General features: G+C 44.4%; 14 protein-coding genes across 24 annotated transcripts; 7 read left to right on the forward strand and 7 right to left on the reverse strand.

The window, feature by feature from the left end:
- Positions 1–2,947: 2,947 nt before the first annotated feature.
- PPP2R3A (protein phosphatase 2 regulatory subunit B''alpha) lies at positions 2,948–43,531 on the reverse strand. Its single transcript, XM_086467742.1, has 13 exons — positions 41,558–43,531; positions 27,877–28,137; positions 25,480–25,583; positions 22,763–22,865; positions 20,860–20,934; positions 15,504–15,590; positions 13,070–13,226; positions 10,924–10,972; positions 10,256–10,345; positions 9,089–9,264; positions 8,433–8,551; positions 7,267–7,373; positions 2,948–3,077 (listed from the first exon to the last, which is right to left on the reverse strand). The coding sequence occupies exons 1-13, from the start codon at positions 43,529–43,531 to the stop codon at positions 2,981–2,983; spliced, it is 3,399 nt and encodes a 1,132-aa protein (XP_086323868.1). The 3' UTR covers positions 2,948–2,980.
- A 15,830-nt stretch (positions 43,532–59,361) lies between these two features.
- Positions 59,362–69,790, forward strand: DBR1 (debranching RNA lariats 1). The gene is made up of 8 exons (XM_086467859.1): positions 59,362–59,558; positions 59,657–59,781; positions 59,868–59,948; positions 61,891–61,976; positions 63,216–63,440; positions 63,909–63,989; positions 65,594–65,739; positions 66,278–69,790. The coding sequence occupies exons 1-8, from the start codon at positions 59,362–59,364 to the stop codon at positions 66,954–66,956; spliced, it is 1,620 nt and encodes a 539-aa protein (XP_086323985.1). The 3' UTR covers positions 66,957–69,790.
- A 1,298-nt stretch (positions 69,791–71,088) lies between these two features.
- Positions 71,089–150,643, forward strand: ARMC8 (armadillo repeat containing 8). Of its 7 annotated transcripts, XM_086467583.1 has the most exons (23): positions 71,089–71,138; positions 73,393–73,469; positions 87,312–87,383; positions 104,445–104,587; positions 104,688–104,785; positions 113,660–113,752; positions 117,454–117,513; positions 118,719–118,799; positions 122,434–122,509; positions 122,600–122,690; positions 126,328–126,388; positions 130,888–131,088; positions 133,624–133,719; positions 135,195–135,277; positions 135,578–135,659; positions 138,115–138,201; positions 140,364–140,456; positions 140,933–141,082; positions 142,860–142,955; positions 145,176–145,271; positions 145,761–145,833; positions 147,086–147,179; positions 148,089–150,643. In XM_086467583.1, the coding sequence occupies exons 1-23, from the start codon at positions 71,094–71,096 to the stop codon at positions 148,120–148,122; spliced, it is 2,082 nt and encodes a 693-aa protein (XP_086323709.1). In that variant the 5' UTR covers positions 71,089–71,093; the 3' UTR covers positions 148,123–150,643. The 7 variants fall into 7 exon arrangements, with proteins under 7 accessions (XP_086323709.1, XP_086323710.1, XP_086323712.1 ...); XM_086467584.1 differs by lacking the exon at positions 117,454–117,513; XM_086467586.1 differs by lacking the exons at positions 117,454–117,513; positions 140,364–140,456.
- Positions 150,644–152,520: 1,877 nt separating this feature from the next.
- Positions 152,521–161,434, forward strand: NME9 (NME/NM23 family member 9). Its single transcript, XM_086468547.1, has 6 exons — positions 152,521–152,603; positions 155,608–155,665; positions 156,521–156,621; positions 157,791–157,862; positions 158,697–158,813; positions 161,372–161,434. Exons 1-6 carry the CDS (start codon positions 152,571–152,573, stop codon positions 161,432–161,434), a joined length of 444 nt encoding a protein of 147 aa, XP_086324673.1. The 5' UTR covers positions 152,521–152,570.
- Positions 161,435–162,434: 1,000 nt separating this feature from the next.
- VPS8 (VPS8 subunit of CORVET complex) lies at positions 162,435–246,500 on the forward strand. The gene is made up of 45 exons (XM_086468502.1): positions 162,435–162,560; positions 163,558–163,626; positions 165,403–165,533; positions 167,226–167,319; positions 168,290–168,322; positions 169,724–169,778; positions 178,698–178,822; positions 180,330–180,416; positions 181,839–181,906; positions 182,532–182,685; positions 182,781–182,840; positions 183,696–183,803; positions 185,246–185,326; positions 186,316–186,486; positions 189,098–189,172; positions 189,888–189,923; positions 193,841–193,931; positions 195,042–195,088; positions 195,958–196,047; positions 196,446–196,492; positions 197,009–197,231; positions 198,215–198,304; positions 199,731–199,782; positions 200,084–200,126; positions 200,915–200,987; positions 204,585–204,704; positions 205,285–205,356; positions 207,951–208,070; positions 209,254–209,310; positions 209,715–209,797; positions 211,147–211,231; positions 212,251–212,349; positions 215,330–215,419; positions 215,876–215,922; positions 220,086–220,227; positions 220,901–220,990; positions 221,419–221,461; positions 222,218–222,321; positions 223,736–223,814; positions 225,083–225,165; positions 231,063–231,143; positions 232,565–232,734; positions 233,389–233,557; positions 244,958–245,038; positions 245,768–246,500. The coding sequence occupies exons 1-45, from the start codon at positions 162,435–162,437 to the stop codon at positions 245,915–245,917; spliced, it is 4,194 nt and encodes a 1,397-aa protein (XP_086324628.1). The 3' UTR covers positions 245,918–246,500.
- Positions 246,501–250,244: 3,744 nt separating this feature from the next.
- On the reverse strand, positions 250,245–269,060 carry C7H3orf70 (chromosome 7 C3orf70 homolog). The gene is made up of 2 exons (XM_086468318.1): positions 268,889–269,060; positions 250,245–250,804 (listed from the first exon to the last, which is right to left on the reverse strand). The coding sequence occupies exons 1-2, from the start codon at positions 269,058–269,060 to the stop codon at positions 250,248–250,250; spliced, it is 729 nt and encodes a 242-aa protein (XP_086324444.1). The 3' UTR covers positions 250,245–250,247.
- A 6,150-nt stretch (positions 269,061–275,210) lies between these two features.
- EHHADH (enoyl-CoA hydratase and 3-hydroxyacyl CoA dehydrogenase) lies at positions 275,211–299,993 on the reverse strand. Its single transcript, XM_086468240.1, has 7 exons — positions 299,920–299,993; positions 292,678–292,781; positions 291,808–291,980; positions 291,074–291,185; positions 290,651–290,755; positions 284,210–284,551; positions 275,211–276,481 (listed from the first exon to the last, which is right to left on the reverse strand). Exons 1-7 carry the CDS (start codon positions 299,991–299,993, stop codon positions 275,211–275,213), a joined length of 2,181 nt encoding a protein of 726 aa, XP_086324366.1.
- Positions 299,994–357,647: 57,654 nt separating this feature from the next.
- On the forward strand, positions 357,648–382,255 carry MAP3K13 (mitogen-activated protein kinase kinase kinase 13). Of its 2 annotated transcripts, none has more exons than XM_086467993.1 (14): positions 357,648–358,160; positions 364,950–365,133; positions 365,598–365,789; positions 366,605–366,763; positions 369,739–369,897; positions 371,566–371,674; positions 372,625–372,734; positions 373,949–374,065; positions 374,577–374,714; positions 375,714–376,452; positions 377,879–377,949; positions 380,936–381,233; positions 381,907–382,005; positions 382,080–382,255. In XM_086467993.1, exons 1-14 carry the CDS (start codon positions 357,659–357,661, stop codon positions 382,137–382,139), a joined length of 2,937 nt encoding a protein of 978 aa, XP_086324119.1. In that variant the 5' UTR covers positions 357,648–357,658; the 3' UTR covers positions 382,140–382,255. The 2 variants fall into 2 exon arrangements, with proteins under 2 accessions (XP_086324119.1, XP_086324120.1); XM_086467994.1 differs by having other exon boundaries at positions 381,907–382,004; positions 382,093–382,133.
- A 5,157-nt stretch (positions 382,256–387,412) lies between these two features.
- TMEM41A (transmembrane protein 41A) lies at positions 387,413–389,598 on the reverse strand. The gene is made up of 5 exons (XM_086468264.1): positions 389,501–389,598; positions 389,258–389,411; positions 388,833–388,994; positions 388,158–388,296; positions 387,413–387,839 (listed from the first exon to the last, which is right to left on the reverse strand). The coding sequence occupies exons 1-5, from the start codon at positions 389,596–389,598 to the stop codon at positions 387,619–387,621; spliced, it is 774 nt and encodes a 257-aa protein (XP_086324390.1). The 3' UTR covers positions 387,413–387,618.
- Positions 389,599–389,930: 332 nt separating this feature from the next.
- LIPH (lipase H) lies at positions 389,931–403,143 on the reverse strand. Its single transcript, XM_009947120.1, has 10 exons — positions 403,092–403,143; positions 398,672–399,039; positions 397,841–397,949; positions 397,627–397,728; positions 396,511–396,600; positions 395,369–395,536; positions 394,345–394,440; positions 393,300–393,411; positions 391,585–391,758; positions 389,931–390,015 (listed from the first exon to the last, which is right to left on the reverse strand). The coding sequence occupies exons 1-10, from the start codon at positions 403,141–403,143 to the stop codon at positions 389,931–389,933; spliced, it is 1,356 nt and encodes a 451-aa protein (XP_009945422.1).
- Positions 403,144–405,294: 2,151 nt separating this feature from the next.
- Positions 405,295–409,092, reverse strand: ANAPC13 (anaphase promoting complex subunit 13). Of its 2 annotated transcripts, none has more exons than XM_086468124.1 (3): positions 409,055–409,092; positions 407,924–408,049; positions 405,295–405,733 (listed from the first exon to the last, which is right to left on the reverse strand). In XM_086468124.1, the coding sequence occupies exons 2-3, from the start codon at positions 408,020–408,022 to the stop codon at positions 405,608–405,610; spliced, it is 225 nt and encodes a 74-aa protein (XP_086324250.1). In that variant the 5' UTR covers positions 408,023–408,049; positions 409,055–409,092; the 3' UTR covers positions 405,295–405,607. The 2 variants fall into 2 exon arrangements, with proteins under 2 accessions (XP_086324250.1, XP_086324251.1); XM_086468125.1 differs by lacking the exon at positions 409,055–409,092 and adding an exon at positions 408,430–408,564.
- A 2,926-nt stretch (positions 409,093–412,018) lies between these two features.
- Positions 412,019–432,980, forward strand: CEP63 (centrosomal protein 63). 3 transcript variants are annotated; one of them, XM_009951252.2, is made up of 14 exons: positions 412,019–412,065; positions 413,789–413,969; positions 415,916–416,011; positions 418,242–418,367; positions 419,230–419,343; positions 421,801–422,034; positions 422,294–422,439; positions 423,262–423,396; positions 423,989–424,103; positions 425,965–426,162; positions 426,610–426,696; positions 428,674–428,879; positions 429,414–429,720; positions 432,448–432,980. In XM_009951252.2, the coding sequence occupies exons 1-14, from the start codon at positions 412,022–412,024 to the stop codon at positions 432,604–432,606; spliced, it is 2,148 nt and encodes a 715-aa protein (XP_009949554.2). In that variant the 5' UTR covers positions 412,019–412,021; the 3' UTR covers positions 432,607–432,980. The 3 variants fall into 3 exon arrangements, with proteins under 3 accessions (XP_009949554.2, XP_086323919.1, XP_086323921.1); XM_086467793.1 differs by lacking the exons at positions 428,674–428,879; positions 429,414–429,720; XM_086467795.1 differs by lacking the exons at positions 423,262–423,396; positions 428,674–428,879; positions 429,414–429,720.
- Positions 432,981–438,010: 5,030 nt separating this feature from the next.
- KY (kyphoscoliosis peptidase) lies at positions 438,011–457,952 on the reverse strand. The gene is made up of 11 exons (XM_086468548.1): positions 457,829–457,952; positions 454,400–454,462; positions 452,246–452,320; positions 452,024–452,065; positions 451,260–451,310; positions 449,230–449,312; positions 448,742–448,850; positions 445,783–445,900; positions 440,755–440,943; positions 439,975–440,165; positions 438,011–438,912 (listed from the first exon to the last, which is right to left on the reverse strand). The coding sequence occupies exons 1-11, from the start codon at positions 457,950–457,952 to the stop codon at positions 438,011–438,013; spliced, it is 1,947 nt and encodes a 648-aa protein (XP_086324674.1).
- Positions 457,953–492,502: 34,550 nt separating this feature from the next.
- On the forward strand, positions 492,503–565,417 carry EPHB1 (EPH receptor B1). Its single transcript, XM_086468550.1, has 16 exons — positions 492,503–492,560; positions 518,658–518,722; positions 523,058–523,739; positions 544,041–544,196; positions 547,265–547,600; positions 550,618–550,799; positions 552,030–552,192; positions 554,330–554,438; positions 554,656–554,720; positions 558,467–558,589; positions 559,652–559,899; positions 560,194–560,409; positions 563,304–563,453; positions 564,067–564,260; positions 564,761–564,916; positions 565,309–565,417. The coding sequence occupies exons 1-16, from the start codon at positions 492,503–492,505 to the stop codon at positions 565,415–565,417; spliced, it is 3,012 nt and encodes a 1,003-aa protein (XP_086324676.1).
- The last annotated feature ends 4,656 nt before the right edge of the window (positions 565,418–570,073 follow it).

The raw sequence follows: 570,073 nt of genomic DNA on the forward strand, positions 1-570,073 counted from the left end.
GTCCATCAGGAGCTGCCTCTGTACCCCAACACACATCTGGTGCTTGAGAACAGGATGTCACTTGCTCAACTGGCAAGTCCTCGAGTCCTTCATCTAACTCCCTCCTTGAGTGAAAAAGAAGTGGTGCATTCCTGGGAATATACATCCTTGCTGGAAAAAGATGTTGCTCTGAACTCCCATAGGGAGGAGGAGGAGGTGGAAATGTAACACATAGAGAGGCTGTCACCACCTATGGAGATTTTTCAAAACTCAGCTGGATGAGGTCCTGAGAAACTTGTTCTAACTTTGAAGCTGGCCTGTCTTTGAGGAAGGAGGTGGGCTAGAGACCTATAGAGGTCCCTTCCACCGTGCATTATTCTATTATTCTCTATAGCACTAGGAGAGCTGCTTTTCTCTGAGGTACAAGGACTATGCCAGGTTAAAACCTTAAAGAGACAATCACTAATTTATTCTGGAATGAGGCTTTACGTAACTGGCAAACTGGATATTCCAGTACTGCTGCTCACAGAGTTAAAATCAGAGAATGGTTTGGGTTGGAAGGGACCTTAAAGACGATCTAGTTCCAACACCTTGCCCTGGGCAGGGACACCCTCCACTAGACCAGGGTGCTCAAAGCCCCACCTAAAGTCCCCTTCAAAGCTAGCAATGCTGAAGTAATATGAAAGTTCTATTTCAGCCTAGAATGTGGTCAGGTGGTTCTTGTTCCTTTGAGGAATCTTTGTCTTTAGAGAGATGTCAAATTTTATCAAACTAGGAGCAAGAGGCCACTCTGGACCTAGACAGTGAAGAAAAGCGGTGAACTGCTTTGCCTAGGTTCTTTCTGGAAAAAAAGCGGATGGAGCTGGTTACAATTAGCAGTTGTGCAACTTCCATTCTAAGTTGTTTTCTGCAGTCATTTCCTAGTTTCTTCTGCATTTGGGCCTTTGTGGAATAATCCCCAGTACAGCTCTTCCCCTCAAGGTTATAGTGACAATGGAGATGCGATTCAAACACGCTGGTGTTGAACAAAGCCACTCCTGTGTGCTGCTTGCGGTCAAAGAGGCTTATCCTGGCTTGGTTAGAGTGCTCCCTGCTTCCATCTTTTATTATGGAGTGGAAGTTACCTTGCAGTACCTTTGCTGATGACCTGGGCATCCAGAAGTTTTCCAAATATCCAATCCAGGATCCCAGGGTGTGTATATGCATCTGGATAAAATAGCAGCTTTGTTCAAGAAGAAAATTGATCTACAAACTCGGTACAACTGAAAGCTTCCTCTCTTTCAGATTTTGATCCTGAGGAGAGTTACTGACCTCAACAAGGCAGCAGTAGATCCCCGATCCAGTAGATCAGGAGGTGGGCATTGTGCTTCAAAGCTCCTGGAAAAGTTGGAGCTGCATTGGAGTGATCAGCAAATTACTTACTCAGCTATTAACACTTAGAGGTATCTTCTAGGGATTAACGTTCCATCGTGCCGGTCTCTGCAGGTACGAAATGCACCAGGCTCACGGTGCGCGTGTGTGTACACAAGTTATGGATTAACTGATGGGTTCTGCCTTCAGTGCAGGCAAGGAGGTGCCTGCTTGAAGGTCCAATCCCAGCACTGGCAGTTGTCTCTCGGGTACACTGGCAGGGAATCACGCAGGGATGTCCTGAGGAAGCATGGTTTGATGTTCTTACCATGAGGTAAAAGGAAATACAGTGTACACGTACCAACCAAGCATTACGTATTTGGGCACAATTATGAGAGTTGAAGTGAAGCTGAAACCTGTCCCAAGCTGGAGAAGGTAAGTACCAGATCTATTTGTGTATCTACGATGGCTGAAATCAAGGACTGGTAAGAATAGGTTATAATTGCCTCTGTGCTGAATCATGGGTAGCTACTAGTTGGCAAGGAGGAACAGCTCCAGCAGCAGAGCATGTGCTATTACTAGAGACACGAGTTGTGATTCTATGTGAAAAGTTGGTTTGATTTTGCACTTAAAGCAGGCATTCATTATTTACAGTGTTTCCTCTCTGAGACCGTGGCCTACTTCATGGTGGAAAATAAATTTTTGGCAATATTACAGACCCATTCCTTCACCAGTTAAAGGATCCCTCTGGTAACAGAAATTTTGCACACTAGGTTAGGGTTTTTCTTCATTATCTCAGCTTAGTCTCTTGGAGAAGGCTACAGGTTAGCAATACAAGAGAGGAGAGAAACACAGGGAAATGGACGGAAGTGGTGCACACGAGACACAGCAGTTTCAACACAGCAGCTGAACAGCGTATGTCTCTCTTTGTAAACATGCTAGAAAATACAAAACACTAGCCTGAGGAAGATCCTCTTATGCAAAGGAAAATATGTAGAAGTGTTAACTATATCTCAAATTCTTAGAGAAACATTACATCATGTAGTGCTTTAACTGTCCACAGATTCATACAAGTAAAATATGTCCAGTAATCAACTGTGAGAGCTTGCGGTTTAAAGCGCAAAAGGGGACTTCACTCTCCCCACGTGCAGGCATATTGCCTTGGTTTCCAGGACACTAAGGGGAAAAAACAAAAACAAAAACTTCATTGTGACTTGTGTTTTAAAAGATTTCTAGACATACCTTTAAATTAATTTGGCAGCTCTTTTGTCACTCCTGGTATAAAGTTAAGGGGACAGAATGGCACAGGACTGAACGGACGGAGAAACAACCACTGCAGATGTTGCATGCAGTTGTTACAGTGAATTGTTAGATGCTGGCATTTATTGCACATCTGGGGACATAACAGAATTTATATATAAATGAAACAAGGTGCAATCACCATTTTTAATGAGTGTGCACAATAACACGTGGTAAAAAGCCTTTTTATAGAAATTACCTTATTGCAATTACACAGGAAGAGTAAAAGGGTTCTCAAGTTACAGTGTACAAATTACATTGCTCCAATGACGGATTTAAGAACAATCCCTAAGTGTCTTGGGACTGAATGGTATCCAGTTTGAAAGATCCTGATGAAACGTCTACCATTTCTCTATGCTGAGAGATCCGAGATAACTAGTTTGTCTGACTTGTCTCCAGTTTCAGGGGGAGATAAGACTTCATCTGTGTCATAGTCTTCTTCAAATGATCTGCAAAGATAAAAGGTATGTCTTTAAAAGCCATATTTTCGTGAAAGTGTTTTCAGGTAAGTTATTTCAGTGGCCACTAAAACAGCTGGCTAAAAAAGCATGCAAGATGTTAACCCTGAGTAGGATATTTATAAGGTATTGAAAACAGTGCAGTGGCAATCAATATTCTGACAGCTGTAAGTTCCGGAATAACTCTTGACTGGCGTTCAGCATTAGAAAATTTGAATCCAGTTTCAGTAACAATTGTCAGTAGCCACAACAACCTTAATAGTTCAGTGTAGTAATAAAGTCATCCAGCCACACATCCAGGCCCTAGAGGAAATTTGGCTTGCTCAGAAACACCTGGTTTCCAAAGCATCTTCTGGTTTAGGATATGTTTTGACATCCACAGAAAACAACTGTGGCCATGCTGTCATGTTCCTCTCTCACGTGAAGTTTAATATCCAGGTCTTCACATTGATGGCCTGAGGAGGTTTGGCTGTGAATTCTCAGCTCCAGCCAGTTGCACTGTTTGGGCTGGTTGGGTTCTGTGCTCTGCAGCAGCGGAGACTGCTTTGGGGCTCTCATCCCATTCCTATTCCTGAGAAATTATGTTTTTAAGGTGTTTTCCCTCCAGTCTCAGCACACTACAGGTTAGTTTCTCAGAGCTCCCAAGAAATTAAAATTCTTCCTTTCATTCTGAAAGCAATGCTGCTTATGAAGGAAATGCTGCAGCAGGCGTTCCAATGGCAAGCACAGGAATAGCTCTAGTGTGTTCGGCGGTAAGCCATGCTGCAAAGAGGATAACTCCTTGGACACCCCAGCACGGATGATGCCAAGAAAGAATTGTCTACTGCTGCTTGTGCTGTTTTTCGCTTCGCTAACCCATATGCAGGCACAGCAAATCCTTGGGAGCCTGCCAGTGTATATGTCCTGCTGTGGGGAGGATTCTATGCTATAGTCCAGTGATCCCTATGTGAAGAAGAAAAACACAGCACAGAGATCTTCCTGGACAACATTTTCATCTTCTCTTCCATAAAGCACCTGCTTAGTAATTCTGCCACCTTCTGGATCCTTGAGTAAGTGGGAGAAGAAACAATGGTCTGGATCCTACACCAATAATTGTTCCGATCATGCATGCAAGGATAGCAAAATGTAGCAATATGCACACTTTTGGCTTAAGTGGTACCTGTCAGGAGTCTGCATGGCCCTGCCTCCCCTGCATTCCCCACTGGGGAATGGACTGTGCATGTTTGTACGTGCCTCAGTTCCTCTAATGTCATTTAAGATGATGCAGCTGAGGAAAACTTTTTATTTCCATTTGACTTCTGTTCTTAGGAATGTTCCTTCTGTATCCCCTTTTCCTGCAATTTTAACAACTTCTGTTAGCTTTTTTCCTTTTTTCCCTACATGGGGAATGTGATTTCTTTCCTGTATTGTTTATCTTGCACATTCACCAGCACTTGGAGCTCCATTATAATCTTTTTTCTGGTGCCTTTTGCTTCTGGACTAAACATTCTTGTATCTGCTTCCAAAGGGGTTTCCCATTGTCCTTTCCCATGGGAGCTTCTTTTCCACTTCACTCTTTTGTTCCTTAAGACTCAACAGTGCCTGTCTTTCCCATTTTGGAAAAAATGCGTTCCACCTTTATGGTTAAGAAGCATGCAAGGGACAGCTTTTTCATGAGATTAGCACCAAAGATTATCACCTTCTCTCCTTCCGGGCCAGTTTCAAAACTTCACAGTCCCACAAATACACATATGGGCTTTCCCTTCCTTATACTGCTGGGATCATGAAAGTGAGCAACTGAGCCATCACCCAGCTTGAGGGAGACAAGAAAAATGGTCTAAGCTGCCTAAACCAACATCATCTGATCCTGTGTCTTGTCCCACCAATCCACCACTGAGCAGGATTGCTCTGCATTGTGCCCTCGCTCCTTGTTACTCAGGTGAAGGGGATTCTTTCCTATCAGCAGCTGATAAAAGTGGCCTTTTCCTCCTTATTTTTCTTCCTATACAGGGAGATCTCTTTCCGTGAAGGCCACTGTGGCTTCCATGTATATCAGCTGGCTGAAACTGGTTTCTGGAACAGTGAACAAAGTGGTGCCTGGGCAGGCCATAGCCTGGACTGCAAGAAAGGATTTTGGCAAAACCAGTGCTTATACCTGCATTAAGAAATCGTGTTGGTCAGATTCAGCTATTGGTTCTGCCTTCACACAACGTGTGCATATGTTCACCAGGGAACAGACTCTCCTCATCGAATCTCACACACAGATGAATAAAGCAGATCATGGCTGAAAAGTGTTCAGATCAGCTTAAGCATCCAGTGAAACACAATCTTCATTGTTGTCTTGAGCAAGATGACACCTTTCTCGTATCCTATTTTTGGTGACTGTAGCTCTCAATAGAGTCACAGTAACCTTGAAGTCACTCTGAGTATCCACTATGTCTTGATTAGATTCCTCCTCCAGGAGCACTGCTCTCTCATGGGCAAGCCTGCAGACAGCCAGCCAGACACTGACTGGTTTTAGAAACCTTCCATCTGGAACAGCTATGGACAGGGCTAAGTCACAGATGTGGTACACACTTACTAATTCATCTGCAATTGCTGAATGATGGTTATTTTCAAATGTATTCACAAAATACCAGATTTCAGATTCTGGCAGCTAACTTAGCCAAAAATCTTCCGGTCTCTCATAGAGCTCATAAAATGTCTTCGTTTTGTCCTTGCTCCCCGTTTCTGTCATTCTCAAAGGACAGCAGAAACAATGTATATGCAAAACTCAATGCCTGTTTCTGGCAAATTTGTATGGGCATCCAGCTCTTGTTTTTTTTTTTCTCCCCTTCCTTTTTTCCTGCATGGTCTGTTGCTATGCTCCACAAATAAGACCTAATCCTGCTGCCATGACTACAGAGCTTTTCAGGGGCTCTTAAAAGCAAGCAGGAAGGTTGCTGACATGCTCTTTACAGGAAGACACAGAGCTGTTTCAGACAGACATCAAAAATCTGGCATCACCTGCCACTCTTCCTCTGTTTGTGGTGAGTTTGGGGATTCAGGGTCCTGCTTTATGGCAGACTCCTATTTCTTTTCTGTGCCGAGGACACAGGTGTTGCAAAGCAGCTGCAGAGAAAGAGCAATTTTATCTTCCATCCTGTGTTACTTCATCTTCCATTGTGAAGGCCACAAAAAGGCAAGGCAGCTCAAAGGAGATGAGGGAACAGCCCATAGCTGTTTGGATGCACATCACAGGGAGAGAGGGAAACATAGCTCTCAATGGCTTTGCAAATCTCTGTGGCTAATTAGTAGCTGCTACTGTTATCCCAAGCAATTTCCAGTGTGGGAAGTTTTGAAAATTATGCAATCTTCTCAGTACTCTCACTTTAATGGCTCTACAAATACTGTTCAAATCCTGAATCACGCAAGATTAACATGGGGTAAGCATTCTTTCGATATTTGTTATATAACCCTGGAGACTTCCAGAGAAATATTCTCAAGAAGATACTAACACAAACACAAATCTAAAAGGTAATTATACTAAGTATCCATTAGGAGCCTCTGCAGGAAGCCCTTGTACACAGAGAGGTTCTGGAGCAACTGCTCTGCCTAAATTCACTGACTCTAAGGATAGCTGGAGTGTCTGCCCATAGTTTTACAGAAGGCTGCAAAAATGAGTGTAGGTATTGCAGAAACCAGCAGTGTTTTAAAGAAAAAGTCTCAACAAACTTAGTAAATGAATGAAAACGTTGAAACACAGCTTATGAACAGCACAAACTAATAGGGTTGGCAGAAAGTAAAATGATTTGACTACAGAAAGTCTCCGCTAGGTATAATAAATGTAACAGAGCTACAGCTTCTACTCCATGACAGTGTGACACGGTCAATACATGGCCAAGACTAGCAAAAGTCATTTGATCTCTTTTTTTGTATGGTTGCCAAAAGAAAAAGGCTTTGTCCTTTTTCCCAGCTATCTTCATTACTGCAGTGTGCGTAGCTGATTCCAATGGCTGCCCGCAAAGAAGCCCATTGTGGCAAATACAACAACACTGCCTTTTGGAGCAACTGCTTCAGGCTTCACGTGCTCCAGGGCTGAGTCCAAATGATAAGTCCACTAATCCACGACCTCTGTTAAAAGTGGCATCCACGTGCTCCTACTAAACCTCAGCTGGAGCCAAACAGTGTGTCCCCAGGGCAGTGCACTGCCTATGCTTACCCCTCTTGTAACGCTTCGTTCCCGGACTCCTCAGCCACAAGAATCTCGTACTCTTCAGCAGCATATCTGTCCCAGTCAGAGGGTTCAGGGCCATCATTTTCAATGTCCTAAAGAGATCAGACAGTTAAGCAGACTATGTCCATACCTCTCTACAGCTGTTTACAATAGGTCTAAACACATGAAACAGCAATTCTAGGACTAGTGAGCAACTGTATAGAAACAGCTAGTGAAAAATTGCCTTAACTGAAAGATTCACAACTATCTTAAACTATTTTAACATCTGCACATAAATGACTAGGAAAAAATACATCCCTATAAAGCTCACTGTGTGACCTAAGCTGCCAACAAACTGAGCCTGCTTCATTTCAGAAATGCTGAGCATTAATAACCACGCATTTTCTTTGCTCTAGCTCAGGGAGGCCTGCATCTGTGCACTTTGTAATTGGTTAAAGAACTTAGTGATTTAAAATCTTCAATTAAATGTTAAGTGTAACTGATCTTGAGGAACTCTTCACAGTTTGCTAAGTTTGGGCAAGTCAGAGGTTACAGAATAATATCCTTATAGACGTTTGGCCCTCTGCCATTTACTATAAGAAGGGGAAATTAAGTTATCCCTCCTGTCCCACTTGACTGCTCTTACAATGATCCAGTACAAACAAACAAACAAAAAAATAGGGTGGTTCTGGCTTGGGGTATATTCAAGCCTTGAATCATGGAACCACAAAGTTTCTCTTGCAGGTTATGTGGGAACAGCTGGGAGGGAACCATAGTTGGTTTTGGCATCCTCTCCACTTTGCTGTACTTTGACCAGGTAAGAGGCTTCTGGGAGACAGTCTTTAAGCTGTCATCACATCAAGTTTCACTAGATATGCAAGGGGAGCCAGAAGTGAGGGACTTTACACCAACAGCTGACAAAACCCAAGTCTCTGAACATCCCACAGTTAGCAGTGAGCAACAACTGCAAAATCCAAATGCCACGATCTCCTCCTGTATTTTCTCTGCTTGGGAAGAGAGGATGATGAATGACAGTGCTGCCAGGCTGATAACCAGGCACAATCTGCCTGAATATAAGTTTTCTTATATTCAGTTGGATTTTCCCTATATCCAGTAGCGTTCCAAAGAAGGGTTTGAGAAGGCCTGTATTTAGAAATAAAGGTAATTTATACCTTTTGCACTGCAAAGGGATCCCTCTGTTCATTGTCGAGATACTTCTCTAAGTTGAAGAAGGTGTTGAAGAATACATGAGCCATTCGGCACCTCTTCAGGTCTCGCAGGGTTACTCTTCCTACAGAAAAACCCCCACATTATTGTGCTACTGAGTTCTTACTGAGAGACTGGACCTGTTCCTTGTCAGTCTTATCAAAGTTTTAATTACAACACCAGTAGGCTACAATATTACAAAATTTCTTCCCAAGTCAGTCAAGGATTTAACATTATTCAATAAATGGGTACATTTATTAGGCTGAAATCTCACATATATATAAAGGTCTTTCACATTCATGTGAAATACGAGAGAATGTGAATGGGGATGGTCCAGTTTCATAATCTAGACTGTCAGCACATCCCATAGCTGGAATATGCAAGACTTGTTGCTCCAGTTACAGCAAGTTAAATCACAAGGTCTCTTGTTTTAGTATTTCAAACCTCCTGATGTATGACATTATGGCACAATAGCCACTGTTCAGGCTCTGACCTTGTACAGCAATATCATCCCTATAATTCTAACACAAGGCTCTAGCTATAGATGGGTTTCACGGTGACATTACTTTCTCAGTTCACCATAGATCAAAGGGGATAGAAACTCCCGTTAAACAGGACTTACCTTCCCTCTCAGGCTTAACGAGATCAAGCATCTGACACAGCAAATCATGAAACGGCAGTGGCTCTATGCCCATCACTTCCATCCGCTCACACTGCTCCTCATAAAAGTACTCCAGTTCATACATGGAGAGCACTCCATCCCCATCCAGGTCCATGCACCGAAACCAGTACTCAATGCTAGCAAAAAGAGACAGGACTAGTAAAAGCACAGCACTGCAGTAGGAAATATACACAGCAGAGACTGCAGCAATGCATGTTCCCCTTCCCCCATCCTCTAATGCTCTTTTGCCCAAAGGCTGGCATAAAACCAGGGATGAAAATACCCTTTGAGCAGGACCAGGATAAAGGCCAACACTCAGGAGCATCTCCTGTTAGTCTCCTAGGTGGCCTGTGAGCATAGTCATGCTCATGACCTGTTTCACCCGACAGCTGTGGCAAGTGTCCACTGTGCTGCAGCTCAACTGGCTCACATAGGTTAGGCTGTCCCTGTCTGATCCAGCAGCAAAAGTTGGCCAAATACAATCAGGTCTGAACCCCCTGTCCCTGAGTGACTCTGGTGAATGATGAGGCAGGCATGGTATGCACTTATTTCCTCTACTCCTTTACACAGAAGGCAGTCCCTTCAGGCGGTTGCACTCTACATCCTCCCTTCACCTCTGGATAGTCCAACCCTGCATTTATGAATTCTTTTCATATTTACTCATAAGATTCTTTGTCCCCATAGTCGCATGCAGATCTAGTTCAGCGCTGCACAACAGTCTCCCACTGGCTGCACAAACTGGGCACAAGGGCAAGCTATACAAAGTGACACAGTGAAGTTTCCCTATGAAATTTTCTTATGCACTCACTATGTGCATGAAGGGAACATGCCTCTCTGCTGCAAACATCTCATGGGTTTATCCCCAGAGCCAGTGCTTCACAGCACGGGGTAACCAAAGACACTGATGACTACCAGGACGTTTAATATTACAAGAAAACTCTGCTTCTACACAATTTCTTCTCAAGAAAGGCAAATGATTTGACCAAACATTGACAGTAAGTTGCTTTCTTCCTAATAATCACTGAACCCAAGCTGCCATCTCTTGTGGAAAGTGCTAAGTCACAGAAGTTTCTATAAATTTATCTGCTCATCTCAATACTTTTACTAAGACACAGAAATCCATCACACCTTGTAGCACTCCTTTTGTCTTCCTCCGAAATCAGGAGCCACACAAAATCAGCATAACTCATACGGCCTTCCTTTTGAACTTCATTGCCTCTGGAAGACACATGAGGGAAAAAAAAAAACCAAACCCAAAAACCCCAAACAAATCACCAGGCTACTTAATACTCAGAATGTTATCAAACATTTTCAAAAGCCCCTGGTGAGAGAAAACGGGGCACCGTCACCCATTTAGCCTGTATCCTCTGCACTCTACAGCACCAGACCTTGTGTGCTTCCCCACAGGCAGTGTTTGCTGCCTTGCTGGCACTGCAGAGCTGAGGCTCATCTACCACATCCCCTCCCACCACAAGTGCTTTTCGGAGACTTTAAAGCAGTGCTCTCCAGCCATCCCTATGCCACTGTGGGGCAGAAACACATAATGCTTGCATGTTCCCTCCAGCTATACACAGCTTGTTCCAGAATGAGGTCTACAGGTGCTCATCCTATGGGATTTTTCAATCTGTTTTCTCAAGATACTTAGAAGTCTCAGTCCATTTTCAGGCAGCTCCAACTGAAGCACCATGTTGGAAACCAGTCTGATCAGTAGGGATTTTTGAGAGTGTCTTGCATTTCTAATCAGCCTGATAGAAGTTCCCTCCACTTCTACCCCCAACCACTGCGCTATTCCTCACCTCACCACAGCGCCGCTGAATATTCGCTCAATAATCCTCTTTGATAAAGCTGGAAACAAAGAAAATACAGAGAAAATGAAGCTACAGGTCGCAGGAATAATTACAATCAGTTGCTTATGCTGAATCCACACAAAGCAGTTTCCCATTGCTAGAAGAATGCTCTATCTACATTACCTGTGTAACCACTTTACTGGTGTCTGTTTAGCAGCGTTTTGTAAAAACCAAAGATGATTCTCCCAGTGTATCTGCCTTTGTATCCTCCCAAACACCATTATTTCCCCACAAATATGGCAACTGTGTGTTATCTGGGTTCTTGGACATGGGCAGTGTTACTCCTACTTCACTGCAGTAGAATTTGTCACATAAGCAAATCCTGCTGATAGGAGACTCTTTCAGCGCATACTGCAAAAGTCCAGTTATCAAGCAAAAATCACACATCAAATCCCTACAAAACACTTCTCAGTACAGCACAAGCTATGGCAATCCTGCTGCAGGGAAGGACAAAGAAAAAGAAGCATCGTTTTAAGTGAGTGGGAGTGCTTTGCCAGCCAGGAAATATGTGGGATGGCTTGTTATGACAGACACACACCAGCCAAGCAGCAAGTACCAGTCTTGAGCAGGATTTGCACACTGACCTCACCCTCCCACATTGCTGACACACTTCCCTTAGACCCCCATCTTAGCTCCTTCTACATGTTCTCCATCACTTCTGCAGTCCTGGCACACTTCCGACACACCAGCTAGGCAGACCCAACCTGCACCACCCCTCGAATCCCCCTGGCATAGTGCTCACAGGCTGCTGTACCACTGCACCAACTGCTTCTCCCCTTCACCCTGCCCACAGCAACCCCTCTATCTTTAGCTCCCCAGCACCCAGTGCTTTCAAGCCTCCTGCACAATAAATACTCCATCCCCACACTCCACCTCCCAGCAGGGGCCAAGTCTCCCATATCACCTATCTCAAGTCAGGCACTCCTCCATCTTCACCCCATCCAGCCCTATTATCAATGCTCCTGACCCCTGTGATTGCCACACTCACTCAGAACCCTCATGGCCTTCCTGTAAATGCCTGCACTCAGAACATGTGGGTTACCACACCACTCTGACACAGCACACACCCACCCACCCCCCATCATTGTCATTCTCACACCCCTTTCCTTCTTTCTTACTTCAGCCCACTAGGATCTTGGCTCCTACAAAATGTCCCCATCCCCAGAGCTCCAGCAACGCCTGACAACTTGTCACACCTCCAGATCCCTGTAGCCCTACACACTACAACACCGTACTACACGCTTCACCTTTCCTGCCACCTCCAGTCACATGTTGTGTCCAAATCTGATCCTCTGTCCCAGACCTACTTTCCCAAAAAGCGTGGCAACCACACGGAAGAATCCAAGAAGGTTTTCAGGATTGAACATGCTGGTCAATAGCTCAAGCTCTTGTCCAAGACATTACATCATGAGTCCTAACAGATAAACACACAGGCATATCATGCTCTCAGAACATGGATAATCCTAAAAAAACCCAATCTGAGTGCCTCTGTCTACCATAACACATACAGAACAAGTGCCTTTGGATTTTTTAGCTGTTTGTGGATTTGTATTCCATGAACTTATCCATGGCCCTTGAACCTTTGAAAACTCATAGAATCTGCTCAACTTGTGGAAAGGAGTTCCACAATGAACACAAGAGAGATTCTGCACAGTGCATCTGCAAGCTGAAATTCACCAAGCTTCACTGGACTCTCGAATTTCTCTCACACGTACCAAGATTGCACTTCAGCAATCTCTGAAGTTCACGTGGGCTTGTCCTTCTTGTCCCTACTTCCAAGGTCCTCCAAAACCCTTAGTAAATAATAAGCAAGTTTCAAGACATTATTTCAGCTTGCCCTTCCGGCAGCGACCCACACGTGAACAGAAGCTCTCTCTCTAGATACTCACACAGAAATTAGTGAGTACTGCATTTCTCTGTGTTTAAGCCCCTACAACTGGCTCTATAAATCAGCATTTATGTAAGAAATGGATGGCTCCTTTTAAATTTTTTGAGGCATCAAATTAACCAAATTAAAGCTAGGCTTTACTCTTTAGTGGGAACATTCTATTTTCAGCAATCCTCTTCATCCCACCACAGCCTGCAGGCAGCATACCTTGATCACTGTACCTAGCCAGATCCTTCTGGCTGATGTAAAGATCATGGTCAGTATCCAGCTCCCAGAATTTACAGTATATAACATAGAAGTGCTCATAGGAGAAATAATCCGTGATCTGATTTATGTCATCCTCTTCTTCCAAGAGAGCAAGGGTCTGAAAGAGTATAAACAAAGTGGGAAGTTAAACCTAGACAAAGAGACAGTTCAGCAGCTGAAGTCCTCCAACCTCTGGGGAAGCTGGGTGAACACAGCTCTGAGAGCTAATCCAAAACACAGCCTTTCTCCCCATAGGAGATTTTGTTTTCCTGCATTCCTTAGTGGGCACTTACAGAGCATCTAGCTTGGCTATCCTGGTTAGCATATGTAGGTACAATATTTCTGCCACTCTTGTGAACAATTTCTGCTAATTCTGAGCTATAGTGAAGAGTGAGGCAGAAAAACAAGAACACAACTGCTGTCTCAGCGGGACTCCATTATCTGAAACATGTCTGACCTGCATCATAGACTCTTAGAGCCATTCACAACAGCAAGTCCACAGTTCTCCACGGGAACTGAGATATATCTTCACACATCACACATCCTTGCCTGGCTCCTGAAGGGCAAAATGAAGTCTTCCTCCAGACATCCCTGGATTGGGGAAGGCGGGATGGATCCCAAGCAGATCAAGCCAATCACACTGATTTTCCTAGGCTGTCACTGACAGGAATTAGTCTGGTTTAACTAGGAGGCTTAGACAGATTTCCAACCACAACATCTGTTAACGTGTCTTGTCAGAAAACATGTAGCAACAATGTCCTTGTTTCATTCCCACCTCACACCTACCTCTGTCCTTCCCTCCCCTTCACCTTCCCACCAACAGAAGGGTATTGCATGTTTACCAGTGCCACCTCCCTGCTTGCCTTTCTCCCAGTGCTGAAGCCATGGGACACGAAGCAGCCTTTTCAGTTTAATAAATTATGGTTGCAGGAATGCAAAAAAGCTAAACAGACTCAAGGAAGCTGTCCTCCCCTGCCCTCACACCCTCTTAGAAGGGAGGAGATGAAACAGCCTAAAAGCTATCCTGGGAAGTTATGTCTCTAAGCAGGCAGGATTAGCGTCCCTTCTATCCATAACCATAAAACCAGATCCTGTGCTGTACATAGGCACTGATAGTTCAACATCAACCTTCAGTCATCACATCCAAGGAACCCAGCAAGGAGTCTCAACAAAACACTCACATCCTGCTGTCCACCGGGTTCGGTATCAGTCACTCACTAGCCTCTTCATGTGTCTCTCCCTTTCTTTGCAGATGACAATCATTTGGGGAGGTTTTTCAATAACTAGTGTTTTTCTTTCATAGCTCATGCCAAAATATGCCATTTACACATGCAGCAAAGAGCTGCCTAAGCAAAATTATGGTCCCAGAGCTGAACTTCCCTGCTGCAGGAGATGAAAGGCAGAATAGACTTGCAAGGAGAAAAAGGGGAAGAGTGTATAAAGGGAGAAAATTAGTGAATAAAGATGCAGGATATGTTGGGAGTATTTGTTTATAACAGAGGTTAGGGAGGAATTAGGATCAGAGGGCTTAGACTGGCACAAGATCATCCAAGGGTGCATTGATTTTTTGCATTAGCTGATGTTATCAGTGGGGTAAATGTCTGAAAAGAGAAGAAACGTGAATTTATGCTTACGGTTTTTGAAGAAGACAGCACACTACATCTGGAAGGGAGAACAGGATGCAGTAGGGAAGTCTCACTGCTTTAGCTAAGTCCTTAACCTTTCAGTCAAAGATTTTCTGGCTTTTTAGATTGGGATGGAGCTGAGCAGCCTTAGACAGTTTTAACTTGGTGCTCCTTTGGGCAAAATATACAGAGATCCGAATCCTGAAACCTCTGCCCAACACGAGAATACACTGCTGGGATTGTTACAAGAACTAAGCTTCATTCATTAACCTTTCTGAACTCTACTGCAGATGTAGATATCAGCTCCTGAGAGGCACAGTTGTGCAATTACACAGCACAACAGGCCTATCAGTGGGCTGACCGACAGTTGGGAGCCAGGAAACTGGCTGTCCTCCCCACCACGTATCATAGGCAATCCAGCTTATTCTTGGCTTCTCGGTGAGCCACTTAACATAGGTGCACTAACATGTCTTGCTTCCCTTCCTCTTTGGCTAGATCAGAAGCCAAGAGCCAATCTGCTTGATATAGCTTCAGAGCGGGTGCGCAGTCAGCCCTTGACCTTTTATCAATGCACTCTTGGCTACTCCAGGCCCTAGTCTTGTCTCATCTTAACACAGACAACTCCTCCACTAGCTCCAGCACACTCCTGGCACTGCATAGTTGGCCTGCCTCACTACAACCCAGGCACAGCTCCCTCACAACATAGTATACAGCTATAGGAACCAAGGTATGATGCCTTCTGTATCTTGTTCAGGCAGGAACTAACATACTTGCAAGAAGTTACTTTTCCTCAGCTCTGTTAGAGTGATCTTCCCAGACCAGGATCGATTGACTGTGTAGAATATTCTCTGTATAACCTGCAACACATGAACAGTGCTCTTGAAATCAACTCCTGAAAGATATCAGTTTGGGAATTCAAACACAGTAACTTTATTTTATTTATTCACTCATCCTAAGGGGACTTCTTTTCGAAAATTGTTTTGTGATTTTTTTGTAGCTACTACTACCCTTAATTCACTACGCAGACTAAAAGTGACATTTGTTTCTGAAACAGTATTATCCATTTCCACTCTGCAAATATTTTCACTGCTTTTAATTCACATCTCTGAGCATGGAGATGCATTACTTGTATCAGGGAATATGTTCAAAGTGCTGATGAATCACTTGGAAACTGATTTTTTTTAGGCACTGAAATAGCGTTCTGCACCAGAAAAAAAAAAATAGAAGTCAGGACTTTTGAAGAGGAAACAGGACATGTAAATGAAAGCCACAACTGATGTCTGATCTATTGTGTTTGTAACAATGCCTCATCCTCTGAAAGTAAGCAATAGAGATTAGCTGTCTGCATTTATCTTAGGCAGGTGTTAACCTCATTTTTACTGATCTGCCTCTGGTGAAAGTCAGTAAAAAGCATAGCCAGGAATGCACAGAGTTCTGAGAACCCACAGTGTGAGACTGAGCACCCTCCCAAGTACCTGAAAAAGCAAGCTGAACCTTCCTAGTCTGCTCCTCATTAGCCTGTCAAATATGATCACAAAGTGGGGAAAATGCAATTGTGTGATTAAGCATATGCAAGAATAAGCTTCACAGGGGAAACAGCAACAGATAAACATCTTCAACAAAAGAAGTTAGAAATATAATTAATTTTACTGTCAGCACTGAACTATCAAATATAACTCTTGTTACATATAACCCAACAGAAACAACCCTTTGATGTGTCTGACATCACATTGACATATTATGGTAAACCTCAATAGCACACGCTATTTCAACATGAAAATTAACTTCAAACAATATGGACATTATAGGGATTAACCTGGTCAACAAATTAAATGGGATGGGTTTGTTCCTCAGCTAGAAGTAGCTTCGAGTGGGCAATCACCATCTAAGGGCCATGCTTTGACTCAGTCATACAAGTGCTGGTTCTTAGTCCAGAACAGATCTGGAATCAAGTATGAGATTGCTGATAACAGTCTGCTTTGGGATACACAGATTAGTGAGACAGTACATGCTGATGAGCACAAATAATCCTGAGCAATAAGAATGATCTGAAGACTCAAAATGTATCCTGGAGAGAACAAATATACTCAACTTAACTGAACATGACACCTACTGGTAGCTGTCCTGGTCCTGAAAAGCCTATGTGGGGAGATGTGGGACAGCAGGAGGACTTTTTGTCTCTCATGAAATACATATCTAGAAGCTGAAATCAGCCTAAATGAGACAGATAAGAATGCACTTTTACAGTGCCATTGATTAACCACTGGGACAACTCTCAAAGAAACACCACAGGGTCTTTATCAGTCCAGATTTCAATGACGGATGTTCTAAAGTTGGGTGTCAATTCAACTAAAAACAAACAAAAAAATCTATCCTAACTACAGCAATCACTGAGCTATGTTCTACGGCCTGTGTAATGCAAGAGGTCAGACTAGGTAATCACAATGATCTCTTCTGGTCTTAAGCCCAATGAAGAAGCTGTACATTTGTTTCTTCTTTAATGCCTCTGGCAGCTGCTGCCATTCTAGACTATTTTTGGACTTTGTTTGGCCTTTGCTTCCAGATGGCACAACAGCTCCAAGACTGAAGTGGGTCTCACCTCATACATAAGCCAATATCACACCTGACAACTTTGTAGCAATTCTTAAGATAAAGGGTTTTCTCACCATTCCTGGGACTCAAAAACAACAATCACAATAATAATCAGAAAAAGGACCCCTAACCAGCAATTTTTCTTTTCCTCTGCCTGCAGGGTAATAAAAGACAACAAAATATCCCCCTGTTCGTGACATGTAACAAACTGTTCCTCTATCAGACCATACTGATAAAGATTTCCCATCTGCTCCCTCCTCACCTAGCTGTAAAAATAAGGCATTCAAAAGGTAAAACGGGATCTCTTTACATCACTTTTACCAAGTCCAGTCACTCAATGCAGGCTTTATTATTCAAATAACAGTCCAGTTCCAATGGATAGTACATAGAGTGCATATCAGTATAAAATGTCAATGCTTCACTTTTCCAGGTTCTGCAAACCAAGCTGTCAAAAAAAGCATTTGAGAAACATCCTACAACATAATTACACAGCCTGAGATGATTCATAGCATTCAAGCCACACTTGTCAGTTATGCCTTACTGAAAGCCGTAACTGGCTTCTTTTTCACCAGCATGGAAGATTGATTATTCTGAATTCAGCACATAAGCCCTTGAAAGGGGGAGCCCCTTCCTATTTGCCCATTATCCTCATGTAACCTCCAGGACCCAAACAATTGATAGGTCATTTCTAGACCTTTCCCAAATCTTCCGATAGAACAAAAGCAATACCATTTCTAGAAAGTCCCACAAATCTTTATTAAACCCTGTAGGCCATCCTCCCCTTACACATTCACAATACTGCATAAGCTGAAGCATTTTTCAACAAGCGATATGCTTTGCCAAGTCGTTTTTAGCTGACTCAGCTTTTCAACAACAGCATGCAGTGCTAACTCTGAGCCTTGTTTGAACATTCTGGGAGAGGTCACATTTTAAAGCTTTTGCAATAAATGCCATGTGATATTCTGCACCATCTTCATCAGCTTCAGGAGTCAGCTTCTGTTGAAAGAAACACATAGTTTAATATACTGGCAATACAACAACTGACAGACATCGATACAGATTAAATTACAGCCTATTGTATGCAAGAGGCATCTCCAAAACGTGCAGAGGTAGGCAGAAACTTGAAACATGCATACACATCTTACCCATGCTAAGCTGTTAGCTTACTCTCCAGGTGATTTCAACCAAGTGACACTGTATCCAGCAATGAACACAAAAGCCTCTGTATGGCTCCTCATGGTTGTTATCTGCAACACAAAAATAAAATGTAATTCTTGCACTGACAGCAAATACAGTACTCTCTCACTGTAAGCAGGTATAAGGCACTCTACCTTGAAGGGGTCAAAAGCATCCAAGTAGTCTCAAAATCCAAGGATAAAGCTGTTTTCCTTCATTGTCTCTGGTGGAAATACTGAATTTTGTAACATTAAAGAAAGAAAAGTACCAAACTGTCTGAAAGGAGATGAGAGAAATAGGAACTCCTGATATCAGAGAGGAGAGCCACTGCTGCAGTGGGCCAAGCACGGCCACTCCAGATGGGAACAACCTGACCCAACAGACTGTCTCCCAAGGTCTTGACACTGCTCCAACTCAGTGATCTGGCCAATGCCAAATATGCAGAGCTCAGAAGTAATCTGTCTGTCGGCAGACACCCAGAACAGCATTGTCCTGCCAGCGTGAGGAGTCTGTGCAGGACATCACAGCTTTGTAAGATTCACTGCTACACACCATCCACCTCCACCACAAGCACCACTGCTTCCTGGCTCCCTGGGAGCTAGCCTAGGAAGCTACCTCTGTCAGAGTATTGCAAGTAAGGCTGCCTAAAGGCTCAAACTGAAGTAGGAAAGCACAGTGGAGACAAGCAGGATCAAGAAGTATTGAGGAGCTTCATGTACTCATGAAGGGTCCAGTTCTGTGACTACTTTATGGTGGTCACACAGGACCTCGCCCAGGCACATGGGAAGCTGTGGAAGAGAAGAGCGGAAGGAAAGTGTTGCTCTTTTTAGCAGCAGCCTGCACTTCAGTTATCTTGAAGTGGAATCTCAGCTTCACACAGCTGGTGTCTCAGACCAGAACATGCACTGCACCCTGATGAAGTGCAGAAAGTGCAGCTATGGCTGCTTCAGGTCACCAAGGGTGATCATTTGGGGAATTACTCTCCAAAGACATTTGTTTCTTGCCTTTATTCCCCCCTTAAGTCATATGCTGTTCCTGTGTTTTTCAGGGTCTAAAGAGGAACCTGGAAAGGCAGATGCACAGAACTGCCTTTGTAACCACCCAACAGCCAGCATCAGGACAACCGCGCATTGTATCTTGACCCACTCACCAGTGAGGAACAACTGGTTGATACTGCAGTCAAAAACTGATGCTAGCGTGACCCTAAATCTTTCAGCTCTCATCCCTCCATGTACTTTAAACAGCAGATACCAGGGCACATGTGCCACAGGCACCTTCCACACTCACCCATTCATTGCCTCCATAATTCACTGGCCATTGTTATACCTATTCTGGCCAGTTACTATGTTTAATGTATCTGTCTTGCTCCATGGGGACTAAATATGTTGATAATACACGGATGTTCACTGTCATGTTCAAGTGCATCCAAGACATTTAAAACTGATTCTTCTTATACATTTTCATAAAACATTAGTGTGACAGTTCAGGGTTTGCCCAGAGCAACAGTGTCTTTCTGCCATCTGCTCCTTACAGGAAAGGAACTGTGTCTGCCAGTAATCTCCCAGCTGCCAGTATGTGGTACAGCTGGCCCCCATGCAGACCCTGGCAAGCAAACAGGAGAAACTTTAAGCCCTCGAGCCCTGTTGGGATACAGCTCCCATCAGGTCTGTCGTTATTTGAATTTGTTACTGCTGCAAAGATAAAACATCCTAACATTTATACCTTCTATCCAGATTCATACCTAACATGAGACAAGCTAAAGGCTTAAAAAAAAAAGTACAAACTTATTCAGCACCAGCTAACTGCTGACTGCAAAGTTGGAACAAAGCTACAGAAAAAAACCCAACAGTAGTCACACAAGCTCAGGGACTCAGAAAGACTAGACAGGCTTTCTGGCAAGAGAGGCAGAAGAGTTGGACAGTAGAGCCCCGTGTGCAATGTATCCTTTGTACCATGGAACAATCACAGATTCTCCATGCTTAAGTGACAGAAATCTTCAAACATACAGCCTTCCACGTCTCAGCAGCCCAGTAGAATTAGGAGTAACTTAGCAGCTCTCAAAGACCAAAGAAGGACCTCCCATTTTCCTTCATCAGGATTAAAGGCCAAAAAAAATATTGGTTTTATAGATTTGCTTAAGACCAGAAAGAATCATTATCAACATTCTGAATAACCTCTTGTACACACAGGCAGATTAATTTTTCCTTTGGAAGTAGTTCTTAAAATAATTCATTGCCAGTAATATTAAAAACATCTGTTTTTTGAAATAACTGAGGGATTCGCTGATGAGAACACTGACAAGTCACACAGTGAGGGCTGGTACAGCAGTATCACAGGAGGTCAAAGGAGCCAGCCTACCGTTGTAATATACCGGGAATGGAACTCTGGAGCATCCTTCAGGAAGATCAGGCCAGGATGCGTTTCCACCACGTCCTGCAAGACAAGACCAAATAAAATGAAATAGATTTTCTTCTCCTTTTAATGTTTAGAAGTTACTAGGTTTACAAACCAATACTTCTGAAACTGCATTTGCAGCATTAACAATGAAATACAAATGACATCTTCAAGCTATAAAGTGAGGCTTCTAGAATTATAAGTAGAATACATGTTCTGGGCAATACGCACCTGTTGGGCCATTTTGATTTACTTAAGGACAGAAAAACAAAGGAAGAGAGTTAGTGAGTAGATGAAAACTCATTTTCATTGAATGAGACAAAAAATTAGTGAGTTGACCATGCAACTATCTCCTCTCCAAGATATCTTTGTTCCTCCATACATTGAAGGTATTAACATTTATTAGAGCTAGGTGTCAGAAATAAAACATTCCTTGAAAGGTTGAGAAGGTTACTTTTTATGTCCTCCACAACAACAGAAGCTCTTGCGAGCCTCAGAATGCATACAGATATGACCAGTGCTTTTCCAAAATTTACTTGAACTACCTGTGGAGATGCCTCTTTCTCAAGATCAGCTTTTTGTAAGCCAAGCACCATCTCATGATGCCAAATCTGCCAAGAAATGCATGACCAAAACCATGGAGAAACAGTTCAGATCCTGAACGGATCCGTTCAGATCCTGAATGAATCCGTGTCTGTGTAATTTCTACATGTCTGACTCCTCTAACCTTTAAAAAAAGCATTCAAAGTTTTACTTTGTCTATACCATGATATGACAAAGGGAGAGAGCAGACATGGTGCCCTTAGGGGTGTCACATGACCAAATTTTGGCCAGTCTAACTTGATGTCTAATATGATGGTGTAATATTCCTAGTCTCTGGTTGACTGACAGACAAGATCGTACATGCCCTTCATTGCACTGGTAGCTAAAATGCAGAGCTGCAATCAATCAGGAAGGGCAGCATGCCCAGTGGAGAAATGACAAAAAGTAAGATGAGAAAATTTACCCACAGTCCCAGTTTTAACTGGGACACAAACATCCAGTGCAGACACAATCTTTCCCCAAAGCAGCATCTCTACAGAGGTTTTGCACAGAGAGCACCACAGTGTGAAAAATCTAGGGATATGTGGAAAAGCTCAGAAAGATCAGAGAAGCAGATGGAACCGATCTACAGACAAAACTACAAAGAAATCCTAAACCTATCCAGAATCTGCCTAAATGGCCACAAATAATTAAAGAATGATGATTTGCTTTGTTAAAAGTATCACATGAATAAAAGGAAAAGAAAGAAATGAAATCAGGATGCACATATTTAGCCTGAATATTAGGAAAAAAATAAGTCAGCAGTGAGACTTGTGCACTAACAGGTTTAGAGCCATATACAGAACAAGTGGAACTGCAAAATCTATTGCAAAGATTTTCATGTGATATTGTATTGGTAGTCTTGCTAGACAAATTCAATTATAATTGTCTTGTCAAGCAACTTTTACAACTTTTCTAACAAGCTTTTCTGTTGTGCTTCAGTATCAACAGCGCCATGCATTTTTCCCAATAACCACCTAGAGAAACAGGGCAAATTTCAGCCTGCTTACCAGGCACTAATAAACATGAATCCTAACAAGAGACTGAGTAAAGCCTTGACAATCCTCAACGACTTCAGCAACATATGTAGCTGGTTGGCACTTATGCAAAATAGTCCACTTAAAATACTTATTTATTTCACTCAAAAATACCACCCGCCCCAGGTGCTGTTCAAATCAAAGGTCTGCATGGACTCGGTAAACATTTAAAGTCATGAAAATAAAGAAGTTACAAAATAAACACAGCTTGCTCTTCTCATCCATTCACTGCTGAGCTGTGCAGGTACCTGAAGCAGCGGGATGAAGTCCTCCTGTTCTAGGTAGTCACAGTTAGGCTTCGCTAAAAGGTACGTAAATCTGGATGCATCATCATGGCAGTTACATAGGATTCTAGGAGAGAGATGAAGAGTTACTCCAACCACTTTGTACCTCACAGGACAATCACAAACTACAGATGGATTATGAAGTGCCTTGTCACATGCTATACAATACAACTACACTGAATTACGCGAAGTTGACTTCAGACTACCAGCACCCATTTTCTTCAAGCAGCACCAGGGTACTTCCACCCAGTGGAGCTTTTTTTCCATGTTAACATTGCTGTGGTAAACAACGTTTCAATGAAGACTGTTCTTACTTTGACTCTGCAGCATCTTAGCAAGTAACCTGATTTTTCAAAATGCTGCATGCTCACTGATCTCATTTGAAACTGATAAGATCAAACGGAATGCCATAACAGACATGGTCTCCAATGTAATCCTTTACCATATTTCAATATTTGAGAATATAACCAAACTACAGTGACCAGATTTTCACCCAGAGGAGGGGGAAAAAAAATAATCACCACTCTCCAGAATGGAAAGAAAGAGCATCCTTCATTAATTATGGCACAGCTGGCTGCTGTGTACTGAAGTCATACAGAACAGCCTAATGAAAGAATTAGTAAGACTATTTAGAGAAGCATGTAAACTCATTCCCTAGGTTGACAGTTTGCATCTATGACACCAATTCTTGTCTCTGCTTTCTTCTAATACAAAATACTACACAATTACTTAATTCACTCAACAGAAATACTAATGCAAACAGAAGCTCCATGACATTTACCAAATCACTACCAAATATGTGAAGAAGAGAACACTCAGACACATCAAACAGTAAGATGTACATATAGTATAAGGGAAACAAATTACTCAGAAAAATTACCCTGTATTCTTTAATAACTGTGAAACTACAAACGCATTGTTAATTATTTACTATGAGTGATTAATCACTCCCCTCCTCTCCTGAAAGTGTATGAACTTATATTGAAACACAGTACTGAAATGCTTGTAGTTTTCCTGCAGAGATCACACTGGAACTGGCTTGCCACTAATTCTGGCCTCACCACTCTTTACCAAAAGCAGACTTTACAAAAAAAGTTGTGGGTTTTTTTTTTTCTTTAAAAAGTCTTCCAGAAAAAAAAAAAGAAACAGGAATTTAGTGGCTGACAAGCAATCCTGTTAGCTGCATATTCATACCATGCTGTTAATTAACAGATACACTTTAAATCAGCAGCAGAAAGAGATGCTAATGTTTTAGCTTTTAAAAAAGTAATCAGGCACATGAAGATGAATCCTAAACCCACGTTTTAGTAACAAACTAAAAGATCTGAATTTCAGAAGTACTCTATACCCAGCAATTCCTATTGACTTCAAATAAGATCAGTGAGCATGTAGCACTTAGAAAGGTCAGGTCACCTACTAAGATGCTGAAAATAAGCTTCAGCAATTAAAGACACCTGCTTTAAAGTTACAGCTGTGTTCAGATAGCTGTAGTCTAACCTTACCAGGAACACTACATTTATTTCTGTCTATCATGCTTCCAGAAAAAATGTTCTAAGTGTCAGAGGGGAAGAGGAAGGGAAAAAAAGTCTTTCTAAAAGAACAATTAAAGCAAGAAAAGCATACAAAACTTGGCTTGGAAATGGTGCAGTTAAAAGAATACAGAAGAGGAGCATAACCACAGTCTGCAAATATCTGAAGGATGTGAAAGTCAGAGGAGTGAAGATATGTGGTATCATACATGAGGGATTAATTAGGAGTAACTGGAGGAACCTAAGGAAGGAAAAAAAAAATGTTGTCTGTGTCAAGAAAAACTTACTGATCACAGTCACCCCTAATGTTTTTGCAATTTTGCCAGAGTAATTAGAAGCTGTTTTGACAATATTATCACAGGAAACACTCAGGGTTAAAGCTACTCCGAGAATTTGAAGGGCAACCATGAAGTCAAAAATTAGAACTCTTCCTGGATACGAAATGGAGACATTGTTCAGGTGTTTGACAAAGTAGGCTAAAGCCTGAGGTCACCCGGGGGGGGGGGGGGGGCGGAGATTAGGCAAGAGAACAAGTCTGTTCCATCTCACACCTCTGATTCCAAATGCAACATATCCAGAGTTCTCAATTTCAAAAAAGCTTGACAACGGTACGTGGAAGCAACTGACAAACTCCACAGATTTACTACACAGCATGCTTAAGGAAGGTAATAACTATTAAAGCTTCCAGAGTATCCACTTGTATGATGCTTCTTTATTTTACATTCCTTCTTCCTGTCCTATATTATCATCACACACCTCCTCTCCCCATTCCCAAACAGCACTTGCTTTAGTGCACTGGTATAATGACAATGAGGCCCCAGACAAATATAGCCAAAATTCACTGACATCTATCAGCTATCTCAAAACAGCCAAGAAATTTCTAGGAAGTGTGTTAATATATTTCATATGCCAACCAGACCAAAATGTCTCATCATCTATAGAATTGCTTCAAAGTTTGTCAATGCAGCATGGAAACAATCATTCAGGGAGTTTTGGGGAAGAAGAAAAGCTGATGGAGATTAAGCCATTTATTTTCTTCTAAAGAAGAGACAATGACTTGAAGAGTCTGGTGGAAGAAAAAAAGAAAAATAGAAGAGATTATGGCAGGCTGTTCTCTTTCCAGAAAGAGAATTTTGCACTTGCTATACTCACTTTCTCCACATCGATACAAATGAATGAACAGATACACATCCTGTCTTTTCTCCTCCTGATGCATTGAACATCAGTGCTTTCCAGTAGAGTGGGCAGCCACATATCTGTAATGAAACACCAGAACAAAGAGGAATACAAAAGCAGTCACAAGAAGGGCCTGCTTGTTTACACACAGAATTCACCATTGACACTTTTACATAAGGGAAATAAAGCAGTAATAGCACACAAGTTAGTCAAAAAGCTATTTACTGTATGCCAAGGTTCAGAATCCACCAATAACTTTCTACTTTGTCATATGCCTTTTTAAGTAGCTGAGAAATACATCCTGTCAGGCTAGGAAAAGGATCAGAGACTATCAAGCTCTTAAGCTGTCTTTGAGCTGTTTAGCAAGATTCCCTTCAAAGTGAAGCAAAGAGACAGACACCTTCTTCCAGAAGGGGACTCACACCAGCTACCTCACTGACCTTAGAAAAGCATGACCCATTCTCTGTATGGGCTGATGATGTCTCGTTGACAGTGAGCGAACTTCAGTTCTAATCACAGACAATTAACGATTAAATGCCTGAAGGTGAAATAATTGCCATCCCACAGTTTTCAGTGCAGTGCCTTCCACCTAGAACAGCCCATTTTCCCAACACTGCTAGATCTCAGCAGGATAACAAAAAAATGAGAGTACGAACAGAAAGAGGCTGATCCCAGCAAAAGGACTCCCTGAACACAACTTGTTACCTAGCCTCTGCAGAGACTGCTAGCTTTCAGAAATCGATGAAAGCTCAAGCATTTTGTCCTCTCTAATGCCTCAGAAAAGCTGGCTTGAAAATGGCTCCAAACACATGGCTTTGAAGTAGGCTTCAAAATGGCTGCTGACACCAAGAAACATCCTCTTTACCACAAAGATCTTTCCAGCCACCTTCATGACTCCAGACAAGGTATCAGAACATCTGCAAAACACAGGCCTTAGAGGGAATGCCGCTGATGCAGGCCAGGCACAGGTAAGGAGGACATCACACCAAATGGAAGGAGGAATATGTTGAAATAGGCGAAGCATCATTTCTGCTGTCCCCACAAAGCCTCTTTTACCTCTTCTATTAAACAAGACTCTCCTGCAAATCCATTCTCAACCTTTTGTCTGGGCCTGCATGTTTCTTTGGGAACCCCAATCAGCGTAAGAACTGCTTGTGCATTTAGCCATCCCTGTATTGGGTGACTCTACTTCTACAGGCATGTAGCTACTTCAAGGAAAGAAGGACATTTACTTTCTGCTGTTTTCTTCGTGTAGCTGGTTCTCCTGCATTTATTTCAGAGCCCCTGCACTGGTACCATCATCAATAATCCCATGGAACAGAAGCAAGCCTTACAAGTTAAATGGCATGGAGCACATGCATGTAGGGACAGATGCAGAGACCAAACAGAAAGACAGGTCTCTTCTACACCACCCTCCTGCTTTTCCTGGTTTGAACATAACACACAGCTGCCTGTCTTATCATAAAATCAGTTTCAAACCTTTATTTAGTCAAGCAAATGAGTTCTTCTGTTTATGTTTTCAGAGATGGTTTACAAGTAATGCCACTTGATTCCCCTAAAAGCAAACAAACAAAACACCAACCTAGTCTCTCCTTTCAGAAAAGTCCTCTTTCTTGGAAAGCAAGTGCTCCTCTTGGACAGAATATCATTGCTCAATCTACAGTGCCAAAGATGCATTCAGGGCAAACTGAACATACAAGACATCTGACAACCGCTAGTTTTAGATCAGCATTACTGAAAACCATGGTTGAACAAGAGGAAAACAGAACCACCCATCTGTATCATGCTCCCATACAAATGCTGCATTTTGTTCCCTGAAGCCAGGAACTCCCTAGCAGACTGTAACAACTCCAAGCCTGCTGACACCTGCATTATGGATATTGAACATACATCTCTCCGAGGCTGAGGGCTGACTAAGCATTTCTCTCTCCTATGTCCAAGGAGGCAGAGGTTGGAAACTGCTTTCTCAAGCAACACTGCAACAGTATACACAGATCATGTCCAGATTAGTGGGACAGCTAACCACAAAGAAGGTAGCTGACACTACCTGAAGCCACAGAGGCAGCCTAAGTTTCCGCTGTCTTCTGAGCATAACAATGGAAGAACAGAAAGCCAAAACCACAATTTCCATTTAGTAAGAAATCTGAACGAACTATTTTGCAAATCAAAGCAAGAAAGAGCATACAAATCAGACATGACAATCAGCAAACTAAGCTCATTTTTGTTTACTATTTTCTTAATCTAACAAAAAACATTCAGAGCAAAAGGATATTGGTTATTTTTTCACTGGAAATGAGGACAGCTGTGAGATACCTTTTAGTTTTAGTTTCAGTCTTTCTCTCAAAAAAAATGAAAAACCTAGAGAATAAGTACCTTAGCAATTTTCCCCATTTCACAGATGTTTGCCTTCTCATCTTCAAACTCTGTAAAGGCTTCTTCAATCCTGGCAATGATTTCTTCACGATTAGTGCAGACATTCGGAAGTCCTTTAGGGAAGTAGAAACGTGGAATGTTTATTGACAAAGGGGTACTGCTGGTGGCTTTATTCACAGGCAGAAGAGTGCAAGGGCTAACCACAGAGTTCAAAGGGACAGGGGATGAAGTTCCAGGTTTCTTCTCTTGTTTACTCTGAACCTGAAAGTACAATGAAGAACAAAAATTTGTTAACAACATGGCATACCAGGCAGGAGAAAACAGTTTATGCTCCCAGTGATTAGGAAAAAATTAAAAGCCACCACCAAATAAATTATAGCATAGGGATAACAATGCATGTCTTCAGTAGCCAATCAAAACATTTCAGCAATATCAAACATTGCAAATGTAGGATAAGTCACATCTGCTTTTATGTAGTTTCTGTCCATTTTATGTAGCTGTGGATTGTGATAGACTGTTGAACCACAAGAGAACACACTCTGCAATTCAGTAATACCATAGAACAAAGACAGTACTATTTCTTCTCATGATGGTCACTGTTTTGTCATTCTGCCCCATAAGCAGCAAAGCATCAAAATCTGCTCTTTAGTATTTCCCCTTGAACTAGAACACCCACCTACACAAACGTCTTGCCTCATGTATGAGCAAACGTACATTCATAACATCAACATTTTCCATCCCTTGGGAACATAATTAGTTTTGCCAAAGTATCCCTTCACAGATAAATTAAGAAGAAATCTGCAAGACTCATCTAAATTTCAGGAAGCCTTTTATTCTATGCCCAACTCAAACAGTCCAAGACCTGATTTTGTTTGGGATACTAAGCACTGGCAACTCAATTTTTACATTAGGAATTACGAGCAGCCAGCACAGTTTGTCATTAGGCACACCCACATAATACAGCACAAAGAGTTAGTGCAAAATGCAAAACGTCTGTTTACAACTCCAGCTGAAAGAGTCCTTTTGCAGGCAAAGCACCCAAAGGTTTCACAATATCAGCACCTACATAGTTTCCTGAAAAACAAGGAGAAAGCTGGGAACTGACACTAGGCCTTTAACCTAGTTTGGAGGTGGTCTCTTCTCCCACCTCTTTTTTCATTAGCTCTACCATCCTATCACTCCTCTCCTGCCTGTAATAAATATATGGCTGATAAGGTGATCCCCACTAGATCACCTTTCTAAGGGATCTCTGCAATCTTCTAACTCTAACTATACATCAATACTTTTCATAAAAGGCAGCATTTGTATTTAAGTACATAATGAGATCCTAAGATAGGTAATTTTTCATACAGGGGAGGGAATATTTTTTCTAACTTTGAAAACTAGTTACAGTATAAACTGTAGAATTCAGATGCTGGAATGCTGAGGGATGACGAATTCCCTACTCCCCCATGAACACACACTGTCTTGGGAAAAGGCGATAGGTTTGCCTATTGCACAACTGTTCCACACAAGAGTTGTTATTAATATAACAACATACATGATAAGAGGCTAATAAGGCAATAGTCAAGCAAACACAGCTGCAACTTTCAGTTTGTTTATTCTAACTGTTTCAAAACAAGATGATTCTAGGATAAAGTAGCCAAGCCTGAGTTGACTAAATACAGAAAAATGTATATGATGAACTGACTAAACTCTTTGTCTTATTTTCTAGAAACTTGGAGCTTTTTTCTTAACACATACTGAATATCCCACTTACCATGGGTTTGCTTTCAGGAAGGGGTAGAAGTGAGAATTGTAAAAGCTTCCTCAAGACCTGTTTTTACCTGCAGTTTATAACCTATTCTTCAGAGACCTGTGAAACAAGAGATAGAAGGATTTTCCTCCTCTTCTCTACTTCACTGCTCTTTCTTTAAATGGGGAGGACCTCTTCCTTCTCCCAAATGCTGTCCCATTTCAGGAGCAGGAACACTTGCACACACATGCCAGCCAAACCATATTTTTGTACTGTAACTGCTCTCCACAGAACACATTAACCTGGAGCTTGGGTTTCTTTAAGTTCTCCTCTCCCGTGTCTTGCAACACAGGAAAAGCTGAAGATCCCTTTCAGCCTTCAGGATTTCAATACCTGTATGCAGAGTCTGTATGGTCCTCAGTGTAGCTCTCAACCTTTGGAGAACAAGCCTGATAGCCACCATCTGTCCTTCCGCCCACCTTCCTTGACCTTTCCTACTCTCTCACATACTGCACTGTCTGGGGAGGGAGCACATAGCCCCAGGGCAGCCACTGCTGCATGTTAGAGGTAGATGAAGATCCACTCCCCTCCCACAGCTGTCTGCTTCAGTAAGTGAGCCTAAGCAAGAGAGAGGGGTGAATAGAGCTCCCTGAGACAGGCCTTCTCAAGCAGCCTCCACCTGATTGGGAAGTAGGGGGTTAATGGATCAGATCTTGGTGTGTAAGTCAAGCTAGTGATTTGACTTGGAGGGGAACTTAGACACACCACCACTTCTGCTTTTACAATCTGCATCCCGCCCTGTCTGCTCTGCCTAGCTAGTGGCTTTTCCAGCCAGGACCCAGCTCTGCTCAGTAGTTTTCATTTTCTGGATTGCAGAAGAGGGGAAATCCCTGCTGGTCTCTCACAGCACCATATTCATACAAACAATGCAAAGCTGGAACAGACAATGAGGTGACAACTGCAGCTACTTGACTTCTATAACAGGACAACATCAGTTTGTCTTGAAGACCCATTTTTCAGAAACAGGTTTATTGCTCATTAATCTCTTCAATGCACTCATGCACTCCTAGCTATCAGGACTGCAAGGAACTAGAAGAAATTACTCAAATTTAACAAAAAGGTCCACAAACTAAAAGGAAGAAAACCAACATATAGCTCCCTCAAAGGACGCTGACTCTTCACTTTGACAATATATTCCCTTCCCTTACAGTAAGAGAATGATAAAACTGCATTTTATTTTTTCTTGGAAGGCAGAGAGGCAGCCCCAAAGTATACCACTACAACAACACTTAGCCATTTTCCTCCTCTTCTGCATATCACATACATCCCAATCTCCAATAGGATCCTAGATAATACATTTACCAGGTTTTTCTCTTATTGTTGGGTTTTTGTTGGTTTTTTTTGGTTTGGTTTGTTTTTTTTTTTTTACTCCAAATGAGATTCTGTAATCCTTTTTTCTAGGGTACAGTGACTCAGCCTGGTTTCTCACAGTCCACAGTGCTGACTTAATGTCTCCTTCCATTTTTTACAGTTCCTGTCTTACTGAAGCCTGATGGTAACTGGACACAGGCCATTCTGAAAGATCATCAGCTGTCCAAAGCTGATTTGTATCCGTCGCTGGAGACTGTCTCTTCCTTTCCTTCCCTGAAGCCCTTTCCCATCATTGTATCTTTCTGCTGCCTCTTTCTTACCCATCGCTAAGGGCAGCAAGAATAGCAAAGGCTCACCTGCACATGGCTCCCAACAGTGCAAAGAGGAGAGGCTATGAGAAAATGCATTTCTGGGGAGAATCTTTTTTACTATAAAACATAAACTCACCAGTAGAAACAACTCCAATCACACCAAAACAAAAGGGAAAACAAATTCGACCCAAGCAACACAAAACCACAAAAGGATTTCAGTGGGAAAGGACACAAGGCTAACTCTAAGGCTAGATCAAGTTCCTCATGGCCTTACCCAGTTTAGTTTTGAAAACACAGACCTCTCATGCCTCCACTGACAAACGCGCCTATAGATCTTACCTATGCCCTTCCTGCAACCGATATACTTCAGCCCACATTCCACATGCTTCCCTGAAAACTCTGTGGATGCACACAACCAGCGTGCATCCAAATTCATTCAGACAGAAGGACAACAGCGGGTGTAAGTCCCCACTGCTCACGGAAGCCCCACTGCAATTCTCATCTGTCCTGATTTGCAGATGACACGTACCCAGGGGGAAGGCCGGCATGATGAAAGGCAGAACCTCAAGTGGAGAGGCCTTGACAAACTGTTCAACTGCTTCCATGAGAAAAAGGTGCCAAGTTGTCCACCTCTGTATAGCAATCCCAAGCATCAGTTCAGGCTGGGAACACACTGGCTGAGCAACAGCCTTGCTGAAAAGGATTCAAGGGAGATTGTGTGTGCTAGGCTGAACGCGAGCCTGCAGCATTGCCCAATTACAAATAAGGCAAACTATGTACTAAGCTGCATTAGGAGTCGGGCCAGGAGAAGACAGGAAGTTATTATCTCCTCTAACACTAGTGAGGCTGCATCTGGATTACTGTGACCAGTTTTGGCCTTTGCTTCAAAAAGGATGGGGAGAGACCAGGCAGAGATCTACAGAAGGCAAATCAAGATAACGAGGGTTAGAGGATCACATGGCAGGAGAGACTGAGGGGCAGATCTGTTTAGCCAGACGAAGAGGAAGCTAAGGGATGGGCTACTCAAGCTTACAGCTATTTGAAGTGATGATGGAGCCAAACTCAGTAGCAGTACATGGTATAAAATGTGCAACATCCATGAACTGGAGGCTTGAGAGGGTTAGGCTGGAGAATGAATTTAACTGAGGGTAGTACAGCCTGCAAGAGATCACCAGAAGGAGGTGGGGGGAATCCGATCCTTGAGGAGTTTTCAAGACTTGGAAAAAGCCAGTGCTGATGTGACCGAGTGCTAGGAATAGTCTTCCCACAAGTGAGATGTTGGATTACAGACCTCCCTACCTCCCTTCCTACCAGCACTGCTATGGGACACACTGATCCTCCCATAGAGTGTCCTGCAAAAAGAAGAGCATGAGAACTGAAATCTACAGCTCTTGAGAGATACGGGTTTTACAAAAAACTTCTCCCTTGCCTGCCTGGCCAACATCCACATATACCACAAACTACCCGTCACTCATCTCTCTGCTCCCTATCACTGCCTTATTACCTTTCCTCCTGCTAGCACTTTTTCTGTACTAGTGAGCCAAATCACCTCTACTTTCAGGTCAACTCACACTAACACACCCAAGCCACAAGGTACAGCTCCACAAGGCACAAAAATTAACATCTCTGCTGCCAGGTGGGAGAACTCACTTCTCTGTCCTCCACCCTCAAGGCACAATGTCAATGTGTAATAAGTGCCAGTTCCAGAGCTTGCCAGACCCCAGTGAGCCGATTTAACTCACTTAGAAAGGCAGAAAACTGACTTAGCTTTGTTGCTGGATGATATTCTATGGCATTATGAGTTAAGCCAGCTCACAGAAAGGCCCACGAGGCCCAGCGCAAGACAGGGGTGAATCATGGTGAGAAGGTAGCAAGAGGGAACAAGTACTGGAAGAAAGACCACCTTTTTTGAGCAGCAATTGTCCACTGCATTAGTTCACTTGCCTTGGATCTGCAGCCCCAGAGCAGTTATTCTTGATGCACTGAGCAGTGAAGGTCGCTGCTCCTACTTCAGAGCAGATGGAGTGCTCACGTGCCAAAGGCTTGTCAATCTTTCCAGTTGGTCTACTAGGAGATCTTATCTCTCCCTGCAAACCATACCCCGATTATGTTCTTAGGTGATCGGACTAACTCCAGAGTGAACTTAACTGCGCTGCATGGTTCTTGTTAGTCTCTTCTAAATTGCTCATGGTCCCTTCCCAAGCTATTACTACACATTATTATTTCATGGAATTCTCCTCTAGGGAGTGAAAAAAACATGTTCCAGAGATTAACCTCATACACGTACTTTAACCTGTCACCAGAAATCATGAAAACAAAATGCACTACAATATACTCTGGAGCAATTTGAATAGCTGTCTCCTAGAAACAGCTGCACTGCTCATAATTTCAACTTCTTAACTTCCTCACTGGGTCACCAATTATTTAAATACAGATGAAGCTCAAGATGGGCTGATTTCAGCATATTGTGACCCCCTGTAAATCTGGAGTAGCATCAAAGCATGCCCATTTGGTGTCTAGCATAAATTACTCCAATCTTTTACAAATTGTCCCAGGAAGCGAGTACAGCAGCTGGGATTTACCAAGAAATATAGCTGTGGTACAGTTTCCATTTCTTTGGCTACATCTCTGTGATCTTAAGGGGGTTTTTCAACCTAAACGATTCTATGATCTCCTTCAGCCACAGTCCAGAGATAGTAGGAAACAGCACAAAGAAGCACCTTGATCACAAATGCCAAAGCCAGGTAGGCTGGTCTGTACACAAATTTGTACAGTAGAGAGCACAACTCACTTAAATACAGCAGAAAATTATGGTTGTTTCACATGCAACAAGAGATATTCAGAGCAAATCACATATATAAATAGTGTTTTTCTTAAAGAAAAACTACACTACCTCTCCCTATTATTAAATCACTGCCCTTGCCATTCATTTTTTTCGCTTGTTTACAGAGACACTTCACTCTGCAATCTAAGCCTGGAAGGTTTATTTTTAAACCTGCTGGTATCTAGCAGCAAATAACTGTCTGCAAATAGACACGCCTAGAGGGGACACAGTTCAATTCTCTGATCCAATAAAAAACACAAAGCAACAGAAAAAGAAAAAGAAGTGACACGCGTTCAAACCTGGGCCTGCTGGAATGACTTCAGCCTCCTCTTGAATCGAGATGGAAGAACAAAGTCACAGCCCTTCGCAAGGAAAGCTAGCTCCCCTCCTAAGTCTGGGTCCCTCCGCAGAGAACTCTCCTTGATCATCATCCTGATCAGCTCCTAAGCAGATGTTGCCCTTTCCAGAAGGGGAACAGGGACTCTGAAGGAGACCACGTCAAGACCAGCACGTTGCTTTTCTGGTTTTGATTTTTACAGGCAAAAGATTGCAAATGGCTTCAACATACCGTCTTCTCTCTCTTCACAAGGACATCTAGAGATTTTATCTCACTCCTGAAGCCAAACCTCCCTTTTTTAACTGATATTCAAAGTATCTTTCAGTACCACCAGGATCTTCTGCCTTCTTGTAATACTTCAATTGAGAAACATGATCTACAACAGAATCTATTTCCCTGCTGGCTATATGACAGACAATCTGTCCTTGGCTTGTAATAGGCCAGGGGTAGTACAGGAAAGGAAGCACCCACCACCACTACCAAGAGTGCTAAAATTAGATGCACTGCAGAAGTGGCTAAATATACCATCTTCCCCAATAGTTCTTACTTTATGTGCTCCAGTGCTGAAACCTGAGGTGCCAACTTGCATCAGACTCAGCTAGAGTTAAACCACATGCTCTCGGCCAAGGCCCATGTGCACATGATGCTAGTGGTTTGAGGTCCCTGCTTCTGAGGTGGTGAAGCAGAAGATCACCATTAGTTCCCACTCTAGACCAAAGGCTGTAATTTTCCAAACACATCAATTTTTCCTTCTTGCTTGGAAAAAGCAAATAATCTAGTTTCTTTAATGCCAAGCAAGTACATAACTGTGATCTTGGATAATAAGCTCAGGCATTCTACAGCAGTTCTTAAGAAAACAGTTTCATAAAGACACCAAAACATATAATTCTTTATTCACTTTTCCCATAACTCTCAAAGGCAAAGCAATTCTCAATGGACAGCCTACTCTTTCGCTATGTGACCTTGAGCAAGTAGGCTTCAAACTCTTGCTCAGACTTTGTTTAGCCTTGTTAAAATTGTGTTCTCCCTCTCCTATCATGACAATGGTGCTGAACGAAGGCTTAAATCCAGTTCTTACTCTACAAAGTGAACAAAGACCTAGTCCCATGGCCTGATTTCCCTACTTGACTTTAAAGTCCTAGCTACTTTGCCAGTTTACTTTCTAAGCTTAGTAACACAGAACAACATCCTATTTCTAGCTAGTAGGGCTTGCTTTTAACAAGATACTGCATTTGAAACTGTCTCACTGAGCCTCATGAGCAGAAAGCTCTTATTAGACATGTGCTTCTGACATCCTTTTCCTGGTATCCTATTGAACACCCAAAGTTAATTCAAATACAGCATTAATATGACTGGACTACAGATAGACACAGAAACAGCCTATCCAAAAGCATGCTCTTAGCATCATAGATTTGCAGTTAAATAGGCTATTTACTCAAGGAGAGAGACCCCAGCTGACAGTCATGAAAGGATTTTTTTTTAATGTCTTCATAAATCTGTATCTAAACGCTCGTTTATTTTCTCTCTTGTTGCTTCTCAATCATCAGGCCATGGTCCCACAACCTGGGCTGTGGAATCCAGCTCTTTATGAAAGAAGACTTGAACAAGAATGTAGCATGGTTTGAGTCCCTTTAGGTCACTGTAGCTATGTCTGAACTGTGCAACCTGGGAACTAAAAAAGTTCTGAAGTCCAGACACACATTCACGGCTACAAGTCCGAAGAACCACAAGGTTCTTACAATGTCATCAGCCCACTTTGCCACGTGCCCTGTAAATAAATATGAAGCCTAACAGAGTGCTAAGATAAGGATGGGAATGAGAAAAGGAGTCCCAATAAAGAAAAAGGCAGGCAGGAATGCTTTAACTGGAATTGCCACTAAATGAAGGATACACAGATCCATCTGCAACAGTTTTGGAATAAATTTTGGTTTTCTTACTCTGACCATTTTTTCTAAACATTAAGGCAATGCCTAAAGAGCTCACAAGTCTTCCGCACATCCCATATAACAGCACATCAGAAGGTGATTTATTTTAAATCATCTGTGGCAAGTATACTTATTTCATCTTCAGTTGAACCCTACCCCTGCTTACAGACTGCCACTCCTCTTACAGACTACGCAGGAAATGTAGTCCCAAAAACGTCTCGCATCTAAAGCTGCATCCAGATCAGCTACAGTGGGCTTTAAAAAGACGTACGCATGAAAGAGACATACTGACCTAGCAGACACTAGCTGCTACTTAAAAAAAACCCAAAAACAATGAAACAGCCACATACTTTTCATTCACAAATTAACTAGTCACAAAAGATCCCAGAAGACTGGGGTTTTTTTACACTGATAACCTGGAAAAATACAAGTAATCTGGAGGCAAGCCTTGCTGTGTCCAAATGCCAATTTTTTGCACTTTAGCAGGTTCCTAGCATAGTACTTCCTACTCTCAAAACACACAAAGTGGGTAAAAACATAAATACACAGAACTATGAGAAATTGACAGTAAGATAATCTTGTATCAAGAGTTTCAAAGTCAACTAGACAAAATCCACAGCAGACAAACCTGGTATCCATAGCCCACAGATCAACTAATCAAACTGCAGTCAAGTTTAGAAATTCCTCTTTGCTATAAGTGGCCCAGTTTAAAGCATGAAGGTGAGATCTGTCAAATCTAAAAAGGTTTCAGTTTGCCTTTGTTAGCCATCAGAACACAGAAAGACTCCCACCTATGCCTAAAGCTGGAGGCTTAGTCCTAAAAGATCTGGATGATTTAACCATCACAGGACTTAGCTGAACCCCAAAACCTGTCTGCAACAATTCAATGCACTCTGCATAGCTGAGAAGGGCACCAGCTTCAACTGTTTTCAAAACAGATTAAACTTCTCCAGCAACAGCATGACTTTTTCTTGGGTTTAGAGTCAATGATGCTGGAAAAATTCAGTGTGTGTCACCAGGCTTTGTTGCACCTACCTTTAGATGTCTGCTTCAAGATAAATCAACTTCACACAAGCAGGGATTGTATCTGCCCTGAATACAAAAGGTGCCTGCATGCCATGACACATCCCTAAGTGTTTGGTATTATTTCTTACAATTCTTTAATTTAATCTGATTTAATTTCTTTTTCTCTCTCATCTTTGATTGAGATAAGTTAAAATAGTGAAGCTTAAAGTATTTCGAGAACCATTACCAAATAGAAAAAAATGCCCTTTTTTATTACTTGGGTTTAGAAGTAACAAATAATTGATGTTTGAAAGAGTGCAGGTTGTGTATATAGCTTAGTTGACAGATATTGTCAATACCCGATTAAAACAATTTGCAATATATGTAAAATGAAAGCTGATTGTCCAGAAAAAGCTTTACATTACATTTTAGATGCGTTTTGAGAAAATGGGATTATTTCATGACAAAGTTAAAGTCACCATGATGTTATAGAAGCCACTGTTCACAGTTAATCACCCACACAAGACCCTTCAGAAGCATATCTGGAAATGCACAACATGAAGTACAGACTTCTGAAGCAACACTTTGAAGGGGCAGAATTAGCAAGTTGCCAGGTCAACCTTCACTTTGTGATTTAAGTCTTAATTCCACTCAAAGCCATCTTCAGGCCACCTGTTTAAGCATGCAACATCAACATTTTGATACAAAAAAAGCAAGGTGTGCCACCTCAGGACAATGTTTTAGAGTACAGTGAGTTAGGAACACTTGTGAGAGTCCTGGCAATACCCACCCCATCAGTTATTCAGGGGAGGCAGGATTAGATAGATGCTACCTAGCATCAGCCCAGAGGAAACAGCAGGGAACAGTCTCTGGATACTTGACTCCGGGCTCTACCATTCAAGACAATGTGGTTAGACAAGGTGGTCTGAAACCATTCATCAACCCTGCAAACTGTAAACCCTCTGCTCCCAGATCCATAGTCCCTGGCCAGAAACAGTCATATCACCCATTTGACCTCAGTGTGAGCAATTCCACTTACTAATCTGGCAGAAAACAAACCTAAGAAGCACCACAGTCAGTATAAAGAAAGATTCAGAACCATGCAATAGGAAGCAGAGCCGTGGGGGAGAGAGAAATGGGAAGCAGAACTGTTCTTTCTGGCTTGCTACACCATGAGTAATCCTTTTGATATGAGATACCCAGAGGAAGGACAAAAAAAAAAAAAAAAAAAAGGCCTTTTTTTGTATCAAACCCTGATCCTGTCTCTGCTCCCAAAGTTATTCACAAACTTTATCCAACAGCTTTTAAAATAAAATATATGAGCAGGACTTGGAGCAGAGCCCTGCACTACTCAAACTTGATTCTGAAAACAGGAATAAAGTTTCTTACAGACTTTTCTAGGGTACTTTAGCTAGAGGATCAAGTATTCTGCAAGCATTAATTTAAATACTTTGTCAAATTAGCCATCCTGTACAGGTGGTAAGACCAAGGGCACAGAGAGATTAAGGTCAAAAACATCCACCACTGACTTTTCCAAGAACTTTGCATAAGATGATATTTCACTCAAATGTAGCTTTACCTTCCAAAAAAAAAAAAAACAACAACCCCTGACACAGAGCACTTTTGCAGATCAGGTCAGACACTCCCAACAGCCTCATCTCTACCTTCTTCACTATGCACAGTTCTAGTTTCCCTCGTTCCCCTCACACCTGCCAGTCCACCCAGGACTTCTTATTGCCCTACCTAGAGACAAAAACACAGATAAATATTTGTGGGTTTGTTTTTTTTTTTTAACTAGCCTCTAACAGACAACTGAACTGTTTTCACTGAGCTATTTCAAAAACAACATACTAAAAACTCAGCTTAAGACAGGCACACAGAACAGGAAATTTTAAAACAAATAGCTGGAGGTTTAGAGATAAGCAATGGAAAACTGGATCTCAGAATGGGAAATGCTGGACAGTCTAAAAGTATGCAATGCTTCCTGGCCTGCCTGAAAGAAGCCTGATGTACTCATTATGTGCTCTGTAAAAAAAAAAAAAAAAAAAAAAAAAAAAAAAAAAAAAAAATCGATGGACTTCTTGAATATTCATTTCCTAGTTTCTAAATATTTTGGTTTTAAAATGAAGAGGCAAGTAATTCTATTGTTCTCTATGGAGAATCATAATTGGTTTTAGGATAATGGGAAAGTCTGTTGCCGATATAAGTTAGCACAGATTTCAACACAGATAGGCCAAGCGAGCCAGCAAACAGTCCAGTCTGAAGCGACCCCCCCTTTCCTTTTCATTGCTTAGGATTTCAGCGCTATTAAAACTGCCACAACCTTCATAAACAAAAGCTGAACTGTGGTTTCATCGTATGAGATCTCTGGGGTTTTTGTGTGCGCGCGCAACTACTTGATAACAGTTTTATGAGCCCTAAGAAAATATAACAAATACTTTACATGTTATTCATTCAGGCACATGTGCAATACTGAATGAGAATCCACACAGAGCTCCAGTTGGATCCAGAGTTATCCAGGAACATGGATGTATTCCCTTAGATGCTATACCTAGAGAAGGCCTTGTGTCCACAGACAAGCGTGTGGCCACATCTACGCTATAAATGACAGCAAACCTCAGAGTAAGAGCAGAGACAGCAGTTCAGATTACTTTTGCCCGTTCTGCTAAGGGCTAACTCCCTCTGAAGGGTATCAGCTGCATCCACGCTGCGCAGTGCTCAGCCCAGGCCCCCTCCAGCTCCTCTGGGTCCTCAAGAAAGTTATTCTCTCCTGCGATCTTTGGCTCTAGGCACACACACAAAGCAAGGGATGTGCTGCTGCAAGGAAAAGAGCAGCTCTTGTAGTATTGGTGCATGTCATATGTCCATGGAAGGCAGGCTGGGAACAAACTAACACGCAAGCTAGGTGGGTGATTAAGGGAAACAAAAGGTGGTAAGGGACCAGACTGGTAAGCTATTTGACAGCGTAAATGCATCAAGTTTTCAAGTACTATAGAAAAACTGCCACAAAGTCAGTGTCACACTTTATCAAACACATTTTTGTTTGAAGTTCACAAGTTAAAAAATTTTCTAACTTAATATACAAGGCAAGAATAGGTATTATAAGAGATCACTTTAGAGCTGCTTAATTCTACACTCTTCGAGGAAAAAGACTCCCTTACTGGAAATATCAGACAAGGTTATGCTCACTGTTTCCTGTAAGCAAAAGATGCCCAGAAAAACAACAGAAACACCTGGAGAGCCTAGTCTAAACGAGATCTCAGCACTGTCATTTAGGGTCGGGCACACTCCACCCAACTTCTTTCAGAATCGCGCCAAATACCTCTATTTTCAGGACAGCTGACAGTTTTGAAGATGTGCATATCATACTCCAGCTGGAAGAAGCTGACAAAATTTGCACTTTTTCATGGCCTATATGGAAGGCAGATTTTGGAAACTGAATCCCTCTCTATATTTTCTGTGCACTTGGAAGTTTGGCACCAAGTTGCCTTGAAAATTCGGCACTTGTTATCAAATGAAAATCACTGAGGGCTGGACAGACAGCCTTGGCAACCCTCTAAAGCAAGCCCCATCAAGGCCCTTTTTCCTGGGAAAATCTACTCCTCATTTGAGAGATACAAGCAATGCAGACTCCACAATGACTCCACGCACCGGGGACAGGGAAAAGAAAATTAAATCTTCGTAGATTCTGACCTTTGTGCCATGGAAGACCTCTCTCTTTAGGAACTAGCAATAAGGTGGACAACAAAAGCTGCTGGAGTCTGCTTGGAGATGAGAAAGGGGGAGAACTGGAACATTCAGTTTTCGTTTAACTGGTGAGAGGCAGTCCAATACCTGCTTCCCAAGAGTAGTTAACTGAAAAATTGTTTCTACGCTCTGTTATATAGGACCCATTTAAACCTCAAGCAAATGTCCTACAGGAGCACCAGCAGGCAAGGAACAAGCTCAAAGACGAAGCTGCACATCAGGGCATATTTTGTTTGCTTAGGGGTTTTAGTTTCCTTTTTTTGTTTCTATTTAAATAAATGCTGCATCTCTGCCAGGTTGAGTATGTTATTCCACACTGCGGCATCCAAAGCACAATGAATCACTTAGCAGATGCCATTTATTTTTCATCCACATTTTCTCATGTTTGTTCTACTCATTAACCCATCAAAGGTTTGGTTCTCTTACCTTAATCACCTCTGGGGCCTGCTGAATTGAAGCTGGAACAGAGTCTCTGGAGGCAGCCCCAGCACAGCTTTTTTGCCCTGCAAGGAGGGACTGTGAAGGTGTTGTTAAAGTTTCCTGAAGAATCTGCATCACTTCCCTCTCCTTGGACAAGCTTCCCTTGCCTGTCTGGAATTCCACCAGTTCCTGGGCAAAGTCCTCAATGCTTCCCAGGATACGCAATAAGAGGGCTTTGTCATCCTCTTCCATTTTATGACCATTGGTTTCCATGATTTTTGACAAAGGGGAAGTGGGGTCAACAGGTTTACTTTTGGGTTCAAGAGTCAGAGGTAGTACCTGCCTACCCTGCCAGCCAAAAACCTGCAAACATGCAGGTTCACTCTCCTTTAGAGAGGGTTCCCTCAAAGTACTCTCCATTTTCTGTGAGAAGCACTCCAAGTCCAGTAGCATATCGTCTATCTCATCCTTGTCTATCTTACTGGATATCTGTTCTCCTTTGGAGACATCAGCCTGGGAACCACACAATACAGAATCTGAAAGCGGTTTTAAAGGAGTAATTTTCTTAGATGCATGGGAGAGATCAACATCTCCCACTCTGGCATGTTCTGCTTTAGCATCAGCAGCTAGATCTGAACAACCAGCTAGCTGGTAGCTGCGCTCTACACTCTCCCAGCCCCATTTCTGCTCTGCCTTCTTTATTTTCCCTAACGTTCTTTCCCCATCAGACTCCTCCTCAATATATAGAGCCTCAGTGGAAGACATGCAGTCAGAAGTATCTTTCACAGCTCTGACACTGTTCTCCTGCGGGACACTGTGGAGGGAGTCTGAGGTAAAGCTCATAGTACTTGTTGGGATGGACTTAGAGGTGCTTGTCACCTCACATGGATCACGTGGTAGTCCAAGAGGAACTGCACTTGAGGATGGCAGCTGAATAATATCTTCATATCTAGGTGGCTTCTCATCTCCAAATACCAGGGGAAAGGGAGTTTGCTGCAAGCCATGAAAACAGTTAACCAGTTCTGCCAAGTCACTGGCTTCCTTGTGTCCTGGTGGCTTGAGCTCAAAGGGAAGCTTTTTCAGATACAAAGAAAATCTCGTCATCAGATTCATATATATCATTTCTGAATTGGCCAGGGAATCGCTGCTGTTCCCTCCACTAACACTGTCTGCAGACTTCTTTTTGATGCAATGCTTTATTATGTCTGTGCACTTTTTCAGATCCTCTGAGCACTTGAGCAAGATATCTAGGCACACTTTAATATCTCCACCAGAAGAACCATCTAACTTGTGTTTTTCCAAAATCTGGGTAATGAAGTTTTCTTCAGAGAAGGAATGGGGGGAGAAGGGAACCGCAGGATTCATGGTAACTTCTGGTGCATCATTGCTCTCCTGCCATTTCTCCACAGGTGAGGGACTCTGCAAAAAGCCATATGGAGGGCAGTTCTCATCATTGTTGAAGTGCCCATAAATCAAGTCAAAATCAAATGATCGTCTGCTGAACGATTCTGAACGAACTTTCCGTCCCTTTCTGTAGGCCACATGATTGGAAGAGTTTTTGAGCTTTTCAAAGGAGAATTCTTTTATTTTACCACTGGCAAGGTTTATCGCCTCACCAGTAATGTCTTTTAAACTGCTGAAAGCTTGCACTGAAGAGCCCTTTTTGATTCTTGGATTATTTGGGAGGATTTGCTGATAGTCCTCATTTCCAGGCATGGTAAGTCCATTTTCAGGAACAGGAATTTTATGGTCTAGGTCGGCATCTTGAATATCAAGCTCTGCACAGACACTGTGGTGGGCAACTATGCATGTAACTCCTTGCTTAAACACTTGGCAAGTCCCTGTGCAGTAATGCACGGTATGCTGAAAGTGCTGGTCTATCACCACACTGCTGTAGCAGTTCACAGAAGTGACCATAAGCCTGTAGGTTGCTGCCATAGCACAGATCACACTTGGAAGTGAGGCTTCAAAACTCACCATGAACTTAACAGGAAAAAGTTCACACCACCAATTTTCACAGCCACACCAGATTATTTAAAAAACATGCAAATATAGTTGAAAACATTCAAACCACATGAGAAACCATTGCCTTGGAAAGCCCTAGTGAAGTCTGGAGTGACATCAGCAGCATAGTTACAACCATTAGTGCAACTTGTGTATGGTTTGACTTAAGGCAACTTGATTCTTGTACTCCAGGCAAAAAGCTTTGCTGGTCACAGATGCAGAACGAGCTGCTCGATTTTTAATGGTCCAAGTAGGTTCTCCAGCAGGTATCATAAAATTCAGCCAGCTCTCAGGCAGAAGTGGTAAGACAATGATTTCTGTTCAATCCTCCTTCTCTCTTTTTGGGTGGGTCAATCCAAGACAAATAATCAGGTAGCACGTACAGACAAAAAAAAAACACAGTATGCTTGTGCAGTTCCCCTCTCACACTGGTAAGGTAGGTCCCTGCAACAAGAAAAAAAGGTGAGAGTCAGTATAATTTCCACATAATATGCAGCCTTGTCTATTACCAAACATATGGCACCAGACTGTAACAACCAACACTCACACTTGTACAGAGTATGAGTAGGCTGATATTTTTCCTTCACTCAGATCTACCATATAAGACACTGCTGAGGAGCTCACCTATATTTATACAGAGGCTGTCTGTGTTGCCATTTTAACAGCTCTATTTTAACCACTCATCAACTTTTTTTAGACTTGCTTTTTTTCCTCCCCAGACTGAGCAAAACATTACCTTCAATTCTAATGGAGCAAAACATTTTGATTGTGTTGTGAATTTCTGACTTTCCTTTTCCAAGACTCTAAAGATAAGTCAAAGAGCAGTATGGAAAAGCACTTTCAGGATTTCCAAGCTCTCTGGATTATAAAAAGCTGCAAACAGCCTGGAGCAAAGTAGATGAACGCTTCTAAGAATGCATGGCCTTTAGTAAAGGCCACACTGGCTTCTGTTAGCCTTTCACCAAGGTCTCTGGGACCATGGCAAAATATTTTAAGGAGGAATAACTGGGTTTATTTCTCTTACAATCCATAAATAGCAGCATATTTTATTAAGTAAGTCCACTGGTGTAGACATGAAAACTAGGAACTGAGTGTTTTACGCTCAGCATAGCCATTTCCAGCTGAATTTCCTATCATCATTGGAATTGCACCAGAAAAACAAAACAAAACAAAAAACCTCAAAAAACAAAAAAGCTGTTTAACTTTGTTATAAAAAGGTAGGAAATCCCAGATGTGTCTTCAATTTTAGACACAGCTTCATCTTTAATACTTCAATAATCAAATTAAAACACCCCAATGAAATTTTGAGCACCCTCTATTCCTGTACAAACAGAAATCCATTTCACAAAACATGATTATATCACAGCTAAGTCACACTACAGCATAGGTTTATCTTGTTTTCAAAGGTAAACACCTAGCACTATGTGAAGGGTCAGACCCACATCCAACGAAAGGACTACTCTCCATGCAGGTTACATCCCACCTGTCTTCGCTCATAAGCCTGTACAAGCGTATCACACAAAAGGGAAGTACCTTAGAGTTTGGTGCTGTTGTAATTAAGGACTGGGGATAGCACAAGACTGATGAACATTCACATTTTACATGTTTTAAAGACTTAATTTGAAATTGAGAAGACTTAAATTGAAATTGATTCTAAGAGTATTCGATGGAATTTGTAATGCACCATGTCTGCTTTTATTGCAATTAGGTAGAATTGCACTCTGTAAAGACACCTTCTCGATTTGTTCTTCAGATCGTATAAAGCATTGAAATGACTGCATTCAAGATGAAGAATTAACTGCTCCAGCTACCATGCTGGTATCTGTAACAGGCTGCGACCTGCCTAACAAACACTGCAGGCTAGTGGCATGTTGTACCAGGGCCAGCTCCTCAGTACACCTCTGTGCCTGCCCCAAACTGCTCCCCTCTACACCCACTGGCACTGCCCCAAAGCCCATAGGCACGGGAGGGCCTTCCAGAGGGATGATCAGAGGTATGAGGTGTGCCCCAGCCACAGCAGTGAGTCAGGGTGCCAGGGGATAAAGGGCGTAAACAGAACTAGGGGCATACACAGAATCATTTTTAAACCCTGGGGTGCTTATTCAACCATCAGGCATAAGCCCAGGTAACAAGACTCCACACCCTCCAGTCACTGACTCTCAAGCTTCACTATCAGGTGTGCTGAATGCTCTCCTGAATCAGAGCCACAGTCAAAAAAAAAAATACTATTGGCTCCCCAATGTCTTCATATTGTAGGAATGGGCTTTGCTGAGACAGGAAACCCTGTGTTTCTATGCCTCCAAAAAGTCTTAACGATCCACAGACTCCCTGAGAGTGCCTTCTAACACTTCCAGGGTAAAAGGTCTGCTGTGTTTCTTTTTGTGAACCTCCATCAACTCCAAACAAGCTTTCCAGCATTTCCTGAAATAAAAAAAGTCATATAATATTTATAATATTTAGGGAAAGTAGAGGTCTTCAGAACAGCAGATTGGATAAAGCATTAATATTGCTTCTGAAAAGGCATGGGACTTCCTCCCTCTGTGTCACACACAGCAAGTAGAGACTGGTCTTTTTACCAGCAAATAGTCTGGGCTTATACCTAATCTGGGAAATAATTACATCTTGATTAAGTAATTTCTTAATTAGAGAAATAATGTATTAGACTGTCTCCTTCTCCTACACCACTCTGGGGATAATTTCCTCCCTACATAGGTATCCCTTCCTCTGGGCCTAAGGCAGTTTCTCCAATCCTTTAAGCCATCTTCAAACAATTAAGCTTTTTAATTAAGAATCATTAAGATGATTCCACAAGAAATTCTTCGATGAAAAAGTCTCCTAGATTCCCAAGCCAAACTGACTTTTTTAGTTCAACTTTGCATTTTCAACTATATCCAATAACAATGCTCTTCCCACTGTCTCCACTTCGTACTTCCCAAATAATTTTAGGAGCTTATGCCCTAAACTATTGCTCAGCCATGTTACAAATAGCCAGCCCTTTCTGCTTTAGGGTAAGGCAGGCCCTCTAGCCATGTTTGTTGCATTCTCTAATCTCTTTCCAATTCGTCTGTATTTCACTGGTACTATCTCATATTGACATAACCCAGACACAAACTTGCCAGGGCTAACAGGATTGCTATCTCCTGCCTCTGTTGTCAGCACCTTTTACTGCTGTGTTAGGGAAGGAAGTAATTAAAGAATCAATACCAAAAACCTGATATCCTCTTTTCAACCAGATTAACATCTTCTCAGTGATTATTTACTATTTACTTTATTATCACTGTCTGCAAAAACATGCTAAGGTTATTCAAGGTGCTGGAGTACCTGACTCCAGTTATGTAAGACAAAAAAAACCCAACAAACTGTAGAGGCAGCACAAACTCGTATAGATGCAGAGTAGAAACTTATTTTTCTCATTTCTTCACTGGTTTGACCAAGGCAGCACATTCTCAGCTTTATTTTACAGTGATCCATCAAACGTGATCTGGCATGCAAACCTAGTCAAGAGAAAACCTAGAAGAGTATTCCTGTTATCAGATCTGGGAACCTGGTCTCAAACTTAGCTTGAATTGGCTTTTGTTGTGACTTTCGGTTGGTGACTGAAACCTACTATTTTTGAATAGCAACAATAGAAAGACTGAATGCGTTAAGAAACATTCATACTTCCTTCTTTTCAGCCTGCCATTTCATTCCAGTTGCAACTCCAGAACAGCCCCAGTTCAGATATACTGTAGAAAAATTCTGTATTTAGCCCTGCTGCTACGAAACCAACTCCAAGCCTGAGGATACAAGATTGGCTTCACAATATAAACTCTGAATGAATAGGGCTTCTTGTGCGATTGCAGAATAATGCTGTATGTCTTCCCTATCTGCAACACGACATGAATCACTTTCCAAGGGAAAAAATTTTTGCAGATACTAATGATGTAAAAGGTTATTCTATAAGACAAACAAGAAATTCTATTCATGCAAAGATTATGCCGGAGTTAAATAACTAACAATGACAATCTGTTAGGATGGGGAATGTCAGCCAGTGCTTGACTTACTTGCAAACTGAAGTCTAGAAAGCTACAGGAAAGGCCTCTACAAGTCTCAAATTCAGCAAAAATCTTCTTGAACTCATCTCCAGCACAAGCAACAACATTGTTAGTGATCACAAGCTAGAAACCAGTACGCAGTATGGAATAAACCAGCCCTTTCTGCACCAGCACACAGTATGGGTGTCACTACACAACTGCGCTCATTTCTAGTGGAAGAGATGGTAGGATAAGCTCTCCAGTTAGGTATTCTTGCAAAAGACAGACAGTCAGAACAATAGTTCTGCCATCTGGACAGTCATCAATACAGTTTCAGAAGCATCATCCTAGCTATGTAATCAGGTGTCAGGTCTTATCCTCTTAGAAGAGCTTGTGGCACCAAAAAGCAGCATTTAACTGCATCCTCTTATTTAGAAAAGCTTGATTTTTGTTTACAGTTTACTGAACAAAGCAGATTTGGGAGCAAACTATTGAGCACAGAAGACAAAAAAGGGCAAATAACAAAGCAGCATTTTCTCACAAAGCACAACATTTAGCCAATCTTTGGTACTTTGTCAAATAGGAAAAACCCCCACAGTATACATCATCTTTAATTTTAAACCCACTACAGAATGGTACTGGACCCTGAGATGTAGCATTACTTTTCTTACTGCCTGGATCAAGTCAGAACACGGTAAACTAAGAGCCAAAAGCACACTACAAACGCACACTCTGAGGGTGGAGATGGGAACAGAGGAGGTGACTCAGTTAAGAGAGCTGTTCTGCAGCTCGTAAAGGAGCTGACAGGGAGCCACACTCCACAAAATCCAAATGGTCTCTGATCACACAGCTAAGTGGTCGCTGCTCCAACAGCCCAGTCAACCACCGCAAGAATTGACAGGGTTCCCATGACCACTAGTAACATCATACAGTGTTCTATATAGTCACTGAAAAATCTTTGAAAATTTAGTATTAAAAACATCACCAGATGCTCTATCTACAACAGAATCACATCAGCAGCAACTGTATGTGGTAAGAAATGTTTGTAACCAATCTACTGCTGAATTCAGCAGAAATGCTACAAAGAGCTATTTACATAAATTATTTTGAATCCCATCACAAAGGAACTGATTTACAATTTGCTATCACTTGCACAATTTACCTTCCAAAATAGTCTTCCTTCTATACCAAACTTAAGAAAAAAAACCTGACCTGCTCCTTTGTCCTGTATTCCTTATATACTTACAGCTTACAACATTTTTATGTCCTTAATGGCAGCATATGTAGTTAATCCAAAGGGACTTTTTTTATACATAGCACTTAGATGGGAACTACAGCTGCAACAACTTTTCAGTCCTCATGACCAGTGAGGATTTGACACACAAACACACACACTCATTTCAGCTACAGTAAAAGAAACCATTTACAATTGCACCAGTAAAGTTTTAGAACCAGAGGTGCTTGTACCACTTATACTGGCAAGGCATCCTGAGTTTAGTTTTAAGAGGTTTTAGCACCAAGCTATTTCATGCTTTAGAGACTGCAATAGACCACGATGGCTACAAATCCTGACTTGCCTTATAATCCAGGTCAAAGAATCTGACCTAGTCAAACCAAGAACTTCTGTTTGAACCAGAGTACATTTCTTTGGCTGCTCAAGTGCTTCAATATGTAATTACATGCACTATAGAAAAGGGGCCACTACTTACAATTTGAGTATGTTCAACATCAAGTTCCAGCAAACAGGTATCAGGCTTTCTTAAGCTAATTTAAAGCTTTCAGGAAGATATATTTCCTCACCTGCAAGTACTGAGACACTATAATCAAATCACCTCTTAGCCTTTTCCAGGATTGCCAGAGAGTCTGGAAGAGAGATGTCTTCAAAGTCATTGCTATAGTCCTTTTCTGAATTCTGTCTGTAATTTATTGTTGTTCTTTTAAAAACATGACAGGTGGGACTCATCTAATTTAAGCTAGCTACCCAGAAATACAGTGTTAGGTACTCTCTGTAGGCAGTTCAGAGAGGCAGGCACCTCAAAAAGAAAAATCACTCCACTAAGCTTAAAAAACAATCTACTTTTGAGATCACAAGTCACATTAGATGAATCCCATCCTTCAGTATTAAACAAGAACACAAGAACAACTTTATCTGCCTCCAACAGCAGCTATATGCCAGTGCTCAAGGAACAGTATTAGAAAAAGATAAATGGTGTTTCCTAGGGGAACTCCCCTGGCCTCCAAGGGGAAACTACTGTCGTTTGTAAAATGTGCAAGGACCTACAAATAGAACACTCCATGCAAGAGGAAGGTATTCACTCTTAGAGACCAAAATTTTCATACAGTCTCAGAAGAAAGGTTAGGAGATGGGCAACAAGAATGACCAAAAGATCTTGAACAGCTTGTCTGTAAGCAATGACTGAGCAGGACCCAGCATTTCAGACTGGAAGCAAGATTACTTTGGAAGAATACAACAGTCTTCTACAAAATCATGAACGGCATGGGAAGGGTAGGTAGTGTCTGACTGCTCATCTTCTCCAACACAAGAACTAGATGCGAGCACGCAATACTACAGGAAGCAGGTTAAAACAAGCACACATGCAGCAAACCTGTGAAAGCTCTCATCAAAGGATGCCATGGAGCCAGAAGGGTTCTGGGGAATCAAGGGGTCATGTTTTAATACTTCCTCTGTCAAAAGTTACCACCTTTTGCTTGGGCACCACTTGCCGCCCTTCAATTCTTGCTGTGTTCAGGTGACAAAATAAACAGGGAACAATTGCTTCATATTCCACAGTTGCAGATTGCTGTCATAATCCTGCCTCTTATCTGTCCTACTTCCAATCATGTGTTTTCCAGGCTAAGCTCCAGTTTATTTGCTTACTCTTTTTACAAAAGCTGCTTCCGTGATTTTCCCTAATCTTACAACCCTTTGAAGAAGGGAGAATGTCTGCCCCTAACTTTGAGGGGGTATGTTATTCATTACAGAAACACACCATGGATTTATACCACAGCATTCTCTTTTGCTCCCTCTCCTTCTCCTAGAGATCTCTGAAATTCCTATTTGCCTTTTTTTTTTGACTGCTGCTGAGAGAATGTCACAGAGCTTTATCTGCATTACTTAAAAGATCTTTCCTGAATGGCACAGATTCTTAAGAGCTCATCACCGCACAGAGAGTTAGTTGTTCCTCCCTGTACACGCTATTTTATACCTACTAGTATCAAGTACTACTTGTCTACCACCAAGTACTGTGAGAACCTTCTGCAACTCCAGCCACCTTTTGTTTCTGCTTCCCTAATTTTGTGATTTTCAGCATACACTGTCACTTCATTACTCAGCCTCTCTCCCAGATCATTTGTAACTATGTCAAGCAACACAAGCCTGAACACAGGTCCCCCGGGATTCCACTAACAACTACTCTTCACTAGAAAAGCTGACAGTTCTTTCAACACTTTAACCAGGTATCAATCACTGAAAAAAACTACACTGCTACTCCGTGGCAGTTAATTTCCTTTGAGAAGCATTAAGAAAGAACTTTGTAAAACTCCCTCTGAAAATCCAGAAACAGCAGAGTACTCGCTTGTCTCTTGCACCTTCTTGTTGAATAGCTTCAGACTGTCTAACTTTACTAGCTGAAGCTGGTCTTCAGCATTCTTGCAATGAACCATGAAGGTCACTGCAATGGGAGCACTGACCAAGGCAGGGTTCCAAGTAGACATGACCTTGAGAATCACTGTCACAACAGGGTGATAAATGTTGCTTTGCAGTCAGTATGGATTTGGAGAAGGCAATTTTTACATTAGGAAATCTGTTTCAGTACACTGACCCTAGAAAAAAAAAATCCCCCAACACCAACTTAAATACAACTTTGCCACATTTACAGCAGCTACGTAAAGCAAGCCCAACATTCAAAAATATTTGGGCTAGTATCAATGACAATAGTCCACACTTTTAAAAAAATAAACCTGGCACTAAACCCTAATGTATCGTTCTCAAATAGTGACTTGCAGCTAGCAAATGCAGCGCCATTCACTGCAGTTCCTTCAGGTGAAGTCACAGGGTTATCTAATATTCCAGAACTGCCATTGCCTTCACAAACTTCAGCACGCAGGGTCCTCGAACACGAGTATACTGGAAACTGTTGTGTAGAACCAGTGTACTGGCCTTGCAAGCCTTGTCATTATAGGTATCAGCTGGGGAGGAGGATAGCTAGTACCAAGAAAAATTTCACTCTTTTCAGCTTTTCTGAAATACCTTTCCTCAACTTTCCCTTTGCACAGAGACTTGGAACTAAAACTGACCAGACAGGAATTAGAGTCCTATGAGACTGGTTTTCAGTTGTACAGATGAGGCAGCAAGAGAGTAAAAGCTCACACAATTTTTCCACATAACACCAATCTGTTAAGTACAAATAATTTGCCAACTGTTGTTCCAGAACCACATCTGTATAGAAGTATCATTTAATCTTAGCTCATTTAGCAGGCCCCCCCATGCATTAACATACAAGTTGAAGCTTAGCAAGGCATGAGTAAATAAAATTTTTAAAAAAATTTTAGGAAGCATAAGCTTAACTGAGCTTTCTCATGCTGATGGAAAATAAGGTGACCAACCAGAAAACATGGGAGGTGAACAAAATTCAAAAATTAGCAAGGCTCAGAAAGCCAGCTTAAGTAACATGTCTCTTGGCTGTTATAACCTTAATGTGAAATTACCTCTTTCCATATAACAAGATACATTTATTTTCCCTGGAATCAGTTAATTTAGTATTACCAGTATCCAATTACTTTACACAGTAAAGTCATTTTAAAGTGTTAAGATAACAAAGGAAGAGTTGTGCCCAAGACCGCATCCCCTCAGACATTATCCTTTGTTGATATTGAGGTTACAGTCTACAGATTCCCCAAAACCATCTTGGAAACTTACATGTAATTTAGGTAAAATTTCTCCTGTAGCAGACTAGCCAACTAACAACTAAAACCAAGATTTCCTTTCATTCATTGCCCTTCTATTCAGAGCTCATACATTTGTCTTAGCCTACATCTGCACCACCTGACTTTGTCTTATCTGTACCACACTGCTCTTTATTCTCTTATGTCCTCATGCATTCAAGATTTTTGGTAAAGTTCTCTTTGTCTAAGGTGACAGCCGATTTCTCCAAGGTAGTCTCAGTTCCCAGCCCATACCTGGTCCCAGCTGCAGTATTACAGCTCATCCATAGGTCAGCAATGACAACAGTGAAATGCCAAGCTGGGGCTGGGGAGAAATGCTCCCATTCTGTGCTGCATGCCGACCCTCCCCTCTGGGGCATAATCACAGAAGTAAAAAGCAAGTGGTCATTTCCACCAGTCATACCTTCCACAAGCCCATTCCTGCCAGCCTCCATCTCACACTCCAAAGAGCAGCAGCTGGGCAAATGTAACCAGTTACGCCAAAAGGTGCAGCACGTCCTAGCATTCAGAAGTTTGGCACCGCTACAGATTTTACTGCTTACAACTTTGATAAGCCACACCAGAGGCACAAATCAGTGTGATCAAAGCAACTCATAATTTAAGGGAGCATAACTTTTCTACCTCCTTCCCTCTACCAAGGAAAATTCAGGGTGTTTTAGCCTGACATCTCAGTAAGACAGAGGGAGTAGTTTCCCCTGTACCTTTTAATAACCCAGGCAGCTTTATAAAACAAAAAACCCCCCTTCCATTAAATACACAGGGAAAGGGGCAGAAATCAAACAGAAGCAGATTAAAAAGACAAGTGAAATGCACAAGAAACAGAAAACCAGGTAAATGTAAAGGTTCCCTCCTTCTAATTTGAGTGAACAGCACTGTTCACATTCATGAGTCTGAATATTCATTAAAATGGATAGTCATTTTTAAAAAGTTTGCTTGGTACATGTGTGACCTCAGGTATTGCTTTCTGCATCATGTTCATACACTATTCTGCAACTCGAATTATTATTTTCTCCATGAGCATAGTATTTACATGCTACTTCAACATTAACTAGCTTTCCAACATTATCCTCATTTTACCCTGCAAGAATTGTGGCAAAGAGTACATCGGGGTTTGGTGCTCAAGGCCTAATTTTCCAAAGTACGTGACATTACAGAGTGTTTTACATGGTCAAAGCACAGCATCTGCTCAGTTGCAACTGCCCTTACAGTTGTACATCAGAAATTCCACAAATCAGATCCAGGGACATAAGCAGTAGAGGAAACACAACAGTGAAGTCTAGTGGATGAAGCTTGTCCCATAACACACATGAAACCAGTTCTTTAAGACAGCACTTAACTACCTTAATTATCAATGAGAAAAATCCCTTCCTCCCACAGTTCTACTTTGCTGTCCAGTTTCTGCCAGAATTGAAGCACAGGATCTAAGCCCTAATTTAGTCAGCCAAAAAGTTCAGTTGTGTGTAACAGGAGAAAACCTAGTCTTATGGAGAAGAACAGCACACAATCGTTTCAGTAAAAACAGTACTGGAAAACATTTATACAAAGGAAGTGAAGCAAGACTGCACAGCAACCTCTGGCTCTGTTCAGAGTTACTGTTTAAAGTCAGGTTTTCTGTGTAATTCAAGGGGAGAGAAGTGCCTACCACAGAAAGGCCCTTACCAGGAGAAAAAAACCCAAAGAAATTCCACTGTGCAGCATCATATTTACCCCTCCAGGGCTACCAGCAACGAGTGTTAGACCACAGGGCTCCACTACAGAGATTTCTGAACTGCCTGAGCCACAATATTCATCACCTGCTCCACAGGCTATATCTGAAGGAAATTAATAGATGCTTTACCAGTGAGTCTCTGCAGTATTCAGCAGTCACACATCAGTCAACTTTAACTTGAAGCACTTTGCCCACGCCTCCCTTTAATGCTGCACCTCAGTGCAAATTAAGACTACAAAATACTATGGTATATAACAGTGGTTGCAAGGGTCTAGGTAGTGGAAACTGGCTATGTGTCATCAGGGAACTTCAAATTTTCTCTTATTTTATATGAGGTCAAACATAAATCAGTCTCAACTGATACACCATGTTAATGTTTCCAGATATACAAATACTGAAAAAACAAAGCCAAAAACCAGCCACCATTGTCCCTTGCTTCAACTTCTCAGAATCCAGCAGACACTAAATACATAATTTTACAAAACAGAGAAGTCTAATAGTACTAACAATCTCCTCACAGTTCTCACAAAAACAACTTCCCCATACACAACTTCTGAGGGCAGACTTACCAAGCCTGAGAGATTCACAAGAAACATTCAAGAGAGGAGGTACCTATTTTAAGTAACTGTTTGGAAAATTTATTTCCTGAAGCAGGCATCAGATCACGTGAGGTAAAGCCATGAGACCACCACCAAGAAAACTGTACCCAGGCTTTCAGGCAGCACTTCAATAGCAAACAGCTTGGGGACTACCTGCCTCTTCTCTTGAATTCTTCCCTTCCCACTGTGAGCCTGCCTTTACAGGAAAGATAGGGGCACAGAACAGCACATCTTCCAGGGCTTCCTTCTTTAGTGTGAAGAACAGAGGTAATAAAATTAGTCCCAGGCTTAAGAATATTTACATTACTTGAGACCAGTGCAGACTGATGACCTTCAGAAAGAATGACTCCAGAAGGAATACGTCCTTCAGCAAATCATTCTATTAGTTATTCAATCCCAGTTTCAGAAGTTTATGCCCAACAATCTTGGATTTGTCTGCCCATGAACCTAGGAGTCTTGTAGCTGAAGCTGTTGCCTTTCTTGCTCATGAAGAAATACTTCGGGGGCTAAAAAAAAAATAAATCCTACATTCATGACCACATATTAACGGTCAAGAAGAAGAAAATCAAAGGTCTAGCTCCCAGGGTCCCAGGGCAAATGGCAAGCATTCACAAGAACAGCCTAAATAGAGGTGACCCTTCACCGGTGTTAGCCTCCTGCTTTACAGCAACTAATAGCTGCGGGCCATCCTGAGCTGGAATCTACACCCAGATCACTGCGCTTAAAAGCCGTTAAGCCTCTCAGCACTTTATCAAAACTCTTTTGAGACAATTTATAGCGTCGGCCTCCACCACACCACGTAGTAGCACTGCTTTTCACAACTTCAACGCGTGCAACGCGAGAAGTATTCCCTCTCTCCCCGCCCTGTGAGTTACCCAGTATCTCCATTCAATCCCTGCTTCCCACAACCGCGGCTCAGCCCGTCTGGCCCCGCCACCCTGCCCGAAACACGCCACCATCGCTCCCCGCCAGACCCCACTGCGGGGCGGCGGCCCCCGCCCGCGCACACCCCCCCTCCGCCCTGGACCGGGCCGAGCCGCTCGGCCCACATCTCCCTCCCGGACCCTGTCAGCGCCGGCACCGCCACCCCGGAGACACACTGCGCAGGCGGCCAGCCGGCCCACCACCGCTAGACAACGCACCGCCCCCTCCCCCCCCCCCTCCCCGAACCCGCTCGGCACCTGCCCCCGCCGCCGGGCCCTGCGCGGAGCAACCGCTGTCCTCAGCCGGGAAGAGCCGGCGGCCGCTCGGCACCGACCCCACCACCCCTCAGCCCGCGGCCCCAGGCCCCGCGGCCGCAGCGCTCCCCGGCTCGCTACACCCCACCGCGCCACACCTACCCGCCAGAGCAGCGCCCCGTCCCATGACGGCGTCGCCGCTCCCGCCACCGGGTGCGCTCTACCGCCCGCCCGGGCCGGCCCCTTCTGTTCGGCGGCGGCGGGCCGGGCTGGGCCCCGCCCCGGAGGCGCGGCGCTGCGGCCCCGGGCGCGCAGGTCGAGGACGGGCTGTGAGGGGGCGGTGGCGGAATGGCGTTGCCTGCGCTGAGGGGGGAGGGGGAGGAGGAGGAGGAGGACGCCCCCCCGCGCGCGTGCACGCGCGGCGCCCCTCCCTCTCCTCAGCGCCGCCGGGCCCCATGCCTCAGCGCCAGCCGGGCCGGCCCCGGCCTGCCGTTCCCCAGGACCCAGCGTCCCGGGCAGTGGTTTTTGTTTTTCCTCAGCCACTGGAGAAATCCAGCACCGCAGTTGCTTCATCTCTTGGCTTCAGCGGTTTTTCAGCTGTCTCTGGCTGGAGGCCATTAGTAGTGCCCTCCAGCAAAACAGCGTGATGGGCGCCTCCTAGAAAAGGTAAAAATTAATAGGGAAAAGAGCCAAAGTGCAACTGGAAGGGGAAGACAACCGCCGCGCCTCAGTAGCTTGGCCCCGGGCGGGCCTTTTGTTTGCAGGGTGTTTCGCTGCACGGCAGGTCGGGTTTTCACGATGCAGTTAGCCACAGCCCTGGGGGAGGAGGTGCCCAGAGACACCGAAACATTGCTGCAGGGAAGTCTTGGGATACTTAGGCCGACCTCATGGGGCCTTTTTCCAAGGGCCCTTTGGGTGCAGCAGCCTCTTCCTTCAGTCACACACATGCACACAAACCTGCTACCCCTTGCTCCCCCACGGCTTACAAGGACATCTCAAAATCTCAGCTGGGACGCATTAGATTTGTTTCTCCCACCTCCAGTTTATCTCCCTCTCCTTCATGAACACATACGCTGTCTCCCACCACTTTCCCCTTGTACCTCCCTTCGCAGCCATGCTATCCTGCCCCACAAGTCAGCTACAGATACCTCCCTTTTGCCGTTTCTCTTCATTTTAGTATCTTCAAAATGCATTAGAAATCTTTTAGTATCTTCTAGAAGTGCTAGAAAGCACTTGACAGGAAAGTCTCTCTCATTGCACTCTCAGAGATGAGGGAAGCAACCCTGTCATCCACAGCCCCTTAGGACGCCTTTCATTCTTACTCGTTTTTCTGGAGAGGAAAACTGAACTACTTCCCTGGCACCAAATTACCATAGTTAGCTCAGGAAAAAAAAAAAAAACATGTTACTGGTCAGTGCAGGTGGGCAACAGCCAAAGGGGCAAATACCTCCCACCCAAATAACCTGAGCCTGTTTCTTGGGACTCTTCCCTTCCTGGCCTCTCAGCTCCTTTGCCCGCTGGGCAGGACAGGATGTGCACTTGGTCACTTCAGAGGAGTGCAGGTCCTCTCTTGTAGGACTGGACGTCCAGACACAGAGAAACGTATAAGCACAGCAGGGCAAGGGGCTGTGACTGCAAAGCCCAATCCACAGCCAAACCTGCGTTAGTTGTGGTGGGAGAGAGCTGCGCCTCCGCCACACACTTTTTAAAACTGTCTTGAAGGCTTGAACAAAACTACAATAACAAAGTCACCCAGGAATCACATGTATCAGCTTAACTTCACGGACTGGGGGTGAATTTGAGTGGGCAGGAGAAAGCACCTCCTGGCAGTCCCAGGAAGCCCCCCAAGACACTGTATCTTGGGTAAGGTGGTATCTTCCAGAGAGTCATGGACATTTTCTGTCTTTCACCTGCCTGCTTTTGGGAAGTCTGAAACGTGGCACGGGCGAGGGACTGCCATTCTTCCCCAGAGAAGCTCAAAAGCCTTCGCAGGAGGTGCGTTGGACTGATCAAGTTCTCACACTACTGCCCAGTGAGTCTCAGCAGAGTTAGTGAAAGGACACGTAGGAACATTCTGCGTGTGCTTTGACTTTGAGGACTTGTGGGGTTTAAAACCCAGAAGAACTTTTCCCTTCGCTTCAGCGGGCCTTGGACCAGAGCCCCAAAGAACACACAGTAACCCAGCATTGTGAAATTATGAAATGTATTCGAGATCACTCATATTTTTGGTATCAAAAGGGAAGCCATTATGTAATACTTGCTGCTGTAGGGGGACAGGAATGTCTACTTGGTTCCCTGATTGCAGGGTAAGGAGTGGCAAGTTAATGCTTAACTGTGTTCTTGTAATTTTGTTCAATCCCTCAAGACTGTTAAAAAAAAAAAACCAAACAAACAGTGGAAAAAGTCTGGAGCGGTTTTACTACGTGATACACAAAAACCACCCGATCACCCAATTCACTGCCCTTCGAACCCAGGAGATGGCAGCTCTCCAAACGAGGGAGCCTGGCAGCCTGTAAGCAGAAGGAGAGATGCCCAGTTTCTCACCCTGCCTCGTACGCCATCGCCCTGGTGAAAGCACTGACTATTCCTGTCCCTCATGTCAGGAAGTTACAAGAAGCCAGTGCTTGACTATGCTAGAATTACACTTGCCTGATGCTGGACTGGCAGGCCAAGAGCACTGCGGGGATGGTACGTCCTTTGCAAACCCAAAGCTGGCACGAACGTCAGGCAAAAGCACGCACAGCCACGGCTCCGCCACCACTGGGCTTGTGGTCTTTGTGCCACGCAACGAGGAACAAGCGGAGCTTTTGGTCTATCCTTGCCAGGCCGGCAGAGCAGGCGCGGGCTGTCCTCCAGCGGCGCTGGCGGAGTGCGCCGTGGCTGTGCGGCGCGGCGGGAGCCGAGCAGCGTCCACACCCTCCGCAGGGACTCATCCCCACGGCAAAAGGCATCACGACTCCGCAGGACTCCGCTCTGTGTGTCAGACAGGCCCTTCTGATTCATTACGCACCGCTATGCTCTCCGCCGTGCCCGGTTTTCCTCCCCAGAGCGGAGCGGAGCCGAGCCGTTCCGCGGCTCCCAGCGGCGTGACTCAGCCCCACGGCTGCCGGGGGGAGAGATAGGGAGCACAGCGGCACAGCCTGGGCCAGTCTGGCAGCAGGTGATCTTGGCGCGGCCTCAGCTGGCCCAGGCACCCGTGGCTGTGGCCGCAGCCCTGGACGCGCCGCTGCGCTCGCCCCGAGGCTGCAGACGGCGTCCCTGCCCGTCCGCCAGGCCTCCCCCCGCGCGCAGGCGCTGTGGGGGAGAGGGTGGTGACGCGTAAGGCGCGCGCGCGCGGCGCCTGCGCGGTGGAGGAGCGGCGGCGATGAAGGTGGCGGTGGTGGGGTGCTGCCATGGTGCCCTGGACAAGATGTACGAGACGCTGGAGCTGCTGCAGCGCCGGCACAATGTGCGGCCTGACCTGCTGCTCTGCTGCGGCGATTTCCAGGCCGTGCGCAACGAGGCGGACTTGCGCTGCATGGCCGTGCCCGCCAAGTACCGCCACATGCAGACCTTCTACCGGTGAGCGCCGCCCGGCCCGGCCCGGCCCCGGCCTTCTCCCTCTGGGGCCCGGTCCCAGCCTGGGCCGGCCAGCTGCAGCAGCTGCCGTGTCTCCGCAGGTACTACTCCGGCGAGAAGAAGGCCCCGGTCCTCACGGTGTTCATCGGCGGGAACCATGAGGCATCCAACCACCTGCAGGAGCTGCCCTACGGCGGGTGGGTGGCGCCCAACATCTACTACCTCGGTAGGGTCCCCCGGCGGCGTCCTCCCCTCCAGCCCCTTGGCCTGCTTCGGCCCCGCCGTGACGAGCCGCCCTCCCGTCTCCCCTAGGTTACGCGGGCGTGGTGCGGTTCCGCGGCGTGAGGATCGGCGGCATCTCGGGCATCTTCAAGTCTCACGACTACCGGAAAGGTACGGTAGGACAGAGAAGGCCCGGCTCGGTGGGCAGCGGGGCGGGGAGCACTGGGCCCGAGCCGCCGCGGGAGGATCTGGCTGTTTCTCCTCTGAATCGACTCTTATGCTGGAACTTATCTTGGCTCAACACGCGGATTTTTCTGGAGGTGGTAGATGAGTCAGTAGCTGCCTGGTGACCACAGTAGGAAGCAATGCACCTCTTGAATGTTGTTGTTGGAACAGCCTTGATTTTTCCATGGCAGTGTCCTTTTAGTGTGCAATACAAGACCGTTTAGTTTTCCTTGTGTGAAAAACAGTGAGTTTATAAGTATGCTGTTGTACAAATGTACTGTCCTGAGCTGAGGCTTGGTGTCAGTACATCTTGGAGTTTGGTTCCTCCCGTTTATATATACGGATTCTATCAGGGAGTGTAGCGATAGGATGCGGGGTAACGGTTTCAAACTGAAAGGGGAGATTTAGATTAGATATTAGGAAGAAGCTCTTCACTGTGAGGGTGGTGAGGCACTAGAACAGGTTGCCCAGAGAAGCTGTGGCTGCCCCCTCCCTGGCAGTGTTCAAGGCCAGGCTGGATGGGGCTTTGGTCTAGCGGAAGGTGTCCCTGCCCATGGCAGGGCAGTTGGAACGAGATGATTTTTAAGGCCCTTTCCAACCCAAACGGTTCCATGATTCTGTATGCATGTGTGTTCAATAGGCCTTCCTTGGAAGGGTCTCCATCAGCAGACAGAAATCTTGTCATAGATGATACCTGGTGTCAGCAGAAGATAGTTTAGTTTTTCTGATCTCCACAACAAATTAAATAGCGGTGTCTTACTTGTAGTTATTGTACAGTAATATTATCTTTGGTAACATACTGCTTCAGAGAAGCTTTGCAGATAGCTTTCAAGCTGCAAAAGACTGAACTAGTTTCCTAGAACACCTGATTCTGTCTAATACCTGTCAATGCTAATTAAATTTGTTGTTGTCGAGCATACGTTTGTATGCCTAAATATCGCATTTGGGAAATGAGACTTCTTTGACAATAATTGACAGTAATGCTAACTGCTAAAAAAGTAATTTTTCTGTTCATTCTTAAGAGTATGTGGGAGCTCTGCTAGGCATTCAGGTTTCTTGTCCCAAGGCGAAGTTGGAGACTACATCCCTTTTGACAGAGTACGTGTTTGTGCGTCCAGAGTCTGTGGGCAGTTACAGGCATGTTTAAGCTGCTGCTGAATCTGTTAAGATGTAGTTTCATGGTTGGTGGCAGCACTCTTGAAGAAGCACAGAAAATCACAGACTGGTTGGCCCGTCAGGAGTTGGATCTCATGCAGTGCTTTGTGATCTTTTACTTTATACCTCTTTCTGAGTTCTTATGTCCTAATTTATGTTCTGATCACTGACCGCTCACAGAGGCTTGCTCTGTGTTCTTACTGTGTCAATGCCCAATTTTTGCCTGATCCCATGTACCTTACGTTCTTTGCCTGTGCCAGCATGTTTGCGTGGGTAGCCGTGACATTAGTATACGCATATATACAATGTTCGTGGCTGTGTAGCAAACAGCTCTCTATGTATGTGATTGCATGTGGAGGTGAAGGGTGTGGGGGAAGTAGGGGGGGTGTTATCTCACCAGAGAGGTGCAAAGCCTCATTCAGGAATTAAGCTTGTAAATCTTCCTGCCAAAAGTTACTTATTTCAGACAGGTCCTGGGTTTTAAGTGCTGGAGTGCTCATTGTTGTAAACGCATTTTTACAAAGTATTTGCCCTGCACGTAAAAAGTTGGTGACCTGTTGGTGTAAGCCCCGTGTAAAGGAAATATAGTATCTCCTTTGATTATTGGCAGCCTTGTATTTGGGGTTGCTCTCTGTTTCTCTGTGACCCCAGGAAGCTAGCTTGCCAACAGTGTTAGGAGGGAACTATTCAGGCAAGTACTTTTTTTTTTTTTTTTTTTTTTTTAATGTTTCAGGCCACTTTGAGTGTCCACCATACAACCAGCAAACAATTAGAAGTGCTTACCATGTAAGGAATATCGAAGTCTTCAAACTCAAGCAGGTTAGTGAAAATTTTTTTTTTTTTTTTCCAAGTCGTAAATAGTTTTCATTAATTTAGAAGTAAGATGCTAAAGCTACCCTGAACAAGTACTCTGTTGGATAGCAGGTTTTAGCAACAACTCCCGGCTGATCTGAACAGGCTGTTTTGTGCCAGGTGTTATTCCACTGTTCCTGCTGAAAATCTCCAGTGCTTTATGTAGCAGTGCAGATTTGATCTGCAAGAGGCACAGGCAGGAGTGGTTTTTTGGTGTGGTTTTTTTTTTTTAATTGGGTAAAATTCACAGAATGGAAGGTACTCTAGTTATACACCTCCATTCCAGCTTCATGTTATCTTTAGGAAAATGGATGCTACCTTGTTCAACATGCGAGCTGGTTGGCACATAGTTAACTAGTCAAAATTGAACCAGGTGAATAAGCTGATCACAAATTCCTGTGGCTGAAGTATTTTTGACTCCAGGGTGAGAAATTCAAAGGACAGATTAGATTTATTTGTAGCTATTGCCTACTCACTGCTTTGTCACAAGGGCTACTCTGTCTGGCTGAGGTTGTGTTTTTATATGTATTTATATGCATCTTGTGAATGATTATTCAGGTTGCAGTTGCACTCTTTAAGTGTTCAGTAGATATAGGGATGCTGGATGTACGACAGAGGTTTGCTGTCATTATAAAAAGTTTGATGTGTTTCACTGTAAGTTTCTTATTAGTTGGACTTGGGCTTCATCTGGAAGTGTGTGCTGATGCAGCTGATGGAAATATGTTGGATATTGAACGAAGACATGCTTAAGGCGTTGAGTAGACATCTGAGGGGTGCATCCTTTGAGGAGGAATATTGTGTTTAGCCATTATCACTTAAACAATGCTTTTAAAAAAAATAATGAGGAAGAAGATGCCTTTGGTTGTGGGTAGAGAACTTACTCTATAACTGTAATTTTCAAGAGTCTTCTGGGTGCCTGACACTGGTGATACAATCTCTTTTATGAGGTAGTATATATAAAACACAGCTGTCTGTCCCAAGAAAGTGTAGTACAAACTATGGAGACTAGAGTCCCTTGATAACTTCAAAGGCTACCTGAAAGATGGGCCTCGGTGGTATACTTCCTTGCTTCGAAAGTGAGGTCGCAGCTGATGCTGTATTGATCCAGGGTAAACATGTTACGCATATTCCATCTTGTGCTGAGTAATTTTGAAACTTCTTTATCACGTGTGTTTGATTTATACTGTCTGCATTTTGGCTTGACAGTTAAAACGTCCAATTGATATATTTATGTCACATGACTGGCCAAGGAGCATATATCACTACGGAAACAAGAAACAGCTCCTTAAAATGAAATCCTTCTTCCGTCAAGAAGTAGAGAGCAACACATTGGGAAGCCCTGCTGCTTCAGAGCTTCTACAGCATCTGAAACCCACCTACTGGTTCTCAGCACATCTTCATGTTAAATTTGCAGCTTTCATGCAACACCAGGTAAAGGGGGGGGGGGGGAAGAAAATGAAGAATGTATGTGTCCCAAGCACACTGTAGAATTCCAATGGAGGTAATCATGTCCGGAAAAGCCACTTCATAATGGTTTTGCTCAGTTATTAAAAGTCGGCTTAAGCTGCAAAACATTAAGTGATGTTAAGACTACTAGCTTACGTCAGTTAAAGAGATGTTAAAGTTTCTGGTTTTGCTTTAAGGCCAGGTGTGCTCAGCTGTCTTGGTTAAGGATGAAGTGTGGCACTTGCTGCATCCAGCTTCCTGTTAGACTTCCAATGAAGTCTATTTTTCTCTTTGTCCCTACATCCCTTTCTTACAATCCCATGCTGATTTTTTTGATTTCATAAAGTCTTTTTCTATATAAATTATGCCTTTAAATCTCTCTATACAATTTGTTTAGAATGGTCAAATTTCATAGAAATGCTAATGACTGTGTTAACACCGTTTGTTTCCTAGACAAACTCCAAAGAAGAGCTACCAAAAGCAACAAAGTTTTTGGCTCTGGATAAATGTCTGCCACACAGAGACTTTCTGCAGGTGATGACCATGTGCAGTGGGTTTTCACTATTTAACTACTTGCCTTGCCTGCACTGCTAAGTGCTGTGCTTAGATATAAACTGAAGAATAGCTCTCATAAATGGAGGATTGGAAAGAAACTAGGGACGGTGCATGTGTGGAATGGTTTTCGTGTAATGTTGTCTTGAAGTAAGCAGACCGTGCGTCCTGTCATGCAGGCATGGTGTTTGCTTATTCCTGCCATTTCCTTCCACCTTAGAACAAGTACGTGACTTAATTGGCAGAGTAGCTCTACTTTAACCTGAATTGAATCTCCTCTTGTGTTTTTTTGTTAAATGTCAAACCTAAGAAAGCCCATCTTGCAGCTCTTCTCCTTTCATAGTTTAGTTTGGGTCAGCTAGTGCCTTTTCCCTCAGATCTGAATTCATGAATTCAGACAGGATTGAGTCCTGAGTTGAGTACTGTAATTTCCTTTTAGGATTGTGAATTCTGGCAGGAATTGGTGCAACTTCCTAGGAGAATGCCTCTGCTTCTTTTTGGTGCATATCTTGGCTAGGAAGGGCAGTGGACAAGTAGGAGGTTTAGGCTGTGGGAATTTTCAATATGAGTGCCAAACTTGTTTGCCAAGAGGAAAACAGTGCTCGTGCTGTGGTCTGTGTGTGCTGCCCGGCGTGCCATCTGTGAAATCTCAACTGGATGAATCTCAAATCCTTTGCTATGAGAGGGAGCTGCTGACAGTATGTTCTTCAAATGCAGTCACATGTTACAGTAGTCTTACTTTAAAGTGGTTTTTATTTGTTAGCTCAAAGAGAAGATGGTTCCTCATCTGTCCTTTGGATGTGTGGTGGGATCCATTTGCCCTAGTAGCTACCTTTGAGAGTGGGAGGGTACAAGGATGGGCTTTTGCTAGGCAAAGGTACACTGCGGTGCTAGTGTGGACTTAAAATCCTGTGGCAAAACCGATCTGGAGTGGTGCTACCTCCAGCAGCATGGTGATCCACCTGTGTGTAGCTCTGGTTTAAAGTGTATCTATTTATTTTTTTTTTCCTTAAAACTACCTTAAAAGGTTGAATTACTTTATGGATTATTTAAAAGAGAGACTGACTAATGCAGTTTGGCTAAACCAAATGGATTGATTTTTGGGTTAATGTCACTGAAGACAAAGTGATTTGGATTTCAACTTGTCAGCTGTTGAAAGAGTTTAAAAACATTTCATGTTGTTCTCATTGTTGTGCTAAGAGTGCGTTTTGTACAGCAGAATAACTTGTTATCAACTCCTGATGTATTTCTGCTTAGAAGGTGGCATGAGAGTAGGCAAATCCTAGTTTCTAAGTTGCATAACTGTCCAGTAGCTGGCAGTAGGAAGGAGGGTGTTTGGCTTTATAATTGCTGCAAGTTAAAATACAGAAGTGCTTTTTTTACCTCTGCTGATTGTCCTTTCTTACTCCCTTATTGCTATAAACCTTTATGTAGGACTATTGAGAGGACTTATTTGAGACTACTAGCTCAGTGTGCTTGAAACTTAATTAAAACTCTGTACCATGCAAGTAACACTTCAATCTTTTAATGAGTTACTGGTGTCAAGAGAAATAACTCACCTCATCTGTTTGCTGTTTTTTAAACAGATAATAGACATTGAGCATGATCCTAGTGCAGGTGACTCACTGGAGTACGATGCTGAGTGGATTGCAGTCCTCAAGGCCACCAACAGTCTTGTCAATGTGACTCAGAGCTCATGGAATATGCCTGAAAAGAATGGCCTCCATGCAAAGTAGGTTGCCCACAAAGCAGAGAGGAAAGTGTGAACTCGCTGGACTAGAAATAAACTTACCTTAGAGTTGTGTTACTCTGTTCTGCAGCCTGTAATGCCTGTAGGACTTGCTGAATGCCTGGAGGAACAAAGGGGATGGTGACAAGAGCTGTACTCTAGAGCACACAACTTCTTTACTGCTCTACACGGGCAGTTAGTTTGGTTTTGCATACTTAAATACCACCATTTGAGGAACGAAAAAATACATAGTGGCTGATCATCTTGCCAGTTACGCTGCGAGACTGAAAATCAGGCTGGATTGTGGGGGTGGGCAGGTGAATGCTTATTGGTTGGGTTGACATAATGCACAAATCTTTAGGGGGGAGAGGGAAATCTCGGCATTGACCAAAGGCAATATACTTTCCTGAAAAATCATTTGAGAAATTAGGTGTCTGTGTAAGATAAATTTATTATCCATCTTTAAAAGTTTCTCTGTGCAGTGGGAACAGGATCTATCTTCTGACTAGCTGCACTGTTTTAACTCTAAACACTTATTTAGGTGGGATTACAGTGCGACAGAGGAAGCCATCAAGGAGGTGTTAGAAGAGCTGAATCATAACCTCAAAATTCCTTGTAACTTCACATTGACAGCTGCTTGTTATGATCCCAGCAAGCCCCCAAAACACATGGAACCAGTTCATACCATCAATCCACAGACCACTGAGTTTTGTGCCCAGTTTGGCCTCACTGACATCAACAACAGGATCCAGCGAGCTAAAGAGGAGGGCTCAGTACAAGGCGAATACGAAGAGGAGGAGGAGGAAGAGGAGATGGACAGTACTGGGTCCGCAGAGGAACCCAGTGAATATAATACAGATAATTCTGCGCTTTCATCCATTAATCCAGATGAAATAATGCTGGATGAAGAAGGTGGTGATGAAGATTTGAGCACATGTTCTGTAGATCCTTCCCCTGATCATCCTCCTGACTTTTCTGCAAGTTTTTCTGACATCCGGATCATGCCAGATTCCATGGCGGTATCATCCGATGATGCTATGGATTCTACTAATGAGGAACTGGAGAAGTCTGGGGTGAGTAAGCAGGTGGAAGAGAAGAGCTTAAATGAGAGACCATTAAAGCGTATTGGTGGTAATGAAAATGGAAACAGTGGCATTAAAAAAATTAAGAGAAGGAATCAAGCTATCTATGCTGCAGAGGATGAAGATAAAACAGAATAATACTTCATATGATGTATAAATAAGTCCTCTCTGTACCTTTTTATGGGAAGGTGGTGAGAACTGTGGTGGACTCATGCTTTTAATGTTACTTGATCTTATTCATATTACTTTCTTAAGATGAAGAGGCTGTATGTATCTCTCGCAGGGAAGATGACTTATCTGGATTAGTCATCTAAGTCAGAGGCAGACTTTTGCATCAAAGTACTTTGCAAAGGATTTGAAGCTCATGTATAATCAGTTGATTTTGCTTCAGTTCTTGGTTATTAGTGTACACTATGTATCTTCAGCTGTACTGCTATGCAGGATTCGCGATGCTTGTTTAACAAAAAAAGAACTTTAACTCGAGTCAAAGTGAGAGGATGTCTGACATGGGACTGAATGATTTGATTTTATTGCTTTCGCCTTGTTTTATACTGAACTTTTAATACGAAGTAGCATATGCAATAACTGTAAACTGAATTTGAAAACAGAATTCCCACGATAACAAAACAGCAATAGAAGAGTGAAGATTTTTGTTTGTTTGTTCCTGGTGGTATTCATGCCATAGGAAAACATCATGATCATGAACAAAACAATGTATGTTGTCCAGTATTGGCTTTTAATTACAGTTTTGGTAGGGAATCAAGTCTCTTAGTTTGAAGCATGACAGTTTTATGGGGACCATGGAAGAGTGCATCTCTGTTCTTCAGAAGTCGCTTCTGTGCTGTTTCTTAAAACTTGAGAACCGTGTCTTAAAATTAAAAGGCAAGTAGCTAGGATGAACAGCTTCCTAAATGTGGACATCATCACTGTCTCAATTCTTACTAATTGAGGCTGTGTTGTATTTCCATATAAAGTGGTTGATGTTTATAAGTTGCTCGAGACCATAATGCCTACCATGATCATTAGCCAAAGTTTTCACCTGTCACTTCTCTTCTGTAGCGTGTAACTTGCTGAGTTCCTACAACTGTATTTGGAATCTTCCAAGGTACCTTTGTAAACTTCAGCTGAGGAGAACAGGAGTTGCCAGAATATAGATCCTCTTGGAAGTTGGAAGTTTTCTTTTTACTGTCCTAGTTTGCACTGAATTACTGGCAAACAAATTACAGTCCTTTGGCCTAAAAGTCATGAAGTCATGAAAGTGATGGTGTTTTCAAGAGCTATAGCATATGTCATTGGACTCATTAGTCTTAGTGTCAAGTTCTGCTGGTGTTCTGTGCTGATCTTTTGGAGTCCAGACAGAGTGGGAATTCCTCATGACTGTGCTGCCCTTGAGAGCAGGGGTAGCTCCTCTCTGCTGTTACTCCTGTGAGGCACAGGCACTGTGGGGAAGAAAGCACCCTGACAGGAAGAGGGAACAGGACAGGGAGCTGTGAGTGAAATGGATTGGTGAGCGTGTTATGGAGCAGAGAAACATTTTTAAGGTCAAGACTTGTGTCTTTAAAGTCGCTTCCATGTTCTGGGATTCATCTTGGTTCCTCTCCTGTCAGCAGTTCACCATGAAAACTAAATGCATATAGTTATTCAGGGGCTAGAAAATGGTAAAATTAATACACTCCACAGCAATTAACAGCTTTGTACCAGTGGGTTGATGCCATTAACATCCTGGTTTTTGTTCCCAGAGGACACTGTCTTGTTTACTAAATGATTAGTTGGGCCCTCTTAATACTGCTCTTATGTCTCTGTGCCCGTTCATCTGCCAGAACATCCACCAAAGACAACTGTAGTACCATATGATGAAAAACGGGAAGTGTTTGGCATAACCCTCCGTTTTTATCTAAAGTAGCTGTGAGCTATCAGCTGGATCTCTGAAGATAGCTGAGTATATGTAAGGGCCCTGGGTCTGCCGTGCTACAATCTTAAGCATACCTTGTGGTCTGAAGACTATAATGGAAATAAAGTATTTTAAGTATAAATTGTGTTACAAACTTGAAAAGCCTCCCAAGAAATCTGAGCATGGTGTTCAGCTGCCAGATTCTTTGCAAACTGGAAGATGTATGTTTTTAGTCTGAGTTTTAAAGGAAACTGTTCTGTTTTGTGTTGTCCCATGTCTGTCTGGTGACCCCTCTCCCTTTCTGATGTGTTGTGGCTTTCTAGAAAGCAGGAGACTTTGATAAGATAAAATACTGATTTTTGAATCTTTAAAGATTTTTTTTTTTTAATAAAGTATTTTGGCGTCCATTGAGCAGAGTGCAGCTGGTAAATATAGTTAACAATTTTTTTGAGTATGAATTATGTCTGATTTATATAGAGTTACTGTGCCCTTTCTTGCAGTTGTTCACAGCCTCTTTGCAGTTTGCAGTGGTCAGCTCTACTGTGCTCTCGTCCATTATGGATTTTCTGTCAGTGAGATCCCTTGCTGCATGCAGAATTCAATTGAAGCTCTGAACTTGAAGCTTCCCCACTAAAGAAGACCAAATAGTCCAAAAAGTATGTAAAACACTAGGGAAGGCTGACAAAGCTTAATCAGTTCTTAAGACACAGTCTTCAGTCTTCTTCAAAAAGGAAACTTTAAAGTCTTTCTGAAAACCTGACTTTTAAAATTTTGGAGAGAAACACCTGGAAAATGTTTTTCTCAGACCCTTGTGCAAGTTATAATCACAGATTTTTCAATATATGAGTCTAAAAATGTTTTTTGCTGTTACCTATAAAGTGATTGAGAAAAGTGTTGGCCAGTTTCATTCCAGGCCAGCACACAGGTATTTATTCAAAGCATGTTATTAATCTACTCAGAGAATAACAAAGAAAATTTATTCAAAGCATGTTATTAATCTACTCAGAGAATAACAAAGAAAAGGGGTGTAGCTTTTTTTTTTCTTGGAGTATTTTTTTTTAAATTAGAGCTATTAAAGTCAACTTGTGGCAGCATCCCAAAGTATGTTTATTGTGCTCTTCTTACCCTCTGCAATCTCTAGCAGCATTTACCTTACAGTAGCAGAAGTTGACAGTGTGAACCCTGACATGTGATAGCTTTATTATTTTCTGCCTCTGCCTATTTAATTCTGTCTTTGGGAGCAATGAGTTCATAGCATTAGTACCCCCATGCCTGGGGGGCTCGTACCAAAATATCAGATCTTATAGAAGTCGAAAGCAAAACTGAGTGAAGTCCTGTTCTTTTGAGGGCGTCTTTTCTGCAAAAACCCAACCCAAACAAATTCATGAAAGCAAAAAAACTGTGGCAAAAAAAGGAACCTGAACTATTTTATGTGCAGCAAGGCAGAGGCTGGGAAGGGGCAGGCCGTGTCTGTGTCCCAGATGAAGATTGTGCCCCAGTAGCTGGTTCTCAAGAACTCTAGCTCTCTGTATACGTGGTGTGAATGAACCCATGCCCCACTCACACAGTTTTTGTTATGTTCCAGGAACTCCACGCAGACCCAGCGTGAGGGTGTGTCAGAAGGACTCACAAAATCCGTGAGTTCCACTAGTGCATTCAGAATACAAGGCAGCGGAAGCTAAACCTGGTTGCTTGTAATAAGAAAAAAGGTCAGGCTGTTGTTGGACAGCCGAGGGGCTGTGCTGGCAGCCGCGCTAGTTTCCCTGTCCCACTGGGTCTGCATCAGGGATCAGGAGAACAGCAGTACGGGTGCTTTGCGGTGAGGTCAGCCTCGGGGCTTCAGTCGGATGCGGTCGGTCACCGGAAGGGAGGGTGGGGTAGGCTCTACCGCGGGGCCGAGAGGAGAGCGGAGGGCAACAACGACAAGGGCTGAGCCGGTCCCCCTGCGCCGGCGGCTCCACCTGCCCCGGCTTCCCGCGCAAAGCGGAGCGCTCGGGACACTGGCACACCCGCCCTGGCCACCGGCAGCCGCCTGCCGGAGGCCGCGCCCTGCCCCGCGCATGCGCACAGAGCCCGCCTGCCGGGATGGACCGTGGCGACAAGGCGCATGCGCACGAGAGGCGAGGTGGCCCCCGCGGGTGGCTGTAGCGGGAGGAGCGCATGCGTTCTGGCGGCAGGCTGGCGGAAGGTAGCGAGGTGTCGGCGTCGGCCGATTCGCTGAACGAGAGGCCGCGGCGCCCCGCCTCCCCCCCCCCCGCCGCCCCCGCCCGGCGGCGCTGCACTGCGCTCCGCCATGAGGCCGTGCCCGCCGGCGGCGGCAGCAGCAGCGGCGCGCGCGCGAGCGTGAGGGCGCCGCCGCCGCCGCCGCTGCTGCGTCTGTCAAGATGGCGTGCGTGCTGGAGGCACCGCTCCGCATGAGCGTCCTCTCGGTGAGTGCCGCGGCCCCCGCGCCGCCGCCGCCGCCCGTTAGCGCGGACGCCGGCGGGAGCGCCCGCCTGCCGCTGGGCTCGGCCTGACCTTGGCCTTCGCGGGGGCCGGGCCAGTGGGCTGTGCGGGCGGCCCCGGCACCTGCCGGACCCCTTTGTGTGGGGGTGGGGGGCCCGGCGGGCCGGCCCCGGGGCCGGGAATGGGCCTGGCGAGCTGCGGTGGGCCGCAGGGGTGACATGGGCGGCTGTAGGGCGCTCCTTCGCTCGTGTCCTCCCTCCACTCCCTCGCACCAACTTTTTCCTGGAGGGGGTTTTCTCTTCCATTCCTCCCTTTTCTGAGGGTTCTGTTCCTATTTTTGTTAGAGGTATGGGCTGTTCTGAACGTATGTTTACCTCATGGCGCGACTCGCAGTCTTCAGCTGCCCTCCTGTGAATGTTACTGGTCCCTCAAAACTCCTCTTCAGCAAAAAGAGGGTTCGCTGACATTATTTGGAGCAGTGATAACCAGGCTGCTGAAAAGAGTAGGGTCTCTCTCAGAAGTGTGGCGGCCAGCGAAGCGTGTTCTCCCGGCCTTTGCTAGCAAGTGGGTGTTTTGGTGGTGAAACGCTGATGTTCTTGTAATAGTTCTTCGGGATCTCACCACGCGGCCTTGTTGGCTTTTGCTGCAGGGAGGAGGCTCATGTGTGGCATCTGTGGGCAGGGCGCTGGTGTTGCGGAAGGGGGGTCTGACAACTACCACTAGTTTCCTTTCCTTGGGGAAAGCTGAGTAAGTAGAACAGCCGGTGCTGGTTGACCAGTGCTGCTGCTCATCAGAGTCGTGTGCTGGCAGTAACAATGCGCAAGGTATAGCATGGGTACTGCTTAAAAGACATGAGATTTGGGGGATTTTCTTTTTTTTTTTTTTTCCTTAGAATTTCGTCCTGGGTAAGAGAACCATGAAACTGATGATGTTGATAAATTCTTTATTTTTGGGGACTACTTGAAAAACTTGTTTGCCTGGATATGAACGCCCTTGTTCTACATGTTGCAAACCTAGTAGTTGATAGGGTGGAAGGCAGGATATTTTAGAAACAGAAAGCAGTGGGATGTCTCAAGTCCAGAAGACTTTTGTGTGTAAATACATAGATCAAATCAGACTTTTGCTGTTCTCAAAAGTATTGTCTTTCATTGCATGGTGGAAGATATATCTGTAGAATTTATTTGGCATAATTTAATAGTATTCCTGAAGACGAAGGAGTCTTGCTGCATCTGGATGATTCTTCTCTCAGAGTTAGTGAGACTACAGGCAAGAAGCTGCTGGTGCTTCTGACATCTGGGTGAGAAAGCAGGAGCAGATTCAGCCAAAGAGTAGATGCTTGCAAAAGTAAGAGTTTTCAGTTCACTTACAACTTCTATCAAGGAAAATTCATAAGGAAAAAATGGGAAAAGCCTAATAAAAAGTTGAGCTGGCAAAAAGGAAAAAAAAAGTGAGATAATGGAAACACACCCTGGCACATGTTCCTGAGAACCTGGAGGGAAAATTCCCTTCTTGTTTCCCACCCTTGTTTTTTGGAACACTTGCTATCTCTAGCTTTGGATCATCTCAAAGGGAATAACAAATTATTGGTGCATAAATGTTTAGCTTACAAGCACAATCCTGTTGCTGAGAAGAGAGTTCACTTTGTCTTAGAAAGTAGCTATGCGGGTATTGTGGAGAATATTGTGCTGCTGTCCCTTTTAAAGTTGTGTGGGACAGTTTATAGAAGGACAATCTCTGAAATGTGTAGATATGTTGCAATAAAGTAAGTTAAAGAAAAATTTCTTGATATGAGGTTCCTTATTTTTGAGAGTTTGTGGGTTTGCTTCTTGAGCAACACTAACTGCTCTTATAAACTTTTTGTTTCAGGAATTCATGTTTTTTATGTAGAGTAATTAAACATAACAAAATTGGAATTTAAGGCAGTGCTGATAATGGAAGTAGACCCCTTTTATGTGCCCTGTTCATAAATAGCTCTCTGTTAACTTGCTTTGACTCGTAACACATTGTTAGCTACATTAAGTACATCAGCTTCTCTAAATCACACTTGAACACAGGATTAATTCTTTGTGTGGATGTTGCCCAGCAGTAACAAACTGCACATTTAAATATGGTTCTGTGGGTTTGCTGCTTTCTTGCCTGATAGGTTTTGTAGACTTGCTGCTGCGTTAGCCAGTCCTGTTTGTCTGCCATTACATGAATTGATATAAACTATTACAATTTTTTTTTTCTTCTCCGCAGGAGGTAACGGCTAGTAGCCGCCACTATGTTGATAGATTATTTGACCTCGATCCACAGAAAGTTCTTCAAGGTGTCATGTAAGTCATCTGAAACACACTTGGGCTGTTGGTTGTGCATAGGCTAGGTTTCCTGGAATCCCACTAGAGTTGTATGTCGAGGGCAAGAGGCTTTTCCTATCCTTTTTTGAGAAATTTTGTTGGAAAATTTTAATGCAACCATGATAGTATTGTTTTAGCAGACTGTCACTCTGTAGTGCATGTGGTTCATAACGCAGCCTCCCAGTTGCCAGAAATGTGGGTTAAACATTCTGTGAGCATTGAAATTTTTTTTTCCTTTTGGCCATCTTTTGCTCCTTTTCCAGGTCTGTTGAGACTCTTCTCTTATTCCACTGCCAAGTCAGTGTACCTACCTCTTTTTCCCTGCTGCTGTGGTTGAGCATTGGCTTTTTTTTATGCATGGCTTCTATCTCACCAGTGGGAACTGTGAGTTGAAGGAAAATGCTTTCATAGAAATTAATTTGGATGCAAATTATATTTCAGTACTTCTCTTGCATGCCAGTGACTGAAAAAGTGAGTAGAAGGCTTGTCCTGCTGAATAGGTAGTAGAAATGGTGCAGCGATCTCAGTTTCTTGCTGTCCTTGGGCTATAAGCTTTCTGGTATAACCACACAGCAACATGGCAAACAAGGCCTTGCCCAGGATTGGCTTTTGGTGGTGAAACCAGACCTTTTCAGGCTTGCCAGTAACTTGCTGGCTGTGGCTATCTAGAAACACCAGAAGACATCAAAAGACCAAGTGGATCAAAACGCCAAGAATGTTGGTTGTTTTGCTTGGGACAGTCTGAGGTGTTTTCCAATAGCAGATGAAAAAAATTATTCCAGAAGGTGTCTCGGGGACAGCGTATCAGAATTGGTGCCCCTTTGAAACACATTAAAAACAGTATATAAAACTGTGCTGGAAACTTTATCTGTTGAAATGCCCCCTTACCTGTATAAAAAGTCCTGGCACACCCCATAACTATGTGCAGGTGCTTAACTCTTCCTGGTAGGGGACTCTGATTTTGCTTCCACCGCTTGGCCTTCTTAGTCCGCTACTCGTAAGGGCTGGTGTGGTGGTCATGGGGGCTGATGTGTCTTGTCCTATGTCTGCGTGGGTTGACTGAGCCTCGGGTGGTGCTCCCTCCTTGCTCTCCTTTCTTTTCAAAGGGCTGGAACCCACAACCCTTGGTAATCTCTTCCCTGTCTTTTGAGGTGTTACTCCTATCTTTTGAAGTATAACTGATTTCCCAGAAACAAAAGTTCTAGGCAGTATCTTTGTCTCAGCTAACATCTGAAATTCTTCATCTTGTCCATGGATGTCAGTGGATTCTATGCTGAGATGCTTTTCTTGCATTTAAAGACAAGAAGATACTGATTTATTTCACAATAGCTTTCAAAGGGTAGATTTTGATGGTAAACGATGTTAGTGATGCTCTGGTAAAAATCCTGATTCTGAGAGTATATTTTTCCTGACGTTAAGTAAATCCTATGTGGTAATTTGTTATTTTCTGAATATTGGTGGATGTGAATTAGAAAAGAGCATGTATAAAAACAGAATTTACAGTAGTGTATATATGAAAAACTTCTGTCAGTCCAAGATTCTTTTTGGGCAGAACCTTCTTCCTTCGACTTCAGGGTATCTGAAGAGGCAGGGTATCTGAAGAGGTACTGAAGGTGGAACAAACTGGTATTTGGGGTGGAGTAGAAAAAGATCAAAGTTCTGCCAGAAGTGTATCTCAGAAGGTTTGCAGATTTTCTGCACACTTTGCTGAAAATCTTTGGTTCCTAAGATGTGCTGGTTTTTTTTCGGCATCTTGGCTGAAAATACTGATGACCTAGATTTTTATTTTGATTGATGGAACTGTACGAATATCAAGCATTAGAAAATAGGCTGTCTTAAGAGGCTTTGTTTGTGCAGATTGTCTTCAGTTACAACAGTCCTGTTCTTCATATGCAATTAAAGATGCTTGAATGAATAACTTGGGTTTGGGGCTTTTTTTAATTGCATCCTTGTATTTTTAATGAAAACCAACTTCTAAATGAGGTTTGATAAAGGTAAAATATAGCTAAATGCTACTTGAACTTCAAAGTCATGCCAATCCAGTTATAATCTTGTAATCTTGAGAAAGCTTTTAATTACATATTCTGAAAGTATTTAAATTATCAAATCTTTTCCTTTCTTTCCCATGAACTTTTTACCTGGCTAGGAGCTTTTTCCTTTTCCTCCTCATGGGGAAAATTGAGAAATCATTTCCCTTTTGTCTGGTGACGCTGTATGTGGTTCTATTGATCTTTTTTTGAAACGTTGAGTTCCCCACAGAACTTTTGTTCGCATCCCTTCTGTCATGTTCATCTGAGTATTGATAGTAGATAGGAATGAGAGAATTGTGTGTACCTGCCAGTAAATCATGAATTTCAGTTCAGGATTTGAAATTGTGAGATTCTTACAAGGATGATTACTGCTTTTTACTGTACCTGATAGCAAACTATTTAAAGTGTGTAAGGCCCACATCTGTATGGCAGTGTATGTATTTACCTTTCTATTTACTGTCTTTATAAATGAGCAAGCTTAATATAGTAATTTCCTCTTGTAAACATAAACTCTACGTTGTGGCCATGCTTAGGCTTGAGAGGTCTTACAGGTTTGTTTTGTGTCTACTTAGGTGGTCTTCTAAACCTTTCATCTTCTACATGCTGTTCTGCAGTTCAGATTTTCTCAAATGCGCTTTGAGTGCACTCTGCAAGGTCAGTGTTAATGTCAGGTATGCAGCTGTCAAATATGTTTAGTGTTGACAGTGTGTCGACTACCTCAAACAGATATTGTAGGGGATCAAATACTGTGTTCTCTCAGTTGTTCTCTTAAATGTTTTGCTGTTATTGGCAGAGGAACAGAACATAGATAGCTCTGTAAATGTCTGCATTGTTATAGAACTTCATTTGTCCCAAGATGGTTGCTGCAGCATCGTCCTGTGCTTTGGAGTGTGGCAGTATTTTTTTTTTTTTTAAACAATTCTCGGTGATGATCCTTAGACTATCATTTGCTTCTCATCCGCTCTTAAACTCAGGACCACATTGTTCAAATGCAAGACTGATATCTGGTTTTGTCCTCTAATTCATTTGCTGGTCAGGGGCTTCTTTGAGAGACATTTTGTCATGCTTAAATTTAGCCTGATCTCTTCAAGGAGGCAATCATTTTACGGGGAGCTATGTGCTTCCATGTCAAGGGTGGGTTTTGAAAGGAGCATTCTTTCTGACAAATCTGGCTTATTCAAGTCCCAACTGTTTCTCATCAGGCTGTTCCTCAGCAGTCAGGATGTCATCTTTTAAGGCTTGTAAATAATCATCTTTGTGGTGCACTGAGAATTCCTATGCTACTGGTGTTGCTGTCCTTTATGGATGTGCTTATCCAGCCAGCTGGAGTTGCTGGACAAGCATTTTCCAAACTTGTGTGAGCATTTTATTTCTCAGGGAAGTAAAAGAAACATCCTTTAGAAATGGCACTTGGTACTAAAGAACCACTTTCAAAGTTTATGTCTACAATATCCTCTTTTACAGTATCTTCTTTTTTTTCCCAGGGAGCATGTCTAGTGCTGTGGTGGGACTACTGGTACAGATCTATGCAGTGTATTTAATTGGAGTTACATATGCTTTCTACACAGTATGATTTTGAGTGTTTGGGGATTGATGTTGTTGATAAGGAAAGTATTATAGTTGGCATATGGATAAGAACTTGTGGACCACTTTGAATCTGACTGATGTCTTTAGGGTCCCTGCAGGCGTAGACTGACAGTGCTGCAGTGGCTAGTGGTTATGCCCAATGTTTTGAAGACTGAAACTGCAGTTTTAGTACAACCAAGATGTAATTTGGCTTACCTTTGTGGTAGGTCCTTGGATGCAAAGTTAGGTATGTGTTAAAAGCTCCTCTAAGGGACAATGGACTTAAACTTGGATTTGAGTGAAGATGTGTACTGCTTGCTGGTTTCTGCCTTCTTCAAACAGAAGATACCAGAAGGTAGTCACAAACCAGAAAAAAACCCAACCCTGATATTTTAAGTAGTAACACTGCTTTTGTGGAACCCGTTTTGTATCTCTTTTGTGTTTGGTTGCTTTGAAATTAGTTGGGAACACCTCAAGCAGTTTGTGCGTTTTACATCCAGCTTTTTCATTTGTGTATTCTTGGATTTGAAAAAATGTTCAGGTACGTGTTTAGATGAGTGTATAATAGTGTCTTATATTTCTCAGCTATGGCAGTTGAAATGGGAGCATCAGTGCAGTGTTCCTCACATGCCTGCAGGGAGAGATGTGTGAAATGTAAGAGGCAGTTTCATGGGAAGAGAAGAAATTCCCATCTCAGTTCTAATGGAGCAACAGGTACCCCCTTCAGACAGTTACGAAGAGACTCCTTCTGCCTCTTGTTTTTCATGTCCTGTTAAACAAACCTTCTGTAAGACTGAATAATGAATAGCACTCGTTTCCACATAGTGCATCCTGAGCATGTGCAGTCACATTTCCAGTCTCTCAGTGGGCACTTCTGAACCTAAATTTGCTGATGGAGCCATGTGTTGTTCTTTGCAAATTCCCTTGCTTCAATTTGCACCAGAATGGCCCTGTGGAAACAAAGCAGTTCTTAGAGGATTGTTCCTGTTATACTTTGCCTCTGTACCTTTTTCATCGATTCTGTTATCTCCTAGATAGTATTCTGGTATAAAGGTGTATTCTTTCAGAGGCAATAGGGAACTTTGAGGTCTAATTGGCTAAGAACAAGTGATGTAATTTTTTAAAGCATTGTTTTTGTGCAGTGTCATTCATGTGTTGAGGCTTCTGAGTCTCTTCTGTTGATACTTTATGAACTGCAGGATAAGCTCTTTGTGGCTTGGAGATTGAAAGCTTGTTCTTTAGGCTGCAGAATCTGATGGAAATTTGAGCAGGTTTAGATGATGCTGAGAGGCTGCTGGGAGCACTGCTTCATTTGTTGATTTCTCCCTTTCAAGAGGTAAGCTGAGGAATCTAACAGCTAGACAAGCTTTTTAGAGGGATAGAAGATGAAATTGAAAGGCCTCAAATGTCATTTGAGAATTAAGTAGTGCTCTGTGATGAGTTGTTTTCAATATAATAGGTCAGATGGATGAATAGTGTATGTAGAAGGAAGAGAGGAAGATGCAATAGGAAGAAAATGTGTGCCTGTCAGAATAAGATACTCTCACTTTTGTGCTTTTTTATAATGCAGCAAAAGGTACAAATGAATAATACTATCTTTTGCAAGTAAGTTGCTATGTATTATAACTCCTGGTCTAATATTTAGAGGTGAGCTAACCTTTAGGAAATTAGGTATATCTATTACATTTGGCTAGCAGTCTTCAGCCTAAGAGGGTTTATTATTTCAAGCCTTGCAGTTGCCACTTGGAGCCTGTGAAAGAGGGTTGATGATTAATGAATCTGTTCTAGTGCTGCCTTTCAGAAGGGCATGAAGCCACATTTCTCCAAAATCGCTCTCTCGATGCCAGCCTCAGAGTAGCGATACTGTTGCTGTGATGATTTCAGGCTGTAAGTAGGATGAGGGAGGAGAAAACTTACACCAGACTAGCTGATGTAGCTGGAGAAAATCAAGTGAGTATTGGTCATGAAAGCTTGAGGTCTGAGTTACAAGTCGCAAACTTCAAGCTGAGCACAGTGGAATACTCTGAGGTCATTCAGAGTTTAACTTAGCTTTATTAATCTGTTAGACAAATGCCGAGTGGTTGCCTATAAGGGAGGGCAAAATGTAGCAGGCAGCTGAGGGGAGAAATAGTAGTTATGCTCTTTGGGGGGGGTGTGTGGTGTTATTAAGACTGAACTACAGGCTGGGCCTGAGGGATGTGTGCCACAAAATCAGCAGTGCTACCAAGTTTGTGATTCTTTATATTTGGAGTTTGATTTTTTTTTTGTTCTAAGCTGCCAGTTCAAATTGATCGGGATCAGCATTAACAAAATTTACTTACATTCCAAAACAAGCTCATTTCCAGTTTGCAATATGGAACTGTGTTCTTCTGGGCTAGCTCCCTGTGAAGGGTTGACGTTTCTAGTAACATTCAAAGGACAGAATTCTGTTTACCAATTAATTTGTCTACCAGATTAATAAAATGATTTCGGTATGTATGCTGTATTGCGCTTGCTGAACTGATAATTTAAATGTGTTGAGATTTTTGTTAAGTTTTTCTTTGGAAATTGTAAAGTAGCAGGAAGGCTAGCTGGTAAAATTACTTGCTAAAACGTACTTCAAACACGCGTTTTCTGAAATGTCCAGTAACTCTCCCATATGTAGAATGAGAGAGTTTATTTGGATATAGATTATGAAGTTTCTGTCCTAGTGAGCACCTACTAACAGCCCTTTGAAAAAGGAAAGTTAGGCTTGACTAAAGCATATGGAGGCCAGTACGTTATCTTAGCTGGTAGCTATTTGGAGCTAAAAATTGGAGGCTATGCTTTTATGTCAGAAAAACTTTAGATTATTATAATCTAATGGGTAGTAGCTATGTCAACAGGTTTTGGTGATCCTTCAGTGATTGCTGGTCTAAGTGGTGGTGTCATGCAATTTTACAAGCTCACATCTGAGAACAGCTAAGCAGGTGCTGGAAGACCATTTTAAGGTATTTTCCTGTACTGAATGAAACTTAAGAGTTCTCTGTGTGAATAACTCATGGTGGACAACATTCTTTTGATAATGAGTGGTGGACTTAGAATGGGAGAATGGAGAAAAATAACTTTTAAGTCAAGTGACAGTGAATGGAAAGCAGTGCTAGAAAAATGCCGTGTTACAGGATGTCTTTGCTTAATCAAATTTTATTTATTTTTTTGCCTCCACTCTGGGATATACTGCTAAATGCTGAAGGCACTGCTTCATCCTAGGAGGGGAAATATCCTTGGGGGGAGATAGAGACATTAAAAGAAAGGTCATACAGTTACTTATACTTGATGGTTTGGGTCATTCACCTGAAGCAGTGGTGGTGAAGGCCATTCTTTTCATGTGGTGAAGGCTGTTTCGGGATAGCTGTGAAAAAAGTAATTTGCTGATCTGGTGTCACAGAGCAGGACATTTCTTTGGTTTCTGAGAGTTCTGCTGAATTGCAGCTGTTTTCCCTGCACCTCTCTCTGGCTAATTTTTTGCTGTTTATTTAAATAGCAGAGACTGATGCTGAAATTGAAATGCTGATAATACAGAGCTCTAGCTATGGTTTGTGTTGGTTTGGGTTTTTTAGTTTAAAAAGTTTACATAACAAAAGCTAGCTAAACTCCCATCTTCCACTGATTTTAAGCACTTTAAATTTGAGCTACATCATTCTTAACGTTGAATAAGCAATTTTTCTATTGATTAGTGGTCTCATGCAGCTCATAGCACCATTTCCAAACTCAGTGCATAGAATGAGGCAATAAAACATGCTTGAGAGAGAGGTGGGAAAACCAGCATCTCCTGTTTTGTCAGTCAACCTAGAGATTGAAAGGAACTTGAGTTAAAACTGCAGGCAAAGACATGGAGAGCTTAAGTTAAGCGTGATATAAAAGGCTAGCACGTGAATTGAGTGACATAAGCTCTTATATGGAAGTAAAGATTTGATATGAGAGGCTTCTCCAGTCTCACACATGCACACACATAGCAAGAGAAGTACTGGAAACTGGGATAGATTCAGGGTAGGAATAAGGTCTAAATATTTCTAACTACAGATATGGATCATTGAAAGAGCTTACCTTTCTATTTGGTAGACTTCCCTTGACAAGGAAAGTTATGACAAGGTAAGTAGCCTCTCCAAAGAAGATACTTCAGATAGGAGTTGAAGGGATTTCTGTGACATTGTGGTTTGGAGAAGTTGGATTAAATGATTGCTTTTATCATTATGTATGTTAAATTCTGCTGTTCTGCATTGCTGTAATTATAGCCATATGCTACAACACTTTGATTTTATGCAGTGTCTCAGAGTACAGAATTAAGATTGGGAACAACCATGGGTTTAGGATTTCCTTGTTTAAATGCTGAGTTTGTTTAGTTCGAACTGGATGTTAATGGTGTAACAGTTTCTAAGTGTTAAAGTTGAGTAACAGTATCTGTATGTGCTATTTCGTTCTCCCCTGTAAAATAATTTTTTCTTTGCATCGACTGATGTTTTCTGACTGGGTTTAGAAATCTTGAATCCTTTCTTCCCAACCTGATGATGAATGTTAAAAATAAGCTGATTTATGATTTCTGTGGTTTGCTTAAGTTGGCAGGAGTTTTTAACATTTTATTCACTTGGTTGGCCTAGTAATCATGTTAGTACAAACATGCTCCCTGCTAAAGGGGTAGAAGACAACTCACTTGTTGGGTAATTAACGGATAGTCAACCCGTAGTAGTGTCCATCTTGGAAATTAATTCTGTCAGAATAACGATGGACATATTTTAACATGCAAGATTTAATTCGTGTTGATTGTTTTGCATCTGTCTGTAAAAACAGGGGAGTGGGAGGAAGGGAGAAGGAAGAGGAGGCAAAAGCTATAGAAAGCATAATTGTCAAAACTTGAGCTCCGCAGTTAGCTTCTGACTCGAGTCCAGCCAGTCCAGGTACCGTTTGCTTATATGATACTGGAACTTAAAAATTGTCTTCACCAACTTCAGGAGAGTTTCTCTTTGAGCTATGTCCTTGTATCAGCTATCACTACCTCAGCTTTTAATATACTTGTGTTTTGAGTTTTTGAAAACCTTTTCAGAATGATGCTTTGCGTCATTCTATTGTTCGTAGTTTTGATCGGCCTCTGGTAGATAAATCTTCTGGTCTGACAGTGCATTGTTTTGATGCTTCCTCTGTGTGCGTAATTGTCTCGGAATCTCTTGTAACTATTTCATACTAAAAGTGAAAGCATTGGCTTGAAGTATCTAGGACTACTTTTCCTTCTGTGATTGTTCATCTCATATTTGATATCCTTCTCAGTCTAGGAACATCTTAAATGTGGCTACCTACTCTATTTTCAAAAGGCATGAGAAAATACCATGCAGGCTGTTTATTTCCTCCTCTTCTGTGTAGTTCCTATTGTTGCTTCCTCATCAAGTCATGCCAGCTTGTTTAAAGATCTTTTGTGTTGCTTTGCTAGAAGGTGACACAGGAAAGCTCCAGGGCTTCCCATCAGAATTTTAAAATTTCTTATGTTTGTGCTTGATTTACTGTATTTAAAAATGTAGGTAAAACCAAATTCTTACTGAGGAGTCTGTGTGTCCATGTTGCTTTTTTATGATCCTGTTTGCAGAAGAGGTGCAGGTATCAGGGCTTGTGAGGAATGCTTTAGAGGCCTGTTCTTTCTCAGCTGGAAGGTAAGCTCACCAGTTCAGAGAACAGCAGGCACACTAGCTACTGGACACGTTGGGTGTTTTTGTGGGAGGAGTCCCAAACTTGGAATCAGCTTCATGAAGATGTTGAACTTCCCTAATTTCTGCTTGCAACACAGTGCAGCACCTTAAGTTGCTTCTACAATAGTAATTTACATTGACAGACTAGAATGCTAATTTTCCCAGGCCTTAAATATTTCATAATATTAATTTTTATTGGCTAAGAATCTTTAAAACTTAAATGCCGTGTTTTACTTGTAAATTGTTATATTTAATATTGCTTCTTGCTTATCTGAAGTGGGCTATATCTGGTGCCTTTAAACAATTACACAGTAAGCATCAGAATAAAAACATACTAACCATACAAAATAGGCAGATTAGTTCCTCTTGTAACTTGTCGAGCTGGATTTGGATGGAAATGGGATTCTTTTTTTTGTGAGCTTAATGTACTCCCAATATATTTTATTTTAAACACTTGAACTGTGCTAATAAACTTATGAAACAAGCATGCTTTGCATTGTATTTATAGCTATTTAATTGAACTGAGTGCTTCTCGGTTGCTTTGCTTCAAAAGATTGTTAGAGCTGATAAACATCACCTGGTAATTTTTTCCCCTTTACTAGAGTTTTTAGGAAGAAAATAAGTCTTACTATCTTTGCAATTTCTAGTTAATTTCATCAATTAAAACTGAGGGGGTCACAGAATTGAACTGATGAAACTATATTCTTATTTCTTTAAGAAGCAATAAGAAGTGGAAAAAACTGGTTTAGCACTTCAGGAAGCAGTATTTCCAAGTGCTTAGCTGGATCTCTTTGCTCTATTTCATTGTTGCCTGCCTGCATTACCCTGCTTGAAAGTTTTTTCACGTAAATTACTTTGTGTTATAGTAAAGGTAGGCATAAATATCAGTGATCAGATTTTAAATCTATGCATTAAAATTATTGTAATTCCGGTTATTTCATTAAATTACTTTAGTTTGAACCTAAACTATAAGATTTAATACACAGGATATTAAAAAAAAAAACCCAACCCAAAACCCAAGCAATCTCAAACGTGTCTTAAGACTCTGTTACATGAAAGCTTCATGGTTTGTCTTTTGGCTCTGTAGAAGTTAGCTTTATGAGGCTGAGAAACTGCTGGAATGTACTAGGTACACGTGCAAGATCTGCTTTTTTTCTTCTGAAGCTGCTCATGCTGTCCTGCTGCCCAGCAGTAGAGTTGATAATCTACCTGAGAGCTTGGAGTTGCTTATTGGAAGGCCTGTTTATCTCCCTCTTCTGGATCAAGGTCTTCTCACAGTTTAGACCTAGAATCACCATAGGCTACTTGTTCTTTTGAAGTTCTTACCTCTTTGTAATTGTGGTTTTGGTGCTGTTTCCTTCTTCCTCCTTTCAAGGACCCCTTTTCACAGTAGGAAATGGGAGCAGCATGCGTGACACTTGGAAATAAAGTGGGTATCTGGTTTTGGACTACAAATTTCTGAGGTTTCTTTGTTACCTCTTGTAAAAGATAGTGAACTTTACTGCTTTTTCTCCTTGGATGATTCTCATGTTGTCTTGGATCTGAAATAAGTCAAGCTCAAACTTGTTGGAGGTGATGATGTCAAATAAGGGAGTTGCCCTCAGTTTTTCTAAGGTTCATGATTCACCAAGGATTTGGTAGACTAGGACAGCACTTGGTGGTACTTTACTTTTTAAGGAGATTAGGTTCCTGATCAGGAAAATCTCCATAAAATGTAATATGGAATCACAGAATTAGTTTTCATAGTAAACGGAAAAAAAAAGTCTACTATTGTTCAACATTGGATTTTGGCATTTTAAGCATATTTTTGGTTTCCCTATACACCTGCTTCCTGTGCATTGAATAGGTTAATTTCTGTAAGTGGCAAATTTGAAGAGATAAGCATGGCATGGAACTTGGGAGTGCCAAGGCATAATGCACACAAACCTTTGCTGAGTCCTATCTCTGGCAGTTTTTGGTCATCTTAATTTGAAGTTATTTTACTTGCTTGCAGCTTGAAGTAGTTGAACATACGTGTGTTGGATTTGTCAGAAATCTCAAGCTTGTGATATTTCTTGTCTATCTGCCATGACCTTTCTGAGGAACTTTATGAACTAGGATGGAGAAATTAATCTCAATCATTTACAGACCAGGGCTGTGACCTCACCAGACCTTTCAGTTTAAGTGTTATGGAACTTGGCCGTGTTCCTGCCACTTCTGAAAGAGTCTCCAAATCAAATTCTGATAGGCGGCACTTATTACATATTAAATGGTTATAAGGTTAGCAATCCATTCTATTGTGGAGTTGGTGCCGGTGTCGCAAAAGTTTTATTGTAGGTGCTTTTTGTTTTGTTTTGTTTTTTGTGTGTGGTTTTTTTAACACAAAATAGTTGTGCAAAATCACCTGAGCAGAGGATTAAAATGTCACCAAATCTGTTTTTCAGTTCTTCAGAGTGCTTGGCAAGTGCCTTCTCTTTAGCTTCTTAAGATGCCTTTGCAGATACATGATACAATAGAGCCTTTCTGATGACTTGGAGAACTGTTGCCTAAGGATAACAAGGAGCCGTAGCCTTTTCAGAAGTCCTAGAGTGGCCTGAGCTGTTTAATACCTGAACCTAGCGCATCTGTTGGTACAGTTTCCATTGCTTTGAGACATCTGATCATTGCTTCTGCCACTGTTTTGGACTGACTCTTCTATTTTAAAAACCTTTAAAAATAACTGGGATATTTTTATACCAAGCATTCAGCATAGAAATCACTGAATTACTGTTTCCAAATTTAGTGAAATCTTCAAGTCTGTTCCTTAAATTTTCTTGGCCTTCCAGCTTGGCCTGTCTTCTGATCTTGCTCCTTCTCTGCCTTCTGTCTTGTGCTGTAATGTTACCAAACTTAAGGGAGATAGAACAGAAAGGTCCAACACTTTCTGCTGGTAGTCAGCTGTGTAAAACTGTGTGCTGGGTAGGCAGATTCCTGTTAAGTAGTGGCTCACTTGACAGGACAAGTAGTTTCCTGACTCTGCCTGTGTTAGGAGATACACAGAACTGCAGTTCAGTGTTCAGCTGCTTTTAGTGCTGCTCCCTTGTTGGAGCTCCAAGATCACTACTCAAACGTGAGAAATTAGTCTCCGTTTGCTTAAAATTCCTAGAGCACTCTTCTGTGGCCGGGTAACTGTATGCAACGGGAGAGTGAGTCACATGGAGAAATACTTCAGGAAGAATGGGCAATTACCTCTTAATAATTGAGGTTTGTAAAGGTTCTGTTTATGCCAGTCCAGACATTGCCTACCTTAGCTAAGAAATTTTTTATAACTCTGATGAAGTGAGTTTAACACTTGTGACAACTGCTACTTGCAGTGGAATTTGCACGTTCAGTGGGTATGTAAGGACTTGTGTAGTGTTCATGTAGGCCAGGGTGGATCTTAAAGAACTGGGCTACCCTAAATCTCTTAAAATTTGCAGTTAACAGGTGAGAGTGATACAGTGGCAAGAAAATATGCTAACTTAAAGCAACCACTAAAGCTCCCAAATTTTGAGTTAATTATGGGCATAGTTAGCCAGTGATTAATTTATCAGTTTTGCAACTATTAACACTATAATCAATCTAGTTTTGTTTTTTGTTGATAAAGAATTATTTGAATTTGGACTGCTTTTATAAAGGTCCCTGCAACTAGAGATTTTCCTAGAAATGAGTCATTGTGGTTTTCTAAAACTGGTCATGAGTTGCTAGCTTTCCTTCAGATTCTCTGGATGTTCATATATGTTCACATGAAGAAAAAAAAAGTCTTTACAAGGTGGTGGTGTTTTTTAGGATACATTAGCAATTTTTGGAACAAGAAGGTTGCAAACCACATATTTTCATAGGACTTCTTGGCGCGTGCAACCAGTGCTGCCCTCCTGAAATGCTCCCCTTCTTCCTCTAGTGTAGTATGAATGCCTTTAATGTATTTAACCTTGCAGTAACTTTCAGACAGGAAAAGGCTTTTGTTTCCACTTTGTTCCTGGGATTTTGACATACAGATGTTTAGGTGCTCTGCGGAAGTTCACAAAAGGAAGCCTGTGGTCAAGAGGAGAGTGAAAGCCTGGTCTGTGGAGACTGGTGATAGTTTGTTGTTCCTTTGTTTTTTTTTTTTTCCCCCCGAGCTTGTCTTTTCCTGCACCCAGTAGAATATTGAGTTAATACTTTACCTACATGTGATTTCCCAACCAATAGTGATTTTTATCTTTTAGAAGTCTAGTGAATATATGGACACAAGGAACCAGTATATCTATTTTTTCCTCAATAATAAGACTTCTTTGTGTCTGGTGTGCATGTGAGAGAGTTTGGGTTTTTGCTTACTTGTGTAAGCTGGGATGTAATGGAATCCCAGAGCTCTGGGGTATTTATCTGTGGGCTGTGGAAATGGTGCCCTGAAGCACTACTCAGTCCTGTAGGTACAGCATGGACATGTGGAAGACTACTTGTTAAGCCTTCATGGAAATAGTAAATTCTATAGATGAAGCCCTCAGTACCTCAGCATAATTTACCAGGGTTTGTTTTTCTTTCTGGATTTACAGAGATATGAAAAATGCTGTAATTGGAAACAACAAACAAAAAGCCAACTTGATTGTTTTGGGAGCAGTTCCAAGGTATGTCCTTTGCTACTCTCCTTTTCACTGATTCACAACAGGTCTGGAATAATGTTCCTTAGATCACAGGCACTTTTTTGTTTTAACTTTGATTGTAGCTGACTGCATACTTTCTTTAATGTAACAGAGAGACTTGGAATACTGTTAAACTTGTGTATTACAGAACAGGCTGTTGAGTAATGCTTTTAATTTAGAATTTCATAGAATTCTCTAAAGTAGTCTTGGTGATTTTTATTAAGCTTTATCAGCTCAGGAATCAAATCTAATTTCTGACATTGATGATATTGATGATGAATGAAAGTGGTTGTATCTTAATCCTGTTCTTCAGCCAATTGCCTGGTGAGTTTACAAGTGAAAATGTGTAAGGTTATGTTAAAAATATAATTTAAAAATATTAGAAAACATCTGAAATAATTTGCTTGTCTTCTCCACCTGCTTCAGAGGATTAAAACCCCTTGATCATGCTTTACTGCTGAATTACTGCTTCAGCTGATACTAACATTTTCTGGATCCTGATTCCACTAGTAAAAATTTAACAGGTAACTTTAGCTGCTGGATTGCTCACTACAGCTTTCATTTCACCCCTCTCCTCCAGCTTGCTTTCAGCCACTGTTTGCAGCAATGGAGAAGAAAAACCTTGAGCACTGCATTACTTGTGCTAGCAGTGTGAGATCCATGTATGACCCTTTTGCTTAAATGTCAACTACGTCCCAAACCATCCTGCTTGAGAAAGCTGCTTCTGGCTTGTCAAAAAATGTGTTTTATTTGCAGGGATTATCTTTTCATTTACAGATTGAGTTTGTGTCAAGACTAGCCCTTTAAATTCTCTAGGGATTAGCTGTGGGGAAACCCCCTCTTCAAAACCTGCTGAATTATCTTCCATTTTGACCAAATATAAACAGGTGAAGAGAAGACTTCACATGAGATGAAAAGATCGAAGTGGACATTTGTTGAAGATTATGCAAAGTTTAAGGAATTTTTTTCAGCAACAGGCCCTAAGGGATTCTTGCGACTACTGTTGATTCTTGTGGTTCTCATTTTAAAACCAACAGAAGATCTTCAACTTCCAAATCTAGAATCTGCCTGTTCTTAATTTTTGTAGGACTTCATGTTCCTTTGGTTATCCTGCTTTGTTCTGTTACTTGTTTTGTGCCTAGTAATAAAAATCCAAAGGTTGTTTTTTTTCTTGTTGTTAATGCCTTCTGGCTGTCCAAGTAAATTATATGATTAATCTGTAACTGCAAATAAATGTCTGGGTTTGGAAAATCTTAAGAGGTAAACTATCATGCTTGTCCTCACTTCAGTATGAGTTATCCTCAAATGGTCCTCACTTCAGTACAAGTTATCCTCAAATGACAGGGCATCTAATGTCGAGGCTTTTCAGACTAGAGGTGTAGATGAAGGTAAATTACCTGGATTATTGTGAGAGAAGATGATTCTTACTGGCTAAAACTTAAGTGGCATTATCTACCCCCAAGTGCCTTTCCGAAGGCTTTAGAATTTCCTCAGGGTGCTGTAGATACTGAAATAGATTATAGATCTTTTGGATTAGAGAACTCCTGTTGTTCTCTCTAACAAGGTGGTGGAAATCCACTGGCTTTTTTGACATGCCTTCTAATTTGTGAAATGGCCACTGAAGCCATTAAGAGTACGGGAACCTTTTTAATTCCAGTCTGCAAAGTCAGACCTTTCCCTCAATGAGAACAGGAGTAAGCAAGCTAGCATTCTTTGTGTTAGATCTCCTCTGCAAAACTAATGAGAACAGTTTTGTTTTCACAGAGTTAGATTGCAGTCTCCCAAGGGACGTTGATTCTTTTTTGTAACGACATGGGGATTGTTAGAATTCTGCTGCTGCTGCTTTGTCTTGTGGTTCAACTTCTTATTTACTCATTTCTTGCTTCTGTCTTCTTCCCCAAGTATTCCTCCAGCATGCTTTCAGAAGAGACCCTTTAGACTCAAAGAACCCCCTCAGATTTCTGTCACATAGTGAAAAAGAAAACAGTATGTTCAGATATTAGAACAGACTCATATGAGGTTTGGAAACAAGTCTAGCAAGTATCTTTTGTTTGAAATTGGGTCAAATAATACTGGTAGGTATGAACTATTGCTATTGTTTTAAAATATTAGACTGTTGCTTGGTTGGAAAGAAATGCAAAGTCCTTTGAAGATCTCCATACAGGAAGAAAATGCTGAGGAAGAATGGCTGATCACTGTCATTTCTAGGTCAGTGGCCTCCTGAGTCCACGAGCTGACTGCTCAGTGGTGTCTCCTTTAGAAGGGGAGATATATCTATACTTTAAATGACATTTTCTTGTCCCTTTGAAGTTGTCTGACCTATGGTCCATTTCCCACTTCTTCTGAAGAAGGTGCTGAGAAAAACAAAGTTGATTGATTGAAGAAAGCTTGCAGAATTGCCGTGTCTGGACTTAAAAACTGTTAAGAACTGTACAAATGTGTGCACAAACATGGTCTTCGATGTTAAGAATATAAATGTAGTCAGCCTGTATGTGGATTTTGTTTCTTAAGAAATGATTTTCTGTATCTCTTCCTCTCTACAGAATGAGAGTTATTCCTTTACATTCTCATGAAATGCTAGCCTTGGGCACCTCTGTCAAGACTGCAGAAATTTTACTTTTTGAAACTCTTACCTTTTAGTAGCAATCCCAGAAAATAAAATTTCTCAAGTTTGGAGGAAAAAAAGATATTTTAATGCCATACTATCAAGTTCTTTCAGTGGCAGGCCAACTTAGAACACAAAGTCAGCCTTGCCTGAAAATGGTTTACTACTTGGTGCTGTCCTTCAACTTTCTAGGCTTTTTTTGCTTCTACCCCACATTAGTGTTAGGAGAGAATGGGGAAGTCCATACTAATTATTGGTGTGCTCCTTCACTTGAAAGTTTTACAAGAACAAATACCACAACTCTTGTGCCTGTCCACATGTCAGACACCTTCAGAGTTCAAGTTCAGTATTTAAAGCTTTTATCAGTTCTTACCTCCTAAATCTCAGGAAAATGATTGAGTCCTCAGTTCAAACATAAATTGTTCTTTTCTAAGTCATCTTGATAGGACTTCTGACTTAACAAAACAATGATCATTTAGTAGCAGTTAGTCTGTAGTGCTGCTGGCTCCCAGTCCTCCAAGTTGTAATCAAAGCCTCTTTCTGGTGGAGTTTATAATAGAGGCAAACCCACCACTTGTTTACTGTGGAGTCCAGACTGACACTCGTATTGTCATTATATTCATTGCCATTAATAACACCTAAGGCGTAGGGAAACTAAAGACTCTCACCTAACTGCTTACCAGGACCACCCAGATATCTTGTGACATTCTGTCAAAGAATGACAAGCTGAGTAGTCTTTCCTTCCCTGCTCTGTGGTGCCTTGAGGCCTCCTTTATACACTTTCCCACAAACTGCACATCGGCTACATTTTAAGGCCACTGAATTAGTGAGTAGGTTAGGTTCTGTTGTAGGCAAAAGTTATAGCTCTTAAACTCTTTTTGAGTTCTGCAGTAAAGTGTACAGCCTCCATCTTACAGAGATGGAATTTGAAAAGAAAAACATTAAATGAAATGAACATGTGAGTAAGTTCTTGATAACTCTGTTTTGGAAGTTTCTGGACCACTTTCTGGTACCCTGAAAGATTTGGCACTCAGTGGTTTGTAATCTAGTCAACAGCTGGGCCTTTTAAGCCTGTGACATATTTGTTCTCTTCCTCTTGCTTCATCTGGTGGATGGCAGAGGGTAGAGAAAGCAGTGTTAAGTTCCAGTCATCAGAGCGGAGCTTTGTCTTCCTGTACCTTGTGGGTACCTGTTAAAGCTCTGACCCGTGCTATTTTCTTAAAAATGTTATCTGAATCAAGTTATTGCTTATCTAATCATAACTGAGAGTTTAATATTTAAAGTCTAATCCACTGAAGAGCTAGTTTCTCATTAAGGGCTTCAGTTATTGCTTTGCTCCAAAATGAATACTGAGTTTTTTAAATCAAATTTTAAACCAAACCATCCAAGACCTTTAACAAAAGCACTAAATCATTCTTGTCACTTACCAAAAATGATTTTCTAACTTCCAGCTGGTTGTTCTCCGAAGTCTTAAGGCATAAAGTCAGTTGTTTGGAGCTGTCATGTGGTAGTGTACTTCTTCCCAAAGCTAAAGGCCTATCTCTAGGTAGGTGCACCTCAAAGAACTTTATATAGTTAATTTTCACCCTCTGCTAAGTCATGTATTAGGGATTCTGTTTAACTGTTGGGTTTTTTTGGTTTTTTAATTTCTTTGGAGCACATTTTAAATGACGTGTAGAACAGCTGATGACTCCGTTCTATCATTTATTCTGTAAAGCACAGTTAAGTTGTTTGTTGAAGTGAAAACTAGTAAGAATTTGTTGGGGTTTTAACTTGTTTCTGGGGCTGTGAGCACAGCAACATGAACACGCATGAAATTTTGTTTCAATTTATTGTTCAGCATAATCAAATTCCTTCGGGCAGTGTTTTTTCTAGAGTTTGCCAAAAATAGGACTGCTGCTTTGATAACTGTAACCTACTAATAAGATATATCTTTATTAACTGGAAGATTCTATTACATCCATAAGTCTGTCAGCTAAGGAAAAGCATTTTATATAGGCTAGTGTCTGCATTAAACACAAGAAGAGTATCTGTAAAAAAGACTTTGCTTGCAGTATTGGCTGGCAAATACTGGAAAATTAAAACTGATATACTGATAAGTAAGTAGAGGAATTTGCATATTTGTGATAGTGTTTGAAACATTTGAATGCGTGTTCCTTTTGTTTTGAAATTTAAGAAGAAAACTTAGGCAGCATGGTTTTGCCTAGCTCAGGCAGCATGGTTTCGCCTAGCTCACAAGTATCCTGATCAATTCTTTGTTTAAATGCGTGGTATTGTAAATTCATAGATGACCTGTGATGTTGATACTTGATCCTGCATGGAGCTTAGCAGAAGAGCACCCTTACATATTAAGTACTTTCATGCTGGGATGCTGACTGTTGTGAGAGCAGTTGCAGGACTGCAGGGTGAAAGCAGCTGCCCTGCTGCTTTCAGCTTTTCTTGGAATTAACTCTCATAATGTCAGATAATGTTCTTAGTTAAACAATTTATTTACTGTTTAAGTAGAAGATAAGCAGCAGGCTTCCTATGTTTGAGTATTTAAGGAATAAGGAGGCTTGTGCACTAAGGAAGTATGTCTGATAGTTTATGTCCTGGAAGGCTTGGCCTCATGGCTGGAATACTGAGCAACCTGCTCTAGCTGATCCTGCTTGGAGCAGTGGGTTGGACTAGATGACCTCCAGAGGTCTCTTCCAACATCATCTATTCTGTGATTCTGTAATCTGATTTACTGAAGAACTGCCTTTCTATATCTAGTTTTTCCTTGATGTTATCCTTGAATTCGGGCACTCACTCTAGAAATTCATTTAATTAGTGTCTTTTATAATGCTACTGCTAGAGGACTGGCTGTCCTTTAACTGTAGGAATGCAAGTACCTGCTTCACAGAACCATCTCCCATGCAGACAGGTATTGCCTGAGTATTGTGCTCTAAGTCCATCGTTAGCTGGTATAAGGAAACTCTCCCTTATGAGTGAGGGTATGGTTTCAATAAAAGTCTAGATTCTTAATTTAGAACTTTATATGCTGAAATTATGCATGAAAGGTCTTTGTGCAAATATGTTGTGCTTGGTGCATGTGTTCATGCAAATCTCTTTAATTGCTGGCTGGTTAGGATTAGACATAGCAGTGTCGAACCCAGTGCTACCCCAAAATGGTTTTAGACAGAGATTTCTTTAAGTCACCTTTTTAGGTGTGCACTGATCCACAGGGTTCAGAAATCAAGCTGAGAGGAAGGGAAAAATAAGCATAAATAATTTAAGCCCCCAAAAACCTATGCCAGTTTTGAGTATTGGATTTGTTTGTTGTAACTTTTTTCCTAGGCTTTAAATACTTACCAGTAAGGGGATCGAAGTCTTTTTTGTAGGCTAGTGAAATTGCTTTTTGCAGAAGGCTAGGAATCTGTTAAATTTCCCTTGATCAGTTGGTATTCTGAGAAACAAAAATGTTTTAAAACCAGAAACTATTTCCAAAGAAGAGTTGGTTTGATTGTTCTAACAAAGCTGTAGGTCTGTCAGTAATCATTATATGAACTGTTTTGGCACAAGATATCACTTAACTGTGGAAGAAAGTGTGTTGTTTATCTCCTCTGCAGAAGAGAGACCTGGTGTGCTTAGTGATGCACAAGATAATTATCTTCTTACCTTGTTACATCTTTTATAAAGAAGTTTTTGGCAAGATTCAGTGAGAAACCATTTGGATACACAGCACCAACATGAGATGGAGTTGGGTTTGTTTGCAGGTGGGGGTTTATTTCTTAGAGAAGGGTTGCCGAGTATGCAGCATGTTAGCACCTTGTTTTGCTGATGCTACCTTCCATTTTAAACGTAATCTGATGAAGTGATGACTTAGGTTCAAATGGGCCTTCAAGCTTCATGCCTATGTTTCAAAATTTTTTTCTGTATTTTTGCTTGGCATCTTTCTTCTCTGAAATTAGTTTTTCTGGAGTAATCTTGTCCCTAATCCTGCAGTGCTCAGTAGCAACTCCTTTCTTGCTTTCCTTTGTCTGAAAACTTTTGTGCTCGTTTTGTGGCTTGTCTCTCCTTTTTCTGTTGCCTTGGGATTAGGACTTTGTTACACTAATGAAAATGCCTTTGGTGGCTCTGACCCAGGCAGTGTATGTAAAGGTGCAGGTGAAAAGCCAAGTTGATTTAACAGGTCTCTTCTTCTGACAGAGGGTTATTGCACAGAACCACCCCTCTATGCTTCTCATCATTTCCTACTATCACTTCTTGTGTTGATGTTTGTGTGACTGCACAGAAAAGTACTTCAGCTCAATCACAGAAAAACTAACTTACAGAAAAACTAACTTTCAGAAAAAAGCAAATATTGTTCTGTCAAGTTAAAAAATTGGACAGATGTGCACAGACATAGGAGAGAGCAAGACTGCCCCATAGTAGTAGAGAAATGTAAGTACATCTGCACCTTGCAGTGCTGAAAGGCTGCTGTCAGTGACAATGTGCTGAATCTCCACCAGTGGAAGTATTGGAAGACAAGCAAAATGGTAACTTCAAATGATTTAATGGTTGATGATCCTGCCTTGGAGCAAGGTCGGTGATTAGAGGATCTGTCAAGACTCCTTGCAGCTCTGATTCTGTCATCCTCAGTTTGCACCTACTTGACGTGCTGACTGCAGAAGTTGTAAGGTGTTCAGATCAACTTGTGCTGCATGACCACTGCTGGTGATGTTAGGAAGTGTACTAGTTATCAGTTATGCACATCTTTTGAAACATTCATGATCTCTGGCATGTTACTAGTTTTCTTTCGAGAACTCATTACATTTGGACATAGTATTACTAGGTCTGTCATGCACATTAATGAGGTGTTTTGTCCAAGCTTCTTGGACATCCTCACAAGGGCAAGGCACAGTTGTTTCCTGATGCCTTGTTCTGTTATTGTCTGCACTTCGCAGTGGGATTTTCTGTGTCTGTATTCCATAGGGTAGGGATCTGTGCCCAGACCTGGTGGTTTGCACTCGTAGGTGAAGTAGCTTCATGTGCGATGCTGGTGTTTTTAAAGGCTTCCTTTGCTCTAGAGTGGTGAAAGAGGTGGAGAGCAGAGGCTCTAACAGGCCTCCTGATGTTGTCCTTGCTTTTTTTCTTCAAAGCAAGTCAGGAGTCAGGGCCTGTTTATATAATTAGATGCCTCTTTTTGAGAAATAACCCTCACCATGAGGGCTATGTGTAACTGGAACAAGGTATTCTTCTAACCTAGCTGTGAAGTACATGTGAGTCAAGGCAAATATTTGCAGTCAGCAGATTTGTATTAGAGCTGGTTTTGTTTAAAAGCTGTTGCAGGCCTCTGTCTCTGAAGTGCAAAAAGGAAGTTGTTAATATAAACTGTACTTCTAATGACAGCTTTTAAATGCTGCATTTTTATTAGAATTTTAAGTTTCAGTTTAAAAACATCATGTAAAAGGTAGCTTTATGATATCTTATGGTATCTGTTCCTAAGGAGCTGTAAGAGTTAAATCTGTAAAAAAAATAATAATAAAAAAAAATTTTCAGAACCTTGACATCCTCTTTCATGTGCAGATACTGAATGTTGAGTGGTGATATCAAACAGAGTGGGACTATAGTGTAGCCATCTTGTATACCGTGGAGAATTTAAAAGTGCAGGTGAATGGGAAGTCAAACCATAGCTTAATTTTTATTTTAAAGTTGTTAAGCATCCTCAGACAAAAAAACTTTTTAAATTGGTTTGTCTAAATGAACAGTGATGTTTCAGGTGGTGGTCATAGTCTGTCTTATTCACTGGTGTTTTAACACAGAAAAGATATTTCCACACAGGAATTTCTGGAAGACTTAGAATAAAATTTGCATGTTGGTGGTTTATAAAGGTAAATAGAATGAAAAGTTCAATGATGAACTTATGAATAAGACATCAGTCTTGAGCAGAGTGGTAAGATGGTTGAAGCAAGACTGGATGAAGGTGCTGCTTTATATCATGCCTATTAACACATTTCTTGTAAAACGAAAGCTTGTATCATCTCAAAAATAGTCTCTTTTTGATGGAGGTAACTGACCTCATCCTATAAAATATTTGAGCCTGTGTCACACTTCAATACTAAACTGAGTCAGTGTAATTCACTGTGTGAGTTAGAAAGCTCTGAGTGTTGTTAGTGTAAATTTACCTCTGTTGGACTTTGGGAGTTGTGTGTTGATCCTATATATTCTAGTATAAATGGTGGCAAAGAAAGGCGGTATTTGTTCTTTGCTAAATAGCTTGTGGAGTGGTCTTAAGGGGAAAAAACAGAATAAATTTAGCTCATACAGACTTAAGATTTGACAGTGCTGATGCGCTTGGATGTGAGCTTTTTTTATCTAAACAAAAAGGAGATGCCATACTGTAGCAGCTTCAGTATCCTTCAAGATACTCTAAAAGTGTGAGCATGTGAACAGCTTTAGAGAACTAGGAAGAGGGTTAGCAGAGTGTTATATGCTGAATGAAAGTATTCATGTTATAAAAAGGTGAATCAGACTGCACTAGCTCAATGTAGAGTAGCAAGAGTTATTTTCAAGTTACACTGGTCATTAAAGAGAAAGGTGAGGAAAAACTTGATTGTAGTCCTTATTTACTCTTACATGAAAAATGTTGTGGATTTGTTTGTTTATTTGTTTTAATTCAGACCTCTTACAGCTCAGTAGATATTATAATGCTCCAGCATTGGATTTAGTTAAGTAAACAAAAATCAGATTGGATGGAAGTTGTGATGTATATAGAACAAATGATAGAATATTGATGTAAGTGAAGATGTCTAAGCATTAGAATAAATTACTAGAGCTGCAAGCTGAGACTCCTTGTTTTTTCCTGAAGGTAAAGCTTGCTTTGCAGCTTACTTACCTACTGTTTGCAGCGCTATAATCCCGGAGAAGTAGAAGGTTGGTTTTTTTTCCCTCTGTAATCTGCATGTCAGTGGTGTATTTGTGTTAGTCTCCTTTACAGACATTTAAGTAGTCGGAACGTTTTCAGTAGTATAGTTGAAAGGTGAGTCCTACTATCGCATTTCTTGACTTGGCTTTTTTAAAAAACTGGCAGGTACTATTTACTTTATATGAAAAATTTCAGAAGCAGTTATCTTTGTTTTGTAGGTTTTTTTAGCATGGTAGTAGAGTTAGCACAGGCCCCTTGGATCCAACTTTTGGAGAATTGGAATTAACTTGTTGCTTCCAAAAGTGAGACACTGACATCTGAGATTAGGATGCATTTCTTTAACAGTCATAAAAATCACTCTTCTTTTTGAGTCCTCGTGTATAAGAAGCCATAACTATTTAATTTGTCACCTCAGATATTTTACAGAAATTATTCTGTGTACTTTTAAAATGGTACTTAGTTCTTGCTTGGGGAAAATCTGTGGCCAGTGGTTGCTTCATGTTATGCTGTTTGAAAAGTAATACTTAAAATGCATTAAACTGAGCAGGTTTTTAAAAATGTGCATATTGTCCTAGCTTGTTTGATCTATTCTCATACTTTAATTCAGTTCACAGTGTGGGATTGATGCACACTGGGATTTCCCACTTGTTCAGAGATCAACCTCTACGCATGCATTAACTTTTTATTCAATATTCTGTAAGCCAACAGTAATATGCCTCAGTAGTACCTGTATCTGTACATTCATCGCATATGTTTCCATGGTGTAGTTTTCCGACCTTCATGCAATCGACTGGAAGACAAACATCTTCCAAGGTAGAATAAGAAATCATGATAATTCCAGCAAATAGTGTGTTTGCCTGTTTTGTGAGGGGACTAATAATAAATACTCAGATAATCATGATTGAATTAAAGCCCTTATTTATTCAGATACTTTTGATAAAAAGTATTTTAAGATTCACAGTACTGTAACTTGAGCTGTTACCCTGAGCTCTTTTTCCACATGCTTGGGGTTTGATGAAGGGCTGAAAATGTTCTTCTACTAACAGCTGAGTTTCATCTCCTTCCCAGGTATTTTAAGAACTTCAGAGATTTTTGTGACAACTTGTAAGTGGGATGGAATGTCAAAGAGTCAATTTCTTGTTATTTTTAGCTAACTGTGAGGTCTGTGTTCAGACCAGATTGATGAGGTCTAAATCACACAAGTCTGTCTTTATAGTGCACCACACACATCTCAATAATCTTCAAAAGAGAGGAAAATCTGAACCGTTTATTTTCTTTGCTAAGCCACTAACTAATGCAGTTACCATTTGTTCAGCAGCTACTTTCCTTGAAAGTTTTCTACTTCACTTGAAATACTGCGTGGTTTTGCTAGATGAATCCCTTTCAGTTGTTCAAAATACTTCATGCCTCCAGCTGACCTTAGTTTTGGTTTCTAGGCATAGTTGTTCATGGAGTTCATTGAAGTATCTCTCTCTGGATGGATTTACTGTCCTGCTTCCTTTAGGTATGATTGCCTGGATACCATTACTGACACCTGAGAAAGATATTAATCAGTTAATTGCTCTTAGATGGGCAGGGACAAATGGAAGAAATTGTATTCTATATAAACATTAGAGGGAAATATCTTAGGGAAGCCTTCTAGAAGCTTGAAAAAGTCCAAATACTGAGTTTTAAACTACTTGGCATCCAACCTTGGATTCATGTTCATGAAGATGTTGCAGGATCTTTCTATTACCTTTATTTCATTTCCTGTCTCATCGTAATGAGCTTTACTGCGGGATCACAGGATGAAGAGTGAGTCAACAAGAACATTAGCACATTTTTTCGATTTTGGAATCTCTGTTCTGTGCTTTTGGTTTCTCCTGGAGCTCTCAGGCTCTACAAAAGTGATTTGTGGTGGTTCTAGCAGAGCCTTGTTCCAGTATTTCTGCAGGCTTGGCAGAAGTCGAATGGCTGGCTGATGCCCCTCATCAGTAAGGCTGGGGATAAGGGTTCCAGGTTAAGCAGGGACTTTGCGTCATTAAAAAATGTGAACTACGAACAAGGACCTTAGTAATATTTTTTTAAATTTCCAGAATCCAAATTGACCTTCCCTTTTATCCCCTGCATGTACGTGCCATTTTTCTACCTTTTTATCCTTTTATATCAGTACACAGGAGGAATGCATTACAAACATCTGTACTGAATTTGGCTGTGCTAGACTCTGGAAACAACAAACCAGTCCAGGATGTACATTTGTGTGCCATCCCTGTTTTCCTTGTAACAATAGCAGGATGAGGTCTTTGTCCTTAATATTTAACACTAGTTTATTAATGCGAGTTTCATCTTTATCAATTATGGGTTCTCTTCACTTGCAATTTTTTGTAATTTTATAGTTTCTCATTTAACTGAATTTTCAAAGTTACTTGGTGTCAGTTCTCTCTTTTAAAGAAGGAAACAGAAAATGTTAGAATATGGATGTCCAGCTCTGTGAAAACCTAATCTGAAACACAAGCGTATTTTAAAGATGTAGAAAAGGATATTATTAATATTTCGAAAACTTATTGTGTATAAAATCTGAACTTAAATTTTCATCTTCACTAATTATAAAGCTTAGTTAAGGATTTCTATTTTAAACACATAGAAAGACTATAGATTATAGTCAGTATGTTTCATTTTTAGTCTTTTATATTAATGTAGCTGTAACGTCTTTTCTAAGTGTGGAGTGTTAATGGGAAAGAAAACAGCAATTATTTTCTAGGAAGAGAATAACCTTCAGAATTTAGGGTTCTTTAGGATTTTGGAAAAAAAAAAAAAAAACCCCTTTAGAAAAAAAATGTGGTTTAGGACATGACATTGAGCTGCTGGAGCGTGTCCAAAGAACAACGAAGCTGGTGAAGGGCCTGAGAACAGGTCTTATGAGGAGCGGCTGAGGGAACTGGGGTTGTTTAGTCTGGAGAAGAAGAGGCTGAGGGGAGACCTTCTCACTCTCTACAACTACCTGAAAGGAGGCTGTAGTGAAGTGGGGGTCAGTCTCCCAAGTAACATGTGATAGGACAAGAGGAGATGGCCTCAAGTTGTGCCAGGAGAGGTTTAGATTGGACATTAGGAAAAAAGTTCTACGCCGAAAGTGTTGTCAAGCATTGGAACAGGCTGCCTAGGGAAGTGGTGGAGTCACCATCCCTGGAGGTATTTAAAAGATGTAGATGTGGTGCTCAGTGACATGATTTAGTGGTGGACTTGTCAGTGCTGGGTTGATGGTTGGACTCAGTGAGCTTAAAGGTCTATAATTCTATGACTGAACATTTCTGGATACAAGGAACGGATTATTTACTGAAGTCCTTAATAATCAGAGAAGGCTATAGGTGTGGTCTGTACAGGGCAGGTGCATCTCAGAGCAGGTTTTCAGGACTTCACTATGAAAATGGAAGGAAATACTCTTGCTACTCTTGCATATCTAAATTGACATCTAAGTTATTGAAAGCTGTTTAAAAAAAAAAAGTTGACTCCTACTGACATTTTAAAATTAATAATTAGATCCATATTTACCAACAGTTTCATCAGAGGAGCCTCCTAGTATTCCCCAAACAGCCCCATGTCTGAAAAACTTGTTGAAAGGCTTGCTAAGCTTGTTAGAAAATAATCAGTGAAAGTATTGGTTTAGTCTTGATTCTTGGTTTTGGGGATTTTTCTTGTTTGGGATTGGGGTCTTGGGGTTCTTAAATCATCTGATCTAAGAACAGATATTTTTTTGTTACAGTACTTCTTCAGATAATTCTGAAATGAAGCTTATCATTATCTCCAAATTAGTAGTGGTCAGTAATAGTGTGTAAGTGAGGCCTTTCTCATAGGAAGGGGCCAGATGCTAATGGCCAGTTGGTTTTCCCCCAGAACTCTGAAATGGGTTTCCCAGCTTAGGCCATAAAAAACAACCCAACTTAAAGCATGCTGCCAAAACACTTGTCTTGGGTGTGGTTAAGGGTTTAGGGAAAAATAGAGCCTTTTATTTCCACTTTGGAAATTGTTTTATGTTGCTTGGTGGCATATTTGTTCTGTACATGCTGAATTAAACTACATGAGTCAGTTTTGTATTCCTGCATCATAAATAGATCTGCTTACTGCAGCGTAGGTGTGTGTGAGCATGGGTATGTCCTTACAGGTACCACCACACTGCAAATCCATTGGGATTTGCAGGAGCAGACTGAGACAGTATAGTGAAAACAGTAGGGATCAAGTGCCTTAAGTCTTACTGAAATTCCTATAGCATATACTGCATCATTTAAAATAATTACGAAAAAGGAACTTTATAAAGTACCTATACCTGAAGCTAAATCATTTTGTTAACTGACTTAAAACTTTTTATTCTTTGCTCCCTGTGCAGAGGTGCAAGATTGTATGTCTGTTGTTGCTGATGTCTATTCTTGACTGATCCTGGGTGGTGGTTGTCAGTATGTATTCTAAATTGCCAACTCTTTAAAGTCAAGTCTTTCAGCTTGCTTTTTAGATACCAGGGCGGGGGGGAAAGGTTTAAATTTTTCTGGGAAATAAAGTGATACAGGTTATAGAAGATAACTATATATATACATAGATAAAATATATTATAGTTATATAATATAACTGTTTCTAGCTAGGGAGTTACAAATAGAACATGCTGAAAACTGTTCTTCAGCGTTAGCTTACACATTGTATGTGTGTAAGTGTGAAGGGCTGAGAAAAGTCAAGTCTCTGGTGTTAAAATGAAACAGTTGTACATGTTACTGCAAGAAATTAATCTTCTGATTTGTTCATGGTAATTCCTGTCAAATTATTTTCTACAGTAGGGGATTTTTCTAAGCAATTAGCAAGTGTCAGTCAGAACAGTAGATGAAATGGCACTTTCCATATAGTAGCTCAGTGTCCAGAAAAAACGTCTTTTCAAGGATGAATTTTAGCCAGGATCACTTAGTGCATTTGCATATTACCAAAGAAGCTTCTGCTTCCTGTCTGTCCTTACCTGATCTTGAAAGCAGAGAACAAAATCAGCTGTCTACAAAGAAGTAACAGTAATGCAAGGTTATCCTGTACCATTGGGATTGGAAGTGGAATGCTTTTTTTCCTTTGATGATGTGTTTTGCTTCTTTTGTAGTCTCTCAGAAACAGCAGTAATCTTTACCTTGAACATAGCACAGCTGATACTTCAAAGAATACAGTACCAGAATTTGTAGCTTTAGAAACATGTAATTTAATTGCCTTAAGTATAATTTTTGTGCCTTTTCCAGAAGCTGATAATATAGGTATGGCTAATTTTGAGTTTGCACAAGCGATGCGTGAGAGACGCTTTTGTGGAACAACTGATAATCTGAGCCTTTTTTACATACCTTGCTCTGTCAATATTAAGGGGGCCTACAGTGAAAGGAAGAACAAACAGCAGATCAGCTCCACTGAGACACATGGACAGTCTGGCCCAAAGTGCTTCAGGACAATTAGTTGGTCACTGTAAGAAATAAGAATTAGACAGATTAAAGTTAATAGGTATTCAATACCAAATTGATGTAAATTAGTCAGGAATAGATTTATACAACAAATCAGAAGAGGTTTCTAAACATCAGGAAGAAATAACCTTTCAGATAAAACAGGCAAGCAGGGACAAAGAACCTTGGATGCCTTTGGTAAATTTGCAGGAAGAGTGGATTGAAGAAAACAGCAGTGATTCTGGAAATCTATGCCATTCTGAATTTATGCCAGTCTGATCCTTTGAATCTGAAGGAAGTTGAAAGGAGAAGAGATATCTGTCCTTTTGGGGTTGCTTGCATCTTGCATGTTAATTTTATGCCAGCCTTTCAACTGGTTTGTTGTGTTCAGGAAGAAATTATATTTAATCTCCTTAGTATGTGTTCGTGTTTTGGAGCTTTTTTCTACTATGAGATTAGCTACATCTCAAAAAGGGTACGCATGTATTTTGAGTGATACTAGCATACCTCTGCTTTCTGGCTGCTGTCAAACCTGCACTTAGAGCAAAGCAGATTCACAATCAGAAATTTTTTCATCCAAATAAGTTATTAGGCAATACTGGGGTGTTATTTTGCTGTTCTCATTCTCCAAGAGCTTGATAAATTATGTGCTGGCTGGGAAAGTGTGAATTTTATGTAACAAATATGCTGCTTATAGGTGTTGAAGAGACCTTGGATCTCAGCTTTCTTCCAGTGACGTGCCGTAGTTATGTCTGTTGGCCTTTTGCTTTAGGTTTGAAATGTAGGGGAATCTAAGAAGCAATTTCTTCCATTATGGAAGTGGGAAACATTTGGAGTGTGTGTTATAGGTACTGTTCTGTGTTACTGTCTTGTGGGGCTGCTTGCACTTCATTTGGTGGCTTTTTCCAGTCCCATGTACCTAAACTGGGTTTAGCTACTATGTTTCTGGTTATTTTTTCCCTTTAGTAAGTCAGCTTTTGGGGCATTTTGTTCAGAGATCTGTTTACACCTTCAGCAGTGGGGTAGATGCAGGCTTTTGGCTTCTTTTTGCTGCCAGAGAAGGCTTCAGTGTATTGCCTGGCTTTAGGAGAGACCTTTTCAAGCTAGATAGAGCAGTGTGTTACTAAATTGAGCATGTTTCTGTCTTAGCTTAGTGAATCTAGAAAAGTAACTGTGTATGTTGCATGTACAGAGGGAGATGTATCTCAGTGTCCAAGTCATCTTAACTGTTACAGTTTTGGTCAGATTTGTATGTGATGTGGGAGCCCTTAGTTAAATGATTTTCATCTTAAGCTTATAAACCATGTGAATCTTAAAGTGGTTATCTTCTGTGCTGGTGTGAGGTAGGAATCTGGTTGCTATCTAGGCTCTTCATATGACTCAAATTTAGACTGAAAGTGTTCAGTGACCTCTGCTGTGATTCAGGTGCCACTGATGTAATCTAAAATACATCCAAAGGGGCTCCTAGGTATCTTGATACTGTATAAAGAATCCAAATTTATTGAGACCCAAGGTGTGCATTTGGCAAGATGTGTTTTAGGCTTAAAGTGAACCTGTTTAACCACAATTCAGTTGCCTTCCTGCATGTAAAACTTTTCTGGGCTTTCTTTATGTTCGTATTTGATCATTTTTCAGTGTTCAAAACAAAACTCGGGTTACTCTCAACCCCCTTGCTTGTGCTTGATAGAATTACTTTGCAACTGTGACCCAGAAGAAATCGCTGCCAAAGATAACAACCATCACGACAGTGGTAATCGTGTCCCTGTTAGTGTGTTAGTGCAGATGCATGAGTTTCCCTTTCCCATTGTCGTCAAACTGCAGACTCATTTCCTTTAATTGAAATTTGGGATCCTCCTGGTATCCTGAAAGACCTCATCCCAGATGTCGATACTGTGACACTTTGTTTTTAGAAAAAATGGCGTGGTATCTTTCTACCGTAACAGCAAGCAAAACCTGTGTAGGAGTACGCAATTTAAAAAGTTTCTTGTGAATAAAGTGTTCATCTTACTCTTTTGTTCATTCTTCATCTTTCTATTAAGGATTTAATCTTCTTTACATAGCAGGATTCAGATTTTTTTTTTTTTAACTCGACTTAAAAGTTTTTTTCTGTCTGAATTTTCCTCTAAAAATAATTCTGTTTCCAGGTTGCTGTATTTACTTCAGCAAGAAACCTCCAGCACAGAACTGAGAACAGAATGTGCAGTGGTCCTCGGAAGCCTTGCAATGGGTACAGAGAATAATGTCAAATCCCTCCTAGACTGCCATATTATCCCAGCCTTATTGCAAGGTACTTTTCCTTTAATGAATCTGTGTTAGTAGATGTTCCTAAAGTACTCAAATAAGTGAAGGTAATGAAACTGAATAGTAGTTTTTGTCTATACTTACAGGATTACTGTCGCCAGACTTGAAGTTTATTGAAGCTTGCCTGCGATGTCTCCGTACCATTTTCATCAGTCCTGTAACTCCAGAGGATCTACTATACACAGTAAGTTGTAAGCAGATCATTATGTCCTTTTAAAATCTATAGAGTTGGTGGGAGTGAAAAGTCTTACTGTCTGCAGCAGTAATGAGGACTTCTTTGAGTGACAATGTTAGCATTTCTCACCCACGTTTAAAGCATCTGGCTTACCTAACATTTGTAGCAATATTTGATACGAAGTGGTTAACACTGATAAAGAAAAAGCTTAAAATTTTTGGCTTGTGCTATCTTAGGAAGTAAAAACTGTCTCTAAATGTTATTTACAGATAACCAGTATCACAGTTATATTGGCAAAAGTTAGTTTCTGAAACTTAGAATTTTGTCTAACACTCCTCCCGCTCCAGATGTGAGGGTGCTTGCTTAGTTTTGCACTTCATGTGGAAGAGATTCACCTCCAAAATCTCTCTGCTTTTAGTTAACATATGTGTTATTTACATTTAACTGACAGTAGGATATAAAATGTCCTCCACTATTGCTGTAGTCTTCAGTTCAGCTTGGAGCATGTGAGCAATAAGCCTGTTGGTGCTGACCTTGTTAAGGTGACTGGGCAAAGCCATTGATGTGGAGCCCTGTCTGAAGGTAGTGCTGTCTCTTGACGGTTTAGACACAAAAGGCCTTGCCCAGACTTGAGTCACTGTCTCTTTCTTGGATGGAGGGGAAAGAAGGGTTTGCTCTCTTCCCTCCTTGTTTGTGCCAGCGTAACGGATGAGGCAAGCTGTGGCATGAAAACTACTGTACTGGCAATCTCCTTCTGCTGGGAAAAGGGGAACATTGCACCAGTATGATGGCTGGAGATCACCGAGCAGGTCCAACTTCTGAGGGTAATGGGAGCCCACAGTACTAACCACTCTGGTCTAGCCACTCAAAGGGATGACTGTCACTTGCTGAGGAAATGCTTATAGAGAAGGGCACTGCTGGCCTCTGATTTCAGACTTTCTCTACAGTCTGGATGTCTCTGTCATTACTCTAGATACAATTTCTATGTGTTAACAGTCCTCAACAGATTTTCTTCATGATTTTTGTCTAGTCATTATGCAGTGCTGTAATGATACCTGTTTTGTTCTCTATTCCTTTTCTAATGATTTCTTATATTTTCATTCAGAAGTAGGTATGTAAACTTGTTTTCTATGGACTCAATTTTACCATACACCTATTCTGAATTTCATTTGCTAGTTAGTCTATCTCATAAAGTCTTTCTGCAGCTCTTCACAGCTTACCTTATGTTTTGTACGTGTAGATAATCAGCCAGCTTTGTCCGCCACTGTTCACTGCTTTTTCCCAGTTATTTTTTGATTGTTCATCAAGGAAACTCTCAATGCAGATTGTATATGTTACCACTGAAGGCACTTCTCCTGAGTGATCTGAGAGTTTCCTCTTTGTGTCTCTGTTCCTTCCTTTGACTCCACTTCATGCTCCCAGATTCCCCCAAGTCATCCTCTAAGAGCTTATAATTGCAGGAGCATCTGCTTCCTGATGTCAGCATCAAAAGTCAGGGCTTAAGATGATTGACTCAATTAACAATCCATAACTCTTCCTGGGGATCAGTGCTTAATAGAGACTACTAATTGCTCCCTATTTATAGGAGAGATTTAGTATCTTGAAGGGAGAGGAAGTGGAAGAGTGTACAGAAATGTGAAAGAACCAGGATTATCATACAAATTACCACTAACATTGGGGGAACAATATGCCTAAGATACTACATTTTCTTTCATCCTTTGCTTTCTCTGCCGCACAACAATGACATCAGAACTCTGCTACCCCATTCCTTATTCAGGCAAATGTGACGTCCCTTAATTAACTATAGCTACAGGAAACAGTCATCTGGTGAGGATGCTCTTGTACTTTAGTTTCAACTGTAATGCCCATTTTCCAGTCTCCCATTCCAGTTGGACACCTGAAAGTGAAATATTTTATGACTGTGTTTCAGGTGCTATTTCTGCAACTCAGTTGTTTGTTTGTTTGGTTTGTTGTTGTTTTTTTTTTTTTTTTTTTTTTACTTCACTTGTGGGAATGCACAAACCCATGCTTTGAAAAGTAACGAATGCAGCTCCTTTGAAAAGAGATGTTTCTCCTGTCTCTTGGAAGGTATAGCCACAGCCTCCACTGCTGCAAACTGTGTTTCACAAGGCAGCAGTTGGGAAGTTGTCTTTGCAATTAAAGAAGTAATTATGGGCCTAATCAACACTTTATGGCAGACACTCTGTTTTTCTGACATTGATAATAACGAGAAGAACTTAAAAGTTCTCGCTTAGCCACCCTGCTCCCTCTTTGTTTCTGATCACAACAGCTCCAGGGAGACTGTCACCGTTTCCAGGTAGCTTCAGATCTCAAATGAATGAAAGGGCTTATTCCACAGTCTCTCGAGTTCTGACTTTATCAGGTCCTGTTATGAAAGGTAAGAGACTGTTTGTCAATGGCTTTTCATTCTTGTCCAGCAGTACTGGAGAAGAGTTCTGAAAAGTTGGTTACTGAGTTGTATCTAAAGTAGCGACTTTTCCCGGAATTTCTTTGCAATTTGACGGCATGGAGGATGCTATCTCTCAAACCTTGGCCAGGACTGTTTCCAAGACAAGATACTATGACTTAGCTCAGTGTCTCCAAGGATGTTACAGTCACTCTAGAGGTTTCAGAGGACCTCTCACTTAAGACCCAGGATACACAAGTGCTTTAAAGAGAGATCCTTAAAGGGCTTTGAAAATATTCCTTTCTGTTTGCAGTAGGTTTGGGAGAGAAGAAACGTAAAATCTCAGTTTTAAAAAACCCCTTATCATCCACAGTAACCTGAGTATTTCTCCCAGCAGAAACATGAGGTGTCAGAAACTACATCTTTCCTTTTGAACCTTTCCTTATAGACAGGAGCTTGAAGATTAAACTGCTGGCAGTTTTGAGCAATTATGTTCAGTTACGAAGACAAAACAGAGGTTTCAGAGGTGGAAACATTTGGGCTGTTTCCTGTAGGAACCTGGGACCTGTACTGAGAAAATGTGAAGACCCATCCATATGGGGATTAAGCTAAATGAACACTGAGCTCTCAAAAAGGCTGTGCTTTTAGTGTCTGATCTTACAGCAAGTTTGTTGCAGAGCAGTAAGCTATATCCAGACCTGCTGTGCCGGGTGAGCGCACTTGGAGACTTCCTTCACTGGAAGGGCACTGGAAGAGGCTTTGGTGCTCAAACTGGTTTAGTGACCATCCTGCAAATGGAAATGAGAAATGACATGGAGTCCCAGGGTAGGATGTCGAGATGCAGATATATGTGCAGCTTTTTTTTTTTTTTAATTGTAAGATTCTTTGAGGGTATTTTGTACATCTGAACTAGCCAGCTCAATGTAGCTCAATGTGTGTTTTGGCTTGCTGAATAGATTCAAGCACTAAGTCAAATCTTGTTTGACTGACAGCCTGTTGCTTCAGCTCTTGCTATTCTATTTAGAACAAAGAGAATGGATTCAGTGGCAGAAGGCCTTTCCAGCCCGTGAAGGTATTCTGCATGTTCCCTTACAAATGTTCTTCCTTGTTCATTGTCCTTCCTCAGTGGGACCCAGATACAATTTTATTGAGAAATTGCTATCTGTGGCTACTATTCTGGCCTGGAAAGAAGAGGCAGGTACCAGGTATGTTCTCTGCTGTGGATGAGTGTGTCCTTACAGAAAGCTTGCAGGATGAAGGCACTGCAGCAGGATGAGTTTCTCCCTGCTGTTGAGAGAATGAGGGATGAGGTTTCAGAAATACCACTTTTTCTAGCTTAGGTGAGCTAGTAATGTTAAGTGAAAGGCATCCCTCCTTACTGTTCAGGTTGAAGATGGAAAAACCTAGTGCCACCTGGTGATGGACCAGGCTTGGTGAAGCGGGGGAGGAACAACTGAGAAGTTGAGGCTAGCACAATATGTTACACTGATTAACATATTTAATGAGCAATGAAACCACACTGCAAAGTGTACACGTGTTCCACCATGGCTCAGTGAGACGCAGTTACTAAAGGAGGAATCTAGGTCATCTTCTAATGCCTTACTCCTTTCATTCCTTCTGACTGTTTGTGATGGCTGAGCCTATGCAGCAAGGCTAAATGTTCTCTAATCTGAACTGTTTCCTAAAAATGAGAATTGTAAAATGAAGAATTCTAGCTTAGAGAGCTTGAATTTAAGTTATTTGGACGAATACAAGAATTTCAGTTCTCTGGCTTGGAAAAAAGAATAATGATCCTCTGTTACAGAGATGTTTTAAGAACAGATCTTGCAAATTTTGTTTTAAAGTTAAAAAGGAATATGAAGAAAGTAGATAGGATCCAGACAGATAAATGCGACTCTGTTAATTCTCTCTGTCTGAATTCTGTTTGGATGGGCAGTAACTTTGTTAGAGTACATGTGATGCATAGATACTTGTTGCAAGTTGCCTGGAGCTAGTCTTTGTTAGCAGACAGCTTTTTAATGGCTTTGTGAATCTTGTTGTTTTAACCGCAGATTGAGTGTAGACTCATTGTTGCTTACTAGAGTTGCTAGAAAGATCCTTAGTTGCATATTAATGTGGACAAAAAATGAAATTTCGTAGCCTCATGTTGACACATAATTACTATTCGCGTGTAGTTGGAAGTCAGTAATATCCACACATCTTTATACACTTTCTAGATTCTTTTCTGATAAACATACCAAAATTATTATAGAATTTGGATGTATTTTAGCAGAATCAAGGGGCAAAATTGATTGTAATTTTCTCACAAGCCTTAAGGAAGCATTCTTGCAACTTTCCAAGAGTTTTTAACCTTTTCATAGCCACAATTTCTGATTTGATGGAACAAAATGAGAAAGTGTATAAAAGATACCTCCAAAGATTCACTTCTCAAATGTATCCTTTTATAGTCCAGGATATCGAGTAACACAGTTCTTTACCCTGAAATTCTACCAGTACATACCCTTACTCTCTTGATTGGAATGATTTGTTAACGCTTATGTCATATATACAACAGCATTGCTGGGGTCACAGTGACATCAGAAATGCCCTGTCAGAACATTTGGTATCAGAGCAGCCCAGTCTTACAAATGCTAAGTTAAAATGCTTTTCGTCATCCAATATGAACACCTTCTTGTCCAGGAATTTACCACTGGGCCATGATGCCGCACTGCTCAGTAAAATGTTACCTTATGCAAGTCACTGTGTGCTGTTCTATTTCCGTTTCTATAACTCTATAGTAGAGCTTCCTAACAGTTAGAGGCTCGATATCTGTCCAATCCATCAAATTGCATCAAAAAATACTCATGTGATCAATACCATTGAAGTTTTAGGTGAAACTGAAGTATTGTATGGCTATGTCACTGGCTAGGATGTGAAATAAAAGTTTGTTAGTTCCTTCCCTGGTGTTAGATACCGGTACAGAGATGTTGTGCGTTCATCTGTGTTGAATAAGAGAGTTTAACTGAATAATTATTTTATTCAAAGATGAAAGCAATGTATTTTTATTGATAGTTTGGGTGATGAAAACAAGGATATGGGAAGATATGTTCTAGCAGAATCTGTGAAAGATAACGTCAGGAATCTTCACTTCTCTAGCTTCAGGCTGATTTCCAGTGGCTCTTGATACAAAGCCTGCCTTCTTGCAATTTTTATAGATTTCAAGTGCTTTCAGAGTTAGTGAAGAATAATCTAAATGTTATTCTTGCATATTTTCGCTGAAATCTGATTTCCATAAGCAATTCCACCAGTTCAAGTTTAAAAATAAAGCACGGTGCAAAACCTTTCTACCAACTTGAGGGAAGGAGGAAAAGTTCTGTAGCCTTTTATAGGACCACCTCAGAGTTGGCAGCATTGTTCAGTGTCCAGATGTGCATTGGTCATGTGATAAAGGTGACAGATCATGTGAGTGAATTGTATTCACTGCCTGACAGAAATGCAGATGTGTACCTGCCAGTATCTCTCCGTAGACTGCTGCACAGAGCAGTCCATAAGAATTACCTTGATTGATGCGAGGGTCAAGTCTGGTCACAAGCTAGTCACCTATGATTTAGCAAATAAATTAGTTGCTACTCTTCTGGCTTTCTTTTTCTCCCTAACAACCTGCATGGATACTAATACATGGATACTATAAATTCTTATCTAGAATTTGCTGGTTAGCTGAAAGAAAACCAAATAGAAGGTAAGGAAAAAATACAGTTATAAAACAATATATAATAGTGTGCGCTTATAAATTAGAACTCCCCCTATTTGGGGGAAAAGACCAAAACAGGACAAATGTGTTTTCTTCCCCCCTGCCCCCTCAGTCTAGGTCTTCTGCTTGCTGACATCGCCAAAGTTTGCAATGTTCTGTGGTTTTCTGGATCATGTAGATAGAGAAACATATGTTACTGATATTAGGGAGCTCTGTGTCTATGCTGCTTTAATAGTGGTGATGTGAATCCTTTTTAGCTCATGGGGATCTCCTCTGGCTGAGGATTACTGAGCTGGTGTAGATTTTTTCACTTAGCTTACTCTGCAGATATTTCTTTAGTTATGAATTCCTATACCTCTTCTCTTTGCCAAGAGCAATACCTCTGTTAACTTGCTTAGATTTGAACTTTTAGACCAATATTTACATCCTTCTAGCTGCAATTTTTGAAGTAAGCCAGATTACATAGTCAGTGATTTCCCTGCAGGAGATTTCAGGTCTTGCATCTTACATTTTGAAGCTCCTTTTTTCTTTTTTTTTTTTTTTTTTTTCTTCTTCCAGCTTTACTGCCTCTGAATCGCTTTTCCCCTTCCCCCTGCCCTCCTGACTTCTTGATTTTTTTTGTCTACAGTGCACTTTATCACTGAGAAGCCTCTTAGCATGTATGCACGTATGTTGTGTTGAACACTAGTGTGGCTTGATATCTTCAGCTGCCTAAGGTTTACAGAAAATTATAAGAATCTGTTTTAATGGGTCAAATGAGTTAAACCCTAGAGGAATCCTGGGTACATTGTCAATTTGTTTTGCATTAACTCAAAGGAGGAGACACCTAGAAGGTTTGGGGACTTGCTATCATTTTGTAAGATTGTAAAATGTTTCTTTTGAGAACAAGATTGACCCGTTAGTTGCTTCTGTTTGGTTTCTCATGGAAATTTGCTGCTCTGCTTGGCATATGCCCAGACCCTAATACCCACTTAGTTTACACACCACTGCGGGCTTACCTCTGTCAGAGCCAAGAGACACTTCATTATGGTTATGACCATCAGTGCTATTACAACATGCATGTGGATTTCAAGTCCACTATTGCTCTGCAACCAAACCAGTTCCTTACTGGCCTTTTGGTTCTGAAGTTGCAAAGAAATAGATGTGTTCGTGTATATGCCATGTGTAAAGGCAGAAGGTCAGATGGAGCTACTGTTGACCAGACCCTAAGAATACAGCTTAGAATAGTTTGTCCCTTGCTTTTTCCTATGCACATAAGCATGTGATGAGCATTGATGTATGGCTGGTGTACCTGGGGAAGAACTCCAGGTTTTAGTGAGTAACTCTCTCTCTATAGGATGCTAAAAGGGCAAATGAGGCTGTTGCACGTTGATCCTTTCCAGTTATTGAGGAACAAGCAGTAGAAATAAGTTGGTTTTGTTCTCAAATGTGTTTCTTGGCTCTGTTGTCCTGTTGTTTTCTGTTGAGAATAAGAAGTCTGGATTGTTGGCAGCAAAGCTTTCCAAAATGTCTGCTAAATTTTATATATACATGAAATAGTAAAACAAAAAAAAAATATTTCAAAGCTTTGCCTAGTCTCAAATATGTAAACAAATAGGAGAGACTTAGATGTGTTTATTTTCCTAATATAAAGAAGTGTGGTTGGAAATTTCCCAAGTAACTGGGAAATAAAACTTTTCATAAACAGCTGTGTATCTCTGAAGCTGTGGTCATTAAAACAGTCAGACTAGTGCTACTTTCATTACTGTAAAAGTAGCTGAGGAGCATGAAGATTTTGCTCTAATTTTAATCCACCTCTCCCTAGTTAGAGGGCTGCAATTCATCGTTCTCCTGCAGGTAAGACAGAGCCTGACTTACTTGTATAGGGTCAATATAGCATAAGTTCTTTGGAAAGGAAGACTCATTCAGTCTTTCACCTGCTGTGTTAAGCACACTTGATCTTATGGAAGTAATTTAGTTTACCACCTTTCCAAACTAAATGACCAGCATTGCTTTTAATATCACTGCAGTTGCTGCTGCTAAAACGTACTGGTAAAAGTAACTGAAAGCTTTAAAATGTTGTGATCTTGTGACTTACCACAGAGGTTAAGTAACCGGATGTGTTTGCAGAGGTGAACTTCAGTATGATGATTCTCTTTTGCTGATTATCTGGAATTCTGTCATTTGTGTCACATTTACTAATAGTGTCTATAGTGTATGTTTGACTTAAAGACAAAAGAAATTATAACCCCACGTTAATTGGTTAGAAGATGAGTGCCACAGAATTCAAGGTGGACTGTACATTGTTCAGTCTGGCACATTGTTTCTCTCCCTGCTCTTTTCTACTTGGGGCTGAAATCAAGAGGTAAGTAAATCACACTTGTACTACAAAAATACTGAGACAACTCCTGGAGTAATTTCTTTCAGTGACCATGTTTGCAGTCAGTATGTTTTGGTTTTTTTCCTCCATTCTTTTATTATTTTCTCCTGAGGTAAAGGTTCTGGAGACAAATCCCAGAAGTTTTGTGCCTAACTTGCATTGACCTTTTTTTTTTTTTTTTTCTGTGAGGATCTGTCTCAGAGCTGTCACTTGTGCCCTGAAGTCTGTCCTGTACTACTTTAATGGTCTTGTCCTGTGTCTGTACAAGTTTCACTGGAAGGGAGAACACTGAATGCAGAATCAGGAATACTCTTTTAAGTGACAAACTGAAGAAACTATGCTGAAATGCAGTGTTAATACTTTTTTTCTTTTCTGACTTGTTTCCAGGATGCTACAGTTATCTCCCACCTCATGGCACTGCTCAGTAGGTCTCGATATACACAAGAATACATATGTCAGATCTTCTCACATTGCTGCAAAGTAAGAAAGAGAATACGTGTTCTTTATGCAACTACTTGTGTTTCTGGCATTTAAGAAACTACGTAAGATGATACTGCTTTTTGTGGCAGGAACATTAGGACAGTAATGACTGAACTATTACTGCTCTGGATTTGCTGACAGATTTATTGGGGTTGATGTATGTTTCTCTACAGTACAACAAAATGTGCAAATAAGTGCTTTTTTAAGGGGTGTGTATATATTTATACCTTTGGCTACTAAAGAAAGTCAAGGATCTAGGCAAGTGTCAATCCTCACTATTATCAGTATAAATTTTGAAAGGATTTTTTTTTCCCCTCGAAGTCTCAAGACAGTGTGAGCATCTCTTCACAGAGGTTTGGCATCTGCTTTCAAGACCACTGCCTTAAACCCAGAGAATGTTTTCGAAGAGGTGCTGTAGGTTGAGAGGACTAGAAATGCTCTTCTCAGTTGAGTTTCTACCAGTTACAGGTTTATCCAGATACATATTCATTCCTGCTATATAATGTGATTCTCTTTATATGGGAAAACTGATTTAAAAACAGCAGCAACCCCACCTCAAACAGAATTTTTTGTCTTTCCCTCCCCCTGAACCCTCACTTTGAGTTTCCACGCTCCACTGGTTTTTGTATTATTGTTGTGGGTTTTTGGGACTGACTGTACTCATGGGTTATACAGTAACTGTATCGAAATAATTCAGTGTAAGAAATCAGGTTTGCACAGCATCTTTCCCTTTTAGAAACAGCTTAAAACTAGAAGATCTTAGATCGTATTTATCTCCCAGATTAACAAGTGAAAAAGTTCCAAAATTTATGAATTTCTAAATATTTACCTCAAAAAAAAAAATCTTTCTGCCTTATCACTTGCAATGAGTGACTCTGAATTATTCCTTTGTTAAAAGTGTGTTTTTTCTCTACCTTCACTGTTACTTATGTGCATTCATCTGAATGCATCTGTTCTGTTAAGTGAAACTGAGGACTTTAAACTGTAGAGTTAGTGTGACATAAAAATATCACTCAGCTGCTAGTATTTATAGAATTGTTTAAAGAAAACATTGAGACAAAATCCTACACTGGACTGTGGAAGTTCAGATCTGTAGCTAATACTCGAAAAATAATTTGGTATTTTAAGAAAATACACCAGTTGAGGCATCTCATGTTTATGTGGCTCTTGAAAGTCTCCTTAATAGGCTTAGTAGCTTGAAAAGGTGAAAAATCAGGCCATGTTGACTTACAAGAAAAATAACACAGGACTGATTGTAGGATGGTATAGAAGTCAGTTTATACAATCAGGGGTTAGCTCTGTAGCAGTATGAACCCTGTTGGCTGTGTGAGAACTTCTGAGTAACTTTAGGTAATTAATCCAACATGAAAGCCCCCTGCAAGTGTTTGAGGCCAGCTTGGCTGGGTCTTTGAGCAACCTGGGAAGTTGTTCTTGCCTGTGGCCAGGGGCATTTGAGCTAGATGATCTTTAAGGTCCCTTCCAACTCAAACACTCTATGATAAAACAGTCATTGTCATCTTTTTCCAAATGAGTTACTTCCTCGTAGCTCCATTAACTCCTGGTGACTTACGTGTCAAATACATCGTTAACAAAGCAAATGCCTAGTCACTTAACAAGAGTAGAGTAAGGAAGGTCTTAGGAACTCACTATACAGTTTTGAATGCCTCCTTCACCCCCAAATCTCTCTTGAACAAATTTTACAGGGAATGTTTTGAAAAATCCAGGTTTTTGGAATGAAAAAGTTGATTGTGTGAACAGATAAAAACATGAATGCGCGAGAAAAGCAGGGTGCTGGGTATGGGTATTAGGCAAGAGTTGCATTTACAGAATAAACATTAGCTGCATAACAAAGAAAAATATTTGAGGTTGAGTAAACAGTTAATCACAAATGTTAAATTGATCAAGAACTCCTTTCTTTCTTGCTCAGGCAAATGCAGCTGTTCAGCAGAAATCTAAAATGCCCCTTTTTTTGTTCAGTTCTTACGTTTCAGGTCTGATTAGGAAGGTCAATTACTGTATTTTCAGACATAACAAAATACATCTAATATAGTGAAGCACGATTTGCAGGGGACTTTCTGATTTATATCATTAGGCAAAGTACGTTCTTATAATTAAAAAAAAAAATACTGAAAGTTTCAATAATCACTGAATTTTTAATGAAGACTTCATCTTCCCCCCAAAAGGCTGTTAGGCCTTTCTAATTTTTTCCTGAAGAAATAAGTTACTATAAGCGTTTGTATTTAGGTAAGGCTTAATATATATTGTAAGAGGTATTGATGCTTTTATTTATCTTTTTCCTCATCTTAGTAGATTTATTCATTGAACTAATAGTGACATATGATAGCTCCCACCCTCCTTGTTCCTGCATACTGTTCTCTGCTTAGATCTTGTGCAACCATGTTTTCTCTTACTTGCCAGAGCCTTGTTTGGTTGGGCTTCTCAGGTTTCTTGCTTTCTCTCCTGCTCAAATTTCCCCGAAAAAGCTCAGACCTGTTCTTCTGAGCTAGGAAATCCTTCATTCAGGTTCCTAGCATATCGCTGCTGTTTTCTGCTTTTGCTGCTTGCTTTTACAGCTTCTCGCTGCATTTTTAGAGTTAAAATTAACTGGTGGAAAACATTCACCCTGGAGAACAACCATCCTAAGCAGGAGAAAGTGTTGAGTTACAAGGGGAGCAGATGTAGTTCTTAACATATGAAGCCAGGATTCTATCAACATATAAGCAAATAAGTAAACTGAAATAAGGTTAATGTACGTAGTATGCTAAAGTGCAAGTCAAAATTTACTTTTTAAGATTCTCTCTATCACAGTTGGTTTGTTTCCAGAGAAAGTGATGTGAGTAGGTAAGCTTCACTATTTTAATGGTCACATTAAAAAGATATGGTATGCATTTGGAAACACATGGTTATAGGAATAATTTGAAAAGATAGTTCTGGAACTTATATTTGAATGTGGTGACATCTCTACATAGAGAGTAATTTCACCACCAGTTGAAAATTGAAATCTTGTGTCTGGGAAAGATCCAGGATAAAGCCTGTAATCAAGGCAGCTTCCTCCCAAGCCTGTTCTGAGACTATTTTCTGAGACTATGTGATCTTAGGCCTGATGCGGGATCCCTGAACCAGGGTGCATTTGTATTTAGATAGCTGCTTTTAAAATTTCATTATGGAGTGAATTGTTACATTGTTCTCACCTACTGCTTTCTTGAAAATTGACATTTCACGATGGAAAATCATGCAAGAAGTGTAATTTCTATTCCTGAAATATTCAGTCATATTTGGAGAAAAAGGTCACTGTAATAGGGCTGGCTCCTGGAACTCTGTTGGTATCCTCGAAGAGAATCAAAACCAGAAGGCCTTGCTATTGCTGCCTGAGCTGCTTGGAAAGGATACCTTGCATTCTCATGTTATATTTGAAGCTGTCCCTCTTTGTGGGTTAGTGCTTAACCTGGTTGTGCATTAAACAAGCTGGGTTGAAGTCTGCAAACACAATTTGTACAGGTTGGATATTTCATGTGCATCCAGTTATGCAACTGAGAATACACCTGAGTGTCACCTCTGTCCTGTTTGCACAGAATTTACAGTCTGTATCTCATTGAAAAATCACTAATACTTGTGAATTACTAAAACTATCTAGGTCAATATGATTTCTTTTATTTTAATTTCATTCCTTTTTTTCACATATTTTAATATCTGTTCTTCAGCTTCAACACTGGCATAGCTGCGGCTTTAAATCATTGCCTCAGCCACTTCTGTGTGCCAATGTAAGTTGTTTTCCTGCTTCAACCATGCTGTTTTAATTGCATTTTTTGGTAAAAGCTCTTGGTGGCAGTAGCAGCTGAAGCATCTCTTAAAGCACCAGATGTGTTACATCTAAAAGTAATTTTATGCCTTTTTTCTTAGAGGTAAGGGGTGTTCTAAAAATGTTCTTTAGAATATAAGAGAAGCTGATTTCAGCTGTATCTTAAATGTGAAAATAAAGTGTCACTCATGCAAACTAGGATGTATAGATGTGCCCATAAACTCAGCTGGGTTTGAACAAAAGATGGAGTGAAGATACTTTGTTCACTGACAGATTGGTCAAGAAAATACATTGAGGTATGATTAATGCTGTGACATTCTAAAAGCCAAATTTAAGTTGCACATAGCCCGTGCTCAATGCAAAGATGACTAGAGTCATGAATCTGCCTCGAAAGAGATGTTTGTAAGTCACAGATCAGGTTTCACAAGAGACTATTGAGGGTTGCAGGCCCCGTTGAGATGTCACGTTGTTTTTCCTAACCTCATTGAGCCTTGCCGTACTATAGAAGTTCTGAGACCTGTCCACTGCAAAATTCAGTATTTGTGTTTAATTCCAAATGCTTTTTAAATCTTGGAAAAATGTGGATGTATCAGCCATTGCTGACTTAGATCTTGAAGTCAATAAATGGGTGATGGCTGACTAGATTTATGGCTAAATATGCTTGAAACTAAAATAATCTGTAGGAGGAAGATGTGAATCTGTTCTCAAAGCACTGTCACATTCTGTCTGGAAACAGTTTCAGAATTAATTCCCTCTCTTCTGAAGTTACAATTGTTGAAAATGCTTTATATTACCAGTGAAGAAGACATTAGTAACTGGGGATCTTTTGTATGATTTGTAGAGAAGATCAGGAGCTTTCAGTTGTTTCCAATATGAAAAATAGAAACATAAGTACTCTATCCATGTTTCTTCATTTGTGAAAGCTAATGTCATTGCTAGTGAAGAAAAGAGTGGAAATGATTACTGGAGAAGGACAAACGCTATAAAAATAAGAGTTGGACATGTTTATTTAAAAAGCAAAACAGAACAAAAAGTTGGTATGCCAGCTGAATATGAAAGAAATGTTAGTAAATCTACCTTTAATACTTAACAGTAAGTTGCAGATAGTGGAAAGGTCTTGCGTGTTCTTTTAGAAAAATAAATCCTGTTTTATGTTTTCCTTTGAAGGGTCCAGATCACCAGACAATCTTATTTAACCATGGAGCTGTTCAGAATATCGCACATCTGTTAGTCTCCACCTCCTACAAAGTAAGATATTAAAATTATTCCCTGTTTTATATATATTTATGAAAGGAATCCAAATGAAGATTATAAAAACTATGTCTATGCATATAAAACTGTAGCAGGAATAATGTAAATTTCTAGAATAACAGCTGGTTTTGCTTGTATGGTTATCTATCAAAACAAGACCTATTGTCTCGGAGTGCCCTTTAAAGTTAAAACACCATTAATTGAAAGAGAGCTGGCTGTCATTGATCCAAAGGAGAGCAGTCACTTGGCAGCCCAATAAAAATGGTGTAATTTGTTGAACAATCAATGAGAAAAAGAAGCGAAGCAAATGTGAGCTGTCCTAAACAGAAGTCAAACATCTGAAAACATGGACATGGGATGCGTGGAGGCCACCAGCTACCTGTGTTTTGTGCTCACTGTATTTCCTGAGTCTCAGCTCCATTCTCTGTTATGATCTGGAAGTCCATCCTGGTCTATCTGAAAGCGCCACCTCTGGGGAAAAGCATTGTGCTCTACCTGTAACTTGGTGGCAAGGAGGGTCAACTAGCTCTTTTCAGTCTAAGGCCAAAATTTCAAGTCCTGAGCACAGCCTTAGGAGTCTGGTGTAGATTACTTAATAAAACATTTGAGTGCGTAAAATGTTTTCTGAGGCTCTTCTGTGTAGTTTGTGGGGTTTTGAGGGCTGACAGATATCTGCTATGCAAATAATTTTGAAATCCATCCAAAGCTCTAAGCAGCTGAACTTTCATGGACTTTCTTCTGAAGATAGCAATTTATCCCCTGCCCCTTCCCCCTCACCCCCAAAGTATGAATATCATCATTCTGAAAGTAAGAAACACTTCGAAGTATCTAAATGTATCTTGAGTTATTTTTATCACAATCTCTAATACAAATTATCTAGTAAGTTATCATGCCATTTTTATTTTATTGAAAGTAGGTTGTTTGCTGGTTGGTTAAGATTGGATGAGATAATTGTGCTTTTCTATTTTGGCCTCCTGCCTAATGCAGAACATTCTTGATAAAGTATCTTTCAGCAGGAAAACCAGTCTTAAATGAGAATTTCAAGTGAAGGGAAATTCATTGCTCTGTTCCAGGGGCTTGTTAATCTCATGTGTGGTGCTTTTTGTTTGGTTTGGGTTTTGGTTTTTTGGGGGTTTTAGTATAAAGCCAGTAGGAAGTATGTGGTCTTCAATATTTTGTTAGTGAGACCGATAAACTTCTAGGTTTTGTCTTTCTGTGCTAATTAGTTTTCACCATGATCAGGCAACATTTTGCTCTTTCTTCCATTAGCTGACCTTTTTTTGCCCTGTATCATAAGGTGAATTTTCCAAGCTTTGTGTGGCTTGGAACCTTTTCCAATGGATTTGATCTTCCCTAATTTTTTCAAAGAGATGCTTTAAAATAAAGAAATCAGAGCAAGGTAAAGTTTTTAAGTTGCTTTTTCACCAACAAGATACATGGTAGCATTGTGTTAAAATACATATATTTAGTCCTACCTTACTGGAAAGATGTAGAAAGTAATTATCTATTTCCTCCTTTGCTAGTTTGGTCAGGCCTTTAAATTCCAGGTACATACTGAACTGCTCTTCATACACTTTCCTTCTGTTAATACTCCTGGGATTAACAGCTTCATTGTGGTTTTAACTGCTTTCTTAGTTTTCTGCAGTAATTAGACATTCTCAGACTTCTAATGTAACTGATACTGTCCCTGCTCACTGCAGGGGGGGTTGGACTACATGACCTTTGGGGGTCCCTTCCAGCCCAATGCATTCTATGATAAGTTTTTGTAGAATACAGGCCATCTCATTCTCATACTTCTCTATCCAGTTTCTTACAATTCAGCCAAATAAGAACTTCACAGGTAAAGACAGCATTTAAAAACTCTGCCTATTTTTCAATACCTACAGTAAGGGCCAGCAAGATATCTCAGATGATTTAGTCAATAGGACCACATCAATCAACAGCAGAAACCCTCAAAATGGGATTTCAATCCCCATGAGAAGAATTTGCTAGGTCTGCCAGGAGAATTCCCTATTACTTTTCAATAAACTCTTTTTCCTTTGGTTTTGGGATTGTCCCATAGCCAGCTGATTCTGTGAGTATCTTTCCCATGTGCTCTATTATTACAAGCGTGCATCTTCACCACTGGTGAGGTGCCTTAACACAAAGGGACTACAGCTTTAACAGCGGCATTACAGATAATGGTTTCAAGGCCATATTTGTATAGCTTTCCAAATGCTTGTCTGTCTTGTTTCTCATGTAACTACTGAACTAATTGTCCTTAATTACACATTACTAGCAAAGGAGGTAGTCATCGTAGTAATTTTGATATGTTTAATAGAGCAATATTACATAAAATTGTTAACTTCTAGCTAGACTCCAATTGTTCTCATTAGAACCTTTACCCCCCTGCCCCTGACTTGCTTCTGGCAGGAATACCGCTCTTGAGCTATGGGTTTGACTGTTTTCAGTGCTTTTTTGATACACAATCTCTGCTTCCTGCTACTTTGAAGCATACGTTGTATTCATTAGATTATCTGAAAAGTAAATAGAAAGGTCCTACAGAGCTTTTGTTCTGAAGCCAGGTAGCCTGCTATCCGTTCCTCCTGACTAAAACTTCACTACTGCTGATGAGAAGAGTTCTTACCATGGCTGTGATTAGATGTTATAAAATTAATGCACAGAAGTGTGATTGTCTTCACTGCTGTTGTCTGCCCTTGGACTTCCACATTTCTAAGACTTTTTGTCAAGGAGAGTGGGATGGGCCTAAACCTAACTTGCAGTAAATGCTTTCTGCAGTGATGGGATTCTCTAGGTCTAAATCTTATTCCCTTTGCTTTGTTTTCCACTGAGAATGTGGTAACAAACATGGAAAGACATGGATGCAGTTTAAATACGTGCAACTAGAAGGCGAAGTCGAAGACTCATATCTGAACTAAATAAGGTTCTTCGTCTGGGGTGATGGTAATGGTTGGTCTTCCCTGTGTCAAAAAAGAGGTTATAAAGATTTCATAGCCTAGTGTGACTAGGCAACTGTGAAATATTGTTCGATTAAACCAAGACATGGTTTTGGACTGGAGGAGGAAGATTCATCATGAAGAGATTTGTGAATCTTGTTTGTACAGATGATACCTGAGGCTGTGTAATGGCAGTAAAACTTACATTATATGTTTGTTTTAAGATTAGTTTAAAATTAGTTCAACTAGATGGTTCTGTTTAGACATTTTATTAAATTAATCTTTAAAGTCTTCTGAAATACAAATCTCAACAGCATGTATTTCTCATTCTCTTACGTACTTAGGAGTGCTGGAAAGAAAAAGTACCCTTGTTACGATACCTCCATTCTTTTGCTGTTGTTTGCACATTTGTGAGGCATCACAAATAGGACCAGTATTTCTGACTGTCTAGTTCACAAGTTTTATCCTTGCTTTTATCCTTTTTCACAAGTAGTTCACAACATACGCTATAGAAGGATAATTCCAACAGGGAGATCACAGGAGTCAAGATGAGAGTTAGATGTTTCCATCTGCCTCTTACTCATTGTCTACATTTCTTATTGATTTTACAGACTTATTTTCTACAAGCATATACGGCAGTATAGATCAAGTTAGCATTTACATTTACACTTCATATATATTATGTTTTTACATAGGTTCGAATGCAAGCATTGAAATGCTTCTCAGTTCTAGCCTTTGAAAACCCACAGGTATCAATGACTCTTGTAAATGGTAAGTATAATGCTGCTGTTGCTTATTTGACACTGATTTTCTTGACTGGCTGAAATAGAATTACTTTGAGTTCTCTTTCATTGCTTCCAGTGTCGGTTGATGGAGAATTGTTACCGCAAATTTTTGTGAAGATGTTGCAAAGGGACAAGCCTATTGAAATGCAGCTCACATCAGCCAAATGGTAATTTTCATCATAAATTAGAATGAAATAGTGTGCAATGTAATACTTACTTTCTAACTGTTCCCTTTTTGCTTGTTGCAAAGTAATATATGATTTAAAATCTTAAGAATAATTACAGATATTATTTGCATTGTCTAAATCCTTGCAGAAGTGGTTCTCACCTAATAATCTTTATAGCGTAACCTTTGCTGCTTCCTGTACATAAACAGGAAAAAAGGTTGCTGGGCAGCAGTTTTGTCAGGAGAGTGTGTTCAAACACATGGATTTTCATAAGCTGAACGTTTTCACAAGTTTTCACAAGTAGCTTGGATTTTATTATAAGTTTTACTTTGAATAGGCTATGGTCAATTGTATGTCCTTACGGAGTATAATACTAAAATATCATCATGTAGTACAAGTTGGTGTCTTTGTTGCACCACTGTTGAGAGGGCTCACCCAGGTGACTGGGGCTGTGGTTGAGAAATGTATGCTCTAAGACGATGAGAGAGTGGAGCTAGTCCCTCTTCCCAACTGTTTTAAAATAGATTATTCTTTAAGCTCCATGTGCTTCTACAGCAGAATTAATGTTATTAATTACTTTTATAGTCCAAATCAAACTCTCTTCTGGCGTGGGCATGTTTCTATGTGTTCATATTCGTAATGACTTTCTACCCTGTGACAGAATGTGACCAGCTTTCATAAGAGCAACACTAGGGTTATACTCCCTTCATAAGCTGGGAATTTGCTCCCTTTAAGACCCTTTTCCTTTTGTTGTGTTGATAATAATGGAATAAATTACTTCAGGGGGTTAAGGAGATAAAGTTACCCTTCACTATGTGTAACTTAAGAGTTTGGTCACTGATACGTTGTTTGATTATTCTTTTTAGATTTTGATGGCTTATTTTTGACCTGGATCAGTGAATTCCCTGATTCAGTTCACCAGACACTTTCACTGACACTTGTCTTGGTGCAAGGTCTCAAGATTCTGGGTGAGGAACAAGTGGGATAGGTATGATGGCCTCTTCTGTGATGTTGCAACGTTATGATGACTTAACCTTTCATGAAAGCAGTTAGAGATGGGGCCGGGGTAGGGGATTGTTTTAGGTAATCCCACTCCACGTGGGACATGCATCCGAGGACCTCCCATACTCCCTTCCAACCACAATTGGTCTATGCAGTCTGGTTTTACTGGTTTTGTTAGATGGCTTCTAGTGAAGAAGGCAAGTTAAATTAACTGGATTGTAGCAGTTTCAGTTCTGACTGATTTATGTGTTTCTTTGAGAATTCAGAGAATACATAGAGAATTAAGTATTAGAAATTTATTTTTTTTACTGCTCTTGAGATATAAGGCAGTTAAGTCATGAGGGCAGGTTGGAGTTAAAAGAATTGTTCTTGCTCTGGCCTGTCTCCTTGTTCTGGGATGAATGCTTCCAGGCTTATTGGTGTTCCTTACTGATCTGCTTCAAATTGGAAGGAGTGGTGTAGACAATCCCATCTTTTGCTGTTGCTTTGCAGTACTTTGGCTCAAGTGGATCTGTGAAAGCATGGAAAAAAATGATGTGGTGAAAAGCAAAATAGAACATTACAGGAAAATGGAAGAGAAACCAGTATCCTGAGTTTCAGATTGGGTTTCTAATTAGTCTTGGGCAGTCATCTTTCTTAGTAGGGCACTCAGGGCCTCCGTTTCACAAGTCCTGAGGGCTTGCAAAGACCTGCTGCCTTTCCTTCTATAAATCCGTTCCCTACTTGATTCCCTCCAAGTCAGACTGTCTCTCTTTTCTTTTTTTCAAATGAGGGTAGTAGGTGAAATTGTCACAGGTCATCTCTTTCTCTGCTTCTAAATTAGACTTTACTCCTGCCTTGCCAGCTTTGGGCAATTAGTCTGCAGTTCCTCTCTGATTTATTAGTGGAGTCCTTGGAATGTGGATGTAGAACAGGCTTTTTTAGTGCATTTGTGAAGCCTTTTGTTAAATTTCTGCTTGAATCCAGACTGGCATACAAGGCTATCTTAAGTTTCCTTTGTTTTTCAACAATTGAAGTAGACCTGGAAGACCCATGTTAATACCTCTTGATTGAAATGGAGTAAAGATCCTTCACTTGAGTAGCAGTGTTGGCACAGAGGGAAGAGCAGTAAGCCTCTTGGGAGAGTGATTTGTAGTTACAAGTGGAGCAGTAACCTTTTCTACTAAAATTATTGAAATTGCTTCTAGCTAAGCCAAGCCTATTTCACCTGAAGTAAAAATACTTTAATTTATTTCATGTTTGAAATAGAGCTAATTTGTCTGGCAAATAGGTTCTAGCTGGACTAAATGGCAACTGCAAGACAGGTGCTTTCCCTCCTGGTGATTCAGGTGTGAAAATGAGTGTTTCCTGCTGTCAGCCGCAAGGCTTGGACAGTAAAATTTTTTAACATTATCTCTATGCTAACAGTTAAGTCTTACCTTTTACCTTCCGAGAAATAATATATAAAATGACTTCTGATTATGGGATTTTAACTATGTCTCTCACTGGTAGTTGTTTGGAACAGGATCAGTGATGTTACCTTATAAGAGGTGAAAGAACGCTCTTTAGGCACTTGGAAAGAGCTTAGGAATGCAGTGAAACACAGTATGGTTACAGTACGTTAGCATATTACTGCTCCTTAGCTGAATAATTGTAGTTGACCCTATGTACACTTCTAACCTGCCCAATTGAGAGTTGAAACATTTTAGGTTTTTAAGTCACTTTTACCAAAGTTCAGTAATTTTTTTGGCCTTAGCTGTAGTGTGGTAAAAGCCAGTTACAATGGCTTAGTTCAAAAGCTAGAACAAAAGATACTGACACTGAATGCAGAGTAGTTAGCCTCCCCAGCTTCATTCCACTTCCTTGTAGCAAAGCAAGTAAAAACTATAAACCACTTAAATGTGAAACACTTTTTGTTGGTGGGTGAACTACTTCTCATTTCTGGTAGCTTGGAGCCTGTGTACAGGTAAATTAAGAAAGCAACTTACGCATTTGGTTGGTGTTGTGGGTCAGCATTGTAGTTTGAGACCTTGGAGTTGTCATATCCACTAAGTTGTCTAATAAAGAACAAACACTGGTTTGGCTCAGTGTCAGAGACTTAATTGGGTTCATCATTAGCAAGGATGTGCTTCTTCCAGCAGGGTTTTAAGACATGCCTGTGGACAAGCATCACAATGCTACCACTTCTCCTAGGCTAGCACAAAGCCTGAATGATTTCTGACCAAGCTGTCAGACTACCTATATTGATTCTCTCCTGATTGTTTTCAGTGCTTGCCTGTGCTATGTGCAGCAAAGGACAGGTCTATGTATATTGCTCCTTTATCTTACTGTAAGTTGTTAATTTTGGGGTTTTTTGGTTGGTAAAAATGGTTTGTGGATCAGTCGAGTTTGACAGTTACACCTTTTTTTGACTAGTGTATGGTGTATGTATTGATTGGTGCTCCAGCAAGATGTCCTGTACTAGAAATCTGCTCAAAAGTACACTTGTAGTAGCTTGTTTGTGTGCCCAAGTCTGGTAAGCACAAATATATTTACATCAACAGTAGAACAAAGGGGAGTACATATCATTAGTAGAACTGCAGTTGTTCTGCAACATCTTCTTGAAGTGCATAAAAACCAGTGATAGGTGAATGTACGTTTTATTGTGTTGTTACAGCCTTACTTCAATGTGCAGAGCTGGAGCAATACGGACAGACGATTCTTCCATCATTCTTAAGGTGAGCTGGTTAAACACTTTTCTGTTTAACATGTTTTTCTCTAGTAGGGCTATTCTGTTTTTATTTGTCTCATATAAAAAGTAGCACAAAATCTGTTACACTGAAGATTTCAAAGCACCAAGTTCTCCTGACTTTTTTTAAAATTTTTTTAATTAGTTCCCTAGTTTCCCTTTGTGTCTTTAAGCATTTAGTGACATGACTTTTTTAAGAAGTTTTAAATAAAGAATCATACTAAAAGGTCAATAACCACAAATAAGTATCCCAGAGTTTGACACACATTCATTTGGGGTTTGTAATTGTTTCAGCAACTGTTTGTAACACGGAAAAACATTACTGCCTTGGTCTTTGTGTACGACTGAGGCATTGGTTTTTCTTTCAATAGCTTATTTCACAAGGCTGTAGTCAGAACACTTACACAATCTATACATGGAGTCTGTCACGAGCAGATGATTTCTCAGATTTCACAATATTTTTCCGCATTTGTCTGCTTCATATTTTGGCTAGGGAAGTTTGTTACAAAAAAACCTCAAACCTGTCATGCCGAAATACTGATTTTATTTTTTGTACTGCATATGACTTCATAAGAAAATTCAGTGCAGGAAATGTAATTAAATACAGTTGGAATGTAATCTCTTTCTTAATAGTCACGCTTCTATAGCCAGTCAAAAGAAAGAAAAGAAAAAAAAAGAGCTGTTGATGAGCAAGCATGTCACTAGAGCTCAGGTGATACTAACACTGCTTGTTTCTCCATGAGTTATTGAATTATTACTGTAGTACTGCAGTAAGAAAACATCTCCTTTCTTTGATAATTACTGTATCATTCTGGCAGACTCCAAAGGTTTTAGTATGTTTTTAGCATCCTTCATTCCAGAGAATAATACATAATTCAGACTTAAGGAAATGCAGTTCAAATGCCTGAAAAAAAAAAATTTTCCCCATATATGCCCCTGTACTGAAATTGAGAAGACCATGTGTGCTCTTGGAATGAGTCTAGCAAGCGAAGGGTCTAATCAGCAAAGCAGTCATTGTCAGGGTTTGGTAGGGTGTGATCTGAGACCAAATAACTTTTTACAGGGGTTCTTTGTCTTTGGCTGTGATGGCCCCTCCGTGGTGTTCAGATTCTCTCATGATCAGGCAACTGATAAGCGTATGCATGACCATAGAGTGTGCTGCAAGTCCATGGCACTGTAGATAGCTCTGTGTGCTGCTTAAAGCAACAAATACAAAACCAAAAGCTACCAATTTGTGTCTTCTGAGTGGTCGGGTGCAAACCTCTGACTCCTGCAAGGTTATGTTTTAAACTGGAAAACTATCACCAGAGTGTCAAGACCTGTCCCTTAGTCCTGCTCTTTGGTAATGCTGGCGAAAGAGTAGGTTGTGAGTAAGACACTGCAATAAGAAAGCATATTCATTCCTTTCAATATCTGTGGCAGTAGAGTCTGGCATATCTACAGCTTTTGTTAGTGGGATTTTGGTATCCATCATTCCAGGTAATGACAGATGAAAAACCCGTATGTTGGCTGAGACAAAGGCCCATCCCTCCTGTCTTTTTACACAAGAAAGTCCAAAATGCAATTCATTCTACTGTTGATCGTGGCATCTGTTCTGCACAGGCATCTGGCCTTACAGCAAGCGAGGAAGTCAAGCTGCGTCATTCTCCCTCATTCTCGTACTTAGCTTTTTTCCAAATTGACACTCCAATTCCCTGATCTCTCTTCTTTCTCCCTACAACACCTGCAAACCGAAGGCTATAATTCCATGCTCCCAACCTATCTTGCTCCTGCAAACCTCATTCTTTTTATGAAAATTTCTTCTGTTCGGAAGTCCCCCACTGTCTGCTTAACCTAGGGCTATGTCCTGATCAAGACCTGTGGATTCCAGAACTGCTCTGCTCTGGTGGGGAAAAAGTAGGGGACTACTGCTGTTAGACAAAGGCAGGTTACTGCTGATAGCTGGCTGTTGTCTGTCTGTGTAGAGCTATGCGTGCTTTGCCATGTGGGCTGAATGGGTCACTGCAGTCCTTTCAAACTGTCATGAACTGATTTGCTTGCCAGCTGACAGCAATAGGAGCACTTTCTTTCTCCTGGAAGCTGCTTCAGTGCAAATAAAGGTTTTAAGCCATGGACTAAAATTCGTTGTAGTACTTGAGAGTAGAGGAAAGAGTGAGGAGAGAAGGCAGGCACCGAACCTTGCCTTCTTACTCAAACGGCTTGGGTAACTTTTCTTCTGGAATTACTCCAGGAGCTTCTAGTTTTAAGATAACACGGTGTCTTAGTCTGTGGTAAATCCAGTCACAAATTGCTTGACCTCTGGTGAACTGAAACAAAGCAATGCCCCCTTCAGTTTTCAAAAGCTATTGAAGAGAACTTTAACCCTTTGCTATCAAACTTTCTTCATTTGGAGGGTAGTCAGGAACATGTTTTTCCAAAATGGTTTTGATTTATTTTCATTGTCCAGTTTGTAGTGTGTTGGCCTGTAACGCGTGAAAAAATAAAACCCATTGGGGTGGGGAGAAGGCAGAGGAGGCTGATAAATAATGGATTTGACTGGAAGGGAAATTATTTCTCTGGAATTGTAGTAACAAAGCTGACTTTGTCCAGATCACCCTGATGCATCCAGGTGATACCATGTGAATTAAGTATTCCATCTTTACAGTCCATTTTCAGGCTTTTATCTGCTGACCGGAAAAGATCAGATGTGCTTCGTGGCTCTTCATCTTACATCTCTAATACAGTCCCCTACTGCTGTGTGTCAATTATGTTGTACTGACTTGTAGATCTAATGGAACAGTTAAAATGTGTCCTTCAGAATTCTTGATTTTGTTTAATTTTAAACAGCTAGAATTGCTAACAGTTGAAAAGTATGAGATTTGTGTTTCTTGGGTTCTTGCAGCCAGTGACTTAACAGTGTCTAGTCCTTGAATTCCAAGAAATAGCTCATTTCAGGCCATTTCACCTTGGAAAGAATTGGGAAGTACATTATCTTTGAGATTTAGACATGGAATTCCACTCCTTTTCTTTCTTACATGACCTGAATATAATTTTTTGAGAACTTATGTTCAGCTTTCATTATTTTATTTATTTTAGCCTCAGTTTTTAATATTCCTTGAGCGAGCTTGGTAATTGAAACTGATTATATTTAATCATTATGGTGCAGTTCTGAATTCTGCAGATGAAAAAGTACAGTAATTAAATGCCTGAACAAACTTGCAGAGGTCCTAGAAATCTCACTTTTGGCATGAGGTAATTTCTGAGAGCTGCTTACATTTACCAGCCTTCAGCAGCTGTCTTCTATTTTTGAAGAGTTCTGGTAAACTTCCTAAGGAAGCAGAAAGTCCTTAAGTGTGTCTGTGTTATTAAAACCAGTTTTCAACTGCTCAGGCTGAAAGTCTTGTCTCGATGTCTGAAGTGACAGATATGCAGAGAGGAGGTGCATTGGCTCACTGGATTTGGTGCAAGATTCACAACCTGAATGGTAATCCTTGTGGCTGCATCTACTTTTTTAATAAATGTAGGCAAGTCCTGTAACTGTGCTTCCTTACCTGTGGAATGAAGATATTTATCCATTTAATCATTTCAACAGTCAATGGATAAATGTATTTCAGGTCCCCAAAAATGTAGCTTTGAGAAGCATTTTCTACTGGCGTAATTGTGTTGAAGCTGGTGGAGCTACACAAGCAAAAACCTTTATATTATTCCTCATCCATTTTCATACTTCTGTTTGGTGAGGCTTGAGTGAACAGAGTCCCAGATATTGGAGAATGGGTCTTTCAGAGTTAAGTGCTTTTTGTTGAGCTTCAGGTAAAGAAAGATCTGATTGTTTCTAAATATTTGAAGTAGAGAAGGTATAACAAAAATGTTGCGCTATGAGTGTAACTAAGGTAGGGAGGTATGTCAGGGTAAGGCAAAATGGGCCTGGATTCCAAGTGGACTTCATTTCTGGTTGACCTACTACTTAAGAGTAGTCATCCCTTCCCTACTAGTCCTAGCAGCTAGCATGGGTCAAGGAAGCCCAGAGATTATTTCTGACTGCATTGTCCTTAGTCAATCCTAGATTGCAAAAGGGCAGGAGGGGTCAAGTACTTCTTGAGGACAGCTTGGGTACTCTTGGTTCTTGTGTGTAGTAAATATAAACCTGTGCAAATATGAACTTTTGAGGGGATTTTTGTTTATTTGTTTGGGGTTTGTTTAGCTTTTGCAAAACTTTGACCGTGGTCACTTCTAAACGTTGCATTCACACAGACTGATTTTGACTGTATGAGAAGTTGGTTGAAAGTAGCCTTAGTAATTACTTAGTAATTCCTGAACAATTTCTCTGAATGTGGTCTTCAAAACCACTAAAATCTTTTTGTCTGAAGTTACTGATCTAGGAACATTGTTGAGAATTGCTCTAGGATAGCCATTTGATTTTTTTTTTTCTTTTTTTGTGAGCTTCTTTATGAATGTAGCTGCACTAAACAATGGGGATTTTAAAATTTTATTTTATTTTTACCTTTTCAGACTCTGCCATGTTTGGTTCGAATGTGTAGTAAGGAAAGACTGCTGGAGGAGCGAGTAGAAGGAGCAGAAACACTGGCCTATTTGATTGAAACAGATGTGGAGCTCCAGAGAATTGCCAGCATTACTGACCACCTCATTGTCATGCTTGCTGACTACTTCAAATATCCCAGCTCAGTGAGTGCAATCACTGATATCAAGAGGGTATGTTTCCTTCTAGTTCAGAAGCTTTGAAAAATGTGCAGAAACAATTATAAATGGGTTCAGGATATTTTTTTTATTCTGTTTAAACCTTATGTCCGAGTTCCTCAATAAATAGAAAGGTGACCAGAGGTCCAGTAGGACTTCATTCCTGATGCATATAGTCTTCAAGTTTTTGCTCAGTGCTTTTCCTGGATCCTGTATTATCCAAACTAAAACTGTTGTATATATCTGGAATCTGCCATTCTTCTATGTCAAAGATAGAGAGATGGGCTATGAGTAGTTGTCATAGCGCTTCAGCGAATGAGTTCCATTACATTTTCCAGAGATAGCAATGAAGTACCAGGCTGAGGCAGCTGTCATGTTTCTCCTTCGCAGAGTTCAAAAGGCTTACCTTCAGGAACCAGTACATTTCAGCTTCATAAGAGATAATAGTCCATGTGATGAGAGATCAATTTCAGTTCTTGGGTCAGGTTTGTGAAAAATGTTAAGTTCAGAGATGGTTTTATTCTGTTAAAGCAGAAAAACACGTTGATGTCATTTAGCATTTTGTATTATGAGTTATCTGCACTTGCAAGAGGTTGGATAAACAGATATCAGACATACCTCAGAGATTTAGTTTCATAGGTGTTGTACTAGGAGATGAATGTGAACATTTTTACAGATTTGCATACGCTTTCCAAAGCACTAGTGGGTCAGTCAAAGCACTAGTGGATCAATCAGCCTCAGAAGCCAGATGGTTTTTGTTATTCCACATAGAGAAACATCTCTATTCCCTTCCCCTCTTACTGAGTCTGATTTTTAGGAAGTAATCAAAAAGATTACAGGGCCTTGTTTTTTCTCTGAAAGTAGCCCAAGAGGTAGACTCACTTCTCAGACTTTTATAGAATGGGATTGATTCTGCATATAGAACTGCCTTGAATTCTATATAAAAATACAAATGAGATATAAAAATATTAGTTGCAGTATAAAATTAAATAAGCAGAAGGAAGTTTAGCAGCTGATTGGGGAGTAATAGGTGTTGGCTGTAGCATCAAAAATTTGATTAGGCTCCAAATGTGAGTGGGACAATCATAAATATTATGACATAGCTTTGAGTGTTCAGAAAGTCTGTAAAAACAGTCAACTGGGAAGCCAGGGTGCGTGCTTTGTAAAGAATGCTTTCGATTACACCCTATGAGGTAACAACTACGTGAGCAAAGACTCTGACGAACAGATTAGTTGTCTATTTTAAATATGTTTAACAATGATATAATACATTTGGCTCTAATACAGCTGCACCAGAGAATTATTCATACAGATTAATTTTTGACAGTTCTCTTATTTCAGTGCTTTGCTGCTTAATACCATGCTTTTTCTGGCATTTTGTATAGACTTTAAATATTGCATTGTTTTGTGGAACGCTTTGGCACAGAGTTTTGAGGGCAGTCAGAATCATAGAACCATTCTTGGAAATTCATTGGAAAGAACATGAGAGGGTCTGAAAGTCTTAATTTTCTGTTCAAAGCAGGGTCAGTGTTGAGCTTAGATGAGTTTGCTTAAGGCTTTGTCCCACTGGGTCTTGAAAACTGCCAAGAATGTAGATTAAACAAGGTCTCTGAGCAATCTGTTCTGAAGTTTGACTGTTCTAATAGTGAATTTTCTTTCTTTCTTATATTCAGTAAGAACCTCTCCTGTTTCAGTTTGACTATTGTCTCCTTCTCTTGCTCTGCACCTTCATAAAGAGTCTGGCTCCATGTTCTCCTTGTAGGTATTGGAGAACTGCTGTTAGGTCTCTGCTCAGCCTTCTCTTCTTGTGGCTGAACAAGCCAGTGTACACCTCATCTGCTCCTCCAGGTCTGCTCTCCTGAAGTCAAGGCTGTGTACTCCACTCTGTGCCTTTCTTGTGTCTCTCAGGAACTTGAACATCACTATTTTATGATCCCTATAGGTAGTGCTCCCATTAATTTCATACCCCCAGGCAGTTTCTCCTGATTTGTGAGCAGCCTGTCCAGTGGTGCATCACCCTAATTCACCCCTCTAGCACCTGTGTGGAGAAGTTACCTTCCAGGAGCCTCCCAGACAGCTTGCACACTGCTGTGTTACCTTTACAGCAGAAGTTGGAAGTTAGTGCCACCTTAAGTTGGAGGTCCTGTGATTTAGAGAAAGCTTTGGTTGCTTCAGTTCTCTTGGTAAAACTTACATTGATTCTCTCCCAGTTTTTTCACTTCTCCTGGCTTGTTTCTGTTGGGTAAATAAAAATAGTTTTCGTCTGAATATGGTCTGATTAGAATTGTAACTTTATAGAAGTGTTTTGGCCTCAAATTGCTTAAGTTGACATATCTGTAACTCACTAGAGAAATTAACCATGTTCTTAACTTCAGTTGTTGTATTCAGTTGGTAAATTAGCTAATGGAACAGCAGTTCATTTGTGTTGCTGGCTGCCCTCGGTGTGGTAGACAAAATCCCAGTAGATAAGCACTCGTTTACAACAAATGAGAGCATTACACCTGTAATTTTTTAATATCTCAATTTGCTTTCTGTACTTTATTTAAATAGCTTGACCATGATTTGAAGCATGCCCATGAACTGCGCCAGGCTGCTTTCAAGCTCTATGCTTCCCTGGGAGCAAATGATGAAGATATCCGAAAAAAGGTGAGGTGGAAAATGTTAGCAATCAGGCAAAATTGTAGCTGAAAGGCAGTGCAAGAATTTGCACCCTTCCAGCCCTTCAGTTTTTGATTGTGAATTAAATAGGTTGAAATGAGAAGGCTGTCTTTCTGTTACGTTAATATAAACTTTCAGATTGCACGTTCTTTGTGTGGGATTTGTACGAAAATTAATGTCTTGCCTTGGCAAAATATAAAAGTTTGTTTATGTAAACATCTTCACAGTGATGAACTAGATTCTCACAATAAGTTGTCTTTCAACATGTTGTGGTCCTTACTTCTCATAAACTGTGCAGGAATATTATTGTGACATATGAGTAATTTCTGAAAGCTCTGTTCTGAGGGACAGAATATACCTCTGTTGTCGTGTATCCTATTATAAAACGAATGTGTTTTTCAAAAAGAAACACTGGAAAATCTAATTGTATTGGGAAATAAAGTCAAAATTTGTTCCATGATTCTGAAGTGACCAAGGGGGCTTGCACTGTCCTAACAAAGCAGTTGGTGAAAGGAGAATAAACTGTGTTCAAACTTCACAGGAAAGAGATTGGATTATTGGAGCACCCATTTAGTTAAAAATTTGTGTGTGAAAATGGAGGGAAATTAAACAATGAATGATTAAAAGCAGCATTTTTTTAAATTAAACATGGAGTTGCTCTGTCAAACCTGGCAAGTACAGGAGGCAGGAGAGTTTTCTGAGTTTATTTGCTGGTTAATGGGGAAAAACAGAAGTGAGAAAGATATGGACAGGAAGGAGGGAGTAAAACCACAGTGTTGCAGAGGTAACTAGCAGGAAGATTTATCAGTTGGGCACTGTTTAAGATCTCCAGAATTCAAACCCATAAACTGCTTTTTTGTTGCAGGATGGACTTTTTTAGTTAATAGTAAGGATCCTTCTTTTACCTATCAAAGTCATGTTTTTAGTAAGTGGTGGGTGTGTACATGACAAAGTTGATTTATTATACAAAAGTCATCTTTCTTCTTGGTATTAACTCACTTTTATCCTAGTCTTAAGTGCTTGTCCTGGCGATGTCTAAATATGGCAGATGAACTACTATGTATTTTTTTTCAGATAGCTTTACAACACATCTCTCATCTGTAGTTTGTATATGTTGTGTGCACTCACACATGCTCTCTTTTGTTTTAAGATGATATTAAGCGTAATTCATATATATACATATATATAATATATTTTAATATATATATAAAATCCCCTCTTGTTTCTTCATGATGAATAAAATAAATTTGAAAGCAGTAGGGGAGCATAGAATGTAGATTTTTCTTTTCTAAATCATGTGCAGGTACACACTACTTTCCACTTAATCTGGGAAGAGAATGTGGCTTGCTGTTTTTAGCTACAGTTTTTATATGCAGTGTTTAAAATGTTGCAGACAGAAAACCAACAGCCCATAAATGTTAATGTTATTTTATTCATATAATGTTAATTCCTTTTTGCTCCAGATCATTGAGACTGAAAATATGATGGACCGTATTGTTAATGGCTTGTCTGAATCCAGTATCAAGGTGCGATTAGCTGCAGTCAGGTAGGAGGCTTTTCAGATTGATACAAATGCTTTTGTCTTGTTGAAGTCTGGTGCTGTGCTTGTTAGAATTTCTGCTAATTTTTCAAAAGCTAATCTGAAGTAATTTCTGCTGTTGGAAAATTTTATTGGGGGATGGGGGGGAGCTATCCTGGACTAGTACAATATTTTCTTTTTGCTGTTTACAGTCTCCTACTTTTACCAACTTCTAAGCTGAATCCTTGCGTAGAAGCAGTGTATATATCACAGTAGTGTACATGTGAGTGTGTATGTTTCACAGTGAACATTTCTTTTCCGTTGTAGATGTTTGCACAGTTTGTCCCGTTCTGTACAGCAGCTCAGGACAAGCTTTCAGGATCATGCTGTATGGAAACCATTAATGAAGGTAAGTAAAGAAAAGTCAAGTCTCAACTACTAGAGTGTTCTGCTCCATTAAAGGAGGATATGGTGTCTGTTCAATTTGCATGCCTTTCTGTAGAATCATAACAGAAGTTACATAGCAATCAAAATTCCATGACCACCTTCCAAGAGTTGTAAATCAACAAAAGCCAAGCAGCAACAGAGGGGGATGATTTTTGGTTGGTTCTTTTGTTTGTGTTGTTTTGTTTTTGTTTTGTTTTTTGAGTGATCAGTGAGTAAACCTAAGTTATCCCTGATGTTTACATAGGGCACTAGGAGGACTCTGTCTCCTTTAATTTCAGGCTCAGACTAGATGGCAAAGTTCAGACGTGGTCTATAAGCCCTATAAGAGAATTCAGATCTGCGTTTTCCCCTGTAATTCTCTACCTTCTAGATCTCCTTGCAGATTCTAAAACTGAAGCCAAAGAGCTCAGCAAGGCCTTTAAAAAGACACCTTAATATAATACAATTATCCACAAGATCAAATGAGATCAAAATGTGTAAGGTACATATCAACTCCCATCCTGTAATGTGACTGTCATTAAGTACTGATAAATAAACCAGTTTCTCAGCTTCAAAATCTTTTAGACCTTGAAAATGGGGAACAGACAAAGTCTGCTAGCAAGCAGCCTGAAAGCTTGGGCAGTATTGACATCCAAGAGAGTCACCTGAAGTGAGCTTGACTCTATTCAGGAGTAAAATAGCCAGACGAGAACATGTCGTTGGCAAAAATGAACTGATGAGGTTGATAACAAGGCAGTTATGCAAGCTGACTGTCCAAAGTTTCACTTGAGCCTGGAAGGAAGTAAAGGATCAGGAGATCCTTCAGTTGTTTCTAGTGATACTTCAATACAAGAAAGATGCCTGTAGGACATACTATTCAGTGACATTTTATTCAGGCCTGACTTTCTCTGTTCTGCTTATGTTTTAGTTATCACAAGTTACAGACTTAAGAAAACTTGATTCACTAGTTGTATTACACTCTCTGGCCATCTTGTTGGCTGCAGTCCAAGAAACTTTCTCAGCCTTTTGTGTTGCTTGCACGAATTGGAGGCCCTAAAGTATGGGCCTACTTTTTTCTACAGTCTCATGATAGAAATGTTGGAGAAATTATTTTCTGACAGTAAACACAATACACTTACTACAAGTTAAGCATTCATCCTTGTATTGGGTGTGTGAGTTCTGATACTACTCCATAGATGTCTAGTTCGTTAGTCTTCTTGGGAGGTCAAGGGAGATTTGATCATGCACGTTGTGTGCTGTTGCTATAGCGTAATAATCCCATGATTCAGAACTCATGATCATTGCCTGAAGGAGCTTGGAGGGAATGGTTTGAGTATTTTAAGAGTTTGCAAAAGGCCAAACATTAAAACATTAAACCTTTATAGATGTAAGACACAAAAAGGCTAGGTTTGCTTGAAGAAGCACAACTAGCATAAAAGGAGAGCCATGTAAAAAAAAAGAAATGTAGATGTTGGGCTTCTGTGTAAATGCAGCTGCTGGCAGTTGTTCATTTGGTTTTGTATTAAACAAACTGAAGTCAGAAACTTACATGTTCATTCCAAAACATCAAGAATTATTCTTAATAGAAAAGTAAAAGTAATAGTAAATAAAGATAAATTACTTTTCAGTCTAGATGAATAACAACTACCTAAGTCCTTTCTCTCTCCCCTAGCATGTATAGCTGTATAAGCCATGGAGGAATCATGCCTAAAACTGTGGGACTTACAGATAGTACTTTAGTGCAAGCTGCTGAAAATGAAATAATTGTTTGCAGTTTGCCCACTGCTCTGAAACAAAAGGTGGTACAGAACCACTCCATTCTCACTTTCTTTGCTGGAGAAGCAGTTGTATCCTCCATGTCTATTTCCTCACTGAGTTTTCTCAGAACATGCAAGGGAGATGCTGTATTTAAGAGTGGCATGTATTGGTCCCGCTGGAGATCCAGACACAGATGAGAGAGAGTATTACTTGTTCCAGGCTATCTGCTTTTCTGAAAGGATGCTCATGAGGAAATTTGCTGTGTTTTGCTTTGCATGAGGTACAGAAGTTGAGGAGGCTCCTCCTGGAGCTTCCTCTGCTTTTCTGAAGCGTCACCCAGAGGTGCACTGCAGGACACAGCCTGCTCTCTGTTGAGGGAATGGCTGCAGAGGTAAATTACAACTGCCAGCACGTGTGCTTTGCAGAGCACAAATCTGTTCCCACTGATTTCTTTTAAATTGGACCTGAAAGCTCTCAAATCTGGCTTCTGTGAAACAACTTTGCGTTGCACCAGCTTGTCATGTAATGTGTGTCACACTGAGTTGAAGGAGCACTGTCTGGATCTCCTAAAGTAGGGGATATCAAAGTGCAGCATGATTACAGGTATTCCATTTCAAAATTATTCCTTCCTTATACTACTAGTTAACAGAGATTCTTCACTCTCCCTTTTGTCACTGCAGGTTTTACAGAATGCTCCAAATGAAATTCTTGTAGTAGCATCTTCCACACTATGCAATCTTCTTCTGGAATTCTCTCCAAGCAAGGAGGTTAGTACTTATCCAGAAACAAGAAGAGGTAATAGACAAAAGCTGCATTATACAATGGTTCTATAAGCGTAAATGTATTTTAATTGGTAGCCACCGCTTGTGAAGCGTTATAGAGATGTAACGTTAGGCAGACTGATACAGTTTTGTATCTTGATAGCTTGTGAATAAAAAAAAAAAAATCATCTGTTTACAGTGCTGTGACAGTTAGATAAGATTAAATAATTAAATGTAGTCTCTAAAGAAAAAAGTAGACATGACGTTTTGGAGTGTTTTACTAGTAAAACACTTATCTAAAAAATTCGTAGGCAAAAGAAAAACTGATAATTGTCAGTATGATCCATTGTCTTAAAGAATGACTGCTGTAATCTTGAAAATACTGGCATAGCTGAGTTTTGTGTTTTCTATTGTTCTTGAATGAACGATACAGGATATCTACTCTTGAGTTCTGCAGTGTGTGTATTTCATACAGATCATACATACCTATCAATACTTCAATGCAAATCAACAGCTTCCCAAGTCTTAAATATTTATTAATTACGGAAAACATTTGCAAGGTTGTGGTGTAAGTGGGCTCCTGCAGGGCACTTTGGATTACCTTGGTTTGATCGATTGATCTTGGTGGTTTCAGCCATGTCTGTGAGACACAAAATTAACTGAAATAATGCCAAGCACAGTTCACTGGCCCGGGGGTCACAGCCCTGAGTCTATTTCAAATAGGACTGAAATACTGAATTTTCTGTCAGGACACGTGCTTCATGTAAAAAACATCATTGCTGAAAGAAAATACTGCTTATGCAAAGTGAAGGAATATTTAGAAATGCTAGATTTGAAAGCATCTGTAAGCCATCTGATCTTTATTTGCTGTATCACCTTTATTTTCCACGTTGTATTTTGAAAATTGTATGTAAACTACCAGCCACTGAAGGAAGTAAACAAAGCTGAGGTGGATCTGTATTTTACCCTGTAAAAGACCTGAGTTAAAACAAATTTTGAAATGTCTTCCACCTGTTGTGGCTTTGGAGAAGTCCCTAGGAGCCAGCCAGCTACTTGGCCTGTGGTGAAATCATTGACAGCTTATTGCAGTGCAAGGCACCCGGGACCAGGTGAACTTTGGCACAAACTGCTGCTGCCTGGTTCTGTTACTGTCTCACTGCTATTCATTGAGATGAGCTTTTTCCTACAAAGTGCAGCCTTTTCTACATATTTATGTTTTCTGATAAATTCAGCTGCTCTTAAGCAGGTTAAAAACCACAACTTCCTAAAAACTCAGGTATGTTCAGTTATTCACTGCTTTTGAAGCAGTAACTTCTGGAATTCAGGAACACTCTACAAAATAGAGCAGCATAGGTCATTGGATGAATCCTTTTAGCACATGAGCTCTTCAGGTCACAGATAAAACTAGTATTTCTAATTTGGTTCAGGTTGAAAGCAGTTGTTCCATACTTAACTTTCATTACATTAATCAGTTTGAAAGAAAAGGTGTGTGTATTGATATTTTTCCTGTCATTTAAAGATGTGATACTATGAGGTTTTGCATTTCAATCTGATCATCAAGAACAGTCTCCAGTTTTCTTTATTATGCTAAAGTGTTTCTGTTGGATTTTAGTTTGGTCTGATTTACTAAACAAAAAGATTAAATGTAATGAAAATCAAGTAGCTTTTGTTGTCCTTAACCTCTTTTAGACAGTCATATACATCCCACTTGATACACAAAAAAATGTGATTGCTCAAGGAAGACTGTTTTTGGAGAGCAGTGCCAAGCTGAAAGTTGTTGGGGAAAACCTATTTGCTTTTGTGAGTGTGGCAGATGTGTGTGTGTAATATCACAGCAGTATGTGAGTAGGTGCATATATACACATGCACACACATGTGGATGGCTGTGAATATACATGTGTACATGTACATGGATACACACAAGAATAAAGTTGTCTTGACCTGGGTGTTTTCATAAAAAACCCTACCTTTTAATGCTCATGAATATAGGTTATGTCTTGGCCAGTTCGCGTGAGTGGGCTGAACATCTTGTAAACTCAAGAATAAGACATAAGCACAAATTTTTTAATATTGTATTTACGTTGGTATATATATCTAATTAGTTGAAGTAGTGTTTTAAAGATTTTTTTTTTTCCCCTCCCCCCCCCCCCCCCCCCCCTTCATTTTAGCCTATTTTAGAATCAGGAGCCATAGAACTTCTATGTAGTTTAACACAGAGTGAAAATCTTGCCTTGCGAGTGAACGGTATTTGGGCTTTAATGGTAAGTAGAACACACTGATGAAATACCGCTTATGATTTTGCTTCTTAAAAAGTTCGTGAATGTAACTTAAAGAGCTCATCAGTCATTATTAAAAATAATATAGCTGAAGTCTGGCTTGTCTTTCCACTTAACTACAGAAGGAAAACAGTATCAGCCTGGAAAACTTCATCAATTAGTCCCTTAAATAAAATAAACTCTTCAGTTCTTAAACCAGTTTGGTTGCCAGGATCATTCAGGGAAACAGTTAAATAGTGTCAGTAGCATGCCAGAGGACTAATAAAAGCGGGTAATAACCAGGTCAGCCATAAGACTGTGTGGAAATTTAATTCACTGTGTAGCAGTTCCTCATAAGTGATAACCTTCACAAGATTAATTTTAGCAAGGATATATGCTTGCAGGTAATAGTCTACTGAAAGAGTGAAAGCTCAAGTTTAAGATTTAAAAAAAAATCAAGCAAAAAAATTCTGTCTCTTCAGAATATGGCATTTCAAGCGGAACAGAAGATCAAATCAGACATCTTACGAGGTCTGAGCACAGAGCAGTTATTCCAGTTGCTTTCTGATTCTGATGTAAATGTTCTGATGAAAACTTTGGGACTGCTCAGGAATCTTCTGTCTACTCGCCCAGTAAGTAGAACTGCAAACAGACCGTCTTCTGAAAGCTGAGCAAATGTGCAGACAATACAAATTAATTCTTTATCTTTTTTGTAAGACATGTTATTTTTCTGTTTAAGATTAATGTTTGATATGTTGCTAAAACTGAGGCCTTTGGATTTATCCAAGTATCTGTAAACAAATGTACAAATCTGTGTAAGAAGACGTTCGAATGAATTCTCTACATCCACGGAAACTTTGTAATTCCTACCAAATACAGAGCCTAAACAGTTACATGTAATGTTCAATTTAATTGCATTTAGCTTTCAGCAAAATTATTTTCCTAAAAGTCTTTCGGTGAAACTTACCCAGAACAACAATAAGAGGGTTGCACTGTTGAGTTAATGTGTGGAGAGGTACATATCTTAAGGATACCTGTGTTTCTTCTTTTTTGACACCTGAAATATTTCTGTTCTTATCCAACTATATAGATAGTACTGGCTTTTTGAATTTGACTGTGGGACTGTGCACTGACAAAATGCATACATTCATTTTACACGCTGAAATAAAATGTTTTGAAAATGTAAGCCCATGAATTGTTTTTGACAGGGAGAAAGAGATATTGGTGGAGGAAAAGAAAGGGGTAATCCCCTGTGAAGAACAGAGGGAAAACATGCAGCAAACATTTGGCAAGCCAACATTTTTGTGGGGGAAAAAAACCACGAAGCCTCTACTGTGCATTTATCACGTATTGTGTTTCTACCGTAAAAAGGTCACTGCAAAAAATCTTCTGATATTTGTACTCATTGAGTCTCAATAAGCTTCATAGAAAATTAGCTCTGTCTGAATGTGAAAAGATAGTTAAGAACCAGTCATTTGTTAAATTTACCCTGAGCTCTTGACAGCAGAGTCTCATTATCACTTAAGGTGTTCTTCATCTGAAACTATTTCCCAGCTTCACCTACTTTCTGTAGTATGTTTTAGAGCCAGAACCAACCATTCTCATTCTCTACCCAAAACTCACTCCAGAATAACTCATCCAGCAGCTTTCAAATGAAGTCTCGTTACTGGCAATTTTAAGAAGTCCTACAAGAATCCCTAACATCTTAAAAAATTGTAGTGTGCCATGTGCTGGTAATCTCTGGTGGCTGTTTGCTGTCACTCTTGAGTTTTGGTATCAGTTAATCCAGTAGATCTAGTTTTATCTTTTTCGCTTGCTCCTAATAATCGGGTTTATTCCAGGATAGGTGTTTATAGTCTGTGATCAACTGACCTTTTACCTCTAGGTCTCTTAACTAGTTTTCCTAGACGATAAGTAATGTATATGGCTTATTTCTCTCAACGCTGTCAGACTTTTGAAATGTGGATATTGGACCTGGTCAGTGCTCCAGTAAGAGTAGCAAAAACCAGATAAGAAACCTCAATTTTCTTACACCTCTCTGATAATTCCCCGATATCAGAAGAGAAGTGGTTCTTTCTAACTGCAGCATCATGCTTAGATCTTGGGTCCAACAGGATTCAGTCTTCAGACTAGCTTCCGTGCAACTGGAAAACCAGTGTCTTTTCTACAGGTTACACTGAAATCAGAACCAAGGCCTATATCTTGCTCTGTCAAACAAGACCAGGCTTCAAATGAAGAGGAGTATTATGAAGTGTTTCTGCTGTGATAAGTTCTTGGTTTTGGGAGACCTCACTAGGAGCTAGGGTCTTGGTGTGATGTTGCTACTCTTTGCTTAGAGTAATACAAGTAGAAATGGCCCTTCTTTGTCTGGAAAGTTACGCTGATTGTATTTCATCATTGCTTTGTCAGCACATAGACCATATAATGAGCACTCATGGGAAGCAAATCATGCAAGCAGTGACCCTCATTCTGGAAGGAGAGCACAATATAGAAGTCAAAGAGCAGGTACCCTTTTTTGTTTCATGTTATCTCGGCAGAATAAAATGTGAGGAAAGCTAAGAATGCTTACTCTTCTCAACATGTCATTTCTGTTTGGGATGATGATGTGCTATGGATATTTTACTGAGATCTGTCAGGTTAATAACTTCAGTACCTACAATAATGTTCTTCCTTCTAATGGATTATTACGAAGGTGTTTGAATTGAATTCAGAATGCTTTTTTAAATGTGGGTTTGGTAAAGAGGAGTGTATTGTATGTGAGAGCAGAAGAATTATGTTTTAAGGCAAGTGTATGGCAGAAAGGGGTCAGTAGGAACAAGGGAAGAGAATGAAGCCTTTGGGAAAGCATCATGGTTGTTTGCTCCTATGGCAGCTATTGGAGCAGTCAGTAATGAAGAATGGCATCATCGCCTGCCTTGCTGGCAGTTATACATGTTCTGCTAGGAGATGTCGTAACTCAGCTGTTCTTGGGTGCCTGCAGGAGCCAACAGCAATTAGAGGAGGAGAAGCACTAGCAGGGAAGAGAACATACTGGTGTAGCCCAGAAAAAAGTAAGGAGAGACATGCCCTGACAAATTAAAACTTAAGCAATATGCAAGAGGAGAAGGAAAGAGAAGATGGCCAGTAGGGAAGGAGCATCCCTGACTCGATGGCAGCATAGGGGAGCCAGCGTGCAGGGATACTTGCTGCAGGGATGCTAAAGCAGAAGAGGATAGATGGGCAGCATTTGGCTGATTAACTCTTGTGACAGACAAGACAGTCAATTGGAAAACCCTTTTTCTTCCTCATACAGGGCATGTGGTGATGAAGAACAGGGGCAGCAAGAAGCTGTGGGAGATACCAGAGGATTGCTTTGGCTTAGGATGGATATTGGTAGCAAACAGCAAGGCAAATGAGTGTGAAAACACAGCTAAATCCAGACTGGTCTAAATCTCTGCTCAGTGAAGAGTGAGCTGAAGGCTAACAGGCCTTTTATGGCTATTTAAGTGCAAAATTGGCAAAAAAAACCCAAAAGACTTTTAATAGATAGCAAGTTTATTTAGGGATACCATGGTTCTGAAACAGCTGAGGATTAACCAGTTGTGTTTTTCTAAATAGATCTTCCTGATAAAGCACTAGTGACAGGAATGGCCTTCATTGCAATGGGTGGTTGTTTACCTTGTCAAGCCTCTCAGTTATTTTGGAGGAGAATCAGTGTACCTGAGAAATACTCTTGGAAAGGGCTAGTAGACTAGGGTTGAAGATAACCTGTAGGGTTTGAGGTCTTAGTAGACAGAGCATTTTCTTTGTCCCTGTGGTGTGATCAGCAGCTTGTTTTTATTTCAGAATCAAGTCATACATGCAGTACTGCCTGTCCGCACACAAGAGTCCATACTTCTAGCAGGACAGTGCTTATCTCTATCACTGACTGGCTCATCAGTATCTAATTAGCACCTTGGAAGTAATAAATCTCTGGAACTGCTGACATGAATGCAGTGCAGCTTAGACACAGGCATCATGCAGGTGCTGATCGTTCTCCAGTGTCCTCCTGTAGTCATCCCTGAATGTCCAGAAAAGATGGTTGAGTTCTTCCGCAGCTTTTTGGGAAAGAAGTTGTAGAGCATCTCACAGTGCCTCCTGAGGACCAGGAAAGCTGCCTCAGCAAGTCTTAATGCTGTGTGCATGTAGTGCCAATATGGGCCTAGTTGCTTCAAGGTTATCCTGTAGGATGGCTTCTCTAATTTGCAGGAAATAACCAGATGCATTAATAGTTTGCATTATCCCTGCAGATAAGATGTGTGATTAGATTTATTGAAAAAGTTATTAGTGTGCTAGATCAGCAGATAGATCTCTGTCTTTCTTTTTCTTGGCCTGCAGAATTAGATGGATGTGGGTTTTTTTTCCCTTGCCACTGATAAAGAGTAGACTGCTTTATTTTCCAATATGTTTAATCTTTTTTATGTGCTGCATATTTCCATGAGAGACTTAAAATTTTACTCATTGAAATGACTTAATGGATGTTGCTTTTTATTTTCAAATGGCAATGACTGGTGTTTTTGCCCAGGCTGTTCAGCCACAGCTGTTAATTCTTTGGCACTGGACCCAGACATAAACAAGCTGGAAACTCCAGATTAAAGATATTAAAACTAATTAAAGAAATTGTTTGTCACAAGTTCAGAGCTGTCAGGGAAACTGTATAAATCATGAGATGTGATCTGTGGCCAAATAACAGTTTTTCTCTTTCAGACGTTGTGTATACTTGCCAATATAGCAGACGGAACGACGGCAAAAGAACTGATTATGACCAATGATGACATCCTGCAGAAAATCAAATACTATATGGTATGAGGAATTTATCTTAAAGGTTATGTGTTGATCTTTTGCAGGAATGAAAAGAGGGTACTTCAGCGTTTTGTCTTGTAAATTATTCAGCATCATGCACTTAACTTTTATATACCCAGTTGTGTTTAAAAAAAAAAAAAAATCACATAGTGCAGCTCTATATGGCAGAGAGGTACTAAGGATCTGATTTAAAGGAAAATCCAGTAGTTGTTTCCTATAAGAAAGTTCAAGCGACTTAAGCAATACCTGTAACAAATCTGCATGGAAAATATTTAATGGTCTTGGAAAAGGAGTATCTTGCAGACCTCTATATATTTGGAAGGAAGTGGTTGGACATAAGTGCCTTATGTCATGGCACTATCTTTGAGAGAAGTTGTAGATAAGAATTAGTCCCAACTTTTCTACCTTATTTATTACAGGATGAATGCTAAAATATGTGTGAGAATTTCTGAATTTCTTCTTCTAAACTTGAGTACTATTTTTCTGTAGAGTCATTCAAATGCTAAACTTCAGCTTGCTGCCATGTTCTGTATATCTAATCTTATATGGAATGAAGAAGAAGGTAAGAAAGCCTTGTTAATAATGGGGATACAAGTTACTATCCTGATCAAAAGGCTGATGTTGCACAGTAATCAATATTTGCAGTGCACAGCATAGTGGGATCCAAAGCATAAAGGGAGACATCATTATAGGTGTAATATGGAATAAGTGAGAGTGGTCAGGAGAACATTGAGGAGACTGTGGAGGGCTGTTCTGGTGCAGGAAGAGGAGGCACAAGAAGAGTGTGTCAATAAATAGAAGTTGATGAGAGTCACGTAGTGGGAGGTTTCCACCTGTAGCTTTTCTGTAAAATCTGAAAACAGTCAGAGGGGAACAGCATCCTAGTAAGAGAGCTTCCAAGTCTTAAGGAGGTCATGGAAACTCATTGTTGGAGGGAACAAGTTTACTGGAGAGGATAAATGGATTAGAAAGGGGATTTATGGCAAAGAAATTTTCCCCAGCATGGATGGCTTGAGTGGGTTATGCAGTGAGACTGAAACTAGTCAAAGGACTTGTGGGTGGAACTGGAAGGAATGGGGAAGGTAATTCCGTAAGAAGGGTCATGGCGTGAAACAATGGAAGGTAACCAGGAGGGAGCCGAAGGATGCTGCTGCACAGAAAAATGTGTGTGTTTGTGTTGTGAGGGGTGGAGAGGGCAAGTGGAGGCAGCAGTGTGGAGCTGGAATAAATGGCAAGGGAAGGAGTGGTGGGAGGCGGTATGCTTTGAGGAATGGTGGGGCTGGGAGAAGGGGTTTCTTAGATCGATTATTTACAGACTCTCAAGTTGCCCATGCTGCTCTTCAGCTAAGAAAACAGTGTTTCTACTTGGTTTTGGCTTTTTTCCCTGCTGGGTAACTTATGCCACATATCTCAGATCACAGAATTTCATTCAGTGTGTGATAGTTGGCTATGCTTCTGGTGGCTTTCTGTTCATTGTACTGGCATTATACAGTGCTACACGTCAGACTCAGAAACGCATCTCCAGTTAAATGTTCTCTGCATCCACATCAGAGAGATGAGAATAAGCTAACTGAAGTCAAGCTTCTTACTTTAGGATAAAATGTGTTCAGATTTTTGCCTTTAAAATTTTATTTTCTTTAAACGCATGCACAGAGTGCAAAAAAAAAGAAACTAGAGCTCCCTTGGGGAGTAGTATTCTTGCTGAACTGTGTTCCATACCCCTCCTTTCAGCTGGTTTCTGCTACCACTCCTTTATTTTGTCTGCAGACATTTATTTATGGTGGTGTTCCCAACGATGTGGTTTATTGTTGTAGGTTCACAAGAACGCCAAGATAAACTACGAGACATGGGAATAGTAGATATTCTACATAAATTGAGTCAGTCATCGGATCCAAATTTGTGTGACAAGTGAGTATAAGGAAAACCCCAAAAAGAAGATTAGAGGGAAATCTTTGCTTTTTATTTAAAAACTACTTTTTTTTTTTTTTTTAAATGATTTATTATAGAAAAACTCCCCACAAAACTTGCAGGAAACTTGAAAGGAAAAAAAAAGTCTTCCTCTGCATTTCTGAGTTGTATCGAGTCTTGGAAAAGTCTGTCAAGGTCATGATAACATGATTGGGAGGTGTGGGGGACAAAGGAAAAACGAAACTTCTCACTTTGGGTGGTAGGAAACACTGAATTAGCTGAAACGATGATGAAACTGTAACCCTAGACTCTTGAGAGCTGGTTTTTTTTCTTAACAAAAACCTTGCACAATGATAGATTACATAAATTCCAGGATTATGCTGGTGGCTGCTTCTTTTCTTCCTGTCACTTCATTGTATGTTTTTGGTAGGGCTGGTATTCCTGACAGGACTAACAGACTTCTAGTATGTTCTGAGTTACAACACCTGTTTCATTTCTCAGCTTAAAGACCTGTTTTTCATGGTATTTCAGTATTACAGAATAGTCACGGCTCTTCACAATTATTGCTCTTAAGGTTTTTTTATAAGGTGCGTTGATCATGAGGTTCAATATACATCTTAAGCCCCACCATACTTGCAAGTTGCTCAGTTTGTGCTGAGCATCTAAGATAGTTGGTTAGATCATCTTATTCTTAGATGCAAGATGGATTCTTAAATTGTTACAGCCTGTGCAGAGCACTTCTGCACCATGGACTAGGTTCCTCCAAACTGAAGCAGTCAGCCACTCGGCTTCCTCTGACCTCCCTCATTCATCCTCCCTTGCTTGCTGGCACAATGCATAGTCTTGTACGTAAAGCTGTGGATGACAAAGCCAAACCCCAATAATTAACAGGTTGTTCCTTTATTGCAGGGCGAAGACAGCACTCCAGCAGTATCTTGCATGATCAAAGACTAATTGAATCTATGGACGCCCCTCATGTATACTTAAGGAATAGCAGGAAATATTCCTGACTCCTTATATTTGCACAAGTCACCTTGGGCTGCATTTTTCTCAGGTGCAGGGAGCTGCTTTGCAGAAACAGTTTAAATGATCAGGTCTCCAGTGCACTTGAGAATTTTCTTGAGGTAGTTTCTTTACTCAGAGGACTCCTGGGGGGTTGTTTTGGTTTTTTGGGTGTTTTTCCTGAGCTACCTGGACTTTCGGATAGAACAATCAGTCATCATTTTCCTTTTGGGCCTACAATTTTCTGCTTTTGCTGCAGCCTGCGTGTGTGGATGTGTGCGGGTGTGCTCGAGTGTGTGCGTGTGCTTGGGTGAATGTGTGTGGGTGTGATACCTCAATTTTGTTTTTCCTTTTTTTGTGTGAAAATCTTTTTCTACAGGTTTCCAAGGGTTAACTATTGTTTGCTGTACGAATACTTCAATGAATTATATACAGTTTGAATGAAATGTTATTTAAAAAAAAAACCAACCAAACTGTTGTATCCCATAAAGTTTATTTTGAATTTTGAACAGATGAATGTTTTTAAGTAAAATATATGCATTTCTGAACTTCAGCTTAACTTACATTATACTTCCTTTTTAAAGAGTGAAATAGAGGGAGACAGTAGACCCCAAATTATAGGCAGCACATTCTGTACTGACAAGGTCCAAGAGTTTTTTACCACCATACAAGGTCATGTGGTACTGATGACACGCTCAAGTCCATGGAAAGGGTCAACTGGATTGTTTTGGGTTTCTTTATGTTTTTAGAAGAAAAGCTCACACTTCAGAGTTTGCATGGCTGTTGACTTTTCTGGAAAGGAACAGGTGGCTGCAGTATCAGCAGGCATAAGCTATCGCTTTAGTAGCCAAGAACTTTCTCAGATAATTGCTGAAGGATTAGCTTATTTCACTGGTGATAGGTATTTGCTGACCACTAACATCAGTAGAGCAAACGGTATGTTGCAGAAGTTACACTTTCAAGAGACCAGAAGGAGCTGGCAAGCAGTAGTTAAGGGGTTGCTTTTGTTTTGCATCCTTTACCTCCAGATATAGTTGAGTGGCTTACAAATTGTTTCCACAAAAGATCAGCTGGGTGCATTAAGCTGGGGAAGGGATGGAAAAATTGGGGTTTTGGTGGGGTTTTTTAGCTCAGTAATGTTGCTACAGATTTTGTGTGTATATGCAGATATACACACCTGCATGGATTTGGGTACCTGGCTAGTAAGTGGTGGGGTTTTCCTGAATTCAGAAGCCTAGATTGTGCATAGGTTCCTGAAATTGTGCCTGTAAGCATGGAGGAAAAACATACAAGTACAAATGAAGATGCCTGTGTAAGGCTGGAATGTTAGAACCCCAGTGGCTTCACAGTCAAATATGCATAGAAACAAATGAGGGCAGCAAGGAGCTCTTCTTCATGCAGTTCAAGGTTCTTGCTTTCTTCCTGTGTCTGCTTTCTGATTTCAGTTTAGACCATAGTTTTATTAGGCTCTCCAAACACTATATTTACACAGCACTAACAGGCACACTAAAGATTGCAGCCGATGTCTTAAACCAAATCTTTCTTTTGCTACACTGAACTTCAGGAAGGCTGCAGCAAGAAGAGAGGTCTGTAACTTTGCTAACCAATTTTGATAAGTATCTTCATCTTTTATTTCTAATCAGAAGGTCAAGTTGTGATAGCCTTACTTTTTTCCAAGGTAACTACTTGTGTCAGAAAATGTGACCACAGTTTGACCTGGAATTTGGATGTGCTATGTATCAGATAACTGTTATCACTTGGTTGCAAAGGAGAATATACATGTTTCATGTAACTTCTTCCACTCTTGAAAGACAAATAAAAGTGAGCACCTGACACTTTTTTCCCCAGGCATTGCAGTAAGTGACTGGCAGTTTCTTAATGTCCTTCTGCAAATTTTTCATGATGGACTTTGGGGGCTGAACAAAAGGGAAAGTAAAAATATGTGGGAACTTGATAAATATCAGTACCTCAGAAGCAAAGTCTTATTTATAAAATTCAATCAAATATATTTTTTCTTGAACTGAGAAAAAAGTTCTGCGACAAGTATTGTAAATGCAAAACTGTACATGGTGCGTCTGGCTTCTAAATTTGTACTCCTGCTATGTACATTTAGGAGCTCAAGTTCTTGCATATCTCTTCTTGTTCTCCCCCAATTTGTGTTTCTAAAAGCAAATCTGAGTTTGATTCTGTAAAACTTTGGTGCCTAAAGGTGTTCAGAAAAAAGGCAAGGAAGTATCTGTGTACATGTTTTGAGGTAAAATTCTACCAGAAAAACTAAAAAATGATGCTCAGACAATCTCGTTGCTGCGTGAGAACAGTTGACATTTTCCACAGATATTGATAGGACGAACTGTTGGATGAGAACGTTTTTACATACAGTTAAGCTTTGTGAATAATTTTTGATGTTGCTATAGGTATGTACAAAAAGAAGAATACTGTAAATAAAAAGAACTTTACCAGAACTTCTAGATTTTTCTCAGCTTCATGGAGAAATCTCAGCTTTCTGTGCTAGCTTCTCTACAGACTGACATTTGCTAGCCTGAGATTCACAGTGGGAACAAACTTGTTCACTGGTTGGCCAGATCTTTACCAACTTTATTTAGGTAGCAGTATCTTGTGAAATACAAGGTTGCTTGGAGGACCAAAGCAAGTATATGGTTTGTCTGGACGTAATACAAATCACCAGGATTTCTGCTGTTCTTGTGCCATTTCTCCTCTGGAAACCATAATTTTGATAAGTACATCCATGCTTTCTATCTGGGTCCAGTGATGGTAGCGATTCTCCCAAAGGCAATGTGTAAAAAAGTGAATAGTTCTGCATGGAGTTTGGCATGCTAGTTGTCAGACAGCTGGTACATGTGGTTGCTGCCCACTGCTTCCTGTCCATATTTGGAGTAGTCTCTCCTACACAGAAAGTCAAATGAGACTTACAACTTGACAGCTGTTCCAGTCACAGATTTGCATTGTAGTAGTAAAAGAAGCCAAGTGACCTGCTTAAAACCATCTTGTACCAGTATATTCTTAAGGCAAACTCCCCATCTTTTTAAAAATTTATTTTTACGGACTTTAACCATTGCAGTAGATGCTGCGCCTCCGTGAAACTGCTGAAGCAGCAACAGAGCAGGCAGAGGAATAATTGAGGTGCATGAAGTCAGATTCTTGAAGACTAGAAAATGGGTTTAACAGGACTGTCTTTGGTAATCCTAAATTGTAAGCATATGGTAGGTGTAAAGATGCAAAATGTCGGTGGTCAAAATCATCAGGACTGTACTGGAGGGTTATTTCTACAGAGACATGCTGGGGCCATCCAGGGCTGCAGCTTGCTCTGCTGAGCTGGTGCTGGAGGCAGGGGGGGCCCCTGCCAAGGGGCTGAGCCCAGCTGTGTCCCCTGGAGGTACTGGACAGTGTCCTCTTGGGAGCTGACATGTCAAAAGCCAAATCCTCAACCAGGAGGGACATTGACCAGCTGGAGGACCAGGCCACCAGACATCATGTGCTTCATGAACAGAAACCCCTTCAAGGACTGCAGCTGGAGCCCAGTGACCCAGGGCATGGGAATGGGCAGGGTGAGCAGCAGCCCTGCCCAAATGGGCATTGCCCTGGGATGCTGGGCACAGGCACTATGCTCTCACTGCAAATTAAGAAAACAACCCCAACCAACCTTCAAAAACTGAGCTGTGTTTGGAGTGGGGCCAGCAGCTTATCCCCTCTGCTCTGTGCTGGGGAGGTCATGTCTCCATCCTGCACCTCGTTTAGGAGGGACAGGGGAAGACTGGGGGGGGGGGGGGGGGGGGGCGGGGTGTGCAGTGGGCTAGGAGGAGCTGGGCAGGTTGGACAGGCAAAGAGGAGGCAGAGGGGCTCCAACCACAGCTGCTGTTGCTGCCATAAGGGGAATTGCAGAGGAGCCCGGGCTGTACTTCCTGAATGCAGCAGACGCTGAGAAAGGAGCAGGGCAGGCTGGGCCGCTGCTCCGCCCTGTTGCCAGGGCTGCCATAGCCACATTGGGGTGCTGCCAGCTGCTGCACAGAGTACACCAGGCCCTGGCTGGGCCCGTTTGCTTCTGCCACCGTCCTGGGGTGAGGGGGGGACCCGCCGCTGGGTCTCTGGAAGCGAGCAGCGTTTCAGGCCCTGCAGCGGCACCTCCGCTTTGTGCGGAGGGTGCAAGCAGAGCTGTGTCCCGGCTTTGGGCACTGCTGAGCCAACCCTGCTCCCTCCAACAGGGCAGGGATGCTGCTGTTGGCGGTGCATCCTGGGTGGAGGAGCAAAGGTGGGTAAAAAGCTTTCTCTGTGGTGCAGGTTGGCCAGCAGTTGGATGCACGTAATTAGAGGACGTCTGCAGTGCTTTGTGCTTGAGACTACTGCCTGAAGGATCCTTGCTCCTGCAAAAGGATGGCTGCAAAGAAAAAGGAGGTGGTACTTCAGGTCAGTAGGAGCCATGCTTTTAAACATGTGTTAAACTCATAGCAAAGGCAAAGGATGAAGTTCTCGGGGCATCTCAGATTGTGCTGGCAAAGCCTTACTGTGAGGTTCTTGTGGTGGAAGAGCATTTCCGAAGGCAGGAAAATGGGAAAATGTGGCAAGTTGAATCTGTCCCCCAAAGTCAGTGCTGTGGGGTGCAGGTTGCATCTCAGAGCTGTTAGGTGCTGGCATGGGGGTTTGGCTGCTTTTATAGATCAAAATGCATCTGTGTTTCACGGGACAGCTGTTCAGAGGACATTCTGAAGAAGGGAAGTGGGGAGAGGGGAGTTCTCCTGAAGGTCTGGTGAGTATGACTGAACATTTCTGACCAGTTCACTCATTTAGAAAGATTACTGTCAAGGTAGAAAATGTTACAAGGTACAAGAAAAACTGAAAGACTGAAAAACCTGTTTCACAATGATGCATAGAGCAATTTACTCCAACTTACGCTCTGCAAGTGACGTAATGATATTTTATAACTGCCTGCACAGGGGAGAGGGGGTTTCTGAGAGCAATTTAGTATGCAAAAACATTGAAAAAACTGAAGTAGGTCATGAAAGTCTCCTTCAAACTTCAAAACAAGTTCAGTCTTCATGAGGGAAATAGTGAAGGAGATTGGACATGTTGGAGCGAGTCCAAAGAAGTCCACAAAACTGATCAGAGGGATAAAATATGTCTCCTGTGAGGATGGACTGAGAGAGTTGGCATTGTTCAGCCTAGAGAAGAGAAGGCTCTGGGGAGACCTTCTAGCGGCCTTCCAGTGTTTAAAGGGGGCCTATAAGAATAGGGGAGACAAGCAGGGCCCGCTGTGACAGGACAAGGAGTAATGGTTTTAAACTAAAAGAGGGCAGATTTAGACTAGATACAAGGAAGAAATGTTTTATGATGAGGGTAATGAGACACCAGAACAGGTTGCCCAGAGTGGTGGTAGAAGCCCCATCCCTGGAAATACTCAAGGCCAGGTTGGACGGGGCTCTGAGCAACATGATCCAGCTAAAGATGTCCCTGCTCACTGCAGGGGGGGTGGACTAGATGAGCTTTAAAGGTCCCTTCCAACCCAAACTATTCTATGATTATGGGCTCTGTAACCTTGTTTATTAACTGTAAAAATTGGAAAGCGTGGGGTGAAACATGAATGTTTGTGTAAGAAGAGACAGATGAACACTTATTAAGATAAAAATGGTTTCTACTGCTGTTTGTCCTACTGTGTCCATGTGTGATGGGAAAAACTATGTCAACCAGACTTTGCACCTTTGGTAACTAAAGGAAAGCTGGGTCTAGACCTGCAAAAGTATGAGTCTTCACATCTGCATATGGAAGCTAAACCTCATGTAGGACATGAAAAGGTCCTAGAAAAGCTCTGGTTGTATTAGGGAAAAGCCAAGTCCTGGTAGCCTTAGGGCATCCAAATTAGCAAAGCGCTTTGAAGGGTGCCGGCATTACTTTCTGAGTCCATCAGTTGAACTTGTAGCAGAACTCATTATTGCAAATTATTGTCATAAATCATTTGAAGTCATTAATGTTCTGTGAAATACTCTGAGGGTGGTCCTAAGCACGAATGATACCTGGAATAATTAAATTTCTTAGTTCTGCAAGTGTTCTCTGAACAAGTTAGGCTTAGGGTCATGTGCTGAACAGGAGAGCAGACAGAGGTATTTAAACAACTCCCTGTTCTCCGAGTGAGGCAGGGTCCTGGAGAAACTGTACTGTATGACCTCCAGTGACATCTCTGAAAATCTGTAGAAGGCCATTTTTCACTCCTGGAATTCCTGACTTTGCAATTTTAGCAGTCCTTTAATGCAGATTGGTCTTAATTATTGTAAATTGGCTGGCATTATTGCAACTTACTTTCTCCAGTGTAGACTAAATGTAGTTAGGATTAATGATACCAACTGAGAAAGTTATTAGAAATCTTCTTTGTTCAGGATGAACAAAAACAGCTCTTACATTTTTCAGTAAGCTTTTTTTTTTTAACTTACTGTGTTTTTCTAACTCCATACTGAGGGACAAGTCCTGTAAGATGGGGAAGATGCTAAAGATATTTTCCTTTCTAGTAATGGTATTGAAAGCATGGGATACTATGATACGTGGCACAATGTATAGAATTTGTCTAGGGCATCCTTGGTTGGGTAAGTCCCTGAGCAGCCTGATCTAACACTGAGCTTTGAGCAGGGCATTTGACTAAGGACTCCACAGATCCCTTCTAATTAGATCTTTCTATGCTCTCTGTTGTTTGCTGTGTTTTGGAAGTCTTTAGGTAGCAGCTGGTAATTCAGGTAAGGACATGCTGGGCTCAGACCACCCTCTAGTGCCCAGACATCATGAAAGCTGTGTATTTACTAGTTTATTTTACCAAGACTGTAACATCCTAACAAAGTAGTATAGCTTGCCTGCAGACAAGGTGAGGAACTGCTGGTGGAGAATCATCTGGCTTATGAAATGTGATGAGGACTGGGTCTGACATAGGTGTGAGGAAAGGAGGATGTGTGCTGGAGATGAGCATGTTGAAGCAGCACTCTGAATGTTGCATGTCAGTCCCGACCACCACCTCACTGCTGCTTTTAAGCACCATGCTGGCTCTGATGGGAGGTCCCCACTGAGTTGGGACCTAGTGGGTGTCAGTGGCTATGTGGCTCTCCACCAAGTCCGTGCTGCTCTGCACTTGGCCCAGATAGTAGCAAGAGCATATGGGAAGGGGGGAAGGAATGAGAGTTTGAGGTTGAGGGTATCTGACTTCAGCTGTTTCTTCCACCCATGTGGAAGAAAGCACAGCTTGGCCCTGACCAGCTAGTCAGAGGTGAGAGGATCACAGTCAAAAGAGTTTCCTGAGTGCTCCAGTAATACTTCTTCAGGCAGATGTGTCTATCTTAAGTGCAAGCATGAAGTGACTGTCAGTATGTTTGCAGCAATCAGGTAGTACCTGATGACTTTACTGTTGCTTTTACTGTATTTTTAAATTTTCACACAGATTACCATCAATAGCCAGGAGCTTTGGGAAGAAATGCTGTGTCTCAAAGGACTCATTGGTAAGTGTTTGGTCAACATACTAGATTGCTTTTGTTCTTTGTTGAAAGGGCACCAGTACTGCTAGGAGTCAGTTACTCCTGATATGGATGTTCAGTCCATCCCTCCAGTTCTCTTGCCCTGAATGGAAGAAAGAAATATGCTAATATGTGAGACTAGCTGGAGGTTATAGTCTTCTTCATTTATGTGGACATCTGTCATGCAATCAAAGCAGTGCTGGTGCAAGAGCTTCTGGAGTCTCTAGTCCAGCCAGCTGCTTGGAGCAGGACTGTCCTCAGCACAAGGAACAGCCCTGGTTCCTCAGGGTGGAGGTTAGAGGGCTGTTAGGTAAGCCTCATGTGCTCTACCTCTGTACAGTAGTTTTCCCTAGAAAATCTGATACCTCCAAGGTCACAGCAGTGTCAATGTTTCTTCTAAAGACAGAAGAATTATTCTTCTAATAACATTGTCATTAGCTTGTTGTGTAGAGTGATTTCATCCTCTGATCTAGCATTTGAAACCTTGAAAGAGTATGAGAGTTTCTGCTTCAGAATTGAATCCATAGCCTTTCTAGCGCTCAACAGGAGTTCTGCCACACTCCAGACAGAACTACAGGATCAGCAGCCACAAGTTGCAGCTTGGGAAGTTCTGGCTGCACATGAGACAAATCTCCTTCCCTGGGGTAGTGCTGCAGAGGTCACCAGAGGAGACCTCAGTCTTCGGAGGTTTTCAAGATTCTTCTTACTGCAGTAGCACCCTTTTGCAGTCCCCTTCCAAATGATTACACTGTGAAGGGGGAAAGTGCACAAACTAACATGTTGGCCTGTGTCTGAACTGACACATTTTGACCTCGTTCTTACTAATTTTCCTGCTTGCAGTTGTTGATGCATTTCAAGCCTGGTGTGGTCCGTGCAAAACAGTAGTGGATCTTTTCCAAAAAATAAGGAATGAAGTTGGCAGTGATCTGCATTTTGCTGTGGTAAGATCTAATTTAGCACTGCTTAAAATATAAAGTCCCCTGAAATTAGCAGGTAACTTAAGTCTGAAGTAATTTGTCTTTCCAATATTCAGCCAAAATGGTAACAGTCCAGGAGTTCCAGCTTGTGTGAGTGAGCCTGCCAAATACAGGCATCCCTTAGTTACACCAATAAGAACTTGTATAATTAAGAATTTTCAGGCTTCAACTGTTCTGTACGTTTCAGATTTCTGCTTAGGCAGATAACATTATCAGAATGATTAACATATGTGTCCCTCTGATGTACAGGGAGGGTCTGAAGGAGCTGGGTTTGCTCAGCCTGGAGGGCTAAGGGACAGATGTCTAGTAGGGGATTAACAGAGAAGGAAGAGACAGACATTTCTCAGCAGTACACAGCAAAAGAACAACAGACAACAGCATCAAGTTGCAGCAGGGAAAAATCCAAGTAGATAGAAGGAAAAAGTATTCAGCGTAGGAGTGGTTGGACACTGGGACAAGTTCCCAGAGAGACTGTGCAGCACTGGTTCTGAAGATGCTTAAAACTAATGCAGCCTTGAGCAACGCCCTGTAACATTCAGATTAGCCCTGCTTTGGGCAGGATTATGGACTAGAGCCCTTCAGAAGTCCCTCCCTGGCTCAATCATACTGTGATTCTGTGTTTAAATGCCTTTCCTGGCTGAAGGCCCACTCTTGATTGCTGACAGAGCCATGGGCAGCGAGGTTTCTCTCAGAGGCCACTGCTCAGCACTCCCTGCAGCTACTGCTGCTTCTGCTGGTGCTGCCACCGCAGCTCCTCCTGTCACTTCTCTCACTCCTAACAGACAAAAGGCCTTGATTTCTTCTTTATTTTTTTTAGGCTTTTTTCTCTGGGATTCACTCAGGCAAGCTGCTGTGATAGATATCCCTGCCCCACAAGAGCTGCTGTTCCAGCTCCCGCGGGTGACATCTGCCTGCTTCTTGGGTGACTAATACTGAGCTGCAAGTTGGTTGTGGCCCTGGCTCTGACCAGTTTCATTTTGTCCCATAAAACTGGGACCCAGAGGTGTTTTGCTGTACATGGGGGCTGAGTGCCAGCCAGCCGAGAATGTCTGAGACCAGGCAGTTTCATGTGTATTCCTCTGAAGCAGAAATGGTTTCCTAGAAATGCCTGTTTTATTTTACATTCCTTTCAGGCTGAAGTTGATTCCATTGATGCTCTGGAAGAATACAGAGGAAAATGCGAGCCTGTCTTTTTATTTTATGCAGTGAGTGAAAATATTGTTACAGAAGTCGCATAGCAATAAATATCACTTGCCAGTGGGAACAACTGTCTTTTTTGAGAGATACCCTTTTTCTTTCTTGTGTGACAGCACAATTTTATTTGCTCTGTATCTGTTGGTATTTACTGGTGATCAAGTGCTGCATGGATAAGAATATACAGCAAGAGTTTAAATGTGATTATCTTCTGCTTTGCCACCAAGAAACAGAACAATATGATTTTAATTAATTTAAAAAAAAGAGAGGTTAAGGTGTGAATGCAGTAGAACAGTTTAAATTGTACAGGTGGCTGAAAGGCAGACACTGCACAAAGTTACAGGAACTCCTTTAGCTAGAGATTGGTGAGACTTTTTTTTTTTTTACCTGGGGGGAGGCCCATGCAACCTGTGATGGATGGCTATATTTTGTGGCCCTTTCCCCCTCCATGAGTATCTTAGTCATGAAAATGCCTATGACTCACACCCAGGGATCCCTGTGACTTACTGAAACGTGCCTGTGTCTGCAGGTTCTTGTGGCTGACTGAGTCCACAGGAGCAGTGTTCACACCACGTTAGCATGTGGACATGTGTGTGGCCCTGTGCGATCTTCAGGTTCAGTCTCCTGCTACTGCAGGACCTCATTCCTCTCAAGCTGCTGTGGTTCATCCTAAGACTGATCAGGAACAATGAAGAATGTCATTCCAAAGTTTCCCTCTTGTTCTGGAGCAGAGCAGCTTTGTTGGAGAGGAGGGCCTGGTTCATCATATCGTATATGATGTGCTGTTGTGGTCATTGCCAGAGCCCAGAGGGCACCACTTACGAATTTGCTTTTCACACTTTCAGGGAGGAGAATTAATAGCTGTTGTCAGAGGAGCGAATGCACCATTGCTGCAGAAGACCATCCTGGAACAGCTGGCAATGGAAAGGAAGGTTTTAGAATATGGAGAAGAGCACGTGGTGGTAACCAGTCACTAAATCCTTAAATACCTGTAGATAAGCATGCCAGAGGAAAGGTTCAGCTCCCTAGTGCCAGCATACCTCTAAAGCAGAGTTAACTTCCTTGCAAAAATCCTGTCCTCCTGTCTGGACTGACTCTGAAATCTGGTCAGCATGCTGGTTGAGTGTCCACAAGCCTGTGGAGCCTACTGAGATGGAGGAAGCTGGAAAGGGTGATTGTGTTTTTCAAAACCTTTGTCCTCTTGTGGTGGGTTGACCCTGGCCAAAATGCCAGGTGCCCACCAAAGCTGCTCTATCACTCCCCCTCCTTAACTAGACAGGAGAGAGGAGAGAAAAAAAATAACAACAGGTTTGTGGAGTTGAGATAAGGACAGGGAGATCACTTAGCATTTATTGTCACGGGCAAAACAGACTCAACTGAAAGGAAATGTAATTTATTACCAATTAACTCAGAGAGAAGTAATGAGAAATAAACCCAAATCTTAAAACACCTTCCCCCCACCCCTCCCTCCTTTCCCGGGCGTAACTTTGATCCCAATTTTCCTCCCTCCTCAGGGAATGGGGGTTGGGGTCAGTTCATCACACTGTTGTTTTCTGCTGCTTCTTCCTCCTCAGGGGGAGGACTCCTCATACGTTTCCCCTGCTCCAATGTGGGGTCCCCCTCATGGGAGAAGGTCCTCCATGACTTCTCCAATGTGAGTCTTCCCACGGGTTCAGTCCTTCATGAACTGCTCCAGCGTGGGTCTCCTCCATGGTGTGCAGTCCTTCAGGAACCGACTGCTCCAGCGTGAGCCCCCCTCATGGGGTCTCTGGCAGCAAACCTGCTCCAGCGTGGGCTTCTCTCTCTCCACGGGCCACAGGTCCTGCCCGGAGCCTGCTCCGGTGCAGGCTTCCCATGGGGTCACAGCTTCCTTCAGGTATCCACCTACTCCGGCGTGGGGGCCCTCCACGAGGTGTAGGCAGTCATCTGCTCCACCGCCCATGGGCTGCAGGGGGACAACCTGCCTCACCGTGATCTTCACCACAGGCCGCAGGAGAATTGCTGCTCCGGCGCCTGGAGCATCTCCTCCCCCTCGTTCTGCGCTGACCTTGGTGTCTGCAGGATGTTTCTCTCACATATTCTCACTCCTCTCACTCGCAGGAATTACTGCTGCGCAACAACTTTTTCACTGTCTTAAATACGTTATCACAGAGGCGAAAAACGCTGTCGCTGATGGGCTCGGCCTTGGCCAGCGGTGGGTCCGTCTTAAAGCCGTCTGGCATTGGCTATATCTGACATAGGGGAAACTTCTAGCAGCTTCGTACAGAAGCCACCCCTGTAACCTCCCCGCTACCAAAACCTTGCCATGCAGACCCGTTACACCTCTTGATGACAGGAAAAGTAGTACATATCATCCAGCTCTGCAGGATGAAAGAGAAACTCTACTGTGACTTCTCTTGACCTGTTCACCTACCCTAAGCATTTATTTTATTCCTTAAAGCTACTTTCCTAATCACCTTCTAATTCCAGGATCTCTAGCAGGTCTCTGTGATTGCATTTTTCAGGCTGTGATGAGGGACAGTTCATTGCAGTCTTACTCATTTTTGTTTCTTGGTGTGACTGATTCTGTGGATTTCTGCCTGGAGCCTCTTCCAGAACTCTGCTCATCTTTCTAATCTAAAGCTCCAGGGACCTGCTGCCTGTCCTCTGGAACTCTGGATATCACTGTGTGATCAATCAGTGTCCCTTTCCGCAGCTCTACAGTGCAGTCTGTAGTGCCTGCTGTAGAGCCCTGGGCTATTGCATGGCAAATGTTCTCCCTCTAGCAGTGAGCTCTGGTGTCAGAGTCTAGAGCCAGCCCAGCAAACTCCAGCAGCCTGCTGTTGATAACAGCATTACGAAAAAAGTGCTGCCTTTCGTTTGTTCTGAACTCGCTATGTGATAGTATCAACTAATTCCTCCGTAGTTCTCATATACCAAAGCAACTCTTATTCCCTAGTACCTTCTCCATGTCACTAATGACTTCTTTAGACTGCTATTAAATCTTCTGTCAGCCTGGGGACCTTTTGTTGTCTTAAGTGTCATGACCCTGTTTTGGTTCCAGATTCCTAGACTGGGCGCTGCTGGTACAGGGTGTATCCTTGGAGCAGCTGGGCAGGCTTTGGAGCTGAAACCAGAGCCCCAGGTCTACCCCTTCCCAGCCCAGCTGGTCTGCTGAGCCACTGCCATAGGGACTGTCTTTTTGTGTGTGGTCTCCTGTCTTAAGGCATCTTCAAAGCACACTTGATTGTTTTGGTAGCTGCAAGCTCCCTCCACTGAGCAGCACTCTGGTGATGTTGGCTGGCCTGTTTCTGTGAATGCTTTTTCCCCAGCTCTTGCTAGTCAACTGATTCAGAGCTCAGAAGGTGACCCTGGACAGGTAGGTCCTCCGTTCTCACTGCTGAGCTGGCCCTGAGGACAGCAGGAGGACTGGTTCCTGCTCAGTTTGAGATGGAAAGTGGGGACCTGCCTGGCAGATGCTCACCTAGAGAGTAAGGACGCTCAGGATGTTCCTTGCTCATACACGTGCTCTTGTTGCTAGGTACAAGACAGAGCCTTCTCCAAAGAGGAGGGAAACGTGGCTGCTCTTCCGGAAAGAAAATGAGAAGGCCAAGTAGGTAAGGCAGCCATAGCTGTAGAGAGCTCTTTGTGCCCTTAGTATGTGCCTTTTCTAAGGCTGGAACCTAAAGGGTGATTCGGCTGCTGCTGCTTTGACACCAGAGAGGCCATTCCCCCACCACAGGGGCCATTCCCCCAAATGGGCACAGCATGGGCTCTTCCCCCAGCCTCTGACACCAGAAGACAAGATAGTGTCATCTCAAAACAGTATGTGCAGGCACAAATTAGAGATCAGGGTAGCTTGGGTGTCTGATGTCCTTAAACTCTTAAGTATTTATCCTTCCAGTGCGTGTTTTACATTTGTCACTACCAACTGCTGCCCTTGCCTCCTAGCTTGGTGAGGGCTCCTGGAAATCCCACGTGGCTTGCTTCTGCCTTGAACAGCTGAAACACTGAACTAGCTGCAAAGGCTGCTCAACTTTTCCAGGTGGTTTTTAAAAGAAAGAACGTTCGGGCACCAAACCTTGTTATACTGGCTTTTGCCTTGTCTAAAATTAACCCTGTACTCCCAAAGGCTTTTGTCTCTCACCCAAAAGTGACACTTTTTCTTGGCTTTGCTGGGACACAGGTGCAAACTGGTGCTGTGCATACCAAATCCTGAGAAATCCCCCAAATGCTGGGAATTGTAGCAAAATCCACTAGGCTGTAGCAATGCATGTCGATCTCTTTTTTTTTTTTTTTTTTTTTTTTTTTTTTTTTTTTTTTGACCCGTTACTGATTTTTCTCTTTTTCTTTCCCTCGGAGGGTAACGCACCCGTCGGTACCAGGCCCGATTTCCCGGGTGTCGTCGTGGAGCAGAGGCGGGATGACCCATTGAATTAAAGGATTTTGTGCGGCAGCACGGCCGGCTCTGTCTTTCCCGGCAGCGCGGGGCGCCGCGGCCCCTTTAAGGCCGGCACAGGGGAGGGTGGCCGTGCCGTGCTGCGCCTGCGCAGGGAGGCAGCGGAGGGGGCGGCGCCGGACGCGCGATGTCCCGTAGCCCGGCGATGGAGGCAGCGTCGGAGACGGGCACCTGCCCCGCGGGAGCGGAGGCCAAGCCGTGTCCGGAGCCGCCCGGGCACCGGTTGAGCGCGGCGGAGCTCGACCGCGAGCTGGAGTTCCGCAGCGAGCTGGTGCGTGGCGAACCCCTGCGCGGGCGCGGCCCCGGGGCGCGGCTCTCTGCCCGCCGCCGCGCTCCCGCCCTCCGGGTGAAGCGGCCCAGGGGAGGCGGGTGCGGGCGGGCTGCGGCGCCCCGCGGTGGATGCGCGGCCGGGCCGGGCTTCTTCCCTCAGCGCCGTTGGCGGCGGCGCGGGCCCGCTCAGGCAGCTGTGAGGGGCGACGGCGGCCAAACCCCGCCGCTGTCCGGTCCTGTCGGTCAGCGGCGTTTGTTCCTCTGGCGCGCTGCCGTGCGCTGGCGACAGACCCTAGGGAAACTTCCACCGTGTTGCGTCCTTCCCCGAGAGGTTCTGGGTGGGCAAACCGGAGGTAACAGGCGCCTTGTACTGCGCGAGTGCTAGAGGAGCAGGTCAGCAAGAGTTTAGAACAGTCCTGCGCCCTGGCAGAGGCCGTGCCAGACCCTAGCCGTGTAGCCAGCCGGTCTCAGTTTGTGGACACCGAGGAGGTGTGGGGATAGAACAGCAGTGGTTAGGTGGGTAAGAGAGAGTGCTGGGGCTAGCCTTCCCGCTGCAGCAAAGCTTCATTTTCAATAATGTGTGGCTCAGATAAAAGTATCTTTATTTTTAAAACTATGGGGTTTTTCCCTGTTAGTAAGCAGTCAGGAAAAAAAAAATCTTGTGGATTGATGTCTGTCTGTATTAGAGAAGCAGTGTAACATTGGCAGTGATCTTTAGAAATAATGGTAATTAAAAAAAAAAGGTATTTCAAATCTGGGCACGGGTCAGAGAACTGTTTTATATTTTTGATACCAGATACCTATTGGTGTTCTATCTTGCAATGCTGAATTTCAGAAAATGCATTTTGAATAGGAATACTTGTTGTATATATGGTGCTTTTCTGGGCAGAGGTATGTTGGAAGGAGTACACGTGTAGCTGCTTTTTTTTTCTTTAGTTAGAAAAATGTTTGGAAAGTGGAGTAGGCAACCTAAACTCAGTCTGGTTTCTGATGTACAGATTGATGACAAAGAATTTGACATTCCTCAAGTCGATACCCCTCCCACACTGGAGAGCATCTTAAATGAGGTGAGTGGTCCATCAGACATGCAACTAGCTTCAACAGGGAGGAGCTGAGATGAGGCAGCACATGCTCCTTTGGCTCTTCTCATATTGTGTTCTTCCTGGGAAATCAAATTGTGTAACTTCATTATTTCCTGATGCTGAAAGCTGACAAAACACATGCTCAGTTGAGTAATTGCTGTACAGTGTGTAATATGGAATTTTGTTTTTTTTCAATCAAAATATCCACAGCTGAAACATGAAGGATTTCCATCAAACTTAAGCATGTTCACCTGTGGATTTGGACAGTCACCTGAAGACTAAACAGTCTGTTAAAGATGAGGGTTATGAAACAACTTTTTTTTTTTTTAAGCTATAAGTCAATGCAGAGAATTCTGGCTAGTTCTTAAGTTGTGGGAGGAGATGAAAACTAGATTCCTCACAATTCCATTTATATCGTACATTTCATGTATTTAGCCCTCTGGCAGATGTAATGATCTGCCTCAACATCTGATGTTCCCTGTATTACCTTGCAGGGGAGAACTGACTTTGTCTTGCTTATATCCAATTCAGTGCATTTTTTACAACAGCCAGATGAGTGCGTGATTCTTGGAAAGGAAAAGAAGGGCATGGAAGTAAAGATAAACTCCAAGAAAACAGGGTTTTTAACAAACTGAGGAAATTGGTGGTTTGACTTCCTAGGAAGCCAGTATAAAGGGAAAAGAAACCTGGGAGAAGTGGCAGTTCTTTTAAAAACCTGATTTAAAGATAAAAGTATAAGGTGTCCCAAACAGATACAGTCTAGGAATGAGGGGGAAAGTAGAAGGGGTAGGGTACAGAGATATGTCCTGTTTCTGCTGATGCCTTGGGTGATAAAGGCAGAGAGAACTTACTAAATTTGGGTGTACCGAACTGTAAGGAGATGCAGTCACATCCGTGTCAGAGGAGTAGAATCCAAGTCTTAATCTTGAGACGTAATCATGAAGGAAGTGTATCTCAGTGCAGACAAATACAAAGTCTTACTCTAGTGCTATTTATCTTGGTACATATTGGATGAGAATGACTGGCAAAGCATCTTCTGAAAAGGATTTTAGTGGAGAACAACCTAACTGAGCCAAAAAGGTATACAGCTGCCCTGGAGAAGGAGACACTTAATGGGCACAGGACTGCCAGCTGTAAGACAAATGAGGAGCACCTGTTCTATTTTCTACATGTTTGGCATTAGGTGGGGTACTGTGTTTGCTCTCTCTGGATCTGTGCTTCAAGAACAACAGGAACTGTACTGAATTTAGAAAACATCAGGGAGAATGACTGTTTAGAAAATACTAGAAAAAAACCTCTAGGCTAAGCCTGAGAGGAAAAAGAGACATCACCAGCAGCAGAGCACAGAGAAGAGCAGAATCAACCCATGTAGCAGCTGGAGGGACTGCTGGACTGTTAGCCACCACTTGGTGAAGTGCTGGCATAGATGATAATAATTCTAGGCCTTCTCTCGGCAATTGGAGACTTTTGGCAACAGCATAAAGGTCTGTTAAAGTTTTGATGAAGTAGATAATATCTGGGGAAGAAAGATTAGTTGAATAATATTCTCTCCAGCCCACTTTTGTGATTACTGTGAGTTCTGGAAACCGGTTCTTCCACAGAATCAGTCTAGTAAAGTAATACATAGTTCTGTTTTTAACATGGACTATCTTGTTCACTCCTTCTCAATTTTTCTGCTTAATTGATGCTGTTTTGCTAACATTTCAGTTAGGGTGTTGCGTGTTTTGAACGTTTAGTAAGCTGTGGTGATTCTTCTTTCAGACCGATGATGAAGAGGAGTCTTTTATTTTGGAGGATCCCTTTCTCTTGAACATTGATAACACGGATACACACTCCTATGACACATCTTCTGTAGCAAGCTCTGACAGTGGGGACCGGACACACCTGAAAAGGTACCATAGGACTGATCTACTGGGAGGTTAAATGATTTTTGAAGGATCACTGCTTATATCCATTACAAACAAATTCTCCTTTTTTTGAGTGGGTAGAAGGACAGTCCAAAGCTAAGGACAGTTGAAACTTCTTAAGGCAACCTCCTGCTGCTTCCTCCCTGAGCTTTCCTGTGGGCGTGCCATTGGTCTATTACTTGGGTAGGAACCCTTTAATTGCACATCGTGAGTTTTGTCTCCTGCTGTTATATCCTAGTGCTGAAGGCCCAGGGGGATGCTGCAGGGACTGTGATGAAGCTCCTTTTGACAGAACAGTGTTATCCCTGCAAGATCAAGTAGGCAAAGATGGGATTTGTTTTTGCACTGAGGGCTAGCCTGTTGGAGCAATAAATGCATTTTATGGGAGATGGAGTATTTAAATTTCTCTGAATTTTAGTGGAATCTTTAGAGTCATCATGGTTCAGTGTTTTAAAGAAAATCTTTCAAAGGTGTGTCTGCAAGCAGCAGGTGGTTATTTTTAAAAGGCAAGTGAACTGCTGTCGCTCCTGTAAATTGAATGCTAATCTTGACATCTAAAAGCAGTCTGGAATGTGATAATTAGCTATAATACTGCTGGCTTGTCTCATTAATTACTGAAATGATGGCCTGATCCTGAGCTGCTCCCATGGCCACCTTATGTGCCATAAGAAGTTGTGATTGTTGCATGGGCAATTGCGTAGGATGTAAACACTCTGAAGGGTGATGGTTTATGGTGGTGGGAGTTGGTGGTGTACTGACTTACTGTCCCTTCTTTTTTTCAAGTGAGATGGTTTGTATTGAGGGAAACGTTACCTGGAGTGGCTTAAACATTTTCCGGTACAGAGTGGGCAGAAAAACCTGGAAGTGTTACTGTCATCCTTGGGTGAAGCTGGTTGCCATGTTTATAGGTCCCTAGCCATAATATAAGCTATTAACAAGGTGTTTCTTCAGCCTATATGTGAGCTACTTACTTGTGTGCCTCTGGAGAGATAATAACCAGATGTTTCCTTGTTGGTTTTGGAAATTTGGCTTTCTGGTGCTGTGCACTTGGCAACAAAATTGCAACTTCCCTGAGGATTTTCCCTCTACTTGAGTGCTACAGTATGCCAAAGTTCTTTAGAAGTAACTGTCTGCCTTACACTAGTTACTTTTAAAAGACATTTTCTCCGTAAACAGAAACGCTTAACTTTTCCTATCAGATCACCTCTGTTTTGAGTGTTTTTCTTTAAACGTACATCCAGTTTTCCTAGAAGCCTGTATTCTGCTAATGAGTCTTTTCCATTTGTGTATTTTTCTTACATAGTCACCTTTAAAGGCTGAAACTTCGTAACTCACTGGAAGATTAATTAAAGAGCAAAAGTGTTACTTTCAGGCTCTACTAGTAAATTCTGATACCTGCTTGAAACTGACAGTTTGTTTGAAGAACTATTCCCCCCCCGCCCCGCCCCCATGAGTTAAAAGCAAATTTTATGCAGGCACAGGGGTGCGTAGCAGGCTTTGCTAGTAATCGGTCTCATGTGCATTTCATTCTGTGCATGTAGGCCCCGAGAATAACAATGGAAACTGCATGAGTTACGAGCACATGCAGGATTTGCCTGCTGATTTAGCTGTGGGTTAGGCAAAGTTTCAAACTTTCATTCTGCTCTAATGCATTTGGTTTATTTCTTATGTCCTTAGGAAGAAAAAACTCCCAGATTCTCTCTCACTCCATGGATCAGTTATACGGCTTTCACTTCTGAAAGGAATTTCTGCCCAAATAGTATCCGCAGCAGTAAGTGTATTTTTCTCCTGCTTGCATTCACTAAGAAAAGTTTGAACCTCTTCTGGTGCAAAGCAGCGTGTGTGAGATCTCCTCGCTTCCCCTATTATTAGTTCTGGATAATACTAACGTCTTTGATACATAAACTACTCATTAGTAATCCCTAGCCAGTAGTGAATCAGGTATTAGCTGACTCATTGCAGCCGCAATATGGTAGGTCCTCTTTAACACTCATTTGTGTTGCTAGATGTCATTAAATCTGTTGGGAAACATTAAAAATGGTAGCGGTGCTGTTCTGCTTGCTTGAAGGTGGTGGAAACAGGTTTGCTTAAAGCCTGCAGCAGGCGCAGCACACACTCGTTGTTCTGTGCTGAGTGAGGAGCAGGTTTGCACATTCCCCTGCCTGTGACTGCGCTTCAGGCACAGGGGCAGTGGAGCTGGTCTGTAGACCGTACTGCCAGGGAAAAACTGAGGTGATGATTTATAAAATGTATGATTTCTGAAGCATGTGAGGTAGGCTTGTTAGAATAGAATACAAGTGACTTGCCTGTGAGTGTTTTGTGATGTCTGTGTGACCAGGGTCTGGGTGTTAGTGGGCTGCCACTGGTTGTTCTGTGCCTGATGGAGGTGTGGATGAGCCACGAGGTGTGCTTGAGAGGGGAGAGGGAGGTAGTCTGGCCATTGATGTCTCTGCTGTGTACACAGAGAATACTGAAAGCTGTTGAGATTAGACTGTTTTGAGAAGAACGCGGTAACTTTCATATGGAATTACAGCATATTCTGCTGCTTCTCCGCTTCTGTGTGCTTTGTCATTCCTTCTAGGTGTTTCTAGCTAATGGTTCTGTCAGCACTGTCTGCCCTAATGGGGCTGTTAAAATGCAACTTGTGTTGATTTTTCTACATGTTGTAGTTCTCATTATTAGAGACATGCACGGAGCTGGGAGTTCTGCCTCTCTTACTCATGACTTGACCTTTTTTCTAGGACAAAGTGGATGCTGGCTTGCCCACTGCAATTGTAAGTACTCTTAACAGTTTTCAAGTACTGTATAGTTAGTTTTCATGGAAGTTTGTTAAAGCAGTAATTTAGAACAGCTTACTATGAATTTTCAAATACGAGAGGTGGGAGAAGCAGCATGAAAGATCTAGTTCCTGGGGGCAGAGTTCAACCTTTCTTAACTGCCCAGCTGCCCTTCTGTTGATCAAGCCCCATACTCTCCCCTTTTTCATGTCATTACCAGGGCTTGTTAGTGAGCCCTTAACCTTTCCCCATAAGGCAGGTGTTCATCTGTTGCACAGGTTGAATTTCCCTGGTTATTTCTTGTCTGCCAGTTATTGCTTTGACTCCTTCCAATTCTTTAGAGAAACTTAAATCAAAATGCTCGTAAAATGATGGGTTCAAAATCTCTACGACTCTGATGTAGCTGGAATATAACCTTAAAATACAAAATTTCACTAAAAGCCTGACTGAAAGATACCTCTGCTTAGCGATTTGCATTACACTTCAAGTCAAGCATGCTATACATCAGAAGTGAAGCTGCCTATAGTTAAAGGAGAAGAGAAGCATTTTAAGGAGGTGAAATACAGAAAGTATTTGTTCTGACCTTGTGAAATGAGTTTTGATGTTTTACAAAGAAACTAAAGATGTGCTTCGTCACTTTGACTGTAGTAGCAGCAATCCATAAGAAATTATTCTTTTTGTTTAAAAGGAAAAGGAAAAATACCTTAGTCACATCTAAGGCAAAAGGTTGCTCAGCAAAATTGGAAGCATGCTGTGACTGATGTGCACATAGGATCAAAACATGTACTTACTCCAGACATTAAAGTGCTTAACTTTTAATCTGACTTAAACTTGCTGAGAAAAAGTAGAACAACATTAATATATCCACAGCATTGTGTGATTTCTACTAAGTTTTATTTAACTGGGTGCAGTTTTGCAAGTGTGATACAATCTTGGAACTATGTTTAATTCCCCACGGAAGGAAGTAGAAGTCTCTGGGCTTGCTGTGGACTGTCTCTTCAGGGGATCAGCACTGCCCAGCATTGTAAAAGAGTTCACTCAGCAGCTGAGTGAGAAAAACCCACTGAGTATTTATACTTGGCTACCACACCAAAAGAATGAGGCTGGCTTTGCAGAGAAGAAATTTCACTGTGGGTACCACTGAGCATTTGAAATTCAAACAGCAGAGTGAAAAGCAGCCCTCGGACCTTGAGTAGATTTGTGTGGTGGGCGTTCAGGTGTGATGCTTCTCTAGCTTTCACGTAGGAATTGCTTGTCACGTATATTAGAAAATGGTTGTATCTTTGACCTTTTAAATCTTCCCCTTTTGGCAGATTTTGCATAAGTGTCATGAGAGTTTGTGGTGGATTTGTGACTGACGTTTGTTCTGCTTTAAATCTTTCTGCATGACTATTTCAGGCAGCATCAAATCTGATAGCAGTGGGGACTTCCCATGGGTTAGCACTGATATTTGGTAAGTTAAAAATAAAGTTTTGAGTTTTTTGCATTTTAATGTTCTTTAAAAAAACCCAAAGAAACAAACACAAGCGAAAAAGCCCAGCCTGAATTAGAACTGCAGGGTGGATTTCTTCTAATATGTTCTGTTTCTGCTAAATGTGATTGTCTTTCAGTATAGAAATAAAGCACAAGTAATATTTTGGTTGACCGTATTCACATATTTCTTCTGTTTTGTTGGGGATTGGCACATTGATACTGAAAAATTCAGTGCTGTGGGAATTGTCTGAAGAGCTCTTTCTGTATTTAAATATAAGTTAATCTGTTTTCATGTGGAAGAAACCTGGATACAACTACCATCTCATACAGTATTAATCTTCTTCTACCATATGACATAATAGCTGCCTTCATCAGGGAAATGAAAATGTGTTCCTTGGGAAGTGGAACTTCTGGCCCATGACTACCTGCAGTCTTGCATCATAGGTTTCTCCTTCCCTGAACTTCCCCTGCACCAGTCACCTCTCTGTCCCACTCTGTGTCTCTTCATTCTGTTACTCTTTCCTTCCTCTTATCACCAAACTTTTTTTAAAAAGTTTCAGAGCTTGTGCCTTTGTTTACTCAGGTTACCAGCTGGGCAAGAACAGCTCTTGAATTGCTCCCGTACACATCAAGGTTTTGTGCCTTTTGTCTACGCATCACCAAATTCTTAACAATTTTAGAAATTTCATTATCTTCTTTACTGTTTGTTTGAAGTTGGCTGAAATTACTCAAGAGACCAAAAGTTACGGGGGTACAGGGTGCAACAGAAGGATGGGAAAGACTGTGACAGTGTAAGACTCGCCTTCCTGGGTATTTAGACCTTAAACTATTATGTGTCATTTGCTTAATCCAATATTGAAACAATTGCAGGATGTGCAAACATCATATTTATATGATCTGAATATACATAAGTTCTTATCTGCTACAGTCAATACATGATCTTACTGAATTTTTAGTAGTAGATCTTGGTGGTTTTTCTAAAATTCGCTAATTATGTGGAGATCTCCAGTGTCGCTACTATGGAACATATTTTTACTCTGATTTTCCTGTTGCTCTGCAGACACTATGAAGTCAATAAGCTTTTGAACAAGAAGCTGTTTTCTGCAAGTATCATCATAGAGAAATATTATTTTTAGCATTTTACACTCCAGAAGGGGCTCTAGGACTCTATATAAGCATGTGAAGAGAAGGGGTCATTCTTACCTTTTGTTGTGGTTATTTCTGCATCAAGTCCCATTTAAGAGGCTGGACCACTGAGTGCCTAATTGTCCAAGATGCTCAGCATGCTGTGGTGTTTCAGCTGATGTGTATTGTAAGATTTGTATGTTTGTTTTGCTCAATGCAAGTGTGTTAAAGCAAAGTTTTCTTCATTATGCCGTTGGTTACTTTGGACCAACATGTTTACTGTTATTTTGGGCATGATCTTTGTGAGGCTGTGTAGTCTGTAGTTATTCAGTTGATTTTGTGGCCTTTAGGAAACTTGGCACAATGCCAGCTTTCTACTAATTATTAAAATAAGTGTCAGTGTGTTGACGAACTTCTCTGCATACTTGCAACAGGGACTTTAAAGCTTTCTGATCTATGGAAACATATTCTTTATACAGCCACGTACTGGGCCGTATTTCCACAAATGCATTCAGCAGTTTGAGGAAAATGATTACTCCCTACTGTTCTGTGCTTGTAAGATCACATCTGAAGTGCTGTGTCTGGTTTTGAGCTGCTCAGTTTAAGACAGACATCAATGTACTGCAGTAAGCCCACTGGAGGGGGGTCACCAAGGTGATGACAGGGCTGAAGCACACGATGCATGAGGAGAGGCTGAGAGAATTGGGTTTCTTTTGCATGGAGAGAAGGTGGCTAAGGTTGCTGTCTGCTACAACCTAATGGAAAGGTATAGAGAAGAGAGACTCAGACCCCTTTCAAAGGTCCATGGTGTTAGACAACAGGCAGTGGATCCACGTTGCAACATGGGAAGTGCTGATTAAATTTTTCACCATGTGGGTGCTGAAGCATTAGATAGAGGTTGAGGGAGGTTGTGGAATCTCCTTCCTTGGGGATATTCAAAATTCAGCAAGGCCTTGAGCAAGGTGATCTTGTTTACTTTGCTTGGAGCAGCGGAGGAGGACTGAGGCAGAGACATCCATAGCTCCCTTGCAACTGAAGTTATTCTGTGAGTCTATGCTGTAACTTGAAGATGAGGAGGAACGAAAGTGTGACATCCAACTTTGTTTCAGACATGCGTATGAATGCTTCCTGGATGCTTCTGTTCTCTGCCCAGTTCTTTCAGTTCTGTAACTAAAACTTGGGCATTGACCCCAGGGCTCTCAGATCTATCTGCAGAGAGAGAAGTCCTCATAGGATATGGCTGTATAAGGTCTTGTGCGCAAAGAGAGAGGATGAATGTTCTTGGGTTTATTCTGTAATTTAAACCAGCAGTATATGTCTGTAGACCGATTGCTTTCTGTACTTTTTTTATGAAAGCATTTTTCTACTAGATGTGTTAATTAGGATATTTACTCCCTGAAGTTTTGTAAGCTGTGTGCATGGTTTATGCTGTGCAATGGAAACGTCACCTTTTTTTGCCTGCAGAAATGTAGGTCCATTTCTGGTTGAACGTTGCTGTGTCACTAGCAAATTTTATAATGCTTTATTCTTTCGTATATATATTTGACTTAAGCTGTTTAGTTTGTCTCTTCTATTAAGTCCACCTGTACCTCTTTACTTGTCTGCTTTGTCCTTGTTAGGGAAGACTTGAGTAGCTTTCATTCTGCTTTTATGAATGCTTCTATTGGCTTGAAAAATTGTCTCAGGACAGTTCTCAGATTGCACATCTAATCTTTGAAAAACTGTGTTTTTCCTGTGGACTAGAGTTGGATTAAATGCCAACTCTTTGACATTCTGTGAGTGTTGCAGAAGTGTTGGTAGGAAGGGATGTGCGGAGGCCTGTAGTCACCCCCTGTTTGGTGCAGGACTGTCACTAATAACTGGGTCAGGGCAGCCCTGGCTTTGTCTAGGCAAGTCTTTGAAAAACTCTTACGGATGGAAAATACTGCCCAACAGGCAAACACACACTCCTCAGTGTGTTCCAGGGCCACATAATCTTGCAGGGGAAAAAAGTGCCTACCTCTCGATCTGCCACTTCTGGTATTTTCTGGTTTTACATGATTTGACGTTATTGAGAAGAGTTTGCTACTCTCCTTTTTTTACCTATCTTTCAGGTAGCTTGTCTTCTATTTGTTACCACATTTGGATAATGACGGGTTTTTGTGCCTTAGGAATGTGACCCTTAGCTTGTTTCTAGTGCTGTGCTTGCTTAGGGAACTTGGAGGTTTTTTAATGTAAATGAGGGCCATCCTTTTGCCAAATTCTTTTCCAAACTTGTTTGAGGTCTTGAGCGTTGTGCAAATGAACAATTATGCTGTGTGCCATGACTTTTCTTCAGGACTGCTAACTGGAGAAGTGTTGTCCTCCAAGTCTATAATAATAAATAATCTTTAAACATGTTGATTTTTTTTCTCCATCTTTCCAGAAGAGCTAAGAGGCTTTTACATTACTCAAAACAGAACTCACTGAAATGTGTTCTTTTTTTTTGGAGACTTTATGTTCTGGACAGACAATGTCTGTATAGCTAAACTTTGTTTTGATTAGTGTTGAACCATTTATTTTTCTCTGTTGTCTGTAAAACTTATCATTACTGTCCTGAGTCTTTGTTGAGATGTGGGAGTGGCATATCTTGAGAGAACAGGTAGTGTAAGTACCTAAAGACAGCATTAAAACTAGATTTTGGGAACCGTTGTCTTTGGTTGTTTTTTGAAGTTAATAGGGAGTTGATTGGCTAGCTGATGGTAACTGTTGAAAATAGATTTACCAGTTATGTCACTGTGAACTTCCAGTTTTGTTTCCTCTCAGATTTCTTATTTTTTTTTGTCTTCGATACAATGAAGTCCAAATTTATAAACTCTTTTTTTCCTCAGTGATTCCATATGCTTTTTAAACTGCTTGTTTTAAAACGCTGGCTATCACAGCATCCTCTCAGTTACTTGAATAAATCAAAAGGGAAAGCGTTAACCAAAGGAAACACTGTCAGCAAAATCTGAAGATTCTCTCCAAAGATTATTTATTTCACCCCTTTCTTTTGTATTGATTTCTGGCTTTTTCTTTCCTCTTTTGGCCCTTTCTATGTGGACTGAGAAGGAAAAGGTACAGTAACACTGCATTGTGCACGTACCCTGCATGAACAACTCCTGTCTTGCCCAGTTTGCATGTTGTCTGTGCCAGAATTTAAGATGCCAGATAAGCAGCCAGTAAGGCAGTGCAGTAACCAGTCAGTGGATAATCCTGCTGGCCAGTCTGGGTGTTGGTTGTTGAATGCATATGAATTGCTCACTTCCAAATTCTCCAGGCAGGAACAGCAGAGGAACAGGTAAATGTGCTATTTATAGTGTTTTAGGGCAGCAGGTCCATAGCTGTTTGTACAGGCATTATTTTGGGCCAGGACGAAGGCTCTTTCATGAGATCGCCATCTGTCTATTTCTGCCTGAGAGCTGTCAAGTGGGAGCACTATGGAGCAGAAACCCAATTCAAAGAGCCACAAGCCAGAAACTCTGTGAAACCCATGCAAGCAGACAGCAACTTCTGAGAGCCCTGCTCATGCTGCAGTAATGCAGGTGAGGAGGGAGCAGTGGGTTCCTGATGTGGTAGCCACAGGTGGACTGACTTAACCCCTGCTCTGAGGAACCATTTTACTAGCTCTAGCTGAGGGCAGGGCGTGGGGAGGAGGGTTCAGCTGCCCTGGTTTATGGGACAGCTGTTGGGTTACTAGGGGAGATGCAACTTGTCCCATTAGTTCACCATCTATTGTCCTCCTGATCCCCAGGCCCAAGAGGGATATACCTCCTGGGAGAGCACTTACTGGTACTGGCCTAATAAAGGTGGGAGGAAAGGACCTGTCCATAAAATTTGTGATATTTGAGGAATTCTGCAGGAAATAAAGAAGGCCTTTTAAACTCAGGAAAATCATGGCTTAAGGAAAAGATCTTGTTGAAGACCTAGTGATCTGAGAACTAATAACTTCTGGAGTGCTATGCATGTTCCTTTGTTCTGGGAAGTGACTTATTTCATATTCACAAAGCTGTTTTTATTCTTTACTTGTAGAGCTATATCAAAGTGTCATCTTGTTTTGATGTCAGACTTTGAGACAACACAAACTGCCAGTAAATTTTCAGATTAAGAATTGCTTTATGTAAATTGCAAAATTAAAACTTTGGTTTTTTACAGTTGATAGCCTTTGTTTCCAGCATTTGGAAAAAGGTTTTTATGTTTAATCCTAAATGTGCCTTAATTCAAAGCTGATGATATTAGTCTGGAAACTCATCATCAGATCAGCTTTTATAACCTTTTGCTTCTATCCATTTTTATTTTTCTACAAGTTGATTAATAGGAGCTGATTGATTCAGCATCTTGCTTTGTTTTGGAAACAATCTCATCCATCCTATTTGTAGTTAGTTTTTTTTTTTAAAAAAGATCTTATCTAATGGCTCCTCTTTGTGTGTCATTCTTTGACTGGCTAGGAACAAGACCAGGTGCTGCCATGGATTACAAGTACTCTCTGGGGTTAGCTTTCCAAGGGATCATTTCTCAACTCTGAAAATGCATCTCTGGCAAACAATGGGCACTTCCTTCTTAGGAAGAAACAACTGGAGTCATGCAAAGCATTTAACTTTGGGATGGAGTGAGAGTCTTGTTTATTTTGAATTGACATTATGGGTGAGGGAAGAAGAAAATGGATTTGAAAGTTCTTGTGGGTATACATATAAAGATGCAAAGCTGGATTGAAAGTAGTAGTGATTCTGAAGCTGCTTCCCTTTTCAGAGAAAGCTGTGGAAGATACTCCTTTTCCATGCCTACGGGAAACAGGTTATTGATTGACTTACTGGCTGGTTTACACTGAAGTGGAAGGAACAGAATGTAATTCACCTTTAATAGCAAGAGCTGCAGTAGTCACCTGGTTTTTAAACATATTTTTGTGATTAGCAGATTGTCTTTTTCTTAATGAATTGTATTTCCAGACCTATGGAACAGTATTATTTCTTTGGGACCTGAAGGACACCTTTTGGAGGATACCTCTCTGAGGAACTTGTTTTCCAGCTGTAGCTCTGTGTTCTCTGAGCTTCCGTGGACGTCCTCCGTGATTTTTCTTCTTTGACCCATTCTGATTTTTATTTCCGTCTCATGGCTTCTGCTTTCATCTTATCCTTAATAAGGAGAGTTGTGTGCAGAACAATGGCTTATGTTTTGAAGCATTTCCACTGCCTTGTGCTTGGTAATAGAGGTGGTGGCTGAAACATTGTGTCTGGGAGAAGGTGCTGTGGTTTGCTGTGGCTCCATGGCATCAGACTGACTTTCAGGAAGGCTCTGTGTTGTGCTTGAGTGGCAGATGCAATGAATTGCATGGTGCTTTTTTAATTTTTCTCTATAGTGGTACTGAAAATACTGAAGTAGTTTTTCCATGTTTCTCTTATGTATTGAATGATGGCAGCCGTTCATAGTATAGTCACTTGAAAATTGTGTATAGCCTTTGTTTAGTTAAACATGAGTATCAAGGCTTATAAAATTTAGGTATCTATTTAAACAGTAACTAGTGTGACTGTCAGAGCTTTCAGAGCTGCTTCTGTACATGTAGATTCAGCCAGCTTGAACCCTCCCATTCTTCTTGGCTGTCAGAGGATTTTTATCTTGAACAGTGTCACATTTGTTTGGAAAACTAATGAAAAGTAGTGTTTTACACAGTTTCTGACTATTTAACTGTGAAAGATAATCTTCATCTACCTGTAGCTGAACTGAACATCTCTTACAGCAGGAGCAGCGTCTTTACGAAATATTTCTAAGTGTAAACAAGCAAATGTCAGTTCTTATTTGAAAATGCAACTCCCTTGCTCTGTGTCTGGCATAAGCCAGGCTGCAATGGAAGAAAGGGGAGATGCTTCCGTCTTCATGTAGCATCAGGTGTTATGCTGGCAGGCCCAGCAGAGCAGAACAAGTAGCCTTTTCCAGAACTGCCTGGGCTGCTTGTCATCTGGTGAAGAGATGATGTTTTTCATTGATATGGTCAACTGAAGGCACCTTTCTCTTTTCCTCCCATGGATTTCAAGAGCAGAGCTCTTCAGCTTTTACAAGAATCCTGGTGTCTCTGAGCAGTCATGGTGTCCTCTTGACCACTGCTGTCATCATGGTTTAGATCAACACTGACAGTTTTCCATAATATCTGAGCCTTCCTTGTGAATTTGCAACAGACCACAGCCTTTCTGTCTCTGCCAGGCCCTGTCTCACTTGGTGTGCAGAACAAGTCATGTTTGTAATACCCTCTCTATCTCTACCTCTCTGCTACCACTATCCACCTTTGCAGGAAAAGGAATATTTTACTTTCTTTTGAGCCACTACAGTAGATGAGTTTATTGAGGTAGGTGCAGGAAAACAAGGAAAAGAGGGGAAGAAGTATTTGAACTTGGCCCTAGCCTCTTTCTCCTCACCCTAAACCATGCTTTAGAGTAATCCATGAGTTCGGGTACTCTTCTTGCTAGTGTTTATTTCCGTCCTCCCACTGATGCCTCTTCATACTGGTAGAATTTGAAAGGTGATTCCTGCTCTGTGTGTGTGTGTGCTCAGCCATCAATCTGTGTGTGCAGACTGATGAATACATCACTTTGTATTGGGGAAGAAGTGAGAGAGATATCCATGCTCTGTTTCACGTCTAGCACATCGCTAGCAGTGCTGCAACTTGGGGAAATGTGTCCTGTGCCTCGAGCAGTTCTTCCAGGGGGTTTCTGGTGCTCAGCTGCTGTCTGTTCCCCTTGTGTCCTTCCATTCCCTTCCTTGCTCAAGGTGAAATCCTGCACACAGTGTTACTGTGGTGCTTCCAATGTATTTCAAATCTCTCGTCTTCACTGCAACAGTCCTCAGAAAACATCTTTTCTTCCTCCCCCACTCAAAAGGAGGACAAAAACAGAGAGAGGTGGAAAAAGCAGATCCAGAACACTTGTTTTCTTAGCTTTTAAGAGCAATGCACCAAGGACAGGCAGAAGGTTATCATTCATAATGCCTGAAGTGCAACATCTTATAACGCAATTTCTAGACTCTTGTAGTGGAAGCATAGAAGAACTTAGCCCGAAGAGAGGTGCCTGTTGGTTGTTGTCTGCAGGGGGCAGACAGGTCATGGCCAGGCAGCAGTCCAGTCCCCTCGGGGGCTGTGCAGGTTAGCACCTGCTGGCCAGCAGCCTGTGTCTCTGGAAATGAAGTTCTGCCACTCTATGGTGATCATTACTGTTTCCTTACAAAGAAAGAGCTATGTGCACTAGAACTCATCGAGCATTTTAACTGTGTGGCTTGGAGACACAAGTTCATTTTCCATACAGCTTCTGGCCTTTATCAACAAAACCAAAGAATAAAAGTTATGTAAAATTACAATTACCAAAAGCCTATGTCGGGGATTTGTAGTTGATGCTCAAGTCAGCCTACAGAAGTATAAAGCTCAGAAGATATAATTAATTTTCTGTCATCTTCCTCGCTATGACAGAAGCACCATTGCAGAATAGTAAAAGGAAAGCTAGAGATTGCTTTGCTTTTTCTAGTAGTTTCTTCTTCAATTTGTAATACCTCTGCATTTCCATGTTCCCTGTGCCTGTTTTGTACTACTTAAAATATTTCCCTGCAAGACCGTGCCCCACTCTCTCCGTACTAACATGTGCTCTTATCTTGTAAACTCTTTTTTAAAAACTGAACTGTAAGCCTGTGAGTTGTTAATGTACCCCAAGTGAATTGTATATGTAAATAATTGCATGATGTTAATTTTAATCATTGCTCTTTCTTTCTTTTTATTTTCTTATTAATTGTTCTGCTCTAGATCAAAACCAGGCTCTTCGTCTGTGTCTGAGCAGCACTGCTGTTGGGGCCCAGTATGGGGCTATCTCTGCTCTCAGTATCAACAATGACTGTTCGAGGCTCCTGTGTGGCTTTGCGAAAGGACAGGTAATTCCCTTAGGATGAGATGTCTAGTGCTCTGTCCTTCTGCAGGCTGTTACTGAGAGAATATCCAGAGGTCGCAGTAGCTCCAAGCCAAGCGCACTCAATATGTAGCTGTTCCTTACTTGGTTTTGTGCTGAGAAGCAGTATGCACGGCTTGATCTGCCCAGAGCTTTTTTGACCAGCCAGTTCCAGCATCTGGTGACCTAACTTAGATTGATTGGGGTAGGTTTCTGTGGAGGAATTGTGTGATGCAGAACGTAGTGAAGGATTCAACTAATTATGGCTCATTGTGACATAAGTCCTACTCCTGATAAACTGTGCAATGGAGCACCAGGACCATCCAGCTTAGTCTTTCTAGGTCACTTTGTGAGATCTGTGCTTTGTAATTAAAGATAGTTTTTATGTGATGATGACACAAAATTCTTGAAACTCGTATCCAGCCCCTTAGTTCTGTTGCATGATGGAAGCAGCATAGCTTTTGGAGGGGTTTGAGTCTGCTGTTGTAGTTTTATGCCCTTCTCTGAACCTGAAGAGAGAAAGCAATTCCTGAACAAAAGTTATAAAACTGAAACTAAACCAAAATGGATAGAAGTTAACTTGGTAAAATTTAGATGTCTGTGGAATACAAAGAAGGCTCCTTTGTTTTTCTTTTTAGTTTAATTTCGGTCTAGATAAAACACACTCCAGTGCATGTGATAGAGCTAAATGACAGACTGCTCCAGACCATGTGGAAATGCAGATTTGATCCATGCAGAGCAGTGGCCAGTTTTAAGTGATACGCCGATAAAATATTTTGGAGCAGCAGTTCTGAAACAACTGGTCTACAAAGCTTTGACAGATGATTTATGGAGCCATATAAAGTAGCATTTCCAATAAAAACTTTGATTCAAATTGTAATCTCAGCCCTTCTGAGCTAAAAATTCCTCGGTTATGCAGTGAGTAGTTTGGACTTTGTGCTGCTTAGCTGAGAAATTGCCTGAATTTAATATCAAAGCACAAACCAAGCTGCATACTCGTACCTGACCTGTCATGCTGAGCAAACACAGGAGGAGAGGAGTGACAAAGTTCATGGTAGCCATGGAGATGTTTGAGTTTTGCTAACGGGTGTTAGCAGAGTTTATTCAGCTGTTCACTGATTCTGTAAGAGAAATGCATTGAACCACTCTGAACAATGTTGTGTGGTAGCAAAGTTATCTTACATTCTTTAATTGTGTTATCAGGCAGATAGCTGTGAGGTGAGTGAGTTTGGGCAGGTGGTGGGAGCTTGCCAAAAGGACACGATGCAGAGTGGTGAAGATAACCCTATTGTTGTCCACAAGAGTACAAGCAGATAAGTAAACTGCTTGTAAAACAGGGCAGGAACAGATTTCAGAGCACTTGTTTTTGATATGAAGACCCTACTAACCCAGGAGGATATTGGAAATATAGAAATTTATTGATGTACTAACATGCAAGGTGATGGAAAGAACCCCTTGGCAGTAAATGTGTGCTGAGAACAATCTGCTTGCAGATCACAATGTGGGATCTGGCCAGTGGGAAGCTGCTACGATCAATAACAGATGCCCACCCACCAGGAACAGCCATTTTGCACATCAAGGTAACAAATACTACGGGTACTCCTTCTGTACTACTTTTTTTTTTTTCCTTTAAGACACAGTTGTGGTCAGTCAGATGTGTTGATTTTCTTTGTGTAGTGCTTTTAGATGTACAGATGAAAGCAGCTACCTAGGAGCTACATGGTAATAGTATCCAGAGGTGAGAAGAATGAGCAGAAATTCTATTTAAAAAAGAAGCTGAGTATTTTGAGAGCTGCAATAATAGTATTGGCTGTGAGTTGTAGTATAACTAATAACAGTTGTTGTCTGTTATAACTCTTCTCTCTGATGCAGAATCTATGAAGTTGCTAGAATACATTTCTCTAAAACTTGCAGTGGTTTGACCTAGATACATGACTTGCCAACTTTAAACTTAAAAGAGTTTGAAGTGTAGAAAGTAGCTTCTGTCAGTAGCTTTTCAGACAACTTGTTGGAAATGTTTGGGTTGCAAGAGAAATCATCTATGGCTTCTTGTTCAACGTAGTGTCGTCATCACACACAGAAACTCAGATCTGATTTTGTTCGTGGCTTTATGTGGGCCTTTCCTACCAGAGCATAATGCTGGTCAAACCCTGAGTCACCCAAACTCTTCTGTCTCTTCTCCTTTCCTGGGCCTTGCTGAGACATCCCAGACCCATAAGTGTCACACGTGGCACTAGTGTAGTGGGTCTGGTGGGGCACGTTGTTCAAGGACAGGTTCTCATGTACTGGTAGGTCTGACCTGGCTAACGAAAAATGTTTTGTGGGTGTGAAGGTGCCCCCTTACTGCTGCATCTTCCATGCTTCCATCTCTGCCATCTTTGCTCTGTGCAAAAAGATGAATAATCCCCTGTGCCAGGTCCTCTGCTCCTGGTGGCTCTCTTCTCTAGCTTATGACCTGATGGCAGTACAAGCAGTGAAGAGAACTCAGACACTGCTAGACATCCCAGATGTTTGTGTTACTAGATGTTGGGTTGCAAAGTCCTCTAGAAGGGTGCCTCAGCCGTGGCTGTGACCCTTTTTTTATCTTGATCATTTGGTATCATTAGTAGGTCTGGATGTTTCCAAGTTTGGTCTGTTTGTGACTGCAGCCCATTCATCAACTGTGGTACCAACTCATGGGCTGTGAGCTGTTCTAGTGGTGGCACAGGTTTTGGTATGCTGTAGTTCTGAGCTGCAATAGAAAGTAATGGGACTTTGTTACCAAAGTCTAGCAATCGGGCTTGCTGGAGGGGGGAAATTGAAACACAAAACTTTGCTTTTCTTATGCGTCATAAAAAAACCCAGTAGTTGTTTCAACACTGTATGTTAAAGGTGTCTTTCTGTAGGTACAATGCTTGTACTTCTGTGTGCTGGTAATAGTGCCATAGCATATGGGTTTTTTCTATCCTTTTTTTTTGGTAGTTTATTTCTTAATGCCATTCTTAATCTAATTATTTTCTCAGTTTACAGATGACCCGACGCTTGCAATTTGCAACGACAGCGGAGGCTCCGTATTTGAACTGTCATTTAAGTAAGACAATAACTCTAAGTACCCGTAGAAAGTACAAGAAAGTAATGCTGGGTCATAGTTTCTAAAACCTAAGCAAAAAAAAACCCATTGCAACAAATAAAGCTACTGTCTGAATGTTGAAGGTGTAATTTAGGGCTGCAGTATAATTTCATAGCTGAAGCAAGATGCTATCTGGTAGTCTAATAGTCAAAGAATAGCCTAAGTTATTAAGGTATCAGTGTATTGTCCAGAATCCTGCCATTCCTTGTGGGCTCTTGGTAGCTGTGATAAAAGTGCTGCCTCTTGGTTTTCCTTGTTTCATTCGTGAGAGCTGCCCTGCAGTAACTGCTCCTTTTCTTCTTGGCCTTTTCAAGAAGGACAAGGAGGAAGGATTGACAGTCTAGAGGAGTCTGTTCCTGTCCAGAAATTTTCAAAACTTTAGTATTAAGATCTTAAGGAATTCTTGTTTGTATCTGAGCAGCTGTATGGGACTGCTTCCAGTGACACACTAAGAGTGATCTCTGCAGCTGTGTAAAGGACTTTTTAAAAACAATATACATGAAGGATCACTCTTGAGGTTTCATGAGATTGTTGGGCTGATCTCTTCTTGATAGCTGGCCACTAAGCTGATTTCTCTTCTTTGCAGGAGGGTTATGGGAGTGAGGACCTGTGAGTCTCGATGTCTCTTCAGTGGCTCAAAGGGAGAGGTTTGCTGTATTGAACCATTACATGCAAAAGTTGAGCTGAGAGACCATCCTATCACCCAGTATTCACTGCTGGCCATGGCCTCCCTAACAAAGGTAATTTGCTGCTTACAGAAGGTTTTGTGTAAGAAATCACAAGGAAGTAGTTCTCTGGTACATACTTTTATTTTGTCTTTTTCTTTTTCTTGAAGATACTGGTTATTGGCCTGAAGCCATCTCTGAAAGTGTGGATGACCTTTCCCTATGGTCGTGTGAGTAATGAAGCCAAACAGTTGCTTTTTGGATTATGGGTACAAACAGTTCCTAGAGTGAAGGGCATGAGATTAGGACCAGGTGTTTGGTATTGCTACTTTACCAGCACACACTAAACTCTGCATTGTGGAATTGCAGTGATAATCTGTTTGTCTGATGTGTTCAGACTGTGGGCAGACAGGAGGCGAACAGTCTGCTTTCAGCTGTACCTGTGTGAAGATGCTGAATTTCTCCAATCATCAGGAAGGGAGATATGCAGGAGCCTCTCAGCTTCTTGTCTTCCTGGCTGCAGCCTGGATGCACCCACAGATGGGATGTTGACCTGATTATGGCTATGATCACCTTTGACTGGGGCTGTTGCTTTACATAAGAACCATACAATGGAATCCTTAATTGCAGGGACAGAGACAAAGTGGAATTAGAGCACTAAACAGTCTTTGCAACTCTTGGTTATTTGCTTTCACTAGTTGCTGGTATAATTCCTTTTGGAAAAGCAGCTGGAGGAAGATGTGGGATGTGTTAGATTGAGAGAATGGTGACAAGGCAGCAAGCAAGCTGCAGCTTGTTGTAGTCCATCAATCCGTGTGAGGTTGCATCCTACATTAAGCGGCTAGGACACAGGTTTTGTTCTGACTGGCTGTCCCCTTTACCAAGAGACACGTTACTCCTAAACCATGTTGCTGGACCAAAGAGCACAAGCTACTGCTCATCTGCCAGCAGACCAGGAAATTGCTTTGCAGCCTGTATGTGTACATGGCAAAGTCAGTGGGCAGCAGCTGACAAACAGCATGTGTCCTGGAACTGAGGTTCTGCCTTGCGTACCTTAAATGCTGGCTGTGCTTTTTGTCTAACAGATGGACCCTTCTAGTGTCCCTCTTCTGGCATGGCACTTTGTGGCTGTACAGAATTCTGTGAACCCCATGCTTGCATTTTGTCGAGGAGATGTCGTTCATTTTCTTCTGGTAAGCCTTGGATGTTTTATACTGCATTTCAGATGGTCATGTCTTATTCACATATTCAGCTGACTGAGCCTCTGTCTCAGTGAAAGTATGATACCTGTGCATGCTAGGGATGACTGTGACTTGCAACCACCTTGGGAAAACAAACCTGTTGGGCATTGATCTTCAGCAAGCAGTGATGCCCTTCCCTCAGAATCTGGAGGCATGAGCTTTATGTGTTCCAGAAGTGTTGATTTGAAGCTTCTTTCATTTCTGCTGGAGATAGAAGAATGTGGATTGTTTTCAGGGAGATGATGTGAATTTGAGATACCATTTTATTTCTTGTTTTGAAACACAAGTCTGGAAAAAACTCATATAAACCACTAAGAGACAACAGCTTTCAGATCCTGTTGGCATGTAGCTTTAGGGCATGCCACTTGTCCTGTTTAGATCTGCAGAAATTACACATGCAGATATGGTTGTTTGAAGATGATTTCATGTCTGGTTTCAGTATGAGAACTGTGCCTAGGCTTCAGAAAATCTGGCATTTTGGCTTTGGGCTGCTGAGTTTGTTTCCCAGCTCTGCTATCGTCTTGGACCTTAAGCTTTGCTCGAGCACCCAGACATTGTGTGGTCTGGATTGAATTCTCTTTCTCCTCTATCTTCTCTCTTAGTAAACTTGGGAAGAAAGAAAAAGGGTGTATGTTTAAACCTCTCTTGCTGGAGATGTCTGTGCATGCAATAGCACAACCCTCTGCACAAATACCCAGCTCAGCTATGGCCAGTGGTACAGCCATGTTACCTTAATTCAGGTCCCTCTTGCTGTACTTCAAATTGTCAGAAAGTAAAAAAATCCCTAATTTTTCTTTGCAGAATACTTTTTAAAATGATGATGAACTAAAGCCAGTTTAACATTAGCGTTCTGTAGTTCTGACTTTTACGGGATAAGATCCTGCGTGGGACAAGAGAGAACTCTTGACTGGGAGCTGTCATGCAACATTTCCCTTCAATTCAGTATTCCAGTGGGACTGAGCCCCTTGGGAGTCAGCAAATGAGAATCAGTCCTTCTTTGGTGCTCTCTGTACGAATGCTGGAGGTTTGCACCCCTTTTAGAAACCTTATGTAATATGTGAGGTGGGGCAGGGGGGAACAATCCCTTGAACACATGTAGTGCCACCTTATTTATGGCATACACTCTTGTAGTACAAATAAATGATTCAGCAGAGGGCATATATTTTTGCTGCCCCCTGCTCGGAGCCTTCTGCTTCCTCACTTCCATGACTGCTTTTGAAAGGGAGACATTACGGTCCATTTGAGAAGCATGTGTGCTGCTACTGCACACTCAGCGTGCTTGTCTGAGGGGAGCTCCAGACTCCTGGAGTTGGTGTGATGCCCTCTGGGAACAGAGAGGTTGAGCTGAAGAAAGTCTTTAGGTTTGAGTCAGCCTTGTCCTGTTTCTCTACTAGGTAAAGAGAGATGATACTGGTGCAATACATGTCACTAAGCAGAGGCAGCTTCATCTACACTATGACCTTATCAACTTTACTGTAAGTCTCAATACTGCAGAATGGTTAATTATTTTTTTTTTTTTGCACTAGTTTTCTTGTGAATGTATCTCAATAGCCCTTAGTTCTATACTATTGGCTTTACAAATGCAACATAAGAACTGACTGTGTTTATCTGGGCTTAAATGAAAATGTCCTTAAACTTGGGACTCGGTGGAAAACCAGCACAAAGGAGACAGTAAGTGTTAGCTAAAGGACAAAAAAAATGAGTAGCGTGGAGGCAACAATACTGCCCTTTCTTGGGAAGGAGGGGTAGCCTTTTTGAGGAAATATTTTCAAGAGCCAGAGAGAATCTGGCAAGAGATTTTTATTCACTATTCTCACTAAAAAGAATGCAAACTTTGTGTAATTGTCTCAGTAAAATACAGTGAGTAAAACATGAAAGGCCAAAATACCAAGATGGACTTCCACATCAGCTGGCATTTGAAGTTTGTTAACAAATATGCTTGGCTGTTTAAAAAAAAAAAATTGTAAAAGCAGCAAAAAAAAAAAGTCTTTTTATTTGCAGGGTTTTGAATATAAAAGTAGAAGTCACAGAATATGAATGACAGGGTTTGAGTTAAACTTAGATGTACTATTTCACTTTTTAATGCCTCCTGATGCCATATTTACCTCCTAAGGGATTTGAGAACAGATGTTGTAGTAGCCTTGTTTGAGGCCTTTGGATGGAAAGTGTGCCAGAGCATAATTAGTGCACTGAGAGGACAGGAATTGCCATTTGTCTACAGGTGTTTTCTGTGAAGAAGGTTCCTTGTTATTTTCTCATTGTTAAAGCTGATACTCCAGGAGCCTTGCCATCTTTACCTTTGGAGTGAGGCATGGGTGATGTTGGAAAGTGACCATGTATAGTAACAAAGCTTCTAGCTGTCCTAGAACTTCAGTACTGATGCTTGAGGATGTGGCCAGAGCCTGTTTAGCTGGCCTCTAATTCTGTATGCATTGCTCAAACCTGCGATTTGTTGCTTTTTCAGTGGATAAACTCACGGACAGCAGTGCTTCTGGACAGTGTGGAGAAGCTGCATGTTATAGATCGTCAGACACAGGAGGAGCTGGAAACCATAGAGATCTCTGAAGTTCAGCTAGTCTACAACAGCAGCCACTTCAAATCGCTGGCTACGGGAGGCAATGTCAGTGAAGCCCTGGTAGGCACAAGTGACCTGCTTGTGTCAGCTGATTCTGTTTCAGATATGCCTTAAGTGGAAGCCTGGAGCTTTAGAAAAAAAGACTTTTTGAAGCATCTGAGAAATCTTACATGGTGTTGATGTGGCCAGCTAACAGTTCATGTTTCCTGTTGTGCATTGACATTTTTAGGGGCTGCTCTTAAGTTACCAAGCTTCAGAATGCTCTGTACAGGAAAAAAGCTGATTCATTTTTCAAGAGATTCCTATAGGCTTTTCTGCTTTGTATGCCACAAATACTTTGCCGTAGCAGTGCCTGTGCAGCACGTGCATTCCCTGCCCTCATCTTGCAGTTTGTCGTGAAACATAGTACCTGCACTTGTAGGTACTACAGTTCTACCTCATTTGAAGTAAAAGACCAAACCCATCCATACCAGTGGGTATTGCAACACTTCAAACACTGTGTTTTCTACTTTCTCATCTTTTGTTTATTTGTCTGCATTTTATTTTGACTTTCATGCTTGTTGTTTTGGTGTGTGGGGTGGTGGGTTTTTTTTGTTTGTTTGTTTGTTATCCTGGCACTGTTGTGTCTGGACATGTTTTATAGCTGAAATAGGTGTTAGTTTCAGTGACTCCTGTAACCCACCTGTGCCTTCTGCAGCAGACTCCCTTTGATGTGGTGTTTGTGTTGCCATAGCATTGTGGAGGTTCTTTTGAAAGCCATGGTTGTGGGACAAGTTGTTGCTTTCAGTAGAAAATCACTTTCTCTGTTTTGGAAACAGTTTGCCAAGAGTGTGTGTAGGAAAGGCATTTCTTCGCGCATCCTTGCATTCAGGCCTCCTAGTGCTTCACCAGGGGTTCTGAAATTCCACAGCTGGACGCTATGATTCCTATTCAATTCTGCTGTAGCTCTGTGAGACTTGCTGGCCCACAGGTAGCAGAAGGCTTGTGTGGGTCTGTAGTTTGCATCTGCGATTTCGAGTTCAGCATATGGTCATGAATCAGCTCCAGAAGCCCAAGGAGAAGTGCCTTCAATGCAGGATGGCAGGATTTCATAAAAAACGACCTCTCTGTCATGGTTCCCTTTTGAGCACCAAGGAGCAGAGTGCTTCTTCCAGTCTGAACGGCCAGATCCATGAGGAGTCTTTGCAGCCTTTAGATCTACATAGCTGCTGCTTATCTGGCTTTCACTGCCTTATCTGCTTCACACTGCTAGCACTGCTATCATTCTTTCTGCTGCAAATGCATACTGAGGAAGAAGGAGCCAGAAGGTGGAGTCTAGTCTCAGTTACCTTATGTACTGCCTGCCACGTGATGTGGAATTGCCAGGGACAACCTGACAGAACATAGCTAGAGATTGGCACTTAAGGTGGTATACGAGCTCTCCTTGCTAGGATATGTTGTTATTCAGAGCCTTTCACTCAATTCAGGAAACTCTGCAGTGCCCTGTAAGGACTTCTGGTGGTTGCCATTAAAGCCAGAGACACATGGCTTGAAAAACTGGTGGGCCCAAATAAGCGCTGCCTGTTAAAATGCTATTGTGAGTCTAGAGAAGACCCCTACTTAATTCACAGGCTGTTAGTGACAGATGAGATCTGAAGTCTGTAATGCCATTTTGAAATACTGAGGATATGAAAAAGGCAGTCACATTCCCTGCATTTCAGTAGGAGTTACAAGACAACCTATTCCAGAGCAACTGAGTCAAGGACAACCTCTGCTGGGAGGCTTTTAGGTCTTTTCCCGTGGCTCAGAGGATCAGAAATATGCCTTTTCCTGTGTTAGTTATGCAGACGCTCTGGAAGGCAAATCTTAGATGAGGCTGCTACTCCCATAAGGGATATTCTGGTTTCAGAGGTGCCTGGGTTTGTGGATGAAGACTGTCAGACCCCATTCTTCTACTGCAGCATCGAAAGACAGATGCAGGGAGTATTTCTAACTTCAGCTTTAGATTCTGTGCTGAGCAGGTGGAAGTGTTATCACGGCAGTCCCTGGAGTGGACAGACTTTTCAGCAATGGGAAGACAGCTAGGAAGCTTCCCTAGCTGACGAGATTGAGAAAAGCACAGGACAAATAGCTCTAGCATGTGTAGCTGTGCAGTGGAGTGGAAAGCGAGCACTGTGGTAAAATCTCTAGTTTTTATGTGGTCCTCCATTTCTCACACTGTAAATGTGCCCATATACAGCCTTTTGAACTACTTACTGGCAAACTTCTGTTGTAGCAACTCTTACTTCAACAATATTCTTTCTGTCTGTGTCTCCTACACATTTGCTCTTGAGGAAGATTTATGAAGAAGCAGATGGCAAGGAAAGAGCCTCCATAACTTTTTTTTTTTTTTGCACAAGGATAGACATAGAGCACTTGGTGGAGGACCCACTGCTTGTGGGTCCTTATGACTCCGTTGTATTTTCTGGGCAGCCAGAGCTCAGTAGCACTTTAAGCTGCATTCACAAGCAGGAAGGAGTGGCAGCAGAGCTTTTTTTACTGACTACTGCCAAGCAATCTGTGTTCTCTCCCAATCCTCTTTTTGATTTCTGAATTACAAAGTGTCTCTAAAGTTCAAGTGTATGTATATTTCTTGGTAAATTTTACAAAAATAAAAAGCAGTTTTACTTGCATGTAATTTTTCTCCCTCTAGGCATTGGTTGGAGAGAAAGCTTGTTATCAGTCCATCAGCAGCTGTGGTGGTCAGATCTTTTACCTTGGAACTAAGGTAAATGTGGGGAGTTTTTAATAAAAATACAGGGCATTCACTGTTGATGGTAGCTCATCTTCAGGAGAAGGGCAATTTTTTATACTATGGAGATGTGAATTGAGGATGGGTTCTTTGCACATTTATGTCGTGAGATTAAAAGAATGTGCAATAATTAACCAAGGTACGGGCTAAGTAAGTGTGGATACTATAACCTCCCTGCTACCAAAACCTTGCCATGCACACCTGTTACAGTAAGACATTGTCATGGTTTCACAGTATCTTGGTTTGTGCTGCTTCAGGGTAGATTTAGCATTACTATACTGATGTCTCCTCTGTCCTAAGCTTCAATTTCTCTGTCCTAAACATGCTAGAGAATAAACAGAAGACAATAAGACGACAGGGAAAACTAGACTCTATTGCATGGAATGATAAAAGGAATATCCTTTTCACTTCTTGTGTCCTGCAGTGCAGGCTGTCTGTGAAAAGGCAAAGAGACGTGGCCTGTACGATGGCACGTGGAAGTAGGGGATGAAGTGAGGGGTAGTGTCTTGGAGCAGATGGGTTGCAAGGCCACGTAAAGGATGTTAAATACAAACATCCAATTTATTCCTGCTGTGCCAAGCTTGAGGGTTGCTTTGCTTAGGTTCACCTGTATCAGCATGCTCTGGTGGGTCTGTGGGATACCACAGGCTGCATGAGCAACTGTAAATAAATAACTTTTTTTCTTTTCTAGTCTGTTCATGTCATGACATTGAGAAGCTGGAGAGAGGTATGTTGAGAGGAAAACTGTACAACTTAATAGGTTCGAATTGCTTAAATATAGCTTGAGAGCGGGGAGGGAGCATTCGTGAAGCATGTTCTGAGATTGTGTTTGGGATCCCTGATGGCTACGCACAGCCAGCACTGCCGGTACACTGCTTTCCATGGTGGGACGTGATGGGATTCCTGCTTGCATAAACTTGCAGGCTGAATGGAGACCTTGTTCTCCCAAGCAGTATGTAATGCCTTGCCATGTTCCAGCTTCTGTTAACAAGACAGAGTTAGTGCAGTGTGTGACTTCAGAGAATTCTGTAAGTGTAAGCCTTCTGTCTACCAGATAAGCATACAGGAGTGGAAGGAAATCTATTTCAAGTAATCATAGATAGTTTGGGCTGGAAGGGACCTTTAAAGGTCATTTAGTCCAACCCCCCTGCAGTGAGCAGGGACATCTTGGGCTGGATCAGGTTGCTCAGAGTCCCATCCAACCTGACCTTGAATGTTTCCGGGGATGGGGCTTCTACCACATCTCTGGGCAGCCTGTGCCAGTGTTTCACCACCCTCGTTGTAAAAAATTTCTTCCTTATATGTAGTCTGAACCTACCCTTTTCTAGTTTAAAGCCATTACTCCTTGTCTTATCGCAACAGGCCCTGCTAAAAAGATTGCCCCCGTTTTTCTTACAGGCCCCCTTTAAGTACTGAAGGGCCACAATAAGGTGTCCTTAGAGCCTTCTCCTATCCAGGCTGAACAACCCCAACTCTCCCAGTCTTTCATCAGAGGAGAGGTGCTTCAGCCCCCTGATCATTTTTGTGGCCCTCCTCTGGACTCGCTCGAACAGGTCCATGTCTTTCTTGTGCTGAGGACTCAAGAGCTGGACATACTACTGCAGGTGGGGTCTTGCCAGAGCAGAGTAGAGGGGGAGAATCCCTCCCTCGGTCTGCTGGTCACACTGTTCTTGATGCAGCCCAGGATTCGGTTGACCTTCTGAGCTGCAAGTACACATTGCCAGCTCATGTCTAGCTTTTCGTCGACCAGCATCCACAAGTCCTTCTTGGCAGGGCTGCTCTCAATCCCTTCACCCCCCAGCCTGTGTTGATACTGGGGATTGTGCCAAACCAGGTTCAGGACCTTGCACTTGGCCTTGTTGAACCTCATGAGGTTCACATGGGCTCACTTCTCAAGTTTGTCCAGAGCCCTCTGTACGGCATCCTGTCCCTCAGGTGTGTTGACGGCACCACCAGCTTGGTGTCATCTGCAAACTTGCTGAGAGTGCAGTTGATTCCACTATGTCATTGATATTAAACAGCACTGGTCCCAGTACAGACCCCTGAGGGATGCCACTTATCACCAGTCTCCATCTGGACATTGAGCCGTTGACCACTACTCTCTGGATGTGACCATCCAACCAATTCCTCACCCACCTAACAGTCCACCCATCAAATCCATGTCTGTACAATTTGGAGAGAAGGATGTTGTGGGGGCCCGTATCAAAGGCCTTACAGAAGTTCAGATAGATGACATCCGTAGCTCTTCCCTTGTCCACTGCTGTAGTCACTCCATCATAGAAGGCTACCAGGTTGGTCAGGCAGGACTTGCCCTTGATGAAGCTGTACTGACTGTCTCGAATCACCTCCCTGTCCACCATGTGCCTTAGCACAGCTTCTAAGAGGACCTGTTCCATGATCTTCCCAGGCACAGAGGTGAGGCTGACAGGGCGGTAGTTCCCAGGGTCCTCCTTTCTACCATTCTTAAAAACAGGTGCAACGTTTCCTTTTTTCCACTCACCAGGGACTTCACCTGACTGCCATGACTTTTCAAATATCATGGAGAATGGCTTGGCAACTACATCAGCCAGTTCCCTCAGGACTCTGGGATGTATCTTGTCAGGTCCCAACATCAGGTTCTCTGTATTTTGTCTCCAGCTACTGCAGGAGCTACATCATAAAATCCATCAAAGATTACCTAGAAAGTTCATTGGATTTTTGATCGTTGTTTCTGTTGGTAGGAGATTTTTTTTTTAACATCCTTTCTCTGACAGCTGAAACCCTATAAATTTCCACACTACAGTTCTTAGTGATCTGTTTATGTCTATTTGTTCCAGTGTTGTTCTTTTCACTTGAGTTAAACAGCAGCTTTTCCTTTCTGGATCATCACTTTGTGGTCTGTTTATTCCATGTATGCGTGTTCTTTCTAAGACTTTGTTTTGCAAGGCTAAGCAAAGGTCTTTTTGTCGTCTTATAAGATTAGCTTCCCATTTCTTTCCTTTTTCATAGTCACTGTTCTCTGCTCCTCCTTTGTGCTCAGTTTATTTGAACATAGGTAAACGGTTTGGCGCATATTACTCTGGGTAGGGTCTTACAAGTGCCATGCGCAATGTCACCTGTTCTTCACTGTTTCTACTACGTATGTCATTCCTCATGCTTCCTTGGGTCTCATTTTGCTGTTCCTTTGGCTACATGATGTCAGTGACTTGTGGCACTCTGGAGATTCACCAGTACCCTATAGCCATGCTCTGATTTCTGCTGTAAGTTGCTTGTACCGTTGGATTGCATCACACTTCTATTACCAAGCTTTAGGGGGAATCCTGTGTCTGTTTTTCTGGTGTGCTATCTCACATCACACATTGACACTTGGTCATCAGCAAACCTCATTAGTAAATCCAGCTTATGCCAAGTTAGTTGACCAAATACTTATGTAGAAGGAGGCTTCAAGGCTGATTCTCAAGGAACTCCAATAGTAATTTCTTTCCAGTCTCACGTTCTCCTTTAAGGAGCAACCTTCGCTGTTTTGCCTTTTACCTGCTTTACAGCTCTTGTACTCATTCATGATTATAAGCTTCTCCATGTGACATTGTATCGGGACCTTTAATAAAATATGAATATTTCGGCTTTGTAGAACTTTATTATAGAGTTGCTACTTTTAGTTACCAAGATCACTTTCCTTTGCTAGTTTTCCCTCCAGCCATTCACTACCAACTTTGCTTTGGCAAACTGTTAATGAAAAGTCTTGCTTTGACCCATGACTTCAAGCACTGCTTTTTTCTAGAATTCAGAAGTCAATCACAATTTACATGCTCTGAGCCAACCTCCTTCTAAGACACTGTGTGTTTTCTGTTCTGCTGCAGGCCTCTTTATTGTAGTGGAATTAAGAGTTGTCGTTGAGTATGTAGGGGATTAGGGTGTGAAGCTGAAAGTTAGTTCTTGCTGCAATGCAGAATACTGGTCTGAGACTCAAGAGTCTCTCCTCTCAGGCTGGACTTTGGCATTTTGACCTAACATACCAAGACTAGTGGTGCTTGACCTTGTGTGCTTCTCCTTAAAGCAGAAAATACTTATGATCTACTTCAGTCCTTGTTATCTTTGAGCTCAGGAGAAAACAAAGGGTAGGATGAGTATACTTGTATGCTGAAAACATGGCGGAGGTTTTTTTTTGTTGTGCTCTAAGTGATGAGGCAAGGATGAGGAATGGAAAATTTTTATTCTTTGTGATTGAAGACACTTGCTGATGCTGTAGGTCTCCATCCATCAAGCGTCTGACCTAAAATGTAGCCCACAGGGACTTGATGTACTGGGGCCTGACGCTTCTTAGTCTTTTTTTAACTGTCGAGCAGAAAATGTACATATGAGAGAATCTTTTCTGATATACTGTCCCTTACTGCAATGTGTTGAGAGCTTCTGAGGTGTCATGTCCCCTTGCTCTTGGGAATCATGACCTACTACTGGGAAATTCTGGTATTAAATGGGGGAGGATAGAATCATAGAATCACTAAGGTTGGAAAAGACCTCTAAGATCATTAAGTCCAACTGTCAACCCAACACCACCATGCTCACTAAACCATGTCCTGAAGTGCCACATCTACCTGCTTTTTGAACACATCCAGGGATCATCTTTTCTGTCATACTAAGGTCCAATATTACTTGTTATTTTAGAGAGTTGACCACCTTCTGAAACAAGAGCGTCTCACTGATGCCCTGGCTCTAGCTTGGTCTTTTTATGAAGGAAAAGCAAAGGCTGTAGTAGGTGAGTTTGTGTTCGGTTGTTTTCTTTCTTTGTGGTTGTTTTTTATTTTTTTTTAAACCACTAGAGAAGGTTTTAAATCTATGCATGTACAGATATCACTTTTTCAAGAAAAAAAAAAAAAGGAAGAGAATTGAATTGAAGAAGAAAAAGTAGGATGTGCTGCTTTGGGTTTAGCAGAAACAACACCTTTATAGGGATTGCTTTGATTTTTTTTTAGTCATAGTCCCTTTAGCAGCCTGCTGTTTTCGAATGAAAATCAGAGTTGGTTTGTGTTGCAACTCCTGTCTGTTGTCACTTTGCCATGAAGGAGGTGGATCCAGGTGTTGAATATCTAGCCTGCTAAAGTATTCCTGAAGGTCATGCATGACCTGTAGGTAATTTTCAGTGTGATGTTCTGTAGCTCTGCCAAGCAGGTACTTCCATTCAGGTCTCCTCTGACTATAAAACTGACTAAAAGAACTGCTGGGTTTTGGCACTGTGTTCTCTGTGAAGGAGGATGCTTTGTGAGCACTTAGCTTGTTACGATAAACATGTTAATTATGCCAGAAACTGCCTCTTGAATGGACCAATTTGGACTGGACCCATTGACTTTTTAGCAAATAACTTCCGATGGTTTTGACAGATGAGACTCAAGATAAGATCCTCCTGCTGTGAAATTGCTAGCATATGAAGAAGTGTCTTGTTTTAATGTAATTAAGGAAAGAGCTTTTCAATATTAAAAGAATTACTGTCTTTTTGAGTTGGCATTTAAGAATTTTTTTTCTATTATAGTGCCCTTAATTCAGCTTCTTTGTATCAAGGCATCCTCCAGCAATTAGCCTCATGTACATAGTCTTTGACAGCCCTGTGTTAATTGTTGTCTCAGTGTTAAACAGCACTCTCTTCTTGACATTCCTGTGCTGGAACAGTCTTTGCATTGGGAGAATAAGCTCTTCAGAAGAGTGGGCTAAAAGTAGAACACAAAATAGTTTATTTAGGTATCCTGACCTCTACATCTCAAGGGCAGTGGTGTTAGCATCTGAAATGTGGGATTTTTATATTTCCACTGGCAGCTTAGATGAGAAAAGTTTTATTTCCACACCTCCATCCCCCCACCCCCCTTCTTTCTAGGCTTGTCTGGTGACACAAGCAAGCGGAAAGCGGTCATTGCAGACAGAGTGAGTCATTGATCTCTTCCTAATTGGATTTTCATGTATGCTGATGTGATACTGACTGTGTTCCTGGAAGGAATGGCTTCTGTCCTCCAGAAGTTAATCCAACTAACTCTAGAACATGTACATGTGCCTCTCTTGCTAAGATCGTGAGCAGGATTTTAGAAGATACTTGGAAATACCTTTTGGGGATAAAAATCTGCAGCATTAGCAAAAAAAATCTGCAGCATTAGCAAATCAAAACATGACATGATCATCCAGGCCTTGAGATCTCTGGTCCCCTTATAGTGGTAACTGCAGAGTTTCCTGGCCTTTGGTTGGAAGTGTCCATCAATATGTAACTTGCTCCCTCTCAGGATGGAAATCTTGCTCCATGTATACATGGACATGGAACAAACTGTGCAACTGATCCTGTTTGGTTGTTACAGAAGCCTTTTTCTGGGAATGGTATGTTTAAAATACACAGTTAGTGCAATAATTATTCAGCTGTACTTTGTTCTTCGTCTATTTTATTTGCACGTAAAGAAGTTTTGCTGTTTAAGTTACTATAACTTAAGCTTTGGATAAAAACATGGCCCAGATGAGCCTTGTACTTCAGGGTACATTCATCTGCCTGAAAATTTGCTGGCAGGCTGGCTGCCCAGTTTCTTAGTCAGTTAAAGTTAGTGTAGGCCTTCCGTATCCCAGTGGGACACTTGGGATTGTCTCTTGGCAGCCTCTTCCCTCTTCTCCTTCCTGCCCACACTAGCTCATACCCAAAATGAGACAACAGAGTTTACAGTGCTGCCAGCCCCCAAGTCAGTTTATTAAATGTGCTACCAAGTAGGGCCTCTAGTGCAGGATTTGAATGAATTTTCTTGTTTATTGTAATTTAGATGGTTGAAATCCTTCTGCGTTATGCTGATCGGACGTTGAAGAAATGTCCTGACCAAGGCAAAATCCAGGTTATGGAGCAACATTTTCAGGTATGGTGCTCCAGGGAACTCTCTTGTATAGAGCTTTTGAATTTTTAAATCAGACTTGGCTTTGCTGCAAAAATTACTTGTCTATTTTTTTAAAAATATTGCTGTGGCTTTTCTGAACTCACCTCTGTTGTGTGCACTAATGACATCAGGACTTGGTTACGGCTAGGCAGCAGAGCAGAACCTGTACGCCCTCTGTCCTCTGCAGAAGTATGACTAGAGTTTTTCTCCATATGAACCAGCATATGGGAAAACCTGTAACTATGCCAGCTACCAGCTGATTCAAATAACTCAATGATTGTGCTCTGTATAGGCCAGGCTTCATTTTGTGCTCTGCAGGATGTGCTATTTGGAAGGATTTTTGCCAGTCTCTACAGCTTTTTTCTCTCTCTCTTCCGCAGGACGTGGTGCCTGTCATAGTTGATTACTGTCTCTTACTCCAGCGTGTGTAAGTGCAAGCCTGTCTCCCAAGGCAAACCACCAACCCATGTAATCCTGAGTGCTGTCTTCTCTAAGATTGCACGGTTTAGAGAAATCGTATTGCATCATCCTCGTATCATATATCACATCACAATTTAGAGGAATGCTTAAAACCTGATACTAAAGTCAGGGTACTCAGTACTCAAAGAAAAGTGTGTCTTAAATTTTCACTGATGTGTTGAGGAAGAGAAGTTTGCTTCAAACTGTTTCCCCCACACCATCCCCTTAATAAGGAAGCTGCCTTACTAGATTTTCCTGTCATCATCATTTCCCCTCTAACAGCAGATTTTGCTGCAGCGTCCATAGCTGATTTATTCTGCGTAGCTGCCTGTACCTTGCATCAATATAGAGCTGAACAGGCCATTCAGCTCCTGAGGTTGAGAAATACAGAGAAAATGGAGTTTAATTTGGAGCCCTCAGGAAGTAGATAAGTAAGGAGATTTTAATAAGATTATTTGATAACTAAACACTTCTTTCCTCCCAGGGATCTATTATTTAGCCAGATATATGATAAGATGAGTGAGAATTCTGTAGCAAAAGGCATCTTTCTGGAGTGCTTGGAGCCATATATCTTAAGTGATAAGCTGATAGGAATCACAGCTCAAGTGATGAAAGACTTACTGCTTCACTTCCAAGACAAAAACAGATTGGAAAATTTGGAAGCCTGCATTGTGCATATGGATATCACCAGCTTAGACATACAGCAGGTGAGCTGTTGTGCTGCATGCTGTATTGAGTTCCCCTGAACAGATAACAACATCCCCTAGTTGCTGATGCAAACTTCTTGTGCTTTTAAGCACAGCATAGTGTGTGGAAAACAAGGTGTCACCTTTCAACAGACAAGACATACGTAGTTCAAACTATTCATGCCTTTTGGTCACTAATTTGTAACAGAACTTAGCCCTGTGTCCCTAGGATCAAATTCAATGGCTGTGGGAATTATTTAGCGTGGCTGTGTCCATCCTGTAACATGCACGCTCCTATAAACATGTTTTGCTCCCCTAGTTTGTGTCCTGGCATAAGTTAATGCATCAGCAGCTGAATGTGTTGGCAACTACAAGTCTGTCAGGATTAGTCTTATATTCACAATCAATCTTTCCTGTTTTGAGTACCTTACCTGACATCTAAGGCTGCTGGGGCACAAAAAACCTGTGAGTTGCATTTGGCAGTTTGGTACCCACCAGCCTGCTCTGCTCCGGTGCTTGCTCTTGCATGACAAAGTTAGTAGAGCAAGGAGGTGTTCCTGCTGGGTAGTCCTGTTTTCCTTGGCCAGTTTTTATTCCCACAGCATGGCTTTCTATTCCAAGAAGGGAACTGCTTAGGAACTTGACTCAGTGATTTGCTAACCCAACCAAAAGGCAAACTAGTGCAATCAAGGGGTTTGAAGAACTGATTTATTTATTTATTTATTTATTTATTTATTCCTTAACCTCATGCAGGTTATGAATGTTAGAAACTAGACAGTTAGATTCTGTGTTTGCTGCATGAGCAATAAGCTGGATACTCCACTTGGGAATTTGGGGTCCTTGCAAAGAGTAGTTCTGCAAGTGGAAATTCTCATTCTGTTTTTAGTCATACTGTTGGGCGATGCAAATGCAAGGACAGAGATTGTATTCGAGAGACTGAGGAGTGAGAAAACTGTCAGCTAAGAGTAGCTGTATATCTACATTGCGCTTTGTTCACCTTGCAGGTAGTTCTTCTATGCTGGGAAAACCATCTTTATGATGCCATGATCTACGTCTACAATAGTGGGATGAATGACTTCATTAGTCCCATGGAGGTAGGAAAGATGCTCCATGCAGTGAGTTGTGTGTTTATTTCTTTGTGTGTTCAGCTCATAGTCTTTCTGAGAAACAGCATTTCGAACAAAATGCATTGTCTTCTCATTCAGTGCGTATATATTCTTGTTCTTTTTAATTTCAAGGGAGAAATCACGTGTGATATATGCAGCTTATTTGACTAGATGCAGTAGAGGAGAAAAGTAATTTGTAATTACTGTGCTTTAGAACACAAATTTCCCTGCTGAGGTAGCAATGCTCTGCAAAGTTACAGCAGGAAATTTAGTTGTGTTAATAAAATAAATATAAAACAAAAGCAGCAGAAGAGAATAGCATGATGACTTAAGGAGATTGCATTGTAAAGCTGCCTGCTAACAGCTTTCTTGCTGGTGGTGAGCCTGGCCTGTGTGGCATGATGTGCTGAGAAAGCATCAACTTTCTGCACAATGTGATTAATGGGAGTGTAGGTGTGAGGGGTTCTATGAACACCTCATGCTTCTTTTCCTTCATATTGTTCTTCCTCTGCTGACACAGTAGTATATTAATATGGATTAAAGAGTAATGGAAACAAAGGGTGAACTTATCTGTGTACAGAATTCAGAAAAAAGGCTAGAAACAGTCCTTGCATTGAGGCAGGCTTTGTTATTCACACTTGGGTATGATCTCTCAACAGTAAGCACAGGACTCATTGTAATGCTCTAACTGAAGGCCCTGTTGATGCTGCTGCTGGTAATCCTGAAGATGTGCCTGACATACCAATTGCTCTTGAAACCTACAGCTATAATGACAAGATGTTTCATTATGGAAGCACTGCTGGTATTTTCTCAGTAGTGCTGAAACAGAGAGCTGGATCCGTTTGAGTGTGAAAATCTTAAATTGTTCAATTTTCAGCAGTTACAATCTGATTTGATTTTTCTCAGGAAGGAGACTCCTTAGGTGTCCCTGATTTTAAAAAGGACTTCTGGAAACCTAGCACTAGCTGTATGAGTACAAATAACTTTTTCTGCTTGCTAGAGCTAAGTATTTAGATGAGTCCTCATTCTACATACCCAAACTAAAGGCTCTCTGGTGACTCTGCTGGGTTTGCATAATCTCTGGTGGCAGAAGACTGAAGAACAGGAAGTGGGGCTGGTCAGTTATGCTCTGACTGTTACTTCTGGGACTACCGAACATTTCTGTGTTCATTGTGGCCTGTGCTTAGGGTTAGACCTGATTGAATGAAGGCTGTTTTTTCATATGTGGTAACGTCAGCTGCAAAAATCATCCTTTGCCATAGCTTGGTGTCCTCTGCACCTTTTAATCGTGAGACATGATGAGAAAGGAGAGTTTCTTGTGGAAGACTCCCCATTGATCTGTGCTTTAAAACTGCACAGGTTCTTTACTTAGAGCTTTTCCAGCTGCTTGAGCACTCCTCCTTTCTTGTTACAGAAGCTGTTCAAGGTCATTGCTCCTCCACTGAATGCTGGGAAGTCTCTCACAGGTACAGAATTATTTCCCTTAAAGGGTTTCTAGTTTTGATATTTGATGTTTTGAATATCTCCAGTCACTTCCAACAGAGGGATGCAAAAAGGCAATACATATCTGATATAAGGGTCTTGGGGAATGGAAGCGTGTTCTAGTACTGTTCTAGTACTGTTTGCTGTGTGTGAAGCTGCTCAACTTACTGTGCGTAAAACTGCACGTCTGTCAGATGAGATGTTTTGCTAATAGCTGGGAAAAAGATTTGCATCTCTCTATGTTGTCTTGTGAAGAAAAGGTGACAAATAATTTTTGTTTTGTAGATGAGCAGGTGGTAATGGGCAACAAGCTGCTTGTGTATATAAGGTAAGGGCCTTTAGAAAGTGTGTGAGGTGTTGCCTAGCGGTGGCACCAGGTTTTTAACTTGCTATAGTTGCATAATCTTACAGTGTGTTTCAAGGTCTGAGAGATTGTGTAAAATAGCAATGGCTACTTTGTACAGCTGGCTTAAAGTTACAATGGCTTCTTGTTACACATCGGGAGTGAATAGGTAGGATAAAGTTGGACACTTAAGGCTCAAGTTACTGCTGATATGCCAAGACTGCATCTTTATCTTTAGAATTTGGTTAGAGTGAGTTCTTTGTCCTGCATATGACGAAGTGCTCCTTGAACAAGGACTCCATAGCCTGAAAAGCTGTATTTTAGCCCTTTCTGCCATGCCTTTTGGGATAGCTGTGCTTAGTTGCTGCTTACTGTGCTGTCTATCATTTGTGGGAGGTCATTCTGAGACTGCAGAGTGGTAATTAATAAGTGAATTCCTCTTTCTGGAATCTATCTGAGATTGTGAACATTAGATCCAGCATTACTCCTGCTTCCTAAAATGCAAGAGTAAAGATTTTTATGAGAAACACTGAGTTTCCCCATTATTTTCTGCTGTGGAATGGCAAACCTCAGCTGCAAATTCATGCAGTGCATTGGCTTATTGTGTATTAACAGCAGTGCTGTCTGCAATGCTTGCTTTCGCAATTTACAAAATAAATTTGTTCCGTTTGTTTTAAGAGCACCCTGAAAACTAGCTGAAAAAATAAACTGTCCTCTTCAATCTGTTTACTGTCAGGACATATTAAAAATGTCTTTCCCCTTCTCTTCTATAGCTGCTGCTTGGCAGGCCGTGCATATCCATTGGGCGATATTCCTGAAGATCTGGTACCTTTGGTTAAAAATCAGGTGAGCAACCTTTCGGAAGGAAACTTTCCTATGCAAGGTTTTTAGAAGCAGATGTGTATGTCTTATTTCATGGGTTTATGATGGAAAATTATTATCAATCTGGTAGCTGTATCCTTGTGATGAGTATATATCACTGTAGATACCAAATAAGCTTTTGAAGAATGAAATCGGTTGTTGCAATCTCAACATTTAAACTCTTTTTTTTTTTCAACTGTGAATTGGGCTATAGGAACATAGAGTTCTCAGTGGCACTAATTTTGATTGGGTTTTTTCCTCATTCTTTACCACAAAGTTGCCAGAAATTTGTAGCTGTCTTCTTTCTAAACTTGACTATGACATGTCAAATATGGGAGGATCTTCCCTGTTTTCAAATGCATGTGATATGGGATTGACAGGAGTAGAAAGTGAGATAACATCGAAGAAAATTAACTAAATATTCCTTCCTCTGTTTGTTGCTAAAACTCCAGTTTGTGTTGGAGTTTTCCTGCCTTGGATATTACACCTCTGTCCTCTTTGCACAGCAAAGTGTAAAGTTCAGCACAGTCATTTTCCACAATGAAGGTCCCATTAGATGCATTTCTGTCAGTCTTTCCCCTAGTATCCTGTCGCTGTATCTTCACCTCTGAGGTTTATCCAGTCTGGTTATTCCCTAGGTGTAATTCCCATGTGCAGGGTCAATGTCTGCCCTACGGCTTAAATCCGAATCACGTATTCACAGATACTTAGTAAATGGGTGGATGAGGTGGAGTGTGCCATGACTGCCATGACTGCTGAGTTAGGTAGTACTAGGTAGAGTTCAGTAGGTAGAAATGTTTCTACTAAGTAGCTCTTAGTTGGAGGTTTCTCTGAGGCTTTTGGGTTTATGGTGTTCATGCTCATCTCTGCTCATCAAGACATTGTGTTTGCTGAAGATTTCTAGCCTTGTGATAACTGCAGGTATTCACTTGACATCAAGAGCACATTGTAATCAAATGCACCAAAGTGCTTCCTTGTACCCTTGGCTTATGGGGTCAGACAGCTACCTGTTTCAGTGGTGGCTGCTTCTCTGCCACTTCACACTGTCGTATGTGGGCAATTGTTTGCCAGAGCTACTTAATAGGTTCAGGGTGCTACAACACATCTCTCCTTAGACTTACCTCAGGAACCCCTCTTGAGAGCCTCCTTTGGCATGAAGGAGGTTCTGGGGGTCACAGAATTGGGAAAGGATTTAGCACTGGATGTCTTCTTGTACTTGGAGAGAAAGGAGGATGCAGGCAGTTCTGAGCTTAAACCTCTGTATCCTAGCATTTGATTCCAGTTGATGTGATTCAAGCTTTTTGTATGGGGATTTTTGGGTTGGCCTACAGCTTACATTCCCTAATGTCTATGATTATATCTGAGGTTTGGAGCTGAAGTGAATCTGTGATGGCTGTGAGGTCTCTGATTCAGGCTGTTTGACAACTCTTTCCCTTATGTCCTTATTATTGCCTCCTGCCCGCAGCACTGGAGGGAAGAGGCTTTCCCAAAAGACTATTCTACAGTAATCATGTCTGGAAAGACAGTTTCCCTTTTCTGATGGTCAGTGCCACTTTGAGACGACTTAAAAGGTAGCCAGTTTCTTCCTTCTCTTGAGAAAAGGCATAAAGGAACCCATGGCTTGCTATTTCCCAGTCTTCTGGTGATTGTTAAGATAGTCTGCTTTCTTAGTCTGTTCCAACTCTGGTTAGGAGGCAATAGGCTGGTGCTACATCCCTCTTTGTCCACCCATCTTGGCCATCCTCAGTTTGGGAGAGATGGCACTGGGCATGTCCAGCCATTCTGCTTATAGGGCAGGATCATAGCTCCTTCATGAAAGTCTCTACCTGTGTTTATAGGTGCTGAAGCTGCTTGTTTTACATCCTGCGGGCTGAGAACAGGCTGACTACCCATCTGTCATTTTTTTGTTGTTCTTGGTCCCTCTAGGAAGAACTGTAACCTGACATCCAAATCCTTTTCCCAGGGTACTTTAGGAACAGCAGCTGATGCCTTAAGGCTTCTGTGTGCTGCTGTTATCCTGTGAGAGTGCAGGCTTATCCTACTGTCCTCCTTTGGGACAAGGTTCGATTCTTGAGCTGCACCTCTTCTTGGTGTTCTTTGCCACCCTGTTCAGTGGACCATCTTTGGCTGGCTGGATTCATCATGCTGTTCTGGGTCTGCAACAAGTAGCTTCCACATCAGGAGAAACAGCCTTCTCTGTCTGGATGGCCCAAGAGATTGGCGGGTTGTTTCAAGGCAACAAGTACTATTGCATGTGCCTTATATATTTGTTCAGGACAGGTGTGAGCATGTTCTTAATGGTTTCATTGTAGGGAGGGAGTACCTAGCTAAAATTATAGTGAACTTATGCCAGAAGTATGACTAGACATGCAGGTTACATGTCATGCAAGTTGGCTTGGTCACTGCCGAGTAAATCTCCTGTTCTTATCCATTATTTCCATCAGAGCCCTCAAGCTGACTATTTCTCTTTGAGCTGTGTTTGAAGCTTTGCCTTAGGCCAAGCTTCAAACTCCTTTGGAGTTGTCTCTGACAATTTCTTAAATCAGAGGATGATCCTGATCATCATTTTGTGCTCATAAAACTCTCTCCTGAATTTCTGGCCAGTTTTACCGCAAACATCTTTCGGGCTCTGGATACTTGAATTCACTCTAGCTACAGTCTGGCATTTTCTGTTTTGTTCTGTTTTTTTTTTTAAGTTCCTGGCTGGCAAGGTGGGTATCAGGTTCAGTGAGGCCAACAGGAAAGGTTGTGCTTCTGAAAGTCAAGCTGCTAACTCCTCCTGGCGTCACTGTCACTGTGCTGACAGAAAAATGAACTTGGAATAGGAGTAAATGAGAGAATGTGGCATTTCCTGCGGATGGCTGGAAGAGTGTATTGCCTGTCAGTTCTCCGTGGGATCCCACTGTGCATCTTAACCTATACTCGTGAGTGCTAGTCAATCTGCAGCAGTCTGCTCTCTTTCTGCTGGTAGCCAGATCTGTTGTGAGTGTGTTTGAGACAACCGGAGCTGTGACTGCTCTGTTCATTCCCTGGGAGGGTCTAGACACCTCAATAAAGGGAGTTGCCTTCATTTTGAAAGATGTCCTCAAATTTCAGGAACTAGAAAGTCAGTGGAGGAAGTAGAGAGTTCAATAGCACCTAAGTCAGTCTTCACAGTGCCAAAAGCTTCGTGCCTCTGAGTAAGGGGGCAGATTGACTGGCTCTTCCCAAGGGAACTGCTGACAAGTAGAGGACCTGTGCCCTGGAAAAGGAAGAATTGCATAGCTTCTTGGGAGAGCTGCCAGGTAGGGGAGGGAGTTATCTAATTTCACACACTTCAGTCTGCAAGTATAAGCCTTCATTTTTGCTTGATCTTAAGTTTTGATTGATCTTAAATTGGTTGGTGAGTCTAAGGAGGGGGAAGTTTTTTTCTTACTAACAAGCAGCAGAAAACATCATTCAAGTAAGAACACTGATGGATTCCTAAGGTGCTTTAAAGCTTGAGTGCAAAGAGGTAACAATGCTGCTTTCACATATGCTTGTGCAATCAGTTATCTGAAATCCATAGGAAGTCTGCTGTGTGTGTTTGAATTTTCACTGCAGGTCTTTGAATTTCTCATCCGCCTGCATTCAACTGAGGGATCTGTGGATGAAGAGGTCTACCCTTATGTTCGTACCTTGCTGCACTTCGACACTCGGGAATTCCTTAATGTTCTTGCTCTGGTAAGAGGTCGCTGATCTCCTCCAAGAGAAAAATGCAACGCCAGTTCTTCTATCATCTGTGTCATGGTTGGATGATCTGTAAGATTCCTATTAAATAGTTCGTGCTTTAGCTAAACCAGTAGTTACTGGCTTGATGTGTGTTCTGTAAGATATCAGAGGAGATCCTAACGGTCCTTTATGTCCTTAAATAAAAATTGATGAGTATGACATTATACAGTGAAGGCTCTGGTAACAGAGGCCATCTTTAAAGCATAGGTAAAACAAAAATAATGTATTTGTAGAGAGTGTTTTAGTACCTACACCTTTCTCCTGCATAAAGATTCATCTTTCTTCCTTTTCGTACTTCTTAAATTTCCTCTGTCTATTTAGACCTGTTAACTTTTACCTGAATATATAATAGCATTTTGGTAGTTACAAAAGAGCAAACTGTATGTTGGAGCCTGCTGCTTAGATGATATGTACAGAACGGGCTTAAAAGCATTGTCAGCTGTGTGATATGGCTGCTTCTTTATGTTTGCTTGTATTTTTGGGGTTGGCAGTGGAGAGCATTCTTAAGGTGTCAGTGTTTTGCCTCATGCAGACTTTTGAAGACTTTAAGAATGACAAGCAAGCTGTGGAATATCAACAAAGAATTGTGGATATACTTCTGAAAGTGAGTGTGCCTAAAAATTAACCTCTGTGTTTACATCTGTCTGATTATATACAACACTGTGCAGTAAAGCCTGTAATTCGGATGAGGTGTTTCCAGTCCTGCACCTCGGAGAAGGTGGTGGGCTGAAGCATGGATTCACCTCAGCCAAGACTGTCGATTGACTATTCAGAAGTGATGCCTCATGCACAGAGGGGTCTCCTTTCCTGTCTGTGATTTTGCCTGGGTTGTACTTAGTTGTCAAATTTCTCCTCCCTGCGCTGTTAAGTTTATTTTTATCTGTTTCTCATTGATTCTGCTCCCTGATTCCTTCTGAGCAGGAAAAAAGGTCCCAGGAATCCTGTGCTTGGCAGGGTGCCCATGCTCTTCTGATAAAATCCTGCTCCCTCTATCTGTAAATGCTGTGTTTGGGATGTAACATAGCCAGAATGACAGGCCTATCTTTAGTAAATAGGAGAGAAGAGGAATGTCAGAGTTATCGGCCTGGAGCTGTAGAAATTACTTGTCATCTGCAAACCATGTTCCTTAACAATGAATGTTCTCATTAAAAGCTATTGCTGCCAAATGCCGTTTGCTTTCCCCTTCAAAGCTGTCAGCATTAATAATGAGTAACTCCACTTGGAAGCTGTTTATATATAAACATATCATAAGTAGCATTTCCCTGTCACTGTCATCCCTGATAGATGAGAGCAAGGACACCAGTGAGTGAATTCCATGACAGCGCTGCTGCAGTAGGATGTGTTGGAGGGGCTGAGATGATGCCACTGTGGGGGAACTTTTTGTGAGCCTGCCTGAGTAGGCTGTTGCTGTAAGGACGTTAGTTAGCCCTGTGCTGGGTTAGACCATGCTTTTTTGTGTCTTTAGCTGCCATCAGCAGGAGGTGGCACACTGCAGCTGTGTTCTGGAGCTGCTGTGGTATGTGTTCCTGCAGCACCACGTAGGCTGGATCGAGCTGTTTACAGCCATGTAGCAAACGTCCACCGCAACAGAATTCAGCCTTGCTCTTGGAGGGGAAAAGGAGGGCAATTGTGGGAAGTGCTGCAGGATTAAGTGCATCTGCAGGCAAATAATTTGGTGTTAGGAGATCTGTCAGTCCCTTGGTCTGGAATCTCCTTTTGGATAAAAATCAAAAAAATCTTGGAACTTTTAATTTAAATCTATCGTTAGCAAAAAAAACCCACTTGGGAAATGGCAGCACATTTAAAATAGCTTGGTCAACATAGACATCTTGCTAATGCTGATCTAAACTTTGCTAAATGTATTGTCTTTTAGAAAGTCCACATGATTGGCCTGCAGCCTCTGTAAGGTTTCTGTCTTTCAGAGGTACAGTATTTTCATCTTCACATGGACTGGCAAGGACCCAGTTTGTGAAAAACAAAGACAAAATTAATAAAACACTCCTATTGTTTGTGAGACATATTTTTAATGCTATTAGCTAACGCCATTCTGACTAGGCTCCTGTATGAAATAACCTTTTTAAACAGAAAATGAAGATTAAAAAAGAATGATAGCGTTAGCTGATGTTTCAAGCTCTACTTCCTTCCTTAATGTGCCTTACCTGTCTGCCTCTAGTTGTGTAAGATAACCAGTAGCATCTCATGGAGACCTGGATCTCTGGGTCACTTTAAGAACCCAATTGTATTTCCCAAGCTTAGACTGAACGAGGTTATAAACTATGGGATGCTCCATGTCTAGGCTTTGCTAGAGCAATTCTTAGATGTTAGCTGGCAGAGTTGTTCAGGTGATGGATTTCCTCCCAGCTAAACCCACTGCTGTTAGAGGAGGACTCTCCAAACAGGGGCATTTCACTTTCCCTTAGAGTTTAGGATTTTTTTAGGAGCATGAGACACTAAGTCAGGACACATCACACTCATTTTCTATATACCAGACAGGTGACAAGCACTTCTTGGGTTTCAAATCCCTTTTGTACTGACTCTTAGATACTCCTTTTTCCTGTAATTTCAAGTCAAGTCAGCACAACCACGAGTTTCTCAAAATATTCATAGACTAACAGCTAATTTAATGTGAGAAAACAAACTTTTCCACAAGCCTACATTCGTTTTTTAGCTATTTGATCAGTTCTGCATACCACAATTGAAATGGTGAATGCCTGGGGCTTGAAGTAAAATGTGCGGTTTTTTCCTCCTATAATTATTAATTTTATCTTTTTTCCTCATGTGAGAATATTTCTCTGCTCAGAAGCTCTGTTACATGTCCAGTGATCAGCACAGACTACATAAATGGGGATAAACGTGGGTTTGGAACCCCTTTGCACCCGAAAATCAGAGATGTGCAAGAATACTTCCTTTGAGTATATGCAGAGAGGTCAAGCCTCTTCAGCTTTAGGACAGAGGTGATTTAGCAAGGGCACATCCGCTGTCTCAGGTGACACAATTAAATGCTGTGGAAGGTGGCTTATCTTTTGACCTTCAGGATGGACTAACACCAGGACATTGTGTAGATGCCTAGAGCAGGAGAAGACATGATGGCTGTTACAGGGATTTCTTGTTGCAGTGTCCTGATTGCTTTCCCGAAGGCAGCTGCAGAATCAATCACTTGTGGTTTTGTTTTTCCCTTTTCTCTCTAATGCTTTTCAGGTCATGGTAGAGAATTCTGACTTCACCCCATCGCAGGTTGGCTGTCTCTTTACCTTCCTTGCCCGTCAGCTTGCCAAGCCCAACAACACGTTGTTTGTGAACAGGACGCTTTTTGACCAGGCAAGTGTTCCTTTGTGAGGGGTAGAAAAATTCCAACCAGGGCGCAGCACTGCAGAAAGCATGGCTGGTGCTGTAGACTGTAGCAATTTGGAAGTACTAGTGCATTATAAACAGGTAGCATCTTGCTGGGACTTTGCTGTGGTTTCAAAGAAGCAGAGTAGGAGAGACCACAGAAGCACAGTAAGCTCCATATTTCAGCTTGCCTGCTGGATTTATGTGAGGAAAAGGGTCAGGTCCTAGGAGATGGAACAGCCTCTGCTCTTCTCCACTGAATGGCAGATTTCTGCAGTCACTAGTGTGTCAGGAGAGGGAAAACAAAGGCCCAAAAGGGCAGGAACCAAGCTGTTTAAGCCCTAGTGAGCATTTTGGTGGCTCTATTGTCACTTGTTACCTATATGAAGATGCCAAGGTGAGGAGATAAGGAGTGCTGACTAAAATGACATTAGCAAGCTTATAGAGCACCTGTATGTAGCTAGTAATTTCTAGTTCATGTGGCCACTATCGTTCTCTGCTGTTTGCAGTAGGCTGATGTGCACCAATGCATGCATGAAGCTTGCATGGGTTAAGTTTATTTCCCAGCTTAAGTCCCTGAAATTCCTGGGGCTGAGGAGGAGGCTTCAATGGCTACAGCAGTAGTACTTTGATAATAGGGATATATGAACACTAAGAAAAACTTAGTTAGAAAATACATGTCCTTTGTCCTAATTTAAGACTAAAGAATGCTGTGGAGGCTAAATGCATTTGGATTAAACACTTTAATTACGGATAAATTAAATTCTACAAATTACTCGATTTCCTGTTTTTCTGGGAGAAATGGCACAGTCCAGGAGAGAAATGAAGGGGATCAGCGTAGTGGTTCCAGCTGTTTGGTGCGTAGCCCAAGGCAGGGCCATGGAGGCCCCATAGTTTTTTATTCCCAGGGTTTCTCAAAGTTTGGTTCCAGGTCCTGGTGCAGAGTCATGGGTTTCCCTCCCTGGAGTCTTTTGACAGTTCTTGGTTACTCCGGTATTCTCAAGTGTCCTTAGTTACAGGACCAAGTAGGTAATACCTCACAGACGAATAGTGCGTTCAAATTGCACCATTGTGTTCTGATTTGTCGTTGCCATTATTGGTGCTCACAGTCTGGTTGTTAGGCTTATGCTAACTAGGCCTAACTCATGCTAACTTCTACGCCCTTGCCTAGGTCCTTGAATTTCTGTGCAGTCCAGATGATGACTCCCGCCATTCGGAGAGGCAACAGGTAATAGCCTTCAAGTGAATGTTCCTTTAAGCACCAGGTACAACCAGACTGTAGAGCAGAGTTTGGCCTCATTGGGAACAGATGTTGACTGAAGGTTATATGCACATTAATGGTGGCCAGCATGGAAGAACTGGGCAGTGCTGTAGACAGCGGGAGTGAAGGAGGATCCTACCCCAGTATTGCCTGCAGGAGAGGTTTGACAGCAGTAAGAACAGAGGCAGGAAAAGTCCTGGATAAGTGCATGACCTTCACAGTTAATGGACAATCAATTAAAAAAAAAAAAATTCTGTAGAATAAGCCCTGTGTTAATGCAAAGTTTACTGGAGCCAGAGCAGTGTACTTTTAATGGCGCTGGCTGTCCAGCTGCTACTGCAATATAAATAACTGGTCTTCAATATCCACAGGTCCTTTTAGAATTGCTCCAGGCGGGAGGGATAGTACAGTTTGAAGAGAGCCGTCTTATCCAAATGGCAGAAAAAGCTGAATTGTAAGTTTCTGGGTACAATACGTAAACACTGCCTTTAAATCTCCTCCAAAGCTTTTTTCCTGCACATTTCTTGTTCCTACTTTGCAGCTGTGTTTGGGATTATTTTCCCTATGCATTCACATATGCTTCATTTAGTATGTTCATATTTAGTCCCAGTCTTTCTGTCTTCTCTACCGGGTGTTCTTACAGAAATCGTTGTTAAGATAAGAGGCAGTAGAGCTCTGGAAACATTTCAGCATGAAACCCTGTGGGGCTTGATGAGTTTTGGCACTTCCTATCCTAGAGCCCAGGCTTTGTTCAAAGGTATAGTTGTATATTTGAGTGCTCTACCACTGACAGATGGAGGTGACTTGTTGGGGTGAGGCCCACAGGTGGATTTGAAAGCACGAAGGGGTCTGGTGCCACCCTCGTAGTACTAATCTTAGAACTGAGTAGGAGAGACAAACAGTGTCTGGAAAAGCTAAAAATTTCCACCATCTCCTTTAGATGCTTTACACTTCCAGAAAGAGTCTGTCATGCCTAAACAGAGCCAGCCAGGGAGGGCATCTTCATCCAAGTCTTGAATTTGGATGTTATGTGAATTAATCCACCATACTACAAAGGACCAGAGGGATTGAAGTGTGGTGGTGGGGTATGCTATGCCTGTTTTCCTGCATGTCCTAGAAGGAGTTACTCAACCAAATTTTTCAGACTCAACAAATGCATTTTTTTCTCCTTGCTTCAAAGAGCTTGATTGCCAGAACTAGCAGCTCAGCCACTTCAATCAGAGCTAAAAGACCTATAGTGTAATGTTATTTAGCAGACTTTTCATTTGTTTTGCCTCAGTTGCATCTGTTTTTGTCTAAAGTCTCAAAATATTTAAGATGTTTATTAAAATTTTAAGGTAGGAAGCTGTGTCATAACGCATTATTGAGGGATGTTCAGTGTATTTCTTCAAATTAGTATTGCAGATTGGCCTAGCTTAGAGCCAAGTGTGTTATGGAAATAAGGAAGATGATCTATGAACAGCAGAAGCTGTGCACCTGATTTCTTTAAGGATTTTTGTTCTCTGTCCCTTGCCTCTCACCTTAGTAACCAGCTTCCTCTGTTCTGTATGATAACTTCCCCAAAAGAGAGAGGTTGACAGGCTGATTGGCCTGTGGCTGATACCAAATGGCATCTGTAAACTGGAGCCACCCAACCTGTGTGCTGAAAACCTTAACATAGGATATTTCCAAATACTTCTTGTAAAACATGCTGTATTTTCGTTCGAGTGCTGCCAAACTGTGCTGCATCTGAGCTACCTACCTCTGTTCTGCTGACTCAGCTGAATGTGTGTTTCCTCATGTGGAAACTATTTTTCATTTTAGCTATCAGATTTGCGAGTTCATGTATGAACGAGAGCTTCGCTATGACAAAATAATTGGCTGTTACCTGCGTGATCCAGTGAGAAAGGTGAGTAAATCTGGTGCTTCTGGGTACAGCCTGTCCTGCTGGCTAGAGTGTGAATGGGCACAGCAGCTCTGCTCTTCTCTTGTATTTTTCCATCTTAAAAAGTGTCCTCCTTTTACAGTTGAGTTTTCTTATAGACAAGGCTTTTTGTGTTTGTGTGTGTGTTGGAGAGGAGTTGATTTTTTTAAAGCTTCAGAGTTTTTGGTTGCTTTTTAAATTTAAACAATGCTAATACATAAAACCTGAGTACAAGGTGGGATTTACTGCAAATGTTGTTAACTGCAATAATTCTTTTTTTCTGCCATCAGTCCCCTCTTTTCTGCCCCTGGACAGTCTCTCTGCCCTTACTGTCTCTTTGCAATTACCTTCTGCATGTCTGTAAGTTGCATAGCTGCCAGAGTTTTTAAGGTATTCTCTTCCCTACCACCAACAGGAGTTGGGAGGAGAGTCTGGTAAATGTGATTTCACCAGTTCCATATTAAACCACTACGCTGAAAGTTGTGTGGGTGAAAGAGTCTCAGAAGAGATAGGTTGTGATAGTGAGATGGTCGAAAAATACATGGTACAGGAGAGCATCTGAGCTGAGGACAGTGTAGGAGAACATAGGGGAGAGGCTAATGTCAAAGAGGAATTCAGGAATATGCTGGTAAAGCTGACCTACCCTCTGGCAGAGCATTCTTCTCTCTGCCTGTGCTGCTAATTTAAGAGTGATGTCCTGTCCTTTTTCCATGATGAGCAAGAGGGGAACATTTCTAATAGTGGAAGAACAATTCTGTTTGACCTCAGTGCTTAACACGTTTAGCATCAATTCTGTTCATTTTGGCTTTTTTTCCCTGGCAGTTCTCCAGGAACTTTTTAGGGACATATAATCTCACCTGCAGATAACTTATCCTGACTTGCTAAGAGATGACTAGCCCTGAGGTCATCCTAAGACTGTTTGAAATGCTCTCCCTTACCAAAGTCTAATGCTGTTAGCGGTGCTGTAGAACCTACTATATTATTTATGGTTTTATGCCTTGCAGGAAGAAGTTTTCAATTATATTCACAACATCCTGTCCATGCCTGGCTACAGTGCTGAAGAAAAGCAGGCGGTGTGGCAGAAAGCTTTGGAACATATAGAGGTACAGTATATCCTAAACCCATGGTACCTCAGCTACTGGTAGCTCCTGATGGATCTGCCTGGTGCTATTCTGTAAACGGAAGTGTCACAATATTGAATCACAACTGTTTAGAAAGCTCTGACTTTAAGATTCAGTAGTCTCATACGTTAATGTAAGTGCATCTCTTCGATTCAGGCTGGCTTCCTTGGTTTCCTGGTTTCAAGTATTGCTCTTTGGATAATGGGACCTTATCAGGGATTGATGGCTAGCGAGTGCTGTGTAGCAGGGAAGGGATCCATTAGCAAGTCTTTCACCTCCCAAGTGTGCAGCAGCAGCAAGGTCAGGACATTGACATCACTGACCTTGCAGTCTGTGGTATCAAATTCCTCATCTTACAATGGTAATAGTGTTCAACCTTGGTACCCTGGCACTTCTAACCCGTGGGAAGATGGTGTTGCTAGACTTCTCTAGCTAATAATTTTTCTTATCTCTTCAGTCTCTCTTTGGTTCAGGGGATAGAGATGTGTCTGAAATGATTGCCCAGTCAGTAGACATGGGGAATCCATAATATCTCTAGTTCCTATAAGGTGGTGTCAGTCCCCTCCAGGGTGATCTGGAGACAAGCCAGGAAAATAACTCTATAAAACAAGCAGTCATGCACTTGCCTAGACTACTTAGCAGAAAATGGCCACAGAATGGTGGGGGACACATGGGTGGACAAAAAACTACTAGGTACGTTTGAAAGCTACTAGAAGTTTGAATACTTCTAGTCTCTACAAGCATCTGCAAGTAGTGCATGGCTAATGAGAAAACAGACCAAGAAGGAAAATTATTCAGAAGACAATAAACAAAGAAATCCTGTGAATCAAGCTGTATGACATACAGCTCACTGAGCTCATGCCCACTCTCCAGATGCACTTTCAGAGCCTATGGGAATTGTTGGTGGTGACGGTTGTGCTGTGGCTGAGTGGGCCTGCCTCATTACTACCTTATCAGAGCAACTCTGGTTCCACACCGGGCTTTCCAAGTTGAACAAACAGCTGTCTACTGTGCTGCTTCCTTGTGTCTGTTTTGTTCTTCTCCTATTGCATTTCTTGTCTCTGCTTGTATTGGTATATACAGCCCAAAGTGTTTGGCATTATAAGCGAGCTAGTCTCCCTCTGTAAGCCTTATTTTGTGTCTTTATCAAATCCCAGGTAGGTCTCCTTGCTGGGTCCCTTCAGCCTGAGGACTTTACAGTTGCTGTTTGATGCTTGGGTGTCTCAGGACAAATCAGAAATGTCCTGGATTGCCCTTCCTGATACTTCCCATTGTGTTGTACTGGTTTTGATAAGCTTATTGTAGGCTAAGTCTGCCAGCTTTTTATATTGAGTTATTTGGTTGGTTTTTTTTTTCTCAGTCTGAAGCCACTTCTTGATTATTGTACAGTCAGAAGTGCTCAGTGCTCATCTCTTCAGAGCTGTGTGCTTTTCTGAAGTTGGCAAACAACAGAAAATATTCCTCTCACCTTGTCCATGGCCATCCTTAAAACCAGGGTTTCTTGGCACTGTTCCATCAGCCTTGTAGGTAATGGACAGCTGCCTTTATCTATGCTTTTTGCAGCTTCCTCCAAAAAGCTGCTGGGCATGTTGGTTCTGTACGTCACCTTTCTTGGGTGCTGTCATTGAGATCAATGTCTTCTTCCCTTTTGGCATCTTTGGTGAGCAATATATACAATTTCATGTGGCTTAGCAGCTTATTGGCTGCTATGGGCTTTTTTTCTTTTCTATTGTGTCAATCCTGCTCTCAGACATTCAAAAGACTTGTAATAGTAAATAACAATTTACTAAGGCAGTGCTGTGATTTCAGGTCTTTGAACAACTGTCCTTTCATCTGCTGAGGTATGGAAGTGACAAACCAGCCTCTTCAGTTGAAACTGGCAGTGTCTAGAGAGACTTTCCTGATGATCGTGTGACAGAAAAGTGTGGTTTGTGATCAGTGCCACTTATTTTCTCTGTCGTCCTACATAGCTATTATTTCTTGATGTTTATCTTGAAAATAAAAGCCTAAGGGTTCTCTTCAATCATAATGCTGTTTGTAGTAGTCACTTTCTGTCCTCAGACCCGCATGCCTTGTGTCAGTACTGTGTTCTCAAGGACTGTCTGCCGAAGAAGTACTATGTTTGCAAATTGTTCAAACCTGTGAGAGGATGAAAACCCAAATGCATAACTTTTTGCTTGGGGGTAGGCTGTGAAGGTTGCACTGATTCAAGAGCTGCAGTCAGTTACAGGAAGGCTGGGCCATCTCCCTCCAGCCAGTCAATCCTATCTTCATTAGTCCTGAAAACTGCCGGGGAGCATTTGTCCAGAGAGAGAAACAAATTAAGGCAGTTACACTATATGCTTTCTGATTCCTGCACTGCTCTGGTCAAGATCTTCTGGGTCCTTTGGATTGCCTGGGGTTGTGAGATGGAGGGGTCATGCTCCTGTGCGCTGGGGAAGCAACCAAGAGCTGTGGCTCCTGCAGTAAAGCTGTGGGGTCAAACACCGCAGAGCTGCTTTAGACACAATAAACCTCTGGTTTGGTTCAGTTCAAGCTAGTTAAACACTCTCCATTTGGTTGAGAGAGAAATTCCCTAGGGTCAATTGAGGGCTTTGTTTCCTCACCACTACTGGCTCTAGGAATTTCTTGTGGCAGGGGGTAAAAGGCAGTTGTCAGAAAAGCTGATGAATAATTTCCTTGCCTTAGAACTGAGTTGTGGTCTCTGTGATGAGTTTTGCATTCTTATAAGCCCTGTTGCATAGTAAAATCATCGACTTTCAAAATGCCTTTTTACAAACTACCCTTCCTTCTTTTTTTTTTTTTTTTTCAAAAACACTTTTTGTGCAATGGTGTTCATTATTTTACAGCTTTCATCTGGGCAAAGATACAGTTATAATATGAATGGACTTGGTGATGCTGTGTAATTATACTGCCTATGAAATTAGAAGTAATTGTCTTTGCTATGTTTCCCTCTCTAAAGGAGTTGCTGTTGCTGAGCCCGTGCAAAGCAGCCGACTTGGTAGCCATTCACTTCAGTGAGCAGATTGAGAGCATCATTACAAACCTTCAGGTAAAGCATCAAACTTCATTGATGTCGGCACTTCTTTACCACGGGGTTGCCATTCTTGTAAGAAATTAATTGCTAAGCGTAATGGTAAGTTGTTACTGTGTCGTAAACAGGAGAAAAACTGTTTGATAGCTACTCAGCTGCAGGAATTGCTATATTTACATTATTTGGCCTGTTTGTAGAGTTCTGGCCATAAAAATGTGCCTTCTCTGAGTTGCTGGTTGCATCATTTTGCAGTTTTTAGTTTGGAGTTCAGTATGGCTTGCACTCTCAGATCAGACAGAGCCATTGTTGGTAAACATCTCCTCTGAGTATTTATGCAAGACAAATGCCTAACCCAACTTCTTCAGCAGAGACCAGCTGTGAACAGTATTTGCTTCAATGGACATAGTTCAGGAATCACTGGTTTATAGCACATTATTTGAAATAATAATACTCTTGTCTCCTTCCTCTGTACAGGACCAGTTCTTAATCTTGCAGTTTCTGAGGAGTCTCCTTGATCCCAGGTATGTAAGAAAATTGGACCATTTACAAACTACAGCTTGAAAACATAGCTTAAAATAAACAGTGTATCAATAAACAGCCTACAGCCAAGATTAGGGCTTAGGAAAGGCGACTTGCCCTTCAAGCTGCTCAAAGTTGAGAAGGACAGCCCAGAAATAACAGTGTTCTGGGGAGTATCTTTCAGCAGAGCCCTTGCCGGCTTCCTAACTGGGAAGTGGTGTGGGTTACAGTATATGCAATGTGACACCACCCCCACGCTAGTGGGAGTTTGGGCATTACTGTAACTGTTTCTTTGGGAAGACTGTGAAATGGTTACCCTGTGACTAAAACTGCCATTTCTTTTCTCAGAAATGGCCCTTTCTGTTCTCAACCCACTGATTTGATTACTTGACCAAGGTGCCCAAGTTTAACATAAATAGAAAAACATTTTGGTCTATTGGCATTTCTCATGTCTATGTTATTTCAGAATTGCTGCCATATTTCACTGAAGACTTCTCTTTAATTACTTGCTTGCTCCATCTGCTCCTGTTCTTTCAGTATTTCAGCACTGAGTTTTTTTCTGCTGAATCTGTTTCAAATGCAACAAGACCTTGATTTTATTTGTTTATTTTGTAAGACATTTGTGTATGCACACCTCCAATTGCCTTCAAGCAATTGTTAATGCAATTGAAGGAGAGATCTTGTTTTGTCAATTCGCTACAAATGAATTGTGCTTTATGAGGAGGAGGAATAGTAGGAAAAGGTAATATCTAAATTCAAGTATCAATGGTTCAGTTCTTGAAGTGGAATAAAAAGCATGCTTTGGAAGCTAGAACCTGGAATTAATCACTTTTTGGATTTTGTTAGGATGTAAATAAAAAAAAAAACCCTCACATTTTGTTATTTCCTGAGTTTTACAGCCATGTTTCTATGGAAGGTGTTAACTTCCACACCTATTGTTTTCTTAGAAGTCAAAGCAAAATCAGAATTTTGACAAGAAAATATTTGGTTGGGTTTTACAGGAGACAAATTAGATTATTTGGTTAATGAATGAATAATTAAAAAAATATTGAATAGTTAAGCAGAAATGATAGCCAGCTGGATGTTAAGTAGGACTTTGTTTATGCTGTGATATCACTTGCAGCGAGAGACACAGTGAAAGCAGTAATTAACCTAGGTTTTAATCTTATGCATAGAGTGGCTTCCATAATCTCTGACTAATAACCATATCTAACTTAACTCTACCGTATTTAGAGCTAAATACAACCATTTCTTCTGCAGTTACCTTCTAATCGAAAGCAACACATGATGTGCTCAAACCAGCAGTAGAAAGCAACTTTCTGTACCTGATCTTTTAAAAGACGTCTGCTTTTCCCTCCGAGGCTGATGTTCAGCAAGGTGCATTAGGCCACATGGCTTGTCTTGTTCTGCCGTGTGTGTCTTGGGAAAGTTTATGAACAGTTCCTTTTTCCTCTGTCTTCCAAAGTCTGCTAATTCTCTGCACTGCAGTAAGATGTTCAGCATCCCAAGTAATGGAGGTAAACCACATACTGACTAGATTGTGGTTGCCAGCATAAGCAAAAGATGTGGGACAGTTATACAGAAAAATGAGAAAAATGTTACTGAATACTTTGGATTCACATGTGGCAGTGACTGACCCGTAAAGCAGAAGGTCTGGAAGCCCATGGTTTAACCTATTGTTATTAAACTATGTTGTCAGTAAGAAGTGTTCTGGAGAGATCCTAGATTGCTGGAGGGGCTTTTCTTTTAATAACACCTGAGGTCCTGTGGTCTGTTTTCAGTTCTATGAGGTTGTCTGCTTCTAAGACCTATTGGAATGAGCTGAACTGTATCCTGAGAGAGGTTGGGAAGGGGGGAGAAACCTTGCTGTGCAAGACCTAATCTGCAGATGTACCTTTTACTTTGTATTATATCTACACATGAAATGGTGCTTGGGTTCTTCTGAAAACATCTGTGTCTCTTCAGTCAATCTAAATGTTTGTATGCTTTTTTGAGCAAAATTGTTATTAAAATAAAGACTCTTAGAGCAGTAAATGAGCTTTTAATGTCTTAAATACAAATGATTGCTTGATCATATGGGGACAAGACTCATCATGCTAGAATAACTATCCTAGTTGGTGGAATTGCATTAGGGATTAATTTGGCCCATTTAATTTAGCTAGAGATTTATTTCAAAGGAGATGGAAGGGGGAAGGGAGGAAACAGGGTTAACAAGTTGCCTGGGGAAATTAAAACCAAATGTCCTTATGTTTGTATCTTATAAGCAGCCACAGAAAACAGAGAACGTAGTGTATATTGCTCAGCTCATTAATCACAGCCTTTACTGCGTTTCCATTTTAGACTCTTTTTTTTTTCCTCGAAAAATACTGATGCAGTGAAGCATGTCTGTTTGCTGTATGAGTTTGTATATTATACCAACAATATTAACTTATTTAGCAACACAGTGTTCTGTGTCTATAGATATATTAAGACATCTGAACTTTTAGGTTCTGTTACAATGGCTCTTCTCACTGACCTATCTGTGACACTTGCAAGGCTCACTTGTGCCAGGTTTTGTGAGAACCTGTGTCTCTTCCTTTTATGGAAAAACATGTGAACTATGGCAGGGAGGATGTTTGGCGTGGTTATATTGAAGGTGAACATAATCACATTGTGCTAAGCAGGACCTGCAAGACTCAAGGCTGTTGCTTGGTTTTTAACATTATCAAAATCCAGCTTTCTTTCCATTCTCTCTCCTCTGCATTTCTTGAGTGAAATGGTTCTCTTGCTGTTTCTTGGCGTGATACATCAATCCTAGAACTGCCACGTGAAGTTTAACCTACTGTGGTGACAAACTGCTGTTCATTTTGAAGGGTTGCAGGTGCTATATCTGTCTCTAGGAAAGTATCATCCTTTCCATCATTTGAAATCTCTTGCTTTGTGTTGCTGTCTTTAAAAACAACATCAATAGAAAACAGTCAGGGCACAGGGATAGTCATGGGCACTGCATGGGTTTCTGTTCTCTGTTTTGTTTCCCTCGCATTAGTTTACTTAATAATAAGCCAAGGGGATTAGAAAATGGCCACTGTATGAACCACTGCAGTGCCAGCAGCTGCTGCTGGAAAGGAATGGAGAAATCCTTTTTACAGGGGTAACTTTATGAAATGAGCTTAATTGTACTCTGTGCTTCACTTGCAGAAATGGCCTCCTGAATGGCTTAGGCCGGGCAGCATTATCTACAGCCCTACCCACATGAGAAGCCCATCAGGTCCTGATGGTCATGACCATCATGGCAGTGTTGGTTGTGACAGGTCAGAGGAGGACAGGAAGATAAAAAGGGCAGGAAGCACACCAGAGATTGGAGGCTTCACATGCCTGTGCTGAGCAGGTCCCATGCTGGGAGATGAGGCAGCTGTCTTTAATTCCAGCTGAATATGGTTCTGTAGTGCAGCTGGTTGCAAAACCTGTGAGAGAGGATGCAGCCTTTGGATGAACAATATGCAGGGCCTGGTTCAAAACCTTACAGTTGACAATCTGCTCTACCAATGACCATAAAGTGCACAGAGTTGTTGAGTCTGCAAGAGCAAAACCTAATTCACCAGCGTTGTTCTGTCTGAGAAGAGGAACTAAATAAAAATAGACACGTTTCCCTAAGAAGCAAATCTCAATGAGATAGGTAAAAGGGATCACATTCTAGCAGATGAAACATTAAATTCTGATAACGGAAGCCAAAGAATAATTTTAAGAACAATAAGGAAAAAGCAACAAAATATTTCTTCAAACACACGCAGAGGAAGTCTATAGGACAAATAGATAATCAGCATCTAAAAAAGAGCACTTGGAGACCATAAAATTTCATTGAAGAAATTAGATTAATTCTTTGTGCCTCTTTGCCATAGAATTGCTGAAGATGTGTCTGTGCTGGTATCTTTCTTCACAGGGATCTTTGGTAGCCTAATTTATACTGAGGCATTGATAGAATATGTTGTGGAGCAAATGAAATACCTACTAACAGACCTCCAGCACGAGTAACTAGTAGAAACAGCATAATTTTTCTCTTACAACCAGATTTTTTACTTCTCTACTAAGGATAAAAGACAACAGACAATTGAATAAGAAACTCTTCTTTCCAGCTAAACTTCTGGGCTGGAATTTGACTTGATCTCCTGTGCCTTTTTTATTCCAGAGAAGGCATTAACCAAGACCTGATACACTTACCACCCTGCATCACTGAGCAGTTCATTGAGCTGCTATGTCAGTACAGCCCAGACCAGGTTTTGGAGACGCTTAAAGTTCTAGAATACTGCAGACTGGAAGAAACCATCCAGGTAGGAAAGACACATATAAGGACAGGCGCTAGGGGAAGCATTCAAATCAGCTCCTATCTTTTTAAAGTACCGTCGAAGTACTTCAGCCTAAGTTGTAGATTAGTTCCTGGATACTCTTCCAGTCCATTTTTAACACTGTTTGTCCCCTTGAGCTGCTAAACTGCTTTCCTGCAGCATGGCTGGCTATATTTAATATACTGATTCTCAGGACTAATACGAAAAAGGCTGTTAGTGCTCTGAAGCTACTGAGTAACTGCAGAATAGAGCCTGGCTGTGTTAATGTGGATTAATATATGGAAGGTATATGAAATCATGGGCCTAGGGTTTTTGGAAAGCAATGCTGCCAAAATTTGACTAACACTGAAGAGCAGCAAATATTTCTTCCTTTTGTGAAAATTGTGACAATAATTTGTCCTTCATCTATAGATTTATTTATTTGTCTTTAAGATTTTAATGCTGATGGTGGCAATAGTGCAAGTTGAGAGATAAATGCAGCGTCATAGCTGGTGGCGGGGGGAAGTAGGAGTGCTGCTCAGGCTGGGTAACATGCCCATGAACACATGGAGACAATCCTTTCTGACCATCTGGTCTACATTGTCTTATGGAGTAAACAAACGCTGGCAGATTTCTTAAGATAGACATTTACCTTTTTTTTTTTTTTTCTTTAACTCAGATAACCCAGAAACATCAGCTCCATGAAGCTTCTTCATATTTACTGGAGAAGAAGGGAGATACACATGCTGCGTTTTTGGTTATGCTTGAGGTAGAGTACACTGAAATTCTGAATGTGGCACTTTTGCCATGCCAGCGTGCCATCTCATGCCATCAACATGATGGCCTATGCCAAAGCTTTGATACTGTCATTGCTTCTCAATTTGTTTCCCACTAGAATCCATGGGAGCATTTACCTCCTGTCAAATAACAATATGTTGTCTTCAGACTCAGCAGAGCAGTATATTTTTCTGGCATGTCTTCAAACATCTAGTAGATAATAGATGCTGATGTTTGTTTTGCTTAATCAAAAATCATGTTTCAGCTCCTGTTTTCCTTTCCATATTTGGAAAGACGTTTTTGCTATGTTAGTCACATTGGGGAAGAAAATGAGGATGAGCCTTTGTAACCATACCTTTTAAAAACACTTCTGTCAAGATTCTGCCAGTTTACTGTTCTGAGTTCTCTCATTTGTTTCAGCGATTGCAGAGCAAGTTGCTGTTGCTTACACAAGATGATGAAAGTAAGAGTTATCAAGTTAAATTCTGTTTTCTATTACAAAGAGATAAACACAAAAATATGCCTGAGACCTGGCATAATGAGATCCTATTTCAGTTTTCTACGTATTGCGGTGACATTCTTTAAAATTTGTATTCACATGGCTGTGGTAGTTATTTTGATGATGCTTCCTTACTCTGATCTTGCTAGAGATCAAGAGCAAGCTGTGATGGATGGGGGTTTTTGTGCAGGTGTGATCAGCTGCCCTCTTAGCTTTTTTTGGCTGTAACTGGTACTTTTACTGGCTTACCAGACGTGTTTCGTATGTTAGAATCCATTCAAACTCATTACTGAGCTTTAGCAGGCATTATATATGAACAGTGATGAGACACATCTGGAAGCAGCTTTTTTTGAAGCAAACTTCTTGGAGAAGTAAGAGCGTTCTGCCTACAGAAAATGAGTACATGCCCAGGTGCACTGTTCACTATCCCAGGGGCTCATGGGCACCTAATTACATGCAGTGCCTGTATTTATTACTTAATTATATCCTAAACCACAGCTAAGATCTTCCTTATTCAATTACGTAAAATGTTTTATATGCCCAATTTATTTTCCTGTTTGGGAAAAATGCCAAAACTCAGGATCTGTCTTTATAATATAGTTACTTACTGTCATGAACAGACTTTAGATAAACACCATGATTTTATTTTGCAGAATGTTTGGGAGTTAACATATTCAGTAGTTTTTATATTTGCAATTTGTTTTTTCCCACAAAACTTAGGCTCAGCTGAACTCCCCTTGCTAGAAAGCATTGAAGATACCTTGATGAAAACAATTGCCCTTTGCCAGAGAAATTCACACAATTTAGACCAGCAACAGCGAGAGGTAAGCTAATTAAAAAAAAAAAAAAGTATCACTGAAATCAACAAAGGCCTGTGCATCTCCTGAAACTTTCTCTTCAAGTGCTTCTTCCTTTCCCCATCTGTTGGATACTGATATGTCTCAAGCAGACATTTTTTTTCCTCTGCCTTGTGTCCTTATTGCACTGGTTCAGGTTTTAGACCCCCAAGAGAGAGCTCCTCACTTGCAAGGGTGAAACACAAAATAAAGTGCAGATCAGCAGTGGAGAAGCAGATGAGACAACATCCTTTCCTCCTTTTTTAGCTTTGGTTGAAATTTTGTCTTGAATGCCAATCAGACACTAAAGAAGGCATAGTAAGGTTTGAGCCTACTTTATGATGGCACAAAGCTGATGCTGCTATCACTGTGGCTGCAGAATATTGCTGTTCTGAATATGTTCACAAATCCTGAATTTAGTATGAGCCTGGTTTTTGAGGGGTGGAGACAATACAGCTTGCTTGAGCTCTTGCAGAGAGAACTGGGTTTGCCTGTCTCCTTGTACTGAGATTGCATTTCCATTTTGCCAACATCAGCATTATAAAAGGCATCTTTAAGATCACGCGTAACTTACATAATTGAACTCAAAACTGTGAATGTTGTTCCTGTGTCTGAAGAGGTGGCACATCTGGAAGTTAAGAATTTTGTTATTTCTTCTGAGCATTGTTCAGTGTATGAGGTGACCTGCTCAGATTCTTCTCTTAGGAGCTATCTGTGTTCTTTTCTGTGTTTTACTGAAGAGGTGTCTGCATGCACACCGAGTGCTTGTGGCCCGCCTGCCTAACTGGATAGGTCTGAGTTAGTGTTTGCTCTCTCTCTGGGTCCTGTTCCATCTGCTGGAATTGCTTTGTTGATGCCAAAGTAAGATTTGACCCTGGTCACCAAATGAACGACCAGGTTCCCCAATACAATCTTACATGAGTTTTCACAACTCCTGTCTACTGCGTGGAGAATTTAGATGCCCCTTTCCAGTTGGGATTTGTTTACTGTGCTATCTGTTATACAAGCAGTCTCTACACTGGAGCGTTTGCTTCTCACATGGAGAAGAGGTTGGGGAGTGAATGAAGTAAAAGTAGATTATTGTCACAATTCCAGTAAAGAAACAGGTGAGAATGGAGAAGAGGGAGCAATAGGAACCAAAGGTCTTCTGAGCTCAGACTCCAATCAAATAGTATCTTGGTCTAAGATATGACCAATCTAGACTGAAAGCAGATCCCGAAGTGCTTTGCCCTGAGGTTATTTTAACGTGTTTCAGTTCTGTTTCATTGCAGTCATGAGAAATGTAGTTTTGTTCTTCAGAATGTGGAAGTGAGTCTTTGGAAATGGACTCTGACATTGGTCCCAGCTCATTTTTAGTACTGGTGTGTTCTTATCATTTTTTTCTTGCATTTCATTATTGCAGTCCCTCTGGTTTCCCCTGCTGGAGGCTATGATGTCCCCACAGAAATTATCTGGTTCTTCACAGTGTCGATACTCTGAATGTAAGTATTTTGGCTGTCAGATACTTTTTTCTTTAAGTCCTGAGTGGAAGAACCACCCTACCGTAGCCTCTGCTAATAAATGGGTTCCATTGAGAATGATCTCTTTGAAAAAGCCAAGGTACGCAGCATGTACAAAGGCTTTCTAGGTTGTAAGTACGTTGCAGTCTACACTTTGGGAACTTCTGGCATAATGCACTGTAATCTTCCATGCCTAGCCTTTTTGTATGCTTATCCCTGCACCTGTGTATTGTATATAAAATCAGTAGAACTCCAATACACCAGCTAAATTCTCTACTCCAGTTTTAGTGCCCTGAATCTGTTGTGGGTATCAGCAGCACATCTTGAAAAGCCTCCCTTTACGGGAGACTTAAGACTAGTTGAAAAGGGGCTTAGGTACTGTGGTTTGGGACAGAATAATGTCTTTTGGTCCATTCCAGCCCCATGCACCTCAGGGACTGTAGCTGTGCGTAGTTAAGGTTCACAGCATATTACAAGTAAGTGTGGTGGTTGTCATGCTGTCCATCCTCTCTCTGTTTATTTCCTTCCAGTGACCATTAGCTGTATCTGGATTCCTGGGGATAGTCTGGCAGAGATCAATAACCCAAAAATAAAAATCACCCCCTTCCTTCCAGTCATCTTTTGCTCTAAATTTGAAATATCCCCTAGATGATCCATTTTTGGGAGCTAATGCCTGCAGAAAAGTAATCATCTGAAGTGATACCAATAATGATGAGAGGATAATGCACTTGGATCCTGCATAACTGTTTTGTTCCTAATGGGCATACTTCCCAAACCGCTCTAACAAGCTAATTATCCCCACGAAGTTGAATTGCTGGGTCCATGGTTATCTCAATATTGGGTGTTACTCTGGGGAACTGGGGATCTAGGAAGAAGTTTCATGCAAAGGTTAATGCTAGGAAGTTTTAGAGTCTGTGGGACTATAACATGGACAAGGCTTCCTAATTGTTTTTTGGTAGCAGTAGGAAAAGTGAATGACAGTGCTACAAAGTCAGTCTCAAAATGTGAACGTTTACTGTAGGTAGGATGTGGGAGGGGAACAGAGAGGCATCATGATACTGAGAACTTTTAAATACACTTTCTGATACAAAAAGCTGTGTGTGCTAAATGCAAAACGTGCAGAAGAAAAAATATAAAAGCTGTTTTCAAACTAGAAAACATAAACTGAAATAAAACTCTCTTAATCTATAAGACTGATGTCTCTACTCCTTGAATCTTAATGCTGGTGGCTTTTATGATTGATATTTCAGCTTTAAAGAGCTTGACAATGCAAGTGCTGAACAACATGGCTGCATTTATTGCTCTTCCTTCAATCCTGCAGAGAATTCTACAGGTGAGTTTCTGAAGAGAAGAAGCTTTTACCGAGCTGTGCTGAAGAGCAATTTCCAGGTCCTTAAAGATCAGATTAGCGAATTGTCTGGTTCAAAGTATTTCAGTAAAAATTCAGTTGGTGAGATACAAGTTGGAAAAGCTGGTAGAATGAGCTGGGAGACATGTGGGAACACATAGACCTGTGAGAAGATAATTGAGGTAATTCTGAGCAAACCAAATAAAACATTATCTCAAAGGTTGCAATTACTTTGAACTGAAACTTAGCAGTTTTAGGGGCAAAGCCACTATGAATTTCTTGAAACTTGGAACTAAATTTGTTGAAAGCCATTTAGTTAAGGCTCTGGGACGGACAGTTGTGAAAACACTAAAGAGATTGTGACTGGGCCATTTTGATGGTACAGTGTTTTAGAGATGCTTGTTAGTGAGCAGCAGACATCTTGCAGAAGAGCTGATTTCAAAACAGGATCTTGGGCTGAGTGATCACAAGCAGATATGATTTGTTAATTTGCAAAATAGACAAAAGATGAGGTTGGGATTTAATAGCAAGCCTAGAGAAATGCAGAAAATTAATTAGAGAAATTGTCTGCATTGTGGAGTGGAATGATTGAAGGCTTGAGAAAGTGTTGAATTACTCTTCAGGGTTTCTATTCCAGATGAGAGAAGAAAATGTAGAAAAGAAGGGCTTACAGGCTTCACAGGGTGAATACACACCTCTAGCAACTGATTAGCTTGATCTTAATATTATGCACAATATTAGATTTTGGAAAAAGTTGTAATTAAAGGCAGGGAAAGGTGTTCTAAAAGAGTGGATAGAAAGCATGGTCAAATGAAATGCGGTTTTATCAGGGGTAGAAAGTGTCAAGCAAATGTAATAACTCTTCAATAACTAACTTAATTTAGTTTTAACTGGGTCATTACATATAATTTCCTATTGGGCTTTGTTTGATGTTTATTGTAGGCAGGAAATGATACAGAAGCTATGAATGAATAAGTGGGGAGGTTTTCCTAGGTTATGATGAGTATTACCAGAATGGGGTGAGAGGCAAACCAGTGACCACTGTGAAGGTAACACAGCTGGGAGGTATTATGGTGTGGAGGAAGATCCTGTTCTCCCTTGGGATGAATAGGAATTCTTGTTTGTTGTCTTCAAATACTTCATCCTATTTATGTTCTTAGCAGAAATAGAAACCTCCTTTTCTAGAGGCTGGCATTCATGTCCTGGAGGCAACAGATGAGTGAAATGTATTTGTCAGTTGAAATGGTTGGTGTGATGGCACTATTGCAAAGGATAATGGGATGCTTACGGTGCATCAGGTGAAGTACTTTTACTAGGGCCATAAATGTGTAAGGCATTATTTAAAGCAGCATGTGCAACTGGTCACTGGGTTTGGAGGCAGGGGCAAATTGTTCCTGCTCATTCCATTTCCCTGGTGAGCCTTACAAATTCAGTTTGATAAAACAAGGATTTAATAAGGCAAATTTTTTTTGTACAAGTAGAGCAAAAAATGGGCAGAGATGGTGACTTCTTAAAATGCATTCAGAGAGAAGGACTGAATTACAGGTAAAGAACATTAGTACCGGCACTTCAAAAAATAGTATTAGTAGTTGGTACCTTGTAGCTCAGAAACAGATGTAGGGAAAATAGTGTCGTAAAACTTATTAGAAGATCCTATGGAAGGGAAGGTGGTATTTATTTACAGGATCTCTAAATAAATGGACTTTGCCTCTTAACACTCATTCTGTTATAGATTTCATTCACTCACTTGCACTCACATATTTGCAGGCACCTAAGATGTATGAGTATGAGTCACCTGACCTGGATCATTTATGGGCAGTAGAGAGAGTGTCACCCCCTCACTGCATCTCTGGGGTTCCTCTGATTGATGATGACAGCTTAGGTTTGGACAGCTTAGGTATGTCCTTTAGAAGTTGCTGGCTGTTACAAGGTGGATTTTTGCCTCTGAATCTCACTTAAGCTTCCATAAATCATAAGCCAGATTACTGCACATTTTCTTTTCCCTTGTTTGGAACCTGGCTCTGAAATGCACATCTATAGTCTGCTCTCCTGTCGGGGGCTAACAGAAAAATGGTGCATGTTATTCTGCAAACTTGTCATTCTCCTTGTGTTAGAACATGGGCTCCTCCACTCTTAACTTGTCTGTCCTTGGCTCTTACCAGTCTGCTGCCTTCAGAGCTTGACACCCTCCCAGCTTTGCAGCTGGGAACGATGTCCTTTGTTACCAAGACAGACCATTCATTTAACCCTTTGTTCTTGTGCTTAAAAACACCAGCTTTATTTCTGGATTTCTGGGATTGCATTGCTCTAGGTCACCTTTGGGTGTTTGTAGCAGTGTTGTATTAAACTGTCACTTCAGGGCTTGCACTGGATGCCTGCAGGAGAATTTCTTTGGGTTTTATTTTGGTGCACAGGATGGCTCTTGGAAGAATGTTGCTTTGAGTTCAGCTGCGAAGATGATGTCGGGAATGGTGATGAGTCTTACCATATGGCCATGTCTTTGGGTGCCCAGCTCAAATGGTCAGGTTCTGAACACTTGCCTTGTTTAGAATCACGAAGGAAACTCCCCCTGTGTTAGACAGCAGGGAGGACTGGATTTTTTGCCTTCCTGTGTAGTGTGACCTGTCATCTGCTTCCTTGGATTATCTGGGAATGCCATTTAAGTGCCCTGTGGGGAAGAATAACAACCTAGCATACGTACGTGGCGTTTCTCCGGAACGCTCTGTCTCAACAGCTTTCTCAGCTAGAAAGATCACCATTTTGTGATACCTGGGTGGGTATTTCTTTTGCAAAACTGTGTAGTTGCTTCTTGAAGCTATGTAAAATTCTGCACCCTGCTGCCAAGCCATTCTGTCTTGGCTCTGAGCAGTATGTAGGGCCTCTTTCAAAATGTTATTAACATGCCACTTCAACTGTGACCGTAAGTAAATTCTTAAACCAGATCTTCTGGGCCCTGGAGATCATAGAGCCTTTCCCAAGTCCTCAAAATATTTCTGTGAAACCCAGAATTATAAGCAGTGCTTGTCTGAAAATGCTTCAAAAGCAGTTCCAACAGAGGTCAGGTCTTGGTGGTAGAGCATAGAGGCACTGGAGCTGCAGGTCTGGAAGGTGGAACAGCTGCCCAGGAGTTAACTAGGGATGTTAAGTAATGTTAAGGATGTTTGTAAGGTGGATGACATCAATAAACTGGAGTAGATTATCTTGCCTTTCTGAAAAGGAATTAGAGTATTCCAGTTTTAGTGGACTGTTTTTCTTCCTTTTCTGGGTTTAACTGCTTAGAGTTTATACCTATGCAAATGTTAACTTTGCAACCAAAATGCTTTGCGAAAGGGCACATTGCAAGGACTATGACCAGATTCTGCAGCTTTCAGAAAATGGGTAGTTCCTGGCATCTGCCTGTTACAGCACATTGATGCAATTTTATATAATTGAACCAATATGAAGTAACGATTAATATTTTTATGTTCTTGCTCATCCTTAATAACGTTGTACAGTTACTTATTAAATAGGAAGTCTGAAATAACCCTGTTAGGAGAGATACTAGAGGAATCCTCTTGAGCATTAAGAAAAATTCCATGTCATTAAGGATGTGAATGCTGTCTGAAGAGGGCTGAAAGGTTGAGTGTTAATTCTCTTACAAAACTGTAATCCTTCATGAATGTTTTGTATGTAGATGCAGCTGATGCCTGCTACAAAATGGCGAAGAAGCCAGAAATTTAAAATCTGCCTGTAGGAACCCCAAAGTGGGGAAGAAAGGAATCTCTAAAATCTGTTCCAGAGTGGAAGCAGAAAGATCCAAAAACTCTTTGCTTAATTTTTTTTCCATCCTGCTTAGGGCCCCACCTGTTTTTTTTTCTTTCCAATCCTGAAGGTCAATGCTGGGATTAGTTTTATGTGCAATAGTTGCTCTGTCCCCTTGCAGGTGGGACAAGCTGCAAGTGAATGCATTTTCTGAGTTCATAGCGCATTTATTAGCACAGTTCTGTGAGTGCTGTTAGCAAAGAAAATGCTGTTTCCTGGAGGCAGGAAGAAATTTGAAATAGAGGAGACAGACTGGCTGAAAGGCTGCATGAAGACCTCTGGCTTGCATCTGGATACTTGCCAGCTTTTCCTGATCTGTTTGTTGGTAGCAGCACTGGGCAGTGAGTTTGGCTTCATCTTACCATGCTGAGCGTTGCCATGTCCCCAGGGAAATACCAGCCTGGAAACAGTAGCTGTGATCAGTTCCTGGCTTGGTGCAATTTACCCTTATTAATGTGCCTTCCCATACGGTGTATTTGGAGCATGAATTCCAAACTGAGACAAATTTTATAAGGTGGAATTAATGAAACATATTCCTCCATAAAAGTTATCTCACCAGGCTCTTGTGACTGTAAATTTTGTGGGTGCTGAAACTTGCAAATTGCAAGAAAGCATTATAACTTGCTGGAAACGTGAAACTACAGCTCTGGATTTCCTGCTCTAGGTTGGTACACAGCTGCAACCCAGGCCAGTGAAGCACTGTTCAATGGCTGCTGGCAGGAAATGTGCACGAACTTCACCACTTGTACTTGACTGCCAGGCTCGGTATAAGGCTTTGCTGGACCATGTGGCTTCTCTTTGGAGAAAAGTCCATTCTCTTCCTACCAGCTATTTTTTTAAAGGTTATCAGATGTGACTTGAGAAAAGCTGAGCAACTGAAAGTTGGCACTTGGACTCACGTTCCTCCTCTGCAAAGCTATACGTGGCTCTTCTATTCCTCTCTCTTTGTATCTCCTTTTCCTCCTCTATCCAGACAAGAAAGAACTTGCCTTGGAAGTCTCAACTTGCAGCTTGGGAAGTTTGAGTTGCTATGTGTAAATGGATTGTCTGTACAGTTTGAGATGCCTGTTTTGAGTTTCCTTGGCCATATACTTGAGTGCTTTAGAATATCTGGTGCATACAAAAATAACTTGCTTTATGTTATGGATCACCTACATGCTGCATTGGAAATCCTGAGTTCCCTTGTTGCCCTCCATAATTCACATGGTGACTCAGTGTAGTGTACTTTCTATGCTGTTGCTTTTAAAATATGTGTGCCAGGGTGGCTGTGGAGGAGAAGGGGATGTTTGGTTTGGAGCAGGCCTGAGGAAGGTGGTTGAGATGCACCAGGGCAATGACTTGTACCACAGCCCTTCACTTGCGCTGCAGGGACATGGGGAGTAAAGCTTCTCAGGGCACATGGAAATCATCCCTGCAGCAACAGAAAAGCCCCAGGTCCCTGTTCCCTAGATGATGTTCTGTCACCTGGGACATGAGACCAGGATTGCCCCAGATTGCTGCATACTGGGTCTGTGCTCTTTCAACCTGAAGCTGAGGGGGTGTTGAATGAGCTTGGGGGTGGGTGACCTGTGGATGCATAGAGAGTCAGGATTACTGCATTAACCTCTGAGCCAGGCAAGAGCGCGCTGGCAGCGTGGGGCCTGGAGCCCTGCAGCCAGCCCAGGAGCTCGCTGACCAGCAGACAGCTGTAGCAGTTGGTGTCAAGTAGCAACACAGACAGAGTTGATACCCCCTGTGTTGCTGCAGGGTGTTTTCAGCTGTTTTCTTCGATATTCCTCAAATGCATTCTCCAGTCAGCTCTTGCATCTCCTGAATGAAGTTTCCAAGGTCACATCTGAAGTCTTTTGACCCAAGCACAGTAATTAGTATTGATGTTGTCATCTGCTCAGTTTTGCTAATTATCAGTTCTCCTGTCAATACATAGGATTGTTCTGCTGTCCATGTGCATGCACAGCATCTTTACACATGGAGTCATAACTTCCATTTGCGATGCCAATCTGGAGAAAAAAAAAAAAAATTAAAAAAAAGCCAGAATGGTCGTATCCTGTGATTCAGCTGCAGCTTTTCATCTCTTCATACAGGACCCAGTTTATGGAAAAGGGAAACTTGGAGAAATTCAAGGACTTGTCCTGGGAATGCTGGACACTTTTAACTACGAACAAGTAAGTTGCATGCATTTCTGTTCTGTCCACTGCTGCATACAGGAATTACTTTTAGCTATCTAGTCTGCTACTCTCTCTCATTTGCCATTTCTCTCTCTAGGGCAAAGTAAATTGACGTGCAAAGGATTTATATTTGTGTGATTGGGGGAAGGGGAATGAGTTTGCATTGCTCACAGGCAGATTGCAAGTGAAGGGACTGACAGGTACATGGTGAACACCTCTGTAGTTCAGTTTTATGTTAAATGTACTGGAAGGATAAACATCTGCTTTTTCTCCAGCTCATCCTGCAGTTAGGGATTCAAAGGCACAAACCCAATATGTTTTGTCTTTTTATGTGGTTTTAAATAAGAGCTTTTTAAATTAGGCTCTTTTGCCACTTCCCACTGCTAATGCCACACTTCCTTGGTCACCTGATGAGATTTCACCTCTAGCTCACTCCTGCCTTTTTCTGTCTGGTCTCAAATCCTATGCAGTCTCCAAACTTCAGCAGTTTTCTAAAACTCCTTTTCCCCAAAACAGAGTGCACACTCTTCCTCCAGACTCTCCCTGTCTCATTCTGCCTACCGTATGGCACTACCATCCTAGCTACTACTCAGGCTTCCGTGCAGCAGCATCCAATATAATAATAAAATGGGAAATAGCCTTACTGTAGAGGGCTGAACATAAAGAGCCATTGTTTCTGTTTGGGTTCTTATAGAGGTCTGCTCTGAGCAGCACGGGTCCTCTGTCATTGCCTGCCAGTTGTCTGCTGCAGACTGTATGTCACATCTGGACTAGGCCAGATGTTAACCACTGGTACAAGCTCTGCAGCCTTTTGTGAGTTCCTGCTACAGAGCATCAATAGGTCATGGACCAGAGCATCTATGCCTGATACCTGTTGTTGCTTAAAGACGCACTGACCGCTAAAAACTAAGGGTATTTTGCTTTTGGCTCTTCAGAAATGGAAATCTCAGTTGGGAAGAACTAGTAGATGAGAAGCTCGGTGGGGTGTTTTTGTATTTTAATTGTGATAGTGTATTTGGGCTTTGATTTTTATCAGCACATTTCTCCTAAAATGGGGAAGCAGTAGCTTACCAGGTAGATGGGGGAAAAAGGGGGGGGGGGGGGGGGGGGGGGGCGGTCTGGTATGAAAGATGACAACATGAACCTACCATGTCTCTTTTTATTGATTTTTGTCAAAGAGCATTAAGGGTGTATCTATTTACGAGTGAAAAGGTATTGCCTCCATTAACATGCAATGAAAGGATAAGTATTTTGAGGGCAGTGGCTAGAAAACATATACAGATAAGCAATTTTGTTGGGTTGCTTTTGCTTTTAGTAATCTGCTAAGCTGCTTGTTATGAAGAATTGATCAGTATGGAGTTTCTGCAGTCGGAGATGACAAAATGACCTAGTTATTCTGTGTGTTTTCTTCCACACAGACCCTTTTAGAGACAACTACGAATCTTCTAAACCATGATCTCCACTGGTCCCTGTGTAACCTAAGAGCTTCTGTCACTAGAGGGCTTACCCCAAAGCAGGATTACTGCTGCATTTGTCTACAGCAGTACAAAAGAAGGCAAGAAACTGCTGATGAAATCATTGTGTTCAGGTAAAGTTAAGGGGTAGGGTCACAGCTTAGTTTTAAAAGGAAAAACAGAGGAAAAAAAAAAAAGCTATTAGTCTTTGACTAATAAGTAATCATATGTATTCCTGTGAGCATGTATCCCTGCTCCCTTGCACTGTAAAAGGGCTGGCTAATCAAACCCATCAGAGCCAGCCTTTTTTCCATGCAGCCAGCTCTGTCTTGGCTGGAAAGAATTGCCTTACAGTTCTGTGAAAGCTGTTCAATAAACTGTCAGTTTACCTATCATCTCTCCCAGCAATGCATTCTGTGCAGTTGCAGCACCCTGGGTTCATTTGCCTGTATCTATACATCTGAGATATACTGCAGCCCTGACTACATACTCTGTTGGCGTCTCCGATATTCCCATCTGCAACCAGGTGGCTGTAAAATAAGGTCATTATTGCCTTAGTATTATGACCTGTAGCTGTATCAGCAAATGGGCATCTACTGTTATTTTTGCAAGTCTAGAAGTACTATAGGAGGGTGTGGAGGTCCGAAGGGAGTGAATACACTGCTGATCTGTATTTACAGATAAGCAGCCTTGTTTTCCATTGACCAGCCATTTCCCCTCCAAAGCGTAGGGATGTCAGGCTGTGTTACTCCACTTCCAAGCACGCAGCAGAATTCTTCTCTTTACAGCTGTGGCCACTTGTACCATTCACTGTGCCTGCTGAGTAAAGAGTGTGGGACAGTAACTAAAGGCCTGATGAGGTGGATGTGCTATAAATGCAACTCAAGTAACAAGGGAGGAAAACTGAGCGAGAACTTCTCAGAGCTAAAAAAAGGAAGTGGAGCATCCTTGGCACAGGTAAGGTTTGTGAGGCGGTTTCTCCTCATGTAAACTTTGAGCAGCACTTCTAGACTACATCGCTTTGTTTTCAGGTCTGTCTTTGCTTCCAGACAAGCCCATCAGTAACTGTCAAACAGTATCAGCAGTTTAACTAGTCATGTTTGTGAATGTCATTTTGTTTTGGTGTGGGTATACAGAGCTGTGGAAGTAATGGAAATGTGTCTGTCCGGAAGGCCCGGGAAGAGCTAGCCAGTGTGAGGGGCAGCTGGATGCTTGCAGCTGATTGCCTGCTAGATGCATCCACTGCTTTGTCTTGTTTGTGAGAGCCTGGGATGGGCCACTGGCGACAGTTCCTTTCAAACTATTTTTAGGTGTGTTTTATACAAAACTTGTATTAAAAGCTGGCATGTTGCTTGTGGCTGGAATGTGGATCCTCAGTTCTACTTTCCTAACAGGTAACATGGCTCTGGGTAAAAGATCTGGAATTGCTTTGACTCACTAAATGCTTGCACAACGTTTTAAGAAGCTTGCATGTAAATAAGACCAATGCAGCTGGATTTGGGCGAGAGAACAGATAATTAGTTTGTATTTATTGTCAGTATTTGTGTGCAAGAAGTTTCATCATCGCTGATTCAAACAGAAGTCTGGTCTTGATATGTGTGCTTCTGTCTTTTTCCTAGCATGGTACTGTGGATTGTGTCAGGTACCTTGTTGGGAACTCTTTTAGGGAAAATGGACTGTGGGGAGCTGAACTCTACTGCCTTGTGTTCCAGCAAAGCTGGTTGCTGATGAGCGTTTGTTCCTAAATGCCTCAAGGTCCTTCGTGCATTTGTCACTGCACAGACGCATGCGAAGCAATGTTTTTCCACTTCTGAAACCAAAGTAATTCAGTCTTGGAGTACGTTTTCCTAGTTTTCTTCTAGCAGATTATTCAAATTTCTGCCAAATCAATTCTGATCAAAAGATAGCTAACAGCATTAGTCAACTTCCATCAGCTTCTGTATTAACAAAAAAAGAAGCTTCCTGCTTGAAGGGAGACTTGGGGGAACAGTAATCTCTGAGCAATGTATGGAGAACAATGCAATCTTTGCAGTCAAATTGTGTTAGTTTCTTACATGGTGGCAGAAAGAAAAGCTTTCCCAGGAGATTGTAAATTGACTGTGGTCCAAACAGTCTGCTTACAAATGCTGGTCATTTTGTGTACTGTCCTCCTACAGTGAAATACATATGCTGGCTCTAACGTTAGGCAGATTCAGCAGCCCCATATTTTACCCTCTGCAGTTCTGCTCCAAAGGAATATGTGCAAATGGGCATGACAGACTAGGTTTAACTTTGAAAGCTAAAGACAAATTAAGTACTAAAACTACATTCATCGTTACAGTGCCTGACACTATATACCAGTGCCTTATAACTTGGTTGTCACTGGATTTCTCATGGGCTAGTCAGTGAGAGGACCCCTGTGTCTCCCCTTTAATACCAGTCTGGACATACCCCATAGCAGAATGAAGTGGAAAATGGGGTGACATGGAAATGATCAGGGTGGGGAGGAGAAGATGCTTCCCTTTAATTAACTGATCTGTCTGTAGAAGTGAGAGGCTGGCTAGGACCCAGGGCTTACAGGGAGACATGGAGAGACTGGATGGGGAAGAGAAGGGGTTACAGCATGGATCATCTAGCGCTAGCTAGAAAATGTCCATACCAGACCATCTGAGAGTGCTGGATGCTTCCCTGCTGTCTGTCATGTGCTCTTGGCAGAGAAGCCCATCGCTTCCTGCTCTGCACACAGCCGGCCCAGCAGAGCTTGGCTCTGGCTCATCAGAGCCCGAGCACTGCTGCAAGCCTCCCCACCACCTCTTCCTCCTGACATCCCAGATCCTCTCCAAGTTTGTGATGTTCCTCATGTATTTAAATTATAATATTTAACTGTTATACTCGCATGTAATTAAGCTGTTGCGCAGTCAGATCTTTAAAAGGATGAATATATTTAGACTTGGCAAAAGACTGTAAAATCTCTAGCTTCTCCAGGAAGTTTGTTTGCTTAACAATTGCCGCTGAGCAGTGTTAATTAACCCTGTGAGGTAACGGTTCATCTGGCCAGCTACTAGTCTGAGTTACAGAACTGGCTTTTTCTTCTGGGGGAAGTGCTGGGAGTGTGAAGTGAAGGAGATGGATGTGTGTAATCCCTGGCTCCACTGGAGCCCAAAGCAGGAGGGTGAGGAAGGTTACCTGGAGCACAGAAGCGCTTGCTGGAGGCAGGCTGGTGCGTACTGGTGTGGCGGGGTTTGGCCTCATGCAGCCTCAAGTAAATTTAAGCAGAGAATTAAGCATGAGAACAGCCAAGCTCCCCATGCTTATCTTGACGTGACACGGGGCTGTGCAGGATTGAGTCTGTTTGAAAGGTACATTTTCTACAGTGGCCTGGGAGGTGATGCAGGATGCTGGAGAGAGGGAGTATGGGCAAGCAAAGGGGAGACTTGCAGGGCTTCCCCCACCCTGAGCCACGTAAGAGAGCAGTGGTTACTGGCATCTGGTGCCACCCCAGGCACAGAAGGGATTTGTTTCTGTTTGTCACAAGGTTTGTTCAGCCTTTTGGCGCTGCAGTTCTCTGGTGAAGGGCTTCTCTACATTCACTTTCCACTCCACTGACACCAGGCAGACCCAGAGGTCTGTGTTGGTCAAGCTGCTCCTGCTTCCACAGCTGGTGTTTGTGCAAACAATGAAGAGGAAATCCCAGGGGGAGGTTATGCTAACACAGTTATGCTCCCAGCCCTGCCTTCTCTGGGCCCTGGAGAGACAGTGCTGAAGCTTCAGGGGCATTTTGCATCTAGATCTGTGGGGAGGGTATTTCTTTGCAACCACTTGGAAGACACTGAAAGCTTAGTCTGTCTCTTGGCAAAATCTAATGTGTTTGTTGTTTTTTTCCATAGTGAAATCTTTAGGTATTTATTTTCTTAGCAAGCCTTGAATTAGGAGCAGTTTCATACTGAGAAATGCCACTGAGCATCTGGAGTGCATTTCATAGTACCAATTCTGCTCTGCTGAAACAAAGACTGTCAGTTTGAATTTTGCAATGTTGTTGAGACTTAGATGTGAAACGACAGCCCAAAAGACAGTGTTTTCTCTGTCCCTGCTTTGCATGCATGACTTCTGTAGCAATTGCCTTGAAATTGGGGGAGGTGGAGAGATGCCACAAGCTAGCACTGAACCGTTATTGAATCTGGTGATAGCACTTGTTTAAATGGAGCCTCGCTGTGATGAGGGCTTGAGACATTCTGCCCCAGCAAAGGAGAATAGCAAGAGAAGGGCAAAGAAGCTTTTCCTCTGTTTCTGCTACCAGAAGTTTGTGCTTTCTGTGTTATCCTGTAAACCTTGCTGTCTGCCCAGGGGTAATCTTCTGGGTCTGAACAGGTCATCTTTCCTGTCCTCCTTACCTTATATCATACCATAAATGAGTGTTAAAAGAAATGAAAGCTTCCGTGTTTGTGGTGGGGTTTTTAATCTGATTTAAAACTTGCAGTGCTTTTTTGTGCTGTGGTGTTTGAAGCTAACTGAAGCATATTAGGTGAAAGCACAGTAGCTGGGCTTCTGCCTAAATACGTAAGTGAAACACTCCTGATAGTATTCAATCAAAAATCCTGATTTGCCTCATTTTGGTGAGCTAGTTTGTGTGTTCCATTTATTCTGCCAGCCTACATGCTAGGGATCAGAGAGGGGAAGGCAGTCTTGGCTCTTGGGCCACAAGCTCTGCAGAAAATGCCATGAACCCCTAAGCTGACATGCTCTGGTTATTTCATGTTTGAGAATGTGCCTGAGTTCTAAGGGCACTGTTGTTAAAGTTGTCCAGATGGCAAATATGTTTTATTCAGGAGTTTAATCCTGTCAAGTCACGCCAGGACGGACAACGAATGTGATCCATAGTTAATCCAGTTTGTTAGACTCTACCTTTGAGCTCTGTTCCGCAGCCTGGCACCAGCGTCCGCCTTTACGACACAGCCTTCCACCCGGAGCTTCTTGACCCCACTTCCACCTATGCAGTGTTGGTACTGTAGTGTATCACTTAACTGGGATGTTAAACGTCCCTCTGCAGTGTGTCTATGTGCTTCCTGTTGGATAAGAATGAAGGTTTAGGACTTTTTCTTTCACCAGTACTTGTTTTAGAGCCAGGTAAATGTTACATGACCTCTCCATCAATCAGTAGACAAAGCCAGTTTCACTGTTTTCAGTGTAATGGTGACCATCAGTTATTAGCCTGACTTCCAACAATATAAAAAATTTCCAAGGGCTTTATAACTTTGAAAATATCCAGGCGTGATCCCCCCACCATTAATACCAAGCAGGTAATTAGCATTCTGTACAGCTACAAGATTGTGCGTTCTCCTCCATAGAGAATACTCCCACACGCGTATTAACTGAGGAAGTGCTCAGTCCTTTGCCTTTGGAATTGTCTCTGATGGTAGATTCCTTAACTTCTTCAACAATGTGTAGGAAATCCATGTGAGGAAGGAACTAGAGACACTTTGTACCATTGGCTTCTCATCAGCAGAACATCTCTGTTTTAAGATTTTTTTGTGGTGTATTGGAAATAGAAGTGATTTAGTAAGAAGAAAGCTGAGTGCGAGTGTCTTAACTAGCAGGTAGAGGAGGACTGACACCAAATTTAAAACTGAAAATAAAATACAAATTTAAAAAGACTAATTTCAAAACTGTACTTATTCTTTAACAACTTTTAAATCAAAATTGACTGTTTTCTTAGATTTTTCATACTGTGAGGGGGTGGGTTAGTTTGTTTTGTTGGGGTTTTTTTTGAGATCGGACTGAATTGTAACTGTTTCCCCTGGTCTTCATACATAGCAATCTGTAGCCTGGCAGAAGTTTCCTTTTACTGCTTACGATCCAAAGTCTTGCACTCCAGGCCCTGTGAGAGGGTAACACGAAGCAGAGACAGCTGCCTTCCAAACTGCCTAAAGCGAAGACCACCAGTGAGACTGGCTGCCTTGCGCTCCTAGAATTACCTGGGGAAGTGGTGTGTCCTGGGGAAGAGAGAAGATGGCAAAATTTCAGCTGGTTTACTTTACATCTCAATTTCCAAGAAACTATTCCTACGGTTTGATGAAAATTTCCACCCTTTTAATAAAACATTTCATATCTAGGAGGATCTGTAGAACAGACTCATTTAAATACGGTGACAGATGCTGGGCTGTTGCAACCTGTTGATGTTCCCACAAACTGTGGCAGTCCCTGTTGCCAATAGTTATGTGTAGTTTAGCACGGTGCTTGACAGCCACGTATCTGTCTTCGCTGTGAAATCGCAAGTTTCAGTCTGTCTTTGCAGATCTGTCTTCGAGCACAGGCAGGAAAGAAAGCGTGTGACTTCCCATCTGCTGGGAGAGGCTGCTTTCCCAGACCCTGTGCAGGCTGGGGACTCGGAGCCCTGCGCTGCCAGCAACCTCTGCCTGCGATGCTGTGCTTGCTGCTGCTGCTGGCGGGGGCGGCTGCTGCTCCCCTCCGTGGTTTGTGCTCATTCCAAGCTGAGAAATAACCAAAAGGCCAAAGGGTTAAGGAGCGTGCAGATGACTCTCTTCTTCTGATGTTCCTCTGAAGGAGGGGAGCAAAATAAACCAAAGCTGAGGTTTTAGTTCAGTCTGTAGTCCCAGGGTGGGAAGTAGGAGAGGGTTTTTTCAGTGGCAATTGCTGTAGCTGAGGGCGTCACTGGCTGTTCTGGAGGGCAGCTTTCAGAAATGCAGGTGGCAGTTGAGCATCTGTCTTTTGAAGTCCCCTAAATAGAAAGCTGCAGTTTCCACATACAACCTCCCTCCCCATTCCTTTTACCCTTATGTCGCACAAAGAAAACAGCGTGTTTTGTTGGCTTATATGTGAATTGAGCATAGACAGGCTGGGGCAGCTGCAGCTGAGCTCCCAGGACCAGAGTTGTTCTTAAGTACGTTATAAACTTCCCTCTTGAACAGCAGTGAGAGATTGCTGCACGGGCTTCAGGAGCTACAAAGGGGACAGGTAGCAAAGGCGTCCGCTTGGGTTCTCGGTGAGGTTTGGGGTCACGTTCTCAATAAGCCTCTGGCAGGAGGGGTCACTAATCCTTCTTGCACCAAGTAGGACTTCTTCCTCCCACTACCTGTCTTTACCTTCCCTTTCTCTCCTCAAACTCCTGCCATTGAAAGAACACTGCACCCCTTGAGTCTTCTGCGGTTGGCTTTTGCAGGATGCTGTTTAACAGCCTCTTAGCTCATGTTTAGAAAATTAATTATTTGCCTTTCTGCGTGATGCTTCTGGCCTCTTGGGATCAGGCACTGAACTGAGACCAGCCTGAGCACAGGCCTGTTGTGCATCATCTTTACATAATGTTTAATCCGTGTGCTGCCACGCTTGCCTTGAAACCTGCTACATTATAAATGTCTCATCTGCTGGGCCACAGTGTCCAGTGAGGATATGTGTTTCTTGTGTTTATCTAATTAATCCTCAACAGTGTTGTTGCTGCTTTGGCTGAAGGCATCAGAGGAAGTCCAAGGGAATATTCCATCAGTGCCTAGTGTAAGCACGAGCTGCTAAACCAACCAGCTAGCATAGGGAGAATGGAGATATGCCAGTGTGTTTCTGGGTATTTAATACAGACAGTTCTTCCTCCTCTCTCCGCAGTCACTGCAGTATCTCATGTTGCAGCAGCAGCGAGTCTATTCGGGCACAAATAAGCCTGGCCTCTCCGTTGCCTTGAGTGGGAGGTTTGCTCCTTAAGTTCAGCTAAGTTCAACTGGAAATGAGACATCTGCCTTTCCCAGTCTGCTCCTGAAGTGATGAGGAGAGAGCAGTAGCACAGGCCTGTGTGACAGATTGCTGCTGCCGTAGCAGGGCTGAGCGAAGGCTGCTCTGCCTGGGCTTTGGCGAGTCAATGCTTCTGCAGACAGTGGGTCCTAGTGTGCCGGCCACTGCCAGCCCTGGCAGTACCGGCTGCTGCGGCATCCGAACGGGAGCAGGCAGGGCCAGGCCTGCTGCCAGGGGGTTTGCTCCTGAGCACATGGGCCAGAGGTAAGTGGTGAAGCGCTGTGGAGACTGGTCTTGGAGCAGCACGTCCTGCTGCTGTAGCGCAGCTGCAGAGGCTCTGGGACTTCTCCCAGCAAAGGTTTGCCCACTTGCCATGTTGCCCAGAGTGACATGCAAGGCTCTGTTTCCACCTCCGCAGTGATGGGCCAGTCTGCCTCTGTCCCGTAGCTGTGGTGCATGGCTCTGCAGTAGCTCTGCAGAGGTCTGCAGCAGCACGCTGGTGTTCTACAAGGGATGTCCTGAGGTTTTTCTGAAGTTCATTAACAATTTTGTAATGTGGGTGTCATTCTAGTAACTTTGGGTCAGAGCAGGTGCCTGACTTGCTCTCCTTCTAGTTGATTGTTTCAGGTTCCTGGGAGTACCATGAAAACAACAGGTCCTTAAACTGTGGAAGAGAGGTACATTTAGGTAGCTTTACAATAATTGGCTCGGCTGTCATTAAAAAAAACCTGAGTTTGAGTACCCTTTTGTAATGATACTGGAGCCATGGTGAAATGAGTGTCCAGCTGCAGAGGAGGAATGGCAGAAGGTGGACTTGGTGTCCATTGCCTGTGGATTCATCTCTGTAAACAGGGGAGGTGGGTGTTGCTTTTGTTCCTAGGAATCCTGAAACCTTCCTCAGCACTTCTGGATGCATCTGTCGTGTGTTACGGAGCAGCCCCCTGGGGGTGACGTGGTGCTCTGATGCTCTAATTGATGTAGCAGTATCTTTTGTGGAGGGTACGGCTCTGAGAGGTAGCACTCAGATGGATCTCTTGGCGTGACTATTAACGGTGCCTCTGCTTACAACTGCTGTTTGATCTGCTTTGCTTAGGCACTAGCTGATGATGGATTTTGTAGCTGTTAAATTAAAGATAATTGCAGGCTTAGGAAGGCTGTGTGATGACTACCAGAGGGGGGTGGAATACGTGCAAGCAAAATGTGCAACAGAGATAAGCATTATAGTGGTGGGATCTATGAGAACTGCGAACCAAAACAGAACCTTCCTTCTCCTTGCTGGCCCAGATTCTCAAGGGGATAAATTCCATCTCTTGGGTTCTGCATCTAGTCAGAGGCCTTTCCGAGGGAGTACAAAGGATTTGGCTGGAGATGGCTTGGAGGTGCTAAACAGCTTCGTACTGATGTAGACAGCAAGGAGCTGGCTGGCCCTGCAGCAGCACTGGAGGCAGAAGCTGTGCTGTGGGGTGAATGAGTGAGCCGAGTGGATTCCACTAATGCCTGAGTGCTGTTGCTGGACTCTGAGAGCCTCCCTGTAGCTCTTGAATGAAAACATGCCTTTAGTGACACGGTTAAAAAAGGAAGGCCTGACAGCAGTTGTTTCCATGCCAACAGAAAGAATTTTCTGCAATATTTCAGCTCATCAGCCTGCAGAACAGTCTGATTGATAGTTACATACACGTGGTAGAGAGATAGCAAAGAGGGGAGGCCAATTATATTGCGTTTTCCTTGTCCTTGAATGCCTGTGGCCACAGCAACTGCGGAGGGCACTTTTTCCTTGCTTTTTGCTGATTTTTTTCCAAGTGAGAATTGGAAGTGCCTGTACAACCTGTCAGCTGTGAATACATGACCCTCACTGTCATAGGCTCTTCTGGTTCAAAGCCTGTGCCATGCGTGCAGGCAATATGGACGTTTGGCTCCTTGACTGGTGATTAGCAAATAGTTATTTATAACATAAAGAATATTTGAGGAGGGGGGAGGGAAGTGGGTTTGAGCACATGCTTGCAGCATAAGAGCATAAGCTATCTGCACTTGGGACATTCTTCTTTTCTCAGACTGATGAACGTCTCAAAGACAAGATGCACATGGCTTCAGGAGAAAAACAGGATGATTCAGGCTTCAGGAAACCTGTGGGTTCAGTGCATCTTCCCCAGAGTGCTCCTGAGCTTGCCAGCTCTGGGACATTCACATGATGAAGGGGTGGGTGGCCAGCTCCTGCCCTGGTTGTGCTTTTCTCAGAGCTGAGTAGGATGGGGAGCATGTGACAGAGGAGCTGCCAGAAGAGAGGGACAGGTAAAAGTGCTGCGGGAGAACGTGAGAAGACCAACCCAGGGGTCTGGGTAAAGCATTCCCACATCAAGAGTTTTGCTGAGGTGTGGGGACAATGTGGCTCTCGAGTGGAGTGCAAGGCCCTGCCAGTGCAGAGCGGTGGGCTGCTGCTGGGAGGGAGCGTCGTGTCGCCTGGGGAAACCAAGGCAGGTGCTGGTGCTCGGCGTGGTGACTTACCCATCTCCCGTGTTTGTGCTCCGGGTTTTGTCCATGGTGATTTTCTTTCAAGGCAGCTCACTTCAGTTGACTTCCATTGCACAGTTGCCAGCAGGGTTTGCCTTTTGCCTTGGAGAGTGGATAAAAATTGAGTCAAAGACTAAGACAGTGTGATCTCTGGCAAAATGTTCTTCCCTCTGGCCCCAGACCTTGCTCATTGCAGACCGCAGCTGCTTGTCCACTTTGGGCAGGGCTGCTCAGAAGGATCCTTGTCCAGGAGGCCCTTAGCTCTGCCCAGGACCTGGAGCACTTCTCCAGGGCCGTGAGATGGATCTGTGAGGCAGACTGTGGGCACAAGCTGTACCTTAAACCTGGATGGCAGTGCACCCCAGGCTTGGGATAATTGCAGCTTAGGATGATTATCAGAGTGTGATAATCTTTCTAGGGTGTTTGCTGGCTCTTGGGAAAAGCTGACAGTGAGCTCTTCCAGAGAAGCTTGGGAGCCAGCGTGCACGGCACCGTGTTGCTGTAGCATGTGCTTATTTCCCCAAACAGGACTGGAAGTCATCTTCACAGAGCTTTTGAACATGCTCTTTGAACACACCATAAAGCCTGAGCAGTACAAAGCAAGCTGGCTGTTGCAGTGAGCGCGCTGCAACCCCGAAGGAGAATGCCTGCCCTGCAAGAAGGGCCTTGCTGCTGGTAGGAGCCCCTGAGTGCAGAGGAGCACACCTGAGCCTGATTTGGAATGGTCCCAACTATTGGTGACCCTGCCTGACCCCAGAGGAACAGCAAAACCCTCTCTGCTTTGTGGGGCCAGGAGTTCAGCCTTAATTCCAGCTGATCGCGCTCCTTGAAGGCAGCAATATTGGTTCTTCATGTTGGGCTTGATCCATTGCCAAAGGGACTTTAAAGTAAATGCAACTTCAGTCAGTCCCCACTGGTAGGACTGTAGCATTTTGGGTTAACAGCCCTTGGGAAATGTATTTTGGGGAAAATATTTGAGAATGAACATTGAGTGTTCCCTTATAAATAGATCCCCAGAGACAACAGATGCCAGATTGCCGCTCATGAGGGAGGCTGTTCTCCCTGGCTCCTGTTGTAGTTTCCTGATGATGCTTTTGCTTTGGAATATGAGCAGAAACATTCAAAATAGAAACATTGTGATGTGATAAAATGGAACAAACCTACAAGAATCCGTGATGCTCTGTCATCTCTCCCTGGAACATGTAAATTATGCCTTTTGAAGCAATTTGGGTATATATGCAGCCCTCCTTGCATTAATGCTCGTGTTGCGGGCTATAGTCCCTCTATTTGCAATTCAGTTTGCCCTCACCTGCAGCTCTGTAACTTCCCTGGCGCTGCTGGGGTGGCACTTACCCTTGTACCCGACTGCTCGTACCCTGCAAACACTGGCGCTGCTGGGCGGTACCACCATGGCCGTGGTGTCCAGTTTCTCAGGGGATGTGGCTGCCACTGATCTGTGAGTCACCTTTCACCCCTCATTTCCTAGGTTTTAGTCTGTAACACCCTACTAGGGGAAACAATGGACCTTAAGAGAGATATAGTTAGTAGATAAGTTATCGATGGGCACAGTAGTCATTCCCCAGAACAACCATGCACAATCTGTGCCTGGTCACAGCACACTGCGGTCAGCACCATGTCGGGATCTGGCAGGGAGGCTGAGCAGGACCGAGCGATGATGAGAAAAGACTGGGGGAGCTGCTGCTGCCTGGGCAAGCGCCCAGTAGAGGCTGCTCATCCGCAGAGACCCATTACTTCTCTTCCCAGCTGGCTGCAGGGGAGTTTTTTCCCATCACTTTCCTTTCTCTCTTTTTCTGCCTCTCCTTTTTTCCCTTCCCACAAAGGTAACGTAGTGCTGTCAGTCTGTCTGCCACCAGCTACAGACCCCCACACAAGTCATTGTGGATGTGAGGGTACATCTGGCCTTTGTGCAGCAACAGTATTTTATTTTTCTTTTCCAAAATGAAAGTGCACACAGTGGTTTTAAGCCAGGGAAAAGATGGCTAAAAGAGCCCCCCCGAACAGGCTGTGGACCAGCTGCTCCAGGCTCAAGGACAGGAGCAGGGATGAATTTCTATGTATATGAATTTGACATCTTGTTGTATGTTGTTTCTGTAACCTTCTTGCTCTCTTTATCAGACAAGTTCAGAGTCTCTGTTGGATCCTCAGCAAATCCAAGCTTTTGACCAACTCTGCCGACTCAACCAAGGAGCCTCCAGAGTACGTACCACCTGGTTTCCCTTCAGTTTTAAATTGGCGAAGGGTATTTCGCATCTTGTCAAGCCAGATATTAGCGCTGGCAGCGTGGGCTTTGGGTTTTCTCTTGGGTTTCATTTAGTGCTGGCAATTTACTATGCGTAGAGCTGGCTGTTGCACATCACAAGGCAGCCGTGCTGCCGCTGACAGAGCTGGGGAATTCACTGGCAGTGAAACCATGGAAATGCCTCTGGCTTTGGGGCTCGGCCTGAAAAGTGTCTGTGGTGTGAGGTTTCTCGGATTCTGTTTAGATTTGCAGGTCGCTTCCCCTCCAGACACTGTGTGGCTCCCGAGATGGCACAGAAGGCTCCCTCTTTGGGCCCCATGTTGTCCCAAGCAGAGCACAGTCTCCCTTTGTCCCTGGCATTTTCCTTGCGCCTCCTGCCTGCCTAGCTTGGCTGCAGCTGTTGGCACTTTCAGCACTCTCTGGGATTGTTTTTCAATTATGTGACTTTAAAACAACCTAAAGACACCTGGAAGGTTGTTTAGTTCAGGACTATTGTCCTGCACTGAGCTCTAGGGTCACTACATACCTTATGTACCCTTTTCTTTCCATGTGTTAAGGTTTTTCTAATTGCTGCAGGAAAAAGTCAAACCCCCCGTCAGCACTTTGTCTTTCTGCACCTTGCATGGGTGCTGCTGGGCAGCCTGCCCAGGCTGCTGGACAGTGATCTGTCTGGGTTTGTCTTGCAGCTAGCTCTCCTGACAGAGCTGTCTCGAGGCCACGGCGGGGAGAAGCATGGGCTGCTCAGCATTTCCCACGGTGACTCGACCACCAGCAGTGTCTTCCAGAACGAGAACTTCCAGCTCCGCCTGGCCCCCCCTCCACTGGCTGAAGACTAGCGCTCCCACTTCCAGCCTCAGCTGCAGCCAGGCCACGGCTGGTTGCAGCTCTCGGTGCAGGGAAGCCTTTCCCCCCTCCGCCGCCTTTCCCAGAACCCTCTGTGGTGCATTGAGTCTTGCAGGGCGCTGTAGACGCAGGTGATCTCCCAGCTCTCCTGCCGCCTCTCGCTAAACCGAGGCAGCCGTGGGGCAGCTGGGCTGGAAGCTGCGACCTCTGGGGGCATGACCAAGCGTGCCAAAGCACTTTGCAGAGCTGGGCTGCCTGCACGGCCCCGGCAGCTCACGGCAGCAGCTTTGCCAAATGACTGAGCCAGCTCCGCTCCACCGGAGGAGCACGGCCTGTCCTGTGCTCAGAGCTTGTGTTCTTCTCATGGATTAAAACTCATACCCGAGTTCTAGTTGTAGTGCTAGTAAAAGCAGTCACTTTGCCAAGGCCGGGCCCGCTGGCAGCAGTTGTGGGGTCTGAGGGCACAGGACAGGCAAACCTGGAAAAGGCTGGAGGATGCAGAAAACAAGACGGGTATGAGCAAGCTAACCTGCGCATGGTGTGTTCCTACAAACTTCCATTAAAAAGTTGAACTTTCCCATGTGAGCCATGCACACGGGGAGTGGGTAAGAGTGCTGCTGGTCTGGCAGTGCTGCCGGCTGCTGTTCTACTACAGTTGCCGCTGAACTCTGGTAGAGAAAGATGCATCTTGTCCTTGGGCGTCAAGTGCAAACCTACCCTCTTGCTGTGTACCTATGTTGGGGCAGGTGGTGGTTGGTGGTCTGTGTAAAAAGGAGCTGCAGGCCCTTGGGGGAGAGGATTGGTGTGATGGGCGCTGATGGCCGGAGAGGTTTGTCACTACCATGCTCAACCCGCTGTTCTGCAGTACCAGACTGGGCTGTGGCCCTTCCCAGCTACAACCTAATAGCAGCTGCGTTCCTGTACCATCACCTCTGCCTTGTGAAATGCACTCCAGGTCCTGCCCTAACAATGTGTGTTAGTGGTCTGGTGATCATCATCTCGCCTCTTCCCTCTGTTCACTTTGTCACTAGCGCTTGGGCGTTTTTGGGTCCCATACCCTTAGGGCCCCAGCTGCTCCCAGAAGAGCACAGCACAGGCGGGTGCTGCTCTCCAGGTGCACAGAACTAATGCGCAGAGCCGGTGGGTGGTCCCTGCAGAGCTTGTGCCCAACAGCAGGAATAGGGGCAGTGCCGCTGCCTCCAAGGAACAGGCAGAGCTGCCCTGACTGGGGAGTGGTGCCAGCGCCGCACATGTGGTGGGGCCTCTCCTGCCTGGTGCGATCACCCCCTTCCCACTAGTGCCAAGGAGCTACAAAACGGTGCCCCAGATGGATGTTTCCAGCCTGTGGCCCCATGTGAACCTGGTCAGTGGTAAGCCAAGGGGCTGCAGCAGCTGAATTCTGCCAGACATCAGCTCTCTTCCCTGCTGTCCTCGCTCCTGCCTGGGGCAGCTCTTTCATGGGCAAGTGAGAATGGGGCTGTGAGGCTGCCCACCAGCCCCAGTACTTAGCAAGTGCCCAAACCCTGGCACCTGGAGGAGCTGGGCCTGGTGCGTTCCACCTGGTTATGACACTTTTCTGCCTGGCACTGGGTCTGTGTTTCAGGTGCTGCCATCTGAAGCTGTCAAGTGACCCTTCCTTTGCTGGAAATACCAGAAGGTTTCACTCTCATACACAGTTAAGACAAGCAGAACTGCAGTTGTTTAGTATTTTATTAAAGAGGAAATATACACATCTCTCCTCGGCAGAGTGGAGCAACGAGCTCAGGGCATGTCTTACAGCATGTCTGCGCCACTGTTTGTGCAAAGAAAAGAAATCACGTTCTGTGAGGAGCGTGTTTCTGAACGGGGGTGCATGATGGAACACAGTGAGAAAACTGCCACCGTGCTGGCTGCTGCAACACTTGCCAGAACTAGCCCTGTCCCACACCAGGCTGCTCCTCTGACGTGTAACAGGTACCACACGAGGAAGAGGCAGCTTATTGTGCTTGAGACGTCTGAACAAATCCCGGGTAGGAGACACTCACAGCTTTTGAATATTGCTACTTACTTACAGTTAAGAAGGAATGTATCCTGACGACAGCGATACGAACCTGCAAGACCACGGGATCTTACGATAAGTCTTGGTCATAAACACCCAGCTGAATTTCTCTGCGCTCACAGCCGGTGCCCCCGAACAGCAGGAGGCGGCGGCTCCTGCTTGCCTGCGAACAAGGTGAGCCCATGCCAAGTCTGGGGGTCCTGATGACCGTTCCTGTGCTTGGGCCCCAGCGAGAGCAGGCGAGCAGCACCCTGTCCTTGAGAAGGGCCTCGCTGGGCGGATGCAGCTGCTGGCCCACCCAGTCCTCCTAGCAAGGAGAAGCCACCTCTGGGAAGAAAGCTCAGGCAGGCCAGGCACAAGAGCGAGCTTTCAGCTCTGCTCAGATTACAATTGAAAGGTTAAATATGAATAAATGCTGTAGGTTTATACGTAATGCTTCCTTCTACCTATGGAATGTGTCTGAATGGTCAAAAGACATTAAAAGGTCGTTAGACACCTTAGTTAAGAACGACAACCCCACCCTTAAAAAATAAATAAATCCTATTTAGTTTTACTACAGCCTTCATTTAAATGCCCTCAGAAAAACAGTATTTTCAGGTGCCTTATGAGAATGTATCTGTTCATGCAATGGCCCAAGTTCCTCATTTAACAAGCATTGCACTTTTTTATGTAAGTCATCAAAACTATAAAACCTATTATTTTTGTCTGAAAGTGTTAGTCTAAAAAGTACGGTATTACTTGATAACCATTTATGGTAAACTAGCACACGCGCATGTGCACATACACACACTGTTGCCTAAACGTTTTCTAAAGATACTGATTACAAAGTGTATAAAATTAGTAATACATGGTCAGGATACAGTGAGAAAGATGAGCCATCCTATAACATAGACTATAACCTAGTATCAATCACTAAAATGTACACGTTTATACAGCCTTGTACCACCAGTGACTTCTGAAACGTAAACAGCAAATACACAAAGAAATTCAGTAATGCAGTTATTACTGACTCCAACTGATTCAAGCTGACTGAAATCTGAGAATGACATTTTTGTTCCATTGAGCAGGGCTGAAACCAGACCACCAGCGGGACAGCTAGCTCTCACCAGCTGTCCGAGGAATCCCCTGTGCAGAACTGGGGGTGAAGGAGCGGGAGCCGAAGCTTCCTTTCTCCACTAGAATGACTGTAGGCTGTATTTTAACAAGCACACGCACTACCGAGCCCGTGGGCCACCTCCCATGGCCACCTCCGTGCTGTCCCCAAGCTCTGCCAACACAGTGGTGTGGCTGATAAACTTCTTTTTTTAATTTTGTAATTCTTCAGGCAAATGCAGGCCCTAAGGCCGCTTGGTCCTGAGTGCATGTGCCCGGCACCAAACAGCAGAGGAGGAAGCAGCAGGCAAAGCCCAGGGCATATTTCGTGTGTTTGGAGGTAGTTGCTTCCTTCGCCTAACATTTTACACCCCAGTCTAGCATGGTATTGGTTAGATGGCCGCGCTTCATCTCTGCCTGCTCCCCCTCCTGCTGGGCTGCAAAAGCCAGATCCCCTTCCTGAGATCCACGTAGAGAAAAAGGACCAGCTGGATCCAAGCAACTGATCCCCCTCCGGAGCCGCAGCTGCCTTCTCAGGAGATTTTGGAGCCTGACCTAACTCAGCAGATGCTCGGTGCATAGCCTGGAGAAAAGTTGGAGGCACTTTGTGCATTCTTTAGCCTGCCATACCAACCCGCTGGAAGAGTGGTGCCAACAGCCTCCGAGAAGGGCTGCACCAGCACTAGAGGAAGGGACGGGCAACGCGCAAGGACAGACAGAGACATAAAGAGCCTCTCGTTGCTGCACCTTGCGTAGCTGTTTGAGAAAGAGTAAGGGCAACTTGGTTTTGCTGCTCGCAGGCATGCTGCACCAGCTCGCCCTCTGTGCTTTGAAGGCCCACTGCAAACATCCTGACAGATGGAAACATCTCCAGTGGCACGTCCTTGTATGACAAGTAGTGTATGATGTAACCCAGACCAAGAAAAGGGCCTATTTCAGCTACAAGAGTCTTAAGATTTATCACTACCTTACGTGCGGACGTGAGAGATGCGATCAGGCTGAGAACGTGTTAAAACTGCTCAGGCGGCTGCTAGTTCACGAGTATGGAAGTCCTGTGACTGCACTCCCATGAGGAATCTGAAATATCAAGTGCACTGGAAAAAAGGGATTGTCAGAAAAAACGGAAAATATAAATACTACAAAAGCAACATTACTGAGTGGGAACTGGACTGATCTGATACCAGCTTGTTGGATCACACAGTGGTTTCTATAGTCTCGATCACTTCCATTTCGCACTGTGAGGGTGACAGGAGCGGGCATTCATCTGGTTCCCAGCTGCTGTCTGGGCTGTAATCTTCTTCTGAACTCAGCTCGGCCACCCCCTCCGTGTCCTCGTCGCACGACTCCATGTAGTGAACGCCCACCGCATTGATCCCGGAGTCCTCGGAGCTGGAAGGGGACGAGCAGTGATCTGCTTTTGGTGTATTGCTCTCTTTTGTGATTAAGGCATTGCGAACGGGGACTTCCTCGGGCTTTATCTTGTGGGGCACGGGGGGAGGCTGCCTCTGTACGTAGCACATCTTCCCATTGATGCATTTCACGCGGTAATTGTCAATGAAGAGGTCTGCGATTGTGCAGAACTGCGGGGAGTCGGGGGGCAGAGGGGGCTGGAAGACAGGCGCAAACTTCAAAAAGTGTTCGGTGAGCGAAACTGAGATCTGGATGGTGTTTGTAGACTCCCGAGGGCGAACGGGTATTTCGGTGCTGGGAAGCTGCTCTACGGGCGTCATGGGCTGATAGACATATTTACCTGTGGGGAAACCAGAAAAGCAAGCAGCATGTAAGGATTGTTATCTTTAAGTTAGAAACAAACTGGTGACACAACGCTTGCCCTTGGCTGTCAATAGCCAACGTTCCCTGCAGTCAGCCGCCGCTCTGCTTTCAGTAGTCTCAAGGTGTGTGGTCCTCTCCTGGTACGGATGCTCTGATGCTTAATGCTGTAGGTAAGCGTAACCTTCCTTACCCCAGCCCTGCCCTCTCCCTGCCCCTGCTTCAAAGACATCTGTAGGGTGTCACTAACTCTAGAAAATTAACTCCAGGGGCACAAGTCCGTAGGTAAGAAGTGGGACAGATGGCAAGTCTGCCTGCACCCCTGTCTAGGTGAAAGAAAACAGGAAGCCTTTTTTTCACTGAACACAGAACAGAGTTTAGCTCACATCTTTGCTACAATGATCTAAATGTTGTTATATATTATTATCATTACAATGAGCCTCCCTGCATGTGTTTCCATGTTCTTTTTTTCTGGGGTCTAAATCATGTTTTTCTGTATTATAAACCAGAGGTTCCTACATGACTGCAATTAGAATTTTAAGGCAGAAAATTAGGGAATTCCCAAGCCATAGAAATGCTTTTGGCATCTTGATTATCTTGTTAAGTAGTAAGAAAATAGGATTATGTTGATTAAATAGAGCTGAACCAAGTATGAACTGAAAATCTTTACTTAAGGAAATAAATAAAAGAGCAGAAAATCAGTACTTTGTTAGGAAAAACTGAGAAACCTGAGGCCATGCCCAACACTGTAAAATACTTCATTTTATTTGCATGAAGCCTCTGAAAGATTCATGCCTCCCTAGGGGCTCAGCCACTATGAAAGCACAAATTTCCAGAAGACTTGCAAGTCGTGGAGCTCTCAGAAGAGTTTTGCTGCACGAGTTGCAAATACTGCTTTGTAAAGGCAGAAAAAGTATCAAAGCACTGAAGGACTGTTTTGATGCTTGAAACTCTCCAGGTAAGGAGCAGAAAGCCACCAAAGTCTCTCTGCATTAACGAATCCAGCTGTGCTGTGATGAGATCTGCGGCATGTCTTTGTGTTTGCAGCTCAGAGGTAGGTGCTGCCCTTCCCCCTGCCCAGTTACCTGTTTTTTTCGGAAAATCAGAGCAGCAATGGCATTTCTGCTCAGGGAGGCTGAGCATGGCCCAGGATAGCAGCAGGAGAGAAAGGCTCTCCTCTCGCCGAGGAGGAGCTCGCTCCTCCTGTCATGCCTCTCCTCTCTGCAGTAACAAACCCCACCCTCAGCCTGGGAATCCTTCCCAGACATGGGAAGAACTCTGACTGCAACAAGTTCCCAGCAAGGTGGCAGCCGGTGCCCCAGCTGCCTATTGACAGCGCTGGTAATGGGACGGGCTGAGAGATCCCGGCTCTTGGCCAAGCAGCTGCTGGGGTGTTCACTGGCTCTGCCAGCCCCGACGAGCCAGGGCCCACGCACAGGCTGTGCTTTGCCAGCCCAGCTTCGTACGTCACCAGGGGAAACCTCGAGTGCTGGGGAAGGCTTTTCCCACCCCTGCTGCGCTGTTGGTATCGGAAGGGAAATGGCTCGCGTGAAAGTTGGCTGTGCCCCTCTGCTGGGACTTCAGGCCCCTGCTGCGGAAAGCCAGGACGAACAGAGGAAACGCCACAAAGAGCACAGCACCGAAAGAAGAGCTCAGGGGAGCGCTGGAGCGTGGGAGAGGCACACTGCGAGGCCAGCAAACTCAGAGAGCAGGCTCGGAGGAACGAGCACCAGACATGCCAGAGAGAGAAGCCCACCTCTGTCATGCCACGGGAGAGAACAGCCAACTGAGCAGACAGAGCAGCGAGACAGCGGCAGTGGGCGGGCAGGGGAAAAGAACATTTTGTGAATAGATTCAACCAGCTCCCCTCATATACCTCATCAAGCACCTTTTTCCTACGATCTGTGGAATGATAAATTAACAGAGCCACTGGAAAAGCTCAGTGAAAATAAAACAAGCTTTTTTCCCCTCCTGTTTGATTACGGGTGGATGGCAGAAAATACAAAGCCATCCTCTCCACTTGCCATCTCTTTAACATGCCATGGTCTAGTTTCTAAACTCGCTGTGACTCAGAGGAATTAAGTGCTAGCATCAACCACCCAACACTTCAACCACAGGCAGAGCAGAGCTCTTACTCCTCTAGTGCCCTTTGGAGCAGCAGCAGCAGCACAGATATGTTGGTTCTGGCAGTCCCAAAGGGATGGGGTCCCTTGGGCATTTTTGAAACCTTGCTGACACATATCTGGGAAGCGCTCCGGGGCAGGTGGGCAGACCTTACCTTCACAACCGCTGTAACAGCAGCAGCACATGGCTTCCTGCCATTCTCCAGAAATCCATCTTTGAAATTAGTGAACATTAAACATGCTACTGTCTTGCAAAGCAACACAGATGACTGATTAGCGTGCTGCTGGTTGGAATAGGGTCTGATAAAATTCGGTTCATGGAAACTGAAATGCAACCTACCCTTGCCTGAAACCACGATGCTGAATTTATTCATATATTTGGAGTGCTTCTGTGGGGGCTCCTGTTCCATTCCATTGACAACCAACGATAAAAACTGATTCTAGTGAAAAAAGATTTCTCAATTTTGTGCCACCTCTATTGGAAGTGTCCAAGGAAGGCTCTGACGAAGATTTTAACAAGATCAAGAAAAAAGGCATTTGCACAACAGGACTGTATTTTTTCACTTAAAATAGCCACCACATGCTGGCAGAGAGCTGAGGGACATTAGGCGAAGCAAGCAGGGGATTTAAGCCAAGGTAGCTTACAGCACTGATGCTGAGTATTTGATTCATCAGTTTGACTTTTTTTTTTCCCCTCCAAAAAGTGGTGGCGGGGGAGATGAGGTATTACCCGGGAGCTCAGCTGGTGGTTTTGCCGTTGCAGCAGCATATGGCAATTCTCTGCGTATTTCAAAACTGCCCTGCTGGCACTAATTTCAGGGTGGAAGAAAACAGCGGCTATTCTGTTCACAGAGGATTTCAGATCCCCATTTGTGTGACCTTACAGTGGCTGAAACTGTTTCCTCACATTCCAAGGACAAGCTTTGCGAGGGCAAAGCAGGAATCGCCCAATGGAAAAAAAAAAAGAGAACTTTCTACATGAACAGATTTCTACATTTCTTTAGAATTCTGGTACAAGTTTGTTAAGTTTCAGCTAGTTTTAAGGTTGAGTTTGTTTATTTTAGATTAAACTTCTGTTTTAAAACATGATCAGGTCCCTCTTTAAGGGGTGCCGGTGCTCACAGTGGGGACTGCCAGACTGGCTCATGGACAAAGCTGTGGTTGTGGCCTCAGTTACAACTCCTTGCCCCTCACAATGCTATAAATGCATCAGCCGTGATGCATCCCCTGAAAAATAAATGCAGAAATTTAAAAAGAAGATCGCCACCCACCCGTGCAGCTTACAGGATTGGCAGGGATGTCTTTTTCACAGAAAATTATCCCAAAAGCATGAGTCCCCAAGTTCTCTTACAATACATCTTGGTCTGATTGAACTCCCACTGAAATAAACAGCAACATTTTTGCTGACTTTAAGCAGCTGGCATAAGTCTATGATAAAATAGTATTTCGAGCACCTATTCTGATACATGCCTTTTAATATGCTAGCACGTAATTTATTGCCTATTTATCCCAACCAAGTCAGCTGAAGAACTCCACAACTGAGCTGCACTGATGAATGCTCCTGTAAATTACAGTGTTTTGCACAAATACAGATGCTAGACTAGACACTGCATCGCAAGTTGTTTCCTGGGTCACTTGCCACTGCTGCCTACGCGGAAGACAGTAATTTGGTGAAGGAAAAATACTGCACGTGCCGAACACATGTCCAAAAATCAAACTCCAAATTCTGTGACAAGCAGTTTGCTGCGTTTGCAGAACTCTGGGAAGCTCTCGAGCACTGTAACAGCTGCTATGGAGAAGCATCACAGTTCTGCCTCTGCGGTTCCACCCCCATGGCAAAAGGGCTCAGGGGAAACAAGGGCCCGTTCCTCTCCTGGATGTTTAACAGGAAATGTGTGAAACTAGGCTCTGCCAAAATTATTTTCATGAGAAGTCTCAATTACCCATGACAGCCATATGCTAACAGATGACATGATGAAATGCGAGACAATGAGACTTCAGAAGCAGGATCGTAGGCTACGCTTAACTATTTGTCACAACTGAAAGCCTGCACTAGTACCTACGCTACCTGCTGCTACACGCTCACAAAGCGTTATTCTCCATGAACACTGCACCTCTTTGACTGATCCCAGTCACACAGGGACAGCAATTTGTGCACGACTGAAAAGGACTGATGGTTTTTCCATTTCTTCATTATTCAACTGACCTTTGTGACAGCCTAAAAGCCAAATCCTCCAGCGAATTAGAACACGCTAAAGCCGACACTCTTTAAGCAGCTGGCATAAGTCTATGATAAAATAGTATTTCGAGCACCTATTCTGATACATGCCTTTTAATATGCTAGCACATAATTTATTGCCTATTTATCCCAAAGCTGCAAAACAACTCTTCCAAATGTGTTTAAGGAAGTAAGTAGTGGGCAGTGCTCATCTGCCTGCTTCTCTGTTCACAGAAATATGACTTTTATTACCAAACCGGATGGATGCTGTTCACCAAAGCCTTGGCTCCACATCACCAGGGACACCTGCCAGCAGGTTAAGGCAGAATCCAGCAGAGCAGTGAGCTCTGTCATGACCTGCCCATCTCGAGCACACTCATGCAACTTGCAAAATTTTTTATCCCCAAAAGCAGACACACAGTTCCATGCTATATTTTTTTTTTTAATATATATAAAGTCTGTTTGTGGCAGTGATTACCAGAACTATGTGGCTGGTTGATTGGAAGCTGTATTATGGTGTCACCTGCTTACAAAAACCCAAATACAAGCCTTTAGAAGCAAGCCACGAGGTCATTTCTTTCTGATTTTTTGCTAATTGAGCAGTCTGCATGCATCCTCACCAAACAAGACACAGCAGCAATTTCCGTGGCTAATACAAAATAACTTAACCATGAAATAAGCAGAGGTGCTGCTTAAACATTTTATTCTCCACTTCCCTTTGTCCTAGCATTCTAGTTTACCTCTGACACTCATTAACGTGCTTGGCATGTTAAAAAAAAAAAAAAAAAAATCATCTTTCAGCAGTGAGGTTTCTCATAACAAATGCTCAAGTTTCACCCTCTCAAAATGCTACCTTGAAGGATTTTTTCCTAATAAATAACAACACGAATTGCACTGCACTTCAGAAAATGGTAAAAATAAGCTGTGGATCTTGTGAGTCTAAGTCAGTGATCATGTACCATGTATATTTGTTTGCATGCAAGACATTCAGCAATCTTTTAATTGAAACATAAAAGCTTTTTTTATAGGTATTCTTCCCTCTGCAGCTGCTTGGACAAATATTTCTACACCCTCCAATCTGCCAGCTCATCTACTCTCCAAAAATCATAGCAAGGTTAACAATGACCTGCTATCACCATACACTATTTAACACAACCTGGCCCCGTTTAACCAGTACAGCTTAAGAACTGCTCCCAGGTGCTCGAGCTGGCTGAGCACTTGTGGTAAAAGCACCCAGCCAAGGTGCGCTGGAGGAGAATCAGCTCTGATCTCAATGGAGACTTCAGTGCCTTTGGCTGTAGTGTCTGCTTTAGAGATGCTGCTTGTTAAATGTTGGTGACTTCTTTCTGCTTGAACCTGCACCTTTGTAATAGCACCACTGATCTTCTGTTGCAAAGTCTGCTGGGATTCTCACTCCAGCCATGCAAGGCTCTCCTATTGCCACACAATCCTGCCAAAAAAATCAGCTTATGTGGGAGGGAAATTGGTCAATGAAGACCCATTGGCCTTATGAAGACCAGAAGAAAAAAATTCTAGTTAAACACCACACAGCTTTGAAGTGAAGTCAAAGCAAGTATTCATAATGCATGTGTAACAGGAGACGGTATTAGCTTGGAGGCATTCTGCTTATTCCAAGGAGAGTTCACTGCACGGCTGCTCTTCTGCATCTCTCTGCATGAGGAAACCTTGGAGATCACCTTCTCAAGCACTGGCTTTCTTCATAGCAAAAGATCGAGAACTACCAAGCGTTCTTCCAGTGGGACTTGTTTCATATCTCACCAGTGTGGCAGGAGAGACAAGTCTGTCTCTTTAGGAAGAGCTGACTGGATGCACACCCCTCTGACATCTAAATGAAGTTGTCTCACAGGTGATGACAGCTACAAGCTGCTGCCTGGATTGGCACAGTAGCCCAAGGACAACATAAAAACTGTCAAACACCCAGCTGGTTCTCCAAGATCCCCGGGGCGGTGGGTGGCACAGGTGGCAGACAGCTCTGCTGTAACAGACCGGCCTGTGGTCGGTCCCAGCCCGTGCATGGGAAGGAGCTGGGTATCATCTCACCACTAACAGAGCAGAAAGTCGTGGCAGATGGAGGGTTTTCCTCCTTTACAGACTAAAGCAAAGCTCGCTGCCCGCACTCTGGGGATGTATACTGAAGGGCACTCAGCACCCTAAGCCTGCTTGAGGTACTCACCACAGAAGTGTTCAGCAGAGTAGAAGGGTCATCTGAAAGCATGCTACTGGTCTGAGGACCAACCTGGGGACTCTGCCATCTAGCCCCGCAGGCTGCAACAGCGGACAAAATGACTGCCTCTGGCCCTCCTTCCTTCTCCCCCCAGTTCTATGTACAGCTTGGGACAACAGACCTTTGCAAACAATGCTTGCCCTAACCATATTCACCAAGGACTATAATAGCTTGAAATTACACTTTGCTTAGAGCACAGTAACAGCTTTTACAGAGGGGCGAGAACAAATGGGAGGAGAAACCCGGAGTACATTTACAGATGGCGTATGTAAAAAAAACCCACTGCTAACCCGGTTTCTGTTTCTTTGTATCATACAGAATAGCCATCATGCTGTATCTAGCCAAACATCATGGGCTGTGTTGGGAACGTGAGACATGGAATAAGCCACCAGAGAAAAAGAAAAGTATTTCAGGACACTGAAGCACTGTTGGATTTACAGTACAAGCCCAAGCAGAACTGAATGGTGCCATTGGTGGTCATAATGAAGCATAACTAAAATGCTTGTCAACGTTCAAAGAGCCTCGTAGATAAAGATATGCAACACCTCAATGCAAGTGATACTTTCACCCTGTGCTGCTTCTAAACAACATTGAAAACCCACTGAGATTGTTCAAATTTCTAGAGTGGTGAAGGCAAACAGAGTATCCTGCACATTTTGAGTACTTCTGGCATAACTAGAAGGCACAGATAGGGATCATAAAAGAGACTCCAAGGACACAAGCCAACTCTGCAAAGGAACACCCATTACCCCACCACCACCGTAAAAGAAAAGAAGTCAGGCAACAGGGCCTTAGCAGCCTGGAAATACAGCAGGAAATGTTGGCAGGCTCTGACCTACCAGAAGTGTATCATGACAAACAGCACCTTCTCACAGAAGCACCTACATCAGGGTGCTAACAAACCCGTCCCATTCCCACCCTCATCCAAGCACAGAAAAGAACTGGTCTAGCAATGTTTCTACAGTGGCTCCCCCAGCAGCGACTCTGTGCAGTTGCCAGTTCTCATGTGAAGGAGAGGTGTTCCCTCCTCTCATTGCTGTGTATGGAGAGACAGCTGTGACAGCCCTCAGCTTGGTGAGCCATAAGCTTTTCAAAGGAAACCAAGAAAGGGGGGTGGGATCAGAAAGTTTTGCTTCATCAAATTTGTATTTTAATACCCTTTTGTCTTGATTTGTTTAAAATACAAAAAGGATCATGATGGTACACGCTGTGAGCTGTCTAAGCCTTTCAGGGTTTTCTGTGCACATCTGCTTAAGAGCAGGTAACTCTTAAATGCAAACAGACCCTGGAGCTTCCTTCTATCATCCCTGCTCTTTCCTCTCATTGTTTATAAGAATTTACCAGACTTAAAGAAAAAGCAACCCTGAAGGCTTGAGAAATGTTTCATGCAGCCATAAACCTTCTTAAAGGGGCCATGTTTGCTTACTAACTGTTGTAAGGCAATAGAATATCAACGCCCAAAAAAAGCAATGAAAAACAACGCACACCATGCGTGCGTTCCACAAGGAGCTCTTTCCTCTCAGTACCTGTGAGAAGTTCCACGTGTTATCACCGGTACTACTAACCCCAGCCCCAGCACAACCCCACACTGTGTTACAAGAACACCACAGCGCGGGTGGGAAAAGCGCAGCAGACAGTCTCAGGTACCTCCACAAGCACAACATACCATAAGCACAGCAGCTATGCGCTGGCTATCCCAACCCGAGCTCTGAACCCAGGGGTATCTGCCTTCCAACATCCCTTTACAAAGCTACCCCCAAAGGGGAGAACAGGCACTGTTTGCACATTTCCCTGAAAAATTTTATCCTCCAAGTTATGCTAGATATTTTTTAAATTCAGCACAGAAAATAGCAAAAAAAAAAATGGTTTAGTGCTAAATATTTATTCTACAAAATGATCCCTGTGCACCATCTGCTCAGGCTTCAGCATCCCATCATTTTCATGCAGTCAGCGTGCTGATATGGTAACAAAGAAGGATAAGCACAGAGCAGTGTCAGAAGCTACCAAGAAAACGAAGGCACTTCCCAGTATAGAGAAATCACAGGTACCAGACAGACAAGATACAGTCATCTTCTATGTGTGCAGTACATGCTGCAGGGGGGCACCCATGAGCCCCTGTATACAATGGGGAATGTTTTCCTGTGAATTCTCAAATAAGCAGAACAGCTCATGGGTTCTTGAAGGAAAAGTCCTCTCCAAAGGCCTGTACCATGCAAGAAAGACCTGCACCCACAGGAGACAGCCAGGATGGACAGCTGAGGCAGGAGGTTGTTTTTTGTAGCTTGGAATAGATGGCTCTTTACAGCTACAGCCTGTTTTCCTAGGAGGCTGACAGGAGAAACAGTGGCACATGCGATGTGCTGTACCTGTGCTGCTCCCTTCCTCTTGTAAGAGTACAGGGTCTCCTGCTGACAAGTCATCTGTGTGTGGCCTTCCCAGAGCGCATGCCCTCTGGGCTTGACAAACAACACATTCTTCAACTTCCTTGCTGGGAACAGCCTCCTTATTATCAATACAGGCCACTTTTTTAACCCTTGTCCTATTGCTTCTTCTGGTGCCTATCTCCGCACATTTCCATTCATACTTCATTCAAACCAATCTCTACCGAACCAATTTCTGGAGAATTTAAAGGACTACTCTCCCTGCTTATGCCCAGAATACATCACCACATGGAGCTGATGTGTACAGGTGTGGGTTCCAACCCCTCCCTCGGAGGGTTGTAGGATCCAGCAATGCGCTGCACAAAAAAATAAAAGCCTAAGTACCACCCTTGGAAGCAGAGATGGTGGGCCCCCACATCTCACAGTGCCACTACAGACAAATGGCTCAGAGCAGCCGGACAAGGCAGGTGGGAGCAAACTCAGCACTTGCTGCTGTGGCAGGGTAAGCGAATGCTGGCAGAGAGGTAAGAGCATCACCCTCAGTTTCACAGCAAGAGGGCCAAGATCCCCCAGCACCACCTGGGGAAGGCTGAGATCTAGTGGCATGGGGTAGGAAAAAAAAAGAAAAAAGGTGAGTGTCTCCTTTTGTCTGCCCTGCCTACAGAGGGGCTAATGCTGGTGGACTGCAGGAAGACTGCAAGAGCTGATCAGTCCAGCCTGACACAACCGATGGTGTCCAAGCCTTTCCCCAGGGACAAGCGGCGCTCCTGAGTGAGCACAAACACCTGGAACGTGGCTCAGGATGAGCAAAGCACTGAAATCCAAACCACACAGTCAGCTACACACAGCACAAAGCGTGAAGCACCCTGCCTGAAACTACTGCAGGTGTGCTCCGGCACTGGCATCACGCACCCAGCAGCAAGGGGGATGACAGCAGAGCATGCTTTCACTGCGCACAGCAGGGAAAAGGTTTCAGGGCTGGGTGCAAGCGCACAAGCAAAACAAGCAGTCTTGAGAGCACACGTGTGGGACCTCAAGCTCCACGGCCACCAGTGAGAACAAGAATACAAATGCATGCCTCTTGTTGATACTGTTTTACAACATAGGTTATATATAAATTCCAACTGTTACACTGCCTAAATTAAAGTATGGGTATATTAAAAACAAGGTTTAGTTGCCAAGCAATCAGATTTTACTTTCCCAGTAGGTTTTTGACTTCCATCTATGTGAATATACTCAACTATCGGCAAAAACTCTAAATTGCACGAACTGCACTACTTGAATTCTGTGATCAGTCACTACATAAAAATTGACTAGTGGAAGAATCAAAGCCATTATGAAAACATACTCTATATCTCATGGACAGATAAATTTATGAAGGTGCTGGAATAAAAGCCACAACACACTGAAACAGGGTCACTTTATATGCAGAGAGAGAGGTGTATATATATATATGCACTACCTGGAATCCAATCTACTGTAAACCAGCTTTTTACGTTAGTATAAGCTTGTGCCATCTACCAACAGCTAAGCCCACACTGTCACAGCTATCATTCTGGAACCTCTTACAATGTTTGTGAGTAAAGCATTTTGCTTTTTGTCCTTTATAGAAACAAAAATTTCTGGTATAGCCTTATCAATGTGCAGAACTGAGTGACCGAGGCTTGAAGTGAGTCATGACATGTAAGACAGCGTTGGTTAAATTGAGAGCCATCACATAAAAACACTCCAAGATGTCCATTCTCTACAAGCCCAGCTCTGCTGGTTGCATCAACAAAACCTATTTGTGATGAGTACACAGGTGCTGCCAGGAAATTTGAGGTCCTGTGCCAAGTACCTGAAAGGCCTCTTCAGTGCTCCCAGCAAATCTCAGCTGAGGTTAAATGAAAACCTCTGAGCAGGAGCAGAGGTTCAGCCTTCACCATAAAGCTGCTCAGAATGTCCTGAATTCACAGACAACCACACCAGCTGACTGGACACAATGTTAATGAACTTTTCCTTTGGAAGTACTCGCTTCCGGTATGAAAAATCCACAGCCTCTTCATTTCAGGCTGATCCTGACCAGGCTTCATGAGAACAGCTGGTTAACCCTTCAAGCAGCTACAGAGGAGAGCTGTCATTTATCTGCAACTCTCAGAGGCTCTTACCAGCAGATCACTGAGTTTTGGGCAAGCAGACACAATTCTTTGTGAATCATGCTCCTCAGATGGACGGGCATGTTATGAAACACAGCCTATAGTCACACATGACAAACAAGAATTTCTGGCTGGCAGAAAGCGTTTTGGTATACGAGGCCCGTTTTTCTCAGGTCTTTTGGAGAAAGAAGTGCAGTGATTTCTGTTCAATCTTGTATGAGGCATAGAAGATTTAGTCCCACAAGATGTACTTACAGCAAGTAAATTGAATTCGATTTCACACTTTTTCTGTGGTCTAGTCCTGTTAAGTGATATCAGGGGCTCTGTTAATAATAATAGAACATGCTTATCTCTAAACATAACTCTGCATTATAGTAAGGATTTCAAAATGAATGCCAGCAGGTTCTTTCAAAGGCGCTGATGTTCCCACAGGGTTTGATGAATCTACAAATATGGGTTCTTTTTCTAAGCCATAGCAGCGATAGTACATTCATACTGTGATTTGAGGATTATAACTAAAACCAGAACAAAAAACCACAATCCAGGTCCAGAGCAGTGCACCCATAAAAACTGGTGGATAAGTGTTTTTCCTTAGAGTTACACTTCAAAATAGTGTAACTGACAGGCTTTCTTTCGTTGTGTACAGCTTAGTGAAATGAAGCTAGAATATCATATCTCTTCAAAATACAGGTGAAGAGAAGATCTTGCACAGCCACAGGCAGCAAATCCTCATTAAAAGTGTTTTCCCATCACAAGCTGAAAAAAACTAACTTTCTGTAGCTCTTGCCAGGTGTGCAGCGTAATGGCTTGCCTTGTGCACAACGATTTTGTCCAGATACACAGACTTAAACTGGATGGATGTTCAAATTCTTTTCACAGCAAAAGCAAATAAGAAATTCCCGTTTCTCCTAGGATTTGTAATCATCCTCCCACCAAGACAAGCCACGTTTTCAGAGAACACCCAGCCCCACAGTTCCTGGCCCCACTGCCCCATTCCTGTTTAGACAGAGTTTTCCACAAAGAAAAATGTAGGAGCTACTCCAAATACTCAGTCTCAGAATTTAAATAATAAGCATGTTACAATGCCCTTTTCGTGTCTATCTAACAAATCAGTCCTCGGGATGCAGTTCTGCTTTGTGGAGCAGCACTGATAAAAATTCAGGTTGCCATCACTAGTGCCTGGCTGGCTACTTCCTGTAAGCTCCAGTCCACATCACCTTTCGAAGACAGAGGCTAACTGAAGATACACATAAAGCACTAGTACACTACTGCCCTTTTGCTCTCTCCTGGATGTGGCAAAGAGCCTTGTTACGCAGCAAAAACCAATGCAAAGAAAACTCACCAAAACAGAATTGAGGCTTTTGGAGACCTGCGATGTATGCAGTGCTGCAGAGCACACCAGGGCTTATTTTAGGATCCCCTCCAAGGCTGTAGCTGCTTCTCTAACATGGAGGGATCACAAGAAGCTGGCAGGCAGGCAGGCAGGCAGACACAACTCCTCTTTACACCCTTTACACCCTCAAGCTCTGTCACAGTGCACCTGAATACCTTCAATAACCATTTTAGCTCAATTACTAGTAGTCCATTATAGGAAAGAAAGGCTGCCTTGCTGATTCCCCACTCACAGTTCCCACAGGCAGACGGGGGCCTGAGTAATTACATGGGCTTCAAAGAGTGTCAGAGCCCCTGCTGATAGCTGGTGTTGCTTGGGAGGTGGGAGAGATGCCACGGAAATGCTACTTGTGTGCACAGAGCTACTTATATGCTGCACACATCACTGGGTAGCAGGGGAAAACACCAGCACTTGGCGCATGGGGCCAGGGCGTGTGCACTGCCAGAGGATGGCTAGGAGATGTGATGTGACACACAGCACCACATCTTTCACTCTGCAAAAGGTATAGTAAAGGCTGGCCTCGACAGAGAGCTTTCACCGGTTTTGTGGGACAGAAAACAAATGGTTTTTTATTTTAAAATGTTATAAAACAAAACCACTGGTATTTCAAGTAGAGAAGAATGTAAGAAACAAATATCTGCTCCAAGTACACACAGGTGCGGTGCCTGTACTGATTTGCTTCATTCCCTGGCAGCAGCTGTGGGAGATGGATAATCGCCTCGCACTGCCCAAGCACACAGCAGAGGCCTACTGCAGACTCTAAACTACGACTGGCTGGTCCAGCTCTGGCGGACCTGCAGATGCCTGTAAAACAGATACAGTGAGGAAGTGATGAAGCTTGCTCTGAGAGTGAAGAGAAACCCCGGTCTCCCTGTTCAGTGGGCAGATGAACAAGAAATATAAGTATACTGATTCTGCATCCCCAGAATATGTGCTGCCACAGCCAAAATCAGGAAACTCCTTCTCTCCAAATCCCCCCAGAAAACACATGCCCTTTGTGGTCTGTCACCCATCATGTAAACCGATTTTCTCCTCTTGGCTGAGGAGTGACAGTTTCTTGCCAAGCTGGCCTGACCTTATGCAGAAACTGCCGGGTCTGGATCTAAACTCAAGGCATAACAGTCCCATCATTACGTGATGCACAGCAGGGAGCAGGAAGCTATTTCAAGCCACACCTGCAAGTGTTATACACCACTTAGCAAAACGCAAAGGTGGGGGGAACATTTGTATTTTTTAAAACCTACACTGCCACCACCATCTTTCTACATGTCTGAGCCCGGCAACAGTTTTTCCTTTCTGGCCACCCAAAGACGACCTCAGCTTTCACCCATGCTCAGTTTGTTTTCTTGTAAATGGTCCAAACAGCTGAATCTTGCAAAAGTGGTGGAACTGAAATCTATTTGCTGCATTTATTTTTCAACATAACATATGCAAGAGGCTTTAAGTAATGAAAAGCCTGCTTTTTGATGCTGAAACCAGGGCAAAAAAAAAATCACAGAAAGCCTAATACAAGGTAGCACAATTACTATCTATTGATACAGCTGCTGTGAAACAAGTATTGTGGAACTATTATTCATTATTCATAACATATTTCTGATAACTGCAACATAAGGTACTGAGAGTTTTGCAAGGTGTTTAACATGATGCAAGTTATGCAGATGAAACAATGGACACAGTTGCAACAGAATACCCTGGTTTTGCACTTCCAGGGATGAAGCCAATCTTGTAACTTATCAAGTGTGATGCTTTCTCTGGTGAGCTAATTCTTAGGAAGTAAAATTAGCAAAACATAGTCAAAGTCCTGCTGTCAAGACAGATGTAAGCACAAGGATCTGATCCCTTCTGACAGAAGCAGGTACCACCACACAGCCAGCAGCCTTGCAGACAGCATCAGTGCAAATCAGAGCCGCAGCAGAAATCCAGAGGTGAGGAAAAGAAGGCAGGCACCTTGCTGCAGACCTGCCTCTAGCGCATGTTTTCTCTGACTCTGGAAAAAGTACATCTGAGTAATTCAAGGCTCTCAACCTGCATCTAATAAACAAAACCCCACAAGGCTGTCAGAGGGAAGGGAAGGAAGGTTAACAGTGGGCCGTCACCCTGGCAAGGGGAACGCATGCACAGATAGACTGAAAGGGCGCAGTGCAAGCAAGAGACACGTGTAACAGGACAAATATAGAGGCTGAAATCAGAACACCTCCTGGGCCAACACCTTCTTCCCTGCAGGGAACAGCACTCCAAAGGCTTGAGCCCTCATCCCGCTTCCATGTGGAGACAAGAGTTGGCAGGCGCACGTATGTCCAGCAGCGCACAGGGGAAGGGTGTTGCAGACATCTACTGCAGCAGGACACGAGGCGCTGCCTGCTCCCCCGGACCCCTGATGCCTACAAAGCCAGGCGCCTCCCATGACACCCGATGCACCATGCCAGCCCTCCCATCTGCAGCCTCCCCAAGCCCACCAGTGCTGCACGTTTTGCGTGCGCCTGCTTAGGGAGGTTTTATTTGGGTTCAGAGCTCCCCAGGCACCAGAGCACGTTAGAGGACCACATCCCATCTCACAGCGAAATCTGCTCCCCACCAAGCCCAAAAAAAGACTGAAAATGACCTGAAATAAACTCCCAGGCTTAGGCACAGAAGTCATACAGATACCCACAGCACTTGAGGTTCTCGGAGCTGTTTCAATGCACTAAACAGTCCCTGTGATCTTGCCTGCCAGCTATTATTGCCATTTTACGGACAGAGAAACATCGGAGGTAAAAAGAATGCTTAAAGTACTGCTCACTTCAGAGCATGCCAACAGAAATGGCTTTGGGGAATTCAGACTAGGTTCTTTCTCAATTATTATTTCTATAGCCAAGTGGCTCTGCAACACTAAATTGCTTCTGTCACTGAAGTAAGCAGATGTGATCCTGAATACACAAGGAGACAATCTGCTCATTGTAGCAGTGGCGAGTTTTTGTAATTTTTCAGTATAAGTGCCCTTTAACTGAGCTGACATTCTCAAGGACCTTGGACACATATGGAAAATAACACTTATAAGGCCATTTTAATTGATGTGGAGCTTCCTGTACCCCAATACAACTCTTCAGAGTCACAGAAAACCACTTTCAAGAAACCTCTGAGGATTCCTAAGTCAGTATTACAGCGCTGTTTATGGAAGATAACTCCCAACACTGTTTAATTACATCTCTGACCTCTATACAATTTTCCATTAAAGGCCTCATTCTTACCCCTTTAAGTCCAACTCAACTCATTCTGCAGGAGCAGGACACAAAGAGATTGTTATCTCTGAAATTTGCATTAGGAAATAAGGGGGCAAGAAGGGAGTGCACTTCTTAACGGCTTTCAGAAGACTGAACAAGAAAATGAGGTATGTGACTTCCTTCATTTAAAACCATAGTTTCATGGGTCAAATCTCAAAGTTTCCTTACCCATAAAGGAGGAATTAAGAAGGAAGTCTGTACTTCTTGCAAAAGCTATAATTATTTTTAAATCTTATGATTGCCACAGGGAAGCTAAGGGTTGGATGGGATCTCAAGTGGTCCTTCCAAGAGAGAATCAGCTTTGTGTAACTCCCAAGAGACACCAGTCTAAGCCTTCCTTAAAGGCCTTCAAAGACCATGCTTCCTCACCTTAAGTACTCTGTTCCCTTGCTTCATTTCTCCTCCTAGTTAAAATGTTTTCTAATATCCAACCTAAACTTCCCTTGCCACAGGTAATCGATAACTGGTTATCTTCCAAGTCTGCGTAGAGAAGGACTAGAACACAGCTTTCTTTGCAAGGCTACCTTTACACTTTGTAAAGCTCATCTCCCCTCCCTCCATCAATCTTTTACAGCCCGAGCAACCCATTTGCTTTTGCACACCCTTGTAAAGCCTATTTTCTAAGCTGATTGCCGTGATCTGCTACAGAACCTCCCCAATTCTCCTACAGCTTTTTAAAGTGCAATGCTCAAAACTAAGCCCATCAGTCTGGTTTCATCATTACTGAGCTGAAGAGACTAATTAAATTGTACGCTTGCAATGCTCCTGTTAATGCATCCCCAAGTGAAGGCTCGGGTTCTGGTTTTGGATTTTCTACAACAGAGGCTTCCTGCTGATGATGCACACTCAGTTTGTGATCTCTCTTAATCCCCAGATCCTTCTCTGCAATGTCACATCTCCAGGTGTTCCCAGCTCTGCATTTGACCTCCCCTTCCCAGGATCATTGCCAACTGACTTAGGGTTACATCTCTGGTTTAGAAACACCATTTTGAGCTCTGATCCTGTACTCCAGAGTGCTTATAAGCTCATATGTCTTGATGGCAACCACAAATAACTGAGACCAGATCAATTTTGGAAAAGAATATATCTAGGTCATAACTTGAGGAGCATCATGTCATTGATGAAGTTGCCAGTGAGACACCCCTTTCCCTGTGCAGCAGGTGACTATGGCACCTTCTCACATAGCCAGTTTGACACCACACAGTGCTCATTTCAGGGCACAGATAGAAAAAAAGCATTGTTATGAACTGGTGTCAAACTGATTTCATCATTCTGAACTGAGCCCCAAATCAAGGTGAAATTCCTAGAACATGTGTTTAATTCAAACAGAAGCTCTCATCCAAATAAAAGGTGACTTTTTAGGCAGGCCCTTCTCCCCAGTAAGCAAAATTTGCAAAAAGTGTGCGTAAGGGCGAATCCATGTAGGATATGAAATTACAAGGAGATGGCAACAGACTTAAAAGGAGAATGGGACAGCAGGAGTCCAGGGACATCTTCAGCAGCATCAAGCAACCCTCACATAAGGGTCCAGCTTTAACCCCGACCATCTAGGCTCTAAGATCTCCAGAACACAACATGACTGCTCCATCACCATTTCCTGACCTCATACCAACACACTGTTTGAAAAGCCTGGTCTTCAACGCTATATGTGATTATATTATTCATCAAACTATGTTTGGACACCCACAGTTCACCCCCAGACTCCATGATTATACACACCCATACGGTAAATACAGATATTAAAGTCGTCGGGCGCCTTTTCAACAGAGTTGGATCGACACTGGATTTTGAAACAGTAACTATCTGCTATATATATCCTAAAGCGGTTCCTTCTCTACTCAAAAGGTTTTAAACCGTATGCCTGTAAAAAGAAAATAATTAGAGCCGACCACGAAGTAGCCGGTGAACGCTCCCCTCGATGGAGAGGGGGCCGCAGGCAGCAGCAGCGCCCAGCGCCCTCCGCCGCTCACACTCGGGCCGGCCCTCCGCTCTGAGGGTTGCCCGTACGCCAGGCCCTGAGGCACCTCTCCCGAGCACCGCCGCCGCCCCGCCCGCCCACCCCTCCGAGCGCAGCCCCCAAGTTTGGGGTCCCACCGCAGCAGCCTCGGCGCCGAGCTCTCCACCGCGGCCGCCTCGCCGCCAGCCGCCCAGGCAGGGACAGCTCCGGCGGGCGGGCTCCCCCCGGCCGCGGGACGGGACGGGACGGGGCGGGGGGGCAAGGCGGGGCGGGGCGGCGCGCAGGGGACCGTTAGGACCGTTGGGGCCGTTAGGACCGCTGGGGCCGCGCGCGCGCTCGCTCGCTCACTCACAGTGGCACCATCCCAGGTGGCAGCACCAGTGGAGGCGGAAGCAGCGGCCGTGGCTGTGCGTGGCGCAGAGCGAGAGCCCGTCGCAGGGCTGGAAGTCGGGTCTGCCCGCGCAGCTGCGGGCCAGCGCCTGAGCCTCGTCCAGCTTCTCGCTCTTCGCCGCCGCCCCGCTCATGGCGCCGCCGCTCCGCCCGCAGCCCCCGCGCCGCAGCGGCCAGGAGGAGGAGGTGGTGGTGGTGGAAGAGGAGGAGGAGGAGGAGGAGAAGGAGGAGGAGAAGGCGCCGAGCCGCAGCGGGGACCGCCCGCCCGCCCAGCGCCGCGGGGGGCAGCGCCGCGGGCAGGGCCCGGCCGTCTGCCCCGCCGGCTCCGCCCCGCCCCGCTCCGGGATGGCGGGCGGTCGCCCCTCCTGCCCCTCCTTCAGCACCACCCGCTGCCCCGGGCCCCGCCGACTGCCCGGAGCCGGGATGGGGATGTGCAGAGCCGGGCGTGCGCCGGCAAGCCAAGGGCAAAAGTGCTCCGGGAGCGAGGTGGTCGATGGCGGCGTCCCCAGGCCGGGCTGGCCAGAGGTCAGGTCACCCCTCGTGCTGCCCGACGGGCTGTCACACTGGGAACACCAGCTCTGCCGCGCTGGGGTGTGCGTGCAAGGTCACCTCGCGTATGTTTTGACCCATTATGAGATCTCACTGATTTTCAAAGGCATCTTGTAGCGGCAGGAGCACACGTGCATGAGCAGCAACCAGTCCTGGCTAAACCAGCCTGGCTCCCAGCAGAGACGAGCAATGCCAGCAGGCTACGCTGCCAGGCACTCCTGGGCCAGCCAGCTCCCCGGAGCACCCTCTTCTCCCCCCTGCCATGACAGGGTGTGTGGACTTCCCCTCTGGACCCCACCGGGCTTGTTAAATGGGATCAAGGCAGTCTCCAAGGAGTGGGAGAAGGAGGCAAGCAGGCTCGGCTACATGATCAGGTACAACTGATCTGGGTGCTCCAAGCGTGTGGTTTTCAGCTGTTTTATGAGACAGGTAGACACAGATCATCCCGGCAGTGCCAGAGTCAATGAAGCAGGAGACTGAGCTGCTTGCACATGTGGCCTGTGGCACAGGCAGTTCTTGCTGTGTTTCATCCCTCATACTACTTATTCTCAGGTCATCTAATCAGGAAAACCATTTCTTTCTAAGCATGTAGTGATTTTAAAAACACTGATAAACTTTGTCTTCCATTTTGTAAAATAATCAGTAGATATAATTTTAGTTAATAATTATATGAAAGTGTATTGTATTGTTATTTTCCAACAATCGTGTCTTTGGACCAAAATTAAAGTTTGGATTTATCTTGAGCAGTGGCAACATTATTCGGTTTCCTAAGAGTAGTGGTGGGCTTGTTTCCCTGTCATGTTTGAAAGTAAATTGTGTTTTTAATGCCCCTCTGCTCAGTACTAAGAAAGTTGAAGCTAGCTTTCTGTTAGAACACAAATCAAACCCACCATTTTCATAGTCACTTATATTCGTAAAATACCCAATAGCTCTTTGTCAGAAGTAGTCAGAAAAGACTTATTTTTCTGTGTTCTTCAGAATATTCCCAGACAGTTCCTTTGGGGTTTGTCCTTGGGACAGATCCCAGAGGTGTCCCCATGCTGTTACACCCTCCTGAAGATGCGCTGAGAGAATAATATGCTTCTTGCGGACAAAAAGCTTAAGAACAACCAAGCTGCACGTGTATCGCTGTGATCAGCTATGTGCTTTATGGGTAAAAACAACGGATATGGGTCACAACTGCAGAGCAGAGAGTAGCACTGAGACTTTGAACAACCTCTGATCATCATCCCTGACTTGCAGCACAGACCAGCTCCCGTAGTGCTGCTGGCCCTAGGACGTTTCACCACTTGTACCGGTGCTGAGCCAGGCACAAGGCTGAAATGCACCAAAACAGCACGTACAGGTGAGCAGCTCCTACCCCCTGCACTGCCCTGTCCCCCGGTCAAGCTGCCACACCTGTTTGCCGTAGGCATTTATGTAATACTGCCCACCCACACACCACAGCACCCTCCCCCCGCAAAGCAAACACACTGGAGAATGGGGTTTAACCAGCCAGATGGTGTGGGGCTCATTGGGGGAAGACTCTGGCCCGTGTTACGATGGAGGCTGCACAAAATGGTCCTGCTGGTCTCTTCTGAACTGAGCCTTCCCTTGTTGCTAGGAGCGGGGATGAGTGCTTTGCCTCAGCAGATGGGCCGGGTGCCAGAGTGGGAGGGCTGGAACGCTCACCCATGGTACACCCAGCTCCTTTCAGTGCGACGCACGGGGGCAGTCAGTACATACCTGCTCTGCTGCTGCCCTTCCTGACCTTCCACGGTCTCGGGGAGTCTTTCACTCCCTCCTGCAGCATCTCAGTGCCAGGCAAGCCCTGGGCACACACAGCTGCATCCCAGCTTATGCCCTCACCTCCTGGGATGTGCAAGTGGGGGCTACAGCCTCTCCCTCTCAGCAGGCTGCTTGCCCAAGGCTTGAGGGAGAGCTTTTCACCAGGCTGAAGGGATGTTTCCGGGGCTGGTTTTGGATGCTGGGACAAAAGCAATTGGAGCTGGCTAAGGGTGGCAAGGAGGTTTACATCATCATGCCTCGGGGACAGGATCCGTTAAACTCAGCCTAACTGGGCAGGAGATAGGTACCCAGCTGCACCAAGCAGGGGGATTTGAGCCTTCCTCTACACTGGTCATCAGGACTGAGGGAGCTTCACAGGCCTGTAGATTTTAAATGCCTCCAGGGTTAATCGTGCCAGAAAGTGAGTTTTCTGAATCAGCATCAAGGCTTACCTGCCTTGTTTTGCCAAAATGCAACTGAAATCTGCAAACATTCGGGATGTTGCTCAGCTGTTTGCAAGCAGAGGAGAAACTGCCTACAAAATCAGGTGTTTCTTTGACGCTGTCCTGTTGTTCTGTTCCCTGGAGCCCACCAGCAGCAAACAGGGGATGAGCTCAGCTCTCATGAGAGCCCTGGCCCAAGGAGAACTGTCTTTTCTACCTGCTGGCACAAAACCCTCCCTCTCCACCGCTGTTTCACCTCCACAGCTGGTCTCAGGCCCGGCCGGGGCTGTAAAGGTCACTTTCTGTCAAAAAGAAAAAAAGTGAAGGAAGGTGAGCTATGGTTATAGAAACGAGTGTAAGTGCTTCTGACAAGACTCGAGCACCCCATCCATCTCGGACATGCACTGCAGGACAGCATTTCTTAGCAAGCCATAAGGCACAGAGCTTTTTGCCTCCCTTTGAAGGCCCAGTGCTGCAGAGGATGCTGATCAAAGCTAAAGCAATTCTCTCCTTTGGTGCACTCCCATTCTTTACTGTTTCGCAAAATGCCTGTGGCTGAGCAGTTAATGGAGGCATCTGCTGCACTGGCAGAGTTCACTGACTTAATTAAAGACATCTAACAATCCTGCAGCTGCATGCAAGAGACCACAGGTACTCGCAGGGCTGAAACGGAATATCCTCAGCACTGAAAGCAAGCATCCCCACTGTGCAGAAAGCATAGATCTGCAGCCAGACACTCACATGAAAGTAGAAGCAGGGTCCAAAGATTAAGGATGGACTAGAGCCAGCTTGCAATGTGTGTCACCAAGGCCTCACTGTGCTGGAAAACTGTACAACCTCAGCTCACACTCACGTAGCTTAGAACGGGCAGAGTTGCAACAAGTGAGTAGAGCCAGAGACGTTCCTCGCCAGTAGGGATGGTTTCACTGGAAAACATTTTTAGGAGATATTTTCTCGCTGAGTGAAAATAGCTAGTTTAAAAAGACAGGTGGGAAAACTAGTCCTGCACCAAGTGGTTATCAAGTTCTCCTCTCTGCAGAGCTGTTCTCTCCCTGTTAAATGAAGAAACATTCCACTCATGGGCATATTTCTGGTATCACTGCATATTTGAGCTGATCGGGGACTTTGCAAGGCTGTCATTTTAACACTTACCAAAGAGGCTCACGGAGCAGGCTGGTGCTTTCTGATTCGATTGCATGTCAGCAGACACCAAGGGCTTCGAATCAGGCTGCCAAGCACGGGCTGCTGCCCTGCAGGGCTGAGGGCCAGGGAGCTGCTGTTGCCCTTTGGCGTGTTCTCGCCCTGCCGGGAGCAGAGCAGGCGAGAGACTCCCATGCACTCCTGCCAGCGGTGGGGAGCCTTGTGCCTGCCCTCTCAGAGCTGTGAATGCAACCTCTCAGCACCAGCAATGTCACTGATGGCTGGCTGGGATGTAAAGCAGACAGATCAATGCTGTGCTGTTTTGGTCAATATGAATTTACAAATGATCTTTTGTCAGGAGAGACATTACTAGTGGAAACAGCCCCTGTTCTCAGTAATTTCCACGAGGGGAAATGAGAAGGGGAATAGGCACATCAAATTCACCAGCACAAAAGTGCTGAGGGTGAGGAGAGGCATTTTGGCCAGAAGGCAGAAGCTAATGGGTCTCAATATCCTGAGACCAGTATCTGTCCTACAGAGGAAGGGCGTACCCTCTCCTCCGCAGCCCACTCCCGCTGTAAGGGGAATTGCCCTTTCCCAACTCATCTCCAGTATGGGTGAACACCATGGCACAGGCACAGGAGATGGGATGTTAGCTCAGGCTAACATCATGGCCAGAGCTGTCCTGTGGATGACATGACAGCCACCAGCACCAGCCAGTGCTGTTGTGTAACACGTCATGCGGAGTCTGCTCATGTGGAAGCAGTGCTTCACCTTTGAGCAAATGCTGGGTTGCTCTCAGCTGTGGCACACAACTGATACAGGGGAAACTGCAGCAGTTTGCTGGGCCTAGAGTTAGCTCCTTCTCCGGTCCTGGAGAAAAATCCTCCCTAGAACCAGGCACTTGGGTTGGCTTGTGACTTCTGAAGGGTTTTCCTGCCCTCAGTTTTGCACCCGCACCCACTGAAGGACAGGAGTCGATAAAGGGCAAAGTAAGACATATTTAGAAAAAAGAAGCATGCAGCCTTTCACACACAAACTCCTCCACAAACAGGAAAATTATCTAATTCTACCATGTAAAGAAGTGATGGAGAAAAAACAAAGAACAAGCACATTTTCTTTTTTCTACTATCCCATATGATACCATATAATCTGTCATTAGATAATCAAAGCAGTTTTATTAAAATGAAAAGCAAAAGTTAGCAATCCAATGTCCCTGAGAAGAGAACACAGACCAACCTATTCCCCACACCAGACTGGAAGATACGACCACTAGACAGGAGAAATGGGAGACTTTGTCCCAAAGTATCAAACCTGGAGCAAGTTTGGCTCGCTCTCCCCCTGCTCTGCTCTCTGCTAGAGATCTGCTACTCCCTGCCTGCCTGCAGCAATGCTCCTGCCTGCATGGCTCTAGAGCCGTGCACTTCTCATTTTGTCCCCTGCCCCTGTGGAAAAAAAGTGCCAGGCCATGTTTCAATCTGGCCAATTAGAGCATGCTGAGCACCAAGTCCTGGTAGCTGTAGGCAGGGAAGATAGGGGGAGTGATGGCAAAACACATCCACACTTACAAGATGCCAGAAGATGTTTCTGCTTGGACAAAGCTGGGTGGGGATAATGATAATGGAGTATGGAGTCTGGATACTGAAGGGCAGTCGTGAGCCAGCATCACAGGGCAGGTTAGTCAGGTTGATGTATTTATGGCTTTTCTGACATTAACTAGACTACTCTGCAGCAGGGAGGAGGGACGGTACCAGCCCTGGTCCTTGCTCTTCTGCCCAAACCTGCTCTCTCCAATTCATTTGACTTTACCCCTGAAAGGTGCTGCACCCCTTGTGCCATCTCTCCCCCAGCAGCAGGAAGACAGCAGGCTCCAGCTGGCTGTCTTTGGGAAAGCCAGGGAATCCAGTGGAGGTGGGCTGTGCAGGGAAGACCTGAACAAACTAGGAAACAGATTTAAGGCAGGATCTGGTAGATCCAGCCAATCTTGGGTGACTTATGATCATCTCTCTCTTGCCTTCCACCATTGATTTGCTTTGTGGACTGTGGATGCTGCTACCTGCCTTCCACAAAGACAGCCTGGAAGAGACATACAGCTGTGGAGACCTGAAGGCAGAGCAAAATGAGACAGGCCTTTACACAGCGATGTGCAAAGAAGGTGGGTGAGGCTGGTGCTGAGAAGGAAGGGTGGGTGGTGGCAGTGGTTACTTGCAACAGGAGGGGGACTGAGATCAATCACTGGCCAAAGTTACTCTCTGCAAAGGCCCAGGAAGGAAATAATTTATGAGCCTGTAGCACTTTGGTTTTGATTGGAAAAGACAGTGCAATTACAGCACCTGTTTCATGAGATCAGCCTCCATTGAGTGTATCTAGCAGGCATTGATGAAATCACAGCTTGTTGCTCTGCCAGCTGAGCTGGGACATCCACACTTTGAGGGGAGGGTTCCCCATAGCTACCAGCTTTCTCAGAAAGGCACTGGGCCGTAGCCCGGGAACATCAGGGTGGGCCTCAGAATATTTCTGCAGTTTAGCCAGAACGTGAGGGAGCCCAACGGTGGAAGCATAGAACATGGGGCCACCCCTGTACTTTGGCCACCCATAGCCATTGATATAAACAACATCCAGGTGTTCTGGGCCTGATGCTATTCCCTCAGCCAGTATGTCAAACCCTTCATTGATAAGGGAAAACAAACACCGCTCCAGGATTTCCTCCTGGTCTATAAAGCGGGTCTTGATGCGATGAGTGTCTCTGTACTGGGACAGAAAGTTGTGAAGCCATGGATCTGGCTTGGCTGTCCTGCCCCCAGCCTTCTCGTACTGATACCAGCCTTTTCCAGTTTTCTGTCCAAACCTGCCATTCTCACACAGAAGATCAGGCAGTGGGCTGTAGCGATGGCCATGCCTCTGGCGGGCAGGTGTTCCTGGAGGTAGTGAGGCCCCACTGAGGCCCTGGTCCTTTCGTGACCTCCAGCCCACATCCAGCCCAGCAAGATCAGACATTCGGAAAGGTCCTATCTTAAACCCAAAATCTTCAAGAACTTGATCTACTGCTTCTGGTCTGCTTCCTTCCTCTAAAAGGAAAACTGCCTGTTGTATGTACGGAAACATCATTCGATTCCCAACAAATCCAAAACAATTTCCTACCACCACTCCAACTTTTTTCAGCGCTTTGGCTAGCTGCATAGCAGTGGCAATGGTGGTGGGGGATGTATGATAGCCATAGATTATTTCTAATAGCCTCATCACATGAGCAGGGGAGAAGAAGTGCGTGCCAATGACCTGCTGTGGGTGGCTTGTGGCAGAAGCTATTTCATCAATGTTCAGGGCTGATGTGTTTGTACACAGAAAGGCCCCTGGCTTGCAGATTCTTGATAGCTTGTGGAATATTTTCTTCTTTAGTGCCATGTTCTCAAACACAGCCTCAATGACTAGATCTACATCACGCAACACATCAAAGTCCACAGTGAACTGAAGACATGCAGGGTTATGGAAATCCAGGGTTTGGGCACCCTGCTCCATTTTCATAGCCTCACGTTCCAAAAGGAGCATCACAGCTTTTCTTCCCATGTTCAGATTTTCCAGATCCTGCTCCAGGGCTACCACAGGTATGTTGGCCTTAACCAGAGAAGTCACAATGCCTCGGCCCATTGTTCCCAGCCCTAGGGATAAAAGTGAGACAGAAGCAGAGACCATGAATAGAAAAATGTTACAATTAATCACTTGACAGTAGCACTTCCTTTGTATCTCCAGGATAAAAAGTAGAAGCCTATGCAAAATGAGTGGTGCACAGACAGAAAAAAAAGAACTGAAGAGTGGGAAAAAGGAAGGTGAATTCTCTCTTTCAGTGAGCCTAAATGTTCGAAAAGCGGTAGCATAAAGGCAAGTTAATGTCCTCTCAAGCTTACAAAATACCAGTGGGACTCACTCCAGTGTGTGCAGACCATGCGATTCATGTCTTCTCCATGAAAAGTTTTATACCTATGGAAACCAGTATCACTTAAGAGTTAGAACCTGCAGACCAAAGACAGGAGATCTGAGTTTCAGGTTCAACCTTGTTACCAGCTTCTAGCAGGCAGTTTCACAAGGAAGCTTCACCCTGACAATATCAGTGCCTCTCTGTTCCGGTGAGATGGTCCTTTATGGGCACTCACAGAGTATTATGGGCACTCACAGAGTATTACTGTAGGCAAATACACCCCACTCTGAGATTCTGACACCAGCAAAGCTCAGACAATTGGTTTCTCTCTCCTCTTTCCAAGCTTCCTCTTTGCCTCCCTCCTCTTCTCCCTCTGCACTTCATTGCATAATCTTTGAAGCAAAGAAAATTCAGCTGCTATTTCTGTAAAGACTCTCAGACATGATTGGCTCTAAACTTTGTCTCTAACATCTTGTATGTCTCTCATTGCCAGGTCAAATGGGATAGAACTAGCACAGCATTCTTAATCCAGATTTCAACATCTTCTATCTCCTTTTTAATCACTCTGTAACATCAGTAGCCTTTTGCTTGCTGTTTGCACTTTATATCAGGCATCTCTGCCCACTGGGAACTCTCCAAGCCCTCCAACACAGGCCATTCCTAACTTTCAAAGATTCTCGAAGACACAGCCTTCCTTGTCCAACCACACAGTTAAAGCGCTTGCCCAGAGTTCCTGTAACTGAGCATCCATTCAAGCTGTATTTTTCTCCTCCAAGATCCATAAATGCGCTACTGCCAGCTCATACCCCTAGGAGTACCACTGTAGAGATTACTGGCTTGATCCCTTCCCTCCTTCTGAGCCCTTCCACCAGCTCTGCCCTCTATTACATTAAATGAAACTGCACGCTTACACTTCCCTGTGATACACAACCCACACTATTTATCCTGCTCTCCCATAATGGAGGCTTTTTGGACTAAGTTAATACAAACTAGTAAGAGAAGGCCAGCACAATTTTACCAGCTTTAAAAGTGCGAAGCATTTGACTGGGAGGATTATTAATATCCTAAAGCAAGCAACAACCAGACAAAGTACAGGTTTGTAATAATTCTGCAAAAATGATTTTTTTAATCCCAGGTTTACAAATGAAAGTCAGCTAAACAAATAAACAGAAACAAGGGGATTAAAAAATTTGTCTAAAGCAGCTTTGTAAAGAAGAGCTGAAATTATGTCATCATTTAAACAAGTTCCAGTATGGTCAAACAAGGTAGTATGTTTTTCCTGTAAGCTACACACCGTTGGTTTAGTTCTGTCCATCCTCAGCTTGTGTACACAGAAGGTATTTAAAACAGTACCTTCTTAACCACAAGAAGATAGTTTTTACAGACATCACTATCTGGCAGCCTGCATATAAACCATTATACACCCAAGCAGATGCTGAAGTTCCTTTCTAGGAAATTAGGTTTGCTACTTCCTAATCAAGTACTTCTAAAAACTAATTTGAAAATAAAACTAGAATAACATGAATTTCACTCATTTCAGTGTCCATGGTTTGCTGACTGAAAAAACCCAAACACAAATAGCTCCTCCCACTGTGCTCAGTGCTCCGAGCCTCGGATGTGGTAGCAGGTACAGTCACAATTTTTTCCTGGTTTTTGGTAAGCTACACAAACTGCTTTCTTCTTGGACAATGCAGGAGAGTAACTCACCACCTCATGCATACCCACCAAGCCCAGCCCCATCTTTAAGGCTCTCTTTAGACATCAAGCTAAACTGTTTGCAGTTCAACATGGCGCTCCCTCTTGAAGTCTCTTCTTTTCCAGGGTGGAGACCTGGGGTTTGTCCCTAGAATTTCCAAGCTCTACTAAAGAAACACTGCACACATCCCGGGCCTTACTAACTCCTGTTCCTCTCAGCTTCAGTCTCATGACTGAAATCTTAGCAGCTCTCTCGCAATATGAACATGCTGCTTCTTCCTAAATCAAAACCTATTCCATGAGCTGAGGTTCTCCGGCCTTCTTTTCGAGGGAAGGTCTGCAGTTGTGTTAGCTGATTCCCCTGTTTGCTTTCATCCACATGTAGTATGAGTACTCCCATCTAGGTTTTAGCCATCCCATAATAGATAGGCATACATGCTTGTAGTACTTCACTTTCTAGGCCATGGGAATAGGCTTATGGATAAGATATGAGCTTGCCAAGTTTGTTTCCGACCTAGAAAAGCTGTCTCTCAATTTACTATATAACTCTTCAGTGAAACTATGTTTAACGAAGCTGGCAGAGAGAGCAATGAAAGCCCCAGGGGTTTTGTTACATTAGAGCTTGCACAACGTGAGTCCCCTGGAAATATTGTTCAAAATTGGGCTACAAAAATAAGAAGAGATTGAGTGATCTAGCAGGGAAAGAAGCATTTCTGAGAACTCCCCTTTTCAATTTTATAAAGTCAAGCAATCTTGGGGAAGAATATGTTAGAGCAGAAAAAAATGGTACAGAATCATTGGGCCTTACATGTGCAGAAGGCTGTAGAAGAAAGAGAACGGGAAATGTCACATCCTCATATCAGATCACACAGACCAAAACACAGCTAGGAACTACTCCAGAATTTCTACTGTATGTTCTGTTTTCTTCCACGATAGTGCTCTCGCTTCCCCCAAACCATGAAAAAACCCTGTATTATCTTCCACACAGGGGACAGTTTATCAGAGCTGTGTTACCATCTTTCACGCCCAAGGCACATCTTTCAAAAGACAACTGAAATCTGCTTCAGGAGAAAGAACAGTGTCTAGCCATCTTGCTTCTAGTCTTTTGTTGTGAAATGTACCTTTGACATATAAATAAAACTACACTTGAACCTGTGTAATTTCAGGCCAAATATGGATATGACAAATCCATTTGCTGAGCAAGCTGAGTGAATAATGACTGTTAATTATTGATCTGTCACATGAGGTATTTAGAATATTAAAAATCATGCAAAATTAATTGAAGGACTTTAAAAACAAATTTCAAAACAAATGAACTCAAAATATGTACAAGGCAACTCCTGTACAGACATGCACACTAGAGAAATACAGATCAGTGGAAAATATTCTGAACTATAATGAACATTTCAACTTTAAAATGCCAGGCAATGGAAGTAATACTTTCTAGACTGGTAAAAATATGCAAAGACTGTTCCAGTTTTCCTGTTAAAAACAACAATGAGCAATTGATGGTGGCAGACTGCTGCAGACTGGAGCTGCCTCTTTCTCTGTTTCAGGGTATAAATTTCAAGCAGAAATAATGTGATACCCAAGGCAAGCAGGGAGCTATGGGAAGACTGCAGAAGGGACAGAGAAGAACTCTTTTTCTGGGTGATGAGGAACCAGAGAAAGTGGAAAGAGACGGGAGACAAGAGTTCAGAACAAGCAGAAGCAAATGAAACAGGTGACACTGCATGCAGGTGAAGACAGTCAGGGACAGGTAGGCCAAAAGCAGAAGGGAACCCACACAGCTGGGTATTACCCACTTCTCAGTCTTTCAGCAAGCAAACTGCAGACAAGGCAGCTGATGGGAAGCCAGCACTGCACAGGAGTGGTTGCCAGTTCCTCAGCAAAGCTATCTCTCAAGCATACCCACAGAAATGATAGATCATCCTTGATGTGGAATCTACATTAAGACACGGTCAGCAAGCGATGTGCCAGCTCCCTCCAACAAATTCCTGCTAATATGACAGACAGGGGAGCCACAAAGCAAGGCTCCTTTAGCATTCATGGCACTGCTTCCATACCCTAAAGGTCCTCTGTGCCTATGGAAAAGGTACTGAAGGAGGGGGGGGGGGTCAACATGATCTTCTCAGTCACTTCCCATAGTGCAGCGATAAAAGACAGAAGCAGCAGCATAACGCAACATGGGTTTAGTGTGTGAAACAGCATAGCACTGTGTATTGGCAAATGGGGTCTGCGTGATTTCTGACCATCCAAAACGGATGCGACATCTTGCTCTGACTACCCTGCTCTCTGCAGTGAAAACAGAGAGACCTTGGGTTACCTAGGTAGACTCAATACTTATATGGATGAGCAGCACTATTTTAAAAGGTGTCAGACCCTCAAAAATCATCCCTAAGATTTTGATTTCTGGTGCTGCAAGAATGTACTTAAGATCAAGAATGTGAAATTGTGAGATACTGTACAGCATGGTACTGGCTGGAGAAGGACTTTTTGTTATGGCAGCCTGAAAGAAAAATACAGTTGTGTTGGTATGTTCTACGCCTGCTTCTAACAGACTTGCAATTTCACTGATATCAAAAGGCAAAATAGGAGCAAAACCTTCCAGAGGAAGGAGAAAAAGCACAGTGGGGTGGCAGAAAGAGGTGATGGAAAGCAGTGACACTTAATATGGTGTGGGATTCAGAGTTAAAAGGATGTGATTAATAACCTCTGAAACAAGAGATGTCACTTATCAAGTGGAGTATAACATGAACAACTAGCATAAAAGCAAGCTACCATTGTGGGCTATGGGGGCTATATTAATAGAAGCACTGATTCAGAAAAGGCATTAGGAGTATTTTTACGCGTTGAGGCCCTGACTGCACTGATTAAAGACCCTGACTAATTACATCTGGACCCTCCACCCACACACACTGACTATGGGTTCTGGAGCCCCTTTTAAGCTCAGGCCTGGGCCTTCAGTCCCTTCCTAAGCTATGCTGGAAAAGTTCTGGTATCACTGTGACTGTGCCAGGCTGTCGATCCAGACCTCAGCCCGCAGTCTGGCTTCCTAACTTTACCTTGGACCTGCATCATCATGTGAACTTTGCTTGATCATCTGTACTTCTAGTAGATTCTGGCCATGATCTCTGGGTTTGCCCTGCTCAGGTACTGTAAATAATTGATACAGCAGTGGATTGTGCTGCCATCCAGAGGGAGAAATGGTTTGACAGGAACTTCATGAATTTCAGCAAGGGAAAGTGCAAAGTCCCGCATTTGGGGAGGAATAGTCATATGCACCAATATATGCTGGGGGCTGACTGGCTGGAAAGCAGCTCTGCAGAAAAGGATCTGGGGTTCCTAGTGGACACCAAGCTGACTATGAGCAGCAATATGACCTTGTGGCAAAGAAGGCTAATGGCATACAGGGCTGCTTTAGAAGAAGTCTTGTTGGCAGGTTGAGGGAGGCAATCCTTACCCTCTCTGTAGTACTGGTAAGACCATACCTGGAGTACTGTGTCCAGTTCTGGGCTCCCCAGTACAAGAGCAACATGGAGCTATTAGAGTGAGTTCAGTGAAACGCCAGTAAGATGATTAAGGGACTGGAGCGTGTCTCATGAGGAAAGGCTGAGTTGTGACTTCAGCCTAGAGAAGGCTTGGAGGGATCTCACCAATATATATAAAAACCCAAGGGAAAGGCGCAAAGAAGATGGAGCCAGACTCTTTTCAGTGGCCCCTGGTGACAGGACCAGAGGCAATAGGCACAAAATGAAATATATGAGGTTCTATCTAAACATATGAAAACACTTTTTTTTTACTGTGGGGGTGACTGAGCACTGGCACTGGTTGCCCAGAGAGGTTGTAGAGTCTTTGTCCTTGGAGATATTCAAAAGCTGTCTGGACACGGTCCTGTGTAACTGGCTCTAGGCGGCCCTGTTTGAGCAGGGGGTTGGACAAAATGACATTCAGAGGTCCCTTCCAGCCTCAAAGATTCTGTGGTTCAGTCCCCTGGGAGGTGTGACTGCTATTGGCTTCCCATCTCTGAGGCGCAGCTGCTCCCTGCCAGTAGATAATTAACAGGATGTGTTGAACATGGCTAATATGAAACACGTCTGTTGCCTTGAGCATACTAAGTAGGAGCAAGGAAGAAACATCTTGGTACCTGGTCTTAATATACTTACTCCTGGAATACTGTTCCCGCTTTGGCTATGTGTGCTTTACAAAGTGTTGAAAAATCAGGGGAAGTTTAGAGTCACGAAAATGACCAGAGCGTGACAGATTGTGCTCTGCTGCAAAAGCATCAAAGCACTTTTAGTTTATTTATTCTGCAAAAAGGATGGGTTAACTCAAGCATTGTCTATGACCAGGTACAAAACCACTCAAACTTGGGGCCAGAGGTTGGGGCAATTTCAGATCAGAATTCAGAAACCTATCTGAAGATGAGATGCAAATACTTAATCCAATAGATGGTAGCTGTAGCCCAGCCAGTTCAGTCTGGAAATAAGATACAGATTATGTTTATACTAGAAACTTTCACCTAGAGATTGCATTTGTCCTTAGAATTCCCCCTAGCTTAGTTACAGTGCCAAAATAAGCACATCACATCTAAACAGCCCTTCTGGCTAAACTGTCATTGCAATTGGGACTTTGCATATGTATTATTCTGGTTACTAGATAAATTCTGTGATTTATCAGTCTGTAGCAAAGAATGCCCATTCTAGTCACCTGATCATTCCCACAAAACTTCAACACAAGCCCTTCCTGCCAAAGCCTGTGTTGCAGGACTGACCTGTCTGGGATTGCATGTGTCCAAAGTGCTGTGCTCTTAAGTCACATGACAAACTTGGCAATAATTCATGCCCCTTTACCTGAATGCTATAAAAGCTATGGATCCTCCTCACAAGGTTTGTGGGCCAATGTTTAAAAATAATTTTCATTAAAAATATGGCATGGCAGCTAATGAAGAGAAAGGAACTTCCAAAACCAAGTGTTTCTATGGTCTGAAATGAGCTTTCAGATTGCAGAGTACAAGAGGCCTGAGGAGTACCCAGGAAAGAGCAGTGCTGATCTGGTGAGCTTTCTCTGAAACAGAATGGATGCTTTCCAAGTGCTCCGTTACTTGTCTAACCATTTTTGAATGCTACTATCAACACGCAGAGCTGAAAGATACTTTTTTTTCTAAATCTCAGCAGTGCATCAAAGGTTTTATTTAAATTGCTCTTATAAAAAATTAACGAAGGCATTATCTTGCTGGGCTACAAAATGGCAGGAGAGGATCCCAATGAGATGAAATCTTCTTAAAATACAGCTGTCAAAACATTTTTGTATTAATATATCCCTGAGTGACTCTGTGCACACGCACTTGCAGTACAGAACTAGACCAGGAGGAGGAGAATTTCATGCAAACCTGCTTATAACAAGGAACAAAGCCAGGACTCAACATAGCAGTATTTAAAAGGGAACAGACTATTTATGGTCCACAGATGAAGCTGTCTCTGAAGAGAAAGGAAGTTGTTCTTCCACAGAAAGAGGTGGCATCAGGTAACAATCTAGTGGGATGTGACTTGCCATCTGAATTTCTGAGCTTACCAATGCAGCGATAACGTCCCTCTTTGCATGTTACCTATGGGTGTGGAGTATCTTTGCTTGTGATGGGTACCAGTGACTTTGGCAAGTGACTGCACTTCAGCCTTCTGCCATGAATAGAGCCCGATTATACTCATGCCACTCCCCTTCAGCCCTGCTGTTAGCTGCACAGTCAGCAACCACAACAGCTTTTCCATTCCCTTACCTATCACAGCTGCTTTGTGGACAGGCTGAGGGGAAGCACTTTTCCATGAAGCTCCACTGGGTGTTGTCCACTTCTGCACCGCTCTCTCTGCAAAGAACGCATACTGCAGTGCTTGGGCCTGGCCTGAAGTCAGCAGGATTTTAAACAGCTCTTGCTCCTTCCGGACCCCATCTGCAAAGGGCTGCTCTGTGGCAGCTTTGACTGCCTGGAAGCACAGCACTGGAGCCAGGCACCCATGGGCTTGTTTCTTCACCTTCACAACAGCCTCACTGAGAAATGCTTCTATGTTGGGCAATTTTGGAAATGGCTTCAGGCTGAGCCTTCGGGGTCCCAATGGCTGGCCTGGGGGTAGAAAAATGGAGTTACAGAACAAAGCATCCACATCTGGAAGACTACAGATTTTCACTCCTTTCTACATAGACTGGGAATGCAGTCTACCTCTTTTCCTCCTAAGCTCACCACATCAGGCTTGCATGGCACAATGATCTGGGTCTAGAACTTCTGTCTGACATTTCTCTTTAGCTTTCTCTTTGCTCTGACAATTACAATTTTTCAAGTCCTTCTCAGATTTCAAAAAAAGAAAGATTTCAATTTCAAGGAAGTAATTTTCTTCTTTTCTCAGCTACATGGAGTGCCTGGACTTCTCCAGTTCTCTTACTCCACAGTCCCAGCTCTTTCTATAAGCTTCAGCACTAAAGTTTTCCTCCAGTAATGTTCAGTATTACTGCCAAATTGACTTTCCTAGCCAGATGCATTCCAGTCAGGGTCCTGACCCAGGCATTTATAAGAGAGACTCGGAAATACACCCTGACCTCAATTCTTCCCTGACAGCAGGAGTCCCTCTATTCACTTTTGGACTAACCAAGAGGTTGGCCCACGCAGCATGGGTTGGGGAGTAAATGAATAACAAGGGAGAGTTCATGCTTCTGTTGTCAGCAAGGAGTGAATCAAGCAGCCACACAAATACATGAGGTTCATTACAGATAGAGGTTGCTATGGTGATACCTAGAAAGGATTTTAATTGAGAGAAGTTAGTTACACTTCAGATGCCAAAATCATCTCCACCCTTTTCAGAAGTACAAACCTTGGTGCCTGCTAGGAGATCTCTGATCTGTCTGTTCTCAGGCTGTTCCTGTGCTCTTAGTGGCAGTTTGCCTCAGTAAAGACCATGGAGGAACTAGATCAGAAATTTGTGGTGTACACCCTTAATATTACAACATTTTCACAAAGACCTTTTTGTCATCATAGCCACATCGAGATTGTGAACTATGTAGCAATGTTACTGCAGACTGCTGTTCCCAGAAGCACCCAGGACTGCCATTAAAGCAGGATGGTGGGTGGGCCCCCCTCTAATGAGAACCTTAGCAGAGAAGCTCTCTGGTATAGTCTCATTGCCCTAGCTTCTCTTACATGAGCTCTCCCAGAGAAGCACACTTCCTTCAGAGGTGGCATATTGCATCCAGCTCCCCTTTTCCTTCCTGTTGTCTGAGTTAGGAAAGTGCCAATGCAGAAGACCCTGGAGCAGGAAATCATACATAGGATGCTGAAGAACAGGAATAATGGCAGCACTGCAATCATGGTTGCCCAGAGAACATGTCCTGACTCTATCTCTTCCTCCAAGACCGAGCAATTTTAAGAGAAACAGAAATATGAGTTTCCGGGATGAGTTAAGTTACTGATTTCCTGAAATAATGGTCTTCAGAGCTCAGGCTTTTTAGTTAAGCCTTTTAGAGAACACAAAAAGGTGAACACTTGCTGCGTAAGTGGCTTCCCTTGTAATCAGTGTTCATAACAATAATGTTTACACATTGACGGTGAATATAGTTTGTATCTGCCAGTATTGCAGGATTTAGTCAGGATAATGTTTGTTTATTTCAGAATCCTTTGTTTCTCCCCTAACCGTAAGTTTTTAACCCAGAAATGGTCTTTATCCACAGTCCTTTATTTAAATAGTGGGTTTCATTTCATCCCAAGAGGAAACCTCAGGTTTGTCCCAGAAAGCAGATCTGATGGCTGGAAGGCCACCTAAGACTGGGCAGATCAAGGGACTTCACATGACATCTCTGATGTGGAAAGGACTGGCAAAAAAGGAATACTACTAGGAGCCTTTAAGCTTGGTCTTCAGAAAGCAAATAGTACTTGTAAGCACAAATACTGATGGAGGACATGAGACAGTTCCTCAGAGTAAAAAAAGAAGAGTTACTCTCCTCAGTAACTCTTATTTAGCTGTAAGCTAAATAGATTTTGGTAAGTATTTCTACAGCACCTCCATGCTGTCTTTGCTTCTGCATGCTAATAAGCATTAAGGGCATATTTATGAACAGGAGAAAATTATCTGAATCCAAATCTGGGAAGAAAAGATCAGTGTGGGACACCTGCGGCTTGATTTCTGAAGTCAAAGCAGCAGGAACATGAACAGTATCAGACATCAGTGCTGCAGGGAAAAGCGTTATCCATGTACAGAAGCTAATACAGATATCTGCTTTGTTTGACTAGGGTCTGTAGTCCAGGTGGCACAAAGGACAGATCAAGTCTATAAAACTTCAATCAGCGAAAGCAACACGTAAGCATGCAGTATCAAATATTGTGCTATTTAAAGCAAAAAAAAAAAATCATCCCACAGTTGTAAACCCGCAGGATATCACAGGACTCCACAAGCAAGAGGCAGAGCTAGCCTAACAGTCTTCCTGGTGCGGTGAACTGCTTGTGAATTTCTGAGAAACAGTGGTCTCAGGCCTACCAGAGACAAGTCCTGTTTATGTCAGACCTTTCACAAACCTGGTCACATCAAAGGGGCCCTTTGCTAGACCTTCTGCCTAAAGATGATGGCAGCCAGAATCATGAGCCCTGGAGAGGGAGATTAGAATGTTTTTATATTGTACATCTTCCGGGAGATGACACACTAAAGGCCCTCGCAACTGTAACGGAAAGCCTTTCTCCAACAGTCTCCATTTAAAGCACGCAATTACCTAACATCAGTATTTGTTACTGGGGTTTTATGAGACTCAGAAGAAACATGTGCTTCTTCCGAGCTTCTGCTTACAGTCAGAAACTCATAATCATCTTTCCATGTGGAGTTTAATACCTGTGGGGCCTGAACTAGTCTAAATTGAAGTGATTTTCCTTGGCACTCTGGTGCAAGCCATTGATACTTTTGTACTCTGAGAAGACGGTACAGGTCAATTGGCAGACGTGATCAGGAAGCAAGGGGTGATTATATATGAAGGGAGAGTTTCGAAGAGGTCTGCTGTGCAGAGCATTTTCTCAGCAGCCATTTTCTTCTCCAGCCAAGGAAGACTACAGCAGGCCAGCAAGAGCTGCAAGTTACTGCCTGCCACAAGCAATTACAGCAATTTTTTAATTTTGTGATGCCATCAGGTGGACAAATTATGTAAGGCAGCTTTGAATTAGTGCAGTGATTACAATCACATTTAATGAAAGAACATTCTCCTCATCTCCAAGGATTTAGCTCCTGTCTTTTCCTTATAAAAATGTCTTCAAGAGTGAAGATATTTTCTTTTGCCTGAAGAAGGTCAGGAACATATGCTCACTTCCTATCTGCAATATATAATTATTGTTTTTCAATGAAAAAATTTAACTTGGAATCAATGATTGTTTCTGGATCCCTACAACGACTTATTCAGGACTGTTTCAGAACTCCTTTTGAAAGTGTTCTTCATTAGGAGTAATCCATAAAACTGTATGGATGAAGATGGTTTCCCAACATACCTACCATGAAGGTAGCTCTGTCAACTGTGTATCGAAACAGTAATCAAGGACCCTTGCTTCACTAAGGCCAGTCATTTGAGACTGATCTCTTGCTATGAGATACTGCAGCTCTAGCACTGAGAAAGCTTTAGAAGAAAATAATTTCTGAACTGATTCTTTGAGACTTATCTTGCAGTACAGCCTTCCCAGGAATAGAAATTCCATCAGTGATAAGACTAGTTATTTAGCCAAACTGCTCTGTAAGAAGCCAGCAGTTGTGAGACTCACGTTTTGTTTTTTTTTTTTTAAATCTCATCAGAAACAAAAGAAAAAGCTGCATGCCATACAGAGACAGTGGACTTCTGTGACGGCATTTTTTTTGTGCAATTCTGTCTCTGGTTTTAAGATGATCTGAAAAAGGTTCACTGAAAACAGAACTTAATGTGGACAAAAACGAGACCAGCTGTGCAAGACTCTCATCTTTTCTGCAGCCCTGAGTTAGTGCTTGATGAAGAGAAATGAAAGTGCTCATTTGCCTTTGTATGGCAGGAGAATTATATTAACTTTAGGCAAAGGCCAATGCCAGGAACGACTCAAATGGAAAATATGGACTCTGGCTACACCATTCTTTCAAATTATCAGGTAACCTGAGGCTAAACAGTGCATCAAAACTTTTCATGGTCTTCTGCAAAGTCTAATGAGATATTTTCCAAGCAGGAATAAAGATTAGCTGACTTGCCAGTATTTTCACTGTTAAAGCACATATTGTAAATGCCAGTAAAGCTCTTGGAAAGAGTCAGAAAGCATTTTTAAAGTCCTATTGGAGTTGGTATATAGTGTGATGTGAAATAGCTTCAATGACATCACTCATTTTAACTGTGGTGATTCAAACCAGCAATAAACAGATAGAAAAGTCTACCACTAATAATGAGTAAGACTGGGACAGGTTACACGCTAACATCCAGCTGGAGTCCTTATATGCTTATACAGATCTCAAAAAATTGTCTTGGTAGTGACAATTTCCAATGAAGATGAAGCTACAGAAGAGGGTTTTGCCAGTAGTGGTAGCGGACATAAGTTCCAGAAAGCAAGTTACACCGAGGAATAGTGATTTCAATGATTTGTTTCTGAGGTTGTCCTCTAAGGCCCAGCTGACTTTCACAACTGTCAACCACAGCACAAGTTCTGTCACAGAAGAAACAAGTATACAAATATCTAAATTTCACCCAATTTCACATAGCACCTGTTGAAATCCAGAATGCTTGCTGGTTTTCCAGTTCTAGCAATGTTATCTGTTACTCATTTTATGATACACTGCTGCTGCCATCAATACTGGTAGAGATCTTATGCAGGGCATCATTCAGAAGCCCAGAGGGTACATCAAAGGGAACACTGTTTGTTGGGTTAATTTGCCTGGAAGAGTAGTAATATTTCATTGCTTTCCCAACAGATGGAGACACAGATTTCTCATTCAAAACAGACAAAATCAGTGAACCAAAGGATTTTTGTTTTTCTTAGAAGCAATAGTGAGGTACCTCACCCATCTCTTTCTAAAGAATTATATTTAAATAGTCTGCTTACATACAGAGAAAGAGAAAAGAGGACTGCTTATGTCAGCAATTCTGCACTAAAAATGAAGCCCAAAAATACTGTAGGATGAACACAGTGAGGAGGAAGGGCATCTCTTACAGAAAACCTAGCCAAAGAATACCCTTTCGTACCTATCTGGTAAATCTCAAGTTGTAGGGAAGTATACAAGATACCGATCTTTAAGAATAGCCAATACATTGAATTATCTTAAAAATATGGTGCACTATCATCTAGAACAAAGCTTAGGCTGTTTCAACTTCTTGCACAGGAGAACTGCTCCTACAGAGAAGAAAGGACCTTGTTTGTAGTGAAGAGAACTGCAGGAGCAAAAGCAGCCCGCCAACTTGGAAAAGCATTGCCTATAAAGGCCATGTGATCAAAGCAGAAAGGGTTTTTTGCTTTCTCACATGCATCTCATTGTGACAGTGCTCCAGATGAAATCCTGATGGAAGTCAATGGTCTGTTTCCAAAGGCACAAGGAAGTTAGTAGTGGGAAAATATCCTGTTTTCTCTCAAGGTGATGCTCTTCATGCTGCACCAGAAACGTTCTTCCTATGTTAACTTCAGTGAATTTGATTTTGTAATTTCTAAGGTGGGGGGAAAAAAATCTCTCCACATCTCTCCCATCTCCACAGGCCATTTTCTTACATAGAAGCTAAAGGATTAGGGATAGAGTCATTTGCAGACTCACAGATCATTAAATTGGGCTGAGGATGTGCCATCCCCTCCACTAGAGGGAGAAAGTTATTTTTGATCAGCCATTATCGATGGTACAACCAGAATACACGCAATACCAGCTGTGATCCAAAACTATATATGGAAAGAGCATATACTCCCCAAAATCAGTGGAGTGCAGCAGCCCAGAGAAGCATGTGAGTTTGGATACGTAACTAAGAGTCAGGAGGACTTGATATGTATCTGTTCTCTGAATCCTCACTTGAATTTCTGCAGCTTTCCAGCATCTGAATTTTTCACTTCAGACAACAGGAAAAAAATACTGCAATTAATTCTATCTTATATGGATGCCAAAACTCAATGAATGGAGCGTATAAACTAGAACAAACTGGTGGGCTTTGTTCTGATTCTCTCCAGCCCTGGCACATCACCAATTATTTCTTGGCATTGCTACAATTCTTTCCTTACCAATCACTTTGTTTGCCAAGAAAACTGCTGCCTCAGTTGTGTTTTCTTCCACAACTTCATCAACCAAGCCCAGCTTCAGTGCTTCAGTTGCTGAAATGTGTCTTCCTGTGATAAAAAGAGAAATAAGGTGACTACGGTGGGGCATGACGGAAAATTGCATTCTTTTCCATCTGAGCAAATGACTTGTGTAACAGGCTTCAAATATGAGACATGCTTATTAACAGGAACATAAGATGCATTACTAATTACATGCTGCAGAAGCATGTATGTCCCTTTCTTAGCCCATTGTTAGTGGAAGCATGCTGAATTTCATCCCAAGCAGCTATGTAAGTAAAAGAAATCCATGTTTCTTAGAGCAAGCTGGTGGTATGACTCAGTGCCATATTCTTACATACAGAGCAAGGCCAAGGCACAGGACTTTACCTGTAGTGATCATATCGAGAGCAGCTGGTACCCCAATCAGTCTGGGTAGTCGCTGAGTGCCTTCAGCACCTGGAAGTAAGCCAATGGTGACCTCTGGTAAACCCATCCGTGCCTAAAATGAAGTCAAATTCAACAATAAATCTGATTAGAAAGAGTCGTAATTACAAACTGAGCAGAATACAGGAAAGACAAGCAGACCTGATTCACACATCGCTCCTCTGGGAAGCCTTAAAACTTCTACATAGAAACTTCATGCTTGCTTTTTTGCCACATAAGAGATTAAAACAAAAGCCCACTCAACCACTTTAAGAACTTGTGTACAAACGCACAGGAAAAACATCACCTTTCTGTGGATGTATGTGTGCTAGCACAGCACTGGAGGAGAGCTGTGAGGCCAAAAGCGTCCCCCAGATTGACAGTGTAAACTAAAGCTTTCCAGCAATTACCAAATGCTGAAGGGCATTCTGTGACTTAACTATTACCTCCCTACTCTAATTCTTGGAAGTTTAGTGAAAGAAAATTGGTACTGAACTCTTCCCTAATCTTCCTTCAAATGGCTCTTGGTGCACTTGACATTTAGCTGGGTTATGGCAGAGAAGCCAGGGGCAGCACGAAGGGGGCGGGAGCGTCTTCTCTTAAAAATTTGTCTAGACTTTGTTGTCCCACCCTGTCCATGGCCATGTGTACGTGGCCCCTGATGCCTTTGCCAGCCTCTCTAGTTCGCAGTGTGTTACCTTCACATGTGCAATCCGATAGTGACAGCCAAGTGCCACTTCCAGGCCTCCTCCCAAGGCAATGCCTTCAATGGCAGCCACCACAGGCTTCTCACTCCTTTCTATGAGAGAGATGAGGGAGCCCAAGGCAACACCACGTCTATTTGGAGAAGAAAATCCTTGAATGTCAGCTCCTGAGTTAGCACAAAGAGATTAAGAGTAATTAGTGGGCAAGGCAGTGACTTGAACAATCCTTCCCTCTGTGCTATTGAACATAGCTGCTTACAGATGATCAAGTCCTCGCAGAGCACTTTGGGATCACCTTCAAGAAACCCTGCTTCCTTGAGCCCATTGAGAGAGCTCAGGGGAAGGCTAAGTACAGAAATACATAGTAACTCTAAAGATTATGCAGTTACTACAGAAATTTGCTTGGTGTAATACAAAGAAAGATGAGTCTGCAATAGTTAAGTGCAAGTTACTAACAAGTGATGTAGAGCTCCACAGAAATTCCCTAGCTTCCCAGGTTTCTACAATGGGAGAAGAACTGTTATTCACCACTGCCCCACCCCAGGTACGTTCCATACACTGGACAAGTTGATGGTCCAGAGATTTTATAGCAAGCAAGCTATGAGAGTAAGGAGGCACGAGCACATTAGGGAGATGAGCAGCTGTTCCTCATTTCAGCATGAACATACCAGCTTATCACTGGCCTGGACAGCCCACAGCCCAGCTTGTCATGTGCCCCATGGTCAATTGCGGCACAGCAGAATATTCATTCCAGCCAAATTAGGACTCTCATCAGCAGTGTTACCAGGCAGAGAATCTTCAGACATGGTGGGTGGAGAGTTATTTCTCTTTTTCTCGAGCTGCGTTTGATGAAAAATGTCTTACCTGCACTGAATTTCCCATTTTCGCCACAAATCATAACAGCTTTCACTGAAGGATCTGCATCTGCGCTCTTCAACCCATCCTCTAATGCCTGGAGAACTGCCAAACTGAAATAAATTAGAGATTCAGTGAGTAACAATCAACTACATTACCCTTCCAAGAGGTCTGTGTTATAAACATCAAGTGCCCCGGTGAAAATGAGCGGTATGTCAAAGCAGGTCTCTCCCCTAGCCTGTCTTCTGCCACAGCCTCTCTGGGTGAATCCTTTTGTTAGTCTCCCTCTTACTTCAAGGGCAAGCACCAAAATCCAATAAGCTTATGCCTGCTGACCTGTCATTGACTTCCTGGAGAGTCGTCTTCTGGCTATGACACTGCTGTTTCCAAAGCAAGCAGCACAGGGAAATGTTCTTTTGAAAATCTCTTTATGAATTAAACATTCAGATTTTGAAGAAAACAGTTTATCATAATTTAAAAGTAATTAATGCTAAACCACTGACAATTGAAGAACTTTTAAAAAGGGAAAGGAGGTCCAGGGATAAAAAGCTGTTTTTCAAACACCTGACAGAGTTGGTGCTGTGCTGATAACGCTTTCACCTTATGAATGTCTGTAAAGGTCCAGACTTAAACTTGTATGGGATCCTGTCAAAATAAATTGGGCCTAAAACACTACATTGAATGTCTTCTTTTGTCTCTTCTGAATGTATTTCCACAGACACAAAAACGTACTCAGTTTGTGCATGTTTTTCAATATATTTAAGGGCATTCCATCTAAAAAGGCACCTTGTCATAAAGTAGATGAAAAATGTATCACTGTGCTCCTGTGTAATGCTTCTAAGTGTGTCCAGGGTGGGTGATCATGTATTTATATAAGGCAACAGCTTGCGGCATTGAAGTGGAAATCCACAGACTGAAAAGCAAAACCTGGGGCACCCAAGAAGTTTCCTGTAAGCCAGCTGTGCGAAGTCCTGCCAGCAAACCTCCGCATATTCCTCCTTCAAAATCAAAAATTAAGAGACACTATTAGCAAAGTCTGTTAATCAGGGCTGTTGGCTGAGGAGCGCTGGCTAGGGGCGTCTCCAGGATCAGCTGCTGCCTGGACAAGGCCATGCAAGGATCAGTGGGAGTCCTGAGACCTGACAACCAGAGACTGAGAGAAGTGTTATTTTTGAAGAGAGAACAGCCAGTTATGTACCAATTGTCTCATCCAGACATCAAAGACAACTCTGAAGTCTGATGTTAGTAATGGTTCTGAAAGCTGAAACTTCAAATGAGAATAATTTGGACATGACAAAGAAAAACTATTAGGTGACTCGGTAAAGGTCCTTCCAGTGCATATAGTCCCATGTAGTGGAGTATGAAAGCCTTTCCAATTTTAATAAATGATTTCATATACTGTGGGAAAAAATACATATTAAAATTTTGGTTTTAATCTCACTCCATTTGGAATATCAACTGCTGTGGCTGTTGCTACCTGAGGAGGACTCACAGGCTGCACCTAATGCTTGCTGCTTTTGCATCAGTGGAGAGCCAGGCCACAGAAATATCAAATTCACCTAGTGGCTGGAAGATTAAAGCGAAAACCATTATAAAATATCATTACACTTTACAAACCGTGGTGCAAAGAGGGGAAAAAAACATGTACCAGGATTCCAAACAAATGTTAAATCACTGGTTTGAAAATGCTGTATGGAAAATCGGCACAATTCTTTCAGGAACAGACAAGAAGCAATCAAAAAAGCATTTCTGTGTCTGTTGCAGGCACATGATGCAAAATGCCCATATAAATATAAAAGGTTTGTCTGCATTACATGGAAAGGCTTGGGATTTTATGTAGGAAGTGAGTTACAAGCCCTTAGCACTTACAACAACGTACTCCTACCAGAAGGAAAATTAGTCACCAAAGCTGCCACAAAATAACAGTTCAATCCCTACGCAGCCTGTATTAACCCAACAACTATTTCTTCTCCCTCCATATAACTTTTTCTCAGTGTGAATTTTTTTGTGGGACAATAAGGAAGAAACATCAGACTTTTTGCACTTTCTTGTTCTCTTAAGATGGAGCAATATGTTTGCCTCAGTATATGTTACAGTCCAACATGCAGGCTGCATTGCTTTGTAACTCATATATTATAACCAGTACTAAAAGATGTAATTTGCGATGAAAGCATGGTAATAAAATGTATGAGAGTAAAACTATAAAAATACTCAGGAGTATCACACCTTCAGACAGCTAGAGCGTTAAAGAAACAAAAAGTCACTGTAATTTGCATAAATATTTAATGACTGTGACAGTGTAATTCATTTAACAGTAACAATGCAAAAATTCACTCCATGCATTCCAATTGACGCTTAATCCCATGCTATGTAGTCAGCTCCACCATGTATACTATTTTGACTGCAATAAAAGTGATTCTGCCAAGATGATTCAGTGTTATGGGTTTCAGAAACACACTGCGGGTGCTGTAAGGAACATGTGCACACCAGGGTAAGAGAATATTCTCGTAGGTGACCACACCAGGTTATTTTTATTTTGCATCAAACTCATTGAAGTGATGATGTGCTGGATTTGTAAGAAGGTTTTATTATTTACCTTAATAATTTAGGATTTTAGCTAGGGTTTGTGAATGTGAACGTCTTTCATTAGAAAAAAAAAAAAAAGTAATTTAAAGGAATGCTGAAAATTCACTTAGTCACCCCTAAAGAAGCAAGACTCGAACCAAATGGTAGAAAATGCTGTTTATGGAAAACATGCAGGTCCGGTCCTTTCCCCTTGCGTTTCCCCCCAACAGCCACAGTCCCTGCATTGGGGATGCTGCTGTGTACGTCTACACACATTCTTTTTAGCATCCCTTACACACCTGCTGTCCATGAATTCACATAATCCCCTTCTGATTCTGCTGATCCATCTGCCTCCACAGGCTCCTGTGGCAGCAAGCTCTGTATTATCTGTTTCAAAACAATCTTCTACTAGTTTAATCAAATGCCTTTAGTTCAACTGTTGCAGGATTTGGTGAAGGGGTACACCTTTAATTTATTTACTTTCTTTATAATTTTGTAAACCTTGACCTTATTCTCCCACAGCCTTTTCCAAACTGATGACACTTAGCTTTTTCAGTCCACTTTCTTAATGCAGTGCACCTTCCCTTGGATTACTTTGGTTTTCCTTTTCTGGATCATCCCTATATCCTTCTGCAAATGCAAAATCCAGAACTCCACACAACAATTGAGATGTTTTATACTGCAGAAAAGGGATGCCCCATTCTCAACATACATCCTGATGGTACCCAATATTTCGTGGGCTTTTTGGGCTGCCTCAGCACATTGAGCTGATGATTCCACAGAATCATCCAAGGTAAGGATCCCTTCCCTGAGCTGTAACTGCCAGTGTTGAGCTCAGCATCCAGTAAGCTTGTCCTGGATTACATTTTTTATTTACAGAACTTCTTGCTATTGTTTTTTAGCATCTCTTGATCCACTCTTTATATTTTTTTTTGGTCTTAATTTCCAGTTTACATCTCTTCTGTCACAGGCTTCTTGTTCTCATCATTTGAATAAGCTTTCCACTTAAAAAAAATCAAAGTTTTCCCTTAGTCTTCTTAGCTTTCTCACAAGCCATGCAGGGCTTTTACTGGATCACTTGCTGGCTGAACAGTTTACCTAGGCTCCCAATAAACTAAAAATCCCAAATCCAAACAACAACAATCCAGCCTCCACCCTTGTTGCAGTCTTCTTGTCTTTTGGATAGCTTCTTGCAGGATTTTTTTGAACTAACTGCTGGGTATTTACATAATTCCCTTCTTGAAACTGAGTACTCTGTGAGCTGGATTTACCTGGTCTGCTCTCTCTTGCCTCAGTGTCAGATCCAGCTGTGTAGCAGTTGTTGCCACACAGCAGCTCATACAGCTTGAATGGCGTCACACACATAAATTAAGGCCAAACCCAGAATGGCATCCTTTCTGTGGACCTTTAGAACAGTTGGTTTAGGAAGCAGACGCTTATTGCATCCCAGAATTTTCTCTCTGCAATCTCATCCTGATGAGGTGCTGATCCAGTCCAACACAGGTAATCACATTCTCCCATCATTGCTACCCATCCGAAGTTGCAGCTTCTCTAATCTCCTTTACATTTTCTGACCATTATGCTAATCAGGGGTCAGAAGGACAATCCTGGCAGCCAGGGACAGCCTTTTCCAATCATCCCTGTTACGCTGCTATGCTTTATGTAATCCCACAAGTACACTCCCCTACCCCATGTCCTACCCTGTCATCCCTGGAGTTTTTTTGCACTTGTCAGCTCAAATGTTGACATTCTCTTCCACATCCTTCTTAATTTTCAGTACCTCTGCTAATAAGGCTGGTCCTCTCTCTAGCAAATCTTATCTGCCGTTCCCCAAAACTTTCCAGTTTTTTGCGTATCGAAATCCCTTCTCTCTGTGCCATGGTCTCACAAATGCAGATCTCTGAACACTAAACTTCCGTAAACCAGGAAAAAAAAAACCCAAACGAATTAAATTTGGCGCATGCCACATCTGCTGGTGGAGAGAAAGATTAGCTTGAAGGGGAGTCTGTGTGTGGGAGCCAAATTTGCCGCCAGACTCACAAGTCAGTATACATTCCTCAGGAAAGTGCTGGCTGCCCGGGAAGTACTTGCACAGCAGCACATGGTGTCAGACAGGAGAAAACAAATTCCTACCCATCAGTGGCTTTTAAAGTGCGAATGGCTGGGAGCTGGGATAATGGCACTGAGTGCCACATATAATGGGGAGAGAGGGGTAAGGCTGGAGCAGAGCAGGAAAAAAACCCACCAGCCTTTTAAAAAGCATCTGTGCCTGCTGTGAAATTAAATTTTCAGGATCACAGAAGATGGCTCCTGTCTGTAACTTTCACTGCCTGCTATCACCTATGTAGTCAAACATTTCCAACAGCAATCACAAAACTGGTCCCTTATGGTCCAGTACATAAAATATGCAGAAGCAGAAGGAACACAGAAGGATCAGAGTGTGCTCTATCTTTCCTAGCTTTAGCCAAGTCTCAGCTAAAAACCACCCGACAGCAAGTATGACTATGGATAGAAGGTTCCCATCCTTCCCCACGTACCCCTACTCTGTTCCTTGTGCCAGCAGTGCTCCTCATACAATTGCACAAGGAGCTGACACAGAGAGCTAGGCCGGATAAAAAACCAATTGGCCTGTGTTTAGTCACATTTGCACCCCGCGCTGGCTCGCTGACAGTCACAGAGGCACCAATGCTAGCAGAGCAGAAGCTATGAGGAACCATGGCCAGGATCACAGCAGTCCCATCTTAGGTTGTGCTACAGTGCTGCGGAGCTCATCACAAGGGAATGAGCCTACGTGGGTGAAGCAAGGATTCTGGCCTCTCAGTGTCCTTCGTGCTGTGGGGCCGTCAGTGGATAAAGAGTGTGGGCAGCACAATACAGCTATGGGGGTGTGAAGATACAGCACTCGATGGAAACTGCCTTTTTAATGGATCTAAAGTGTTCTGCCAGGGCCTTCCTTCTCCCTCCCGGGGCTGGGTAACAGGACCAGGACCACACCATCTGTCACCGTTGGCTGACAGCGTCAGAACTGCACCCTGTGAGAGCACTGAGCGGGGAAGAGTAAAGGGCAGTAGTGGCAGGGGTCAGTCCTGAAGAGGCTGTTGTGCAGGGGCGTGCAGTTGCTGGTCAAAGGCAGCTTTGGGTTTTCTCAAGGACTTCTCAAAAGAGGCAGAGTTAAGGTTCCCTAAGCACGTATCTTTAGCTCCATATTTTGTACTTTTTGAGGTAAGGCTGGAAAGTTTACTGTGTGGGCACAGCCTGGAATTTTTCTTAAGCTGGTCTTGGGCATAGGAGGTCAAGGGAAGTCTTGCACCCTGCAGTTCTGGGAGTTCTACAGGTCTAGTTCATCTAATCTCTTAAAGTCACTTAAAGTTTATTTTCTCATTATAATTATCTGGGCATGTGAAAATGATCTTGCTCCACTTTTAAACATGTTGCAACAAAAGTGAGCATTGCCAGTTACTGCAGAGCAATGTAGCTTGCTACAGAAGAGCAGAAGGTTGCATTCTGTATTCATGCTCTTACTTGTCTCTTTCAGCTTCTTTTTAACAAACTTTCCGGTTTACAAGTTGAGCATAACTGCAGTGGATTTTTTTGGCTCATGAATATACACTAAATATACACTATGGTCACTGTTACAGAACAGCTCTTCAACTACAGCTGTTTAAAAAGGGTCTATGTGATACTCAGAACTAACAGAACTAAAATACACACCTTACAACAAATTATGTAAAGCCAAAAAGCAGCTACATCCTTTTCAAAACATATGAAAAACTAAAATTTCAGAGGCTCCTACAGATTGGTGTTTGACTTTTGTTTTTCACCGGCTCATGTTCGAGATCACCTGGGGCCTTTCTTGACCAAGATCAGTATTTAGAGGTCAATTCCTTAGTCATTTTTAAAAGGCAAATGAACTGCTTTCACTTCTGCCAGCCTGGGCTGTGGTTTAATCCTGATGCCAGCTTGAACCATGTCTGCTCTCGACAAAGCCCTTTGCCCTAACTCCTGTGCTCACTGGGCTAGCGTGGGCACTGGCCGAGAAAGTACCACAGAGCATGGGGCAGGCAACTAAACCAGCAGCAAATCTGGGAAGAAAAGCTGATTTTCACCTATGAGCTCTGAAGGAACTCTAGGGTGAAATGCCTCAACTGCTAACGCTGCTGTGCAATTTCTTGCTGGAAGCATCATCTTGATGTTTAAAGAGCGGAAGGTGACGAGAAATATGCAAAGTTTTTAAACAGCTTCCAGGGGAGATGACACGAAGTACACATTGATGTGTCTGACACCTCTCCTGCGAAAAAAAAACCCACTAGAAATTACAATAAAGAGCAGAAGTCACCGAAAAAACCAGCCTGTTTTTGCAAAGGCTGGTGCGGGGCCCCGAGCAGCTCGGAGAGGTCCCTGCTCTTACCGGGCAGCCTGCCCTGGGACCAGGAGGAGCCTCACACGGGCAAGGAGGGGGGGGGAATGAGGCAAAAATGAAGGAATTCGGGCAATCCCCCACGCCGCTCACCAAGGGAGGGCCAGTGGCAAGGCCGGAGCCTGCTGCCGCTACAGCCCCCACCGTCCCCCACGGCGTTCCCCTGAGGGGGAGGCGGGGCCGGGCAGGGGCGGCCGCCACAGGAAATGGCGGGCGGCCGCCCGGGGACCCCTGCCGCGCGGGGGGGAACCGGCCGCGCCCGCCGTTACCTCAGCGTGTTGACCGGCGGGTTGCGGAGCCGGATGACGGCCACGGCGGCGGCTCCCCTCGCGTCCTGCGCCATGCCCAGCGCCCGCCGCTCTCCCCGCTCCCCGGGCACCAGGCCCGGGCCGGCCCCGCCGGGGCGGGACCGCCACACCACGGGTGCTGGCCCCGGCCCCGCGGCCTGGACTGCACCGGCCTGCGGGGACGCGGTGGCTCTGGCTGGGGTTTAGCGTGCGCTTCCCGTCGAGTTCTGTCCCCTCGATCTCCTGGGGCGTTGTTTTAGCCCTGGCCTCTCAGGTCAGCGCAGTGACAGCAACGGTAACCCCTGCTTGGAAAGGACGGCGAACACTGTCATGGCTTGGTTCGCAACATGCACTTGGCGTTTCAATGGAAAACATCTGTTACAAGGGCTGCTCTGCTTGAAACTCCACAAGAGGCTAAGGCCTGCGTGATTTTTTTAATTAATACAGCGAAGCTAATGAAGTGAGGATGTGGTAAGCTCTGCCATGTTGTGAAAGCCCACTTAGAAATATGGCAGTTTGTAAACGAAGCTAAAAGGTAGTAAAAAAAAAAAAAGTAAAGTTTCTAGTATTACAAAATGTATCCTTTGCACTAAAATGTAAGTCAAATAAAAGAAAAGGTTCTTCAGAGGGAAAATTCTTGTATATTGAAGAACTGATAAATTTTTACATGGATCTGCTGGTGTCTGGTTGTCCTGCCCTGCGACCAACTGTCGTGCAGCTATTCAAGAAGCAACCCAGAGAACATGATGCGGATGCTTCAGGAGCATCAGCTCACAGTGCCAGGTAAGGGACATGTTGGAGCTGACCCCCAGACGAGGGTGGATCTCCACTAACTTCTGAAAAAAAACAACCCAGTAAGCGCACATGCTTCTTCCAGGTCTGGGTGTGTAATGAGGCCTGTCTTTTCCTGTGGGTTGTAGGGTGTTGGTTTAATCTGTGGGTTCGGGTACAGTTTGTCCTAATTAGCTTGATGTGGAAAGTTAACTTCGTTTGAAATGTTTTTATAGCTCTACAGTCTCTCTTTTATACCTTTTTGCCTTTAAAAGTCAGCCACTGGGCAGAACAGCTGCAGCTCCTTCCCCTAGTCTGGAACAGGTATAGATAATTTCAGAACTTTATTTATATGTATGGAAAGGTCCATACAAATATACAGTCTTCACTCATAGCAACTGTTGCCTTGCTGTTGTGGTGGATCGCTACAGCTCTTCTGTAATTTGTTAAGTAATGTAAAAAATCTCCCAAACCCAGGGATAATGCTGTGCAATTTGCTTGTAAAACAGTGTGTTTTGGGGGTTTATAAAAATGCTGTGAACTATGCCTTGGAGAGCTAACTGATTTGTTGGGTTTTTATTAACCAGAATGAAACCAAAGATCACTCAGAGTTGTGCTTTCTGTTTATAATTTACAGGTCTATTTTACTTGTCCTTTAATAATACAACTGCTGTAGTTGTGACAAAACAGGACCCTTCTGAGCATGAATAAACACAGAAGAAAACAGTTCTTAGGAAAAGAAAGGTCACAGAAAGGAAAAAAAAAAAAAAAGCAAGCTTTATAGAGTCATAGAAAGGCTCCAGTAAAAGTTTAAGGTTTATTGTCAGAAGCCTTATGTTTGTCCTTTTTTTTTTTTCTTTCCGTAAAGATAAATAGACTTTGTTAGTGAGAAGAAGTGGATTTAAGTGTATACAGAGGAAATTAAAGCCTTCAGAGCTTTGTTCTGTGCTGAGTTGTACAAGGACCAAGCACAAGGGCCTGAGCTTAAAGGCAACTCCAAAATGGATGGAGGAAGATGAGGGCATGGGCCATGTAAGCTTTTGAGTTATTCACCAAAAGCTTGTACAGGTCTCCAGCTCTTCTGTTTCTAAGGTTGTTCTGCAAGGAGCAGGGCTCTTCCCTGCAGACTGCCTAGCAGTTTAGACTTTGATGGAAAATCAGCTGTTGACTATGAAACCACAAGACGTGGTGGCAGCTTTCTCTAGCCCTAGGCCTGCCAAACGAAAAGATGTCTTGCTGTACAAAGAGAAACACAGCTAAAATTGCCTGTCTAAAAATGCTCATGTCTTCATCCTCTGCTAGGGACAGCTCTACTCTTATTTGTCTGCTGCAGCCGATGTAATTTCAGAAATAAACTGTGATTATGGTACAGGCTTAACTTTGTGTAAGAAAGTTTGAGTAGTAATGAAAGGCTTTCTTTCAGTAGCACAAGGCAGGCAGTGAGTTAGGTTGTGGATATTCCTCTGGGGTGGTTAAGTTTTGTAATCCCTTTGATTAGTCTTTTGACTACATAGTAGAGGATAATGCTCAGAAAATGTACCTGGTGCCCATTCTGGCTCTGGAGAAAGGAAAGGCTTCTCTAAACGGAAATATCAGATCCTTAGAAACTCCATTACTAGAAGTGGAAATGAAGGATATTCACTCAGGGACAGATTTCAATGAATGTGAATGTTGTGCTTTGTCTTCCAAACCCCCCCAGCATGTGCTGTGGTACGAAAAAAAGAATCCTGCTTCTTCCTAAGCTGGAGCAACACGAGTCTTGTCAAGCCTCTTACAACCTCCTGGGACCATCAGCCCTGTTCAGGAAGTGCTGAATGATACAAACAAGTGCTTTATTTATAGGAGGCTCAGGTTAATTATTCCAGTAGATCATTGCTGCAAGGTACTTCAAAAGATGCAGCTTGATTTGCTATAAATGTATTCACATGGAACAAAAATTCCTGGAAAATGATTATTTGACTAGTTGCCCAAAACATGTCCATTTCTGACCCCAGAGGTGTTTGAAAAGGAGGGTCTGGAGTGATGTTCCAGCTGTAGGAGTAGAGTATTTCCGTTGAAACTACCTCAGAGGAATATGGAAGGTCAAACTAGCTGTATTGTACAATCCGAGCTGAGGTTTTGTGGTAAAACCTGTGGTCACAGTGCTGAGAGGGGTAGGCTCTGAAAACTTACTCATTCTTGACAGCAGCTGGTCTAAACATCAGGCTTGAATTACACCCTGCTGTCAAAACGATGGCTCAGAGGACCAGCTAAATTCACCAACAACTGTTTTCTGATTTCCCTTTTACAGCTACAACTCTTGCAAAATTTTTTTGGGTTAAAAAATATTTGTTGTGAAAAGAGCTGGTGATTTCCTCACCTTTATAATATTTTGTCTGGTACACTGTTCTCTGATCCTGGCTAATACCTTCATCTGTGGTAAAAACTGAAACTAGTAAACATCTGATCACAAAACAATTTTCCAAGGTTGCTTTGGTTATACACACCCTTAGGTGACCTCCTCTGCTGACTGTAAGGTCCTTTCTAAACTGTCTCTAAAAACAAACTTCCAGAGCCTCAGTGAGTTGGGGTTCATGACCTCGGGGCTGCTAGGCACAGCTGGAGTAAGTGTGGTAACTACATCTACGCAACAAGGTATATTGTGGGCTGTGAAATACCATCCTATTGTAGGGCTGAAATTTCTGCTGAAGAGCCTCAGCTTGTTTTAGCAATGGAGGTTGTTTTAGCTTGATGTGATAAAGACATAGTTAAAAAATTTTCCTCCTTGCTGGGTATCCTTTGAGGTGTGTTTTCCTTTAGCAAAAAAGGTTCTAAATATCTCAGAAACTTCGCCTTCTGTTCTGTCTCCTAGACCAAGGCTGGGCAGAATTAAATTAATCACTGTTAATATGTACTTAAAACCAGGGCTGTAGGTGGAGAACAGTTGTATACCCAACACTGCGAACCCCCTTAGAAACAGCTCATTTTCTTTTAAAATGTATGTGTGCAGATGCAGAGAGCACAGTGACTCAGTGCACTCAGCAAGACAGCTATTTGTCTTATTGAGGCTTTACTCTGCTTCTTGGCTTCTTAAAACCAAGAGTTACCCCTCTAAAAATCCCCACTGCATCAGGTCTGTAATATATATATATATATATATATATATATATATATATAAATATTTTTAACATCCAGACCTGCAAAGACAAAATCATGGACAGTTTTGCACACGTAAAGCTGCTCTAAAATATCAGCAATGTGCAAAACCCACGGTATTTCCCATCGAATGGGTCCCCTGTTCAGCATTTATTTCCTTCTGTACTACTCTGCACATTTCAGATTTAAATTGTCTTCGACAAAAATTACCATTTCAAATGGAGGATCTTGAGTTCTCCCTGCCAGAACAAAGGATCTGTCAGTTATTTTTAATAGTCCAAGCCTAACTCATGATTTTTCAGCTCTGATACTTGTGTGGTTTCAAAGCAGCACCTCCCGGCAAGCCGTGGTATTGCTCGCGCAAGCAGAGCAGCCTTCCTCTTGGACTGATATAGGACAAACCAGCAAGAGAGCAGTGACCTGCAGCGATAGTCCCTCGTTGCTTAGCATGCAAATCGCAGTGTGAGTGATGTGGCTGTCACTACTTCCACTGGGGGAGAAATAAAAGTGGGGAGCAAAAAAGTGAGAGCAAACATAGGCACTTAGTGCTGTCATACAGGTAGTGCTGCCTTTTTTGTGTGTGTTTATACTATATGTGCTGGTTTACCATGGACAATGGCACCAAAAGCAATGTGGGACTTCATCCAAAAAATGTGAAGCCAGCTAACAAAGGATATTTGTTATCATCCCCATAAATGGCAATATGGACACCAGTGTTCATCTTTTCCCTCTTAATTTACTCTCTTCTCTACAGTGTAAATCTGACTGGCAGAAAGTAGAAGTGTGACTGGAAATTCAGAAGAGTTTCAGAACGCTTCATTAACGTTCAAAGTATTGCATTTCCTTAGTGCTGAAGCAGTGTGGCTGTCCTTATGAACAAACAAAAATACTACAGAAGACCTGGAAGCGTCACAGAAAACCAGTAACGAAGATGATTACAGTCCCCTCACTCACAGCACCTACATGTGGTTTAAGGTACTATTGTGCTGTATTGGCATCAGTCAGACAATAATTTGAGGAATCAGATATGAAGAATGCCAAGCAATTTATACAGAAGACTGAGATATGATGTAAATGTTCATATACTTATTATGAATAAAAGCAACACAAATCACTGTAGAGGGCCATTTCCTGAAGGAGACAGTAAAATTGTCAGTAACGATGACAAGAAGATGTGGGTTATCAATGTTTCTGCTATCCGTTCCAGATTGCTGTTTGTTTTGCTGATGTACTACTAGTGAGACTCTTTTCTGTCCAGTAGTAAAATACGTTAAAAGCATCTGTCAAAGTTTCACATCTAATACTCAGTTTGGCCACGTCCTGAGATTTTGAGAGAACTAGCTGAAAAATTACGACTACTGGGGCTAGTATCTCTAAGTCTCGGAAAACAGGGGAAACCTCAAATTTCCAGAAAGCCATTTTGTGGTTTGCTGCCCTGATTGCATTCGGCCGCAAACCTGGTGCGCTTCTCTCCCCGACAGCCCGCGCAGGTAATCGAAGGGGCTGCTCTGGCGGCTGAGGATAGGCCTGGCTGCGGCCTGCCCCTCGTCCCAGAGTCCCGGTTCTCGGCAGCCTGCCCGGGGCAGCGGGAATCCCCACGCACGCTCACCCTGCCCGCGAGGAGCCGCTCAGCGGCACCCTCGACGCCCGCCGCACCGCTTCCGGCCCAACGGCAATCCTCCCCACCCGCTCGGCGCGCCGCTGCGCCTGCGCGCCCCGCCATCCGCGGTGGGCCGGGGCGGAGCACGGCGCCGGAAGTGACGCGAGAGGCGAGGCCGGTGCTGCCGGCGTGCGGACGCGGTGCCCAGGTAACGCGGCGGGGGCGTCGGGGCTGGGCCCGGGGCCTCCGGTCTGGCAGCGGGAGGGGCGGTGCGGGCGGGGCCCCTGCGCCGGGTGTCGCCCCTGCGGTGAGAGGGTCCAGGGACCACTCAGCCCCCGGGCGCTGTCCGAGCGTTGGGCGGCTCTCCCCTCGGGACGGCCGCCGGTGCTTCCCGGATAAGCCCTGGGCGCGCAGGGGTGCGAGCTGCCGCGTCCGCCGCCCTCCTGAGCGCGTCCGTGGGCTCGCTTCTGCTCTGCACGGGTCGAGCAAGGCTTTGTCCGCTCCTGTTTTGGGGCGCGTACCTCCCGCGCTCGCATTTTTTTTTTTTAAGAGTTTTTCGTATTTAAAATAGGAAGTTAGAGTTGCATCCGTGGCACTAGCCGTTTCTCAGCCCTGTAAAGAAGCGGGGTGTTGGTAATGGCTATTTTGAGGTAGATCAACAATCGCAGGTATTATCTCCCCTTCCCGGGAAGGAGGAAGCGTTTAAGTAAATCTCCAGGCGGAATCTGAAGCAGATCGTTACTGGGTTAAGGCTATGGTGCCGATCGTAATCCTGTCTAAGCAAAACATCCCAGAGGCTGTTGACAAAACAAACCCACAAAACAAACCAGCAAAAGCTTCTATGGTTTTGTGCCCCATTCAGTAAAAAAAAAAAAAAAATTTTTTTGGTAATTTCGATGCTTCATTCATCTGGCAGAAATTTGGAAGAGCGAAGGGAATGGCTTCGCTTGGACTATCTTTGGCTTAGCCCAGTAGGGTGAAACAAAATGACAACTGGTAAGAAATGCAGTACTTAAACTGAGGGGAGACAGCATCTTGCCTTCTGACAGGGAGAGGCAGTTCCCAGGGCAGAATGCGGTACCTCTAGCTTATCTTCCCTAAATGGATGGAGATGGATATAAGTAACACTTGTAAACATAGTACAATGAAAATAAAACTTTTAGAGAAAATGGATGGGAACCTGTCAGCCTCCTTTCTTATTTGAGCTTTGTGGGAGTTTGCTGCTGGAAGCTACTAAGATTTGTTATGACTTCATTTGCAGTTCTTTTATCCTCTGGTTTTACTAGTTCAGAGATGAACTGGACTTATACTGGTCTCATTCTCAAAGCAGGGTGAAAAAAATAAAGAGAAATACTTTCTGCATTCAGTCTGAGATGAATTTGAGTCCTGATCTGATTGCTTCAAGGAGGCATTTGAGATGTGAAAGCTTACATTTTCATGGTAACTGTATGTGTCAGTAAGCATGGAATTTTAAGAGAGCAGGTTTAAGATGTTACTACTGAAGAGAGTGGCCCAGTGCACCTCCTTTCCAGCTCTCTGGTTGTCCGTTTTTGCTGTGTCTCGTGTGCAGGTATAAGTGGTTGTGTGGTCAGATGAGCTCATCTGCCAGCCCATGTCTGTACTGGTGCTAGTGTATGGAACAGGGAGAGGCAAGTCACCCAGTTAGGCAGTGTCATGGATCAAAATCTGGTAAGCTGCTTGCGAAAGTGTTCCTTGAGGCTGCACTTCCCTGGAGAGGTGAGCCGGCCTAGTGTTTGTGGTTGTGTTTTGGTGGGTTTTTTTGGAGTTTTTTATTGGTTTTATTTGGTTTGGTTTTTTTTTTTTTTTTTTTAGATGAAAGTGTGTAATACTGTCTGTCTCTTTATTTCATGATGTGTCTAATATTCTCAGTCCCCCACCCTGCTCTTTTATAGTAGAAATATTTTTATTTTGTTTCCTGAAAAAGTTTACTTTTGGGTGATGACCAAACTGGTATGTGTGGAGGGTTACAAATTTAGAACTGGAAATTTTTAGAAATTTACCTATGGTGATTATCACCAATAATTCCACTGGTATAATTGTTAAAACAGATGTTAATTTTAGAGAACAAAAGCAGTTCCTGCTAAATGTAAAGATGGGAATACTAGCAGTAAGTAAAGAAATCACATTTAGGCATAAAAAACAGGTGGATAAAGAATCAAACAGATGTAGTAAACAAAAAGTTGCTCTTGGTTGCTCAGTTTTGGTCTGAACTGTATTTTAACAGCTGTTTCTGACATCAGAAAGATCTCTTTCCAAAAAGATGATAAAAAATGAGACTATTAGCAAAACTTTATTTACATTAAAGGCATGCAAAGAATTTTTTTGGGATCTAAACAGTTTGGTTAGCTTCACTGAGACTAAGAACAATCAGCCTGAAAAAAAAAAATCACTTTTGTTTATTATTTTAAAGTCTCTATTAGTAGAGCAGCTTGTAGATTTTATTCAGATATTCTGTGGAGAATAAATTCTTCGCATTGTAATATCCAAGAGTTTTATATAAGCCTTTGTGACATAGTTTAATGGCTTAATCGCAGTGTTAAAGTACTACTTCTTGAAAAAGTGCCGACTTTTCAGAACTTAAGGTGGTTTAGTTTTCAGTGAGTTTTGCACTATGGCTCCTGCCCTTGCCTTGAACATGTTCTGCAGCATACACATCGTATTGTTTAAATCTCCTTTCATGGAAACATTTTCTTTTAGGTCCCTTATTGAAATTATTAAAGCTGAATCTAACTGCTGTCCTTGTAGAATTTGTCTTTACAACTTCTCATAAAGAAGATAAATTGCCTTTTATTATTCTTTGTTAGGAAAGATAGTGTAAGATTTAATAAGTTACTATATCAAATACTCTAGGTGGGTCTCAACAGCGCAGTGCTTAAGTTAAATATTGACTTTCTGTATAGGACTTTGGTCTTGCATAACCCTTGCCAAAACTGCAGTCAGGAAAAAGGTATCGTGGCAAAGATAATGACAACTTAAAATTACCCCCTACCAAACTGGAGCCAGTCTAGCTGCCTACAGAAGCAGCTAATGATCACAGAGCACGCTCAGTTTGGTGATGCTGGTAACCAATTAAATGTCTTGTTAATTCCGTTGTCTCTTTCTTGTCTCTGTGGAAGATAAAAATTAATTAAAATACCATTTGGAGAAAAGTGTGAAATAAGGATGTAAAAAAAATTAGTGTTTTTCGCAGTGTAGTCTTTAGCTACATAAGCATCAGCCTTCCCCTAGTATGCTCATGCCTGGTATTAGTAGTCTCTGCAGCATGATGTGAGTAGGTCATTAAGTTTGTACCTGGGGGTGGTAACAGTCCTTCTCTGTAGATAGTGAAATGACTAGAATTTGGGGTCTCGTCGCTGGTGTTAAATCTGGTGGTCCTTCCTAATATTGCTCTTATTTATACTTGAACGTACCTTTAGCTGGAGGAAATTCTGTGTCCCAGCTGTCAACGAAGTCTCTCTCTGGGACCATGGCTCCCAGTATAGAAGGCTCTTTGTGTTTGATATACACATGATCACCTGAAAAAAAGAAACATATCTTGAAAAGATTCACTTTCGAATATGAACTAAGTGCAACTGGTTCACTGTTTCCAGCCTGCTCCATGCGTCTTTCTGTGCTGTTGTGGACTTTCTTACAGAGGTCTAAAATCTGTTTGCTAAGCTGCATTGAAAATAGAAGAATTCCTCTGGAACTGATGAGAGAAATTTTTTTCCTCAGTGATATGGCATGTATCATTCTTGAATGCTTTGCTTGGGGGGGCTCAGCATGCAACACAGAGCCGTATATTAAAGAAACCTAATTTTTCTTGAGCTAAGAGGCTTTGTAGGTGTGAGACATCTTAGGCTTTCTTACTTGCCAGTGGGGAATAGGAGTTTCAAGCTAATCAGGGGCTTCAAGCTAATCAGAAGGTTGTAGGGAGAAAACAAAAAAAGAACCAGACATCTCAGGTGTGTTAGGTGAAGGAATTTTTGTGTCCTTTAATAGTAAGATATTTTGAGCTGTTTATATGTGGGTGGGGGAATAAGTTATTTTATATCTTTGGAATGACTGGTTTATTGTTAGAATCTAGTTCTAGGAAGACTTTTCTTCTGTGTTATTGGAAGAAGGTTGGGTGTGTCGTTTGTCAACTTTGCTATAAACTGAGGTTTTGTTGGAAGAAACATTTTGTTTTAGACGTAGGATTGGGTTGATAAATCCTGCCTTTTTACATTATTCATTTTGAAACCGTTTCTCTAACTGCAATAGGCAGGAATTGCTCCTTGCTCACTCTCTGGATGTTGTGGAATGTGCATTTATAGAGCTGTCTGTGAAGAGTCTGTGGAGTAAAAGGTGGTTCAGGTTTTTAGCATTCCTGTCAACTTTTTCCTCTTTGTGAATTTGATGTTGTGATGTGATTCATCCTCAGGTGTCTTTCAAGGATACATGGATGTTTGGTGTGACCAAGGTCAAGATTTAGGCTGAACTCCAGATGGTGGTCAGAGGATTACTTCGAGAGCTAATTAGAAATGTTCTTTGTTTGAGTCTGAATAGTTACATCACAAAGATTTTTCTTTAATGATTCATCGGGCAATTTAGTGGTGGTGGTGGGAACCTCAATTTTTTAACTTTCTGATGAAGTGTGTTTTTCCCTTAGCCCATCTGGCTCGTATTGAGCTGTACCCTAGCACTTGCAGGCTTTTTTAATGGGTATTCATTTCCTGACTCTGAAAATGAGATCTATGATATCTTTGAAGTCTGGCTATCTCTCTTTCTCTGTGTGTGTGGCCTACATTTCTCCTTGCATCCATCTACTCAGTGAGCATACTGCTGTGGTGTGGGTTGTGAACAAAGACCTCTGCCTGTGGTTTATTCAGGCATAGACTCCACTGAGTTAGCATGTGCTATTTTTGGAGTTCCCTTGGGGAGAAGGTGGTCAGCCTAGCTAACCTCAGCGCCGAGCAAAGGGGAGCATAGCAATGTCAGCTTTGGTGTCACTGAGCTGGGTCAGCTGTTGGTGGTGGTTCTGTCGGAGAGGATCCTGTCTTCTGCAAAGGGGTGTTAGCGCGGTCATCCAGCAGCAAGTTGGTGAGAAAGCATTCATTTTACTCCATTGGTTTGTTATTGTTGCCAGGAAACACTTTGTCTGCATTTCAGACTTGTGAGTTATGGCTGCTCCTCTCTTAGCTCAACAGATTTGCCCTGCAACTAGTAGATGAAGGTCATTGCCTCTGACATCCGCAGCTCTGGATCACTGTGCCAGCCTGTCTTGTCAGGTTGCATTGTCACTGTCTTACTTGGTGCCTGATGCTGCGGCCTTTGGTTTGTGGCAGGACAGCTTAGTGCTAAAGGGGATGAAATTTCCTTTCAATGATATCCCTCCCTATTTCTGGACTACTCGGGTATCCCTCAAAGAGCAGTTTCCCACCAGTGCTGTGTATCCAGTGCTGCTGTTGGCTTCAGATCAGCCAAGCAGCTGGATGTTGGTGGAGGTGGAGAAGACATAGTGCTGGTGTCTCACGCTGATGATGCCGTGGACCTCAGCAGGTAGCTGGTTGATTTCTGAGTTTTCCTTAACATCATTTGTTTTCTACCTGTTTTTCCTTGTAACGACCTGAATTCTAAAGTTCAAGCTGTTGCTTGGTGGCATTAGGATGCCCCTTTGGGAATGCAAATACTTAAAAGTTGCTTTAGTCATAGGGTCGCTGGGAGGACTTCCCTCTCTTTGTGTCTTCCTAAGTGAAGGTTAGTATGTCATCCAGCTGACACATAGTACTTTGACATTTCTGGTTCACTTACAAATAGAGCACACTCTTAATGGGTTATTTGCATTCCTCAAAGTACAATGTCCTGTAGTTTCAATGTGCTTGCCTGTCTGTAGTGGGAGGAAATACTGGTGCTGGTTAACTGATTTGATGTGTTCTCGTGATTAGAGACTCCTCCTGCAGCCTGATGGGCAGAAGAATGAACAAAAGAGCTTGCTATAAGCTATAAGTATTATTTTTGTGTTCAATCATCCATTGCCTGTTCCTGGGGGCAGGAGCTCTCTGGGGAGAGATAATCCAAACTGCTGGTGGGTGCTATTTAGTGCAGTCAAGGTCAGGAGCTCAGTAAGCTGACCAGGTAGGCAGTTGGCTGAGGAGATACCTGTATAGAAGCCTCCTAGAGCTTGGAGCCATAGGGAGTGTTTGCAGAACCTCACTTTTTTTCCCCCTGTGTCTAGGGCCAGAAAGTACGAGTTGCAGCAGAAAGAGTCATCATGATATCCCCAAGAGATGAAAGGATTTGTATGGGTTTTCGCTTGGTTTGTCAGGGAACAGTTGACCTTAGGACCAGGGCCTTGAGCTTGCTGGCAAGCTGGCTGCTCTCCTGTGGTTCTGAAACACTGAAGCATCAAAGATCGTTCCCTAGACTCTGAGTGTGAGGTTTGGTCAGTGCCCTCTTCAGAAACCAGATTACCTTGAAGTTGAGCTCTTTGCCTTCATTTCCAACAGGAACCATCAGTTCTCTTTCCAAAAATCTAAATCTAAGCCCAGGCTTCCTGATTCATGGAGTGGGATGCTACTGTACGTCTGACCCCAAACTGGCTGCTACTCAGGGTTCTGCAACACGCGATGATGCCTTGTGTTGCATCGGATAATGGATGGGTGATTTTGTTGATTCCCTCCTGGCCAAGGCAACCTTGAACCTTCTGCCTGTTTTGTAGGAGGCCCATATTGCTGAAGGTTTTAACTTCAGATTTGTGTTGCATTGCATGGACTGGGTGCTGGATGGTTCTTGACACTTACAACAGCCCACTCTTCTCCAGTACAAGGTTTGTCATCAGCACTAGGAAAGATGATAGTAAAGAACCTGCTCAGCCAAATGACCAGTTTCCCCTCTGCTCAATGAATTCGGTGTTTTCTTTGGAGGTCACACTACTTCATACTCATAAATTTCTCTTCTTTCCTGGTAAGTCATGCTTTTTCCAGATTGCTCCCTAAGATTTAATTTCAGTCTTTTTTCTAAAATCTCACATCTCCAAGGCTGAGATGCTATACCACACTTGTGTGTTGAGAGAAGGCTTTTTTTTTTTTCTTCATAATTAGAGGATTAAATCTTCCAGATGTTCTTTGAAGCTACTATTGAGAGAGCAAGGCTATTGCCAGAGTCACTTGGAGTTGCATTAGAGACTGTTAGGAACTTGTTTATGCTTTGTGTGGTGAGAGATATTCCTTGTCCTCCTTTCCCCCCGGGCTAGCTCAGATTATGCTGATAGTGTTAGTGAAGAACACTTCCAAGTCTGATGTCATGCTACAGCAAAAACCTGGAGGTCTGTTGAGATACTCAGCAAGCACTGGGGCTCTGCAGAGTCATCCAGGAATGAAACTGCACTTTGTGGAGCAAAATGTACTGAGATTACTGTTTGTGCGGAGGACTGATGTTTGTTTTTAGATTGCTGTGAAGGAGTAGCTCCAAACAGAGCTATAGACATGCATGCACATGGGAAGTTATCTGAAGGTACAGGAGGGTTGCTTTTAAGTGGCTGGTTTTCTTCAATCTATGTTGTCTGTATGACATTCTACTCCTCTCTTTAGTTCTTTCAAACTCCAGCAGCAAGTTGACAAGAACTGTGAGTTTGGGGTGTGTGCAATATCTCTATACCTGTGGGCCTGCGAAGAGTTGTGGGACTTGCCCTGCAGATATGGCCACAGGGGAAAAAACAGATCTTGGGGAGACTATGCATCTCAAGCAGTCACGTGTGAAAGTGAAAATGGATAACATATACTGAGCTGTAGTTATTGGGAAATAGGTGTCTTTTCCTAGAGTTCATGGCTAGTGGGAACCTTGAGAGTGTGACCTGAGTAATCTGAAAGAGATGGAGGATTTCACTGCCTTGAGTAGTGTTGTGACTCTTTCATGGACACTTCCAAAAGGACAGAATATTGATAACAGGAGCTGCAGGACATGCTGTGTTGAAATTTTATCTGCCTAAGTAGCTGCTAGTCAAATTCCATTAAAGTTTGCATATTTAATAAACTTTTAATGTTGGATTTTAATGAGTTGGCAGTTATCTCTGAACATCCAGCAGCAGTCACAGAGTGTAGGTGGCTCTCAAATGCGGATTTCTCTCACTTAGAAGGCATGTGGCCTTTCTTGGGCACTCAGCACTTGACAGGCTATATAGCATGCTTTGATTTGGTTTGTACTGATGTATGTCAACAATGAATTCTTAATTTGGATGGAGCTCTAGGGTTAAATTTTCAGGGGAGGAATTTTTTTTTGAAAGCTAGATACAAGAGAATATGACCTTGGTTAATATTGTAACACACCATTGATCTACTTGGGATGATTCTTATTAGTGATCTAATTATTTTAGCTGCAAAGTGGGCCTCCTAGGGAATTTTTCTAATGTGGCATTTGCTCATTTACCATCCCAGTGCTTTTGCTTTGCCTTTTCAGCCTTACTTTCCAAACATATATCAAACTCAGAATCCCAAGCAGGCTAAGAAGTACCCTGGTTGTGCTGCACAGTTGGAACCAAATGTCTCTAATGAGGTTAAGGAAGCTAAAATTTTATCGAGGGAACCTTGGCAAAATTCAACAGGAAAGTTAAGTGTTAGCGCTTTTGAGATAAACCTGAGTGTAGTAAATATATGTCAGTATGTAAAATGTAGCAGACAAGGTGAAAAGGGGCTTTTGATAACACCGTATAATTCTCAGTTCTAGCACCAGTAGAACTTTTAAGTCAGTCGCTTCCCCATTCCTAAACTTTAGGATAAATTCTCAATATGCTACTGTAATGTAGACAGTAAATGCGTAAGCTGTGAGGGTCGCAGGGGTAAAGAAAGAAGCCCGTACTGCCTTCTTTGAGATAAGACAACACAGTAATTCAGTGACTGGACCCATCAGATTGGTTTCAGGTGACCTTTCATTGTGCCTGGTAAAAGGCAGGAAAAATGTAATGTTTATGTAATATAGTGTCTTTATCTGAGAGAGCTGTGTTTTAACTTGAAGTTCTTTTTATATCTCCAGAATACCAGTTTCTGAGAGGAAGAGCAAAGAGAGTTAATGACGAAAACCGATGGACCATTACTTCTTCCAAAATGAGCCTATTCACACTTTTCCACTGGAAACTAACATGTCTTGAAGGTGAGTGGATTTTGTATGTGCCAGGTGAGCTGCCCAATGTCTTGGGCCTTGACCATCAGTCTTCCCAAAGACAGGTCTGTCCTCATTTCAGCTTAGTGTGCAACTGCCTTTCTGGGCTGGCACAGCCCATAGAAGCATGCTTGTGAAAATATGTTATTTTATCATTGGGAGAAATACGTAGGAAGTAAGTAATATTTTCAACCATACCAATTAATTATGATTAATTTGGAAGCTCTTGAAAAAGCTAGAGTGCTTAGTGAAAGACGTGAACCGTTGGGAGCATGGGTATTTTTTGGTAAGTGGAGGAAACACAGATGCTTTATTTGCAAGGTGAGAAAGTTAGGTTTGTAAGACAAACTTTTGTTTAGTTTGGTGAATGTGGTAAATTAGGTAAGGCATTTTCAAGTTCTGTTTTAGTCGTACCTCAAATAGTATTATCAGCATTCAGAGTAGCTGAAGAAGAGTGCTTGTTATCAAAGATGGTAAATTCATTTCCCCAAAGTAAAGAACATAATGCTTGAATGAAATCAAATCAAAATTATATTTTGTAGCATTTGTGACATCTTTTATGTTATTTTTGTACGCAGCCCCTTAGGGCTGTAGGCAGTGACCATACAACATTGTTTTAAAATCCTTTAATAACAGAAATCAAAATGGGAAATGTCACCTAAGTCCCATACTCAACATTGAAATAAAACCATGATTTCTGAGACAAACAGTTAAGGTTTAAAATATCTGGGTTTAGACTTTACTGGTACTTTAATAAATAACATGTAAAAGGAAGCCATGAACCTATGTAAGCCTAAGTTTGCCTGCTTAGCAGCATTAATTCTGTGTTTTTTAATTAGGCTAATAAATTTGCTTTTCTGTTGGTTACTTTATTGAAAATTGATTTTTCTATTTTCTGGTGTGAGCAACCTAGCACCGATGAACTCAAAGCTAATAGTGGAGTGTAAGTGGTGAAAAATAGGTCTAGGTGATTGTCAGTTGTCATTCTGTCTGCACAGAAATTGCTCTAAAATGTTCAGCGTTGGAGCCACAGGCCTCTTGTGCATAAATGCTTTTTGGTGTGAGGAAAAAGGCCTGGTAGAAGTTCAGCCTACACTGAACTCATTTTTCCTGTGTTTTCACAGATTTGAAGCTGTGTGTCGTTATCCACGTGCATTTCTTAAATATTTGTATATTTGGTAGTGCTGATGAGCCTCTCATGAGTGTAGTACTTGACAGAGGTATGAAGTGTCAGGGGGCCCTGCTACTCGAGGAAGAAAAGATTTGTAGCTGGAGAGAGAAGTACCATTCATGTTCATTTGTGCTATTTGGTCTCTGGTATAATCTGCACAATTCTGCATAAAAGGATGGAAACCTGAAACCCCAAATCAAAAGGTGTTACCAAGTTCTAAAAGGTTCTCTTGTATTAACTAGTTGCCTGTGTTTTGCAAGTGTCCTCTTCAGATTCAATAGGATGAGCTGTGGAATGTTTTGGGAACATGTATGAGTAAATTTATATATGTTAGAGTGATGGGACTTTGTATAGAAGATTCGTACTGGAAGAAAGTGATTTGCAGTACTGGGTCCATGTTTCTGAATCAGCAGCTTCTATTGTTACGTGTAGTTGGACACTGAGAACTCCTGGAAGACTTTAAATAGGAACTTGCTATTGATGTTTCACACTTTCTACGTAATAATGTGGAGGCTAATCTAGTGCTATAGAAAACTAGGATGTGTTCCACGAACCGTAAGTTGAGTGTTTTCCATGTATAGGGAAAAAATATTTTTTTTCTGTACTGTGGTTGCAATCTAATAATTCAAAACATGCTCTAGATCTTGGAGTGTCATAGTTTCTTCTATGTTATGCATTCCTTACATGTAAAGAGGCTGTGAATGGTTATGTATTTGTATAATGATCTTCAGTTGTTTTTTTGGGGGGAAGGATATTTTAAGTGCAGTCTATGAATTCTGCACAAATAGCTATCTGTATGTCAATTGCCAATATTAAAAAGTTCTTGTGATGTTTGGGTGGTTGCAGAAGTCCAGCAGTTAAACCACATGCTGCTCATGTGTGCATGAAGGATGTTTTGAAGGTAAAGATGTTATCTGAGAATGCTTTTGCCAAAAATACCTGGAAAACTAGGGAATCTCGCTTGGAAATATTTATTCTGGTGTAGTCTATACTCTTCTGTTGATGTGGATGAACAGAAATACTTCTTTTACCTTTTGTTCTCTTCTGCTTTCACATTTTGTGAAAAGTGCACTTGAATCTGTAGAGAAAGACTGTGCAACAGGGTAAAGAGAGGGAGAGTGAAAAGAGGGTATTTTGCTGCTATAAGGCTTCTTTGTTCTCTGAGGTCAGGAAGAACTGTGCTCCCAGTGATTTCATAAGCTCTTCTATTACCTGTTCACATACTGAAGCCAAAATGGATGGATCCTCCTCTGTATGAGTCATTAAGTAAATATCAGGCAGTGCTGGTATTCATGATTCTGTCTGCTCTGAGTACTTGCTCCTATTTCTTGCTTATTGACGACTTGCTAGTTTCTCAGCTGCTATCACAACCCCAGCAGATTTTGTCAGTACAGGGTCTTCTCATGGAGACACCTCCATTGGAACTACTAGCTGTTGCAGCCTTGTTAGAAGATATATTTTCAATGGAGGCTGGAAAATATTTGGAGATGTTTCCAGTAAAACTGTTGGTACTGATTCTTGGCTCAAAGCCTTCTCTTGATCAGAGGCGGCATCGTGGTTTGCCAGATGGCCTGCAAGCTGGGTCTGGTGCCTGCTGTGGTTTCATCCCTCTTGCAGGACAGGGCACCAGAGCACACTGCTGTTTGGAGCTGTTACTGAAGCAGGTGTCAGCAGTTCATTCCTGCTTGACTGCCCTTAAGGACAGCTGGCTGCTGCAGATAGGGCTTTAGGACTGGAGGTCTGTGAGCTGTACTTCTCTGGCAGCCACTGCAGCCAAAGGGTGGCTGAGTGATGATGATGTGTTGCTGTCTCCTTGAAGAGGAGATTTGCAGCTTGCATGGCGGGACAGGGCACTTCAAGTGTTTAGGAGGCTCTGCTAGGGAGGCACTAGGGCACGTTACCCACTGGCCCACCCAGGTACCGTAGGGCTGGCTTCTAGTATGCACACATTCAGATATTGGATAACCACTGGGTTTTGCCGAGGCTCTGGATTTGTGTCTGTTTTTCATGTGGATTAGACTGTAGCAGGTTTCTATCTTAAGTGTAAGACCTTGAATAGGTGTAGGGGTCCCTGTTAGCGTCTCTCCCTTGCCTGTTGTGTCTGTTTTTCATGTGGATTAGACTGTAGCAGGTTTCTATCTTAAGTGTAAGACCTTGGATAGGTGTAGGGGTCCCTGTTAGCTTCTCTCCCTTGCCTGTCTGTCCCTGATATGTCATCGCTTGTGGCCTTACAGGATTTGAAAATGCCCCAGTGTTTCTGGATTAAATCCTTCTCTCATTGGGAGAAAAATTTGCCACCAATTTAACCTGAGTCTTGGCTAAATATGGACAGTTTGAACCTTGGTCAAAGACTCATAAACTGGATGACGCTTCCCAGCCAGAATCAGTTGCCATCCTTACTTTCTGCTGGAGAGGAAACATTTCCAGTGCTGGATGGCTTGAGACCATTTTGAGGGAGCTGTTCAGGCCACCAAAGAGCTGTAGACAAGAACTGCATAAACTTTTAGATACTCCTTTGCTTTTACTGATAGTGTCTTCAGGGCATTGCTAATCCCCTTCTGCAAAGCAGAGCTCTTCCAGCAATCTCTAGAAATTCTTGAAGTCAGCTAATCATGGGGTTATCTTTTTTTTTTTTTTTTTCCCCTGGAGATTTTGAGGGTTTCATGTTATAAACTGAAAGCACAGTAGATGCAAGTCAGTTGTGGTGCAAGTGGTGTGGTGCAAGTGGTGTAAGTAGCCTGAGAGACACCACGCTTCCTAGAGAAAGATCCATCAGATTCATCCCCACGTTGAATTTATAGCTATTGTCAATATTACAGCAGTTGGTTTGACAGCTTGGCTGCTAGATGTACATAGGGTTTTTTGGATGTTTCGTTTGCTATATTGGGAACCATTTGTTTTGCTTCAGCTGGATGTGAAATACTACCACTGGGGAATCATAGCGTTCACTTAATGGCAAAGGAGGCTGTACAATCAGTATCAGCCTGAGGCTTGCTGTTCTTAGAGCTGTTTTACACAGCCACTGCACTGTAATTAACTTTCCATGAACAAAACTTAAGGAATTCCTGATCTGGGACCTTACTGTGCCAGGAGGAGTCTGCAGCCCAGTTTAGTTAGAGAATTAGTGTCCAGACTGAAAGCCACTGCACGTTTTTCTTTTATTAAGATCTGCTATTAAGAAAATAATTTTTGCGAAGCAGAGCACATTAAGCTGTCATTCAGTTAAGGGAATAAACTGTGAAAACTTTTAATCACATTGGAGGGGAAAAGGAGGTAATGCTTCAGATTCCCGTGGTGTTTTTTCCAGCTTCCTGAGTAAAACAATTCTATTTTTATGGTATGTTTTTCCTACTTTTAAGTATCGTGTGGATGTATTTAAAAAAATGTTTGATTACATTATGATCATGTGTAACGATTAGATATGAATTAGTAAGAAAGAGATGCAGCATTCAGTTAATTGTAAATTTGCCAGGTAGCATTACTTGTCTGTGTGTCGCCTTATCAAAGAAGAAGATATTTTTTCTCAAGCACATTGCACTTGCCATCTCTAAACAGAATTACATTTCTATTAAAATTATGTTTGCTCAGTGCTCCCAAGTGAAGGAGAAGTTTAGTACTACTGGTAAGGTCCACAGTAAAATTTTACTTAATTGATGTAGTGCTTGGTCTCCATTCTCTGGTGTGTGACTGTTGCATTATCTGTTATTTTGAAACAGCTGTGTTGGGAAAGGTGCTCAACTCTGTGTTCTAATGTCTGTTATCACAATTTATTTTTCCTTGAATCTAAACACTGTCTTTGAGTTGCTGCATCTTTTTAATCTCAGCGAAGTGGAGGTCTGGTTTTATCTTTTTAATTTATGCAACCTTGATAAAAGCAGCCAGGTTATGCTAAAGTCAATTTGATGATAATAAATTCCTTCTGTTCTTCCTTAAGCCACAGTGAAAATGAAGTAAGCTAAATTTACTGGCTGTTCTTCATGCCTTTTTTGTCCACTGCAGAAGAAAATTAAGCTATTTTGACCTTTCTCTGACATGTGTAGTCAGTGAAGATGAGGGCAGAGAAAGTCTTTGTAAAAATAAATGAAGTCGATATTGGTCTTTCTAAAATTGTTACTAATGCACTCCAGTATGCTTCAATTAAAGTCAGAGCCTGTGAAGGCAAGCACAGGCAATATCTCAGCTGCTATTTAATCTACCAACATGTTACTTGGTTTCAGGTTTTTGTTCCTGTCTTTGAAGCACTCTGTCGCAGAGGTTTTGAGGTAGTGGCTCTGAGTGGATGCTGTGTGCCTTATGGTGAGCTTGGCACTGCACTTCACCTAGAATATGCTTGCACCACCGGAAATCAGCTGTGCTGAATCTGAGCAGGGCTGGCTGAAATCAGGAGCACTGGGGTCTTGAGCATACCCTTGCCAGTGAGTGATACACATACGTGGATCAAAAAAAGGCTTGCAATAAACTGGTGGGTTGCAAACTTTAACACTGTGTATATACCTTTGCAAATACAGTTATGTACCTTCTTGTGAGAGAATCATAATTCTTTGTGAAAGTGGAGAGAAATGATGCCTCCTATAAACACTACTAGACACAATACTGCTGAGACTTAAGAAAAAAACAACCAACCAAACAAAAAACCTGCTTGCTGATCCAATGGATGTACCAGTGTGTTTTGTAGTGTATTTGCTCCTGGTGAGGGAGGCTGGGGAGAGCTTCTGTGCCAGTCCTCTGTGTTTAAGTTGTGCTGACCTGATCTTTGTTGCGTTACGGGCTGTGAATTCATTCTCCCAGAGGGACCTTCTGGACGAGATGGTGAGTATGGCAACTCGCAGTGCTGGGGACTGTTTCATTTGTTCATGACAGGGCTCTGCATGCAGACTAAAGCGTGTTGCTGGCAGGTACCTGAAAGTGTTGCTCTGTTCCTGTGCTGATGGTGAGGGAGTCAGGAGACACGCAGATGGCATCAAATGGATTGTGCATTTGCATTGTCCATTGTAGCTGTAATTTCCGAGATAGAAACTGAATGTGCATAGTTTACCACTCAAAACCTGATAGTGTGTGTGCTTCTACTTTGTATTTTTCTGTTGTATTTGAAGAACTGAGCTGTGTGCTTTTAAATTGTTTGTGTTTTCTCCTGAGATGGCAGTTGAGAAGGGGAAAGCTTAATGTTTGCTTGACAAGATGTTGCAGCAGTAGCAGAGGATATTGTATTCTCAGTCCCTGTAACTTCAGGTCTAACAGAGCTCCTACTTATGCTTTGGTACATTCTTGGCATCTCTGCTGTATATTTTCTAGATGGCTGTGCTTGCACTGGCTGACTTACCTAAAAAGTGATTATACTGGTATCTTTATCTGCTCTGTCCTGTACTGATATCAGCATTCAGCCAGCGGTCTCTGTTTCCACAGCATCAGGATGGGCAAAGTGGAGACAGCAAAATGAACTGGTACTTAATTCCTTGCTTGTGGATGGGGGAGTGTTGTGCACTGAGAACCTGAACAGTGTAACTTAGTGGTGAACTTGAATCATGGTTGGTTGTTTCCGGTAGAGTCTCTGGGAAATTGAAACCAGCCCTGATTTTGGTGGGACCTGATACGAGTTTCACAACTTAGGTAATGTGACTCAAAGGAAAGGCTTTTCTGGATGCATTTCTAGAAAGTAATAATACATTTATCTAGTGTGCTGTCTTTTGCGGTTAAGGTGATTGGCAGTTTATGGGAAGTGCCATCTGAAAAATGCAAGGGATTTGCTTTCTTACTGTATATAAAAGAAAGCTTCACTTTGTTTCTGCACCAGAAATGGCAAGGCTCTGTAATGGAGTTAGTGTGTATGCTGCTGTAGTTTTCATTTCGATTTACTCTGAAAAAACTTACATCTTCAGAGGTCCACGTTGTGGTTTGAAAACTGCTACTGCTATAGATGAGTCGAACCAAAGTCTTAATTACATTGCTGTGGAAAATGGGGTTGTACAGAAACACATCCCATCCCTTAAAAAAAACCAACTTAACGTTGGTGCAATGGTATTTATATTGGGCACTGAATGATACGAAGTTACGGTCAGAGTTTGATAAGAGTATACCCTGCCTGCTTAAAAATTCCTCCCCTCCACTTTTGGGGAGCTGGATGTGCTAGCCTAGATTAAAACAGGGTGAAGGAGCAGCAGTGTAGCCAGCTTTTGAAACTCAGGTCTTTCAGCTGCATGCCTAAATGGGTAGATACAATTCTACATTTTATTAGTGTGTAATATTTACTAAGACTTCTGTTCTTAAGTATTATAAATGCTTCTGCATGTTACTTAAAAAGATGGGAAAAAACATTTTGCCTAAGAAGTAGCTATGTTGTAATGTTGGATAGAAATTTAGCTTATTGGGACCTCTTGGAATGCATGCTGTTAAATGAACTTTGCTATGTGTAGCAGTGAAGATAATTTTCTGAATTTTATTAATACTGAAGGATTTTTATGCAGAAAGAAAGTACATATATATATATGGCTATAGACACGTCCAGTAAAATGGGCAATTTTATTAAACCATGAATTTGAGGGAGTGTTAGAATGGTTGCCTGGGGCTTCAGTACGATTTTTTCAGTACTCTGGATAGTTGATACAGAATAGCCTAACTGCTAGGATGGAGAAGCCCAGAATAATTTTCCTTGTCCCAGTTAAGTCAAGAACTATTAGGGCAGTGGAAATAAGGTTTCAACAAGAGGGGAAAAAAGGGTGAGGGAAGTGTCAGCTCTCACTCTTGCTAGTGAGAGGGGAGAGTACACAAATGTACCAGAAGTTAGAATGGAAGAAGAGTGAGTAGCAGTTACCAGTGAAAATAGGCTAATGTTGCGAAAGCATATAAGTGGATTAGGAATGATTTTCACTCTTCCTGGTGCTTTAAAAAAAACAAAACAAAACAAAAAGCAAACTATGAGTGTTTGAAGTAAGATGTGCAGGTCAAAGGAATATGTGATTTTCTTTGACCTGCATGTTTGCCAAGAAAGGCGGCTTCTCTGTTATCAAGCCTGATGCTTGAGCCATTATGAGTAATTTTTCTCCAACCTGGTACCACTGAATCACACTACACTGGCTACCTAAGAGATATTCCATGATCCGATGGCTTTGCTTCCCCTGATCCTGGAAGCAGGAAAGGCACAGCAGCTCAGAAACTTTCACTGTCTAGCTGATACTTAAATGTTTGGAGGAGTGACATCAAGTACTTCTTAATGTATCTTTCTCACGTCCTTTTCCTGGGGTATTATATTTTTCTCCTGCCATGTCTTGAGGTACTTGGTTATGATACTGCAATAGAAGTAAAATTTCTGAGCAACATACTCAAGGACCAGATGCTTGAATGATGGCTTGTGTGAGAGGTATCTTTAACTTCCTCATTGCAACTACCTGTAGTGACTTACTGGGAGTTTCTCTACAAGCAGAATTTCTAGTCTCTTTTTGAAGTGTGAGTGTAACAAGACAACTGGAAGGAATGAAAGGGTGTAATGCAGGCAGCCAGATACTACACAACAGCCCCACATGTGGCTGCATGTGCGAAGACTGTTTGCTCAGTAGCCACCATTGGTGACCATTATGCTTCTTGGCTGTCAGCCTTCTAGTCCAAGTCGACAATCAATAGACTACCTGTTAGAAGAAATGATGGGCGTCTTCACTAAAGGAAAAGATATTCTCTTCTTTGCAAAGAACTCAGCGTTGTGCTTGAGGATTTAACTATAGGAATAATTTCTGATAGTGGTGTATCTTTATTCTCCCATCAGCAGTCTGGCTGATATTTGAAGCTATGAGTTTGAAAAAAAAATCCTGACATGGCTTCATGAGTGATCAGTAGCAATACCTTCATGGCTAACTCTTGTTTGTTACCTGTGCAGACTGTTTATGTGTCAGGATCCACTCAAAGAGGAACCCAGCTGCCATCTTCAGAAACCACCGCACCTCATTCCATCATTCAGTAATTCCCTTTGACAAGTAATTTTTGAATGTAATAGTCCTGGGCAACTCATTTGCTTTTTCTGCCCTACCCTTAGCCCATTTTAGGGGTTTTCTATGTCGTGCTCTTACCGGAATAAGAAGATGCCCCAGTGTGTTTAGGCTTCCAGGAGGTATTACAGGGCTTAGGGAACAGAATTCCATTGCCTCTGTTTCCTCATTCTGAACTGATGGTCTGTCTGGAGCATAAGAAATTGCTCTCACACTCCCTGGTCTAAATTTTTCAGCATCAAGGTTAGTTTTTGTGATTCTCAAATTAAAATATGTACCTTCCTGTGTAGTTGAGATTCATTACCTGTACAACACATTTGCTCTTGAACTATTCAGAGCAATGAGGCTCTTCCTGTAATGCCTCTCAGTGAAGCATGTCGGAAGGAAGAAGTTTGATGAAAGTCTTTATTACACAAAGGAAGATACAAGGCAAACCCAAAGGGGAGGCAGAAGTGAGCATTAAGTGTTCTTTTTTTCTCAGCAAGCTCTTCTGATGTGCTAAAGAAAATTGTCCTTCATGTCATCTCAGGTGATTATATTCACAAAAGCCAACCTAGAAAAATCATACCTGTATTAGGCACTAACCATCTACAGTCAGTCTTATTTTGTGCCTTTGTCTTGATTACCTTTGTTACCTTGGGCACTTGGCAGGAGAAGAGAGCTGCATCATTCTGATTGCTTCATGTTTTCAAGACATTTTTTGAGAGAAGGTGTTTCCTGAGCTTCGTTCAATCTCTGAAGTAGAATTTGGTCTTTCTGGGAATCATGTGAGATCAAGTGATTGCCTGGAGCAAGAGAATGTGTACTGAAGCTGCAATAGCAAAGACCTTGATGTCAAAGGCCACCTGTTATTGCTCTCCATCTCTTCAGCCTTAAAGTTTACCAGGTTATAAATTCAGCTTGTCATCTTCCTATATAATGGCTAGCAGTTCTTTAGCAGATGAACAGGACAGCTTCTCAAGAATTATTTTGTATTTGTATCCCAGCCAGAAATCTCCTTCTGCAGAAACCTCAGTGTAATCTTTGCAAGGCGTACCGAGTTGTCTTTCAGCCTTCTTTCTGGATTCTGCTTTTACTATTTTCTTGGTCTTCCTGGGGACAGTCAACAAATCCATGTCAACATCCATCTTTGAGCTTCAGGTTTGCAATCCAGCTTACGCAGATACCTAGAAGGAGTAATAAAAGTGTCCCACAATAGAACTTCTATTTTTTTTTTTTCCCAAAAAATTTGCTGTATCAGCTTGTTTGAAGAACTTCTTATGAAAAACTTAAACTATCTCCTGAAACCTTTCTGGTTGAAGAAGATGGGGAAAAATGTCTGACAGTATATTGACATGGCTGAACTTCACACATACAGAGAGCATTGTTTAACCTGTGTTTTCTGTTCATGGTGTGTATTTTATTAACTGTACTCAGTCAGAAATACATTCCTAGCAAGGTGGGATTGTATTTTTGGAGTAACTTTGTCAGTGTTATAAAACTTACAGAAAAATCTTGACTAGGATCACTGTCCATGTGCAGGTCTGCAGACCTGCGACTCGCCTCTTGATGTTCATCACATATCCTTATGTGGTATTTTCTCACCCTTGAATCTGTGACATGAGTGACAAGAGCAGCTTTTCAGTCATTTTGCGTTTAAGTAGCTTTAGTAGTTGAGTATAGCTGTTCTAAAATATTTTTTCACTTTTGGCCTATTTTCTTCAGCGTAAAGAGAAACACAGTGGCCCCTTCAAGGCTACATAGGTTCAGGTATTGTGGTATATGCAAGGTGCAGTAATATTTTTGTTTGTTTTATTTTGTCTGCTGTTTGGCACAAGAGAGACTCCCCTGGCCCCCAGCTGCAGCCAACATTTAAGTTACCAGTCCCCAGCAGGAGTAAATGTTTTCAGCCAATATTTACAGCCGGTTCTGTCCTGGAAGAATGGAGCTACTGCTGCAGTTGTCAGCTGGAGGTGTAGGGAGGCTTCCTTTTGGCTCTTGAGTGAGAAATAAGATGTGAACTGTAGCTCTCTTGGTGGCTGTTAGCTGTACTGGTTGTCCAAGAAACATCGCAGAAGGTTTTGCATAGCTGTGGCTCAAACTATTCCATGTGTCTGTGCTATCTTCCGAGCCAGAGGGTCCTGAGCTGGGATGTAACCATGGTTGCCTTCATCCTAGTAAGGAAGGATTCTCCATGTAGTTAGTTGAACATCATAAAGTATGACTAAAGCCAAGTCTCCTGGAGGTGTCTTGTGAGTCTGTCCATGAACTGTTTCCTTGGAACATTCTCACTTCTGCAGCCTCTGTATGAGGGTTAGGTCATCAACCAGTGTTTGATAAGATACGGGACAACTGTTTTGCTTACTCAGTACCATCTGTCTTGTATTCAGAGTAGGAGAGAGTTTCTCATAAGAAAAATAGCAGGAGATTGCAATTACAGTAGAATCTTATCATAATCTGTCAATGTAAATATTTAATGTTTTCTGTCATTTGAGTAGCATGGCACACCAGCGTTTTGGTTGTCATCTGTATCTTTTCAGTATTGGGTTTGGCTTCTTTCTCCAGAAGCTTGCAAAGGTTGCTGTTTTGCAAGGAGGAATGCCATATGACATCAGCTTTTGGGAAGCTGAAAATTCAAAGCAGTCAGTAATGAAACTTGAGGTCTTGCTTTGTCAGTGGTGATACGTTCCTACCTAAGGTGGTAGAAGAGCCCAAGGTGCTGTCTTGGTTTTGCAAGTTTTTTGCCAGCAGCTAATTGCAGTGAAAAAGAGGCTTCTGATGTGGGTGTACTTGCAACATTTAATTGTGTCCTTGTAGGTTCATTGAGGCTGTGCTGTGGGTTTCTGTTTCTTTGTTTTTTTTCACTGCCTCAGGAAAGAAGAGAACTACTTGTTGGGACTGCTTCTGAAACTCATGGTCACTTTCTAAAATATACTCCCAACCTTGAGAAGAGTGCAAAATATACTGGTGTATGTGTTTTTAAATCTGTTCATACTTTTACAAGAGAAAACCTATACTCATTGATGACCTACATTTGTTATGTGGAAGATTTCCAGGGGCTGGACAGATTTCAGTAGGCTCTGTAGCATTTGTTGTTTGCTATTTCCTAGCTTGCCAGCGTGTTCAGCTGTATGAGGGTCATACTGGGAGTAAGGAAAGCTAAGCAAAGGGCTTATTCAATGCTTGTTCATTCAGTATTTTGGGATAGCTGGCTTGGGATAAGCGACGTAGTTCTAATAAAATACAGTTATGCTGCTGGGATGGAATGTGGGTCTCATTGAACCTCTGTGTTTGATTTCAGTGAAGCTACGTTTCTCTTTAGGCAGGAGACTTCCTTAGGAGGAAGACTAGATATGCTGGTAGAGATGGCAGCAGAGAGAGAGGTAGTTGTATGAATTTCAGCAAGTGGACAAAGAAGCAGGAAGAAATAATTGCCTTTGAGATGGGAAAGATATAAATAGGGAAAGGAAATAGGTTTCCAAAGGTGGAGAGGAAAGAAGGAGATGATGGTGATCAGGTGACAGTGTGTGTGTGGGGGTAAAGAGCAGGAAAGGGAAGAAAAATGGAAGTGGAGATCTCATACGGGTCATGGAATGCATTCATTTCTGGTTTAGGAAATACTTGCATTTTAGGCAGGAAGAAATGCTGATTAGCAACTTTCCTCCCCTAACAAATTTATTTAACTACCGTGAGCTTACTGTTTAAAGTGGGATGGGAATAACTCAAGGAATGATGGGGAAGGGGTGATCCTTACTGATGGGTTTTATTTGCAAAGGAAATGGCACAGAGAAAATCAGCCCTTCTTTTAGGCAAAGTGTTGCAAGAGGAGCAGTTCCAGGTGTGTCCCTTTTCTGCTTCCAGGGCTCTGTGGATTGATTTTCTTCAGTATTTCCACATGCATCTTCATTCTCTGGTTCTACAGTTTTGCAGTTTTCTTAGCAGGCAACATGCTGCCTTTAATTAGAGATTTGCAGCACTTGCTGTTTTGTAAGGTGTGGTGCAATAGCTCTTGTTCTCAGGTGATGTTATCCCCAGCACTGTGTTGAGCTGTCAAAGCTGTGAAATTGAGGTACCTACTTCAGAGCTCTCTATATGTTGCTAACCCTGCAACAGTGCTGCTGCATTGTACAGTAGTGAATGTTGGAAGTAGGACTTGATGATCTTAAAGGCCTTTTCCAACCAAAATGATTCTAGAAGGGAGAGCTGAATAGGCTGCTGGCTTGGGCATGCTGCATCTGTACTGTCAGGTATAAAAGTCTCCCTGTTCTTTTTCTCCCATTTTATTTTTATACTTGTGTTTTCACTTTGTGTCATTTAGAAGTCAAAGCAGGAGCGTGCAGTTCAGTAGCAGCAGAACTAGCAGAATCTGCTGCTTTGCTTAAATTAAACATTTATGGGGCTAGAGACTCCTCCTTGCTCCATCTCAAGCCTTTCAGCCTCCTACAGTGTGATGACTTTTCCCTTTGCACTTTGACACAGCTCCCACAAGAAACACAGTGAAATTATCCTCCATTGGCCTCTCTCTCTTCCAGTGCATATTTCCTTTGTGTGTCTGGTTTGTTTTTTCCTTAATCATAGCCTATGAGGAGCAGCTGTTAGTATAATACTTAATATTCCCTGTGAGTTAGATTTCACCCCAGTCTGATGGGCAGAGATTTGGCTTCCGTTATTTGTGCCTTTTTCTGTTTTCAGCGGTCTATACTGAGGTGATATAATTGCAGAGGAGCTCCTTATTCCTCAAACCAGGTAACACAGTGCTGCAGCATATTACCTACTGATGCTGTAAACTGTGTTGACTGACTTATTTTCTGTGGAGAGCTGTAGGATACCTTCAAAGGCCTGGATCTTATCTGCAGGCCCCTCTGTGGCCTGAAGCCTGGAGTGAAAACTGGGCAATAGTTCTGTTTCTTGGGCACTCTGGAACCGTAGATAATTTTTACAGAAGAGAGGGTTGTTTCTGAGCCTCGTCAGAGACTTTTTCAGGACCTAAGGGATGTTGCAAATGCTTAGTCTTCCCTGCAAGAGCATGGTCTACTCCTTTGATTTAACTTAGCTTAAAACAGTGCTGCACGGATGCTAAAAGCCCATGCTCCTAAAATAGATCAAGTAGAACAAGCACTTTGCTGATGATTCCTCTTCAGGGAAGGAGAGAGAGAAGGTAACAATGAACAGATGGCAGGTGTTAGTCATATCACCTAGTATATCTGAAGACCTCAGACACTATCGGCACAAAGGTGGTGGAGGAACCTAGAGGGAGCAAGTCCTTCTAACAAACCAGACTGGATGTTAAAGTTGCATGGGATACAGATGGGGGGGACCTGAGAAAATGAGGGGACCTGCATCCAAATGAGCTAAACCAAGAAGTGTATGCTCACAGAGGCTCAGAAAGTCCTGGCCAAATCCTGAGTTACCCTGGGCAGGTAACAGATCCTACCATTACCTGCCCAGTTTGCAAAGTGATTCCCTTGTATATTTGACAAGTCCCTCAGAGCATTGCTCCTTGGAGCTCCTCTACTTAAAATGTGGTTGCTCTGCAGAAGGGCTAGTCCAAAGTTCTAATACCTCAGAAATAACTGAATTCTTCCAATTTCAATATCAGCTTGAATGGCATTATTCTAGCTTTTACTATAATAAATGTGGCACAGAATCTGCTTGATCTTTTCACATGATACCTAAATTGCCAGCGTGCACCTTGCAGCCTAATTCAGCTGGCTCAGCATCTCCTCTCTTCTCTAGGTTGCTGGTTTCTACGCCCTGGCCCAGTTGGTAGTAAGCTTATAGGAAAGCCGCTGAGGTGTTACTGCCTGCTGATTTGCTGGGAACGCGTCGTGTAAATGAAATATAAAGTATGTACAGTCATTTGTACGTAAGTGGCTTCCAGCAAACTTGACACCACAGAGCAAGTAGGCCAGTGAAGTACCTGTGAAGGCATCGTGGGAGAAGTGCATTGTTTCCAATTGTTTGCTCTGATTACACTGTTTGTGTAATCATTTGCTTTAAAACCAGTCTGTCCAAAAGGCAGCATGGCTGTGGGCACGCTAGAGGGTAGGAAGAGAAGGTGCAAATGTGGGCTCTTTTGACTTCCCTGTGCAGAGATAGGGTCATCAGAAATCACAGCATTGATCTGATCTCCTCGCAGAATGGCTGTATCTTGATTATTATTTATTATTATTTATTTATTATTATTATTAGGGTTTTGTTGTTGTTTTCTTTTAAAATCTTCAGCAACAGAGGCTGAATGTGTGGTCTCTTTCTTCTCTTTTGTTTCATCTTTTTGGCATTCATTTCTGAAGAGAGCTGCTCTGCTGGAGATACTCCCCTAGTTTTTCACACTTGTGCTCAGACCTCTACGGAAGCTAAGCACCCTGTGAGCCTCTGAATTACAAGTACTGTTTTGGTGGCACCTTGTATCTTTGGGTTTCAGCTATTGCCAAACACCTAATGAATGCATGAAGTGAGTGAAGCACTTCTGCTGTGAACCCTGCTGATGTATAAGGGGTTAAACGAAGCTCTGTTTATTAACATTGATATTTTAAATCGTGCCAGAATGCTTTGAAAATATGACAGTGGACAGAGCAGCAGGCAGTAAACACCATTAAATGACAATACTGTTCAATATTTGCTGTTAATTGAGAGAGGCAGCAGCTGCTGGTATGCAGCTTCAGCCAGGATGAATTAGTGATGAATCTGTAACACTTTTTGTTGTTGTTGGGGTTTTTTGGTGTGGGGTTTTTTTGTTTTTTTTTGTTTTTTCTCCCTGATTTAAAGTTGCATCAGCCCTTTACAGTTCAGTAGCATGATTGGGATAGAAAAAACATATCATAGTAGGCCCTGAATTAAAGATTCTATTTTGTTTTTGTTTTCCAGTGAGTTGTCATGGAGCTGTGGTCACAGTGATAAATTTGGCAATGGTATTAAAATTGCCTTGTATTTAAGGACCAAATTAAAGATTTTCCATCCTGTGTGGCAGACAATGGGAATGCAGCAGGCAACGCAAGCTCCTCCTTTGAAAGAAAGCACTTGTGTTGCTTTCTCACTGGATTTAGGGCATTTTTGATTATGGTTTCTTTGAACAGGAGCTTTGGTTTAACTTTCTTTGCCAGCCTGCACTGCAGGTTCTGGTGTATGAAATAGTTCTGGCCCTTGCTGGAGGGAACCACCGCAGCAGGAGAGGGCACGCTAATTCGACATTTTCCTTGTGCTTTCTTTGCACTTTTTCCATGCAAATGTATTGAGTTTAACCTTTGAAAACTTGCTGATAAGCTGTTATCAACCAACAATTAAAACAACAAACGCTCCCACCTTGCTGAGTTGGGATAGGAACTTTTCAAGGCCTTGGGCATTGTACAAGAACAGCATTAAGCCAGGCAGAGCAGCCAAGCTGGGGACAAAGTTTGCTCGCTGAAGAAATTGGCCCCAGCTGCTACTTCCATGCTGTTTGTGCAGCCTTCCCTGTAAGTGTTTGTTTTGCACAAAACATTTTATGTTGAACTGTAGATGTGATTGTGAGAGTGCAAAGCCGTGTTGTAGTGGTTAGCAGCATCTTTAACAGGTCTTAAGTTGGGCACAGGAAATGAAATTCTAGCTCTGTCAAAAACAATGCTAACAGTCCTATTGATTTCAGTACAGCTTGGCTTTCACCACAAGTAGAAGAATTTCAAAGCAAATAATGTTTTGTTTGTTCAGTTCTTTAAACAAAATCCATCTGCAGGGGTTAGTGTTTGAGTCCAAATACTCAGACTTCTGCTGGTATTTTGTTAGGATGAAAAATACTAGATTGAGATAAATCCTTGGGTCCACGATGGTTATGTTAAAGAGGGGAAAAAAACCCAATCAGTAGTTATGTGTGTAACCCTGTTTCCAGTTTGTATGATTTCTGTATTATGTAATTTTTTTTTTTTTTTTTTTTTTGTATTTGTTCTATCTGCATTAACAGTTTTTACTAAGTAAGTAAGTGCATTTATGCATTCTTCGGAGCTTAAATCTGTGATACACCATGCTGTCTTCTGTATTGGCTTGTAGAGGCATAAAATCTTTCAGGCTGAATCTGGAAAGCAAGTGTTAAAAGCCAATGGAATACTATAAAAGATGGAGGTAAATGAAAGTGCAGGAAGAGCTAAACTCATCTGGTTATAAAAGTCCTTCAACCCCAGAAGTCCCTTTTTGTCTAGGGTACTGACAATTCCTACCTCTTCTAGCAGTGATCAAATGATGTTTTAAAATCTGTCCTTAGAAAGATGTATTTTTTCATGTGAAATTCAGTAATTTATTCCAATGGCATTCTGCCAACTTTGGGCATCTAGTGTCTCATGTTTTTTACAAATATCTCTTCAATTTTATGTGCTATTTTCTATATATGTGAATTGTGTTTAAAACTATAATGTAATCACAGTCTTTCCTATTGTGTGGTTTTGTTCTGTAAAGTCTCTATTATTGTTTCATCTGTAGTATCTACTTCCAGTGTTTATTTTTTTAAGCAAGAAAATAAACCTTCCTGTGTTTACATGCACTATTTCTGTCTAAAAACAGTGGTAAAGATTCTAATTACTGACTTTAGGGGTTTTTTTCATTGGTTTAATAGAACCATGTAATTTTCCTGTAACAAAGGCAAATATTTACATTTTTAATATATAAAAAAGTATAAAAAGTATAAACTCTAAAGTTTGCCTAATAAACCTGTTAAAATTTGTGCATGTTTACTCTGGTTTTTATCTTAAAGGATCCATCCTTATCTCTGTTGGATGGAGTTATTAACTGCTTAATAAACATTGTTCTCAGCAGTGTGCTATTTAGCAATTAAACTATGTACCTATGCGGTATGTGCCCTGTTTCTGGAAGGTTTTTGCTAGGTGTTTGATCTGTAACAAGGTGTATACATGTTTATCTGCTTTGGAGTGGTCAAATGTCTACGCTTCAGAGGAATTTGGATGTCACATTTCATTCTTGCTTGTGTCTGTCCCCATCTTGCTCTCAGGACATGTCCGTGTGGCGGCTGTACTGGTGCCAGTGGGTTGCTGACTGGGTGCTTTTGTAAAACTACTCGGGCACCAGCTCCCACTAGAATAATGTTGGTATTGATGACCAGTTGTTTCAACTTGAGGTGGTGTACAGCAGAGCTCTGCTGACTCCTCTGATTTGGGGATTTTATTTTTCTCTGCAAACTGTTGAGTAAGATGGGAGAAGTCCTTCATGAGGAGCATCACCACTTGCTTAAGTAATGCAATGGGAAAGCAAAGCAAGAGGCTTTGCTGTACTGATGGAGTTACCTTCTGCTTCTGTTAGTGGAAGGGTGTATGTACATGGATGAACAGATTTGCTACAGTTGTGTGTCTGTCATTGCCAGTGTTGATGTATTGCCTCCAGGAAGGTGATTGACCTGGAAATTATTCTGTAAATAAATGGTTAATACAGTGCTGGCACAGGGCAACAGTGGTTACAAATTGCTATATCATTATTTTCCTTTCTATTGCCAAATATAACCTCTACATTCACAAGCTTTGACTTTACAAGTTTTCTCTTACTGGGAATGTGGAATTACCTTTCCTGGTTTTGTGGCAAGTTAGAGAAGATAAGGAGAGAACTAATACAGTGCTAAACTGGAGTGACAGTGGTGACAGGACTTACAGAGGTGTTGGTGAAAGATCGGCAAATGTCTGCCAAGTTGAGCTATAAGTGCTGGGAATTTGTTTTGCAAGACTTGTTTTTTCTTCTCCTTGGTCAGAAGTTTTTAAGGCATATTCAACAGAAATTATTCAGCTTCTATAATTGTGAACTGGTTTTCTCAAATACAAGATTTTCATGTTTGCTATAACACATTGTAACTGTTATTCTCATTGTATATATAATTGTAATGAACAATTCACAACTGTCCTTTTAAGATTGTTTTTCTGATGTTACCATCAAAAGTGACTGTTTCAGAATATGTGACTGCCACTAATTAAATGTGCAAAAATAACAGAATAACAGAAGTTGTGAGGAGTGTGGGGTGAATTGCTCTGTGGGAGGGACCCCTGGAAAACAAACAGCTCCTTCTGATAGTCATCGCTGTCATACAAGACAAGATAGTCATACAAGAGAGCTAGTGGCACCTTCTTTCTTGCTAAGGATTGTTGTTCTAGATCTCATTATTGTGCTTCCTACATAATTTTTAAAATTATCATGAAAGTTAATCTTGGGCTAAATCGAAGTATGCAATTTTGACATGGGAGGGGAATAAGTGATGCTTACTTCTACTTCTGCAAAAAATTAGGAATATGCTGAACTTCCCAAACTTTGGGAGTGGTCTTGAGATCAGCTGAATCACATGTGGTGCATAATATGAGACAGGTGGTGCCTATGTTTTTGCAAGGCCACATAGCTTTTGCTGTCTCAAGACTCTTAATTCTGGCAAGACAGCTGTGCTGGTATTACTGAATCCTTTCTTTAATGTTGTAGCAGCCTTATCATGTATGTGATGAATAAGGACATAAGGAAATGAACATTTGCAGGTAGAGGTGATCTCTTTTTAAGACCAGTTAGTTTAGTTTGCATTGGTTAGTTAGTTTGCATTAAAGGCTAGTATTAGCCAGTTCTGTAAATTCAAGGTGTTGATTATCTTTAATTTTGTGAAGAACCAGGCTAAGTCTTGCAGCCTTTTAGATTTTTGTGGGGTGGGAAGAAGATGCAGTAGGCTCAGGGCTGGAATTCTCAGTATTTGTTGTCTCTTTGCTTGCATGTTTCTGATAGCAAGAGGAATAATGGTATTATGAGTTGTATATATGTAGGACTGTAATAACTTGTGCTTCTCCTAAAACTTGCTTTAAATTAGGAAAACAAATAGTTTGGAGTTCAGGTGTAAAATTAAGTGTATAAAGTCATTAATAGATTATCTTGAAGTACATTATTTTAAAATCTAATCCAATCCTGAATGATGTAATTTTGTAGTATGGAAAGCTGTGAGCTCTTTTACTGGAGCTGCTTGCTTAATTTAGATTAAAATTGTACTGTAAAAGGATTATAGAGTGTATATCTGTGCTGAGAAAGGATGTACTAAATGTGTTGAGGTCTTTTTCTCCTCCTAGCTTCTTTTTAGAGTGCATACTTAATTTGGGATGTTTTCTACTGCATTTAAATGTGTCATGTAACATCAGGATGTGCTAATGGGATGTTTCAGATAGATCACAGGAATGTTTATTTAAATACATTTTTGTTCAATAGGATTCTGAGTTTTGTTTTTCTTCTTTCTAGAGAGAAGAATTCAGTGCTGGACTATCCTAAGTATTACTCATCTTACAACTTCAGAGAACAGCTTGATTTATCTGACTTGAAGAGGAGGCACATATGCAGTAAACCAAGAGGACATGGGCTTTCAGTACATCTGGAAAAATGATGAGGTATCAGCAGTTGTTGACCTTTAAACCATAGTAACCAGTCAGAAACTTGAGAAGATGTGAAACAGTAACACATTTACTCCTGCACTTGGCCTTAAATTTTAGGTATGCTTTCCTTTCAATGGTAGGAATGAGGTAAGTTTACCTTCTCATTTTATATTCTGTCCATAAGCCATTTCGCTGCTGAACTTGTTCACTTGTAGTAGCAGAGTTGCAGATGCCTAACGGGATCCAGTTCAGTTGTGAGTGAATAGGAAGGGACAAGGGCCAAAGGGGTGTTTGCATAGACTGAGTTGGAGATAATCTTACAGTGTTTAGTTTTTTCAAATATAACTTGAACTCTGAAAGCATTTGAATCTGTTAATCCAAGTTTATTGATTTTATCAGGGAATAACTTTGATATATTATTTTTCTATTGTAATGAGTACTCTTTCATTGTACTTGCTCTGGTGATTGGCTGGAGAATGCAGATGTCCTCACAGGAATCCAGGCTGTTGTAGCTGGAGTAGAGACACCAGCAAAGTTCCAGAAAATGCAGAGAGTTGTGGTTCATTTTGAAATCTGAGCAGGTTATAGGATCAATAATGTAACAACTATATGTTTTTAGCTATTTGTTTGTTTTCAAGCAGCTGTTCATAATTTCTAAAATAATGTCAAATGTTTAAAATAGCGTCAAACTTTAATATCGGAGGTAACTGCTCTGCATAGGTTTTGAAATGTGATGTACATGGCAGGAAGTTTCTTTCTTTGTTTCCTCTAATCTTCTAATTCATCTGTGTGAGCTTGTGATATATTTTTGTAGTGTATATCGCCTTCAATGTTAGCATGATACTTAACGCATTTTGGATATTGCTATTCCTAAGAATATATCATCTGTTGAATCTGTCACATATGCAGTTTTTTAGTTGAACTACTCCTATTTTATATGTTAACAATTAAATGGTAAAACTCATATGTTACCAAACGTGCGTATATCTATGTGAAGAACTGAAAAGGAGCAAATTGTATAAAAATTCTCTAATCTTTTGGGAATTTAGAGGAATATTAAAAAAAAAAGTTTCTTGTTTTCTTTATAGATACTAGCTGAAAAATCAGTTATTCTTGTCTCTTTAACTGTAAAATTACCTAAAGTTTTCCTCAGTGAACAGATACACGCATAATGTAAGAAAAGATGTAGTTGCTTCACTCAAGGAGACTGAAAAGGGTTTTGTTCTATACATTTTTTTTTTTACATTTGTGTGTTCTTTGTCATAAGGAGATACTTCATGCTGAGAAAGCTGCAGATACATAAATTTTAGGAGGTGCCTGAGCCACCTCTGAGTGGGATTGCAGGAAGATGTAAAATGGAGCTACATTTTGGGATTAATTTCTTAATATAGAAGTTGTCAATTTATACCTGTTCTGTGAGGAGGGATAGGTGCTGTAGAGGCAGAGCAGCCATATATTTAGACTCTAACTGTCTCTTGTTACGAGTTATAATTAAGGTGAAGTATTTTACTGAAGAATTAAATTCTGCCTTGATTTGAACCTGGTTTCATCTCAATGAAAGCAATTAGTTGTATGAACTACCCTGTCCTTGCTTCATCACTGACAATTCATCAGTTGCTTCATCAACATTGCTGCTTATTTATCTTATTTTTTAATAGACAAGGCGCTCTATATTGGAGTGCTATATGCGTTGTAGTAGTGTAATAGACGTGGCTTAAGGATAGAAAGTATGGCTTGTAAGGGGGACTATGACATTTATAGATAGCATATAATGGGAGAAAGTGACCCAGGCAAGCTTTTATTCATGTAGTCTGTCATGTTTTTTTTCCTCCAGTATATTGTATCTTTTGTGAAAAGTATACAAGCACTTTCTGTAAACCTTCCCTTACTAATAAGGGGAGTTTGAGCAGGCTCACATCTCTCTGCTTGAAGGGAAGCGCAGTCTGCTTATGGAGAACTATAGGTTATAAAACACTCTTGTGACAGAGTTGTCCTGGAAGGTCCCAGGGTTAATGCTTTAGCTGACATATTTTTGTACATGGCTCTCATTCTTTCTTAGCCATAATTTGAATTTACTAATGTGTTGCTTATTTTCTCTGGATTGGCGAATCCTGTGCAATACAAAGCTGATGGTTTGATTGAGTTGGAGCATTAGAACATTGGCTAACTTCTATGTTCCTTTTTGGTGAAGGCTGTTGAATTTTTCATTGTCCCTTAAGGTCATATCTATGGCTTAATACAGAAAGCAAGTATTTGGTATGCTGTACATCTCTCCTGAGAGTGTCCTGCTTTCGGGTGCCTTCTACATCATACTGCATTGTCCCACATTGTGCTAGAAAACAAGGGTCAAAATCAGCACTGCTGACAAGTTTAATGTTCTCAATCTGAATATTCTGGACCAAAAATCTGTTAATCATGAATATAACTATTTAAAGGGTTGTCATAACTCTTCGTGAAGTGAGTAGTTCTGTGTCATGATACCTCAGACAGATTAAAAGGACTTTTCTGGGTCTGCGTTTAGCAGCAGGGGAACAGATGTTGTCTCTTGGGAGACACGGGAAAAAAAAGGCAGTAGGATCTGAACCAAAATGTACTGTGTTAATATGACTAATGTTAGCCTGGGAGGAAGATGCTGAGCAGGTTTTGTTTGTCTTGAGAATATTTACATAGGGCTAATACACTGTTCTTGAAGGAACTTTGTCACAATACTAGAGAGGAAACATTACTAAATATAGTGCCTTATTCTGGCAGTCTCTGACTTACAGATGCTTGAATTCTGCTGTCTTAATGGGCTTTCAGCAGTTTTTGTTTTTTGGTTGGTTTTTTTTTTTTTTTGGTAGAAATCTGAATAATATTCCTCAGAGTGGTTGTATAACAGTAGCAAGGATGGAAAGATGTAATTTGGCAAGACCTCATACTGCAAAAGATCAGATTAATTTTTTAGGTTCTGGTCTTGCTGCAAAGCTTTCAGTACTTTGATATCTTCATAGAAGAGGCCTGAAAGGTTCCAAAAGTTCGTCTTGACCCTTTGTGTGAAAGCATCACTATTGCTAGACAATTCTTGTGAGATGATTTTTTTTCTTTTTTCCTTCCTAATATAGGAGGCAACATGACTTCCTTATGCTGGTGCTTCCCTGTGTTCACCCTTTAGAAAAGTTCTTCTAATGGCCTAAGTAAATTTTTCATGTTGCAGTTTGAGTCCATTACTTTTTCTACTCACCATAGGTGAGGATACATTCCTCTTTCTTTGCAGAACCTGTTTCTATATTTAATAGAAATATATCATATCTCAATCTTAGCTTCTCTTTTTACTCTGTTCAGATTGAGCAATCTCAATGAGTTAGCTCACTCATCCCTCATAGCTCACCTTATTAACTGTCTGTCTGTCAGTTCTGGTATGGTTTCTCTCTTTCCTGACAAGCCTAACTGAAAAATGAGCTTTGGTAAAGGCTTTATCAAAGCTGAGTAGATGGGGAATTTGTGCTCCTGTCAATGGATAGAAGTCGCCTTGTTTGTGACAACTTGATATTGATAATTTGTACTCAGTTTGTGATCCTCTCTGTCCCAAATCCTTATCTACAGAACAGCTGCTCAGCAGTTGTTTCTTTATTTGTGCGGGTGATTCTTGTTTCTTCTGAACAAAACTTGACCTTAGGGAATTGTACTACATTTTTTAATTACTTCTCCAGTTTCATTAATTCCTCCCTGCAATAGCTTCCCATGTATGCATGCCTTTTCCTGGGAATATGCCTTTTTGTGGCAATACCATAAATTAGAGGACTTTTCTTTCAACATGGCACCGGTACTGAGGCTTCGTTGTCAGGTCTCATTTCTTTTGCAGGCTCGTAACTTGGAAGAGGAAAGGTGACTGTAGCTCAGTTGGCTTTAAAAGTGTCCCTTATAACTGCTAATTATACATACTTATTTTTACTCTTTTTTTTTTTTTTTTTTTTTTTTTTTTTTTTTTTTTTTGGCAGTATTTCTCACTGCTGGCAATTCTATTAGAGCTGATTATTGTTATGGAAGACTTCATTTTGGCATGTTCTCTGGGAGGAATATTATTTTGTGACTGGTTCCCTGAACAAATAGATCTGCTTGTCTCACGTGGCCTCTGCTAAGTTTTTCTGCAAATGATTTCTGAAGGAAAAAAACAGCAAACACCCACATTTTCATCTGTTTAGTTGTATTACCCTACTCCTGACTACTTGTATTTAGGCTGACTTCTTGTTTGTTCATCCTATCCTTGATAATTTTACAGCTTATTGTCTGATTTCAACCACATGTTAGAGATGGAGGTATTAAGGTAACAAAATGTCTACAGGTTTTGTACAAACAGATGGGCAGCTTGGAAAGAGATAAACGTGAGTGCCCTCACATACCACTGACTAAGGCACAGGATGTGGCCTTTGTCTATGTAGTCTCAGATGGCAGAGAGTCCCACCAAGGAGGAAGACCTTAGTTAGCAGATTTCCCAGACAGAAGGGTGGTGTCTATGTGCACGTTCTGCTTCACGTGTCATGCTTCCTGCCAGCTGGCCACGACTGTAAATCTAAGAAGACTGTTGTTCACTTGTTGCATTAACTGCCTTTTTAGCAGCAAGGAAATGGGCTCTAATGTCTCTTACGTAGCAGTGTATTCTTTCCTGATGGAGTTCAGAGCTTCTCCTTGTGTCTGAGGACCTGGGCTGCCTTCCTTCAGGAAGATAAAAATCTACAAAGCTAGACTTTTGTACTTCCCAAGACTCATCGCTGCACGTTCTCAATACTGTAGTGGCATGCCTTCTCCTAAAACTACACAGACTTTTATGGTGGTCAGGAGCCTGAAAAGCAGGGCTCATCTGGAAAGAGTAAGCTTGCTGGGAAAACCATCCAGAAACTCCTTAAAAAAAAATCCATACCAGCCTCAGGCTTAAACAAGGGAAGACATAATGCATTTTGTCTTGTCATTGTCTTTTAGTGCCTTTAGTGTCTTTCTTTTAGTTCCTGGAGTGTTGCTAAAGGTAATACAGGATTAAAGGAAGTCATCATATAGTCTTAGGCACTCCTACCCATCATATCTTGCAGAGCACACTCAGTCAAAAAAACCAATGTGAAAGATGGTTTTGGTGTAAAAAGCCTCACTTTGGTACAGAAGTTGGTAGCACTTTCGTTTGACAGTGGTACAGTGGTGGAACAAGTGTCCGCGAGTTTGTTTGAATAGCTTTTGGGTAGACACTTGATGATACAGGTACTTTCCTCTCAGTGTATTGTTTATCTGTGAGTTTGTAGCCATCTCCAGCTTTCTACTTTCATTTTTAAGCAGACCTAAATGTCTCACCATGGCTCACTAATGATGCTGGTTTATGAGCAGAGGCAGCTCTGATGTTTCTTATCTGAACCGGGCTAACCCTTGTTCCAGGGGTAGCCCTACTGCCAGTGTTGCAGCAATTTGGGCACCAAAATGTACACCCTAGCTTTACCCTGTCCCAAAGGCAACCCTTTAGTCGGTGTGGGGCTCATCTTCCAGCTACAGGTTCTGGGTTGTGGTGGCTCAGCAGCTGTCACAAGAGCAGCGAGGCAGGAACAGGGTCTGAAATCACTGGTCCTGTCCTGTTGTAAACAGACTCCCTTTCAAAATAGGGCTTGTGATTAGGGCCCTTGACTCAAACTGCAGCTCACCTGTTCTCCTGGCATTACACATGTCCCACTTCTGGGCTTTTTCTCTTTGAGTCTTTTTTTTTTTTTTTTTTTTTCCTATGCTTCTCTGATCCCAGTTCTGGGTGCTGGTCCTGTCGAATTGCAGTCCTGTTCACCTGCCTTTGCAGGGAGGACTTCTCAAAGTCTCAAATCTGGAGAGATTCTGGTTAAAAGCCTGAAGATCTGATAGTTTAAGTATGTTTGTTTGGGGTTTTTTTCTTCCTTCTTGTCACACACCCCACTGCTGAAGATTAGGACATTCCAAAGAGGAAAGTATGCCTACAGGGTTGGAAGAGTGGATCAAAGATTTCACAGATTTTGGAACTTCACAATAAAATATCCCTCTAACCATCTTATCTATGCAAATATTTACCTAGGCTTTCTTCTGTTAAAGAATCATTTGCTGTTTCACTTCACCTATTTATTCATCCAGGTAGAAAGTTTTCACAGTGAAGTTCCTTTTGTACCTCCAAGTGTGTGCCAAGTAGATTTATAAACAGTCTTACTGATGTATAATTACGAAATTAGTCTTTGAGTTACTTTCATCTCTTTTCTAATTTTCTGCTTTTGTTAGTGGACTGTGCCACAAGAAGGGTTAGGCATTTGCTTTGATTTTCTACTTCCCTGTGTGTCTGTAACTCGCCACCATCAGGGACAGGACGCTGGACTGAATGGGCCTTTGGTCTGATGGAGCAGAACCATCCTTTCCAATCAAAGGTTGTATTAGGATTTTTGCCCAAGATCAGCATCAAGTCACCAGGCCTACAAATAGCAAACTATTGCTATCTTTGAATATTGGCATAATACTGTTATTCTCAGTCTTGTGCAATTTTAATAGTTTTCCAGTTTATTAAAATTGAAGGTCACAGGATCGGGGAACTTGTTAAATGATTATTTTAGGACTGGGCTCAAATTAACATGATGTGCCAACTTGAAATGTTATGCCTAGCAGATGCTGTATAACTTTCCTATTAGTTACTAATTGGCTTAAAAGAAATTAATTATCTTGTCTTTTTCAAATATGGCAAACAGATATTTTAAAAATACTTCTAGCTGTCCTTTTTGCACCCATTACCACCAGTGTTGCCTACTGTGTCTCCTAGTGGTCTAGTTACTTGTATATCCTTTCAGAAATCCTGCTGCCTGTGAACTTTTCGCTAGCACTTTTATGGTCCCTTATGAACTTTGGTTTTTTTGGTATCTTATACTCTTGTACTTTGTACATTTTTTTTTTTTCACATAAATACTGAGCTAAATTTATCCGTAGAATTTTGTTTGGGCGTCTGATACATCACAGGGTTCCCTGGTTTTACCAGTGTTTTTTTCTGAATGAGAAGGAGGAAAAAAATTTATTTTTCTAATATTGATCAACTTAGTTACTCACCACTGATTCATCAAAAGAGCTATGTAATGTGTGCTATTAAAATATGCAACTGGTTGCAACCATCCTGTTTTCTAATGTTGTTATTTGGTGACCAGGATAATCTTGTAACAGACATCAGTTGTAGGCCAATGGTGGGTTTGATTTTTGTTTTTTTTTTTTTTTTTTTCCCCATAATGAGTTAAGGTAGTTATCTTGCATTAAATTCAGGACCTTTGTGTTTGAAAATTTTAACCTGAGCTGTTGAGATATAGGTGACTGTGAGTGTTGGTATGCCGAACCAAGTCACCATGGAGAAGAAAATCTGAAGTTGTATGTACAAGCTTCTGGGGTTTTGTTCCCACTTATTTTGCCTGCTGTGTGGGTTTTTTTAAATGTCACTGCAATTAACCCTTGGAAACCCTCTGAAAATTATTTTCCTTTCTGTTTTTATTCTGACTTTTCTTGTTCTATAGCAGTATTTCTTCTTTTCTTCCACTTCTTGCATGTGGTACTGTGCTCCTCCTTCTGGTTCCTGAATTTATCCCTTTTTGCTTTAGGGTAAGAAAGTAAATTAACATTTTTGCTTCTGTTTTGAAACTGCCAGGGAAATCTGGAAGCTGTTGTTTTTGTGCAATGGTGGTGATGTCTGCTGTAAAGCAGAGTCTTGGGCTCTGAAGGGGAAGGGAAGGGAGGGAGTCAGAGCAGGTCTGAGTAACCTGATGCAGCTGGGGTTTGAAATAGTGACATGAAGTGATCCCTTTGAAGAAGAGATGTCTCTCGCCATACCTCCACTCCTGCTTCTACTTGTGTATAGTAGTGCTCAATCTGTAGCGATTGCATTGTCTGGGTAGAAATCTCATGCTTTGTGTTTTGTGACTTGTAGCTTTTAAAGAATATATATTTCTGCTCCGAAAGTTAACTTGTGCTTGCCAGCTTCTTGAAAGTAGGTAATGAGAAATTTGCATTCCTTTTCGTTTTGTCTGACCAGCTCTATAAAGCTCAGTGTAAACACCAGAGTCCAAAATCAAAGCTCAATTTATTGTGGCCGCTGTTGAATTCAGAGCATGCTAATACATTCCTATCATTGCAACTCTTTGGTGGAGTGATAGTATCTAATAATATGCTATGGTACAACTAAGAGATGAAGATGTTCTGAGAAGCAGATGTACAAGTCCAATGACTCCAAATGATGTCTTTTGGCATAACAGAACCGGAGAAGAGAAAAGCTGGATGTACTGTCTTGGCTGTCCGTTCCTTGCTCCAATGTCAAAGGTGCATAAGAAAATAAACTACTGTCTTAATACATGCAAAAACCTACCTATCCCTCATTTAAGTACGTTTTTAGGTAAGTATTGTCTCTGTAGGTGTGGCTGTATTAGCCTCCAGGAAGGCTTTTGCATCCTGCCCTTCTCCTCCCTCTACACAAGCTAGCATCAGTGGTGCTGGCTCACATGATACCGGTTAGCACAAGCTCCTTGGTTTCTAAATCCAGATCCACATTGTTGTTACATCCAGTCCTGGTTTATTTTGGAATGTTACCCAGTTTCCATAAGGAAAGGTGAGATTCTCTCAGACATTCTCTTAAGATGTGCTCCACCTGAGCAAGTTTTGGGACATCCTATTTTGGCATAATTGCTTCCTGCTTCCTAGGAAAATGTGTGGTGAAAACATGGAAATTCTGACTCTTAATAATTTGGAGGCTATAAATTTTGGGTTTAGTACAAATTTTAGAAGGAGTTTTAGAGACCAAATTGATGAATTCTGGTAAACGCTGAGATGGTGTGATTACATAGCTTACAGCCTAGGTTTTCCTTCAACCCTTGACCTTAATTCCTGGTTATGCTCAGAAACAGAAATAAGGCAAAACTTCTGCTCTTCCCCTGTCTGGATCCAAGTTAATCATAGTCACTCTTGCATGTGTTCACCAGGACATTGCCATCTATTCGGGTGTCCAAAATGATGCCCTGTGTCCTTGCATCTGCTATGCAGAATTAAGTATATTCATTGTCATGGAATTGAAACTGAAATGAAAATGGCTGGTAGGCTGTGATACTTGGACATTGTGGCCACCATTCGTTATGTAGCCTTAAGTGTGAAACTGTGCGTACTTCAATTTTTGTGTCTGAATGTTTCTGACGTTGTGATACTGTCTGCCTGCTGTTGGGAATGTTTGATGAGAGCTGAATCGTGATTTTCTTAGTGCTCCTATTTTTATTTTGGTGGTGCTTTTGCATCACTAATCAAATACAAGCCTCCTATTGTTCTCCCTGCAGCTTCCTTCCAGTACATGCTTATATTTAGTTATTTTAATAATAATACCCAGGGTTTGTAATCCTGAAAGAAGCCAGAGAGATGATAAACTCCTTTTCTGATTACTAAATACATTTGATTTGTATAACAGATGGCTGTTATTTGATATGCTGCTGTTATCCAAGCTGTACGGAGGGGCAAAAGCTCGCCGGAGCAATGACTTGAAGGCATTAGAGGATGTCCTTGCCCGGTCCTCTCCGCGGAATGGCAGCAGTGATGCCATTTTACCCAACAGCTTCACTTCGGTTACGACCAAATTGTTTTCAGTGTCCACTGCCCCCCTTACACACGTAGTACAGAGGCAGGCAGCACTCCCAGCTGGTGGGGGAGACCCACGGGCTGGCCTTTCGGGGCAACTTGCCGGTGGGCTTGGGCTGTTCGGTGCCCAGTTTTTTGCTGGTAGAAGGCGGCCGGTGGTGCCAGCACGGATTGGCTGCCCCCCTGCTCCCCTCTGCCTCTCACGGTGCGCGGCCCCAGCCAGCACCGCCGAATCTCGAAACAGCCCGATTTACATCCATTCATGAATCTGTGACGTCAGCACGCTTCTGTGCTTCTTTGCAGCAGGCTGCAGGATTGTGTGGGTGGAATTTCCTTTTATTTTGCAACACTTCCTTTTTTTTTTTGCCTTCCATCTTTTTAAAACAAGAAAATGGAGCATCACATAGGAAATCTTAATCCTTGTGAGTATTTAGATGAAAATGTCTTTTTTTGAAGCGTGTATGTTTGTGTATGTTTAATGGTCAGTGTTACCCTTTCGCCATTTATTTCAGAAGGACAGATGGATGTTGCATTTGTGATGTGAAAGGGCTGAAAAAATGATGCTGAGAGAAGGGAAGAGGAAATGTGAAACCTTAATTTATCCATCACTGCATATAAATCTGATAGCTGGCCTGTCCTTTTGCTTGTCGGTGTGCTAGACATTTTTCAGTTGCAATTTTGCACGTTATCTTCTTGTGCCCCCCTTTTAAAGGGGAAGGGAATGGCAATGAAGAATAGCTATATATGGAATATACAGGGATGACATAAGAATTACTAGAGATAGTATAAAGAAGCAGAATTAAATTTTTTGTCTTCTAGGCAATTGTAATTTTTTTTTTCCTTGTGGGCTAATCAAACAATTCTTCTGTTGTGTTACAGTAATAAATAATTTTAATTTTTTTTTTTGAAATGAGGAAGAGATGTGTTTTCTTTCTGTCAGACAGGTAGGAATTTGTTCCTTTATTATTGAAAATAGCAGTTTGAGCTGTCTCTGTTGTGCTGAACACATGATTTTTACCCCACATTTTCCTAATAGATGAGGAAACTGGGAGTACCATTGCAGTTAATGATACTGTTCACTGGGGCAAGATTTGTCATATTCTTACTTACTTGACTGGAGCATGATGTCATGTTTTCTCCCAATGAAATGAGTGGAGCTGCTTTTTATTTTTGTTTTGGGGGGGTGGTTTAGGTACTGCAATAGCTTAATCATATCAAGCCACAAGTCTCTCAAGTAAATCAAAAATTGGGTATTTTAAGTTGATATGGAGAAAGATGACATCAGGCCCATGTGTTTGGATATGCAGATTTTATCAATAGGAAGTCTGTTCAGTAGAAGAAACTGAAGGAACGTATTTTTATTGATAATTTTGAGGGAGAAAATATTTGAAATAAAACCCAAATTGTTGGAAACGAGAGGGAGATTCAGCCAGTCTGACTCGCAAATGTGGGCACTTTTCACAGTGATTTCTGTGTGTGTAGCCACAGACATCTTGGGATATCTGAGAATGCAGAGGTTGAAGTTGTCATTGGTTTAAAAGTTTTTGTTACTGTCCCTTTTGTTGTGTCCCCAACTGTATGTGGGTTTTTGTTTCTAGAGAGAGACAACCCTTTGAACCTCTGTTTCAGTAACAGACTTTGGCTGTGAAAAACAAATCATGACTTTGATGCGGTGGGTTTTTTGTTTGTTTGTTTTGCTTTAGCATCAGTTTTGTTTCCTGTATTTTGGGCCTCCAGTCTGATTCTTTGATCTAGAATGGTGCTGTCATTCCAGTTTGTCTTTGTCCCCTGCTGCCTGATAGTTAAATTTATAGCTGGCATTCATTTTGACCCCTGTGCCTGGAATTAGCAAATAACTTCTAGCACAGGATATATGGTAGGGACTCTTACAGTTCTCAGCTATACGTGAACTTGTGTTTAAAAATTTTTGTGGGTTTTTTTTTTCTGGTTGCATTTTTAACCTTCCTCTTTTGTCTCTTATTGTAAAGATTTGGTAAGTGGCTTATCTCCAGTGGATCAGAAAATTGAGTAATGATTTATTTGAAAAATCTTTTCATAGGTAAGCTGTTTCACGCTTAGTAGTTATTAAAATATGGTTCTGCTCTAAGCAGTGGCAGGATAAGAAAGGTTTTACAGTATTTCTTGTTTTCTTGTGACTTTCTTACAGCAAATGTGGGATGGTGACTGATTAGACTGGAGTTGTTCATATCTGGTAACTGTTCAAGGCTTTTTGCAGTCAAGATGTGTGGAGTGGATTTCAAATAGTAGGGCATCTCAAAATGGCAGAGTGTTTAAATAAAGCTTGTATATATAAAAATAAAAGTAGTCTGACATTGATTGTGTGAACAGATTTAAAATCAGTGCAAGTTCCTCTTCAGCTCTGGTCCTTTGGGCCAGTGTAGGCAGGGGAAGGTGCCCGAACCTTGCTGTGCATGTAGCATTTTAGCCAAGCTCTTACTCAAGATCCCGTGTTTGGAGGAAGAGAGCAGCAGACTTACTGCTTTTACAACTTCCAGTGAGTTTCTCAGCCATAACTGGATCAACGTGAGTCAGTTGAGGCAGATGTTACCTCTGCATCCTCTGAAGAGGCTGAAGTTCTCAGGAGTTTGGCACTTGAGCAAGCCCTGACTAGCTTATGGGACGTTTGTTTTAATCCCTCCTTGGCAAATATGTCCTGTGCAGGGGCTTAGGCTTTTGTAGGCTGCTGGTTTTGTGACATTACAGCAAATCACTCTCATGTTTTGAGGTGGGGGGAGTAAATATTTCACCTAAAACGCATACTACTTTGGATTTAATAGCAAGTTGACAGCTGTGGCAGAAATACTGAGGTGGGCCGGCAGCAGAAACACCGTGTGCATTTACTCCCACCCCTGTAAATACTCAACATGCATTTTGACCTCTGTCCTCTTTCCCTGTTTACAACTTCAACTGAAAAGTCGGTCATTGGAGTGGGTTCAAAGGCATTAGCAACAGTTGGGTGTAGGCCAGGGTGAAGAATAGATTTTTCTGTATAAAGTATGTGGGCTTTATAATCCTCTGGTGAACCTGTAATTGTCTTGTTTCTTCTAGAGCAGTCGCTAGCTCTGTGTGAGAGGTGCTGTAAGGGAAGGAAGGAGAGAGTCCTAGTGGGGTGTGGGTAGGAAGCTGGACTTTTTCCAGCATAGTGGACTTGAGGAATGGAGGTCTCTCTGTGTGGACATTTTCTTCATTCCTAGGATGTTTGTCCTTTCCTGTCCCCAACCCATTACTCTGTTGCCTTCTGGAGGACACCAAAATCAGTAATGCAGCTGTACAGCTGTGCCTTTTCTGCTGAAACACAGAAAATCACCCTCACTATCCTTATGTGCCTGAGGAGATTCTCAAATGTTGGTTTATCAACTGTAGCCAAAAAGTGATCTTGCAGGAATGAACCAAGGAGCTGAGTGCTGCTTTGGAAGGTCTCTGTAGGGTGTTAGGTGGCCTGTGTCATATCAGGCCTCTGGAGGCTCCTCTACGGTTCTTCAGTCTGTGGCTGCGTGTTGTGTCTGCTGTCTTGATTGTGTTACCATCACATAAAGCTCTAGTGGCCTAAGAATAGGATCACACCTCTCAGATGTTGCTCTAACCTCTTGCAGTGTGTCAGTAATACAGGCTTAATAGAGGCTCATGAGCCAGTCATTGTGCTTGCTTCTCTATCGAGGAGTAATCCTCTTTGCTCATGTATGGTGCTTACTAAATACAACCTAGTACTACTGTAATTTCTCCTCTGAGAGATCTGCCAGCTGGATTTCAAGTGTCCCCTTGCACTTCCCATCAGGTGTACACGCTCTGGTACCTAGTGTACTGTTGAGAGAGGAGAGAGCATTGCACGTACCCTAGTAATTTTTGCATTTTCGTGTATAGTTGTTTAGTTACTTTAACATTGAGTGTGAAGCATGTAAACTGTTAGTGCTGAGAAGTTTCTGTGTATAGCTTTTACATGTCAAATATGCTATGCAAATATTGAATAATTCATATCTACTACAAAAATATGAATAAGTGTGTTTACCTGAGACCAGTCTGATGCCTGACACGAGTTAAGTGAGGGTTTGATTCATTCACTGGATTCCTGAAAATAGCACTTTGATATTGATCTTCATCCTCAAAGATCTTTCAGGCATTAATTAATCTTAATGCTACTCCTTGGAGGAAAATATGATGTTTCAGTTCTTTAAGTGGGGGAAATTACAAGATGCTGTTCATTGGTAGTACTGAAACATTTTAATGTCTTCATCTGGCAATGTCATAGAGGCTGTAAGGCATCTGTGAACTTAACTTTTGAGATTTTCCTGGGTTTTGTAGTTGTAAAATATTTGAATTTAAATCCTTTAATCTGTTATTGTTATTTAGTAATATAACATGGATCTTTAATGAGGTAAGAAAGAAGTGCAGAAGGATGAGGAGAGAAAAGGAGTAGAGAAGAGCATGAAGTCTGTGACTGGATTTTAAAAGTTGTTTCATACTGTGAAGACAGCTGGAAAGATGAAAGGGAAGAGTGTAACATAAGGTAATTTCTAAATTTTGATCTAAGATACATTCCAATAGTAATTCAGTAGTATAAAAGGCTAGTCAGCATTTAGTCTGTCTTTTATACCAGCTAAATGTTTTACAATAGTATTGATGAGCCTGTGATGGAAACTGGACATCAGAATATTGTATATGAAACTTCTGGTGTTTAAAGTATGCATGTAGCTCAAGACATGTGAGCAACCAGAGTGAGGGAAAACAGAAGCAGCAAATGGGCATACAAAGTTAAAACTGAGTTTTGTGAAGTTCTTGTAACAGTATGATACAAGATGGTGCTTGGTTTGTTAACCCCACCCCTGCCCCCAAAGCAGGTGGCTGATAGATTATCCTTTCTTCAAAAACTGAGGACCTCAATTCAGATTCACAGAGAAGGGCTGCTTTGCAACAGAAACGTGTAGTACTGAAATCCTGCAGTGAATATAGGAAGCATTATGCAACATCACTTATTTCCTATGGCATCAGATTATACAATTTCTGAGCAGAAGAATGCAAAGCCCTGGAAGAACACAGCAGCATTTTAGCAGATCCAAAAATACCTTCTGCAGGATAGAGGAAGCATTTATGTATGTAGTGCTGAAAATACGCAGTTATGTAAGCTGCTTATTTCACAAACTGCACTTTGCAAAGCTGGCTAGCAGGTGAAACAGGAATCGATCTCGCTTTCGTTGAAATCAGCTGAAGAGGTCTCCCTGACTACAAGGGAGAGTGGATTGGTTCTTTGTCTGCCTTGCTTATAAGGATGGATGTTTTCCTTTGCTTTGTTTGTTCCTTGTGCCAAAAAAAAGAAGTGGATGCTTGATTTCTTTTTCCAAATCAAGCACTTCTCCACTCGCCACAAATTTGTGACCTTATCTTGAAGGAGTTTCTAGTTAAATATTTGTCTAGTGTTTGTGGACATAGAAATTCATTCCTGTGCTGAGAGCCAGTGCAGATGCACAAATTTTTAAGAGTCAACACAGTTCTTTTAAGGTAAAATAGTGCCTTGAGAATCTATTAAATTTCTTTGGAGGAGTCAAGAGCATGTCAGAAAAGGGGATCTGGTTGATAAAATCTGTTGGGATTTTGTCAAGAATACTTACCGGAGACTCTTAAAGAAACTAAACGGCAGGATGCCCATCTCGCACACAAATTATTGGCTAAATGGTATGAAACAAGAGTAGGGAAGAATAGACAGTAATGTTGAAACCTTTTTCTTTAAAAGGAGTCATCATATGTCTCTGATTTGGAGATTGCACTACTCATTATGCTTTCCACCTTTTCTTCCCTTACCCAGATCATTTAGGAATATTCTGAAGCAAAGATGTTTAGGCTGTGAGACTATAGAAGTAAGGTGTTCAGGATAATAAACACGTAAGCAAATTGCAGAGTACCGGAAGGCTCATGTGAACTTGGATGATAAAATGTCAGTTAAATTTAGTGTTGATTAACTACAATTTAATCTTAACATCCTGTATGTAGGAATTAGGCTCTGACCTAGCATTTACTGCTCAAGAATGAGATCTTAAGGTTGTAAGAGACCTGTGGAAGATAGCTCAGCATCCTGAAGTGTGCTTGGACATTGGATAGCATTAGAGGAACAAAAATTATCGTTATGCCTTTGCGTGTTTCTATGGTGTGCCCACATTGGAGATACTGTCTGGGGTCCTACTTCCCAACTCTAAGGTGATATAGGAGAAATGGAAAAGATACAGAGCAGCTTTTTTGTGGTAAATGAGAAGGTAGAGTGGGACTTTTTAGACTTGAAGAAAGATGTTGGAGTGGAGAATGGCATTTGGAAGATAAATAGGGTTCAGGTGTCACTGAAACAGTGAACAACTGGTTGTTCAAAGAAAGGAATTAGGTGAGAAATGCAAAGTGAATAGTTGGTGTTACCTTATGCAACATACAGTCAAGTTAAATGCCTTGCCACAGCATAGTGGTTGCCAAAGTGATCTGGTTAAAAAAATTCTTCAACGCATCTGCCCAGGAAAAATACTTTGTGGGCTATAGAATAGAGAAATACCACTGTGTCCTGCTGCTGGTGAAAGTCAGTGAGCTGCAGATCGTGGGGAACTGGGTGGCACTGCACTGGCAAGGTTTTGCTGCCTGCAGATCCTGTTCTTGGGTTTTGGAGGCAGGAAATGGAGATAGATGGACCTGTCATTTTGGTGTGGAATGGTTTCTTCTTATGCTGTGGTCTAGGTGCCACCTATTTCTACTCTGACAGTCTTGGTTGGATCATATAAGGTGCATAGCAAACCTCCAGCTGGCTCTGTGCACAGACCTTGAATTCAGTCATTATGAATATTTCTTGGCTGGTGTACTGTACTATTTTTGTCATTGTCAGAAAGGATTCAGACCAGAAAGCTAGACAGAGTTGTCTTTTGCACTGATACAATGTCAGACAAAAGTATATTACAACTGTAAAATCACTTTTGCCAAAAATGGTATGTACCTGTTTTAGGATAGACTGAATATATCGAATAAAGGCTAATTTAAATCAGCAGACACGTGAGTTCAAGCCTCTGTTGTGATAATATGGACATAGCTATGTACAACATAGTTACATGTCTGTGGTCTCACATGCTTAATGCCCATTGCTATGTTAAAATATTCTGTTAACATTTTAGAATGATCATGGTAGTTGTGAAACCTAAGCAATTGCTACCACATAGCTCAGGTGATGGTGTCTGCAAAAGTTAATTGTCTTATGCTGAGATGGTGTCCAAACATTTACTGGAGAAAGGAATTAGAAGTACATATTCTGGTCAGTATTCTGCAGGAGGTACAGAAGTAGTGTAGTATTTATCTGACAACCAGAAAGAACAGGGTAAAGCACAAAAAAGCCAGTGTTGCAACATCTCAGTTTTCCCAGATAAATCTGCTGTTTTCTTGTAGAGTAGGTTAGGATACATGCATAAATATCTTCAGAGCTGTTGCAGTGACAGTCAGAAAATATCAAGTGGGTCAGATAAAGAATTTTCAACTTTTATCAGAAATTAATTATGTTTTGGCAATGTCATAATTGTAATATTCAAAAATAAGACTGGATTGTAGCTAAGTGTTCATGCGGGTGTGAGATGGGACGTATGTTGTGATGCTTCCTTGAAGGAGCAGTGTGTCTTGAGGGAGATTGATTGCTTTAAAAAACCCAAGCTTTTGCCTTGGGCTGCTCCATAGTTAGCTTAAAGATTTGCCCATAACATGGGCTAGACTGCACTGAGTTAATATGGGCTAGCTTAATAGTGTAGTTTCTTTTTTGAAAACCTAACAAATTAGAGCTGATTTTTTTTTTTTTTTTTTCTTTCATCCTGGAGAAAGGAAAGACAGAACAATTCTGGGTGAAAATTCAGGATATATTCAGTTCCAATTCCTTCCTCTGAGTAACGTGACTTAAAAAAAAACCCTAAAACAAAACCACTGAAAATGAAGAGGTTGCATTTTGATGATGTGTAACTTATTTCCTACTAATAAATCTGCTATTACAGTTTGTGTCTTGTGTTCAAAACAACCATGCAAAACACAAGCGTATATTCCAAGTAACGTAAAACCATCAAAGTGCAGTGTAAGAGGAGTATCTGATCCACTCATACAGCATTTTCTTCACCAGTAGACCAGGAAAAGAAAAAGTTTGTTGGAATCCTGTGTAATAAAATAACGTGATTTCAAACCCCAAAGGTCAGAAGTGACAGCCAAAGCTCTGACACTTGCCAACTCAGCAACTCCCAGTGCTTTCCTGTGCTGAAGTTGTATGGTGTGGAAGGTCAAGATATGAAAGAGGACTGTGTATAAATGTGTTGTAAAAATTTGGTGTAGAAATTGAGAGATAATTACAAGGGGCAGGAGTACTCAACTGCAAGAAATGTGTAGCAAGATAACTATACTTAAGCATGTAACTACACATAAGCATGTTTTTTGCGGTTTTGTTAGATTCTAGAACATTTTACGGTATTATCTCAAGCCAGGAGTATTCCACTAGTCTTGAGATGATACACACATAAATTACAGTCGTGTTATCCTTGCAGAAAGGTGTAGTTACCTTGCTGTACATAATGTAGCCAGAAGGAAATTACACTGAGTATCTGGAAAAAACAAGGGAACTCCAGGGCTTGGATTGAAGTAGTGATATGGACAGGTCCTTGGTATTTGCCATGTATCAGCCGGCTAATTTCTGCCAGCTGCTCTGTTTTCAGCCCTTGAATGTGCACCAGACACTAGCTTTTATTTCCTTAGTGTATGGGAAGTGCAAGCATAGAATATGTTTGACTGGGTAACGTAGGAAATAGCGCTTCAAGGAAGCTAGCTTAATATTACCAGACATTTGTGCTGTTAGGAGACTGAATGGTGACTGCTTTGTGCTTATGCAACCTTTACAGCATACTAACATTTTGTTTGTATGCTGTATCTGGAATTGTGATTTGCTACTCTATTTTTAGCACAGCTCTTTAAAGGAGAAACTTCCATTAAGGTCCATGAAAGGCATTTGCTTAACTCTGCCATGTCTTCAAGCCTGACCATTGCTTTGATGCTCTCATAAATATTGGGCTTGTATAGGCAGCTGCATGCTTTGGTTGCTCTGTGTGTGTGAGAAGACTTACTAGACAGATGTTTCTAGGAGCAGACGCAGTATCAGGCAATGTGAGAACATGCCTTGTGATAACTGATTCACCTGCTCTGGTGCTGCTTTGGGTAAACTGTCACTTTTCTAACTAATTAACTGCAGTTCAGGCTGTCTGGTGTGTTGAGGTGCAGTCTTGCTCTTCTCGGAAGAGGTGCACTTTGTGCTCCTTTTGTCTGGGCATGGTGGGATTTTGTCTGGAAAAATGCCTTGCCTGAAAATGGAGTCATTTACAAGAAGTTGCAGTTGTACAAAATTATACACTGAGCCTCCAATTTCATTATAGACGTAAAATAAATTTGTGAGCTGCAAAGTGCATGAACTCTTCAAAATAGTTCAAATCAGAGGGTCTGCCTTCAAGTTTGCTTTTGCAGCAGCATTTTGTGAAATCTGAGTATCTTAAATATGCACGCAATCCTCCTACACACACAGAGCTTTCAGCTTTTGACTTGACTGCTACAGCAGAAGCGTCACTAAGATAGAAACAGAACACAGCTTCACTGTGCTCTTCACTGTAAAAGTTAAGGAGCCACATACAGATCATAAACATCCCAAATGACAAACAGTCTGTATGTAATGAAACTTTAAACTTTCAAGAAAATGTATTTCTTTTCATTGAATGAAATTAAGATTCTTTTATTGGGAAGAGTTCAGCATAACAATCTCAGCCATACCGTTGGTACTCTGACCAAAAGAATAGGGGAGGCATGATGATAAAGATTGAGAATTGCTCTTCATCCTTTGTTTGAACAGATGGCAAGGTCAAAGACAACCTAATTCATCTGTCTTAAATCAAATTTTGCTGAGGCAAGAGGTTGCACATTGCAGAATTTACTGTAATACAGGATAATTAAAGAAATTAATTTCCCCAACAAGTCAGCATTGATGCATTGTGGCAGGAACTGCCTTCTACCCCCCACCAATGTATCTGGACCACTTCAAGTTGGCTTGATACGAAGTTGTTTTAAAATAAATGCTGCTGTCTCATGCTTTGAAAACAATGGGTTCACTACACCTCTGAAAAATTAGGCTCCTTATGTAAGTACCTAAATAAGGCTGTATCATGCCAGTTTGAAAATGATTTTGTAACTTTTGCTTGCCTCCTCTCCCCATGAAGCAGATACAGCGCATGTAAGATGGCAGGACACTGTGCTTAGAGGGTTGTTTGCTTTTTTTAATTTGAAACATCCAAGTCTTGGAGAAGGCAATTTGATCTGGGAAGACAGACCTGATGTCCCTAAATCTGGGGGTTTGTTCTTGGCTGTTTGTAGCCATGGCTGAACTGTGTTGTGATAGCCTGGCCTCAGGTAGGAAGGAGGTTGAACCCGGTAACTTCCAGAGGTCCTTTGCAGCCGGTATGCCTGTGATTCTGTGATCAGCCTACTATATAGCACAGAAAATGCACGTGATTTGCCTAAACTTTATCTTTGTGTTGAGATAAAAAAATAGGATTCTTTGTACACTTGCACTATGTGCTATATTGAGCCCCAAGCATGGTGAGAGGCTGCAGGCATCTGTAGGACAAATAATACAAAAGTAGAAGTGAACTGAGGGTCAGGGCGGTCTAGTAGCTATTAGCAGCATGTGTGTATGTTGTGGTGCTTCAGCAGCAGGATGGAGGAGAACCTTAACTTTCCAGGCAATACTGAGAAGTGCATGGGGGAGGAGGAGTTGCATACGATGCTAATAATCTATTTAAAATGAGGAAAATATGAAATATGTGCAGGAAAAGCTGTTCTTTCTCTGTTAAATCTATATGATCAAGCATTCTGAAATCAGAAAACTATATAGAAAGGTAAAAGCAAAATCCTAGACTGTATTTGTGTACTCTGAGAGTCATGTAACAACAACACAGTTTTATCCTCCAAGTCTGATTTAATCCTTAATGTGCTTCCCATTGTTTAAGTTTCAGATACATTGGGACACTGTTACCTCAAATTCTTGCTTTGGCTCTTACTCCAGAGTTTCTTTTCAGGGGAAACTGACTGATGTTTTATTTACATTGCTTCATACGCTGTACTGTGAAAAGCAGATTCCTCTGTAGGAACACTGGTCACATCTTACTTTTGTTTAAAGAATCACTGTCTCTCGCAGACTTTTGAAATGAGCGGGGGCAGTGCCCAGGAACACTGAATTGGAGTTGTTTTAGTATTTTTCTGAATTTCTGTTCAAGTCTGAAACTCTTCCCTTTTCTTCTTTATATCGGCAACAAAATCTGTGATCGTTTAACAACTACTACTAGTAGTGACTGTACTACTGCAGTCACCCTACAGCTTCCCACACAGGGGAATCGGTCATTGTAACTGGTCACTGGTAGCTCAGGAATAACCAACTCCTGAGCTGCTGGCACAAGTCTAATTCAGCTCCTTTACTGGTATGGACTGTGCTGCAATTTCTGCCTCACTTGCTTTTTTGCTTTCTTTTAAGGAATGAAACTTACAAGTGAAATGATGTTCTCCTGATAAAGCTTTTATGCATATCCCATGTGATCAGGCAGAAGTATAGGAATGTAAAACAAGCTCCTGGCTGTTCCTAATTGCTGCTTCTGCTGTTGGAAAGGGGCTGAAGCCCAGGACATGAGCTTTTCATACACCAGGCCGCAGGTCTTATCTCTCATGTCTGTAATGACCTCATCTTGAGAGCTTATGAGACTGAGCTGTTCCCTTTCGATTGGCTGGCTGCTACCTGGCCACCTCTTGCTTCCTTTCAGTGGCTGTTTGCAGAGCCTGGGACTTTGCACCTGGTGTAACTGATCTTACTTTTTAACAAAATAGTTTCTGTTAATGCCTTTTTTTCCCTCCTCTGAACTTCATATGGAATTTAAAATCGGACTTTGTTCCGTGTTACAGGATGAATGCGCTTAATTACTTGTGGCACAAAGTTAGAGACTGTTGTTTCAGAAGTGGCTTTACCCCAGAAAAGGGCAGCTATCGCAGTGTCAGCCCGGCTCTGTAGAAAGGTGGCACTATACTGGATTGTGGGAAAAGGGTCTATCAGTGGCACACGTAGCAAGAGATGGGGGAACTTTTTAAAAGGGACACCAGCTCTGAATTTATATGTAACCTACCAGGAACTTCATGCAGGAAAAAAGCAGAGAGCAGTGGGACGAGATGCTCTTCAGGCTTGTGGAAGGAGGGATATCAAAGAGGAGGGTATGTGGTTCCCATGAAGCTCTTAGTTGTTTATGCGAGTGAGGTGTATGTGGTTAGAGACTTTAATATATCTTGCTACATTGAACTTGAAAGGATTAAACTAAAGGACGAGGATGGTCATGACTAGGTGGGGTTCTGAGGGAGCAGCTACAAACCATCCCGTGGTGGATTCAGGCCACCTGTATCGCTGTGTTTTCTCTGACTCATTGTCTCAAAGGTTTGCAGAGGAATCCTGAGCTTGTGGGCTGTGCCAGACCCAGAAATAGTGACTGGACTCAAACCATACCTGACCTGGGGGTCAGCTTCAGTCTCATAAATGCTATAATAACCATGAAGAAACAGCTCTTTGCTGCAAAGACTCTTTCACAGTTTTGACCTTTAGGCTTTTGTTTTAAAACTTGTCGTTTTTGTTTACTGGGCAATTCCTGCAATAGGTTACTGAGAGTACTGTGTGAGTGGAGTTTCAGTTGGAATAATTTATCTGCTTCTTTTAAGGCAGTAATTATTTACTAAGTATCAGCAGTGTCTGGAATGGCTAGTTAACTATCAGCTTGCCTCTGTGAAAGTGCAGGTAGTGAAAATACTTAAATAAAAATTTGAAAGTTGTTCTTTTTCCTCTTGTTTCAGGTACTGGGTCCGTGTGTCACATCTGAATTGTGTTGTACTAATTCTCTAAGTACCAACTCAGACCATCTCCTTGATGCACACTCACGGCATCATGGCCAGTACTCAGGAGCGCCTGAGCTTGTCTTCCTCTCCAAACTCAGTCGGCAAAGCTTTCTGTGAAGACAAAGACTTTAGTAGGTTACATGATGAACATGGACCTACTGGAAACCAGCCATCCCCTGAGCTCATAGAGGATGTGCGTGAGAAGGGCTTGCTGCAGGCAGACCTCATCGAAAACATGAGCAGCCCGGTCACTGCAGCAGTGCTGACCAGCATCAGCGAGGACTCTAGGGACCAATTTGAGAACAGCGTGCTGCAGCTACGAGAGCAGGATGAGTCTGAAACAGCCATTCCTCAGGGCAACAGGAACACTATGGACGTAGAGAGCAACAGTGGAGCGGATGATGTTAAAGTCCAGTTCAATAGATCAGGCAGTGGGAGTGGTGGGTTTCTTGAGGGACTTTTTGGTTGTCTGAGGCCTGTGTGGAACATCATAGGCAAGGCATACTCCACAGACTACAAGCTGCAACAGCAAGGTAAGTAGGGAAGCAAACCTTTATTGCTTCTGGGAGAATGTGTGAAGATGAGGAAAGCAACCATTTTTGTCTTGTGCAACTCTATTATGGGTTTGCAAAGAGAAATCCTGCACTGTACAGCCAACAGCTATCACTTGTAGCAAAGGCAGCTCGTGATGGAGTCAAAACCAATTGCCTATTTTGACCCATGCCCCGGACCGTTGCGATGGGGTCTGAATCTGAACCGAGTATTTGTGTAAATAAGGATCAGAAAGAACTGTGTTGAACACAGGGGTTGTACCGACTACTTAATTCCTGCAGTTTTTTAATGACATAGCCATTTCTACTCCTGTATGTGTAAGTGAAGGGTGTCTTCAGTTGACCACGAAATACAATATCAAATATATTAATATTTGATTAAAACATCATTCAGTACTTATCTTTCCAGAAATGTCCTTTAATGTTTATACCTTTTTCATTTAGATGTATAAATGTATGTGTAAATGTATAAATGTGTGAGTGTGTGTGTGTGTGTATATGTGTGTATATATACATATATGTTAAAAAAAAATGTAGTTTGGGAATAAGTAATGTTCCAGTCAATTGCATACACTTTATTTAGGGGTTACTGAAAGCTAAAGAGCAGAGTATGCTCCGCCTTTGGTGTCTAATTTCTCCCCTAGCACAGGGGGAGGGAAATGGCAGATGGGAAAAGAACAATCTGTCATTAGAATTAAGGAGCTGAAATGGTTGGGGCTTATTGAAAATGGGAACAGCCTGGCCACCGTGCTGTACTGTGGGGCAGAAGCCTCCAGTATTGCTGTGATCATGACTTAGTATTAATCAAATGGATTTCTGGCATAGACATATTATAAGATATGTAGTCAGAAAACCCATCTGAGTGGTTCAAATCTAAACCCCAGAGCTGGGTTGGGAACAGTTCCTAATATGAGGGAACAGACCTGTTAAATAACATGTTGGGTGAATCTGCCTTGAAATAAACTTACTCCTCCTTCCAGTTCATAACTCTGAGCAGGGAAATTCACCACTGCAGTGCAGAATGGCAGGTGCCTCCTAAGCAGCAGCCTCTTGTCTATCAGACCTGTGTGCTCAGCGAGAGTTTACTTGTTTTTGAAATCCTTAGGCAAAGTTGGTTCTAAGTGTTGTCTGTGTGTTGTAAACTCAGTATGTCACATGTGGTTGAGTCTATAAATAAAAAAGGTGATGGAAGATTCCTTGGGGAGTTAACACTACTGGGGGGATTACACAATATGTGGAGTTGGATGTGGTGAGTTTTGGAAGAGCCTGCCTCTGGTTGGGGAGCCTCCATTGACATAACATTCAAAGGAGGCATCATGTCAGTATGTCTCTGTGTGCTTCTTTGGTTTGGTTTTGCTCAGTATTTTTAAGTGAAGCTGAAACCTTCCAGGGAAAGGACACAGATGCAGAGTTACCTTGTCTGCTTCCAGCAGTTTTGTGACTATCCCATACAAGTGGTACCTCACCAGCTCAGAGTTCTCTCATCACTGAGAGCTGCTGAGGTGTGATGTGAAGCTCAGATGGGTAGCTTCAGGAAAGCTACCTGTGAGGCCAAGAGATTGTATTTTGCTTATAATTGGGACAGCAGATGCATTGGAGACCACAGTTTAATGTGTGCTCTGATGACCCACAAGGGACACTTTCTTTTGTATGAAAGTTACTAATAAGAAAGATTGAAGTGCTAACTAATGAAAATGGGCAGCTGAGAGTGGTAGTGTGTTTGGAGGGTGCACATCGAGCTCCTCTTTGTGTGCACAAAGGTATCTTGCTGTTCTCAGTGTCATGAGCACCTTCAGAGCCGTAGATTCATGGATGCTGTGCAGTTTGCCGATGGCACTAGGCCCTTCCTAAAACAATTTTGAAATGGCTACAGATGTGGTAAGGCTGAAGACTAATTTGGATCTGCTATATATGGCCTGTGTGGTTCAACTGCATCTTCAATGTCTTCACTGTCATAAGAGAGTGAAAAGAAGATTTAAAAAAATTTTTTTAATATAATTTTTTTTTCCTTCTGGAGCTGATCAGTTGTACAGATCTCTGATGGTAGTAGTACGCTTCTGTTATCCAACGATAAACCTTTTTAAACTGCTTCTGTGCTAAAACTTGAGGATTTTGTCAGAATATTCATGTTCTGTTTTCCAGATGATCTCATTCTTGCTTCTTGCCAGCAGAAGATCTTCTATGTGCGCATTTCATCAGCTACGTACCAGCCAGCAGTTTCGTAACTGATGTATGTGATTGCTTTTATTTATGCTGTCTTTTAGCAAGAGCACAGAGGATACAACATTTGTGTTTGTGAAGGTGTTATGCATTTGGAGAAGACAGGCTGAGGAAATGTCTCTGGCCTTTGCAGCAGTAAAGAGAGGCTTGTGGTGGCCTTTCATTCCTCTGGGAGCTTATTTACAGCTTTGGGCTGGTGCCATAGATCCGTGCAGGTGATTTCTCCCCCGCCCCCCCCGCCTCTTCGTGAGACAACTACTTGAAGTCTGATCCAGGAATCCAGGATCAATCCTTTCTGTTGGGCTGAATCAACAACTCGGGTAGGAGTCCAGTTTGGACCTGCAGCCACGGAGGACTTCATGTTGCCTGCATATGCTTCCTAGGACTTTTTGCTGCTCACCAGCATGCCTGCTCGCCTGCTTTGGGTCTCCTGCAGGCCCCAACTGTAAGACGTGGTGTTAGTGGTGTGGTTGCAAGTAGTAAAACAAATAGGTTTCATGCCTTTTGCAAATGTCTGATACTTGAGTCCATATTGCCTGCGAAGGCTTGGCTCAGGACTTGGTGAATGGAGGAAAAGAACAACTTCCACATTATCTTCCTGTTGAAATTACTCCTTGACTTTCCTTCTCAGAATCTGAGATAGTCATCAAGATCTGTGCTTCCCTTGAGGACCCATGCTGGGTAGAGCTTTGATCAGCTGGAAGTTGCTGCAGTGTGGTCTGCTGGTTCACTAAGCAGTGCCAATTGCTGCTGTTAAATGCTCTGCCTGCTTGGTGAATAGTTGTTCCTGCAGGGAGTGGTTTTTTGTGTTGTTCAGTGGCTGCCACTTGGTTATCTGAGGTTTAAGTATTTTGGATTTGACCCATAAAATCACTCCTGGCTATGTTTTTCCGATTGTCTACCCTGATTTCTAAAGGCTGTTGGTGAGTGCTTTCGGGAAGATACACTTAGTTCTTCAATTTCCGTCTACCAGTTATTTAATTTGGATTGTTGGGACTATAGCGCTTTATAGAAAGACTTGTTTGTGTTTTCTACAGACTCATTAGACTTCTGAGCTGTTTCCTTTGGAGTAAGAGTCTGTCTTCAGGAGTTGCTTTCACCTTCCCTTTCACAAGTTACATGCTTACCGTCATCGTGTGCATTTTGTGTAAACCTGGTGAGCAAGGTGCTTTCAAAATGTGCATGTGTTTGTGGATGCTTTGTAAACCAGAGATGCTTCTTGTCATAATGCCAATGCTGGTGAGCAGCCAACGCTGGCAAACAGCAAAAAATTGCTTCAAATACATTGACTCAGTGGCTCAGGCTGCTTCTGCCTTTCTTCCCCATGGGAAACAGATTCCCATCATTCTACTGAAATGGTTCTTAATCACCTTAGAAACACACGCTCTTGCGTAATTCCTGCTGCTATTACACTTAAATTTATTTAGGGAAAGTATCTCACTGGTTTCTTTAGGCCCAGAAGAGTCTGGAATAAAAACTGCTCCATCCTTGGCAAGAGATATCCTCATCTCTCTTCTGCTGGAGGAGGGGGGAGTGCTAGGAGAGCTGTAGCAAGCCATGGTTTATGCAAGTCCTTTTCTGTTTCAAGCTGTTTGTTGAGATGACAGAGTTCTCAGTATCACCTCTTGTATGCTGTTTCTCATTGTACTGGCTGTGTAGATGTGCCGTAGCTGGGACAGCCGTAACGCACCATTCTTTGCTTCAGGGTATTGTGGCTGTAGAGGATGGGTCTGTACAGGCAGTGGGGAGAGCTTTATAACCTGCTGTCCAGGTGACGTGCATGGTCTCAGCTTTCAGCTGTATTCAGCTGGCAGTGTGTTGAGCCCTCTCTTTTCCAGACTTGTCCATTGCCCCTCTGCAGAACTGGTAGGACTAACTTTGTAATAGTGACCCTTGTCAGCCTGTTGTCCTTGAGGGTGGTCCCAGGGAGCTGTAGGGAACACATACACAGGGTAATTTAGATGTATTTTCTAATCGGTGGGTTTGGGCTGTAGTAGAAAATGCAGGTTTGCACCACTAATACTAGCAAACCCCAGTTTTCAATTGAACATAGTCCAGTGCTTTTCTCCACCAGTGTCACTTTCTTTGGGAAGCTTTTCAGTGCTTGATACATTATGGAAGCCAAATGAAACACTGATGCTTGCTGTCTTGAAATGTAGTAACATGCTCTTGTACAGCGGAAAGGTTTTTTGGGGGTTTTGTCTTACTGTTGCCTTATACATTACATATGGTTTGGCTCTTTGTTCTTCTTGACATTCCCAAAGATGTAGGATGGCTCTCTCATTGTTGCTACACCGAAACCTCTTCCCTGAATCATGCCCTTGGTGATCAGGGTGCAAATGGAAAGGATGCGTCTCACCAAATAGACATGGCATGACTTTGCAGGAGAAAGCTGATGAACTTTTGCTTATTTTGTTTACAGTCTCTCTACTTTTGCCATTGTGTAGATTAATAGGTAATATTTAGAGCAAATTAGGTGCTAGCAATATAGTTACCCATTGCTGCTTACAAACTTTGGGTGCTTCAGGGAAATAAATGTTCCGTGCCTTGTACAGGAAAGGCAGTCTTCACATGTAAAGAAACACCCATTTCAGTACAATGGAATAGTTTCAGTGTTGCTCATGTAAAAATGCTGTTCATCAACAAACACAAAAATCAACTGTATTTGCCACCTTCTTCAGAAGCAAATGCATGTGTGAGTTAAATAGAAATACAGATCTTCTGAATTTATTTATGAATTTTCTTATTTTCTTTTATTTTCCTTCTTTAAAGAACTGTCTTGTAAAGTCTAAATGTCTAAAGAATCAAATACCAGTTACAAGTATTGTGACAAAAAATTGCTCAAGTTGTTTGGTGAAGAAGAATGCGTATTATTTTAAAATACTTGAATGCCTTGTGGTCAAGATAGTGGTCACAGCATGTTTCATGCATTAGTTTCTGTTAGGGTCTTACGCGGACAGGCATTTCTTGCTTCAATACCAAAGGACATGTTTGCTGGTAGGCATTATCACCTTCAAAATGTCATGACATTCTTGAAAATTGAGGATAGGGATCATTTGCAGCAAATCCATGGTTACCGGGGTTGCATAGTTATAATGCATTTCAGTTGAGAGCTGCATACACAGTCTTAATATTTTTGTACAATGTAAGGTTGCAAGCAGATATATCAGTATGAAGAATAGACTTGTGTCTGTGGAGAAACATGCTAAGGATTGAACTTTGCCCTGCCAAGTTGAAGGAAATTTTTGTTTCTTGTTCAGTGAGCAGAACGAGCACTGGGGTCTGGCTCTAGATGGGAGCTGGCTTTCCTTGGCCATGCCTGGAGAGAGTCATTTGACAGGAGACATCCAACTAGTGTCTAACTGTTGCAGGACTGATTTGAGGGAAAGATTTGAATCAGGATCAGTCCAAAGACAGTTTGGGTATGTAAGTTTCCCTTCAGTGGTGACAGTATCTAAAATAGACACTTCTGCATAATCCCAGTTTCAGCCCTGGGAACAAACAGCCCAATGGCTCAGAGGCTGAATGAAACAAGACGACACATCTTTGTAGCTATCTGAAATAGGGATCTGTACAGGTGTGACTGTTTCAGAAATCAGTGTGTTACTTGTTTTTGCTGCTCATTTATTTGTTCTTTAAACGTACATGTTTATTGAGTTACAGTGAATAAATTATTGCCTGCCTTTTAGCTTCCTGTTTGTGGGGTGTTAAGGTAGCTTCAAGGTGACTCACAGACAGTGACAAATCCTTCTGTTCTGATGGGTACAACTGTCTTGAAACAGTTTATGCAGTGCTACTGGACACTCTGGCAGTATCCATACAAGATGCATGTGGGTACCTAAGAGGAGGAATCCCTTAAGATTTTTTTTGCCTATTTGACACTGATATACACAATGTTGGTGTGGGAAAGACTTGTTTCTGTGACTGGTGGTGGTAGTGAACTTGGTTACTGGTCCACATTTTACAACCTGCCACCTCTGACTTTCCTTTTTATTTCCTATTTTTGCCCTATTTCAGGGGGGTGGGGGCGGACAGGACGGGGACACGGACGGGACGGGACCCCCCAATATTTTTTATGTCAGGTGTGAATGTTAAATATTTCTTCTCATCTATGCTCTTCAATGGAGTCACGTACTTTATAAGAGATACCATCCTCATTCAGTTTTGGAGTAGAGGACCTCCTCCCTAAATTGCCAATTCAGTGTCCCTGATATGTTGAATTGCTGCCTGCCGAGTCAAAGCGGCTCACCTGAGCCATTTGCAGTGGTGGTAAGTTCTGTTGAAACAGTAGCTGGGAGAATGGGAAGGAACAGGCTGGAGGTGACTGTGATGAGGGAGAGGAGCTAGACGAAAGGGATGCTGGGGCTGAGCATGTGCGATGTGTGCCTCAGCTGTGCCTGTAGCAGGAGAAGGTGCCATCTACTATCCCCAGAAAAATCCACCCTGAGATTCAGCAAGGGAGGTGGCAGGTGCTGTCCTGGTGTGATCTTACAGCAGAACGTTTTGTGGTCTTGATCTTTTATGTTGTTTCCTTTGTTTGCCTGTGCCTAGATACCTGGGAGGTCCCGTTTGAGGAGATCTCGGAGCTGCAGTGGCTGGGCAGTGGTGCGCAGGGAGCTGTCTTCCTGGGCAAGTTCCGGGCAGAGGAGGTGGCGATCAAGAAAGTGAGAGATCAGAATGAAACGGATATCAAGCACTTGCGGAAACTTAAACATCCTAACATCATTGCATTCAAGTAGGTTGTGAAGCTTGTTAGGAATGTACCTTTATCCAGGGAAGAGCCATTCGCTTATGCATTCCTGGCCAAGTTGTTCAAATCCAGGAACTAAGCTGTCTATAGGACAAAATGGGTGGTCATCCTTCCTCTCAAATTGTCGCACAGTCTTGTGGAAACAAAGCTATGGACACCATTCTCACCCAATGCTGCACTTTGCATGCAGGCTCACAAAATGCCTGCTGTGAACCATACAAATCTGCAGGTGTGGAAGTTGAACGAAACCCAAACCTGTCACAAATGGGGTTCCTCCTGTCCAAAGCATGCAGGAAACGTTCCCCTTCCTGTTCAGGAAGGAGAGCTGTTAGCAGAGCCTTGCCCAGGCAGAGGAAGTAGATTACTGTCCTGCCGCTTGATTGCCAACTTTGAGAGTTGCACTGGGACTTTTCCTCTACTGAGCCTCACGAGCTGTGTGTCTTTGACAGGGGAGTGTGCACTCAAGCCCCATGCTACTGTATTATCATGGAGTACTGTGCACATGGACAGCTCTACGAAGTCCTGCGAGCAGGGCGGAAAGTCACTCCTCGGTTGCTTGTGGATTGGTCCACGGGGATTGCAAGTGGGATGAATTATCTGCACCTTCACAAAATCATCCATCGAGACCTCAAGTCACCAAAGTGAGTCTGTAGCTGCTTAAACATCCCCCAGTTGTGGTTATCTTTTTTTTTTTTTCTTTTTTTCTCGAGGAATAGTTTAAAGCTAGGTCAAAAGCACTGTTATTTTTTTGCTGTGTTGACTCAAAACTGATGAGAATGAAACTAATGAAACTTGTTGGCACTCTTCTCCTGTGCTGCAATTTAACAAGACTGGAAACTTTACCAATATCTTACATGATAAATAGCAGTCAGAAAGTATTTCTAATGATTTTATGGTGTCTGGTCCTTTTTGAAAGTGGGATATTCTGTTATCTTCTGCTTTTTTATTTTTCCTTCTTATTTGTTCTTTCATTATTTCCCTGGTTTTCTGTAATGCATCTTTCTCATTTCTCTGTTGCTTTCTGACTAAAACTGTCTGGCTGCTTATATTGTTATTTCCTAAATGTTTATCACTTCTTTAGTCTGCGACATGACTGTGACAGTGCATTAAGATAATACTTTTAGATGGTTTATAGTGCAGTTTAAGGTACAGCTTTACTAAAATTTTGGAATGTCCCCAGATATGGTGGCTCTTCAGTGACTTGCTAATTCACGGTTTTATCAAGATTGATTTTTGACTTGTAGCATTTAGAAGTGCATTTGAGGTATAACCACCCCAAAGAAAGTGAGTGCTTTCATTGGTGAAAAATGCATAATCTTTTCTTTACTGCAGTTGTGAACAGCATGGCTTCATCAACTGTTGGCATTGATTAAGAAGGGTTTTACTCCCAGTGGCTGTTGTGATACAAGAAAAATTGCAAAATGCTGATTTATTTTTTTTTTTTTTTTCCCCCCAGTGTTTTAGTTACACACACAGATGCAGTAAAAATTTCAGATTTTGGTACATCTAAAGAACTCAGTGATAAAAGTACCAAAATGTCTTTTGCGGGAACTGTGGCTTGGATGGCCCCTGAGGTGATACGCAATGAGCCCGTCTCTGAAAAGGTGGATATCTGGTGAGTAGCACTAAGTTTAAGTATCTTCACCTTCTGTTTAGCCACTTGATTTCCCAGCACTTTAGGTGTTCAGCACTCTTCTCATCCTAGAGTGATGGGGATAGTTTGCTCTGTGGTGGACTGTTCCTTTCTCCATCTACCTTGTGCCCTGAACTTTGTTACTGTGTTATGGGCTATAATGGAAAGGGAAATGACATACATGTGTGAAAGCTGCTTGTGAAGATGTAAAGGTACCTAATGAGACTCGGTGCAGGCTATCTGTGTCTTGCAGTAAGCAAATGCAGTAGTTCTTCCCTGTGTCATTATTCAGGCCAGAGCTTTCTTCCACTCCTAGTGCTCAGGGCCCCCTCAACAATGTCTGCAGCCAGGGTGTTTTTCACTTGCTTTGTACCCTCTTCAGGCCCACACCTGAGTTGTAGGGAGGCCTCTGCTTTGCTAGCTCAAAGGGTCTGACCACCTTTTGCTTTCTGCATACTGGGCTTGGCTGTTAAAATACAGCCACAGAATTATGGTCCAGTGCATCTAACCTCAGATCCAAGAGGGAGGAAACCAGGTTACATTGTAAGAGTTTTGAACACCTGTTTCCATCCCATGTGAAAAGTACTCTGTGTCCAAAGGAACACAAGGAAAGGTTCAGATCTCCATGCTGTTAAAAATGCTTGAGAGAGGACTCTGCCTTGAAGCTCCTTGGGGATGCCACTCCACAGGTTTCAATGTCCTCAAGCGAACTGCATCTCTGTTTCTGCCTTGTTATTTCTGCATATTAAATGTCAGTAGCCAGAATGAATGCCCTTCTCCCTGCTTTACAGCCAGGATGAATTTTCTTTCTTGTGGTTTTTCAGCTTCAAATGCTGTCACCTCCCTTAACGCATGATGAAGCTGCAGGTCAAAGCCACGGGTGGTTCAGAGTACGAGTGGAGTCAGACAGCAGCCTGCTGCTGCTGTTTTAGCTCAGAGCTGGGTCTTGATTTTAAGTCAAGATATCCTATAGGGAAAGTTTTGTAATCTGCAGTATACAGCTATTCTTGCTGCGACCATGGTGTTTTGCATGTTCATTTTGTGTGGATGTAGCAGGCCGTAGCATAGCCAGCTCTTCTAGGAGAAACTCTTAGCTTGTTCTGGAAAGAAAACAGGCTCACCATTTGTCTTCCGAGTTCTTCGCTTTGAGTCACAGGTTCAGGAGGAGGGATGGTGCTGGTTTTCCACCCTCAGCTTTCTGTCCCTTAGAGCGGCTTAGTTTCGGGAATATTGTGTGAACATCATGTCCAATAAAAAACAGCTGCTAACTGTGCTGAGGACCGTGGGCACTCCTTTACTCCTTTCCTCAGTGACTGAGAGATGTTGCTTTTTGCAAACCTAGAGGTGCCTTCAGTGCAAGTTGCTCTTGAGTCCACTGCAGTGGTGATTGCTCAAACTACTCCTTGGCATCCATTCCTTCCCCAAGATGAGGAAAAGCAGTGCTCATGACTGCTGACAACAAATGAGAACAGTTCCTAAGCTGCTTATATGTCTGCTCTCTCTCTCATCTTTAATAGCATGCTAAAAAAAAGATAGATCTGTAATCTTATCAGGAGTCTTGAAAATCCTTTGTTAGTTCTTAATCATAATAAAGCTGAAACCAGCTGGGGTTTCCTGGTAGTTTGTCTAACCACCTGGATCCCTGCTTTCCTGCAACCCACAGAAAAGTATTTTGAGGGGAAAAATGTTCCAGTTCTGCTTGTTTCTTCCCCCCCCCTACAATTTGAAGTCAGTGGGCTTTGAAAGCGCAGTGATTTTCACCTGAAGTTGTCTCCTCGCTGACGGTTGTTCAGACCCAGGCAGTTTGTCCCTTAGATGTTCTTCTGTACTTAATAAATGCAACTTGATATTAGTACAAGCCAGAAACACGCTTCTCACTTTTCATCTGGTTTGACTTGCCATCAAGCTTGGCAGGGTTGGTGTCTCACAGATGGATGGGGCATGCAGGTAAGGTGATAATGTCTGGGTTTGTAATTGAGATGGTTGTACCTCACATCACAGCCTGGTTGTTAATGTGCAGTAAGAGTGGTGTCAGTTCTCAGCAGCATTTTGTTTACCTCTGTATTGACTGGTTTGATATTTCTTTGATGTTTTATTGGGTGAAGATTGTAAATAAAACAAATAACTGTTTGCTGTTATAAATTAAGGTTTTGGTCCTTGCTAATCATTTCAGTAAGGAAGAGAAGCAAAGTGAATTTTCTTACCTATATTGTTTTGTTCTTGAATAGGAGGTTCTTTTCCAGGCAGAGTTCTCTTAATTAATTTTTTTCTTTCTTTAGCTTTCCTTTCTTCAGCACAAAAGGAATATCAGATGGCACTGAATGTGCTTTTGATACTGACACTTATGCATGTTGCATTTACTTCTTAATTTCTATATTGCAGTAGTTGTAGTGCTGATTCTCAAACCTATGAAGCTCTTACCTAGACTAGGAGTGTGCATAACAGCAGAAGGAGCTTCTGGCTGGGGGAAAAAAAAGTTAATTAAAATGTAAAAAACCCACAAAACCTGTGTTATGTTGTCTCTGTAAGACACTTATCAGTTCTGTCTGTCCAGTAGTGCATGATCTGTTCTTACCAATAAGAACAGTCAAAAGTCTATCTCAGAAAAGTAAACTTTCCTTTTCGATTAAGAGAAGTGAGATTTAATCTATACAGAAAATGTGCTTTCTGGATTTTTGAAGTCTCACGAAGAAATACAAAAGAGTGAGTGAAAACCCATGTGGTTTCATGTTCAGCCCCAGTGCTGGGGCAGAGGAGGAAGAGTTACCTGGTACATGAAATAGCTACTCTTGGTTAAAAGCTAGTATGTAAACACTGTTGTACCTACTCGTAATTTCAGACCAGACATACCTATTTCTCTGTTTTGCCAAACAAACAGTGGTTTTTTTCAAGCTGCAGATGTTGCTGTTAAATTGAATTAACACACAAGCTTTTATCCTGCTTTATTTCTTCATCAGGTCATTTGGGGTAGTTTTGTGGGAGCTGCTTACAGGAGAGATTCCCTACAAGGATGTGGATTCTTCAGCCATAATTTGGGGAGTGGGCAGCAACAGCTTGCACCTTCCTGTCCCTTCCACCTGCCCAGATGGCTTCAAAATCCTCATGAAGCAGACCTGGTAAGAGCCTGAACCCCGCACAGCCAGACTCCCAGTAAAACCAATGAAACCAGAGCCAGGGTGGGAGCATTGAGCCCAGAGCAGATGGCTCTTAAATACTCTCACATTTGTCACAAAGGCAATAAGTTTTAACATTTTGGTTTCTGCTTCCTTGTGGCAGCAGGCTGGGCCCCAGAAGGACCAGCTCAGAAGAAGTAGGAAGAAACCTGTCTGGTTTCCTGGGTGGACAGGGCAGGGGAAGGAGCGGGCAGACACTGTTGAGGTGGCTAGTGAGGGGGAAGGAGCTGAACAGGAGAGAAATGTCAGAGTAGAGCTTGATGGGAGCCCCGGCAGGGTGACAGTTACCAAGGAGTTGCTTGTCCAGCATGAATCAGGAGCAGGCAGCACAACGGTCGTCTTCAGTGGCCTTCACAGAGTTGATTGCTTTGTTGTAGCAAAGTAGGTGGTAAAAGGTAGCTCTGTGGGAAAAGAAAAGGAGCTGCAAGGAAAGTAGAGGTAAAATTTTTTGAGGTTGGCTCAAGGGTGAACTGGAATGATTTTTCACTCTGGAACTCCCTTGTAAGGGACTGGCTTTTGAACTGGACAAAGAGAAATTCAAGCTTTCTGTATGAAACCAGGATTTCAACGGGTATAGATATGGAAAATGCTTTCAGTTTCCTCCACATGCCAGATTAGAGTTGAAATTCTTAGTCTTGTGTTATACATTAATGCTTTGTCTTTGTAATTGCATCTTGACGCAGAGTGTAAGTGGTCTTCCAGCATTTTCCCACTCCATGAGTTTTATCAGCCATCCTCCCGATGGCACAAAGGGAAAAAGAGGCCAGAGCATCTATGGATCTTCTCAAGTGGCTGTTTGCGCCCTGACACTGAGCTGCAACAGCACAACCTGCTGCAGTATCTGTGCTGAGACGTGCTCTGCCTGGCCATGCTTCTGTCCATGGCTGCAAAAGGCAGGAAGCAGATTTTTGCAGCTTTGAACACCGAGTACATACACTTGTATCCCCACCTAGTGGAAGTAGGTGGTTTGGAGGAGAGAGGTGGCTGAAGAAACTGTTTCTTGTCCTGAGCACTGAATCCGTGCAGCAAGTCCAGTGAGTTCAGTCCTGGAGCTCAAGTGCTAGTCTCTTTTCTCAAAGATACAAATGGTTTTGTACTTGAATGGGATCTTACAGAGATGTTCAGTGCATTACAGTACTGTGTAGGCTCAGGCCTGCACTATGTGGCAACATAGATACATTTGGTGTTTATAGATACCCTGTTTCATTGAATGTAAATTATCATTTCTACTTAATTGAGTATTCCCATTATAAAATTTGGAAATTAATGGGATAATGAACTAAGATCTGTCTCTTCTTGACAGACAAGTTAGGAACAGTTTCAGTTGGTATCCTATCTTTCATGTCATCATGTTTTCCTATTTTAAATTGTTTTAATCTCTTTTTGTTTCTTCAGAATAGATCATCACAAACCAAAAACTGAATACAAAACAACTCGAGCACAATAAACTCATACTCAACAAAAGAGAAAATCAGAAAAGCTCTTTTGCTCTAAGCTGTCAGCTACACGATTTAGAGAGTATGTTCTAGTGAGAAACTCTTTCAGAAGGGTAGGAAAAGCTGGCAATGTTAACCTCATCTCATGCTTGGGTATTTGTCTGTTTTGCTCCAGGCAGAGCAAGCCCCGGAATCGTCCGTCCTTCCGGCAGACACTGATGCACTTGGATATTGCATCTGCTGATGTGCTGGCTACTCCTCAGGAAACGTATTTCAAATCACAGGTAACTGGAGAATGGCTGTAGCCCATAAGTACTGGAGTTAGCTTCAAGGATCTGATTTTGGAGGCTACCTCGAGTACAGTGGAAGTCTGGATCTGTGATTTCAGTTTGATTCCTGAGGAGAAGCAAACTGATGGGTATTTTAAAATCTTTTACCCAAGCTTTCACAAACTGCGACATCTGCCAACTTCATTCAGAAACTCAATGTTGTCTCATTCAGTTCTCTGAGACTACTCACTTCAGGTGTTCTGCTCCCAGCTGTTCTCCCAGTACTGCTGTACAGGAGACCATGAGACTGCTGAGAGTGGAACCATTGCATTTGTAGTGAAGATGAGCAGGGCAGCTAGTGGGACAGAGAGCTGTTACAGGGCAGTGAAGATCTAAAAGTATGTTTGTAGAGATTCCTCTAAGTTCTACCCAGGGAGCCATTGTCTGCTCCCAAGGAGGGAATGAGTGTGAAACCTTGCCTCCAGTGCAGAGGATCTATGCTCTGTTGGGGTGTATGTGAGGAGGTGGATGCATTTATTAAAGCTGCAAGAACCAGGGCTTCAAGAGGCAAATAGAGTTAGCATCACCCTAGTGACAGTGATCGTTGTCGCAAGTATAGTTTCCAAATCATAACCCTTTCTCTTCACTTTAAATGCCAAAAGGGAAGAAAATGTTGTCTTAGAACGAAAAGAGCTTTAGGAATTTTAAAAAATATTTCTTAGAAAATGCAGATATGTTGTAAATGATCTGATCAGAGCACAGAATTGGAAATGCCATTTGAAAATGCTGAAACTAAACATGCTTCAAAATGTTGTTGCCCAAAATAATTCGGCTAACAAACCCATGTTTTCAAGCCAAACCTGTAATTTTCTGCAGACACAGAGAGTGATGCCCAAGAGTTTTACTGTGGTGCAACCAGGGATCCTAATCTTTTGTAAATACCTGAAAGTAAATTCCTTCCCTAGGCTGAATGGAGAGAAGAAGTGAAGAAACATTTTGAGAAAATTAAAAGCGAAGGAACTTGTATCCACCGGCTAGATGAAGAATTGATTCGTCGTCGAAGAGAAGAGCTGAGGTGTGTTGACAGTCTTTTATGTTTACTGCTCACTTTTTCCATCCAGCCTTCTCTTCTCCAGCTAAATGAGCACGGTTCCCTCGGCTTCTCTTCATGGGGTGTGTGCTTCAGCCCCTGATTGTTTTCATGCTCCTCTTGTACTGAGGACCCCAAAACAGGACTCAGTATTCGTCGTGGCATAAATTCAGGCAGCCTAAATTCCTTGTGAGTCCAGAAACTGAAGTTCCTACACGCATGCTCTAAGCCTTGAGCACTGCTTGGCTGAGGGAAAGCTATATAGAGAGAAATAGTGGCAACTGTCCCTGCTTTTGGGCAGTCTGAACAGTTTGCTCCAGGCAAGAGGGGCAAAGGCTTGTGTGTTTACCGGGGAATATTTCTGCCTGAGTTTTTGTGTTTGTGATAACAGCACTGAAGCAGGTGCATCCATCTTAGTGGAAAATGCATCTTGTAGTTTGCTGTGAGCTTTCTCTTCCCTGATACTTTCTTTGGATTAGTTATTTCCAGAGAACTGAACACACTCCCAGCCCACTGGGAGTGAACACACTATCAGCCCACTGTAATTCAATTTGAACATTAGACCACCTTAAAAATGAAAGCAGAATGTTTATTTAAGAAAGGAAAGTGTTGTCTTTTGTGTTACAAATTTGCAAATATAGGTATGACAGAGAAACAAAACAGCAAGTAGCAGTTCTGTGTCAAACCTGAGAAACTGAAGGAAACCTTGTTCAGCCAGTTTGATGCAGCTGTTGATCAGTGTTCCCTAGCCCTAGGGAGCTTTTGATAGTCACATCTTTCAGCTGGGGTTCAAGATGTCTTCTGCAACTATAGTTGTAGGGGCATACTGCTCTTTATGAAATAAAAACAGACGACTTCTGTTTCTTCAGAAGCTGTCTTAGCCCCTTCTCTGCGCAAGCAGGATGATCAGGGCATGGCCAAAGGGCTTGTGGATGCATGTGAGGCATTTGCAGCTTCTCTAGTGAGAAATGTTGCCACTCTTTCAAGACTGTTAAATGCTTTCTAAGTCTTATGATTCACTGCTGTATCAATCTCTTTTAATTGTCATTCATTGTTAGCTCTGTGTGGGGTTCAGTGCAATACAGGTGGCAAATTTGACTTTTAGAAGGCCTTTTCCTAAAGCACCTGTGCTTTTCCTTATTCCGCTCTCTTGGTCCCTGGACATCAGACTGTGGAATAATGACTTTTCTGTTTTTCAGACATGCATTAGATATCCGTGAACACTACGAGAGGAAGCTGGAGCGAGCCAATAACTTATACATGGAGCTCAGCGCTATTATGCTGCAACTGGAGGTCCGTGAGAAGGAGCTCATAAAGTATGTATCTCTGGGCATAATGGCATGCCATGCATACAGAAGGAAAAAAAACAGTGCTTCATTTCTAAACTGCAGAGTGATACTTGTAGATTTAGTGTCCCCTAACAAACTTCCAGGGTAAAGAAGGAGCTGGCAAGCTTAAGAGAGAGGCCCCTTAAGAGTAGGTTACTGCAGACCACTTAGTGCACATATCTTTACCCAGGGTTTACTGACTAGGAGAAAGGCACCTTTCCCGTTTGGTGTTGGCATCTTTTGGCCCCTTTGTAAAGAGAAAAGCAGTGCTGTTTCTGGACTGTGCACCAGGGTCCTGTTCCAACTGCCTGATCTCTGCAGAGAGAATTTAGAAAATTTAGAACAGCATGTAGTGTTGCACCCAGCCGTAGCTGAGAACTAGGCACGCAGTGTGCTCACAGTGGAGCTGTGTTTCTGTCCAGCAGGAGCTGCAGTTGAATAAAGACAGAACTGATCTGGTTTTGTTGTTTGGGTTTTTTTTTCTTCCCCAATGTTTCAGGAGGGAACAAGCAGTGGAAAAGAAATACCCTGGGACTTATAAACGCCACCCAGTCAGACCAATAATCCACCCCAATACAGTGGAGAAGCTGATGAAGAGGAAGGGAGTCTCTCATAAACCAGGCAGCCAGACTAAACGGTAAGAAGCGATAACCTAGTTCTATTCCAGGAACCAGCAGTAGATGAGATGAGCAGGCAGCTTGCTTCCCTTTGAGTCTGACGACAACGCAGGACAAGCCAAAGGGATGTTCACTCTTGGGCCTGGTCGGATCCTCAGAACCACAATTGTTTAATTATATTAAGGTGAAAGGGATGGATCCTGCCATCCCTTTTACCTGGGCAGCCCTCTGGAACCATTTGGTCCCTGTGATTTTTTCATAGATGATGGTGCTTTGACAGGAAGTATCTAATGTGTGTCTTGAAATTCCTAACTGTCCAAGCAGAGAGCAGTTAGATCGTCCTTGACTTGAACAGTAATAAACAGGGTGAGGGATTGTGGAAGTCAGCCAGTCCTCAGGGAGAATGGATTCATCACCGTGGAATTAAATTAGGATTTGAGATTTGGGAATTCATGCTGTCCTTTCAGCTATTTCTCTTCTGCATGACTTTCAGAAAGTGAATTTTTTTTTTCCAGAGGATCTGTCTATTTTATTCTTCTCTTTTCTGGGATTTCCAGGAGTTAGAGTCCTAATTAACAGTTAATAATAACTTCTGAATTAATACCTACATATGCTTCTGAAATGAGCAGGCTGATAACCATCAGCAGTTTGGGCCCTATTGTGCTGAGCATTGTATATGCACATAGTAAGAGACATGCCCTACACCAAGGTCTTAGGAGGGAGCTATTTTGGAAGCAGAACATCAAAATAAGAGCGGAAAAAGAAGAGTATGTGGCAGATATTGGAAAAAGCAGCAAGAAAGGAGTGTAGAGCATGATGGGCTGAACAGAAAGGACACTGAGTGGAGGGGATCAAAGGAAACTAAATGCAAAAGTCAAACAGCTGAAGAGAAGGGAAGCCTGTAGATTTTAGAAAGCAGAGTGTGCTTATGGCTACAGCTGCCTCTTCATCCTCACTCCAAGCTGATGTGATTTCTTAGTTTGTGGTTTAATGTGTAACTTCTGATGACTATCTCTCAGGCCAGATCTACTGAAGTCAGAGGGCATACCCAGCACAGAAGCAGCATCCAATGGCTCACCAGTCTCAGGGAGTCCCAAAATGTCAACACTGAGTGGCAAAAGCCGCTACCGCAGTAAGCCACGTCACCGCCGAGGGAACAGCAAAGGCAGTTACAATGATTTTGCAGGGATCTTGAAAAACCAGCCAGTGCAAGATGATGCACCTCCACCTCATAATCATTCTCATCACCCCAGCCTACCGCAGCAACCTGGCCATAGCCATCCCCATGGTCATCACTCACGGCTTCATGCCCACGGACAAGATATTGCCAACTGCGCAAACAACTTAAGGTACTTTGGCCCTGCAGCAGCGCTGCGGAGCCCGCTCAGTAACCACGCGCAAAGGCGGATGTCTGGTTCCAGCCCTGATCTCATCTCTGCTGCCATGGAAGCAGATTGCCGAAGGAATCTGGAGAGCAAAGAAAGCAAAGCTGATCATTGGGAGTGTTGCAAAACAGATCCGTATAATTCCTGTCTTCAGTGCAGGGAAGAGGACAGTGGTCAGGTACAGATGTCATCTGTTGAAACAGGGATGAGCCATTCTCAGTCACCAGCATCTGTTTCCCTATATGAAAATGCACAGTTCATTGAGAAGATGGAGGAAGAGGGCTTCAGCAACTGTAAGTCAGCGTCTGTCCTCGGCACTCCCCAGCACATGGCTTCCTCAGTGCTACCTTGCAAAGCAAGACTGCTTCAAAAGGTAAGGACGAAGCATAGTGATATGAAAAAAAACAAATCTTGCTTCTCTTTTCCCTTTCCAGCAAAAGAAGGTGTGTAGCACAGGCTAGTGTCTGGATATAGGATAGTAGCAAAGCCAGGTTTCCCACACACATAGCAGTAGAGTTACATGTACAACTTTATCTTAAAGAAATCGTGCAATCTGAACTTTGCTTTGTGTTCTGGACATACTTTTAAAGTCAATTTTATTGAGAAGTACTGTAGGCATACTGGAGCATACTGCTAATAATGAGGGTTGTCAAATGTGGTTTTGATAGGGCCTAGTTCTGTTACTTGCAATTTAGCCAGTTTTTGTTTCAGCTGAAACCTAGTCTACTGAATTTTTGTGGTTGAAACAGTCTCAAAATGTTTTCAAGCTTTTCTCAAAACAAAGGGAGGGATAAATGCATTCTTTTGGTGATGTTAAATATCATGTAACAGTTTAATGGAGAAGCTGTAGCACTGCTGTGCCTCGGAATAGAAATTCAACATTTGCCATGGTCTTGGGAACATACCTTTTGCTGCACCTGCCAGAAACTGTCCCCCTTGATCATAGTTCTCATGTATTTTGTGAAGGTTTTGCAAGAGTCAAAAAGATGTTATGGCACAGTTGTACAGAAACAGTTCTTCATTCCTCCTGCTTCCATCCAGGTGGTGAGAGAAGTAGGAATCAATTTCAAAGTTCAAAGAGCAGGAAAACTGGGCCTGGGTGGAAGAGTGAAGGAAAAGAGGATGAGTACCAGACCAAGAGTGTGCTTTGGGCCCAGTATGAAGGGAGGAAGAGGACTTCATATTACAAGGGGATGGGATGAGATGAGATAGCGGCCGAGTCTGAACGAGGGGTTGGCAGGTTAGATAGGATAGAAGGCAGCTGTAAAAAGCACGAGTGCAGGGGGTGGATTTGGATGGGAAAAGGAGAGTAGAAGGCTCTATGCTCACTGAGGTAGAGAATGGAATGAAACCCAAGTTTTCCTAGTTGGTGAAACCCACGAGCAAAGTCTGTGCCATCCCCCATCCTGATCTATGATGTGCTCATACAGAAGAAGGTTGAAGTCATAAAGCCAAGAGTGACAGATCAGCTCAATAATTTATGTGGATTTCAATATGATGCTAATTACTTGATTTGCTTCTGTAAAAATCTGGAACGTTATCTACTCAGTGCCTGCTAAAGTAGTGCAGTGTATTTCAAAGTCAATCACTCCAAATTCAGAAATGGCAGCATTAAGACTGCCTGAAATAATCTCCTGGTAAGAAAATGTCTTGAGTCAGTTTTCACTGATATGCAGGTCATTTTCTTGTCTAGATTGTTGCAGTCTGTTGACACAGTGACTCTGTCCTGGAGGACCAAGGGGCAACCATGTTCGTTCTTTCACAAATGTGACACCATTCTTGTCCTTGTTTTCTGCCAGAGTGGTGATGACTCTTCAGAAGAGGAAGAGGGCGAAGTAGACAGTGAAGTGGAGTTTCCTCGTAGACAAAGGTAAAAGGTGAATTCACTCTAATCTCTCTTTGGTGGGATGAAACTTGGGGGAGAACTGTTCTAGGAGCTGCATACCAGCATTGAAACTGTGGGAGATGCTGGCGAAAGAACAATCTCATCCCATCCACCCTCAGTTGATCCCTCATGTTCACTCACTGTTTTCAGCCTGTTACGAGATGTTATCTCTACCATAGCTTTTCTGCTGCAAGCCATTTGTAGCACAGCTTGATCACACTTGATAATGTTATTCAGCCTATAAGCTGCTGCATCTGTTTCACCAGAAACAGACTTACTGGATGTTGAGACCCTTTGTGGACTCTTTCAAGTGTGGTTTATTAACTGTTGCTGCAGTGGGGCAGACCCAACACCTTTGCAGTTGAATTCAAATAGGATTGAAGAGCTAGGTGACATGGCAGATCGATGGTGTTGCCTGTAAAATAAGGCTTGTGGGGTCATTCCTACCTAAGCCTATTTAATAGTGGGCTTTACAGCCCTGTGCTCAGGAAAGAGATCATGGAATTGGTGCCATAACTTTATGAAAGCAGCTGCTTGAAGTGCAGAAGTGATCCAGTGGGCAAATAGGTTAAAGTTGTCAGGAAAGGAACAGAGAAGAAAATAAAAGCTTTTCTGCTATTGTTCATCCACAGCATACCTGCAGCTTGAGTCCTAAATGCCAGCTTTACTGCCACAGCTCAAAGACCATAGTAAAATTTGAAAAGGTACTGAGAAGTGTGACAAGAATTATTAGACATGGTTTCCACAGAAGAAGAGATTAAATCCCTGAGAAAAGTTTGTCTAGCAGGAGGAAAGGCAATACTGGAGATGCATGAAATTGTGAGTTATGTGGAGGAAATACACAAGGAATGTTTCCACACATGTTCATGTTAGGGACACCTGGTGAAGCAAACGGGGGTTAAAATGAACAAAAGGAAGTGCATTTTCCATCTGAAACAGTTTCAGATGTGGAACTCATTGTCAAGGTGTGCTGTGGAAATCAAAACATAAACAAGTCATAAGTGTGAAATTTATGGAGCATAGATCCATCAGTGGCTGTTAAGCACTGTCATCTAGGTTTGATCGTCAGCTCAGAAGTCTGATTTGCTGAATGGTACAAACCAGGGAGATATGCCAGGAGAAAGCAGGCTCTGTCTGCACACCCTGTTATTATGCTTTTCACAGATTGTTTCTTCCTACCTAGGGTTGGAGACAGAATGCTGGGCTAGATGAGTTTTCTGACTCATGTGGTTCTTGTGCAATTGTTGCACTAGATTTACTAGTCCTGAGGGATATGGGTCAGGCAAAGAGTAAAGTCAGGACCCTGAATTTTAGGAAAGCAAACTTCCAGCTCTTCAAGGAGTTAGCCAATAGGACCGGCTGGGAAACTGCCCTCAGGGACAAGGGTGCAGAACAGAGCTGGCAGATCTTTAAGGATACTTTTCATAGAGCACAAGAGCTCTTGATCCCCAGGTGTAAGAAATCAGGAAAGCAAGGCAAGAGACCAGCATGGCCGAGTTGAGACTTGCTGAGCAAACCAAAGGGCAAGAAGGAAATGCACGGGCAGTGGAAGCAGGGACAGGTATCCTGGGAAGAGTGCAGGGATGCTGCCTAGCACAGGCTACCGAGAGAGGTGGCAGAAGCCCCATCCCTGGAAACATTCAAGGTCAGGTTGGACAGAGCTCTGAGCAACCTGATGTAGCTAAAGATGTCCCTGCTCACTGCAGGGGGGTTGGGCTAGATGAGCTTTAAAGGTCCCTCACAACCCAAGCTATCTATGATTCTACTAACTTGGAAGACAAATTGCCTTTCCTGAATTCAGTGTGATCACCTGTTGTGGGTCTCCTGACTGTTGTGTTCAGTCAACTGATACTTTGTACCATTACTGTTGACTCCTGGCGTGATGCATTTTCCACATTCAAATAACTGTGAGCTTATTTTTTGAGCGCACATACCTAAATCTAGCCTGGCTGTTGGGATCGCTGCCAGGTGATGCAGATACTGCCAGTTGAATTAGCTTGAACCCTACAGTACAGCCTTTCTTTGGGAAAAAGGACAGTTAAAGAAAAATATGTCCCAGAGCAGATCAGCTAGTATGAACGTGTAGCAGAGAAGACCAAATAAGAACAGATGAATTTAAAGATGTGGATCTTGTACTAAACCATTCAAAAGGTGGTAGGTTTCCATAGCTCCAAGATGTGAAAGGCAGCCCAACACTTTGCAGAGCTCTTGCTGCCAGCCTTGCAGATTAGTTATGAGTCAACTGGAGATGTGTTCTCAGGGTGAGAAGAGGCTCTTGGAGAGTTGATGTAAAGCCTTTGCTACCGATAAGGACCTGTTTTGCTCAAAGACATTTTTGGAAGGTTCAAGCTCTTACCCCATTGTGGAGAAGCAACCAGGCAGTATTGCGTGCACTGTGCCTGAGTGATATCTGCTAGGGAGAGCAGGACTGAGCAGCCTGGGCTGCCTTTTAGAGCAAGCAAGCCCTATGCTTGTTCTGCTGAAGATGCTAGTTAAAAGTACAGGTGCAAAAATCTGCTCTGCATTGCGCACTTCTGAAAGGAAGATGAGAGATTTGCGGGGGAGCCTGTGTAAGGATGTAGCAGGCACTCTGCATTCACTGCACTGCTAACATTGTGAGGGTTTTGATCGTGATAAATGTCTTGAAAGCTGCCTGGTACCTTTGCTACATGTTGGAAATATTTGAACGTAAGTTCCTTACGTTCAAACTGACGCTGCTCTGGTTCGCCAGCTCATTCTTACTCTGTGCAGTGAGGGTGTGCATAGAAATGTGTACACTGAGACACAACAAACTTTTCTAGCTGGCAGTGGGCTCCAGGGGACAGGCTCACCCACGGCTGAGTGGGCACCAGGAGTGGAGTGTGTCGAGGTGGGTTGTAGCAGAGTAGCTGAACACAGCAACCAAGAAATTGGTTTTCCTCTGCAATTGGAGGTGCTGTGATACAAGCTGAACTACTCTCCTGGTTTGCAGACCTCACCGCTGCATTAGCAGCTGCCAGTCCTACTCAACCTTCAGCTCAGAGAACTTCTCTGTGTCAGATGGCGAGGAGGGGAACACAAGCGATCATTCGAACAGCCCGGATGAGCTGGCCGCCAAGCTGGAAGATGAGCTAGCTGAGAAGTTGGAGGACATGTTGTCCCAGACTCCAGAGATCCCCATTGAAATATCCACCCAGTCCGATGGGCTTTCAGATAAAGAGTGTGCTGTGCGGAGAGTCAAGACTCAGATGTCTCTAGGCAAACTTTATGCTGATGAACACAGCTGTGAGGTAAGTTAGTTATGCCTTCTTCCTTCTATTGAGTATAAATAAATAAATGTTATGGAAAGGAATCCAAGGGCCAGAAAGTTGGATGACTGCCTAGGAAATGCCGTGGTAGATGTACTACAGCAAAGCAACTGCTTAAATACCCAGTCTTTCTCATACTTGTCCAGAGGAGTAGACAGGGGAAACAAGCACAAAGAAAGCTGAACATAATTTGCTGGTCAGGCTGAGTGTGATATTGGGAGGCCATCGAATATGCAGTTTTATGAAGTGGGATAGAAAATAGCACATAAAGTAGGTAATGAAACAGAACGGATATAAACTGTCTGCCTCAAACTTATCCATTGGCAGCCTTACTGACGAAGCTAGAATGATTTTCTTCCTTTTACTGTCTTTCACGTGTTTGGGAGGGGTAGGGCAGAGCCTGCTGCACTGTCTCATAACTCCATCTGCGTTTGGTAGTGCTCTGACAAGATATTTTTCTGCTGTCCCCTTGTTGAGGGGAGACAAGGGACCTTTGGTAGGGTGGCTGTGTGCTGTTGCTGTCTCCTGTGTGCTGTCAATCTCCATCTTTGCTGGTGGTGACCTTTGCCTGTCTGCTGTTATAGATAGGGATGGTGTGGTTGATCTGCAGTATGGAAACGTTGCTCACATCTCCCCCTTTCCTTTTGCTTTGCAGAACCCAGCACAGTTTGGAGAATCAGACTGTGACTCTTCTGAAGGGGAGTGTTCTGATGCCACAGTCAGGACCAATAAGCCCTGCAGCTCTGCTACTTGGTAATACAGATCTCCCCCAAAGCTTCCTGATACTGGCATTTTGTTTTCCCTGGGATTCCACTTCATTCCCCTTCATCACACTTTACAGGAAGAGAAGATGCTTCTCCTTCCCACCCCAGGAGTGATTTGCAATAACCTGAATCTCTGGAAAACGTCCAAATGAAATTAATTCTCTTTGAGCATTTCAATCAAGAATGGCAGGGATGTATTTTATTGAATAATCTAGTTACTGTAACATGGATATTTATTTTTTTGACATTTTAACACTTTTTACTGTAAAGAGTGGATTGTATTTATAGACACACAGACTTGTTGCAAAAAAAAAAGTTCAGAAAGCAAGCACATTACAGAGAAACATCCTGGGAGTCCTGCCTGGACAGCTTTGCGTACAAACACAGGGGGATTCTCTTGCTGCTTTCACAGGGGACCAGGCCTCATGGCCCTGAAGACTGGAGAACAGATCAAGAAAACTAAACCACTCAGTCTTATTGAATGAGGAAGCATAAAAAGACCTTACTATAGGGTAACCTGTGAACAAAGCGTATTCAGTATAACCAGCTGGGTCATTTTTAATCAGAAGGTGGACATGTTCCTGGAGAAAATTGGTACTGAGGTGCTAACATCCAGGGTCTTCTGAGTCTATACATCCCCAGGAATGTAATAGTGGGTTTTATTTTAAGGATTTTTAGTTTCTTTTTTTAATCAGCATTTTGTTGTGAGATCCTGCAAATGTATTCTAATCTCGTCCTCTCAAGAATTGGTATAAGAGCACTTCTTAACATCATCTTTGCTTCACTCTGGCAGTGTCAATCTCCAGTTGAGCAGGGTAAACCTCTTTCAGATGCAGTGTGCCATTTCCCAGTTTACTTCCTCCTCTTACCTCCTATCTGTTTCAGTCAGTCAAAGAAATCAATCAAATCAGTGTTGGAAAAGCAAGAACTTGCAAACCATGGAAAGCACATTCTGCAGAGCCTGAGCACTCTTCTGGGGAGGAAACTGGAGATGCCTGTACTGGAATTAGAGAAGCAGTCTCTCAACCTACAACAGCATCGATAACCAGCAGAGAGCTGTGTGTTGAGGGGGAAGACTGGGAATCACTGGCCTAGATAAGAGCATCAGCCCTGCTCTGTCTCCTTATTCACTGTATGTTCTTGAAAGCATTAACAGCTGCCTGCCCTTCATGTCAGGCTTTGTGCAAAACAGGTTGCACAGGGAATCTTGATGGTGGCTGTGGCACAGCTGTGTCTTGGGTGTACCCTGAGGCCTCTGTTTCTCCTTCAAGCTGAAACTCTGCAGGTGACAGTGAGGATAGTACTGGTATGTGACAGGCTGAGGCATTGGCAGATGAGAAAAATTTGTTTTCTGATAGAACTCATAGTGCCTTCCCTTCAAACACTACTCTTCGAAACCAATATTTAAAAAGAACAAAATGATAGAGCATGTTTCCCCTTTACCTTAGTTGATGTTCGTCCCCCGTCCCCCTGCAAGAGCTTTCACTCTGCCCTTCCTAGCGTGCTGGCTGGCACAGGTGTGCCATGCGTGCATGGTGCACGCCTGCACTGCTGGGTGCTGCTCTGCAGACTGGCACACCAGCCTGAGATGAACGGCAGGAATGGACCATGGACAGGTACTTCTGTTGATTTGTTTGTTTACATTTTATGTTAAAATATTGGTTTGAGTTTAACTGTGGTAATTTATAGCCTCATGGCAAAATGAAGGAAAATGTCTTACTTCTACAGAGAGCAGTATTGTATGAGTTAAATTATCCCGTATTTTTAAATTTTTGTAGCTGGACTACACACAGATCTTAAGTTATAATGTTATTTTATTATTTATTATCATTTCTGTAGATCAGAAGGTTGGCTTCACTGCTAGCACAATTGTAATCTGTTTGTGTGATGTTACCTTCCCCCTGGTTGCTGAGGGGGATGGGAGCAGAGCTGGTCTCAGCAGCTGTCAGTAGTTGCTGCCTCTCGTGATTTCCAAGGATGCTGTTATACGAGAGCAGAGAACCTGTCCAGGCTGGTCCCAGAGGGTTGAATGCAGTCAGCCCCACGGGCCCTGTGATATTTCTTGTGGTCGATGCTGCAGTTTGCTCGTGTTGCTGGTAGAGTTGGCAGCCCCTGAGCTGGTGGGAAATGGTGATCAGGGAGTGAGTGGCTTTTGAATTGATCACAAAGTGAGTAACCTTCACAAGATCCTCTGGCAAGAGCATCCAAAAGGATGAGTGGAGAGGAGGGCAGCAGCTTCAGGCAGCGGGTACAAGATCGGGGTGACCGGCAGTGGATCTACATGGTGGATCACCCATGCAGGACCAAATGGGCTGCTGGAGAGGGAGTGACCAGCTCACCCCTGCCTGCAGAAGCAATACTCAGCTCTGGGTGAAGGCAGAATGTGGACGGAAGTGAAGCTCTTTTCTGGCTTGTTTCCTCTCCCCGTCCCTCATTTCTCCTTGCAAATGTTCTCTTGTCTCTTGGCCAGCAGCTGGAGGGAGGTGGCAGGGCCAGAGATGGCTTTGCTGTCATGGTGTGAGAGAGGTTTTGGTGTGGAAGAGGTGGTACAGATAGTTATTCAGGAGGCTAGAGGCCAGGGTGCAGGAATTTAGCAGTGGAGAACTGTGTGCATGTAAGATACGCACACAAAGAGGAAAGACCAACCTATTGCTTAAAGAGAGGTTGAGAACTACCATCAAATGTCCCCTGCAGCAGAGGATGCCAGGCCTTATGCCCCTGGAGGGACAGTGCCACTCAGATCTGGCAAGCTTCCTGAGCTCCCACAGGCAGGGCTGTTCACTGCCTGTGGGCAGCACGATGCCAACCCAGTCCATGGCCCTGTGGTGCCCACTGCCTGCGGGCAGCCCTGGTGTCCTAGGGCAGCCCTACAGCAGCAGGCCCTAAGCAGATCTGCCTCTGGCTCAGGCCTGTCAGAATCTCTGTGTACGGACTTCAGTCTGCGATGATTCAGTCCCTAACAAAAAGATCCTGGAGGGGTTTTGGTAGCTGTGGTTTCTGCTTAGAGCTCCTCCACCATGTGATGAAGCTCCTCTGGGCTTGTAGAGAAGCATAGAAGCTTTGATGTGTGGGATTTTAGGACCCTTCTGGGCCAGCTGTCCTGGGTGTATGCTGATTCCTCCCTGCCCTTGCCTAGGGACACGCTGGCCCATTCTGCAGCCTGGAAAAGCAGAGCTGTACCTTTCAGGTTGTCTGCTGCCACACTTAGCTCTAGTTTCTTTACGTGCCTGGGTTGTTGCATTGTTACTGTCCACCGTCGCTCCTCCTAACTGCTGCCTACTATGCAGTGTCCCTCTGGGACTGCCACTAGGGCTGTCCCCCCTTGCCTAAACACATAACCCTGTGCCTGTGGAGATGTAATCACACCTCCCCCTGCACACACATCTTGTGCCCTTGGCTATGTGCGAGCAGGGGTGGCTCAGCAGGGCCCTGCGTTCCTGGGACGGTTGCTGTCAGTTCTGCAGGGGGTTACATAGGCATTTTCTTTAGTGAAACCTACCCACAATTGCACGTAGATGTGATCTCCACGTTGCCATATGGGCGCCTCTGCTGCAGTTCCTCGCACTTTCTCTCGGGGTATGGGGCTGAAAGGTGTAAATCGCCCTGCTTCCTCCTCGCAGTAACAGCATATTTGCAGGACAGAATTAAACCATGGGTTCCCTTTTCAGCATCCCAGCTACCCTGATCCAGGGCTCATGGCTGCTGACAGCTCCTGAACACTAGCCTAGATTTTCTCCCAGAGCTGAATGTTGCCTTCCCCACTGTTGTGTTAAGTAACCATTTCATCTTGGCCCTGTCCAGTAGTGTTCATCTCTCTCCTCCCTGCTCTGCAGACTCCTGATACAAACTTGATTTTTTTTTTTTTTTTTGTATTGAACAGTGTACAGTGATGGAAACAAGAATGACTATCAAAGCAAACAATGCATGGAATAAAAAGCCAGTGTACTTCAATGCTTCTCAGCCTGGTCTGGTGATCTGGGAATGATTTCTCATGTACTTTGGGATAATGTCATGAAGCCTTTTAATAACTTACACGATGTTAGTGAGCAGCTTGTTGTTATCTGTCTCTGAACACAGCTGAACTGGAACTACTGGAAGGTCCAAGTAGCAGGGCAGAGGCTTGGTCAGACACACATAGCCTGCCAGGCACCCAGGTGTGCCCAAGTGTTGGCTTTTGCTCTTGTCAAATGAGTGATTTTTGTGATGTGAGCTGGGGGATTGAATCCACAACCATGACTTCTCATCCTGGGAACCTTGCTGTCCCATTCAGTTCCAACCCTGTTGGTGGGGAAGGTGCTAAAATGGATGAAGCATTCACTCTGTCAGCTTCCCAAGTGCTCCAGGGTCTCACATCTACCCCCTTCTATGCTAGAAAGTTTTCTTTATGCTCCATGTGGAGGGCAAACTCAGGGAGAGTAGAGAAAGTAGGTGCAAATACCAAGAAACCCAGGAGCATAGCATCATCCCTGGGGGCTACTGTTCTCCAGCAACTGGGACAGGGCCTACCTGCTTATTTGGAAACTTAGTTCTACATGAGCAAATGTGTAGGTTTAAAGGTGCTTCTCAAGGACAAATCACTGTCAGCCAGGCACATCCATTCCTTTCTCTTTCCCCTTTAGTCTTTGTGGGGAGTAGCAGCCACTGGCAGACCTCGGAAGCAATCTCATGTGTTCTGACATGAATACAGGCAGCTCATAGCTGGCCCCAAATCCTGAATGATTTTGCTGCAGGGTGCGCTTAACACCTGAATGACAGAGGAGTCTTATACAATTGTGCAAGCTCTCCTAGAGAAAGTGCATGAACCCTGAAACAATACTACTTTTTTCTCAACTTTGTACTTCTACTACTGCATCTAACAGCGCAGAAGTGCATGGTTTGTCATTTTAGGACAAAAATGCTCAATAAGCATGGGTTTGGAGAGGGTAGGGGGAGGAGGGAGTAGGGCCTGCCTAGAGCTGGGAAATGCTGCTACGAGAGTGGCAGTGAAAAAGAGCTGCTCTTGCAGCTCAACACAGCCCATGTGCTGTGGGACTCCTAGGTGCCAAGGGATAAGGCTGGGCAAACCAGCCTGCCTTGTTCTCAGAGCACGCAGTAGCTGTCTGCTGCCACATCAGTCACACCCTTGAGACTAGCTGGGCTCACAAAGCTGGACTTGGTGGGAAGTACAGGTGCCCAAGGGAAGCCTGTGACTTGGGCTGGCAGGGAGATGGCGGGGAGTGTGGTGCTTGGCCCTGGTGTTCAAGAGCTGGGAGGAACTGAGAGGTTCTGATTTGCCTTCCTCATGGGATGCTAATGTTCTTGGGGTTTCTTCTGTTGCCAATACATTTGCAGTGGGCTGGCATCACCCTCAGGCACACTGGAGATACAGACTGATTTAAAGGAAACAGGCAAATTAACTGAAGTGTTCAGAAAGCCCTGTATAGTGCTCTCCGTGCAGACACATGCATAGTTAAACATTCACTAAAAATAAGAACCTCACATCTCCTCTTAGATGAGAAGAATGATTAAAAACTGCAATTGTCCTTGGTCTATGGTGGCACAGAGCATGCAGAATATAACCCACAGGAACAGAGACCTGGAGTTTTTGCAAGGCACCCAAGCCATCACAAGCTCTTTTTGCCATTGAGTAGCTGAGCATGCTTGTCTTCATCCAGCTTCAAGTGCTTCTTGCTGTATTTCTTGATAAGGGTCCCTGGTATCAATGCTACCACAGCCATTGCAAGCAGTTTGAGCAGTGTGTCCCAGGAGAAAATAGCATCCAAAGAGGTGATTTGTGACAGAATGGCTCCTGTCTGCACACAGATGAAATTATATGGTGTAAGACCTGAAAGAATCGGCAGAAAAAAAAGCCTGTTAGCATCCCCCCATGTAAAATTAGCTCAAATATGCCCTTGCCCAAGGCCAGACATGGGGGTCTGTCTTTATAACAAAGAACGGGGTGTGATTCAAAACTTTGCTGCATTGGTGATGCACACATATTTGCAAAATGCTCTGAAACCTCCGAGTGTAAGGGCAGCACAAAGGCGAACAGTTAAATGCGGCAGAGTCACAACTGCCTGCCCCAGCTCAGCATCCTACCCAAGGCTCAGTGATGAGGAGAGGCAATGTCATCCTGCCCCCTCAGAGTCTCTCCAGGCCTTACCGATGAGAACAGAGAAGAAGAACTGGGACACAGGGATGTTCAAAATGGGAGCTGAGAGATTCAGAAACCAGTTTGGTGTCATGGGGAACAGCCTCAGGAACAACAAGAAGAAAAATAAGCAGCTCCTGTTCTCTTCTACCTGCCAAGAGAAACATTCCAAATTATTTCTGCTCTTCACACAGCAGTAACATCTGAATGGCCACAATACTGAAATCAATTTAAGTTTTCTTCTAACATGCTGCAACATAATTTCAGTTCAGAATTGATGAAAAGCAGCAACTTTATGTATGTATGTATGGGAGCCTAATGGTGAGCCATCCCCTTCCATGCAAGGGGTGAAAATGGGATCTAACCTGAATGAGAGATCAGGAGGTCAACAGCTGAACCACCTCCAGCTGTACAAGGCAGCACAGGATCGGTGGAGGCAGTTCTGGAGCACAAGGGCTTCCCAATCAATCATTACCTTACTTCTGATTTTCCTTGGGATCTGGGATTTTCCACGCACCCCCCTTTGCAAACAGGCTTGCTGCCAAGAGAGCAGTCTGCTCCTAGATTGTGTCAGAGGATGCATCTCCTGCGCGCATTCTTTTTTTTTTTTTTTTTACTAAGTCAATCCAAAACGCAGCCTCACCCCGGGGGTATTTTGGGTGTCTGCTGAACCAAGCTTGTTCTTACCTTTCTTTGCAGCAGAGCCACTTTATCAGGAAGGTAGTAGACAATGAACTGCTTTCCGAATGCACCAGAGAGCAGGTAGCAGAAGGTTGCTCCCACAGACGTTAGGGCTGAGCACAGCACCAGCCCAGTCCACGGCCCAAAGAGTGCTCCAGCCAGGACGTTCTGCCAGGGCACAGCACCCAGTAAGAGCCCGGGGGGACGCATATGCGTGTCCCCTCAGCCTGGCTCCCATCGGCCTCGGTCACTCTGGCTTCTCGAGGGCTTCGCGCAAGACCGTGACTCACCCAGCAAGGCACCGACCTTGCACCTTGCCCCAGCAGGCAGCGCCGGGACTAGGGGCAAAGGGCCCCTCTGAGGGGCTCGTACCTGCTCCCGCCCTGCACACGCGCCACCCCCCCCGGCCTGGCACCGCTGGGCGGCCGTACCAGGAGACTGGAGCCGGGGATGGCGAAGCTCTGCTTGTAGAGATACGCAGCGCAGAAAAGGGCCAGCGCCGCGCCCCGGTGCTGCCGCTCGTAGTCCCGCAGGGCCTCGGCCAGATCCCGCAGCTCCTCTAGGTCCGACGGGAACCGCAGCGGCCTGAGGTGGGGGGGGGGGGGGAGAACACAGGGAGACCCGGAGCACCGGCCCGCCTCGCCCCTCGCGCCGCCCCCCGCGCCCGCACCCACCTGTGCGCCTGCCCCGCGCTCAGCCGGGCCGACAGCAGCCAGAGGGCGGCCGTGGCAGCCGCGAAGACGAGCAGCAGCCCGGCCAGCCGCGGCCACATCCCGCGATGGAGCCTGCCGCCGGCCCGCCCCCGCCCCGCGGCGGGGCGCAGCGCGGCAGGTTACGCGCAGGCGCGGGGCGGGGCGGTGGGCGCGGCCGCTGAGGGACCTTCTGCCCTGGGCTCCGCCGCGGGACCGCGCTCGGAAAACACAGACTGCTATCGCTTTTTTTGTCACTTCTGCAGCCCCCGTTTATAAATGTATGCCTTGACCCCACCACGTTGTCGCTTGGTCTCTGCAGAAGGTGCCGAGGAACCTTGAGGTGAGTCCCCATTTGGCTGTGAGAATGGCTGCCGCATTCAGACGTGACGTTCAGAAATAACACATTCGGGTCTTAGCTCCTGCTCCAGCACGGGATGGGCTTAAAGGTTTTTTTGGTGTTCTCCATCAGGACAAGGTCATATCTGCACAGCTGTGGTCTGCGTAAAAACAGTCAACACGAACCAAAAGTGGAAAACCAGCCTTTCTTGTACCATCCTCCAGCACGTTAGAGGCTTGCATAAAAGAAGGCCTGTTCTCAAGACAACTGGCTTGAAGTCCACCTAAAGTGCAGGGGACTTCGAGCCTTACAGAGGTCAGGGATACCTTGAGCTTATTTTCATTCTGTTCTACGTTATCTTTTGCTTTTTCCTTGTGGAAGAGAACACAAAAATCAGCGAGCAAACCAAGGTATTGGCTGCGAGTTCATGGTTCTGTTTAAGCCAGTCCACACTGCTGTGTCCACTGAATGGGGTGGTCCTTTCAGCTCACCGGCATGTTCCTGCCAGTTCCCTGGTGTCAGCTTTAGAGGTTGTGCTGCTGCTCTGAGCTGTGACCAGGCATTGATCTGGCTTAGAGCTAGCCCAGCCAAAAAACAGAGGGAATGCTTAGGCTTTCAGCTGGGGCCACATGAACATTAGCCCTGGAACAGGGAAGGAGAAAGGGCAGGACATCCCTCCCTGTGGCATTGACTGATTCCTTAGTGGTGTTAAAATAGTTATGAAACTGTGCTCACAGCCTGTAGCAGCCCCTCCTAGGAGAGAGTGGATAGCCTCTGATTAAATGTTTGGGCATTTTGCATCTACTTTTTAAAAGATTGAACGTGGATCTGGGGCTGCAAGTGACTGTGGAGATGTAGGACAGGAGAAAGGGAGTGTCAGCAAGGGGGAGCTGCAGAAGGACTTTGCTGATTAGGCATACACAATCTTTTCCTTTTTCCAAGGCTAAGATAAGAGCAGCAGTCCTTCACAAACTGCAAAGAAACATATTCTGCAGCTCTGTCCTTTTTTTGCTTTACCCTTCTCGCTGTGATATGCAATCCTTGTTTTAACCCAGATTTAAAGCATGGTATAGCTTGATGTCCACATACTGTCTTTGCACACAAGGTCAACCTAAGAGATTCCATACTCCCTGAGCTTAGGCAGAGATCCCATCCTCCAAAGGTGCCCTAGAAATCAGGGAGGCTTAAGGGCAGGACCACAGAGCAGACAGAGGTTAACAAGGCGACTGAAGCAGCCATAGAAATCTCATCAGCAAATGAACTGGTAGGTATCTCATGATGTGGGCAGTCATCAGTGCTTTGGGGCATTAGCGGCCAACAGCTCCCAGTTACTGGAATTCCAGGACTAAATTGATCTCCCAGTTTGACTGGACATAGAAATTGACTGGGATATAAAGTGCGAATTTGGGGCTGTACATCTGTGTTTCCCTGAGAGCTGCATTTCCCTTCAGCCCAGAGTTCAAGCCTGGGCAGCTTCTCAAAGGTAACTTGCCTGACCAAATATTAAAATGTCAGAGTCAGACCACTAATGACATGCAGGTATTTCACTGTGGGATTTGTGTGCGTGCACTAAAGGTGGAATTTATTGCCAAAATACGTGTACAAAAATTGTTAAATGTGAAATAAATCTAATTCTTCTGGACAAACTCAGCCAGGCCAGGAATCTGGGAGATTCATTTACTTTTGTCCAGTCTGCAACAATAGAAATGGTTTGTAAACCTCTGCTTACCTTTCTGGATTTGTAAGTGACCGGAACCTCATTTGGAGAATCCTGAGTTTGAATTTTGGGCCAATGACAGATCCTGTGGAAAATGTCAAGGAAATTCTTTCTACATTTTCAAAATCCTGGTCAAATCCGATTAGCAAAGTGATTTGGTTGTACTGCTGAAAGGCTGCAGCTTCTCTACAGATAAAGCAGACAAGGTGTCAGAGAGTCACCAAGGGAATAGCACCATTTTGAATATATTCAGTATAATATTAGAAACAGTGCTAGGGGAGGAGGACTGAATTTATTTACTCGTTTCTGTTTTACAGGAAATAGGTGTGGATTCAGGTCTCCAGGTGTGAACCTTCTCAGCTACTTTTGTACTCAGTTATTTGGGGTGGAAGTGGGGACACAGAAGTCTGATGCCATTTGCTCTGGTCCCAAACCAGAATCCTCGCTGTGATTCTGCTGTGAACCCGAGTGGACTAGACCCAAATGATGTTTGTACCTGGCTGTCTGTGCAGACCCAAATACTGAGTCGTCTATGGAGTTTGCAGAATATGTCGCTGTATATAAAAATCTGTTTGTAACAACACTGTAAGGCTGAGGTAGCTTTACAAATGGAATACTGTACCTTGGGGCTATTAACGCCTCTAACTAAATTTCTGGTAGTTCTCTTCAGACAAGTGCAGCAGAGGCATCTGTGAAACAATGCAGCGTTGACCAGAATTAACAGAGAGTAATCCAGTTTCTCCGGAGAGGAAAATAGCACAGGCTTAAAGGTGTGAAGCCTCACAGGGCTGGGGTTTGACCTTGGTCCTTTTTGACAGAATGCCCAATTCCACTTTGAGATACACATGAAAACTGCACCGGTCTTGCAAAAGCAGCAGAGCTACTGGCAAGAACGCTGTGGCCACACAGCACATTCTTTATATAGTTTGTATGGCCACGGTTTAAGGTTTCCCTTATGAAGGTGAAGAGTGCAGATGTGACTGGAAGTGTGTCTTGGTTGCAACACGTAAAATGACTGGCCTTGTTTAGAAGTTTTAGGAAGCCTGACAAATGGGACAAGTTTTAACCTGTCAAAGGTGTTTACGACATGGGGATGTGTAATGTGCTGCTTGGTGGGCTGTCACACGCTCGGCAGAGCAGGGTGGTCCTCCTGTGCAACCCCAGGTAGCTGTGCAGATTGCTCCAGTGCAAGTAGATACGGCTGAGAAAATATGCAGTTAGAGACACTTGGGAAAACTAGTTGAGCAGGTCTTGTTTGGCTGAAGAGTGTTTAGATCGATCAGGAATTTGCATGTCCCCACAAACACCAGTCATTGCCTGTCTGAGTGGAATGAATTGACTTGGATGTTACATTCAGGCCCAAGTTCATCCCAGCTGTCTTGGGCACCCTGAGCTCGAACAGAACACTCCCAGGAAAGGGAAGGAAAGAGGGGGAGATGTGTTTTTCCTCCTGCTTTAGTGAAAGCCTAGGACAGCTGTGCTGCTGGCTGAGATTGTCCACTTCAGTCCTTAAGATGACTGAGAAGGGCCCAAACCAAAAGGATGGGCTGTCAGCTGGTGTGCGCTGGAGGAGCCTGTGGAAATCACATAGGGCCAGAAAAGCCCTAAGGCACATATGCTATCAAGTATCAGGAGAGAAATTAGAGGAGGGTATCTTGCCTTCTCCCACATCCAGTGTACCAAGTGATTTGCTAAGATTTACAGATCATCAGATTGGTAAAACTTACGGATTAACTTTAGATTCTGCCTTCTTCCCAGTTTCATCAGCTAACATGATGCTGAAGGTGCCTCTTCTGGTGCCTTTGTTCCATGTAATAATATCCACAAAGTAGTGATAAACTGAGGTGAGAGAGAAAGCGAGTGTGGTTAGACTCTGAACGCTTGCTCTGCTTTCCAAGCCAGGCTGTATGCCTGTCTGGGAGCTGAGCTGCAGGTGAAGTACATCTTTCTCCCATTTGCAATCTAACACAACCCATTCAATTTAACTCTAAAATTTCTTTCTCCTTCCTGCTTCCATCTTCCTTTGCAGAGGTTTCTAGTAGAAATATTAAGAGGTGTCTGGGAAAGCACTACAGCAAGGGTTACACAAGTGGCATGCAACATGGTCTCTCTGTACAGCTTTCAGCATACCGCCTTTCATCGTTAGTTTTCAGATTGCCTTTTCATTCTCCTGTCTGCCTCTAATCCCCTTCATTTCTGTTCTCAGCATCTTTCATTTGTTTTCTCTGTCAAGGAGCTCTTTACTGTGGTCTGCAACTTGCTGAATTTACTTGTTGACCAGCACTGGAGCTCAGGCCATAATCCCTGCCCGTGGCTTGGTATGTTGGTGATCATGAGGGTGAAATCTTTTTTTGCCGATTCCCCCTTGCCTGTGCCTTTCACTTTGGGCCAGGATAGCTCTTTTACCTGTTCACTTCAGAGCATATCTTTGACTCTCATTGTTCTGACACACCTCTTACTTGCACAAAAGAGTGGCATGTTGTTTTGAAACACAGTTTAGGAGCTACCCTTTTATGTTTCATTTGCATGTTCTCAACAAGTTTCCTAGCACTTTAAGCAAGAAGAGCCTGTTCTTTCACAGCACCAGGCAAGTTTGCAGGTAAGGAATGAAATGGCAAGACTGTAGATGGATGCAATTCTAACCAGCAGCAACTGGATTTGGTTCTAAAATGCTGGTTATGATGCCAGTAGCAACTAACCATCTCTGCTTGGCTGTTGCTGAAGGAGGCAATACACAAAGGAAAAATTGTTGTGGAAATCTTAGTCACTTACTGCAAAATGGCTCTTTGTCTGCTGTATCAAAAAACATACTCGTCACTGGATGGCTCTGTTGTGTTAAATAGCTTTTCCACTTATTGGCATAATAACCTAAGATGACAGTTTGAAAATGAAACAGAGGGTTACTGCACAGGCCTATAAGAAACTAAATTGCTGAAAATAACAAAGCAAGTATTTAAGAAATAGTGCATTGCTTGCCAGCTGCAAGGTAGTGCTGTGACACATGCTCCTGTGCTCTGTGGACTTACACCAGGGCTTAATTTTACTTGTGTTAACTAAAGCCAGCTGAGTGCCTAAGTGTGCCTGGTTACTGTTCGGCACTTAGTAAGGTTGATCTTTTCCACATCTGGTATCCATGGTCAAGAAGGATTTCATTTTGCAGTGCAGAATGAAAATCATCTCCTTAGCTTTGCAAGTTCATATCTGTAATTGTCAGGGTTTTTTTAGCATTGACATTTCTGAAATGGTGGCCTGAAGCTGGGCTGTCACATCCAGGCTGGGACACCTCTGTGGGTCAGTTACAAAACAACAAAATACCCTTTGTTCACCCCTCTCTGCCATTCCTTTCAGAATCAAGAGTGGTTTGTGGCGCTGAAAATGTCTTGAAAAATATTCTGGTTTAGCAAGAACATGCCCTTGTCCCTCAAACTCTGCAGCTAATGGACTTGAATTCATTGTTTCTGTGTCCTCAGTGTAAAGATCCCAGGTCTTGTTTGGGCTTTTCTAGTTCTGGATCCTTTACATGCGGATTTCTGCTCTAGATCATAACATGATGTGACCGTACAAAGAGCAAGGAAATTTCTCAGGCCTCTTTTGCTGGCAGCAGGGGCTTGTACCTCTGCAGAAGTCAAGGAGAGACCATCTCAAAAACCTCAGTGGAAATAACTTACATGCTTTTGCAAACCACTGTGTTCTGTTAGTCCTTTAGCAAAACATTTGTCACATATCAAGTTACAGTAACGATGGACAGCTTTGTCAGACGCGTATTCAGGATGTATTGACTTCCCTGGATCCTTACCTAGGATGGGGCACGGCATAGGCCAAAAAGTTTTGCAGCTGGTGCATTTGCCATTCCTGTAATTTCTGTAGGAGTCACACGGGTATGCAGTAATATTGCAGCTCTGTGTCAGGGACGACATGAACAGGAAAACAGACCTCTGGTGGTCACATTTAAAATACTGCAATCCTTAATCATAGGGAAGAAATATTTGTTAGCAGTCTTCATGCTTCAGGAAAACAGTATACTTGTTCATACTGTTACTGCAATTCCAGAGGATCCAGTTATGGATCCTACTCTGTCTCAGGTGTTCTCCTCTTCTCTCTGAGCTCAGGGCCTGATAGCTGTGACAGCTGGATATTGCTTTTTTTTTTTTTTTTTTTTGGTTTTGCACATGGCCTTATGGCTTCCATTTTGATGTAAAAAACTCTTTAGAAAGACATAACTAATAAAGTGAGTTGTTGCATGAGCAGCAAAATGAGTGAAGCCTTATTTCCTATGGATTTTTGTTCCAGGCTTGTTTCCTGTGTAGATTCTTTCGAGTCTGATAAGGGTTGAGTTCACATTACTGCCTTTTCTTCTGTGAGGTATATTCTCCACCCAGCTTTTGTAAAACCAGTTCTGCTGCCAGGCTGGAAAGGAAAAAAGCTTTCTTGTGTGCAAGACTAGGGCTTTACCTGCCAGACTGCATTGTCTGTTGCTGCCAAGAAAGGCACATTGGATTTAGCGTAACTGCCTGTCCCACATTCATCTTGAACCTGTTTTCTGAGCAGGTTCTTGCCATTGCTAGTCCTTGGTGTTTTGTCTGTGTTCTAAGTAATTAAAAAAAAAAAAAAATCCCACAGGTTTTCTAAACATAGTCACAAAATGAAGGCACAAATCTACCTGATGACTTTCTGCATGGAAGATTAATCCCGTTTGCATTTGTGACAGAGAGCAGAAGGATCACCCCTGACTCCTATGTCTGCCTGGTGCACATCAGCTAAACTCCTGTTACACCAGTGTGCCACATCAGTGCTGGGAAGAGATTGCTGACATGGCTTTCCCAGAATATGGTGTTCATGTGTTTTCTGAACAGTAATGATGTTTCTCTGGCTGCCTTCTCTTTTTCTGATTGGAAAAGTTTTGTCAGTGTTTGTGCAATTCAAGGCAGAATTAATTACCAGAAAATATCGTCAGTGGACAGCCAGGCTGGTCGGTCCCACCATTGGGGTAGAAGTCTATGTGGCCTAGTGCTTCTGTGTAACCTAGTCCTGACAAAAGAAAATATCAGGAGTGAGGGGAGGGAGTATTAAATCGTAAAATGCAGAAGAAGGAAACCCAAGAAACCAACTGGACAAAATAATAGTTATTTAGCTCTAGGATGCCTGCCTGTGCAGGAGTATTGATGTCATTAATCTGTTTGGGGAGCAGGCCAAATGGCTGTGACCCAGCTGTGTCATTTTAGTAATGGTATCAAATACCTAAAATAAGTCTATGCATGTGACAGTACAAAATTTGGCTTTTTGTGTCACTGCTATCTGGAGAGAAAATGGGATGTGAAACACCGGATATTGCTGTGCTGCTGAAGTCCGAGTTCTTGGAGGGACTGGGGGAAGATGAGAGGCTGCAATGAGGTGGGAAAGCCAAGTGTTAGGGGTAGTATGCTAGTGGGAGCAGAGTGGAGGGTTTGCATCACACTGCTGGCCTGGCTGGTGGATTTGAAGACATGCTGTGCACTGGCTGGGAAAGGAGAGGGCTGAGGGACATGCCAGGTTTGCCCCAGAGGAAGGTTTAGACCGTGGGAAGTGGGATGAAGACTGGAAGCGTCATGCAGGGTGCTACAAGGTTGGGGATAACTGGTGTGCTATGCAAAGCATTGGGCTATGTGACTAGCTTTTGAGGTGCTGCGTGCTTGGTGGCAGCCTGATGCCACGTTGTGGAGTTAGTGTGGAGCTGCTCCAGCAGGACTCTGTGTGGCGGCAGCAACAGGGCACTCCTGCACCAGGCACCAGTGCCTAAGTCCTTGTACTTCACGGGCCATGAGGCTGTAATTGCTGTAGGACAGCAGCATGTTTTGAAATGCAAGCAAAACAGCAGCTCCCGAGGGAGTGCTGATGACAGTGGCTACACAGGACCAGAGAGCCCTTCACAGCACCAGTGAAGAAGACTACTGTCCTCCTGGGCCAAAGGAGCAAGGATCCGCCCAGCACTGCCACCTGCCAGAGCCCCTGCTTTCCTGTGCTCTGCATCAGTCTCTAGGTTTCCTCATAATGGTAAAGAGGAGAAATGTCACATACCATCAGTGTCCGAATGTATGACATCAACAAACTGTGCGTCTGTAGGATCCAGCCTCTCACTAGGTGGCTTTCCTTGGTACAAGGGGCCTGCTGGGTCGAGGCCTACAACGCAAAACCACGTGCATGGCATCACTTCAGTAGTGTGCAGCTCACTCCACTCCTGGTGAACAGCTATTCTCGAAGCAAAAGAGCTTCGACCGGAGGAAGGGCTTACCTGTGATTCTTCCAAGTGTACCGTCAAACATCTGTCCCACAAAGCCAGAGATGTGTGCTCCCAGGCTCACTCCTATCATGTGCAAGGAGTCAAGTGATGCTCCATCAACCTGAGATTTACAAGTACTCGTGGTCACGGATTTTAGGTACATGAAAGGCATAAAAAATATCAGGAGGAGGAATGTAAATGCATCTCCCTACTTTTCCCACATTTTCCCGTGGCGTGTTCCACTCTGTGTAAATATGCCACCTTTGGAAGTCCCACAGTGCAACCGGCACTCATGGTTGAGGCCTATACCTGAGAGAGCTCCTGTGAGAACAGTTCAGGGAATGGTTTTACTTTCATGGGGCAGTGACTACAGGTGTGGACAGGAACAAGTATTCGTGGGCCCCATGAGTACAACTCCAGTTGCCCTCATGTGTCTCCTGCAATGAGTTAGCAGACGCAGTGACCCTAATGATCCAATGTCATCATTGCCTGTGCCTGTGCAACAGCTTAGAGGAGCTGCGAACTGGAGCTGAGCCACGTAAGCTGACTTTAGGGCATCCAGAAAGTGGAAATAGAGTTTCTATGTATGAGAAAACGTATCTGTAGTGTTTTATATCCAGAAATGTGGAGACTTAAAGTGTAAACTGAATATTGCAACAAAATACCATCATACCAAGTCCAGAGGTAGAATTTCACAGTGCAGTATAGCTGCACTCCTAAAAATCAATGTATTCCTTTTTAGGAGTTTCTTTTCAAGACATTCTGCTGTTTTTAAACACTTCCTTTGTGCCCTTTACGTATTGTGCATTAATGACTACATCGTAGTGTGAATGTTCAACTTACCAACATTTCATCAATAAGTTTCTTCAGAATCTCAGCAACTTTTTTGCAGTTTCTGGAAGCATTACTGTAGATGAGAGTTGTTGCCCCCTGGTTCCAGTCCACAAGGATGACGTTCATGTCTTCTACAGAAAGCAGGAGATGTACAAAGTCAGGGATCCAGACCGGGGTAGAGCCTGTAAGTCTGTATCCATGGATGATGAAGGTAGTTTTCTTGGTCACATCTAGATACTTGGAGGCTGTTGAATTGAGCTCTTCAGCACAGTTTTGGTTCTGTCTGGTATAGAGCAGCAGCTTCACTTTCAAGTCTGTCCCTATCAAAGCGTTGCCAATGCTGAGAGCTGTGAATGCAGGGCATGTTTCTGCGGTATCTGAAAAGAGCACAGTGTGGCAATCCTGAGGTTAGCACCAACGTGTTTGCTTTGACCTACCTGCCAGCCCTGCACAGGCACAGGGAACATAAGTTGTGAGCTGGCTGAGCCAGGGCTGCTCCTTTCCTCTCCACCATGTTCATGACTGGAGTTACCCTGAAACTTAGGTTTTCTTGCCATGTTGGAACAAAGACAGCAAGCACACCACCTCGGAGCAGCATCCCCTGAAACAGCACAGTCCTGCTTCCACTAGCAGCTGGGAGATGGCACAGACTCGCTCCAAAAATCCCACTAGTGTGAGGAAGGCATTAGAGACTAACGACTAGGATGGTTGCTCTATTGGTTTGAGAACACACCCAGATGCTCTGGACAGGTTCTAGGGTAAAGAGATAGCCTCATGGTTTGTTTGTAACTCTAGTCTGGAGCTGCCACACTGCAGAGGATCTTGCTGTTGTGAGGGGCAGCTCAATGTTTCATTTGTATTTGCAGATGCGGCCTGCTATTTCAGACTGCGAAATGGGACGCCCTTTGACTGCATGAGATATGTTACTGATATGGCTTTATACACAGCTGAAGAGTAACTGAATTTTATGTAAGTGATGCTTTATGGGACAGTCTCTGCCATTTGAAAGCCTGTCTTTGTTCCTTGCTTTTCCAGCAGAACACCAGCTGGGACTTCAGAGTCCAATACAATCTCCAACAGGGCACTGGCAGGGAATGGAATGAATAACTGTCTCCAGACAGACACTGCTTATGAAGGCCCTCCCAGCTTTTGTAGCCTCTTCCTGTCTCACAATCCTTTGCCCCAAATCCCCCTAATCTTACTGAAGAACCTTGTGGGAGAGAGAGTGTCTCTCACACATATGCCCTGGGCTGCAATAATTGTTCAGGCTGCAGTTGCTAGAGAAATCTTCCTTATCTATGTTGCTTGAAGGGCTGTGCAGTAGGTAGAAGGGTTTAGAAAACCTGCAGCTGTAAGCTAATTGTGCTCTAGCAAATCTCCAATACTCTGCATTTTAATTTCTAAGTGATGTAACTCTCAGTTTCTATGAGCAACTTTCCCTTTTCTCCTCCTATGGAAATCAGCAGCATGAGAGTGATATAAATGCTATGTGCCCAGCACATAAAATAATCTGCTCAGTTGCTGTAGTTCTGCTAATTACTTTGTAGAAGCCCCAAGAGCTCCAGAAATAAAAGTTAATAGGCTAAAAGGATGTTGCAGTTAAGTCCAACTGGATATTTTAAATTGCTACCATAAATTCAGAAATAAATTTTAACATTTGAAATCCATGGAGTCCTTCCTGTATAAAGCCTATGATAAAATACAAATAGCGGAACAGGAGCAGTGGAAAATGAACCCTCAACCAGGCCCAGTGAACTTCGGCTGAAAGTGGTGGCTTCGAATTGAGGGTGTTCTGCCTCTGTAATGCTTCAATCAGGGCTCCCAGGGCCCTGCTTGAAAGAGTAAAGGTGACCTGGGTGGCTCTACTGACCAGCTTGCTCTTACCACATTATTACAGTGCCAAGATACTCCAAAGAAGCAGCAGCGAGAGTTCTGCTATGACACTGCTCATGTGGAGATCTCAAGAGTAACTAGCAGAGAAAAGTTATTTTTTGCTGATATACACCAGCATACACAGTGATACTCTGTCCTCTAGGTGCTACTGCAACATAAAGAAATACAATTATATTTTACTAATAACACGAATTTGTTTTAGTTATTGTATAGTATTATTATATAGTATTGTTAATTACCTTTACTGCTACTGAAGCTGTAGTAATACAGGCAGAATGCCAGGCAAGAATTACTTCTATACGGTGCAAGATTGCATTGATCGCTTAATTTGTTTCTGTATCTCCTGCATTGTGCTGAGACTTGCCTAGAGAAGCATAGTGTTTGTCACTGGAACAGCACAAACCTTCTGGTAAAGAAGAGCTTTTAAAGAGCTGATTGGCATTTGGTAATACCTGGAACTGTTTAAAAAGCCTTGTTATATCTGCACCAAGTCTGTTAGATTTGTTCTATTTTGATTAACAAAATCAGATCAGTGCTAATAGTGGGGGGAAACCTGCCAGCTTCTCTTCTGGCAGGCTGGTGCATATCCCAGACTCATCCACCATATGTTACAAAAGCTGACACAGGAGGACAGCCAGTTATCCTGGCTTTGCTCCTCGTTCTGATAAGCACAGTGAATCCTACCCAAATGGCTGGAAGTGTCCTTGAAACTCCACCGTGATTTCTCTGATGGGGCAAGAGGCTTATTGAGATTAACTCTGCAAGCAAGTAAATGAGGCGGAAACTTGCACCCTGACACTGTATTTAACCTGTGTCCAACAGACCACTTCCCTCCAGGAAAGGTGAATAAATGTGGCAATTAACCCAGTGTCCTATTAACTCGCATCCAGCCCTGTCATGGCCATTAGCTTGCTGAACAGCTTCAGGCAATTTACTTTTCTCCCTCTGCTCTGTTTTCTGATCTGTAAAATAGGATGGCAAACACCAGTTTTCCTGGGCAAGCTGCTCTGACATCTCAGCACCTGTAGCAGGGGGTGTACCAATCTGTTAAACTGATGTGCCTGTGTGGGAGTTGGACATCTTTTGTCTCAAGCTTGAGATGAGCTTCCAAGGTGCCACTGCAGCAGGAGGGGCATCTTCAAAATAACTTGGTTCTGAAGATACATACATACATATATATATATATATATATATATGGATATTCTGAAGTTCTATACTGCCAGGTGGGAGTGTTGCGATCATGAGAATGGTTCCAGGCAGACTCTGTGGTATTTACTCCAGTCAGTGCTACTTAAGGCATGAATTCCCTTGGCCTCTCTCATTCCTCTCTTAGAGGCTGTGTTTGGAGGCCTTTTCTTCCTTCTGTCCTGGATGGACAGGCAGGGTTTGCAACAGTGGCATTTTTGGCGCTGTGATCTTGAGGCTGTCTGCGTGAACAGAAGAGCAGCTGAATTTTAACTCCACCAGCCTGTGCTCTTGCAAAGTGAAGTTCCAACAGGTTTTCGCTTCAGCGGGTCAGTGGTCACTTGGTCAGATTTGTAGTCACGTCCTAGCTGTGGTACTTGGGAGAGCGTATTGCCACACAGAGCCCGCAGAGAGGGCTGCTCACCCAGTCAACACCCTGCGTGGACCTGACAGAAGTGTGTTGCTGCTTCTGTGTCTGCAGTTTCACTGACGCTCAAAACACTGTCACTTTGCCTGGGCTTTTTACAGTGTGTTTCAACAGACTGGTCTTACACATCAATAAAGAGTCTTCAGCTTTAGGCACACTTCACTACCACAGAGTGAATCTCACTAGCATTAGTGAAGATTTCCCTTACTTTTCCGCAGAGGAATCGTGCCCTCTACCTCTTAAACTGCTCTTCCGTATCTCACTGGGTTTCCTTGGTGCCTTTTCACGCAATTCTCTTTCTACTTCTTATGACTACATTTCCTACAGCACATTTAACAAACTAAGCAAAATGTGACCCCAAGATTACTCCAGAGAACCTGATGAAATACAAATTAGTATTTATAAGAGTACTGTGGGGTTTTTTTCAATCCTGTTTGTTTTCCCTACAAAGCAGAGAGCTATAACTTGACTTGCTCCCCTGTGTATGCTAACACAAGGCAGTACATTTGTTTATTGTTACATAGGTGGATTCTTGATAGGGCTGTTGGGATATCAAATGAAGCTCATTGTTCATAAATGGTAATTCATCCTTCGCATCTGTCATATAAGACACTGCTGAAAAGAAATCATTCTTCTCTGAAGATTTCTAATGACATTTTCAGTGTCAATGGATAGTACTTATATAAGAGAAATGTTTGCAAAGTGAGGAAAAGATAAAAAAAGTGACTTCTGATTTTACATTTGGAACTCTTAAAGCTGACTACATTCATGTAACCAGTATAATTTGCTTTGCCAAAATAAATAATGCTAGTGAAAAACCCTGCGCAGGAATTATAATGCAGAGGGTAGATACACGTTTCCACAAAGCACAGAAAGTGTGTTATATTAGACAAAAACATTTAAAACAAATGGTTGATTTCTTACCTGTTTTCACCCCACACAAAAGGTAGATGAACACGACACAGAGCCTCAGCATAGGGACTTCCATATGGAACTTCTAGAGTTCTGATCTAGAGGTCCAAAGATTTTAAGGCTCCCACAATTTCTTTGGCATGTGTCTGCTGTCTGACAACAGTTTGCTCTCTTTTTTTCTGGCAGTAGCAGTAGGTGTGGTGAAAGGAGGAAGTTACCAGCCAAGAAATGAAGATCAGTCTTTAGTTATACAACTAAAGCTTCTTCTTAAAAAGGTGGGGCACCTTCTATTCTACCAGGTGTCCATATTTTAAATATAGTTTGACCTGGGGAATGACTGATCAAAGACACAAATGATTTGGTATCACACTGTAAGCAGCAATTTGACTACATGTGTTGAAACTAAGGAGATTATTGCATGTCTCTGTCTTTTGCAAAGGATGTCAAAAGGCAGCAAAGAATGTAGGTGTCACTGCAAGTCTGATAAGCATCTGGGCAGGGCCAGCACTTGGTTTCACAGGGCCCTAACTGGTAGCATTCATAACGCTCCCTACTCTCCCATGCCCCTCTGGCTTTCCTGAGCCCTGTGGCCCAGCGTCCCTCCTAACCTATGACACTTAGTCACCCTGGAACCTCATGAATCCAGCTCTAATTCGCGTAAGAAAGGCTTTTTTTTTTCCCCTGCTGGAAGGAACGGGAGGAGGAAGATGGCAGATGCAAAGACAACTGTCAGGGGCAGGAAAAGAAGACTGAAATGTGAGCTGGAAGATCAAGTGGCAAAATTAGAAAGATGAGGGTGGTGGGGAGTTTGTAAAGGGGTGGGAGAGGGGAGGGGAAGACAGAGCAGGGATGGCTGGTGGATAGAAGCTGTGTGATAGCTTTGCCTAAGGTTTTCTTAGTGAATTCTCACCTAGGCCAGGGAAGGGGAACATGGGGAGGATCAGAAACCCCTCATTAAGCACAGGCTCTGTTTCTTTCCCCCTGATGATGATCCAAGGAGGAGGTGAACTATTGCAGTTCCCAGCTGCATAGCTGTTTCTTTGGTCCATGCTGTACGATATTAAGCTTTTTGATTTTGCTAATTCTTGGGTTAATCCTTAACTCTGCCTGCTGGCTGTCTGCAGCTCCTTCTTGTTCAGACAAGTGCAAGCTGCTTGTCTGGTGCAGGCAGGGATTACACCTCAGACAGAGGCGTGCACCCAGCAACGCACATGATTTTTTTCACAAGCACCTTGAGCTCTCCATCCTCATGCAGCTCAGCAATCACAGTCCCACAGGATGTGTGCTGTGGTACTGTGCTGTGATTCCATTTGGTAATCACACAGGCAAAAGTTGGGATTTGTTATTTTGAAGAGGATAAACACTGAAAAAAGGCACCAAAAAACTTCTGTGGATTCTGGAAGGTGCAGGCTCCAGGAAAGTGGTTTTTATGATGCACTGGCAAAAGAAAATAAATTGAAACAGTTTTCCTTCCAGTTCCTTTTTCCAGTAATCTTAAACTGTCAAAATATTTTCCCTTTAGCAAATTCTGCCAAGGGTGTGAAGAAATTGGTCCAACAGTGAAACATGCAAGATGAACTGAAGGCTTTTACGTATTGCAAAAGACATCTGAGAATCGGAGATAATATGAGATAAAGAAATCAAGAGGGCCCTGCCTTTCTTCTCAGTACAAAAATAGGTAACAGTTGGTTACTCTAAGCCCCATTTGTTTCTTTTCCCCATCACTTTCCTCAGATTTCCATTTCCCATCTGAGATAGCTTGTCCAAGTGGCTCTCAGTTCAATGGGTGGTACACTGGGACTGGCAGGCTCTTCCTTGTAACTCTCAGTTGTCCCTCAAAAGACAATGATTTTGAGTAACCACATTTTAGCAGAAATTAGACTGCCTACAGTATGCATATTGGCAAACACACCCAGGATGTCAGCACTGGAAATGCTATCCACCACCACCATCAAATCCTGAGCTAAATTCAAATAACCACCTGTGTTTACAGATTACTTCCAGCTCTTTAATTCTGTTGACCAATCTTTCACATCTGCCCCACACGACCTTCCTCAGCTGCATGCTAGTTCAAGATGGTAACAACTGACTTAGGGCTATTTGGTTTTTGTAGACTGAACTCTAGCCACAGAATACACAGGAATACTTCCTGGGATGTAAGCCTTCAGAGTCAGAAATGATCCCAGTGTGAGCTCTGAAATCAATAACAACTTGAGACAGTAAAAACTACTTCTTTTATCACATGTAGAAAACATTTAAGATCAGAATTGGCACCAACTTAAGAACAATTTAACAGAAGATCTGAAATAATTTTACATAAGAGAAACATTATGATAGTAGCTCTGAGGTGTCAGCCACACACTCATTTTAAACTGCATTTGGTCACTGTGAGTAGAACCATTGTTTGAATCCAAGCCTTTTCAGAAATGTTGTTTCCTCCTTGGAGAAGCTTATGACAACGATGGTCAGGTGGAGAGTACTTTTTATATTGCATTCATGCAGCCACTGCGTGGAATCTCACTGATTCACTAGTTTCCTGTGGGTGGAATGTTTTCATGGAGATACTGGAGAGCCAAATCTGTCCACTTCATTTCTTGCTCTTTCACAGACTCGGTTGTGCCACCATTGTCTTGCTCTGGTTCAGGAAGCTCATTCTGAGATAAAAAAAAAAGCAACAATGCATTCCACACGTAACACACCTCCTGAAAGCAGCAGAATACTTAGACTGCATATGCGTAAATAAAAAAATCCACAAATGAGACCAGAGGGTGCATCTGAACAATACATATCATACATCCTGATCCACTTAAAAAAATTACTAAGCCCAGTTATGAACAATATTCTTTTCACATGAATATGGTGCTTAATCTGAAAGGTAAATTGGTTTTCCAGGACCCTGGGGCCTTGCTATACACTCAGACTGCACACACAGTGAAGAAGAATATATAGCCAATGCAAAACAAGTAAATAATAGTACAATGCAATTATTCCATTGCTTGTTTGGAATGTGTTTCTTCTGCTGTTGCCAAGAATACAGATACTGCAGTTATTATAGCTGTTATTAAGACAACTCGTTCTGTAACATGTTACTTTCCTATGGCAGGTGAGAAATCCTTCCTCTTTCTACAGGCTGAACTCAGGTATGGCTGTGCTATATCAACAGTAGAACTCAGAAAACCTACCAGGTGCAACACAGAGCTGCTCAAAACACAGTGAGGAGGAAGTACAGTTTAACTGAGATTTCATTTTCTTTCCTTAGATTATTTGTTCTCTGTGCTGCTGTATTGGTGCAGTCACACAGAGTGTGTGTTATTCTGCCAGATACCATTTGGGCAGAAATTCTGAGTTCTAGGTCTCTGGAAATCCCAGCATGAACTAAATAATTTTTTTTTTTTTAGTTTTGAAAACAGCATATGATTCAAGCCCGTTTGAGTTCACAGGAACCTCTCGAGTGAGCACTGGCTCAGATGCTCAGGACAGGCTCAAATACTACTTTACAGCCAATCTGTTTGCTCCTTTACAATGCCACTGAGTAAGTCTCCTCTGAATTTGTGCTGGTTTTTCTATGTGATCAGAGCCAGTCCCACCCCTGGGGAATCTTTATACCCACAGCTGGGCCTTTCTTTCTATTGTCAGTTGGTGAGGCTTACTGCTCTGAGGCTGCCATCTGTATGTGACTGTAAGTAGCTCAAGAGATTGCTGTAAGGAAAGAAACAGTAATGTTTGGAGACAGGGTGAAGGCAAATGTCAGCAAGGAACTAGTTTATAATATTCAGTCTGCCCAGTAAAAGTTATCCCAAGCAAGGGGAGTTTGGGCTCTTGTATCTAAGAATCACAGTTCTGCAAAATCATTCCCTCAAGCCCAGATCTTGGCAGGAAAACTTGTGTGCCGTCTATATGGATTTTGGAGGCGTGTAGCTGTTCCTTGCCCTCTCTGAAAAGACAGCGGTGTAACGTCTAAAGCTTGAGCCATGTCACTAGCAATTTGGAAGTGTGTCTGTGCTAAAAGAAACTAGCAGCCTATTAGTGCCCAGGACCTTTGCGTGACTGCTTTGTCAGTGCTAGCCCCGGTAAAGCTTGTGTACCAGAGAGAACAAGGAAAGGGAAAATCCTCAGATACCTCTTGCTTTCCTGGTAGTTTCAAAATGCCTAAGGAAAAGCATCAGTGTGGGAGATCTGAAGCTTCAACTCTACGCTTTGTGGGATCAGAGGTAGCTTTTCCCTAGCTGCACCTCTCTGGCCTCGTAGCTGTACAAGCAGCTGTACACTGGATGAAAAGGTAGCTGCCCTGCGTTGGATGCAGCACCACATGCAAGAGTCCTACTGCAGATACCATTCGTTCACCATTGTCCTTGAATTGGCAACAGCAACACTGTATCTGGAACAGACTGATTAGGAAGAGGTTTGAAAAATTTTCGTCTTCTTTTAATGGAATTTCAGTAACTGGAAATATAGTGTAACCAAGACTGCAACTGTCAGCATGAGACTGATCCTCTCTGTTCTACAAACAAACTGGGAAACTACTTCAAACACCAGTAACATCAAGGGGCAGCACAGGGAAAGGACAATTCTGCTTCTCCCCGATGCCAAAGCTGATGCGATGGGAAGGGCACTCCAGTTCTGAGAAGATTTGGCAAATGGTCAGGGGAAGAAAAATATCCATCCTCATATGCACACAGGAATGACTGGCATATAGGACAAGAAATGAGTGAGTCGGATCCATCCCAGGAACCTTTTATACAAATGAACTCCACCACAAGCAATACTCCCTGTGGCATTTCTTGGAAGAGGCTGTGATAAACACACCGGTCTTAACTCGGATTTGTAAGTAACAATTCACCTACCAGTGGGATAGCAACATCCTCGTATGGCAATTTATCTTCCCTCCATGCATCATCGATCAAATCGAGGATCCTGCCATCCCTTTGCACTTCACTGTCCATGGTTGTAGCAGGCGAGTAGGCCTAAATCTGTGACACAAAGCACATACTGTTTCTGACATCTGCATCCCCAACCAAGCAGCTGGAGTTTGGCCTACGGGCTTGCTCTGGTTTTGATCCAATTTCTATTAAGCTTAAAATGTTATGGAAAACCTTGATTTTCCTAATCCACTTGAAATTGTTTTATAACCGCAGGAATGTTTATCTGAAAAGAACACTATCAAACTGAATTGCAGACTGATATGCATCAGAGATGAATACATAAACCTAGCCTGATATTATTATAGATTTACATGTGTTTATAGCTACTGACCTTTAGAAGTCTCTTGAGTGAGCTTGAGGACCTAGAGCTCCCCCCGTCCCCTCCAACTCTGCACAGAACTGTTGCTTACTGTTTGCTGCCTGCTCACCTGCAGTCCCTGATCAGTGCCACAACTTGCCCACACCTTCGTGGGGCTGGGAGAGTCAGGATAAAGGATTTAGTGGCATGCAAAATGCTGCCAAAACCTGAAACTGGTAAAACAGGAAGAAAGTAAGACCTGTCTTCCACCTTCAGCTACTGTCATCACTCCAGGGGTTTCTTGTGATCGTTTGATTAGCACTCTGCCCTCCTTGGAGTGCCACTCCAGGAACTCGCCCCTGTGTGGCTCCTGCAGCGCAGCAGCCAGCCGGAGGAAGCGCCGTCCTGCCAGGGTTGGAGACTGCTGGTACTTAAAATCGAGCCAGGTTTGGGACTCTTAGAGGCCGCAGGAGCCGCCTGGCCGTGCCTGGCTCCAGAGCCACCCGTTGAACAGGCGCTGCCCTTACACCCCGCCTGCGGAACGCTCCGGGCGGCCCCGCGGTGGGTGGGGACAGCCGGGCGGGCCGGCCCCGGCGGGGCGCTGGGGACAGGCCTAAGGGCATCCCAGCCCCGCTAACCGGGGCATGCGGCCCGCTGCCCCTCCCAGTACCGCCCCCCACCCCAGGCCTTCCTTCCCCGGGCGACGCGAACCCCTACCCCCCGCGCTGCCCCCTACCCCCCGCGCTGCCCCCTACCCTGCCCATCTCCGGGATGCAGCCTCGGCGCCGGTAGTGCGCAGGCGCAGAGTCCGCGCAGGCGCAGCGCTCGCCCGCACCGCTGTTAGGTTGGCGGCGGGCGGGTGGAGCGACTGGTGGCGCAGGGGGTGTGCGCGGGGAGGGGAGCCTGCCGCGCCTGGCCCGGCGCTGGCCTTCTGCCAGGCGGGCGCCGCCTGTCGCCCATTGCGGCGGGGTCTGGCCTACAGCCAGCGACTGGGCCGGGCCGGGGCGGCGCGGGGACCCGGAGGGCAGGTCGGCACGGGAATGGGGGCTTCTCCCCGGGGAGTGGGGCTGGGAGGGCCTCGGGCAGCACCTCGGCCTGCGAGGGGAATGTGTGTGACCATCGCAAGTGGCCGTTCAGCGTCGAGGCTGCCTTTGGGAAGAAATTGAAACACAGTAGGATGAGGTGGCGTCTTCCGGTGGGCTCTTCCGGAGAGGCCTGGTGGCTTTGCGGTGAGCAGTGCTGAGGGGACGCTGTCCCAGGTCACTGCTTGCCCCGGCGAGGCAGCAGCTGCGTCGAGGTTGTTCCCACGGGGCTCTGCCTGGCCTTGGATCAGCCGGAGGTGGCATTTCCAGCGGCTGGCAGGCTCAGCACGTGTTCATGGGTACTTCGGGAAGTTCTTGCTGCAACGTGGGTCGTGGCTGTCTGTTAATTTTGAGCTTACTTCCAGCAACACTTTAAAATTGCGTTCTAGTGTGTTTTTTAAAGGCAAAATAATCCCAGTCTTTTCTCACAGGCAGTATTAGGTCCTACTGTGTGTTGTCAGATTTTCTCTCACTTGACTGTACTGCTACAATTCTTTCTTGAGTTGGGATGCTAAACCTTGTTGATTTTTAAATATTTTATCTCTTTTTCTCACAAATACTTCCTTGTTCTTCAGTTTCAAAAGTGACAGGCCAGCTCTCGCTGCTTCAGCTGTAGTTAATGGCAGAAATTGTTTCCTCATGTGGTATCTCTGTGGGTCTTTACTCAGTTGCCTGTAACTCACGCATTGTGACTTGCAAGTTTGAGAGGTCAAAATATAGTACTGAATCAACAAACCTGATGTAGCATAAAACTGGCTAGAGGTTTCTGATTTTAAGGCTCTTCTCCCAAACCAAGGTAAGCTGGCAGGTAGACAAAGCTGTCAGATTCAGATGTCTTACCTTGGGGGCCCTGCTTAAAGCCTGACAGAAGCAAGAGTAGATGCTGTCTGGCTCCTTGTGGCACTAGAGCTTTCAGTGTGGAACTGATCCCAACCTCTCATGGAAGCAGCTGCTGATACAGGATCTGGATTGCTCTCTGGATTTTCTTTTTGAATTTTAGCAGATGTTCTCTGTGGTGGACAATGAAATCTCTCTGCTACCCACTGAAAATCAATTATGTGTAGGTGTGATTAGAATGAAACAGAAGGGCTGCTACTGGCTAATGTCTGCTGTTGCCACCTGGAGAACTCTCTTGGAGTGCTGTCAGCAGCTCTGGGGATCTGCTCACTTGCTCTCTTTAGCAGCTCTGCCATCAGCAGTACCACACAGATGTTCTGCATACTGGTTGAATTTTGTTAAGCATGGGCAGGGCCAAAGAGAGACAAAACACTGTGTCAGAATAAGAGTAGGATTTTATTTTTTTTCCTCAGTGAAATATGCATTTTCTGTATGTGTGTGGTTTAAAATACGGAGACAAGCTTTAATCTCTGGATGGTGTTTTCAAATGCTGTAGGAGCAGGATAGAAGCTCTGATGGAAGTGAAAGAGAGCAAAGCTGAGGCTGTTTCTGAAAGTCTCGCTTTCTGGGACCTGCTCCCCCTCTTGTTGATTGCTTATGAATGCCATATTAATTTTTGAGGAAAGATGTTGTGAGGAGCCATCTCTAAATACTTGAGAAAGTGCTTAGATGTTTTGGAAACACAAAACTGTATGAATAGCTCCACAAAGTGAAACTGAAGTGTAGTTTTATATCCTCAGGGTGAGTTCAACCATTTTTCTGTTAGAGAGCCATAGTTTCATGGAGGAGCCACTGAAATAAATTCTAGCTTTCTGGGTGTGGTTCCATGGTAACTTTCCTTTTTTTTTTTTTTTTTTTTTTATTCCTCACTTTTGCCTTTAACATAAATCTTTCTGGCGTCACAAATACATGAAACTTCTGTGCGTGTGCATACATACATGTGTTCATAACTTAAAGGATGTCCTTTTTAACTAAGACAAAGTACTGCTACTGTAAACCTGTGCAACTTATTTTTGTAGCTTAAGGCACCAGAGGAATTTTTGAACAGTTAGTGTCAACTTAGGGGAAAATTCTCACAACCATATGAACTAGCAATGTATCCTGAATGTGATTGTAAACTGTGTGGCCTCTTTAACCTAGTCTGTGATAGAGACCTGGGAGAGATCTAATTTAAGGATAGATTCTTGCTGCTGCTGGCTACAGGGTGCTTATGGTTTTTCTCTGAAGTGACAAATACCCCCATAGCCCAGGGGTGGATCTTGGACTGCCCCGTTTGGAACTCTCCGAGTGCTGCTGATCCTCCGCAGTTTGGTGCACCCAGGAGATGGGAGATGTGCCATTCCCGGTGTGTTAAGTGTGCCCATTTGTTGAAGTACAGATTCACTTTCGCTGCTGTTGTTTGAGTTATTCCATTTCTTAGATCACATTATTATATCACTACAATTTGATAGTGGTGCATGGTTGCATTTGGTCTTTTTATCTTTTTTTGTTGTTGTTGTTGTTTTTGGTAGAAAAAACTTTTCATTTATTTGGCAGGCGTTTGGCTGGGAAGTTCATGAAGGTGACTGTTGTTTTTCTTACCTATAATTGTGTGCTAATTGTAATTTTTTTTTAAACTTCTTTCCTCTGTGAACTTCTGCTTGTTCTGCAGTTGGGTGGAGGAGTAGCCTCATTCGTACACTGCCATGGGCAACCGCTGCTGTTGAGTACTTTCCTAGCTGCTGAAGCCACCAGGATTTGCTGATGGAGGCTTTGCTGGAAGGAATGCAAAGAGATGGGCAGGGGAGGTATGTATGCAACAGTATACACCTGTCATTCAAAATCATTTAAGTATTAAACTTCCCTCTTATTCAGAATCAAATCCTCTGGTATCAGACAAAGCTTCTGTTGCTTAAATAAGGGCTTTGGAGTTTGTCCACTAGTGTGTGCTGGTGGACAAATGCAGTGTGCAGTGGTCTTCAGCTGGTGCAGAAGCAAAGTCGCTGGGTGAGCTGGCTTTGCCATAATCCCTTGTCAGATACTACAGTCTTAATTGTTAGAAATTTAGTTTTACGTCTTCCTGAAAAACCTCTTTTTCTTGTTGTTGTTGTAAACCCTTAACTGTCTAACATCAGAAACAGTAGTAATTAAAGGTGTGAATAATTTTTTTTTCTAACAGCATTGCAAGGTTAATGAGACGTGACTTTGTTGTCAGTTTTTATTGAAAACATCTAATTATTTCCTACTTGTGTTGAAACTGCAGAGTCCCATTCATCTCTGAAGAGTCTGCAATGCTCTGTCTTAGGTGAAAGTAGACTTTTGGATTTCTGAGAGAGACTGTAGTGCCAATAACGGAAAAAAATGTTTTATGTGTTAAACAAGCATGAAGCAAAAGTCACTGATGCCATTTTCATAGTCATCTTTGACAATGTGATATAGTATCAGTAAACTTGAATCTTCTACAGAGAACTGATTGCAGAAATCAAGTTTAGACTTAGCTTTATATTAGCAGATGCTGTGAAGGAAATGTTCTTGCTCTGCATCATAGCTGCTAATTTTTTGTTAACTCACAGGCCAGGGTGAACTTCAAATTTAACTGTTTTGGCTCCTTTAAGAAGTATTTCTTTCCTTATAGAAAAACTGCCAAGTTGTGAAGTGTGCATATGCCCTGGGGGAACAGAGAAATTTCAAACCCTTAACTTACTGATTTCCATTTCTTTTCAGTGCGTCCTGTTTGACAGGCAAATTAAAGGGGTAAAGATCCTCATGGAGTTCACCGCCCTGTAGGGCTGTACCTTGCAAGCCTTAGTATTGTCCCTGGCTTAGCAGCTTGTGAAGTTTTAAAGGAGTTAGTTGAATTGGCTTCAGTAATTACTGCACCAAATTAGAAATTGCAGCGTCGCTGGGGAACATGCTCTCCCCAATGGATTGCGAATGTTTTATTCTTCATTATCATGTTGTCATCCAGCCCCCTCCACTTAGGGGTTTGGCTGCATTTGTGATAAACTTCTGTTTTCAGGAGCTGATAGCTTGGCTGTAAGATTTCTCTGGTGACTGAAACTTGGTTTAAAATGCCTCTGCCTGGAGAGCAATTAAGACAAATACAAAATATGGGTAAAACATGCTCCAGTTTACTTAGATAATGCACAGTACTGAGACAAAGTGCTAAGTGTTTTTAGGTGCTTGTAACAGTTCTCTGTATAGAAGACAAACCCTCTACATTTGAAGTGTGTAGGTCATTTGTTCTCACTGGGATTTCACAAGTATTGTTTGTTGGTCATTGCCAAATTTAGATCTCTGCCCAGTGATACGAACGTGCCACTTGTGAGATGCTGCATTAGAGAATGGGATCAGCGCATAAGCATTAAGTCTATTTCTCTGCAAGCTAATTTGCATAGAGTTCAAAGCACTGCATGTGCAGAGTTGGTCCCTTGGTGCAGATTAGTTTGTTCTGCCGACTTTGTTGGTAGGGGACACTGGACCTGTATTGGGTGGTGCCTGCTTTGTAACTTCATGCTCTTTATCTTGCAGCGGTGGGTTCTTGACTTCCTGTGAGGCTGAGCTGCAGGAGCTGATGAAGCAGATAGACATTATGGTGGCTCACAAGAAATCTGAATGGGAAGGACAGACACAGGCTTTGGAAGCTTGCCTGAGTGTTCGAGAGAAGGAACTTTCCTCTGCCAGGGCTGCTTTGCAGGAAAAATATGAGGAGGTACCTCAGGTTCCTACTGTTTTCTGATTGCTGTCAAATTGTGTATTTTACCTGTTACAATACAACATAAAGACTGAACCTGGATTTCAGGATTTGACTTCGCATGGACATATGTTTCGGGTATTGTTTCATCAGTTTAAATTTTTTTTTTTTTTGATATTTAAATGCTAAGCCAGAACAAGGGGTTAACTTTAGCAGATAGCTGTACTAAGCTAAACAGGAGCCTGTCTTATAGTTGGAAATCAGGAACAGAATTTACAAAGGAGCCTGTTGGAACAGGGTGTCCAAATTGTAATTCAACCAAAATCAACAAAGATCAACTCCCTAAGGGTTGGTGGAAGTCCACAGATGAATTGTTAGAGTTTCTAGAGAGAATCCGGAGACAGTGAATCTTGAGACAACAGTAACTGACAGCCTAGCAACCTGCAGTCCTTGGCAGAAAAAATGTTTGGTGGTGTAAACACCACCAAGATATTGCTGGGAGATTCTGCAAGGGCCATTTTGTGCAGCTCAGGTTTTGTAGCTTTTAATTAAAGGCCTGGGTGAAGTGCGAAAAATTTCTGAATCGGTAGAGAAGTATCAGTTAAGTGAAGTTTTTGCACAGGAGGTGGACTATAGGCTTTCTCTTATGCAAATGAACTGATGTATCTTTTCTTGGATCAGAGGAAACCAGCAGGAGTCTGGGTGGCTATACCTTAAGATCTAGCCACACTGACATTTTCTGAAAGTGTTTAAAATTTGTCCTTATGCTTATAGCTGCCCTGTCTTCTGTTTTGATGGACTCTTTGCTACAAACCATGTTTTGGCAGCTCTCTGTTGAAGTCGCTTTGACTTAGGTCGAAAGCCAGCTGATGACTGCAGAAGCAGTTGGGTTTTTTGGGTGCCTGTACAACTACACTACATCCGCAGAATTACCCAAGTACTGCTATAGCTTTTAGTAGTTTGGTGTGGAATCTAGTAAAACAAAGAGGCAGGCTGTAGCAACAGTGGGTTAAGACCTCTGTAGTTTTGTGTTAATATGGTCAAGCACTTCTACTGGTCTGCATGGCAGATTTTGGAATGAAAGTCTTTATTATAGAGTTATTAAATCTGGAGTCATGCCACAGGATTTTCATTAGTAAGAGTGGTGATTTTTATCATATAGGTTATCATTATTATTATCAATTGTGTTTTCTCAAGACACTTTTGAAATAATGCTTCCCACCAAAAGCCACCAATTGATTTCAAAATTGAACTGTAAACTATGGTTAAAGTCACTACTGGAGTATATTCATGCTTTTGATTTACTTATATGAATTTTCTGTGGTGATTTCTTTTAATTTTAATTTGTTGGCTTGCTGTCCTTTGGACCTGCAGTTAGAAAGGTGGGTACTCTGGGTTGGATGGGAAAAAGATTAAAAAAAAAAAAGACGAAAATGAGTCACAGGAGCAGTTGGATCAGTGTAAGGGAAGCCTTACCCATGAGTTTCAAAGCCCTATGTCTTTCTTTGTCCTTCTCATCTCCATGCATTATTTGGAATCTCTGCTTCATCGGAGTGTAGTAAGGTAGTGACATGGCCATCTTTTCTCTTGGTAGGTAGCTTGTAATCATAATGCGTGTTTATAGAGAATTTGATGCAAATACCAGATGGAAATAGCCTTTTAGCAAGAGCCCAAACTGTCAGCTTCATCCCCAAAAGTGAAAGCCAGAAACTGAGTCAAAAAAAAAGGCCAGAACAAACAGTTCTGGCCCCAGCCTACCAAAGATTTAGGCATAGACTTGATCTGCTTTCTGGAGAGTGATCCCATCAAATGTGTAGTTGTTAACAGAATTAGGATCTTTTAAGAGTCATTTACCACTCCTACTATAATGTGTATTTATGAAATGAAAACTAATCATAGTAGCTACTTGACAATAAGGTCCACTTCTATTGTTTTATTTATTTGCTTTTTAACTCTTCATTCAGGTTGCCACATTGCGTCACCAGGTAGAAGACATAGAAAAAGCCAAACAGGACATGGTTAGAGAATATGAACAACAGCTGAAGAAATTTCAAGAGGAGGTGAGTTGCAAAAAGAGCAGATTGGTTTTTAGTTACCAGTCTGTGATCTGGTAGGTGAAATACTTTGCATCATTGCTTTTGTTTAAATGCCGTGATTTCAAAACTTCCCATTCTTTTAATAAGTTTATGTTCTTACAAAAAAGAGCATTGAGCTGTCATTGAAAAATACTTTTTGCTTCATTAGGCCTGTTTTTTGCACTTCGGAGGAACTTGGTGACGAGCAGAAAACTGTTGGAGTAGAAATGCGTAGTAGATGTATTGTTGCAGTTTTCATGTGTTAGAAATCTGCAGAAGTTTACTGCAAAAATGTCCTGAGGTTGCCCATCCTAGTCATCATAGTGCTTATTCTGAAATTGCTATGGGTACAGGCAGCAGCAGTTTGGTCTTTCAGCATTTTGTGAAATTAGGAAAGGGTGGTGGTGTAACTGGCCTGGGTTGTATGAGATCAAGAGATGAGAATGGTATGTACTTTCATGTTTTTTGCCTCCATTGACTCTGATTTTGTTGATAAGGATTTTGTTCTCTCAAGGCCTATTAGTCTTAATACACTTAGTAAAAACTAAGTATACTTAGAAGATATTTTTTGAAAACAATTTCGGAGCTTTTATCTCAAAAAGCTTCTTATTGCAGGGTGATACATGTGGAATGTCCTGCAGGTGGTACAACAGCATTCCATGTTTGTGCCTTAACTCTGCTTGTCTCCACTTGCTTGTCAGTAGCAGTGAGTTAAATGGCCTGAACAGCTAGTAGAGCATTAACCTGTTTTCTCTGGAGGGTTGGGCCTAGTTCGTGCTCAGTGTAAGCCATAAATTAATTTAATTTGGTAGTTTCTACTTTGATGACAGAAGGCATCTGTCCTCATTTAAAACACCTTACTCTTCAATATGACTAAGAGTCTTCATTCACTAGATGTTCCCACTGGAATTGTGGATAAGCTGCAAAGCAAAGCTGGAGGTGCATTTGCAGATCTGCCTAAATTGCTAAGGCTAAAATTGCAATGTGTTGGTATTTTACCCGCGCAGTATTAATGTAGATGATGTTAAGCTCCAGTATTCCTCAATCTTCTCTTCTTAGTACTGTTTGGGGAAATTGGTTCTGTCTCAGTTTACTGCCATTACCAGTAATATTACAGTGTCTAACTCACTGAGACTGTTGAAAGAATAAACCTGTACCTGTAATCTTCTGCCATGTTTGGCAAAAGATGTTGGTATATGGTACAGGTATATAAGCCTGTACGTCTGTCCGTTCCCATTGAATGTGCCTGAGCACTTTGCAGACTCAGGGCTCTGGAGAACCTTTTGTGACCAGTGCATGAGATCTTGTTTCAGACATTTTTTCTTCTCACAGTCCTTCTGTTCATCCATGGGCTTAGCTTTCTCCAGCAGTGAAGTGGGAATGATGAATTCTCAAATTCATATGGCTGCTTGGAAACTTTATTTAATAGTTGAGTTGAGGGGAGCTCATGAGATGGAGAATTCTGTGCAAGTTGCAAGAGTTTGTTTGCACAGAGGGTCATTTAAATGTCAAGAATTTTTTCCTCATTTCTGCTTCTGATACGACTTCAGCATTCTAGCAGTAGGCGTAGGAGTGATATTTTCTGTTGGCATTCTCAACTCGTGAAATACATAGTGTATCTAAGCACAAAATGACAGATGAAGTAGTGTTGATATTATGTATAATGGCAATTCTCAAATCTTCCTTCTCCCACTAAGCGGAAGAGTTCCAGTTCCCACCTGAGCTTCACAAGTGTATTTTAATCACATAAGAAATTGTGCCTCTTTGTAGAACTACCCCCCACCCCGTGTGCGGTGTGATGTGCCCCTCTGTATGAGGAGATCAACCACAGGTACTGCCTGCTGTTACTGTGGCTGGGAGCCACCAGTATAGAGAGGGATACCATGCACTTGCTGTATTGACACCTACATGTAAACCTCTATCTTATCAATATTTTAGTCATGTTTTAACAGTGGTAAGAGAGGTCTAATTAAAGCTGCTAATTAATCATGACTTCAGTGACATCTTGCTACTCTGATACAACTTGGCATATTTTGCAATCCTGTTGGTATAACAGGCTCATTACACAAATAGAAGTCTTTGCTTGCAAGCTGTGTGGCCTTGATTAGGGCAGTCGTTTGTGTGAAGCCATTTTGTGTGCCTTCTTTCAAAGGGCTGTTTAATTCTTGCCTTGGGGCCTTGAACAGAGTTTTCTTTTTCACTGTATTCCTTGCAGTTGTCGAGGCTGAGGAGGAGCTATGAGAAGCTGCAGAAGAAACAACCAAGAGAACCTAGAGGAGAAGCTAACAAGAAACAAGGGGAGGACCACTTTGAAATGAGCCGACTGACTAGTAAGCTGGAGGTATGTAGTGAAAAAGCAAGTGCTAACCAGAGTTTGTATGTATTAACTGACTCTCTGGGTTCTGCGGTGACTGAATAATCAACTAGGAAGCGGACTAGAAATCCTGCTTAAAGAGGACTCTCCATCTACTCTCCAGGTGTAGCTCTTCTCAACTACTTGTGTAATAAAGGTGGTTTCCTGCTTTGGGGCCTCTGAGTACACAGGATAAACTATGCTGCTGTTCTTAGACTAAATAAGAGGAAGAAGGTGCTGGAAGAGTAATTAACGTAATGAATTGCAGTGTGATGAAGTTGTCATCTCACTTCTTTGAGGAGGAGGGAGCTACGTGTCAAACTTCTTCTCAACCCTGTTGTGTCTTTTATTCTTTCTGCTATACTGAGCTCAACCGTGCTCAATTTTCTTCTGCTGTACCCTGAAGATGGGGCTGATGCACGCATCTGACTGATGTAGCGTCCAATTTCTGGAGCAGAGATTAGCATTAAAATTTTGTAGTTCATACTTGTCATCTTAGTGATTTCAATAGCAGCATGTTTTGGAAGCTAAAGCCTGTCTGAATTGCTAAACCTCTGACAGCAAATCCGTGAAACTAGCCATGAATCTGTTAGTACTTAACATTTGTAAACAGCAATAATTGACACTGACGTTTTAACTCAGGAGGGAAAGAAATACAGCAAGCACAGTATGTGAGGGGTTTTATACTGCTGAGTTGGTGCATCAAATGACTGGCTAATGGTTTCCCTGCTGTGGGGAAAGGTGCATGAGGACGTGGCAGAGAGAGAAAGCAAACGTGGATATGAACTAGAAGGGGGCCTTGTGAACTGCATGGACCTACTGCTCCAAGCCACCCCTGCTGTCCTTGCAGGAGTTCCGTCAAAAATCACTTGACTGGGAGAAACAGCGCTTGCTTTACCAGCAGCAGGTGGCATCACTGGAAGCACAGAGGAAGGCTTTGGCTGAGCAGTCTGAGCTCATTCAGGTACAACTAATATGTGCTGAAAGTTTTTGTTTTGTTTGTGGCAGCAGGTGGGAGGGGAGGGAGAGGGGGAGAGGGAGAGACTAATGAAATCTCTCAGGCTTGAATCCAGTTTAGATTGCCGTTGAAATGACTTTTAATGTCCCAGTGGAATAAGGTTTACTTGTATGAGTGCTGTATGGAAAAAAGATCTGGAGTCTGTCAACAGAGGTTAGATAAATGTTGTGCAGCTCTCTCTGCCACTCCTCCAATTAGTAGAGAAGACAGTAGGATGAAGTTTTCCCTGGGAGGCAGAGACCACAGCATATCACACTTTAAAATAGCTGCTACATCATGTCATCTAGTTCAAAGCTGTGTACCTGCCAGTAGTTAAGTATGTTACCTTGTGGGTCCGGCTCAGGGGATGATGTTGGAAAAGTCTTCCCCTATGACAGATTACTTCTGCAAGGTACTGAAGTAACAGCAGTTTTCAATGCCACCCCCACCTTATTTTTTTTTTTTTTAAAAGTCTCAAAGGCAAGAAGTAGTGGGGCTGCTGTTCCTGAAAAGCTAATCATTCAGTGAGTTAGTGGTGCTGCAGCAGAGCAAGATGAATTGACCTAGAGTACAGCTGTGAAGTCACACTGACACAATCACAGCAGACACTGATAAGAAGCTCTTGCTGGGTGTTTTATACTTAATAGGCTCCTGAGTTGCTCTTGAGTAGAAGCTCCTGCAAGGAGGAAGTTTGTGATGACAGGATGGAAGCTGGCTCTGACAGGGCCTTTGTGAGAGGCTGACACTAGTAGATCTACAAATGCAGAGAGAGTCATTGAGCAGAAGGTCTTGCTGCTCTGCTGTCTTTGTATCGTTGATAGCTCAATTGTCTGAGAACAGATGTGTCCTTGGAGTGCAGGCTGGTATACAGGAGCGCAGAGGAACTCTTCTTACTGCGCAGCAGAAAAGCAGGAATTCAGGGAGATTTTTACTAAGCAGTGTGCAAGATGGCTTGGGTGCATAGGTACTGTTAACAGCCTGCTTGAATCCTCAATTTCTTTGAAAAGCCCAGCATGAAAGTGCTAAATTTTTGCCTTGGATATTTCTACACATTTTGTATGCTTGGTTGTTTTTCTGTCACAAGGTGAAGCTGAGATCTGTGACCATGGAGTACTTGCCCTTTCTCTTCTTTCAGCTGGCCTCCCCTCATATCTTTCAGTGCAGCTTAGGGAAGCTGGGCTTTCTTACCCAGTGATGAGCATGTTCCTGTAACACTTGCAGCCTTTAAAGTCAACAGGTGAAACCTGGAATTCTGTGCTGTCCTGCATGTTCTGTGGCTGGAAATAAGAGATAGCTTAAATGTTTTCTTAATGCAGAAATAAATATTCAGGTAGTCTGGTACTCCGGTTTCTTGAGTGGAGAGAGGCTGTACTTTAAACTCTTGCCCTTCCTGATTACATTTTCTGTCGTGACTATTCAAATAATGAGAAGGCTGTAATCAAAATTACACCATAGTCTTCCAAATGCGCAGTTCCTATAGTTTTCTCAGTTATGAGGCATTATATGTCAGGCAATAAATCAAGGCATGCAGTGATTCTGAAGCTGGCAGGAATTGCTACTCTTAGAAACCAGGAGTAAAAGACTACTCAAATATTTTGTTTCAGCCTTTAAAAATTCTAAGGTACTATACAAAAAGGGAATATATAAAGTGAGTATTCTTAGAAGGTTACATGAGAGCTGGCTTGTTAAATTTCACCAGCTAGCTATGTGGAAAGAAATGCTATGAAATAAAGTATTGTGCCTATAAATAATAGAGGATGCATTGTTTGCTAGTCATATGTTCCTTATAACTTTTTTTGTCTGCCATTAAAACAATGAAACATTCAAAGTGAGCATTCTCACAAGCTGTTAGAACCAGATATTTACTGCATAAAGTAAAACATAATTGGCGGTTACACCCAGTTCAGTTTTTGATCTGTTTGGTGGTTGTGTTTTTTTTTCATTGTGCACCAAGAGCTACTTTCTATCCTGGTGTGGAATTAACAGCAGGACAATCTCTAGCTTGTCTATGGTATTTACAAACCTTACATGCTGCTGTTTCTCCTGGTCTAGCCTTAGGTTAATGAGCAAAAAATAGTAGGCAGCTTTATTCTTAGACAGTTCAAACTCTGACAACTTGAGTGATTTGAGATCCTCTTTTCCCAGATTCTATTTTGAAGCCTTTTTGGAATCATAGGGCCCCCTTGTGTTGTGGTGTGTGGGTTTTTTGTTTGTTTGTTTTTTGTTGGTTTTTTTTTTATTCAGTTTGTCTTCAGAAGCTTTACCCATCATGTAACCCTGGAACAGTAATTTCCCTAATTCCCTGAAAGATAGTGTTGCTTACTTTGAGAATGTGGCTTGTTATCAGTAGTTGTTTTGAATGTAGTTTTGGTATGCTGTGTTTTCTATAATTTGGCTTTAATGCAAACCAGTTGCTCTTAGCAGACTCAGCTTGCAAATCGGAAGCAGATTCTGGAGTCGGTGGAGCTGGCCAGCCGATCGGAAATCCAGCATTTAACGAGCAAGCTGGAGAGGGCCAATGCTGCTATCTGTGCCAAGGAGATGGAGGTGGAGAGGCTTAACATGACAGTCGATGACCTGACTAAACACAATCAGATGATTCTGGAAGATCAGCAAAGAGTTCAAGAAGAATTAAGGCAATCCAAGAAAATGTTAGAGGTACGTGGATGAACTGTTAGGAAACTGAATGTAAAGCAGTGCTTGTAAGAAGTAGCAGGAAGGCTTTTCATCCCAGAGCTCCCGTCTCTTTCTAGGGCCTTTGTAAAGTTCCTGTTTGGCATCAGAGCTGGCTTTGTACCCATGTGGTGCTCTGCAGTATTTCCAAGGGTTCCTTAAAAATCTGATGGACCTCTCATTGCATTACAGCGAACTGATTTGGTCCATCTTGCAACAGTCATTCTTTCTTCCTCCTGTGCAGGTGCTACGGGATGAGAAGATGGAACTTCGAGCCACCTTGCGGTCTCAGGAAGATTTCATCGACAGCTCCAAGCTGCACCACGAACAGTTACAGAAACAGCTGGCCAGGGTGACTGAAACTCTTCGCACCAAAGAAGTCCTCATCAGGTAGCATGCATACCTCACTGGTACTTATGCTCTTGAATCCAAATCTTCCAGATTCTCCCACTGAGGACGGTAGAAGCATTTTTATACAGCTGGATCTGTATTGGTTGATACATAGAATGGTACGCTATAGTTTCTCACAAGTACTGTGCTTCTTTGCAGCATTTGCCAAATTGCGTTGCTTTTGAAATCAGCTGATGCTTAGTGAGGAGTGTGGAAGGAATCAGCTGTCCACTCAGCTAGGTTTCTGGAGGCAGCACAGGGTTTTTGAGTTTTGTTTTGGTTTGTTTGTTGTTTTTTGGTTTTTTTGGTTTTTTTTCCCAGGCATTTTCAGTCAAGTGCTGGAGGCCTTTCAGGATTGATAATGTGCTTATTAACAGAGGTGAAAGTTCTCACTGATTTAATGATGTCAGATTAGGGTTTTGGTAACTATGTATGTCACAGAATCAACTTCGCCTTCCCCTTCTGCAGCAACATGCAAAAGCTATAGGGTTCTGATGGCCATATCAAAAAGTTTCAGTGTACGTTACCTAACAGCCACACTGTTTCTTGCAAGCTGGATGTCAGCTAGTGACAAGGAGACTGTCTGGATCAGGGAGGCCGACATCAAAATAGGATGTAATTGTTTTAATCGGCCTGAACTCCAACAGGGGGCTGTCATTCAGCTGGTATGTTTGCTTATTCAGAATGCACACAGGTATCTCCTACTGTTGGGTTTTGTATATTTTTCAGAGAATTCCAAGGAAATGGTGGTTATGTTCCCTGTATTAACCAACTCAGACATGAAGTTTCTGTGCTGAGATTAAAGTTCGTGTTTCTGCTTAGGGCCTTGGAAGAATGCCAGCAAGAGAAACAATTGTCTTCTCCGGGGCTGGAGCTGGAGCATATGCTACTGCAGCTGGATGTTGCCCAGAAGAAGGAACAGTACTTACAGTCAGAGGTTACCCATCTTGAGAACAGGTAGCCGACTGCTTGCTTCCCCTGGATGTGCAATGAAACTTGCATAATAATATAATACCTAATATATCATATTCATCAAGTTAACCAGTCCCACTGATTTTTTTTTTTAGGCTTATTTTAAATATCAAAGGGCTGAAGAAATAAAAAGCTATTCATTTTGCTGTTTAATAGCGAGACTGTTTTGCTAATTGGTTGCTTGCTTTTCACTGCACACTGTGGGTGTTTTCAGTGTTTTAGCTTGCTTAGGCTTAGCACCTTCATTCATAATAAGGAGTCTTTGTTTGTCACCTGGTAAGAACGAGATCTAGACCTTCCTGTGAAATAAGAATTATAAACAAGTCTTCCACTCTGAGTTTGTGGTTTCCAGACTAATGTTTGCATGGGAAGTTTGTAATCTTAGTACGGTAACGAAAAAACAAGAAACAGTTATTATCTGTTAGATCAGCTTCCTGATCTCTTTTGAAATGATTTTGGTAAACGAAACCAAAGGTTTGGTGAGGAACTTCTAGTGTTATGACAGACATAGGAGACTGCTTGGAAGATCAAAGTTTCTCTGACCATGTCCTCCTCCTTGGGGTATTCTAATCTGTAGTTTTACATTTGTAAATGCAAGGTGTGTACAGCTGAGTGAAGAGCTGGATGAAAGTATCAAAGAGCTGCAGTCAATGGAAGAATGCTATACTGAGTCAAAGGCAGAGATTAAAAAGGTAACGCTGCTTTGTTCCTGGAGAGTGGAAAGGGCCCTTGTGGAATCAGCTGTTCCCATGTGTGTCATGTGCCTCAGCAGTGCACAGTTAGCAAAGCTCCAAATGGGACCAAAGGCCAGGCAATGATCTGCTGAAAGGTAAGGAGCAGATCTGGCAAAGGAGGCGTGACAGGATGGGTTTGCAAGTTCCTGTACGTGGCTGTGCAGCTGGTTTTGTGAGCATCTCTTAGGCCTACCCCTGCATCATGAAGTACTTCTCTACAGTGTGGATGGAGATACTTGAAATAGTGCTGGAGGGACAAATATGCAAAGAAATTAAGGCCTGGAGTCCTGAGTTTAAGCCTAATACAGGTTCCCAACATGATGAAGAACAGGGAGGGAGTGAATTTTGCTATAGAATGTGCTGTCACACTTGAAACAGGCCTTTGAATGTGTTCTAGTCCATGTGTGAATAAGGGAGTTTGCTTCAGGCTTGATACGTAGACATGAACTTGGGCTGGAAGAAATGGAGCAGCTCATTGGCCACGAGGAACCTCACCCTGGTGCTCTGTGCACCCAAGGGAGACAAGCCTTTTAAAAGGCTTGACTTCTAATACTGGTCTAGATCAGTTAGTGTGAGAGCTTTCACTGGAGCCTGGTTAGAGTAGAAATCTTATTGGACTTGAGTGAAAAACTTCACTTTTGTGAAAATCTTTCATTCTTTATTCTGAATGTACAACGGTGCAGATCTTGCGGAGACGCGTGCTTGGCTTCACGTTTAAACAGCCACACAATAAATGAATCTCCAACAGGCTGCTGGGGAGGAAAGAGAGATTTATTATGATTGTTTCCATTTTATATACTTGGGAGGCATTGAGGTGACATGGAGATAAATCACCATATGCATAGTATTTACATGGCTAGGCAGAGATCATCTGGTTCAGTTTTCTAAAATGCTTGTAATTCTCTGAAAAATCCTGGAGGTTTGAGTGGTTAATATTTCTGGCTAATAGAATGGAATACTAGGGAAGAAATCATGCTATGTTGTTCTATTGTGTCACTGAATAAATATATGGTGTGCTTAATATTGTATGCAGTGCAGGTCTGCCATCTCAAAAAGGATTGAATAAAACAAGATAAGGTATGGAAAAAGATGACCAAAAGGATGGAGTGCTTTTTATACAAGGAACAGCTGAATGGAATAGCACTTTCCAAACTGGAAAAGAGATAAATAGTTTTGAATGTGCTAAAAATAAAATCATGCCTGTCATGTGGAAAGTAAATAGGGAATCATTATTCTCTCATAATGCAGTGACTAGTGGCCGTCAAATGGAGTTAGGAAAACAGAGGTGTATTTTTACCCTGTGCATTGCTAGCTTGTGGAAGTTTGCCATGGGTAGCTTTAGTTGTTACCAGCTAATATCAATTCAAAAGACTTAGGACAAATTCATGGAAGAAAAGTTTGGCTAGAGCTATTTAAAGATACCATCTCTGCCTCAGGAAGGTCAAATGGCAAATTGCAAGGTTATATTATGAAAGTGTTACTGTGCTTGCCCAGTGATGGTAAACCTTTGCGTATCTGTTGTTGGCCATGGAGGTTGAGTGGTGAGCTAAAGAGACTGTGGTTTGATCGATTATGGGTCTTCTCGGATACTCCACAGCATGTGACTTTTATCTTGTCTCGGTTGGCAGTTTATGGTGTGGAAAAGGATTGGGATAAGGTGGTTTTCAATCAAGAAGGACAAGTATGTACATAGGGCTTGTTATGTAGAGCTTTTTGTTTTCCAGTACTTAGATTTCACATTACCATGTGCAATACTTTTGCTTTTTTGCTGAAACATCTTTTAAAAGCTCGTGGGTGGTGTGTGCATATCTTCCTCCAGCTGAAAGAGCAGCTCTCTCAAGCTGAACAAACTCACAGCAGTGAGCTAGAAGGGATGAAAAGGGAAATCTTCAGGTTGATACAAGAGTTACACCAGCGGGACATCACAATTGCATCTGCCAGTGGCTCCACATCAGAACTAGAACAACGGCTGAGAACAGAGATTGAAAGAGCAGAGAGGAAAGCGGTGGAGCACAGGGTAAAAAAGGCAGAAGACTCTCTTATGCTGTCTCTTTAAGGGATCTGAAGGCTTGGAATACTGTCCTAGTTCTTAGCTTTGTTAATAGTTTCCTTCTCTCTTCAGCCTTTAAACAAAGACTTTGAGACCCTTTTGATGAAATCTTCTCATTTATGGTGTTCAATGAATCTGTCTTGCTGCTTCTTTTCAAACCTAACAGTCCCACAGAATTCTTTGAGATCACTCATGCTAACTAGGCCTGGATGATGACATGTTTGAAAACTAAAGTAAATAACTGTGCATGGTTATTTGTATGGTCTTCACCATAGGGTCCTTGTAGAACTAACAGCCCAAAAATTGCTTTGTACTTGAGCTTGAATTGAGGGTGGAAGATGCCTGTAGAGTGTTGTGGGCTTGTGTTGGGTGTGTTCTTTTTTCTGAGCTTCTTCTTTGCCTCTGTCTCCTCAGGTAATTCTGGTCCAGCTGGAAACCTTGAGGCTGGAGAATCGTCATCTCTCAGAGATGCTGGAAAAAACGGAGTGTGGTATGCTAGAGGTATGCATTAGGGACCAGAGATGGGGAGGGGCTAACATTGCCTGTCCTCTACCTGGGAACAGTAATAGTCTTTGCACAGGCCTCTTGAAATGCTTGGTAGAGTTCAGTGAACTTAAAACTCAATCAAAAGGGGTGATTTGTGAGGGAATAAAGCACAGAAATACTGAGCATCTTGTTCAGTCAGAGAATAGTGAGGAGAACTGCAGAAACAGAGCAGTCATCTCGGTTTCTTCCTCTTGGGGCCCATTTTTTTAGTACATTTTGTTGTGCTTCCATTTTATGCCAGTTTACCTTAAACCTCTGATTCTAAATCTTTGATGTCCTTTTGGCCTGTCTTAGAGCTGTAACTGTTCTGGTCCTTGCCATTTATGGGGTGAGAGCACATTCCCCTCCTGGTGAGGAGCTATTCAGCAGGGCTGTCCCTTGCACTTCACAGGCAGGTTGCAGTCTGGGAATATGAGCTGGATGCCTTGGGGCAACGTGCTGGGAAGGGGCACTGAAGGGGCTCCTGCTGATGTGGCACTCTTGAGACTAGGTGAGGCCACGTTGTCCAGAGGGGAGAAGAGGAGCCTGCATGGAAGAGCTGCAGTCTTGGTAGGAATAATGCCTTGAAGGTGGTTCATTTTAGTGTCTGTGTGAAGAAAGAAATGGATAGTTTGCAAGTTCTGTCCTCACCTAAACCAGGACGGATGTCTCACAGGGGGCAAGGATTGAATTCAGCTGGAAACCCAGTGAGAATATATCGTTAGAGCTTTTATCCTGTCAGATCTGTGGGAAGGAAATACTCAGCTCTTAATAGTAGTTTGGGGTGATTGTCAAATGTGCCAGGTTCTTGGGAAAGTGTTGAACAGAAGTTTGTGGCTGGTGAGATGGAGAAAAAAAAAAAGCTTTGTGGAGGGCTGATTTGAGATTGAAATGACCTAAGGCCCATTACTTTCTGCTTGAAGTGCCTGATGGGCTTTTGCCTGCCTGACTTACCAAAAGCTGGATAGCAAAGTGCAAAGCAAGAAACCTGGGTTTTGGTTTTGTTTGTTTGTTTGTTTGTTTTTTGTTTTTTTTTTTTTTTAAAAAAAAAGCCCCACAGCCCCATGGCACAGGACTTGGCCATGTTCTTCTAATGCATGTTTGGGAAGTCCTTAGATACAGCAGTGTTGAGAATGAATTAAGCATCTACATTTAACAGAATTGGCAAAAAGAAGGAGTAGAAACAATGGAAATAATATCCATCTGGTCTAGTAAGGAGAACATGGGAAGAAGCAAGTTGTTCAGAGTTTCAAAAAGAAAAAATTCACTTTTACCACTGTAAGTTTCTAAAGGGCTATGGGTCATCCCTGATGGGGAGGCGTATGCATAGCCTTTCATCATTATTGTCATAGGCCTTTGCTAATTTGAGTGAGGGGATCTGGAAGTATTGTTGCAAACAGCTTTGCTGGTAGATCACAAGGAAGGTAGTTTCTCACTGGCAGGGATTACGTCTCACCAACAGCTAAGCCACAGGGGTATGAGGTATCTGGCAGAGCCTGCCACTCTGATACCTGGATTGTTGCTCAGACTGAGACGGTTTGTGGGAGTGCCACCTGAGAATTCCCAGCTTTGGCTGAGATGCTTACATCTTAGCTGAGATAAGAGGGAATTCTAGAATATACAGCTGTAGGAGAACTTGAGGTCATGTAGTCCTCCTCATTATCCCAAGGCCAGAGGCAGGTACATCTGAACTATCCTTGGTCTATACCTTCCTGTTTTCAGAAGCGTCCAGTGGTGAGAGGGACTTCATTTCCTAGGCAGATCAGCACAGCTTGTCTGGATACAGACACATTCAGGCATATAGAATTGATTTGCTCTTAAAAAAGCCTTGAAAACTTTGCTGGTCGAAATTGAGATTAGAGGATATGCCTTAAGGACTCACTTGCCAGTCTTTGCTCTGAGTTTGACTATGCTGTCTTGCAAATCAGTAGTTTCAACTTCTCTGTCTATTAGGGAAAAGATGTCACCCTAAGAGCACTCAGTGAAGACTATGCTGTTGAGCTAAATAAATTAAAATCTGAGAACCAGCAGTTGTGGAAGGATCTAGCAGAGGCCAGAGCAAAACTGGAGCTCGCTCAGCAGGACTGCCAGGATGATCCTAAGGGCACTGCTCAGCAGATGCAAGATGAGGAGCCTGAGGCCAAGGGTGTGCAGTACAGGTGAGTGTTGCATGACCTCAAGGATGCTGCTTCCTTACGACAAAGGAGAACAGAACACATGGGGATGTGTGGGTTTTTACTGATGTGCTTTATGTATAGCATCTATCTCCAGCACATCATATGTGCGGGAGAACACAAGGACTGTTTTGGAATTTGCTTTTATGCTTCAAGTAGTGTGATAGCTTTTAGACCCAGCTGGTTTGTGTTCTGCAAAGCCAGCTAGCATTTGACTGTCTTTTGACTGCCTCTGCCTTTTCCTTTGCTTGAGAAGCAGCATCTTTTCAGTGAAGGGATTAGATTTGGCCCAGGTGGCTGTGCTCCTTTCTTTTGCAGTACTAGGATGTGCAGACTGTAGGTTTTGGTATCTACAATAGCAGAACCCTAGAGACTGGATGTGCATCTGGAAGTCCTATGGAAACAAGGGCCAGTTTGGACTGCCAGGGCTATTAGTAACCTGTATGTGCAAGTTTTGCTGAAGTTCAGCTGCTAAGAGGCAAATGGACAAACGGTTATGTGTTCAAACCTGCCTTCTAGGACAACTCAGGAAGCACAGCACAAACATGATGAAAAAGCAGAGAGAATATGTCAGAAGCCTGATGGGACGGTTCAGCATCATCAAGGGGAGTCCCAGAGATGGGGGGCTGCTGAAACAGGAACTGTGACCCCTGAGACGGGTGAGCTACCCACCCAGACCAGCAGGAAGAACTGCATGGAGTCACTTGCTTTGGGTGCCTTGCTGGGAATGGATTCTTTGGTCCCTGTGCTGGATGGAAACAAAAATTTCGCGGATGAAGCATCTGAACAGTCCATCTCAGATCATCAGAGAGAATCTGTGCCTTTGGTAAGCAGTTGTACGGAAGCTGGTTGCTATTGAACAGCTGAGGATATAGCTGGGTTCTCATCTGGCAAAAGGAGCCAGATTTTTGAGTGTATGATCTGGCTGCATGGTGTGTATGATTCTGTGAGCATGTATCAAATGTTAAATGGGGAGGAAAACGCACTGCTGTATGGTTAATACTTGGACAAAGGGAGCCATGTGTATTCTTCAGAACCCTCTGAGGAAGGGCTTTGTGTTTGGTATAATTGCAAAGCTAATTCCAGAAGCTCATGGTTCTCTCCGTACTGGTGCTGTACATCAGTATGTACCATGACCTGCTTATGTCGCTTCAGAATTCTGCTTCAGCTTTTGGCTTGGGTCTGTAGTAGAGGCTCAGACTGAATGTAAAGTGCTGAGTATTTCAACATGCAGTTTGTGGGTGAATCTGAAAGCTGGTGCTGCCCATCTGCGTTCACTGTAATGCACAGAGTGAGTTTGACCCGTCTGAATGGGACTGCAGTAGTGAGCACGCTGAACTTACAGCCACTTATGCTAGCTGATGGGAAGCCTGAAATTGGTGCTTCACTGCCCAAGGGGAGGCTGTTACTTCTCCCAGTTGCTGATCATACCTTTTTTTAGTAGGGAGCAATGTTGGCACCTTCTCTGTCCTTTTACCTCAGCTCAGTTGCAGGAGCACTTGCCCAAGATACAGGAAACTAGGACCCAGTCACTTCTTCCTTTGGTGTTTAAGACCATGAAAATGTTTTCACTGAAAGGGTTGTCAGACATTGGAATAGGCTGCCCAGGGAGGTGGTCGAGTCACCATCCCTTAATGTGTTCAAAGGTTGTTTAGATGTGGTGCTTGGAGATACGGTTTAGGGATGTACGTGGTAGAGTAGGGTTGATGGTTGGACTTGATCTCAAAGGTCTTTTCCAGCCTGAATGATTCTGTGATATATCCCAATACCCACTGTAGTGACCAGGCTGTAGACTGACTTGAGCAGGGAGGGGAATGGAAGAGGGACACTGAAAGCAATTGTCATACCCTGGGTCAGGCAGGGCTGTAGTAGTTCTGGGAGGGGAGAATCCCGTATACTGGTCCTTGTTCCAGATGTGTTACCTCTAGCAGTCTTCGGAGTATTTTCTCCTCTGGTTGTGTGTTGTTAGCAGTGACAACAGCTATTTTTGTTTTGTGGAGAGACCAGAGAAGAGATTCTAAGGCTGATGCACAGATAGGTGGAGGCTTGTCAGGTTTGTAGATCTTGATGAAGTTTAACTACCAAGAATAGATCTTGATTGTTTCGAGACTGAAGTAGCTTGTGGGCATGTCCAGAAAACAAATGTTGGGAGCTTGGGGAACTGTAATATTCTAAATGGAAACTCTTCAGATTGCAGGGTTGGAGCCGAGATGTGAACAGTTCCACTTCAGGGTCAGAGAAGCTCTGAAGGCTTGATGTGCTGCTTTCTGCTCTGAGATGCAGAAACAAGGTTTCTAAGGAAATGCAAATATTTCTCCTGGTGTTGTATGGGACTCCCTGCTCATGGTCAGGCTTCAGTGTCTTTAAATCAGTTTCTTTAAGAGAGGAGAATTCTCATCAGTAGGCAATAGTGGGGTGGGAGAAATTTGCTTGTTACCTGTAGCCTTTTTTCTGCTTCCCTTTGTTCCTGGTGTTGATAAAAGACCAGAAAACCATGAGACTCCAGCATTTGGAAATAACCAATTATGTTCTCTTGTCAAAACACTGAGGCAAGTTTTCTGTAATGAAAAGCAGCCCCTTAGTGACTTTATAATTCACCAGCCAGCCCTTATGCAGGAAGCTTCTCTTCATCAACTTGTAAATTGAGCCTAGTTTATGATGTTATCTTTATAAGTTAAGAACTTTTGGGTAAGTGATGTGAGTAGCAGGAATAGTTCTTCACTGTAAAGGAAAGAATCTGGGGTAGTTTATTGACCATTGCTAGCTGAAGTGGTGCTCAGTGAGCTGTGGTGGGAGTTTGGCCTGTACTTCCCCTGTGGAATTGTACCAGGAACCTGTTATTTCAGGGAAGAAGAGGAGGTATATAAAAGAAAGCAGAGATATTCCCAGTGCTGGTCTAGTGTGGCAGTTCTTTCCCTTCCCTGGAACCCACATTCTGAGATGATACTGCTCACTGAAATTTTTATGAAGATGGAGAGCAAGCTGTAGACCTTAAGTGTAAGGCTACACTAACAACCCAGGACAAAAGCCTTGGTATTTTGGCGTGACCTTCTCTAGAGTTATCCTATGATTGCACATGCTGTGTCATTCCCTCTCATTATTTGAAGCGGAGGGACTGGTAATTGAAGCAAAACTCCAGTTTCTCCAAGTAAACAATCAATTCCTATTGATACCTCTGGGGTCAGGATTCCACCTGTGAAGTGCAACAGTTGTGTAGGCACATGGAGAGCTTATTTCTGTTCAGCTCTAGTTGCCCGCTACCTTAGAGAGGGCGGCTACTGGAATGGAAAAGTTCTGTGTGCTGAGGTACTGGTTTTACCACCAGCAGATTTGGCAAAGGCTTGGGAGGCTTTCAGTGTTGGTTGGAGACTGTTGGGAGGGACGTTTACCTACAATACAAGCATGAGACCTGAGTGCTTAGCCTGCCCAATAAGATTGAAATGACACAAGAGCCCTTTAGAAGTGTATTTTGTTGCGTGGTTTGTGGAGCTGTAGTGTTTCTGCCTAAAACTTGGAATGAAAGAATGCCTGATATCCCTTTGTTTCCCTTTAGTGCCCCCTGCCTACAGCTTCAGTTGGATTGATAGCTGCACGGTACTTGGAAGAGGAAGAACTGAGGTCCCAGCACGTCATGGAGTGCCTAAATGCTCACATTGAGGAACTGAAAAAAGAGAGTGAAAAGATAGTGAGACAGTTTGGACACCAGGAGTAATGTTTCTTAACTGAGTTTGAATGCTGGTTTGCTTACATGGTTCTAAACTGTAACTGGGGAGGTACTTAATAAACCAATTGCCCTTGAGCTTGAGTGAGAGGCTGTATCTCCCACCTTGAGCTGAATCAGCTGGGTGGATATTGAGGAAAGGAAACTCCTCTCTAACATGTTTGATCTAATGGAGGATATTACACCACAAACACTTCAGTCAGCTTGCTGTAGGTCGGAAAGTGGCATCAAAGGTATGTGTTTGTGCACTCACAAGGAGATTGTGGTGATTTTTAGAAGCAAACCATTTGCTAATTTTAATGTAAAGTATTTTAAGTATATTTCATACGTGCAAAGGCATTGAAATAAAACAGAATGGAAAACCACCTCTTTTCTTGTTCGTACCAATGTACAGAGTAAAACTCCTGTGGCTTATCTTGCCTTCTCATTAGGAACTTTGATGAACACCTTTTCCATCCTTTCCCTCCCAGAGTAGCTGTGTTCTTCAAGGAATGAGAAATATAATTCCTCCTTCCTTTAGGCTACCTGTATTTTCTGCAGTTAATTTCCTCTTAGTGGAATTTATTACTACTACTTCATTCTCGCAACTTCTGCCTTTTACTGTTTGGTAGCTGGTGCCTTTATCTTGCCTTGCACATTGCTTGAAGGACTGCAGAATAGCTGAGGAATGAATGGTTGAGTTCTGATTGTGGCCACAGCTCTTAGAAAAGAAGGGAGAGTAGTTGGAACTGGAAATGAAATTGAATGGGAGGAGAACCCACAAACAAGAGAGATTTGTCTGTACAGCAGGTGTAATTGCAGCTGCTGTGTAAGCTGGTGTCAGCCTGGTTTGAATCTAGGCAGTCTCAGACACTGTCCAGTCAAGTTGAACTGCTGCGTTAAAATACACCTGTGACCTGTTTTGAGGAATATATTCAGTCCTTCCTCAAGGAAACTAAGTTGTTAATGAGTGAACAGAACCCGTTTCCTGTGGACTTGCCTTTCTACCAGGGCCACTCTGCAGTTCTGTGTCTGAGCCTTCACAACCTTTGTACAGACAAACCTGGGGATGGAGACTTCCATCACTTGTCCGTGTCTGTAAGTTTCCTGTTCCTTTACATCACTTCACCTTGTCTTAGAGCAGCTTAATGCTGTCAGGAAACAGGAATTCAAAAGCGACATACACATGATAAACAACCGTCGGGTTAGACAGATGAGTTCAGCAAAGGTGATGCCTGTCTGCAGAGTGCAGCCTCTTTGTCGTGTCATAACATGGGACTGCACTTGGTCAAGCAATTCTGCATTCCAGAGTTCAAAAATCAACAAGTCCTTTTATTTTAGCTTTCTTCCGGAGTTCTTTGAACAAGGATAAAACCTTCAAATACATTCTGGATTCTCATTGTGCAGTCTTTGTAATGAGGGGTTGAACTGCCCTCAACTGGGAATAAACTGGTTGTGCATTTTGCGCGTAGTCAGCACTGGCCTCGGTTCCTCTTCAGAGCTGTCCACAGGTAAGCATTTCTGGAACATCCACCGTAACTATCCAGTATCCGCCTATCTCAAGTAAGGACTTGTTGGTCATGGGGCATTTTGACAAAAACTGAACGGCAAAACAGAACAAACTGTTTTTTCCTCTTCCTAGATGAACCTATACATCTACTGAGTGTGTGGTATGCCGGAACTCTTGGGGATTCCGCCTGTCTTTCAGTGGTGACAGCAATACCATTTTTTAAATAATACCTTACAAACCATGTTATATCTCCTGAAGATTTGTTAAGTAAGTTACTGAGTGTTGAATCATGCACTAAGTGGTTTCAGAAGTTTAAAAGACGTTTTGACTCATTAGTGATTTTTGCTTCCATATCCCTTTCCTTTAGAGATACTTGGCAGTTCATGTTGGCAGAAGTGAAGAGCGAAACTGAATGTGATCCATTTGTTTACTTAGCAACTCTAATCCTACAGTATTTATCAATTTCTGATGTATGTACTAAGCAGCTTCATTCAGGGAGTAGTCTTAAACATTTGATCTAAAGTGATCTAAAGAGTAAAATCTGCAACAGGGAAACTGCTGAATTACCTCTCCGCACTGGTGTTCATGCTCTGTCTTTCCCGCCTTCTCTCTTTGCAGATACATAGTGCCACACACTCTCATGTGCCTGCTGTTTCTGGAGCTGCTGTGCACGGACAACAGGAGAGGAGGACAGAGGTTGAGCAAGGCAGCATGATGATGAGTTGGACAGTTTCCTGCTGTTGCTGCCTTGCTCGCTTTTAAGCATGTGCCTTTCTCCATAGGCCAGCATGGAAATAGCAGTGCGTCTGTATACTAACAGTGTTTATTCCACAGGTGAGGAAGCTACCTTGTGAGTAGATGGAAGTGCAGAGATATGCTTGCCAGAGATAAAAACTTGCTCCACACATACTAATTTACCTTCATTGAGAAACAAGATGTTTGCAAAACTGAGTGATCTGAATTCGTAGTGCTAAGTAATTGCACCTCTTGGTGGTGTCAGGATTACAAAAACTTCAGTCCTAAGGCCTGCCAAGGGAGAACTTTGACTGAAATGGGAGAGCTGGTGGTCCAGAGATAACCAAGAAGTCTGTTCCAGAGATGTTCTCCTGGTGTTAGAGTCTTTGCTGCACTGAAGAATATGCATTTTTTATGAGAGGGAAAAGAAAAAAGCTTGTTTGTCCTGGAGGGAGATGTCACAGCAAGTACAGGCTTCTGAGGTGCTTTTATCTGAGGCTGCAGGGTTTCTCAGGCATTCTTCTCTGCCTTTGCAGTGTCAAACATCCATTGGAATAATCACCTGTCCCTGAAAGCTTTATAATTAATGAAGCTGGAGAGAGGGGTTTTTTTTGTGTCTTTGAACTCGTGCCTTCGATAGCACTAAAGAATTTCTTGCACATTTTCAGGACTGAGCCCAATGTTTCTTTGCTGTTTGAAACAAAAATGTGGAGATTTGCTTGCAGTACTTCTGTTTGTACCAGCCTAGCATCTCGAAAGTGGGAAGCTGTTGCAGGATGTGTCTGTCTGTAGTGTGCGACAGATGTTTTTCTGTGGGTGTGACAGTGCTTTACTTTGAGGGATGAAATGAGTGAGTCCGTGCCTGTATACTTGTGTATAATTGCGGGTGCCTGGGTTTTGCAGTGTTATGTAAGGGGAAGAGGAGAGGGAGACTACTCCCTGAGATCTTGCTGGGTAGGGGGCAATAGTGTATAAACTGTCCTTTCCAGTCCCTTGGGATAATTCTGTCCCGTCCTGTCCCCGTCCTGTCGTGTGTGTGTCCCCCCCGCCATCTTGAGACAGAAATGGAGCATGTGGGTTTAGAGAGAGACCTTGTGAAAGGGAGTCTTAGAGACGAGGAGCAGGGACTGCATTCATAGCAGTGTTGCCCTGCGGAAAGGCTTTACCATGGCTCCCCCCTAGTTGTGCCTCTTGGTGTACACGTAAGTGAACATCAAATGTTAGGTTGCATGAAGGCTGTATGTAGTTTGGTATCCTTGACCCTATTACATGGAAAAAGTAGTTTTCTTTAGTTACTAAACTCTCTGGGATGCCTCCTTATCCTCCCATTGTAAGAAGTGATGTGTTTGACTGGATCAGCTTGACTTACAGAATGAAAGTTACTGAATGTGTCCTCCTTGATCTGAAAAATGGGATCTAAGAAAAAAGAATTCTTCTGCTAGGCACCAAAATAGACCAGGCCTGTCTGTGCTTACAGACAAGGCTTTCTTTAGCCTTCAAGGTCCTAGGCAATCAAAAAATTCCCCAGTCTTTCTTGCATCTGTGCTATTCAGTATGTGGTGTTGTCCAGGAAGCAGATGCCTGCTGGGCTACAAGGCTTGCTAGTGTTCCTTTGGGGAGGAGCTGCTGCTGCCAGTTTTTGAGGACAAAGACACTGAGCTGTTTGGGGGAGGACTTAAAACCTACTTTTATGTCGCATATGGAGCCCCCCTTGCCTCCTTGTACAAAAAGACCCCAAACCATTACTGTACTCCTGGCATCCTAGAGTAAGCTTTGTAGTTTAGGTGTGGTGTTTATGCTTGCAACTTGTGTCTGTGGTACCCTGCATCCTTATTGAGAGCTCTGCTGCTTGAATATGGCTCCAGGTACCCTGTGCACTCACTCAGCTTGCTAAAAAAAGGGGACTCAAACCTGGTTGCTGGGGTAGAGGGAGTGATGTAGGAGGGATTGGAGGCAGTGAGCCTACTGCAGATGGGTAGCCCTTCGCTATCACTTAACTTCTACCACGCGGTTGCTGAGGAGGAGGGGAGCATAGGAATAACCCACGTCTTTTGTGTGGAAAATACAGCAGCTTTGTGAAGAGGAATTCATATCATTTGGTCAATGAAATAGAATGCAAAAACGTAACAGGTTTATTTTAAATTCAAGCTCAAACATAGTATCTCTCGGGTCATGCTAACACTTATGGACATCCAAATCATTTATGAAAACGTTGCTTGATCTTACGATGTGTATTTGTGGTGAGATTCACTAGAAGACCCCCTTTGCCTTGTGCATGTAGAGCCTTTCCAAGAGTACAGCACCAAGTAGTTTTTTACATGATAATATCACTCAGCCTGCTATTCCACATAACCCCTTAAGTTTTTTAGTTGCAGCATTGCATAGACAAGTTGAAGTAAGGAGTGATTTTTGAGAACTTTATTCTCCATTTTACTGTAGTTTTAATTTTGGAAACACCTATATGCTTGAGATATGATTACAGTGTTAATATTGCAGAAAAAGTGTTTACAATTCAAATACTCTAATATAAAAAGGTAAAAATGATTTTGTTTATTGTATTTAAGAGTCAATGTAAAAAGTAATTTCGCAGTATCACTTAAATTTGTAAGACAATCAAGTGCACAATAAAACTTCATGTTGTATCTTCTTCCTAACACTTCTCTCCTGGGATGTATTTTGTAACTTGACTAGAGATAGACAGAAACTTGATTTAAATATCCTGAAGTTCCCTGTGTCCAATATTGCTGCTTAAAACCAGGGTGTACTTTCTTCATCCTGCCCCATAACTAGGTAGATTCTTCTTGGAGTAGCCATTGTAAGACTTTTCTTATGGTCCTTAACTTGGAAACCAGCAATCGCTGCTGGCACAGAATGACCTATGGCCAGACAGTCAGTTGTTTTCTTCAAAACGTTGATCTGGACAGTACTACTGAAACATAGGTGAAGGTTTTATTTAATATTCTTCCACTGCTGCTCCCTTCTTAACAGGATTTTCTGCTTCTTTGAACTTCTTTGAGCCCGTGGTCTTGCAAAAGCCTGCAAGTGTTGTCCTGCATTCATTGAAAGACCAGATTTGATCAAGAGAATGAGCAATCTCCTAAAGCTGAATTGGTTTTGGGCACGTTGGAAAGGTTGGTTCATGCAGGTAAGCGAAAGAACGGGGAGGGGGTGTTACTGGGTTTCAACTTCGTATTTCAGGACGTGTGAGTAAAAGCTGTGGTTAGCGTTCTCGTGCACCATCACAAACACCTCTCTGCATCCTGAAGTGTTGCAGGTACCCTCCCAGTAGCCTCTGTTCTGGGTGAGAGGGTAAGCATTCTCAGCTTGAACGAGCACCTTTGCTATCCCGTGCATTTTGAGTTTAAACTGAATGTTGCGATTTGCCGGCAGCAAGCCGGAGAGCGGTTCCAATATTTCATAGTCTTCCACCCACTTGCTGTAACTCTGAGGGAAAGCTGGCCACTTCACTTCAGTGTTAAGGCAAGTGATGAGGTAGTTGAAGATGTAGTCATAATTGCCAGGATCTGATTTCTTCTTGGCATAGATTTTCAGAACAAAGTTCCCTGCGTGGGGGAGATGGATCTTCAACTCAATTTGGTTCCCACGATGGATTTGCATGATGTGCCTCCTTCTCATATCCTCTGTCAGGCTGCTGTTATCAGACTGCAGTGAGGCTAAGATGCTTATATCTTTGCCCAGGGTGAAGGTGACAGAACATCGCCCGTCATTGGTGTGAATGATGGGGTTGGTGTGTGATGGCCTCAGGAACCCTTGCCGCTCTGTGAACCAGCTTGGTCCAACAGGCTGATGCAGGTCCTTTGGGAAGCGCATGGCCTTGTCCACAGACTCGCACTCTATGACATATTCTAACACGCAGTTGTACACATCTTCTGAGGCTTTGGAGGGCTTGGCAAAGATCTGCAGCTTGTGACTCCCTGTCTTCTGTGGGTAGATATCCAGATTCATTCCATGTTTTTTCAAAGTCATTAAACCATGTTCATCTGTTCCCTTCAGCTTAAAAGTAAATAATGTGGCAGAATGGCAATCCACTGATACAGAGGCTTTTCCATTTACTATGAAATGCAAAAGAAAAGAAACTGCATAGGAGTTTGGGTACATTTTTTGCATGTACACCCTGTTCTAGGAAGACTAATCTGTTCCAATAAATTGCTGCTTCTCTAATAGTAAAATAGAGAGCTGGAATTGACAGGTCATAGCTTGTCAGCTGTCTGCTTAGACCCTCAGAAAGAGTGAAGAGTGGCCTTTTTTTTTGGAGATATGCATTTATCCTGTTTTCATATACACTGAAATGGAGCTGTGGTCCTATAGAATATGAAAGCCTGTGTGAAATATAACTGAAAGTACTGTCAGCCCATGCGCTTGAGAAGGGCTTAGTTAGACCTGATTGCTAGTCCAGTAGCTGTGTCAAGGAAGCTTCAGAGAAAAGTGCAGGAACCCTCCAGTATGTAGATATGAGATAATCTACCTCCCTGTAAGCCTGTTCCCAAACAACTTGAAGACAACATTAAGTCCTAAAACATTGTTGCCTTTTAAGTTTTAACTCTGTGTTCTTTGCATTCATAAATTAGCTTACTAGCTAAATTCCTGCGGCTCTTTTAAAATCTGAGTAAGGTAGTCTTAACTGTGGGCCCTGTAGTTCAGTGGTGTTACCTGAATAGTTTTATGTTAAAAGAGCTGCTAGACTTACTCAGGGTGCTCAGTATTGCATAAGGAAGTGCCTGTTTATGCATTTTTCAGTAATTCAAACTTTTGGAACATTGTAAAAGTTTTTAATCTCATTTTCAAGCTAGAGTTGCTAATATATAATAGCAATACTTCTAATTTTCAACCACTGATGGTGGCTGACAGAGTAACTCATCTTCAGCTGCTGACTGAAGATTTCTTTTAGACCCAGGGGCTACTGCAATTTTTCACAGCTTGAATGAAAGAAAAAAAAAGAAAAAAAAAAAAAAAGAGAAAGAAAAAAGACCCTCCACTGCCCCAAGACCTTTGAGTGCACTTTGCTTGCCAGAACCAGGCTGGAAATGTAATTCACTGCATGCATGACAGCGTGTGGTAGATGCAGGGCTGCATAAGGGAGGATGCTGTGCAGCTTCCCCTCCGCAGGGTGTTACCTGTTTGGATGACAGTTGTCTCCGGGTGAGCGGTCAGCAGGCCCAACATGTAAAAATTACTGTTGTGCAGCATGTTGTTCTCAAAATCTTTCAGTGTCAGGGTTGGTTTAAGAAGCTGCCAGTTACTGTTATCTGGGAAGTGATTGTTAATGAACAGGGCTGGGTGAGTCAGAAAATAAAACTCATTGTACCTGGAAGAAGAAGGAAGAGATTAAAGGAAAATGAGCAATTATAAATAGTTAAGTCTTCCCCTGTACAGTGGTGGTGGTTTCAGCAGGAGGAAGCCAGAGTGTTTTGGGCTGCTGAGAAACTGAGGTTGGTGGGTTTGAAATTCTCCAGGCAGAGCAGAAACCTGAGGTCTGGTCTTCCTTTTCCAGGGCACATGCTGAGCTTTTGGATAAAACCAGGATATTTGCATTACCCGCTGCAACCATGGCCACCTGCTGAATGAGGAAGGCACTGCTTGTTTGAAAGTGTGGAGGCACCTTCTCTCAGACAGTGAAAAGCTATGAATCAAGTGCCACATAGTATTGCATCAACTGGAGATGTGATGAGCAAAACAAGTTCACTTTTAGCAGTTATGTGGCTTCCTGCTCAGGGCCACTCCCTTTCTACAGGTACGTGCTCCATCCCTTGTATAGGCAGCCCAGATACCTTGCTCAGGGCTTTGGGTCTTGCTGTGGGACCTAAAATTTGTCACTGTTTGGTGTGCCAAACCCATCAGCTTTCCTTCTGCCTTTGTGCTAGGTTTGTGTAGTAACATAGAGGATGGCTCTTTACCTGAAGGTGAACTTGGTGAAAGAATCATCAACAGCACCACTTCCCCAGGTGCTATCGAGTAAATGCCACCTTCCATCAAGGTAGACGGCGTTCCAGGCGTGGTCAGAGTCCCCTGTAAAGGTCTGCCCCATCTTGTACCCGTACCCCTTTGAGTATCCCGATAGCTTCATGCACTGGATTCCTGCAATACTGAAAGGAAAGGATAAGATGCAGCAGGAGACTTTGGTTTTAAACCTGTCAGTGCACTTTTGTGGAAGCACAAAAGGAGCAAAGTCTGCAGAACTTCAATCCTGCAGTCAAGTGGACCAGCTCCATCGGCTCCTCAGGTTCCTTCTTGCAGTTAAGTCCCAGGGGAGTTAGAGGTTTTAAATGTCTAAGTGTGCAAGCGTCCTTCTCCTTGAAAACTCCCTGCTTCTGACCCTGGTGACAGACTATTGTGCTAAATGCCTAGGTTATTGCACTTTGAGTCTTTGCAAAACTTGCTGTTAGCTGGGGTGCTGTGTTTTTCTTGATGGGGGATCTCTGCACTTTGTACAGCTTTCCTTGTAACTGCCTTCCCGTACCAGCCTGTCAGCACATCTAGAGACAGGCAAGTTCTGCCCTTTTGACCACTAACGTCACGTAGAGACTGTATTTTTCTGGGCTGTGCTAGTGAATGGCTTCATATGGGGTGGGCATGCGAGAGTAACCCAAGGTTAACGATGCCTGAGGTGTTGGATAGGGGCCATTTCTTCTTGTAGCCTTTGCATAAGGACTTGGAGAGAACGTCCCACTGGAGGAAGGGGCTTTTCTCTTCCAGTTTTTGCATATTCCCTCTCTTTTTGTCTGATGCACCATCAATTCAGCATTGTTAGGGGAGGATGACAAAGATGAAGTGTGCTTAATTGCTCTCTGTCTTGTTACTCAGTGGAATCCCTTTGATGCTGTCCACGATTAGCACATGTAATTATAAATTAAGTGTGTCTGTTCATGCTTCTGTTCTCTCTGTGATGGTAGGCCTGGTGTTTGACACCAACTAAGATATCTTAGACCTCATGGGAGCGTGGATGCTGATTTAGTTTCCTTAAAGAGTGAGCTTGTGTTTGTCCTGGGTGCATATGATTAAATAGTCTCTTTTTTTTTAAAAAAAAAAAAGAATACCTGTGTTGATGTGTAAATAAGATTTAAATAAGCACTGTGTTAATAAGCTCTCTGCTGTTGATAGCAATGGATTCTAATATTGGCGTCTTATTTCAGCATTAATCTAAAATTGCTTCACTTAGAGGATTGTCTTTTGTGTAGGATGTTATTGACATTTTTCTTCATTGAAAAGTATGTTAAATGGAACAACTGCCTTAAGTAATAAACTGTGCATTCTTCAAGAGCAAGATTGTCTGCATAGTGTGGGTTTAACTCAGAAGAAAAGTGGTATTTATGGGGAAGATAATGAGGGTGGTTGTTAGGAAGTCGAGGTCTGATAACAGATACTGGCTGGTAGTTGGCAGTGCAGTAGTGCTTCGTAGGGAGGACTGCTTTTTTCACGGAGATGATGCTGGTTTAAAGAGAAGGTGGTCACTTCAGCTTCTCATACAGACTTACTAAACTCAAACCTGGTCATCTTTGTGTTGCTTAGTTATTTGATACTCTTTCTTTAAGAAAGAGTATAAAAAATAGAATCACAACTGCAAAGGGCTGATTGAGAGCCAGCTGGGAGCCTGCAGAGAGAAGACAAAGTTATACGGGGAGGGGAAACGGGGCAGTACTGCATCCCTGCTAAGCAAAGATGGCCAGTGAAGAAGAGGAGAGAGCATGGAAGCCAGCTGTTGTTCAGCATGGACTGTTAAGACAGTGATAGCAAGGCACTGCTTGTAACATGAGGTACTCGAAACGAACGTGGCAAGCCTGGAAGGAATGCCATTGAGAAACCTGGTGTCACAGGTGGTCTGTAAAGTCTTTGCCAGCCCACAGTTGCCTTTGAGCCAAATTCTGATGTGGAGCTGGGCAGTAAATCTGGAGCAACTCCACTGACAAGACTGGTGAGAGCTTCGATTTACATGGTGTAACTGAGACCAGGAGCTGGCCCAGGAACTTTAAGGAGGATTTGATCCGAGGAGTTTCAAGGGGGCCTAACAGGAGCTAAGTACCAAATTCCCATTGATTTCATGGGGATTGGCATCTAATCCTTCTAGGCTTCTCCAGACATTCTTGTTAGCTGGGGTATTCAGAGAGAACACTAAGGGACAAGTTCCGCCACTCGTTCTCTCTGTGCTGTCACTTACAGTGAATGTTAGCAAAGCAGCAGGAAGAGTTCGTGCTCGAATGTGTTCAAAGTTCCCAGAAGAAAGGTCAGAGCATTTAAACAGTGTCTCGCTAATAATGGACAGACAGAAAACCAGGCTGAAACATCCTGCAAAAGAGCAATCCTGTCTTGGTACAAAGAGTGATTGTGTGTCTGTGCTTGTGTGAATGACTTCATACAGATAAATCACCCAGGGAGAGAGAAGATTGAGGAGATGTCCAGAAATGCTTGAAGTGGCAGTGGGATGACAAAAGATGACCTAAACACAAGGTGGACCGGAAGAACTAAATTGAGAAACAGTTGGCAACATCTGCTTGGTGCAGCAAAGAGGGTTGAAAGTTAAGTTGCTTTTCTGCTTCAAAAAAGTAGGAAATAATCTGGATCTTGCTACAGGTGTTACTGGAATTCAATGGTACCTTCTTCTCTTTGATTTCAGGTTGACTTTGATGATGTCATCTAAGAAAGAAGCAAATCTGGCTTCTCCAGAGGGAGACAGAATGGTTTGTACTTGTGGTACATAGGTTTACACTCCTGTGCCTGAAAAGGAAAGCTACTGACTGTAGAAAACAGGAAAAGCCAGAGGATGTGAAACCTGGATTATTTGCAGGCTAATTATGAATAAGAAGCAGCTAAGTGGTCAGATCCACTGTAGGGAGTGTGGTCAGCTTTGCTCCCAGAGGTGGTGCTGAAACCTCTGAAGTGCAAATAATTGGTTTGCCTTCATTGTTAATTTCTGGTAAGGGAGTTTCTCCCTAAGTCCAGACTGCTAGGTTCTGCCCTAAACTGAACTCATGAATTTACACTCTCTGATTCACTTGGCCATGCTACCTCCTTGAGTTTGTTGTCAGCTGAGAAGCCAATTCTTGATAAATGCCGCTAAAATATTGGTTGGAAGCCTGCATTTGTGTTCATTGCTATTACACCTGATGTTTAGTGGCCAGCTTCCCACTACGTGTGCCCACCTTTCCTCTGTGATGGGAGTCTCAGCTAATGGGAGGAAGTCTGGCTGCCAAAGCTGTGGTCAGAGGTGATAGTGTTGTGTCTGCAACGGGAACTCTTCTTTCTGCTGGCACTGGGACAAGTAGGACTCAATCAGTGTCAGCCATTGGCTTCAGCAGGACCTTTGGGGAGACTCCTGGTGACTGGCAAATCGAATTGTTTGTTAAAGTTGCTTCAACAGGGGCTAGGAAGAAAAAGGCATGTTAAAAGACCTATTTTCCCCAAAAACTTGGCTCTGAAAAATCTTTATCTAAAAAGACTGCTCTTTGCCTCTTGCCTTTCTGCTTAGACTCAGCATAAGACTTGAATAGCGTGCAAGAAGAAGGGGTGAGGAGATCCCCTTGCAAGAAAGGGATGTTGTCATTGGTTATAGTTTTTCAAGAAAGGAGCTAAACATTTAGCTAATATTTGACAAAGGTGGTAGGCTGGATGACTGGGAGGTTTCCTGAATCACAAAACGAATAATCAATATGGAACTGAGGAATTAAATCAACAGAGCCTTTAAATAGTAAAATATATCTTTGGAAAGATTAATGTTTTTAATGAACTAAACAACTGCTTTTTAACGAACAGATGCGAATTTCCCCCACTTCTAACTGCTAGTAACTGTTCCATAAGATGCAGTTGTAAATTCATACTTCATCACCCTCTTTCTTTATTTTACTCTTTAGAAAGCAAGATCTGATAGCGCAGGGTATGTTTTTGGTTGGAAGCATTCACCCACCACTTTAGCATCTGGCACAATATTTATTATTTTTTTTAATCTGTCCTTTTCCACATATATTTTGTTTGTTTCATGGTGAAAACCTTCCCAAATCTTTTTCTACATCAGGCTGGTCCCAAACTTGCCAGGCACCTTCATTGCCTTCACTAGTCCTCTAAGCCAAACTACTGCATACAGCCGTGAGAGATGAGACGCTGCTCCTTGCTGTGGTGCTTGAGCATTGCCTTGCCCAACGGCCATCTCCTTTCTTTACTGGGCTGGAGGACTGTGAGGGAGAAGGGATTTGTGCTGCATTCATATGCAAGGTGCTGGTGCTTCCTGCCCAGGAAGAGGCTGCCTCTTCTATGAAATGGCTTTGTGATTGTAAAGTCCTGCTTTGTGGGGGAAGTCACAGTCGTTTATGCAGCTAATCACCAGTGAACTCATCAAGGTTTTGTAGGCAGGAGAGTGGACTTCAGTCCTTACATGCCGTTGTAGCTATAAAATGGGAATTGCAGGGTGGACATCAATGGTGGTGCGCGTTGAAGTTGTCTGCAGAGAACGGTGTGTTAATTGTGAGGCAGTGTCTCTGTGGTGCTTCTGTAGTGGAGGGGAGAGGGCATCTCCAGAAGATTTTGGGAAAGCTCATTTTGGGACTGTGCCTCCCTCTTGCATGGGAGCACGTTGGAGACAATGCTCCTTCTTGTTTAAGTCTTGCCATGCTTTTAACCTTCACATACAGACACTCAAAGGAAAAACCTAGCTTCTTCTAACCAAATTAGCTCTGTGTTTTCATCTGCCATTATGTTAATGCAATGCGAAGCTCAGCAGATGGCACAAAGTAAATTATGCCAGGGAGGGGAGGTGGAGGAGGGAGCAAAATTGACCTTTCTAGGACTTGCTGTTTTTCCACAGCATGGTTTGAAAGCTAAAGTTCCATGTCCTGCTTAAAGTCACATCAATCAATGCAAAGGCAGGCAGAATAGGCACAGAGATGACAATGAATGTTAACTCTCCCTGGCATTGAATGTTTCTGAACTTAATTTACCTGCACATTTGTTCAAAGAGCCCAGCGTATCCCTCACAAATGCTCTTCCCCGTCTGAAGCACATCTATGGGTTTGCTTGACAGCTGGCTTTTGTTATGGTAGCCCACTACGTCGTATTCTGCGGGAAGGAACACAGATGAAAGTTCATCCAAAAGCCCGAGGCAATGGGATCGACGGGCAGCAGGAGCAATGCTTGGATTGCTTTTCATCTCCGTGAGTGCAAGCAAAGAGAAACGAGCCATGGCGCGTGCTGCACGAGGATGTTGTGGACAGCAGGTGGGGGGAGAGGGACAAGGTCTGTCTCGCATCACGATTTGTTCTAAGCCTGAGCTGGGTTTCAGCAGCTGAATCCGAATGGGAGGAAAACTGCTGGTTTTAGAGAAAGCAGGGCTCCCCAGAGACTGCCCTTGTGCGGGGGGGATCTACAATCTCAAGAGCTCCCAGGAAAAAACAGTACTCTGCATTTAAAGGAGTTGGACTTGTGTTACTGTCAAAGGAAATCACTGAGCTTTTTGCACTCTATAAGCAATTTGTATTAAAAATCCCTGGAAAGTAGCTTGTTGGGAAATACGTGAAATGATTTGTTGCAAGTGAGTCATATTAGTACCTGGAAGCACAGGAAATCTTAATTTGTTTGAATGAGTGCAGAAAAGCTGCACAGCAGGGTTCCTTCAGACAGAGCTTGAGGAACTGGTCTGGGAAGGTTAATTCAATACCCACCAACCTTGGTCATGTCCGTAACCTCTTTCTTAAAATACGAACATATTTTTCTGACAAAGCTCTAGGGAATGCTGCATCAGCTGATTCATCCTCCCTTTAATGCAGTGGAAGAGGGAGAAAAAACCTGGCAACACGCTGTATTTCTGCTTTGATGAAATGCTGCAACTGCTTGTCTTTTATCCAAGCGCCTCAGCTGACAGCTGCCTTGGGGTTGGCTTGTGAGGCTGTAGGGAAAGCTGGCTTTTTCGACCTGAGCTGTTCACTGGGCCACCAGCAAAGCTGCAGAGCACTTTGAAAGGATATGGAGAGCTAGCTGGCTGCGCCTGGAGCTGTATTTATGCTAGAAATGATAGCTAAAATAATTTCTTTTAGTGCTACTGCTGCATGGAGGTAGCAGTCCATTGCAGGCAGGGAGTTGGATTGGGTGGGAAGAGATACCCAGACAGCAGTGTGCTCACTTAAAATCTGAACAAGGAAGGAGTATATATCATCAGTGCTCTTCCAGGATAGATACATTGCATTTTTGTGAGTGGATTTAAATTCCTAGCACTGTGTTTATTTACCATGCATGTCAGTCTCTGCAGGAGGGAAGGAGAACCAGGGCCAAGATGGTGTAAACAATCTTGTGAGGAGATCACAACATACCTGTTGGGGATCAGAGCCATCCCATGAATGCCCGTAAGGTAAATGGACCGACCCAAACCAGACCAGCTGTCCCAAGCAGTATCTGGCCCAGGCAGAAATGTGTTCATAGTGTGAAGACTGAATGATCGGTGGCCGATGGGAGCTTGGCACTGTGGTGAGTCAAATGCTCCATTTCAGGAAATGCAGTGAAAGCAACAGCCTGCATATTTAAGGGCAAGATTAAAGCTGCTTGGGGTTGACCTAGCTATCCTAACCGTGCAGTTGCTGGTAGAGCTTTGCTGATCTCAGTGAACATGAGATTAGGCCTGTGCTCCCCAAATTGCTCTTCTGCTCTCTGTCAGCTGGCCTGTTCAGCCAACAAACTTCACTGCACCAGAGCCCGTGAGGCTGCATAAGAAGTGAGGGAAAGGTAGCTGTACGTCTCCGCCTCCATCCCCAAGAGTTAATGGCAAAGAAACATTTTTGCATATGCTATGCAAAATACAATCACAGTTGCACATCCAGTTTCCCCCCACCAAGGAGGCTGGGGTGACATGAAGCCCGTTCCCCCCTGTGATGTGCCAGACTGGAGAGGACACAAATGCTGCCGCCTCCTTCCTTGTCCTCTTCACATCTCTTGGTCATTTCTGAAACTCCAGTGTCGCTCATGTTGGGGTTGGGTAGGAAGGGGCAGGGGAAACTGAGTGATAGTAGCTCTCATGAAGGTAGGAAGGGTGAACGCATGGGCAGGAGTGGCAATCATGCAGGTGCTGGAGTGGCAATCATGCAGGTGCCAGCATGTTTTATGGAAGCTGACTTCTGATGTGCTGCACTGACGTGGCTGATGGACGTGGCAACAGGATGAACGCATTTAGGTACCAGCTAGAAACTGGAACAGAGGATGTGTCCACAAAACACAGGGGCAAAGCTGGCAGCGAAACAGCCAAGAGACTGCCAGAGGCAAGAGAGCACCTCACCCAGGACAGGCTGTGCTCAGGTGCTGGGCTGTCCAGGCTGCTCCTTGCAAGGGGAGGTCTGCTGCCCAAAGAGGGGAGCAACGGAGGAGCTGCGGAAGCAGTTGTGATGACACCGAGCTGAGCAAGGCAGCTTGATCGTCCTGGTGGTACCTACACTATGCCGAGACCCTCCCGGAGCACAGTCACCAGCATCAGAATGGGTGGGGGAAGAGCTGGGGGGGGGGGGGGGGGGTGTGGGGATTCGGGACAGTGGTGGAGATGAAACTTCTGATGCTGTTGGATGGCTCGAAATGTCACAGCCAAGCATCGGAGGCTTGGCAGCCTAGCTTCATGTTCTGGCTGCTTAGATGTTAGGGACTTGCATGGTTACACCTTCAAATAAGTCAGATAGGAGTTGTCATGTGGAATGGCATCATTTACACACAAACCTCGTAGGGCCTGGCGGTGCTAGGAGAGCAGCTATGGAAACAGCGATGGTGAGACAACCTCCAAATAAATTTTGGGATAAATACATCCAGAAAGACTTCCTCCCACCCACCACGTGAAGCTAATGCACAAGATGTGTAGTAAACTGCAATGGCAGCACGGCAGGGGTGATAGCAACAGTGTTATCTTAGCAATTGAAGATTTCAACCTACCTATGTGATGGCATATCCACATCCATATGGCTCGGACTTTTTCCAGATCGGTCCGGGCTTGTTTAAGCAGGGCTTTAACGAGTTCCTCTACACTGTTCTTGACATTTACCTGTTTGTGAGGAGGAAGCATTGCAAGACTGTGGTGAAGAAATTGCTATGGTAGGTCTCCCTTCCGCCACACTCCCTCGTTCTTCTAAAGCTGGTGAGACCCCACCTGCCAGGAGACTGCTCTAACTCAAGCTTCATTAAAACCAGAAATATAAAGCTGTAGTTCCGCATTTTGAGTGAGTATTTTTGGTCATAGTTTCCCTTCTAGAGCGGGATCGCTGTTGATATATGCAGGGAAATGGTTTTTCACTTGTTTGGGAGATTTGGAGGCACTTGCCCCAATAGCTCAGGCTAAGCTGGTGTTAGTGCTGGTAGCTAGGTTTCAAGGAACGTCCCCGCAGGGAAGCTGGGAGAGGGACAGAGGCAAAAGCAAGACTTACTTTTAATGCGTAGGCATCCAGCTTCTCAAATTGCTGCAGATCTACTGGCAGGGATTTCAAAGAGGATTTGTCCCATGGATATGCTGGGAAGAAATGAGTTGTCATTGTCTCGGGAAGGGAGGGGGTATTTTTCCTGGCTGTATGTTGGAACAAGGGGACACTGCAGAGCTCCTGCCTGACCCGTGGAGGCATCCATCAGCGGGTGCTCAGGGACCAGGGGACACGAGGGCACTCACAGAAGGTCCCTGCCAACTGCGCAGAAAGAAGGAGCCATCCTGTCTAGTCTTGTATAGTTTGGGCAATGCTGGAGTGGGAGGTGCCCCAGCGTCTTCGGCACTGTATAACAGCATAGAAGATCCCGGGATATTGTACGGAGGTGCACGAGATATAACGCAGAAGTGTAATGGAAAATCTGTACTGTGGAAGCCCTGGCAAAATCATGACTTTTTAAAAAACCCATCAAAAAGCTGGGTTTCTCCCGTAGTTTTGCTGAAAGTGTTGACTTTTGCATGGTACAGGACCATGATTCTGCGTGAATTCAAGCGCATGAGAAAGGTAACATGGGGAGCAGCTGGAATGGAACTGGTGTGCCTCCCCTCTGCATCTTTGCAGGCTCTAAGCTCCCGGTTCTACTCAGTGTGAACAAAGGGTTAATAACTTGCCGTAATTAATCAGATAACTTCTTTTTTTAACAGTCTCTGAATGAGCTGACTCTGTTTTCTCTCATCAGTGAGTGACCCGAGTGATGCAGCTATAGCTTGGTGCACAGATGTATCTAGTGGACGTCTACCCTGCACTGCTATCTGCTCAGCCCTCCCTTTTCTTCTGAGCTGGTGAGGGGAGAATTGAGCTCTACAGCAATCTCTCCCCCTGTCATGTGCTGTCAAAGCCATTCAGGGCTAAAGAGATTCTTCTAGCTATCTCTCTAGGATTGTAAAAGAGATCATGAAGTGAAAATGCTGTTGTGACTCCGGAGTGGAGTGCTGGGAGAGGTGAACAAATGGTGCTGTAGAGCTGCTGTTTGCTTGGCGAGAGGTGACAGAAGTGAATTGCCTTGAGCCACATGTGGGGGCACAGAGGCTTTGGCTGGTTGCATACTGCTTTATTCGTGACCCTTGCTAAGCAAACAGGACACCCCTCTGCTGCCTGCTCAGTGAGTGCTGGTGGCAGTGGGACACACAAGAGGCACCGAGAGTGCTTCTGAAATCTATATTCATCACCTGGTCCATCTCCCCAGAATAGGGTTCTGGCCCTTTTGCTGCCAGCTCCAGCCCACCGGGGAGGTGGCCAGGAAGTCTGTTCCTGACTTGCGAAGGTGTTTGGTTTTTTTTAATGGGAGCCCTGCTCTTCTTGGAAACTTCTGCCCCAGGGAGGAGTTATGGGGCGTTGTGTGTCCTGCATCCTGGGGTTGGTGCAGCCTGCCAGGCGGGATGCAGGCGCATCTCTCTGCTGGGCTAGTGCCTGTCTGCCAAAATCGGTGTGTAGGCACAGGCATCTGTTTCTTTAACAGGCTCGTTTGTTTATCTCCATTTTCCCTGTTAAGGGCTATTATGCTGACCTAAAGAGAGATAAAGCAGATTTACGCATTTAAAAGTTCTCACTCTCTACAGCCCTGAAAATTATTTTTTGCCTTTTGGGAACAGGATGGTTTTTTAAAGTTGGTTATCAGTTTTTGTCTCTGTCAGGTTATAGCTGCAAAGGCTCCCCACAGATGCAGGATCAGCTGTAACTCACGTAGCCCTGTGCACTTAGGAAGTGTGCAGTGTGCCTGTTTGCAGAGTTGCCTTCCTTGGATGTGGAGACTTGGGCATGTGTGACATTCCCAAAGCCATCCCCATCTGCCACCCTGATGAACAGGGCGCTGGGAAGCTGAACGCTACTTGTGGTAACAGAAATTAAATCCCTTGTCCATGCACTTCAACCTAGGCTTGCAGCAGGGCAAGCCCCATTTCTAGGACTGATGGACTTCCCATCTGAGTCTGCCCTGTGTTGTGCCACTGGTGCGGGGTGAGGGGACAGCTGATAGTTACCATGCAGGTCTTTTCCTCCTGGTGGCTGTGGGGCTTCGGTCCTCTGGAAGCCTAGCAAAGTGGAGAAGGGAGTGTGAGGTGAGCAGTAGTTGACAGGAGAAAGCAGACAAACAGAGAAAAGTGATTCTGGGGAGTAGGGCTGGGTGGAAAAAGCTGAAATTGAGGCTTTTCTTTGCCCCTTCCCTTACACGCTGACATGGATGTCAACACCCTTTGGACCATGGGTGCCTAGGGGAGAGGGATGAATCAAACTGTCTGGACCACAGTGTGCTCTGCGTCCCCTCCCTGCCATCCTGTGGCTCTGCAGAGGCCACATTCCCCAGCAGTCAGGCATCTCCTGTTCTAGCCTGAGGGCTGGGGACATCAAACTCCTGCCCACTGTGCAGCCAAACCCCCCCAGGCATGGAAGAAGGTACTGCTGAGCTCCAGAGCTGTTAGATGATCACCCTGCATGCAGCTCTGTAGCAGCTGGAGTATTTCTGAGGGGTGCTGTGGCCCCCAGGCTGTCACCACCTGCCTTATCCCGGGGCTGGAGGAGGAGGAGACCCACCACCCATGCCCCAGGAGCAGGATTTTGCTCCTCAGCCCCAGGCACAGGCAGAGTCCAACAGCATCTGGCCGGCAGGGAGAGCAGGCGTAGGGGTTGGCCTCCTCTCAAGAGCTTTGGGCCCCGGTGAGGAGAAGGGAACCTGTCTCTTCCTGGGAACAACCTCCTGGGTGAGGGCTAGCTTGGAGACACACACCGTGGTAGAGCAGAGTCTCACCTTTGTTGTCCTGACCTCTCAGGCCGGGCAGCCTCCGGGGACCTGCAACAACCCCAGCATGGTTAGTACAATCACCGCAACCCCTGCCCTGGCTTGAGGGGTGCAGCATCTCCTCGAGCTCCCAGGCTTCCTGCCCTCCCTACTTCTGCAAGGGGAAGGATGTGGCCCATTTGGCCTCCCACCCTTGGCCCGCTCTGCCAGCATTCAAAGCTCAGGCTGTACCTTTTCCAAAGGAGAGTTTCTTGAAGAGTTGTGGGGTTGTATCCTTGGGATGGATCTCCACTGTCACTTGGGTTCCTGCAAGAAATGATGGCAAACTCCCTAAGAAAAGGAAAACTAATGAGGATGCGGAGGAGAAGGGCAGGATTGCTGGCCAAGGCATTGCTGAAGACAACTATTAACTTTAGCAAAAGAAGTGGCAACTCTGGTGACTGCGAAGATACCAAAGCGCTTGGGTTTCTAGGCAAATCAAAGCATGCTTAAGAAAAATTGTATGGTCAGAAAGCCTGTGGTCACCTCTGGTGTGATTTGTAATTCTCAAAAAACAAAAGACATCCCATTATAGCCTAACAGGTGATAAAGCAGATCATAAATAAAGCAGAAGTCCTCAGTGAGGGTTATGTGGCAGCTTGAAAAAAAGGTTTATCACCGTATTAAATAGCTCTTCATGGAGGTACGGTAAGCAAAGAATCAATTTCTTTCATTGTTTTTTTTGGAATCAAACAGAAAGATGCTCAGAGCTATGAAAATGGTTTGACTTGTGATATTAAAGGTTTTGGCAAAGGCTGTTGCCTGTAAGAGGCAGCATCCTGGCAGAGCCAGCTGTGGCGCAGGCATGCTGTGGGACTTGCGCTCTGCATTCCATGATGCTCCAGAACAGCTTCACGTGGAAACCTGTTGGTCTTGTGTTTAAAGTTTCATAGAGAGATGTACAATGAAAGAAGTTAGGGAGTGTCGTATGAGAATTACCTGAACTTTTTGAAAGAGGCTGCATTTTTTTTTGTTGTTGGCAAGTATTTCAGAAGGTTTTGCAACCACTGAGGTTCCCTGGAGGGCCTCAATGCCCTCGTGGGCTCCCCGTTTCAGATCAGACGGAGGTTACTTTGGAGAATGAAGGTCAAGTTGTTAATGCATCTCGGGGCTGCCATCCAATCGCACGTGTTACCTTCTACAATATTATCTAGGGTCTTGTGACATTTGGGATTTTCCTTGAAAGCCAGCTCTTGGAACTAGCTAATTAGGTGGGAATCTGCGCTTTCATCAAAGGATAATTTTTTTCTGCAGAATTTAACTGTAAATTTTTTTTTTAATTTCCTAAGATCATGGAGAAAAGTTCGATGTCCTTTAAAGCCCAAAAGCAGAAGACAAGAAAAAGTAAAAATAAGCCCTTTTAAATCCTCGAGCTTGACTCTAGTTCTGGGATGATTGCAGATAACAGGGTGTCCAGGTTAGAGCGGGCTGGTGTATTTTGTTGGTTAATTCAAAGGTAAAATAAAGTTTCTTGAAGGGATAACTTTGTGCAAATGGTATGATTTCCTTAAGATTTTTATATTTTCTGGGGTCCTTTTTTTTTTTTATTTATCAAGGATATTTTTAGCTTTAGGTTTTTGTGGGGTTTCTTGCCAACTTCCACTTTCTCAGTTTTTCCCCAGAAATTAAAATTCTTTGTTTTCAAGAAACAAATGTAATAGTGAGCAATGCCTCCTACCAGTAAGTTTAAACGGTATTTAAGAAATGAAAAAACATAATTCCACAGAATTTTTTCAAAGTGCTGCATCCATTGTTTTAAAAACTAATGGTATGAAATGGTTACTGGTGTTTTTATGACTTTTTTTTACTATTCCTAATCAAGATATCCTTCATAAAGAAACGTGTGCTCTGCTTCTCATTCTCTGTGGCCAGACAAGTCCTTGGCCAGTGAGTGCTTTGGGGTGCAGCTGGCCCAGCACTGCCCCTGCTCTAGTGCAAGGACAGCTCCTTGCAAGGATCTACCCTGTGACAGGACTTCTGCAACCAGCTGTCTTAAGCTAAACATCTGCCAATATTATTTCTTCTTGTACCCTTCCATCAACACTGGAATATCTGACATTGGCAGGAGTACGTTCTTACCATGCTTTCCAATTACGTCTGTGCTATGTCCTGGTGGTCAGGGGGATGGTGGGAACCCAGGTGCTCCAGGACCCACCTCCGTGCATCCACACCGAAAGACCCAAGGATCCTCCATGCTCCCCTGGGATTTTTATTTTTTCACGCTTGATATCATAAAAGTGTCAGGACGTGGCTTTTTCACTCTTTTGGGGTTATTTTATTACAGAAAAAGCGTGAGTGGGAAAAACCCTGCTCTGAAAAAACAGTATCCCTTGGGTTGCCGCTTACCTTCATTAGCGTATGAAGTAATGGCTTGTGTCTGCTTGCTGGCCTCCCTGGAGACTTGCCGGCCTGGTTGCACAAATTAAAACATCTCAGTGCCTTGAAGAGAGCAGAGGTGCCCAGCATGGAGGTGCATTAACTCTGTGCCTTTTCTCGGCAGCAAAGTAAGTAACAACACAAGAACCCGACCCCATTCTCCAGCTTCGAAGCCCAATTGCTTGTGGTCCAGGGGCATCTGGCCCCACTCCAGAGGGATGGTCCCGGCGTGGGTGCTGCTGCCCAGCGTGGGGTGTTAGGGTGCTTGAACCAGTGGGTGCGTGTTTGGAGGTAGGTGGGAGGGAAGGGCAGCACAGGGGGCTTGGAGGTGATGCGGTCCCCGAGTGGGAGCATTGGTGTGGTTGTCAGCATCTTGTCCTCATCCCCATCTTTCCCCTCCGTGCTCTGGGAGCCCCTGACTGTCTCAGGGGTGCTGGCTGGCCCCGAGGTCCTTGGGGCAGAGGGAGGTGTGGGGAGCACCAGGCATGCCTGGGGAGCTGCAGGCATCATAAATCCCCTCCCCCGGTGCTGCGCAGACAGTTAGCCAGGGCAGTCAGCAAATGCCAGGCGACACTGAGCCCTAGCTCCCGCGTGGCTTTGGGTGCTCAAGCTTTGCTGGAGGTGGGGTGGACATTGGCCAGGATGCCACAGTGATGCCTCGCTCTTTTTCAAAGTGTCATGGGATCGCTGTCCTGCCAGCCACCAGAGACCACTGCAAGGAACCTGGTTTTCATGGTTCGTCCTGAAGGCCAGATGCCATTCGTACCTCGTGGCTGCGACAAGGATCAGGCCCGCGAATGATGGCATTTTGTGGCGTGGCGTGGGGCTGCGGCCCATTTGCCTTGATGGGGTTGGGGCAAGGCTTATGTAATGCAGTTTGTAAATATTGCAGCAGCACTAGCTGCTCAGTGGTGTCAGAGGCTTCATCAAGATTCTAACACAGCTGATTAAAGGGGAATTTATTAACCCCTGTGGCACTAGAGGAGCGCGAGCTCTGCCTACTGCTCTGGCATCCGAATTCCTTAGTAATCTTCACGGGGATTTAATTTGTGCCTAAGGTAGAGCTGAAAGGAAAAGTTTCCCATATGCATACTAAATACTCCTGCCATTAGTTTGGGGTGGTAAATGATCAATACCATCCTCTCAGTTGTAATGGAGGCTCTGACTTGTGCTCTGCAGCTCTGGTTGCAGACCCTCTTGAGCACGATGGAAGAGCGAGAGAGTATTGAGTATTTATGTGCTTCCTGAAGTGGAGACTTTTGTTACCTGGTGTCTGAGACCATCAGATTGGTAAAAAAAGAAAAAAGAAAAAAAAAACCCAAACCAAAAAAAACCAGACCCCAAAGTTGTGTCCTGCCGTGAAGTATTGCTTGCTCACAGTCTGTAAGCACCGTCCAGCCACCGCTGATCTCAGAGGGCTTGGATCAGGGCTCCTATGAAGCATCACACTGGCTTTTGTGTACGGCTATTGCTTGGCCTGTGGAAGTAAAATTCCTGTTTGGTATGACTAGAATCTGCTGTTTGGTACCATGAGAATTATGCATTGTCTTGCTTTCCTTTGCCTTTCTCTGCTAGACACCATGTTAGGCTTAGACTACCAGGAACCCAAGTCGGATTGTCTGATTTGTTTCCCTGGGAGCTGCTCTGTCCTGTTGCTTTGCAGTCCTGCAGCCTGGCTGCATGCAGCCAGGGGTAACCTCTTCAGATGCTCTTTCTGAACCTTTTCAGGCCTGAGGGGTGAGGAATTGGCAGGAGAACATTCAAGACTACAAGCCACATAATTCCTGGATAGCAATCACACCTGCCTTGCACTCAGCACTGGGCGAGGGAGATGAAGAAAGGCCTGGTGGATAGATGGGTTGAAACCCCAAAGGTTTCTTGCATGCCCTAGGACCTGCTTAAGCTGTGTAAGTGCTGGGAAAGCTGTGTCTGCAACCTGAGCAATTTGGAGCACTGAATTTCCCCTGACATCAGCTGGTTGTGAAACGCAAGAGCTCCGTGCACCTGAAATATGGCCAAGCTTCATGGCAGCTTGCAGGAGAATCCTCTGCAGATGGCTGTGCACGGGCTTTGCAGTGCCACTGATGTGCATCCTGGCCACGGAGCAGAGGAGAGCACAGAGAAGATGCTTCCCATGACACATGGCCCTTGGCCCTCCGTGTGTCTCCTTTCAAGCCCCACAAAGTGCTGCAAAGGGATAAGTTGTTTCAAGCACGTTTATGCTTGAGAGGCATAGCTGGGTGCTAAAAGCTTGCAAATGGTTTTTGTGTACTGTGGTTAGTTTATCAGTAGAGTGAGAACATGACATACGGTTGAGGTGTCTCCCCTCAGATGGCTGTGATCTGCTGTTCCCATTTCCATCATCTTGCAAACCTGTAAGATATAAACGTGAGATTGGCAGGCTGTCCTCCTGGAGTGAGGTTCTGGCACTGCTTGGAGTCCAAGCACCCTGAAACCTTTCATTCCAGCTGAACCCAGGTGTCATCAGGATCCACCTTCCCTGTCTCACCTGCAGCATTTCTTGCAGCCCCTGTTGCTAGAGTGTGAAATACCAGGATGAAGAAAGTGCAATAGGCCCGGTCTAAGTTGCTTTGGTAGGGCTTGCTCGTATTTGGGTAGGTGCTGGATGCTGTGTTAGATGAAGCATGAACACAAGTTCTATGTTAGCTTTGCTAATCCTTGTTAGCCTGGAACTGGTTGTCTGAAAATCCAGCTTTTCCCGAAATTTTTAGAGCAGGAATACTCCTTTTTCTCCTTTTACTTCTGCAGGGAGGGTCCCCTTACAGTTGCAGAGCACAGCCTTAGCTTTTTGGAAGATCCCCTGAAGGACAGGAGCCAGGCCAGGGAGACTGTCCCAAACTGTAGCTAAAAATGGCTCAGGGTAGTCATCCTTGGAGACAAAGCCTAGACACGCTTCAAACAAAACAGTTTTGCCCCTGTGCTCCATTGTAGTAGGTGCTGGTCTGGAGTGAAACTGCTGAGCTCTCTCCCTGCTCCCCTTGCACAGTCAAGAGAGCCTGTGGAGGCATCTCAGGGGCACTGCAGGACAGAGCAAGGTACAAACATGGTCCTCAGATTAGTATCCGTGTGTGTCACGTCCTCCTGCACCCTGGGTTGCATACACCAGGGCCAGACACCGAGCAACATGCAGCATACAATGTTGCACGAGCAAGGGCTCCCCTGCACCAGGAGGACCAGTGAAGGCACGCTGCATTTCTACAAAAAAAGTTTGAAGTTTGGGGGTTTGCAGCATGTCTGCAAAGGAAAATAAGAGAAAGAGGGAGGGGGGAAGCTCAAATATTATTTTAAGGCTGCTGCTTCGCTTCGCTGTCTCCTGGGCAGCTGGCGCTGCACCTGCAGCCCTCCCCTCCCTCGCACCGACCGCAGGCAGGACATTACCTGCGCCTTGGCTGCCTTCTGTCTGCCTCTCTTTCTGCCCTTTCTGCTTGCTTGCTGTCTCCTCAGGGTGGACGATAAGCAGCAAATTGATCATTACTGCGCTGGGATCTGTCTTAAAGTCCATGGTACCCATCAGAGCATGGCCAGGGCGCCAGTCCTCCTGCGGAGCTGCTGCTGCTTCTGCGAGCTGCCGTGTTTATTTTCCACCCTTGGAAAGTCAAGCGCGCTCCCCCCCAAGCCACAGCACCGGCGGGCTGGCCCTGCCAACTGCACCATGAGGGCTCTGCCAAAGCCGACCCTAATGAAGAGGTTACAAGTCACCTTTGAAAGGAAATCACGGGAGGGATCCGTTTCCTAAAGCAGAGGAAGGAGCTGCATTTTGGCCGGGGGGGTGGGTGGGTGGGTGTGGGTGTTTCTGGTTTCAGAGCGTGCCCTCAGCTCCCCCTCCTCTCTTGTTGCCCTTTTCGGCTTTAAGCACTTGTCTACACTCAAATCCCCCAGCAGCACTGTTCGCTGGGGGGGATTCGCTTCCTGGCGCTGGCAGAAATCCTTAAAAGGCTTTCTATTTTGATCCTCTCCCCCTGCAGAAACTTAAAGGATGCTTAGGAGTATAAATAATAACAGTAACTGCTGCAGGAGGAGGGGAGAGGAAGGTAGCAGCTGTGATGGGGAGAAAGGGGCTAGAAACAGGGCATGAGCAGCCATTTGCGGTGGGGAGGATCACTCTTTGCAGGGCTGCTCAGCGTGCAGAGTGACAGTAGGGAAGGGAATGGCAGGGTGCAAGTCAGACTGTCCCTAAGAAGCCAAAAAAAATCAACCTCCCTCTGCCCCCATCAGCCTGTGAGCCTGGCTCTCTGGGGTGGCTGGACACCACTAACTAAAAATAAAGCTGTGCAAACCTCTGGCTTTCTAGAAACTCTCCCAGCCTACAAAATGGGGGACAAGAAGGGTTACAGAGCGGGTTAGCAATTGGGCTCAGCTGGTCCCTGCAGCTTGGAGAAGGGGCTGGCAGGGAGACACTTTCTAATTTTACTGCTGGCCCCTGTCCCATCTTGCGCTGCCAGCCCTGGCTGGCTTGGCTGGTGGTCCCGGGGGAGCAGAGCACCTGTGGGCTGAAGGACTCTCTGACAGCATTAGGAGGGGCTACAGGGGTGCAGGAGGCACCGCTGGCAGAGGGGGCTTTTGGGAGCTTGGCACGGGTAAGGTGTCCTTTTGTGGGTGTCGTGAGTGCTTTTTGGGCAGGAGTGTGAGCACTGGATTCCTCCAGCTGCGGGCTGGGGAAGCTGTTGTCCTTGGATCCACAGGCAGGAGCTAGTACTACTGCCAGGAGTTAGGTTACTCACGTTCGGAGACACGGGTTTTCCCCGTGGATCTCTATATAAATCCTGTTCCCTCCCAATCTCCTGCCCCTTTTCTGTTCCTGAGCCCCTTCCAAAGCATGGACAGCCGATATGGCCCCGTGCTTGCCTGTGAATCCAGCCTAAGCAGCTCCTCAGCATATCCAGAAATAGTGTACATGGCTGCAGGGAACCTTCCTCCACCCAGCTTTGCTGGTGCACCTTTGCAAGGTCCCATACCCTCCGTGACCCTCTGGACAGTGCCTGCAGCATAGCTGCCAAGAGGGGAGCGTCAGGGATGGGACGTTGCACATAACCCCCAGTAATGCATCGAGAGCCCTGTGCCGGGGATGAATAATATTGTTGTTGGGGTCCAGGCAGTGGTTTTGCTCTTTAATTTGTGCATTGGAGTGGCTTTATGTTCAGGGGTGGGTCCCTGGTTTAGCTCTGGCTGTAAGGAGCTAGCTGGAGGTGGTTAAACCTGAGGAAGAGGAGGAGGGAGGGACAGATGCACATTGCGACACTCTGGGCTCTGCCAGGCAGACTTTCCAAGCCATCTGGGGCTTGCCTGTCTCCGGTTCAGGTCCTTGAGATTTATGGCTGGAGTGACTTTCTAATCACAGTTTTGCCATCTGCCTGTTGGCCTTTAGCAAACCCCCTCTCACCTGTCACTGAGCCCTGCCTCTCCTGCCCCCGCCACCCGGCAAGGAGCACCCTTTCCTTCCCATTGCCCCAGCCTCTCTCCTGAGGTGCAGCCTTTGTTTCTGCTTGTCCTTTCTCCCTCTTCTTCCCAGGTGGGACAGTCTGATCTCCTCAACTACTGATCGTCATGGCTGAATCCTAATTCTGGTGTTGCCTAGGTCCTGCACCAGTGCATCGTCCCACCAACTCACTTCGCTATGCTGCTGCCTCCCATTGGCAGTGATTTCCCTGCACATCCTGGCCTCGCTCCTCAGGCTGAACTTGGTGCAGATGCCCAAATGAATGTTGTGGTGGCAACAGCTAATGTTAAGCCAATGCATTTCTTCCCTGGCAGCTCAGAGCCTCCACAGCTGAGCACGTGGAGGTCATTTTACTTTGGTTGCTGCTGGCACTTTCCTTCCTGGTGGGCTGTAAAAATTAGTAGAGTCTTATTTTATTTCTGTTAACAGTGAGCTGGCTGCTCCTGCCCCAGCTGCCCACAGGCAGCGGTATTGCAGGCTGAGAACTGCTCCGCTGCCTTTCCTCTGGCGGCCTCAGCCGTATCCAGCACAATGAACCTGCAGGAAGTTTCTGCTTTCCTAGAAATAACGACCATCAGGGAGAAGGTAGTTGGTTTAGGAGGGCTCTCTTGCATTTTCTTTTCTTCTGTTTTTTCCCCAACAAAAGGATACCTTGAGAAAGGGAAGGTTTCTGATCGTATTTTTCTGCCAGTGCCTTGAGCACAAAGGTAAAGGCCTTGATTGAGATAGGTGCTGCTACCTCCTCTGGAACAGCAAGCCCTCCTTGTTTGAGAGGTTTAGATGGCCATGCGTTGTCTCATGCATAGGAAGCCTGTCATTGGCCTGAGATAAGGTCACGACCAGCAACATCTGTCTATGTGCCAGGATATTTTTGAAGCTAAAAAAAATTTACATTTTGAGGAAGGAAAGGAGAAAGCCTTTTATTGCTGTGTTGATTTTAAAATAAAGGCAGCTCTTTGAATTTGCTGCAGGATTTAAAATGTTCACTGAAGTCACAGGGAGATGAATTAATGGCCAGAGAACAAGAGAAGCTATCAGAGTGGCATGATTACATGTATTTACCACATGGCTGTCATTTCTCCAGGGGTGATCTGGGGGAGAGACAGACTGTACAAATGTAGAGCAAGAATTAGGTTATATGAATCCCATTGGGTAGAAAGGAAAATTGCAGGCTGCGTTCCTCAAGGAAGCATTTTAACTCTTCTGCAGGTGTTTTGCTTTTGCTGTGGTCTGTCAAGGCTCCAGTGGAAGGTGCAGTGGGAAGATGACCTGCCTCTGCCATGCCAAAGGGTGGCTGCTGGAGACATTGGTCCTGCTAGGGCTGTGGTTGAGGGTGTCCAAACGCTTTTTCAAGACAGTTATAAATGCCTGCCACTGTAAAAAGTGCTAGGGCTGCTCTTCTCAGTGCAGAGATATGGGACAATTCTCCTGACTTGCTGTAGCTGTACGCCCTGGGGGACATGGCTTCCACCCTGGTGGTATGGGGTCTTCTCCACTGTCTGGAGAGGAAGCCTGGGTGTGTAACTCCAGTGGAGGCAACACCAATGTCATCTAAAGATGAATCCCAGCCTCTTTAATTTAGTTTGGAACTAACATGCCCTTGATGGTGCCTTTGGTAATTGGCTAATATTGCTTTAAAAATTTGTCTACAGAGTAGTAGGGGTTGGAAGGGACCTCTGGAGATCATACAGTCCAACCCCCCTGCTAAAGCAAGTTCACCTACAGCAGGTCACACAGGATCGCAACTGGGCAGGTTTTGAATATCTCCAGAGCAGGAGACTCTACAGCCTCCCCGGGCAGCCTGTTCCAGTGCTCTGTCACCCTTAATGTAAAGAAGCTTTTCCTCATGTTCAGGCAGAACTTCCTGTGCTCCAGTTTGTTCCTGTTGCCCCTTGTCCTGTTGCTGGGCACCACTGAAAAGAGCCTGGCCCCATCCTCTTGACACCCGCCCTTTGGATAGTTATAAGTGTTGATAAGGTCCCCTCTCAGTCTGCTCTTCTCCAGGCTAAAGAGCCCCAGGTCTCTCAGCCTTTCCTCATAGGAGAGATGCTCCAGTCCCCTCATCAACTTCATAGCCCTCCGCTGGACTCTCTCCAGTAGTTTCTTGTCTCTCTTGAACTGGGGGACACAGCACTCCAGATGTGGCCTCACCAGGGCAGAGTAGAGGGGAAGGAGAACCTCCCTCGACCTGCTGGCCACACTCTTCTTCATGCACCCCAGGATGCCATTGGCCTTCTGGGCCACGAGGGCACATTGCTGGCTCATGGTTAACTTGCTGTCCACCAGGACTCCCTTGCTAGTTCTTGTGTTATGACAAAAAATATCCCTGTTTCTCCCACCTGTGCTGTCCATGAAGGCATTAGCAGCAGTCACCTCCAGGCTGTAGAGCCTTTGTGCAGGAATTGTTCCTTGTTGCTGCTCCTCCTCCTCTGCGCCCTTGTAAGTTCTACCGTACCCCTTTTGAGATGGGGAACCAGGGCTGGACATTCTGCTCCATGTGCAGGCATACTGATGACTCCTGTCTCTTTCTCCATGCCCTTCTTCTTGAAGTCCCGTCCCAGCATTAGCTTTGCTCTGTTTGCCTGCCGTTGAGCAGGTATTTTCACAGAACTATCCACAAAGACTCCCAAGATCTGTCTCCCAACTCAGAATAGCTCATTTAGAGCCCATTATTGTGTGCGTGTGTGTATATATTTGGAGATTGGTTTGTTGTTGTTGGTTTTTTTTTTGTTTTTTTTTTTTCCCAGGCATTACTTTGCATTTGTAGACATTGAATCTCAGCTGCCATTTTCTCTCTCAATTGTAAGTTAACTCTGGACGTGTTCATGTTGTATAATGCATTACAATTGCAGTCTGATGAGTTTTAATCTCCTCTTTTGGCCTGCCTGTCCCTTCTTCCTCCCTCCAACAGAACTGCAAGACGCTGCGTTTATTCTCCTCCCAGCGGCTTCCAAACCACAGATTGCTCAGATATTCTGTTCATTTTGCAGCTTCTGCTGTGTCAGCAGCTGTGCTTTATGATTTAAGATGGCAGCAGAACTTTCCACTGAACTGTAAACCCATGTATTTGGTTTCCTGGTATCCACACAACTGGGAATCTAGTTGATGGCTGGAATAGTCCTGCAAGGAGAGGTCAGGATGTATTTAGACTGCAGGGAGACAATGAGGGTTGGTGTAAAACTGAATTGAATGCTGTGACCCACAGGAAGAGACACAGCAGGGGTGATGCTTTGAATAACTGGAGCCTACCTTCCTCCTTGCTGGAGTCTACCTGCCTTGGGGAAATAGCTGTCCTCAGGCAGGAGAGCCCCTGGCAGGAGGTAATGCATCTTGGATGGGATTGCTGGTCCATAAAAGCCAAGCCTGGTTGGCCCCTGGCTAGTGACATGGCACAGCACTCATTCCACTGGGGAGTGTGAGGACACCCTTGCCCTGGCTGCCTGCACGGAGATGCTGGAAGCAGCTGTATGATGAGTATGGAGATGAGTGAGGAGCGAACCTGTGGCTCAGGGAATATGAGTGTCACATCTCTGTGCTCGGAGACATGACTGCAAATACTTCTGCAGGTTTCTGCTACTTTCCCTTTTCTTCAGTGAAAAATGACATTGCCGTGATGATCGCTGCTCTTTGTTCCTTGAAGAGCAAGCTTTCAGCAACTGAAGATTCAGCAGATGTTTTGCTAAGGTTTCTTGAAATTGGAAAATACCAACGTTAGTGCCCTGTGGCAGGAGAGCTGCAGGAGCGGCTTGTGTCCTCAGCCACTTTGGGTTGCTTTGGCAAGGTGCTCCTCCTTCCTGCATGTGGTGGCAACTGGATGCCGCTCTGCCTGCAGCACCAGCAGCTGAAGGTGGGGCTGCCTCTGTCCTCAGCTGGAGGGAGAGAGGGGGGCCCTTGGCAGGGCATTTGCCACCAAAGGTTGCCAGGGCTGGAGAGCTATGCTGCCTTGTCTGTCCGAGCATGGATCTGTTGACCTTCAGCGTGCTTGTGCTATTTGGCTTACATTTTGTTGCCTGCCTTTCTAGATGAGGAGAGCGGTTCTGGCCAGGCCGTGTGCGGTCGTTATGGCATTAATCCTTTTGTAAACTTCAAATAACTCATCCGTTGAAGACAGTGAGGGCCAGTGTGATGGACCCCCCTCCCCCTGACCTCGCTGGGAGGCCAGCGAACTCTTCTGGCTTCTGCTGGTTGCTGGAAGAGGTTTTGTCCTCTCTCAACCACCATGAGACCAGCTCTCAAAATTACTCATTCAGCTTTTCCAAGGACAACCTGTGTCAGCCTTTGGATACCCTGCAGAGGGTTTAGGGATCATTTGTTAAGGTGTCCTGGTAACCTGAATTATGCATTAGCCGTGCCCTTGGGCGACGTGCTTTATTGTTAACCACTTACCATAAAATTGCCCTCAGACAAGCTCGGTTAATGTATGATGCAAAATACATCTGAGATGGGTAGTATGGTTACAAAAGTTTTAAGAGACATAGATGAAGAAGTGAGGGGGGTGGGTGGGAAACAGTATTATATATGAAGGGGGTCTCTTCCCCCTGAGCAGACTGGTTCTCTCAACATACCCCTCCTCCGAAATTCTGGCTCTTGTACTGTGCAACTCTGGTGGTGATTGTATAGCTGTTCTTTGAGAGTCCTCCAGAATACCAAGGCAGGTTTATTTTTTCCCTGGAAGGCTATTTCTGGTTTATTCAGGAGGGAGCCTTGCCCCTTCTGATTAAATAAGCAGCATGTCGCTTCCTGGGAGATGCAGAAGGTGCTTTGCCTGACCAAGCGTCGTCTTTTGCATTTTATCAACATCTCTGTGCTGCAGTAATGAGTAAAGCTGTTCTCCTTGTTGACCCAGTAGACAAATGGCTTATCCAGTAGACAAATGAGTTATCTCCTCTGCCCTGTCAACCTAATGTTTTCTAATACAATGACAAACATAAATGCAAAGCAAGTTTGGAAAAAAATATGTGGACCTCGATATGAGTAGGAGTGTTTGAGAGAAAGCAGACATAGTAGTAATCAACCCTTCTGGGGTGACAGTGACCCTGAGGGGACTAAACCCCCAAACCTTCCTTCCTGAGATACCATAAGAGTGGGGCGTTGCTCCTTGGGAACTTTGCAGGTGGGCATGCTCCCTGGTTATCTTGACCTGGAGCTAGCGCTAAAGGACCTGAATGGTGATTTGGAGGCAGGGTCATGAAACAGTTCTCACTGGGGTTATTTCTTCTTAACCCAGGGTACCAGGATGCTGTGGAAGGAGCTGGATGCTCTACATGGTCGTCACGGATGCCTGAGCTACTGGATGAGCTGATGGCACAACAGTGGCAATAGAAGCAAGTATGCTGATGACTTAGAGAAGATATTGAGGAAACTATCTCTTGTCTTTGGGATGGTCTGTGCATAGTTGCTGCTGGTGGGACATACCACAGTGTCAGTAGTAAGGACTGAACAGTTTGAATTTGCTGTGAGACCTCTGTTTGGATGAGTAACCCCGGTGTTTCAGTAGGGACCTCTCTGAAATACATCTACCAGAATGTGATCTCAGGTGCCCTTAAATGAAGAGTCCGGTGCTTGTCAGGACAACAGGTGTTGTGACAATGCCAACAGGAGATGGATAAACTTAATTCACGTGCCAAGTATGGGCTGCCTGTGCTCACTGCCGCTTACACTGGCTGTGGGAGAAATCCAAAACACTGAATATTTTTTGCACAGACCAAACCTTCACACTTTGCCAGGTATTTTGCTACCAGCTTGGAAGAGCCAGTTGGCTGGTTCCTCAGGCTGAAGTCACCAGGTGTGATAGTGTGCTGCTTCCCCAGCAGTGTGGTAGAGCATTGAGAGGAACCAGACACCCTCTTGGTTCCCATTTCCCTTCCAAAAGGTGGTAGAAGATAAACCTGACAGGCTGCCATTCCAACACTGACACTGTGCCCAGCTGGAATGAGCATCCCGGGGTTGCCATGGGGATGCCTGATGGGCATTTCTAACTTTTCAGAGACCTGGGAGGATGCTGGGGCATCCTAAGCAACATTAGCAGTGCTGAAATAGATCCCTTCTGCTCCAGGAGACCAAAAAGTAGTCAGGAAAGACTTCTCCATGGGGGAGGGAATGAGCTCGCCTGTGGAGCTGGAGCTGGGCTGGCTGTCTTGTCCCTTTGCTGCTCCCACCTCTACATGAGCTGTTCGAAATAGGAGAAGATGTTATTAGACTCTTTCCTCGAGCAGCTGACCAAAAATCACAAAATTTTTTGTTCTGCTTGCATAGCTTCAGGAAGCTGAGCACTGATGCTGCAGGTCTGGTGAGATGCATGGCGCTTTGTTTGGAGGAGAAAGTTGTTTTGATAAAGAAATGGGAAAAGGGGGGGAAGCACAGTCAGTGGCACAGCACATCAACATGAGTATTGGAGACAGATCTGAAGGGTTAAAGCAACCCAGAAAGCCTAAGGGGGTCCCTGAGGATAGCTCCCGTGCAGACTCAAGTAATGAATTTTCACTTCTGTACTTTCATTATCATTGTTCTTAGCTGGAGATTTACCATTTGTCCCCCTTAGCTTTATGGCACATTATTCGTGTCATTGAGACAGTTGCAAGGACAGTGCTGTTCTCTCATCTTTCCTGTTGGAAACATGATGGGCTCAATTCCTGCAGGCTCCTGCTAAGCCTCAGCTTTGGGGGAGGAAAAGTGTACATAGACCGTTACCCCAGGAACGATGCTCTGCTTTGCCTTCTCTCTCCCGCCAGCTCCTTCAAATTGCCTAGAGAAGTTCCAGGTTTACCATAAGGCTGAAACAGCCACTGTGCTCAGCAAAGCCTGTAATTTGGTTCTTTGGAAGATGAGCTAGTGACTACCAAGCACCCTCCCTTCCCTGTTATTCCAGCAAAGCACACGTATCATGATTAAAGGCAAGAGTAGACGTGCCTAGGTTCAGTGCAGCCAAACTGGATGGGAAGGAGTATCAGTCACTTCATTGCTAGCATAAGTAGTCTTTTTTTTCTTTCCAGAAATATTTTGTGATATCATGTAAAATACTGACATACTTCTAGAGAGGTAAAAGAAGAGCAAGTTCAGAAGTAAGCTACAACACTGTACTAGAACACAAGTAGCAAAGATTTGTGGTACCATAGGGTTGTTTCCAAATCACATACTTTTTTTAATCATTCATGCTATTTATTAGTTCCCTTTAAATTATGGAACCAGGGAGGCAATACTGGTAATTTGTGTAGCGCTCCCTGATACAGAGTCACTTGGAGTTTATCCCTCCTGTTCGGTAAGATCAGCAAAAGCTATTTTATTTTCCTCAAGCCTCCCCACCATCTTCATCCCCCTGTTTCCATGTCAGCTTAGAGGTAGCATCCAACCATGAATACTGTCCTTGATTCTGGTTAATTTGATGATCAAAAACAGTGGGGAACTGGCTGCTCGCTGGGGCCATGTTGTAGAGCAGCCTGGGAGCAATGTGAAGCAGCTTCAGTGGGCAGCACGGCCCCTCTAATCCTGCCTGGCAGGCTAATTGAAGCTGGGGAGCATCTCCAGAAAGCAGGACAGTGCAACTAGGCTGGTTTGGTCAAAGCAACAGGTCTCAAATTAAGCATAATGGGAAGGAACTCTCCCTAGGTTTTGCTGTGTGAGACTGGCTGTCGCAACTGGCTCTCCTTACAGTGTTTTTCAACTGTACAGGGATGAGCCAAGGACACATAAACGTAATGTGATCCAGGAAGATTCCCTGAGTGCCAGGAAGTTGGAGCGCTGCTGCCTCTCCTCTTTATGGACGTGCGCAGCCCGGTTGTTCGCTGAGTGGGGCTCCGCTGAGCAAAGGTTGGAGGAGAGCTGTTCAGGCTCTCACGTGCTCACGGCCATATGAATGCTGCAATAACTCCCTAACTGCTGCATGACTGAGCCCTTGCTGTGCTGGTACGATGGGGGCTCTCGTGCAATTGCCTGGAGAAGCTATTGCTCTTGGCACACACACCCCCCCCCCCCCCCCTGTTTACTGGTGATGGTGCAAAACCTCTGATTTGGGGGAGGGGACACGGACACCCAAGCGATGCACTTAGTTAATCCCTGCACATGGCTTCTCTCCTGCCTAAGGCTCCCTGCAGCCAGGTTGCAAGACCTGGCTTCCCAGCCCGCATCCTCAGCCCCATGGAGATATGATGGTCAGGCTCCCCACCAGCTCCTTACCCCTTTGGGGTAGGCTGACTGGGCACAGGGTGTGCTTTCTGTCCCTGCTACTGCTACCTCTCTCCCTGCTCCTCCTGCAGCCCTGGCCATGTGCCCTACTCCACCGTTTTCTGCCCCTTGTGTCCTTGTCTTAGGGGCAAACAGAGGCAGCAGATGCTTCCTGGGACTCTTGGGCAGCCGTGGCAGCAGGACGAAGCTGCATCAGCAACAACCAGCAAGAGCAGGTAATTATTGTGTGATAACAAGACTTTTGAGGATTTGCCTGAGGTCCTGCGATCCCTTTGCCATTCAGCGTTGCTTGGGGTGTCTCACCCTGCCAACTTCTGCCCACAGCTACCCCGAGCCCATTGCTCATGCTTGAAGAGGAGCAGTCATCTGTGGCAGACGCAGATGCTGGGGCACCATGAGCCAGTGGTTTTTGGGACCATTCAGTGTTAACCCTTGCCATGCCAGCAACTGCTGCAGCTTTGCTCCCAGTTGTGCAATGTCCTGCCCAGCCCCACAGGCGCACAGGAGGCCCAGGTGGCACGGTGAACATCATGTGAGGCAAGGAACTGGGGGCTGACAGTGGCCTCGGGCCAAGTCGTTATGACCATCTGCTCCATGCTATGCCAGGCTGATGGCTGCTATAAAGAGTGTGCGTGCCACAGAGCGCTGGGGATCTGGCGGTAACAGGAGCTGATGGACTTCAGAGAGGAGCTGACTCTGTCTTTTCTGCTCTGCCTTATGTATATTTATCTGTACATACAAATAGAGTGAGCCAGCTGAGATGGTTGGGTGTCGCTAAGCTGTGCTGGGCTGTGCTGAGCTGGCTTACACGTCCCTGCGCCTTTGGCTCCATCCAGACTTGGTGTGATGTGGAGCAAGTGAGAGGCTTGCAGGGCAGCGGCTAGCGAGGCAGAAAGTTGCGGTTGCCGAAGGTGGGCAGCAGGATTTGATGTTTTTCTATGCCTATTTGCAATCCAGAGAAGGAGATGTCAGGGGTTCCTGCTTGCTCATGGCAGCAGGCAAAGCCAAGAGTCAGGAGCCACAAGGTGTGTTGTGATGGTGAGAAAGATCAAGGAGAGCAGGAGCAGACCCTGTCCTCTCACTTATGGGAGCAGCAGTGAGTGCCTTGGTCAGAAATGGGGCTTTTATCTAAAATATACACCTTGTCAATACAGAAGAAAATTAGGAAAGGGCTTCTGCTCAGTGCTGTAGAGCAGCCGTCAAACACCTGACTCTACGTTTTGATTTCAGCCAACAAAACTAATGCAGTCCCATGCAAGGGTTTCTCTGAACTTGGTTTTAATTTTTTCAGGGGAATGTGTTATCAAAGTCAGAAACGTGGTGAAAGGCTTGAATAAGGACTGCTTCGGGTATTGTGTGCCCAAGGACATGGTGCAGTGCAGGGCTGTGCTTTGGGAGCTCAGTATTAGGGATTTTTCTAATATTCTGCCTTTGAATCTAACTTGTAAAATGCATAAGGCTACTCCTAGTTCTGCAGGAAGAGATTTTTCTTTGTGAGCCAACTTGGACAAACTTCAGGACGTGCTTACTGCTGGTTCGGGTCAGACTGAGCTTCAAAGGGAAATTAATTTCAAATGAGCTTTAAAATCTTTCACGAATTAGCTTAAAAACAAGGATTATCAAAATGTGTCAACATTGAAAAGAACTATTTAAAAATAAATGGGTTCTTACAATAACTAACTGAATTTGGGGACCAGAAATGTGAATGTGGGAAGAAATGGGTGATGGTAGCTCCCTGCAGTGTTCCCTAAACATAAGAAGGTCTTTTATTTCCATCCCAAAAATGCAAAGAGAGTCAAAGAAAAAGAAACCTGAATCTAGTTGACTTAAATGTCATAGGACTTAGTGCCAGGATATTTGAGGGTCTTGTGATTTTTAAACATTAATACCGTAAGCCCTGCATTGGGAAATTCACTGCCACTGGTGATCAGCTATGACTTGAAGACTCAAGTTGTTTCTGATCTGCTTTGGTGGAGGTTTGATGACAGAGTTATTCAGTTAACTGTAGGAAAGGTCTTTTATACAAAGCCCATGAGAAAATATGGAAATGGAGAACTTTTTCCTAATTCCTCTAACATTCCTGCTATTTGCTGACCAGCCAAGAAGTATTTAGTTTTTTAGGATTTTGGCACCATTGCACATCTAGGTTTTGTCTTCAGGGGTCTCAGCACACCTTAAAGAGGTCACCTGAGCTCCTGCCTGCATCTTGGAGAGTGAGGACTGAGGGGGGTGAAGCATCTCATGAACCTGCTGCAGAGCTGAGGTCAGAGGCCCATTTCTCTTTAGTACTTGATTTTCTGAGCCTCCCTCTTTTCTCCTTTCCCCAGCCCTGAATTTTACCCACACGTCATCTTGAAGCTGTTGGTTGAAATATTTCATGTTCAGTTTATATGTAACATTCAACAAGTGCACAGGGCGGCTCTTAAAATGTCAAGTAAATCTAAATATATAATGCCTATGTATAAAATATATCATTTGAGAATGAGTTCTGAACCACTGTAAAACATGGGAAGGATTTTTTAGGGTAACCCATTTTAGTGCTATGTCAGAGGACCCATGGACACATTATATTTTGATTTATAGGCTTTTCTGTCCATGCGTTGCTAGCAAGAAGTCAAAAAGGAGTTGAAAATGTTGGTGCTCAAGCTGTGCTGGGCTATCAGACCCCAGCAAGTCTCACAGGCTCACAAGCTTCCAGCAAAACTCCTGCCCTGGTTATATCGCATATTGCATTGCTTAAAATGATAAAAGATGGTTACAGGGTCATCAAGAAATAAAGTAACTCATTGCGCTGGTGATATCGGAGCTGTTGTCTGTTTTAATTCTGACCCCATAAAGAAGTATTGACTGTACTTTACGATAAAGGCCCAAGATACAGTAATTCTGCAGGATCTTGGCTCACAGAAACTTTTTTTTTTTTTTCCCAGTAAAAGGCCCAAGCGTATTTCCAAATTAGACCAACAAACCAGCAGTGTTAATTCTGCCTCAGCGCTGGCACAATGAGGGGGAACCCAAAACGCAGCTGGGTGGTGAGGTGCTGAGCACAAACTGCAGCAGTTGGAGCGGTGGCAGGGCTGGCTGTGCCTGCCAGCTCTTCACCAGGGGTCTTTGCTCTTACAACAGATGGGTGTTTTCCCACACGGAGTTACTCGGAGTATAAAAGAAAAGGAGGTGAAATACAGTTACGGTGTCAGCAGAACGACTGGGATTCGTGCAGCTGATGACATCATGTGGCCGATGACATCACGGGGCTGGATGCTGCCTGATTGACTTCCTTTTCAGCAGAAATTACTGAGGGTATCAGCTGGGAAAAGGCGTCCTCAGTGACTCAGTTACATAGAAAGAAATAGCTATGATTAAATGTTGCCATATATTACTTAGATGAGGTGAATTCTTGTTCTGCACTTAAATATAGAGGGGCAGGTGCTCAGCTGGTGTAAACACATCTGCCTTGGAGTAAATTAATCCCCATAAGTCAGGGGAGCTGTGGTATTTACACCAGTGGTTTACTAACCTTTAATGCATATGTGCAGCCAGGAAGCCTCTCTGGTGATTTCCCACATGATGCTTGGTGCCTGCCAGTCCCTTACCGCCACAAACACGTCATTAATTCCCATGCTTTTAAGGAAATGAAGCCATACAGAGATATGCCACCCAGTAACAAATTACACAGTACTGATGCCACCAATTAATGCTGCAGGAAAAATACTATATTTCAGGTGCTGATTGTTGTTTTGTTTTTTTTTTCTCCTCTTAAATTAATCTGTCACTGTACAATAAAATGAGGCTACTGTCCTGTCTGGAAGTTGATAAATTAACATTCAGACATCATCCGAAGTGCCAGAAGGGGAAAAAACATCAGGGGCATAGGTCTTTATTTTTATTTCCCGTCTTGTTTTCATTATGTATAAGAGCAAACAGCCAAATAAGAATCTTATGTCTGCCATACCACCAAGGGATTGCAGTGACTGTCCCAGTGCTCCTAGTCTACATCAGCACACCTTGTGTCCCAGTGCTCCCATCTTGCCTCTCTGGGGAGCCGATGCTGCTCACAGCATGCTGTATACTGCAATATTTTCTAAAACCGGTGGCTGCTAAGACGGCATCATGGGTCCCTCACATGAGGAGCCTGACGGGTTTGTTATTACCTCCTTGCCCAGGTGGTGCAGAAGCTTCTGACATTTCCCATGCAGGTGAGGATGCGAACAAGACTTCTTGGGCTTCTGGAACTCAGTGAAACAGGTCGCAGCTTTGCTTTCCTTAGTGTAAATAGGGTGAGTTATGGCAAAAGGAGGAAATGAGATGAAGTATGTACTCCTGCTGAGGCTGATCTTTTTACCTGTGAGCTTGAGTCACAGCAGTAGTACCATTTATGTGAGCTTGCAAACGAGAAGGTCCCTTTACCTGGCCAGGTGTGGTACAAATGCACAGGCTGAGATGTTTTTTTGACTGAAAGCACATGTGCAAATGCACTGGGGAAATGCCGATGCATGCAGTTGCCATAGAGCACAGAGGCATCGGGGAAACAAGCTGGGACAAGTTACCTGCTCCTTCCTGGCTGGCCTGGGAGAGTGCAGGAACGGAAAGCAAAAGCGAAAAGCAGGTTTGCTGGGTACTGGCACCTGCAATTGTGCAGGGAGGAGGTGTTTACCGATGTAGGCTGGGGCTGCTTTTAAAGCACTCTTGGGTTATCACCAGGGTGCTCCATGCAAACACTCTGGAATCGCTGCTCCAGGAACACCGGTAAGATTAAAAAACAAATTAATCTCCCTTCAATCAGGCAACAGAGACAGGAGGTGACACCAGTTTAGCAGGGTTGGCATGCAGAGCGTAGCCCATCTCTGTTTGCAAGGATTAGCTCAAAAATAGCCAGGCTATCGTTGATATTTTTATTTATTTATGTATTACTTAGAACCTTCCTTAAGACTATAATTAAGAAAAAGCAGCATCTTGAGACATTTACCTCTCCCCCTGAGTTGCAGCACGGCTCTGATTGGTACTGGGTGGCGGTCAGCTTGTGAGTAGCGGGGCGGGTGCTGGCATCGCCCTTGTAGGGCCATCAGAAATAGTCTCCAGGCCATCAGCCAGGGAAGCATCTCACACCAGGGAAGAAAAGAGGCCTAGAACAGAAACTGGGTGTCCAACTAATCAGCAGGAGGAGAGAGCTGGCTGGGTGCAACAGCTCTCTAGCAGGGGCTCCTGTGTCCACGGCTCCCAGGTGGTGTGGGCAATGCTGCAGGTGAAGGCAGGTTGTGTCCCACTACATTGAGCATGTCAGCACGCACTGCCATGCAGCTCAGCTGGAGAAATGTGAAATTAAGCCTATTTCGGGTCTAACAAACCAGGTCTGACAGCAAATGCAACCACTTCTGCAAAGTGCTTTAAAAACTGGTGCTGTGTAGCAGCTCCTTAAGTCAGAAATGGTGGTGCTTCCCCCTGCCTTCCCCAGTCTTAATGCTCTGTCTTGCCAAGACATCAAGTTAGTTAAAAAGAGATTTTTCTTTAAATATCACAGACTCTCATCCAGAGAGGGCATCCATGAGCTTGGCACATTCTCAGCAGGCTCTCAGCGGCTCGGCTGTCTGGAAGGAGCATTACACAGTGACATCGAGGTGATCCACCCGGCTACTGAAACTCTGCCTGCCCTAATGGGTAATGAGAAATGAAGATGATAATGTGGAAAATCTGGGTGTTATTGGGAAGTTAGATCAGACTCCAACAGGATTAATTTGCTGCTGGTAGCTGGAAAAATGAATAAAGTGCAGATCTGTCCCAACCTAGGTGATTTGGGGTAAAGCCGTAAAGCATGAACATGATCCATTGAAAACTGTTGGAATAGCAGCTAAGGCTCAGGCCCGCAAGAGGCTTTGCGTGCTGGGATGCTGACTGTCATGGTGCACCCCTGGAGCATGTAGGAAAGGGGATGGGAGGGATGTCTTGGCTTCCAGCCCCTCTGTTCGGCTGGGTCCCCCCATCACCTGGGTGGCCCTGCTCTTGTGACAGCGTCTTTCTCATCTATAAAGTGAAGTGGCATCATGGGCTTGGCTGGGTGCGCCTTTCTCTTGCTGTGCCTTTCTCCTGATGTACCTTAAGCTTGGTGGCCTTGCCATGCTGTCCTGAATATGAAGCTGTACATTTAAATCCCTTTGGGTACTGAAAGCACCAACATCCCCAATACCAGCTTCAGGATGTGGCTTTCAGAAAAGAAAGCTAGATGAGCTGAGCTCTGACTTCGTGACTGCAATGGATGCAGTGGAAATCTTAAATGCACTTCTGGGGGACCTCTTAGCTTGTACTGGACTGATCACAGATGGTTTGAATTTGGGCTAGAGACTTAAAAAATGCACAAGTGAAGCGTTTTTTTTTTTTTTTTTGTGCCTGGCAAGAGGAAAGCGTCCAAAAGTTAAACTGGCCTTGGCTTGTGTTAAGAGGAGTTATATGTGCTGGCTATAAATTGAGTCGGGATGGCTTAATTGCTCATTCGCAGTAAATAAAGCTATAACTGAGATGTCTACTTTATAATATGTAGGGGATCTCCCAGGCTATGGAGGATGATAGCTAGCCAGAGAAATCCATTTAAAGGCTCTTTGGGATCGATAAGCAGTTAAGAGAGCCGCGGGAAGATGACATTGCCTGTCTTTGCGCACAGACACCTGGAGAGGTGCTAGGCTGTTAAAAGCACGAAGTGCAATGCCTGGGCTTGGGTCCATCAGACTAAACGTGGTGATTTCTAGCTGAGTTCCACCAAATACAGAGGGGTAAGAGTAGCCTGTACTCCAGAATGGCTGGGGACCCATCAACTTTGGTAGCAGAGCTCCCACCCTCACCCTGGGATGGTTGTCTGAATCCAGGATGATGGGTTTAGCCACCAGGTTTATTAATATTAGTGAGGGCTCTGTGGCTCAGTGGGCATCTGAGGCCTCCCTGGTGCTTGCAGATGTGTTGCAGCTGATGCCAGTAGCCAGCCCCAGGGCTGCCTAACTCAGGCTGGAGTAAATCCACTGTTATGGTGGAGGGAGCAGTTAAGAGGCGTAGAGCTGTTTTTTGCCAAAGGCCTCCAGGATGTACCATGGTGGGGCAGAGTCTCTGTCCATGTGCCTGGAAAGGGTCTATTCCACTCATGAATACACTGCTGGTGGGGTGGTCTGTGCTCTCGGTGTTTTGCTAGGTGGGCTGTGCTGTTTCTTCTGTCCCTGGGGCAGTTGGAGCCTGCCACCAACCATGTGAAATGTAAATGGCAATGACTGGCTCATCCCTAATAATTTACTTTGAAATGCTGTTCTGCAGAAGTAAGATCAATTGCCACTTAGCTTCCAGCTCCTGCCCTGCTGGCCTTTTAAAGGGGAAATACTACTATTAGCCCCACTACTCCCCACCAGGCCCACATTTAATTATTAATTCCCCATGCCATGGGAGAGCCAGTAGGATTGCAGCAGGAGCTGGACCAAGCTGTGGCCCCTCCAGCCTCAAATCCAACTGAGATTCAGAATAGAGCAGGAAAAACCTAACTGTGAAGCAATGGCTGCTGTGATTCTGCTTAGTGGTACACAGGGGTTTCACACGGCATCTCTCCCTTCAGGTACATGTACCTTCCTCGCTCCGGTAATGTGGGATGCTGGAGTCCGTAGGTTATATCAGACTCCCGCCAGTCTCAGAAGGAGCCACAAAATCTTCTGTGCTCTGAACTAGGTCCTTTTAGAAAGAGGAAACTTCTCCCTGCTGGTTTCGGAGCAGACGTACCCAGCACCATGGTTTGTCAGCAAATGTTTGGGAAGGTTTAGTGTCAGGTCATGGTGCAGAAAATGATGTATTGTGTTTTCCCTAGTGAACATGTGAGAAAATGGACTGGCCCACGATCACTTCACAAGGATGGAAAAATGTGAGGCTCACTAGAGCCGTTATTTCCAATGAATGATTTGCTTGGCCTTATTTAATTAGCTGTCCTTGAGCCAATCTGCTTAAGTGGCAGTGAGTTTACCCCGATGCAAAGCACAGACCTGTAAAACTAGGGCTGGACAAGGCATCTGGTGCACCAAGGCACCACCAGCTTTTGCCTTGATTATTTCCAGCAGATAGCTGTCTGATCCAGTCTCAGAAACACTAATGATAATGATTGGGGTGTGTGTGTGTGTGTGTGTGTGAAGGTGGGGTACACCCCGCTAGGTGCTTGGAGATCCAGACTGTTCAAGCTGGAGAAGCTCAATGGTAAAGTTTGAAATACAAATCAGAAGTGCACACAATGAACTTGTCTGGGGTTTGGCCATTTAGCTGCATCAGCAGAAATATTTTTCTTTTTTCTTTTCTGAAAGGGTATTATATGTGTTTGAGCAAGTAGTAGTGCCACGTTTCTCCAGAAAATGGGGAAGCTGAACTGAGGAGAAAATACTGCCTAGCTAACTGCATGCTATAAGGAACCTGGCTGGAAATGGAAAGGTTTGATCTGCAGACTGAAATATTGACCAAGGAAAAGTGTGCACTGTGCCCACGGAGGGGGAGCAGCATACCTGGGCTTGGTGCTGCCCTGGTGCTGGCTCTCCCCAGGGAGGAAAGGGAAAGAGGCTTTGCTGGGTGCATTGCTGGGAAGAGGAGCAGGATTAGTATTTAGCTATTTCTACTTGATTTTCCCTTAAATCTGAAATAGATACGAGTATAAAGGACAAGTGCTGAGCAGCTGCTAGCTAGAGGGTGCGAGCGGACTTTGTGTCCTGGGGTAGCAGCATCTCCCCCATGGTGTTTATTAGCAGGGCTGTCTGTGGCCTGGTTGTCTCCACTTCCTAGAAGGCATAGGAACAGAAGTCCCCTAAGACATCCCCCTGCTCCGACCTGGCTAAAATTAACCAACAGGTTCTAAAACTGGGGAGGGGGGGAGGGCAGCATGGATGCGGGCTTGCTTAATTTCCTTAGGGAGACCAGCTGCAAAACCCATTGTCCTGAAAAACAAAGTACATGCTTCACCCTTTGCCATCGGGAATGTTTTCCCCCTTGTGCTATCCACTAAAATGAAACTTTAACTGTTTAAAACGATCCTGCCCTTACCTCTGTGGCCTTATTTAGATCTGCACATTGCCTCACATCCCTTCCTCCCTCCCTGTGCCGCCTCGGTGCCCTCTGCGCTGCCAGCTGGGTGCCAGCCCTGTCACAGTGGCATGTAGTGTCATGATGTTGCACATGTACAGGTGGTGTTTCCAAAAGGATCTGTGGGGAGGGACACTTGTGACCTGTGCTGTCAGCGAGGACAAGACTGGCTGTCCCGTGGGAGCATTGGGCTACTGTCCCCTAGAATATAACCCCTTCATAGCATCATCCTCCAGCGCTTTCCTGCCCAAATCCCTTCTTTGCCCTTGTTCCTCCTCTGCTCTGGCATTAGGATTATATTGTTGGTTTTTTTGGGCATAAATAGCAAATGCTGAAATATCCCTGGGCTTGGAGGCATTGCATGGACATGTGTGAGCTGGGGGGAGGAATGGGAGCTTTCTCCCTGCTCTTGGCCACACATGAAACATGCTGCAGGCACTAAAAAGCAAAGGCAGGAGTATGGCTGAGCCCTGCAGCAGTGCGGGAATCGCTCTCCAAATTCAAGATGTTCTCTGTATTTGTTTTTCCGTCTGGCTCCGTTTGCTGACAGCGAACAACCCGTGGCTTCGGGCAGCCAGTGCCTGCACTACATATTTTTGTTCATCCGTCCCTCCCTGCCAAATGCTGAAGTCAGACAACCGGCTCTGGCTGGTGCCAGCTTTGGTTGCTCACACTGGGATTAGCACGTAAACTGGTTCAGTCCCACTGCGGAGGCCAAGCATGGCCTTCTCTTTTACCCTGCTGGCTGCAGTTGCCTCTGTAAAAGATGTCTGTTATGACTTTGCTTTTGACTTTCTGCAAGAGGCTGGTCTAACAGGGTTTTTTCCTGGTTTTTGCAGATGTCTTTTCACCCTGTGTGCATGTGGAAAGCATGAATGCCTCTTGGTCCAGCCTGTCTCAGGCTAGCCCCATGTTCACTCCTGGGGCTCTTTGGAAGGGATTAAAGGGAAGTGTTAGACCTGGGGATCTCCAGGAAACCAAGGAGTAATTTCCAAAGTGCTGAAAGACTTAAAGAAAGCAAACCCTCCTTGAGATGGCTAACATGACTAAACTTCTCAGTTACAAGTAAAGCTGTTCTGGCCTGCTTTTTCGCTTGCAGCATTCACCTTCTCTGCAAACAAAACTAAAATGAGCTGAAAAATAAGAGAACCTAGTATATTTTAAAAATTGTTAACCTCTCAGCTCAGAGTAATTATGGATGGATTAGCTGAATGGATGGGGATTGCATTTTTCCTTTTAGTCCATGGAGGAAAGGGTAGAGCCCAGGTAGCTGCTGTGATGGTGCAGGGCAGAACTCCTCCTGGTGTACTGCAGCGCAGGAGATGCCCTTGCCTGTGCTCTCAGCCACGTCCTGCTACAGCCAGGCACCAACTCTGCTCAGCCTACACAACAAATAGCTCAGTTGCCATTATCACTTCTAAAAGACTCCCTGTTATCCTGTATCTCTGAGCTGAACTGGCTCCCAAGTGCCGGAGGGTGCTCAGGATTTCGCTCAGTGACTAGCAGAGTTCTGGGCACGAAGCGCAGTGCCAAGCAGCCCCAGCAAAGCACTGCCTGCTTCAGTACATCTCCTTTCTTTACTCCTCTCTCTGAGCCCTATTTACACTTTGTTTTAGCCTGAATACGTGCCTGCTAGTAGAATTTCTTTACGAAGACAAACTTCAGCAAGAGGCCCTGAAATAGGAACTGGGCAGATGATGGCAGAAGACCGTAAAACCAATACAGAGATCCAGGGCCACCTCATCAAATAGCAGAAGCTGGCATAGGGCTATTGATTTTAGCAGAGCTGTGCCAGTTTACACAAGTTAGGGCTTTGACCTAAGTAACTCACCATAATAAAGATATCCAGGTGCTGGATAATTTCCAGGGAAACTCTGGCCTTCCATCAAGTTGGTTATCAATATATGTGCATATTGATATATATGTGTTAACACCACACGGGGCTGTAAAATCCCGTATTTAAGGCAAGTTATAGCTAGATTTCAATTGTGCTGAGTGGTTACCTGCACAACCTGTCAGAGCAAGGTGATGTCCTTGGCAGGAGCAAAGGCTATTCCTGTTCTCCGGTGGACAGGGAAACTTGATCTTTGCTATTCCCATCACTCCAGAGTGTGAATGGGAGGTGGCTGGGGGGGCTGAGATGCTGGGTTTCTGCGAAGATGCTGGCGAGCAGGCGTGAGGGGGATTGTGAGGGTGGGAGCGTGGCTGCGGTGTGATTGGAGGAATGTGCAGACTCAGTCCTGCCCAGGCACTAGTCCTTGGAAAAGCCAGGGGAGGGCTGCTGGCAAGGAGGGGGCTCCTTTCGGGGTCCCCGGGCTGTAACCCCGCCTGCCTGTTGCTCAGTGGTGGTGTAACTTATTGCAGGGAGTGGTGCTGCTCAGAGCCTGTCTGCAGCTCGCTGGGGGATCCCTGAGCCTGAGCGTGGCACCATACAGAGATGGTGGTTATGCTGGTTCTGTCTGGGGTGACCGTGGATGCTGCACCCTTCATCCCCTCCCCAGCTACTGGCTCAGGGCACCCCAGGAGGTGCTGGTGCTCTCACAGCATGACTGTGGGGCGTGCAGGACCCAGGAGCAGCCTGGGAATCCTGGGACTATCCTCTGAAGCCTATTCGGGTTTGGCTGCCAACAAAATCAAGCCAGGTCTAAGGCTTTATGTTTCCCACGCTTCAGATGGGTCCCTGTGAACACTGAGCAGGATGCTTGGAGGCCACTCAAGCAAGTATGGTTTGCTTCCAGCAAATTACACCTATTTTGCACCACCTTCTTGCTACTTTTTACGTAAGGCCCCCTCCCCTCAGAGCAAAGCTTAGGTCTAATTTCTTTCAATGGGACTTCAGCATGTGCTCAAGTACTTTGCTGATTTGGGGCCCGAGTCATTAGCTTTACAGTTGATTACTCAAGTGGATTTTAGGTGGAGGAATGGGAATGTTAGCATCCAGCGAGAAGAGTTGAGCCAGCGCTCAGGCTTAAATCCATACCAGCCTCAAAGTATTAGTGCGGGCCCATCACGACCATTGGTCAGCACTGGGTCCCGGTGTTGCTTCTCACCTTCATCTCCTAGCGGTACCCAGGTGTCCTCCTGGCTGAAGGGAGCATCCACTACAGTGCCTGGTCTTGGCAGCAGTCTTCCCCTGCTCCATTAAACAGTTTATTGGCGTTTGTCAGCTTTAAAATTACAGTCTTAGTGGCTTCACCCACAACAGAGCGGCGAACACTGCAGAGATGATTGCGTGCATTAGAGGAGCTGATTACCTTCTCAGCGTTTCAGATAATCAGAAATGCAAACAAGCTGGCACTGTAAATATACATATACTTTAAGTCAACCAGATCAGCAGTGCATACATGCTCTCAGGCCCTCACCAATTACCCAAATTGGTACGTTCCACTCATTGCATCAGTGTATTCAGATGTAATATATCATATAAAAATCAACAGCTCACGGCTAAGGTTGTCTGTTTTACTGTTCTCAACTTGGTGATTTTTTTTTTAAGGAAATAAGTAGAATATTTTATACATACATTTCAAGTTTGTAAAATTGTAGGTACAGTTAGGGCTGGTGTGCGTCAGCCCCAACGTGCTGCCTAGCCCTGTGGCAGCAGAATCGTGCTCATCCCCATACTCTGGCACATGTTGGTCTGGCTCACTGGTGGCAAGAGGCAGCAAAAGGGTTTTTTTTATAAAAATAGTGATTGACAGATGATTTACAACCAACTGCGGGGGCTTGGATTCCGGCAAAATGTCAACTTTCAGTGCAAATGTGGAAAAACATCTATTTTCATCCCAGCACCCCCAGTTCAGTCTAGCCTGCATGCTGTTGCCTCCAGCTGCCAGCCATGTGGGCTGGAGCAGCAAAAATGGGGCAAAGTCTGTGTTATACAGCACCAATGGGGCTTGGGCATACTCTGCAAGTAGGCATGCTGTGAGCTGAGTGCAGGGCATGCTTACGTCTAGCTGAAAAGAGACATGTCTCTGCACAGCATCTCCCCTCTTGCACTCCCAAGGCAGCACATCTCACGTTCTTCGTCTTTTTTTCCAGTTGTGGGTTGTCTGCGGTGAAGACTGCCCTTGGGATGGCACAGCATGGCTTTGCTAGTGGCTTTGGGTCAGACCTCAGCATACTTGACTGCAGAAAACACCATGTGTGCTGAAACCTTGGCTTTCCTTAAGAAGGTGGAGGCAGGCAGCCGAGGACTGAGGAAGGCTGGTGTTAGTTTGGGGTCTTCTGGTGATGCCCTTGCAGACAAGGAACAATGAGCCAGTTAAAAAAACAAACTAAGAAGTTTCAGTGAACGGTTTGTTTTCCAAGTTATTTAGAGAGAGATAAAGGGAATGAACTAAACGTAACACAATAGCCTCAAAAGGGGTCAAACACATATGCACGCACCACCCCCACCCCCCAGCCCCACAGATGTTCTGACCTTTGGAAAAAACAGGCAGACACAAAAATCAGCTAATCTGAAAGGAAGGGGTGATTTTGCTCTTGCCAAAGAGGCTGAAAAGTGTGGCTTCACTCAAGCTGTTGTCTCTTCTCCCTCTCCCGGGTCTTGCTCTCGTGTTGTACTGTCTCCACACCCTGGTGGTGGGAGCATCACAGCTCTAATCCGGAGATAACCTTTGCACCTCCAGCTGTGTCTGCCCATCCAGCCCGGGGGATCTTTGTTGCTGTTTCTTCCTTTAGCATTTAGGCTCACTACTCTTGACGGTGCTGGCATGACCCAAGCATGTCTGTGGGTGTGTAGACTCCCACGGATTAAATTGAGCCTGTGCTAAAACATATTTTACTGTATGTCTTCCTTTTTCTATGTATGTGCTTGTCTGACAGACGAAAGCATGCGCCTCATCTCACATAACTCTCTTTGCAGGTTTTGCAGGGAGCTCACGGGGCTCAGGGGGACTTTAAGCTGCTCCGGTGCTGGCATTTGCTCCCCCCTGAGAAGGCACCACGTTGGTGCCCGCTCTCCACCTCCGTGCTGAGCACAGAGCACTTCCCAGCTCAGCAGCATGGCTCTGCAGGCTGCTGAGATGTGGACAATAATCCCCTGAAGCAAGGAGGTGGGAGATGAAATGAAACTTTGATGAGAGAAACGAAAGGGCAGGGAGAGGAAGAGGTTGTAGTGCAATGTAGTCAGGAGATGTTTGAAGCTCCCAGAGAGAAAGTGGGAGCAATATTATGGGTGAGTGCTAGTTGCTGGGTTTTAAGGAGATGCTGATGGAGGGGAGCAGTGAAGATGCTGGTGGCAGCCCTGTGGCTGCCTGGCCATGTTCACAGTGTGGAGCAGTTTGGGATGGGAGCATGTCATGACCTTTCAACCCAGCCTGATCTCCCTGCTGCTTTTGAAGCACCTTCCTCAGTTTGGACAGCCTGGGAGCTCCTCTGCAGCTGGCAGTCTCTGAGAGCTGTCACCTGGTGTGGAAGAGCTGAAGGTGGGTTGATAAGGAGAGGTTTTGCCCACTGCCTGTGGGCTGCTTTCCAGAGGAGCCCTGTTAGGAAGAAATGAGTTGCAGCTGGGATGTGGTCATGGGATAAATAAGACCCAGGTGCACTGGAGGAGGTTCTGGCTGGCTGCTGTGGTGCTCAGTATTGGGTGCAGCTCGAGGGATGTGGTGGGTACTGTGTGCAGGAGTGAAGCACTGCAGTGGATGAGTATTTGAGGAAGTTGCCCTTGGTTTGGGAAATCTGGGTGTCTGATAACACTGTGCTCTTGTGTAACACAGGGCTTTTGGTGCGTGGAAAATGCCTGAAGGGAACAGTGAGAGCCTTTGCCTTAATGGCTCTGATCACATTCCTTGTGGTGATGGGGTCATGAGAAAACCCATTGCGCCTGCCCTCTCCCCTTGGGTACAGCATTATATTTTCCTAATTGCTTTCCCAGCAAAAACGGGGAGACAGGGGCAGAGCTGGTGTGCTGCTGCAGAGACTGGGGTGCTATATTGGGCCCTTCAGGGAGGGATGGTGCTAAGGATGGGCAGGCCAGGCCTGCTTCTGGCTGGGGTCAACTCCTGGCACTGTGACAGAGGCTGTGGATGGGTAAAATGCTTATATTTCCCTCTGGCAGGGTAGGGCCATTTGTTCCTTCCACCAGAGTCGCGGCTTGACATAAGTATCCATGCCTTGTCACCGTGAGACTGACTTACGTGACTGAGGTGTCTGGGAGGCTGTGGTGTGGGACTATTTTGGATGTGGAAGGTAAGTGCGGCTCACAAAGAGGTACCTGCGTGTCAGTGGTGTGCTGGGCTTAATGTCCCATAGCACGTGCTGACTGTCAGTGGGCTTTTGGGGTGTCATAGCCTTCCCTTGACAGGCAGAGGAGGGAGAAGTTGTCCGTCCTCTGCCAGGTGTCCTCCATTTCTCCTCTTTGATCTCCCCAATCCCAGACGACTTTCACTTTTCATCTGTTTCCACGCATTTTTGGGAGTGGTCTTGTTTAAGTGCATGACAGATATGTCCTCTTGTTTGTGCTTCTGCCATGAGCCTAGAGCTTTGAGAACACACCTAGAAATGTCCTCTAAAAATAATGATACTAATGATCCTCACCCAAAAGTAAGACTTTTGCTTTCCTAGAGAGCTGGACAAAAACCAGCAATGAAAACTCCCAATGGACAGGAAAGCTTGTTTCCAGTTAGCAGAGAGCAGGTTGTAGTCCAGCCAGGAGGCCTTATGCCCTGCCACAGGCCCATCTGGGGTGGGGGAGTCCTCCTTTTTTGGTTAATGTTTAGCTTCTGGCCCACAGCAGAGCTGTGGCTCTGAGGGATGCTGGCTGGTGGCTTTCCTGCCGATGCCCAAGGAAGTATGTCCCTGGGAGGAGGTGTCAGCCTTGTCCTGGCAGAGCTGCTGCTGTTCCCTGTGTGGCTGGGCAAGGCAGGAGGATTTGTCCCACTTTCCTCCTTCAGTATTTACCTTTCTGGAGCAGGTGAGGGAGATGTTTCCCTTTCCTGCTCTGCATAGTGGATTTTGCTGGGGATTTCTAACAGGTCTGGATGCGATCTCTGCCCTGCTTCCCCTCCATACCAGACAACCCTCCCGTTCGCTTGCCTGTGCTCTTATTGGTGCCTTTCATTTACTGGAAATCTTTGTATTTACCAGGAACACTGAGATTTATGCAGGACGATGTCAGATTCTATGTAATAAATTTACCAAGATTTTTTTTTTTACATTACCAGCTACTCCTAACCTCTGTAAATTCAGTAATGATTTAGCTTTAAAGGGTTTGCTGTAGTGTCCTTCAGATACGAAATGAGAAAATGACACTGGAGGTTGGCAAAGTAAGAAGTGGATTCATTCCTGTTCCCAGAAACAGGGCTTACTTGTGGACAAATTGGCATGAGACCTGTAGCTTTTACATGGGCAAAGCAGGCTTTAGAAATTTCCCGTTAACGAGGAAGGTCCTGCGTGCCTGCAGAGGAGGAGAGCAGTGCAGGGGGGACGTGTGCCTGGCCTATGAAAATATTGGGGGTAACCTGTGGTGTGGGGGGAGCATCTTGTGCCTAGACCATCAAGTCCTTTCTCACACTGCATTGCTTTCTTGGGTTGTTTTTTTCCTTTTCTTTTCCAACGGCAGCTGCTATCACAGAGCCCCAGTGCTGCTGGTTGCTGACCTCCAGAGGTTGGTGGGAGAAAACCTCGGTCACCTGCATGGCCTGAGGGGACTCGGGGTGCTGGTCCCCAGCCTGGGGTGCAGCATGAGAGGCAGCAAAATGAGGTGTCTGGACTCAGCCTAATACTGCTGCTCATTGATGAATGACTGGGGAGAGGAGACCACTGGCCTGGACGAAGCCCTGAGCAGCTCTTCTTGCTTGGGTGCTCCCTGAGAGGTCTCATCTAATTTGTACCAGCAAGAAGCCCCTTCTCCAGTCTGAGGGGTCTCTGCACAGGCCCACCCATGGCTGGATCTGGCAGCTGCTGCTCAGGCTTGGGGATCTTGGGGTATGCTTAGACTGCAGGAGTGGGGACAGACCTTCCCAGTTACCCGTGCTCTGGTGCAGAGCTTTTCTTGAGAACCACTGCAAATGCTGCTTTCTGTGGGATGGTGCTGCTGAGCTGCCTCTTCCCAGGGCTCGTGCCCTTGAGCCAGGGATGTGCAACCTGGAAAGGAGTCTGGGATAAACCTGGTGACATATACAGGAGAAATGCCTGCGGAGAGGCAGCATATATGTTCAGATTTCATTAGGACAATTTCCTCCTTAATTTAAAAAACTGCTTTCTTGCTCCATTACCCCTTCCTGGTGAAGACCGTCACCTTCCCAGCCTGGGCTGCGGTCATCTCAAGCGCAAAGTGCAGAGAGGCAGGGGACATAGGGTGCTATGCAGGTGGAGATTATCCTTTTGCCCACAATGAAATAACCTTGCTGCAAGTGCTGGTCTTGCATAAGCTGTTACAGCACATGCTTGTTAATTTTCAGAATTACCCCTGAATAAGTTTAAAGTTTTGGCTGAAAGATCACAGCAGACTTGCCTTTCTTTTTATCCAAAACCAGATTTTTTTCTATTGGTTTTCTGTAACCAAACCTTTTTTAAATGGAATTTTTAAACGGAAACAATTGGGTTTCCTTGTTGGATTTTAAAAAAAAATGGAAATACAGATAAGTGTTAAAAGCTTTCTTTGCAGACTTTGATCAAAAGTCTTTGCAGGTTTTGATCAGAAAGCTGTGATTTTAGTAAAAAAAGATGTTTTCTGTGTTTCCCCTTCCCCCATGTGTATCTTCCTCTCTGCTCTCTTCCCCCTTCCACTTAGATGAAAAAAAAATTCCACAGGCCTAATCAGCATCGAAGAGTCACTTATTTAAAGGGAGGAAGAATATCGTGACGTTTGACTGCCTGTTTTGGATTCTGTGAAGGAATTTCATCCCCTCCTGGTTGCCACGTGTCTGGCATCCCTCCCAGATCCGAACTCTCTGGAGGACAGAGGCAGAATTATCTCTGAGCTTTGCAGCTGCCAGATGTTAACCGATGAAATGGCAGTCTTGCTGCTTCCCCCTTTACTCTGGGTAAACCTCTGCCTGCTTGCCCTGTTTGAAATGCAAAACTTCCTCAAACCTCCTCTTGCAAGGTTCTTGATGTCTCTTGCCAATCAAGCTTGATAAAGACATGCTTTGTTCCTCTTTCAGCTGCTTGGTTTAAGAATTGCACTCCAATGTGGCTGTGTAAAGCACCTGGGCATTGTGAGTGGCATGGAGGGATAGGAGCTGAGAACTGTGCCATGAAGATAAGTGTCCTCTCCTGGCTGTCAGAGTAACTAGACAAAGTCTTCCTCCCCTGCTCGTTGCTGGCACAAAGCAGAGCTAGGGATGTGCAGGTCACTAGCAGGGTTATGATCGTGTAGACCCTGGCTGCTCAAGCAGAAGGTTGTGCATGGCAGGAGCCAGGATGCAGCATCTCGTGGTCTCAGCAGCTGGCCCCCCAGGTGGGCCTACTGAAGGGGCAGCCCGAATGTTGTCAACTGACCCTGTGGGGCCTGTCCTACCTGTTTGGAGGAGCCCATGGGCACTGCCAGAGCAGTTTAAACACATAACTGGGATATACAAAAGTGTAGCCTCGTAAAGACTTGGTTGAGATGCAGGTTTCTCTTGCAAATGGTCAAATGATCAAGGCAGAACTTACTGGGTGAGGTTTAGTGCCTATACAGGTTAGGGGGCATGCAGCAGGTCCTTCTGGCCTTCACACCCATCTATCTGTGAGATTGAGGATAAATACAGCAGGCAGGCTACAGTGACTGCAGTGACATTCACTTGCTTGTGTATATGTCTAGCACGTGGGTTTGTAGGTTTGAATATTCCTGGGTTTGTTCCCTTTAACTGGGGAAAACCTTGTGTTGTTTTGCCCTGGTGAAGCCAGCAGCACCAGGTGCTGTGTGTGTGCTTGTGTGTTGTGCTCTGTGCAAGGGTGCAGGACACATGCTCTTGCCCTTGAGTGCAATCATCTGTGTGATTACCCTGTGAGTGATAGGAAAGGGGGAAAAAAAAATCATATTACCCTTATGATAGTGTTTGTGGGACCATTGATCAAGGTGACAATTGGCAATTCACCATGATGTAGTAGGAAGAAATAGGAACTTTCCTGTGCATGAGATGGGAACCCAATCCAAACCAGCTACAGCAGCCAGCTTTTTGCACTCTGAGTGCTTTCAGTAGAAAAATATCTGAATGGGACCCAGAAACAGTAGTTATGGAGTGGGCCAGACCATTCTCCCTCCTCTCTGCTGCTTTGGATAGATTTGCACCTTAAAAACTTCACATCTCTTGTTTGCTTCCAGAAGTAGGACCACAGCTCAGACTGCAACAAGGCAAATGCTGTGATAAAGTGAAACTCTTGTGGCAGGTTCCCCTCCCTGCCTTTTTTTTTTTTTTTTTTAAAAAAAAAAAGCTTCTAAAGATAAATTGCATTTTGTTTCAAGATAATGGAATTTCCTTGGAGGAGAGACGTTTTTCTGTAGCTTTTGCATTCGGAACATGAGAGGAGTTTTTATTTTAAATCTCCATTGAAAGTGTTTGTCTGTCTATATTTTGCTTTCTTCACTGTGAGTGTTCTGACTTCACAGAGCCAGCGGAGACCCTGAGACGGAGTGTTCCTGTCACTTATTATAGCTTGCCTTGGCATAAAATTTAATCTTTGGATTTTTTTTGTCCTAAAGAAATGGAAGTTGAAGCCAGATTAGAAACAGATAAAAAGTCATCCATCCTCAGACAAAGGAGTTTTTGTTTTTCTCTGTTGCATTTGCCTTTGTTAATCCTCTGCCTTCAAAGGGAACAAAGAGATCCTTCCACCTGAAGAGACTGGGAAAAAAAGGGAAACACTCAGAGCAAGTAGCCTGTCTGATCTGTGCATCTACTGGGACTTGCAACCATCCTGAAAAACCCAATTAAAGAGAAAACCTGGGACAGAGAAATTGCAGCATCTATGAAATTAAAGTGATTTTTTTTTTGCTTCTAAGAGGAGAACTTGCTGATTTTTGCCTTGTCCTGCAGAGAAAGGTTGTCTTGCCATCCATTGCTAGAGGGGCAGGCACCTTCCCTGCCTCTGTAGCTGGTGGCAGTGCGGAGTGGAGAAAGCTGTGGCTCCATTGCATTATGTGGTGCCTGGTGTCACACCAGAGCCTGCCTTAATGCCGCACTCATCTTTTGTTCAATCATGTGTGGTGATTAATGTTCTTGGGTGCTGAGAGGCTCGAGGCACTTGGCACTTGACTGTCTCCTATTTCTGTACTTAATAAACAGAATATTCCATGAGAAGAACTTGCAATTTATCTTTTGCTACTGTGCAGGGAGTTACTCCAAGTCCTGGCTCTGACTGCATCTCTCTCTTGCCCAGGGAATTAATAGTCTCTTCCATACCCTAGCTCCCTCTGTTCTCACTTTGGTTGCCAAATTAACCTTCATCTCGCCTACTTTTTCTTCATGTCTCCCTTCAATTTAGTCCTCAAATTGTTCACATGACAAAGGAGTCATCCTTCCTACAGCTTCTACTTCTGCTCTGATAAGATACCTGTATTTTCTGTGAATGCCTGAAGAGGAGGCATTTTCTTCCCCCCTTTAGTTTCCCTGTGGAATTTTAAGTCCGAAAGTCTTCCCTGAGTTTATTTCTCCTGGGAGTACAGTAGGCAGTTTGGCCTGCACTGTGCCAAATGGCTGAGTTGTGCCCTGAATACACCAAGCATTTACTGGTGCTAATTAATGTTATTACATCATATTACATTTATTTGGACTTGCAGGAGGGGGTTTGACTGCACAGGCGGTGCTGCTGGGGCTGGGTGCTGCTCACCAGCATTCTGTGCTTACCTGGCTGCGTTGCCTGTGCAGCCTGCGTTGCAGCACACTAGAAAAGTCTGAAATGCTGAAAAATTGAAGGAATCTGTGTTTCTTATCAGGGAGAGGATTTATCAGCTCCTCAGGCTTCGACTGCTGGGAGGATGCTGTAGGTGCCTGCTTTTTCTCTGCAATTAATGCACAGGCAAGCTGCTGGGAGCAGCCTGTGCTGCCTTGGCAGGATTAGGGATGCAAGAGCACTGCTGAGGACAGCTTCTGGCCTGTGCAGAAATCTTCTTGCCCTCCCCAGAGGCCTAGCCTCGGCTTAGAAAATAAACGGGGAGCATCATGGCTGCTTTAGCGCCTGTGCTTGTTCTGGCTAGGGGAGGTTCCTGTGTCCTCTGCCAGCTCCTCTGCCCTGTGGGGCTGACGCAGGGGAAGGCTTGTTTGACCTTTATGCCTGCTCTGAGCTGCTCCTAAGTTAGTGAGTGGTTTGTCAGGGACCTCTTACCACCCAGGGCACCTTCCCTAGTGAGCCCCTCAGCCTGAGCTGGGCAGTAGCTCTATTGCAGGACAGGAGCCTTGGTCACCCTCTGGATGATGCGCCTAATGTTGCAGGAGGTGTCAGGCTCCCAGGGCTTGGGCTTTCTGCTTTGCAGCTCAGAGGATTTGGGGTGACCCCTCCAGAGCGTCCCTTGCGGTGTGGTGGCTGCCACCACGTGCACAGGGACAGCCAGGTGGGATTCAACTTTTTAATTCACCACAGCCTTCGCAGTTGGTGCAGTGTGATGGGGAGGATGGGGACAGTTGCAGGCTGTGACACCTTTGGTCCTGAAAGTGGTTTCAAGGGATTTTTGAGGAGGAGATCTGTGCCGCTGCATGTGATAACTCTTGATGTTTCCTTTTGCTGGGATCCCAGATCTGTGTCCTTCAGAAAGGGTTTGGCATTGCCTGAAGCATCATCAGAGAACAAAAGGCAAAGCTGTTAATTAAGACAGAGCTAATTCTGGCAGCCAACTGCCACCACCTCGATATGCTGCTGGCTGCACGCTGCAGGAACAGCAGGACTGGCCAGGCATGAGGCTGCTGAAAGCCTTCCCAGAGGCTGTTGGTGCTCTTTGCAGGGCTTTGCCCTGTGTTCTTCCTGCACGGGTGCCTGGTAGGCAGGGCTGGAGGGTACTTGTGTCCCAGAGAGGTGGTTTTGACTTCAGCAGGGTGCTTGCTGAGAGCCATGGAGCGCTGCTCTTTTTACCTGGGGTTTGGGGCGTTTTGCTCTGCCAGGAGCTCGTGGCAGCTCTGGAATGTGAGGTCCTGGGGAGCAGCAGGTGAGATGGGATCTTGCTGGTGGCCATCTGGTCCTGGAGTGGGGACCTGGTGATGAATAATGTGCTGTGGGAGAGGCCTCCCACTGATGGCTGGTTCAGAGGGGGAAATGGAGCAAGATGTGCCAAAAAAACATCTGGCTTTAACGTCCTTGGTGCATCCTCCAAGGGGACACTGTTGGGCATGATCTCTGTGACTGCTCTGGGGCAGCTGGTGGCCATGATCCCATCAGGTGAGCAAGAAAGAGTGGTGGCCCTGTGGCATGATGCTGCCGCCTTCCCATGCCTGCCTTCTGGACGGCAACATGGCAAAGAGGCTTTTTCTGAGCCACTTCCTCCAGGAGAAGCAAAGCGTTGGTGTTCAGAGACTTGGAGCAAGGCTGACAGAGTAGAAAGCTTTTTGAACAAATACAGCTGGCTTTTACCCAGCGCAGCCAGCTCTTTGGCCAGCTGAAAAGAAATCAGAAGAATATAGATGTATTATTCTTTTTCCCCATACAGAAATTGTCAGGCTTTTTTTGGTCAAATGTTAGTTTCTGAATGCAAGTTTTTCAGTTGGTAACAATTATTTGGGGGGAAAAAACCCACAACTGAGGCAGTTCTCTGGATAACTCACAGGCTCAGCTCTTTGCCTCTTGTATTTTCAAATGATTAACATTTTTTTTGCTTTGCACATCATGAATATTCTATACTTGAGCTGTTACTGAGTTGTGCTAGATCAGATAAATAACATGGTGTTGCTTTTGTGTCAGACTGGATAAAGATGCAAATAATACTGACATTTACTTCACAGTTTTCTTTCTGTGATCCTCTGAGTGAGTAAACTGGATTGCTGAGATATTCATGGGAAGGAAATGAAGAAGGGTTGTCAAGATGAAAGCAAATTTCCTTAAAACTTAGCCAGAAGGTTCTTGGCAATTTTTTCTGTTATTTGCTCAGCTGAATAGGAGCTGTTTGATATATATTTTGCACAACTGCAAAAGAAAACTCTTGTTCCTGTGGCACCGCTGAATATTTTTTGTGCACTCTTTCACTGAAAAGCCGATGATTTTCCAGTGCTTGGTACCTCTGCGGGGTTGCTGGTCTCACTGTGGTGGCAGACACGTGCCCTGGCTCCAGGCAGGCAACTGTGACCTGAATGAGCCCTTACTGCCTTCCCTACCCTCACTTTTTTCCCTCTCCTGAGTGAGCTGGGATGCATGAAGCAGGCAGGAGGGAAGGATGGAGACAGCTTTGTAGCAGATGAAGTGGCTGCCTGGCTGGGGAAAGGAGCCGAGGGGGATGCTGAGCCCTGGGAAGAGCAACCAGAGCTGGCTTGCCATGGTGCATGCAGTGAGGGGGACATGGTAAGCCTCTTTCTGGAGGGCTCCTTTCAGCAGCTATGGGTGTACATCGCTCCCAGCTGCACAGGGGTGACATCCCATGCTGACAAAGGCTCGTGGGCATGTAGACATCGCCCTGAGTGCAGGTGGCCTCGCAGGCAGGAGCCTTGGGCTGGCAGTGGCAGGGGAGCTGGCAGAGGGATGCTGAGGGCTGGGGACCCTGGTGTCTCCTGAGCAAGGGAGAGCAGCCTACTGCTCCCCTGCTCCTAGGTGCCCATCTTGCCTCGAGCCCCGGAGCGAAGAAGTGAGGGTGCCGGGAGAAGGCAAGAGGCTGAGGAGATCCCCGTATTGACTTGTGTGGCCGAGGTGTTCTGAGCTTGAGGTGAGGGCAGCCATGTTTTGGGGGGCCAGGGGGCCCACCTCGGTGTGGGGCTGCCTGTTTGCTCCAGCTTCATTTAGGGGGCAAAAGAGGAGAACCGGATTGCGGCGGCCTGAGCCAGCCGCCCCCCGTCCCCTCCGGTGGGTGCGGTGCGGGCTCGGGGTCCGCCCCATCGGGTGTCCCGTTGAGGGGAAAGGTGGGGAGTGGTGGCGGCGGCGGCGGGCCGCCAGGGGGCGCCGTCCCCCTTCGGACGGCAGCGCGCAGCGGGCGGGGGCGGGGCGGAGGCGGGGCGCGTCGCGGGGATTGGCGGGGCGGTGGCGGGGGCCGAGCCGGGCGGCGGCGGGGGCCGGCGGCGGCGTGGCCGCGCGCCCCACTCGCGGCGGCGATGTGACCCGGGCGGCGCGCGGAGGCGGCGCGGTCCCGTCCCGCGGTCCCGTCCCGCGGTCCCGTCCCGGTCCCGTCCCGCGGTCCCGGCCCGGCCCCGGCCCGCTCTGCCCCGGCCCGGCCCGCGGACGCACCCCCATGCCCGCTCACGGCCGCCCGCCGGTAGCGGCTGACGCCTGCGGAGCAGCGACGCGCGGGGCCCGGGGAGGCGATGGCTGCGGATCTGGTGGTGCTGCTCTGCTTGGCCGCCGCCGCGGCCGCTGTGGAAGGTGAGGCGGGACCGGAACGGAGGAGGAGGGTGGGATGGTGGGATGCCGAGCTGCTGGTCCCTGTGTCCACCGCGGCACGCGTGGGCTGAGGGCGCTACCCGCGGCGTCTGCAACCGGGGACCAGCCGGAGAACCGGCTTACTGCCGTGCCAGCATACCGGGGGCTGCAAACCCGCACGGGGCTGCAAACCGGCACGGCACCCGTCCGCTTCAGGGCGGTTGTGCCAGCTGTCCTCCTGCAGTCCACGGGAACCGGCCCGCAGGCGGTGCTGCCAGCCCGGGGCTCACCCACGGGCCGTGGGTGGCTTTTGGAAGGGGCGGGGGGGGGTGGTGTGTTGTGGGTTCCAGGTCTGGGAAACCAGTCCAGATCTGCGTGGGGCGGGTGGCTCCTCTGGATCTCCTCCCTGGTGGAGCCCTGCGTGGTGTCATGGTGAGAGACGCCTCCAGGTTCCTCTCTGGATCCCCTCCTCGCAGGACTCTGCCGGGGGTCGCAGTGGGGGACACCTCCAGGGGCTGTGGCTGTGTGGGGGTCTGCCTCTGGCCATCTTCCTCCTATTGTGCCTCCCAACACCCGTGGCAGCTCAGGGGAGCTTTGTGGAAGAGGAGGATGGATGCACCAGGAGGTGTGGGTAGGGGGTTTCCTTTCCTTGGGTTGGACTGGGCCAGGAGATGCTTAGCCTGTTGGTGGAGCCACGAGGCAGATGCGTGGCCATCCCTTCGGCAAGGTTCCTGCTGGTGGGCTGAAGTCTTTTCCTCATCACCCACCCAGTCGTGGGATTCGCTATGCACTGGGACGGTGCCTGAAGTGGAGATGCAGCCTCTGGGTGGTGGACCTGGCAGGGTCCCCGGGTCACCCCAGGCTCACGTTGGTGGTGCATCGCTGCTCTCTGACCAGCATGGCTCTTGGAAGTATTGCTTATATGTTTGTGTTTTTTTTCCCCTTTGTTTTGCTGCTACCTCCTTTTTCCGGGTACAACGCAGGCAAAAGGGTTGTGGCAGGAGTTGCCCAGTGCTCGAGCGGTGGCTGCGAGCAGGGGATGTGGTGTGGCCACTTACTTGTTGGCAGCAAGAAACGTGTGCTTGCGGAGAGATGATGCACGGGGTCTTGTGGGTGAACGAAGCTGCTGGTTGGTGTGGGGTTGGCCCCTCCTTGGGGAGATTTAGCTGATCTGAGCACAGTTGTGGCTGAACTGGAAGCTGCTGGAGCTGGTTGGAGACTGGCAGCTCAGCTCTCGGTAGCGTGGAGCCAGTTCAGGAGCCTGAACACTGCTGTGATGGTCTCTGATCGGGTTGGAGTGGTGTTTGCCACACTCGCCCTCCGCTCACAAGCATGCCTGCGGGATCGTGGCGGGCAGGCCCACTTGCTGTGGTGTCTGTTTTCCCCACTGGTTTTTGGCTGACCCAGACATTCGCTTTTGTTATTTTTAGGGCTTCCTCCTGTATTGCATCTCTGTAGAAATAACTTGAGGTGGAAATACTGATGCCTCGCCAATGTGTGATGCAAACGGGCGCGTTTGCTCGGTTGCAAAGTCGCATGTGAAAATGCAAGACCTGTTAGCAGCACTTTGCTAGCCAGCATTTGCAGCATCAGCTGCTTGAGGCACTGCTGAAATTGCAGCTGTCTGGGAGACAGTGGCTCAGTCCCCATCTGAGAGCATTCCTGGGTGTTGTGTCCATGTGTCATGCAGGGTCTTCCCCAGGTTGCCCTGAGCCACCCTGGGCGTATGTGCTGGGCTGGCAGAGCCAGCATCCCTGCCTAGGACCAAACCTGTTGAAGAGTGATGTTATTTCTACTCTGCTGAAGAAATTGCTTGGATAGTAAAGTAGTATCCTGGGATCTCTCAGATTTAAGAGAAGATTTTGGACGGGCAATTTCTGAGGCAGAGCAATTGAATCTGATTTGGAGTTAAGGCAACAGTCTCCTGGCATGGTTGTATAAAGAAAACACCTTTTTATGGAGCTTATTTAAATCTTATGCATCCTTCCGGTGCAGGGAGTGAATTTGCTAGATTAAACGTAGGTTTCTCTAAGCAAGCTGAAGCATCTCCTAGAGCCTGACCTACCCCGGGGCCTGGCTTTCCCCCTGGAGCGTCTGCAAGACCGGTTTTGCCGACAGCCTTCTCCGGCAGCAAGGCAAAGCCACGGCTGCAGCCTGGCTCTGCTACAGACTGCAGAAGCCGCTAAGAGACGGGTGGCTCCCTGCATGCCAAATCAGCGTCGAGACAAAAAGTCTTTTTTTCCGGATGGTGGGGGGTAGTTGTTTGGGGGTCTGGACCCGGCTGGAGCGGGAGGAGGAGGATGCAGCTGGTGTCAGGGCTGAGGCTGCCTGCAAACACCTCTCTCTCTCTCCTCCATAAAACCTTGCTAACTCATTGCCTGTGCATGTGAACCTGGAGATTGTAGAGTCACTTATCTGAGTTTTCTTATGGTTACTTGATTTTTACCAAATCCTGTGGCCTAGCTGACTGTTTTCTGCCAGACACGTGGATGTTTATGGTCATTTTTTATTTTTTTGTGGCTTGTGAAGAGGAAGAGGAATGTGAGAAGATGACAGGAACGAATACTCTGTCTCTCCCACACCCTGCAATCACTTAGGAGCTGCTTGCGTGCTCTCTCTCGTGTTAGCTGAACCAAATATAATCACATTTAGCATATAGAGAGGGTGATAATGGGCCGACATTATACGTTTTAACTCGGGAGCTGTCGGAGTTTGAGGTGTCGATAGGTCAGATGGGGCTGATGTCCATTTTGATGCAGCTCCTCCACATAAGCTATTTAATCTGCCTACCTGCTTACCTATCCATCATCTCCCTGGTTTGCGCCTGCTCTTTTAAAAACCATGTTTTTCTCTCCGTCTCCTGTATTGCTGCTTGCAACATCGCGGTAAGCAAAGCACAGGGAGGGAGGTGGAAACCCCTGCTCCAGTCTCGCAGATCCGGCTTAGTTTTGCTTTCTGTGCTTATGCACTTGATTGCCTGCCTGGCCTTCAGAACCACAGCCCAGGAGAGGACTGGGGATGGGGGTTTGGTTTGAGAGTGATGTCCCTGGCTCCTGCTGCTTGTGTGCTGCCTGCCCCAGGCGTCCTCTCTCCTCCCGTTTTGGCTTGGGACGAGCACATCGGTTGCAGGCATCCTTTGGGCTTCCTCTGCTTCCGCCAGGCGCCGGAGTGGTGCCGGAGCAGGCTGTGAGTTGGCAGCTGTCCCGCCGCCCTTCCCGTCACCGCCACCACCGTCACCACGTGAGCTTCCACTTTTGGCTAGCTGCTTCACCTGGAGCGGTTTTCAAGGAGAAGCTAGAAATAAGTCTGTCATGAGAGAATTTGCAAGTGCTGGTATCCTGCATGGGAATTTGTGAGTGCTAGTATCCAGCCATCCCTTTATTTTTACTTTTTTTTGTACAAGCTATCTGGGAAAAAAAAAAACCCAACCCTAAGGGGAAACCCCTTACTGTTGGCATGATGAGTGAGCCCAGATCTTGTCAGCCTGAAGGGAAAGTGTTTTGTCAAGTCATGGAAAAGGGGCCTGAGACTGCAGAAGCCTGTGTTGGTTTTTGAGGTTTTTTTTTTTTTTTTTTTTTTTGACTAATCGCTGGTATCACTGATTCATTATACCTTGCCTCAGTCTTCCTTCTCCTTTCCCACTTCCCTTGTGCTTTGGGCTCAGAGATGGAGGTGAAGGGAAGACAATGTCCTGGTGTCTCTGGAGCTCCTGCTGGCCTGAAGCTGCAGGTGACCTTGGTGGCTCACGCCACACAGTGTGACAAAGTGCTGGAAAACCTGAAAAGGAAGATTTTTGTCCCTGGGATGTGTAAACGCGGCTCAACTTGTGGCAAAGACGGCTGTGGTACAGCCATCCCTGAATCGGTGGCAGTCCTGCTTGAACCCAGCTCGTGTGCAACTTCACCTGCATCTCAGTTTCATGTTGGTCTCCTTCCTTAAGGTGAAGGTCTTGATTTATTTTTTGCTTTAATTAAAGCTTTGAATTTCACTTTCCCCAAACTAGCACAGCTGAAACTTGAATAACTTACAGTGCTCTGGTGGCTTGGCTCAGAAAGTCTATTAGAGATGAAAATGAGCGCTGGTGATGATGGAGAGATCAGAAAAGCAGTGCTGAAAATGGAAAGCCTGCCTGTTGGGTTGTCATTACTAGTATTTTTTTGATGCTGAAGATGGTCTTGGAGCAATTAATGCAAATAAGGACCCTGAAGGAGCTCTGGAAAGGCAGATGTGGAGAAGGTGGGGTCTGTGATAAATACCTTTATTTCTGCTTACCATCTCTGTATGGAAATTGGGTTGCCACCCTGTGTTCCCATGTGTTTAGTGGCCCTGTCTGCTGTGACATGAGCTGCCAGGGGAGTTTGCAAGGTGGCCTCTTGCCCATCCTGGGTGCAGCTCCTGACAAAACTGGACAGAGCAAAAACCTTCCACTGGCCTTAAACATCAGAAGAAAATATTGATGTTTGATGATGAAGTAGCCCAAATGTATTTGGCTCTGGATCCAGGCCACAGTGTTGAATAATAGATGTTTCTAGCAGAGATGGGTTCTGCAAGCTAAAGAAATACTCAGATTTGGTGAAAAGGGGAAAATAGTACCTTGGGCAACGGGTAACTCGGTGCTAATCAGGTCAGCAAAGTCTTGGAGATGCTGGTCCCTGGTGCAATGGGACTGCTGTGGGATGGGGCTGATGGAAGAGATGCTCGGAGCAAGGCTGAAACTCCTGAAGTGTGGCTCTTGTAATGCCTGTGGCTTGTGCTATACTGCTCTGTCTGAGCGCCAGCCAGCTTGAGGAGACTTTTTGTACCTGTCCCAGCTGTGGGTACGAGCTCATTGTACTCTGGCATGGAAATGGCTTCATGCAGGAGCACGAAACTTGTCTGATATTGCCTGAAGGGTACTGCAGTGCTTGATTTCCTCTAAACAGATGCAGTCGGTGTAAACAGTTGTTTGACAGCACAGGGAGGCTGAGTAAATAGTTGGGGTTGGGGGAAGGAATGTTTTCCCCAAATATTCATTAGAATTTGAAAGAGCATTTCAATTTGACCTTGTTCTTTTTCTGCAAACATTCGAGCTGTCAAGCGTTGCACGCATGAATACTTGCACAAGGCAAATGTTAAGCTTGGATATTTGCTGGGTAGCAGTTTGGAAAGGCATAGGCTTGCTTGTAATGTTAGGAAGCTGGACTGTGCATTGCTTAGGGAGGTCGCTAGAGCTGGTGTGATGGAAGTGGTGCAGATAACCCACACACTGGGAATTTGAGACCACTGGTGACCAGGAGCAGCTTGCAAAGTGGTGCTGGGTGGTGGGGATGGCAAATGAACATGAATCCAGAAGACATTCAGTTGCATTGTGGTCCACCTGTGAATGCAGGGTGCTTCTGCTGGTTGAGCCCCTGGCATCCCTCCCCGCTGCCCCTCTCTGTGGAGGTTGGTGTGGGAGCAGAAGTATTCAGAAAGGGATGGAGCAATGTCGGAGCAGTGTCAGGAGAAAGCAGGGACCTTGGGCAGTCCTGGGACACTGAGCCGGTTATCACACAGTCCGGCTTTTAGGGGCTACAAATACAGGCTTTCCAAAAGCAAGCAGCTTGAGAGGCTGCTTGGGAGTGTGCAGGGGAGGGAGCAGACATGGGGCTGATGCAGACACCACCCAGTAGCAGATAGAGGCAACGGAGCCCTTTCCTCGGGTACAACAAGAGCAAACTCTTGCCCCAATCAGCTCTAAAGGCTCCAAATCAGATCTATGGGCTCCCTCCTGCGCTGTAAATGTGGTTGCTCCCAGCCATCCATTTTCCACAAGGTCATATCACGAGAAATGGTGAGAAAAAGGGAGCATGTGTTTGTAGGAGCTAAAGGGTCTGTGCTTTATTTATTTATTTCTCATAAGTTTTGAATTATTAAAGCACATTCAGTGGAGATTAACTTTCCATGCTCAATATTTATTATTGTTTCATTTGCCTGGAAGTTGGAGCTGCAAGAGCTTTGCTAAATGGACTGAAAGGTTCTGTAGTTTTTCTATAGCTAATCTAAATATCCCTGTATCCTTTGCTGAAAAGCTAATTTGTAATTTCCTAAAGTAATGCTGCTTAGTGAATTATAATGATACACCAGGGGCTGCTTTTCCTCCTGGTTCCCTGTCAGGGGAATAATGCTACCATCAGACAATGGTGTGAAACCTGGAAACTGGCCATTAGTCCCCTAAATTTTTGGTCTAATAACAAAAATCCAGAAAGCTGAGGACCATATGGTTTATTTTCTGATGTCTGGCTTGGAAAGCATCTGTCTTCCCTGAGTTTGGTTTCTGCATGAGGGATGGGAGTGGTGTCCGGAGCCATGCTGGAGCCGGCACCATGTGCCAATGCCACAACCCGTCTGCCTGTGTAGGTTTGCATCTGTGACTGGAGCCTGATGATGTGCAAAATCCCTGCTTCTGGAAACCTCTCCCGCCCCCCCAATTATAAACAAGTGTTATCAGTCTTTTGAATAATTGAAGAGGCTTTCTGTTGAATATTTAATTACAATAATATTTGGTTAGCGGGGGTTGTTGGTCTCCTTTTGTGCAATTGAGAATTGCTGCAAGAAAACAACCTGTTAAAAGAAAATGTTGTTGTCTATGATCATTGATTTTTCTTTTTTTTTTTTTTTAAGCTAATCAGTTACTCTGTTGAAATTGGTTAATTAGCTCAGCTCCATTAAGACTCTTTGGCATTTAAACTTGATGTTTCTAAATAATTATAGTTTTGCCTGCTAAGCCCACAACCCAGGGTGACCTAATTACTATTAAAGCATACGTGCTTTGGTCTGGCTTTAATAAGTTCCTGCTGGGAGCCTTGTGGTGAAAAATCACAGAGGCAACATTTGAAGGGGCTCTGCACTGAGCCCCGGCTGAGGAAGGTGACTTTCCTTCAGCTTCACTTCTTCCAACCTAAACCTGGTTTGGGTGGGATGCTCCCGGTTTGGGCATCATGCACCCAGGGCAAGGAGAGGAGACCAAGAGCAGCCGGTCCCTGCAGCCCCCAGAGCATCCCCATGGTCGGCATCTCTGTGCTGTCTGCTTTTGAGGCAGGTGGAAGACAATGGTTGTCCGGAAGAGGAGAGGGTTAGGAGTTGTTTTAGTTAATGAGTGTTAATTTCCTTGTTTTCTCTTCTAAGTTGTTCCCCTTAATAAGCAGGTGGAGTCCTTTCAAGGTCTTTGCAGATGGGCGGGAGAAAAACAGTATTATCTTGGGGTTTTTTTTTTTACAGTATTAAGGTTTTTTTTTTTTTTAATTTGGAATGCCAAGTAATTAGGAATTAGTAAAGCCTCAGTTATGTGCTTCTTAGTGTAGTGAGAAAAATGTTTAATATCTTAGGAGGCATCTGGTCAGTGTTACTGGTGTTAGAGGCTGATTAAGCTTTAATTTGTTATGCAGTGAGTGAAAGTGGTGGCTGGGATAGGTAAGAGGCTGTGGAAATCCTCCCTTTTCAGCTGTTTCCTCCCATCCCAGATGGGGCCGTTGTCACATCTTTAAAGGATTGTTTCATGATTTTCTCCTGAAGAGTCCTTCTCACATCCTGCCTGTGCCTCTGATGCACACTGCAGTACCCTGTGTGCTGCATCCCAGCAGCAACCGGGCACAAAGTTTGGGATTATTCAAACCCAAACCCAAGCAGCATCTTCCTTGGATTGCCTTTAACACAGCTGGGTTTTGGTGTCTTTGCCTGGCTATATTTTTTTTTTTTTTTTGTGGGGAAGTGCAGCTCAGCCCGCTGCACAGATGTTGGGCAGCACTGGATGGTCTCTGCTCCTGGCTCTGCCATCTCTCAGGGAGCCTCTCCAGTCCTGCAAAGTTCAAGACCTGCTGCATGTCCACATCTCTGTCTCCCTTTTCATATTTTCTTTGCATTTGCAGGGCAGAGCGTGGGGACACTTTTTTTTTGGCCTGGCCCAGCATGCCAGTCCCGGGACAGGTCAGGTTGCTGTCCTGTGACCTTCTGGGCATGACTTTGGATGGGTGCTTCTCCTCGAGCCCCAAAACCTGGGAAAACAGGGCTGCAGTGTCTGCTTTTGAGTACAAGATCAATCCCTCCATGCCAGCTCCATGCTGTGGGTGAGCTGGCAAGCCACACCCAAAATGCACCCGAGTGGCAAAGCAGGAGGGACCTGGGGCTAGTGTTGGTCCCCTTTCTCTTGGTGCTAAAACATATGCTTCAGGTGGAGGGATGGAGCAGGGAATGGCAACGACTGAAATTTTAGGGAGATTTTTTTATTTCTTTTTTTTGCAATCAGGCTGAGGATGGGCCTTTGATTACTGGAGGCCTCCACTTGCTTCAGCCGCTTCCTTAGCCACGGGGTTGGAGCCGACTCATTATCATCCTCGCTAGGGTCCTGTTGATATGAGGATAATTGCTTTTTACTCAAAACCCATGAAATCACTGTAGAAGAGACGAAGGGGTGTGAATTACATCTTCTCTGGGAAAACCAGGAACCGAGCAGCAGAGTTGAAAAGGAAACACCATCCTCGGGAGGCAGAACGGGGCCAGCTGTGGGATTTGCTCTGGTCCCGCTGGGCAGCCCCCTGCCCTCTGGCCAGGGGGAGCTGGGAGGGGGACAGCCTGATACACTGGGGACAGGCTGGGGTGGCCTGAGGAAATAGCTGGGGGGTTTAATTTTTTTTTTCTTCACCTGGTACCTGTATCTTCATTTTTCCAAACTCCTGAGGAATGAGATGGACACATAGACACAGGAGTGGGATGCTCACGGAGTGCTCCATGGAGCGCCAGCTCTGCTTTTCATTTGAAACAAATGTGTTTAAAAAGAATTGAATTTGGCTTTTCAAGATCACCAGTGTATTGCCAGAAGTACTTCTTACAATGTTTTCGACTAGTTGAGGACCTTTGCCTCATGTAGCATACCTGTGGTGCCTGCAAGGTTGCTCCATAGGTGGTGTTTGCCCGTGGTGTGTAGCAGCATGGAGATGCCCTCACCACGTGTCTGCTCCATCCCTGCACGTCTGCTGTACTTATTTTTAAAAGCAGCGATGCTGGGTCGCTGCATCCTTTATTGAGTGCTGGAAATCACAGGCTTGACCTGGCTGTGGATAAGCCTGAGATGCACAGAGCTGCTCCCTAGCCCATGTCCAGGAGCTTCATGCAAGTAGGTGAACCTACTGGAGATGCATGGCCTTTGCTGTCCTTGAGATGAAATTGCTGGTGGGAGTCTAAGTTGTTAGAACCCGTCAGGCTCTTGACAGAGGCACAGTGAGGTCACATATAATAATGTTATTGGGACCAGATACAAAGCTATAAAGTGATAATTTCTGGTTTAATAAAATATAGGAGGATCAGCTCTGTGCTGTGTTTCCTGGGGAGGGATGTGTGGCTCCTTGAGCCATGCGCATTGCACCAGGTGACCTTACTGTTGCTCAGTGAAATGGAGAAAAGATTCAGCTGTGCAGGAACTGAAAGCACTGATGCCTTTTTCTTTGGACCCATCTTGGGTAGGACCCTCCCAAGCTCTGGCCATCGGCTGACAATGCCCCCACTGACCCATGGATGTCAAAGCTGACCTTCTGGAGGAGAGGAGGTGGCTGCGGGCTGGTGGGAGCTGTAAGGTCGCAAGCTAATTGTGTGCAGTATCTTTCTAAAAATTGGCTTTTATTATCCCTCCTTGAGCTGTGTGTGGTTTGTTACTGAAATGGCTGGCACCACTGCGCACATGCGGGAGTCCGCTGTGCTGAAAGGCTTGCTCGAAAGCCTGTCGAAAGCTATAAAAAGACGCTTATTAACTTCAATGGGCTTTGGTTGAGGCCGGTGAAAATGGGCTGCTTTGAGAAGGATGCTGCTTAGAGCACCCTCTGGCTCTGCCTTTGTGTGCCAGCGCTGGGCTTTGCTCGCCGGGCTTGACATGGGATGGGGAAACCCCTACTTTTGCATGGTCCAGTCCTTAGCTTGTGAGAAAATGGTCTGGCTGCCTCTGACCAGTGGGACCAACTCAGCAGCATCCCCAGGGCTTCCTGCTGAGAGGGCTTGGGGAGCGATGGGTGGGTGCCTGCCTTGCATGATGCCCCTATAAGCCCTGGGTTTTCTCACCACATGCCAGGCACAGACCCCACCAGGCTGGCGTGCAACTTGGTCGCTCTCAAATGTGATCTCTTGAGTCACCAGCCCAGCAGATTTTTGGAGGTGGTTTGCGGCATATATTTATTTATTTCTTTAAAGCTTTGCAATGTTCAGGGGAAACTGAGATATCTTTGAAATGTTTACAGTATTCCTAATAGGTTACCTTGAAAGCTTTCTTCAGTCTTGAATGAATCAAAGTGCAAATTTTCATAATACAACACCCACACAGGCTGGGAGAGGAATTTTATTAAGGCAGGAGAGTCAGAAAACAATAATAATAAAACATGTTTTATGAAGTTGGTGAGAAACTTATAAACTAGGTGAAGTTTTACAGCATATGAATTTGATACAAGTTGTAAATTTGAATTCCCAGGCTAGTCCTCAGGTCTCACTCTTTATTACCTGAAATAACATTCTCCACTTTTAATAGCTGGCTGCGGCAGAACGAACGTGATTTTTATCTTCCTAAATGATCTGCCATGCGCATCATTTAAGCAAACTTTCACCTGTCCTGAAGACTTCAGGCCTTTCCTTGAGCAACGCGGTGGCTGTTACTAATTAGCCAATAGCTGCTATTTGCTTTGCTGTGACAGGGGGGACCTTAGAAATCCTTACATACATCCCCTGGTCTGGATTATTTAGATTCTTTTTCCAACAGCAGCCACCTTACTGTCTGATAAGAGAATAAGCTTTGTTAATACATCAGCAAAAAGGGACTGAAAGATGCTCCTGATAAATCAGCGTGTTGCACTAATAACCCACTGTGCTCCCCTGCTCGTGACACTGCTGGGAGTGACGTGGGCACTTGCTGGGGCATTGTTGCGAGGTGATGGATGGCCTTTTGAGGCATTTGGGGCTCTTGCTGTTTTCCCAGCAAGGAGGTTTCCCTGCGGTGCAATCCAGGGGCTGGCAGCGCATTGGTGGCCAAACTGGCTTTGGTGTTCCCCTCGTGGTGGACATCATCCCTGGGGTGGCTTCTTGAGGGTGGCATTTAATGACGTTCTGACCACCCGCTGTGCCTCCGCTGCCTCCATGCTGCTCAGCTGTTGGCAGCTGTAGGTGAGGGAAGCTTACAGAAATTGTTTGTCAACCCCCTGTCCTGTGTATGCACACACTGGCAGATTATTCCTCTTCAAAAAATACGTGATTACTTAAGTAAAGCATTCTAGCTAATCGCCAGATTATTCTCTTTAAAATGGGAAAGTAATTAGGGTTGGTTTTTTTTAAATAGGCTTCCCACCCTTGGATCTGCTGGGATTAGTGTACATCAGTGTGTAAATATTTAGTTTCCAAGGACTTTTTTTTTTTTTTCTCCTTCCTTGAAGAAATAGTAATGATAAGCGATTGAAATGAGGCAGCAGCTATGCTTAGATGCTTTCTCCAGCATCCAAAATATAATTGAAATTAAAGATGACCCACAAAGGAAAATGAAACTGTACTTCTGCTCATGTGATGCACTCAAGCTGGCTTTCAAAATGAGGGTTTTCTCTGCTTGTGTTTGAAATCGAAGAGAAGAGGTTTTGGCTCTGGGATGCGCAGTGAGTACAACCCTGAGGCAGTAAGAGCTATGGCTGAGCATGGGGTGGTGGGCTGAGAACAGGGCTTTGAACAGCTGGCTTGGAGATTGCTTTTGTTAATCCCCTTTAATATTTTCTGCTGGACTAATATTTTGGAGAGAAACAAAATTCCCATTCTGTGAAAAATCTTGGCCTTTCCAACATGCCTTCATTCAGTGTTGGGGTGAAAAATGCTCTTTTCTGAGGAAACCTCATCACCTGGAGCAATGCTCGTGAATGTGAGGAAGGAACCCTCCAGGGTTTTCCTCCCTGAGAGGGGGAGTTGCAGGCGGGTTTGTGCCCAAGACATTTTCCCCAAAACCAGATAAAAGGGGGAGGCAGCTGGGGGGGCTGCTTCTGAGGCTGAAGTGGGCTGGTCTTCTGGGCTGCATCAAGGAGACCTTTCACTTGAAGTAAGACGGGTAGGCTTGGCTGAAACTGCTGCCTCTAGCTGCCTGCTAGCTTGCAGGGATTTTTTTGAGCTCTTTTCTGTTCATAGAGGTCTCTTTAACGTCCAAACAATTTAGTCTTTTTGCACCAAGGTGCTTTGATGTTTGGATTCAAAACTGTGAAACCATGGTCTTGTTTTGAAACTTGTTGCAGTGTTTGCTATGTGTTTGTAAAGCTGGGAAGATGAGCAAAAAGAAGCTGAAATCAGAAGCAAAATACATAGTTAGATGCAAAAATGATTTTAACCAAGTGCTGTGGTAGAGTTGCAGTTTAAAGGAACGGTTGAAACCAGTAATTTACGCAACTGTCCTAGAGGTCTGAATCCCTCAAGACCCCCAGAGCCATTCCGACAGCCAACAAAATACCCTTGCCAAGCCAAAGGAGGCCGGAACTTGTATTCCCCATCCATCTAACGAATAAATCCCAAGCCCTAGTGAGGCATCAGAAAGCCACCAGAAGAAAACCTGGTTCAGAAGGAAACCTGCACAGCCCCAAGGTTTGGAGGTCAGGAGCAGTCATTGGTGTGCTGTGTGGCTTTGGTCCATGTCCTGCTGCTGGGAGATATATAAGGTACTTTTGGGCTGTCGGTGCTTAAAATGCTCGTGCACCCATCGCTTCTCTTTCTGGCAGGGCTTATTTATTGCAGGCATTAGCCTAGGGTTGCCTTTTGGGTACCTTGGTCTTTCTTTCAAAGATTGCATTTGTGCTGTTTAACTGTAATTGGCAACTTTTGGACTTTTTATTTGCTTGCCTGCATGCTGGAAAGCCTTCAGAGGTTGTTTAGGAAGCAAGGGGAGCCTGTAGATCTAGAGTCTTTTTTTTGTTATTATTATTATTATATATTATTATAATTAAAACTTATTTTTAGCAGCTGAAATTTGAGCCCGTCTGGGTGTTTATACAGCAAGATGTTTTGGATGAGGAATAGGCCAAGATAGTCACATGGTTGGGGCCAACGTGAAACAAAAGAATCCATTTATTATCCAGGCAGGAAATTTGTTCTTTGGGATGTTGTAGCTGCAGACATAATGATTTCATTTCCTCTGGTTCACCCAGATTAATGGCTTGTGCTTTTTTGTTTGTGTGCCTGTGTTATTTCTGCAACGCGGCTTCCCGCCCTGCTCTGTGCCGGTGTGTGTGAACATGTGTGCAAGTGCTCTGGGCGAGGAGGGGGGTGACTTGGGGTCTCCATGCTGATTGGGTTTTCGGGGTGGGGTGGTGGGAGAGCTGAGTGAACCCTGTGGGATCACCTGAGGTGTCCTTCCTGGCAGTGATGGATCTCCTGGTGCACGTGCATCCCTGGGGGACTTCTCCTGCATCTCTGGGGGTCTTCTCCTCCTGCCATGGTCACCGAGGCAGTGAGGGGTGTTTTCCTATGAAATGACAGGATGTGGGAGATGGAGAGACTGGGAGACAAGAGTGAGTGTTGACCTTATGGAAGGCATGAGAGCAGCATGTCTTCTGCATGGCCATGCTCAAGGGTGTACATAGATGTTGTGTACTTGGTGGGAAACCCAAACCTTTTCACCCTCTCAAATATTGTGTCAGGAAACGGCTGCTTTTCCTCAGGAGCTGTGCTGATGTTCAGGGATGCAGGCGTCAGCTGTGTGGCGATGGGTGAGCAGCTCCTTCCTCACTGGCTGGGTTGGCCTTTCATACCAGGTAGGTCGCAGCCCCTTGCGGGGCTGCTGGCCATCTGGAAGCTGGTGGCACTTATGCTTCCTGCTTGACAAAAAAACCCAACAGACCCATCTTTGTGGACACTACAAGATTAGTGTCAGCCTTAAGTGCTCCCTTTCTTGCTTTCTGAGTGTTTGGCTTTCGAAAGCAGTGTGACAGGCAAACAATGTTTTGTGTTGCTATCGCCTGAATTGTCCTCGCGGGGTTTCGGCACAGAGCTTTTAATTTACTATGTGCAGCATGACTGCAATCTTCTGTTCTGGATTAATCTGGAGTAACCTTGTGAAGTTGGAAGCACCTGTCTGTGATGAGGAGTTGAATGTGGCACTGCCTAGGATTCATGCTGGAGAAGGTTTGGTGACCACCTTGCTGCCCCTGTGCCTGGCTCTTCCTCCTCCCCTCCTTTAGGTGTCTTTGCTTTAAATTTGGGGAGGAGAGAGAGTTTCTGCCACCTCTTCTGGAGAATGTTTCCCTGCAGGGACATACTTTGCTGAAAGAAGACCTTCTTTGCCATCAAGGTGCATCTGTCATCGCTCCTGCCATCCTTCCATCTCCTGGGTACTTGTGTGCAACGATCCTGTCTTGCACACGTGTTGCACCTTCTTGCTTTTGTTCTCCTGAGCTTTTGTGCCATAAGGGGCGTGTGGGGCTGAAGGTGCAAGCCCACCATCCAAAAGCTCTGGAGGAGAGGGATGAGGAGATCCTGGTACCCTGTTGAGCTGCAGGTGCTTTCTCCCCACCTGCCTGCCCTCCCAAATCACTCCCGTGTTGCCCAGGTGACAGAGTTTGTGAGGATGTGACAGCTCCGTTGCGCAGACGATGATGAACAGTAATGAGACCCAGAGTACAACGTGCACTTAAAGTGATTTATTTCAGTAAGGAAACCACAATCAGGGAGGATAGGTCAGTGTCATCAGGAGAAGAGGTGGACATGGAGATGAGCTTAGGGGGGACTTTATCATCAACTAGCACTGCTTTAAAAATGAGCAGAGCTGGCATTCCATGAAATGGAGCTGTGCCGGTCGTGCCAGGACCGCCCCTCGCCCATGGTGGATCATAGGCACCTTCCAGGGGTCGGCTGGTGGCTGAACTGACAGGCCGCCAGAGGTGGCTCTGGTGGACTTCTCCTTGCTTAGCTCCCTGCAACCCCCATGCCCAAGTTTTTTGGTGAGGTGTCGCCCGCTTGTTAAGTCAGCTCTACCCGTGCACTCAGTAAGGAAGCTGTCCTGGTGAGGCAGGGAAAAATAATCCCCTGAACTCGCCTTGGCACGGCTCCCAGCACACAGATGGCTGTCCTCATGCTAGAGCCTTTTCCCAGCTTGCACCCGTGCGGGCGTTGGATCTAGAGGCAGGGGTGTGCTGGGAAGGCTGGCTGCCAAGCGGTGCCTCCTGCCAGCATCCTCCTCTTCCTCCTCCTCTTCCTTGCCTTCCGGTGCCGGTGGGAGCTATGGCGGCTCAGCAGCTCAGTTGGCCGCTGCAGCTTGCAGGAAAAGCTCAGTGTAAGCACTGAGCAAAACCTTGTGATTTAAGGTTGACTTAGAGCAGCTCTTGTTTTTCTTCTCCCAGAATACGGATCCCAGGGCTCCTGGCGCAAGCGGATGCAGTGGGACAGAGGACCTGGTGCTGCTTCTGGCAGGAGCTAGGGGAGGCAGGCAGCAGTTTGCCAAAAGCTTGTGAAGACGGGGACCGAAGCCCCTGCTGCACAATCCCTTGAAGGGCATTGTCCAAAGGGGCGGTTGCCAGCCCTTTGAGGGGGGAGGAGCAGTTGCTGGTATCTACTGGTGTATTCAGGGAAGGGTTTAACATAGCCCTGCTGGCCTGTCAGAGCTGGTATGGCAACTTTCATGAATGGGTGTTTAGAAATCTTGGCAAATATATTTTGTTATTTACTCAATGGCCAGCTGTCATGTGCGTACGTACCTAAAGATGGCTGAGATTTGATAGTAAAATTTTTGGGAGAGGACATGGGGTAGTTACAAATCCTGGCAGTTTTGACCAAATCTGAACATGGAAAAGAAAAAAAAAAAAAAAAATCCCGAGCAAAGCTAGGAGAGCTAAGGGATGGGTTTGCAGGGCATTTTGGAAGTGGCATTTGGATGTGGGGCCAGAGCAGGAAAAAAACCCAGAGGGGTATGCTCACAGGATGTTCTGTCTTTTGCAAGGGACCTGTTGGCTTTGCCACAGCCCCTTTCCTCCCTTTCCCGTGTGTGCAGCCTTATGACAAGGAGGGCTGGGCCAGGCAACAGAGCTCTCCGCCAAGGCATCCCCAAGGGGGTGCGGGCAGAGCCTTGCCCCATCCTGGCGGTGTCTCAGCGGAAGCTACTCCATGCTGCCGGCGGTCCTGTGTGCTGCCGTGGCAGCACAGATTTATTTCCCTTTGCCTCTTGCGCTCTTTGCCTCATTTGCACTTGTGAGCTGACTCCATATGGTGCAAAAACTGGAGAGATGATGCTCGGCACGGCGGCCGGCACCAGGAGGGGAGGTGGCGTGGGGAGCTGCTTGCTGACGAGCTTTTGCAGTTTCTTCCATTTGAGGTTCAATATTTCCACCTCCCCTCGACAGTTGTGCTCTGGCGGCTGGGGCTGAGCTTGTAATCTCCAGTGGCAGCCAGAGCATCCCTGCACGTTTCCGCTGTCGCTCCCCTGCCTTCCCTCCTCTCCCCACCAAGACCCCCAGCGCATGAGTGGGGCATCTTTGGGATTATCCTTGGACCAGCAATGCTGTTGTTCAGTTCTTATTTACACCTGAAAATAATTGGCTGGCCCTCCCTGAATGATGGCTTTAGTATGTGTTGGATGCTGCATTAAAAAATACAGGATCAATCTGGCCGCAGTTGTTCTGTGCTGAGCTGTGCTGGCAAGCTCAGTCCACACTCACTTGTCCAGAGCTGGGGTTTTTCTTTGCAAGCCTCTAATTTTAATGGGGGGATTCGGTTTCTGGCTCAGCTGAGCAGTCTGGCTTTGGCTGTTGGCAGCCAGAGGATTTGTCAGGGTGAAAAGGGAGATTTTTCTCCCAAATTCCCTGGGGGGAAACACCAAACACTTGGCTGTATTGGGAGGACGTACGCATGGGTGAAGGGATGCCGTTCGCTAAGCTTGAGTCCCCTGACTGTGCTTGCTCACCGTCTAAGCAGTCTGTCATGTTCGTAGCTCACGCAGAATCCCTTTGACATTTTAAAATAAGATCTAGTAAATAGGAGCTGGACAACGTCAGGTGCATCTCTCGTTGTGAGGGCTCTTTGACAGCATGGCTGGCATTTTAGATTTAGGGCTCTGAGATGCGTGCTTTTGTAGCGAGTGCAAAGCTTTTGTGGAGAACGTGGTCCAAGACAATGACTCATCCTGAGTCGCTAAAGAAGTGATGGTGTGTAGCGAAACGCAGGATAAATGTTTTGATTTTTAGAGCTTTCCTCATAGGCGGTGCTATCCCGGAGTAAGGCAAAATAAATCCAGCAGGGAAGGAGAGCTGCAGGAAAGCGGCGGACAGGTCTGCTGCACTAGTTCAGCAAAACTTAAGGCACCTACTCCAGCATTACCTCTGTGCTCATGGCCTTGAAGGTGGGCTTTGTAGCCAAGCACAGTGCAGCTGTAAGACCCATGTGAGTGTGCTGCTGGGGAGATCCCCCTGCAATCCTATGCGCGAATGTCCTGTGTATCCAGGCATGAAGACTGCGCATCCTTTTTATTTATCGTAGCATATGTAATTGTGGATGCTATTGATGTTTATGACTGCTTTGTCTTCTCAGTCGGCTAATTCTGTATTTAGAGGCTATAATTTCCAAGGGAATCCCTGTTGATAAGGAGCCCAGTTTCACTGAACTCGTTGAGCTTCCTGGCACTTGTCTGTGAAATCTCAAATGCTGTTCTTATTTTTTTTTTTTCTCCTCTTTTTGAGGTTCCGTGCTTTCTCACAGCATAATGATGATCAAGCCCCCTCTTCCCAAGAGAAGAGCTTGGGGCCCTTCTCCTTGGTGAGCTCCCTTGCTTCCATTCAGCCTGGCTGGAGCACACCATGTGCAGCCAACGCTGGTATGTGGCTATTGCCCAAGAAGCGGGCTACAGAGAAGTAGCAGAAGATAGGAAATTGTTGACATCACTACCCGATGTTTGGTTTATCCTTGCTGTCCCTTGTGCTCCCCATGATGGCTTGGGGTACTGGATCCTCCTCACTTGCTTGGCTGGTGAGATGGTTGTCCTAGCCAACTGGTCTCCACCCAGGAAGTCCAGTGGTGTGAGGCTGCTGTGCCCAGCTCATGCTGAAGCCACCCAACTGCACGACAAGGGATAGTGTCTTCAGGCTCCTGACCTTCAGCCTTCATTCACCTGCTTTGGCGTGTGCTCCTGGGTGGTGGTAACATCGGGTGGTGAAGAGGGGACAATTGTCCTTCTCCCGCTGAAGCAACCCCTCATTGAAGCCAGACCTTCTCACACCACTTAACTGGACCTTGAGTTAGAGGGTGCTACTTCTCCTGGGCAGCCTCACAATCCTTTTGGAGAGTAGGGTTTCTGGGAAAGCCTCTGCCTGTCCCTAGGTGGCTGAGTTCCTCTTCCACATCTTCTGGAGTATGAAATGAGTAACTGCCAAGTTTGACATACAGTGATTTTTGGGGCAGGCTGCAGCGTTCAATGGTGTTTGATGGCAACCCAGCCTCGAGAAAGCAAAGGTGAGGATTTAAATGCCTAGTGACATTGTCCTGGAAAACGTTCTCCTGAAAGATAGCCTTGTCATCTTGCAGCCTTGGATTGCTCCTCTAGTGGTGGTGTGGTGGTGGAGCTGGGCCCTTGGGATGGCTGGGTCTGTCTTGGTGGGCTGGAGTGTTCCTTAAAGTGCTTTCTCAGCCCTTAGTGCTGCTTGACTTTGAGTTGCTAAATGCATCTGTACCAATCTGTAAGTACTTACGTATGGACTATGATCTGTGCATATAGTATGCGTGGGTTTTGTATATCTGTGGTCTGTGTGCAATTATAAGAAGTATAATATTGGCAACTGACTTTGTCACTATAGAATTAAATGAGCTCCTTCTATTTGAAAAATACTGGGTTACCTGTAAGATGCCATCCTGAGATTTTCCCATTGCCTCCGATGTCTGGTTTGAGCTTGGTGGATTAAAACTTGTTCCCAAATTTTCTAAAGTAAGCTTACAATTTGGAAAACAAAAGGTTTTGAAAGCCCTATCTTCTCTCTCTTACCTTTGTATTCCATTTGGTCTCCTTTGTCTTTTTTTTTTTCCCCCATGATGTGTGCTTTTTTGGGCAATTCTCTGTTGTTTCCTTCCCTCTCTCTTATCTCTCCTGCTGCAGTTCTCTCTTTTTTCCTCTTTGTTCCTCTCCCCCTCTCACCCCACCCCTGTGATTTATTTGCAGACAGGTTCTTTGATTTACTGTATCTGTCCTTGGTAGGATTATGATAAATGGATTGTGTGGCTCCAGCTGAGCTCGTCCAACACCATGTACCCATGCTGGGTCAAGCCTCTTCGGAGTGTGAAAACTGAGGGGAGATGCTGGAGCTGGGTCTCCTCTGCAGGGAGGAGTGAGTGTGGTAAATGGGACTTGGTCCTTATGGTCCAAACTTTACATCACCTCCTGACCTTTTTTAGCCTGTATTGGGTGTGAGGCTCAGTGGAGGGGTTTTTATCTGTGCTTTTCTCTTGCCTGATATTCTGGGTTTGCCACGTGTGTGTATGCCATACACTTGCAAGAATTTCAGCAGGTATTTTATTGTGCACTTTCAGGCACATCAACCAGCATATTTCAATTTACTGTATCCTGATATGGATAGTGTTTGCAGCTTGTAATTAGAACGTTTTATCCTGCAGTCGCAGCAGGCAGCGGTTTATTGATAAAGTTGTTATATAGTTGCTGAGCAAACACCCCCAAATCTGAGCTTCATTAAGTTATCGCCTGCCCTGCTGCGATGCATCTTCATTGCATGCTGAAATCCATGCCATTGACGGGAGATCCCGGAGGAGGTCTGGGGCTGTGCTGTGCAGCCGCAGCTTAATGCATCCCTTCACAAATTGACACAGCATGCTCGTCCTTGGCTGATATATATATAAATCCTTTCCCTTTCCAACTGTAAGCAGTTTTTTTTTTGACGACCACAGATCTTCCCATGCTCACTGGTGGCCATGGCGGGTGGTGTCACGACTGAGATGTCTTTGCAGAGCAGGCATGGCTGTTTGTCTCCCCAGAGAGGTTCATACAGACCCCAAAGCATTGGCAATGTCCTTTAAAATACAGGGAGAACATGGTTTGTGTTACTTGTTTTGTTGTTTAGCGCATCCTCTCCCTTCTCGGCTGGGTTTGTTATTCGGTGGGTAATCCTTTATAACGAATCTGCGGGAGATTGATGGGGAGAGCTTGTTATGCACTTCCAGAGCAGTTTCACCATCATTCTGTAGCAGCAAAATGCACCATTAAAGGCAGAGAGCCATGGGAATGATGGGACGTAATTAGTTGTTGCTGTAATATTTTTGATTGAAAGTGTATAGATACTGTAAGCAGCTCTTTTGGAAGCCGGTGCTCTCAGGAAACTGTTAAGAGCAGCAGTGCTTATTGAAGAGCAGAGGCTGATCCTGCTCTTACCCTGCCTGCCTCTCCAGTGCCGTAATTAAACCATCTGGGAGAGATCACAGTGTTCACGCCACGCAGCCACCAGCTCCTTCGTGGCACGAGGGGTGAGCAGCGGTGCTCCCTCTCAATTAGGAGCAGGAACCAGATGGGGAGACTTTCTGGGTGGGATGTGCACCCAGCAGCTCGTCGCCTCAGTCCCTGCGGCAAAGCTGCACGGATCTTGTGTTCCTGCTTTTTTCCAGCTTAGTCTGAAATTCAGGATATATTGAAGACTTGCATGGGTGAACCTGGACTGCGTCTGTGGGATGTTGTGGTCAGAAGTATGGTCATGGAATTACAACCTGGAATTAGTCAGGCAACCTCCTGATGTGTGTTTGAACCCTTTCATCTGTGGAGAATAGTGAGAAATAAATTCAAATTGTTTCCCTGGCACCTGTGGGACTTTCTTCCCATTGACATTGAGAGGCATGATGCAAACCACGAGTGTATAGGTAGTGGTGATGAAAGCCATGATGCAGTCTGGGCTTGGCTTGAATTCATAGCAACCACGGGAAGGCAGAGCTCACGGCATCATAGCAGTTAACGTTATTTAGCATTAGTATTTGTGATAAAGTGTCTTGGCTCTGTTTCTCTATTGTTCCCTTTCTCTGGTAATGTCACTAAACTTGGACAGAAGCTTCCCAAGCTGTGCGTTTGCCTTGGGCTGATTTTGCTGAAGCTCTTGGGAGAGAAAAAGGGGGTAGAAGGAAAGCTTAGCATTTATGAGCATGAAATAGAGGGGAAGATTCAGTGCTTAGCTCACGGAAAAAAATGTTGCTGTTGTTCCCCTTCCAAAAATCATGCTATGGGGCCAGGACTGTCCAGGGGATGTGCCCGGGGCTGAACTGTACCCTGACTCCCATCGGCACTTGCTCAGGTTCACCTTGTGCTCTGTGAGGGCACATCGGGATGAGTCTCTAAAGATCCCACCCATGGAGCATACTGTGCCCCTCTGGACACTAGACCCGAGACCCTTGCTTGATGGCTGCCCTCCCGTCTCCTCTCTCCCTCCAAAGGTTCAGCTATCAACATGCTGCTCCCCACGGATCTTGAGGGGCTTATTTTCAGCAGCTGGCATCCTTTCCAAATCTTCCTCTACCATCTGTTGTTATCAAGCCTCCTCCTCTCCTTATTTTGCTTAATTTCTATCTTTTTCCTTTTGGTCATCTTAGACATGCCTGTGTCTCTTTGCATATGCCCAAGCATTTGCTTTCAAGTGCCTTAGGCTGGTTCCTGCCATTATCTTCTTGCAGGAGCGAGAGCTGTTGCTTCTTGCTTTGGGAGAGGGACCATGTCCCTGGGGCATCTATTGAGGAGTGCAGCACTTGCAGAAGTTTCTTCATGGCCTCCCTGAGCAGAAAATTTGTCGTTGTATCTCTTCCTTTCCAGATGGCAGTGTCAAAACATGATCAAGTTTGGTGGGTCTCCTTGCTTCCATCTCTTTCTGCCCATAGCCAGACCCTGCTCCCTGCCAGGGAGAAGTCACACCTTCTCACGGTGGGACTCGGCAGGAGCCCTCCAATACTGGGGAGGTCTGAAATATGGGTTTCAGGGTGGGGGTTTCAGGAAATAAGCTCAGCTTTGTTTCAGGATGGTTCAGAAGTGTTTTCCTGGAAGAGGTTTAAATCCTATTGGGAAGGGTTGTTGGCAAGACAGCATGAAGGCTCCCTCGCTGCTATGCTCCACGCCTGGTTACTCTTACTCTGAACATCTTATTTTCCCCCTGTTGCTTGAATGATGCCAGCCTACCCTTCACTTCTCTAAGATGCGGCTTATACCACCACGAGCATCAGCTGTGGCCACATCTCTCACCAGTTTGCCTGGGAGGGTGTGGGGAGCCTAGGATGGCAACGAGTCCTCCCTGCCTGGATCGCGTGAGTGCTATCACAGATGGATGCGCTGCTCCGCGGCAAGGATGCTGGTGCATTCTAATTGCTGGCATCTTTACTCCTTACGAGTGTAATTGTGAATAGACGTTTGGTTTTGTATTGATAATTAGGGACTGGAACAGATGGTGAAGGCTCAGTTTAAAGTAATGTGTCCATTAAAGAAAATCTACTGTATACAGCTGAAGATTCTTCACTCTGAGAGTTCAGCTCTTCATAGCAGAGCTCGTCTTCTCCCTAACAAGGGCTTCAGCCGTTACAGCATGGTCAGCTGCCTTTGGTGGAGGCTCAGGTCCCGAAAACTTTTCCAAGCGAGTGTGTTGGGCTTCCTCCTGGGCAGAGCATCCCCTGGGCATCCGCTATGCCCACATGCAGGTGGTCAGGTGTGGAAGGAGTTGCTGGAGGAGCAGTAGGTTGAGCAGGCAAGGGGAGGGCAGTGTGTGCCTCACCCAGAAGGAACTCTCTGCCCCAGGCAGGGCCCTCGTTAATTAATTACCCAGTGCCAAATAATGAGGAATGGTCCTTGCAGCAGGACGAGGCAGGCAAGAGTAGCACCGGAGGAGAGGTGCAAGGTGTCCATGTGGCTTCTGTGCTGATCAGTGATGCTCACGTGCTGCTCCACAGTAATCATGTTAGCAGGCAGAGCAATTTTACTGCCTGTCCTTCCTTTGCCTGCTCCCAAGTTATGGATGTCTGGGGAGGCAATCTTCATGTCCCCCCACCAGCAGCAGTGTTTTGCAGCCAAGAGATGGAGACGTGAGCATTGGATGTCCCCCCTTTCTCGGTGGGATCTTGGGACAAGGGGTACCAGCATCTGCAAACTATACCCCCTTGCTGAAGGAGGGTGCTCGGCAGAGCCTTAGCCCCAGGCTGCCTGCCCATAAATGTCCCTGCGGAGTTTCCCCCAGGGTCACGGCGTCACTTGTATGTCCCAGAAAATGAAGTAAAATCCAAGGTTTCCTCCAAAAGGAAATAGCAGAGGTCAATGGGAAATTGCTCAGCCGAGTCCTTCTGGTGCCAGTAACGCTGCGGTCACAGGCTTTGGGTGACCTCAGCAGGAATTTGAGCTGAAAGGGGGGATTTAACCATGTTATTTTTGTTTATTTAAATAACAACAACAAAAAGCCAACCAAACTATTTTGCCAGGTTATGGATCTTATTGTATATGGCAGTGTCCTTGGGAGTCAGGGCAGGATCTGAGCAGGAGATGGTCTGTTTAGTGGTGGCTCTCAGCCCTCTTTTTTCCTTCGGTTTGCAAATTGTGTTAGAAACCTGGAGCTGTTGAAGTGCAAATTATGCATCCACAGTGGAAACTTTGCGAGTGTGACCTCCTTGGCCACAGGCCACGCAGTTCCCTTAGGACTCTGGAAACCTCCAAAGTGAAAGCTTCTCTGTGGTTCTTTTCAGCTTATTCATTTATTTCTCTATTTATTTAGTTATTTTGAAGTCTGCTGCTTTGGGAACTGCTACATGCCATGCCAGCATTGCTGCTGTGCCTTCCTGCTTTCTTTACAAAATGTAGAGCCTTTAGGGAGGAACAGAACAAGAGGGAAGGGGTGAGAATTTGGGAGGGAGCCGCTGGGAGGGATCTTGGTGGATGTCACTGTGGAGCAGAGCTGGTCCTCACATGCTACTGTCTTGCACCATGGCTGTACCTTATCAAAAGCACATTCCTCTGTCATCGCCTCACTGAAAAAAAATGCCCGGGAAAGGAAGCTGTAAGTGCGTGGAACAGGAAGGGAGATGATGGAGTGAAAATCCTTATTGAATAAACCGTTTTAAGAAGTGGCTTTCCTGTAACTGAGCATGTCAGGGTGGGTGAGCTGGGTCTGGGTCCCAGCCTGGCCATGCTCCCTGCGTCACCGTGGGCTCGGCTGCCACAGTTTCCCCTGTGTGGCACAAGGACACCCTGTTTGCTGCAGGGGAAAAAAACCAAGCCTTTTAGGGGCGCTCAGACCATCCTTCTCCACGTAGTCCCGCCAGGAGTGGGGACTGGGAGAAGTTTGCATGGCCTTTTGCATCCATTTATGCATGGGCATGTCTGCCTGCTTATTTGAAGGGCTGTCACGAGAATTAATGACTGCTTAACAAGGTGTGGGGCTGTTTGCAAGGGAAGGAAGGCTTGCTGGTGGTAGGAAGGTGGAGGAAAGTGAGAGTAGAAACTTGCTGGAGGTCTGGAGCATACACCCCTGGCCCCATTTGGGGCTGGAGAGGAGTTGCAGCTGGGATGCCTTGTTTTTAGCTGGCTTCTGCCAAGCAGAAAGGGGCTGAAACTATATAGAGTGACATGCTGTGATAGCGTGAAGGCCACCATGCTTTTCTGGTCCCTGCACAGACCAGGGGTGAAATCTCTTCTCTCTGAGGGCTGGCACCGTGCAAACAAAGCACGGGTGCAGTAGGCTGTGGACTTTGAAGCCCCACTAGCAGTGCCACAGCAGCATCCTGGGACCAGTTAGGGGTGCAGGCGCATTGCAAGCTCCCAAGCTCCTTTTCGCTCTCCCTCTGCAAGGGTTGCCTTGCTCTCCCAGGCTCAGTGGCCCTGCTCACCTCTGGGAGCCAGGCTGCAGTTGCGAGTGGGGAATGTTTATCACTCACAGCAGGGCAGGGAGTTTCTGGTCATGCTCCTCTGGCTTCCCATCCTGGGGCAGCTGGCAAAGGGAGGGGTGGGAAGATTAATAGGAGTCTCGTTTCCCACTTGTGATTGCTGGAGTGGGCGTGGAGAGATTAAAAGCAGCAGTTTGGCAGCCGTTCATATTCCTGGTCTGATTTTTATTTCGTGACCTTTATTTCTCTGGTTACACTCATTTTCCTGGCACTGCAAAGCTGCTGTGAGTACCTGAGACCACGGAGGAAAGGGGAGGGATGGGGGAAGCTCAGCTATGCCAGCCGCTGGCAGTGCATCTCCTCCTCAGGTTTGGTCGAGACAGAGGAATCGAGGAGATTAATCTGCATGTCTGCTTGCTGCAAACAAATAAATAAAACCTGGAGGATTTTTCCCATCTGTTTCTATATGTTGTTGCTCTCGCTGTTATTCTTGTTGTGTTTTGTTGTTTGTTTTTTTTTTTTTTTAAAGAATGAAAGTAGGGAAATGTCAGCTGTATTACAGTTTTAAGTATTTCCCACCAAATCCTCCATCAAAAGACCCCCAGCAGAGGAACACTGCTCCAACAATGTCATGTTTATTCACATATTTGAAATCACTCTGACAAATAATAACTGTGCAATGACAACTCAGGGCACCAGACAGATGTAGTACATAAAAGGGGACGTCTAGCAATGCAGAATGAAGCAAGTAGCTGCGAGCAAGTCGCATGGGACCTGCTGAAAAGCCCAGTCAGAGGTGCTGGGGGAGAGGGTGGGCTCTGCCCGCAGTGGGAGACTTTTCCCCAGCCTCTCTCTGCTTCTAGGGAGTTAATGCAAACTCATTGCTTGGGTTTAGGCAGGGTTTTGTATGTGCATGTAGTGAGTGCACAAAATGCATCATCCTTCTGAATTGTTAGGGTTTTTTTTTTGCTTGGTAATGCTCTTTTCCTTTTCTAGGCTTGGGAGGGTCAGAGATGGCAGTGTGGGCTGGGTTCCAGCCAAGACTCTGCAAAGAGCTTGTCCTGCACCGTTTGCTCTGGGGTGACGCTGCCTTTAGTTCGTTAGTTGTATTAGGGCACCTGCTGAGCAGCTTCCTCATTTCTTATTTCTGAGCAGCTTCAAGGGTCAGATGCATTCTCTGTGAAAGCAACTGAATGTTTTTCTGTGGCTCTGTGCTCATAACATCATCAAGAACTTTGGGAGTAACTAGTTTGCTTCCCTTTTCTTGTGTTTCTTCAGAAACTTTGATGGATACGCGGACGGCGACGGCCGAGCTGGGCTGGACAGCCAACCCTCCTTCAGGGGTAAGTGCCCCTTGCCCAGATGATCCTTATGCAATCTTATGGGGTTCACGCTATTTATCTTAAAACGCTGGTGGGGACCCAGGGAGGTTGCAGTGGGAGCAGTGATGCCCCATTGGGCTGGAGTGGGGCTTCCAGGGCATTGCTGTGCTGAGCTGCCCGGCTGGTCCAGGGCTGAGTGTCCCTTCCCTGAACTGGGCCCTCGGTGAAGATGGAAAGCTTTATACCATCCCTGCATTCTCTCCTCCCCTGCCTGTCCTCCTGCCAGGTGGTCTGACCCTGTCACCGCTCTCCATCCCACCGCTCACACCTTCCCTCTCTCTGTGTCAAAAGCCTTGTAATTAGGAAACGTTAGCAGGCTCAAAACAGCTTTCATACCTGGAACATCATCCATAATTGCACTCGGCAGTGCTCTTCCCTGGCTATTAATGTCACTTTTATGAAGTAATGAGGAACAAAACACCCTGAGGCACTTAAAACATCTTTTTTATATAATATGAGCCTTTGAGGAATGGAAGCATAAAATAACCTGACTCACGTTCCCCTGGTAGAGAAAGTGAGAGACGGAGCCGGGGAGAGAGGAGCAGCGGTGGGAGGAGATGCAAGTTGATGGATGGGCATCACAATGTGACAGGCAGCTCGTCGGGCAGGGACGGGTACAGCAGCAGGGTCCATCCCTAGGGCCTCCAGGACATGGCACCAAAGGGGCAAGGGTGCCAGCCTACATCTTTGTTAGGGCGTGACTTGCTTGGCCGGGTCTTCAGAAGAAATGAGGTGGCACACTATCACCAGAACTGAACCACACGTGCAGCGAGTGCAAAATCCTCTCCAGCCACATCAGAGGCCTTTGAAATGTGGGGCTTTGCCACTGGATCGCTTTGGAAAAAATGTAGGCCCAGATAAATTGCTGGTAAAATGCAGGGAGGCCATGGGCAGGTGATGGAGACAGGATGTAAATAGATGCCTGCAGCTGCTGTTACTGAAAGCTTGTGCAAGGCAGGTGGGGAGCTTGCATCCTAAGGCATGGTGGTCTCAGTGTCTGCAGAACAGCACAGCGAAGCCTCTCCTCAGCCTGCATCCCTGCATCCATCCAACTCTCACTCTTCTGAGAGTTACTGGTGAGTCTTCTCTTTTACAGGATTGTTTATTTGATCTTTCACAAAGTATTTTACAATACCAGGTCCTTTATTTAAAAGACATAGAGTCAGTCTGTAGCATGTGTTGGAGAGCATGACTTCCCCTTGCTCATGGACTGGGCTTTTCTTAGTAACATCAGACACCTTGCTGGGTCGATACGGAGCATCTTAAAGGTGTATTTTGGGCTCTCGGACTGAACCCCCTGTAGGTATTGTGTCCCAGCTGAGGCAGGTGTTGGAGTAGGTTGGAATCCAGCTGAAAATAAACAACATCTTCCTCTCACTCCAGGCATGCAACAGTCTTTATGAGCTGCCTGGTTACAGCACTGAGTTTTAGGGTTTCTCCTGTTTAATAGTTCACAACAAATATTTGAGGGTGGATTTGTGCTGCTTCTTGACTTGTCTGGTGGTAATGGCCATTATTCAGGTGAGGCTTGTCCAGAGTGTGGATACCATGGAGGGTTTGCAGACTGTGACCCATCCGAGCAGCCTGGTGTAGAGATGCTAAGATACATGTGGGGATTTCTGCTTGTATTGGAGTCAACGAAGACCCCAAATTTAGCTGGTCTTTTCTTTTTTTTAGTCTTCAATTCCCAAAAGTAGCCACCCTAGGACTGTGCTGTTTCTTTTTCAGCCCAGACTGCTGAAAGCTGGAGTAAGAAGGCACAAGACTCCCCTTTGCCCTACCTTCCTCCATCCAAAAAATGAGAGTGCACTGGCAGCCTTGCTTTGGGGCTTAGCACCAAGCCATAGCATTGCAGGAACAAGTGAAGAAGAGAGGAACCAGAGAGGGAAGCAAAGAAACAAGAGGGAGAAGAGCAGCAGCCATCTATAAGTGGGACCTTCCTTGGGGTAGGAGGGAGGATGGGAGAGGGGCTCCTGGCTGTTGCTGCGGTGTCAGCTCCTTCTCTCAGGCTCCTCTCATCTCTCTTGGGCCTAAAGGTACAGGGATTTGTTGAGCCACCTCTCCTGACCCTGGGGTTGCCACTGGCATGGGCTCCCTGCAGGCTTTGAGTCCCTTTGTGTGGTTGTATCCCCCTGTGGCATGCTGAGCTCTGAGAGTGACTGTTCACCCTGGCTCACAGATGCATGCTGGGGCTCGGGGAGGGGGCTGTTGACATTAATGCTGGGGCACGGATGCCAGCTGGGCAGCAGAGGCTGTGGTCCCCAGGGGCTGGCTCCGGCAGGATGTGGGCTCTCCTGCTCTTCCTAATGGACGTGCTTTAGATTTCGGCTGAGATGGAGAAAAACATTGTCTTAATCCCCAGCTCCCTGTGAATTATGTAGTGGGATCTTGTCAAAATGATGCATTTGTTGCTGTTAGAGAGTCCGTGGCAGCAGCCCCTGGCACCATGAGTTTTTCCAGCCATGGGGACCTGCTGCTCTTCAGTGCCCAGTTGCAGGAGTGTTCAACCAAAGGGATGCCCAAGGGAGCATCAGGATCCAGCCCCAAACCCTCATGAGGGTTTTCCAAGTGGGACATTTCATGTCGTTTTCAGTCGTGGGCAGCCCTGTGTGCTGGGTGCCTGAAGTGTGGCAGGTTCTGTTGGCAGGTTTTGGCTCTGAATTTTGAGGCTCTGTTTGCAAACCCCTTCCCCCCACAAAAAAAAAGAAGAAAAAAAAAAAAGGCAGCAAAGCACAGAGATGCTCCGTGGAAGGAGCTGGTGAGAGAGCTGTCTCCCTGATGGGCGCCATCAATAAAAGGATAGTGGGTCAGGTCCCCTCCTGTGCTCTCAGCTGGGGTGCAGGAGCCTGTGGGCGGGATGAAGAGGAGGATTCCCACAGCAAAGACACCAGAGCAGTGGGGCCGGTGTTACGCTGGTGGGCGAGTGCTGCAAGACACTCTGGTTGTAATTGGATGACAGGGCTGTAATGCAATGCCCAGGTGGGAACGGAAAACAATGCCAACCCTCTTGATCAGGGAGGACCTTGCAGCTTACTTGTGTGAAAGGTGTCTGGTAATGAAAGGACATTGAATCTGCATGTCTTGTCCAGGATGAAGAGCGTTTTTTGCAGTGTTTTCATGGTGTGGGATGAGAAGGGAGAGTGCTCAGCTGGATATGTGAGGTTTTATTGTTGGTTTGGTAAACATTGCTTTACAGCAATGTGCAACCTTGAGCTGTGATCTTTGCTTAAACTCAGCAGAGCCGAGGAGGTGGACCTGGGAGTAAACATTCTGCTGTGCTTGTTCGCAGCGTGTAGAGGACCTGCTCTGAAAACAAAATAAAAACCTGTGCTTTTTTACATCAGGGCTGTGGTTTACAAGGGGGAAGCTTGGGCAGCAGGTGAGTAACTTGGTTGTTTAATGGAAAATGGAAGAGAGCAAAGCCTGTAAGGTTGTAGGGCTGGTCATGTGCATCAGCTCTTTGGGAAGACTCAATGTGACGGGACAGGTTGGCATCGCCCATCTGCTGTTGTGCCCCACATCAGCACAAGCATGCTTGAGCGCTGCCATAGCATCGCTCCTGGAAATTATGCATGATATTCAGAGTGCTGCTTAAAGATTGCCGTATGAATAATGCTGTTATGAGGAGACTGTAAACATGGATTAGTTAAAATGAATGGATTATGAGGTTGTAAATCTGTCTGTAGGACTCTAATGCCATCATAGACTATTCACAGTTTGCCGCTGTCCCTTAATTGAAATTGTAGCCTGGATTATATTAATGACCTTCTATAAATCGAATTGCAAATCTATATTCTCTCTCTCCATGGCGGTAATGTTTTATTTAGTTAGTTTTCTTTGCCGGGGAAATGATCCTGTTGTGCTGAGAGCCTGGGGTCAGGCTCACTCTCCAGCCCACGTGCTGACTCAGGCTTTAATGAAGCTGTAGCCTCGTGTGCTGCTTTCTTTCCTGCCGCCAGGTGCCTGGACCATCTTTCTTCCCGTTTTTACGCCTTCACAGGGCAGCTAAGGTGATTGCCAGTGTAGAAAAGATGTTTTAGCATCAACTGGGAGCAATGGGGTGAGGCATGCAGGGGCAAGAGGGTGAGGATTTCTTCTGGTACTGGCCCAAGTGGTGTTTCTGCACATGCATCACATCATCTGTCTATGACTGCATTCCTATTCCCTTTGGGGCTTTGGGATTCTCCTGCTAGTCCTGCCGTGCCCTGTGCAAGGTGAGCAGTATCTCTGAGGCTCATGGGCCACTGCCAGTTCCTCTGCCTCCCTTTCATCACTTCTCCCTTCTCCTTTCTGCAGTGGGAAGAAGTCAGTGGCTACGACGAAAACCTCAACACCATCCGTACGTATCAGGTGTGCAACGTCTTCGAGCCCAACCAGAACAACTGGCTCCTCACCACGTTCATCAACCGGCGTGGAGCTCACCGCATCTACACCGAGATGCGCTTCACTGTGCGGGACTGCAGCAGCCTCCCCAACGTCCCTGGCTCCTGCAAGGAGACCTTCAACCTCTACTACTACGAGACAGACTCTGTCATTGCCACCAAGAAGTCTGCCTTCTGGACAGAGGCACCCTACCTCAAAGTGGACACCATTGCTGCTGACGAGAGCTTCTCCCAGGTGGACTTTGGTGGCAGGTTGATGAAGGTGAACACAGAAGTGAGAAGTTTTGGGCCCCTGACCCGCAATGGCTTTTACCTGGCTTTCCAGGACTATGGGGCTTGTATGTCTCTGCTGTCCGTCAGGGTCTTTTTCAAGAAGTGTCCTAGTGTGGTGCAGAACTTCGCCATCTTCCCGGAGACAATGACAGGAGCAGAGAGCACCTCTCTAGTGACTGCCCGTGGCACCTGCATCCCCAATGCCGAGGAGGTGGATGTGCCCATCAAACTGTACTGCAACGGGGATGGGGAGTGGATGGTCCCCATTGGCCGCTGCACGTGCAAGGCTGGTTATGAGCCGGAGAACAATGTGGCTTGCAAAGGTAAGGTTGGCCTTGTGTAAGAAGGCACTGTTGTTTATAAGCTTTGCTGGACAAAAACGTTTGTCCCCAAACAAGCTGTTCTGGGCAACGTCTGCTGTGAAATCTGCTCTGCACCATTTACCTGCCCTGAAGCAGTTTTGCTCTGGGTACCAGGCAGGGATTTGGGAGTAGTGGTCAACCTGTGGCTTCTTGGTGTGCTTTGGTCAGTGACCAGGCTTGGTGAGCAGCGTGGTGAGGATGACGATGTTGGTGCAGCTGCCACCGCGAGCACTCTGGCAGCCACCTCTTTGATCTGCTGCCTTCAAAGTGCCATGTGGGCTGACGCTTGCTGGCTGAGCCGCTTTCATCTGCCTTGTTATTTCCCCAGCAAAGCTGTAGGAGCTGGGCAACTGCCATCGGGCCTGACTGCAGTGAAGCCGCTCAGATTCTTGGCAATAATTGGAAATTTTTTTGCTGGCTTTTGGGTTCCCCCAGCCACGCCATCAGCATGCTGCTGCCTGCTGGAGTCCTCTGCAGCACGGAGTTTTAAATATGGAAATAGCACTTGCTGCTTTTCGTCTCCTTTTGCTGTTCTGATGGATATTTCCCAAATTCTGTTGGAGGATTCTTTTTTTTTTAATTAGCTTTACTTGCTGCCATTTCCTTCTCCTCTCAAATTAAGGTATTGTTTTTGTACACTGCTTGGAAAGAGAGAAGAGGAGAAGGCTTTTTGCATGAGAAGCTAAACCCATTTCATTGGTGCTTTCCAAATAGCTTCTAGAAAGTGGGCACCACCAGGTCAAGGAAAGGTTGGGAAGAAGAAGGTCAAAGGCAGGTGTCAGAGTGCTTTAGGGCTGGTTTTGGGGGAGGTGATGGAAAGAAGTCTGACTTGGACCTCTTTTGGCGCAGATGGTGGCGTGTGTAGACTTGGCTGTCATGTTCCTTGGGGTGGCCACCATGTTTCTTCTCCACCTGTAACTCTGGATATATAAAACTGGCAAAGCTGGGATTCAAGCTGTGGAGAAACTTGGTGGTTCATTTGCTTTAAACCTGTGAAGTTGTGTAGGTTTTCACTGTGAAAAACCACATTCCCGCCTGGCCAAGGTGGGGACAGCGATGCCTTCCCATGCCAGTGTTCCAACAACTGGGAAACCACCAAAGTCTGTGCGCTCATGCCTTGCTTTCACATTGAGCAGCATCACCAGTGGATTCCTTTGAGTTTTGTGGTTAAACCTGAATGTGGTTTTGTTACCGTCAGGGGATGGTCTATTCCTGTGAGAAAGCTGAAGTGCTTTGTCGGAGGGAGGACTCTTTACAAACTGGGGCATTTCTGGTGAAAACTTCCTCTGCTATTGAATAAGCAAACAGAAAGTGCACATGGTTTCATGGCAAAATTTTCACATCATTAAAAAAAAATAATTACTAATTTTAGCTGAAGACTGGAATTCAGAAAAAATGTCATTTTGCCAGAAATGCAGGAAAACAATGATAATGTAAAACTGCCACAGATTTTGGTGGTGTTGACCTTTGTATTTGCTACCGGCTGGGGTGGTGGAGGAAGCTGGGGTCTTGAATGTTTCTAGCTCCATGGGAGAAGTGTGTTGAACCTACCCAGTGCACATAGTTTGGGGCAGGGCAGACGATAGAGGACAGCAGGACAGGAGAGGCATGGGAGCAAATCTGCTCAGGGTGGGTGTTAGATCCATCTCCATGGCTTTTTTGTTTCCTTTTCTCGTGCAAACCCCAGAACGGTCATGATGTGTTCACGCCATCGAAGCTGCATCGAGCAGACCCCTGTCCATTGGGAATTTGCAGAGTTTTCTGTGCTGCAGCGCCTGTCTCCAGTCATGTTCCTGCCTGTCAGCAGCACTGATGCCGAAGGAGAAACCCCTTGTGCCGCCCGAGTGTGGGCTCTGCAGAGCTCCTGGCGAGCATTTTGCCTTTGTGTGGGGAGCATGCTTTGCATTTGGGTCCTTGAGGGGAAAATTCAGGATCCTGGCAGGTCTAAGGGGGTAGAAATGTCCTTTGTGGATTGGCTGGCAGCATTTGGAATCCTGAAAGGCACCAAAGCATGCTGTGGGTGCAGGCCAAGCAGATGGTTAAATGGCACCAAGTACACGTATGATGATGGCACCATGCTTTTTTTTGATGATCCTGTGGGCGCTGTCAGGTGCTGGTACGATGCTGTCTGTGGAGCAGAGTTCTGGTAACTCCCCTCTCCCAGTCCTGTGAGAGTATTTCCCAGTTCCCACGTCAGGAGGGAGAACGAAAGGCTGGGATTGTTCTGCAAGTTTGAAGATTCTGCTCAATGTCGGCGAGAAACCCAAAAATGGATAAACCTGCCAGCCTCTCCTGGAAGTTCACTAAAACCAGTCCTAAAAACCTGAGCCAGGGCATACATTAGAACTGTTGGAAAATTAACTGTGTTTGAGTAAAAATCTGACCTTGGGTTGGACTCTGGCTTATTGGTAGCTCATGTGCACCCTTTGGCTGTCAAGTTCCTCCTTGTATCCCTGTGGACCTTGGAGACCATGAGGGAAGACCTGAGCCCACTGCTGCCCTTCCTAAAGGTCAGTGGACAGGAGATGCCACACTGAAAGGTTTAGTAGTAATAATTTGTTGGTTTTCTATTTGTCTTCGTGCTCTCGAAGGGGTCATGTTCACCTGCTGGGTTCGCCTTGCAGGGATGCTGCCAGGTTCGCACCCTGGCTCCCGGGAGGCACGCACTTTTGGCATCTGTGCAAAGCCTTTGTTAACCTGAGATGAGCCACTTAACAAGCCTAGGGGGAATGTCACCAAGGGAAAAAAAAAAAATCCCTTGGTACTTTAAGGCTGAGAAAATGGGCTTAATTCCTCAGCGGTGGGAAGAAAGTAGGGTTGGATTGTTTAGCTCCCCCAGCCCTCTCTCATCCCTCCCACCCCCTGGGAATAGAGGCTGTGCCTATCATGGGGCTATTAGACCGGAGCGGTTTCGTGCTGACAGCAGAGCTTGGGGCCGCTAAGGGATTCATTAATACCAGCTTTTATCGGCACTTAGCTGCTCATGAAAGGCACAGGCAGAGTGCAGTCTTCATTGCGGGGGCGGGGGGGGGGGCTGTATTTTGAGTCCCAAAGAGATTATCATCATGTTTTAGGGTCAGAGTGATGGGGAGTTGTTACCACCACAAAGCTAAGATTGGGGTGGGAGGGAGGGAGATTTGTTTTATCTATCTGCCTCGTTATTTGTTTCCATCCCAGGCTGGTTGGGGTTTGGCACCACAGACTTCCTGGCTGGTGTGAAGCTGCATTGCTCTCAGCTGAGTGATGGCATGCTGTACCCAAAAGCCCGATGGGACTGTCTGCCCCATCCTCTTCGGCACCTTGTGCCTGTGAGAGCTGGGGGTCAATGCGAAATGGAGGCTGTTATTGAATCCAAAATGAATAATTCATTTGGTGTGATAGCCCACGCTCTGTTCGGGTTGATATTAAATCCATTCATCTTGCTCTGCCCCATCCCTCAGCCTTGCTTTATGGCTTCCTTGCACAGTCAAGGTGCAATGCATCATTGTGCTGAGGAGGGGGTGGGCGGAAAAGCAGGAGTGGGGATCGCTGGGAGGCTGGGGAAATCCTTCAAGACCTTGGATGAGCATACTGCGTGGATTTCACTTGTTCTTCTGGAGAAAGATTATTAAACCCTTTCTCCTTTGGTGTTTGACTCTGAAACCTAATGATGAACCTAAATCAGCTTTGTGCTGAATTTTTACTTTGTATTTGTAAATCTAGGGAGAAGGGGCAAGAGAGTAGTCCCGCTGCTTCCTAGGCTCGTCTCACTTTCGATTTTCTGTTCCTGGCAAATTCCTGTCGTAGTGTGGTCAGGAACCTCCAGCCTTGGGATAATGAACCGACCTGTTTGCTTGCAACAGCTGGAAGTCTGAGCTAGCAGGGGTGGCAAAATTAGGAAAAAAAAACCCCAACCAAACCCACAAACAAACAAAAAAAACCCACCAAAAACCCAATCTGGACTGTGATGCCTGTGCTGCAGAAGTCGCTCTTTGAGCATCATTGCTCCCAGACATCCCCAGCTTTCCACAAGGTGGCCTGTGCCCTACCCCATGCACATCTGGGTCCCCCAGCCCTTCCTCAGCTGATGTGCCAGGCTGTGCTGCTGCTGAGCCTTTGCCAAAGCTGTCCATGGGTTTATTTTGGTCATCTTCATCCCTTTTGGGTTTTTTTTTGTGTGTTCTTTCTCTTTTCGTCCTTCCCTCCTGCTTTATGTGTGGAGGGCTGGATTTGGGAAAAGGGTAGCAGCAGGCGCACATCTTACCAGTTGAATGTCAAGGAGCGAGTGGCTGCATGCTGGTCCCCCTGTTACCCTCCCCTCCATAGCAAAGCACGGGATTTATAAAGTGATTTTTTGTTGTTGTTGTTTTTATAGTAATTATGAACATTTTGTAATTAGTAGAATAATCTGCTAACACCTTAAACAAGGGAAACATCAAGTTTTCCCAATCAAATCGTTTCTTTTGCTGAAAACTGGGTCTTTCTGGTCTCTCTGGCTGTGCCTTTGCCTGCCTTTTCCCCGTGCCGTGGTCTGGCCTGGTGCCCCTGCACTGTGTTAGGAGAGGTTTTCTCGGGTGATGAAGGTGATGTTGTTTTTATCTTATGGGTGGACGTCAGCAAGGGGGGACATGGACTGCCTTGCCATGTTGTGGGAACACAGGATCCTGCCTCCCTGTGCCTTGGGTGCACCTATCCCATGGTGCTGCAGCTCTGTGCCCAGCCACCCTGATGCCTGGGTCAGGGTGAGCATGCCAAGCATCACAGGGGCTGCAGAAAGGCCCTTTAGGGTGGTTTTTTTTTCTTTTTTTTTTTTTTCTCTCAATACTGCTGGTCCATGTACTTCCCCGTGGCTGGGAAGCGTCTCTTTTCCAGCCTCTGTGCTGATCCCACTGCCTCTCGCCTCCCTGCCGCTTCCTCTCTGGCATCTTATAGCAGCTTGCCCAGCCCATGAGTGATCCCTTTTTGAATCCCTTTTCCTTTAAAACAAGAGGGGAAAAAACAAAGAAGTAAAAAGAAGGTGCTTTTCTTGGCCGTCTCTCCTTCTGCTTGCCCTTAGATTTGGTTTAGTGGAGCTGTGGCAACCCAGCTCACTGGCAGGTGCATCCTTCTCCCCATCCCTGGTTTGGTGGCTGCGGGTGTTGCACTGGCTGGTGGCAAGGGTAGCTGGCAGAGGGGTGCTCCGCTGTCCGCTGGGGTGCGGTGGGCACCTAGCCCTGTGGCAGTCAGGGTGAGTGGTGGGGTGGCAGCATCCCTGAGTGGGGTAGACACATCGCCTGCAATCGTAAATAACTGGGCTTAAAAACTGTCAGTGATTCCTCAAGTTTTTTCCTAGGGAGCAGGACAAGGTCAAACGGTTTGTTTCAAAACCTTTCCATCTCAGTCCGCAGCCGTGGACACGTGGTTGATGCACTGGTGGGATGTCTGCCTGGCAGCTTTGGGTGCAAGGCAGTCTCTGCAGCTGATGTTCATGATGCTTTAGGTGGCTTTGTGGAGAAAATGTTTCTCTGTGGGTTTGGAAGTAGGATTTCAAGCTTTTCTCCTGTTTAGCGTCCTAAGGTGGGGTGGCTGGGCAGTGTGCCAGCCTGCTGGGGCTGCTGTGGGTTTACTCGTCCCTGTGCGTCACTGTGCCTCTGCTACTGCGTGGCTTGGGTGCCTGGTAGACATAACCATCAAGAAAAGTTGCTTTTAGACTGAAATGAGAGCATCTGTGCAGCTGGGGCACCTTCACCCCCCTAACAGCAATGGGGATGTCCAGAGTGTTTTATTCCAGGTTTAGCCAAGCCACAAACCTCCAACCACTCAAAATTGGCCTCTTCCTCCCTCCTCCCACCCCAATATCAGGTTTTGTGCCCCCTCTCCCATCCTCTGTCAGCTCAAGCTGCTCTCCCTGGCTGGCCTGAGCTGGGAAGTGGCAGCTCTCCCAGCTCTTCCCGATCCGGGCGGTGATGCTGGAGGGATGCTCCCCTTTGTTGCAGGGACTTTGCCGTTGCCTCGCCACAATCTCCCTGCTTCCACCACTGGGTGGAACAGGCAGCCCAGTTTTACCACTGCCACGCTGCAGAGGAGAAGCGGTTGAATCACTGCGCCTCCAAAAAAAAAAAAAAGAAAAAGAAAAAAAGTGTGATTTTTCTTAAATTATGCTTTAATGAAGGCATCCATTAACCTCCATAATAATTTTGCAAGGAAAATGTCCAGGAAAACCTTGTTAGATTTTTTTTCTAATGAGTGTGCTAGGTTTTAGTGGAAGTGTTAATTAGACCTTATTAGCCAAAATGTTCCTCCAATGGATTCGGGCCTTTTCTTTCCCCTGGTGCAGGGATGGGGAAGGATGTGTGTTGTGACTGTGATCCCCTGTGCCTGTAGGGAGGCTCAGGCACCGCAGCCACTGCTTTCTGGCTCTGTCCCCAAGTCCTGAGCGGGATTCTGGGTCATCCCTGGGATCCAGACCCCTCCAAAGAAGACATAAGAGAGAAACCTGGAAAATGGCATGAGTGGAGGCCAAGTGAGCATCACAGGGCTGGGCTGCCCTAGCTGGACCGTTGCTGCATGTGACCTCAGAGGGATTAGGGAACGGCCCCTGAGCTGTGATGTATGACTCTATTTTTCTGCATATAATTTTTTTTCCTCCTTAAATTGTACTGTGGGCTGTCTAGGTATTTCCCTCCCCATAATGAGAACGTTTGAGTGTTACATTGATTCCAGTCTTAAAAGAGGAAGTAAAAATCACCCCCTTGATTCCTACACCCATCCCCCCACTCCCCCCACCCCACCCCCCGCCAGGGTCTTTTCCTGAGCCTGTTTACAAATGGGGGCGTAAATCTGCTTCCAAACCCTCCGCTTGTTAATGATCCATCTAGAAAACTTCCGCAGTAGCTGAAATGCTTGGGGAAACTCATCTTTTTTGGGGATACTGGGGTGCAAAGCTCCATGTGCGCTTGCAGGGTCTGCCATGGATGCAGATCCATGAGCAACCCTGCAGCAGCAGGTCTGCAAAACCCACCTGGCTTTCTTAACCTCATCTGCTTATGCCAGCCCAGGAGACCCAGGTCTCACCCAGCCGCCATCATGTCAAAGGCCTTTCGTTCTCCAGCCAGAGCGGGGATTGTTCTCCCAGACAATGGGAGAGCCATGAGGAAGCTCAGGATCCGGCCTGTGTCCGGTGCCCGCATTGTTCCCACCCTTGTTTGCAAACAGCCAGCACCTGGCAAACCCAGTGACTCAGCCCAGGGTGTTTTAAAGCCTTTCTATAACTTTTTCCATTTTTTTTTTTTTTTTTTTAAAGTCATGAGAGTGCTCTTTTGGGAATGGCTGAAGCCAGCCCTGTTTTGCTGCTCTCTGCTTGCAAGGGATGGGCATCTTGCCCATGTTCAGGGCTGCACTGCACTGCACAGCCCATGGCAAGCTCTTCAGGAGCCAGCATCTCTCCCAGCTAGCCAGTAATAACAATAGGGGGAAAGAAAAAGATTTTTTTTTTTACCCCAGCTGGCTAGTAGTAACAATAAAATGGACATCCCCCCCCACCCCCCCCAGCTCACCCCTTCAGCCATCAGATAATTCATCTGCACTCCCTGGTGGAGAGCATCATTTGGGAGCCGTGCCCTGAGGTTACAGCTGGTCTTTGTAGGTCTCCTGCAACCTCTGCTTTGGGAAACAGGCCTTCACCAATGGTGTTTTATTAAGTGAAAGACCCATTGTGTAAGTGCAAGCTATGAAAAAGCCATGGACTCAGTGGAGCAAGTCTTGCTTCACCTCGACCTGCTTTCCATTGGTCATCAGAGGAGTTTTGCATGGGTTGGACTTGCCAGCCGGGGCCTGGGTCACTGTGGGTATATGCAGAGGAAGGATGGGGCCCACCAGGGTGAGGGAAAAAGAAAAGTAATCAGTGCAGATTACTGAAATTTTAATTTTCTACCCTCTCCAAACCTCTGCGTCTGCTACCTGGGTTGTTCCGTACCCGGACGGTGACAAATGGAGTGGTGCCGTGGGTGTTAGCTCCCTGTGTGTTAAAAGTGGTCATTTGTCACACCCGGTGTCTTGTATCTCAGAGAATGCATCAAAAGCAGGAGCGCAATGATTAAATCAAAGCATCACTTGTGCACTTGAGCGAGGCTTTGAAGGAGGGCTGAGGAGCCATGGGAAAATCCATCCGTCTTCAGCCAGTGCAGCAGCCTTATGGCCAAGAAATGATCCACGCCTTGTCTATCGGAGCATCAAACCAGACTAAATATTCAGTTGTGAGCACCTCACATTAAGATGTGCAAACCCACACAAAGAAGGAATTGATGTTCCCCCACCCTGGGCTCCCAGGGGAGCCTTACCCAGTGAGCGGCAACCAAGAAAATGTAATTAATGGCATAGGGTGGAACTGCATTGCTTCGTTTTCATGTTAAGCGCAGGACTCACCTGCTTGTATGATATTTATTGTATGAAAACATTTTTTAGGAAGGAGAGAGCTGTCGGTTGCGGGTAGGAGCTGGTAACCTTAGTACTTTTGGCATGGCCACATCCTGCATGGGCATCACTGAGCTCCCGGTTCCGTCTGAACAGGGAGCAATGCCTGGGCTAACGTCGTCCTCATCTCGTTGCTCCATGGGGCCTCTCCAGGATGATATTCTGGTCGGTGTGGACAGAGCTTTGCTGTCCCCTTGCTTTTGGGCAAGAGTTGCAAAGCCCGGGGCATGGGGTCATGTGCAATGCCAGATGCAGAGGGCTCTGACCTCAGGTCTGGTTTCTGGGCTTTGCTGTTTAAAACTTGTCTGTAAAAGCAGTGGTGTCCTGGGGAACTGATACGCAAGGGGAATTACAAATTGGATTTCCACCCTAGCTTGACTGGCATTCCTCTGCTAGGTCTGCAGCCTGGAGGGTAAATTTGTCTGTGAGGCGAGACTTGATATTGACTTATTTTGATCTGATTTTTAAATTTTTTACTATATTATAGTACGTATCTGCATCCAGGCATGATGTCACTGAGGCACTTCAAACCAACCGCTTGGCAAACCTGCCCTGGACATAGCTTTGGGATGGGTTGATGCATGCCAGCCACCACGTGCATCCCCACTGTGCCAGTTGTCCTCTTCAGGAGCAGTGATTACTTTGATGCTTGTGGGTTTTGCTCTGTTGCGAAATAGGGAATCTGTTTGTGAGCTTGAAATGGTTCTGGGTACAGCAAAAAGGTTTCTCTGGCTGCCTGGGTGCTGCTGGGGACAGTCACCTTTGGCTAAACCCAACTGTCCTGATTCTGCTGTGGGCGTCTGTTTCAGCATGCTGGGTGCGTGGGGCCGGTGCTTACAGCAGGACAGTGGTGGTGGGACAAGGGTGACAGGGTGAAACATGGAGCTATCACAGACCTCCTGCCTCTACATCTGATCTGCTCTTGAGCTCTCAGTCATGTACTATTATTTAAGACAACTTATTCTTAGAGACCTCAAGGTGCAAAGTATGTTTCACAGCTAAGAAAAGCTTCCAGAGCTGCCTTTGTACAGTAAATCCCTGCAATCTCGATTGGCTTTGCCTTATGTGTAACAGATGTTGAGGATGGAGGCAACTATTTTTTTTTTCCTCACTTGTTGCTACCACCAGCATGGGGACACAGGTGGGGACTTTGGCAGGGAGAAACTGGCTGTGCTCAGAGGGGGCAGAATCCCCTCCCTTGACCTGCTGGACATGTTTCTTGTGATGCAGCCCCAGATACTGTTAGTTTTCTGGTCTGCAAGTGCACACTGCTGGCTCATGTCCAATTTGTTACCCACCAGTCCACCAAGTCCTCCTCCACAGGGTTGCTCTCAATCCATTCATCCCCCAGTCTGTACTGATATAGGGGGTTGCCCTGACCCAGGTGCAACCTCAAAGGGTGAGGGACGTCGAAGGGGATCCAACTGCTTCGTCTTCCTTGTGGTTCCCTCTCCTCTGCTCCTGGCACCGCAATGATGCACTGCCCAAGGAGCCTGTCTGTAATTTTCACTTTTTCATCTTTCCTCGCCTGCTATTTCTATCTGGTAGTGGAGCCCAAGTGCCATGAGAAAACATTTTGTTTTTCCCCAAGATATTTCTTTTGTAGCAAATGCTGTCGGCTGTCGTGGCATCCGGTGGCAGACAGGCTTGGCTGCCAAGAGGTTGGGATGCTCCTAGGACTGGCCAGCTGGAGCAGGGTTGGGAAGAGTTTTTAAGCTCAAATTGTGCAGAGAGAGGGGAGTTAGGAAGGAAAGTTAAAATTTCCATAGTCCCCTGTGCTTTCCCGTCCTGTGATGTTGAGAGTGTTGAAAAGTTGGGATCAAGGTAGTGAGGTGGGGACTCAGCCAGCAGTTTACTGGGAAAACATGCTTGGAAGTGAGTGGTTTGGGCAGGGAAAATTTTAAGAATAGAGCAAAGAGGGAGAGCATGGACAGGGAAGAATAAATAAGTGGAAGGGAGATGGGTAAAACTTTCAGAAATTGCTTTTTAGGCTCCAGGAGATTAGGGCTGATAAGAGCCTCTTGGCAGGAGCAGGGCAAGTCGGTGGCAATGGCCACCATTTAACTGCTAAGGGTGGGAAAGGAGGTGTTACTAAAAGAGACAGAAATCGTACAAAATTTATGTATGAGTGATGCTTGTATATAGAAATAATAGCAAATTGCACCTGACTGCGGGAAATACGGCTTGCTGCTGAAAATGCTGCCCCCAGGGGTGGAAAGGGAGCACTTTGCTCATGCCTGCATGGGATGATGGAGGCAGTTTCCCAGGGGCCAGGGCTATGTGTGGGCAAGCAGATGTGAAGGCAGGAGCAGACAGTGCCTCTGGTCCCCTAGTTGGTGCCACATATCCCCTCTCCTCTCCATGGCTGGATAAGAAGGCACTTTTCCTCTGAGGAATAGTAATTATGGCTCATTCTGTTATAAATATTCATAGGGGAGCTCTCTTAATTACTTTTCTAATTAATTCTATGCATGGGCTCTTGGGGTGGATAAAGGAAAGCGGTTGTACCTTGGTCGGGACGTCCTCCACTTGCCAAATCCCTCCTCCCATGCTGAATCCATCCCTGGGCATGGTCTTCAAGCAGTCAGCCAAACTATAGCCCCCAAGGCTTATCTCTGCCAGGATGGAGAGTCCTGCTTCATGATAGGGCATCCCACCACCCCAGTGCAACCCCAGGCACGGTGTCCTTCAGTGCCATGGCACGGGCACAAGGAAGCCGTGTGTCCCTACCTGTGCTGGCATCTCCGTGGCTGAAGCTCTCCCTGAGCCCCATCTGGGGGTGAGTCATCCTTTGCAGCATCAGCACTAACAAGGAACCACTTCAGATGTAATTAATAAGCACTTGATGCTCTCTAGGTTGAGGGGATACTGTGTGGTGTGAGCTGGCGAAGGAGGAAAAGGTACTTAATTAGTTCCTATTAGGAATGGGAGATGTTTGCTTCCCAGCCAGGAGGGCTTTGTGCTTCGGGGAGCTGAGGGGTGATGCTGCCCTGATTTGTCAGTCGGAAGAGGGGCTGGAGTTACAGAGTGGTTCCAGAGATCCCCAGGGGTGCTGTCAGTTGCAAAGCAAAGGTGCATTGTTTTCAGGGGGCTTCTAACTACAGCCCCTGACAGCACCTCTGTATCTGGGCAAGGAGCTACTCTCTGAGATCCACCATGAATTTTTGTGGCAGCTCACTTTCCTGCTCATTAGGTGACTCAATAACTCACATAGGCGTTGAGAGGTGAACATGATGTGCTGGGTTAAGTGGTACACAAAGTATCGACTCTTCCATATGGCTTCCAGTCTGTGTCCATCGACTCCTGGAGTCTCACATTGGTGCAGTTCATGGGGAAAATAATCTTGCTCTGTGACTCCTGTACTGAACCCAATGCCTGGGGTGGGAATATAGCATCTTCTGGGGGTTGTGTTTTTGGGACATGTGTCCTGGCCTGAATCTTGATCCCCCCAGTCGTTTTCTCCAAACTCATTGGGAGGTTCATTGCAGGTGACATTGCAGTGCTGGGGATGCATCTGCTCACCAGGGCTGGTCCTGGTGGTCCCCTCTCCGACTCCTGTTTGGCTTGATCAACCAGAGCTGGTGTAATGTGATGCGCATCAGCATCGCCAAGGTGGCACATAAGCATTGTTAAGCTCAGCCTTAGTTGTAGTGCCCTCATTAAAACCAAGTGTGCCCCAGGTTGCAAGGATATCCTAAAATCTAGATTACAGCTCTACCTGTGGTTAAGACAGGGCACCTGGCTGTGATAAACCACCCTGTTTGCTAAAAATGGGCAAAGCAGTGGGGCTATGGGTGCTGGAGGTCGGGTGGGAGCAGCCTCAGCTTTCCTGCCCTGCTGCTGGAGCTCCCGGTGCCGTCCGGCTCCCCAGCAGCGTGCCATCCCACTCTCCCTTTCCCTCCTTAAATTGTTTTTCATCACTGGTGTAGGATGGATCTCTTGGCTTCCTCTGCACCCTTTAGCTCTGGTTTTAACGTACAGTAGATATGTAAATGTTCATCTAGCACTGGTTGGGGTGGGGAAGCCCAGGAGCAGGGAGTTGGACACCGCTGTCCTATTATTGTAAATCAGTCTCCCCTTTTCTTATATGATGTCCCCAGGGAGAGGTGTGTCATGGCATTTAACTTGTGGCTACTATTCAGATAGCTCCTGGCCCGGCTGCCCGTGAGGGTTTGGGGCACAATGATGACAAACCCAGCCTCGTCCTGCTCTCAGGGCAGACAGCCCCGACAGAGGGAAGAGCTTGTGTCAGGCTGCAGCTGTTATATATGCTTTTAAAGAGGAATATGGAGGGGTTAATAGCCTCAAATCATTGCTGAGAATTTAATCCCCCTTCACTTGTTGACTATGAATTATAAACTCAGGCAGCATTAAGATGGTGAGGAACATCCGGTGCCAGTCACCACCGTGGCCACACAACTGCTTGTTGCTCTACTGTGAACCTCCCTGCATGTGTGGATGAATTGTCTAGCGTTTGATCGAATTATTTAGCATTTGATCACTGAAAGTCGGTGCTTGGAGAGGCACTGCTGGCCTCATCTTTCCCTGTAATACCTCCCTCCTCTTCTCCATAGCAGTGCTTTAATTCTCAAAGGGGAAGAGCTGAAACAGTGGAGAGAAATGGATATGAGCTGGAGGGTTTCCACGAGCTGCACTGTGTGCCCACCAGCTGTGTTTCACCCCTAATTTCAGTGCAGAAGTGCTGGAGCAGAAGGTCGGGCATCATTATTTCAATGGCTGGTTTATGGAAAGAAAGGGAAGCTGCCAGTGGTGGGGGAGCTGTGGTGTGAGACTGGACAGCCTCAGCCTGGTGCAAAGTGGAAACTAAAGTGGAGCAAAACCCAGGTGGAAGAAAAGTGCTTTGCAAAAGTGACCTTGAGAAGTGTTGGGTTTTTTTCCCTCGCTGACTGTTTTGGAAAGCAAAGCCAGTTTCCTTGCTCCGGGACGAGCTGGCAGTCCCGTGGCACCGTCTGCCCAGGGCATGCATGCTCTCCCCTTTCTCGTTTAACAAATGGATCTGGGACAGATTTTGTCTTTAGACCTTCAAAATTCCCCCAACCGTGAAAAACAGAGAAAGTCAAGCCCAGAATGGTGATTAAATGGGCAGGCGTGGACTTGTTGAGAAGACGGATGCTGCAGGCAGCGAGCAGCATGGCACGTGGGAACCAAAACTGGCTGCTTCCATGCACTGCTCTAGGCTTAAACTCATTGTTTAGGGTCATGATACCAGCTAAGCAGTTGAGGTCAAAGCTCTTCTGCACCAGAGACCCTTAATTTTCCCAAGCCTGCCTTCCTGGAGGAGAAACGCTTCTTCTGGGTGAGCATTGGCTGCATTTTGCTTGCAGCCAAGTGTGCGCGGCTTGGTCTGCGAGCACCCTGGTCTGCCCCAGGGGAGCAAATCCTTGGCTGATGAGGGATGGGATTTTTTGGGAGAGGTGAACATGGATGCACCCACACCCTGTTGTCTCCAATTGGCCTCGTGCAGCTACCTCCCCCGCAAGTGCCTTTCAAATCCTGACCTGCTTCGATTCATTTCTCTGCTGTGAGAAAAGCAGAAAAAAAAGCCCTTGAGAAGAACCACATTGAATTTTACTTTTCCTCCATGAATAAACCATGGCAGGCTGGGCTCAGAAGCCACTGACTTTAATTTACATGTGTCCCAGGGCAGATCTAAACCCATTCCTCCAGAGGTGAAGGGCTGGTTTAATTAACCGGCTGCATCATGAGGAGCTGGGGCCTCTTTCCTCGATGCATCAGGGAGGGATGCAGCCCATCGCCCTCAGGATGCGAACTCAGATGCTGGGAAGCTCATGTTTTTCTGATGAGTTTCTGTCTATACAGCACTGAAATACGGAAACGCAACGCAACGAGGCAGGTACTGTTTCTAATTAGGTTGGGCAAGTGCTTGGCCCCGAGTCGGGCACAGCTCTGGGTGATCCAAAATGGTGAGAATTTGTGTGCTTGGCTGCAAAAATGGTGAGGTTTGCACCAAAATGAGGTTTCATCCGTTCCTGGAACAACGCTCTGCTGGGGTGTCCTGTCTCCAGGGTGCTGTGGTTTCTTGGCATTGCCTGAGGCCTTGTGCTGAGCTCCCTCCCTGGAGGAGAAGTGTCTGTCTGTCCGAGGATCCTTTAGGGCTGGGGATGCTCGGACTCTGGTGCTTCCCCATCTGGGTCATGCTTCTCACCCTGCCCCAAGGAGTGGATGTAGGAAAGGACATTTGGTGGCTGTCTGATCCCTGTCTCCCTTCTCAGCATCACCAGGAAGGCAGGGTGTGTGCGATGGATACCCTCCCACTCCTCCTTGCTGGAGCATGGCATTGCTCCGAATACAGAAACCTCTCTGGATTCATTTGTGGATGCCTTCTGGAGGGAAGCACGGCAGCACACCCATCGGCACTGCCGACTGCCTGCTGAGCTCACTGTGCCCATGCTTGCCTTGATATAATAGGGAATTGGATCATTACAAAGTAGAAATCAAGGGGAAAAAACCCCAACACCTTCCCCAACAGAGATGCAGGAGGGAAGGGATAATGGGAGAGCTTCAAGTCAGGGATGCAATGAAACCTCTGGCAACAGGCGCCTGCTCAGATGTTTGTGGGGAGGATAAGAAGGGAGATGAAAGCGGGGTGGGAAGTCAGCACTTTGAAGATGGGGAAATGGCAGTCCCCATCGGGGAGTGTGGGTTTCGGCTTGCCTGATTCTGCTGTGTTTTCCCCTGAACAGTAGCCTGAGTTTCTGGTGTCGTCGTCACATCAAAGGGATCGAAACCCAAAAGCATCATTTGTGTTACAGGCTATGGTGGTGTTGGGGCTCTGCAGCCCATTCTGTGTGTCCCCGGGGGACGTGGTGCCACCAGTTCCCCTGGTGCTGCCTGCCTGGGAAGGCAAGTGGGGTCTGAGCTGGCAGCCGCCCTGGAAAGCCACGCCGGCTGCTGGAGTGCCTGCCCCTGTAATCACAGTATCCTTTAAATGTCGTTTTTCTATAGCATGCAGTTTTATGTGGGTGTTTATTTGCCTGGATGGTGTCTTTCAGCTGAAAACGTCTAGGAGAGCTTCCTAGCCTGTGTGCAGGCTGCACATGGAGGCAGCGGGACAGGGAGGAGAACTGCCTTGCCACTAAAATACCTGTAATTGGGGCTAATCAATTTGAAGGCTGAAAAATAGATGGGCTTTTTTTTCTTCTTCTGTTTTTGGTGTGCTTTAGAGATAAATACATTTTTGTCGAAGGTGTCTGCCAAATGCACAAGGGGTTTCTAGCAAGCGTCTCCTCTCTTCTTTCCGGGTTTCATTGAAAGACTGTGAGTTTGCTGTAGATAGTATCGGTTTTATGAGCCAGGTGTTTTTCTTAATGAAAAAATGTCGTTGGCAGAAAGGGGGAAATGGCCTTGAATCCTTTTCCACGGGGCTGTAAGTGCAATGAGTCACAGTTCCTCCTTTGTTCATGGCCCATGGCATCTTCAAACCCAACAGGGCACCTTCCCCATTGCCTATCTTCCAGGGGTACCGGTAGGTGGCAGCCACATGTCTTTTTGGAGCAAGATTGGATCATGCAGGCTTTTTAGTGCCTTTGCATGTGGCAGTCCTCTCAATGCTTCCACCTTGCTTGAGGTTGTTGCCTTGTGCAGCACTGCTGCTCTAACTTGTCTTCTCATCACCTGCTGTGCCAGCATGACCATGAGTGTGCTTAAAGACTCTGGGTTTGTCCTGCAAAGGCCTTGGACCCAAGAGGGAACCCAAAACAAGCATTGATTTGGGAATACCTGTCTTATGTGGTTAGCTCTGCCCCAGTGGTGACGTTAGGGGCACAGGAATGATGAGATGGCGCAGACTCGGTTTGCTGCCATTGAAGGGAGCTGTGATGGGGTGCCAGCGAGGGCCAGGGGGAGGAGGTGGGGAATAGTGAGCTGAAGTCTGTAATTCTTTGCAGAAGCAGCTCATATTTTAAAATCTGTCAAGGAAAAATGCCATTCCATGTCCCCAGGGAGCTTTAGAGCAAGTTAATATAGAGATGTCTTCTTTCTTGCTTGCTTTTTCTTGCTTTCTTTCGCTTCCCTGAGAGAGTAATTAAAAAGTGCAAGTTCCAGGTGCTAACTGAGAGGATTTAGTTTGAAGAATTAAATGCTTGGATACCCCTACACTTCCACCCTTTCTGCAGAGCATCTGGTCTGTTGGTGATAGCTTGCCTTGGGCAGGAGCAGGGGTGGATGAGCAGAAGAGATGCTGAATATGTCCGACTCTTCCTCAGACCCCTGGCACCCGAAACAGAAGGGAGATGGATACATGCTGTTAAGACAGGGGAGTTTTCAGCAGCAAAAAGCCTTGCAATGCTGCTGTGTGCCCCTACTGTTTCGATAATTCGTCCTGCCCCATCCAAGCTGCAGAGTAAGGAGGGAGGCAGAGATGGGGGTGCAAGTCTGTGGTCCCTTCACTGGGTGTTTTGCCCCCTGTGGGCTGTGACTGCATCCCCACCCCAAGCCTTTGTGGGTGTAAGAGGGGCAGCTCTGGCCTGGAATCCCCTAGCTACATCCAGCCCCTGTGGGGTGCTGTAAATCAGCTGCCACCTGTACTGTCACACCTCGGGCATGACAGCAACTTGCCTCTGTTTGTTTGTTTGTTTGTTTGTTTGTTTGTTTTCCCTCCAAAAAAACCTCCAGGGATGACATCTCACTGCAAGAAGCCTGGGTTTAAGCAGCCCTACAATGATGTTCCCTCCCACCCCCGAATGCCTACGTCAGCCCTGGGAAAGGGGTCCTCCTGGCAAGCCCCTGGCTCTCACTGCCCAGGATGTGCAACATCCCCAGTGTGCAGGCAGGATGACTGATCTGCAGGCAGCTTTGGGTTATGGGGTGGATTTCAGTGCTGTGCAGGCAGCCCCGGCGAGCGCTGAAGCTGCTGACTAGCATGGCCAGATTTTGTGCTTCATCATTTACAAACACACCCCTAGTGCTTAAATGCAAGGAAATGGCTAGTTAAGCGCATCATTAATCTTATCCAGCCCACATAATCAACAATCAATTAATTCTTCTCGGGGCTGAAGAGATGGGAACGTGTTGCAACCTGGGCACTGGCAGAAGGAGCCCATTTCTGCAGGGAAAACTGAGACACAGCCTCATCCCGCACTTGTCCGAGGCACTGTTGTGAATCCAGACCTTGCCAGGTCTGGGATACTTTCTTGCAGCAGCCCTTAAATCAAGGCAAACATTGTGCTTGCTGTTAATGGGGTGATTTATTGCTCCCTTCTGGGCTCCAGCCCTCTATCTGAGCCTTACACTCGGACTGCAAGTTTACCATCTGAAGGAGTATGGATCCCATGCTGCATGGGTCTGTATAAATGATTTCGGCTTCATCTTTGCTGTGAGGTTCATGGTTCAGCTCCCCCAGAAAGAGGGGAGACATGGGCAGCAGCGAGAGTGGAGGATTGCAGCCTGCAGCAGCTTTGGGAGGAAGGAGAAAGCATCAGCCTCCCCTGAAACTGCAGATGATTTCAGACAAGCACAGTGTAATTACAGGAGAGAAAAGCTAATTGGTAATAATAACAATTAAGAGCCATGTACCTGCAGATTGTAGGAATTTACAGATAAATGAAATGATAAAATAAACCTGAGGACACTGGGTTGCAGAGGGTACTTTGTTCAGGTATTTTGACAAAGCATCACTTGGATTAATTGTGGTTAAAAATTAACAAACCCCTTCAACCGATCCACATGCATGCCCCTATGCTTAAAACTGAGGCGTGTTCATAGCACTGCAACCCTCTTGTCTTCCTCCCTCCCTCTCCCGTCACCTTCCATCAAAATACAGGTGGCCGTTCCCTGGCACTGCTGCCCTCTCCTTCCTGCTCCTCCAAAGAGCCCAACACATTTCAGGTACATTTCTGAACATGTCCTCCAGCTCTAGAGCCTACAAGTCGCCCATTACACGTCTTGTAGACACTAACGCTTGCTGGTGGGAGCGCAAGGCTGCTAGGACATCGTGGGGAGGTACTGGTGGGAAGGGAGAGGTGAAGAAATGGAGATCCACCTCAAAGTCTTGGTGTCCACATGTGGTTGTATCTCCTGCCTTGTGTGTCTGGTATAACTCTGTCCTTCCTCATGCTGTTATGGGGTATAGGGCCGTGTGCATGGCTCAAGGATGGGTCTACATCTGTCTGTCTTCTGCTCTGGCATCCTGAAGTTCCCCCTCAAGCCCTCCTTGCTCATGTGCCCACCAGTGTCCTGCAATGTGTGATAACCTCACGTGTCTAGCTGCCTGTCTGCACGAGGTGGTGGGTTATGGCCCTAAATACTTGCGTAAGAGGCCATACATGTGGGATGGCTGCAGTAGGATGCAGAGGACTCGGCAGTTGTCCCGTGGTGGGGAGGAGGAAGGGCAGTATGAGATGGTGACTGGTGCCTCTGGGGTGCCATGTCCCCACTCAGCTATTGCTGCTATTGGAAAGAGATGGTTCATTGCAGCCAGTTGTGTGCCTCAGGTGTGGAAAAAAAATCCCCTGAATAATTAAATTGTAAAATATTGTTTTGATTTATCCTTTTTTATCTTCTTTTAATATCTGGAAAGCCTGTGTGAGCAAGAGGCCTTGGTGAGTTTTGAATGACAGGTTAAAGGGCTCCAATAAAGATTAGATGGTCCACTATCTCCCAAGGAAATTGCATCAAAGTGGTTACTCCTGCTTGCTCCTATTAATTTCCTTTTCATGGCTGCTAGGAGATGCCTCATATCCTGATGCAGCAGACAGGGGCTAAGAGGCACTTTCCATTATCTCAATCATCTCTGTGTTTATGAGACACTTAGGGTGTTTCTCTGCAGAGCTATTCCTTGGAGGTGACAGCATCACAGGGGCAGAGCCGGGAGCCAAACGGAGGGGGGACCACCCTGTGTGTGAGGCCGGGAACAGTCTCCTGCCGGCCGGGTGGTGGACCTGGATGGAAGTTCAGTCCCGCAGGTACATGTGCCAAAATACAGATGTTCCCTTCTGCAGCCTTTGGTTTCATAGGGGTCACCTGTGGGTTTTGTTAGGCATCAAGGATGGATGAGCATCCATTCGTCAGCACCTAGTTGGCGAGGACTGGTGGGCTGGGGGGACCCCAATCTTAGTCACTCCATCTTCACCCTCTAACTGCAGAGCAGCAGGATGCTTGATTAATGAAACCTGTCCCTGTCACTGATTAAAGCCTCACTGTAACTGTAACTGGAGCATCTTCTTGTCCGTGAATCAGTTACTGTTTCCTGCTTGAATGAACTCGGAGGCCGAAGGCTAGGAAGGTTATTAGCCCCAGCCCCGGGCTTTGGGGGATTAATGAGATGGACCCATAAGACACTGTCATGGGTGTTGCGTCAACATTTTCATTAAATATTCAAATTTTGCATGGAAAAAGAGATGCGAGACCTGAGCCATGCTGTTGGGGTGGCAGAAAGGGATGTTTCGGATCAGCAGAAGCGGAACACTGTCCTGCCCTATGTGTCCGTGTCCCTGTGGGTGCTGCTGGAGAAGGCAGTCCTGCTGTCCCCCTGCCTGGGTACAAGTGGTGGGGAGCGAAGCAGCAGCTGCTGCAGCCCCTCTGCTCTGCCTGGCTAATTACTGTATCATTGCTGTTTGATTTCAGTGTTTTCCTGGTGGCTTAAAAAATAATTCATGGCCAGTGTGGAAAATTATGGCCATCCTAGCTTCAAAGGAAGGTGCTACCCTGTTTAATTCTGATACAGGTGTGAAGCTTTTACGTGTCTTCTTTCTTTTCTTCTTCTTTCTGCCCTGTTTCAAGGACAGGACCTGCTTTTGCCTCTGCCCCTGGATGGTTTGGCACCCAACCGCTTTCCTCTTGTTTCTCTTGCAGCCTGCCCAACAGGGACGTTCAAGGCCAGCCAGGGTACAGGAGTCTGCATGCTGTGCCCCTCCAACAGCCGCTCCACTGCCGAGGCTTCGCCAGTCTGCATGTGCCGCAATGGCTACTACCGGGCGGATTTCGACCCGCCGGCAGCTGCCTGCACCAGTGAGTAACAGATCAGGGTTGGCGGGGGGGCTACAGAGGGTCTTGCTCCCCTCTGCTGCTAGGGAAGTGGCAGGGATAAAGTCTCAACCCGTGAGCTTTTTCATCTTATTTTCTCCCCCTATCCTGCTGCAGAGGGGAGCAAGAGAGCAGCTGGGTGGATGTCCGGCAGCCAGCTGAGGTCAACCCACTACAAAGATTTAGCTTTGTGGAGGGCTGGGGTACCCATATTGAATATCCATCCTCTTCTGCACGACACGGCACTGCCTCCATGTGCTATAGAAACACTCCTCAAGCTGACACGAATCCTTTCACCACCATGTCAGCATAAGCAGATGATGTTGCATCACCCTTTGCTCTGCTTTCCTGAGACAGCACCGTGGCACACACCAAACGATGAGCAATGGGATGGCCTCTCTGGCAGCCATTTGAATTTATACTTCACCCTGGCAGTGGTGGTGATGGCAGGGAGATAGTCCCCAGGATAAATTAGAATTTAAAGTTATCTGCTGTTGCTGTCTTGTTCATAGTCTTGCAGATGGAATATTTTTTATAGGGGGAAAGGGTGCATTAAGCATTGATATTCTGCCTGGTGGTGCGCGAGATGCATAGCTCTGCAGCTGTCTGCCCAAACTGTCTGGGGTGGCAGCAGCGGCCTCAAGCCTGTCTTTTGATGCGAAAAGAGCCCAGGAGACAATAAAGAGCTGCTCTTCTCTTCCACCCTCTGGGAACAGGAGTCTCAGCCTCAACTCCCCTCTCAAAATATGCTCCAGGCCCTTGAATCAGCCCATCAGGGAGCTTTAGCACGAGGATGCTCCGTACCCTTGCTGCCGGGGTGTGCCCAAAACGTGCGTTGGAAACAAGGAAAGGATTTGCACGTTTTGCTGGATGACTTGAGCTGTCAGACCAGAGGTAGTCAGCAGATAGCACAACTGCAGATAATCCATACATTTTTATTATATCTCGTTATGTAGCTGATTTACAGTATTGCTGTGCTATAGGAATACAGTATAAAAAAGTCTATTTGCTGATTTTTATTTCTTCTCATCAAAGCTTAATTTTACAACGCTCTAGTTTGAGGTGCCAGCTGTTCACCGAGAAAGTTTCTCCATGTCAGAGGAGTAAATCACAGTGTGGAGCTGCAGGTGCTACCCTGGACCAGAGCCCTTGCCAAGTGTGATGCCTGCGACTCTGGTTCCTGCCCCATACCCCTCGCAGAGGAGGGAAGAGGCTGCAATTAAAGGGGGAGGAATTTGGGGAGACAGTGGTTTGCTGCTGGGCCAGGGAAGAAAGATGTTTTTCTCCATTTTTCTTGAAAAGTTTGCAAAGATATTAGCTGCTTAAGATATGAAGAGGGGGATTGGATGAAGGTTCCTGAGCCAGGTTGCAGCTTTTTGGGGGTAAATTTATTGATCCTTGTCCCCAGCCTTTGTGAGTCCTCTGGTCTGGCTCCCCCAGGGAACTGATGTCCTTCCCCCTGCTCCTGCCCCTGACGTGTCCCCTGTCTCCCCTCCTGTAAACTCCCTTTGACACCTCCAGTACATGCTAATGGGATTTTAGGGGAGCCCTGCAGTGGTATGTTTTTGATGCCTTGAGTCCATGCAAGCCCTTTCCAGCAAGGGCGCTGCACTGGCAGCTGCTCACTGACATGCACATTTACTCCATTAAAGGGGGAAAGAATTAAAGGGAACAGAATTTTTTATTTTAATTTTTTGCTTTTAAAGGCTGTCACTTTTCTAGGCATTTTAACACAATGCTTTCAACCGCAGTATCTGTGGCAACGGCTCAGACAGGCTCCCAAAGTGCCTGCCTGGTGTGATTGAGGGAGCAGGGGGGGAGGGCAGCGCGCGCAGGCAGGGAGCTGGGCAGGGGTGGCCACCTACAGCCGCCTTGGGCTGACTGGCAGCAGTGGCCAGAGCAAGGTGTCATCCAGAGGTCCTCCAGGCAGGATGACCTTTCCATCCTGCCAGCCACATCACCCCTGTGCTGATGAAGCTGCCTCTGCCCGTCCCATCCCCAGCCACTAACAGGGCTAATTTGTCTGCAGCCACTAACCATGTTCCCTGGCACACACACACACGTGGAGGGCTCCCCTGGGATGGTTTTCCCCAAGATGGAGTGTGCTTTGCTCTCTTAACCTTTCCTTGCAGGTCAAGTCCTCCATCATTTTTATTGCTCCCACCATTGTGGAAAAGTCCTTTTTCTTCCTCAGAAGCGCAGCACTGAGCCCAGCCAGCACAAGTAATTAATCGCTTTCCTTATGTAATATCACCCAGCAGCCAGATTTTGTGGTTTGGCTGCGGAGCCATCCTGGCTAACCCCAAATCCTTCCCCAGACCTGGGCAGATGTTTGTGCCTCGGTGATGCTCTCCCACCTGGATTCCTCCTGAATTGCTCCCTATGGACTCTGGCCCCATTGTAGCAGCCCTTGCAATTGGAGCTACATTCAATTCCCGTCCTCTGAAGCATTTGCGATGGCTCTCGGCAGATATGATCAATGTAATCTTTATCTCTCATCCAACATCCGAGCTGCTCACAAACCAGTGAGCAGTGCCGGCTGTCTTCCATGCTGTTAAATACCTGGGCTCCCAACTTGAGATATCGAACCATTAATAAACACTTTCTATTTCTGACTCTCTTTGCCCACTGCTCCTCCATTTCTCTGCAGTGCTGGCTAAGTGGCATTTCTCTTGCTGTGATAATCTCTTTGAGGTGCTTCTCCACGTGAGCACTGGAGCCATCTCGGCATCTCCCGATCATTAAAATGGGTCTGTCTTCGCAGATGGATCTGTGTGCGCTCTCCATGGTTTGTTTTTTTTTTTTTTTTTTAAACTAAGTGTGTTTGTGGCATGGGAGTCCTCATCCCCAACCATGGAACCCCTCTCTGTGGCTGGCAGTGCAGGTGGTCAGCATTGCTGATGAGGAGAGCCTGACCATGAATCAAGGAAAGTTATGGAGACCAATCCCTCCTGAGCCAGGAGGTGATGGGTAGACTGGCAGACGGAGCCCCAGTAGGGCTGAACATAACGTTTTGGGCAAGGACCTGTCTCAAGTGCTCTCCTTTCCTGCAGGCGTCCCATCTGGCCCCCGTAATGTCATCTCCATTGTCAATGAGACATCCATCATCCTGGAGTGGCACCCGCCACGAGAGACTGGGGGTCGGGATGATGTCACTTACAACATTGTCTGCAAGAAGTGCCGGTCGGACCGACGCGCCTGCTCCCGCTGCGACGACAACGTGGACTTTGTCCCCAGGCAGCTGGGGCTGACGGAGACCCGGGTCTTCATCAGCAACCTGTGGGCACACACACCCTACACCTTTGAGATCCAGGCTGTCAACGGGGTTTCCAACAAGAGCCCCTTCCCACCGCAGCATGTTTCTGTCAACATCACCACCAACCAAGCCGGTGAGTCCTGGGATGATGCGGTACCAGGGTTTTTTAGCTGTACCCTACCAGTTGCAAGCTCTGTGTGGAAGGAAGCTCCATGTCCAAAAGCAAAAGCTCTTGGGTTGTGAGTGATGTGTGATGGCTGTGGTAAACCTGCACCCAGCCCTGGGTGAGCTGGGGGGAAAGTGGCAAGCAGGGAGAAAGGCCAGGAAAAGCGGGAGGGAGAGGGATAGGGGAGGTGGAGGGGGTGCCCTGGGCAAAGTGAGAGTAGAGAAGGCGGTGAGGACCAATACCTGCTTTTTATCCCCCTCTAGATTGCTTGGGGATGAAATGGCATCATTATTTCCCCCCTTTTCCCAGGTGGGAGTAGGGAGATGAGGTGAATTCAGCCTTGAAACACAGCCTGGCTGCATCCCAGGGCTGAGTTTAGGCTCAGTCTCCTCTGGCATATCACTCTCCCATTGCTTTCCTCTTGTCCCCTTTTCCAGGCTCCTCTGTCCCTTTCCCTCCTTCTTCCTGATCAAGCATCAAGAGCTGAACAAGCAGCTCTGGGTCAAGCTAGGATGCTGGCAGGGTGGGTGTGCAGATGGCAAGGGGGGACCTCATCCCGCGCTGCAGTGAGGAACACAGGGAGCAGAGGGGATGGAAACCCATCTGCTCTGGGCAGACAAAGAGGATGGTAATTTCTGCTTTGTGCTGAATAGGCACAACCCACTCTCTCAGGAAAGCACAACAGAGAAACCTAGAGTAAATATTTTAGTCTCCTGGCTCTAAGGAATACAAATCTACACTTTTGCCTGCCTGGCATCACTGTCTCCTGAACCATGTGCAATCAAACCTGCCTCTTGTTTCCAGGCCTTTTTTTTCCAGGGTGGGATTTTTGCAGTGTTTCTTTGCTCATTTCACACCCTGGGGCTGCCCAGGAGCTGGGAACAGCCAGGGCACCCGTGGCTATCTGTCTATACCCCAGCACTCCCTGTTGTCTTACAAAGGCTGAGTATTAACATGGAAGTGCTCCCAGTGCTGCAGGATGGGCTGTGGGGTAACCTGATGGAAATGCATCAGGGGTGTTGAGGGCAGGATCGGTGGTGTACCTCTAAAATCCCTTTGGCTTTGCAGCAGGCTTTCCACCTGCTTTCCCCACACAGGGCTTGATCCAGGGTGGTTAGTGCATCTTACCCAGCAGGGTTGCTCCCAGCCCCATCCGCTGGCGTGCCGTTATCCACACTAACGGGGCGGGGAATGCAGCAATTAACAAAACAGCAATCAAGCTAAGTGTTTAATTTCAGCCCACGAGCATCTTCTCAGAGCGGATGTGGAGCGATTAAAAAAAAAAACCCAGGATTAAATATGCTGGGTAAACAAAGGCGGTACCAAACTATCAACATCTCCCAGTGCGGCCATGTGGAGCAGGTCTTCTGCCACCCTCAGTTTCCATCCGCGGCACTGTTCCGTGCCCCAAGGTGGTTGTGCCAAGCTCAGCTTTGCCCTGGACCCATGTGGAGGAGGTGTTTTCCCTGCCCAGCTCTGCCTGCACTCTAGGCACAGTGAGGAGGAGGAAGGCAGAGAGAGCTGGGATAGGGAGCTGACCCTGCAAGCAGGTCATGCCAGTGCCGCTTTGGGCGTGGAGAGACTTGGGTACCTTTCTCGGAGGCTTTTGGTAGGATTAAGTGCAGTATCAGGGCCTTATTCACTGGCTCTGGCCCTTTCAAGTATAACTTGGAGAGCAAAAAGCCTTTGGGAAAAGTGGCTCCTGGTTCATTTAGATTGGTGTCCTTGGTGGTGGAAGGATGGTGTTGCTGCCGCCAGGGATGCTTGGCTCCAGGGGTGCTCGGCTCTGGGATACTCAGCTCCAGGGTTACTTGACTCTGCAGGTGCTCGGCTCCCCAGCAGGCACAGAGCAGCCCTGGGATTGCTCCAGTGCATGTGGAGAACAGGGCAGGGAGCAGTGGCAGTGGGGACGATGTGCCTGGGAGCTATTTTAGGAAACGTGCTTGATTAGCTCTGGTCTGGTGCATGAACTGAAATACTATGGGCTGCTTTGCAGGGTAACGTGGTGTGTGGCATAGCTGTCAGGACTGATTAGAAACATGTGGCAGGGAGGGAAGGGGATCTGACAAACAGCGCTGGGCTTGCACCTGATGCCAACTGCGTGCTTGACCAGTGCCAAGCATCTTGCTTTCTCTGGGGATGCTGTGGCAAGATGCCTGGGACCTCTGTGGTTTACTGCTCAGGAGGTCTTGGGGGGGCTGCCAGGATGGAGGTGCTGCTTTTCAAACACCCTTGCGCCATGGCCCCAGGGTGGGTGAGGAGCTGAAGGATGGTTTGAGACTGTTCTGCAAGTGTTTGGGGTTTGGAATGAAAACTCCTGGGAGAGTACATTTGGGCACTGAGGATGAGCATCCCTCCAGAGCCCTGAGAGCAGACCCAGCAGCTCCTCTGGGACAGGGCTGAGCCAAAGCTGTGCTACAGACTCCAGCACCCTGGGGTCTCCTTGCTGGGCTGGGGTGTCCCTGCCCTGGTTTCACGTCATTGTCCTCGGCGTAGACTGATTTTTGCTCCCGCATCCTGTTACTGACAACATGTGGGGTTGCAGCCGTGGCACATGCTCCCAAGGTGCTGGGTGCTGACTCCCTGAGAGAAGCTGTTTTGGCAAAAGATGGCAGACAGAACTGGAGACTGTCATCGAGCCTTGGTTTGTCCCCACTGGGGAGAGCTTTGCTGTCTTTACTCTGCCGTGGGAGACATCCTTGGAGCAAGCAATCCCAGGGGGAAGGAACTCTGAGGATTAATTAAAAGGAATAATTGGTTTAAATACCAGAATTCCCTCACCAGCTCACTGCTCTGGCTCCATGTAAGCTGTTGAGATGCTGGTCTTCCCACTGCTAATGCATGAGCTTGTACCCGTGGGACGAACAACGGCAGGCGTGGGAGATTTGGGATGCTCCGTGTGCCCAGGAGATTTTCCACCTCCCCAGGGCCGTTGGTCCTACTGCTCTCCATTAATTTTCCCTCCCTCCCCGCTTCCTCGGCAGCACCCTCCACTGTCCCCATCATGCACCAGGTGAGCGCCACAATGAGGAGCATCACACTTTCCTGGCCTCAGCCTGAGCAGCCCAATGGCATCATCCTGGACTATGAGATCCGCTACTATGAGAAGGTGAGCCGCATCTGCACACCTGACGTCAGCAGCAGTGTGGGCTCCAGGCCAGCAGCGGTAAGCTCGAGTGGAAACCTTGTGACGGAGGGTGGGTTGGGGAGATGCGGCGCTCCATATGGCACTGCCAGCAGACTGCTCAGATCCTGAGCTTGCTGGAAAAGGAGGAACATCGACAAGCTTTGACTCAGGCTCTTTGCTGGAAAGGGTCTGGGTGGTGGGACAGGTGATGGGACAGGCACCTGGTTGCTTGTGCTGGCTCTGGAGGGTGGGAGCAACGTGGACCTAGCAGCAACCAGAAAGGGAGCGACATTGTGGCTTCAAATGCTAATTCCTCCCCCATGGCAGCATTTTTCTCCAGCACATCAGTGCCTCTTGCTGCCTTGGCTCTGGTATCTGTTAGGGTGAGCAAGGACCCAGAGCATGGGGACAGCTTCAGGAGGAAAAAAAGGCAACAGCAAGGACCAGCGAAGGTTATCAGGTTTGTCCCTGTCCCAGGTCACTGCCCCCCGCCGGGTCCTTTCACTGGCAGCTGTCCTCCCCCGCAAGGGAGATGCTCTTGACCCTTGCGGTGAACCATACCAAGCCCAAGCTGTTCCATCCCTCCTGTGTCTTGCCAGCTTTAATGAATTCCTCTAAATGTGAATAACTAGATGATCTCAACAGCAGCCCCTTTACAGCAAATCACTGCTGTACGTTGCAAAAAATGAGATTTGAGATGCTTGAGTTTTCCACCAAGGTTTAGCACAAGGACCTCTGTCAGCAGAGCAGGGACTGTAGGGACTGGGGCTCTCAGCAGAGGCAAGTTGCCCTTGAACTTGCTTGAGCGGGGTCTCGTAGGGTGCATTATGGTATTTCCATAACTGCACAACGTTTCTGAAATGTGCAGGGACATCAATAATTCAAAGAGGAGTTTGCTGCTCATGAATGTTTTTGCTCTGGATACTCTTAATGTTTCCCCCTGCTACTCCATGCTCTTCTCTATGGTGAGACTAGGGTGCTGCCAGGGAGGCGAGTGCTGTGGGGACCTCCCCAGCTCCTTGGAGGCCAGGCAGAGCTCATGGGTCCTGTTCCTGTGGGATCCTCCATGTCAGGGGCTGAGGGCAACCAGGAGCATCTGAACCACTTTGCGCAGGCTCCAGCACTTGTTCTTCGGGAGCAGAGCCAGGGCCACCACTTTATCCCTCTGTGGATTAACCTCATCCTTGCCATCTGCGGGGGACAGGTGGCATATTGTCCCCACCACTATCCCCCCTCCCTGCTGACCGTCTCTCTTGGCTGCACCTGCAGGACCACAACGAGTACAACTCCTCCATGGCCCGCAGCCAGACCAACACGGCCAGGATCGAGGGGCTGCGACCTGGCATGGTGTACGTGGTGCAGGTGCGAGCCCGCACCGTGGCTGGCTATGGCAAGTACAGCGGGAAGATGTGCTTCCAGACGCTGACGGATGGTGAGTCTGGGATGGGGGACAGGGAGGTGAAGAGGGTGGTTGTCTTTCCAACAGCTTCGGGCTCTAACTGGATTAAACAAACTTGTCTCCGCAAACCTCTCTCCTGGTGGTCAGTGTGGCAAAAACCAGGTGATTTACAGCGGTGTCTTACTAATCGCCAGCTGGAGGAGTAATCTGCTTTAAATCTCTTAGCACTGTTTTCTCCCTGCTATTTAGCTGCGGTTTTGTCTTTCCTGCCTCCAACTGTGGTGGCAGAGCACCCCTGCCACAGCTGTGAATCTGGCATGGTGGGTTGGGGAGGAGAGGAGGGTTTAGACCCCTGGAGGAAGGACTCCAGGATGTTCTCCTGGGGTGCTCAGAGACGCATCTGAGCCATCAGGGCAAAGCTGGAAGGGTCAGACCTATCACTGAAAGCTGATTTCCCACTTTGACATGGTGTGTTGAAGGGAAAGGGTCAGCTCACGACCTTCACTGGCTTCTTCTGGCCTCCTTGCTAGAGTTGTGCTGTCGTTCTTCTGACCCCAGCCCTTAACTGCACCCACAAGCCTTAGGTCCCTTTAGAGACTAATAACTCATGGAAGGGTTTTTGATTAATCCCATCTTCAGGAGTAATCCAGAAGTCAGTGAATAAAGCAAGGCTCCTTTTGTGATCCTCCTAACCCTGGGGCAGCTGAAGTCCCTGCAGAGAGCACCTTCCCTGTCGCTGCTGGTGTGGTTCCTGCTCCACATAGGTGACACCCATAGGTCCCAGCCCTGCTGGCTGTCTTTCCTAAAACTTCTTTCCTAAAACTGGGTTGCCCCTTGCTTGCACTCGTGTTGAGTGCCAGCCAGGGTGGGAAGAGGAAAGCCATGCAGGGTGACTGAAAGGAAGGAAATGGTAATAAATACCCCAATGCCTCAGATATTCAGGATTAGAGAAGCGAGAAGAAAAATCCTGCCTCAAATAAGCAATTAATTGAAATTTAATAAGAATGGATAGTGTAGATCATTAAATAATAATTGATTGTTAGATGAGAGTTTCCCAGGATTTAAGCGGTGTGCAAGAGATAAATCTAGTTGCTAGTTATTAACCACGAAGTAGAAAAATACAGATAAAAGGGTGCTAAATGCTTTCTTTTGGAGTGAATTTTATTTTAACCCTTGCTTGTGGCTGCTGGCACACCTTGCTGGAGACGTTTGGAGAGGTGGAGGTGGTAAACACAGACGTGTGTTTCTGGAGGGCTACAGAAGCCTCCAGAACTTGTGTGGGGTCTGCTGGGTACCATCCACCCACATGGCTGTGGGTACCCACACTGCTGACGGAGCAGGGCAGGAGAAGGGGAAAATGAGGGGAGATATATGGAGGTGACAAGTGGCTTTCTCAGGATTGCTCCAGGCATGCCCGCTTCTCCTTGTGCCACCCCGGCTTTCACACTAGCCTGCTGCTGAAGGACGCAGAGGGTGGGCAAGGGGGTGCCAGGGGGGGTTTGAGAGATGCTCAGTGTGGAAGGAGTACTGTGGTTGCTGTGGCTCTGCAAAAGGAGTCTACTCGTGCTGTTGTTCGAGATGTAAAGACCAGTCAGTCTGCAAGCAGACCCACAGCAAAGGTGGATTTTCCCAGGCCTCTCTTTCAAGGTCAACTGTTGTGTGGTGGACTCTCCTGTGTCTAATATGGGTGAGCTCCTGGCACAGCTTTCCCCAGCTAGTTTGGTTATTAATAGTGTCTCTTCAATCCCTCCTTTCCTGGGTGTCTGTGACACCCTATGTTAACTTCGATCAAAACAACCAACAGATTTAAATTTATTGAGGGAAGAGAAACCCCAGAGACACGGACAAAGCCACCTTTTAAACCACATCTCTTTGGGAAACTGGGCTCACATGCCTTTGGTTTGACTTGATTCCCAGGATCTTCTCTTCCGTATTTTTAACCCAAAACACAGGTGAGCCAAAGTGTGACAATCCTTCCCTGTGCAATGCAGCACCGGCTCATCACCTGCCTCAAGCAGTGCTACTGCCTGGCTCCCCCTTGTCCCACCACACTCGCATGGGAGCAGCACCTGTGGAGTCAGAGAGGGTGTTATGGGACCCCTTCCCAGGAGGCTGCTGTTACTCTGTGAGCATGCAAGGGAGAATTCACCCCATCTCTCTTCTCTTGCAGATGACTACAAGTCAGAGCTGAGAGAGCAGCTGCCTTTGATCGCAGGGTCCGCAGCGGCCGGGGTTGTCTTCATTGTCTCGCTGGTGGCCATTTCCATTGTCTGCAGCAGGTGGGTCCCTGTGGAATGCTGTGTCCCTGGAAGGTGGAGGTGGTAAAATGCAGCTGGGAGAGATTTGGCATAGGAAGGGTGGGACGGAGGACCCTTGTAGCTGGAGAAAGCGCCACACTGCCACCGCTTGCTGAGCGTTGCTAGTAGGGGAGCGATTCGGGGCCATCGCCAGCTGCTCGTTCCTCAAGCCCGGCTGTTTTCTCTCCTCTTCTCCCAGGAAGCGTGCCTACAGCAAGGAGGCGGTGTACAGCGATAAATTACAGCACTACAGCACTGGGCGAGGTGAGCAGGGGAAAGTGGGCAGCATGTGCCCCACTCCTCCACCTTCAAATGTGCACGATGGGGTGATGAAAGCCCCATGAGGTAGATGGAGAGGACCATGGGTGGGAAAAGAAGAGCAACAGGGGGGATTTGGAGGATGGGGATGGATGTGGAGAGACAGAGGGATGTAAGGGGCAGGGGGGATGTAGTGGGACAGGGGCTGGGAAGAGGATGCTGTGAAGACTCCCAAAGGAGGAAGGGGAGAGGCAGCGTTCAGAGGCAGGATGGGCTCCTGATCTCCTGCCACAGGCTCTGCCTGAGCCAAGATCAGTGCTGGGCTGCTCTCGCTGCTAAAAAGACTGGATTTTGGGAGCATGGCTGGGGAGTGGAGGCTGGTGGCTAGCATTGCTGCTGTCCTGGCCATGTGGCTGATGCTTGCCCTGCACCCTGTTCAGGGAAGGATGTGCAGCCAGTGACTGGGTAGGTTTAACTGGCTTTGGGCTGTCGATCCCCTTGGCAAACAACTAGTAAAGGTTGAGTTTGAAGGGCCTTTTCCTAAGGCACCTTTGTGGTTGGTGGAGCTGTGCACCAGAATAAATTTGAGGCATCTGTTGTGTGTAATGTCTGCTCAGGTGCCCCTCCAGCAGCCAGCATGCTGCTGTGATTTCTGGAAATGATAATAAAGCAGCAAAGCAGCAGCTTCAGTGGGTGAGGAGTTGCCACCTGGTGCCCACAGGCTCCGTGCCCTGTCCCTGCAGGATGTAAATCATATTTATGCTCTCCTGGAGATGCCTCCCAGATGCAATTTGCTGCCTTGTGGGAAGAAACCGTGTCGAGGTCCTGGGCACCTGCTTAGGGAAAAGGGATGGCAGTGGGATGCAGGGAGGGGTGAAGGATGGCTGGGGAAGGCAGGGGGAGCAGCACGGGTGAGCAAAGGGCAGGGATGGAAATTGAGTGGTGGGCCTGGGAGAGGAAAACAGGAGGCTGACAGGGATGGAGGGGGTTTGGAGGCAGCCAGGAGAGCCCTGCCAAGCTTCTCAGCTTGATACCGAAACCTTCCAATGTGATGGCAGGGCTGTGGAGGGTCGTAAACTTCTCAGCACATGATAAACTATTTTCCAAACATCACCAAGTGATACTTAAATATGATGGACCTGCTTTTCCTCCCCCTTTTCTCCATGTTTCCACACCATAGCTGGTGGGGGAAGTCTGTTATGATGCCTGATGGCTAAACCCATGTTGGGCTGCAGGTGGACTTTTTTTTTTTTCCCCATTTTCCCCCAATTTTGAAACATTCCCCACCCCATGTGCATCCCAAGCTCACCCCAAGCACCCCAAAAAACAGAGTCCTCAAACAGCAGTGAAGCGGGTGTCTGTGTTTAGTTTTTAAAGCTGGGCAATGTGAGGATCGATGTCCGAAAGCCAGGGGTGCCGGGGCTCCTGGACGCACAGCAAAACCTTTTCAAGGTTAGCAAGCCTCCAGGCGCTCGATTATTCAGACACTCAAGCAAAACAGGTGGGAAATTTGTGGTGAGTGACTAATGGGGTAACGAGTGCATCTGCCGGAAGAGATCACCTGCGTATGTAGCGGCAAGGCAATTACAGCCTCCCCGGTGTGGCTCCACCATCCCTCCTGGGAGCCCCCCAGGATTGCCAGCTGCCTGCTGCTGGCCAGGACTGCCCAGGGTGGGTTTTGGGGTGAGATGGGGTCTATGAGGTTGTAATTTCTTATGCTTTATGTCTGCTGCTGCTTCACCAGGAGCTTTGAGATAGGGGAAACAGGGAAAGCCCTGTTGAAGTGGTGGTGATTCAGCAGGCATGGGTTTTTCTCTATCCCAATGATACTTATTCCCAAGGAAAAATTATGTCGGGAGGGACTTGACGCTAAAGTCAGGGTCGCAGTGCAGAGCACTTCAACTTTCAAAGAGTGATAAATAATTTGCCGTTGTCTGTGGTAGTGATAAATGGCCTAATCCAGTTTCTAGGAGTATTGGGGCGACTTTAAGAGTGCAAAGTTCTGTTTGCAGGCAGGATTAGCACAGGTTGCCTTTGACACTGTGCTCTGGTACCCAGTGTTTCACCCAGCTTTTGCTGATGTGGATATGATGATCCAGTGGCTGAGGTTTGCAGAGATGGGTAATGGGTTTAGGTGCCCTACTCTCAGTTATTTGGATGGGACAGGAAGAAGCGGGGGAGCTGAACCTGGTGTATACTGAGCCCACGGGCAGACTTTGGGGCACATCAGAGGGTGTTTGAAAACCAGCCTGTGTTAACAGTGGGCAGGAAACTTCAGCATTATTGTCTCCTTTATTTGTTCAATATTTTGATCAGTGAGTCAGTCTTGGTTACGATCCTGTAAATCCCTTTGTAATCCTGACTGGAGCATCAGCTGCTCTTGTAAAGAAATTTATGGGGCAGTTAAAGTGTATGAGACAGAGCCGTAAAGGGATTTATGAACTGGGAGATGCACAGATGGCTTCATTGCAGCCTTCCCTGCCCACCTCCAAGGCTCAGACCTTTTGCCCCAAACGCCCCTTTTGGGGACAAGGATGCTCCTGCCTGGTCCCTCCCGAGTCCCAGGAGCCCCACAAGCAGTTCTTCCTCAGTGGCTGTTTTGCACCAGCCGTGCCCTGCTGCAAGGCTTTAATGCCTCCTGCCGAATTACTTGCCCAGCAAACTTGCAAAGCAGCTAGGAGCCAATTTAGAATCCCAGCATGGAGCCATACAGGGGTGATGCCATGGTCTGTGCATTCATCTACGCATTGGCTCTAGAAAGGCTCCGGGAAGCGCCAGTGTGACAAGATCATGGCCCTTGGCGAGGTCCTTAACAGTGTAATCAAATGCTGTTAATCACTGTAAGGGTGACGTACCTTGAGGAGGAGAACCAGGCAGTGATGTCCCTCCTGCTTTCCTCCAGAATTGACCTTGAGAGGCTGCTATGCCATCCCTGGTCCCCTTTTTGGGTGAGAAATGGCATGGGAGGCTGAACCCCCACAGGGAGACCACAGCCCATTTTGGGTCCCCTTTGGGGACTGTGGTATAACACTGGTGCCCTGCTGAGCCCTGGGGATGGCACTGGCTGCACTCTGCCCTATGGCTGTGCTCCCCAGCATCTCTGCAAGCCCCAGAGCATCCAAACATGATGTCTGCAAACCCCATTTGGGGAATTTGAGGGCCTGTTTTGGTTTTTCCCCCTTTTGAAAAGGGCAACTGCCCAGTCGCTGCGTCTCCCTGCAGCATGGCCAGATCCTGCTGCCATGCATTGTCCCCATGCAAGGGACAGCACACTTGTGACAGAGGCCGGCCAAGCCATATTTTATGGTTCCCTGCAGGTTGTTGATTATAATTGCTGCACTCTGTCAGTTTAGTAGCTGCCACAAAGCTATCAGAGGCATTTTTGGGTAAATAAATATTTCTTCACTAATGCCTGAAACCTCGTAAAGCCCTTGCCGTAAAGCCAGCTGATTGTAATTCAGGTCTGTCACTGCTCCCCGTTGCCGTGAAGGAGGAAGGGGAGGGATAATGGTAGAGGAGTGAAGGGCAGAGAGACTGAGGAGGGGATGCAGGGGAGGGTTGGGTGGAGCAAGGGGGACCAAAGAGGACAATAAAGGTCTATGGAGGTGGAGCAGGTGAGCACAGCGATAGCAGCCATCTTGACAGGCGTACGGAGAGTGTGAGGACATGGGGTTCTCCAGTTCTTGGCCATGGCACAACTGCTCTTGGTTTCTCTCTTTTTTTGCCATTGCTACCATATTTTCTGCAACAAGGGTCTCCAGGGATGAAGATCTACATTGACCCCTTCACTTACGAGGATCCCAATGAGGCGGTCCGAGAATTTGCCAAGGAGATCGATGTATCCTTTGTGAAGATCGAAGAAGTCATTGGAGCAGGTGAGTCTTGCCCTCCCCTGCTGCCCATCCCTGCCTGCCCTTTCCATTGCTCCTTCATGGCCAGACACCCACCTGGAGCAATTTTGCGGGGGTGCACATGTGGCCCTTCACTAGGAAACCCTCAAGGAAGCCTCGAGACGTAAGGCTTTCCTGGGTTTGTGGTGGGTTAGGGTGGATGTGAGGTTGATTTCTGCTCTCAGAGTTCCTCTGAGGTGGGAAAGGCTGCCTGAATATGTTTGCTGGGTGACTGCAGGGCCTCTTGGGATTTTCTACTTGGCTTTTCCATGAGATAACAAGAAAAAGCCAGATCTCACTCTTTTCTGTGCCATATCCCCATACGTATGTATATATACACATGTGTGCACATATCTTATTTCATCTGTGCTGCTTTTGTTGCCATTTTTGAGTAACTATGTCGTACTTGTAGAAGAGAAAGTGAGAAGCTAGGGGGGAAGCTGCAAAAAAGCAATGAGCTAGTTCAGTCAGGATCAAGTTCAGCGATGTATCAGCTGCCCTTTGCTGCTCATCAAGGCAAAGTGGCTGCAAACCTGGCTTAAATGTAATCCCTTCAACAGACAAATTTTGCCTTGGTGGAGGAAAAGCTTTCCCACTCAAAATGACAGGATGCTTTCTCTGTATTTTAAACTGGAGAACAGCAATGAAAACAGCCCAATTATTTTCCATTCCAAGATAAGTGATGTGCACAAAGGCAACCAAGATTATCAATGCTGACACCTTATATTTGAAGCAGTCCTTAAATGTTGGTGCTCTTGCTCTGCAAATCCTTCTTGTGGGAGTTTGCAAGAGTGGCCCCAGCCTCTGCTTCTGTTGGTGCTGGGCTCTGTCACCTTGGAGAAGACTGCAAGCCCAAACACGTCCTCAGCAGCAGACATTGCCCCTTTTAAAGAGGAGTGGATTTATAGAGGAGAGCATCACTGAAGTTTTAACTGGCTGACATTTCTCAGCTGGTTGGTTTGGAGACCAAGCAGCTCAAGGTACTGTTACTCTTTGCAATGTTTTCTGTGGAGGAGGAGTTGGTAGCAAATGGTCTCACACTTGCAGGGGAGTTTGGAGAAGTGTATAAAGGACGCCTGAAGTTGCCTAGCAAGCGGGAGATCTACGTGGCCATCAAAACACTTAAAGCTGGCTACTCTGAGAAGCAGCGCCGGGATTTCCTGAGCGAGGCCAGCATCATGGGGCAGTTCGACCACCCCAACATCATTCGGCTGGAAGGAGTGGTGACCAAAAGCCGACCGGTCATGATCATCACAGAGTTCATGGAGAATGGGGCCCTGGACTCGTTCCTGCGGGTGAGACGAGGTGGGGCCGTGCGGGCTCTTGTTCAGCTGTGGGATTCGGGAACAAGATGTTGTCCTGTAAATCCCAGCCTGTTTCCTTAACTTGGGAGCTGGTTGCAGTGTGCCATACACCCCCAAAACACGTGCATTTTGGTGCTAGCATACCTCTGCTTTAATGAGGCAGGGCGGGGAAGATGTATAGTCCTCTGGGGAAGTGCAGCATCCTCCCAAGGTTGGGGGTGAGTGGCTTTGGTCCCACAGTGGGGTCTGTATGCTCATCCCAGTGCCTGCTCTTTCTGATCGCAGCAAAATGACGGGCAGTTCACAGTGATCCAGCTGGTGGGGATGCTCAGAGGAATTGCTGCCGGGATGAAGTACCTTGCGGAGATGAATTACGTGCATCGAGATCTGGCTGCCAGGAACATTCTGGTCAACAGCAACCTGGTGTGCAAGGTGTCAGACTTCGGCCTCTCGCGCTACCTGCAGGACGATACGTCTGACCCCACCTACACCAGCTCCTTGGTACATACCTCTCGCAAGCTTTTGTCTTGCTCAACATCCCCCATGACTGCCCTACATCTGCTGCCCGCTGGACCAGGGAGAAGGGTGCTGGACATATGCTCTGGAGCTTCTACAATGGGTGGGAGCATCACAGGAGGGTTTCCACCATGTAGACTCATGGCCCAGAGATCCTGGCTGTGGTTCCTACCCATCATCCTCTTTTCCCTCCTTTCTCTTCCTCCCTTTTGTGAGTTTTTTGCTTCCCTCCTCCTCCAAGCACCTTTCTGCCCTCAGCAGTTTCCAATAAGCCTCTTCCCTCTCCTCCATGGAGGAAAAATGCATGGAGGAGTCCCTGGAGAGATGGGAAGGGAGGCAGGGAGATCACAGCGTCTCCCAACGGCACAGTGAGGGCGTTTTAACTCCTCCCCGTGCTCCAGGTCTGGTCTGCCTTCCTCTGGTGGGAACTTGTTCCAGGCGTTAATTAGAGACGGGCCTAATGAGAGCTCTGCCATTCCCAAGCCACCCTTCTTGTCCTTAATTAACTCATTCATAGGTAATGGCAGCCTCGATCTCCCTTTGCTCCCCGCTGCGCAGGGGGATCTCCAGCTCCCCACCACAGCTATCCTCTTGTCAGCAGGCTCGTGAGACCCTTACTGGTGTTAAAGATGAACAGAGGAGAAGGGGATGGGCAACCCATTGGCGTCATCTAGTCAATTAATCGAGCGTGCACTGGATGCAAGCACATGGATGCACAGACTCCTGCAGAAGCAGTGTCGTGGGCTGCTGAGCTACGCCTGGGTGTCGGGGCCAGCTCCAGCCTCCAAAGTGGGAAACCTGTGGACATGCCTTTAAGGCTGACTTCGCATTTTGGCCCAACTGCAGCCCCTCACTCTTCCTACCCTGCTTGTGGGCTGTTCCCCCCCTGCCCTGGATCTGCCCTGCTCCCTGTCCAGACCCATCCTGCAGGCAATGGCCTTCCAGCAGACACCCGTCATTAATTTTTTGTTCAAAGTCCTCAGCAGTCGCTGCTGTGATGAGGCATGAAGTAGCCTTTCCCCACCTTTAGAGATAAAGGAGATTATCTCATCTGTGTTTTTATTTAATTTAGGCCATAATAGATCTCCCCGGCAGCTGGGAAGTGATGCTGTGCCTGCGATTACATCACTCTGCCTCCCACAGCAGGTTTTTAGCTCTGGGGAAAAGGCAGGAAAAACAACCTACCAGTTAATTTCTCCGTTTGTAGTTATTCAAATCAGACTTTTTTGCCATTCATCTTTCAAGAGCAGCTGATGCTTCGTTGGAAAGGCTACGGAAAACAATTGCGCTAAACGATTTACAATGCAATTCTGCCCCGAGTAAATACCATGCATGTCTGTGGTTTTCCTTCATCCCCTGGCTTTTTTTTTTTTTCACTGTTATTTCAGCGGTGCTTGCCCAGGGAGCAGTCCCTCTGTACGTACTGCCCCTCTGAAGCATCTCTGCCCCCTCGGCATGGCCTCCAGCCCTTCCTATCCTGCCAGGAGCTGGGACCTGGCCTGGCTTGATGGAGTGGCTTAAGATGCTGAGCCTGATTTTGAGCTTTTAGGAGAAATGAGGGGCTCTCTGCCAAAGGCATTTTCTTATTCCAGTGCTTTCCAAGTCATCTTTGGGGCTCAAAGGTGTTTTGCTTTTTGCCTCCCACTCCAAAAGTGGGACTGGAAGGACATTGCAGCAGCTGTGGGAGCCCAGATGATGCCGTAGAGAATGTTTTTAGGTTAGACTTGTTTCCATTGAAGGCCAAGGGTTGGGGATACCTGTGGCTCCTTACCTGAGATGAGAACTAGCAGTCTTGTGTAGCCCTTGTCACCCAATATCTCCCTGGGAAGGGACCTGGAGACAGGCCACTGATGTACTGGGTCCTGCAGGGCAGCCAGAGTGGGGAGGTGTCACTCAGGGCTGACACCTGAGTGGGATAAACCCTTGGATAAACCACAGAATCACAGAATGTTAGGGGTTGGAAGGGACCTCAAAAGATCATCTAGTCCAACCCCCTGCCAGGGCAGGACCACCCAGAGTAGGTCACACAGGAACGCATCCAGGCGGGTTTTGAATGTCTCCAGAGAAGGAGACTCCACAACCTCTCTGGGCAGCCTGTTCCAGTGGTTTGTCACCCTCACAGTGAAAAAGTTTTTCCTTGTGTTAATATGGAACTTCCTATGCTCCAGCTTGCACTCGTTGCCCCTTGTCCTATCATTGGCCGTCACCGAGAAGAGCCCGGCTCCATCCTCCTGACACTTGCCCTTTACGTATTTATAAACATTGATGAGGTCACCCCTCAGTCTCCTCCAAGCTAAAGAGACCCAGCTCCCTCAGCCTTTCATCATAAGGGAGATGTTCCACCCCCTTCGTCATCTTTGCGGCTCTGTGCTGGACTCTTTCAAGCAGTTCCCTGTCCTTTTTGAACTGAGGGGCCCAGAACTGGACACACTATTCCAGATGGGGTCTCACCAGGGCAGAGTAGAGGGGGAGGAGAACCTCTCTCGACCTACTGACCACACCCCTTCCAATACACCCCAGGATGCCATTGGCTGCCTTGGCCACGAGGACACTTTGCTGGCTCATGGTCATCCTACTGTCCACCAGGACCCCCAGGTCCTTTTCCCCTACACTACTCTCCAACAGCTCAGTCCCCAACCTATGCAAACCCTTTTCTTTTGTTTAGCTAAGCCCTTTTGTGCAGGTACAAGATCAATTCATGGAGGTATTTTTGGCCTCTGCCTCCTCATCCCATTGAGCACTGCCTGCCCACTTCTCAGCAGGGTCCCCAAAGACCAGCAGCTGGGGTTGTGTGGGATGGCTCCGACCCTGGCTTATGGGTGTCTGGGCTCCTCTGCCAAAGGAGCTGTTTCTCAGCTGCTCACCTTTGTTTTTCGTAGGGGGGGAAGATCCCCGTCAGGTGGACAGCGCCAGAGGCCATTGCCTACCGTAAGTTCACCTCAGCCAGCGATGTCTGGAGCTACGGCATCGTCATGTGGGAGGTGATGTCATTTGGGGAGAGACCCTACTGGGACATGTCCAACCAAGATGTAAGCACTGGGGGTCATCCACACAGCTCTGGAGGGTGTGGGGTGCTCATTCCCAAAAGAAAGCCCTGCCTGAACGGCTCTCTGCTCTTTCCCAGAGCCTTGGCAGTACTCGCTTTTTTAGATGAAACAGGCTGGCGAGCGAGAGGATGCAAGGAGGGAAATTGGGAAGAAAAGCCAGTGGGCTGGTAATTGGACTTCAGGAAGCTGCAGGGCCTTTGAAAATGTTCAGAGGGTTTACGAGTGGGTAAAGAGCTTTGGTAGTTGGACTGCTGTACTCCGATACGATCCACCGAGATAATGAGTGGCAGCTCTCCGCCGGGAGGAACTGCAGTGTGCGGAGCATCAGAGTGGAGATTAACCTTCGAGAGCCCCAGCTCCGTCGGAGCCGGGAGTGTCTCCTCCTGCTTCCTTTGCTGATGATCAAATGGGCTGGCAGCTGCTTTCCCGGCCTGCGGCAGTGCTGCCTGTAGCACCTCTGCCCGCCCATGTGGCTCGGCTCAGAGAGAGGAGCAGCAGGGGTGGCTCACTCCCCTGCTGTGGCTACAACTTTCCTGACGTGAGACCTCCAAGTCCCCTGTCCTCACATGCTGCTTTCTCCCCTGCTGCCCCACAGGTCATCAATGCCATTGAGCAGGATTACCGGCTCCCACCGCCCATGGACTGTCCTGCTGCCCTGCACCAGCTGATGCTGGACTGCTGGCAGAAGGACCGCAACACCCGCCCACGCTTCACCGAGATAGTCAACACCCTCGATAAAATGATCCGCAACCCGGCAAGCCTCAAAACTGTGGCTACCATCACCGCTGTGTGAGTCTTCTGATGCGCAGGGGATGCTCTCCTGTCAGCATCCCAAGCTGTGGTGAAAGGCTCCGTGAGCGGCTCGTGCTGCTGGGGGGAAGGACAGGAATTCATAAATTGTTTGCCAGGCATGGGGCAGGTTCTCTCTTTGCTCTGCCTGACAGTCAGACAAAAAACATGTAGTTTTCAATCGAGCAACAGCAATAATTCTTTGCTATTGATTCTTTACGGCATGCGATCATACGGGCACAGTGTCTGTCAGCACCTCCTTCCCTGTGGCTCCTGCAGCTGGATTACAACGTGTGGGGTTGCACAGTGCTGCTTGGTAGAGCAATATTCCCATGAGACAGGCCTTCCTCATGGCCTTCCTTGTCTCAGGCATGTGCCGGGGGGGAGCACAAGAGCGCAGGGGAGTGGATTGGGAAGCACGTCTGTGCACTGGCTGGGCTCCTATGTGGCAGCCCCTTGGTGCCAGCCAGGCTTGTCCCCAATGGTGTGTGCTGTTGCAGGCCTTCTCAGCCCCTCCTCGACCGCTCCATCCCTGACTTCACTGCCTTTACCTCAGTAGACGACTGGCTGAGTGCTGTGAAGATGAGCCAGTACCGGGACAGCTTCCTGACCGCTGGCTTCACCTCGCTGCAGCTTGTTGCTCAGATGACATCAGAGTGAGTTGGGTGTCATGCCAGGGCTGCCCAAAAGCTGGGTGCTGCCTGGGATGAGTTGGGGTTGCGGGGAGGTGGGAAGGTCAGGTCAAGGCACCTGCAAAGGGAGGGTGTGAGCATCTATCACACTGGTCAGCAGAAGCCCCCTGACTCTGGAAGTGGCTGCATTCACCATTTGGGAGTCAGTGTACGGGTGTGTCTGCCTGCTCTCGGTCTCACTTTGCCCCTGGGGATGCTCATGGGACTCCATTTGGGCTCTGTGGCTGTTTTTCTGCTGAAAGATGTGGACCAGCTGGGCTTACATCCCTCACCTCACTTAGAGACAGCAAAACAGATACACCAACCCTCAGCTGTCCAGTGATACTCCTCTGTCTGTCTCTCTGTCTGTCTTCCAGAGACCTCCTGAGAATAGGGGTGACTTTGGCTGGGCACCAGAAGAAGATCCTGAACAGTGTCCAGTCCATGCGAGTACAGATGAGTCAGTCTCCGACCTCGATGGCATGACGTCCCTTGTTCAACAGGGAGGGGACGGGGAGGGCACACAACGGAGGGGCAGAGGTGGGAGGGGAGGAACTGTTGGGTGCCGTGGGGCAGCATTTGGAGAGGTGCCACCGCTGACTGGGGACTGTGACCACAGACGAAGGATGTTCCTGAGATTCATCTCTAACTGGTGACTTCAGTTCCTCACCAACAGAAGCACACTTACCAATGTCATGAGGAACAGCGTATAAATACATATAAATATGTACAAATCATGTATTTAAAAAACAAAACAAAAAACAAACACAAAAAATAATGAAGACAAACCAATGTGCGTTGGGGAAGCAAACCCAAACCCTAGAGGCCAGACTCCAATCCCACCACCAGTGAGCAGTGGTCAAAACTGAGGAGGAAGGGGCTGTTGGGGAAGGGAGCAGCATAAGATGGAGCATCCTGTCTGGAGAAACCACGTTCCTTTTCTTTTCTTCTTTCATCCTCCTTCCCTGCCCCAGCCTTCCCTGCTCACCCTGCTCCCCTCTCTGCTCATGGACCAGGTGGAAGTGTCTTCAGATGTCTCCGCAGCTCCTTGCTGTCCTGCCCGGGTGCTGCTCTGGCGACTACCAAAGGACTTGGCTGACCACTGCATGGGGGATCCGACTCAATCCAGTTAATGTCTTCATATTGAAGAAGAGATGTACCTTCAATAGAAAACCTTGTTTTTTTTTTTTTTCTCTTTTGCTTGCATTTTTTTTGCAAAAAGGAAAAAAAGGATTAAAAAAAAAAATCCATCCTGGAAAATGCAAAGAGAAGTTCCCGTGTGTGTGTGTGCACTCGTGCACATGTGTACGTTGTCAATCTACCATGGACTCACTGCTTGTCCGTAACCGAAGATCACTGCTGAACCTGCGGCCAGCAGCCGGCTGGTTCCTAGCATGGGGAGGGCCAGGGGTTGTGCCTGCAGCCCCCAGGAGCAGGAGGTAGCAGGGAAGCGCCCAATGATGAAGCAAGCACTCAGCATCCTGCAAGCGGGGAGGAGGACACCAAAGGCCGGCTGGTGTGGTGGGGACGGGACAGGACCGGAGGAGCTGCTGCGTGGTTGTGACTGGGTTGGTGACTGCTGGAGAAGGAGTGATGCTCTGGGAAACAGACTGCTAAGGCCTCTAGAGCCTTGGTGATGTGCGGAAGATGGCTATGGAGGACTTTTTTTTCCCCATCTTGTGGACCTAAGGATTTTGATATTGTTTTACAGACTTAGGTTTCGTGGTTTCAGAGGTAGGTCCATTTGTCTCGTGTGCCTCTCTGTCCATCCATCAGTCCTCTGTATTTTTCTGCTCACTTCCTTAAAGCCTTTCCCAGTCAATGTTTCCCCATGTTTAATTTGATTTTTTTTTTGTTCTACTGTTGTTCTCCTTTGTAAATTGATCTAGTTAAAATTACTAGACGCGTGTCAGTGTTTACACAGAATATTGTAAGACTGGGCAATCTGACATCCCTCTGTGGATCGCGCCGAGAGTTTATAAGATGAATGAACTCTTAATAAGGCTTTTACTTAGATAGTTCTGTGTGAGTTGTAATGATCCATCACTGCACTTTTGCAGGCACCACGCTGGCAGCAAGCGGCACCTGTGTGGCAGGGTGAGCAGTGATGCGGGCAGGCTGCCCAGCTATGCCTCGAGGGCTGCCTGTCCCTGACGTAATTTGGTGGCATGGTGGCTTGTACATGTACAAGAAACCCTCCATCCTCCTTACATGTCCATCCCCACTGTGGGGATGCCCTACATCTGCTTGCACTGTGGGGATGCCCTGCTTCCATCCATGTATGAGAAAATGGCCTGAAGTTGCACCAGGGGAGGTTTAGATTAGACATCAGGAAAAATTTCTTTACTGAAAGAGTAGTCAAACATTGGAACAGGCTGTCCAGTGGAGTCACTGTCCCTGGAGGTGTTCAATAAACATGTAGATGTTGCACTTCGGGACATGTTTTAGTGGGCATAGTGGTGTTCGGTTGACGGTTGGACTTGATGAGCTTAGAGGTTTTTTCTAACCTAATGATTCTATGATCTATGTCATGGGGATGTCATGTGTTGTCCTGCACCAGGGGGATGGCCCACATCCAGCTGTACCTTGGGGATGCCTAGTGTCTGTCTGTGCCGTGGGGGTGTCCTATGTCCATCAGTGCCATGAGGATGCCTCATGGCCACCTGTGTTGTGGGTTTTCGCCTTGTTTGTCCTTCCCATGGGGATGCTGCACATCCATCCTGCACCATGGGATTGCTCCACATCCATCTGCACCACTGGGTTGCCCAGTGTCTATCCATGCCATGGAGATGCCTCACCAGATTTGCTTGCTGCCACTGAATGCACGGGGACAAGCCCTTCCTCTGACTGCCCCTGTCCACGTGTCCTGGGTGTGAGTTTTATCCCCTGTGCTGGGGCTATCGAGGCGCTCTCTGGTTGGGAGACCTCCATGTGTCCCATAAGGGAGTATGTGCTTGGTTCAGGGTCATGGTGGCTGGCACCACCAGCAGATGAAGGACCCTAGTGATGGGGAGCTCTTTACACCTCCAATTTTATTTCTTTAATTGTCTAAGGAAGATGACCCACCGCTCTGCTGAAGAACAGGAACTAACAAGATGCAGGAATGAGCTGGTTTCAAATCACTAAACTCCCCCAAGAGAAAAAGGCAGAGAAAAACACCCCTTGTTTACAACAGCAGGGACTGCTTCTCATCCTGTCTGATAGGCAATCGCTAATACCTCTCGGGATACTTGTGGCCCAAATCTGTATTCCAGGATGTTGTCACATCAAATACAACATGCAGATGGAGCGGGTGCTGTGCATACTAATACGCTGCTTCACCACATTGATATTCGCCAATGGTGAAGGATCCTTTGTGGGGGTTTTTGTGCTTTCTATTAGAAGGAAGCTAAAGGCATTTAAAGAAATGAATGACAGCAACACAGGCTAAATATCAAAACTCCACCTTTATGACTCCCCTGCTGCATGTCGCCCAGCTGCACAAGGACCTGTGAGGCAGCTGGTCCTGCAGCCCCGCTCCACATCCTTCCTGCTCTGCGCCTGGGGCTGGAGGGATGATGCAATGGCACCACAGCCCTTTTCTAATATAAAACCTTTAACATAAAGCATTCTGTCCTGCCTGTCCAGCCCAGCAGACTGAGTACCCATGAGTGCATAAACTAGCTATCCAGATGCTTGGATGCTTTTGGAGATGCTGAGTCCTGCTTTACATCATGGTTCGATTTCCCAGGGTGGATGATGCTCGTCGCCTTCCCCAGCCCTTGACTTGCCCGTGCTCCAAACACCCGTGGACAAAGTGCCACCACGTGCCCTGCGTGCAGGAGGGTGGCTGCGAGCAGTTTTCTGGCGGGGAAGAAACTTATGCTGTGGTCGCCAGCATGGGAAGGAAACACAGCAGGGCCCCAGGACTGTCGCTGATGGAGAGGGCAGAGGCTTTTGGCTGAGAGCAGTGTGGAGTTTGCAAAACGCAGGGAACAGGAGGGTCCATCCTGGCCTCTTAAAATTTGCAGGATGCCTTCCAAACTCTTGTTACACCCTGCCTTCAACTAACTCAGCCCAGCGCTTGCCTGCTCTTCTTTTTGGCTGGAAAGCGAGGAAAACGGAGCCATGCTGTGAGGGCTGCCCCAGTGCTCTTCAGGCTGGGTGAGGATACTGACAGCATTGTTGCCGGAGGTGATGCCTTCCAGTCTCAGCCCCAGAGAAGCTTCGTGCACCATTCTAAGCTCACCCGTGGGGAGACCAGCAGGAGGTCAGGGGGGCAAGTCCTTTCGAGAGGTGACACATGGCCACAGTGGTGCCCATTGGAGATGCCAGGGCTGTCGGGCTTTCCACCCTGCTGCTCTTTCCCAGCTGGCCAACATCTGTTGTCTCCTGGGCTGTGCCATGGCAGGCGATTTCCATATCCCACTTCTTCTAAGGTAGCCTTCGCCACAAGGGTGGCATCATGTGTCTCATGCTGGGTCGGCAGAGTGAGTCAACCACCAGTGGTGGCTTAGGTGCCTGGAGACATCCCCGCCAGGGTCATGCGAGAGACCAGCAGCAGATTGATGGTTCTCAAGGCTGAGCAGGGAGACTGAAGATAGTGCAAACAAATCCCTTCAGTGATGTGGCATAGTTGACCAAGGGTATTGCTGTCAAGTTGATACCTGAAAGAGGGCCACCACAAGTCACCTGCTCTCCTGCCTTTCAATAAAAGGCTTTTCATGCAAAATGGAAGATTTCATCAAAAGCTGTCAGTTTTCTGAGCTGATAATGGAAAATAAGGAGGAAAGTGCATAATAGCCATGTTTGATTTTTGCTTTTTATTGAAAAAAAGAACATAAAGAATTCCAAAGACTTATGTCAGACAATTTTGTTTCTTTAGACCTTGCTCTTTCAAGGAAAATGTTTCCAAACTGCGAAGCTTTTCTGTCCAGGAGTGACAGTGTTATCCCTGCCTGGCCATGACAGGAAGGTTGTGTGTCTTGGGACTGGCTCTTTTTCTTCGTCAGATGCCAAAGAGGAGGCTCTTGCCTGGGTAGGAGGTGTAGGGCACCATCGAAGAGGTGACTCCTAAGTCAAGGCTTACTGCCAACATTCACTTTTCTGTGAAGACTCATGGGCGCTTGGCTGTAGCTGTGTGGCTGCACTGTCCAGGTCATT

The sequence above is a fragment of the Leptosomus discolor genome, chromosome 7 (genome assembly GCF_034619465.1).
Source record: "Leptosomus discolor isolate bLepDis1 chromosome 7, bLepDis1.hap2, whole genome shotgun sequence".
Taxonomy (NCBI): Eukaryota; Metazoa; Chordata; class Aves; order Leptosomiformes; family Leptosomidae; genus Leptosomus; species Leptosomus discolor.

Bases quoted from the DNA above. Each gene is read 5' to 3' on its own strand.
- PPP2R3A (XM_086467742.1), bottom strand. From the start codon at position 43,531: ATGGTGAGTTTTGAAGCCTCACTTCCAAGTGTGATCTGTGCTATGGCA. The intron at 9,265-10,255 runs GTGTGATGGATT...TCTTTTTGCTAG, and splicing joins GACAAAAGGAGTGCTACAAG to CATTGAGTACTGGTTTCGGT. The intron at 8,552-9,088 runs GTAAGTCCTGTT...GTTTTTCTGTAG, and splicing joins CGTTAAGCCTGAGAGGGAAG to GAAGAGTAACCCTGCGAGAC.
- DBR1 (XM_086467859.1), top strand. From the start codon at position 59,362: ATGAAGGTGGCGGTGGTGGGGTGCTGCCATGGTGCCCTGGACAAGATG. The intron at 59,559-59,656 runs GTGAGCGCCGCC...GTGTCTCCGCAG, and splicing joins CACATGCAGACCTTCTACCG to GTACTACTCCGGCGAGAAGA. The intron at 65,740-66,277 runs GTAGGTTGCCCA...ACACTTATTTAG, and splicing joins AAGAATGGCCTCCATGCAAA to GTGGGATTACAGTGCGACAG.
- ARMC8 (XM_086467583.1), top strand. From the start codon at position 71,094: ATGGCGTGCGTGCTGGAGGCACCGCTCCGCATGAGCGTCCTCTCG. The intron at 87,384-104,444 runs GTATGTCCTTTG...TTCTGTTTCCAG, and splicing joins GTTTTGGGAGCAGTTCCAAG to GTTGCTGTATTTACTTCAGC. The intron at 145,834-147,085 runs GTAAGAAAGCCT...TTATTGTTGTAG, and splicing joins TATATGGAATGAAGAAGAAG to GTTCACAAGAACGCCAAGAT.
- NME9 (XM_086468547.1), top strand. From the start codon at position 152,571: ATGGCTGCAAAGAAAAAGGAGGTGGTACTTCAG. The intron at 152,604-155,607 runs GTCAGTAGGAGC...ATTTTCACACAG, and splicing joins AAAAGGAGGTGGTACTTCAG to ATTACCATCAATAGCCAGGA. The intron at 157,863-158,696 runs GTGAGTGAAAAT...TCACACTTTCAG, and splicing joins CTGTCTTTTTATTTTATGCA to GGAGGAGAATTAATAGCTGT.
- VPS8 (XM_086468502.1), top strand. From the start codon at position 162,435: ATGGAGGCAGCGTCGGAGACGGGCACCTGCCCCGCGGGAGCGGAGGCC. The intron at 198,305-199,730 runs GTAGGAAAGATG...TTCTTGTTACAG, and splicing joins ACTTCATTAGTCCCATGGAG to AAGCTGTTCAAGGTCATTGC. The intron at 232,735-233,388 runs GTAAAGTTAAGG...TTCTCTTTACAG, and splicing joins GATGAAATCATTGTGTTCAG to CTGTGGCCACTTGTACCATT.
- C7H3orf70 (XM_086468318.1), bottom strand. From the start codon at position 269,060: ATGAGCGGGGCGGCGGCGAAGAGCGAGAAGCTGGACGAGGCTCAGGCG. The intron at 250,805-268,888 runs GTGAGTGAGCGA...GTTTCCCCACAG, and splicing joins CCACCTGGGATGGTGCCACT to GTAAATATGTCTATCAGCCC.
- EHHADH (XM_086468240.1), bottom strand. From the start codon at position 299,993: ATGGCGCAGGACGCGAGGGGAGCCGCCGCCGTGGCCGTCATCCGGCTC. The intron at 291,186-291,807 runs GTAACACACTGC...ACTTCATTTTAG, and splicing joins ATCGGATTGCACATGTGAAG to GCACGGATGGGTTTACCAGA. The intron at 284,552-290,650 runs GTAAGGAAAGAA...TTCTACCCCCAG, and splicing joins CTTGGCAAACAAAGTGATTG to GCCAGCCATTGGGACCCCGA.
- MAP3K13 (XM_086467993.1), top strand. From the start codon at position 357,659: ATGCACACTCACGGCATCATGGCCAGTACTCAGGAGCGCCTGAGCTTG. The intron at 358,161-364,949 runs GTAAGTAGGGAA...GCCTGTGCCTAG, and splicing joins CTACAAGCTGCAACAGCAAG to ATACCTGGGAGGTCCCGTTT. The intron at 376,453-377,878 runs GTAAGGACGAAG...GTTTTCTGCCAG, and splicing joins AAGCAAGACTGCTTCAAAAG to AGTGGTGATGACTCTTCAGA.
- TMEM41A (XM_086468264.1), bottom strand. From the start codon at position 389,598: ATGTGGCCGCGGCTGGCCGGGCTGCTGCTCGTCTTCGCGGCTGCCACG. The intron at 388,995-389,257 runs GTACGGCCGCCC...GTGCCCTGGCAG, and splicing joins TCCCCGGCTCCAGTCTCCTG to AACGTCCTGGCTGGAGCACT. The intron at 387,840-388,157 runs GTAAGGCCTGGA...CGATTCTTTCAG, and splicing joins CTTCTTCTCTGTTCTCATCG to GTCTTACACCATATAATTTC.
- LIPH (XM_009947120.1), bottom strand. From the start codon at position 403,143: ATGCTGAGGCTCTGTGTCGTGTTCATCTACCTTTTGTGTGGGGTGAAA. The intron at 397,729-397,840 runs GTAAGCCCTTCC...TTTGCGTTGTAG, and splicing joins TACACTTGGAAGAATCACAG to GCCTCGACCCAGCAGGCCCC. The intron at 395,537-396,510 runs GTAATTAATTCT...CCTATGATTAAG, and splicing joins TCCACTGACGATATTTTCTG to GATTGCAGTATTTTAAATGT.
- ANAPC13 (XM_086468124.1), bottom strand. From the start codon at position 408,022: ATGGACAGTGAAGTGCAAAGGGATGGCAGGATCCTCGATTTGATCGAT. The intron at 405,734-407,923 runs GTAGGTGAATTG...TTTTTATCTCAG, and splicing joins AGGATGTTGCTATCCCACTG to AATGAGCTTCCTGAACCAGA.
- CEP63 (XM_009951252.2), top strand. From the start codon at position 412,022: ATGGAGGCTTTGCTGGAAGGAATGCAAAGAGATGGGCAGGGGAG. The intron at 422,440-423,261 runs GTAGCATGCATA...GTTTCTGCTTAG, and splicing joins ACCAAAGAAGTCCTCATCAG to GGCCTTGGAAGAATGCCAGC. The intron at 423,397-423,988 runs GTAGCCGACTGC...TCTAATCTGTAG, and splicing joins GTTACCCATCTTGAGAACAG to TTTTACATTTGTAAATGCAA.
- KY (XM_086468548.1), bottom strand. From the start codon at position 457,952: ATGGACTTTAAGACAGATCCCAGCGCAGTAATGATCAATTTGCTGCTT. The intron at 445,901-448,741 runs GTAGGTTGAAAT...TCCTTCCCGCAG, and splicing joins GTGGATATGCCATCACATAG to AATACGACGTAGTGGGCTAC. The intron at 440,944-445,782 runs GTAAATTAAGTT...CTTTCCTTTCAG, and splicing joins CTCTTTGAACAAATGTGCAG to TATTGCAGGAATCCAGTGCA.
- EPHB1 (XM_086468550.1), top strand. From the start codon at position 492,503: ATGGCTGCGGATCTGGTGGTGCTGCTCTGCTTGGCCGCCGCCGCGGCC. The intron at 554,439-554,655 runs GTGGGTCCCTGT...CTCTTCTCCCAG, and splicing joins ATTTCCATTGTCTGCAGCAG to GAAGCGTGCCTACAGCAAGG. The intron at 563,454-564,066 runs GTAAGCACTGGG...GCTGCCCCACAG, and splicing joins GGGACATGTCCAACCAAGAT to GTCATCAATGCCATTGAGCA.